General features: G+C 47.1%; 1 protein-coding gene across 4 annotated transcripts in view; it reads left to right on the top strand.

Moving 5' to 3' along the window:
* Positions 1-567,412: 567,412 nt before the first annotated feature.
* Positions 567,413-576,716, top strand: part of ATP5MC2 (ATP synthase membrane subunit c locus 2) — a 10,469-nt gene continuing 1,165 nt past the window's right edge. Inside the window, exons 1-4 of one of the 4 annotated variants that reach the window (XM_085654706.1) lie at positions 567,413-567,569; positions 567,976-568,059; positions 569,722-569,794; positions 574,147-574,224. In XM_085654706.1, coding sequence (XP_085510832.1) covers positions 569,756-569,794; positions 574,147-574,224 — 117 coding nt within the window. In that variant the 5' untranslated portion in view covers positions 567,413-567,569; positions 567,976-568,059; positions 569,722-569,755. Of the gene's footprint in view, positions 567,570-567,975; positions 568,183-569,721; positions 569,795-574,146; positions 574,225-576,716 lie in introns of those variants that run through there. The other 3 variants (XM_085654705.1, XM_085654708.1, XM_085654704.1) reach the window with 3 other exon arrangements.

Here is a 576,716-nt window from a genome sequence, read left to right as displayed (position 1 = left end):
ATGGACTTTAGCCATAAATGGCATCAGTGAGATGAGACGGTAATTTGATAGTGTGAACACATCAAGTTCCGCTTTCTTTGCTAATGGGAGTTTTTAGGGCTTTCTTCCACAAATCTGGGTTTACCGCTGTCTTTAAAGATGAATTAAAGGTTTGGGTCAAATATGCACTCAAAGTAAGGGCTAAGCGAGAAAAGAAAAAAATGGGGGCAGGGATCGAGCGGGGAACCAGATTTAATTTCAATCATTTTTTTCTCCACCTGTTCTTTAGTGATGCAGGTAAATTTACCTAAGTGAACTCTGGCTACGGGGTGGGTGCCTGTCAAGGCACCTGAAAGGTCTTCTAAGGTGGGTTGCAGGCCGAAAGTGAAGTATATTTTCTCGAAAAAAATAATTAGCTATTGCCTCACAATGCTGCGTTGAAGGAGTAATGGTTTGTGACAAGCTAACTGGTAGGGATAATCCTCTCATGATTTTAAATAGTTCCTTCAGAGAGCCGCTATTGTTGTTCAACCTTTTGATAAAGTAATTTTTATTTGCTTTTCTAACCTGCCGATAACAGTTGTTTAGTTGGTGTTTCTATGATAGTCTCTGTCTGTTTGATTTGTTGAGTGTCTCCATGCTCTCTCAGCTGCCTCACACTCACATTTCCTTTTCTTGTTCCTCAGCTCTGAGAAGTACAATTTTTCAGATGGGTCAACCTGCGAGTTCTGTTCATGTATAGTGAAGGGCAGGTGTCCAAGGCAGCCGTAAAGGCTGTATTAAACTGTCGTAGATAACTATCAAGGGGGGTGGAGGTGTCAAGTTCTGGTGGCAAAAAGTAATTAGCAAACGTTTTGACATAGATTTTGCTTCAAGGCCTTTTGGGAAGAGTAAAGATTTTGGAGAGTTGTTTTTGGTTTGGATGGAGAAAACTTGAAAATCTAACACTAAAATGATCTGACCATAAAAGAGGGGAGATTTCAATATCTTTTCTATTGTTATAATTAGAGAAGAGTAAATCGAGGGTGTGCCCTGCAGAATGAGTGGGGCCATTAATCATTAATCCATCCTCTTCAACCAGTGGGTTAGCCAAGCACCGCCTCGTAGTTTGGGTGTAGTATATATATACCCAAATCCGAGATGGCTGTCAGGCTCCTCCTTCCAGAATCCTCGGAGTTGTGTCGATGCTCAATGGGGGCCTACCTCTCGACAAACCCAAGTCTGGAATGTGATACACACTGACTGTTGGGATCATCAAGCGAGGGAAGGAAAGGGTAGGAACAGCTGGGAGGGAGATCTGAGGATGACACAGGAAACACAATAAGGAAGTATACTACAATAACCTAAACAGTATTGAAAAGAAATATCACCACACTCCAATTCTGTTAAGCCTCACACACCCTACCTGAAATAATAAAGAAGTGAGTGAGCTATGCCAGAAGAGAGCAGGGTGGTTGTAAGTTCCCCGACGTGTAACTAATGGGAAAAGAGAGCATATGTTGTAAACAATTCCTGTCTTGTTTGATACCTTGTTTTAAGCGTGCTAAGAAACCCCTTGTAACACCTACCAATGAAAGCATGAAGTTTTGGCCATATATGCACAACAACTGAGGACTGCACACCCTTCGTGAACTCTCCCTTCTGGGAAACCAGAGAACAAAGAACAACTAATCGTGAAGTAGAAATGGTGGGCCAGGTTACAATAACAGTCTTGAACAATGCCCAAAATAAGTAAACCCAGGTACGTTAATGAATCACCATATCCTCGGCAAAGAAAGAAAAGGATCACCAAATACTTGCGTGTCCCTTTCGATCGTTATACAATCTCCTTGTAATGTCTGAGCGGGTATTTGAACAGGTAGTATTTTACTACGAAATAGAGTCACATCATAAGTATACTTCCCGGCATGAAACCGGGCTGGTTTCCCCAACAGGGAACTTCCTGGTTCACGCGATGGAGTCAGACAGCGTGTAACCGGTATCAGTCACTAACAATGGCAAGGCAATCTGAAAGTGCGCTGTCCCGGAGGACTATGAGTCAGCCCAAATATCGGCCTGAAGGCCCTGTGGGATGTTACTGTTTGTGCTTTGGTGTTTCATGTCTCAGTGGCCTTGGACCCTCAGGGATAATTACCATGCCAAGAACGTTGTCAAGTCCACGGGACAATAAGTCCTATGAACAGCCAGGGAGGCATTGAGTCATCTGCTTGATCCTGCAAGCCCCCCACACACAAGGTAAAGGAGGAGTGAGAACACAAGAAGGTCAGAGTCATGATATAGGGCATGTAAACGTTTAATGTTAAAAATGTTCTTACAAGGCCCCAAAAACTATTCTCCCTGTAGCATGGTTAGCTATTTCATAGGAATGCATTGGGAGTCAATATTAAAAGTAATAATGTTATCTCCACATAAGAAACCGCTACAAATTTCATTCTTGGACTTTTTAAAATATTTATTACAAGCCCAATTCATGGGTAACGTCAGATTTGTACTAAATATTTTGCAACAGATACTTTTAAGAAGTCACCTTTTACTGCCTAAAGCCTCTAGAGGCTCATTTGCATAAACGTCCGACCATCACCCAAGAGCTGAATAGCCCCTTTGATGAGGTGTGAACTTACTCCCAGAGTTGAGACACAGACCTTGGGTGTGGGGAAGTATTCTGTTGCTATGATAGCATGACCACTTGGGCAGTGCCTAGGAACTTAACTTCAAAAGGACCTACACTGTCACAGGCAGATGCAGCTACCGCGTGGGCCTCCCCTCCTTTGTCCCTCAGGTCTGCCAGGCACAAATTCCAGTGGAAAATGAGCTGCCCCAGAACCCGTTTTGAGTAACCACAGAGGAGGAGTTGATCATTTCCTCTGGGGTTGGGCACAGGAGCTCTGCACAGGGGAATAAAGGTTCTACCCTTTTAGATTTAGGTGCAGAAGGGCACTGTGGGCTTGTTTGTAGTAGGGCACATATGAGCGGCTCTAAAAGTGAGTAGGGGGACCCCTGGGAACTTTTCCCCTATTGGTTAGGGAGGGGCAGGAGTCACCCCCACCCACAGGCTAGTTCCAGGCATAAATGGGGCACCCATGGAGCACCCTCTTCAGGACACTACTGGAACAGTGGAACACAGAAGAAGGACTATACTTGCTGTTGAAACCTTTGAGGAGTCCTCAAAGGCTGGACATTGTGCCACTTGTACCAGGGCAAAGAGGGGGACTCTAATGGTCAGTTTGCCGACCTCCTGTTAAGCTACAGGGACACAACAAGCTGCTAGAAGCCCTTTCCCTGGAGAGTCCTGAATCCCAAGCTCTGTTCCTGAGGTCCTCAAACCCTTGGCTGTTGTCAGAGTGTACTACTCCTGCCCATACTTAAAAACTTGGGACTAAGAACATTTAACTAACTTTTTGCCTGGAGAAGTATCGAAGAGACCAGACCAGCCTGCCACCTGATTCACTGAGGTCGCATCACCGACGGGCCTGACTTCACTGCTGCTCCCACTGCATTCTTGTCTCGATACTGGAATCCATTGACGCTGACCACTCCTTTGTTCCCAGACACAGTTTCAACATGAACTTCTATCACCAAAGCTTTTCCCACCTAGTCCATCAGTTTTGGCAAGGCTCCATCTTGACGCCAGAATCAGTCATGGTAGATCCTCCTCTGCAAAAACCCTAGCCACTTTGCTCGGCCATTACCTGCTTTCACTGGAGGCTGTCAATGTCACAAGGTAACTTTTCTACCACAAAGAAGCAGGCCCATGTATCTGACCCGCGCTCCTTCACAGTCTGACTTAAAACTTACCCTTGGCCCGGTTTATCACAACCAATTGCTGGCGATTGGCGCTTTTCGCACTATTATATTTCAGAACTTTAAAAATTCATAGCTCCGATTCTCCTTATTGGAGTTTTGTTGTTTTGGTATCACTTTGTTCATTAAATTATTCTTCAAGTTTTTATAAATTGGAGTGAGATTTTTATTGTGTTGATTTTTTTAACTGATTTGGTTCTTCTAAACGCTTTACTCATTCTCCTAAGTTAAGACCTGTCTGCTCTGTGCCATAGCTATCAGAGGTCGAGCTCACGTTTAAATTACTGAAACCTTTACTGGGCCTAGTGACATTATTACTTGATCTGGACTACCATCTGCCCCAACCAACAATACACTTTCTCACAGTCACCCTTTCACTTGAGGGGTGTGGCTAAGTGACGCACTCTCTCAGAATATTAGCTCAATATCACATTCTATCACTCAGGATTTCTCTCTTGGTGTCACTGTTTGTCTCTCAGAAACTTTCACACTGTGCGATTATACGATTGTCATGATGTCTCATTCGGTCTTCAGCTGTCTCTCATTTGTTACTCGGTCTCTCAGATTGTCTTACTGAGTTTCTGTCTCTTAGAGTGTTTCTCACTGTCTCACCCTATGTCTCACAGAATGGCTCGTTCTATTGTCTCTCTCTTTCTCTCAGGATGCCTGCCTCTTTCTACATCTGTCTCTCAGGTTTCGCACGCTGTCTCTGAAAATGCATTGTTTTGTCTTTCCATCTGTTGCTCAGGATATCTCACAGTGTCTCGGTTAGTATCCCCGAATGTTTCAATCTGTACCACACTCCATGTTTCAGGATGTCTCTCTCTCTGGTTCCACCTGCGTCTGAGGATATCTCAGTCTGTCTTCCTCTATTGTTCAGGTGTCTTCTCTGTTATACGGGGCCTCGCTCTGTGTATCTCTTAGTCTCTCCTGATATCTCGCTCTGTAGAACACTGCCACTCGTCATGTCGTATTCTGTTTCTCCAGCTGGACAGCAAGAGACATCCCTTTCTCTCATGCTCTATTTCTCAAGATATGTCCCTCTCTGTCACCTCACGTCTGCCTCATTGAATGCTTCTCTCTTGGCCACTCTCCGCCGCTCTGAATGTCAGGTCACCTTACGCCTTTCAGGATGTCTCATCTCTGCTCCAGACCAACGATGCATGGTCACCAGAAGTGTGTCACTCCTGAGATACAAGTCACAATTGGAGCTCATTTGTTACTGCAGGCTCACTGACAGGGCTTCTACAGCTCTCACTCTGCGAAATCAGTTCTGAATTAGTAGCTTTTTTCCCTCTTTTTATATTGAGCTCTTTACCCAAAAGACAATTAAAGATTGCAGCGCACAAAAGCAGCAAGGCTTCCAAGGCGCAGACATTATACTTTGGAAGATGGTGGAAACACACAGGATCTCTTTCTATGCCATAACTATCGAAGGGGCAGGTGGGTGTCATAGTGTTAAGTTTTGCAAATGTATGAATGTGTTGATAAAACCTTGGTACTACATAAAATAACACATAGAAAGCGTCTGGGGGGCTGGTAGGGATGCTTTACGAACTAGTATTGATAAAGTCAATAGCTTAGCATATAAAAGCGATGTAGGATGGTACAATGCATGCCTTTTCACGCATGCCTTTTTCACGTATGTTAGGAAAAAGGTAATTAAACCTCTCTCACTATATATGTGTATGTATGTATGTGTGTGTGTGTGTGTGTGTGTGTGTGTGTATATATATATATTTATTCTCCTTCAGGGTAGAACCCCCCTCTTTTTTTAAATGTACTCCTCACTCGCCTTACCACTACCCACCCATAAAGTCTAAAATTACCCATACCTTCCTTTTCCACTTCCCACTCATAAACACTAAAATGTGTTACTATGCTTAAGCACTAACCAATACTAAATTTACTCATACCGCTGCCCATCCTTAAACCCTAAAATTACCTTTCCCACCCTTTACGACTATCAATCACTAAACCCTAATATTTCCCTTACCATCCTTTATCACTACCAACTCCAAAACCCTACAATTACCTTTACCACTACCACTACCAACCCCTAAACCATAAAAATACCCTTAACAGCCTTTACCACTACTTACACTTCAACCCCTAAATTTAGCTTACTGTTCTTTGTTTTTATATAAATGTGCTCCCTTACCAATACTTACAATGCGTGGTAGACCCCAAAAGCCTGTGCGGTAAAGTCATTGCTGTAAAGGCTGTTCCCTATAAAAGCGAGACCTATTGTATTTACCAACGCTTGATTCTCTTTGTTGATTTGGTATTTCGGCACTTGTACAGCATCTCAAAGTGCTCTGAAGTGACTAACAGGCAGCATGGCAGAGCTATAAAAACAGCAAACAAACAGCTGCCTTTCTGGGGCACCACTCATGAACTCCTGCGTCGAATGTGGATTTCATCTTCTCCCTCTAATCAAGAGAATGAAAAACCTCTGTCGATCAGTCACCATCCGGATGAAGTCCGTGCCCTTGTGCTGTCAGGTTTTGATGACTGTAATTCTGTGGATCTGTGGCTGCTGGGCCGAGTGGCCTCAGTAGTACAATCTGTACCTGCTACTGCTGAGTGCAATGGCAGACGAGAAGAGATCAGACCATAGTACCTGATTTTTAGAGACCTTTTTCAGGTTGCCACTGGTTGGCGGGAAGAACTGTTCCCTTAGTATTTCTGTATATTGTGGAGGGATCGTTGTGTGTTGTATCTGATGCCCTTACCAGACCATTTTGCTAAATGCATGTTCATTGCAGCATTTCAGTGCAGTGCATTACACCCACAGACATCATACGATGATTTATTAAAGCCACAGCACTTCCATGTGAACACTGCATTATAATCTATTTAATCAGGATTCTGCAAAGTCAGTCCTAGAAGGCTGGATCCATGCCCGATTTTTAAGATAACTCCCAGAGGCGGGTCCTCTGTTATGGTGGAGGAGCGTTGACACCCCCCACTTCCCCTCCTGCCAGCAGCTGCAAAAATTGAAAAATAAAATGATAATAAAACAGTTTTATTATCATTCATTTTTCACTCCGAGCCAAGTCTTGGGGGCAGGCCATACTCGCCCAGCACTACAGCAAGCAGAGAGGGGTAGCGGTGGGCACTGCTGTCAGTGCGCATGTCGGTTTGGCAGGCTGTCTCAGGACAGCCAAACCGACATGCACACTGACATCTCTCCGACCCAAACTGCACTGCCAGGTGGAGAGAACAACAAGCACAGGTTCACATTCCTAGATGGAGCGGAAAAGCAGCCCGCTTAAGCCAATCACAGTGCTTCTCTAACCAGCATGAGAGAAGCGCTGGGATTGGCCGTAGGGGAGTCTGGACTTCTTCTCAGCCTGTGCACAGAAGTCAGCAGAAGGCAGAAGAGCAGCTAGCGGCAGCCAGGAAAAGTTTATTTTTTATTTTTGTCCCCACACTGCTCCACCACTTCCATACGATACCAGCCGATACTGATAACGACATTTATCTAAATGGGGTATGCTAAAAATCTGGCATTGATCCGGCCCTCCGGGATCGACTTTGGAGAACCCTGTACTAAATCAACAGAATTACCAAGGACCCCTGGACTATAGTGTGAAAAATAAAGATTGTTTCCAGTATAATAGAACACCATTCGTCTCATTACCAAAGCAAAATGGCATTGAAGTTTTCCAGATATTTTGTACACTGCAACATTTGCCAGTTACTTGGCATTGTGGCACTATAAATAATATACTTAAGGTTCTGATATGTGGGTTTCCCACTGGTGGGCTACATAGAGGCTGGGTAATTGACTATCCCTGGCTTAGTAAATGTTGGTAGTATGGTTTTGGGTGATTTGGTGGGTGGAGAGTTCCTTCATGATGGTTCTCTTTATTGGGGTTGATTTTACGCTCTGCAGATTGAACCAGTGTGGATGTGGTATGCTTCACACTGATGCACGGTGTTTCCACGTAAACCAAGTCAGTTACTGTCGTTTTTCTGTAATTTTGTGGGTCCTGGCGGAACTCCCATTGGGTGACAACAGTAGTGGCCTTTCATGTGGTCTGTAATTGCTTGCCAGATTATTAAAAGTGAGATTGGGCAAGCCAACAAATTAACAGGGAGAGCCGAGCCAAGGGTCTGGCTCGGATGTTAGAGCCGATGCACGAGTCGTGACCCCGAAAATATTTGCTATGGAAATCATACAACAAACATCACGTAAAATATGATAAAGTCTCTTCAAAATTAAAAAAAAGTGTACATGTAGAATCTTTGACATTAATAACAGTGGCGGAATGCATGTATTTGAAAATGGTGGGGTTATTGGGTAAATATTTCGACCCACTTTTAGGCAGTGTTAGAAACTCCAAGGCTCTCAATCGTGGTCCTTTATGAACATTGTTTATTGAGGTCCAAGGCATTGCGTTTTTCTCATACTGTCTGACAGTGGGTAACAAAAATAATTTTGAATATAAATAAATAAAGTGCTTACCTAGTCTTCTCCAGTCCCGCAATCTGTGGCTACAAGGCTGCCAGGAGTCCCTGAGCCAACCCCCTTAACCAATACAGACACTGTTTTTATGCTGTTAACCAACGGGAGAGAAGAGCCAGGATTGGTTGGAGTGGGCTGGCTCATTAGTACTACAGGCACTTGAGGCCTGTGCCTGCTCTCCACCCAGCTGTCTAAGACAGCACAGGTTTGAGAGGTTTAAAGTGCGCAAGTCAGGCTGACCGTCACAAGACAGCTGTCCGAAGTGACATGCGCACTTTGAACTGAAGCACCACTCCTCCCCTGCTGCCAGTCAACAGTAATGACCCTGCCCTGACACTTGGCTTGGGCTGGCCATACTGAAAAATAAAATGGTAATAAAATAATTTCCTTACCATTTTCTTTCATGTTTACTGCGCTGGCAGCTGGTGGGCAACGCTCCTCCACCCTAATGAAGTAACCATCACTGATTAATATGGCACATTATAGCACTGCACTTAGTAGTACTTATTATTTTTATTTATTTTTTGTCCTTTTTTATTTTCTTTTTAATAAATCCGCATTGATGATAACAACATGGTTGCATACAGAAAACAGTTATCGTTACATGGCATAAACAGTACATAGAAACAGAAGAGAAAGAAAAAAAAAAAAAAAAGGGGGCAATCAAACCCATTTCCTTATTGGGGCCCATAGTGCAAACCCAAGTTTCTTTTTTCCCCTAGCTTTAAGTTTGTACAAAGCGATTTCCAGATTATACAGAGATAGTAGTTTAGCCTTCCATGTGGAAAAAGACGGTGGGTCTGGACTTAACCATTGGGAGGTGATACATAAACGGAGAATAGCCATACATAAAAACAAAAACCCCTTCTCGGGGGTTGAGCGATTTCTAATGTTTACTCCAAACTCAAATCCGAATAACACTAATTGAGAAGTGATTTCAGCAGAAACCCCAAGGCCTAAATTCAGAAAACATTGTATCTCATTGAGCAAAGGGATAAGCACAGGACAGTCATAAAACATATGCACCAGATCAGCTGCCCTCAGGGTGCATCTAGGGCATAGGACCCCTCGATTTGTTCCCCACTTAGCTACCTTCGCTGGAGAGTAATATAAATCAAAAATGGCCATGTAATATTGACTTTTAAGACTACCTGAGAAAATAACAGCGTCGGCTAGGTTCAGTGCTGATTGTAAGTCAACACCTACTATCCCTAACCTCCTCTCCCATCGATGCTCAAAATAAAGAAGGTCGTCCTGCTGGGATGCTGTTATTATTTTGAATAGTTGAGAGATCTTACATCTTCCTTTTATACATTCCAAGATCAAATTCTTTTCCAAGCTGATCTGCCCTCTTAGATCAAGATTATCTAAGAAACTTCGGATTTGGAGATGTTTAAAGAAGTCCGTCCGTTGCAGCCCAAACCTCTCTTGGAGTTCTAAAAATGACATCAATTTTTTATCTATGAAGAGGTCCCCAATGGTTCTGATACCCTGGGTATTCCATCTCCGCATAGTGTAGTCACAGAAAATTGAGGGGAGTTTCCCTTGTATTCCAAAAGGGATATAACGATTATATTCCTTTGAAATGAAACGTTTACAGATTTTTGACCAAACTACAGCAGCGGCCACCAAAATCTTAAAGCGGGTTCTTTTGTAGTAACTGGGCTCAAAAAATGTAGAGAACATATATCTGGCTTCCGGACCCACAATAAGCTCATATATAGATGGAGAGACAGCAGGGTCTATATATGCCTGAGTACCAAAGAACAGAATCCCCATATGTTGGAGCATGGCCGCCCAATAATAATACTGAAATTGAGGGATATTCAGTCCCCCCCTCGCCCTTGGTAAGCTAAGTTTTTTAAAGGCTCTCCTTGTCCTCTTGTACCCCCAAATAAAACGAGAACACATTCTTTCAATCTTTGTGAAGATTGAATTAGGTAGCAGAAGTGGGATCGTGCGGAATAAATAGAGGAATTTCGGAAAAACCACCATCTTAACGATGTCTATTCGAGATGTGGCTGGGTTTATATTTGTAGCAGGAATAATGGATTTAGAGTTAAACCTTTAAGATGCAAAATTAAAAAATTACTGCTATGTACCCTAAATATATGTGGTCTGAATGACTTCAAAAAGAGGCAGATTTTTGCAAAGATAGCCAGAGGTTTTTCCTGGGACATTATTTGTCTCCAGGAGACCCATATTGCTTGGGCCAACAGGGCATGGCTTAAAAGAATGGGGGTGGAGTTGATTGCTTGTTCAAAGCAATCTGTAAATACTAGAGGTGTAGCAATTTTCTGCAAACTGGGGGAGCTGTCCTGCAAGAAGTATAAAGAGAATAAAAATGGTAGGTGGGTGATCGTTGAGGCATCGTTTAGCAATGTGGAGGGAGTAACCATATGTACTATTTACGGATCTAACATGGATGAACCTGAACTTTTTGATTTTCTCAACTCGGAACTTGCCTTGTGGCCCCAACCTATTATACTCTGCGGGGACCTCAACATACACATAGATGAATCAGTTAATATAAATTTAGGTGCAATATATACGGGACGAAAACCTAGAGTCTTTAAATCCTTATGTAATCTAGCAAGGAAGCATGGTCTTTATGATGCTTGGAACAGACTGAATAACACTCAGCAGGGCAGCACTTTTTATTCTGCTCCGCATAATAAACTGTTTCGGCTTGATTATATATTGGCTACATCTACCATTTTGGAGGAAGCTACCATTACTACATTGCCGAGATTAATCTCGGATCACAATCCCCTTGTGCTAAAATTTGAGATGTCTGCTGTGCCACATTCAAGATCTAATTGGACTTTTGATAGGAAGCTACTAGCTGATGAGGCATATCGGGATTATATTAAACTCTGGCTTCCAGGTTTTTTTTCAGTTAATAAAGGCTCAGCTCCAGATACAGTTGTTTGGGATACTTTTAAGGCGGGTGTAAGGGGGGAAACCCTAAGATATGTGATACGTAAGCGTAACATTATGAGACAAAAGTCTGAACAAGATATGCTAGAGTTAAGCTTACTGGAGCGTGAGTTAGCCCAGAAGATTAAAGATCAGTTGGATGTTTCTATAGTACAGAATAATTTGGCTAAACAAAGGTCTTTAATATTTCAGCAACATGCCGATGAAACAGCTGCTAAATATCAAACTTTCCGAAGGGAATGTTTTGAATATGGGGAACAGGTGGGGAAGGTGTTGGCCAATAGACTAAGGCAAAAACAAACGCAAATCAAGATTGATAAAATAAATGATATAGATGGGTCCCTACAAGAGTCGGAGTCTGGTGTTCGTGAGGTATTCAAACATTTTTACCAAAAGCTCTATGAGAATGAAAAAACATCCGATCCGGGGGGTTACTTGGGGGAAACCCCCTCTGTAAGCTTAGGTTTGGCCCAGAAGGATACTCTGTCCACTTTTATAACCTGGGAGGAAATTGATCAGGCAATGTTATCCTTACCCCGGGGTAAAGCAATGGGTCCAGATATGATCCCCCTGGAGTTTTATATTTCTTTTCAGGCCGAATTGCGGGCTCCCTTATTGTCCCTATTTCAGCAAGCATTTAGCGGCATAGTACCGGACTCATGGTCTAAGACAACTATAATAGTCTTTAAAAAGAAAGGGAAGGATGCGTGCGAACCAGCTTCATATCGTCCAATTACATTAATTAATTCAGACAGCAAGATCTTCTCTAAACTCCTTGCTATAAGATTAGGAAAGGTTGTAGCACCATTAGTCTCACAGCGTCAGCATGGGTTTGTAGCAGGTAGAGGTACCACGGATCACGTCCGCCGAATAATATTCCTTTTGGACTGGGCCCAGGTTTCTGAAGTTCCAATTGGGGTGGCCCTGTTGGATGCCGAGAAGGCATTCGACAGGGTCTCCTGGGAATTTTTATGGGCAGTCCTCTATTGGAAAGGGTTCCCACCATCTTTTATTAAAGCTGTGCAAGCTCTGTACACTTGTCCCGTTGCGACAATTCGTATTTCTGGGAAGCATTCAGGGGAATACAAGATATATAGGGGTACCCGGCAGGGTTGCCCTTGTTCCCCTCTTCTTTTTGCTCTTTACATCGAGCCTTTGTTGATTAAGATCGAACATGATTCAGAGATTATTCCAGTTAAGCCTGTGCGAGAATCCATTAAAGTTCTAGCTTATGCAGACGATGTGGCAGTCGTCACAGTGGATGTAGTTAATGTGATGAGACGTATTGAAATTCTGACGTCAGAATTTGGTGCCGTGTCCGGCTACAAACTGAATTTACATAAAACACAAGTTCTTTTCACTGGTTCCGATGCTTTATTAGGTGTTAATACAGTCACAGAAGCCACTTATTTGGGGGTTAAAATTGCCTCGAATGTACAAACTATTGTTAACCTAAACTTTGATCCAATCATAATCACATCTAATAAAATGTTAGAAAACTTAGATTACCTACATTTATCCTTATACGGTAGATGTAATGTTAGTAGTACTTATTAAAAGTGATAGTTATGTACAACTGGTAATCTGATGGCCGATATTTGAAACTACCTTCATATGTAATAATGACGAAAAAAGAGTTTTGGTGAAATAAAATATTTGCCAAAGGTCACACAGTTTAAACAAGAAAGCTGCAATTTATTCAGGTTTTCTTTTTTCACTCTGTACAAGTCAGCTAGTTAATGAGTATCTATGTGTCTTTCTTTACATTAAGGCTTTGTTTTAACTACCTATTAGTGCATTTTTCTGCATTTATTAAAATATAGTGCAAACTCGATCTGAAGGCATTGGATGGCTTTACATGAGAACCAGTTATATTACAGAAGGTCACATATATTGTTTATAGGCATGGGGAGATTAAGTGATTTGGCCAGAATCACAGAAGGTTGAGGCACAGAGACTCAAATCTAGTACCCCAGTTCCACAGTCGGCAGCTCTGACCATAATGCAACGTCCTGGGTAGAGGTTCCAACGACCTCGAGCTGAGCCAGGCTTCAAACTTGAGCCTGGTTCGAGCTTTCAGTGGCTCGCCCTCCACTAGTCGCGAGTGTGTCGTTCTTGACCTAGCATGTGATGGGCTGAAACAGCTGGAATATCTTGCTTCTGTCTCAGTTTATGTGAAACTGAACCGTCCTTAATATCATTTTGTGTTCTAGTCCATCGCCCCTTTGCTGTTGCCATTTCTGGCCAGCTGTCTCCCTCGTTAGAGTTTCCTGATTCCTGTGTCTCTGTGACCTGGTGTTTCCCAGTTGCCGTTGCCTCTAACAATCCCAGCCCATCCCTGCCTGGCCTTCAGGCTCCTTGTCCCTTAGCGCTCACTACCTGTCGGCTTGTGTTCTATTCTATGATCCTTGATGCTAAGTATGCCTGCCTCCCTGCTTCCTTCTTGTCTCTGAGATTCATAGCATTGTCATGCAAACTGACTTACAATAGTGTCACGTTCAAAGACATTGCCTTTGCAATTGAGCATTACAGGACTAAGGTCTCGGATTCGTTGCCAAAGTCATGTTACTGGTTTAACAGTAGTTGTTAAGAGACAATAGAGTGGTGGAGGCGGAAGTGACTGGGAGGTGGGCGGCTGCTTCACATGTGCATCTTAGAATTGGTTACACACTAACTGACCAATCTTTCAGGAGCCGAAAGAAACAGGCACTGAGTAGTGTACGTGTTGCTCAATCATTGAGATGGCCAAGAATGCATGGGTGGTGGTAAATATTTGAAGGCCCCTCTGTGCTCCCACCATCAGGCCCTCCTGCCATGCTGCTCCTCTCCTTACAGCTCCCCAACAGCCAAAGCCAACCCATTCATTCCCTACTTATTCATTCACTGGTCTGTGCTTTGAAAGGCTTCGCTGCGCTTCCTTTACAGGCACTACATCCCGTCGTCCATGGACACATCCAGTCCTTGTCATGCTATATTTCCCCTAATAAGTCGAATATCCTGAAATTGAGGCGCATCCCTTGCGGAGAGCTGCACCCCGCATCATTCCTTGCACCCCCATGCGGGCTACTCGGGTCCTGATTACAAGTGCAGAGGAGAGTCAATGCGGTAATGTCCCACTGATACGGGGGGCTGGTCATTCCCAGGTACGAAATTAAAGGGCCATCACAGGGTTTACCCTGAAAAATACTGAATTAATACACGAAAGAAGACACTGCATGTCCAGCTTGTGGGCTTGTAAGGACATCAACCAGGGAGACAGCGGGTTGAGGACTGGGTGTAGGCAATGTAGGACGGGGCGAAGGTGTCAGCCTCCAGCTTCCCTGAGGTATTCCCAAGTGCCTCGTATGCCTCCGAAAGACACCCTGATGTTGAAAACCCCTGGCGGTCTCTGGTAGCACCACCATGCGGGCACATACACATGGACACACACACACAACACTCCTCCCACACACACCTTCCAATTGTATTCTTCCATCGGAGTGCCACCACTCTGCCAGGCCCCGATTTTCATCACAGGCCCTGTTCCCCGTCCTCCCGCATCCCTGTCCTCTTCCGCTGTCTCCTTGACTCTCTTCCTCTTCTGCTCTCTACTTCCTGATCAGCCGAGCAGTTCCCTAAGACTGGCCACTGAGAGAAGAAGACAGATGGCGACCACAGGGCCTGTGTAGGCTCTTCACTGGGTACCCAGGTAACACTTCAAGTAGGAGATGGATACCTAGAAACGAATCTAAAACCCCAGCAGGAGCAGAGACACACACCCTTCTCAACCCAGATCTCACCAGCCCTGCCAACCCTCCGGCCAGTCACACCATGGCAACTGCACGCGCCAGATGGCACTACTCTCACATAAACATGAATGTTTATATGCATGTCTAAGCATCCACACCCAAAGGCATAATAACACAGACACCACACGCCTCGCTGTAATAAAACACCCACTGCACAGTCCACCTTCTTTCGTCGCATTCTTGCAGCCCTCCTTCCTTCAGCACCCTTACCACATGTACACCTGACCCTTCATCATCTTTCCACAAAACTCTGAAAGGATCATGAGGTACACCCACAACCCTGCACCCGCAGATGTGTTCTCAAGGGTCTCTCCCCGACATGCACACCAATAAAGTCTCTGCTTTTTCATGAGGTTATCTCCCCGATGTGCGCCACTCTCATGTGCATCTGAATTTCTCATGAGATTCTCTCCCAGATAAGCATACCAGCAATGACGTATGATTTTTGTCCAAGATTGGCTTCAAACTTGTAGTAGGCAAACTGTCCAGAAAATATGTACTCAAATAAACAGGACCTTTCAAATGAGTGGACACCTCATAAGCCACTAAAGGGTAACACACGTGCCGTTTGTTGACACTGCAACTGGCATCAATGATCCTTTATGTGCCTTAACACAGGAAAGCAGCATTTTCCTTCTGTTTTAAAGCTGCTGGTAGAAGCAGGCTATCAGCTACCTTTCTGTAGCGTCCTACCTGAAAAATGATGAAAGGCAGAGCAATAGCTCCATCCTCCTTTCTTTTTGGATCGAGCCTGGGCAGCGCATGCGCTGCGAGTCATGCTGTATTTAGGTAGGGAGTTGAAGCTCCGCCCACTCTCCGCCCATATTGTTCATTGGCTTGTGTCATTGTTCACTATAAACTGTTGCTGACAATAGGCTTGTCAGTCCCTCCTTAGTGCCACCTTGTCTCATTTTGTAACCTTCCATGGCGACACCACGTTACGTGTGTTTGTTACTCGGTAGGCTTTAATTACAGCCCCCGGGCTTTAATTACAGCGTCCGAGCATATTTTCTCACACAGCTTTGCCCTGCCTCCCGTTGCATGCAGGGCATGCTCTCTCCTAACACTTTTTTTTTTTTAATAGCACGTGCACCGAGGTCTCACATTTGCGAGAATTTAAGCTATTGGCATTGTAAATGACAATGCCTTTTATTTATCTGTTTTAAAAACAACACATAAATAAAAGACTTTGTCATTTACAATGCCAATAGCTTAAATTCTCTATTGCATTGCAGATGCTTGTTATTCTTGCTGTCTAGCACGTGGAAGAGTTTGCATATATCTTTATAACCTCTTACTGCGACTGTGACAGTTCTTGCTCTTGAATGTACATAAGGCTTAAAGGCTAGTGCGGCCGACTTTGAAGCTGGGGAACCGGGTTCGAGTCTGGCCGGAGCCTCAAACATCCTGTGATTCTGGGCAAATCACTCAATCTCCTCAGCCTAAAATAAAATAAAAAAATGTGTCCATCTCTAATGCAACTAGTGGCAACTGGTGCTCATGTAAAGCGCTCTGATACCTTTGGGTCGAATTTGTGCTATATAAAACAAAAAAACAAAAAAAGGAAAGGCTCCCTGGTCTACAGACATAACTGTCCACAATTCACCTCTCTCTAGCTCTCTCTCATTGTCTCCTGTCTTTTTCTCCTTTTCTCCGGCCTCTCTCTTCTTTTCTACACTCTTTCCTTTTTGCCTGTCTGTCTCCTTTTCTCCTGTCTCTCTCGCTCTCCTTTTCTCCTGTGTCTCTCTCCTTTTCTCCACCTCCTCTACCTTTTGATTTCCCACTTTTCCATGTCCCCCCGCCGCTTTAATACAGCCTTTCTCTCTTTCATTGAGCCTGGCCTCTTTTATCCATTCCACCTCTCCATTTATCGAGCTCCTCTCCCACCCCTTCTCCCTTTTTAGATCTCGCCTGAGCCAGCGCTTTAGCGCTGCTCTGGCGAGAGCTTTAGTATACGGATGATTTGGAAGTACAAACTAGTGCTTTCAGGCCTCCAAATACAGTGCATGTGCGCCGGGCGCGCGCACCATTTGGCAGCCTGCGTGATCATTTCGCGGCCGCTTTGATGTTTACAGTGTGCAGCTCGGCCACTGAGAACATCAAAGCGGCCGCGAAAGTGCTCACCATTTGCCAGCCTGCATGCCTCTCTCCCCAACCCCCTCCCTTATCCCACTTCCTGCTTGTTCTCTTTGTGTTACTGCAGCCCACCACTGCACCCGGTTTCATATTTTAAATTAACGCGGTTGCTTCTAAGCGTTGCCAAAGAATACAAGGTGCTGATATCACCTATTTTATCACAACTGGCCGAGGGACTTTGTCTAAATGTCAGCATGGATGTTTAAAGAGTGGGTCTGAAAAAATAAGCAGTGTTGGGAAGAATCATTTAAAACTGTTACAGCGCAAACGGAATGGAAACTTTCGAACAACATTCTCATCTCAGTAAGAAACTTGCCAGCTTGCTGTTTAAACAGCATCCATATGTACAACTTTATGAAAGCCAAATTACAGCTCCTACCAATAATAACGATCTTTACCAGGGGGCGACATTTCTTTTTATTGTACCACTGCAGACCCGCAGGGTGCCATCTGCGTGGGTCATGTTACAAATGTTGCTTTCAGTTTCGCGGACTTGTTAAAGCTGGAAAACACCTCCCCACCTCCTCCTCCCCTACCCCTTCCTTTCCTCTCCCGGCTCCTTCCCGCCTCCTCCTATTTTGACGGCAGAGCTAGTAAACAAGCGACAAAGCCACTCCACCCTAAATTAACATCAGTACAGCGCCCAAAACCCTCCTAATTCACCCTTCACTGTGAATGCAAACTTACATTTTTAGGGTAAGTTTTCCGATATTGCTGCCAATAAAGTTCACATTTCATGTTTTGCTGCTTGTCTCTTCAAATTTACCTTCACATTAACAATCTCCTACAACCCCCCCACCCTCGAACTGTTTTTCGTATGGGAAAGATTCCCCTTTTAAAACACTTCCACCAACATTCACTGAAAAGCACACTACAGTTAGAACATTGTGCCCTATAAAACTAAGCTCCATATAGAATCGACCCTCTTAGAAGCACACCACCCTCAAACAGTCCTTCTATGCCTACAACACCCATAAGACAATTTATCCTAAATTAACATCATCCTATGAGAAAATCCACATAATACACATTCTCCTGCAGCAGCAGCCTTCCCACATTACTTTTTCTGCAGGGCCACTCACCTCCAGCTTTTTTTATTAAAACTTTGAAACATGCTGAACACAAGCCACAATACTCCACAATATAGCTTAAACACATTAGCAAAGCCAATAGCTCTGGCTGAACACTTATAAGATCCCAAAGGCGAGACCTATTGGCTTTGCCAATGCTTGTTATCCAGGTAGCATGCTCCACTTTTTTCTGCCTTTCTTACACTTTTAGCCTTCCGCATTTGGTGTCCTTTTCATCCCGCTTCCTTCCTGCTTTCCCATTAGTCTTCATCCAGTGGTGCAATGACACCTTTTTTGGGGGGGGAGGGGAGGGGGTCTGTCCGTCTCCTAGGTATCTTGAGCCTTGTGCGTTCTTCCCGCCCCATGATACCAGTGGGTAGCTATTTAACTCCTGAAGCTAAGGATCTCGTTTAAAACTGCCCACTGGCATGGCAGACATACACCTCAAAACAGTTTGTATGTATATGGCAAATGAGCGCATCATAGGTGAAAAACTAGACAACTAATGTCCTCCAGGCAGCGAGTGGGTCCATTTCTGAAGTATTACTGCCTGGCACGGCCTTGGCTTACATGGCATTCCTGGCCAGAAAGGACACCAGTGGCAATGGCTTCGAAGGAGCCTCCTTCCTTGGGCCGCCCTTCTGATGGCGTTCCATCGGTGCCGGCTGAGTTACAACTTTATTAATGGCAGAGCTTGCGAGGCCTCTGTAGACTGCGTTACTGCACACTTTAACTGATGTGGGCCTAGCTCTGGAATGCCCTGGAGCCCAGCCTGAGGACCCAGTCCAACCAAAATACTGAACGCTTTAGACTGGTTATTCAGTCGTCAACAGGTTCAGTGTTAGAGGAATACTAAATAGAGGTGCTTCACCTCACATTCGGTTGAAGTCTGTCCCTTCCTCCTTCTGTTTCTCCAGGTGACTGGATTCCCTTTGGTGGTCTGTAGTAGCCACAAAGCTTGTCTGGAACTTTTAAACTTCAGTAAACAAAATAAGATCACTTGAACAGCATAGTTTCAGCAGCAGCAGTAACGCTGCCCACAAGATGCACAGCACATGAGACAAGCTTCCACGATTCGAAACAGGCACAGAATGGGCATTATCTATGCAAACTTTTCACGCCCATAAAAGAGACCTCATTTGCAGCAGCTGTGAAAAGCAGCCTAGCAGTGAACAGATATAGCATGTGAAGTAACAGTGCAACCAGTGCTTAATTTGAGCCAGTGGTTTCTGGTACTCTGCACTAGCTCTTAATAGTCCATACCTGTACTTATGACAGTCTGCCTCATGGTGGCGTTGTTTGTTTAATTTAGAGATGAACACATCAACTGTTGTTCACTAATGCAATGTATATTAGAAATTATTTATACCTAACGTCCAAGCCATTCTTATAGCTTTGGGGGGGGGGGGGGGAGGAATAGTTTGAATTGTCACACTTGTAGGACTGTGATGGTTGGTAGCTGCGTTGGTACTGTCATTGGCAGGGGTAATGGGTTGTGCAAGCTGCAGTGACCTCCTGACAAAGGCCCAGGCACTTTTTTTTTGTTTTTTTACAGATGAACCGCTGAGTGCAGCCATCCCTCGCAAAATAGCTGCAGCACGGCTGTCGTGTCTGGTTTGCAGCCGTTCTTTGCGGGCCGCACTCTGTGCTAAAGGTGAACAGCCGAGGCGAGAGAGGGACACAAGAAAGGCTGAGAGAGAGGAAGAGACCGAGAGTAAAAAATAGAGCGAGGGGACATAGAAAGAGAGCATGAGAGACATCGATAGTGAGAAAGGGAGATACGTAGAAGGCGAGAGTCATGGATAGCGAAGCAGACGTGCCAGCCTCTGGGTTTCTCCACACTTCTCGAGCCCTACACAGCTCCTGGGAAATGACAGCAGCAGCGAAATTGAAACATCTCTGCCGCTGACAGAGAACCCCGAACTGCTCTCAGTGCAGATGAGAACCATATGGGAAGGGCAGCAGTACAAGGGGCCTCGCTTGGAATGGGCAATACCTCGACTCAAAGACAACAGGCCATCACCACAGGCCCTTATTCCAAAGGGGCCACACCATAGGCGACAGCAGATGACTGTGGACCACTCCACAGGGCCTCACTTTAAGGGGAGGGGGGGGGGGACTACCACAGAGCCCCTGTTTCAAGGAGCTCCATCCGTGTGACCAAAGCTTTAAGTTGAATTAAATAAGGGTGGGGGCTTGTCACGCAAAGGGGCGAGGCCGATGTAATTAAGGGCGTGGCTTAAAACACATCAAAAGTGTGAAGCTCTAGGATGGGGCAGGACAGCGCTCGCGCTCCCCGCACAGCTGGTGTTGCCGGGCAGGCGCTGCCGTAAACCGCGTGAGATGTCGCTGTTGCACCACGAGGGCGGGCGCGGGGCCCCTGCAGGGGACTGGGGCGGGCCCCTGCAGGGGACTGGGGCGCGCCCCGCCTTGTTCCCATCCCCTCTCGGTGCGACGAGCCCTGATCTTCCGCAGACTCTGCTCGCCGGATTTGCTCAAATAAAGGGCCCTTTATGCGACGCTAATGTTTTACCATCTGCGTCCCTAATTTGATTTCCATCATCTACGCCGCTCGCTCGCTACCATTCAAACCCGAGCGGCGCGCGGCCCCTGGGCACGCTTCCCTCTGTCTGAGACACGCCCCTGGCGCTTCCTGGCACAGATGCTTTTCCCAGACTCCCCTTATGCAGCGCGGGGCTGCACCTCCACGGCAGCTTCGGCTATACTCGAGCCTCGTGCTATCCTGGAACTGTTGAGTCAAACTAACATAACCAATGGGGCATAATTAAACACCTGTCGTAAACGCCTGCAGCGCGTGGACACCCAATAATGCATCACACACGTATATTTTTTTACTTATTCTTGGGCTCACGTATCCTTTCATCCGCCCAATTGCTCATTTATAGATTCATCCACCTAGGTATCCAGAACAAAGCACACACAGAGCCCAACAAGCATATACAGGATAAATTAAAGTAATAGAAATAGAAAATAAAAAAAATAAAAAACAGCACAGGCTGAACATGGTGGACATGTGTTTGTGAAAACAAAAATTAGTAAATAAAATAGACAAAGCAATAGCCAATAAACGTGGAATGGTAATACATTGATACACTATGCCCAGAAATATTCCTAAATGGCTGCTCAGTAAATATCACTCTGGGAGGACCTCTTGGAACGACATTTTGCATAGTGTATCAATGTTATACCGATCCCAGATGACCAACATGTTACTTCTAAATGTGTCTGCCACCCTGAAACGGTAAAACATTGATGCACTGTGCATGAATACAATTCCAATATGGCCACCTCATTTAGAAGCAGTGGCCATACAGGATGTGGCAAACTGCAGATTAAATGAGCAGCAAACAAGAGCCCAGTAGCACTGTATGAGAAGTTGCTGGCCACTAAAAAAAAAATAGAAGTAAATTAATGAAAAGGGACATATAGATAATAAAATGAGAAAATGGACAACTAATGAAATGGCCCATTAGACCTGCTCATGAAGAGCACTAATTTTCAGGTTTATTTGCACATTTAACCGCACAAAATGCTGTCACTTACAGGGCAATAGAGTTAATTATTGAAGTGGGCTGACCCTTTGCCCCATGCACTATCTTTTACACCCAAGGTATATCAAAAGGGTAATGAGCAACAGACCTGTGCCTGCTAATGTAATCTATCAGATCCCATGTAACCACAAGCCCATCTACATGCAGCAACAAATTGTAATGACACTCCACGCAGGCCTGTTGGACTAAACATATGCTTTTCACACTGCCTAGTCGGGTCTACTGTTTGACCTATGGGACTTGACATAACTTTTCCAAATGAACCAATCAGGTCTGTATCCTTTATCATTGGTTTGTTACCCTAACCAGTGCAGGCCTATTGCATTGTGCATAAGCTTTCACATGGGAAATTGTCAGGTACAGAGTCATAATATTACAAATGTTTTAAAAAAAATACAGTTGGAAAACCAATATGTATCCACTCCTAAAAATGGCCTAAAAGTAGTCTCATAATGCAAATCACCAAACCTCAGGGTGAGTTGCCTACTCCAGTAATCTTTGAGCACCTATGTACGAATAGCAATCCATCCTGAAAGGCATATTGGCTTAACATATGCTTTTAACAATAAATAAACCAGCCGTGCTGCATTTGTCATAAGTTTTTATAATAAACAGATCAGACCTGTGGCATCCAACATAACTTTTCCCAATGAACCACTCAAACTTGCTGCCTGTATCATTGGCTTGCCACCATGACCAGCAGAGGCCTACTGTACGAAGCATAAGCTTTCCCAAAAGGAAAATCAAGCACCATTTTTTCTAGAAGCACACTTTCTGCCTAATCAAAAACTTGTAAAGAGGAAAATCAACATTAGGGTGGAGTCTAAGCCCATCTCTCTCAATGCAGCTTATTAAACCTCTTTTGCTCTTAATAACACAAGGCCGGCAAAACGTGTTCTATCAAGCCAGACCTAAAACACAGCAAGATCTGGCCATAGGAGAGAAAAGCAAGCCCGTTAACCTTCACTGAACTTTCTCATTTCTACTGGAACAATGAGAAGCACCAAAGCAAAAGCCCCTTTTCAGGAACAGTGCAAGGACTTTCAACACAAAAACAGTATTTTGACAGCTCAAGCACACCCTAACCACTGGGAAAATGTCATGTCGAGCGTTTTATAGTAATTTGGCCTATTGGGTGTCACCTTATGTCTGCTGTTGCACCTCACTTGATGAAGGCTCTCAAACTCTCTTTTTTGAAGCCAACACCCATCACTATGTCTCATTTGTTTATTTAATGTAACATTCTTCATAGGGTGTCTATTGTGTCATCTCAGACACACATCTTGTCTTAATTGGTGTATTAAGTTATTTATTGGTTATACTGATACCTGATGCGATGCAGCCCCCAAGGACCATTGTAAATATCCATACACGCATAATATGTAAGTGTTACTCTGCACCCTTCTTCACTCGGAGCAATATGGATCACATACAGTGATATCACCGTAAGTCCCACTTAATCCAAGAGCAAAGAATGAGTCTCGTTATGATGGGGTTACCACAATCCCAGTGCTTTCCCCAACAAGGCGCTACATGGACCACAAACCTCGGTCCCATCACTCGGTTTCTGTCTAAAAAACAGAGAGCTATTGCATTATTTCATCCTTCCAGCGTGCGGAAATTGCATTTTAAGTATGCTAGGGAACAAACATATTGTACCGTTTTAAAACAAGAATGTTTTCATTTTTAGTGGTTTCTAAGCTCAGTTGTTCCGTTGAGTTTTAGATGCCTTTGACTTACAACAGGTGAAAATGGCACTGGATTTGCTTGTGTTTGTTGTGTGTTGGAGTACGTGTCTGCATGCCTGGAATGGGGTTTGGTGGGATGCATTTGTTCATTATTACTCATTGTCACCTCCGGTATAGCGCTTTGTTATGCTATAAAGATGTGCGAACATGAGCAGTGCATCTACTTGTAGGATTGCCTGTAACTGCTCATGGACCTTTATCATAAAGTCTGAGTGCGGTATGCGAGACGGGGAATGAGTGCTGCCCACAGAAGACAAACTCATGCCTCACTTCATTCTCTATCATTTGAGGGAGTTCATGGAACATACACATAGTTACCTGCCAGAAGGTTCTTTGTAGGGTTCACCTGAGAACCCCCCCAAAAAACAGAGGCTGGTGGTATCTCACGCTCGAGGATGGACAGTTGACGTCAGCCTGAATTGCTGGCCTTGTGCAGTTGTGAAGCAGTAAGCTCCAGCCCAGCTTTGTGTATGGAATCTGTTGTTTCCCAACAGCTCACCGATCATTTTCTGGCTTTGGACATGCGCGTGCCCCATGAGGCTGAACTGTATCCGGAGCGTAAAGCCAACAAGCTCCTCAGTTCATCCTAGCTACAATGTAGGCTGAAGCTCTGCTTGGCTAACCAGCTGCTGCAGACCTTACCCTGCGAGGAAGTCCTCAGCCAGCTCAAGACACCCTGAGAGCATCGAAAGACCATGAGTCTGCTGTTCCCCTCACTTCTAGAGGGAAGCGGATTGCTGAAGATTCGAACTCACCAACGTACCCGTTCTCCTACATCAGCTAAGCTCCTCACACCCCATACCAGTGCCAGAGCTGGGATACTCTAGATATCGATCCCTGCAAGCACCGCTGAGAAGGTGGTGGCTCAACCTGCTGAGCTCACCCACTGTGTGTTCACTAATTTGATTATTTTTATCCCCATCTTCATTGCTCTCATTACCTTGCCGCGAACATCAGCCAGAACCCAGTTGGCTTGCTACAAGCTGGAGCCATACCCCTAAAGACATGCAAAAACTCTAAGAGATTGTCCCCTTGCCTTGTAGCTATTATGGTTTGCTTGGGTTGTGTTGAAATACCCACAAGATACAAAGTGTCATTAGTGCTGGAAAGTTTCCAAGTCTCCTTCTTGAGTAACAGTATCCATTCTAGATCCATAAAGCTTGGCAAACGTTAGCTGTTTGTAAGGCCTATAATCCCACCCCTGTACTACGTGCCTTGATTCCGTATCTTTTCCATCCTATGTAGTTTCCATGTGTCTTGAATGACACAGCTTTGGGTACATTAGAACTGTTTGCGAATATCCCTGTGATGCCCTGCCGCCATGCCTCTGCCAGAGCTTAGAGAAGCTTGGGAGTGAAGGTACCGAACGGAGGGTGTTTTCGGAGTGTGCCCTCCACGAGACTGGGAATTGCAGCGGAGCCTTGCAACCCGGGCCAATCTGGGGCCCCTTCTCGATAACGACTGCAGCAGCTGGGGTCGACCAAGGTCCTCAGGGCGATCACGGTGGCTGAGGAGGGATCGTGCTCTCCCTGAGTCCAATGTGCCCGTTAGGTGGCACCGATGTTGCGTCTAGCAGTGAGCCCGCCACCCCCCACTCCCCCATCTGGGCGACGCCACAGATCTCCACCCTCGCTCTGACCCCTGCGGGCTGACCGACACGTCCCTGAAGGGGACCCTCATAAGAGGGCGGCCCCTTTAGTGCCACAGGATGGCACACTGGACAGCCTAGTGTCCGGTGACCCCTTTGGGGTCCCGTGCGTCACTTCCGTCCGAGGTGGGGGAAGGGGAGAGGTATATATGCCTCCCCCGCCCACCTGGCGGCCTCTGTGTCCCTCACCCTGACGACGTTTTGGTAGCTGCTGCCGAGGTCGCATCGTCGGACCACGAGGTAAGTCCTATGCGGGCCTTGTCTACCCCCACCTCCTTCCTGGCCCTAGTAGAGGGCCCCGCTATACGGGCATCGCCCAGGGGACCCCTGTCCCAGCTCCAGCCCCGGCTTTGCTCCCTTTCAGTCACATTGACGTTCCGGGGAATCTTGGGGCTAAGGAGCGGGATGGGGGTCGGGCGGGATGGATGGTAGTCCCGCTGGCAGCAGCTACCTTCGGGCCGCGGCCCCGCTCTTGGGGTCTAATTCACGGTGAGGACTGATTGTGTGGCCACAGCATATTGCACAGTCTTGCCCGGGGGGGGGGGGGCGGGGGGGGGAGAGCAACGCATTTGGAAGGCCCGCGGCCTTGTTGAGCCTGGGCCCCCAATGGGTGTCTAGATGCTCCGGCGCTAGCACTAAGGGGTGCACAGTCACGATGTGCATGCCCCTCATGCACACTGCTATTAGAAACACCACGGCCCCTAGATCAGCGTAGGTATGGGCGAGCGATCTTCAGGCGGAAAGGAGGGCGCTGGGTGGAGAACTCGGCAGCGTTGGTATCCAGGGTGCGCAGAGGTTATGGTCTGTGGCTGTGCGCGCTCACCTCGCTGTAGCAGTCGCAAGCTTAGAGACACTTCTCCCGCCCCCGAAATACATGTTATCAAGTGCCAGCCCCTCAGGAAGAAGAAATACTGCTGACCTGTTTATCTCGGGCATATTCTTGGCGTACGTTAAAAGGGTCATGGGCGGTGTCTTCCCTCGTTAAACAAATGGGTAGCAAATTGCACACGTTTGAGAGTTTAATTATCATGTGCAGCCTTTTAAAGGTATGCTCTTTGCTTCGCAGAGGCACTCCGCATACATTTTACCACAATATGTTTGGACGTGTGCGATCCTCCGGGAGCTGTTTTAAACGGAGAGTCAAACCCTCCCCCCATCACGGGGCAGCCCCTCAGGCCGGGCGGTTTCGCCTAGCCATTGCCGATGCGTTTGCTCCCCTTGATGCAGGGGGGACAGCTCCCGGGGGGCACAGGCCAGAGCCCCATTCCAGGCCCCTAGGCTGCCGCACGGCTCAGGTCAGGACCCGGCCCGGTGTGGCCGGGGGACGACAAGGCCAGTGAGTGTAGCCAGGCTCCGAGCGGCTTGGGGCAGGAGCACTTATCACGCGGTGGGGGAGGAGCGCAATGTGCTCGCATCTCCTCCACCTCCGGTAGCGCTGGCTAGGCAGAGCCCGTGCTGCCTGCCACCACGGGGCCTCGGCCCACCAGTGGGCCTGGAGAGGCAGGGGTGGGGGCAGAGAGCCGCGTGGCTCCCACCTCCGTTGCATCACCATACCAGCTGCGCTGATACCGGGCCAAAGGCCCACGCGGACAGGTTGTTGGGGGTGGGGGAGCAGCAAGCGATAGGGGCTCCCGCTTGTTTCCATCGGAGTCCCCCTCTGTAGCACTATTACTGTGGCGGGGCCGGCGCCAGTGCCTCAGCCCGCGCGGGCATGTTGCCGGGAGGCGCTTGAGCTTGGCTCCAACCCTTCGGAGACTCCGGTGCCCGCCGCTGCCAGTTACTCCGTCCAGCACACCACTGTGCCCCATGTCTTTCGATTCTGGGGGTTCGGTTTCAGGCGGGGGCATGTTCTTTCCCTTATTCCCCTGTGGTCCTGGCTCTGGCCCATCTGCTGGGGATCCCGGTTTGCCCGGGTGGAACCAGGCGGGAGGGTGGAGGAGGGTGCCTCAGTGATTCATTTGCTTTCGGGTACCCGGCTGGGCTGCCTTGACTCGTGTGAAGTACAAAAGGTATCAATGGGCTGTGTACGAGGACACGTCAGCCTAATACAAGACTTGCCTGCCTTTCTTTGGCGTCATCAGCCTGATTGAGGAAACTTATTGCCAATTTTCCTCTTTCGTACTGACTGCTTAGGTTTTATTTCAGTAATGTAAGGTATTCGTTTATTTAATAGAAGGCCAGGGCACTTGTCAAGTGCCATTGACAGTACCCGTGGGTTAGTGCAATGACTCAGGCTTTTCGAGCCCCCGCCCCTCTTTATACAAACAGCGCCATCATGGGCAGCGGTCACATGTCTCATTAATTTCCAATTATTTTCAGTAGGGGGCAGGGTGTATTGAGCAATCTGTGTATTGTGCTGTGAGAAGGATATTGGCTAAACTATAAGGGGTGGACAGACGGTGCCCTATGGGCTTGGTATCGGCGGGTGGGCACGCTGGTCCCTTGGAGGACGTGGTGCGGTTTGGCCGTCTGGGGCGGGGCCTGCACAGACTTTAAACTGGAGATCAGTCCAGGCTTCCCACTTGACCCAACTGTGTGATCACAGGCACATTTGCATTTCAACTTGCTTCCTTGTGTTCATCACACATGGGAGTGCTCTCATGCGAGTCGATGTGTGGTCTGTTAAGAACCCTCTTGTGTTTGATTTAGCAGACTGCAATGTCACCCTCGGCCTCATGTAGGACACAGATGCAATTAGAAGGTCTCTTAGTTCACTCGTAGGATGTTCAGTAATACTGACGTCCACAACACTACAGAAATGAAATACAGCGGATGATGCAAATGCCCATAATTAAAGGAACAAAGCGACATCTCAGAATACCACAGTTACAGATTGGAATGGGTTACTGGGTATGCCTTGCCAGGACAGTGGCACACACTTTACACGAACTGGAGCCTCTGTAAAGCTATGATGGAAACGCAAACTGGTACGTGGGACTCTCCCCTCCAACATGCTGCTGGGCATTATGTTGCCAGGGTCTGTGACTGACAGGCAAGGGCATCAAGGGGCTGTATTAATTAACAGGGTCAGTTGCAGGGTGAACTGCGGAAGTTGTCACTCCGCGAAAGGGTGCGGTGGCGCCACAGTGGGCACAATTCATATAATTTCCAAACCAGGTCAGGAGTGCATACTCGTGCACAACAGCACATGCGGTAGTATTATCAGTTGCCCTTGGTAGAAACTTATTTGGGGTCCCCTGTTTGGAACAGCTTTGAATTTGATACAGTCCAGCTCTTTCATGCCCACTTTGGGAAGAGTTACTGACAGTGCACGGGCATACTCTTCCAATTTCTAAATGTGTTTCCATACATTATTCAGGGATGGTCACTTGTTTGCAATACGGTAACACAGCAGCAGCTCACTAATAGTAATGAAAATAATAGGTGACTCTACCAACTAGCATATAGGAGGTTCTGTTTTGATCTAAAAGATACCTTTTAGTGATGTCTTAAGGGTGGAAAACATGGCCCAAGCGACGCATGGTGAGGCTTTGCAGGGAGGCATTCTGGGCTCGGTAATCGGAGCGCTGTGGATCGGTAGTGCGACCGTTGGTGTTAGTTTTGCTCTCACAGGTTGAGAAGAATAAAAAGAGACTTGTACTTGGTTGGCGCCAATTTTGATAAGGGACTGTGTTCTTCTCAAGCACATGTGCCACCTGTCCAGAAATCGTTGCATTTTCAGTATACTACTACACCAAAGCCATATTGGGGCTGTTCGCATGTTTGGTGTCCTGTGCTCGAGAGGGGCAGATTCGGGCCTCGCGTCCCCGGGTAGGGGAGGGCAGTGCTCTCTCTAGGTGCAGCTGCTGCTTGGGGGGCCTTTGGGGCGCAGCTTGATGATGGCACCATGGGTCAGTGAGTGGCGTGCTCAGTATGAGGCGAAGCCGGCACGAGCCGGTTCCCCCCTCAGCGCAAGGTTTGTACATCGCGCAAGGTTTGTAGTTTGCATGCGCCCATCTCCTGTACTTACGATGCCAGGCTGTTCAGACTGACTGTGTATATTTGTGATACTCTGCTACATCTGGGCACTTTGACTCCAAAAGTATCGTATATATGTTACTGTCTCACACATGCACACTCCAAGCTTGGGAATATCTCACAAAAACAGCCTTAAATCTTGATCTTCTTAGAGTTTCTTGTTGTTCAAATGGGCGTAATTACTGATATCGGTATGTCTCCCTCATCTTTATTGTTTGATTGCTAGCAAGAAAGGGTCATTCATAGTCTTTTAAATGTCACTCATAGTGCACTGAAATGAAGGAAAATTCACACAGAGCAGTTGAAACCTTGGCAGCCATGGATGGGGGCGGCTAGCTCTCGGTTGGCTATGCAACAAAGCTATAATTGTGGCTTATTTATCTTATGCAACTAAAAAGCATTGACTAAGCCAACAGATGGGCTTGTTGTAGGTGTAGTGCTCCTTTTGTAGTAAATACAGGGAGGCAATGATATAGCGGCTAAATACCAGGCAATATTCAGCACATTGCCTGAGCAAGCTGGGTAGCCCTGCAGATTAGTTGGGCCTGCACAAGCCACACTTATACCTCCTACATTCTGGCCCACGCTGAGACATTTACATAAGTTGTATCACAGCATCGCCAGTTTTCTTATACTCAGGCCCATTGGCACTATGGTGATGCATTATCAATTTGCACAGATTTTGGGCCTGCATTAGCCACACATACCTCCTCCAGTCTGACCCCACTAGGACCATTTAGCTCTGGCTCCACTTCGGGTCTGGCTGGTACAATAAAGCCTCTAACTTGTTTAATCTCAATGGACACATGTTGGCACGTTAATGGCCATGTAGGCGATTGGTTTGGCTGGTTTTAGTTGAAGGGTCCTGATGTGGGCAGGCAAAATCAACAGTTGAAAACTCAACAACAGGGGTTGACACGCAGTGGGGGGCCCTTGGCTAGGTGCACTGGTAAGCTTTTACCTAGACAGTATTTATTTTGTGGTTATTCAGGTTCTAAAGTAGGGATACCTTTTGCAGCATTTACATGCCGGGAAGTACGTAGGGAGGAAGTAATAGTTCCCCTAGTTGCGCAACATGTATAAACATTTGTATAGGGTGCTTGTTAAAAGCTTCCTTGGGCCCAACGAGTGCCAGGCAAACAAGGACGACTTGTACAAGAGATAAACATGAGAAGTTACTCAACACAGTGTTAGAATGGATGTTGCCTAAGCAGAACTCAAACTGGCCTTAAACGCATGATGGAGACAATTAGTGACATGCCTAAAGAGGAAAAACCTGTGTTAAAGGGAGGGTATGCCAAGGGAGATAGCTTACATATTTTCACGGAATTCCATCAATCCAACATGCCTAAGTAAGCGAGGAATGCCCGAGTGATGGGTTGGACCGGTTATTAATTTTATTAAACACACCAAGTACTGCGAAGTAGTGACATTTGAACTCATATCAATGGTTCTTCCAGGACACATCTCCTTCAGTACACATACCACCAGACAGGGCTGCTCTCCCCTGGAGCAAAGGGAAGCTAAACACCATAGACGGCATAACGCCAACGTTGGCAACGTTAGCTAAGCTTGCGGCCAGGCAGTAGGCTTGTCCAACTTATGTGATAATGTTAAGGGTTGCAAGCATGCATCAAGAGATGGATCCTCGAGACCATCCAGCACAGACAATAAGACCCGCCCTTTAGCCAGGGAGCCAGGCATTTGTAGAAGCTGCCAGCTAACTTGTGGGTTGCGGTGCAATAAGCCGAGAGGAACATGGGGTCAGAGCATATTTGGCTACAATGATTGAAGAAGGATTGTTTTGGCGTTCACACTGCTCAAGAAAAGCCAGGTATTTGTTCATGTTGTTCCCCCTCTTACACGGCAGGTACACAAGGACACCTGTGCTTATGTCACATATCCCATGGCAGGATAGTCACCAAAAGGGGGAAATGGCCATTGACATGCCTTACCAGGACAGGGATAGCCACTCACACCAACTGGCGCCTCTAGGGAAGATAAATGTTAGAAGCACAGACTGTGTGTGCTGGGCCCAAACCCCTTAACCAAAGCTGCAAGGGGCATCTGCTGTCAGGTATCTTTGAGGGATGGGCAAGGGCATTAAAAGGCCGTAGTGCATGACACAGCATTTGCAGGGATACAGAAGGGTCCCAGCGGATCCACCAAAGGGACTACAGCGAAACATGTGCACAGAATCTGGTAGTCCGACACCATTACTGGTTTAAGTATCAAAGGTCACAGGTGGATAGCAGGGACCGGACATCTGTGAACAGTCGAAGGTTCAGCAAGCAGGGTAGGCTGCGTAAGTTGTCACTTCACAAAAGGGTGCAGTGCTTAATAACGGGCAGCATACACTTATTCCCTCAAACCTGTTGTGACACCATTACTATGTTCGCCAGGGATCAATCGAAAAGAACTATGAAATTGTCTGGTCAATGTGGCGAAGTAATGCACCCTAGAATAAGACCACAAGTTGCAAATTAGCAACCAGTTGAGGACAGGTGAACTTTAGTGGTCTGCATTCGGCCCGCGGCTCCCGTGGCATGGAGCTCAGTTGGGGGAGGTGATGGAGCCTGCGCACAGGAGATTCATCTGCACTATGCGTAAATTCACTGTGCAGAGGGGATTTGACTTCATTAGACATGGGGGCTACACGCCAAATTCACTGGGTGCTTTGAGGACGATGGGGTACATCTGTCCAGTATAAGCATGGACCTGTTCTTGCTGGATAAGGCGAGAGGCCCTATAAATAGCAAAAGACAAGGCTGCTACTACTGGGCAAAAAGACATTGCTTCAAAACATGAAGGCCACAATTTGCAAATTAAGCAACCAGTTGGGGACTGTTAGAAAAGGTAGACGGACCGGGAGGGCCGGCCGGGGTCAGGGGGAGAGGTCTCCGGGGAGAGCCGTCCCCAGCGATCGTACAGACAAGTAACTTCCCCCCCCCCACAGACAGAGATCACACACGGATAAGGTTCGGTGTTCTTTATAGGTACTTAGTTATGATACGGTAGAATGGTACAAGGAGGTCTGGACGCAGGGGTCCCCTCGATTAGAGTCTCGTAAGGTAGGGAAGGGGGTAGCGGGTCAGTCTATTTACCAATCAGGTAGTTCGGATGAGATGATGACGAGCTCACAATCCTCGAGCTTGGTGTTTTAGGCAGTACGGTCCGCGGCAGCGCCAGCAGGTCCCGGTAAGGATGGTTGATACAACGGGCCGCGGCAGCGCCAGCAGGTCCCCGGAAGATGTACGGTCCGCGGCAGCGCCAGCAGGTCCCGGTGAGGATGGTCGTTACAACGGGCCGCGGCAGCGCCAGCAGGTCCCAGGAAGATGGTCGTTACAACAGGCCGCGGCAGCGCCAGCAGGTCCCAGGAAGATGAAGGTTGCAGAAGGCCGCGGCAGCGCCAGCAGGCAGGACGAGGGTTCACAAGAGCGGGCTACGGCAGCGCCAGTAGACCGTTAGGGTTGAGTTCACTCGGTGTCTCTCGACTCCAGGATACAACTGCCTTCCTGCTCCGGAGCTGCCTTAGTTATAGGGCTGGTGCCCTTTGATGTCCGGACCCTCGCACTTGGAGGTCGGAGGGTCCGGGATGAAGGTGTCCAGACACCCAGCAGGGGGTGGAGCCAGCGCCTGGGGGCTGCTGGAGGCGATCGGCACTTGGCGGGGGAAGAGCTCTTGACGCTTCGTTCTCCCATTGACCTGCCAAGTGGTCCGCTCACCTCCTGGGTGGATGGTGGTGCCGGGATGTCGGGCCGGCCCGGCCCGGGGTTAGGGTCGAGGTGAGGCCACGCGGCCGCGTGGTGCAGGGCCCAAGATGGCGGCTTGACCCGGCCGGGGAAGCCGGTGGGGCTGGGCCCCGTGATGAGTAGGGGTCCGAGGGCAGAGGGTCCGTCGGGAGACGGAGTACAGGGGCTTGTCACGGGGGTATGCCTGGTGGGCCGGAGCTCGGGCCCTGTCGTGCGGGGGGGGAGCAAGCCCTCTGTGTGGCCTGTCCAACATGCGTCCCCCCCAGCTGAAGGCGGGGAGAGTCACCCATCTCCTTGGGGACTCTCTTCGTCGAGGCGGAAAAAGCGGGACAGGCCATCCGCGTTGGCGTGGTCTTGGCCTGGCCGGTGCTCCACAGTGAAGTCCATTCCCTGCAGGGAAATGGACCAGCGCAAGAGTTTTGGGTTCTCCCCCCGCATCTGCATCAGCCATTGCAGGGGTCGATGGTCGGTTTGTACCCGGAAGTGGGTACCGAAGAGATAGGGTCGGAGCTTTTTGAGGGCCCACACTACTGCAAATGCCTCCCTCTCGATTGTGCTCCAACGCTGTTCTCGGGCCAGGAGGCGTCGACTGATGAAGGCCACCGGCTGGTCATGACCTTCGGAGTTCAGCTGAGAGAGGACGGCCCCGATGCCGTGGTCGGAGGCGTCGGTCTGCACCACAAATTCCCGACTGTAATCGGGGGCCTGGAGCACCGGGGCGGTGCACAGGGCGGCCTTCAGCTCCTCGAAGGCCGCTTGACAATCAGGAGTCCAGTGGACCCGCTTCGGTTGATTCTTGGATGTGAGTCCCGTGAGGGGCCCCACGATGCTGCCGTAGTCCTTTACGAACCGCCGGTAGTATCCGGTGAGCCCCAAGAAGGCTCGGACCTCGGTCTGGGTGACGGGGGGCTGCCAGGACTGGATGGCAGCAATCTTAAGTTGTAGTGGGGCCACCAGCCCGCTTCCCACTTGGTGCCCAAGGTAGGTCACAGACCCTTGGCCAATTTGGCACTTGCCGGCTTTAATGGTGAGGCCGGCCCGCTGGAGGGCTTGGAGGACCTCTTGGAGGTGATGGAGGTGGTCGGACCAGTGGCGGCTGTATACAGCGATATCGTCCAGGTAGGCAGCGCTGAATTCTTCGAGCCCTGCCAAGACCTGGTTCACAAGACGTTGGAATGTGGCGGGGGCATTCTTCATGCCAAAGGGCATGACCTTAAATTGATAGTGGCCATCGGGGGTGGAGAAGGCTGACCGTTCCTGAGCCCTGGGTGTGAGGCCGATCTGCCAGTAGCCCGCCGTTAGGTCGAAGATACTAAGGTAGCGGGCGGCCCCCAGCCGGTCGATCAGCTCGTCTGCTCGGGGGATGGGATGAGCGTCGGTCCGGGTGACAGCGTTCAAGCCCCGGTAGTCGACGCAGAATCTCAGTTCAGGGGCGGTGCCGGGGGCAGCGGCCTTGGGAACTAATACAACCGGACTGGCCCAGGGACTGTCCGAGGGCTCGATGACCCCGATCGTGAGCATCTTGGCCACTTCCTCCTGTATGCAGGCCCGTACCCGATCTGGTACGCGGTAGGCCCGGTGCCGGACCGGGGGACTGTCCCCGGTGTCTACGTCGTGCAAACACCAAGGGGTGACCCCGGGGGTGAGGGAGAACAGGGCAGCGAACTGCAGCAGGAGGTCCCGGCAGTCCTGGCGTTGCTCCGAAGTGAGGGCGTCGGAGAGCCGGACCCCATCCACGGAGCCGTCCTTCTCCTGAGTCTTCAAGAGATCCGGGAGGGGCTCGGAGTCTTCTTCTGTACCACTGTCGGTCGCCATCAGGAGGCTTAGTTCGGAGCGCACAAAGTGTGGTTTGAGCCGGTTGGTGTGGAGGACCCGCAGGGGGTTCCGGGTGGTCTCCATGTCGATGAGGTAAGTGACGGGGCTTTTACGCTCGACCACTTTGAAGGGCCCCGTCCACTTGTCTTGCAGGGCACATGGTTCGGTGGGGGACATCACCCATACTTGCTGCCCAGGCTTGAATTCAACGGAGGAGGCATTGTGATCATACCACCTCTTCATGTCCTCCTGACTGGCCTCGAGGTTCGCCTTGGCCATCTCCCGGAAGCGCCGGGTCTGGTTTCGTAGGGCCAGGATGTATTTGAAGACGTCGGGAGGGGTCGTTAAGGGGGCCATCTCCCAACCTTCCTTGACTAGGCTGAGGGGCCCTCGCACAGGGTGCCCGTACAGGAGTTCGAAAGGGCTAAAGCCGAGGGACTTCTGGGGGACTTCTCGGTAGGCGAAGAGGAGGCACGGGAGCAGCACATCCCACTGGCGACGGAGAGGCTCTTCCAATCCCCCAATCATCCCCTTGAGAGTGCGGTTAAAACGCTCCACTAGTCCGTTCCCTTGGGGGTGATAGGGGGTCGTGAATCTGTAGGTGACCCCGCATTGTTGCCAGAGGGACTTCATGTATTTAGATATGAAATTCGTACCTCGGTCGCTGACGACTTCTCGGGGGAAGCCTACCCTGGAGAAGATCCCCATCAGGGCCCGGCCAACCACCGGAGCTGTCACTGTCCGTAGGGGCACCGCCTCGGGGTAGCGGGTGGCATGGTCCACTAGTACCAAGATGAACCTGTGTCCTTGTGCCGTGCGGGGGTCCAGAGGCCCCACAATGTCTATCCCCACCCTCTCGAACGGGGTGGTGACCACAGGGAAGGGTTGCAGAGGGGCCTTCAGCTTCCGACCACTCTTCCCGCTGGCTTGGCACGTGGGGCAAGATCGGCAGTGGTTCAGGACGTCATTCCTCATTTTCGGCCAGAAAAAGTGGGTCACCAGGCGACTGTATGTTTTGTCCTGGCCCAGGTGTCCAGCCAGGGGGACATCGTGGGCCAGGTTGAGCAGAAAGTCTCGGAAGCGGAGCGGTACCACCAGAACTCGACCGGCCCCCAGCTCGGCGATTCTTTGCTCGCTGTAGAGCAGGTCGTTGTCCCAGTAGACCCAGTGGGTTCCGGGGGTGTCCCCTGCGTTTTGGGTATCGGCTTGTTGGCGGAGTCCCTCGAGGGAGGGACAGGTCTTTTGTTCCTAGCGGAACTGTTCTTGGGTGGGCCCCCCCTCTTGACGCCACTGAGCCAGATCCGGAAGGTCCTGGTGTTGTGCGTCTGCTTCGATAGTCGGGTCCGGGAGATCGGACTCGCCGTTGCCCTCGACGGGGGCAACCGGGGGCGGAGGTGCTGGCCATTCGGTTTCTTCTGATCGGGGGGTGGCCCGGGCGGCCATGGATCGGGTGGTTATGCAGGCCCAGTCCGGGAGGCCCAGCATCCCCAAGTGCTCTCTTCTCTCGACGGTGGCCCACGGGGAACTCTGGAGGTCATTCCCCAGGAGGCAGTCCACGGGGGCATCGTCCCGGACCGTCACCTTCAGTAGGCCGGAGACCCCTCCCCATTCAAACGGGACGCAGGCCATCTTACACATACTCTCAGAGTTATCTGCCGAGCGGACGGGGCAGAGAATGTTCGGCAGGATCTGCTCGGGCTTCACCAGATGACAGCGGACGGCCGTCACGCTGGCGCCGGTGTCACGCAAGGCCTCGGCTCTCTGTCCATTAATGGTCACCCACTGACCGTATTTTCTGGTGTTGGCGGGTAGGGGAGCCCGCGGAACCATGTCTCTTCCCCCTAGGCATGCCAGGACCATGGCGGCCGGTTCCCACCCTTGCTGGGCCGGCTCGTACTCTTCGGGTCCCTCCGATGATTGCTCTTCCCCTAGGGCAGCGGCCGCTACCTGGCGGGGCTTGGGTGTTTGATTTAGCGGGCAGTTCGGGTCATTGGCGTAGTGGCCTAGTCGCTGGCACCGGTGGCACGTGACGTTGGCTCGGTACCCAGGCCGCAACGGGGGGTTGCCCCGGCCGGCCGGAGGCGGGGTGCTGGCCACGGGTGTTGTTGGTAAGGCGTCTCTCCCTCGCCCCTGGCCCCCTCCTCCTCCCCGAGGACGGTGCTGGCCTTGGTTGCCTCTGTTCTGGTCGTGGGGCCCTCTCCGGCCCACTCGGGTGCTTTCCCACCGGTCAGCTTCGGCGGCGAGCTGCCGGGGGTCGGTCAGCTTACTGTCGAGTAGGTGCTGCCGGAGCTCGACGAAACAGTTGTTTGACAGGTGCTCCCACACCATAAGGTTGAAGAGTTGTTCGTAAGTGGCGACCTGACTTCCCTTGATCCACCCTTCGAATGCCCGGCTGAAATAGTTCACGTATTCTACCCAAGTTGTACCTGGGATCCTGGTGCAATCTCTGAACCTCTGGCGGTACATCTCGGGCGTGAGGCCGTAGCGGGTGAGGAGGGCAGCCTTCATGTGGTCGTAGGACGACATCTGGTGATCGGGGAGCTGCAGCAGGGCATCGCGACCCTCGTTGATAAACCTCCCCCAAAGTCCGGCTCCCCAATCACTCCGGTCGATTCGGTGGGAGGTCATTGCGATCTCATAGGCTTTAAACCACTGTTGTATGTCGTCTTCTCGGACATATTCGCGGACAACATCCTTGGGGATGTGAACTTTTTTCTCACTTGGCCCCGGGGTGTGTGGTCGCTCAGGCACCCCCAGTTCCTTATTCTGTTTGCGCAGTTCCATTTCCGCTAGTCGGCGCTCGTGCTCGAGCGTTATTTTTTTCTCTTCCAGCTCTCTCTGTCTCTGCTTTTCTTCTCGTTCCTCTCGAAGCCGCATATGCTCGAGGTTAAGTTTCTGTTCAGCCAACTTGAGTTCCCCATCCATCTTGAGTCGTGCCATCTCCAACTCGTGTAATCTGACTCTGTCTCTTTCTCGGATCTCCTCTTGCGGGAGGCCCGTTCCCCGCTCCTCGGGAGCCGTGGTGTTCCCCTCTGGTGTGATGCTGGTTTGGTCTGGTGTGACGCTGCTTTGGTCGGAGGGTCCTGTGACCCCCGTTTCTGTCCATGACTCCAGAGCGCGCTTTAGATCATCCTTGGTACTCAGGCCGGTGGTAGCAATGCCAAGTTCTATGCAAAATTGTCTCAGTTCGCGGTGGTTGTATTCTTCTAATTTCTCCATTTGGAATTTCTCGGTGGAGCTGCTCTCTTTGGTCGACATCGTGTTTTTGTCGTGGGGTGAGCTACTCTCTGTACGATTACGCGTTGATTCGGATCGCGCCGCTGGCCACCAATGTTAGAAAAGGTAGACGGACCGGGAGGGCCGGCCGGGGTCAGGGGGAGAGGTCTCCGGGGAGAGCCATCCCCAGCGATCGTACAGACAAGTAACTTCCCCCCCCCACAGACAGAGATCACACACGGATAAGGTTCGGTGTTCTTTATAGGTACTTAGTTATGATACGGTAGAATGGTACAAGGAGGTCTGGACGCAGGGGTCCCCTCGATTAGAGTCTCGTAAGGTAGGGAAGGGGGTAGCGGGTCAGTCTATTTACCAATCAGGTAGTTCGGATGAGATGATGACGAGCTCACAATCCTCGAGCTTGGTGTTTTAGGCAGTACGGTCCGCGGCAGCGCCAGCAGGTCCCGGTAAGGATGGTTGATACAACGGGCCGCGGCAGCGCCAGCAGGTCCCCGGAAGATGTACGGTCCGCGGCAGCGCCAGCAGGTCCCGGTGAGGATGGTCGTTACAACGGGCCGCGGCAGCGCCAGCAGGTCCCAGGAAGATGGTCGTTACAACGGGCCGCGGCAGCGCCAGCAGGTCCCAGGAAGATGAAGGTTGCAGAAGGCCGCGGCAGCGCCAGCAGGCAGGACGAGGGTTCACAAGAGCGGGCTACGGCAGCGCCAGTAGACCGTCAGGGTTGAGTTCACTCGGTGTCTCTCGACTCCAGGATACAACTGCCTTCCTGCTCCGGAGCTGCCTTAGTTATAGGGCTGGTGCCCTTTGATGTCCGGACCCTCGCACTTGGAGGTCGGAGGGTCCGGGATGAAGGTGTCCAGACACCCAGCAGGGGGTGGAGCCAGCGCCTGGGGGCTGCTGGAGGCGATCGGCACTTGGCGGGGGAAGAGCTCTTGACGCTTCGTTCTCCCATTGACCTGCCAAGTGGTCCGCTCACCTCCTGGGTGGATGGTGGTGCCGGGATGTCGGGCCGGCCCGGCCCGGGGTTAGGGTCGAGGTGAGGCCACGCGGCCGCGTGGTGCAGGGCCCAAGATGGCGGCTTGACCCGGCCGGGGAAGCCGGTGGGGCTGGGCCCCGTGATGAGTAGGGGTCCGAGGGCAGAGGGTCCGTCGGGAGACGGAGTACAGGGGCTTGTCACGGGGGTATGCCTGGTGGGCCGGAGCTCGGGCCCTGTCGTGCGGGGGGGGAGCAAGCCCTCTGTGTGGCCTGTCCAACAGGGACATGTGAACCGTGGTGGTCCGAGATCACTCCCCGGCTCCTGTGACAGGGAGCACGATCAGGGGAAGCAATGGAGGCTGCGCGCAGGAAAGTCTATAGCGCGATGCATAAATTCACCGAACAAATGGGGTTTGGCTTCATGAAACACGGGTTGCTTCATGCCAAATCCACAGGGTGTTTCAAGGACGATGGGGTACATCTCTCCAGAATAGGCATGGACTTGTTCCTCCTGGATCTAGGGGAAGCCCTGGAAATAGCGAGATGTAAGTAGGAGCGCCGGCCTTGGTGGGGGCCCCTGGCTGCGACGGTCACCACACCCAGGGCTGTGGCGGAGTTACAGGGTGATCCAGAGGCGGAAAGGTACTCAGGGGTACCCTCTTCAGGAGCACAAAGGGTGCTGAGGCCTAATATCCCCAGGAAGTCTGTGCGGTGGACCCTGGGGTGCGACGGCGCCCCGTCTATTCTATGGCGGTTGGAAACCTGTACAACCGGGGGTGGCTTGAACGCTCTGCCCCTCGTGGGGGGGGCATGAGTAAGGGGGTGGACCGATGGTTCACCGGAAGTGGGAGGAGCTATCCCCTCACCACTACCGCTAAGCACCGATTGGCTAACGCCACAATGCAAGTTGGCGCATCAGGTGGTAGGCCGCGAGGGGCTGCTTGCCTTTGGATCGCCTGTAAGATAACCCACCATGTTGGCATATTTGGTATGCTAATAAACCTGCAGCAATTTTTCCCACCAAAAAGTTGTCTTGTCTGCTTATTTATGTTACCTGAATGTTGCTGCGGGAGGGCTGGTGAGTGTGGCCGATATTGTCACTATGCGCATGGTTCCAACTACCCTTCAAGGAGGCCCGCATCCTGCTTCATTGCCCCTAGTACATCTAGGACCTCTGCACTGCTGCTGCAAGAGGGCTTCCTGGAAGGAGGAAACCACAGCAGTGTGGCCATGCTGGGTTCCTCTTGATAGGATGTTGCTCCCTCGCCCCGCCGTACTGTAAGTTGGGGCTTACTTGGTGAATCCCCCAGACTCAATGTTGCTCCAGGCTGACGCTGCATGCTGGTCCCAACTGCAGCGGCATCCATGGCCCCCGGTCGGACCCGAGGCTGACAGGGAGCTCGGTGACACTGGACATCCCTGCCTCCTCTGCTGATGGCTCTAGGGGTCAGCCAGGGGCACCCTTGCACTAAGGTGCCTTTGCCACTCCTGCATCACAGGGGCTACACCATTTACCGGAGATCCTGCCATCGCTGGCAGCGAAAACAGACTGCAACACTGGATGGCGTCAGCTGTCTTTGTTCACACAGTCTTTCCCCCTCCCTGCCCACTCCAGCCTGGATATACCCCAACTTGGAGAAACTGGGGTAGGACTACACACCATCTACCCAGCAAAAGACAGCCATTTTGGAGGCTCTCCCTTTCAGTTAGGGTGAAAAAACTGCTGAAGGTCTAATCCTCCTCAAGGATCTATTGTAATATTTGTCTAACGAAACCCAAATAATGTAGGCGTGCGAGGCACAGTCTCTGATGGCGGCAGACAAAAGGACTGCATGTATGTAGGTGCACCATCTTTCTGAAAATGTATCATCATATACTTCCATCGTATATTGTTTCATATACTGTCCGTCTACTCTCTGTATATACTGTTACCTTTGTATAGCATAATGCTATGCTAGATAATATAATTATGCTATTTCTATATTCTTTGCGCTAACTCCCTGCCAATACTCTTTGTGCTCACGTTCTGCAAATATTGGCAAATTAAATCTACTTTTTGTGTTTAGACACATGTATCTGTTTTGTATCTTGTATGTAATACATGTACTATGATGTCCTCATGTAATGTAACTAGTTCTCTTGCAAAGCGCTCTTGACACCTTTTGGTAAAGTACGCACTATATAAAAATGCATAAATAAATAAATCATATAGTGTTTAGCTATGGGTTTGGTCTCAATACTGTACTTTGTTTTACATCTTATCTGACTCCACTTGACATTTCCATTTGTGTAGTGAGATTTCCAGCCAGTGGCAGCTCCTCCGCGAAGTTGGAGGAGCGTCGCCCCACTGCCTTGAAGCAGGAAAAGAAAGGAAACAATAAAATGACAATAAGGTAATGTTATTATCATTTTATCATCTGCTCCTGCTGCGGCAGCTTTGCGTGAGGGGGCGGGGCTGCAGAGCAGGTGAGAAGTGGTAGAACCCTCCTAAGTGCACAGTGACTGTTTGGCTGGCCCTTTCGGGCTGCCCAAAACAGTCATACGCACTTTCCCTGTTCTCCACGCAGGCTGCAATACAACCTGCGTGGAGAACATGCCCACCTCTCCAGCCCCTGGCTGAGTGCCATGTCACGGCGCTCAGACCAATCACAACACTGCATTGCAGCGTTGCGATTGGTCAGGGGAGCCTGTGTGCCGGATGCTTCCTGTTCCTGGAGTCCGACGCAGGAGAGCAGGAGCAGAGACGCAAGACCCGGCGGCAAGGTAAGTGTTTATTTTTCATATAAATTGCGAGATGCTCCCCCATGCCCCGCTGCACCCGACTCGCCACCCGCGAGCCGTGCCGGCCGCCACTGTTTTTTGTGTGTTTTCCAGTTATTTGATTCTCTATATGCTGTATATTTGTTCAAATGTGTACACACACACACTTTGACTGCATATTTATACTTCATTGTACCTTTGTTGCTCTCTACTAGACTCAGCCCCTAAACTCTTTAGTTAAGGCTTGGATTACTCACTTGGTGACGCTACGTTCTCTTACGGACTGAACGCCTTGACGGCTGATTTCTTGGCACCACGAGAACTATATCATTTGAAGATCAATGTGACCCCTGTGATGACTGCACCAGGAAGACCAGTAGAGCAACCATAGGCATGCTTTCTTATGTGTGAGTGCAGGCCTACCATCAGTACTACCTGTCATCAGTACTACTTGCCACCAATACTGCCTGCCATCAGTCCAACTTGCATCTTTACTACCTGTCATCAATATTACCTGCCATCAGTACTACCTGCCATCACTGCTTCAGTACTGCCTGCCATCAGTACTGCATTCCATCAATACTGCCTGGCATCAGTACTACCTGCCGTCAGTACTACCTGTCATCAGTACTACCTGTCATCAGTATTACCTGCCATCAGTGCTGCCTGCCATCAGTACTACCTGCCATCATTACTACCTGCCATCAGTACTGTATTCTGTCAATACTGCCTGCCATCAGTACTACTCGTCATCAGTATTACCTGCCATCAGTACTGCCTGCCATCAGTACTGCATTCCATCAATACTGCCTGGCATCAATCAGTACTACCTGCCATCAGTACCACCTGCCATCAGTACTACCTGTCATCAATATTACCTGCCATCAGTGCTGCCTGGCATCAGTACTGCCTGCCATCAGTACTGCCTGCCATCAGTACTACCTGCCATCAGTACTACCTGCCATCAGTACTGCCTGGCATTAGTACTACCTGCCATCAGTACTAGCTGCCATAGGGTATTTTTGGAATGTGCCACATCTTCTTTCTCTTGCTTACAAGGTGTGAGGTCAGAACGCCCACCCACACTATCTGCCCTAATGTGTGGGGGTAATCTGCCTGTGTAAACCATGTCCTGCTTTTCTTCGGTATTGTATGAGGGAAGCGAATGCATGTGCCTCATCTTCCTCGCTCGTACGGTGTACGGCAGGTCTGGCATGAGCCCCATTTCTTTCATGAACATTATCTCTCTTCGCACCTACAGTAGGTGAGCAGAGCTCTGCCTGATCACTGTCTCCCCTGACACCTACAGTAGGTGAGCGGAGCTCTGCCTGAACATTATCTCTCTTCGCACCTACAGTAGGTGAGCGGAGTTCTGCCTGAACACTGTCTCCCCTCACACCTACAGTAGGTGAGCGGAGCTCTGCCTGAACATTATCTCCCTCACACCTACAGTAGGTGAGCGGAGCTCTGCCTGAACACTGTCTCCCCTCACACCTACAGTAGGTGAGCGGAGCTCTGCCTGAACATTATCTCTCTTCGCACCTATAGTAGGTGAGCGGAGCTCTGCCTGAACATTATCTCTCTTCGCACCTACAGTAGGTGAGCGGAGCTCTGCCTGAACACTGTCTCCCCTCACACCTACAGTAGGTGAGCGGAGCTCTGCCTAAACAGTATCTCTCTTCGCACCTACAGTAGGTGAGCGGAGCTCTGCCTGAATATTATCTCTCTTCGCACCTACAGTAGGTGAACGGAGCTCTGCCTGAGCATTATCTCCCTCACACCTACAGTAGGTAAGCGGAGCTCTGCCTGAACATGATCTCCCTCACACCTACAGTAGGTAAGCGGAGCTCTGCCTGAACATTATCTCTCTTCGCACCTACAGTAGGTGAGTGGAGCTCTGCCTGAACATTATCTCTCTTCGCACCTACAGTAGGTGAGCGGAGCTCTGCCTGAACATTATCTCCCTTCACACCTACAGTAGGTAAGCAGAGCTCTGCCTGAACATTATCTCCCTCACACCTACAGTAGATGAGCAGAGCTCTGCCTGAACACAGTCTCCCCTCACACCTACAGTAGGTGAGCGGAGCTCTGCCTGAACATTATCTCCCTCACACCTACAGTAGATGAGCAGAGCTCTGCCTGAACACAGTCTCCCCTCACACCTACAGTAGGTAAGCGGAGCTCTGCCTGAACATTATCTCTCTTCGCACCTACAGTAGGTGAGCGGAGCTCTGCCTGAACATTATCTCCCTCACACCTACAGAAGGTAAGCGGACCTCTGCCAGAACATTATCTCCCTCACACCTACAGTAGGTAAGCTGAGCGCTGCCTGAACATTATCTCTCTTCGCACCTACAGTAGGTGAGCGGAGCTCTGCCTGAACATTATCTCCCTCATTCCTACAGTAGGTGAGCAGAGCTCTGCCTGAACATTATCTCTCTTCGCACCTACAGTAGGTGAGCGAAGCTTTGCCTGAACATGAGCGGAGCTCTGCCTGAACATTAACTCTCTTCGCACCTACAGTAGGTGAGCAGAGCTCTGCCTGAACATTATCTCCCTTCACACCTACAGTAGGTAAGCGGAGCTCTGCCTGAACATTATCTCCCTCACACCTACAGTAGGTGAGCGGAGCTCTGCCTGAACACTGTCTCCCCTCACACCTACAGTAGATGAGCAGAGCTCTGCCTGAACATTATCTCTCTTCGCACCTACAGTAGGTGAGCGGTGCGCTGTCTGAACATTATCTCCCTTCACACCTACAGTAGGTGAGCGGAGCTCTGCCTGAACATTATCTCCCTCACACCTACAGTAGGTGAGCGGAGCTCTGCCTGAACACTGTCTTCCCTCACACCTACAGTAGGTGAGCGGAGCTCTGCCTGAACACTGTCTCCCCTCACACCTACAGTTGGTGAGCGGAGCTCTGCCTGAACATTATCTCCCTCACACCTACAGTAGGTGAGCGGAGCTCTGCCTGAACATTATCTCTCTTCGCACCTACAGTAGGTGAGCGGAGCTCTGCCTGAACATTATCTCCCTCACACCTACAGAAGGTAAGCGGACCTCTGCCAGAACATTATCTCCCTCACACCTACAGTAGGTAAGCTGAGCGCTGCCTGAACATTATCTCTCTTCGCACCTACAGTAGGTGAGCGGAGCTCTGCCTGAACATTATCTCCCTCATTCCTACAGTAGGTGAGCAGAGCTCTGCCTGAACATTATCTCTCTTCGCACCTACAGTAGGTGAGCGAAGCTTTGCCTGAACATGAGCGGAGCTCTGCCTGAACATTAACTCTCTTCGCACCTACAGTAGGTGAGCAGAGCTCTGCCTGAACATTATCTCCCTTCACACCTACAGTAGGTAAGCGGAGCTCTGCCTGAACATTATCTCCCTCACACCTACAGTAGGTGAGCGGAGCTCTGCCTGAACACTGTCTCCCCTCACACCTACAGTAGGTGAGCAGAGCTCTGCCTGAACATTATCTCTCTTCGCACCTACAGTAGGTGAGCGGAGCGCTGCCTGAACATTATCTCCCTTCACACCTACAGTAGGTGAGCGGAGCTCTGCCTGAACATTATCTCCCTCACACCTACAGTACGTGAGCGGAGCTCTGCCTGAACACTGTCTTCCCTCACACCTACAGTAGGTGAGCGGAGCTCTGCCTGAACACTGTCTCCCCTCACACCTACAGTTGGTGAGCGGAGCTCTGCCTGAACATTATCTCCCTCACACCTACAGTAGGTGAGCGGAGCTCTGCCTGAACATTATCTCTCTTCGCACCTACAGTAGGTGAGCGGAGCTCTGCCTGAACACTGTCTCCCCTCACACCTACAGTAGGTGAGCAGAGCTCTGCCTGAACGCTGTCTCCCCTCACACCTACAGTAGGTGAGCGGAGCTCTGCCAGAACATTATCTCCCTCACACCTACAGTAGGTGAGCGGAGCTCTGCCTGAACACTGTCTCCCCTCACACCTACAGTAGGTGAGCGGAGCGCTGCCTAAACATTATCTCTCTTCGCACCTACAGTAGGTGAGCAGAGCTCTGCCTGAACATTATCTCTCTTCGCACCTACAGTAGGTGAGCGAAGCTCTGCCTGAACATTATCTCCCTCACACCTACAGTAGGTAAGCTGAGCTCTGCCTGAACATTATCTCCCTCACACCTACAGTAGGTAAGCGGAGCTCTGCCTGAACATTATCTCTTTTCGCACCTACAGTAGGTGAGCGGAGCTCTGCCTGAACATTATCTCCCTTCACACCTACAGTAGGTAAGCAGAGCTCTTCCTGAACATTATCTCCCTCACACCTACAGTAGTTGAGCGGAGCTCTGCCTGAACACAGTCTCCCCTCACACCTACAGTAGGTAAGCGGAGCTCTGCCTGAACATTATCTCTCTTCGCACCTACAGTAGGTGAGCGGAGCTCTGCCTGAACATTATCTCCCTCACACCTACAGAAGGTAAGCGGACCTCTGCCAGAACATTATCTCCCTCACACCTACAGTAGGTAAGCTGAGCGCTGCCTGAACATTATCTCTCTTCGCACCTACAGTAGGTGAGCGGAGCTCTGCCTGAACATTATCTCCCTCATTCCTACAGTAGGTGAGCAGAGCTCTGCCTGAACATTATCTCTCTTCGCACCTACAGTAGGTGAGCGAAGCTTTGCCTGAACATGAGCGGAGCTCTGCCTGAACATTAACTCTCTTCGCACCTACAGTAGGTGAGCAGAGCTCTGCCTGAACATTATCTCCCTTCACACCTACAGTAGGTAAGCGGAGCTCTGCCTGAACATTATCTCCCTCACACCTACAGTAGGTGAGCGGAGCTCTGCCTGAACACTGTCTCCCCTCACACCTACAGTAGATGAGCAGAGCTCTGCCTGAACATTATCTCTCTTCGCACCTACAGTAGGTGAGCGGTGCGCTGTCTGAACATTATCTCCCTTCACACCTACAGTAGGTGAGCGGAGCTCTGCCTGAACATTATCTCCCTCACACCTACAGTAGGTGAGCGGAGCTCTGCCTGAACACTGTCTTCCCTCACACCTACAGTAGGTGAGCGGAGCTCTGCCTGAACACTGTCTCCCCTCACACCTACAGTTGGTGAGCGGAGCTCTGCCTGAACATTATCTCCCTCACACCTACAGTAGGTGAGCGGAGCTCTGCCTGAACATTATCTCTCTTCGCACCTACAGTAGGTGAGCGGAGCTCTGCCTGAACATTATCTCCCTCACACCTACAGAAGGTAAGCGGACCTCTGCCAGAACATTATCTCCCTCACACCTACAGTAGGTAAGCTGAGCGCTGCCTGAACATTATCTCTCTTCGCACCTACAGTAGGTGAGCGGAGCTCTGCCTGAACATTATCTCCCTCATTCCTACAGTAGGTGAGCAGAGCTCTGCCTGAACATTATCTCTCTTCGCACCTACAGTAGGTGAGCGAAGCTTTGCCTGAACATGAGCGGAGCTCTGCCTGAACATTAACTCTCTTCGCACCTACAGTAGGTGAGCAGAGCTCTGCCTGAACATTATCTCCCTTCACACCTACAGTAGGTAAGCGGAGCTCTGCCTGAACATTATCTCCCTCACACCTACAGTAGGTGAGCGGAGCTCTGCCTGAACACTGTCTCCCCTCACACCTACAGTAGGTGAGCAGAGCTCTGCCTGAACATTATCTCTCTTCGCACCTACAGTAGGTGAGCGGAGCGCTGCCTGAACATTATCTCCCTTCACACCTACAGTAGGTGAGCGGAGCTCTGCCTGAACATTATCTCCCTCACACCTACAGTACGTGAGCGGAGCTCTGCCTGAACACTGTCTTCCCTCACACCTACAGTAGGTGAGCGGAGCTCTGCCTGAACACTGTCTCCCCTCACACCTACAGTTGGTGAGCGGAGCTCTGCCTGAACATTATCTCCCTCACACCTACAGTAGGTGAGCGGAGCTCTGCCTGAACATTATCTCTCTTCGCACCTACAGTAGGTGAGCGGAGCTCTGCCTGAACACTGTCTCCCCTCACACCTACAGTAGGTGAGCAGAGCTCTGCCTGAACGCTGTCTCCCCTCACACCTACAGTAGGTGAGCGGAGCTCTGCCAGAACATTATCTCCCTCACACCTACAGTAGGTGAGCGGAGCTCTGCCTGAACACTGTCTCCCCTCACACCTACAGTAGGTGAGCGGAGCGCTGCCTAAACATTATCTCTCTTCGCACCTACAGTAGGTGAGCAGAGCTCTGCCTGAACATTATCTCTCTTCGCACCTACAGTAGGTGAGCGAAGCTCTGCCTGAACATTATCTCCCTCACACCTACAGTAGGTAAGCTGAGCTCTGCCTGAACATTATCTCCCTCACACCTACAGTAGGTAAGCGGAGCTCTGCCTGAACATTATCTCTTTTCGCACCTACAGTAGGTGAGCGGAGCTCTGCCTGAACATTATCTCCCTTCACACCTACAGTAGGTAAGCAGAGCTCTTCCTGAACATTATCTCCCTCACACCTACAGTAGTTGAGCAGAGCTCTGCCTGAACACTGTCTCCCCTCACACCTACAGTTGGTGAGCGGTGCTCTGCCTGAACATTATCTCCCTTCACACCTACACTAGGTAAGCGGAGCTCTGTCTGAACAATATCTCCCTCACACCTACAGTAGGTGAGCGGAGCTCTGCCTGAACACTGTCTCCCCTCACACCTACAGTAGGTGAGCAGAGCTCTGCCTGAACATCTCTCTTCGCACCTACAGTAGGTGAGCGGAGCTCTGCCTGAACATTATCTCCCTCACACCTACAGTAGGTAAGCGGAGCTCTGCCTGAACACTGTCTCCCCTCACACCTACAGTAGATGAGCGGAGCTCTGCCTGAACACTGTCTCCCCTCACACCTACAGTAGGTGAGCAGAGCTCTGCCTGAACATTATCTCCCTTCACACCTACAGTAGGTAAGCGGAGCTCTGCCTGAACATTATCTCCCTCACACCTACAGTAGGTGAGCGGAGCTCTGCCTGAACACTGTCTCCCCTCACACCTACAGTAGGTGAGCTGATCTCTGCATGAACACTGTCTCCCCTCACACCTACAGTAGGTGAGGAGAGCTCTGCCTGAACATTATCTCCCTTCACACCTACAGTAGGTAAGCGGAGCTCTGCCTGAACACTGTCTCCCCTCACACCTACAGTAGGTGAGCAGAGCTCTGCCTGAACATTATCTCTCTTCGCACCTAGGGTAGGTGAGCGGAGCTCTGCCTGAACATTATCTCCCTTCACACCTACAGTAGGTGAGCGGAGCTCTGCCTGAACATTATCTCCCTCACACCTACAGTAGGTGAGCGGAGCTCTGCCTGAACACTGTCTCCCCTCACACCTACAGTAGGTGAGCGGATCTCTGCCTGAACACTGTCTCCCCTCACACCTACAGTTGGTGAGCGGAGCTCTGCCTGAACATTATCTCCCTCACACCTACAGTAGGTGAGCGTAGCTCTGCCTGAACACTGTCTCCCCTCACACCTACAGTAGGTGAGCGGAGCGCTGCCTGAACACTGTCTCCCCTCACACCTACAGTAGGTGAGCGGAGCTCTGCCTGAACACTGTCTCCCCTCACACCTACAGTTGGTGAGCGGAGCTCTGCCTGAACATTATCTCCCTCACACCTACAGTAGGTGAGCGGAGCTCTGCCTGAACATTATCTCTCTTCGCACCTACAGTAGGTGAGCGGAGCTCTGCCTGAACACTGTCTCCCCTCACACCTACAGTAGGTGAGCAGAGCTCTGCCTGAACGCTGTCTCCCCTCACACCTACAGTAGGTGAGCGGAGCTCTGCCAGAACATTATCTCCCTCACACCTACAGTAGGTGATCGGAGCTCTGCCTGAACACTGTCTCCCCTCACACCTACAGTAGGTGAGCGGAGCGCTGCCTAAACATTATCTCTCTTCGCACCTACAGTAGGTGAGCGGAGCTCTGCCTGAACATTATCTCTCTTCGCACCTACAGTAGGTGAGCGAAGCTCTGCCTGAACATTATCTCCCTCACACCTACAGTAGGTAAGCTGAGCTCTGCCTGAACATTATCTCCCTCACACCTACAGTAGGTAAGCGGAGCTCTGCCTGAACATTATCTCTTTTCGAACCTACAGTAGGTGAGCGGAGCTCTGCCTGAACATTATCTCCCTTCACACCTACAGTAGGTAAGCAGAGCTCTTCCTGAACATTATCTCCCTCACACCTACAGTAGTTGAGCAGAGCTCTGCCTGAACACTGTCTCCCCTCACACATACAGTAGGTGAGCGGTGCTCTGCCTGAACATTATCTCCCTTCACACCTACACTAGGTAAGCGGAGCTCTGTCTGAACAATATCTCCCTCACACCTACAGTAGGTGAGCGGAGCTCTGCCTGAACACTGTCTCCCCTCACACCTACAGTAGGTGAGCAGAGCTCTGCCTGAACATCTCTCTTCGCACCTACAGTAGGTGAGCGGAGCTCTGCCTGAACATTATCTCCCTCACACCTACAGTAGGTAAGCGGAGCTCTGCCTGAACACTGTCTCCCCTCACACCTACAGTAGATGAGCGGAGCTCTGCCTGAACACTGTCTCCCCTCACACCTACAGTAGGTGAGCAGAGCTCTGCCTGAACATTATCTCCCTTCACACCTACAGTAGGTAAGCGGAGCTCTGCCTGAACACTGTCTCCCCTCACACCTACAGTAGGTGAGCAGAGCTCTGCCTGAACGCTGTCTCCTCTCACACCTACAGTAGGTGAGCGGAGCTCTGCCAGAACATTATCTCCCTCACACCTACAGTAGGTGAGCGGAGCTCTGCCTGAACACTGTCTCCCCTCACACCTACAGTAGGTGAGCGGAGCGCTGCCTAAACATTATCTCTCTTCGCACCTACAGTAGGTGAGCGGAGCTCTGCCTGAACATTATCTCTCTTCGCACCTACAGTAGGTGAGCGAAGCTCTGCCTGAACATTATCTCCCTCACACCTACAGTAGGTAAGCTGAGCTCTGCCTGAACATTATCTCCCTCACACCTACAGTAGGTAAGCGGAGCTCTGCCTGAACATTATCTCTTTTCGAACCTACAGTAGGTAAGCGGAGCTCTGCCTGAACATTATCTCCCTTCACACCTACAGTAGGTAAGCAGAGCTCTTCCTGAACATTATCTCCCTCACACCTACAGTAGTTGAGCAGAGCTCTGCCTGAACACTGTCTCCCCTCACACCTACAGTAGGTGAGCGGTGCTCTGCCTGAACATTATCTCCCTTCACACCTACACTAGGTAAGCGGAGCTCTGTCTGAACAATATCTCCCTCACACCTACAGTAGGTGAGCGGAGCTCTGCCTGAACACTGTCTCCCCTCACACCTACAGTAGGTGAGCAGAGCTCTGCCTGAACATCTCTCTTCGCACCTACAGTAGGTGAGCGGAGCTCTGCCTGAACATTATCTCCCTCACACCTACAGTAGGTAAGCGGAGCTCTGCCTGAACACTGTCTCCCCTCACACCTACAGTAGATGAGCGGAGCTCTGCCTGAACACTGTCTCCCCTCACACCTACAGTAGGTGAGCAGAGCTCTGCCTGAACATTATCTCCCTTCACACCTACAGTAGGTAAGCGGAGCTCTGCCTGAACATTATCTCCCTCACACCTACAGTAGGTGAGCGGAGCTCTGCCTGAACACTGTCTCCCCTCACACCTACAGTAGGTGAGCTGATCTCTGCATGAACACTGTCTCCCCTCACACCTACAGTAGGTGAGGAGAGCTCTGCCTGAACATTATCTCCCTTCACACCTACAGTAGGTAAGCGGAGCTCTGCCTGAACACTGTCTCCCCTCACACCTACAGTAGGTGAGCAGAGCTCTGCCTGAACATTATCTCTCTTCGCACCTAGGGTAGGTGAGCGGAGCTCTGCCTGAACATTATCTCCCTTCACACCTACAGTAGGTGAGCGGAGCTCTGCCTGAACATTATCTCCCTCACACCTACAGTAGGTGAGCGGAGCTCTGCCTGAACACTGTCTCCCCTCACACCTACAGTAGGTGAGTGGATCTCTGCCTGAACACTGTCTCCCCTCACACCTACAGTTGGTGAGCGGAGCTCTGCCTGAACATAATCTCCCTCACACCTACAGTAGGTGAGCGTAGCTCTGCCTGAACACTGTCTCCCCTCACACCTACAGTAGGTGAGCGGAGCTCTGCCTGAACACTATCTCCCCTCTGTTATGCCGTGTATGTCACTAACTTGCCTTTGAATACTAGTGGTGGGTGAGACACTGAAATCTCGAGACAGCCTCGAGTCTGAAGCCTGGCTCCAGCTGAGCTTGTGGTCCTGTTGTAACCCAGAGCCCATACCGAGCTGATCTTTCATGTAGCGTCTGCCTGTCTCCATCTACCCTGGATGTGGCCTTATGGCTAGAGTGTTCCTCTTTGAATATGGGGAAGCAGGGTCGAGTCTAGGTGGGAGGCCAACATCCTGTGATCCTGGGCAAATCACTTATCCGTGCCTAAAAAAGAATCTATCTATCTGTCTGTAATGCAACTGGTGCTCATGTAAAGCGCTCTGATATCTTTGGGTTGAGTTCGTGCTATATAAAACTGCAAAAAAAAACTGCCGAATAGGTTTGTGTCTCAGCACTGGCTCAACTTCTCTTGTTTCGTGGCAAATAACAATCTCCCTCTGCCTATAAACAATGAATGTGACCTTGTGTAATGTAAATAACGTTCATGTAAATTGCTGTAATACCTTCGGTCGAGTTCACGCTATTAAAAAGTGCTGAAAAATGCACAGAGGTAAAAACAACACTTTAACATAAGGAAAGACAAATAATACCCATTTCCTGACTGATTTGTATAAAGTGAAACCAGAAAACCTGGATAAATCACGGCTTCCCCACTTGAATTGTGTGACCGTAGGCAAATATTTTATTTCACCAAAACTCTTATTTCTTCTTCATCACGTATAAAAGCACGTTCAAATATGTGATTTCAGAATACCAGTTGAACAAACACCTATTGTTACTTCTCGATGCAGTGCTATAACGTGATTTATTAATGTCAAAGCTTCACATGTTAAGGAAATACACTTTTTAAATTTTGAAGCCGCTTTATCATATTTTACGTTTTGTTTGTTGGTTGATTTACATAACAAACATTTTCATGGCTCGGCTCGTGCAAGGGCTCTTAGATACGAGCCAGGCAGACCCGCGGCTGGGCTCTCCCTGTAAATCTGTTGGCTCGCCCACTTCTGGTGAATACAGTTGTCGATCTCTCTTCTGGACAGTATGACGGAAGTGCTGGCTGGGCCAATCTCCTTCCTCTCTCTAACAATGTGTGAGAGGAGCTCTGCCATGGACACCTTCTTCCCTCACATGAAGTGGGCGAGGGGGCCCTCGCTGACTTCCAGGACTGCCAGCAGCTGTGCCACGTGCTAGCTATCTGACTGACTGACTCAGCTGCTTTATTGATTCCCCTTTAATGAAAGTTAATTATCAGCATGATTTAATTAATCGTATATCTCGTCTTCCTTTATTGCTTCCCGCATTAGCACCATTAATGAATGGCGGGGCTGCCGGCGTCAGAATGCATCCCGCCCTGATGGCATTAAGATGGAGGATGGTCCGCCCCAGCTGGTGTCCCCTTGCCTGCTGGAAGCCCACATCCGGTTTATAAGAGGTGCGGGACGGATAAAACTAGGGGCAGAGTGGTGCAGGCACGCATTCCTAAGAAGCTGGATCTGGTTGGCAGCATAGAGTATGTCTGATGGCTTCCAAGGGAGGGACGGGAAGAGGCTAAGCTGCTGTTAGCAAGATATCTCGCCATGCCCCAGTCATTAACGCCCCACCTAGGAGGCCTTAACGGCACTAACTGATGAGATGCGTCCTCTACTGGCCCTACTGGGGCCGCTGAACAGCAGAATTGGCTACGCTCAGCAGAGGGGAACATGGCGGCCGCTCACCTCAGGAGCTGGTTCTGCCAGAGGGGCGGGAAAATGGAGGAATCTCATTCTCCTACATCTGACTGACTTTCTTCCTCAATATCATTTTTGCCAGTTTAATCTTTTATTTTGTATTTCTACGTTACACTTCAACGCTTGTGCAAAACATTCTTTGTTCAAGATATTAGTATTACCAAGCAGTGGCTCAAATATTTATTTATAATGAATAGGCGTTTCATTTGACCCCACAGGTTGGCCAGACTGCTTCAGAACACTAATACCATATGTGAGGTCATGTTTAGGCTTATGTTGGCTTCTTGAGGTTTGACTTGTTCACGGGCTTGAGTCATTGTACTCTATGATACCCGTCAACAAGAATTGTTAGGTCGAGCCTTGACAGCGCATGCACTGCTCTGCGAGGCATGTTGTATTAGAGTATGGACTTGAAGCTCCGCCCACTCTCTGCCCCTATTTATCATTGGCTTGTGTCATTGTCCTTTGTAAATGCTGGCTTCTGATTTGTTAATAGGCTTGTTAGTCCCTCTTAAGTACCGCCTTGTCTTCATTTGTAACCTCCCATGAAGACTGGCCCTTTTACTCCTGTTATTACACTGTACGTCTTACTTAGTCTGTAAGCACTATTTTCATTAATGAGTTCCTACTGCAGGCACAACATGCTTTCCTGTAACATTCTGCATGCCATGCGCGCTTTCACTTTCCAAGCAGCCCGGGACAATGGTGGCTGCTTCTTTGAAATGAAATAGGTCTCGCATTTAAAAGAGATTGAGCTATTGGCATTGTAAATGATATGCGGCTGCCCGTGGCCCCCGCAGGAGGCCATCCTAAACGGGCGGCCCCGTTAGTGCCATTTGGGCATTTCCCCACCCCTACTACTAATGTGGGACTCTAGGAGGAGTCCCATTACCAGACGCGACAGGCGCGTCACTTCCGGCGCTCCAAGGAGGTGGGGAGGTATTTATGCCTCCCCCGGCCATCTTGGCGTCCTCTTTGCGCCGGACATGCCGTCTCGACTGGTTGTCTCGGGTCGTGACTTATCGTCGGGAGCCACGCATCGTCGCGTTCGTGGGTGCCTGCAGGGCATTTGGCGGTGAGTCCCCTCGCTATAAGGGTGCCACTCTGCCTGTTTGGTCTCTAATTCGAATGCCACTCTTTGTTCCCCTCGGGGCATGCGGTGGGGCCCCTGATCTGGCACTGGTTCTGTTACGGGCACTGTTAACCCCTGGATTTCTCTGTGGTCGAGTGATTGCATTGGTTTTGGCGAGTGGGCATTGAGCGGTGTGGGAGTTGTTTCATGTTTCCCTTGTGGAGTGGATGCACAGTGTCCGTTGAAGGAGGCGGCGCTGTGCGGGGGGAATTACTTCCGTCAAAGTCTGCGCAGGCTTCACTGGAATGCGAGCGGTGGCCTCACCAGCCGACCGGTCTTGCAAGTCCGCTCATCCTCCGGGGATATAGTTTCGACCCTCCGGGTCACAGTGGGGGTTGCTCACCTGAGGCGGCGCCGGGCATGCTTTCCTCCGCCTGCGGGCATTTAGATGGATACGGGGGCGGGGTGTTGAAGTGAGAGGAATGGATGCATCTCACACACCGGCACGGCTCCCCCCGATAGTATCTCGGTCTAGGGTGGCGCATAGTGAACGGGTGATACGGGAGGCAGGAGTCGTAGTAGAACATAAAGCTGCCGCTGGGTCCCTCGTATGCAAAATTGCTCCTTGCCTCCGAGAACAATGTTTACTCCCCTTTTCCGTGCCAATGCGTGGATGGCCCTCAGTCCGGCCCAGATTTACATGGCTGCACAGGGGGCGGTGAGCTGTCCTGGGCCCCTTTCACCCCCCCCCCCTTCCTTTTAGATCGTCCCCTGCCTAGTGCTGGGCGGGTCACCGGTACCCCAGCCACGGATGCAGCTGTGGCACAGGCTGCATAACTGGGGCCCTTCCTCTCTTTAGTCTTTAGACAGAGTTGGTGACTAGGGCGGCCGGCTTTCGGGGTTTGGTTGAGTGGAGTTTGGGGTTCGAGTCTGGCAGGAGGCTCATACAGCCTCTGATGCTGCGATCACTTAATCTCCCGGTGCCTGAAAATGAATATGTTTGTCTGCATCGTATCTTGTGATTTTGGAAAAACTTCTGTCCGATTCCTATTTGCTGGTTCGATGTCCTAGTAGTATATGGCTTTTTTTTTTTTCTCGAAAACCTTTATTGCACATAAAAAACTCAATACAAACATGGGCCTACAACCACCAGGGCCGGCCGCTAATATATACATGTCCAACAACATCAAGGCAGTAATAGTCCCCCTGGGGCTCAGCCGAATTAACAAATTACTGTGTGCACCTCAGAGGTTATCAGGATACATACATTTTAGAAATACAAACAAAGAAAGAAAAAATAAAATAACACCAAAAAGCAAGGCGGAAACCATCGAAAAAGGGGCGTCTAACCACAGCCGGGGGAAGTATATGGCTTTTTGACCTTTTTAAGAAAATTAAAAAAAAGTTTCAGCAGCCGAGATGTAACAAGCAGAGGCGCAAGGAGATGTATTGCCTGATTGAGCCCAAGTACCATTGATTGGCCCCAAGTCATTGCCACAACACACCAGTCCGTTAATACGTGCTTGCTGATTGTTTAAGCGCATGTGACAATTTTCTTCTCTGAAATGTGAGTTTTGAATTATAACCTGATGTTTGAACAGGAGCCGCGTATTTATAACTGTGATGAAGTGTGTTTTTCTGGCGCGTGTGCTCTTCAATGTGAGGACGGGAGGGGCTACGGGTTTCTGGTGTCTTCTATGTCCGCTACTTCTGTGTTATTGTAGGGGTTATGAAAACGTGAATACAGAGCTCTGTGATTACTTTGGGAATTGAAAATACGCACATCGAGACCTTTGCTGCATTGTGCTGAATGAGAATGATGTTAAGGGCAGTACAGCAATGCTCATGTGTCGGTTAGTTTCAGCTCGAGCTTGCATATAAACCGGGTCGGGTTTGTTGTGCTCCTGCTCCTGTCTGCCCCCGGAACTACTGTGTTACCCCTTTTGGGACTGCAAACTGTTGTGTTCTCACCCTCATTGGTGGTGGGTGGGGGCCTGCAGCTCATACGCACACCTGACTGGGGCCTAGCGCGCGCGGCGCGCAATGAATACACACACACCGGTAATGTCGTCGGGCGCGAACTGCCGATCTGTTCGCCCGCCCCTTTATTATATATCGACGCGCTCACGTCCGCCGACGTGAGCGCAACTTGCGTATCACCCCCTCGCGCTCTAGCCGGAGGCTAGAGCGCTAACTGTAACATCCCTTTCCAACTTAGTCCTTGACGGCAGTTCAGCTGCTAATTTGCGGCGTCACTTACTTGACACGCAAAGTCTCTCAACCGGCTGCTGGGCCTGGGGTTCTCTCTCAGCACATACCTCAAGGCCCCGCGAGGGGCCGGGCTTGGGTTGCTGGTGCCGCCTCTTGTCCTGGTTCGCCGCCTGGGCGCTCGGTGTTGTCCGGATCAGTCCCTGGGGTGCCCCGGGGGACGGAGCTGGGTACACTCGCCGGGAGGCCTCCGGAGTCATGGTCTTCGTCGACTCCCGTAGCCTCCCGGTCGTCAACTGGCCTCCTCACCACCTTGAACCATGATATGTTCCGGGTGACCAGATCTCTTCCCCGGCGCGCCGTCACCATGGTCCCATGCCGGTCGACTACTCTCCAGTAGCCTCTTTCATACCGTCTCTTGAACTTTCCTCCGGGCCGTCGCTCTCTTAGAACCACCGTATCTCCTACGTAGATCTCTCTAGGCACTGTTCTTCACGCTCTGCTGACTCTGTCATTGCGTTCTTGGCGCCTCCGGAACGCATTCTCCTCACTGAATGGCGGTGCTGTCCAGCCTGGGGCGATTGGTAGTCCATCCCTGCGAGTTCCATTGAACATTAGTGCCCAGGGTGCCTGGCGGGTGGAACAATGGGGAGTGCTGCGGTATTCCCCCAGGAATCGCTGCAGTTCTTGTTCCGGGTCTACCTGTTCGGACACGGCAATGTGCAGTATTTTGTTGATGATGCGCATGAACCGCTCTACCTCCCCATTGGCCTGGGGCCACTGCAGGGTGATGCTCGTGTCCTTGAAATGGGGGCCTATTGTCACTCTGCAGCTCCACGGGGCATCCGAACATCCCAAACACCTTTTCCAGGGCTGGGCCCACGTGCACGAAAGCGCTGGTCGGCAACGCCTCCGCTATCGGGTACTTCGAGTAGCTGTCGATGATTACTAATGATGTAGCGTTTAAAAGTTTGAGAATTGTAGGGGTGCGTTATATTCACTGTTAGTCGGCACCCGTATATAACCAAATGTGTATTCAGGGATTTCGTGTGCAATGTATTACAACTGTATAACCTATATCGATTTTAGTAGAAGTGCTAGCTATGTACAAGCACATGGTAAACGTATTAGAAAAATGTATAGTGTTTAGCTACGGGAAATGCAATGTGGTGTTAGAAATGTGTACCCCAGACTTCGTGTCTGTAGGTTGTTTAGGTTGACCACACATGAAAGAAAGACGTAAATGTCAATACTGTGATTGAAACCTGCTTGTGTAACCGAAGTAGTGGCCAGAATTCGCATATATCGTTGAGGCGAAAGGCCTGGTATTTTCTTATGTTAGCCAAGGGCAATAGGCCAAAAAGGATTTATTCCAGTAGAGGTTTTAGGCTGTAGTAAATTGCAACTTAAAAGATGTGAAGAATGTCTGCTTTGCATGATCTCACCCCAGGTGCAAGGACAGTTGCTCGTTAGTAGAGAAGCTCTTTGTTCGTAATTTGAATTATGTAGAGAAAGCCAGACATGGGAGTGTATTGGAATGTGCCAATCGTAACTCCTAGTGCGGATGGCGTCTGGGACTCAAGGCCAAGCGATGGACGATGGAACTGGACAGCGCTCTGTGGAAAAGTACTGAAAGACGACCCCGGAAGGAGAGGAGGCGCAAAGGGCGTGTTCGGAGACTTGGGGTACTGTATTAGGGACAGCGCCCCGAGGGTGGAGGCAGAGCAGAGCGGGGCAGCCCAAAGCAGAGGACGGCTAGGCGAAGGGTAGAGGGGGCAACTTAGACCAGCTCTCTAAGTGAAGTCTTCTTATGAAATTTCACTCTGACACCTTTTATTCTGATGAGGGTCTCAAGGGATTGCTATGTAGGGATGTCATCTAGTACAGAGGAGGGACAGAGATGGTATGGTTCAGTGTCCCTGGTATCGACATTTGCTTGGTAGTGTTCTACCTCATGCTTTTAGAGATTGTACTTTTAGTTATTTTTAGCCGTATGCGGATTCTTCGTAGAGTAGCATTTGTTTTAGTGCCTATGTACTTGTTGTGCCTCGTGTTGAGGACTTTGTATCTCCAAATCTTTATGTTGATAATAAAAACCAGAGAGCCAAGAGATTAAGTTTCGAGTCCTTGATTATGGCAAATTGCAGACTGTAATTGTGATAACGGTAATTTTCCCTCCATGCTATCAGGCAAGTAAAAAGTTCCATCTGACCAGAGTGGGTTCCAGTAGATAATTGCGAGATACTAAAATAGGCCGGAGCAGTTGGTAGCAAACGAGGATGGTTTCTTACTGATAGCGAGGGAAGATTAGATAAGGATAAGTGACCCTTGAGGCCCAAGAGACGATAAGTGATGCTGAATCATCAGATGGCGAGCAGCAGACGGCGGCAGATGAGCATCGACGGCGAGTAGCAGCGCGGCAGAAAGCAGCAGTTCCAGGAGTGAGTATGAACATAATGAGTGGTTGTAGATTGCGGTGTTGATTTGTTGTGTGATGTCTTGCGGAGTTGTTGTGTATGTCGTGTGATTGTGAGATCAGGCTGTGAGCGCGCGCAGCCCGGGAATTGTGGTGTAGAAGACACCTGAGATAGATTTTGTTGACCACCCAAAGGAGATCGTGAGGTACCATCGATCACCTGGACCGAGATAGGGGGAGCGAATGCGTGTGTGTATGGCAACTTAACGCTGGTCGTGGGTTGTGGTGAGCAGATCGGAGTGTTAGTAACCTATCAGAGGCGTTTTTGTCTGGCCGGACGGGGGCAGACGGGCGCCAATCGAGGTCAACAAGGTCGAGAGACTGTGGACGGACAGTCAGAGGCTGTGGACGGACAGCCAGAGAAATAACTTAATTGGTTATTTCAGTGTATGAATGGGACGTGAGTAAGCGTGAAACGAGTTTGGAGAAGGGAACTGCTGCGAACGAAGGAAGGTGACGTCAGAGGGTGTCGCGCTGTGATAGGCCGGTTGGTGTGAGTCGCGCTGTTATTGGAGGATTTGAGAACAAGAAGTAAATAGAGCGCGAGATCGAATTTGCTCATTATGAAGTGCCTTAGGGCTTTGCGAGAGTTGTGTAGAGGTGATAGGCATGTGGTTGTCCGCGGGGGAGAAGAAGCGCCTCCCGAGGATACACCGGCACATTACATGGCACAGAATGTGGGGTTACATACTATCGTTTGGATCGAGAATTGGCACAAGGTTACACAAGGTGAAGGGGAATTAGCTTTCCCGAGGTACGGCTCATTTAGATTAGCGGTGCTGTACCAACTGAAGACGGTGATGGGGTCCTTAAAACCCTTGCCAAGACCAGCACAGTTTGAAGCATTACATGCGTGGATCCGAGCAGCGCATGATAAGGAAAAGGGAAGAAGTCAGGAGAGGATGAGGAAGTCGATTAGGGCGTTTCAGGATGCCAAATGGGACGCAGCGGAGAAAAGATGGAGAGTGCAGACAATCGAGGAAGCGAAACTGTATCCCGCGATAATGGAGGAGACGGGGATAAGGAATGGGAAAGCACAGAAAGAGGATAGTGATTCTGATGACGATGTATTGCAAAGATTGTTAGACGCGAGACCACCTCCTTATAACCCGGATGAGGCAGATGATAGGTGGAGCGAGAGAGAGGAAACTAGAAGGGTAGCCACCTCACCCGAAACCCGAGTAGAAGGGGTGATTTCTTTTGAAGCAGCGGGTTCACCGAGTCAGTCTGTGACCAGCCGAAGGATTGAAGGAGAGATGAGGTTACCGGATGCATTGAGGGTACCGGTCACCATTGGACCGATTGTGTCTATATACAGCCCGGAATCAGAGGCGAGAGAGAGGTCCGAACGAGAGGCAGAGAGAACTAGGCGAGAAAGTGGGGAAAGTGAGTTGGAAGGGGCAACGGCCCGACCTCCAAGCCCTGTACAATGGAGTACACCATTAGCAGCGGTGTCGGACACATCTAGGGGCGAAGAGGACGAGAGACCGGTGAGGTCGAGGACTCCGATGGAGTCGAGACCAGATTTAGGGTCATGGGTATCACCCAAGAAGCAAATGAGCTGGAATATGGGCCGAGCGGGGACAACCCCAGTTGCCTTTAAGAGCCATTCTGCTCCCATAGAACTACCAGAGGAAAGGAGAGAGCAGGAATCGGAATGCGAGTATAATGAGGGACGTGGAGCAAGTTGTCAGGTGTTGAAAGGAGCCTTGAAGGCAGGAATGATAGATGTAGTAAGACTTAAAGCAGAGGCGGATGAAATAATATATGGGAATCTACCTCTGGAGAGAGTATTGACCTATACTCCCGATTAATTGCTTTTTGTGGCAAAGGATGTGACTCGTAAAGCACGAGTGGCACATGAGAAACTGGCGGGTTTGGCTAGAGAATATGGGGTGGATCTATCCAAGACTAGAGCATTGCAAGGGAGCCATAGGATGCATTGTACCGAGCGGGAATTGGAAGAGAAAAGGGTTGTTGGTCTAAGGTCACATACCAAGGAATTGATTGTAGCTATGAGAATATGGCTGATGCTCGACAAATGGCAAGAGAAATGGGCTAGGAAAAGGAATTCTAGGGGAGCGAAAGGAGGGAGCTCTGAAGGAGATTTGCAGGAGGTAAAGATCCTTCCTTTGAGAGAGGTGGCGAATGGAGGATATGTGCATGTACCATGGAGCAGGGGGGATTTGGCATCATTTACGAATGATTTTCCCAGGCTCAGGGAGAAGCCTGCAGAGTGGTACAAGCAAGTTGAGCGTTTCGTTAAGATTTCGAAGGTGTTGTGGATAGATCTGAACACCTTATTCGATATCGTAGTTCCGGGAGATCTGTGGAACGCATGTAAAATTGCTGTTGATTGGCCGGACTATGAGCCTGATAGGAACATAGTTACAAATGGTCCGTCGCCCGTGGTAATGAGGCTGTACGATAAGGTAATTACGTGGTTGAAATCGAAGGTTTCACCCCAGGACATCGATTGGGTGAAGATAGACAGGACAGTGCAGGAGCCAAAGGAGACAGTACATGAATTTTATGAGAGACTTTTGAAGGCTTTTAAGCAGTACAGTGGTTTAGATGAGCTGGAAACGAAGGACATGGGACAGTTTGTGTCTAAGTTTGTGCTGGGTTTGAAACCCGAAGTCAGTCTCATGATACAGCAGCATTTGATCTGTTGGCAGAATAAGCCTGTAGATGAGATCTTGCGGTATGCTAGATACTGCACGGATGAGATTGAGTCCAAGCACAAGAAGATGAAGGATAACTTATTGCTCATTCAGATGCAAGCGGCTCAGGGACCGCCGAATGGGGGTCCAGTGGGGCGAAGACAGGGAAATTATCAGACAGGGAATCAGAATATGCAGGGTCAGGGAAGGCCGAGACCCGTAGACCCTAGGACAGGAATAGATGTAGCGATCTTGAAGAAGACGACTGCGTGTCACCAGTGTCACCAGGTGGGACACTGGAGGCGCGAGTGTCCCTTGAACCCCTATAATCAGCCGCAGATGGAGGGAGGAATGGGTCAGGTCCCTGGGGCGGAACAGGTACAGACGGTGACTGTACCGAGAATGATGCAAGGGGGGACAGGCGTCTCGCAGGTGCAGGTTCCCCAGCCACCCAGGATGCAGAACATACAGCAGGGAGCTCGGACTTATTTGCAGATGCCCATGTTCGAAGTGGAAGAGGAGGGGGATGCAGATTTGCTGGCGCAGTTAAGTTTGGGTCAGGACGATGATTGCCTGCTCAGGGCCATACTAGAGGTAGATCAGAAGGGACCCTTTGTGGAAGCCGAACTCGATGGACGCCCTACTACCTTTTTGGTAGATACGGGGGCTACCAGGTCAACCATAAGATCAGCAGTAGTTCCGGGGGTAGCCCTCTCGGGAGAAAGTATACAAGTGGTTGGAGTGGCGAACAAGAGACTAGTTAGCCCCTTGACGGAACCGATTCCCGTCAGGATAGGAAACTTTAGGGATCGACATCAGTTCGTGGTGTGCGATTCTAGTCCTGTTTGTCTGTTGGGAAGAGATTTATTGTGTAAGCTCAATTGCACAATTTACTGTACCCCGAGGGGAGTAGAGGTACAGACCAGAGATGACGACGCGACCTTTAAGGTTGCAAATCAGCAGGGGTGCGTGGAAGTGTACCCGGCTCTGACAGTGGAGGAGCTTCCACAGGACTTGAGGGAGTCAGTTGCGACCGATGTGTGGGATCTAAGCGGAGAGGAGATCGGCTTAGTCAGGGGAGTGGAACCAGTGAAGATACAGGTTAAGCCAAACGCGGAATTCCCGAGAACCCCTCAGTATAAACTGTCGCCTGAGACGATTGCTGGGATCAAACCTGTGATTGAGTCTATGATTAGGCAGGGAATACTGGTGGAGATCATGGGTAGTCCATGTAATTCACCCATTATGGGACTGCAGAAACCGAGTGGGAAGTTCAGGATAGTGCAAGACCTGCGGAAAATAAACGACATAGTTGTTCCATGTTGTCCAGTGGTACCGAATCCATCTGTGATACTGTTCCAGATCCCATGCGAAGCTGGATGGTTCACAGTGATTGACTTGTGTCAGGCATTCTTTTCGATTCCCCTACATGAAGAGAGTAGATTTCTTTTTGCCTTTAGGCTAGAAAATCGTATATTAACGTGGTGCCGTATCCCACAGGGGTATACGGAGAGCCCATCGATTTTCAATCAGCTGTTAAAGAAGAATCTGGAAGGTCTTGTGTTGCCGAAAAACTCTGTTTTGGTGCAATACATTGACGACCTGCTTGTCGCGTCAGAGACAGAAGACGCTTGCAGGGTCGATACCATTGCATTGTTGAACTTTCTGGGAGAGAACGGTCACAAGGTGTCTCCAAACAAGCTGCAATACTGTTTACCTGAGGTACAGTATTTGGGGCACAGAATTGAAAAGGGTAAAAGGAAGGTGTCTCCAGATCGCATTGATGCGATTTTGAGAATGCCAGTTCCCTCGACGCAGAGGGAAGTCAGAATGTTTTTGGGAATGGTGGGCTATTGCCGCCAGTGGATCCCAAACTTTTCCTTTGAAGCTAAGCCTTTACAGCGGCTGACGCGAAAGGATGTAAATGATCCGGTACCATGGGACGACGACTGTTTGAAATCATTTCTGAGGCTGAGAGAAGCCTTATGTAGCGCTCCTGCGTTGGGAATGCCGGATTATAACAAGGCATTTGCATTGTTCTGCTGCGAAAGAGAAGGTTGCGCATTAGCAGTGTTAACCCAGAATCATGGAGGTGTCCGTAGACCAGTTGCTTATTTCTCAGCTACTTTAGATCCAGTAGCTTCTGCGTTGCCCGGATGTCTCAGGTCCGTTGCGGCAACAGGTGTCAGCATCGAGAGATGTGAGAGCATTGTGATGGGTCATCCACTTACTGTGCATGTGCCACATTCTGTTGAATTGTTGATGACTAGGACTAAAACACAGCACCTCACGAATAATAGGCTGACTCGTTATGAGCAAGTTATTCTTGCAGCCGATAATGTGACATTGAAGAGGTGTGCTGTTTTAAATCCTGCTACACTGTTACCTGTTCTAAAAATAGATGATAATGAAGATTGTGAGGACCATGATTGTCTCGATGTGACTGAACTATGCACCAAACCGAGACCCGACATTGTCGATGAACCGCTCCCAGTGTCAGATGAGATTTTCTTTGTAGACGGTTCATGTTTAAGAGACAGTGTCGGTCGATTGAGAGCAGCGTTTGCTGTATGCACCATTACGGGTGTGGTTGAAGCCGCTTGTTTAGAAGGAGTACACTCCGCGCAGGTGGCTGAGCTCATTGCCCTGACTCGTGCCTGTTTGGCAGCCGACAAGATCCGTGTAACTATTTACACGGACAGCCAGTACGGGTTTGGTGTGGTTCATGACTTCGGACAGCTATGGTCCCAGAGAGGGTTTATGACGTCTTCAGGTTCTCCTATAAGAAATGGTGATTATGTGCGGAAATTGTTAAAAGCATTGCAAGGTCCTGATGAAATTGCTGTTGTTAAATGTGCAGCCCACACGAAGGGAAGCGACTTTGTCTCGTTGGGAAATAACTATGCAGACGAAGTAGCTCGATTTTGTGCAGAGCAGGGATGCAACTTCACTGAGATCCACATTGAGGAAACCGGGGAAGAGGTGGTGTATGGTCAGATGTTAGCAGTGGCTGACACATGGGAGGAACTGAAGCAGCTTCAGGAAGGGGTCTCAGATCAAGAACGGGACAGCTGGATACGAGCTGGATGTGAGAAGGGAGATGTGGATATATGGGTTTCGAATGATGGACGAGCAGTGTTGCCAGAAGGTTTGTTGAATCCCATGGCGAGGTTGATACATGGTGCTGTACATCTGGGTAGGGATGCCATGATGAGAGTGTTTCGTCAGACTTGGTACAATCCGAAGTTTCGTGCCGTGGCTGAAACTGTGTGCCAGAGATGTGTCACTTGCCAACAGATGAATGTAGGGAAAAGAACTGCTGTGACATTGAGCCACATAGGGAGGTCAGGGGGACCTTTCAATAGGATGCAGTTGGATTTTGTCGAAATGCCGAAGTGTAATGGGTTGAGGTACATATTAGTGATAGTATGTGTCTTTTCCAGGTGGGTGGAGGCGTACCCTACACGCAGATGTGACACACTCACAGTAGCGAAACTCTTATTGAGAGAACTCATTCCAAGGTACGGGTTCCCGACGTCCTTTGAATCGGACAGAGGAACTCATTTTCACAGCGAAGTTATGAAATTGCTTTGTGCTGCTTTGAATATAGATCAGAAGTTACACTGTAGCTATAGACCAGAGGCTTCAGGGATAGTGGAACAGGTGAATGGAACTCTGAAGGCTCGGATGGCGAAAGTGTGTTCGTCTACGTCTCTGAAATGGCCTGACGCATTACCTTTGGTCCTTATGAGCCTTCGAAGTGTGCCTGATAGAAGAACTGGGTTGTCACCCCATGAAATCCTCATGGGAAGAGCGATGCGTTTGCCTGCAATACCTGCCACTGCCCTGATAAATATCACTGATGATATGATCCTGGACTATTGTAAAGGCCTTGCTGACGTGGTCCGTTCTGTGTCTCAGCAGGTGCAGACAGCAACGGTTCCAGCTGCGAGTGACAGGTGCCACGACTTGGACCCAGGCGATTGGGTCCTGGTCCGAAAGCACGTGAGGAAGAGTTGTTTGGATGCTAGGTGGCGCGGCCCTTTCCAAGTAATCCTTGTTACGAACACTGCTGTCAAGTGCGGAGGGTTACCGAACTGGGTGCATGCTTCTCATACCCGCAGAGTTCCAGCACCCTTGGAAGATACAGCCCCTCTCGAGAACCAAGATCCCAGTGAGCCGACAGAATCGCCAGAGAGGGCCAGTCAAGCTGTAAGGGTTGCTGAAGCGGCTGATGGTGCACTGAATCGAGTTGGGGGAGGACGTGAAGAAAGTACTGACCCAGAAACCGGCGAAGGAGCAAGAGGTGCAGTGGGTAGTACAGAATCGAGTTCTGCCGAAGAAGAGGAAGTCAGTGCACAGGGTATCAGAGAGAAGACTGGGGGAACCACCGAAGCGGAAAGGGTTTGGCCCGCAAAGCAGAACCGGGTAAACCTGAGGTTGGCCCCAGACACCGACCTTGCACCAGTTTCGGAAGAACCAGAAGAAGAATCGGGAGACGAGGAAAATCCTCAAGGTGGTGTGAGAAGGTCCAAGAGAACTCGAGTGCCAAGTCGGAAGTACGCTTCCCCGGAGTGGGCATACCAAGTGACTGATGCCAGGGTTACCGAGCACGGGAAGATTGAGGTCGATGACATTGGTCAACAGTGTCCCGCTCCAGAGGGTGGAAGTGTTGCTGAAAGTTCCGGGATTGGAGATCGAAGGGATTCTGACGATTCATATCCCAAGTCCGCCATTCCTGAGTATCATTCGAGGTATGATCTTGGACAATTTAGAGTTCCCGACGTTCACAGCATTGCCAGATCCACAAGAACTGATTATTCTTAAGCTCGAAATATTGCAGGGAGTTCTGGAGCTGTTGGGACCAGCGCTTATGTTAGATTAATTTGAGAAGGTTGCAAGCAGAGAAGAAGATAACCTAGATCCGAGCGGAAGAAGAACAAAATTAGGGATTTTTCCGTTGTAGAACGAAGAAAGTTAGGGAGGGTTGCCTAAGTTCACGAAAGAGACATTAATGAGAAAGAGACTTATCCTTTCAGAGACTGCATTGGACATTGAGCATATTCCGAAGATGGTAGATCCTGTAAACCCACATCGTAGGGCTAAACTGATAATAGGCACATTGATAGGAGTTGTAGTAGTCACCATATTTGCGGTAGTGATCAGTTCCTACATGGTGGCTCACAGGCAAGAGGGGAAGGTTCAGGGAGCACCCACACCTATTACCCCAGGGCAGAGTGGTGTTAGTATTAGCGAACAGGAATCATCGGAGTTGAGAGATGTTCGCAGACTTCACATGGATTTGTCAAAGGGTGATTTTAAGCTTAACGCGTATGCAAGGTTGCTGTATGAGTATGTTGATGCGATGGATGTGAAGGATTGTTATGTGTGCATGCAGTTGCCTGCTTCAGTGGATGAGGGTATCAAGTATCATCATCTCCCATTGACTTATGGGATTTCTTGTAGCATATGGCTCAGTTTATTTTATGACAGGAGACAGTTCGAGTATTTCTTCTCAAATTTTGACACGGTACTTCCCGAGGTGCCAGCAATCAAGCATTTGAATAGATATGATTTGGATAAGAAAGAGGACAGGCTCCTGAAATATTTTAGACCGACTGTGAAACTGGATACGGCGCATGCTCACAGGAATAACCTGACATGTGCGTTATCAGAGATAGAGAAGAAATTCATAGACCAAGTAGAGGACAGGTATAGAAAGTTGACCGAGACACGACACACCGGAGATAGCCCAGTAGATTGGACGGACGAGGAGAGAGCTCACAGATCTAAGGGAAGTTATGGACCAATAGCATTGGATGAGGCACAGAGAGGGAATTTGTGTATTGCACGGCCTCAATCCAAGACGGAGAAGGTCGCAGTAGGACATAGCATTTGTTCTCAGACTTTTACAATGGAAGCTTATGCTAAGAATTTTATGCAAGGTCCAGTAGAGGTAATCCCGACAGTGTATTATGTTTGTGGGACGAATGCTTATGTCAGACTACCCGACAATTGGTATGGAGTATGCTATTTGGCTATCATATTCCCGAAGATTTATCACACGAGGGACTTGGAGTTGTTAGAGACGAAGCGACCGCCCAGGAAACGTAGGGCTACAAATGCCGGTGCAGTGATTGGGGACATATACGGAGCAATGATACCTAGTATGGGTGTGGTGTTGAATGATGTGAAGATCCGAAGGTTGGCGACTGTAGTTGATGAGTTGTCTATGAACACGGCGAGATCTTTGATATTGGTGGCTGGAGAGATGTTGTCGATCCGGAATATGGTTTTGCAGAATCGCCTTGCTTTAGATGTGTTGTTAGCAAAAGAAGGCGGAGTCTGCAAATTATTGAAAGTTCAGGAATGCTGCACGTATATTCCAGACAACTCGAAGGAGATAGGGAAGTACATAGACAACATAACGACTATTCACAAGGAGATTACGGATCTGACGGAGGTGAATGTGTGGGAGAAGATTGGATTAGGATTTGGAAGAGTGGGAACTTGGTTTGCGAATCTGGGAAGGGGATTTCTAGGTTCAGTGTTGAAACCAATTATTATTGCCGTGGTTTGTGTGATCTGTTTGTGGGGATGTGTGAAGGCATGGAAGTGGTATCAAGGAGGCAAGGTTGAAAGAGCTTTAAAGGCGAACGAGAGGAGGTTGGCAAAGCTCCAGGAGCAGCAATATGAGAGTCTTAAGAAACTGGAGGGAGTCCGACATGGAAATGTTATGACTAGCACGGTTTAAATCAGTTCTGAAGAAGGAAATGTAATGGTGTGATGACGGATGTCATCAAAGGGGGGAACTGATGTAGCGTTTAAAAGTTTGAGAATTGTAGGGGTGCGTTATATTCACTGTTAGTCGGCACCCGTATATAACCAAATGTGTATTCAGGGATTTCGTGTGCAATGTATTACAACTGTATAACCTATATCGATTTTAGTAGAAGTGCTAGCTATGTACAAGCACATGGTAAACGTATTAGAAAAATGTATAGTGTTTAGCTACGGGAAATGCAATGTGGTGTTAGAAATGTGTACCCCAGACTTCGTGTCTGTAGGTTGTTTAGGTTGACCACACATGAAAGAAAGACGTAAATGTCAATACTGTGATTGAAACCTGCTTGTGTAACCGAAGTAGTGGCCAGAATTCGCATATATCGTTGAGGCGAAAGGCCTGGTATTTTCTTATGTTAGCCAAGGGCAATAGGCCAAAAAGGATTTATTCCAGTAGAGGTTTTAGGCTGTAGTAAATTGCAACTTAAAAGATGTGAAGAATGTCTGCTTTGCATGATCTCACCCCAGGTGCAAGGACAGTTGCTCGTTAGTAGAGAAGCTCTTTGTTCGTAATTTGAATTATGTAGAGAAAGCCAGACATGGGAGTGTATTGGAATGTGCCAATCGTAACTCCTAGTGCGGATGGCGTCTGGGACTCAAGGCCAAGCGATGGACGATGGAACTGGACAGCGCTCTGTGGAAAAGTACTGAAAGACGACCCCGGAAGGAGAGGAGGCGCAAAGGGCGTGTTCGGAGACTTGGGGTACTGTATTAGGGACAGCGCCCCGAGGGTGGAGGCAGAGCAGAGCGGGGCAGCCCAAAGCAGAGGACGGCTAGGCGAAGGGTAGAGGGGGCAACTTAGACCAGCTCTCTAAGTGAAGTCTTCTTATGAAATTTCACTCTGACACCTTTTATTCTGATGAGGGTCTCAAGGGATTGCTATGTAGGGATGTCATCTAGTACAGAGGAGGGACAGAGATGGTATGGTTCAGTGTCCCTGGTATCGACATTTGCTTGGTAGTGTTCTACCTCATGCTTTTAGAGATTGTACTTTTAGTTATTTTTAGCCGTATGCGGATTCTTCGTAGAGTAGCATTTGTTTTAGTGCCTATGTACTTGTTGTGCCTCGTGTTGAGGACTTTGTATCTCCAAATCTTTATGTTGATAATAAAAACCAGAGAGCCAAGAGATTAAGTTTCGAGTCCTTGATTATGGCAAATTGCAGACTGTAATTGTGATAACGGTAATTTTCCCTCCATGCTATCAGGCAAGTAAAAAGTTCCATCTGACCAGAGTGGGTTCCAGTAGATAATTGCGAGATACTAAAATAGGCCGGAGCACTAACGTAACTCGCCCGTCGGGCAGGCTCCCGAAGTCCACACTGATTTTCTTCCACGGGCTTCGTCCATGCTCTTCGGTTATGATGGGAGCTGGTGGTTGGGCTCCGCTGGTTAGCTGGCATGATTGGCAGCTGCGAACGGTGTTGTCTACATACTCGTCCATGCTCGGGAACCAGACTTTCTCTCTCATCCGGGCCGTCATTCTCTCCGTCCCCTGGTGTTCTTTGTGTGCTAGCTGCGTAGCTCTTGTCCTGAGGGCAGCTGGGACGACAATTCTGGAGCCTCTTAGGATGAGTCCCCCTCTGGTTACGCTCAGCTCGTGGCGTACTCTCCACATGTGTTGGAGGTCGTCTCTGTTTTCGTTGGACCATGAATTTGGTGTCTGTAGGAAGTGCTGCCAGGAGCCTTCCAGGATGGTGCTTTTGACTTTGACCATTACTGGGTCTTGGTCGGCCGCCTCTAGAATCTCCTCTAGAGTTAAGGCACGGGGACACGTCAGCGCAGCCACCATGTCGAGGTGACTTTCCGCCTCCTCTTCACTGTCCATTGGTGTGGGCTTGCTACAGTTCTCTGGGTGTCGGGACTGGAAGTCCGCTGGGTTCTTAGCACCTGGCCGATATACTACGCTTAGGTGATACTGTTGAAGGCCAATGGCCCATCGCTCTATGCGTGGAGGTGGGTGCGGCGCTGTCCCTCGGAATAGTGGCACCAGCGGCTGATGGTCTGTCACCACTGTGAACGGGTGTCCGCATACGTACAAATGGAAATGACGGCAGCTCCATCGGATCGCCAGAGTTTCACGCTCGATTTGGGAGTATCGTTTCTCAGTGTCCGTGAGGGCCTTGCTAGCATATGCTAGAGCTGCCCACTGACCCGGTTCTTGCTCTTGCGTCAGGACCGCCCCTAGCCCCACAGGACTCGCATCCACTAGGATTTCAGTCTTTTTGCTCGGGTCAAAGTAGACCAATGTGGTTTGGTCCAGTAGTGCCCCTTTGATCGCCTCAAACGCTGTCTCTTCGGTGTTTGTCCACTGCCATATCACGTCTGTCTTGGTGAGGTGCCTGAGAGGTTCGGCCAGGGTGGCCAGATTCGGGATGAACCTCCCACAATAAGTGGCCATCCCCAGGAAGCTGCGGACTTCTGCCACTGACGCAGGGGCTGCAGCCACTTTGATGGCGTGTGACTTCCGGGGCTCCACTTGGATGCCTTCTTTAGTAAACACGTAGCCGAAGAATTCGATTGTTTGTTGAAACAGTTGGCACTTTTCCCGGTGTAGGGTGACACCGTGCTCCTGTAGACGTGCTAGGGTGGCTCGGACATGTCTGTAGTGCTCCTCCACTGTCTTGGAGTAGATGAGGATATCATCGCTCATGTTTAGGACGCCAGGTAGGCCGATCAAAATGTCTTTGATGGTATTTTGGAAGATTTCGGCGGCCGACGAGATCCCAAAGTTTAGGCGTTTGTACCGTCTCAGTCCTAGGTGCGTGCTGAATGTAGTAATATACCGGCTCTCCTTCGCTAGGGTGAGCTGGTGGTAGCCCACGTTCAGATCTAGTTTCGAGAACCATCGGGCACCGTTTAGATCCGCCACGATGTCATCCATGGTCGGTGTAATATGCCTCTCCCGTTTGATGGCTTTGTTTGGGAGGCGCATGTCGATGCACAGCCGGATCTTCCCAGGTTGTCGTGGTTTCGCAGCTATTACCATTGGTGATACCCACGGTGTGGGTCCTGTGACCTTCTCAATGACTCCTTGTTCCTCCAGCCTTTGCAGCTCCTCCTCTACTAGCGGGCGTAAGTGGAATGGGATCCGCCTGTGCCTGAGGGCTGTCGGTTGTACCGCAGGGTCGATGTGGAGGCGTATCGGTGGCCGTTTGATCTTCCCTAGTCCTGAGAAGAGGCCTTGGAATGTTTCCAATAGGTCTTCGACTTGCCTGTCCTGGACCATCCGGAGGAACGTGATGAGCCCTAGATCCTCTGCGGCGTGCCCACTGAGCAATGTGTCCACTTCTTGGTTGATTACGTGAATGTCAATGACAATCTCTGCTTGTTCCGACTGCACCGCTACCGTCATCTTGCCTTTTAGCGGAAGCGGCGTGTCACTTCCGTAGGCGTATATCTTGGCTTTGGATTGTCGGAGCTCAGGCCTTGGTCTGAGGCGGTTATACTGCTGTACACCCATCACTGTTACGGACTCGCCTGTGTCGATCACGGCATTCACTGTCGACCCGGCTATGAGTATGTCGCACCGTGGCTGCGGTCGTCTGGTACTCTTTAGGGCCTTGGTGAATGACACGAGGTACGTTTCATCTTCGTCGTCGGACTCTGTGCTTGAGTCTTGATAGCCCCTGGTCTGTCCCTTCCTGGGCTCCAGCTGTGACGACAGCGACGTGTGCGATAGCAGTCTCACCAGTTTCCTCAGCGGCCTGTCCCGCTTGTTTCCGCTTCTCTGCGTCTTCCTCCGGCAGACCGACGCAAAGTGGTTGTCAATGCCGCAGTTGGTGCATGTTTTCCCTCTAGCCGGGCATGCTTTGAGTGGGTGGTCGTCATACCCGCAGTATCCACACTGCCGGGCTTGAGCCGGGGGCCGCCGGTCACGGGGCTTCTGTGGCCTTTCTTTCGCTCGCACCGCGTCCGTCTTTTCTATCTTCACTTCTACACCTTTGTCTGTACCTTTGACTAAGACTTGGTCCATCTCTTCCGCTCGCGCTGCTGACAAATCATGTGTTCTGGCCAGGACCAGGATCTCGTTCATCGTGATGTTGGGTTGGCGAAGTATCAGCCCTCGAACCGTCTTACTCCTGATTCCTAGTATCAGTTGCGCCCGGATCTCTTCTTTGGCCCTGTCCCCTACGAGGTGCGTGTCTGCGAGGGCTCTCAGCCTCGTGTGGAAGGCATCCACAGATTCCCCTTCGCGCTGCTTCGCTTGGCGTAGTTTAAAGTGTTCATAGTCTGGGTTGACTTGGGGGTCGAAGTGCGCATTCAGAGCCGCCACTGCTGCCGGGTAGTCATCTGGGTTCCCCGTGTTAGGCAGGTGTTTAAACAGGAGGTACACCTCTTCCCCCGCGTAGTGTAGGAGGAGGGATCATTTCACCGCTCCATCTGTCTCACTTGACCCAATGAAATAGTTCTCCAGCCTGCCCAGCCAGGTCTGCCATCGCGGGGCTGCTGTCGTGGGGTCAGCGGCTTCGCTGAATGAAGGCAAAACCCCTGACGCGGGGTGATGGGGCAGAGCCCTTGCAGGGCCGACCTGTTCAGTGTCGCTCATTATGGCGTAGAAAACCACCCACGTGCTTGCTGTGACTACAATATTCTGCCACTCACTTGAGTTGTCGGTGGCTCTTTACAGGCAGGTTCGGTGTGCTGCACCGCCAGGCGATGCCTTCCCAGGCTTTAGGGGTGTGTCTGCTGCTCAGAGGCCGGTGGCGTGGGTTACCAGGTCTGCTCAGATCCCTGAAGTTGATGCAGGGGCCCCCCTCATCGCCAGTGTTGCGTTCTCACCCTCTTTGGTGGTGGGTGGGGGCCTGCAGCTCATACGCACACCTGACTGGGGCCTAGCGCGCGCAGCGTGCAATGAATACACACACACACCGGTAATGTCGTCTGGCGCGAACTGCCGATCTGTTCGCCCGCCCCTTTATTATATATCGACGCGCTCACGTCCGCCGACGTGAGCGCAACTTGCGTATCACCCCCTCGCGCTCTAGCCGGAGGCTAGAGCGCTAACTGTAACATCCCTTTCCAACTTAGTCCTTGATGGCAGTTCAGCTGCTAATCCCTGCTCAGATCCCTGAAGTTGATGCAGGGGCCCCCCTCATCGCCAGTGTTGCGTTCTCACCCTCATTGGTGGTGGGTGGGGGCCTGCAGCTCATACACACACCTGACTGGGGCCTAGCGCGCGCAGCACGCAATGAATACACACACACACCGGTAATGTCGTCGGGCGCGAACTGCCGATCTGTTCGCCCGCCCCTTTATTATATATCGACGCGCTCACGTCCGCCGACGTGAGCGCAACTTGCGTATCACCCCCTAGCGCTCTAGCCGGAGGCTAGAGCGCTAACTAACACAAACCATGGTGCCGTTCTGACACATGCTTACCAAAGTATTCCAGTCTGAAACAGTGTTTACGCGGTGTTGGGGGCAGGGACAGCCGTCATTTTGGATTAAAAGTATGCCCCACCCCTTTTTACTAGCGCTGGTGGGCGGGGTTATGAGTGATAGTCCTCCTCTCACTGTACCAAGCACTACACAAGTCGACAGTGTGTGCCGCACTATAGTGTCTGTTTCTTGGTGTAACGCCAAGAATAGCTAGGAGGAGACCCCAAGACACGTTGGAGGCCCGACTCAACTGATTGTGCAAAACAAAGACGCAAAATATTTTGCACTAGAACAAGCGGCATGGTTGCTCACAGGTAGGTGGAGACTGCCCTAGATAGACCTCTCAACGTTAAGTGCCCAGAGGGCGGGGTGGTGTACGGTTTTAGTATCCGAGCCTGAGTTGCGGCCTTAAATCCTTCTCATGCCCTGTGGCAGGGTCGCGTCACAAGGCTGTGCATTATTGCGGGTGTTGGGTTTACCTGGTAAATGCGGGCCATTTACCCCCCGACACTCTTCTATACGTCCCGAGGCCCCAACCCCAGTGGTTGCACTGGCAGAGAGGCTTGCACTGCCCGGCACGGCAGGGCAAAGGGAAGTCCTGTGGTGAGCTCCACGATGGGAGCAGTGACCTTGAGTCCATAGTCCGGACTAGTGGGGCGGCAGAGGGGGGTGGCGACTGAGAGCAAGCACTCTGCGGCATGGGCGCCCCCGCAGTGTTTGAACAATATATAATTACAGGCTACACTTGGAAATTGGTCCCAAAGGAGGTTGCTGGCAATAATTTAGAACTATGCGGCAGACAGTCTGTGATGTGCTACGTGCTTGGCCTAAACACGAGTCTTTCACGACGCAGCACAACTATAAAACAGTGGTGTAACACACAGGCACTGGGCAACAGTATCATTTGGTCTTGGGGGAGGCATGGGCACGTAGCTAATCCTCAGGACATTCTATCGCCCCACATGTACAGTTCAAGCCGGCAGTGACTTCATTCAGGAGTTCTGATTTTGTAACTAATGCAGCATAAAAATGTGGAAGTGTGTTCAGGAAAGAGAATGGCGCCACATTTCTTATGTGGTCAAGGCTGCTTCCACGTTGCCTTTCAGCTTGTGGGGTACTGGACCGGGTGCCTGGGGTGGGGCAAAACAGTATCGGGACAAATATTTAGCATGTGAAACCAAATTGTACTGCCATGGTGCCATAAGGTGTTAAGGCCACTTGGTGGCAGTGTTATTCACTTTGGCTGAGCATGGATGATTAATTGCTAATTTTATTCGCCGATACCGATCAGTTAGGTATTGCTCTATCCTTTTCGCAAGTTTGGCTAAAGCGGTTCGGTATGTCTTGCCTTTTGACGAGCGATTCGCTCGACATTTTATTGTCATAGAACTAATTTCAATAATTTCCCATCTGAATTTCATTTGCAACTATTTGGGAATGGCACAGGTGAGAGGGGGGCTGGAGTCCGGGGGCTGCGGTGCTCGGTGGTTCCCCCCCCTTTGCAGGCATGCCTCCAGCCCAGGAGTGGTTTAGCAAGAGAGTGCAGGACTGGGGGTTTGGGGTGGTCCGATCCTGGGGTTTCGGCAGTGGTGTGGCACTGGCCGTAAATCCAGCGTGGCGTTCATCTGCCGCCCCAGCCTGCTACTTGCTGGGGCGGAGGGCGGCTTTTACTCACTGCGCCTGAAATTTGCCCAGCAGGGTCTGCGCATCGCGGTGTGTCTGGAGTGTACGCTGAAGTAAGAGCAATAAGTTGGTAATCTTCGTGTCGGGGAGCAGTCCTCCTGTGCTTTCCCTGGCTGGATGGTGGCCAGGCCGGACGGTCAGATGTGTCCAGGGTAGGCTGGCCCGGAGTAAGGCTGCGGTGCACTGTGCAGTGGCACACGCCTGAAATGTCTCTCCCAATTGGGTTGGGCCCAGCCCTTCCAGGTGCTGTAGTTACAGCACAGCTGGTGGGCGCAGGTAAAGGGGGTGATTCTCATGAGCAGGCCATTTAAACAACTGGGTAGCTTTTCGGTCTTCTGCATCATGCGGCGGGTGCTAATAAGCACAGTGTGTGGCTTGTAGGGGCGGTCCTATGTCCGGGGCATGCTCTGGGGCATGGGCACTGGAGGAACTGTGCCTGCTGTCATAAAACAGCTCCAGTGTCTGGCGGCAGCTTTGGTTTACGGCTTGATTTAGGGGTAATGTTACAGGTGAGAAACTGTGGCAGTGGGCCACTAAGGTTAAATTACAGCATCTAGTTACCTGTGTAAGTGGAAAAGGTTGTTTCTGGTGTGCTGCACGTCACTTAATTGTCACACCGGCGCTTGTGACAGCCTGCTAGGAGTTGGCACTGTCTGTATTTTTAGAGAGGACCACAACAGGCATTGATCAATTCATTTTACATTAAAATCACTATTGCCTGCTGCCCAAGCCATTCTTATAGCTTTAAGTGCTTGGAATAGGCGTGTCACTCTTGCACGCGTGTCAGGGTTAGTAGTTGTGGTGTTACTATGATGGGCAGCATGGCAGGAGCAAGGTGCGGTGCAAAAGGAAGTGGCCGCATGACGTGAGTCTTGGCATATAGTGGCACAAGTGTCAGGTTTTCCATCGAACTGCCTTGCTGTATGTGGCGCGGGCGTAGGCCGATTCTAGTTTTGCGCAATATTGGGCGTCTCGATGTATGTACCGCCCTGAACAGCTCTAGGTCTAAACCTGTGTTTTACCCTGCTTTCTTTTGGTGTTGCGGTGCGTCTGCCTTGGCAGTAACCGGACAGGGTGCCCTGGGTGGTGCAAAACAGTATAACAGTTTGGTGTTGATTATTGGTGTGTTAAACCAATTTGCACGGCCAGGGTGCCATAAAGGGGGAAGGCCACTTGGGGGCAGTTTTTCTCACTTGGCTGCACATGAATGAAGAATGTCTGCATTCACCAATACCAATAATGGCCATTGCTCCATCCTCCTCAGCAAGGCAGACCACAGCGGTTGATATGTCCTTTGACTTCGAGGAGCGATTCATTCAATGCCTTTCTTTCAAGGAACTATTCTCGCCAATTTAATGCAGTAGTTTGGATGGCGCCTGTCTCGAATCCATCAATATTTCATTGACTGGCATTTAAGGGGATGTCCATGGTTCTTTGTGTGGTTAATTAATGTTTCCAGTCCACAAAGAAACCCGTTGTTTAAGGCTTCATGCTCCCATTGCTTCAGCCTTGGTTTGGCTGTACTGCAAGGGGGCAGCACTTCCGTAATGTATAAACCATTGGTTAGCTACGTTAGAAAGCCTTTTCTCACACCTGAGATTATCTGGAGCCTCCATAGCTGAGAATTCAGAGGAGAATTGGACAGACCACTGCCTCCAGGGGGGTGGTTGCCCATTGCAGCAATAGGTAGATAGGGCATGGGTGCATGTGGCACATCTGTGAATGGAGCAGGATAATTATGGTTTTCCTTAGGCTACAAGGATCCCAGGCCCAGGTTCTGTCTTTTGGCGGTCAGTTACCAGCCCATTGGTGGAAAAAGACAATTTTACATTTACTCTGTGCCGTGTTATGCTAAGTACAGTCCCACGAGCAGCTACGGGTTGTTCTAACAGCTGTATGATGGAGGCCCAATTGACCTAGTGAGTTATGTAATCACTGTGATGTCATGATGAGGTTTGGTAGCACAGGGTAATAGGGGCAGACGGTACGAAGTTTCTCTTGTATGGACGATACGAAGGTTAATTAGAATAACCTGGTATCGAGTCTCTTTTGGAGTTTGGCTAGAAGCAGGGATGGGAAGGGGCATTTCCTGCGGCCTGTGCCCCAAATAGGTGGATAGGCAACAGGTCTGTTTCCAAAGGCCGGTATGAGTCTCCCCAACCACCCTTATGTTCACCCAGGCTCGATATAGTAGAATATACCTACTTCCGCAGGCCTGGGCAAGCAATTTTAAGTAAATTCTGCCGCAGATTCACCCAGCTGATATGACGTTGAGTTGCACAGGCTGAGGGATTGGTACCACCATGCAAATGTTTCCTAGTCCGGCACAGGGAGAGGCAGATGGTGGGGCAGGTTAGCATACCTCCATGGTGTCTCTGAGGATCTTATGTGCCTTTCTGCGCAGGGTTTGTAGAATGTCACGAACCATTTAGGGCAGGTTACTACTAAAGCTGTCCCAAAGTTGGGGTCAAACTGGGTTGAAGCAATAAGTTAAAGTGCAAATAGGCCATAATTACACTGCCGCTGGGATGAGCCAAAGTCTCTGCCTAGCCACCTGGAGGGTGGGCAGGTGTCAGCCTAAGTGTGTGTTCCCTTCTCCCGACTAGAGAGGGGGGTTCGGCCAGGCTTAGGTGCATACCCTAGCCAACCAGAAATTCCATTTACAACATTGGTAGAGAATGCCTGTGAGTGGTCTGCAGTCCATTCGCAACCACGCCACTGGGCGAATGTTTTAGGCCACAAGGTTTGTGGGGGGCTCTTGTGTAGGAGCCTGGTGAAGAGCCATGGTCAGGCTAGGATGTCTCGCGCGTTCGCCGCACAGTTGAGTCCCAGCCACGAGTGAATTCTAGCAAGGTGAGCTGACTGCGGGTCAGGAAGCGCCAAGGCATCAGTAGCACTGAGCAGGTTACAGCCAGATGCGGTATCCAAGGCAAGGGGCATCTGTTAGATTAGAGCCCCACTCAGGTACCACCTTAAGTGCTTGGAGATCTGTTGGCACCGCCTGTCAATGGAAGCCATTGTCTAGCGGGCTGCTCTGTGCAGATCGTTTCCAGGCGTACGTAACAGTATCGGCTACCAGTTCAATCGTGCATCTTTCAATAATTTACTCAGATAACTGAGACATAAAAGGCGGGCTGGATAACTTTCTTCTACATGCATTGGCACATCTGGTCAGGAGTGATTGTCAAAGGGATTGCACTTCACCCAGGTAAAGTTAGCACCCATCCACACAAAGTCGATTGTTTAAGGTCACCCTGGGCCGCATTTACACAGCCCAATAGTAGGCCCTTGTGGTGGTCAGTACCATGAATTACTAAATTGAACTGACAGTAGGCATGACTGTGGGTTACAACAGCAGAAGTTTGGGGAGAGCTAGACTCTCCCCATGGTCTAGGTGTAGGTTTAATTAGTTTGAGTTGGCATTCTGATTTGACCAGGGGTTCGATGCTACACGAGGGCATCACCGAGTTGCAGCCAGAGCACGGGCGTTGTGTGTTTCCCAGGGGGCAGCAATTGAAGGCAAGGCTCTTTCCAAATCTGGCACCAGAGCACAAGGTAGTCCGGGCCAACTTGTCTGTTGGGTGACTTGTGTAGGCATATGTACAGTTGTCACTCCACGAAGGGGTGAGTTGTCGCCAATGGAGGGCACTATGCATATATTGTTTCAAACCAGAATTGACACCATTTATGTGGTCACCAGGGTCTAGCAATCAAAGAGGTCTGTGAAATTGTCTGGTCAACGGCGCAGATTAAGTGCACTCTAGAATCGAGGTTAGGTAACACAGGAGGGTGATTCAAGAAACACATGTGGTGTGACGGCAATGCGAGACTGTCAGCTTATGCTGGGTAGGAGGTTCCGTATCACCAACCAGAAGGGTGCCAAGTGGCAAACCCAGCGAATATGTTTAAGAAATGTGTGTCTCTGGCCTTACGGCATTGTAGAGCCATTCTCAGTTAGAGGTATGCCCAGGTGAAAATTGTGTGCTGCTAAGGTTCTAATGACCAGTGCGGTTTGTGGTATCTTTTGAAGGGGAAGAGATATGTTAGGCACTTGATTGCTTACAACGTAGCACATTCAAGCTGGCGTTATTTTATTGCAAGTTGCAATGGGAGATTCCATTATTACGCCTGCAGCTGCGCACATGGCCAGCAGTACGTAGCCTGGGAAGTCTGGGGGCGAATACCACAGATTAAACTGTAAAGGCAAAATTACTGCACGACAGGAGGGATAATGGCAAGTACATGAAGGCTCCCTTGCTTAATGTCACATATTCCATGGCGGAATAGTCACCAATTGACACTGGGAACCTTAGATCCTAATAGTATCATTGATAATATACACACGACTCTGCACATTGCCACTCTTTTGGGTGTGACAGATGCAACAATTTGATCCCTGCCAAAGCAAACCAAGGTTCTTATGGTCAGATGCACAACATACAACCATTCACACCTGCCTCACTGAAGGTAGTCTGTTAGCAGAGGTATAGAAGGGGACGTCTTGGGTGCGGACATTGCATGGGCAACACAGCAGATAGTCTGCTGTCAGACAAGGGTGCTTGCGGGCTAGGAGGACGGGCAATGTAGCAGAACCAATTCTAAGGACCCCTCCACCCCACCGAACTACATGAGAATCCAAGTGAAGTGGGATTTGCAATGTTGCAGGTATTTTCCCGTCCATACAGGGGCATAAGGGTACATTGCAGGAAACAGCATAAATAGAGTGGGGGCAAGACCTATAGAGCATCAGGGGTCACAGCTGGTTAGCAGGTATGTGGGTATCTGTGATATAGCGTTAGTTAAGCAAGCCTGGTAGTAGGCGTAAGTTGTCTCTCCAAATTGTTGTGACTGCAATAGCGTGCACTATGGGAACAGTCTTGTTCGTCATGGTTTATTAATCGAGAAGGTCTGTGCACATGGTCAACCTCAACAAAGTAGGTGCACTCTGCTCCCAGGGGGGGTTACGGGTCGCTTCATTGATGCACAAAATGCCCCATCCGCATAGCCAGAGTATATAGGCTGGTTGTGGAAGCGGTCTTATAAGCAAGAGTGCTGCTGTTCCATGAATTGGGGAAGCAGGTGTTGGGGTGAACGAAAGGCTAAAGGACTGCAACTGGAGGTGGGAGCCACATCAGCTTGAAGGAATATATCAATGTTTAAGAGTAGAGCTTCCTCCTGGGAGGCCATCACATTCTTGCAGGTCATGCGAGGCTTTGGTACATTCCCAGAGAAGAATAAATCGCTCCATGCGCGAGATCGCAGAGCAAGGCGCTTTGGCTTCATCAGGCATGGGCTATGCCGGGCGAACACCAAAGGTTATTTTGACAAAGTTTGAGTGCACTTGGCACAGGTGGACCTGGATCTGTTCCTATTGGACATGAATGAGGCCCGGGAAATTGCAGGTTGCAGTGAGATAGGAACTGTTTTGGTGGGGGGGCTCTATAGGCGACGGTGGCCCTCTCCAGAGCTTTGGCGGAGTTACAGGGCGATCTGGAAGCATATGGATACAGAAGGGTACCTCTGCAAGAGCACAATTGGAGTGCCAGAGCCAAATTCCAGGAGCCTCAGGGTAGAGGCCTGGAATAATTACGTCGGCGCCCCGTTAGTCCTTCGGGCGTTTGTGGGCCTGAACAACCGGGGGCTTGCCTTGCTACACTCCGCCCTGAAAGGGGCGTGAGTAATAAGGGACCAATGTGTCACGTGATCCAGTAAGGGGATCACCTCCATAAGGGTAGCGCTGATTGGATTCTCCACAGTGCTTGGCTCATCAGGCGGGCAGGGCAGCATAGGTTGGTACAACTGCCTGCCCTTGGATCGCCCATAAGATAACCCACCATATTGCATACTTTTGTATGGAATAAACCTGCAGCAATATTTTTCCCAAACAAAAGTTGTGTTGTATATTTATTTATGCATGCATACTCTGTTGTGGTGTGGGTGGGGTGTGTCGCCAATAATGGGACTAATGCTTTTGTATTTATGTGTTATTTATCAACACAGATAAATAAAAGGCATTGACATTTACATTGCCAATAGCTTAAACTCTCGCAAATGCAAGACCTAATGCATTGCAAATGCTTGTTTTTAATATACCTAGAGTCCTCACGAATAAAGGTGATAACCAAGGAACTCGAAGGAATTTTCAGATTATCTGGATCCCGCGCTTGTCCAGTAGAATTATGTAAGAACTCCCTCCTTCCCCCGAATCGTCTCAGAGGTCCAGTCCACTTTGGTAGTACAACCTTACCAGGGTGGGGAGAGGATGCCAATGATGAAGCATGACACTACTATGATTGTGAGGCAACCTCTTCCATTAAGGATGGCCTCCCTCTTTTAAACGGTCCCACACAGTAGGAGTTTATTGACTCTAACTCGGGTCTCTCTATACCTTCTCTTTTCCCACTGGCACCCTACCTTTTTGTGATTTATTGTTTGACTTGCTCAACTCACTGCAATAATCATACAAACTTATTTTTAGATAATGCTTCATGTGTGACACGGTTTTGCCTCCTGTCAGTGCTGTAAGAAACACTACTGCCCATTTTAAATGCCACTCACAGTCTCCTTAAAGATTGATTCTCGATGCCTCCTTACACCAGACATTCATCTCACGTAGATATTTCAGTAAGGGAAACACAAAGAGTTTTGCATGTTTTGAGGTTGGTTATCCTGGCACATGATGTTGATGCCAGTGGCTGAACTCTTTGTCTATAATTTCGCCAATGAGAAATAAAAGGTGATGGGAGGAATACTTGCAATCACTCTAACCATTAGCAATCTCAGGGGGTAGCATTTCAACCCATTGTTCTATTGCCCACCATACCACCTCAGAATAGAGCCAGCCATATGTAAATCAGCTTCGATCCTGCTCCAATAGGAACAGTCCAGCCCTAACTGTCAAGTCCTCTCTAAACTGGAATACAAGCAACCCAAGACCAGTGTCTGCTCGATTGGGGCTAGTCAGTCAGGTGCTGCTTGGTTCCAGAGGCACAGTGAGCAAGGGACTCACGTCTGGGCACACCATTCACCACTTAGGCCATTACATCAAACAGACAGAAGGGATGAATGATGGAGGAAGACTTGCATTTCGTCTAACCACTAGCACTTGCTCGGGGTACAATTCCAATCCAGATTTCTTTCTACCAAAATGCCACCTCAGATTAAATCCAGGCATAGCAATCGGCTGAAATTCTACGGCGAGTGATTGCCAGTGGTTGATCTTTCTACAAGCATTCCTCTCATCGCCTTTTATGTGATTGATTGTGATGGGATTGATTGTATGCCCTAAGTGGCCAAGGATATGCCCAGACATGGGTCCCAAGCACACTGTGCCACAGGATCCTCAATGACAAGGCCGGCACCAGTCTGGGGTTGCTTGTGTGGTGTGTGTGTGTGTATGTATATATATGTATATATATATATATATATATATATATATATATCTTGAAAAAACCATATGTTTCACACACGTTATAGTTAGCTGTACATTTCACTCGTAAAAAAACAATGAAATTCCACGTTATAGTTAGATCAGGTAACTATAACTTGCGCGCCCACAATAAACTGCTGATGACGTCACATATTACATCACTCATGACATGGTCAGTGACATCACTCATGACATCAATGATGACATCTGAAATGACACATTGTGGATTGCGGTCGTGCAAGTTATAGTTACCTGATCTAACTATAACGTGGAATTTCATTGGTTTTTTACGAGTGAAATGTACAGCTAACTATAACTTGTGTGAAACCTATGGTTTTTTAAGTGAATTTGCAAGGTTTTTTAAATGCTAATTCCTAACTATAACGTGTGTGAAACCTATGGTTTTTTCAGTGAATTTGTACGGTTTTTTAAATGCTAAGTTATGTATTTATTTTTAATTTTTTTTGTCTGGTTTTTCACCGTGCACACACCCTGCGCACCGAGCGCCCACGTTGCGCATTTCCTGCCGTGCACGCCTCCACATTTTTTAGAAAATATCAATTGTTTTTTTCTCCCTTGGGGGTCCTTACATTTATATATTAAATGTGATTTTTAATTCTTTTTATTTTTTTTTACCGTACGCGTACGGTAAGCTTACCGTACGCGCACTCCGCGATTTTTTTAAAAAATTATTACATTTATTTTTCGTACTTTTTGGTCCTTCGTGGACCCCCTGAAAAACGCTAGGGGGTCTGCAACTCTCTTCGTTGCCCCCTTTTCATGTTATCCACCTTTGTTTTTCAGAGCGAGAGACAGAAAATGGCGGCCGACACTTTCTGATTTCGACCGATTCGAATGTTTACAGTCATGTAACCACCAATCAGAATTGAGCTCGCGCACGGCACCGTACGCGTACGGTAAGCTTACCGTAAGCGCACGGAGCGCGCTTACAGATATATATATTGATTTAAATGCTGTTTTCTCAGGACCTACTGAACAGATTTACACCAGACCTGCAAAAGGCACATCCCTGACCTGAGGACTACCTCTCTGCCCAATTTCAAGTAATTCTGTTCAGCCGTTCGGGCTGTAGCTCGGACTAAATGTCCTATGGGAAAATGCATGGGGAAAACGCGTTTTGGGACCCCCCTTTTTTCTCAGCCCCCGCTTGACGAATCCCCCCGAGACTTTCAGGGTAGGAGCGGAGCGTAGAGCCCCACCTATTTTTAAAAATTCGCGAGGATTCGTCAACCGGCGCCAAAGTTATTCCAAATAGAATGTTGCGGATTTCCTATGGAAACACGGTCCTAACTATAACTATCTACTGGCGACCGCCAGTAGATAATATATATATATATATATATATAGACATTTCACTCGTACAAAACCATTGAAATGCCCCTGTTATAGTTAGTTCAGCTAACTATAACTCGCGTGCCCGCAATGCACTGCTGAGGACGTCACATATTACATCACTCATGACATGGTCAGTGACATCACTCATGACATCTCAAATGACATCACTGATGACATCATCCAGTGAATGTGTGTTTTTCTGAAAATTAAATATGTTTTATATGTGTATATCTCAAGGTCGATGGAAGAAGAAATGGGCATATAAATGTCTAAATGGATGATCTATTTTGTGAAAAATTGATTGTATAACTAACTGATTAAGTGTATCTTAGTGAATACATGGGTTAGTGAGTAATGTTTAAATATGTAAATATCTGTATCAGTCTCTCACTTTGTGTATAAGTGGCTGCATGGGTTGGCAAGTAGCTACATGAGTGTCTATATAGGTTATTAGTTGGTTTTTTGAGTGTCTGTATGGTTCGGTGGGGGTATTATGTAGTGCATAGATGCATCAATGAGTGACTCACTGTTTGTATGTGTTGAAGACAGCATGTGTGCAGGACTGTATGGGTGGATGAGTGTGTGCATGGGTGTGTTAGTGAGTGAATGACTGTCTCAATAGTGTCTTTATGAGTAACAACATATGTTTTAAACTAGTATATGTGACTATTGGTGTATATAAGTGAGTATATGTGAGAGTGAGAGATTGAAAGAGTTCCTGTATGAATAAGTATGTGTTTCTATAAGTGATTGTTTAAATGACTAAGTATGTGTACGTTTCTGTAGAAGTAAGTGTGGTGGTGTGTGTATAACTGTATATGCAAGTAAATGGATGTTTGATTCTTTATTAGCATGAGTGACTATGTGTGTGAGTAACTCTATGGATGAGTGGCGGTGTGTAACAGGATGTATAGATGTATGAGTACATATGATGAGTGAATACATGTATGAGTGACTGTATAGGACTGTTGGTGAATGAGTGGATGTGTATGTGGATCTTAGAATTCCTGAATAGGTTGTTGTAACTGGTATTGCTATGTCCATTGTTTTGAAAATTTTAGTTTCTATTTTTGAATGCATGTATCAAAGGTTATATTAGGGTGAGAGGAGGTCTGCCACTCTATCACAAGGATGATGTCATCAGTGATGTCATTTGAGATGTAATCAGTGATGTCATGAGTGATGTCACTGACCATGTCATGAGTGATGTAATATGTGACGTCATCAGCAGTGTATTGCGGGGGCGCGAGTTATAGTTAGCTACTAACTATAACGGGGGAATTTCAATGGTTTGGTACGAGTGAAATGTCCAGCTAACTATAACGCCCCTGAAACCTATGGTTTTTGCAGTGAATTTCTAAGGTTTTTTAAATGCTAATTTCTTACTATGCCTACAGAGATAGGAGATGTGAAGAAAGAAGAATAAACACACGGAAAGAAAAAAAAGAAATGCAGAAAGAAGCAACAGAAGTCCTCAAAGACGAAGAAAAGTGCAGGAAGAAGGAAAACGTGCAGAAAGAACAAACAGAAGAGGAGAAAGAAGCCTTGTTTCAAAATGATCCTGTACCCTCAACTTTTTCAGACGGAAACTGGTGGTAGCGGAGTCTGAACTTTTTCAGACGGATACTGGTGGTAGCTGAGTCTGACTAACCAGTCCTGGAGCCAGTCTTATGTTAAAAGACACTTAGAATACAGTGAAAATACCTACATACACTAGGGAACACTATGTGCTGGGGTCCCCCTGTGATTAGCATGACCTCCTCTGTAAGCCCCTAGTATACAATAGGGCAGGGGGATTAAAACAACCTCTTAAAACGTGCCACAGGGTGTGTTTGCACACGTCACCTCAGGCCCCGGGGCACGGCCTAGACCACCTCTCTGCAACGCAGCACAGTGGCGCTTACTGGAAGCACCTGGTGGGCTAGTTGGCCCCCAGGGTCCCTCAGGATTGAAGGTGAATTATTTCCCCAACTTAAAACGCGCCACAGGGAGTGTTTGCACACGTCACCTCAGGCCCCGTCCCCTCCCTTCACCACTGTGTAAACACGCCCTGTGGCCGTTTTTAGTTGGGAGATTAAGTTCATTTGAATCCTGAACGTCCCTAGGGTCCAACTAGCCCACTAGGTACCTCCAGTAAGCGCCACAGAGCTGCGTTGCAGAGAGGTGTAAAAAGTGGCACGGCCTGCACCACCTCTCTGCAACGCAGCGGCGCTTACTGGAAGCACCTGGTGGGCTAGTTGGCCCCCAGGGTCCCTCAGGATTGAAGGGGAATTATTTCCCCAACTTAAAATGTGCCACAGGGCGTGTTTGCACACGTCACCTCAGGCCCCATCCCCTCCCTTCACCACTGTGTAAACGTGCCCTGTGGCCGTTCTAAATGGAGAGATTAAGTCCCCTTGAATCATAAGGGTCCCTAGGGTCAAACTAGCCCACTAGGTACCTCCAATAAGCGCCACAGAGCTGTGTTGCAGAGGGGTGTAAAAAGGGGAGTAAAAAGGGGCGTGGCCTCAGAACACCTGTCTGCAACGCAGCTCCCTGGCGCATACTGGAGATACCTGTTAGGCTAGTTGGCCCTCAGGGACCCTCAGTATTGAAGGGGAATTAATTCCCCAACTTACAACACGCCAGGGGGCGCGTTTGCACAATGGTGAAGGAAGGGGGCGTGGCCTGAGGTGACATGTCTGCAAACACGCCCTGTGGCGCGTTTTAAGTTTGAGAATGAATTACTCCTCAATCCTGAGGGTCCCTGGGGGCCAACTAGCCCATCAGGTACCTCCAGTATGCGCCAGAGACCTGCGTTGCAGAGAGGTGTTCAGAGGCCACGCCCCTTTTTACAACACTCTGCAACGCAGCTCCGTGGCGCTTACAGGAGGTACCTGGTGGGCTAGTTGGCCCCCAGGGACCCTCAGGATTGAAGAGGAATTAATTCCTCAACTTAAAACGCGCCACAAGGCGTGTTTGCACACATGTCACCTCAGGCCCCACCCCCTTCCTTCACCACTGTGCAAACGCGCCCCGTGGCGCGTTTTAAGTTGGGGGATTTACTCCCCTTCAATCCTAAGGGTCCCTGGGGTGCAACTAGTCCACCAGTTCCTCCATTAAGCGCCACAGAGCTGCGTTGCAGAGAGGTATAAAAAGGGGCGTGGCCTCAGAACACCTCTCTGCAACGCAGCTCCCTGGCACATACTGGAGATACCTGTTGGGCTAGTTGGCCCTCAGGGACCCTCAGTATTGAAGGGGAATTAATTCCCCAACTTACAACTCGCCAGGGGGTGTGTTTGCACAATGGTGAAGGAAGGGGGCGTGGCCTGAGGTGACATGTCTGCAAACACGCCCTGTGGCGCGTTTTAAGTTTGAGAATTAATTCCTCCTCAATCCTGAGGGTCCCTGGGGGCCAACTAGGCCACCCCAGTACCTCCAGTATACGCCAGAGACCTGCGTTGCAGAGAGGTGTTCAGAGGCCACGCCCCTTTTTACAACACTCTTCAACGCAGCTCCGTGGTGCTTACTGGAGGTACCTGGTGGGCTAGTTGGGCCCCAGGGACCCTCAGGATTGAAGAGGAATTAATTCCTCAACTTAAAACGCGCCACAAGGAGTGTTTGCAAACATGTCACCTCCGGCCCCGCCCCCTCCCTTCACCACTGTGCAAAAGCGCCCCGTGGCGCGTTTTAAGTTGGGGGATTTACTCCCCGTGAATCCTGAGGGTCTTTGGGGTGCAACCAGGGGCGTAACAAACGCCCCCGCAGCCCCCGCGGTGCGGGGGGGCCCCAGTCTTCGGTAGGTGAAGGGGGCCCCCTCAGCTCTGTGAGTGAAAAGGCTTGCTCTAAAAAGCAGGTGCAGTCTGCAGCCTGCTCTGCGCTCCTCCCGCTGACCCAGGGCAGGACTGAAGAGAAACAAAGTAACAAGTTACATTGTTTCTCTTCAGTCAGAGCCCGGCCGGAAAAAGGATGGGGCCCTGCACTCTTCAGAAACACCGGGGCTTTCAGGGAGAGAGGTTAGACTTGTAAAGAGCAGGACAGATCACATTCTGCAGCGTTGTCGGTAAGTCTAGCAGTTTTAATTGTGAAGTTTTAATTGTGTGCTCCTTCAAAAACATGCTATGTTGTGGGTTGAGAACAAATGCCTAATATATTTTAAAATGCAGCATTTACATTTCTACAGATAGGTTATCTGGGACTTTAATTAGTCCCAGCTGTAAATATCCTCCTGTTGCTGACCCTCTTCTTTGTCTCACACCACTAACAAGTGCAGGATATGTTACCTCCTGCCAGGCCCGGTTCGAGAGGGTGGGGTGGGCCGGGTGGGCCAGGCCCACCCAAACATGAGCCATGGCCCTCCCAGTGAATCTGCCACCGATGTACAACTACAATAAAAACTGTGCAGATAACTGGTGATGTACGATCCTGCTGCAGAGTAACCATTTGTCTGTTGGTAGTTTTTAAATGCTGATAAACTGAAGTTTATGGGAATAGCTCAGTGGGTTACTACCTCTGTCACAGATATCCTTGTGTTACTTGCAGTTCAGAAGTTACTATCCTAACATAGGACAGTGACCTATGAATTGTCTTTAAAGAGCTGCATACAAACTTCGCTTTTTTGTATTGTGATATAGTTAGAACTTCTCCATTCCTTCATTATTCTAATGTTGCCAAAAAGAGTTTGTTTGGGAAGTTATTACATTTTTATCAGTAAAGCCAACCCCCAACCACTGGAGTACTCTTTAAATCCTGAGTTTGTGCTTCTCCAGTCCAAACCCTCGTAAAATATATTGCCCACTAGTATGGATGACGTGATTTCTACACCTTGTAATCCTCATTGGCTTATGTGACATTCCCCATAGACTGATTTATTGTCTCTGTATAATGCGTGCTGTTATGTAAAGTACTGTGACACCCTACACTCATATGAGTAGCGCTGTACAACAAATGGAATGGATATGAGGGGCAACGGAGAGATGAGGGGCACAAGTGGAGGGTGGCAGTGAGGGAATCCGAGGAAGAGGTCATGGGGTGGGGAGCTACGGAGAGATGAGGGGCGCTGGTGGAGGGTGGCAGTGAGGGAGTCAGAGGAGGAGGTCACGGGGTGGGGGGAACTACAGAGAGATGAGGGGCACTAGTGGAGAGTGGCAGTGAGGGAAGCCGAGGAGGAGGTCCTGGAGTGGGGGTGGAGTTGCGGAAAGATGAGGGGCACTAGTGGAGGGTGGCAGTGAGGGAAAACGAGGAAGAGGTAATGGGGTGGGGAGCTACAGTGAGATGAGGAGCACTGGTGGAGGGTGGCAGTGAGGGAGTCAGAGGAGGTGGTCACGGGGTGGGGGGAACAGCAGAGAGATGAGGGGCACTAGTGGAGGGTGGCAGTGAGGGAATCCGAGGAGGAGGTTACAGGGTGGAGGGGAACTACAGAGAGATGAGGGGTACTGGTGGAGGGCGGCAGTGAAGAAATCTGAGGAGGAGGTCATGGGGTGGGGGGGAACTACAGAGAGATGAGGGGCACTGGTGGAGGGAGCAGTGAGGGAATCTGAGGAGGAGGTCATGGGGTGGGGGGCTATGTAGAAATGAGGGGCACTAGTGGAGGTTGGCAGTGAGGGAAGCGGAGGAGGAGGTCATGAGGTGGGGGAACTACAGAGACCTGAGGGGCACTAGTGGAGGGTGGCAGTGAGGGAATCCAAAGAGGAGGTTACGGGTGGGGGGGATCTACGGAGAGATGAGGGGTGCTGGTGGAGGGTGGCAGTGAAGGAATCTGAGGAGGAGGTTATGGGGGTGGGGGGAATTATGGAGAAATGAGGGGCACTGGTGGAGGGTGGCAGTGAGGGAATCTGAGGAGGAGGTCAGGGGTGGGGGGGAACTACAGAGAGATGAGGGGCGCTGGTTGAGGGAGCAGTGAGGGAATCTGAGGAGCAGGTCATGGGGTGGGGGGGCTAAAGAGAAATGAGAGGCACTAGTGAAGGATGGCAGCGAGGGAAGCCGAGGAGGAGGTCATGGGGTGGGGGGAACTATAGAGAGATGAGGGGCACTAGTGGAGGGTGGCAGTGAAGGAATCTGATGAGGGGGTCATGGGGGGGGAACTACAGAGAGATGAGGGGCACTGGTGGAGGGTGGCAGGGAATCTGAGGAGGAGGTCATGGGGTGGGGGGAAATACGAAGCTATGAGGGGCGCTGGTGGAGGGTGGCAGTGAGGGAATCTGAGGAGGAGGTCATGGGGTGTGGGGGAGCTACAGAAAGATGGGGGACATTGGTGGAGGGTGGTAGTTAGGGAGTCTGAGGTGGAGGCCATGAGGGGGAGTGGCTATGGCGAGATGAAGGGTTCTGTTGGAGGGTGGTAGTTAAGCTATCTACAGAGAAAGAGGTCAAAAAAGAGGTCAAAAAGACGTTTGCACCAGCAATAAAGCCGGCCCTGTCATGGCCTTTCTGTTTTCATTTATTTAATTAACAGTCAGGTGATTAGGACAACTGTGGAGCATACTTTATCATGCATGCTAATTATTTTTACTGCTATATTCAATGTTTCAAGTTTGAAGGTGATTTTACTATTGTTTTTTACTGGGAATAGTGAAAGTGGAACTGAATGGTGGCTGATATGGGGCTAGGGCCCAAGGTCAGGTGTGAGATAAGGTGTGATGGAGAAGGGTGGTAGAAAAGTGGATAATCAAGCCTGTAAGAGAGTGCGCTGCACAGTCATGGGTCAGGTGGAGGTAGTAATGAAGAGGGTTTCTCCCTGAAGGCTCGCACAGAGGAAGCCCGGGTAGTGTCACTTGCTAGATACTCCCACCTTAGAAACTTCCTCTTCCCATCAAAGGGACATTGCATGGAAGAATAGCACTTTTTGAGAGTGATAACATTTAGAAAGAGACTTTGAAAAGAGTGCGTTTTACTGTGCCTTGTAAGAGTAAGGAGAGATAAAGGAGGGCCCAGAAGCAGGCCTGGCTAGATATATAAGCGATAAATCGGGCCAGCAGTGGCCCACCCGAATGTACCCTTGGCCCACCTAAATAAAAATTCCCGGAGCCGGGCCTGCCTTCTGCCCCCAATTTTACCATTCCCCGTCCCAGCCTTCGTGTTAGTTGGCACTAGCTTGGTTTTATTTTACCTTTGCCAATGCTTGATTACTTGCTTCACAAGCATTGGCTGCCGCTGCATGGCTCCCACGTGCTGGCTTCACACTTCGTAGCTGAGGAGACCCGTCCCCTGTTGCTGTAGACGCCTTGGTGCTGTTGCTCCACCCTGGTGTAGGCTGCCAGCTCCTCACCCTGCTCCTAAACCTCTTACTCATCAGCTCACAGCCTCACATCTACCGGGGCACATGAGCTGAGCTACCGGGAGCCGTTTGTGTTGGTCTTGGTGCTGTTCTGTGGTATTGCTTGCTGTGCTGGAAGGAGAGAGGGCTCCTTCCTGTCCACCTCTAAACAGGTGCCGGGGACTACAGAGAAAGGGGGCCGGGATTGACTACCCTTGTTGCATGTGACAATAAATGACCTAGTATTACATTCTCTCTATAATGGTGAGTTCAAATCAGAACATGCCAAATGTGGCCCTCGGGGTAAACACACTGCTACTGGGCGCCAGAGACACACAAAAATCACTATTCGGCTCCCGGGCATCGGCTAAGCTTTATCCAAACAGTTCTGAAGTGCTGCTCACGTGGTATTAAGAAGTCTTTTCTTGCACTTTTTCGTCGAACAGCACGTCACAGAGACCGGTCTGTGTGCAACCCATTAATAAAACAAATTGCACCTCTGCCAGTGGCATAGTGTTAACTTTTGTTGAAATAGTGCCAAGAAACACGCTTATGCTGTTTGTGAGCGCTATAAAACACATAAATTGTACCTATTTCAGCTGCACGCAAGTTACCAACTGAAGCGTGTTACAATAGCGCTTAATGGAAGGTCCTTGCTCTTCATCTGATGTGTGCATAAATTGAAAAGCATGTCACGCTTTGTTAGTACTGGAGTCGTAGAAGAATATGGAAGGATTTGCTGTCTTCGTCTTTCTTTTCTCATCTTGGTCTCTTTCAATCTTACTTTCATTAATCTTGCACTTAATTTACTAACTTTTCCTACTTATGCCTACTGCTGATTTTTGTTTCTACTCATAGGTTTCATACTTCCTCTTACTGTGCTACGTAACCTCTTAATTTTACCTTTCTCTTACACCTCATATTTGTTCCCACTCTTACGTTTTATTATTCCAACATACTCTTGCTTCCACTTACAATTTATTACGCCTATTTCCTCCTGCTCTTACTCATTTCTCCTCTTACTCCTATTACGTCTTCTAACTGCTATTCTTACTTTTGCTACCATATTTACCAATGCCCTTATTACCATTAACTTAGTCCTACCTACTCCTACTTGCACTCTTACTCCTGCATACTCCTACTTGAACCTACCTTCCGCTGCTTTTACATCTACATACTTCAGCTCTTCTGCTTAGCCCTTCGAATGCCTATTCTTACTCATACTTGGGAGAGGAGTTGGCCTAACGGCTAGGGCGGTTGACCTCGAATCTGGGGAACTGGGTTCAAGTCTCAGCAATGACGCTGAACATCCTGTGATTCTGGGCAAATCTCTTAATCTCCCTGTGCCTAACAAATATGAATGTGTCCTCATGTAACGCAACTGGTGCTCATGTTAAGCGCTATGATACCCGATACGGGTCAAGTTCGAGCTATATAAAACTCCATAAAATAAATAAAAATAAAAAAAATGAACAGGATCTGCTCGGTCGCATTGGAAGGTAAACAAGCATTTGCAATGCAATTGGTCTCGCATTTGTGAGAGTTAGAGCTATTGACATTGTAAAGGACAGTGTATTTTACCTATGTGTTTTCTGCTTGGAGTGGAGTGAATGTGTGTGGTGTCAAGTGGACATATGTGGTTTGGATTGGAATTGTTAGTTGTGGAATTGTGTTGTGTGGATTGGATCTGTGTAGCGAAATAATGTAATTATGTGTATAGTAATTGTGTGGTATTGAGTGTACTGGAATTATGTGGAGTGGGATTGTGTGTCATGAAGTGGGATTGTGTGTCTTGGAGTGAGATTATCTGGAATGGTATTTTGCGTTGTGGAGTGGTATGTAGTGGAGTTTACTTATGTGGTGTGCTGTTAAATATTATAGCATGATGTGGAATTTTGTGGTGTAGATTGGATGTATGTGGTGTGTTATGTAATTCTGTTGTTGGTTTGAATTATGTAGTTTGTTGTTGAATTATGTGGTGTGGAATGGAAATGTGTAGAGTTGAAATGTGTGACGTGGAAGTGTTCGCTGCTGGGTGAAAATTATGTTGAGTGGTATTATGAGGCATGGTGTGAAGTGTAGTTATGTGGAATGTTGCTACGTGACAGACTGGATTTATGTGGAGTGTATTTATGCAATATGGATGAGAGCATAATTATGTGGAGGTTAATTATGTGGTGCTGAGTGGTATTATGTGGAGTAATTATGTGTGATGAATTGTGTGGGGATGAATTGTGGAATTGTGATGTGTGGAATTATGTGGCATGGTGTGGTGTATAATTGTGCGGAGTGGAATTATGTAGCATTTTGCAGAGTTGTATTTTGTGGAGGGTAATTCTGTGTTTTGGAGTTGCGTGTAAATATGTTGTGTGACGTATAATTATATAGGTTGAAGTGGAATTATGTGTACTTGAATTGTGTAGTGTGGAGTGTAATTATGTGGTTTGGAGTGCTATTAAGTTGTGTGGAATGTTATTCTGTGATGTGGAATTATGAGGTATGGAGTGAAGTAGAAATATATGTTTTTTCATATTTAGGATTGTAATTATGTGGTATGGAATGTAGGGTTAAATTATTTATAGTTGAATAGTGTGGCATGGAATTATGAGAGGTTCAAATGTGCTGAGTTTGGTAGAATTAGGTAGCGTGGATTTGAGCAAGCTGTGCACGCTAAGGCTTTTATGTCATGGGGTATAAAGTTGACGATTGTCTATTTTTCTTTGTAAAAATAATTTGGGCTGTTTCTTTACCTTCCGGTACATTTCTGAACAATTTGTTAAGCTAAATTGTAATGTTTCTTTTTGTGCGTATGCAGGAAAGAACGAGTGTATGTGGAATGTTGCTACGTGGCATAGACTAGATTTATGTGGAGTGTATTTATGCAATATGGATGAGAGCATAATTATGTGGAGGGTAATTATGTGGTGCTGAGTGGTATTATGTGGAGTAATTATGTGTGATGAATTGTGTGGGGATGAATTGTGTAATTGTGAGACGTGTGGAATTATGTGGCATGGTGTGGTGTATAATTGTGCGGAGTGGAATTATGTAGCATGTTGCAGAGTTGTATTTTGTGGAGGGTAATTCTGTGTTTTAAAGTTGAGTGTAAATATGTTGTGTGACGTATAATTATATAGGTTGAAGTGGAATTATGTATACTTAAATTGTGTTGTGTGGAGTGTAATTTTGTGGTTTGGAGTGCGATTAAGTTGTGTGGAATGTTATTATGTGATGTGGACTTATGTGGTATGGAGTGAAGTAGAAATATATGTTTTTTCATTTTTAGGATTGTAATTATGTGGTATGGAATGTAGGGTTAAATTATTTATAGTTAAATTGTGTGGCATGGAATTATGAGATGTTCAAATGTGCTGAGTTTGGTAGAATTAGGTAGCGTGGATTTGAGCAAGCTGTGCACGCTAAGGCTTTTATGGGGTATAAAGTTGACGATTGTCTATTTTTCTTTGTAAAAATAATTTGGGCTGTTTCTTTACCTTGCGGTACATTTCTGAACAATTTGTTTAGCTAAATTGTAATGTTGCTTTGTGTGCGCATGCAGGGAAGAACGAGTGTATGCAAAAAATCATCCTATGTCTCAGTACTAACTTCCACACCTCTAAACAACAATCCCAATCCTAGAATGAGTTATCCGTTTGCTTTACAACAGTTAGTAAAACAAGGAAGTGCTTTGCGAGTCTGTAAGTAGCAAAGGTTTTAAAGGGACTTGTTTTTGTGCAAAGTATTTTTTTTCCCAGTTCATGGAAGGGATAAAAAAATATCTTCAGATAATAATAGGGGTGACAGGATGGTGCGATAGCAGAATATTGATTTGTGTGGATCTGGCGAGGACTGCGGGCAGCAAGTGCTTGATACGCTATTTGCATAAGAAAATACTATATATTTTTTTCGTTATCCTCCATTAGTTATTAGTAAGGAAGGGGGAAGAGAAGCGTTCACCGACAGCATTCGGTTAGTCTTAGGGAGACAAAGAATGCTGTGGTCTGTGGTAGATGGCGCCCAGAAGGCATACGTATATGTATCAGGAGCTGCCAAAGAAAGGAAGTGGAAATGCGCTTTAGACGTTGCTGGTATTGATGGCTACTGTGTGGTTGCAGACTTCGCTGGGCTGACAGTTGGTGGGGAAATGCTACGTTGTCATTGTAGGTTTAATTCATGAATCGCTCATTCTCTCTGGTGTTTGTCCTTGGGGTACTTGTTGACTGGTGCTACATATGGGATCTGGTTTGCCTTTGACAGCAGGTATGGTTTAGTGGGGTACATAGTGTAAATTAATGTTGGCGTGAGGAAACAAAAATCGGACACTTTGTACATTTGATATTATTGTGTGCATCATGCAGAGGATGAAAAGTAGCAGGAACGGCTTTGATGCCGTATAGGCTAGCAGGAAGAAATGTTTTGAGGTGGTCAGTTGCAGAGATTGTTCAACATTTTTAAAACTTCCATAGTGGCATTGGGGAGGCCAGCAGCTGAAAGGCTCTGTCTTTACTGGTAGGCAGTGGTTAGATGGTGACCGGTCATCAGTCTTTCTGTGGGTGATGGACAGGGGAGCAGTAGGCGGCGGTCACAGGTTTGCAGTGACATCCGAGGGGTGGTTTTAAAGGCGGGCAGAAAAGCATAATTGCGGGTTTCATAGGGGTGAGGGTAGAGTGTAATGGATGCGTTAGTGGCAGGCACGACGGAAGTGACCTGCGTTTGGAGGTAGTTAACTGAGCGGTCTTCACTTGAAGGTGGGTCAACAAGTTGGAGGATGTGTTTGGTGGGCCGGCTGGAGGCAGTGTTATGTAACTTTGCTGGAGGGCGCAGCAGCATTTACTGATGTATGTAAATCGCTCGATGAGAGGGCGGATGTGACCAATAGAGGAACCAGAATCCTTTTTTTATGGCTGGGGTGAGCCCCTGCAGTATGGCGGGTCGCTGGCCTGAGGGCTCTTGACTGGCGAGGAGAATGGGGGGCCCCCTCCATGTACTTTGCAGGGGGGCCCCCTCAAGTTTCGTTACGCCACTGCCTGCCACGTGGAGTCTCTAATAATGTTTTACAACAGCGAGTTCTGAAACCACCGGTGCTACATTCAATTTATTCATTCTAAAAAAAAAGGTTATCATTAGAAGTTTAGCTTTTTTTTTTAAGTTTGCAGATTGGGGGGGGGGAGAAGATAGTGTTTAAAGTTTAGACTTTAATAGTATTTTTACAAATATGAGCAGTATGCCTCGTGGGAAAGAGACTTTGAGCGATATAAATAAATAAGTAAATGGCAGATAACAAAAATGCATCTCTTTCGGCCTGCCAGGCAGCTTTCACCTCAGACCGGACAGCCCCATCTAATACCGCGGTTCTATGCAGCTGTACCCTATGAATATTGGCCTGCACGCTGGAGATTAAAGAACAGCAGATGTTTCTCTGAAGGCTAACAAATATATCACCCCTGATAACGAATGACAAATGTTGTTCCATATTGTGTCAGACAAAACCAAGGCTCTTGTAAAACAAGTGTTACAGTTGGAATAGGATATTTTAACACAGTTACCTAAGTAGTGGGCAAACAGACAGCCGCCTGCTCAGCAAGGTAGTCGGTAGATTAATCCAAATGTGCAACCAAATGGCCATGCACAGGAAAGAGCGGGAAAAGCAGCCGAGCAGCAAGAAAAACATGCTTGTGAAATAATGGCGCTGAAACGGAGTACTGTGCCTTTCTCGAAGTCAGGAAGCCAAAGTTAAATATTGGATCGCGTATTGCCTCAGCAAACACCCTTGCTTTTGGTTGCAAAGAGCATATGAGCTTTCCAGTAAGAATGGTAGCTCCTAAATGGAATGTGTATGAGGCCAGCATCGCTGACTATAAAAACTAAATAAATGCTAACCAAATAATGAAAGTAATTGTAAGACTAACAAAGAGAAAGTTCACTTTATAAAATACAGCTGTAGACATTTTAGTACCGCGGCGTGCGTTTTCACAACTTCTAGAAAAATGTTTTACTTGTGCAATAATTTCATACTAAGAGTAGATCCTCATTACGTCACTACCACCCTACAATAGGTGTGGCCGGGTAGAAGAGTTCACCTCCCTTTTTCGCTCTCGCGACTCGCGTCTCCCCAGTCCCAACTAAACTAAAGTCAGCAGCCAGCCACTGTCTGCAATGCAATATTGTAAATATGCAGCGCTGCGCACGTGCGCAGGCTCGGCGCAGCTATAAGTCACTCACTGGCACATGCATCAACAAAGACTTTTGCGATTCCTTAATTGCGATTTTTAAGGAATCGCAATTAAGGAATTGCAAAAGCCTATGCATGTAGGAATCCCTATAAAAATAGGGTCTTGCCACTGTCGCCTGCTCTTATGAACTTACCTGCACTCCTCATCTTGCATCAGAAAGCCAATAGGTCTGGCTTTAATGTACCAACAAATCCTGTGCTGCTGCATTTGGCACTTATTTCTTGGCACTCAGTGCATCATTGCTTCCTTTTTAGAGTGGGCATTTGTACTCTAAGAAATTGTGCTAAATGCAGAATTACTCCTTCGCATAATTCAAGTGGAATTCTTAGGTAATTCCGCGTGACTACACTACATAGAATTATGCGAGTCATGCCCACCCTTAATTCTAATGGAAGCCCTTCCTGCAAGATGGAATGATACATTGACAGCTGATAGCATGAGATGATACAGTATTACTCCTCTGGAGGGAGCCAAGCCAAAGTCCACTCTATGCATATTTTAAAAAATTGCTAAGAATAATTCATACAGACAGTGTAAAGATAGATTTAAAAAGGGATGTTTACCTTACCAATATAGGTCATTATTACAGGATATGTGGAATAGTCATGCAGTAATATTTGAAGTATTTTGTCATTCATGGGCATACTGCTTTGTGGGTCAATTTAGAATATGTCGTAAACTGTAAAGGAAAAAAACAGGAGAAATGTGTGAAAAGTGGTTTTCAGTGCATTTAATGCTAAATTTGCAGTAAGGGAAAAGTATTGCATGCCATTCCTATTAGTACAAGACCACAAGCAAAAAGCTGGACCTAATTATACACCCAAAAATGTGGAAAAATAAACTGAAACAATGCTTGAACATTCATCCTTAAATTTGTGATAATCATATGACAACTGGTTGTGGAAATGCTATTACCAAATTGTGGCACACAAGTAAAACATCCCACATTCTGTAAATTACTTGATTAGTGGGGCAATGCTCATTTCTCACAAACGGCAATGCCGCACAGCTCCGCTGTAGACAAACCGCAGAATGTGGACCTGAAAGAGCTTCCACTGATGTCCCAAAAACGTTTACCTTTCTCTTTAAAAAGGTCAGCTTTTCTGTGTTCCTCAATGCCATCAAAAGCTTTATAATGACATCTCCGATATTACGCAGTAACTCCTACCCAGAGTTCCCGATACCAAGTCATCGATAAATGCGTAGACGGAGTTGGAACAGGGATCACAAGGGGGGGCAATGAGGGCCACCTTAGAAATTAGGAATTACCGGGGGAATTAATATTTTGATTCCTAATTCTTCCAGTATTTCACCCTTAGGCCCTGAGTGAGTGTTAAAGGATAGTAGGGAATATTTAGGGATCAAGAAAGAGTAGCATTAAGATTTAGTAAGAGCTTTTTAGGGTTCAGGTAAGGGCAGTGATGAGGGGTAGTAAGGGTTTTAGGATCAAGGGACCGGTACCGATTATGGGGTAGTAATGGGTTTTTAGAGTTCAAGGAGGGGTAGGGATAAGAGGTAGTCAGGGATGGGTAGCATTAAAGGATAGCAAGGGGTCTGCAGGGTTCTGAGAATGTAGCATTAAGGGGTTTGTAGGGCTTTAAGTGGGGAGTATGGTTGGGGGTAGTAGGGTTTTTTAAGGTTAAGTGGAGGATAGTGTTTAGGGGTAGTTAGAGGTTTTAAAATTCAGGGAAGGGTAGTGTTAAGTGGTAATAAGGAGTTTTTAGAGTTCATGGAAGGGAAGCATTGAGGAACAGTAAGAGTTTTATATGGTTGAGGGATGGGTAGCATTAAGAGGTAGTAAGGGTTTTTTTAGTGGTCAGGAAATGGTAACAATAAGGGGTTTAAAGGGCTTTTAGGATTCGGGAATGATTAGTGTTAATTGTTAGTATGGGGTTTAAGGAAGGGTGGCTGCAAGGGGCAGTGAGGGGTTTTATGGTTTAGGGAAGGGTAGCATTGAGGAGTAGTATGGATTTTGTTTTTAGATTTCATGGAAGGGTAGCATTATAGGGTAGCACATAGTTTTTAGGGTTCAGGAACGTTTAGCATTAAGTGGTAGTACAAGGTTTTTTAGGTTCAGGGAAAGATAACTTTTAGGGGTAATAAGGGGTTTTTAATATTTAGAAAAAGGTAGCATCAAGTAGTAGTATGGGGTTTTTAGGGTTCAAGAAGAGTTAGGTTAAGTGGTACTTTGGCTTTAGGGCTCAGGGATGTGCAATGTTAAGAGATAGTAAAGGGTTTGTAGGATAGCTTCAAAGGTTGTAGGTTTGAGGGAAGGGTAGTGTTAAGGTTTATTAATGATTTTTTAGGGTTCAGAGAAGGATGGCATTAAGGGGTAGTAAGGGGTTTTTTATGGTTCAGGGAAGATAACATTAATCGTTAGTAAGGTATTCTTAGGGCACGGAAGGGTAGCGTTAAGTGGTAGTAAGAGTTTTAGGGTTAACAAAATGGCAGAATTAAGGGGTGAAAGAAGTTTTTGAGGGTTCACGAAGGGAGCAGTTTTTGGGGCAGTAAACATTTTAGGGTTCAGGGAAGAGTAGCATTAGAGAGAGTAAGGGTTCTTAGGATTCAGGGATAAGTAGCATTGGGGGAAGTAAGGCTCTTTAGGGATCAGGGATGGGTATTGTTAAAGGTTAGTAAAGGTTTGTAGATTTGCCGGAAGGATAGTGGTAAGCAGTTGTATGGGTTTTTAGGGTTCAAGGAAGAGTAGCTGTAAGGGGTAGTAAGGATTTTTAGGGTTCAGGGATGGGTAGCACTAAGGGATAGTAAGGAGTTTTTGTGGTTCAGGGAAGGGTGACTTTAAGTAGTAGTAAGGTTTTTTTGTTTCATTGAAGGGAAGCGCCAAATGGGTAGTAAGGAATTTTTAGGGTAATGTTAAGGGGTTTTCAGGCTTCTTGTGTGCATAGTGTTAAGGGTTAGTAAAGGGTTTTTATGGTTGAGGGAAGGGTAGTGTTAAGTGGTAGGAATGGGTTTTAGGGTTCAGGAATGGGTAACATCAAGGGGCAGTAAGGGGTTTTTAAGATTTAGGAAAGGGTAATTTAAATTTATAGCATATCAAACAAGCAAATTAATTTGATTTACTATTTAAAATATTGAATTTGAAGTAAATGAAATATAATATTGATAATGTAATTTTTAGAAATCAAATGAATTAAAATTTATAATTTAAACAACTTTTGGCATCTTACAAAGTCTCTTTATGGCATACATTTTAAAACTAGGAATTAGGGAAAAAAATGCTAATCTCACAAGAAGTGCTATGTTGAAATACCTCTGAATTTGCTGATGGAAACGGATGGGGGAGGTAGCTGGCACAGCAATTCTGCAAAACATTTCTACTGGCTGTCCTACTCAAATCTGTGCTGCTGCAACTGAAGAACAAACACCATAATGGTCTAATTATCTAGGAGGCATATAGCATTGCAGGGCATGTGTTTGACCTAAAGTTTGAGCTCTGTTGTAACACAATAGCCAGATTTGATAACAAGCTCTGGTTCGCACAACTTGATGAAAAATTATCACAGCTTTTGGAGTTTAAGCACTTTTTCTGTGGACACAAACAACTTCTGTCCAATCAAAACATGTATTTCTGTACACCAACATGTCGGCAGAGCTCAAACGGTTCTCTGTAGTAATTCTGCAATCACTTTTTCATGTTGATATCATAAGGTCCGGCACAGCTGCACTGTCAAGCCAGACCTAAAAAGGAGTCTTAGCTAAATATATGAAGAGCAAGAGTCCTGGGATGCAGTGGTGAATTACAATCCACACCTAAATACCTCTTGGTAACCCCTGAGTGCACCAGAACTGGGGAATAGGTATAAGACCTATGGTGAGATCAAGGGCGGACGATAATTTTACCAGGAAGGGGTGCGGGGGAAGACACACATGCACACATACACATCACTCACACCCCTTCATTCACACACGTACACACTCATCACAACACTCACTAACAAATACACATACATTCATGCATACACCCACACCCATGCACACTCCAAACAAAAAACAGCATTTGCAATGCAATAGGTCTCGCATTTGCGAGAGTTTAGGCCATGGGTACTCACAAACTTTCTCTCGGGGGCCAAATTTACAGTGTGGTTTGTGGCTGAGGGCCGCACTGGTGGGGGCGGGGGCAGTGGGGGAGGAGGCGGGGCTAGAGCAAAAAAAAAACTATGACCATGAGGTTGAACACAGGCCCCTGCAGCGGACGCCTTCGTCCACTGAGCCACCAGACCCGGCATTCACACATCTCTATCTATCTATCTATCTATCTATCTATCTATCTATCTATCTATCTATCTATCTATCTATCTATCTATCTATCTATCTATCTATCTATCTCACGCTCCGTCTCCCTCCCTCTCTCTCTCTCCCTCTGTCTCCCTCACTGTGTCTCCCTCTCTCTGTCTCCCTCCCTCTCTCTCCGTCTCCCTCCCTGTCACCCTCCCTCTCTCTGTCTCCCTCCCTCTCCCTCCCTCTCCCTCTCTCTGTCTCCCTCCCTCTCCCTCCCTCTGTCTGTCTCCCTCCCTCTGTCTCCCTCTTGTCTGTCTCAGTCTGTCTCCCTACCTCTCCCTCCCTCCCTCCCTCCCTCCCTCTATCTCTCTCTCTCCCTCTGTCTCCCTCTCTGTGTTTGTCTCCCTTTCTCTGTCTCCCTCCCTCCCTCTCTCTCACCGTCTGTCTCCCTCCCTCGCTCCATCTCCCTCCCTCTGTCTCCCTCTGTCTCACTCCCTCCCTCTGTCTCACTCACTCTGTCTCCCTTTCTCTCTGTCTCCCTCTCTCTCTCTGTCTCCATCCCTCTCTATCTCTGTCTCCCTCCCACTCTCTCTCCGTCTCCCTCCCTCTCTCTATCACTCTCTCTCTCCCCCTCTGTCTCACTCACTCTGTTTGTCTCCATTTCTCTGACTCCCTGTCTCTCTCTCTCTCTCTCTCTCTCTCTCTCCGTCTGTCTCCCTCCCTCTCTCCAACTTTCTCCCTCCGTCTGTCTCCCTCCCTCTGTCTCCCTCCCTCTCCCTGTCTCCCTGCCTCTCTCTGTCTCCCTCCGTCTCTCTGTCTCCCTCCCTTTCTCTGTCTCCCTCCCTCTGTCTCCCTCTCTCTCTCCGTCTCTCCCTCTCTCTCTCTCTCTGAATCACTGTTTGTCTCCCTTTCGCTCTCCCTCCCTCCCCTCTGTCTCCCTCCCTCTCCCTCTGTCTCCCTGTCTGTCTCCCTATCTGTCTCCCTCTGTCTTCCCCCTCTCCCTCTGTCTTCCTCCCTCTGCGCACTCTGTCTTCCTCCCCCTGTCACCTCACCTGCTGCTCTCACTCCCTGCTGCCCTCCGTCACCTCACCCTGCTGTCCTCTTCACCCTTTGACACCTCACCGGCGCTGAGACAGCTTCCGAGAACACACACAGCCGCCGCCGCACCCAAGTACTTAACAGGTGTTTTAAAAACCATTCACTTGTTAATGAGGCTTTATTGTATTTCACCTCTTCTTAGCGCCCCTGCATCAGGGGCGCTAAGAAGAGGTGAAATTCAACAAAGCCTCATTTACAAGTTAATGGTCTTTAAAAGAAATCGCCCGGGCCCCAGAAACTCCACGCTGCTGCAACCGGCGATGTAAAAAACACACAGGTATGATGTCTTTAAGGTCCGCGGGCCGCCACGGAAGGCTTGCCGGGCCGCCGCCGGCCCGCGGGCCGTACTATGAGTACCCGTGGTTTAGGCTATTTGCATTGTAAATGACGATGCCTTTTATTTATCTGTTTTGATAATTAACACATAAATCAAAGGCATTGTCATTTACAATGCCAATAGCTGAAACTCTTGTAAATGCAAGACCCATTTCATTTTAAAGAAGCAGCCGCCATTGTCCCAGGCTGCTTGGAAAGTGAAAGCGAGCATGGCACGCTGAAAATTGCCGGAAAGCATCTTGGGCCTGCAGTAGGAGAAACTCATTAAAGAAAATAGTGCTTACCCACTAAATAAGACATGCAGTGTAACAACAGAAGTAAAAGGGCCAGAGGATACAAATGAAGACAAGTCAGTATTAAGGCGGGACTAACAAGCCTATTAACGAATCAGAAGCCAACATTTACAAAGGACAATGACACAAGACAGTGAAAAATATGGGTGGAGAGTGGGTGGGTGGAGCTTCAACTCCATACTCGAATACAGCAAGCATCACAGAGCAGCGCATGCGCTGGCCAGGCTCGACCTAAAAGCCACTTAAAACTTACCTCAGCAGCAGCTCTCCGACAGGGAAGCCTTGGAGGTCCCAGGAGGATTGATACTGCTGCCTTCCCTCAGTGGCTGACCTTCATCCAATGAGGGAAGGCAGTAGTCCCAATCTCGTCACAGAGTGGGATGGTGTCAGTGAGACTGCTGACCCCACCCTACTCTGTGACCAGGTGTCACTAATTGACACTCTGCCCTGGGCACTTCAGGGTTATAAACTGAAATGCTCAGGAGGCAATCTGTGATGCTCCACCTCATCACGAGGGGGAGGGCTTCGGGGCACCCTTGCCAGGATGAGGAGGTCACTGCCACAGGGCTGTGGAATCCTCAGCCTGGCAAAGTTCCGCTCAGGCAGCCAGGAGTATGCACGTTTTGCGTACAACTAGCTTCTGGCTGCCTGGCCTGAACAAGAAGAGTGTCTGTCAGGCTGACCTTTGTTCAGCCTGACAGACACTCTTTTTGCCTAGAAAGAGGTGGGGGCGTGGCCCCTCCGCCCGTAGGGACGGGCCACTCCTGGTCGTAAGTTATACAGCAGTTACTCCGGTAACAACTACTACGTATGCCAACTAAGGGCATTCATGGGTAGAGCCAAAGTGGAAAGAGTTTGCAGATATTGTTTTTCAGGAACTTACTGTACCGATACCCCCCTCTCCATTAGAAGGAAGGGGAGTCCAAATGATTGAATTTGTAGGCGAACATAATGTTTTAATAATATCGCTTATAAAATATTAACGTTTCCTTAGTTTATATCTTGAAAAAAAATGATAAACCTAATATTATATTAAACGGAAACTAGTAGAATAAAGTTTCAAATTACCTGTTTCCCTTGCAGACGTGCCTCTTCTGTCATGCTGTTGAAATATTTTCAAATTGTCTCTCATCTCAAGTGAATTCACTCAGCCCCGGAAAGATGGATTTTTGTATCATCGACGAAGACAGTCACTTCACATCTGACTGTGACAGTGCCAGGTAGGTTCACCGCGGTTCGCTCTCTTCATGTGAATATTGTACTGCCGACATTTTGTCTTCTGACTCTTTCATGGTAACTCTTTGTACACAGGACACATTACCCCCCCAAAGAACCGTTTACTCAGTGTCAGGTGAGCGGTTGCAGAAGTTCAGCTGTTTAAAAAGGAGGAATGGTTTATGTTTGGTAGGCAAATTGCTCTCACAAGGGCCTAGATCTGGAAGACAGGAAGGTTGATGCACCCTTTCTCTGCATCAGCTGGCAAGATGGCTCAGTGAGTTAACCACTCACGGTTGACGTTTATCAGTACCAAGACCTTGCTTCTCATTGGTTAAACATATATGGAAAGTCATTAGATTCCCCTAGTGTGTGATCTTTTATTCTAAAAATGCTTTTATGACCGAGACCGGGAAAAGGAGAATTAATGCTAATCAATGCTCACAACAGAATAAAAGGAAGTAGGCATACACCTCTTTGTTAAACAGCTCGGCGGGCACAAAAATGAACCAGCAAGTCTGAATAACATCGCAGTCTTGTCAGACGGGGAATCGATCTGTCACAACAGGTCGGCAACACGTAGAAAGGCCATACATATATATCACCACCCATGCTAGAGAAGAAACATTCAAAATGGTGCACTGACCTGCCTTTTTCTCAGTTCGAGCTAAAATCGCAGGGTTCACCGAAGATTGCAGGAGGCATTGGCGGTATTGGATGCTAAAACCTTTAGGGGCCAAGGATATCCTTGGGAAGTGAGGATCAATGCAGCACAAATTGTCAAATACCTTACTAGGGAAACCTGTGGCTATTTGAGAACTATTTTACCTTACCCACATGGCTGCTGCATGTGTCATACTGGTTCTGTCAGGTGAAGTTCACGTTATGTGCTATGTTAATGTGATTTGTAAAAGGCATGGCTGCCCCTTCTCAGCGCTAGAGAATATGGCTACTCCAGGACAAGCAAGCTGAAACCTACATAATTAGAAAAGCCAGATCTTAAGGGCTTTCCATAATATTTCTTTTTTGGACTCAGGCTCTGGTGTAGGAGTAGAATATTCCATAATTTGGGCACCAGAAACCTAAAAGAACGCCCCCGGCCTGTCCCGATTGATCTGAGGTACTAGAGCCAGCCTCAGGTTAGTGAATCTTAAAGTACTGGGAGAACAATATGGCTGAATAAGATGCCTGAGGTAGCAAGGAGCAATGTCCAACATTCCCAAAGGCCTGGTAGGTGAAGCAAAGGGCTGAACCCAAATCTGGGATTAAACGGATTTATGTTTGGGGATGTGGCCAAAAAGTTGTGCTGCTACGTTATGTGTAGTCTCTTTAAAAATGCATGAGTGGCGCTCAAATACAAGACAGTACTATAATCTAAGGGCAAATATTAAAGCCTGCTCTATATTTTTTGGGGTGGAAGTCGGGAGGTTCCATACTATTTTCCTCAGGCATTTTAAGACCCCAATACAGCATGTGGCCCAACTCTTATCTGGTGGTCATATATTGAATAACTGTCCGGCCAGACCCCCAGAGTTTTCACTGCAGTTTTGGGAGCAGAAAGTAAGCCGAGCAGCAGACCACCATTGACGACCCCACAGATTGGACTGGTTCCCGACCCCCAGAACTTTAGTTTTATTGCCAGTAAGCTTCCGTCAGTTGAGGCCCATCCACTCTGCTCCTAACAACAGGTAGGTCCCGAATTGCGAAGGATTACTATTTGAGTTAGCAATAAGAGGAATGACATACTGTATGTCTCCAAAAGCGAACAGTGTGTGGTTGAATGCCTCCACAATGTCTGCCAAAGGGCGTACCTATATGTTGAAGGGCATTGGACTTAACTACGATCCCTGAGGGATGCTTTAAACTATTGGTTGCTTTGTAGAGGAGACGGATTTTGTAGCCACCTGAAGGGAGTGTAGCTCCAAAAAAGATCTAAACCACTCTGAAGACAATCTTGTGTGACACCATTTCAAACTAGGCCTCAAATCCAACAGAATGAGTGCAGCCGAACCACCTTGATGTAGGGTTGATCTGAGTTCTTCAATGACCATTAAGAGAGGGGAGTTTTTATGAAGGGGACTTCAGGCTTACTGCAGAAGGTTATGTGATTCACTCGGACAGTTGTCGGATAATGTGTTTTTCCATGATTTTTTCCAATAACACAAGGGGGAGATGGGGAAATAATTCTCCAATTTGGTGGAATCTAGAGATGGCTTTTTAACAAAGTATCACCACGGTATGTTTCCAGGCCTGCGGAACAGCTGCTGAGAACAATGACAAATTGAGAAGATCAACCAAAGTCGGCTAGATGATATGTCCTCTCTTGTTTCTTGGGGCAGAGGGAGGTGCTGGGTCTAAAGGGGAGCCTGATTCGATGGTATTTATGAGGCCTTCAAGGTATTCCAAGAGAATTGGATTGACGGAGGCCAAACGGGGCCCCCTGGTGTTTCCTTGCCAGCTTTCGCGAGGGAGCATAACATTCAGGGCCTCAGCGGGGAAAGTAGTTGAGACTGCCTGCAATTTTATTTCAAAAGAAATCTGCCAATTCATTGCATCTCACCTCCGGGAGAAGAGCAGAGGGTGCCTTCAGTGTGGGATCAGTCAGAAATTTGATAATAGAAAATATTTCCACATTTGAGTTATTTGAGCCATCAAGTTCCTCTGCATAGAAATCAAGGCAGGTTTTCCTAATATTTTTATAGGTACTTTGAATAGCGGCCATATACTACATTAGAGTCATAGTACTTACGCCATGCTCATTCCAGTACATTGAAGCCTTTATTTTGGGCAACAAATTGATTATTGAACCACGGTGCAGGTGATTTGACCTTGGGCTTCTTTACCGTCACCTTTTTTGTCAGACTCCTGCGATATGAGTGTCTAAAGTGGGTCGAGAGGTACTTAATTGGTTAAAAAAGCAGTTGAGTAAATTTAGAGCAACGTCTAGTAGCGTGTGTTAGAGTGGGATTAGGAGGTGAAAGAACAGCTTTTATGGACATGGAGATCACAAAGCGATCCATCCAGACTAAAGTCCACAGCCAGAACGGATAATTTGGAGAAAACAGGATCCAAAGTATGTCCTGTAAGGTGCGTTGATCCTTTATCCAACTGAACAAGTTGCAGGGCTTTTAGGTCTCTGATTGAATTGCAGGTAGAGGTACAAATTTCACCCTCGAAACAAAGATTAAGCTCTCCGAGAAAATTAAAATTAGAACATTTAAGAGCGAAGGGAGCAATAACTTCTGATGAGGCATGAAGAAATCTGCTCTCGGCCCAGGAGGACAATAAATGGGAGAGCCCAAGACGGGAAAGTTCTAGACAGTTTATGGGAGAAAATAAGACCATCACAGTCTGAAACCAGAAGATCTTCCTTTGCGCAGATAAAATCTGATTTGAAAATAATCGCAATGCCGCCTCCCCTTCTGCTCAGGCGATCACACCAGACAATATAATATCCATCATGTAGCGGTGGCTGGCGACATTTGAAAGTGATGGGACTTAAACGTTGTGGATGTGTTGGACAGGCAGACGATCAGAGCAAGGAGCAGCAGCCGAAAGGGCAGGGCTAGGATGGTTTCTGGTCAGACCTCCCTGGGTGCTGGTGTGAACGAGGACTACAAGTTCCAAAATGCAACGAGTGTTTAACGATATTACAGAACCAGAGTTTAGCATCATCTGGCAACTTTAAAACGGGAAAAGTAACACTGCAAGTCCCTGGAGGTATAGGGTGGAAGACTGAAATACTGCATTACTTTAAGCCTTACTCATGACAGATAGCCATATGCCTGGTATGCCATTGCATTAGAGTTACCTGGGAAAGATTGCTGTGGCTGTGGGTAGCGACTGTGACTGGTTGCCAATTGCTCCGTGTCATATCTGCCACCTTGCTCTGCCCTTTAAACTGCTGCTATGGTCGCCTCCCTATCCCACACATCCAAAACTTGACAGCGGGACGGGGGGCACCCTCAATGAAACTCACTGGACAGGGCCTCAGGCTCATAGGGGTGAAGTGCACATGACACGCCCTTGGAGAATGATAGTCAAATGTAGAGAATGGCTAACTCACTTCTGCTAGGGAAACACAAAACTAGAAGCATGTCTATTCCCAGTGAACAACCCCTGTGGTTATCTGCTCAGCTCAGGTGTGCTGCGCCTCTTACCGTCCTAATTGCTGGTGAAGTCTGCTTCCCCTATCCTTTTCATCACCCACTCTTTCAGCCCTCGCCTGTCGGCTCTTGTGCTGCTGTGCACTGAGTATGCCCACTTCCGCACTGCCATCCTCGTGTCTCTTGAGCCAATCTGTACTCTGCTTCCATGCTGTTTAAAAACATCATGGAAGCAGTACCAGGATGACAGGAGCAGGCAAACCCAGCACTCCTTAGGAGACCGTGAGGCTGCGGCTGAAAATCCCCAGATCACTAACAGTGCGGTGATTGAAGAGGCCTCAAGTGCGCATGTCGGGTTGGCCAGAGAAAGACACCCGTCCAACCCGACATGTGCACAAAGTCTTAACCCAGGAAACATGTGCCTGCTGTGCTTACTGTCAACAAATAAGTCCCACCTATGCCCGGATGACGCAATGCAGTGCACACTCATTAATAAAGGCATCCGTCTGTATGCACCCAACCCAGTCAGCGGCAGAGGGAAAAATAGGATTCTTTAACATGGGCCGGTAGGGCAACAAATACAGGGGGGGGGGGGGTGACGCCCCTACGCCTTCACAGAGGAACCACCGCTGCCATCATGGAGGGAGACATGTCTGGGGTAGAACTGTCATTCAGCCATGTTCCATGACAAATAAGGCATCGGGCTGTGATCCAAGATAACATTTAAGTTTTTTTGTTTATGTCTGTCTAGGGCACAGGTACTCATAGTACGGCCCGCGGGCTGCCATCGGCCCGGCAAGCCTTTCTTGGCGGCCCGCGGACCTTGCAGACATTGTACCGGGTTTTTTTTTTTTTTTACAGTGTCAGCAAACACAGACTCAGCTCTGTGGGGGCAGGGCGATTCAAGTGATAGTTCGAGTGGAGCTGCAGGGGCGCTAAGAAGAGGTGAAATACAATACAACAAAGCCTCGTTATCATGCAAATGGTCTCTTAAAGACCTGTGAAGTACTCTGGTGGGGCTGTGTGTGTGCCCGGGAAGGGCTCAGCTGCCACACAAGTGGGGGGGGAAGGGGTGAGGTGACAAAGAATGACAGAGGATAGCAGGGTGTGAGAGTCGGGTGAGGTGACAGAGGGTGACAGAGGGCACTAGGGAGAGACAGAAACAGACAGATAGAGATAGATACAGACAGAGACAGGGACAGACTGACAGATAGAGACAGAAACAGATAGAGGCAGAGACAGATAGAGACAGAGACTGATAGAGCCAGATAGAGGCAGAGACAGATAGAGACAGGGGCAGACAGAGCTAGATAGAGGCAGAGACAGGGACAGACTGACTGAGACAGATAGAGAGAGCGAGATAGAGGCAGGGACATATAGAGGCAGAGACAGAGGCAGAAACAGACAGAGATAGAGACAGAGACAGGAGAGGCAGAGACAGGGACGGGGCAGACAGATAGAGACAGAGACAGACAGAGACGGAAAGGGAGACAGAGGGAGGGAGACAGGGACAGACAGAGACAGATACAGGCAGAGACAGACAGAAACAGAGAGGCAGAGAGATGGAGAGGGAGACAGAGGGAGACAGGGAGTGGGAGAGGGAGGGATGGAGACAGAGGGAGACAGGTAGTGGGTGGGAGACAGAGGGTGACAGAGGGAGGGAGACAGAGAGGGAGGGAGACAGAGAGAGGGAGATAGAGGGAGGGAGTCAGGGGGAGGCAGAGGGAGGGAGTCAGGGGGAGACAGAGGGAGGGAGTCAGGGGGAGACAGAGGGAGGGAGGGGGAGACAGAGGGAGGGAGAGGGAGACAGAGGGAGGGAGAGGGAGACAGACAGAGGGGGAGACAGAGGGAGACAGAGAGAGAGGGGGATAGAGAGAGAGGGGGATAGAGAGAGAGGGAGACAGAGGGAGGGAGACAGAGGGAGGGAGACAGAGAGAGAAGGAGACAGAGGGAGGGAGACAGAGAGAGAGGGAGACAGAGAGAGGGAGGCAGAGAGAGGGAGACAGGGAGGGAGACAGAGAGAGGGAGACAGAGAGAGGGAGACACAGAGGGAGAGACAGAGGGAGGGAGACAGAGAGAGAAAGAGCGGGAGGGAGACAGACAGAGGGAGACAGACAGAGGGAGGGAGAGACAGAGGGAGGGAGAGACCGAGGGAGGGAAAGACCGAGGGAGGGAGAGAGGGAGGGAGACAGAGGGAGGGAGACAGAGGGAGACAAACAGAGGGAGGAGGGCGACAGGCAGAGAGAGGAGGGCGAGGGAGACAGAGGGAGGGAGTCAGGGGGAGACAGAGGGAGGGAGAGGGAGACAGACAGAGGGAGACAGACAGAGGGAGGGAGGCAGAGGGGGGGAGACAGATGGAGGGAGACAGAGGGAGACAGACAGAGGGAGGGAGACAGAGAGGGGGACAGAGAGAGAGGGGGACGGAGATAGAGGGAGACGGAGAGAGAGGGGGATGGAGAGAGAGGGAAACAGATAGAAGGAGACAGACAGAGGGAGACAGATAGAGGGAGACAGATAGAGGGAGACAGATGGAGAGAGATAGAGGGAGGGAGATAGAGAGAGGGAGGGTGATAGAGAAAGACAGAGAGAGAGAGAGAGAGAGAGAGAGAGAGAGAGAGAGAGAGAGAGAGAGAGAGAGAGATATGTGTATGCCGGGTCCGATGGCTCAGTGGACGAAGGCGTCCGCTGCAGGGGCCTGTGTTCCACCTCATGGTCACAGTTTTTTTTTGTTGCTCTAGCCCCGCCCCCTCCCCCAATGACCCCGCCCCCACGGTGCGGCCCTCGGCCACAAACCACACTGTAAATTTGGCCCCCGAGAGAAAGTTTGTGAGTACCCATGCTCTAGGGAGTGGCAGTTAAGACTAAACAGATGGATCGGATCTTTGCATTGGGTGGCAGGGCCATCAGTACTAGCTAGGTCTTGTTTGAAAGCAAAATTGCAGTTTGTTCACTCTGACGCGGCATCGAGCAGATTGATACTGTGGATGCAGTCAAGCGGGTTAGAAGAATATCACGACCATAAACAGTGAGAGGAACTGGAGGCATGACAAACAACATCACCACATGTGGTAAACAACATCCTGTCCTGTCCAGGTTCTCTGTGGGGACTTAGTGGAGGATGCTTGCTCTGTAGGACTCTTGGCTTCTACTTGCGGCTACTGCTGGGCCTGTCAGGATGCCTTTCCTTACTCGACTAGGATGCTCTGGAGGAAGGTGGCACTGTGATGCCAGCTGGGCCTCATGCTATTGCTTCCAGCTGGGTTGGTGCTTTCATGGGCTAATGTGGTGATGCTATACAATGGCATGCTGATGCAAGGGCATGAGATCTCCCTTGGTCTGGGTTGGCCTAGCTGCTGCTCCTGCTCCAATCCAGCTGGGTGGACCTCGGCGCCAAACATTTTGCCTGCGACATAGAAGCGCTGGATCAGCCAGTCTGACTAGAGCTCTGCAAGACTGATGCATCTTCTGACGTGGCCATAATGTGTGTACATTGAGCTTTCCAACACTTGCCTCGCTCTTGTAACTTGTTATTATAATCTATACTCTGGGTCTGGTGTAGCTCATGAAATGTTGACTCCATGGACCAAGTTGACCAGGGGTTCAAGTGGGATGTGTATGCTGTAGGCTGTGCTGCCCAGTTCTTCAGTGCAGGCTGCGCCATTTGAGCAGTGGCTTCACACCTAGATTTCACATTAATACTGTTAACCCAGAGCTGATAAGGCAGGACCCTGGTGGTCCCAGGTTTTGTGGCTATCCAGGGCGACAGTTGTGGTGGGACCCTCATCCTGTGCGTCTTCCCGTACGTCATCACACCCCTCTAACACTATACCAAGCACCCTCCTTTGCCTACAAATTCTCCTCTTGCCCCTGCCAGGAAACACACTGCTAAGAAACAAACTTTTAGTATTAAGAGTTGTGTTAAGATATGTGTTATATCATTTATTCCATACATACTGTAGTCACAGTGTAAATCACTTTTTTTCCAGAGGGGTCTTTTGCTGACATCCTTTCATGCATTCCTCTCTTTTGGTCTTATTGCGCCGTATGTTGGAGGACTGCTGCTTCTTTGCACTCACACCTGACGTTGTGCAGGCCGCTTCCACCTGTTGATGAAACACAACTCGGGCCACAGTGGTCCTTCTACCTGGGTAGCAGACTCGAGGTCCAAGGTACTGAATTGTATGGGTGCACTATTAGTACTCCAGAGGTTAGCTGCCATTATAACTCTGGACCCCGCACAGAGCAGCATGCAGGAACCTCGGTGCCATGAAACCAGAGACCAAGAGGAACTGGTAGCTTGACAGAATTCCATAACTTATTCTCTGTATGGTGTTTAGTATTGCAGTTTGTGGCATTCAATATTGTTGCAAAAACAACAGTTGATGGACAGAATGCAGAACAATGTCATACATTCACCCCAGTACAGAGATCTAGGACTAAAGCCATCGTTTTTTTGCTCACCATGCTGTTCCAGTTTGAACCCAGCCATATGCAAATCGGTCTTGACCCTGTGCCTCATGGAAACAGTCCAACCTGAACTGCCAAGCCAGGTCCTCCCTGGACTTGAAACGAGCATCCTAGGACTGGTTTCGGTGTTTCACCCCTCTTCAGCCAGGATAGCTTGATTCCAGTGGCATGGAGAGCACAGGACCCACGTCTGGGCATGTCCTTCCCACTCGGGGTGACAAATGCAAAAACAACAGTTGATGGACAGAATGCAGAACAATGTCTTACATTCATCCCAGTACAGAGATCTGGGACTAAATCCATCGTTTTTTTGCTCACCATGCCGTTCGTCTGAACTGGGGTGGCGTAGTGAGCAAAATAACGATGGATTAAACCCAGATCTGTGACTGGGGGTGAATGTTTGACAATGTTCAACATTCCGTCCATCATCTTTTTGTGTTGCATTTTCACCCTAAGTGGGAAGGGTATGCCCAGACGTGCTCACTACGCCACTGGAGTGAAGCTATCCTGGCTGATGAAGGCTGAAAGCCCTAAACCAGTCCTAGGATGCTTGATTCCTGTCAAGGGAAGACATGGCCGGGCAGTTTGGTCTGGACTGTTCCCATGAGGAACAGGGTCAAGACTGATTTGCATATGGCTATGTCTGAACTGGGGTGTCATGGTGAGCAAAATAATGATGGATTAAACCCAGATCTGTGACGGGGGTGAATGTTTGACAATGTTCAACATTCCCTCCATCATCTTTTTGTGTTGCATCTTTTTGTGTTGCATTCAGTATTGTTGCCCATTTCAACTGCACTCAATAAACTGGTCTTCAAGGAGAAACTGGAGGTGGGGAGACAATGCCGGAGTCTGAGCTTGCAACTCGTAGACCATACAGATGTCACCCATTATGGGTATCCCTTCACGCTTATCTAGCATGTGTAAGGTTATCAGATAACTACATTTCTTTCTGGATAGCATGTTCTTATCCAGGTTTTAATTTAATTAACCTCTAATCTAAAAATTTTGACCAGTGTATTCAGTTAAAGTGAACTAGAATTACACCACTAAGAATACATTGATTAAGGCGTAAGACTGTAGCGTGTTGCCCCTAATGATATGCTGTCATCCTGAGCTTTTGCACATTTCAATTAAAGGCTCTGGCTACAGCATCCTTTCCACGTAGTCAATTGTCATCATGGCTATTTCAGACTATATGGGAGCAAAATCCGCTGGAGTGAGATAGCCAGACAGGCAACCTGGTGCACTAGGGGTCCCATGCAATATCAATATCTCCTTCCGTCTTGGTTTTTATCCGTGCATCCTGGTGCCTAGAGTCCTGCCCTTAGGAATGAAGAAAACCAAAACGGTGAGGAACAGAATGAAAATAATGTTAAGGGGAGCTTCAGAACTGCTCAGGCCTGAAATGGGGCACCAGGAGCTCTCTGGGGAAGCTGTGAATTCCCCCAATGCAAATATATTAATTTTCTTGGCTACGACGACATCCTAGAAAATGAATTGCTTGTAAGAATTGTGAATTTTGTGACAAGTAACAGAACCAAGACACAGGAATAAATAAATTACCCAAGACTTAATTAAAATGAATCAAACGGGAGATCGTGGTTTAGGGCCAAATCTTCCATTTGCGATGCCTGAGACTTCACGGCTGGCCAGTTTGTCTTCTAAGCCGCCATGCCGAGGAATTGTTAGTGGTCACCCATTGTCTTCCGTGTTCAAGTTGGAAACATTTAGCAGAGGCTTCCAGGCGCTACCCTTGCTTCATTTGTGTGCTTCCACCTTTAAGTTTCAGCCCTGCAAAACATTTCCCCAAAATGTTTGCATACTCTAGCAAGAAATATTATTTTAACGTGTTTTTCGTTGACTTTGGTAAGCCTCCTTTCTCTCATGTAATTGGTTAATAAGTGTTCCTTGTTTATTGAGTGAAACACAGAGGTGTGAAAGTGAACACGCGTTTTAAACAGCGGCTTATTTGTACAGTTTGTAGGTGGATTTGTTCTCCAATCTATTCAGCAACTTTCCCCTTTCTCTGCCGTTTGTTGAAAAGAACATCAACTCTTCGTGTTAAGGGGATTGTAAGAGAAATGTACAGAATAACAAACATACAAGACAATGTTTGATTCCCCAAACGTTTTGTATGTAAAATAGTGAAATCTATATTCCAAATCTTGGACTGTAAATTATCAGGCACGCGCAGATGACAACAGCCCCTCTGCTGGCCTCAGGCTCCTGAGACACATTTAAACAAGGTGAACGCAGCCATCTCAAGATTTTTTTTATATTTGGCCCGATAAATTAATGCGGACAGGAAGCAGTTCATCAAAAGATGATAGGAAACTCTGGGCATCAGTGGCAGAAGCCATGGGTTCTTTTAAGCCTCCGATTGGTCAGTCCATAAAACTCCGTTGTCTGAGACCTCCCCCCAAATTGGGATTAAGCTGGCAATGGTGCATGAGAAAGCGTTCCGTCCTAGACATAGGAGGTGATCTGATTCTGATAGAGCAAGTTAAGTCATCCAGGGCACCTGATTTCTAGATAAGTGTCGTATGCTTTGTGGACTACAGTTTAGCCTTCAACAAAGTGGACAGAATAAGAGGCCCATGGGCATAGAACAGGGCCACTGGAATTATTGGCAAGGGAGGCCCACGTAATGCTGCATTGTTGGCTAAATTATGCGGGGGGAAAAGGCAAATGCTGCATATTGTTGCACACTTTGTGATGTTATTACTTCATTATTTCGCCATTTGCACACATGTTGACATTGTCTGGGCAAAGATTTCACCCGATAAGTACCCGTTTAAAATCTAAATACAGCAATAAGCAACTGAAAGGTGACCAGTCAACCCCTAAAAAAGGCCTTCCACTGTGACACATTGCTGCGTCTTTTGGTCATTTTTAATTAATTTGAAGTAGAAACATTTTTGTTGTTAAAATCTGTAAATCCTGGAGCAGATGATTGGTTATATAGCAATTTCTTAATTTATGCAGGAAAACGCCACAGCCGCAGAATCCCATAATTCCAGTGGTCCTGGATTAGGCCCAGCTCGGCTGAGTTCATATAAACCGTACAAGAAGATTTGTGAGTCAAGCGACGGAACAATTATTTGAGTTCAATAACAGAAACAAATTACACAGCTAACAGGCTCAAGCAAGGCTGTATCCTCGCCACGGTCCCGTGAACTGTTACGGGGTACACAGGCTTGATTATCTACCTCAACCCAATGCTTTTCATCCAGACCAGGAAATATAAGTCCTTAGTAGCTCCTGAGGCCCAAGAGGTTGGCAAAACTCTTTTTGCCCATGGCAGCATTGTCGCCTTGTCTGATCACGTCTTCTATGTGAATAGTCTGTGGGAATTTGTTTGCAATTTGTAGACCGAGATAGGGATAACGGATAACTATTTCAAGCGTTTTCCTATCGAGTTAAGACCTGCGTTTGGATGTGGCTCTTTACTTAAACAACTCCATCGCTTTTGCCCGGTCTTCATAGTGATCAATTCATTTTGTGGCCAGTAGTTCTCGAACACTTTCATGAGGGTCCTCAGTTCTTTAGTCGTTCTTGCTGGAAATCTGAGCCGCATACAGGAGTAAAGAACGTTTTTTTTTATTTTCTTATTCTCAGGACATTTTCAGTTGCATCAGACTTTGTCGGTATGTATCAATAACTTGTGGATAGCATCGCTTCACGCGTCCGTAGCATCTTATGACCCTGGCTTGCTCGCCATTGGGTCCAAAGCTGAATGGGGCTTTTTTGTTCATGTACAGCTTTGGTATTTTTGACCTCATAAGAGGATTGACCCCCAGCTTCTCCTCTTTCATCAGTAAGTCTTTGTAATTAACGGTGCCAAATGGTCAGCTGTGAAAAATAAGGGCCACACACGGTGGCATTCCTTCTTTGTCATACTGAAGTCATCTACAAGGGGAAGTGGTACAAGAACATGAGCTACATTTGACAGGCCTTTTCTTCTTGTAGATCGACGGTCTCGTTTCTAGATTTGCAATTTCTTGTTCTGTAGTGAATGCTTTGAAAGTTGTCGTCAAAACTACAATCAATGAGTCTGATGACTTTCAAAAGCCAATAGCCTGAGTCACATTTTGACTCCTGGCTTTATTATTGGCCAGTTCATTTCCTGCTCTTTTGATAAGTTAGCTTGTATGATTCACATATGAACCTCATCAACAATGGTGTCGTGTATTTCAGCTCACCATCTTTCCACTCAATCACACTTCTATTCATATTCTCATTTTTTTATTCTACTCACTTCTGTCCTTCACTTCTCTCACAATTTGTCAGTTCTGCATGATGAAAATTGCAGGAATTGGGTCCGTACTGCAAATAGCTGTGCAGTTTTCTCTATCCCCATTGCAGACCTTCACATGACTTGCAGCGCACCTCACCCCTGTGACCACTACGCCCAGAAAAGAGTTGCTGTTGAGATGCTCGTGATGGAAGCTTGCCCTACTCGAAGGGCATTGTTCAATTCTTTGCTCCACTTTCCAATGCTGATCCTTCGCCTGAACTGATCCGACGTGTGCCTCGAGGGCTGGAGCTTCTCGGCAGATCGCTGGATGCTGCATTTAATCCAACAGAAGCTCAGGGACGCCATCACCATGACACACACCACTGTTCCCTTGCCTCCAGTCCAATCACCAAAATACCAGCGGGCACCTTCAGCAACATCACTAACAACATGATTGACTGCTTACACCTGGGCGCCTTCTGATAAGTAGTGATCTACCTCTTGGACCTGTCCAGCAACCATATTCAACAGGTAAATGACCCAATTAGCTGCATTTAATGTGAGAAGTAATGTAAGGCATGCTTAGCTTCTTACCCCTTTCTCACGTGATGTTAGGCATTGTTGTTTCCCATCCCTGGCTTCCTGTCACCATGCACCCAGCTGCAAGAGGTCGAGGGTGGGCCACCTCTGCAGAAGGAACACCTACAGAAGCTCCTTGATTTGGGATTTCTACCACCCACTTGCCAGCTCAGGCTGTTTTTACTCCCACAGTGAAGTGCTCTACCACCATGGCTTTGCATCCTCACAGCAGAGCATATCATTCATTGATATCCCTCCTGTTCAGTGATGGTATGGACTCGTGTGTGCTCATCGGGGCTCTTCACTTAAGAGGATGGTGCGCATTCATTAGGTGCCATGAAGCTACTGCTGCAAGGCAGCGTGGGAGAATGATTGCCTGCCTACTGCAGGCACAACCAGTGGAAAATGAGCTTCTTCGTTCTAGATCCCTGCTGAAATATTGTCTGAACTTGTTTTACCAGCCTGTAAGTGAATGAAGCAATCCCTCTGATGTTTATTAGTGAACGACATAAGTGATTTAAAATATCATCATTTACATTATTTTTGGTTATCCTCAGAATCGAAATCATTTTGCAGACATTTATAAGTTATAAATGATCTCTTTGCCATGCGGACCATAATATAATAATGGTCCGAGTAGAACATTAGTTCATGTTAACTTCCCATCTTCAACCAGTGCAGTTTCCGGTCCTGCGGCTTTTGAGACTTTGGATTCGTTCCTTTAGATGCTGCTGGAGGAGTAGCAAAAGGGTTTATGACAGGTACAACACCACAGCATGCATTACTCAATGGCTTGCGGGTTTCCACAGTTGCGATTAAGGATTAGGAGCATCTGGGAGAAGGCTCATGTTAGCGATCTTTTGCTTTCAGAAATTACTATTGTTTTTCCCTTTGTGTAGTTTAGTGAGATGTTATTCGAGCCCCTCTATGTTAAGTTGCTCAGTTCAGATTGGAGGCATGACTCATGGACTCTTGTTAGATCTCACCTACTAGATAGTGCATGCGCTGCTGCCTGTTGCACAATGTATTGCTAGCTTATAATGGGCTTAGATCCCACCCATTGCTTATCATTGGCTGTCTTCATTGTCACTCTTATTTGATTTCTCCCTATTCATCAACTGTGTGGCCTTTCCTTCCTCTTCTTGTGTTGGTCCCTCCCCTGGAACATGGACATGTTACTGTGTTCCTTCACAGCTCGGTTTTTCAAGTGCTACTTTTTCTTTTTATTTAAGCACTCTATGAGTGTATGCGTTTTCCAGCTATCTACCTTGTGTGCTTCTCTACCCCCATCTGTAGCGCTCGGTGTTCCTCTCTCCTGCTCATGTGATTCTCATCCACTCCCCCACTAACATGGCTTCTATGTGCTTTATCCTCATCAGGTCCACATTGCTGTCTTTCACCTGTTTGATTCCCCCCAACCATGCCCCTGTGTTTGTGTCGCCTACCCTACCTACATTTTGTTCCACCCCCTCACCTGTGCCCCATATTGTTTCCAACCCCATGCATGCCTCTGTGTTGCTACTGCCCCATGTAGTTTCCCCTCCATGTTCTTACACCCTGTGATGCTTTCACCCACTTATTTAAAAAATAAAAATAATAATTACTGATCCAAATCAAATTGGTAATAAGAAAGAAAAGGAAACGCGGCTGTGTCATTTTGTCAATGTGTGCATGATGTATTCTCCTACAAAATGACATGGCTGTCTATGTGAAAAGCTTTTTTTTAAAAATATTTAGCCATGCGGTAGACTATCAGGAATTCTGTGGCGCATGGCAAAAACCATTGGCTAAGCCAAAAGGTCTTAAAGAAAAGACCTATTGGCTTTGCCAATGCTTGTTTCCTCAAGACTTGTTTGCACATTACTGTGGTGCAGGGTGCTCGATGAACCTACATTTGGTTCACCGTCTGCTAAGTGGTTCTTAAACCGAATTAAGCCCTGTATTCAGGATTTACACAATTAATGTTCATGAAATAAATTTGCTTATACAGCGTTTGTGAATGGGAAGCATTTGCATGTTCATAACCAAAATTGTAAATCTTCATTTGTGAAAACTTTCAGGACTAACAGCAAATCTCTCCTTTGTCTGGAGAAAACCGGTGCGGCGCTCACTCTCAAACCACTGCAACTTTGATGTTCTTCCGGTTGTGACCACTATGTGCTTCATCTAGCTCCAAAGCAGTGCTGTTTCATAGTGTGTGTTTTTCTACGGTTCCCTCCCACCCCCAAGTGGAGTATTATGGTTTATGTTTTATCCAAGCAGGAGCACCGCCATACATCGACAGGGTTACTGCACAGGGCCGAACTGGCCGTACCGTGCACCGGGCGTGACCCCAGCAGGGTGGGGGCTGGATTTACAATGGTGGGGCCGGTTTTGTTACTGAGGGCCTGTTTTGCAGCAGTTCTGCAATATCGGGCTTTGTTACTGAGGGCTTGTTTTGCAGCAGTTCTGCAATATTGGGATCTGCAATCTCGTTTTTTTTTTTACCGAGGTCCAGTTTTGCAGCAGTGCTGCAATATCGGGTTTTATTACTGAGGGACAGTTTTGCAGCAGTGCTGCAATATCGGGCCCCTGTAGCAAAAGCAGCAAGCAAGCGTGTCCAGTCTCCCGGAACCAGGCAGGGGCTGGTCTGAGAAAATTGCCTTGGCTGCTTTGGGTTCCCAGTCCGGCCCTGTTCCTGCTACATCAAACTCACTTAACCCCGTATTTTGTGGAGGTGGAAGAATCGCTGGATTTCTACAGGAGGAGCCTTTGCTGGAATCCTAGAATGCTGCAGTCCATGCCCCACAGGCCCCAGGTCAATGCTTCTGAGAGCTCCCTGTGGGGCACAGGCCTTTCAGTGCATAGTTCTCCTGCCTGGACCACCATGCAAAGCATGCTGGGCCAAAACAGGGAAAAGAAAGAGAAGCGTCCACACACAGGAAGAAAACTCCCGGCTCATCACAGCCAATTGTTTTTTTGTAGACTTTCTACCGCTTTGAGGATTTGTTTCTGAAATATAATAAAAATGACAGTCCGGGCCTTGTCGAGTTTTAATGTTATTTCTAACCCTGGGCGTAGTTCGCGTAGTAGCGCTACGCGCAGCTACGCGAAGTGCACTTTGCACTACGCGAGATACGTGTAGCACTACGCGAACTGCGTATTACGCTGTTTGCAATGATTGCACAGTGCCGGGTGCTTGTCCGCACTGTGCAATCATTGCAAACTGCATCTTGCACAGTGCAAGCGGTTGTTTTTTGCCGCTCAAGTAGATTTTTACTCGAGCGGCAGCTTTCTCAATGCGGACTGGTAGTTTCTCATCGCGAGTGGTCGCGAGCATATGTGATCACTCGCAATGAGAAAACCTGACCTCCCCACGTTGAGAATTTCCACGCTTGCGATCAGCAACTTGATGTTGCTGATCGCGAACGAGGAAAAAGTCTCGCCGGAATATCATTTTGCTCGCTCGCGGTCGCCAACTTGACGTTGAGGACTGCAAGCGAGCAAAAAATGCCAACTACGCTACGCGATTTTGCACTGTGCTACCTGCAATTCGCGTAGCGTGAAGTAGCACAAACTATGCAAACGTCGCGAGCGTAGCGTAGTTGTCCGCCCAGGGTTAGTTATTTCTTGGTATTAGTATTTTCCTAGCACATGTCCACTACTGGATTGAAAATTAATTCTGATTTGCTTTTTATATTTTTTGTTATTTATATTAGTATGTCTATTCTTCACTCGCACCATTTTATAAATTTTTGGTTTCTTCTATTTTGGTATTGTACAGCACTACAGTTTTGACATGATATCATATGTTATGTAGTGTGGTTATAATATATTGCTTTAAACGAGTTTCTTCCTGAACCATTGTAGCTGTTACACTGTTTATTGGCCCAGGTTCTGGGGAGTAGGCTGCCACTGCTGGATTGTGGCCGTCCTAGGTATACTCAGGTGGGGGGCATGCGGGTCCCGCTCTTTTCTTTCAGCTGGGCTACCGCATTAGCGCTCAGTGGACCCCCCTGCACGGAAGTTCACCGTCGTCTGGCCGCGCCTCTAGTCTCATACTGGTGATTTAGCAGTTCGTGACCGTTCAGTGCCTCTTGGGGGTCGCTTTAGTGTTTCAGGAGCCGGGAGACAACATTGTTACCTAGTGTCAACCACACGATCCCTTCGTCTCTGGACGCCCCCTTCGTTTAGCATTGCTATACGACTACAGTGCCTGGAAGTGCTCTCAAGTGGCTGCGTGGCGCCACATGCCAGCACTGTTTAGAACATCTAACAAGGCCTGGCTTAATGCCACAGGCCCACAGCCAGGGATGTTGTCTCTTACAATAGCATCGCCTTCGAGTACGCCTGGCAGCACCCCTGGCTCTGTGGGGGTCTTGGCACTCCCTACAGGGAGATAAGAACATGTGGTCGAACCTTCTCGCCCTATCAAAGACCCGCTTCGATCCCATATGCAGTGGTAACACCGTACACAGGCGCTAGGATAAGGGACACCTTCTAACAATGCTGAAGATCAGAAACTACCCTCCCACCCCACCCAACCCGGACTTCTAGCTGGATTCGCAGCTCATTGTAGCTAGGCCAGTACTTCCTTCCGGCCATGCGGTCATTTCCTGTCGGCGACAGTCAACGTGGGAAAGGGATAGACGGGCATTGGGAACACGAACGTCCAGAACGAGGCGCAAACGTATGCTGCACCCATGAATGCCAAGGAGTTCTGACTTTGCTGGGCATAAATCACAGGTGTGCACCGGCTCTGAGCTCCCAAGGTGATTGCTAAGGTAGTGTGAAGGTCAGACTCCAGCGCGGTACCTCTGTCTCCCATCCTACCTGCACGCCTGCTCTTTTTATTTATTTTTGTCTTGCTCGATTGTAATGCAGCAGGAATGTTAAGAGGCCGGGGACTGAGTGAGGGGGTGGGAACAGAGAGAGAAATCATTACAGGACGAGCTGAGGCGAGGCTTCCGAGTATTCTCGTCGACTCCTCGAAAAGGCGATTCCTGGAGTTCTAGAGACCCCTGCTGGTCATTTCTGGTATCTCCTTCAGTGGACCCCTGCATCATACATAACTCTCAACTCTCCAGAGCTAGTTCTCAATTATTTCGCTCCGCTACGAGCCAGCTGCCTCATGTCCTAGGGCTGTCTTTGGTGGATGGCATACTTTCTGTTCTCCTTTGAACCATATATCGCCGAAAACGATAACACATTTAAATGTAATCTGTCAGGAAAAAAATTGCAATCATCCACGATACCTGTGCAATCGTTACAAGTAATTGCAAATTCTCTAGCCGAAGGGGAACATTTTCAAGATGACGAATCGGCTGCCCCTACCTCAGAGCACCTATATTTAACGTTTCACTTTCTCGAAGTCTGGTACTGGCCTTTTTTAGGTCGAGCTTGGGCAGCGCAGGCGCTGCTCTATGGCATGCTGTATTGAAGTATGGAATAGAAGCCCCACCTATACTTATCATTGGCTTGTGTCATTGTCTTTCATAAATGCTGGCTTCTGATTTGTTAATGGGCATGTTAGTCCCGCCTTAGTATCGCCTTATCTTCATTTGTAACCTCCCATGAGGACTGGTCCTTCTACTTCGGTTGTTATGCGGTACATCTTTTTAGTCTGTAAGCACTATTTTCTTTAATCAGTTTCTCCTACTGCAGGCACTACATGCTTTCCTGCAACAGTCAGCGCACAATGCGTGCTTTCACTTTCGGAGCAGCCCGGGACAATGGCGGGCACTTTTTCGAATATGTCTCGCATTTACAAGAGTTTGAGCTATTGGCATTGTAAATGACAATACCTTTTATTTATGTGTTAATTAGTGAAAAAGATACATAAAAGGCATTGTCATTTACAATGCCAATAGCTTTAACTCTCGCAAATGCAAGACCTATTGCATTGCAAATGCTTGTTCTAGGGACTCTTAATTTCGAAGAGAGACTGCCATGTCCCAAAGGAGCACCGCCCTGCACACATACACTTTGTGTTGGTATATTAGTTGAACCCTTCCCCTTTCCTAGGCGATTGCATGAGCTCCAAACCAGCCGAGGAACCAGCCACAAGAGTCTCTCCACTGGTGTGGAAGCTGTCAGGCTGCCCTTTGCATCCACCATGGTCCACCATCATGGCAAGGGGACAGTGTCCCAGGGCTAGGGATCCGCAACCAGGTCAAGCTGACGACAAGTCACATGAGCAATGTTAGGGCGAGGTCAGTTGTACATCAAGGGGCTTATCACAAGCCCCTTGCACCGCCGGTGCTTCACTTTTTACATGGGGAAAAGTGACATACCGGCGTCTCAAGGGGCTTGCAAATGAGCCCCTCAGCATCCAGTCTCTTTCCTCTGGAACATGTAGTGCGTCACCATCACCACGTCATGATGCTACTTTGCTGCACTCCCTCTGAGGCCAGGCACAGCCCATGGGAGACACTAAAAGCAATCACGTAGCAGTCGGAAAAGTCACTCGTAGTGACAGAAGAGTGCTTTCTGTCTGTTTGAGCCAACCCTGCTGCCTATGCACACCCTCCAGCATAGGCAGCAGCTCAGTACATTAGCAACAATATGGGCAACCACCTGCAAGCAGCGCCACTCCCGCCGTACTCACAGGTGTGTGCCAGGAGTAGACAGGGCGTACCTTGGTCACTAGGATTGGAGGGGGGTGGGGCGGGGTGATCATCAGATTTCCCGACCATCACGCTGGCATATAATATTGAAAGACATTATATGACAAACAGGGCACATGAGAGGGGCTTAAGAGGCAGTGGAGAGTGGGAGGAATGCAGATTAATAGGAGTACTAAATGAGAGAAACAATATTTTGTAAAATAATTTTGTATAGGGTTTTCAAAACAGAGACAAGAGAGAGTGTATGGGTTTTTGTCAGTGTGTGTATGCAAAAATCAAAGGTGAATTCCGGCAGACACCTCACCATACCCAACTGAAAGCACATAACTATTCATCTGAAAATACATTTATTTGGGCGGGGTGTAACACCCCACACAGCCCCCCGCAGTGTGGTGGGGCCCCCAAGCTCCAGGGGGCTCCCTTAGCACAGCTCTCGGGCAGCAGAGCTCCTGATTGACCCCAGAGTGGGCCCCTGCACATGCCTTGCAGAGTGGCCCCCTCGAGTTTCGTTACGCCAGTGCCAAACCCCCCCCCCCCCCCTTAAGCGGTGACCCTGAGAGTAGAACTCCAGCCAAGATGGGAGCTCCAAGACCAACAGCGAGGGTTGCTGACCCGAAGGGCAGGAGCTCCAACAAACCTCTACGTCTGCGTTATGGCAGCCACTGCTGACGCATGTGGCGCAGACCAGCCCGCACGTAGAAAGGGTTGTCCCTGGAACAGTACTCAGTAACCAGAGCCTCAGGAGGACACTCTATTTTCGCCAGACACTGCCAACTCTGCCCGCAGTGCAGAGGACATCAGCCCACCCCTCACCATGAGGCGCACCTGCGGAAGTCCACTCTCATTCAAGAAGAAGGGAGGGTGACTGAGCAGAAAAACATTGGAGAAGCAAGGCTGCATGAAGCATCAATTGGGTTCTGGGCCAGCACAGACATTCCAATACAGCACATTGATACCATTAAGAAAGCAAGGCACCCGGTGGCACCCAATGCACGCTCATACTCCACAAACTCCAGACCTGGGTAGAGGCACACCACCAGCACCACAAGCACCACATATGCTCCTAACGTCTCACAGGATCGTTAAGATGTGACAACTAAGTCGACCAGCACAAGCCCACAGCCAGCCGAAGCTGGCCCTGCAAAAGTCACAAATACTCAGATACCTACTACAGTAAGACTGACTGCCTGAACATCACCACTATGAGGAACAATGAACAAAATGTAGATAGGGACCTCAAAGACAACCTTGGGCAAGATTGTGGAAAAGCCACAAGACCTACCTCAAAATTTACAATGGAATGGGACACACTGAGTCACCAACACCAATATAGCAAGTGAGAAATTTAACTGGGAACTTCTGAACACCTTTCAGTGAACTGGCTAAACTGCACAGCAACACCAACGTGGAATGTATGGATGGCCACGTTGATCTTTTTACTAAAAGTGACAAAGTACATGGACAGTGGCATTAACATGTCCCTGTTACACTACGCAGGGGAGGAAATATTAAAGCTCTTCAGAAACATGCCGAACACGGAAGGTGAAGATCACTTTGAGTTTGCCGTGAGCGCATCTTAACCCGCTGCTGGACCATGACTACGAGTAGTTCAAGTTGAGCCAAGCCAAACAACATGCGAGCAATCAATATATGGATTCTTCGTCAAACTGAGAGACCTGGACTACACATGCACGGGGGACACTTTGTCCAAGGAAGTGAGAGCATAACTGATCCAGGGATGCTGCTCTTAATTGCTGTTAAGACTTCTCCTGCAAAAAACCAGTGATGTCTCTAGGCAAAATGTTGGGGAGCTCACATGCACTTTCCAGGATAACATGGGGGGGGGGGATGTGTGGAATCAGCACTGGCCATGTATCTTTTAAAGATGAACCAGAACTTACACCACACATTAAAGCCCAAAAATGTAAACCATGAAACTAGGGTGCAATCAGAGAGGTGGTCACACACACAACACTACAAAGAAAGCTATTCCTATGGTTACTGTGGGGCATAGTCACAGCCGGCCACATGATGCATAGCCAGGGAAAAGCATGTTCAGATTATGTAAAGCCCAATCTAGTGCAAGAAAGTCCAGAGGCAGGTCCCTAGGATGCGGCCCACGAATCACGATGGCCAGAACCACATCACTTAATGCAGTATCACAGGAGCTGAGAGACATATGAAGTCAAGCATCCCACCAACCACAACCCCTGACTATGGAGATGATGATGAAGACTAAGAAGTGTTTCTAATCTCCTCCGCGGTCCATCATCGGAGTGGAAGTTATCAAAACCCACCTTTAAGGTACAAATGCAAGAGTGAAAGGTATACACTCTTATAGATACTGAAGCCTTAGTCAACGCCCAGCTTGGCACTAAGTGCAACCAAGACAGTATCAACAGATTCTGACGCACCAAACCCAGCACATCTTATGGGCCAGCGACAACAAATGCCATGGTTTTCATCTCCAGCATTTGCATTTGCTTGGTGATCAGCTGCACAAGAGCCAAAACCCTCACACTATTTGCCTTTCCCATCAAGCAGTGGTGTAACATTAGCCCCTGCAGCCCCAGTGGTATGGTGGGGCCACCAAGCTTCAGGCCCCCCTGGCCCCTGGCCTGAGAGCTCCTTATTGTGCCCTGTGGGGACCTCCATGTACTTTGGAGGTGGCCCCCTCAAGTTGAGTTATGCCACTGCCATCAAGTAATGACAGACGGTGTAGAGTGAATAGCGAAAGATGTTTAGCATGACTCTAATGATTTGGATGCCTCAGAGCGAAACCCATCAACCTGTATATCAACGAGACAAGCAAATGCACTGCTGTAAAACACAAGAGGGTTCTGTTCTACTTCTGAGCACTGGTAAAGCGAGATATAAATAAGCTGGAAGACTAAAGATCAATACATTGCAAAAGGACATTAAGAAAATTGATAAGGAAAAGGTATATCCTTACATCAGAGATGACTACCAAGCGTCAGGGGGCGATAGCTCCTCAGAAGAGGGCTTTATGACTAACCGGCGGCAGGAATCTTTCAGTAGTTCATCAAGCAGAGAGAGCTGGGGCAGCTATAAAAACAATAGGGCGCCACCACAACCCATGTACGGATACCCGATGGGTCCCTACCTAGGCCCGCACCCACCCTGGAACCTGCGGAAACAACAACCCTCTTTCTACCAACAAAACTCCACCCAACAGCCTTTTTTTTACAAAGATGTTGGGGCAGGGGGAGAGGCAAAAGAAGAGGAGGACACAAGCTTGTACAGTGGCAAGACCCACAGGAGCTTCAATCACTGCTACAGATCAACTTAGAAGCAAGACAAACCCACAAAGTTAGTGGTCAATCTATCATCCAAGATCCTCACTTCTTTGGAAAACAAAGTCTTGGAAAAAGGTTTGTGGTTTGTACCCACCCCACATGAGGACACTATCTGCCTAACCAGAGAATTACATAGTTTCTTCAGAAAACTGAGACTACGAGCCTCCTTTCAAGATAAGACACCACCCATAACAGAAGCCTCAGGGCTACGAACACCATCGAGATTTACCCCTCATGAAGGGATGACACCCTGTGAAATTCTCACCTTTGAACAGGCCGTTCTCAAGGATGTCCACCTCCTGGGCAACAACAGGCCCTTCTATACGACATCTCCGGAGAGGAACATCATTAGGGAATTATTCAATGATGACTCCATCATGATTAAACCAACTGATAAATGGGGAGCCATCATGATTCTACAAACCACAGACTACAACCACAAATGTCTGCAACAACTTTCAGACGGCAGATACTACCAACGTCTTACCACGGACCCGACAGCAACTCTATTGACCAGAATATGTACCCTTGTTAACTCGGCTTAACCACAAGGCTGGATATTCCCCAACGAAGCGGGATTCCTGATCAACACCAACCTGAGGGTTCCATACTACTGAATCCTTCCCAAAATACACAAGGGTGTCCTCCCTCCTTCAGGACGACTCATTGTCTCAGGAATTGGATCCATTCTGGAACCACTGAGTAAATTCTGCGATCACTTCCTACAGGCACTAGTGAAGAAACTCCCCTTCTACCTACAGGACATCAGAGATGTCCTCAGTTTGATCACTGATAGAGACTCAAATGATGACATCACCCATTTGATCAAGTTAGGTGTAGAGGCTTTGTACACAAAGATCCCTTAGAAGGCCACAGTGAATGTTGCTGAGGCTTGTCTATTTGCTGAAACCTGGACCTCACAAACCCCTGTGAGTTTCATCATGGAGTGCGCTACAATTGCCATGCGAGAACGTTTCTTCCAGTTTCAAGATACACTATTCCATCAGGTCCAGGGGACTTCCAAGGCCAGCACCTTTGCCCCTAGCCTGGCGTGTTTGTACATGGCAGAATGTGAGCGTCTGCACATCTAAAACAACAACCCTTACATGACCAATATCAAAACTTGGCGATGCTATATCAATGATATCATAATCTTCTGAAAAGGTGACGATAACATTTGCGAATCCTTTTATGGATGGATACATTCACTGAATCTATCTCAAATTCAGGAAAACTGTCTCAGATAAAGAGATCACCTTTCTAGACCTTAGGGTCACCCTAACAGAAGGACAACTATCGACTACCACATTTAAGAAACCAACAGATTGCAATAATCTACTATGTTACGATAGTCATCAACCCAAGGCCCTTCGCGATAATCTCTCGTTCGGTCAGTTCTTACGCCTACGCCGAAACAGCAGTTCAACACTCAACTTTGAGAAGGAAGCCAAACTCCTCAGCAGGAACTTGGAGACTCAGAATTACCCAACACCTGTAATCAAAAGGGCGCTTAAAAGGGTGAAAAATAACATTAGAGAGGCCCTTCTTGAAACTAGAGTCAGACAAGAGGAGGACACAATCACCTGTGTTACGACATTCACTCCAAACTCTAACCAGATAAAGAAGGTAATACGCAAACATTGGCGGATTGTACAGTCCGGAGCTCTACACATTCCAATGCCACGATTTGCGTTCAAATGCACTGAAAATCTTTGCGACCTTCTCGTACACACAAGATCACAAAGCAAAACTAAATCAGTTCAAAGAACATTGTTGAACATGCCACGCTCACAGGACACTATCTCTGTGTCCAGTGTGGCGTCTGTCAATTTACGGAACCATCCAAAGAAGTCACTTTTGACGACAGTCACTCATGGACCGAGAGAACCTACCCTAACTGCAACACCAGGAGCTGCATATACTTAATTGAGTGCCCTTGTAAACTTCAGTACATTGGCATGACCACTAGACCGGTGAAAACACGCGTAACCGAACACCGCAGTAACATCTGTTGCAAGAAGAACTCCACCTTAATGAGCTCACACTTTGTCGAAAAACACCATACGCCAGATGATATGCTCCTATACCTGTTCATAACCATCTCATAACTAATCAGTCAAATGCTCCTGTAAGTTCCGTAACAGTTAAATCCAAGTCATCAACCTCTGTTAATAATTCTACCAGAGACCGGGGCTACCGCCCGATTGGGTTAACGAGACATGAGGAGGATGGCCTCGGGCAGACCCGGGGGGAACAGCTAAGGACACCACTACCGGATCTTCCGCCAGAGGCCGTGCCATATGTAGTGATTCTTACAGGGGTACCAGAGCTCCCAGTGAACAAGAGGGAAGGTTTTTCCCAATTGAAGAATAAAATAACTCACTGGCTGACATTACACAGGCCAATTGCTAGTAACATAGATGGCGAAATAGTCCTTGTACGTCGCCTTCAGTGGTTGGGTGGAAGACCTAAAGACATCGGGAGGGACGTGGTTGTGGTCAATTTCAGAGATCGTAATGCAGTACGCCACATCCTGAATTGGCCTCAAGCTAATCATAATAGTAGCATTATCCCACGCCCTCTAACCTATTTCTACCCAAGATCTGTAGTATTTGCTTTCCAACCTGCCCATGGTCACTCCTTTCCTACTTCACACTTTCCCATTATGATGAATACTGGGAATCAAGCCTTTGTCCATCATGCAGCCCAAATTGTAGAAACACCTGGATGGAACACAATACCCAGTGGGCCAAGTATTACTGCCCACAGGAATATGGACTACCCAGTACCATTCACTCCACTGGAAGTGTCAAATAGGTTTGGCATATTCAGTGGTCTGGATGCTTGTGATTGAAGTTTACAGTTAGGAGGGAAGGAGACACTAGTTGCACAAGCTACAATTGCAGGTGATTTGGTTGAGGCCCTGGAAGGGAATGTACCCAATGTTTCAAGCATATTTGACAGAGGTCTGAATTCGATAAAGGCCACCATGATGGTATCGTATAATATTGATTACTGCACACAAGCAGATAATCAAGGTAGCCGTGTAAGCGTTGTAACAACCCATGGCCAAATTAAATATGAAGCCGCCCCTGGAGCTATAGGTTATCCTATACCCACTAAATGTTCAGGGAAGGCTAATGAGACTGGCTGTCTGGTGGAGGCCACTAGACCAGTGACAGAGGGAGTGCTGGTTAACAGTAGCAATGGAGACACCACAATTGTTCATAACCCTCCCAGTAGCTATGTGGAGAGCCAGTTCCTGGTCTCATGGAACGTAGCAGGTCTTAAGAACAAGATGGCCTCCAGGGATTGGGCTACCTTTATTGATAATTATATGATTATTTGCATGCAAGAAACATGGGCATTAGAACCTCAATACAGACCAGGGTATCTCCACTTTGCAATTGCTGCAACTAAAACAAACAAAGGAAGACCGAGGGGGGGATTGACCATTTGGGTAAAACAGGATGACGGATTTACAACCACACAACTAGCAATTGACTCAAGTGATATTCTGGGGCTAAAGTTAAATTCTCCCTCATTCGGAGAACTTATTATTCTTAACGTGTACGCTAGGGGAAAGCCGGGAGGGAAATCGTCAGAAGTTGTGGCAGCACTGGGACACCATGTTAGCACGTTGAGGGGAGGTGCTAATATATTAATCTGTGGAGATTTCAACTGCTCCTACGAGCCTCTGGACCATATGGATCTAGAGCTCACGGAGGCAGAGGATATCTGTTGGCAAATCCCCCCCCTCAGTCTATCTCCTATTAAACGGTGGACACAGGCAGCCTTACAACTTAAGACTTTCAGTCTAGAACATGGGTTGAGAGCTGTGAACGGTAGGACACGAGGGGATGAGCGGGGTAATCCAACTTTAACAATGGACTAAGCACCAGCAGAATTGATTATATTCTGGTAAATCTTGAATTTTGGTCATCAATTCGAGATATGACCGTAATCCATCGTATTGAAAGCGATCATAACCCTCTCAGTCTTGAGCTACAGCTACAGCTTCTTAACGGGCAGGGGTTAATATCAGATGAAACTGTAGATGATATCATCATTGGTAATGATACTCGGCGGGTAAGATGGGCAGAGTGTCTGGGTAAACCCGAAACCATTAGCGAAATGAATGACATGGTTAGTGAAGCAATCATTGAAATACAGGGGCAGCTGGATTATGAGGATTACTGCAGTAGGGTACTCCACATTCACTCGACCCTCTTTTTAAAACTAAGTAAATATTTTAGCATTCCGAGGAAGGGGAACTCTGGTAAAGGGAAAAGAAAACCAGAGTCATGGTATGATAAAAACTGCAGGTCTGCATACAAATCTCTAGCTGATGCAGTGCGATCTACTGACAGGGAGGCCATTCGGGCGGCAAGGAACCATTATAAATGGACACAAAATGTTGCAAAAAAAGTGTGGGATAATAAATACTGGGAGGAGCTAATGGTAGCCAGTAAGTCCAGAGACATGATGGACTTCTGGCATCTTGTAAGGTGGGGCACGGGGAATAATAAACCAACCCCGGTTAATCATGTCCCGCCAGAACTTTGGGTTAAGCACTTTAAGTCCCAGTTTGCTAACACAAATAATATCCCAACACCAGCCCAGAACCCCGTTAGCCGTCCCCCATCAGCTAATACTTTAGTCTTCACCAAGAAAGATGTTGAATGTGCCCTTAACTTAATACCTAAGGGAAGGGCCCCGGGCCTAGATAAAATTCCTGCAGATTTGTTTCTGCACAGTAAATCAGTCTGGGTCCCTTACATTGAACTACTGGCGAACACTATTGTTGACGGCACAATGGTGCCGGATTTATGGCGGGGAGCAGAAATCATACCAATTTTTAAAAAGGGTGACCGTACCGATCCGGGAAACTATAGACCAATTAGCCTAATAGCCTGTATTCAGAAGGTTGTGGCTAGAATGGTACTTCTCAGGGTCCAGAATTGGATCGAGGACTCGGGAGTTATGTTTACCCCACAGGCTGGTTTTCGACCTCTGACTGGCACGGTAGACCAAGTTTTTAGATTTTCCGCAATATATTGGAAATGGGTGGTTCTGGGGGGTGGCACACTTTATGCAGCCTTTGTTGATCTAAAGGCTGCATTTGACCTAGTCCCAAGAGATAGGCTGTGGAGAGCGCTTCATGAACAGGGTATCCCATCAGAACTGCTTGCAGTTTTGATAAAACTACATGAAAACAACTACGCACAGGTCAGATGGGGTAACGTGAGCCAGGTAACAGATAGATTTCCAACGGAAAGGGGAGTGCGGCAAGGGTGTGTGCTGGCACCCACACTATTCACACTATATATAAATAGAGTTACTGATTATTTCAGGGGCTCTACTACTGACGCACCCAGACAGAACGGTATCCCCGTCCCCCTGCTAATGTTTGCCGATGATACCCTTCTCTTATCCAAGACCCAGGAAGGGCTTCAAAAGGCAATAGACTGTTTTGAAAAATTTTGTTTTGATTATGGCCTCTCTGTTAACGTTCCTAAAACCAAATTCATGACGATGCATAGGCATAGGAACATCCGTTAGAGCAGACTGATAGCTTTAGCTACCTGGGCATCACTTTGGGCTCTAGGCTACAGTGGAAGCCGCATGTGGCCCACTTAATTTCAAAGCATGCACAACTATCTGGTGCCCTTTTAAGAGAATTCAAGCTGTCAGCCACCAAACCTGTAGCCCCAGTATTAAAAATGTACGATTTAAAAGTAAGATCTTCCATGTTATATGGAGCGGAATTGTGGGGGTCATCTGATATAGCAGGTTTACAAAAAGTACACAATAAATTTCTCCGCTGCATAACAGGGCTTCCACATTCCACACCAATTTTACCTCTGCGCATGGATCTGGGCTGTCAGAGTATAGAAAATATTTGCAGATTTAGACCAATTGTATATTGGAGAAGACTGTGGGTAACCCCAGAATTGCATCATTATGCGCAAGCATTATTGGAAACGTGTGATATGGATACAGGGGGTAAAATTCTATGGTTTAGAAAGGTTAAAACCCTCCTTAAATCTTTAGGTATGGGTGATCTATGGGACAATCCTCAGGAGACACCATTTCCTACCAAACAACAGTTAAAAGAGGCTTACTGGTCTTTCATTCCCCAGGAGGAGTTCAAGTCACACACTGCTCCATCATTTACTAAGGCTTTTTTTGAGCTGAAACACACCCCTGGATATGAGATGTACTGGGATTTGATCACTAAGCCTCATGATAGGAAACTATTCCATCAGTTTAGGGTAGGTACCCTCCCATTGAATACGGTTACCTGCAAATGGGCACACAGTAATAGAGACTTAATGTGTCCTTTCTGCATAACTCACCCAGAAACCATAGCTCATGTTTTGTTTAGCTGTCCTGAATACAAGGTTCCCCGTCATAAATGGATAAGAGCAGTATGTATTCAAATGGGTATTATGACGGGGAGTAATGCATTGAGAATATTTCAAACTGACTGTTCCAAAACAATTGTGATAGCGATAGCAACATTTTTAAAATGGATGTGGACAATAAGAGTTGGCAAACTGAAAGCTCTCCAGCCGCCCTAAAGTAAACCCAGTACAATAGTGGATTTTTTTTTTTTTTATAGTTTAGCTTGTTTTTATGGAAGACAGATATTTATTTTTTTAGGTCGAGTCGGAATACCATTTAAGTAGTGATCTTAGATCCTGCTGTCTCTAGTTTTCAATGTTACATTTTCTGTGTATAACTCAATTGTGTAGCTCTAATGGAAGTATATGATGATGATCTGTGTTTTTTTATCTATTCCTCTTTTTGATGTATTTTTATGATGAATTGTGTTTTTATATGTGTCTTTTATGACATAAAGTCGAAATAAAGACTGAAACGATATGAGGTGGACCGTACTGAAAGCAAATAAATTCTGGAACAAGAAGAAACTATAAAAAAAAAGAGCAATGTTAGATTTTCCATTTATCGACAAATGTGATCTGTCTTAACGATGAAATCCCGTGGCATGAACTTGAACATTAATAGCTCTCCCTTCCCTATGTTTGACTCAAAATCCTATTCGGGATCATTCATCTGGGAGAGAGAGTACTCCATCCTAGACTTCTCACACTGTAATAGGCAGAAGAACTACCCTCTCTGCCCTTCCATAATTGAGACTTCTGCACACAACAACCAGCACGTTCATCCTTAGTTAGGTCACTACATAATCCATTGACTGACCACTGTGGGACTGATATGTTCCGTTCCACTTGTTAACCAGGGTACATCTGACTTGTGTGATCGCTATTCTCAGTGGGACAACTGCTTCCCGATTCGAAATTTCTACACTGATGAACTATGCCACTTTCATCCTCAGTTGGGTCACAATATAACTCATTGATTGACCACTGTAGGACCTATATGTCCTGTTCTATTAAAAAACAATAGACTTTCTGATTTGCATGATCACCACTCTCAGTGGGACAACTGCTTGAGAGTCCACTACAAGATGGCTCCCATGATTGAGCCTTCATCACTCTACCCATATGGGCAGCCGACCCCCCCCCCCCCAGTAGATGGGTGAATTACTGTTAAGACCTTTCCCACGCCCTTCCCATTACATTCAGAAACACGAGATAAACACTTCTGGGTATATACAGGTTCTGTAACTCCATTTACTGGGTTTTTGGCTGAGGAGTTACTGTCCTTCCAACATGGCCGCCAGTTTGCAACTCTACGCCCTGCCTCTTGTTGGTACAGAAACCAACATGACATATGCAACATGAGGAATGGTGACTGGTCGCTGGTTGTGGTGGATAAACAGCCCTTACAACGAACCCGTCACCCCGCACGCAATTACAACGCGGTCGTTACAACAACCATGTTGTTACAACAACTTGCGGAGGGGGGAGAAGGTGTTGGGTTCAAAATCCAACACCTTCCTTACAGTCTGCACAGACTGGAGCTGTAATAGTAAATTATACTATTTCAACATCCAGCGCCCCCCCTCGGCAAGTCATTGTTACGACTTGCGGGGTAATGGTATGCGTTGTTACAACGCGGTCGTTGTAACAACCGCATTGTAATTGCATGTGGAGTGAAGGCATGCGTAATAAGGAGGCATATTCATTGTGGTGACGGGGCAACCTTTTTTTGCCCCCTGTCCTGTTATTTCAGATGTAGCACTTTACAATCTAACAGACCCACCTGAACAGATCATTTCTCGGCTCGTAGGGTTTGGTCTGCCATATTTTTGGCACTTGTGAGCATCTGTACTGGCTGCACCATTATGACCATCCCCAACCAGCACTATTTTACGTTCAGCCCCCGTGCATTCGACATCTACAGAAAGACGGAGGAGGGTAGGTCTAGGGAGAATGCCTAGCCCTCACCACGTAAGTGCTCCTTTAGATTATTTTACACCATTGTTAATCTAGGATGTACCCTGCCAAAATACTGCTAACTATGCTGATTACCTAATCCTTTGGCACTTTACTTTCTCTTTATTTTTTTGGGCTACCAGCTGTCCTATAGCTGCGCCGGGACCCTCTGTCTTACCTAAGGGGCCATTCCTTTCAAACGTAACTACTAATTTACTTCAGTCACGTATGTTTGCTACTTATCACTCAAACTGCGATTTGCTAGATGTATATTCTGTGAGTGCTGTTTTTATACATTGCTTTCCATTTTGAGATCGAACTCCACTATTTAGGGAGTATAATTAATTAATGACTATGAATGTGCGGTGTCATTTCCTTTGAATAATGGAGGAAGGTTCTTCCTCAATGTGTAATGCCTGCTGAATTATGTTTTTATCCTTTCTTTTTCCCAGGTGGAATCTGCTTCCTGCATTAATTCAGGTGCAGAATTGTATTTCGTAAGTGGCCACACTTTACTCAGAGGATGTGCCACTGATTAACATAGGGTAGGAGTAATTCGTTTAGGTCCTGATGAAATGCCAGTTGACCCTCCTTGCAATGTAGGCATGAAACAATCCGATCCCATCTTATCACTTTAATTTGTAGCTATCAAGGTACATTGCTACTGAAGGATAGCACCTGTTTTTTATTTAGTCAAGGTACCTTTACCCCATAAACACTCCTTTGGTTACCATAGTCTATTTTATACACACCCCTATCACCACCCTGTCTTTTGTAGGATGCCCTTTAATGCACTCATCCAACGGCGTTTACGTATCAAAAGATCTCCGGTAAAGAACCCCCAGGCCCGTCGGGCATTGCAGCGCCGGCTTGACAAGGAGTGCCCTATGATGAAGTATGAGACCCTACCAGGTGTATGAGGGCATTAAGATCTGACCATTCAGACCCCCTGAGATCCCGGTGGTCGGCTTTGTGATTCCAACGGTCTGTGGACTTTCCCACTTAAGTGGAACTACTCCCCCCGAAGTGTTCAACTGGAAGACATTCATGTAATCGCAAAGGTGACTGGCCCATTTCTCTGGGTATCCCCAGTGGTGGTGACCATGAAACCAAATTGAAAAATGCATTGACATGTGCCTGTCTAACAAGGCCATCAAAAGAGAACTTCACATTTCCCCAACAATTGATGAGATTTTCATTGATTTTAATGAGGGTATCACAGTTGCAACTTGAGGAAGATGGTCGCTATATCACCAAAGTCTTCGGCCCTGTGGACCTATGCTGGTATACGTGCCATGAATTTTGTGATCCGGTCTGCAGAGGAAGTCTTCCAGAATGCTATCAGGGAAACGGTATCCGAGCTGGCAGGCCTCCCAATGTCAGTGATCACATCCCAATATACGCTAAGTCCATTCTGCACCACCATAGACTGAGGGGCACCCAGCAGAGAATTTTCAGTAGCCATCTCATGCTGCATCGTAAAAAAATTGTCATCCTCATGGACAAAATCAGTTTCTGTGGATCCGTGCTCTTGAAGCAAGGAGTGCATAACAAACCCCACAAGGTCTGTAACATGAGGGATACTAAAGCTAACCAAAATGCACCAGAAGTGAAGAGCTTCCTTCGGATGGCTACCTACTGTGAGATATTCATCCACAACCTCGCCACCCTCACAGAACCACGGGGGCATTTGACAAAGGATGTCTTGACACCAGGAAGCATTCTCAAAAATCCAGGTAGCCCTACTCATTGACACTGCAATGAAATTGTCAACCCAAATCTAAAGACTGTGCTGGTGGTGAACGCAATCCCTTTGTGTCTTGGGGCAGTGTTATTCCAAGAGCAGCAGGCAAGCATCCGGGCCCCAGTAGCGTTTGCAAGCCATGGACTCTGACACAAAAACTCACTATTCCCTGATCAAGAGAGCGGCATTGGCGATTAGACGTTGCTGCAATCCCTTCAGTCTCTGTCTGCATGGGCATGAGTTTGTCATCACAGACCACAAGCCACTTGATCAGCTCTTTACAGGAACATTCCAACACACCCCGCCTGGAATAGAAAAATAGATTATTTAACTACAAAGATATCATTTTAGTGTGATGTGCCATCCTGACTGGTTTCTCTCATGCCACTGGGAGAACCGCGTACCACTTGTGACAAGACAATGAAGAAGAATACATCAATCTCGTAGTCCAGACAGTATGTCCAAAAGTGGTGTCCAATCACAAGCTGGTGGACGGAACATCAAGAGATACCTGCTGGCTTTAGAAGCAGCCATTACGAACAACAGGAAATGTTTTTGTCGACCGCAAGGAACAGCAATCTGGAAAGTCAACAGACTTTCAGAGCCCTGGGAGGTTCGGGGATGAACTAAACCAAACAAAGGATCGACTGCTGCTGAGAGAACACAAAATATAGTACCAGTAGCCTAGACATTACACATGACTCAGTTTGCACACCAAGTCCATCAAGGGGTCATCAAAACCAAAGCCCAACTAAGGGAGAAGCTGTGGTCACTAATGGTCTCCTTTGCTGAGTGACGGACAATCCATAGTGTCCAGCTCCTCAAATCATGGAAGAGGCGGCGTAATTTCATGGGCTACTCTCAGTGCTGATTTTTGTATTTGCTAGGGTGCCCAGATTTTCCGAATGAAAAACCGGGACGGGCACATAAATAGAAATAGGACTAAATGTCATATTAGGTCTCGGGGCTTCCTATATATATATTTGTGTTCTTTAAAAAAAATATTTTCACTTTACTTCATTACTTTACCGCCCGTTCTGGGAAGAGCTCCAGGGTCCGGCTGCTGGTGGGCCTGGCCTTGCCCTATGGCCTCTGCAGTCCTCATTCACACCTCATTAAGTCCTGCTGTGCTGCTTAAATGAGGCGAAGCAGCACAGCAGGAGAGTTTAAAGAATTGAACTCTGTCCCCGTTTCTAAGAGAGCCGGTGGAAATGTGAGCCTGCACAACACTGTGATTAATGTGCAGATTCACCCAACCCTCCCTTAAAAAATCGAGACATAACCCAGGCACTACCCAAAAACCGTGACATTTGTACAATTTGGAGAAAAGTGTCGGGACAGCGGGACACTTCTCCAAAAACGGGGACGGTCGGGGGAAATCCGGGACGTCTGGTCACCCTAGTATTTGCCAAATGGGGGACAGATGCTCGCAGTCACAGATGTATACACAAAGTAGCAGAGATGGTGCCCACCACAGCCTTTGTGTATGTACAACCAAAGCGGGAGAAAATCTGCACTGCATCTGGCATTCCAGTGACGGTGAAGGTGGATAATGGGCCCCGTTTTCAAAGCGCAGACCTCAAGCTGTACTAAGCACTGCACACCGGAATATCAGCCCTTGTTGGCTTCAAGCCAATGGAGAAGTTGAGAGAATTATGAGAACAATGAATAATATTCGCTGAGCATAGCAGCGGACAAAACATCAACATTGAATGGGCCAAACATCTATAAACTGACCTATTGCACCACAAAGTGCGCTCTGGCAAATCTCCTGTTGAGCCAAGCGATCAGAGATGTAATCCTCATTGCCCAGCAGTGCTCTCCATGATGCGCGAACTGCACCGAAGCCAACAGAGAGCAATTCAAAAACGCGCCTATGGCAGCCGGACAAGGAGCTCACCATGAAGCCAAGTAACAGTAGTCAACCAGTGACTAGTCCAAGGTAGTTCTTCAAGGCACAAATTCAAGACACTCCATGAATGTAACCTGTTCAGGCCAGAGTAGGCACCATGACCTCAGCCCACGGGGGAAATGAAGTGGTATTCAGGAACATCTCAATTGTTCAAATTATTACATATTCTAGCCACATCCTGTCCCATAGGAAGGCAACTGAAGAACTGGATGAATGCCTTGAGAGTGATACATGGGGCAGCTCAGCGCTCAGTTACAAACCGCTGTCACCAACTTAACCCGCCCTCAGAACTGTGAGAGTCTGTGATGGGAGTCGCACAAGAGCAGAACCAGTTCCCTTCAGGGACTCCGGAGGCCACTCGAGGCCAGGAGCTGTGCAATCTAAAGCTGAATCCCCAGCCATCTCTTAGACTAAGAGACTACTGGTTCAAGGCTGTTTCTGACTACAGTCACAGTTGAGTTTATTTTGCATTGTTTATTTAGTTGAGAAGGGATGTAGTGTGCTAACCTGCCCTTCGCCTTGATGTTACATGGCCACACGCACCTGGAACCTGGGCATGGGCGAAGGGAGACAATAAAAGGGGCTGTGCTGCACTAGTGCAGCAGGCCAGTATATGACTTGGAGAAAAATGCTTTCTGTGCTGTCTTCACCGATCCTACAGGCCAGAGGGGGTGGGCAGTGACAGCATTTAGTATGGGCTAGCTGCGCCCATGCCCAGGGCATCGACGTCCAGAAGGGGCCAACGAGCTTCTCCATGCAGATCATTCATCCAGGGCCCGTTCTAAATTGGATTGATCCGGACTGCGCCCTACGCAGAAAGAAAATGTGTTGTTTGTTGTGGGGGAGGGGGGTCATTGTGGTGTGACGGCAGGAGGTGTGAGGAAAATGGGAGGAGGGCAGGGGGTTAATGGGGTACTAACAATTATGCTGAGAAACATTTAGGCAGTGCTTAATTTGAGCTGGTGCTCAGCACCGGTACCTAATCCTCGGCACTAGTGCTTATAGCACCAGTTAAGGACACACTTATTTAGAACGCAGATGATTTTCCCTAGTCTCACAGGATGTTGAGCCACCCCGAGACTCAAACCGGGTTCCCCAGCTCCGAAATCGGCAGGTTAATAAGTGCCGGGGCTCTAGTTAGGAGGCAGTTTGCACCAGCACATTTCTCCTGTTAGCGCTGCCTCCTGAGGACAGCCCCGGCACTTTTTATTTTGCAAATTAACCACTGCATTAAGGGCTGATTACAAAGTCTTTAACGAGACCCAATTGAGACCAAGTGGGATAGATGAGCTGCTGTTTTCATTCACATTAAGTCAGGCTCTGCCCTTCAGGATTTTGACACCCTGGGTCTTGGCCCAGCTCGCCCATGCCCAAGGCTGGCCCTGCATGCAACAGTCTCACTCTGAAATGGCTTCCGCGAGTCTGCCCACACTGTGTTAAATCATTCCGTTTTTTCTTGTACAGGCTGCATGCGCCCCATTAAATTCCTCTCGATCTCCCATCTCTTCACCCTCCTCATTTACAATTTGGCACTTGCAGGAAGGAGCTGTGTGTGATTTAGGTGAGAATGAGAGGGGAGTGGGCAAGTTTGTATAATCAGCTGAGGTCTGACCCTGAAAATAATAGTCCGACCCCCAACGCCACACTACCCACCCCATGGTCACATTTTACTTTGTAGCAAAAGCAGGGAAGAAATGGGCAAGACAGCACCAAAGACAGCCTGGCAGTGAAGGTCTCAGTCGCAAAGCAACTGATCCTCTATAACCCTAAATTCTAATTATTGTTTTCTAAACATGAAGGGGCATATTTACAAGCCCATTGTGCCACCGGTGCCTCACTTATTCTGATGCACCGGCGGCGCAATGGGCATATTTACAAGGCCACATAAAGTCACCCTGCATGACTTTTCATGCCTTGTAAATATGGACCCCTTTCATACATTACTCTGCTTGCAAGGGACTTTACATGGGTGTTGCTGTGGGTGTTCCCACGCAACATCCATGGAACTTAACGCATTCCCAGATTTACAACATTTTTTAAAACTGGGAATACGTCAGAATCGTACGCATGGCGCAACGAGGAGACATATTTTTATTTCTCCTCATTTTTCCACTTTCTATTCTGCAGCACGCCTAGAAAGAGGAAAATGCCATTAATGATTGTTTTTGTGCAGGCAGGTATTCCCTGCCTGCACAAAAACAATAGTCTCAGCAGCGCAGGCACCCTTACAAAATTACACAAGGGTTCCTGCGCTAGCGCATGGCAGCCAATTGTGTGCCAGCACAGGGGACAGCACAGGAATGCTTCGTATTGTTGTTAATATGATGCGTCCCCGTTTTTTGACAGGATGGCACAGCTAAATGGATTGCAGCGCTGCGCTGCGTCATTTTCTTGTAGACGAGGCCCGAAATATTTTACAACTTTCTGGTCATATAATGCTGACAGATGGGAAACTACTGTGCTACTTGATTAGTGGTATTTTATTAGGCTTCACTGTTTCTCTTTGGGTTGTAGCCATTGCAATTTTGTTGCTCCTCACTATAAATACAGGACTTCAAGTACCAGGATGCAAAGAAAACGCATATTTGCTAAATTAATGGAGATAATGGTTGACTCCGTTTATATCTCAAGTTACAGGCTACAACTATAATGAAAAGCGGGGGACTAGGGAGTGCCAAATTTAGTCCTGCCCAGGACACTATCTAAGCAAAGGCCAACCCTGGGGACGGGGCAGCTGGTCCTCTCTGAGCTGGCCCATCATGGGACAGTCTATTTGGGATGTATACGGGCCTGCCCAAGTCAGGAATTTGGGGAGGGCAAATATTTCTCTAGGGAAGTTCTCATTTCCACAGGCACGTAAAAGCCCTGCAGCCCCGCCAGGATGGGCTTTTTTTGTAGCTTCCAAGGCTACTCTCAGCCAATGAGATGTAGGCCAAATAAGAGTCAAGAGGGAAATGTCTGGGTGAGAGAAAGAGGGCTGGACACCAGCACTCCGTTGTTGCAGTCCTTTCCATCCTGCTGCCTCACCCTGACATCTGAGTGATGTAGGCGGGACAAGGATCATTTGTCAGGGCACTTTTGTCACCCTCTACTTTACTGGACACATTTTTTTGATGATTGAGGGGAAACAAGGAAGCTTAATGGCAGGAGCCCATGACCATTCCGAGCTGGAATGAGCTGAGAGAAGGATGCTGTCTCCAAGCACCAATCCTAGACGCTATGCTTCTCCCTATGGCGCCATCCTGTTACCAAAGGAAATGTGGCTACCCGCCTTAAATGGCGGCCCTTTAGTGCCATTTGGGAACAACACAACCTTCCCCCCCCCGGTCTAGTGACTGGACTCAGGGTAGGAGTCCTTTCGCCTTGGTGTGCTAGGCGTGTCACTTCTGGTGCACAGAGGTCGGGGCAGGGTACTTGTACCTCATCCCGCCTTTCTGGCGTCCTCTTTGTGCCGGACACGCCGTCTCCCACCCTACCGCTTACCCAGCATGGGGCTGGCAGGCAAAGTACGTAGAACGTTGTAATGTTTTCTTTTGTCGTTGCAGGCGGAGTTACAGGGCAATCTGGATGCATATGGGTGCAGAAGGGTATCCCTGCAAGAGCACAATAGGGGTGCCAAAGCCCAGGAGCCTCATGGGAGGGTCCTGGAAGATTTAAGTTGGCGCCCCGTTAGTACTTCGGGCGGTTGTGGGCATGAACAACCGGGGGCTTGCCTTGCTACGCTCCGCCCTGAAAGGGGCGTGAATAATAAGGGCCCAATGTGTCACGTGAGCCGGAAAGAGGATCACCCATAAGGTGTAGCACTGATTGGGTTCTCCAAAGTGCTTGGCTCATCAGGCGGGCAGGGCAGCATAGGTTGGTTGCAGCTGCCTGCCCTTGGATCGCCTGTAAGATAACCCACTATATTGCATACTTTTGTATGGAATAAACCTGCAGCAATATTTTCCCATAACAAAAGTTGTGTTGTGTATTTATTTATTCATGCATGCTCAGACTGTGGGTGGGGATGTGGCCAATAATGGCACTATGGCAGATTCAGAAGAGTTTAGCCTTATGGACTAAGATGACTGCTGTCCACTAATACTCCAAACTGCAGTCTGTGGCTCCCTGCAATGACTGAAGCCTACATCTAGCGCTCCGAGAGGGGCTGCAGCAGACCAGCACCCTTTTTTTGTACACCTTGAACTATCTCACAGATCAGCCTCCCTACTTGAAACAGTTCCAGGTTTTATCCTCCCTTAGAAGTGACAGACCAATTTCCAGCCTCTTCTTAAAAACATTGCAAACCATTGCATCAAGCATTAGGGGTTTCTCTGAAGGGACATCCACCCTTTTGGAGTGCTAGTGCCAATGCAACGGTTTCCCACGGGAACGGCGCATCCATTGTTTCAACAGGCCCACCAGTTGGAACAGGAAAACTGATATAGTGGCTTTGTGCCCAATAGTAACTTAAACAAGCATTGGCATGGCCAATAGGTCTTTCCTTTGGGACCTTATAAGTCTTTAGTTATGCAGCACAATATCCCTGGTGCAACAACATCATTTGTTGCATTGCTAAACACTTATACGGTCCCAAAGTCGAGACCTATTGGCTTTGCCAATGCTTGTTAGAAGTATTGTGAGGTGACCTGATGAGCTGTGGAGTGCTTTTGAGGGACAGTTAGAAACAATGTTTGCACTAGGTACAGTCTACATACATATTACTCAGATCTATATTTTGGAAGCACTTTGAAAAAAAATCTTAAACGTAAATCTTCCTGTGCATTTTGTGTCCGTCTTTCTTATATTGTTTAATGTCTAACATATTCCCAGTGCTTTCTGTCAAGGAGCCAGTCGATTAAACATCTTTGTGCTTTTATCCCAGACCTACATGAAGAGCCGAACTTTCGCCCATGAAGAGAAAGTGACACCCGTATGGGGTTTCGGGCTTTTAGATTAATGTGCCTGATGCAAGTCCGACCCTCTGTGTCAGACAGTTTTGGAAAGCCCAGCTACTGTAATAGATAAACACGAAAAGCACACAGCGAAATTGTAAATGAAAACCCCATTCATAAGGCACTTAGCTGCATAGTTTAATACGAACTGCAGTTTCAGAAAGAGACAAGTTGGATGAGTGTGGAACAGGTGGGGGTTTAAAGCCCAGCTTGAGCCAGAACAGCACGTAACTAACACCATCCACCAGGGAGCACCATCCTCCTACTGTGGAAACGAAGCTCTCATTCATACTTAAGCAATTCTCTTATTCAGGGAGTAAACATTAAGAACGGCTCAGCTTCAGACACACCGACTCTATACAGCAGCAGAATTAGTAAAGCGACCGGTCGAGAAAATGCAGAATGAGTTAATCAGGGCACACGTGCAGCACAACAGTACTGTACCCAGAAGCCAGGGATAGCGCTGCTGTTGCTCATAGAGGCCTGGCCAGTTGTGAGTAATGGCTCAAGGAATGCTTCACTTGTCATGGAGGCAGCGCCCTGTGCAAGTATTTAATGAGGTAAAGCTGTCCACGTCATCTAATAGTGTACTCACGCGCACGCAGGCTACAGAGCCGCGTGCCGTGCCTATTAATCGGAGTTGTGTGTGCACGCACTAAATAGACATTTTAAAAAAACACGCAAGTGGTGCGCATGCTACGGCAAAAGTGAAGCAAAAGTGAAAGCAGCTGTGCACCATGACGAAAGAGGAAAGCCAGATGGCGCTTCTGCTTGTCATTCTGCGCGTAACCGCATGCTCTATGCCACCCGGTTAGACTTTTGAAAGCCCACTCACTAAATGTCTCGCCAGAGCAGCGCATGCGCTGGCTCAGGCGAGACCTAAAAATGATATATGTGACCCTTGAAATCATGTAAATCGTTCTGAAATATGGACAAATGGGACAATAATCTTAAACTTAGGATAAAGAATAGAAGCACCTGCCCTTCTGTCCCTAAAAGGGGGCTGCTCTGGGCTTATAAAGAGACAGGAATAGCATAGGGAAGGTGGCAGGCAATGCAGAGTCAACATCCTGCCGTTTCCAGCATTCTCTGCGGTCCTTTGGTCCCTTGAGACACCCATTAGTCTGATACGAGCAGAAGGGTTGCAAGGTCCTTGAGACTGCTGCGGGATTTCACAGCCTTCAGTCAGCTGGTCCTGGCTCTTTAGCCTCCAGGGCAGGGTCTGCTCCTCTCCACACACCAGGAAGTGCAGCTTCTTCTTCTTCACAGCTAATTTGCAACAGACTCTCCAGAGTCTTAGGCTTGTTTCTGCCTTGAAGGAAATTTCAATAAGCAGAGCCTTGTTTCTTGTAAACGCATCTCGCATGGACGAACAGAAAGATGAATGGACGAATGGACAGATGAATGGATGGACGGCATGCATTGTGGGCCTTGCAGTAAACTATGGCTATCTGGATCCCAAGATATTTGCATTATGCAAGGACTCGTCTGGCCTGGAAGTGGCTTGGGCAGAACACACTAAAGATCCTGGCACCAAAGGTTAGTTGAATATGAATCTCAACACATTTCCTTAGCCAGAGACTTCTAGTTGCTAGGCTATGCCCCGCACAATAACAAACATTGGCAAACCCAATTGGTCTCGCTGGGGCATTTTGTAGGCACCAGCACCACACATGCATGCACCTGAAAAATGAGCAGTTTTTTTTGTTTTTATTTACTTATCCAAGTTCGATTAGTAAATGAAGAAAAAAAGATAGAAGCAGAAGTGGAAGCAACACAGAGAGCAGTGGTAGAGTAGAGGGAAGCATCACAGAGGACGGGGTTGCTGAGGGCTACGGGAGAAGTACACAACATGGTTGAGAGAGATTAAAGTGCAGCACTGGGGAACATAAGTACATGAGTGTGACAGAGTGCAACATGACCGTGATGCTTGCCCCCACCCGCCCGCCCTTGCCTGCGATTCTTGCCCTCACCCACCCCTTGCCCGTGATGCTTGCCCCATCCACCTGCCCTCGCAAGCGATGCTTGCCCCCACCTGCCCGCCCGCAATGCTTGCCCCCAACCTCCTGCACTCGCTTGCGATGCTTGCTCCCACCCTACTGCCCTTGCCCGCAATGCTTGCCCCCACCATCGCCTGTGATGCTTGCAGCCCATGATGCTTGCCCCACCCTCGTCCCCTGGATGCTTGCCCCCACCCTCCTGCCCTCGCCCCCTGGATGCTTGCCCCACCCTCCCGCCCTTGCCCTCTGGATGATTGCACTCACCGTCCCGCCCTTTCCCCCTGGATGATTGTCCCCACCCTCCTGCCCTCTCCTCCTGGATGATTGTCCCCACCCTCCCGCCCTCTCCCCCTGGATGATTGTCCCCACCCTCCCGCCCTCTCCCCCTGGATGATTGTCCCCACCCTCCCGCCCTCTCCCCCTGGATGATTGTCCCCGCCCTCTCCCCCTCACCCGCTGGATTATTGTCTCCACCCTCATCCCCTGGATTATTGTCCCCACCTTCCCACCCTGGATTATTGTCCCCACCCCATGAATTGTTGTCCCCACCCTCCCGCCCTCACTCCTTGGATGATTGTCCCCGCCCTTGCCCCCTGGATGATTGTCCCCACCCTCTCGCCCTCACCCCCTGGATGATTGTCCCTCCCCTCCCGCCCTCGCCCCCTGGATGCTTGCCCCCACCCTCCCGCCCTCGCACCCTGGATGCTTGCCCCCACCCTCCCGCCCTCGCTCCCTGGATGCTTGCCCCCACCCTCCCGCCCTCGCTCCCTAGATGCTCCACCCTCCCGCCCTCGCTCCCTAGATGCTTGCCCCCACCCTCCCGCCCTGGATGCTTGCCCCCACCCTCCCGCCCTGGATGCTTGCCCCCGCCCTCGGTCCCTGGATGCTTGCCCCCGCCCTTGCCCCCTGGATGCTTGCCCCCGCCCTTGCCCCCTGGATGCTAGCCCCCACCCGCTGGATGCTTTCCAGCGCCCTTGCCCTCTGGATGCTTGCCCCCGCCCTCGCTCCCTGGATGCTTGCCCCCACCCTCCCGCCCTCGCTCCCTGGATGCTAGCCCCCACCCTCCCGCCCTCGCTCCCTGGATGCTAGCCCCCACCCTCCCGCCCTCGCTCCCTGGATGCTAGCCCCCACCCTCCCGCCCTCGCTCCCTGGATGCTAGCCCCCACCCTCCCGCCCTCGCTTCCTGGATGCTTGTTTCTGTTTCTTTCAGCCCTCATTGCATGTTTTCTTGCTATTTCCATCATGTGCTGCTTCCGCCCTTAAATCCCTAACCTGTGCTCCTCCTTCCTTCCTGTCAGCTTGTCTGTTGCTTCCCCTGGCCCTCAATGTCACATTGTTTTGTGTAAAATCTATATTTTTGTTGTTGTTTTGGAAGGCCCGATAGCTGCAATTTGCTACCAGGCAGTTACTTTTTCTTTGATGGATTTTTAGGTGTATTATTTTAATTTACTGCTTCAGGAACGGTAAATGAAAAGTTTAAAAACAAATCCTCCTCGTCATTACACATATGTGCACAAACAGACATATATGTTACAACACTGCAGAGTCTTTTTGTGTCTGTTTTTGCTGTTGCTGCTCGTATTGGCAAGCAAGCATTTTCTACTTTTTTCCAATGCAGACCAGCATTGACAAAAACATTACCAAGCCAAACGTTCGGATGGCTCCATTAAAAGGACAGAACTCTTGGTTTTGTCAATGCTTGCTTTAGAAGTTTGCGATCCGTTTGAAGCGCAAATATACATGTTTTTTATGGCGATAAATTGTTTAAATTGAGTTCTCCTCTCAAACCTTGGCCTTTGCTCGCTCTTATGATGGATACTATCGCCGGTCTTGAGCTCTCCCATTTATTCTACCTTTGGTACTGCTCCAGTCCTAGTATTTGGAAACAGTCTGTAGTAATTCCATTACTGAACGACGCCACCTTAGATCCTGCAAACCTGAAGAACTACAGGCACATTTACTTGCTTCCAGTTGTGGAAAAGGCTGCAGACAATATTATTAATAAGCAATTCTCATCGGTTCCAATAATATTCTGGAGCTTGATCCGGCAGGCTTCAGAGCTCATCCTACTGCTGAGACCCCCTTGATCTATGTTATGGCTCAACCTGGAGGCTACAAGAGGGAGGGAGTGATCGACGCCCTTAATTTGTTAAATCTAACTGCTGCCTTTGAAACAGTATAACTTCTTAATTGTCCAAGAAGCCTCCTTTCTGAGATGGGTCTATCTGGCAAGGCTAATGTTTTGAGTCATTAGGTCTCGCCTGACCCAGCGCATGCGCTGGTCTGGCGAGACTTTTTGTGAGGGCTCAAAAAATGCTACCATGGCCAGCCTAGAGCTACAGTGCATGTGCGCGGTCGCGCGCTTAGGAGCAAAGGCTGGCAAACCTTGTCATGCTCATTAAGCGCCCGCGATCACTTTCACTTGCGATCACTTTCGCGGCACCCCTTTGAAGCTCTCTTTCAAAGAACATCAAACATCAAAGAACATGTTGTCGTGTTAATGCTTTGCTGCGCCCATTTGACTTACAATGTGCTTTCTCTTTCCACAAACTCGATGTTTGTGTTCCTTTAGTCTGAGATGTTTTTAGTATTACTGTTTTGTGACTTAAAGAACATTAAGGAAATGTTACTGTGAAACTGGACAACGTTCACAGTGTTTATTTCTGATCGCAGCGGCAGCTTCATGTCCGTTGCACCATTCAGGGAGTCCTTTCGTTGGCGCTTTCATTAGGACATGATGAGGAAGCTGGAAACTTTTGGCACATTCTCTTTAAAAGCACAGCATGTTGGCGACTGGTTAATCGATTAGACCTATGTAGCGCTTTAGATCTCAAAGCGCTATGGTGGGTGCAGCAGTTACAACTCATGAAATATGGGGTGCAACTCACAAGGAAGGGGCAGGTTTGAGTGCACATTGGCTGCAATCGAACTCTTAAGATGATGGGCTGTGTGTATCCATTAGCAGCACTCAGTCTTCGCTAAGTTTGTTTTGTTGTTGGGTTAATGCTTTGCTGCGCCCGTTTGACTTACAAAGTGCTTTCTCTTTCCACAAACTCGATGTTTGTGTTCCTTTATTTTGAGATGCTTTTAGTATTACTGTCACACACACAACCACACACACACACAACCACACCCACAACCACATAACCATGCACACAACCACACACACAACCACGCACACAGCCACACACAACCACACACACACCAACACACACAACCCCACACACACACACACACAACCACACACACCCAACCACACCCAACCACACAACCCCACACACAACCACACACACAACCACACCCACAACCACACCCACACACTACCACACACACTACCACACACACAACCACACACACAATCCCACACACAACCACACCCACAACCACACACAACCACACCCACACAGCACCACACACACACACCCACAACCACACACACACAACGACACATAACCACACACACCCCCAACCACACATACTACACACACAACCACACACAACCACACCCACAACCACACACACAACCACACCCACACACACACACACAACCACACACACAACCACACACACAACCACACACACAACACCACACACACAACCACACACACACACAACCACACACACACAAACCACACCCACAACCACACACACACACACACACAACCACACACACAGCCAACCACAGCCATCCACACACACACAACCAGCCACACCCAACCACACACACACAACCACACACACACAACCCCACACACAACCCAACAGGCAAAACCACATGCACATGCACAACCAGACACACACAACCCCACATGCACAACCACATGCACAACCACACACACCCCCACACACACAACCACAACCACACACACAAATACACCCAACCACAGAACTACACCCAACCACAGAACTACACCCAACCACAGAACCACACCCAACCACAAAACCACACACAACCTCACACACCCAACCACACACACTCAACCACACACACACAACCCCACGCACAACCCCACACACAACCCCACAACCCCACGCACACACAACGACACACACAACCACACACACATACCCACACCCACAACCACAGCCAACCACACACAACCACACCACCACACACACCCACACAACCACACCCACAACCACACCCACAACCACACACACACAATCACACACACAAGCACACACAACACACACACAACCACACACACCTACAACTACACCCACAACCACACCCACACAACCACACACACACAACCACACCCAACCACACACACAACCACACACACCCAACCACACACACACAACCACACACAACCACACACACAACCACACCCAACCACACAACCACACACAACCACACACCATACACATGCCCAACCGCACACACCCAACCACACACAACCACACACACAACCACACACAGCCACACACACAACCACACACACAGCCCCACACAGACAACCACACACACAAACAGACACACAACCAGACACACAACCACACACATGCACACACAACCACACACACACACACAACCACACACACAACCACACACACAACCACACACACAACCACATACACAACCACACACACAACCACACATACAACCACACACACAACCACACACACAACCACAAACACACACACAACCACACACACAACCACACACACCCAACCACACGCACAACCACACACAACCACACAACCACACACAATCACACCCACAACCACATCCACACACAACCACACCTACAACCACACCCACAACCACACACCCACAACCACACCCACAACCACACACCCACACCACACACACAACCACACACACAACCACACACACAGCCACACACACACAGCCACACACACACAGCCACACACACACACACAGCCACACACACAACCACACACACACAGCCATGCACACACACAACCACACACACACAACCACACACACCACACACACACACACCACACACACACCACACACACACACCACACACACACAACCACACACACAACCATACACACACAACCACACACACACAACCACACACAACCACACACACAACCACACACACTCACTACCACACCCACAACCACACACAACCACACCCACAACCACACAACTACCCACACAACCACACACAACCACACACACAAACACACACACACATAACCACACACACACACAACCACACACACACACAACCACACACAACCCCACACACACACAACCACACACACAACACCCACACACACACACCCGTGCACCCACACCCCCCCACACCGCCACACATACACACAACCACACACACACACAACCACACACACACAACAACAACACACACACACCCTCACCCACGCACCCACAACCACACACACAGCCACACCAAGCATTGGCATAGCCAATAGGTCTCGCCTTTGGGACCTAATAAGTGTTTAGCCACGCAACAGTTGATGTGGTTGCACCAAGGATATTGTGCTGCATAACTAAATACTTAGAAGGTCCCAAAAGTGAGACCTATTGGCTATGCCAATGCTTGTTTTTAGTTTGAGCCTGGGCAGTGCATGTGCTGCTCTGCGAGGTATGCTGTTTTCGAGTATGGACTTGAAGCTCCTCCCACTCTCCGCCCATATTTATTATTGTCTTGTGTCATTGCCCTTCCTAAATGATGCCTTCTAAATCGTTATTGGACTTGTTAGTCCCTCCTTAGTACCACCTTATCTTCATTTGTAACCTCCCATGAGGACTGGCCCTTTTACTTCTGTTGTTACACAGTATGTCTTATTTAGTCTGTAAGCACTATTTTCTTTAATGAGCTTCTTCTACTGCAGACACAACATACTTTCCTGCAACATTCAGCGCACCATGCGTGCTTTCACTTTTCAAGCAGCCCTGGACAATGGCAGCCGCTTCTTTGAAGTGAAATACGGCTCGTATTTACAAGAGTTTGAGCTATTGGCATTGTAAATGTAAATCCAGTATTTGTAAAGCGCGAACAGCTACCCGAAGGCATCCTGGCGCTGGGGGCTGTCGGGAAGATTAAGCAAGCTATTGCCCAGAGTCACATGGTGCTGGGCTGACCTGCTGCCGGTGCCGGGTATCGAACCATGAGCCCCAGATTCCAGCATCAGTCGCCCTGGCCGCGGCGCCACACCTCTTCCCTGGTGCCTTTCATTTGTATGTTAATTATCAAAACAGATAAATAAAAGGCATTGTCATTTACAATGCCAATAGCTTAAACTCTCTCATATGCGAGACCTATTGCATTGCAAATGCTTGTTTTAGGGACATGTCAGGCAGTTATCCTGCTGCAGTTTACCACACTATTTCAGAGCATCCTCGGGTCTCATCCTTGAGCCTTATTTTATTTAATTTAACATCTGTGTGACTCCCCTTACCTAATTGATTTGCTCATTCCATCTGGAGGTGATGTCCGATGCCAACAATATCCAAATTATACTTGGACAGTCAAGTTCAGGTCTTTCATGACTGAGGTCCCTGGCTGGATGTGTAAAAATGTTTACGCTGGACTCTGCTAAGACAGGGGTCTTAATCATGAAAGGTTCCTATTTTGTGCTCTACGATTGGTCAAATGATTGGTAGCCCCCTGAGCTGGAGAATCGCCCTGCTCCTGTTTGAAAAGGTATGCAAGCTTCGTTTTCTATAAAAGTTGGACGGCTCCGCTCAAATTACCAAACTATCACTGGTTGTCCATTGAAAAATGTGTTAAATTCCAGGCTTGTGTATTTGACCTAAGGCAGTATATGGCAAATGTCCTGCCTGCTTGCAGGACAGAGACAATCACTGTCCTGTCGGCTTGCCAGATGTGCCGCTGGTGGCCCTGGCTCCTCCTCTGCCACGGCCTTGAGTAGCCTTTCTTTTGAACCTACAAATGGATAGATCCTTTAACATCGAGACCATCTCATACACTGGCGATACGCAGCTAATTCTGGTCTTAGACAAAAATACCACACTGGCCGAGGAAAATCTCCATCAATGTTTCACAGCAGTCTTTCATTGGATGAAAGCAAATCACTTAAAATGTAACTCAGAAAAAACTGAAATCATGCCACTATGGAAAGCAAACATCTTCTCCCCTAGTCTATGGTGGCCCTCCGACACTCCTCCTCTCCCCAATACAGTAACGGTAGCTAGGAATCTGGGGGTCAAATTTGACTCAGCACTATCCTTCCACCAGCAATCCCTAGCAGTGGCTGGGACCTGCATCCATCTGATAAAGTCAATTAAAAAGTTCTTTGACCTACTCCCCTGTACGGCAAGACAGGCAGTCGCAGTGGCCCTAATCACCTCTAGATTAGATTATTGCAACAGCCTTTATGCAGGAGCAAAAAAGTCGGTCCTACACAAATTACAGACGGTACAACATGCAGCAGCCCGTCTAGTACTAAAATGGCCCAGGAGCTCATCAGCATTTTGCTGCACTGGAAGCACTACATTGGCTACCCATCCACAAAAGAATCCTGTTTAAGATCTTGATAATTACCTTTAGAATCTTTCATTCCTCAGGCCCCCACTACCTTCGGCCTAGGTGTGCACGCTATGTGCCACGCCGTACTCTCAGATTGTCCAACGCATATCTATTAAAACCCCTTGCTTTCAGATGTGTCTCAAAATGGGGGAAATCAATTGCAGTGATCGGGACCAAGGCCTGGAACTAACTTCCCAATCACCTGTGCTTCATCCAATCAGAAACTCTTTTTAGGAAGGCTCTAAGAACCTGGGTCTTTGCGGCCCCTGAAGCTCTATGCAGAGCATTGATCTAAATCATCTCCCAGTCTCAGTCACCCTGTCTGTTAGTGATCCGCTCAGTGGCATGATTCTCCTCGGAGTGTAAGTTGCGCTCTACAAATTCTTTATAACATAACATAACATAGATCTGTTGCGTACATTACGCGCAGGGAGCACACAAGCACGTACATTGATTTTTTTTTCTTTTGCTATTTATAAGTGCTTTACACAAGCCTAAATTATTATTCAGAAATTCACCCGTACAACTGTAACTTGAGTCATGAAAAGGAATCATGCTTTCTACACACTAAACGTTACAATTTATGAAGAGCCTCATGGGTTCTGTACATTAACAGGCTCTTCTATGTGAAATTCAAGGAGGGCCAGACATGCTGCCTACCTCGCAGATGTATGATTGAACAACTACTGCCTAAACCACAAATTCCTTAACCACGAAGGCTAAACAACGAGCAATGCCAAACAACTACATTTTTAACCACGAGTTCCTAAACCACGAAACATATTTAAATTGTTCAATACCCATTTTCACCACTATGTTCTTTTTAATGCGCATATTTTTGGCATTTTAAATAAAATAAATATAATAATAGATGACGCTATGCCTCCGACGTACTGCCAAGCTGGAAGGATGAAAGCAGACTGCAGACCCACGCTCGTCAGAGCCCGCCAACATGGTGGCTACAATGCAGAGTCAATCATGCCAGGGGGCAAGAAGCATGTCAGCTCAGGGGCGCCCTATACCCACTCACCACACAACATCCTCACATAGCACCGGTCCTGGTCGCCTGCCGAGTGTGTCATACAAGGGGGCGAAGAGCATTACAGTTCTTGGGGGGGGGGGGGGGCGGATGGGACACGCTGTACCTAGTCACCAAACCTCCAGCACTAAAGCAAAAGCATTCCCTGTGACGCTATACTCCGGACGTGCTGCCAAGCTGGAAGGATGAAGCCAGGCTGCAGCCCCGCGCTCGTCAAAGCCCACTAATCTTGTGGCTGCATTTCCGTGTAAATCATAGAAGGGGGCAAGAAGCATGTCGAGTCAGGGGGCGAAGAGTCGAAAGACACACGGGCGCCCTGTACCCAATCACCAAACCACAAGCACCAAAGCATTACCTGCGACGCTAAGCTGCACGGATAAAAGCAGGCGGTTGTCCCGCAACACATAGCCCGCATAGTTTTCTACATGCTGCAAAGCTGTATGAATGACATACGGGCACCCTGTACCCAATAACCAACCCGCCAGCGCAAAAGCAATAGTATTCCCTGCAACGCTATGCTGGAAGGATGAAGGCAGGCTACAGCCCCACAAAAGTCATACCCCCGCATGGATGAAAGCAGACTGCAGCCCCGCAACACATAGCCCGCATAGTTTTCTACATGCTGCCAAGCTATATGAATAACACACGGGCGCCCTGTACCCTGTATTTTGTACTTCCAATGAAGGAATGCATTTCCTGTAATGTCTACTTCACAGCCGCTTTGGATGTCTGGGTTTTTGAGGGTGGTGAGTTTCGAGGGGAAAGTCTCCTGCAATTTTCCATGTTGCGAAAAATAAGAGGTCTGTAATTGTAATGCTAGTTTTCATGCTAGTATAGTGATCTCTGATCAGGGTCTGCGGGGTTTTGTTAATCACAAGCATATTTGGTTGCCAGCCGAGTGTGTCATACAAGGGGGCGAAGAGCCTTACAGTTCTTGGGGGGGGCGGATGGGACACCCTGTACCTAGTTACCAAACATCCAGCACCAAAGCAAAAGCATTCCCTGTGACGCTATACTCCGGACGTGCTGCCAAGCTGGAAGGATGAAGCCAGGATGCAGCCCCGCGCTCGTCAAAGCCCGCTAACCTTGTGGCTGCATTTCCGTGTAAATCATAGAAGGGGGCAAGAAGCATGTCGAGTCAGGGGGTGAAGAGTCGAAAGGCACACGGTCGCCCTGTACCCAGTAACCAAACCGCCAGCACGAAAGCAAAAGTATTCCCTGCGACGCTATCCTGGAATGATGAAGGCAGGCTGCAGCCCCCCAATACATACCCTGCATGGTTTCGCAACTTGCTTAGCTAGAAGTATGACGTAACTTTTCGTGGTTTATGTAAGTCGTTGTTTAGGATGTCGTTGCAAAGGACGTCCTGGTTAATTGAATGGTCGTTGTTCAGGATTCGTGGTTCAGGTAATGCGTTGTTCAAACTTTGTTGTTTAGGATGTTTTCCCTACCTCGCCATTCAATAAGCCAGAGGAAAGTTCTTCTACGGCACCATCCAATAACTTGAGGGCCAGGTTAGTCATTCAAATATCAGTCAGCTTCTCTAGTAACTGAGGGCCAGCTCTGCTGTCCAAGATACCATATGATAATCTGAGAGCCAGCTCTACTGCCTAAGGCCACATATGACAGCGCAAGGACCAGCTACACTATCTAAGGCTCCACCTAGCACCTTAGGGACAGCCCTGCTGTTTAAGGCACCATAAGATACCCGAAAGCAAGCTCCAGGGTCTAAATCCCCATGTAATAACCCAATTACTGTATCCAGCACTACTAAGAAACCCAGGACCATCTCAGCTGTATAAGGGCACATGTAATAAAGTGACAGGTCACTTCTGCTAAAGCATTATTCATTTACCAAATGGTCATCTCTGCTGTCTAAGGTACCATTCAGGGAGGGAGAGGGAGACAGAGGTTGACAGAAGGTGACAGAGAGGCGCAGTCTGGGAGAGAGGGAGGGAGACAGAAGGAGGGAGAGAGGGAGAGGGAGGGAGTGAGAAGGAGAGAAATGAAGAGAGAGATGGAGAGAGAGAGAGAGAGAGAGAGAGAGAGAGAGATGTATGCCAGGTCTGGTGGCTCAGTGGACGAAGGCGTCTGCTGCAGGGACCTGTGTTCAACCTCATGGTCACAATTATTTTTTGCTTTAGCCCCGCCCCTCCCTCTCTGACCCCGCCCCCACCGGGGCGGCCCTCGGCCACAAACCACACTGTAAATTTGGCCCCCGAGAGAAAGTTTGAGTACCCATGCCATATACCAACCCTTTGCTATGTAAGTCACCATCCAGTAACCCATGAACTACGCTGGAATCAACCAATCTCTACTTCATATATACTCCAGACCATCCAGAACACCACAGCCAGACACGTCCTCCACATCCCATGACAAGACCACATCACACAGCACCTATGAGACCTCCACTGGCTCCCCGTCGAGAAAAGGGTGACTTCAAGCTGCTCACACATGCCTACAAAGCCCTCCACAACACCGGACCCCAATACCTCAACAAAGGAATCTCCTTCTACTTCCCCAAGACTAACCTCCGCCCCGCCGACCTCCCCCTCGCTGAAATCCCACGCATCTGCAGAACCAGAACAGGAGAAAGATCCTTCTCCTACATCGCGGCCAAAACCTGGAGCGAACTCCCCCTCAGCATCAGGCGTACCACCACACTGCAAGCATTCAGGAAGAGCCTCAAAACCTGGCTCTTCGGATGAGCCGGAGCTGCCCGAAATCTCCCCTCCCCCAGCTCCTTGAGACCCTCACGGATGAGTAGTGCGCTTTACGAACCCCTGATTGATTGAGTGATTGATCAACTAACACTCCTGTCTAAAGCACCATATCAAAATCTGAGGGTGAAAATCCTTCCCACCATCGGGCACCTACCTCTGGTGACAAAGAAGGGCCTACAAGAGAGCGCACAACCCGCTATGCAAGTGTCGAAGCATGAACATGCATACAGCTCGCACGAGCAGCAGCATGAGCATGCATACAGCACGCCACAAACTTGAATACACTGCACACCGCGTACCACATGCGCGTGTCACTGCATAAATCACGCAGAAACAACACATTTCTACGGTTGCACACACCTGATAGAACAGGTACTCTGCTTTCACCTTCGGATGTAACACTAAGGACTGACTTTTTCTGTGTACAGCAAGCAGGGTCACCACAACTATATCCATCAGATGCACACTCCATAAGGTGCACACCACTGGCGGAAACCTCCAGCTAAGTTCAACGGTGGGGGACTGAAAGCCTTCAGGAAATTGGGCCGGATATGAAATAGGCTACTTGACTTCCAACTTGACATGCTGTCCCAGGTCTACCGTTCCAGATGCATCAGCTTGGTGGGAAAGATTTCTGATAGGTCAAGCAGCTGTCAAGCCAATGCGTAGCAACTGATAGGGGTGGCTTTTGCAACCTGTAGCGCCACAGACAGCCTCCAGGTGGAGAGTGAACTTTTTGGGGAGATGCATTGTTCCACCACTAAATTAAGAAGGGATTGCATCAAAAAAAGCTTTGTTCAGCAAAACAGTCAATATTTGGATACTTTAATATTGACCTCTCTGATAGGGGCTGTACCCTTGAGACTGGAGCACCTGAAGGTTGTGAAAGCACCAGCTTCACCAAATGACCCACCACGCTGCATGCTAAAATGTACTGTGGCCCCATTGTACTGCTCCCAATCAGAGGCTGTTCCTTGCAGAGACCCAACTAAGGCCTGAATGTGAAAGCAAGATGAAAATGCCACAGAGCGCGCCGGGGAAGATGACGCACTTATCCAATGAAATAGCAGGCTTGCCCGGGACACAAAATCTGATTTGCAGAACTTGAAAGGTATTTTACAGAGCGAAGCAATAAGGAGTAAAAAATAGTTCTGCTATGGAAATATTTAGAAGAAACTGAGAGAAAAAATGAGACACTTAGCAAGCAGTTGCACTTCCTAAATCTGTTCCGCCAGCGCCTCTGAGTCGGAAATAGGATTTGTTGGGATTGATGAAGGCGAAAAACTGTTTCGAACTTTAATCTTTATGAGAGTACTGAAACAATCTTTATCTGAGCTGACAAACTCTCAGTATGGAAACGAATGAGAAATAGGTATTTGCGGTCTTCAGTTAAACAGTAAGTACTTATGGTATTTTCGGTGGTGCAATGTAAGCTGACAAGCTCTAAAAACCGAAATCAAAAAGCATAGCTGGAAAACTCATTGTCAACCTCTACGTTAACAAAATAAAAAAATAAAAGATGTCTTGCCTATGAAAGTTTGAAATCTACATCCAAGATATACCCAACTTAACCATCATTTACGGCCAACAAATTTGAAAAGACACGTGGTGAAACGCGGGTATCACAAAAGTAGTTTTACAAGAGTTGCAACCTATCAGTCAAACTGTTGAACCCAGAGTAGTGGGAGTTTATACTGGCTACTTTCATCAAAATTACCTTTAGTAGCCAATGTACAAAATATCCTAAAATTGCATTTTTAAAATGTGTAGTGCAGATAGGGCTTTAGGCGAAATTAGCTGGGGAAGTTCATGGTAACTACAACCACCCAATAACGTCTCCCGAGGGCGGGGCCTCACAGAGCCAAGAAAATGCCTGGGAAAGGCTGGTGCCTGGGAAAATGTGGGCAGGCGATTGGCCGGCAGGGTTTGAACCCCCAATGAGAGCGACGGGGTCGGCAAGGGCATTAAAAAATAGGGGGCAAAATCAGGACAGGCATACCTTAACCGCTCGATGTTGATCCACCCACTCACACCAAAGAGCGGGCATCGCAGCCGCAAGCTGGGGAAAGGGCGAGCAGAAACAGCATAAAGTAGACAGACAAGAAAGCACACTAGCCTAGGATGACGAGCTGCGAAAACAGTGTCCTTGGAATGCGCTGCAGTCCGTCAGGGGACTTGCAGCCCAGGCCCAGTTCTAGCGGGTGGGCCAGGCCCACCCAAACGGGAGCCTTGGCCCTCGCAGTGAGGGCTTTAAGGCAGGCACACAACGGCATTGGGCTCAAAGGGCTGTCTGTGTGTGTGTTTGCGCCCGGGCTGAGACAGCTTCCCGGGCGCGCACACACAGACAGTTTTTGAGATTATCTCAGCCGCACTAGAGTACTTCACAGGTCTTTCAAAGACCATTTACATGTTAACGAGGCTTTGTTTATTTTTTCACCCCTTCATCTCCACATGGCGAAATGCGACAAATCCTTTCTTTAACAACGTAACCTTTGCCTACTGTTCTGCTGCGTGGAAATTTCTTTTTCTATGCAGCACAGGAGAAAAGAAGTTTGTTAATTCCTACTCACCTTTCCTGACCCCTGCAGCAGCTTATCACATCAGGCTGTGACACAAAGTTTGACTAATGGAGTAGTAGGTAAGAAAATGTGTTATTATTTGTTTTTATTTTAAACATATGCACAGGCCCAGCAGGACACATACTTGGTGTGTGCTTCATTTAAACAGTTTTTATCATTATCATGGCTGATGCAGGACAACAATAAGACAATAAAAGATGCCCCAATAACGCTGGTGATTAATGATCCTGCTGGAGAGCAATCATTTGACTGTTAGTAGTTTTTAAATGCAGATGAACTGTATTTTATGTGGAAGCTCAGTGGGTTACTGCCTTTGTCACAGAGATCCTTGTGTTACTTGCAGTTCAGAAGTTACAATCCTAACATAGGACAGTGACCAATGAACTGTCACCAAAGGGCTGCATACAAACATGAATGGTATAGTTAGAACTTCACTTTTTTTGTTTTGTGATATAGTTAGAACTTTCTCAGTCTTTCATCATTCTAATGTTGCTAAAATGAGTATGTTTGGGCAGATATACATTTTTGTCAGTAAAGCTGACCCCCATGGAATACTCTTTAAATCCTAAGGTTGTGTTTCTCCAGACCAAACCCTCTCAAAATATACTGCCCACCAGTATGGATGACTTGTGATTCATACACCTTGTAATCCTCATTGGCTTATGTGACATTCCCTGTAGACTGATTTACATACTTGTATGATTCATTGTCTCTGTATAATGTGTGCGTGGTGTAAAGTACTGACACACACTACACTGATATGAGTAGCGCTATACAACAAATGAAATGCATATGAGAGAGGGGCTACGCAGCGATGAGGGGCACTGGTGGAGGGTGGCAGTGAGGGAATCTGAGGAGGAGGTAGTGGGAGGGGCTGTGGAGCGATGAGGGGCACTGGTGGAGGGTGACAGCAGGGCTCGAGTCGGGGTACCACGCGGGTGGACGGCGTGCCCCCACTTACTTTACCGGAAGCTTGATAACTGGAGCAAATGGAGCCACACATGAAATCTTTGGCCTCTCCGGGGTGAGATCGGAGCTTATTCCGAACGCTGCTCACGGGCTTGCTTCTCTGATGCAATGGCATCTAAGGGGTGAGCGAGGGGAGGTAATGAGTCTGATGGTGCAAGCCACCTTTCGTGATGTCACTTCCTGTTGTGACGTCAGCGTCCCCCCACTTCTTTTTTTTAGGACTTGTGCCCTGGGTGACAGTGAGGGAATCTGAAGAAGAGGTCATGGGGTGGAGGGGGAGCTTGGGAGAGATGAGGGGCACTGGTGGAGGGTGGTAGTGAGGGAGTCTGAGGAGGAGGTCATGAGGGGGAGGGGCTACAGAGAGATGAGGGGCACTGGTGGATGGTGGCAGTGAGGGAATCCGAGGAGGAGGTCATCAGGTGGAGGGGCTATGGGGAGATGAGGGGCACTTGTGGCGTGTGGCAGTGAGGGAATCTGAGGAGGAGGTCAATGGGGGGGCCATGGAGGGATGAGGCGCACTGTTGGAAGGTGGTAGTAAAGGTATTGACGGAGAAAGAGGTTATTGGTGTGGCGCCAAAAAAGACTTTTGCATCAGCGCTAAAGCCGGCCCTGTCATGGCCTTTTTTGTTTTTGTTTTATTAATTAGCAGTCGGGTCATATGGGCTACTGTGGAACATACTTTAAAGTGCGTGCTAAATATATTTACTGCTATATTCAATGTTTTAAGTTTGAAGGTGATTTTACTAATGATTTTACCGGGAAAAAGGAAAGTGGAGCCCGATGGTGCCTGAAATGGGGCTGGGGTCCAAGGTCAGCTGTGAGATAAGGTGCACTGGAGAGGAGTAGTGAATAATCAAGCCTGTAAGGGAGTGCGTTGCAGAGTCCGGGGTCAGGTGGAGGTAGTAATGAAGAGGGATTATCCCTGAAGGCTCGCACAGAGGGAGCCCAAAAAGTATCACTTGCCTGATACTCCCACCTCAGAAACCTCCTCTTCCCGTCAAAGGAACATTACATGGAAAAAACACTTTTTGTGAGTAATAATATTTAGAAAGAGATTTGCAAAAAAGTGTGTTTTACTGGGCCTTGTAAGACTAAGAAGAGATAAAGGAGGGACCTGAAGCAGGCCTGCCCAGACATATATGCGACAAATCGAGCCCGCAACGGCCCACCCAAATGCACCCTTGGCCCACCCAAATAAAAATTCCTGGAGCCGGGCCTGTTGCAGCCCGGGTCGGGCCTGACAGCCACCCATTCAAATATCGGTAGCAAGGGAAGCCTGGAGGCCCCAAGCGCTGGACACCAAAGGGAGGGGCCATCACTCAAGGGGGCTGTGCTGGAAGGAAAGTGCTGTAAGGAGTTTATGGACCAATGCATCTGAGTGTGATGATTTTATAGATGTGATGCAGTGTAGAAATCATGGACCACTAGAAATGGGATATTTATGTTCCATGTTTTCAAATAAACTGCGGCTGTTATGCACCAGCTAAGACTCTGTCTATGATTACCTGGTGGGGGTAGGGAATGATGCACGAGTGAGGCTGTGGGTGGAGGTGGGGTCACTCCCACGTCTGGGAGGGGTTAGGGCTTTAGGTGAAATTAGCTTGGGAAGTTCATGGTATCTGCAACCACACAGTAACATTTCCCACCAAATTCAGTGTGTCTCTCATTTTAGTTTCATATCTAGCAAGCATCCACCGCTCCATTACTTGCACTTGGTGGCCTGCCCAATACATAATTTGTACAAATAATTGTAGGTGGTGGGCCCAGCACGCCATTTTGGAGAGCAGGACTTATCTTTCAGTCTTTGATGCAAAGCAAGAGTGAGAAAGTCAGAAGGGGATAAAAGAGGGAAGAAGAGACAGATATGAAAACAGTGGCAAAGGGAGAAAGTGAGTTGAAAAATGACCCTGCAACAGTAGGATAAAGAAACTGGAACTGTAGGGTGATGGACGATTGAGGTTTGAGGTGGAATCAAAATAAGGTAATCTTAGTATTTGGTAACCCCAGCATTTGGGTGTGCCTGTGAATAGCTCAGAAGAAAAAACTTTGGGCCCTTGCACTATTTTTTTCAAAGTCCTATTGTGGTGAGGAACTCAAATACATCATATGTCAATTCAATATTTTAAATGTACATTTCTCTTGAAGTACACACAAGTATAAGATGTATTGGTTTATTGAGTTCCAAATGCTTTGGGGCCTGATTACGAGTTTGGCGGTGTGGGAGTGGGGTGGTACGCCATTGCCCCACTCTCACACCGCCAAACCCGAACGCCACCCGCCCACCAGATTATGAGTCCCGCAACAGTGCAGTAAAAAGGCTCAAATGTGAGCCTTAATGCTGCACCACGGCGGGACTGCCACAGTGCGTTCCAGCACGGCATGGAACTGAGGGTGCATGTTGTGCCCTCCCTGCATGCATCAACATGCGTGGGCAAGGGGAGTCCTGTAGGGCGCCATTTGTTTCCTGACTGCCAGCAGTTTCATGGACTAAGAGCCTTCATGAGACCGCTGGCGGTCAGGAAACTTGTAATAAGCATGGCGGGGCTACAGTGGCACTGCCAGCAGGGGCGACTTCTCTGTAATGGCGGAGGAGCGTCGCCCCAGTCGTCAGAGTCAGTCAGAGAAAAAGAAAATGATAATGAAACAATATAATTTAATTTTCTTTGACTAATTCTGACTTGCGTGCAGGGCGGGGCAGGACCGGGCTATGACAGGCAGGTGGTGGCACTTAGAAGTGCGCAGATATGTTGGCCGGCCGTCCTAAGCTGACCAAACATACATGCACACTTCTACTTCCAGCCATGTTCACAGCCAGGTTGGAGAAATGCCGCAGGCTCACAGGCAGTGTCCGAGCGGCAGGGCAGGACGCTCAGACCAATCCTGGCGCTGCTCTCTTAGCAAGTTATTACTTTTCCATCCCTGCCCGCCCCCATCCTTCCCGTCTCCCCCACCTTTGTGTTGTGGCAACCGCTACTGACCGCCAGCATATTGTGATCCCCTGACCGCTGCGCTACCGCCAGGGAATGTGGTTCCCTGGCGGTGGTCCAATGGCATTCCAAGCGCCAAAGTTATATTACAGTGGTCAGACTGCCGGTGCGTCGGTGGCTGGACTGCCACCGCCGCACCACCGTGAGTTTGGTGGTCCACAGACCACCAAACTCATAATGAAGCCCTATGTGTTTTCAAAAAATAGAATTGTTGTTTTCTTCCTTAAACAACATGCGTTTCGCAGTAAAACATACTAGGTCTGGGCTAAAGAATACAATAACACAGAAAGAAAAAAAAATAAGCAAAAGGAAAAATACACATTTTTTTTTAGACCTCATTTAATGAAACAATCAAAATACTCTCTGTTCCACGTTGTCATCCAAAGGTTCCACAAAGGGTTCTATCCTTGTAATCATTTGCAAATCTAATGAAAATATCTACTGTAATCAGTGGGTATGAGTTACGCAGGCTGATCTCTTACTGGAAATATTTATTTAAGGGATTATAAAACGCATAATAAATAATTTATTATAATTCGTTTATGCTTTGTTTCCTACTCTTAATGTTGCTTATTGATTTGTTTATAGAAATGTAGCAACTCTAAGTTGGTTAGCTTTTTAACGTTGCAAACTAGATCAGTGGCAAATACCGTATTACATTATTATACATGATCAGATGATTCTCAATTATTTGTATTTAATTTATTTAGTCACTCTCATATGTTCATGGAAGTCAGAAATTCTACCTATGTTTCTTAAAAGCTTCCTTTGTTCAATGTGTTGTTGATACTAGTCCTGCAATTGCTAAAACGTTTCTCTTAGCATCCTCTTATGGTGACTTTAGCTGTGTTTAATCTGCACAATATCATTTTCATATGTCGTATTTATATTTTGAAAGTACTTCTCCATATATATATTTATTATTCTGAGATTCATGGAAGATTACAATTGAAGTCTGTCTGCTCATAAATATAACTTTTCTTCTTATTAAAAGTAATGAGTTCTCCTGGCAATATACCCTAGTCAGACCATTTTATGGCCAAAAAAACCAAGAACACAGTAATTTGTCAATATGCCAAGAGACAGTAAAATATGGTCACCTGAAAACTTAAGACCAAGTCATAAAACTCATCAGGCATGTACAATTCCCCTTCTTGTAATTTGCTTGTCGTGCAGCCATTTTGAGGCATTGTTTAAACATGAACGAACCTAAGCCCTTCCTGAGCGGGAAGAAACACTTTGGGCCCCTTCGTTATGTATTAATGTTTGTACATATGTATTTATGTATCTATGTATGCACCCATTTTATTATTTTAACAAATTAAGCACTTGGCTACCTCTGTACTCTGCCCACCAAGCTCATTATGTCTACTACCACAGCAATGCCCAGCAGTATGATTTGTAATGCTTCTTCAAGTGGGGCTGCTAATCGCCTCATTCAGTTGCCCAGTGGCTTTTACTGATGTCTTCTGGGATGCCACCAGTGGCTTCTTCCTGCCTATTTTGCCATTGCTCCTGCCAACCTACTTCCCAACAAGACAGGTGATGACTATGCCAGTGCAGCAGAGTGTAAGTGTGCATGGATTGGACTTTGGTATGCACCGTTTACTACAAGAAAACAATGTGTGTACAAAAGATAGATGTTCAATTACAAGTACATTACAACAAGCTTTAGGAGTTAATAGCAGGATATTTGGATCTGGAATCACAAACGTGTATGTGGTTCTTTGACCATTTTCTAACTAGGAGGATTTTTAATTGGAATTGATTTTAAAATGTATTACGTTTTAAATGTTGGTATAATCGTAGAATGCAAAGAAACTGCACTTTGTAAGCAAAAGTCTTGCACTGCACATGAACGTTAGTCCGCACATCTGTGGTGTAACATATACTTAAAAAAGATGCATAAGGTTGCTTTAGGCCTCTCTTGACAGTGTAGCTGTAGGCAAAACACATTGTTACGAATTCTTTAAAATGTACATAGTTAAAAAATAAATTCTATTGGCGTTGGAGGATAGTGCCTTCCAAAAATGGAGGCAGGGTATAGAAAGTTGGAAGATATGAACCAGGGAGATGAGGTCAAATCCTTATTTCACCATAAAAAAGAATTTCACCCACTGAACGCTATACTCGAAAATGTTACCAGCGCTGGCTTCAGGGCGGTGCGGGCGGTGCGACTGGTGCCACGGCACTGGGCGCCAAGCTCAGGAGGGCAAGGTAAGCTTGTACTTGTTGCATCGCACTAAAGGCTGCACTGTGAGTGCAGTGGTCCTTTCTTTATTTCCACAGTATTGTTGTGCAAAAAAACAAAAGACATCCAGTGGCTGCACGCTGGACGCTGTCAGGGATTTGAGGTCAGTCCTGGTGCGGGCCTTGTTGTGCTCAGAAATCTGATTGACTATATTAGGAGAGGGACCAGCACTCATAGCTGAGCTCTGCGCTCTAGGCAGACCACTTTTTTCAGGTCAGGTCATTGTCAGATTTGTGGAAGCCCACTGTTGGAAAGCGTTCCCCGGGGAGGCTGTGGAATGGGTTCCCGACCACCCTGAGGCCCACCTTTCCCAGAATTAGGCCGAGCAAGAGCAGGGAGGCCCTTCCTGGAAGTGTCTCGCACCTAGGATCGCACGCGCTGCGCTCACTCTCTCTTCGGATAGAGGGACACCACACAGTAGGTCGTTATAAGGCAATAAGCTTTTATCAGTTGTTGTCAGGGATCTTTATGATCCGGCAGGTAGGTGCAGTATTATTGCCACAAGCGGCAACGAGCTTATGATGACGGGGGAAGGGGTAGCGGGACAGTCTTTCAATCAGTGTCTCTGCGAGGTATCCGGCGCACAGCTCTCAATCCTCGAGCTGAGGGGATGTTGCTTCTCTTGGCAATCTCTGCCGTTTCTCTTGGAGGAGCGGGCCGCGAGTCACTCAGCAGGCCCGGAGGTTCGTAGTTCGGGGAGCCGCGACGGCGTCAGCAGGGCTCAGATGGTTCAGAATTCGAGGAGCCGCGACGGCGTCAGCAGGGCTCAGATGGTTCAGAGTTCGAGGAGCCGCGACGGCGTCAGCAGGGCTCAGATGGTTCAGAGTTCAGGGAGCCGCGACGGCGTCAGCAGGGCTCAGAGGGTTCAGAGTTCGGGGAGCCGCGACGGCGTCAGCAGGGCTCAGATGGTTCAGTGTTCGGGTAGCGTTTCTTCGGTTCGGTGAGCGATCGAGCCGCGACCAGGTCAGCAGGCTCTCGTCAGTCCAGGTCTTCTCTGCCTCTCGTCCCTTCAGCACCCCTTGTTATACTCCCCCTCCTCTTTGAAGTCCGGAGTCCTCGCGGAGAGGGGTCTCGTGCCTGGGGGGCGGTGTGTCGGGGTTTCCTGTCGCTCAACCCCTTGATCTGTTCAGATGCGTCCGGGAGGGACTCCAGACGCCCAGCAGGAGAGGCGCCCGCTCACCGGGGGCCTGGTGGCCGATCGAAACCTCCCTCGGGAAGAGTCCAGAGGTGTGACGGAGTCGGCGCCTCTCGGTCTGGTTTGGGGTGGGGGTTTCGTTCTCCCTCGGCCGGGCATGCGTGTTGGGGATCTGGTCGGCCCTCGGGATGTTGGTCCACGGAAGCCGGAAGGCCGTGTCCACGAGGTTCGGCGTGGTTGTCGTGTGACTTGCTGGTCGGGAGGGCCCACGCCACGAGGCCTGTCTCACACGTGCCCCCCCCAGCTGAAAGGCGGGGAGAACTACCCATCCACCTGGGAGTTCTCCTCGCTGAAGCGGAAGAATCGGGACAGGCCGTCCGCGTTGGCGTGGTCAGTCCCGGGGCGATGTTCCACAGTGAAATCCATCCCCTGGAGAGAGATGGACCAGCGTAGCAGCTTGGGGTTTTCCCCTCGCATCTGCATCAACCACCGCAGGGGTCGATGATCTGTTTACACCCGGAAGTGTGTTCCGAACAGGTAGGGCCGCAGCTTTTTGAGAGCCCAGACTACGGCGAACGTCTCTCGTTCAATTGTGCTCCACCGCTGTTCCCGGGGCAGTAACCTTCGGCTGATGAAGGCTATGGGCTGATCGATACCTTTGTCGTCGTATTGTGAGAGGACTGCCCCGATGCCGTGTTCTGAGGCGTCCGTCTGGATCACAAACTCCTGGGCGTAGTCGGGTGCTTTGAGTACTGGAGCCGCGCACATTGCGGCCTTTAGGGTGTCGAACGCCTTCTGGCAGGCGGGAGTCCAGTGTACTTTCTTGGGGTGTTTTTTGGAGGTTAGTTCTGTGAGAGGGCCTGCGATGCTGCCATAGTTTTTATGAACCTTCGGTAGTAGCCGGTGAGGCCCAGGAAGGCTCGGACTTCCGTTTGGGTTGTAGGGGGTTCCCAGGACAAGATGGCGTCGATCTTCGGCTGGAGGGGGGCGACCTGCCCACTCCCCACCTGGTGCCCCAGGTAAGTTACGGAGCCGTGCCCAATTTGACATTTGCTAGCTTTGATGGTGAGGCCGGCCCGGCGGAGAGCCAGCAGGACTTGACGTAGGTGCTGGAGGTGCTCGCCCCATTGGGAGCTGAAGACTGCTATGTCGTCAAGGTATGCTGCGCTGAACCCCTCTAGTCCGGCCAGGACCCTGTTCACCAGCCGCTGGAAGGTGGCCGGGGCATTTTTCATTCCGAACGGCATCACCCTAAAGCGGTAGTGCCCATCCGGGGTGGAGAAGGCGGAGCGCTCCTTGGCTCCCTCGGTGAGGGCAATCTGCCAGTACCCACTGGTCAGGTCGAAGGTGCTGAGGTAGCAGGCGGCCCCAAGGCGGTCAATGAGTTCGTCGGCACGGGGGATAGGGTGAGCGTCTGCTCGGGTGACCGCATTGAGGCCCCGATAGTCCACGCAGAATCTCAGCTCGGGGGCAACACCCGGGGTAGTCGCTTTCGGAACCAGGACTACCGGGCTGGCCCAGGGGCTGTCGGAGGGTTCAATCACCCCAAGGTCTAACATCTTTGCCACCTCGGTCTGGATGCAGGTCTGGACCCGATCAGGGACCCGGTAGGCCCGATGTCTCACTGGCGGGCTGTCTCCGGTGTCCACGTCATGGACACACCAGCTGGTGACCCCGGGGGTCAGGGAGAAGAGATCCGCGAACTGCCCTAGTAGCTGGCGGCAGTCGTCGGTCTGTTGGGCTGTGAGGGCGGTCGACAGTCTCACTCCCTCCACGGATCCATCGGCTTTCTTCGCCCCCAGGGGGTCTGGGAGGGGCTCGGTGTCTTCTTCGGCCCCATCGTCGGTGGCCAGGAGTAGACTTAATTCGGTCCGCACAAAGTGGGGCTTGAGGCGGTTCACATGGAGAACCCGGAGGGGGTTCCGCGGGGACTGCACATCGATGAGGTATGTGACTTGGCTCTTCCGCTCGATCACCTTGAAGGGCCCAGTCCATTTATCTTGGAGAGCGCAGGGTCTCACCGGGGCCATGACCCAGACTTGTTGGCCCGGCTGAAACTCGACCAGCGTAGCATTCTGGTCATACCAGCGCTTCATCTCTTCTTGACTGGCCTCGAGGTTTGCTTCTGCGAGCTCCCTGAATTTTCGGGTCTGGTTGCGGAGCGCCAAGATGTATCGGAACACGTCTGGGGGGGTCCCCCGGGGGGTTGCTTCCCACCCCTCCTTGACCAGGCTCAGGGGTCCTCGGACGGGGTGTCCATATAACAGTTCGAATGGGCTGAATCCCAGGGATTTTTGGGGAACCTCCCGGTAGGCGAACAGGAGACATGGGAGGAGGACGTCCCACCTCCGGCGTAGGGGTTCCTCGAGGCCCATGATCATCCCCTTCAGTGTCTTGTTAAAGCGCTCGACTAGGCCGTTTCCTTGGGGGTGGTACGGGGTGGTGAATTTGTACGATACTCCGCACTGCTGCCAGAGGGACTTCATATATCGAGAGATAAAGTTCGTACCCCGGTCACTCACGACTTCGCGGGGGAACCCCATGCAGGAGAAGATCCCCATCAAGGCCCGGCCCACCACGGGGGCCGTTACGGTGTGGCGAGGGATGGCTTCGGGGTAACAGGTGGCATGGTCCACCAGGACGAGGATGAACCGGTGGCCCTGGGCGGTCTTAGGGTCCAGTGGTCCGACGATGTCGATTCCTACCCGCTCAAAAGGGGTACTGACGACGGGGAAGGGTTGGAGCGGAGCCGTGCGCTTGCCCCCACTCTTTCCGCTGGCCTGGCACGTGGGGCAGGACTTGCAGTGGGCCTCCACATTTGCTCGCATCTTGGGCCAATAGAAGTGGGTGACGAGTCGCTGGTAGGTCTTATCTTGGCCTAAGTGTCCGGCCAGGGGTACATCATGGGCCAGGCCCAGGAGAAGACTTCGGAAGCGTAGGGGTACTACTAGTACTCGGGCCGATCCCAACTCGGCCGACTTCTGTTCACTGTACAGTAGTCCGTTCTCCCAGTATACCCAGTGGGTGCCAGTCCGGTCGCCTGCTGCTTGGGCCTCGGCCTGTTGTCGGGGTCCAATGAGGGACGGGCAGGTGGATTGTTCCTGGCAGAACTCTTCACGGGAGGGGCCCCCTTCGCAGTGCCACGGGGCCAGTTCTGGCAAGTCCCCGAGTTTGGTCAGGGTTTCGGGATCGGAAGGCCCGGATTCTTCGCCGGGAGCGGTTGGTTCGTCCAGAAGGGGGTCGTTGGCCTCTGGTGGTGTATCCTGGCTCTCGGGGATGGTGGCGGTGTTCAGGGGCATGGCCTCTCCCCCCTCGGAGGAAGGCGCCCGGAGAGTCATCGAGCGCGTGGTGGCGCATACCCACTCGGGTAGGCCCATCATCTCGAGGTGGGCCCTTCGTTCTACTTGTCCCCACGGGGAGTTCTCCAGGTCATTGCCCAGGAGGCAGTCCACGGGCTGGGAGGTTCGGACCGCTACTTTTAACTTGCCGGTGACTCCCCCCCCATTCGAAGGGGACTAGGGCCATCCAGCAGAGACTCTCGGAATTGTCTGATGAGATGACGGGGCAAAAGGCGTCAGGCAGGATCTGATCCTCGGAAATCAGGTGACAATGGACCGCCGTGACACTTGCTCCCGTGTCCCGGAGCCCCTCGATGCGGTGACCGTTGACCGTCACCTGCTGTCGGTACTTCTTCGTGTTGGCGGGCAGGGGCGTTCCGGGGACCATCTCCCGGTCCCCTAGGGAGACCAAGGCCATGGCGGCTGGTTCCCATTCTTCGGATTCTTCCATCTCTTCTCCCAGGGCTACCGAGGCCATCTGTCGAGCCGGCGGGGTCGTGATGGCGGTCCGCTGGTACAGGGGACACTGAGGGTCAGTGGCATAGTGTCCGGTCTGCTGGCAGCGGAAACAGGTGATTCTCCCTCGGGGTCCCGGCCTCCCTGGTGGCCCGGTGCTGGCCGGAGGCGGAGCTGGAAAGGGCGGAGATTGTCCTCTGGGAGGGCTGAGCGGGGATCCCCCCTGGAGCTCCCTTTGCCGGCCTTGGTTCCCTCCGCCCCTCTGGCAGGGGGGTCCCTGATTGTGGCGACCGTAGTCTCCCACGGGGCCCCGGGAGGTCCGGGTGTTCACCCACCGGTCAGCCTCGACGGCCAGTTTCCGAGGGTCTGTGAGTTTGCTGTCCAGGAGGTGCTGGCGCAGCTCTACGAAGCAATTCGCGGCCAAGTGTTCCCATGCGATTAGGTCGAACAGCTCCTCGAAGGTGGAGACCTTGCTGCCCTTGATCCATCCGTCCAAGGCCCGGCTGTAAAAGTTCACGTACTCCACCCATGTGGTACCGGGTATCTTTTTGCAGTCTCTAAACCGTTGCCGGTACATTTCAGGGGTGAGCCCATATCTGGCTACTAGGGCCTCTTTCATGTGACTGTAGGAGTTCATCACGGTGGAGGGCAGGTCCAGCAGGGTATCTCTCCCCTCACTCAGGAACCGGCCCCACAGCCCAGCCCCCCAGTCTTTCTGCGGTACTCGGTGGGAGGTCATGGCGACTTCGTAGGCCTTGAACCATTGCTGAATATCGTCGTTTTTATAGTACTCTTTCACCACATCTTTGGGGATGTGGACCTTTGGTTCCACGGTGGAGGAGATGGGTTGCGTTTCCGAGGGTCGGGCCTCCGCCCTCTTGGCCTTGAGCTCGATCTCCTTCAGGCTACGTTCGTGCTCTAGTTGGAGTTTCTTTTCTTCGTGTTCTCTCTGTCGTTTCTTTTCCTCTAGTTCTCCGTGTAGGCGTAACTGTTCTACTGCCAGTTTTTCTCAGCCAGTTTTATCTCTCCTTCGATTTTTAGTTTTGCTAGTTCCAGTTCGTGGTTGCGACTTCTTTCTCGGTCCGCTAGTTCCTCTGGGGATAGGCCCCCCTCGGGGGCGCCGTTCCTCCCCGGGCTGCTTCGTGGTTCGTTGGGGTGCTCTCCTTCTGCTTGTGACCGGGGAGTTTCTGCCTCGACCCAGGTTTTTAATGCCCCCTGGAAGTCCTCTTTCGTGCTTAGTCCGGTGGTAGCGATTCCAAAGTCTTTACAAAATTGTTTCAGTTCTCGGTGCGTATAAGATTCTAACTGGTCTTTTTGAAATGCCGTGCTCGGGTTGGTAGGGAAGTTTCTCCTTCCATTTCTTCTTGGTAGTGCGTCAGCCGTCTACTGCACGATCTCTAGGTGTTGGCTCGGATCCCGTCGCCTGCCACCAAATGTTGGAAAGCGTTCCCCGGGGAGGCTGTGGAATGGGTTCCCGACCACCCTGAGGTCCACCTTTCCCAGAACTAGGCCGAGCAAGAGCAGGGAGGCCCTTCCTGGAAGGGTCTCGCACCTAGGATCGCACGCGCTGCGCTCACTCTCTCTTCGGATAGAGGGACACCACACAGTAGGTCGTTATAAGGCAATAAGCTTTTATCAGTTGTTGTCAGGGATCTTTATGATCCGGCAGGTAGGTGCAGTATTATTGCCACAAGCGGCAGCGAGCTTATGATGACGGGGGAAGGGGTAGCGGGACAGTCTTTCAATCAGTGTCTCTGCGAGGTATCCGGCGCACAGCTCTCAATCCTCGAGCTGAGGGGATGTTGCTTCTCTTGGCAATCTCTGCCGTTTCTCTTGGAGGAGCGGGCCGCGAGTCACTCAGCAGGCACCGGAGGTTCGTAGTTCGGGGAGCCGCGACGGCGTCAGCAGGGCTCAGATGGTTCAGAATTCGAGGAGCCGCGACGGCGTCAGCAGGGCTCAGATGGTTCAGAGTTCGAGGAGCCGCGACGGCGTCAGCAGGGCTCAGATGGTTCAGAGTTCGGGGAGCCGCGACGGCGTCAGCAGGGCTCAGAGGGTTCAGAGTTCGGGGAGCCGCGACGGCGTCAGCAGGGCTCAGATGGTTCAGAGTTCGGGTAGCGTTTCTTTGGTTCGGTGAGCGATCGAGCCGCGACCAGGTCAGCAGGCTCTCGTCAGTCCAGGTCTTCTCTGCCTCTCGTCCCTTCAGCACCCCTTGTTATACTCCCCCTCCTCTTTGAAGTCCGGAGTCCTCGCGGAGAGGGGTCTAGTGCCTGGGGGGCGGTGTGTCGGGGTTTCCTGTCGCTCAACCCCTTGATCTGTTCAGATGCGTCCGGGAGGGACTCCAGACGCCCAGCAGGAGAGGCACCCGCTCACCGGGGGCCTGGTGGCTGATCGAAACCTCCCTCGGGAAGAGTCCAGAGGTGTGACGGAGTCGGCGCCTCTCGGTCTGGTTTGGGGTGGGGGTTTCGTTCTCCCTCGGCCGGGCATGCGTGTTGGGGATCTGGTCGGCCCTCGGGATGTTGGTCCACGGAAGCCGGAAGGCCGTGTCCACGAGGTTCGGCGTGGTTGTCGTGTGACTTGCTGGTCGGGAGGGCCCACGCCATGAGGCCGGTCTCACACCCACTAGCCAAGGGGCTTGCTGTGCATTAATAGAAGTTTGGGAACTGTGATCCTGATTGCAGTGCATGTTTGCAGCTCTCTCTGCCCAAAAGTAATTCTGGCGTGCAATGCCGGCTCCCGCAGGAGGCGATGAGCCGGCAGGGGCCTTGAGGCAACCCCCCCCCCCACCCACTGTCCCCAACGACGTGGCCAAGCCCCAGGGGATGGGGTCCCCAGATCCGCAAATGGCCTGGGAGGGTGGTCGCTTGGCACCCCTCCCTTTTTTCACTTGGGATGGGGTCCCCGGGGCCGGAATCAGCCTGGGGAGGGGGGCTGTGTGGCACTCGTCCCTTAAAATAAACTGGTAATAAAAAAAAATGGCTGAGCCCCGGCGGATGGAATCCCTGGGGTCGAATATGGCCTGGTGGTAGGGGGCCCCCTCCCTTAAAATTTAAATAAAAAAACTTTAAAAAGTGGGCGGGCCCTGGGGGATGGGGTTCCTGGGGAGAGGGGCCGCATGGCTCCCTTCACCTTTATAAAATAGATAGAAAGGCCAAGCCCTGGAGAATGGGGTTCCCGGGGCATATATTGGCCATGGGAGGGGGGCTGTGGGGCTCCCCTCCCGTTTTATTTTAATTTTAAAATAAAAAATGGGCGAGGCCCCGGGGGATGGGGTCCTCAGGGCCCAAAAGGGTCAAGGGAATGGGGGCCACATAGCCCCCCTTCCTAAGATAACCCCCCCAAAAACAAAGCCGTCAACTCGCTGGAGGCCCCACCCTCTTTCTCCACTACTCTGCAAACACACCACCTGGCACGCTCTTAGTTGGGGGATGAAGCCCCCTTCACTCCTAAGGGTCCTTAGGAGCCAACTAGCCCATCTGTTCCCCTAGTAATCCCCACACAGAGGGATTGCTGAGAGGTGGTCAGAGGCCATACCCCATTTTCTATCTCTCGGCACACTGCTGGTGGGGCGATGAGGTCCTCTAGCGTCCTGAGGGCCTCAGGACTAAAGTGGACTTTATCCCCAAGCAGCAGTGCGCCAGGAGGCGTGTTTGCAGAGTGGTGGTGAAAGGGGTGTGGCCTCTGACCACCACTCAGCAATCCAGCTGTGTGGGTCTTACTGGAGGTAACGGGAGTGCTAGTTGGTCCTCAAGGACCCTTAAAAGTCAAGGGGTCTTCATCCCCCTACTAGTAGTGTGCCACAAGGCACTTTGCAGTGTGGTGAGAAAGGGTGTGTGGCCAGCAAAAACCTCTCAGCAAACCCACTGTGTGCGACTTGCTGGAGGTAACAGCAGGGGTAGTTGGCCCACAAGGACCCTCAATAGCCAAGGGGACTTCGTCTCCTTACTAGTAGTGCATATGAAAGAGAAACTTTAGTGATAGAGTCCTTCCCTTAGAATATTCCCCAGGCGTCAGTCTGGATCCGGAAAGTTTTCTGCTTAGCAGTACCCCTGCAATCCAGTAGGTGGCGCCGTGCGGCTCCGCACCCGTCACTAGCACCGTGCGGGCCGGGACGACGTCACGGAGGCTACTTAGGCACCACCCATGCACGCTGACGTCAGTTCTTTATTTTTCCACGCCGAAAGCGCAGATCCGGATTGAGCACGTACCTCGGTCAATTTTTGACCACTTTTTGAGACTTTTTGTCTTCTCCTCTTGTCTCCTGGTGCAGGTAGGGATGCCCGGCTTTAAGTCTTGCGGGTCGTGCCACCGTAATATGTCAGTGGCGGACCCCCATGATGTCTGCCTCTACTGCCTGGAGACCGACCACGACACACGGGATTGTCGGGACTGCCGTGTCATGGCCCCGATGGCATTGCGGGAGCAGCGCCGGAAGTTGCTGGAGGTCCGGCACTCCTCTCGCCGCCGCTCCGGGTCTAGGGGCCGTTCGCGGGACCGCTCGCAGGACCGCCACCGTCGCTCCTCGGACTCTGTCTTCACCTTCAGGTTCCGGTAAGCGACGCCATAAGAAGAAGTCGAAGAAGCATGTTCGCTCTCCGACGTCCCCCTGTCGCTCCCTGGAGGCATACGTGGGGGACAGGGGCTCTGCCCCTGCGGCTCCTCTGGAGCCTGGGAGTCCCACGGCCTACCTGTTCTACCCGGGTCCGTCGGCGACTCCGGAACAGTGGCAAGAGTTTCTTGCTGCCTTGGACCTCCTGTTTAGGCCTCGGGCTCCCGCATGCGGGCCCCGCGGCCCCGTGTCCAGATCCTGTTGACCTGGCGGCACCGCCTCCGGCGCCAGCCCCGGAGCCACTGGACCCAGCTCCGGCCCCGGCGCCACAAGGTGCAAAGCCGCTGGCTCCGGCCCCGGCGCTGCCCTTGGCTCCGGCCCCAGCGCCGCCCCTGGCTCCGCCACAGGCGCTGCACTGGGTGCCATTTATCCCGCCCCTGCCTCGGTTCTCAGACAATTTTGTTCCGACCTGGGATCCTCACTGGGATGAGGCTCTGGTTTGGCCCCGGCCGGCGCTGCTCCTGGCGCCGCTCCCAGCGCCGCTGGCCCCCTCTCCGGCTCCAGTCCTGCCGCCGCAACCGGCTCCTTCTACCCCGGAGCCAGATGAGAACTGGGACGGATCCGAGGACCCCTTTGCGTGGCAGTGTGACTCCGAGCAGGATTGGGTGGATGACCTTCAAGACGCGGGTGAACTTGATGTGTCTTCTGACCCGGGGTTTGCCTTGCCTCCGCCTACTATGGAGGAGGGCGCTTCCTACACTATGGTGCTGCGTTGAGCCGCGGAGGCTCTCCACCTAGACCTCCCTACGGTGGCCCTTAAGACCAACCTCCTTATGGAGGTGCTCCAGACGGGTTCTACGTCGTCGGATCCGCTGCTCCCTTTCAATGAGGCCCTTACCAAAGTCCTCTTGGGTACTTGGTTGCGGCAGGCCTCGGGGGCGCTGGTGGATAAGAACGGCGCTAGGCGTCATCGCCCGGCGCCTGGTGAATCTGCCTTCTTGACGGCTCACCCCACACCTGAGAGCCTGGTCATTCAGGCCTCGACATCGCAGAGTGCCTTTCCCTCGGCTCTGCCGGACTAGGACTCTAAGAGGCTGGACCAATATGGCAAGAGGTTGTTCTCCTCGGCCAGTTTGGGGTTGAGATCGGTTAACACCGCCTGCTTATTGGGCTGTTACTCCCACACAGTGTGGGATTCGGTGGTGGAGGTTCTGCCTCAGTGCTCTGAGGAGGTCCAGGCTGTCCTTTCCCATGCAATTGCGGCGGGCAAGGATGCGGCGTAGTTTGCCATCAGGTGTGGTTTGGACACCGCTGATTCGTTGGGCAGGGCGATTTCCACGACGGTGGCGTTGTGGCGCCATGCCTGGTTGCGTTCCCCTGGCTTCTCACCCGATGTCCAGAGCTCGCTCATGGACATGCCCTTCGATGGCTCACGCCTCTTTGGTGATAAGGCTGTATCTACTTTGAACAGGAGGCATAGTTTAAAGTCTAATGATGCGTACTTGTATAACAACTGCTCTTTGCCACACTGGGAGCAGTATAGTTTGGCATGTCTGAGTATACTGTTGTGATGTATTCTTCTGTTAGGAGTAACTTGACTAGTCTTCTGAAGTAGAGATGGTTGTCTGTGGAGCTTATGTTTGTGGATAGGGAATTCCATAGTTTGTATGCTTGAACAGAAAAAGATGTTCCACAAATTGTTTTTTTCTTGTTTGTACGAATTATAAGGCGGGAAGCCATTCTTGACCGTAGTTTCTTTTACTGTGTAGGTATTTGTAGATTTCTTTTTCTTCATGAAAAGTAGTCCTTTGCCATGTATTCCTTAATGCGACATAAAGCAGTTTGAAGAAGGATCCTCTTGCTACAGGTAACCAGAGTAGCACCCTCAAAGCAGTTTGTGGCTTTACATGTAGGAGGAGTCTAGCAGCAGCTTTCTGAATTCTTTGTCGTCTTCTCGTTGTTGACAAAGTTGAGCCATGATACAAACCATTAGTGAAGTCCAGTTTTGATTGGACAAGAGAGATTGTAGTTTGAACCTTGTGTGGGAATCCTAGGTGCAGGAAGATGCGCCCTAGTTATTTAATTGTGAGAAAGCCTGATTTGGCTACCTTATCCACTTGCGGATTTATTGATAGTTTGGCGTCCATGATAATTCCTGGTTTTTTTTACGTCCATAGGAATTTTTGGAGGTGGCCATAGATCATCAGGCCAGGCACAGAGTGGGTTGTAGGGTTTCCAGTTGCCACAGGTTAGTATATCAGTTTTGGAGGCATTCAATTTGAGGTGGTTCCATGGCATCCATTGGTCAACAGCCCGGAGGCAATCAAAGAGTTTTGATGTTTTAATATAATTTGGGCTTTTAATTTCAGAAGTATCTACATGTCATCTGCGTAGTTATAGCAGGTAATGTTAAACCCATTGATCAGATTTTGTAATGAGTTCATGCAGATATTGAAAAGCATGGGTGTGATAATTGAACATTGATGAACTCCTGCTTTAATGTTATATTGTTTAGAAGAGAATGGGGTATGTAAAATATTTGTTTTGTTGTATAAGTACAATGTGATTCAAGTGAGAGCTGTACCCTCTATGCTAGCTTCCTTAAGCCTTTGGAGAAGTGTATAATGATCATTGTGTCAAAGGCCACTGAAAGGCCCAAAAGAAGAAGGGCAGCAAATCCACTCTAGTCCACTGTGTTTTTATGCTCATCCCAGATAGCGATTCAGTGCCTTGTCCCGGATGGAGTACCGTTTCGAAGTCAGAAAGTATGGAATTGTCCTCAATGAATTGTGACATCTGGGTGAAAGCTGTTCTTTCTGTAAGTTTGCCCAGGAATGGTCTGTTTGCTACGGGTCTGTAGTTGACAGGGTCTTGATTGTACAGGTTAGTTTTTTTTCCAAAAGGGGGTGTATGTATGTCTTTTTAAGATCTTCTGGGAAAACGTCTGTCGCTAAGGAGTTGTTAATGAATGTTTTTACTAAGATGGCTGCTAAAGCTGACGGTAGGATGTTCTCTGAAGATTTGAGGTGGACAAGGTGAGAGGGGCAGCCAGCTGGTTTGCTTACTTTGACAAGATCCCAACATTCATTTGGTGATATTTCTCTGAAGGTGCATAGTTGCTGTGTTTGCCTTTGGCTGGAGGGTACTGTTGGAAATGGGTTGGGGATGTTGTTTTTCGTTGTTTAAGTAGATAGCCAACATTTTTGCTTAGATATGTAATGGTTAGCCAGTTTGTCACAAATATCTTGAGAAATGAGATTGGTAACTTTTGTGCCTTTTGGCTTATGTAATTATAAATTACTGTTCCAGTTTATGTTTAAACTGGACAACACAAGCAATTGCTTTTACAGCACTTAGGGGCTGCAAAACGGTGGTAACCAAAAATGTGTTACTGTTGGTAACCAAAAATGTGTTACTGTTGTACGATTTGACAAGGCGGGCTTGCAAGTTCATCAACCTACATAACTGCACTAAAGGAAGGAGCCCACTGTGGGTAATCGACAGAGCCTTTGAGCAGTCCTTGTATTATTGTGACAACATATTTGTCCACGTGTATACCTGCTCCTTATTTGTACTCCTTATTCTGGTGCTGTTACCAGGGGTTTTGTAGCCCAATTGTGAAGACTTTCTTGTGCAGTAATTGGATATGCTGGACCACCTAGTGTGAAACACACAAATTCAATTTGTTAATTATGCACAACACCTGTGCACTACAGTGAGGAGGACATGCGTGCTGGAAGCAACAAGGGAATCCTAGTAACATCTGAATATGAGTGCCTTATTGTCTAACGATGATTGTTTGACCATTATGAAGTGTTTCACAGCTGGATTAAGTATAGTTTCCAGCTCAGCCTACCGATCTTGGTGCATTTGGAGCTTCAGAAACTTGGACTAGTACTTAGTACATATTGTGAGCTAATAATGTCATCCCAGCTCCACTAAAGCCACAGAGGGGGAAACCCCACGGACCACTAGTAGAAAATGTGTCCATACAGGGTTTTATGGTATTAAATGGCAGCTTAGCGGCCTTTCCCTTGGGTGAGGGACAATACACAGATCCTGTGCAAGTTGAAACATGAAAGTGGACCTATACAACACTTGACAGGTGCAAAAAAAGGCACCTTTATAGAAATGTTTCTTTTAATACATACATACATATTTATAAAGCTCTTCTCAAAAGAACAGTTCAACTTTAGTCTAGATTGAATCTGGCTTGATGTTTATGTACTCCGAGAGCAGCCTGTGCCACAAACAGCCCCCAAAGGTTAAATCAATATGAGCAGAAAGGATCAGACATAAAAAAGTAAGTCAACGATTAACAAAAAACAAATGATCAACAAGGTGTCATTAAATTATCAACAAAGTATTCACTCTGCCACCTCTATCACCACAGCAACCTTTCCCGATGCATGGAAACACGCTGAAGTCAGACCAGTACTCAAAAAACTCTTCGCCGACCCCAGCAAACTCAAAAACTACCGTCCGCTTTCCCTGCTCCCATTCCCAGCGAAGGTACTGGAAAAGATCATCAACAATCAACTCATGACACACCTGCAACAGAACCAGTTACTCAATCAATCAATTAATCAGTACATTTGTAGAGCGCACAACTCACCCATGAGGGTCTCAAGGCGCTGGGGGGGGTGCTGGTACTGCTCGAACAGCTAGGTCTTGAGGAGTGTCCTGAAGGCCAGCAGGTCCTGGGTCTGTCGTAGGCGGATGGGGAGGGTGTTCCAGGTTTTTGTGGCAAGGTGGGAGAACGATCTGCCGCCGGCGGTCGCTCGACGTATGCGGGGGACAGTGATGAGGACGAGGTCAGTGGATCGAAGCTGGCGGTTCGGGGTGTAGAAGGTGAGTCGTTTGTTGAGGTATGCTGGTCCAGTGTTGTGGAGAGCTTTGTGGGGGAGGAGCTTGAAGGTGATCCTCTTGTTGATGGGGAGCAAGTGCAGGTCTCTGGTGGGCTGTGATGTGGCTGTGGCGGGGAATGTCGAGGATGAGGCGTGCAGAGGCGTTCTGTATGCGTTGTAGTCGTTTCTGGAGTTTGGCTGATGTTCCTGCGTAGAGAGCGGTGTCGTAGTCCAGTCTGCTGCTGACAAGGGCCTGGGTGACTGTCCTTCTGGTACCGGTGGGGATCCATCTGTAGATCTTGCGGAGGGTATTGAAGCAGGAGGAGGAGACTGCGTTCACTTGCTGGGTCATTGACAATGCGGAGTCCAGGATGACTCCCAGGTTGTGTGCGTGGTTAGTGGGCGTCGGTGCAGCTCCCAGTGCGGTTGGCCACCATGAGTCGTCCCAGGCGGTGGGGGTGATGAGGACCTCCGTCTTGTCCGAGTTCAGTTTCAGGCGGCTAATCGTCATCCATTCGGCAATGGCCTTCATTCCTTTGTGGAGGTTGGATTTGGCGGTGGTGGGGGCCTAGGTGAGGGAGAGGATCAGCTGGGTGTCGTCGGTATATGAGATGATGTTGAGGTCGTGCGATCTGGCGATGTTGGCGAGCGGTGCCATGTGGATGTTGAAGAGTGTTGGGCTGAGGGACGATCCTTGGGGTATGCCGCAGATGATCTTGGTGTCTTTAGAGCGGAATGGGGGGAGGTGGACACTCTGGGTTCTGCCGGTTTGGAAGGAGGTGGTCCAGTCCAGTGCTTTGTCGTGGATCCCTGCGTTGTTGAGGCGTGTGCGGAGGGTGTGGTGGCAGACGGTGTCGAAGGCGGCCGAGAGGTCCAGGAGGATGAGGGCCGAGGTGTCTCCGTTGTCCATCATGGCCCTGATGTCGTCTGTTGCGGCGATGAGGGCTCTTTCTGTGCTGTGGTTGCTGCGGAATCCGGATTGGGACGGGTCCAGGATGTTGTTCTTTTCGAGGAAGGAGGTCAGTTGCCTGTTGATGATCTTCTCGGTGACTTTTGCCGGGAACGGGAGGAGGGAGATGGGCCGGGAGTTCTTGAGGTCCTTGGGGTCAGCTTTGGGTTTCCTGAGTAGGGCGTTGATCTTGGGTGCTTCCAGCTCTCCGGGAAGGTGGCAGTCTTGAAGGAGCTGTTGATGATCTTGCGGAGATGGGGTGCGATAGTGGAGCTTGCTTTGTTGAAGATGTGGTGCGGGCAGGGGTCAGATGGTGAACCAGAGTGGATGGTGTTTATGATTTTGATGGTGTCTTCGTCGTTGACGGGGGTCCAGGAAAGCAAGGGGTCGATGTTGATGTGGCTGGGGGGCGGTGAGTCTGAGGTGTCTGTGTCTGTCTGGGGTGCCTGGTTGCTCAACGCCTCCCAATCTGGCTTTTGCAGCAATCTGGCTTTCGCAGCAATCTTAGAACCAAAACTGCCCTGATCACAGGCACCGCCGACATCAGAAACCCTCCTTAACCTAGGAGAAACAGCAGCTTTGATCCACCTCAACCTCTCGGCAGCTTTCAACACCATATCCTATCACACCCTGATCGAAAGATTCCCCCACATCTGTAGCCAAGGAGACACGCTCGGATGGATGACCTCCTTCCTCAAGGGAAGAACCCAGAAGGTTCACCTCCCACTTTTCACCTCTGAACCCAAGGAGATCACTTGCGATTTCCTCCAGGTCTCATCCCTGATCCCCAAGCTCTTCAACACTAATATGTCTCCACTAGCCAACATCGTCAGATCCCACGGTCTCAATCTATTTTTCTACGCAGACTACACCCAACTCATACTCTCACTCACTGATGACCCCACCACCACCAGAACCAACTTCCACAGATGCCCAACAAACGTCGCTGAGTGGATGAAGAACTGCCTGCAGCTGAACAAAGACAAGACAGAAGCACTGAGCTTTGCCAACAGCAGCAACACATGGAGCCATCAGACCCAGAACCCACCCCAGTCCCTCCAACCACACCAGAAACCTCGGAACCATCATTGACATAGAGCTCACCATGAAATCACAGATCAACGCCGTCTCCTCCACCTGCTTCCTCACTCTGTGCATGCTACGTAAGATCTTCAAGTGGCAACCCCTACACACGAGACGCCTGTGACACAAACCTACATCACCGCTGACTTAACTACGGCAGCGCCCTCTACATAGGAATCGCCGCACACCTCCTACAGAGACTTCAGACCATACAGAACTCTGCAGCCAGACTCATACTCTGCCTTCCTAGACGAACCCACATCACACCCCACCTCGGGCAACTCAATTGGCTTCCTGTACAGAAGAGATGCCAATTAAAGCTGCTGACCCACGCACACAAGGGTCTACAAAACAAAGGACCCACCTACATTAACTTCCACCAACCGTCAAGAAGACTATGCTCCGGCTCCCTTTCACTTGCCCACACTCCCCGCATCTACCGAAGAAGAAGTGGAGGACGTGCCTTCTCCCACATGCAGCAAAGACCTGGAACAGCCTCCTACGCACCTCTGGACCATCACCTCACTTATGAATTCCGAATGGCCCTCAAGACCTGGCTGTTCGAATAAGCCTCCAGGACCTTCAAGCACCTGGATAAATAGGATAGTGAGAGCTGAGATGAAGCTGAGGAGGAAGGAACAAAGGCAGCGCCCTCTGGGAGTGGTTGAAAAGTGAGAAAAATCAAAGCGGAGCCTAAAAAGAAACACTTTCAGCTCCGACAATACCGGGACAGCGGAGCAGGCACAGATTGCTTCAGCGGTAGAAAGATGGCGATGCAGGAAGTGTTGACAGGTGAGGAGGAAGTGCGCACTGAAAAGGGGAATGCAGGCTGTGTGTGTGAGGAAATGCCACTGTGAGCGCAAGAGGGCAGGGACCAACTCTAACAATAGAGTGGCCATAATCATAACACTAAACTATAAGGTTAACAAGGCAACAGTATTAAAATAGCATTACGATGTTAAAGGAAATGTAATGCATGATTGAAAGGTACTTATCCTGACTACGCGCAGCAAGAAAAGAGGGCTGTTCGCAGTCAAGTTAGAGGGTTATACACGTTATGGTGATCCTATTGGCTGTGATACTTACGGTGTTTCGTTTTCCCATTGGCTAGCGTTTCTAAGCCTCTTGGGATTTGTGGTGTTTTAGACTTTTGGCTGCTGCTATCTAATAAAGAAAGATTAGAGAAGCATAAAACTGGTCTCCGTGTCTTTAATAAAATTATGATTTTCCATCATAAATTACCAGGAAAATCTAAATTAATGTTCACCTAGATCGAATGTGCAATTGAGCACAAATGACATGGAGTTAAAATTGTGTCACCATCATGAGGCTGAAAACTCACTGGGAGATTTTGTAGTATTTTGTTAGATGTTACTCTAACAAACGCTGCAGCTTTTAAAAACGAATTAACTAGAACCCTCGTTATTGTTCCATAAATCTCTGACAGCAATAGGACATATTAAAAAATATATATTTTGAAACAGACTTTTAAAAAAATACGCGTTTGTTCAGTGTTTCTGTACATTCAAATGTTTGTCAAATAACTTGAATGTGAGCGCCTGTTCCACTAAATGACACGGAAAGGACAGAGCCAACAGGACAACAATGCATGTTTATGTTTTTCATTAAAGCGATTTTGTCCCAACTTTGAGACTTTCTGAGGTGCAATAACACATGTGCACCCCTACGCAGTATTCATGCACGTTAATTAAGCATTTGTTTTTTGTTGCCACAGGCCATATATGTTTGTCCATAGAGTATAAAAGGATTTAGTTGCTAATTACGTTTGGAAGATCTGACAGAAATCTAAACAACATGGTCTGGCCAAGGGTGCACCAACATTCTGGAAGTGAAAAATGTACGGTTTCAGGGTTGCACATTTTGAGAGTTTAAAGTAACAAAAGTTTCCTTTTGAGGAACTAAACTTTTAAGCAGAACTAAAGACCAAGGATTTACTCTTCGCCGGCATAGGATGTGAAAAGACCCAGATGTAGGCTAGGAAGTCAGACCATGCACCGGAGACTGGTGTACCGAAAAGGTAATGTTGTACTTGGATGCTGTTCATCTCCTGTAGGCTGGCCAGGCAGCTGCAGGCGTCAGTAAACAAGGAGGCAGTGCTTGCATGCTTTGCACGGCACTTCGTGGCTCTAGCATTGATTCTGCGCTCGTCAGACTTGAACTGAAAAGGCCATATACTTTTGAACTAGATGAAAATCAATGAAGGACCTTGAATATTGATCTCTACCACTATGGATGGAATATAATTAATTGTGCTTGTATATCACTCGCATTTTTTGCATTGAGGTATTTATTAAGAAAAAAAAATAAGACTTACGAAAGCGATGTTACATGTCGTTAGTCAGTGTGTTATCTGCCTTCCGATCAACACCTTCTCCTCTGCCTGCTTCCTCGCTCTGCGCATGCTACATAAGATCTTCAAGTGGCTAACCCTACACACGAGAAGCACCATGGCACAAGCCCTCATCACGAGTCGACTGGACTACAACAATGCTCTCCACATAGGAATCGCCGCACACCTTCTACAGAGACTTTAGACCATACAGAACGCCGCAGCCAGACTCATCCTCGGCCTTCCCTCAACGAACCCACATCACACCCCACCTCAAGAAACTGCACTGGCTTCCCGTACAGAAGAGATGCCAATTCAAGCTGCTGACCCAGGCACACAAGGCTCTACACAACCAAGGACCCGCCTACATTAACCACCGCCTGAACTTCCACTAACCATCGAGAAGACTACGCTCCACCTCCCTTTCACTTGCCCATACTCTCCGCATCTACTGAAGCAGAAGTGGAGGACGCTCCCTCTCCCACATCATAGCAAAGACCTTGAACATCCCCTCCCCTCACGCACATCCGGACCATCACCTCACTGCTGGAATTCTGAATGACCCTCATGACCTAGCTGTTCAAATAAGCCCCCGGGGCCTGCAAGCGCCTGGAGACCCTATTGGATGATTAGCCCCGCTTTATGAATCCTGATTGATTAATTGTTTGCTATTTTTTGCCTTGAAGGAAATTATTCCACCGTGCATTTAGAGGTCACTTCACATAATTGTTACATGTAATGCTCAGTGCTTACAGATGTCTTTCCATTGTCGATCACCTTCAGTACCACCACTGGAGGTATCTATTCTTCTACAACAAATCAATTAAGAGTGTGCCAGTGACAAACTGGCACCCGCCTGTGCCACCACAGTTAGAAGAAACAAGGGCAAGGCCAGACTGGGAACCAAAAGCAGCCATGGCCAAAATGTGCAGGGCACTAGGAGCAAATGTAAGTCAGTATTAATGTGGCACAAGCAGCGTAGGCTGTCGTGAGCCAATGACAGGCCACCACTGGTCTCATCAGAGGGAAGCTGGGCCCACATTAGTGAGAGTCTGTGTTCATGCTGAGGCCTCCCGACACTGAGGCTTGGATTCATGAAAAGTGATCCGTGGCGGTGCTAAGACCGGACCACCTTTAAGAAAAGACTGCTTTCATTTTTAGAGCTTAAATTCTTTCCAGTTTTGAACATTTCCAGGGCTTTCGGCTGCCCTTCAAATATTGATTGATAGACTTTTAAAAAAGCCATGGAAACACCAGTGCGTGCAGATGTTTTCCTTGCGGTAAAACACTGTAATAAACGAGCCTTGTCCAGGATTTTGGGTCATGAGGTTTAGCTCGAACTCTCGTCGGACGAGTGTCAATTCTCTCAAATAATTGTTCTTTATCTTGGAGTTTATATAGTCAGAGAATAAGATTACTGCTGATTCAGGGAGGTGGAAAAGCTGAAATAGTAGCTAAGACCTGGAGGTTCAAAATCTAGTACTACACTGAGTAACAAGTAGGCACTAAATCTCAGAGGATGTGGTGGAGTGCTAATAATGCTTCTGCTTCACATAACTCTTTGCATACATACATTAGGAATAATGGGAGGTTCAACATTACTGCTTGTTTTTGTGTCTTGTTTCCTTAGTCTGGATATTTCAAAGGTTATTTATTACGCCCTACCACTTTCAAATGTCACCAGCCACTACAGGTGTATAGTAGTTGTGTTTGGGAGTTTCTGTAGAGGATGCTTTTAGTTCATACTCTGTCTGCTTGCCTCTTGATTCTGAAGTGAAATCACCCGATAAAGGGTTTCATGGTTGTGTCCAGGGTCATAGGTTGGTCAGTAAGACGAGAGGGGTCGCCTTGAAATTTTCAAACTGTCACGCTGGCATTTCATGTTACATTATATGAGAAGCAGGTACATGAGGTGGGCTGAAGGGGCAGGGGAAAGGGAGAGGAGTTCGAATTGTTAAAGGTACTTAAAATACAATATTTGTAAAATAATTATCATTTGTAAGACCTTTAAAACGGAGACGAGACCGTGAGTGTGGGTTTTGTCAAAATTCCCTGGTGAATTCCGACAGGCATACCTGCCTAGAAGCACCTGCAGCCAAATGTTTACTAGAGAGTACATTTATTAGGGGGTGTAACCCCCCCCACCCCACCTCCCCCGAATCTACGCCCCTGGTTGTGTCCAGTACAGATCAGCATGGAGAATCCACGTATTCAACCCCACATTACGCACCAAGCGTCCCATATTTTGACTCAGGGCCGGCTTTAACACTGGTGGCGCCCTGTGCAACAATGTTTGTTGGTGCCCCCCAATGACCACCTCTGCCATGGATTCCTTCACTAGCACCCTTTTACAGTGCCTCTCAAGTCTCCGTAACCACGGTCTCTCAGATTATTTTAGTTTTATTGTACCACTCATACCAGTGTAAGGTGTCGAGCACTTTAAATCACACACACATTGCACAGAGACAACCATATGTGTGTAAATCAGTGTATAGGGAATGGTACATCAGACAGGACTACAAGGTGTAATGTATGAGTGCAGATACTGCTAGGCAATATAGTTTAAGAGTCCTTATTCTGGAAAAGCAACACATTCAGAATTTAAAACATAACATCATTGTAGGGGGTTCTCTTTAATAATAAGAATTGTTTTCTACCCACATGAACCCTTTTGGCAAGATTAGGATAATGAAAGTTGGGCAAGAAACTAACATATACCTTGCAGTTTGCATGCAGCTCTTTGATTACAGTTAATAGCTCAAAGTTCTATATTAGGATTTTGACTTATGAACGACAAGTAACAGAAGGAGCTCTCTTCCAGAAGCAGCAAATCACTGACCTATTTCCATTATATGCACTTTATCTGCATGGTACACCTTCTCAGCAGCAGGCATTTTAACCCTCTGCACTACCTTGGGATTAGTCAAAACTTCCACTAGACAAACCTCCGGTCTCTTTTCAGGAAGACGATTAATCACGGGAGTTATCTTGACATTTGAATCGATGCCTGATAATTGCTGAAGGCCAGGAATGCGGCGGCAGGTGCTTTTAAAACGAGAACATACTTGCACAAATCACGCCCCTGCCCCCAAGTCAGCGCCCGGTGCGGTGGCACCGATCGCACCACCCTAAAGTCGGCCCTGTTTTGACTCCTCCATCATGGCGGCTGCGCGTGACTCGGAGCTCCCCTTCTTCGGCGCCTCCAGCGGGGCGAATTACAACATACTTAAGCAGTAATTTGCAGAGTTACAGCGGCATTAGCTCCCGGCCTCGGTTGATGTGATGCCGATACCTGCTTTCCAAGCGAGGAAGCATCTAATTACACACAAATTAGCAAATTAGCAACTCAAAGAATAATTTCCCTTTATGAGTCTGTGAATTCAAACTGCTGTAAATCCAGAACTGAGGCGTGAAATGAGGTGATCGTGCAGTCTCGGAAAGTTTGTACTTTTTCACGTCCCCTCTTCGCCCAGATGCCACACACAAGGAGCGTCACAATCTAAAGTTGTGTTCGAATGTCTTCCCATTTTGGGGAACCTATAAATCCTAAATCCACGTTGCTTTCTTTTTGTCATTATGTATGGACTTTCAGAGACCCGTTTCATCCCTCTGAGAACTCCAGCAACCACCCTTCCATCATCGGATTCCAGATCTGCACCTCTTTCCTCCGAATCTCTATGATCTCCCAACTTACTTTCCCTGAACCCTAAGGATTCCAAATCCACGCCTCCTTTCTATGGTTCGCTAACATCTTCCTCTTAACTTTCAGGGACTTCCAGATCGCGACTTCTGTCGTCTCAGTTCCGGTGGAGGCCTTAATCCACTGGTCAATAATCTACATCCTGTAGTCTCCTCAACCCACACATCTTTCCTCTGTGTTCGCGGATCCCTTAGCCACATGTGTTTCATGCGAGTGACGTTCTCCTCAAGAACCCACATCTCCTAGGTCAGTCTTTCTTTTTCTCTTTATGGAAGCACATAGTTACATCAAAGTCATTTTCTTGATGATAACCATAAGACACAAAGGAAAAGGAAATATAGCTCAGGGTTTAGAAGTTTCTGGAAGGGAAAATAAAATAGAAGCCCATTTCCTGCCTCTTGCAGAGGACCACATTCCAACATCACCCAAGCGCGGATAAGCAACACACATCTTTCAAAGACCAACTATTTCTCCTGCCTATGTAGCCCACCTTGCATGGCCGCCATTTCCCTCCTGCCCAACGTCGCAAGGGCGGGTGGTATGTTGTCACCATTATTTGCCTATGAGGTACTTACCAATTCATGTCATCTTGACCTCTTCCCCTACCTGGCAAACTGGTCGGTTCCCCTGCAGCCCAACCCAACAACTCCTCTGGTATCATCACTTGACACTTGTCGGGCACACACTTTCTCCGATGGCCCAGCCTTCACGGTCCCCAGGGAGCGGCTCTAACCTGACTCACAACTGTAGATGGTTAACTAAGCTTCTGAAGTCTTACAGCTGTAGCCAACATTCCAGGTATGTATATATTTCCGTTAACCTGGACAAACCACATTAGAAAAAGAACAGAGGGACAAGTCTGAAGGTCTTTCATTTAGAAAGCCACCACTTGGATGTGCCTGAGGACATCCCTTGGCGCCATGGTCATGTGCTGTCTAATAAAGCAGGCAGGTGGTAGTGGGAGTCTCCAGACACTCTGGATGGAGCAAATCTGCAGAAGGAAAGAATTCCTAGAAATGAAGACAACAGATATATTCAGACTCAAGTGACCTGGGTGGAGAGAAAAGGATGCTACTCTAACTAGGACGAGACACTGAGATCAGGGAATGGTAAGTCTAACTCTGTCTTCGGCCTAGACCAGGTGAGACTGGTGCCAAAACATCTATACACCTAAATCCCATTTCCAACTCTAAGCGTTTGGCCGGATACCAGGCACATGTCCAGCACAGTGCAGATACGCCGTACAGGTGTGTGGAAATTTAGCTTGCGAACTGAACATTATCTGCGCCATCTTGTCTCTCCCCAGCGCGACACACAGGAAAGCGCACGGCAGCCATTTTAGGCACCCTGGTCTCTCCCTGCTCATTGCCGATCGCCAGCGCGTCCCCCTGGCGCTGCAAGCATTCCCCCGCGCGCCGGCCACCCCCGCTCTCTCATACACGGGCCATAAACCCTCTCCTTCTGCGCGACCCTGCCATGGAACCACATCCCACGCCTGACCGACATCCCATACATGGTCATGCATCTCTTTGATAACCCCCTTCCTCTGCGCCCCATTGTCCAAACCGATCCCAGGCCATCACCTAGCCCTGCGGATGCAGTTTATTGCCCCTACTGTAAGGGAAACACCCCACATCAAAGGGATTACAGTAGATCAAGGCCCCCCACCCCCTGAGACACGACCGGTCGCACACACCCCCGGGAATTGGCGGAATGTCCAGCTGTGTGATAGCCATCTCCTACTGTGGGTGGGGTGGGGACTTCCACTGTGGATATGTGTGGGAACGAGCTTGAAGTGGGGATTCTGAGGATGTTCTTTCATGTATCAAAGCGATCTAAAAAATGTGCCATGTATGATAAACCTGCAATAAAGTCATAAACCTGTGTATAAGAGGCCAGGCCTCAGAGATGCAGTTAGAGCACCTCGTGACGATACCTCGCTGTCTGATCTGATGTTCCAGACGGAATAAAACTTTGTTTCCTGCCTTCCAGTCTCCGGCGCCTGCCTCTTTATTGGTTTAGCATCGAATGGTATAAGAGGCGATTACCGCCGGGCAATACTTGAAAGGTTATCGACTACGACTGCCAACAATTGGCGTCCCAAGCGTGGGGCCCATCAGCGACACGTGGATCCAGTGGGAGAGGTCCAGACGACAGAGTGAACGACTGCAACGATCGGGAGAGCTCCTGCCCGATAGACCCTCGTCTGGCAGCCGATCATCCGAACTTCACTGGTTCCGAGCAGACCTCTCTCTCGAGTGATCTACGGTCCTGACTGGGAACCATCAGGAGTGCCGCGGCAAATACGGAGAGTAGAGGACGATCGGGCGCTGGAGGCGGAAGACGAGAAACTGTCCACGCGGTCCGGGTAAGGTCGTGAAACACGACAAATTGCGAAACGATTGATTGATTGATTGAAAATACTAGTATTGCTTATTGATTGTTCTCTTTGAGATATTCGCTGTCTACAAACGGGGAGGAGTAGAAATACTCTCTCTCTCCCTTTGCAGATAGTGAAGGGTAGGTAACGCAGACTTTTGTCCCCATTGTAACCCGTCGTGCCTATCTTTATCTTCCCACTGATTGATTGTCCGAACATTGATTGTTTTGAAGAATAGTGCTCTTTGAGATATTCTCTGTTTGTAAATAACGTAGAATAGAAATATTCTGTCTAGTCTTTGCAAATAGTGAAGGGTAGGTAACGCAGACTTTTGTCCCCATTGTAACCCGTCGTGCTTATCTTTATCTCCCCATTGATTGATTGATTGTCCGAACACCAGTTGTTCGATATTGGTTCTTTGGAGGTATTCTCTGCTTGCAAATAACAAGGAACAGAGATATTCTGTCTAGTCTTTGCAAGCAGTGAAAAGATAGGTAGTGCAGACTTTTGTCCCCGTTGTAACCCGTCATGCCTGTCTTCTCCCCACTGATTGGTAGTTGGTTCTGCCCGGACCGCTTATTAGAGGTGAACCATCCGGCTCCACTGGAAGGCACCCCTAATAAGGACATGTTCACTAAATATGGACTAGTCGCCGTAGCTTATAGCAAGCTATGGCATAAATATACAAAGAAGGACCCCGAGAGTCAGTGGCCACTGATGGGATCCTTCGACGACCATAAAATAGAAATGCTAGAAATAGCTCTGCGTAGTAATAAAACGACGCCTACTATGCTTGACAGTATCGGCATGTGGCGCAAAGAAGCAACACAACGGAAAAAGAGGGAAGAAGTAAAAGCAGAAAAGGAATTACGAAAGGCAGCTCACCTTGCCGCTAGAAAGTTAGAAGAAGAAATAAAGGAGAGAAGGGAAGCTAAACTAAGACAGGAGCCTGAAACATCAGGCCAGTACCCTGTTAGGACCCCCTCTATGCTCTACCCTGAGTTGTCTTCTAAGCAACGAACGAATGACGAATTGCTATTAGGTCCCCCGATCATTTACATGCCCCCTCCATACGCACCCTCCCAACCGGTAGTGCAACACCCACAACCCCCAAACACAAGCGAAAGCAGTACAGGGGCCTCGGTCCTCACGGCCTCCGCGCCGGCCGAGCCTCTTGTACTGAACACAACGTTGGCAATAACGTTGGATGACCCTGAGATGAGAAAGAAAGATCCCACCAGAATGAATCGACTAACAAAGGATGAACGAGCAGGAATCGACAAGATAGTAAGGATACTGGTGGAGCGAAAGGAAAGTGAGGAGTATATAACAGACGTGTATAACTCGTATGCCGACAACCGCAGACGACACTTTGTCGTACGACTTTGTTATCACGCCCTGAATACATATGAGGATAGGTACCACGATAAAGGTCCCGAAGGCTTAGCGGCCCTATATAGGAAGGTAGACATTGGGGAAGAAGGAGAGGGCGATGTGACGGACCTCTTCACTCGTACACTCGAGGTCTATCGGCACCTTAAAGAGCACAGACAGACAACCAAAGCAGAAACCCCCATAGCGACTAAGCCCCAGGCAGGAAGGGCTGATACCATGATGCCCATCAAAGAGGCCGTCCCCTACTGGGTCCCCCCACGAGGTCAGGGAACACATGACGACATCAACCACCAAGATGCGAAGGGAAGGGTTGTATATAATTGGGTCTACCAGCCATGGGACCGACAAGACATTTTGACCTTTAGAAAAACCCTACCCGACTTAAGAAAGAACCCGACTGCCTTATACACCGAACTAGGTACAGCCTTAGGTTCAACAATAATGACCTTAGCAGATATCGACTTGTTCTTCGGGTTATGTCTGCCGGCTGATGTGTGGAAGCAAATCCGGAAAGTTTACCACGCTGAGCCGTTCGGATATACTTGGGTACAACTTGATACCATAGACAAACAGCGAGAACCGGGACAGAAATCCCCGAAAGCCATATTGGAGCTCCCAGACAAGATTGTACAGAAGTTGAAGACTCTAATCCCAGAAAGAAAGGTAGACTGGTCGATAGTGACGGCTTGTCGCCAGAAACCCCAGGAGGATGTGTCTGAATACTTCTCTCGATTCAAGACCGTGTTTTCCGATTATAGTGGCCAGGACATGACCACCGCAACCGGACATCACCTCTTTGTCCAGAATTATGTGAAGGGTCTGTCACAAGAAGTCTCCCAGAAGCTACAGACCAGCGAGAGTAGTTGGGCAGCCTCCAAACCCGCAGCAATCCTCCAGATGGCCCAATACTACGAAAACCAAAAGAATGAGAACGATAGGGCGTCAGAGAGGAAGAAAAAGGAACTGAAGGAGAGGGTAATGATAGCACAGTTGCAAGGGGTGACCATAGGAAGGGAACCCCCAAAAGGGAATTACCAACCAACCGCCTCTAGAAAGCTACCCCCTAGAGACCATACACCTGCACCCTACAACGGACTGAGAGACTTAGATGGGAACCAATGTGCGTTCTGCAGAGGGTTCGGACACTGGAAATCCCAGTGCCCGGTCCTTCTGGAATTGAACAAAAATAGGGACCCCAGAGACACAGCATATGACCCCAGAAATAGAGGACAGGGACGAGGGTACACGAACGACGCCATCAACGACAGGCCAGGCAGACCAAACACCTTTGATCGCCCCCGACAAAACCAGTGTCAGCAGTCCAACTACGAAAGCACCCATGACTTCGCATAGGACCGCCAGGGGCAAGGGAGGGATCCAGTCGAACTCCGTGTTGACCAGCAAGGTCCTTACGTCACTGCTAAGGTCTTGGGCACAAAGTCTCCATTCCTGGTAGATACTGGGGCTACACGTAGTGCGTTATCTAAACGACTGATTCCTAGGGCACCCTTGTCTGACTCACACGTAACCTCAATAGGCTTCGATGGAACGCCCTCCACTAACCCCTTATCAGCACCAATCTCCTTTGACTTAGAAGATAACGCCACTGACACGACCTTTCTGCTCTCCTCCAACACCCCCGATGCCATTATGGGACTCGATTTGCTAAAACATTTCCGAGCTACCATCAGATGTTCCCCAGACGGTGTTCGAGTCATCCTGCACGATAACCCAGATCTGTTCAGACCTTGTCACACACGACGTATGCTCTCTATAACTGATGCTAACCTGTCCCTACTCGACACGTTACCCTCACATCTATGGGCTAAAACTGACTCAGATGTAGGGCGCATGGTGATCGACCCAGTACACATAACCGTCCGACCGGACGCAGTGCTACCAAAGCTTCCACAGTATCGAATATCGCCCGAAGGTGAGAAGGCATTGGTGGAAATCATCCAGTCCCTAGTCAATGCAGGAGTAGTAGAAGAAGTAGTCAGTAATGTTTGCAACAGCCCTATCCTACCCATTGTAAAGAAGCAAGGCGAGGGAGATGAGAAAGCATACCGCTTCATTGTTGACTTACGAGAAGTTAACAAAGTAGTCATACCTCAGTACCCCGTGGTCTCAGACATCACCACCATCCTCACCCTAATTCCGTCCACTGCCACCACCTTTACTGTTATTGACCTCAAGAACGCATTCTTCTCCATCCACCCAGACAGCCGCTACCTGTTCGGCTTCACTTTGAAAGCCCGGTCGTACAGATTCTGTAGGGCACCCCAAGGCTACACTGAGAGTCCCAGCATTTATAGCCAAGCCCTCAAGAGACAACTAGATACAGTCCAATTACCCGATGGAGTGGTGTTAATACAGTACGTCGACGACATTCTTTTGGCGGCCGACACCACCCCACTTGCTGTCACGGCCACCCTTCACCTCCTCCACTTCCTCGCGGAGAACGGTCACAAGGTCTCCAGGAAGAAGTTACAGTTCTGCCAACCCCAAGTGACATACCTAGGCCACCTCCTATCCAAGGACGGGAGGAAACTTACCCCTGACCGAATTCAGACCATCCTAGAAACCCCTGTTCCCAAAACTCAGAAGCAAGTGCGGTCTCTAGTAGGCCTCACCTCCTTTTGTCGACAATGGTTGCCAAACTTCAGTCTTATTGTAAAACCTCTGCTTTCCCTGTTGGCTAAAGATGCCCCCTTCCCCCTCCCCTGGACACCCGAATGCCAATCCTCCTTCAAAGAATTACGAGACGCCCTCTGCTCGGCCCCAGTCCTAGGAACCCCAGACTACACTAAACCTTTCTCCCTCTACACCCACGAAAGGGAGGGATGCGCGTTGTCTGTCCTAACCCAGTCCATAGGCCCTAAACAACGCCCTTGTGCCTACTTCTCTGCCACTCTTGACCCTGTAGCCAGAGCATTGCCCGCCTGCCTTCGAGCAGTAGCCGCCGCTGCTGTCTCTATCCGGCAAAGTGAGGGGATCGTGCTCTCGAACCCCCTCACTGTATTGGTACCCCATGCGGTTGACACCCTCCTGAACCAGACCAAGACTCAACACCTGACTAGCGCACGACTGACTGGCTATGAACTGACTCTGCTTGCACCCCACATCACATTGAAACGATGCACCACTCTGAATCCAGCCACTCTACTACCTCTCCCTGACACTGACCCCAATGCCCCCCCCCCATACATGACTGCGTGACTCTCACCGACGAACAGACCAAGAGTAGGGTTGACCTTCGAGATACTGCCTTCCCGGACCCTGACGGAGAACTATGGGTGGATGGCTCATGCATCAAGCTCCCCGATGGCACCACTTCCGCTGCCTATGCAGTCACCACAGCCCGAACAGTTGTTGAGACAGCCCGCATCACACAGCGATCCGCACAGGCGGCTGAGCTGATTGCTCTCACACGAGCATGCATCCTGGCAGCAGGGACAACCGCAAACATTTACACAGACAGCCAATACGCCTTTGGGGTAGTTCACCACTTTGGGCTCCTTTGGAAGGAGAGGGGATTCTTGACTTCCCATGGCACACCCATCCTGCATGGAGATCTAGTCTCTGCCCTGACCGAAGCAGTCCTCCTCCCCACACGGCTGGCTGTGATCAAATGCCAGGCACACAAGAAAGTGACAGACATTATAGGACAGGGAAATGCACTAGCTGACATTACTGCCCGAACCACAGCCGAGAATAGGTCCACGACCCGTATGTACGTAACCAGGTCACAAACTGAGAAATGGAAGGATGCTAGGGAAACGATTAGGGACATCCAATTAGCCAGCTCACCACACGAATTAACTGAATGGGCACGGGTGGGATTGAAGGACGATGACGGTTGCTGGCGAACTAAAGACTCGAACAAATGGTTGCTACCTGACTCATACTTGATCCCCATGCTGACCATGGCACACTCCCCCGCACACATAGGGTCTGCTCCCATGATCGAACTCATCTCCAAAGTCTGGCACAACGACAAAATCTCAGACTCAGCCAAACGTCTGGTCCAACAATGCCTGGTCTGCCTCCAACACAACCCTGGGAAAGGAACTGCTGTACCCCGGGGAGGGTTTGGGGTTCCCAATCACCCCTTTGAAGTCCTACAAATGGACTACGTCCAGTTAGAAAGGTGCCAAGGTTTGAAGTACGTACTTGTCGTTGTGTGCGCCTTCAGCAAGTGGGTGGAAGCCTACCCAACCCGCGACAACACCGCTATGACTACCGCAAAAGTACTACTGAAAGAATTCTTCCCCCGGTACGGCCTTTGTCGAATTTTGTGGAGCGACAACGGCCCCCACTTTGTAGCCGAGGTTATCCAACTCATCTTAAAGGGGCTGGGTGTAAAACAGAAGTTCCATGCGGTCTTCCATCCCCAATCTGCAGGCTTGGTTGAGCGACATAATGCCACATTGAAGCTTAAGATAGCAAAAATAGTTGCCACCACAGGACTGAAATGGCCAGACGCTCTCCCGCTAGCATTGCTATCAATGCGTTCCACCCCCACCAAACACCACTTAACCCCCTACGAGGTCGTCTTCGGGCGGCCCATGGACCTTTGGACTGCACCGAAACCAACATCCATCCACGACGTCCCGGACGTCCTCATGTCTGACTATTTGTACAACCTAACTAAAACGTTGTCTGTTATCCATCAGCAGGTGCTGCAAGCCATTCCCGACGTCTCCAGAGGCCCCGGGCACGACATCCAACCGGGTGACTTTGTCTTAGTGCGTAACTTCCAGCGCACCAAGAGTCTGGAGCCCCGGTGGACGGGCCCTCTGCAAGTCCTGATCACCACCCGAACAGCTCTTCGAGTGGAGGGGAAGCGCAATTGGCTGCATGCACACCACTGCAAGAAGGTATCATCGACCCTGACGACCACGGACAACATCACCGCCCAAGAGGAACTACTGGACAAAGACCGACCATCCCTGAGCCACTGCCCGGATACAGAGACACTTGAATTAACGAAATATCCCGATCCCACTGTCCCTATAACCTACGACGAAAGGAGGGAACTTCGGCTAAGCAGACCACAAACTAAGTTGAAATCTCAAGAGCGGTTGCCTAGCCACCTCAAAGGCCACCAGGAGAGAAACTAAACAAAGTCTGTGGTTCTGCCCGCTACCGAGTCCCTTGAAGGTGATGGAAGCATCTGACATGAAGATGATGGACGCAACCAGACGCCCAAAGATCCACTACAAAATCCCAAAGACTGACAAAATGCACAGCTCAAAGACTATTGCACTTTTCATTACCCTTCTCTTTTGCCTTCTCCTCATGGTCACCTTCTGGATCATGGAGGAGAGCGCACCCGCCCATAAGATATTGCTGACCACCGTTCCACCTACCACCATGAAAGAACACCATCTGATCTCACTTTCACCCCAAATCCGAGAAAGGCGTAAGGAGTTCTGGAATAACTCTTTTGTGCAGTTGCTCCACCAACACAATCTTGCCTCCAATGCCACTAATTGCTGGATCTGTGGATTGCTACCACATGCCACCGGACACTCTATCCCTTTCATCCCTTCACCTTTTTCGGTCCATGGTTCCTGCCTCGCCTGGCTAATCCTCCTGCAGGAAAGCTACAAGGACAATGCCACTTCCGGCAAAACTGTGTCACACTTCTACCATGGGTTCTGGCTGAACAAAACTGGAAAAACTTCTGCCCCCTTCTGTCCTCTGAGATCAAACACTTCCTTTCACATGGACATCCCTGCCAAAGAACGAGTTGAAATGCAGGTGTTTAACAACCCAGCCAGACCCACCTTCTCTTACCTCCGGAAACGAACGGCCGCCACCCTAACAGTGGCCCTATCCGTCATCAACATCACTGGACTTGTGTGCCTCGAAGGCCTGGGGGCGCAGCTGGTGGGCCACAGCTCCTGCCTCATCACCCGATCATTGGACTCAGTTGATCCACCCTCCTTTGTTGCCTCCCCAAATATGTACTTCGTCTGTGGTACTAAGGCCTACACCTGGCTTCCGAAAGGTTGGGGAGGCACCTGCTACATCGCTTTTGTCCTTCCTCCGACATATGTGGCTCCAGCAAACCATCACCGACAGAAACGTGCCAAAGACATTGCGCAAGCCGACTCCACCGGAGCACAGTTCATGGACGCAGTAAAAGGTCTTGTTCCACTCTGGGGTCCAATGGCAAACAGCCGTGCCATCCGCCACTTAACCCAGGCAGTCGAAACGGCGATGAACATTACGGCTGGCATCCTCGCCAACAACACCGCCGAGCTTCAGGCCGTCCGCCTGGTGGCTCTTCAGAACCGCCTCGTTCTAGATGTGGTTCTGGCTGATCGTGGAGGAGCATGCCGCATCATTGGGTCCAGCTGTTGTACCTACGTACCGGATAACTCACCCTCAGTCTACAAAGCAATTGAACACCACCACAGACTTTCCGCAGAGGTTCATCAGGAGCAAGAAGAATGGTCACTGGGAAGTTGGTTTTGGGACACTATTAGAAGTTGGGGATGGAGGCTGTTTTCATTTATCCTAATACCAATTGTGATACTATGTGGATGTTGCTTGGGGATTCAGTGTCTGCCACCTTTATGTTCCCTTTTTATGAACTGCATCTGCCCTAAGACTTTGAACTTTGAAGCGGAGCGAATGAAAGCTTTGTATGAGGTGGAAGTTCGTAGTATTATGGGGCTAGATCCGAACTAAACAAGCTGGCGAGATATGTTAAAAGGGAGGACTGTGGAAATTTAGCTTGCGAACTGAACATTATCTGCGCCATCTTGTCTCTCCCCAGCGCGACACACAGGAAAGCGCACGGCAGCCATTTTAGGCACCCTGGTCTCTCCCTGCTCATTGCCGATCGCCAGCGCGTCCCCCTGGCACTGCAAGCATTCCCCTGCGCGCCGGCCACCCCCGCTCTCTCATACACGGGCCATAAACCCTCTCCTTCTGCGCGACCCTGCCACGGAACCACATCCCACGCCTGACCGACATCCCATACATGGTCATGCATCTCTTTGATAACCCCCTTCCTCTGCGCCCCATTGTCCGAACCGATCCCAGGCCATCACCTAGCCCTGCGGATGCAGTTTATTGCCCCTACTGTAAGGGAAACACCCCACATCAAAGGGATTACAGTAGATCAAGGCCCCCCACCCCCTGAGACCCGACCGGTCGCACACACCCCCGGGAATTGGCGGAATGTCCAGCTGTGTGATAGCCATCTCCTACTGTGGGTGGGGTGGGGACTTCCACTGTAGATATGTGTGGGAACGAGCTTGAAGTGGGGATTCTGAGGATGTTCTTTCATGTATCAAAGCGATCTCAAAAATGTGCCATGTATGATAAACCTGCAATAAAGTCATAAACCTGTGTATAAGAGGCCAGGCCTCAGAGATGCAGTTAGAGCACCTCGTGACGATACCTCGCTGTCTGATCTGATGTGTTCCACTCCGACGGAATAAAACTTTGTTTCCTGCCTTCCAGTCTCCGGCGCCTGCCTCTTTATTGGTTTAGCATCGAATGGTATAAGAGGCGATTACCGGCGGGCAATACTTGAAAGGATATCGACTACGACTGCCGCTACCATTTAACAGGTGGATATCACCGTGCTCGCGATAGCACTCCTTTTCAAGCAACATCTAAAAAACCCTTGAGGTAGTACCCTGCTAACCCATCCAACACAGCGCCGATATTTCATATCACACAGAATTTGAAAAACACACACAAATGTGCACATGTCCTGGAGCTGCATCTGGAAATGCAGAGCCACGTAGATACACCTCGTACTTTGCTGTGAACGGTATATTATGTTAGATAACAGACAACACCCGGCATAACACATTTATCAGCACAATCAGCACACATGCAACACAGCACAGCTAGACCATACACTTGGTTTTCATCAGTCTCACAACAGTACCAACTATCCGAACAAGTACAACCTCCAACAAAACACAACGTACATACATCAAATGCAGGTCAGATGCGGGACAGGCGCCGATGAGGGAAAATGCATTATTTATTTAATTCCCCACCCCCCCCATGCCCCCGTGGTCGTCTGTCGAATTCCCCCAACCCGGCCCCACCGCTCTACCTTCATGAGCCACTGCTGGCTTCTACCCACCTCCCTCACGCCTTTCTCTGCCCTTTTCACAGAGAGCCAATGAAAAGCTGAATATCTTGGTGCTCAAGTGAAGTAGCGGGAAGAGGTTTAAGGTGATTTGTGTTTACTGATGACTGGAAAACATGGTTTTTAGAATGATCCACGAAATAGGCCCGTCATTCAGAAAACCTGTCAATTTGTCACACTGCGAACTAATGGGAATATTTATGACTTGTCTGCATGGCGATCCTGGGATTCTGAATCTTACTTCACTGATTGGCTCATTTTGGCATGATCATGTGTGAAGCAATTATTGTCCCTCATAGAAAAAAATACAGTCAGTTTGCTTTGAGTGCCGCAAATCACTCATCAAGATAAATCCTGAGCGAGTACATGGCAAAAAAAAAATAATACAAAATCCAAGAATAGTTTGGCATTCTTTCGATTCGACATCTGACCTTCTTTGTTCTTGAAATATCCAAAATAGCTTACTTCCTATAAACCAGTTTGTATTTTGCTTGGCTTTAGCTTTCGACGTTAATAGCCCACTACAGCCCTAAGGTTTTCCCTATATTCTACCAACTCTTTTCTTAGACAAGTAGTTGTTTCTTTGTTATTTTACTGATTATTTTTGTAAAGTGCTGATGCGACGGTAGAACATTTTCAATGCGCTCAAAGTGATCTTAGAAGGCGAGGTCGTGCAGGAAAAATAAGATCAGAAAGGTTGACTGAATCCGGTACATGTTTTTTAATGAAAATGGCAATTCTTCAGTCATTTTGGGTATTTTTTTGTAGTTTGAGTCCTAAGGCACTGTGAGCTAAAACCCAAATGTGGGCCTACCCATCACACTTCGAGCATCCATTGAGAAATTCTACAAAATGCTTGGAGAATGCTTGAAATTATCTCAGCCACTGATAACAGTCTAGTCCACGTTACAGTTCAGAGGAGTTTGAGGTTTATCTAAACTCCCACAAAACAGATTTTTACAAAGGAGCTCACGAGCACAAGCCACTCCTTTCAGGGTGGAGAAGGTAAAGGGTGTGGTGGGGTTTCCAGGAGGGGTCGCCATGCCACAACCAATAAAATACACACTGGCTAATATGACTCGCATTTGAGACATATTGGCTTTGGCAGTGCTTTTTGATGCTGCACAGCATTAGCAAAAACAACAATCATTGGCCAAGCCAAAAGCTCCCGCCTATGCGAGAGCTATTGGCTTTGGCACTGTGTTTTAGCCATGTTGTACACCAGTCTGGCTCCTATTCACCATGGCTAAAAGTTAATGGTGTGGAGTGGTGAGTAGTTGGGTGCGGTGTGGTGGGGTGGGGTGGAGTGGGGTGTGGTAGATTAGGGTAGACTGGAGTGGGGAGATTGGGGTAAAGTTGGGTAGCTTGGAGTGAGGTAGACTGGGGTAGATTGGGTTAAACAGTGGAGGAGTGGGGTAGACTGGGGTAGATAGGAGTGGGGTAGCTTGAGTTAGAGTGGAATAGGGTAGAGTGGGGTGGGGTAGGGTGGGGTTGAGTGAGTGGGGTAGATTGGAGTGGGGTCGATTGAGGTAGATTGGGGTTGAGTGGAGTGGGGTAGCTTGGGGTAGATTGAAGTAGAGTGGGGTAGATTGGAGTGTGGTAGGTTGGAATGGAGTAGATTCGGGCAGGGAGGGGTAAACTGGAGTGGGGTAAATTGGGATACGATTGATAGGGGTATAATAGGGGTAAATTGGGGTAAAGTTGGGTAGATTGGGGAAGAGTGGGGTAGTTTGAGGTGGGGTGGATTGGGGTAGATTGTAGTGGAGTGGGGCATATAGGAGTATAATAAATTGGAGGAAGATTGGAGCAGGTGTTCATTGGGGTAGAGTGGGTGAGATTGGGGTACATCAGTGTAGATTGGGGTGGGATAGAATGGGGTAGATTAGGATACAGTGGAGTGGTGTACAGTGGGGTAGATTGGCGTAGAGTGCAGTAGACTTGGGTAGATTGGAGTGGGGTAGATTGAAGTGATATAGACTGGGGTAGATTGGAGTGGGGTAGAGTGTATTGGGGTAGACTGAAGTAGAGGGGGTGGATTGGAGTGTTGTAGGTTGGAGTGGGGTAGATTGGGGCCGAGTGGGGTAGATTGGTAGTGGGGCAGATTGGGTAGAGTGGCGTGGGTAGATTGGAGTAGAGTTGGGTAGATTGGAGTGGAGAGGGGTAGAGTGGCATCAACTGGGGTAGATTTTATTGGGGTGGTATAAATTGGGGTGGAGTGGGGTAGCTTGGGTGGAGTAGTTGGAGTAGACTCGCAAAGAGTGGAGTGGGGTAGAGTGAGGTAGATTAGGATAGAGCCGAGTGGGGTAGATTGTAGTGGAGTGGGGTCGATTGTACTAGGGTAATTTTGGGTAGACTGGAGTGGGGTGGATTGGGGGTACTGCTGAGTGGGTTACAGTGGAGTGGGGTATATTGGGGTAGAGTGGAATGTGTGGAGTGGGGTAGATGGGGGTGGGGTAGATTGGGCAGAGTGGAGTAGGGTGGAGTGTGGTAGTGTGGGGTAGATTGGAGTAGCTTGGGGTAGAGTTGAGTGGGTAGATTGAGGTAGAGTGGAGTGGTAAGAATGAGGTAGTGTGGGGTTAGATTGGAGTTGGATAGATTGGGTAGATTGTAGTTGAGAAGATTCGAGTGAGGTAGATTTGGGTAGATTGTAGTGCACTGGTGTAGATTTGTAGAGCGGGTGGAGTGGAGTGCAGTAAATTGAGGGTACAGTGGAGTAGATAGAAGTGGGGTCGATTGGGGTGGGGAAGACTGGGGTAGACTGGAGTGTGGTAGATTGGGGTAAAGTGGGGTAGATTGGGGGTGGGGTGGAGTGCAGTAGAGTACAGTGGCGAAGAAAGGCGTAGGGTGAGATCGGGTCGATTGGGGAGGAGTGGGGGAAATTGGAGTGGGGTAGGTTGGCGAGATTAAAGTTAGGTAGATATGGTTAGAGTGGTGTAGAGTTGGGTTGATTGGGGTGGGTTAGATTGAGGTGAAGTGGGAGTAGAGTGTACTTGTTTTGGGTAGATTGTGTTGTGAGGTGCGTAGGGTGGAGTGGGTAGAGTGGAGTGGAGTGGTAAGATTAGGGAAGTGTGGGATTAGATTGGAGTTGGATAGATTGGGGTAGATGGTAGTTGAGTAGATTTGAGTGAGGTAGATTTGGGTAGATTGTAGTGCACTCGTGTAGATTTGGGTAGAGCGGGTGGAGTGGAGTGCAGTAAATTGAGGGTACAGTGGAGTAGATCGAAGTGGGGTCGATTGGGGTGGGGAAGACTGGGGTAGACTGGAGTGTGGTAGATTGGGGTAAAGTGGGGTCGATTGGGGTGGGGTGGAGTGCAGTAGAGTACAGTGGCGAAGAAAGGCGTAGGGTGTGATCGGGTCGATTGGGGAGGAGTGGGGGAAATTGGAGTGGGGTAGGTTGGAGAGATTAAAGTTAGGTAGATATGGTTAGAGTGGGGTAGAGTTGGGTTGATTGGGGTGGGTTAGATTGGGGTGAAGTGGGAGTAGAGTGTACTTGTTTTGGGTAGATTGTGTTGTGAGGTGCGGTAGGGTGGAGTGGGTAGATTGGGGTAGAGTGGAATGGAGTGGTAAGATTAGGGAAGTGTGGGATTAGATTGGAGTTGGATAGATTGGGGTAGATTGTAGTTGAGTAGATTTGAGTGAGGTAGATTTGGGTAGATTGTAGTGCACTGGTGTAGATTTGGGTAGAGCGGATGGAGTGGAGTGCGGTAGATTGGGGTAAAGTGGGGTAGATTGGGGTGGAGTGCAGTAGAGTAGAGTGGCGAAGAAAGGCGTACGGTGAGATGGGGTCGATTGGAGACGAGTGGGGGAGATTGGTGTGGGGTAGATTGGCGAGATTAAAGTTAGGTAAATTTGATTAGAGTGGGGTAGATTGGGGTAGGGTGGAATGGGGTAGAGTTGGGTTGATTGGGGTAGAGTGAAGTGGGAGTAGAGTGTACTTGATTCAGGTAGATTGTATTGTAGTGGGGTGGGGTAGATTGGGATAGGGTGGAGTGGGGTAGTTGGGTGTAAAGTGGAGTGGGGTAGATTGTTGTGGAGTGGGATAGATAGAGGTTTGCTGAGTAGGGAAGGGCGGAGTGGTTTGGATTGTTGTGAAGTGGGGCAGATTGGGATAGGGTAGATTGGTTAGAGGGGTGGAGTGTGGTAGTGTGGGTTAGCTTGGACTAGAGTGGAATGGAGCAGAGTGGAGTGGGTAGACTGAGGTAGAGTGGGGTTAGATTTGAGTGGGATAGATTGCAGTGAAGTTGGGTAGATTGTAGTGGGGTAGATTACATAGCAGCAGTGGTCACCATGGAACATGCCAATGGGCCGTTTTCTCGATAATGTTAACTGCATGAAATGACCAGGTCATAGAAACGCAGCAGGTCCTACCAATGGGGTGCCTTCCAGCGACCCTGTTGTTTTTCAGCCAGTGCATCGCAGTCTCCATGTCGGAATTTGTAATGGAAATAGTGAAAGTACATGGGTAGCGTTTTAGCTGCTGCTGACTGAAAACAGCAATGCCTGAAGCCCACCCACAGTGGTGCAATAATGGCTCAACAATTGCAACATTGGAAGGCTGCGGCTAAAAAAACAAGCACCGTTGCCTCAATATCCTGTGATTCTGGGCAAAATACTAAAGGTCCCAGCATGAAAAATATGAATGTGAACTGGTGTAATGTAACTAGTGCTCATGTAAAGCGCCCAACACTTTCTGGTCAGGTCGAGTTTGCGTTATATAAAAATGCAGAAAAAAAACTAGTACCTCAATTTACGGCTAGCACAGCGGACAGATACTAATTACGTTAAATCAATCTGTACTTCGTCTATGCTCCACACAAAAAGCACAAGAAAGTCAAGCAGTGACACCTTGCAACTGCTGCAGAATTAGAAGGCAGCTAAGAAAAGTGATAAAGATGCAGCTACGGCCAATCCGTATGGGTGAAGGGGCCACACCCCCTCACCATTTTCCAGAGAAGAAAAGTGTCTGTCAGGATGAGCAAAGGTGTGCCTGACAGACACTCTTCTTTTTCAGGTTAGGCAGCCAGGAGCTAGACGTGCTAAATGCTCAGGCTCCTACCTGCCTGAGCTTAACTTTGCCAGGCTGAAGATTTCACAGCCCTGTAGGCGTGACCTACTCAACCTGGCAAAGTGCCTCAAGGCCTTTACCCTCATGACGAGTGAGAGCGTCACCGATTTCCTCAAACTTGGGCGCTTCGGTTTTAAGCCCTGAAGTGCCCAGGGCTGAGTGTCAATCAGTGACACCGCACCACAGAGTGAGGTGAGGTAGGGTGGGGTCAGCAGGTCTCATTAAACCCATTTCACTCTGTGACGAGTTGAGGGACTACTGCCTTCCCTCATTGGCCGACCTGAAAGAAGGCACCAGTCCCAGCCCTTCTGGGACATCTGAGGCTTTCATCTCCTGGAGCTGCAGGACAGGTACATTTTATGTTTCTGAATGTTTGGTGTGTGCGTGTATGTATAAATGTGTGAATTTGTTGTGAGTGTTGTTAATGGATGGGTGTCCGTACATGCGTGTTTTTGAATGCATAAGTGTGAGTGAGTGAGTGTATATGTGTGCATGTGTGGCCCGCCCGCCCAACTCCCTGTCAAAATTACCGACTGCCACTGTAAGGATGCCAACAAATGGTAAGTAATGGGTGGGCTTAAAGTCCTTTTTTTGATACTATAGGTCATTGCCAAGCGACAGGCCATGTTGTGCTGCCTGCAGACTCGACCTAAACCACAAAAAAAAACAAAGAATCAATAACGCAAAGGCTGTTGGTGGTTACGTCATTCTGTAGATGCCTCTGCGTGTTATGACATATGCATGTGTCACCACACATACGAGCGCCTACAACATGCGGCTGGTGCCATTTAAAAAAAATGTTGATTGCCCGACTTAAGATGACAGATGGCACTTGGATCAGTAAATAATAAAAAAAACAAAAATTGTGGAAAAACATCTTTGTTATAGCAGAGTGGCCAGCAGCAAATGGCAACTGGTGGTCCCTGCAAAAAATGCAACTTTAAAAGTTTTTTGATGAGATATATATATATATATATATATATATATATATATATATATATATATATATATATATATATATATATATATATATATATATATATATATATATATATATATATATATATATATATATATATATATATATATATATATATATATATATATATATATATATATATATATATATATATATATATATATATATATATATATTTTTTTTTTTAATGGCCACAAAGGGACCGGGTAATTTAAAATAAAAATATAGACAAGGGGAAAGGAAAAGCGTGCATGAGAAAGAGAGCAATATAGAGTGAGGGGATAGAAGCACATGAGAGGGAGAGAGAGCGAGTCTGAGAGAGACAGTAGATCATGAGCGAGGGAGCAACGCAGAAAATGGGCGTTCAGTATTCAGCAGAGGAGATGCATATGAGGGAGACAGCTGGGAACACATGCACTTACATGAAGTACATAACAAAAAATAAAAAAGTTGTCCCCTAAAAGTGAGCAGTGGAAGAATGCATGTCAGCCACTGAAAAGGATGGTAAAGAGGTTAAAAGCTCCATTGGTAGATAAACACAAGTGGAAGTAAAGCCATTGAATAAGGGGCAAGAAAATGAGAGTGACATCAAAGCCAACAAGTGGAAGCAGCAGGCTGGCTCTAAGCCCACTGTAAGCTCTTGGCAAAGCCCACAAAAAGGCATTCGTAACTAGAAGTAAGCGATGGCTGGAAATAAGAGAAGTATATATGTTTGCGCAATTTTAGAGAGTGGCTATTTTATGTACATGTAACTCAAGAGCTATTTTGTGATTAGCTAGTGCGGTCTGAATGTTTCACTACAGATGCTTTCTCAAATGTATTTCTTTTGCTATTTTGGCATGTCATCTCAGACTAAAAACAGCCTATCGAGTTTCTCTCTCTGCGCACTAGTAGGATTTGCTCATCGGTTTACATGCTGCTGAGTTTAATTTCCTGTTTGGACTATCTCCAAGATCACTCCACTTTCCTAAGCCTCGTTTTATTTCCTCTGACTGCCTGTGGCTTTCGTTCTAGCATGTGGTCATTGGTTGTGCACCATGATATGAACAGTTGGGCTGATTTTCATGGGAGGTCAAAATGTTAAACAGTTTGAAACAAACCCTGCAGCTCGATTTTATTATATATATATATATATATATATATATATATATATATATATATATATATATATATATATATATATATATATATATATATATATATATACAGTTTAAGAATTCTCATGTAGGAGGGAACAGTTGTGGCAGTCAGTTTTGAAACATAGTGTTGTATTTTCCACATTCTGGAAATACAGGATTCCACGCTTGGCTGGAAGCACATTGTAGGCAGCCACAATTACTGGACTATCAATCGCTGTTTGGTCCATATATCTTTGTCGCACTTTATTTCAAAATGATCTTGGATTACGGATGTAGATGCCCGCGAGCTCTCTCAGTGGGTAAATTTGCCTATTCAGCAGAGTTTTGTACAGAGAATCTCAGACTTTCTGAAAAGGTGCGCCAACACAATTTAAACCAGTTTTATGTATAAAGGATCAGAATTTCCATTGAGAAGCCTGAGCCGCTAATACTAGAATGTTGCGCCAATGCTTGTTGTGAAGAAACCTTTCACACCGTAGTCCATAATGTACCTGTTTTTTTACAGTACCAAAACCACAGCTGTGAGTTTTGTCAGCGCTTCTCTGCAAATCCCTCCAGGCTGGGCCTCTTGTGTGTTGTGCTACCCTGCATCTCACACCACCCTTGCCAACCCTTTATACTGTGCACCTCCTTAGAGCATTGAGGCTCACCCTGTCACGCCAGCAAAGGTGAGTCAAGGAGGCTGAAGTGCCTTGCTTGCCACTGGCAGGGGGCAGAGCTGAGCTGTTGGTTTCCAGGGATCCCGAGGTGGCCTTTCTCTGTTACACAGCAGGAAACGCTCAACAATGGCTTCCTCCGTATGCCTTCTCTTCCAGGCCTGGCTGTTCCCCACACACTGCGTGTGGTACCTGTAACCCTCCTGACTCTGTCCTCTGGTGCCCATCGCAGTGACTCTGCTGCCCACATCCTTCCAGCCACACACACCCTTCTTCAAGGGTTAACCCTTTTCCAGGTCCCCCATTCCTCATCTGGTTGTCCCCATGGCTGTAAATGCCCACACTCCCCTACATGCCCCTACGCCCCTCGGTTTTCCTTCCCTTCTAAATACCCCATTCATCCCATGCTTGGTCCATCCATCCCTGCTGGGCCCGCCCTCCTCCTGCCCCAATCCCACTCTGCTGCCATGCTTCTCTCCTCCACTGTTTGCCCTCTCACCTCCCACGCCTCTGGTTGTCCCTTCTCTGTTTCTACTTTAGAAGGTACTTCCGCTTCTCTCACTGCTCCCTCTTGTCATTTCTAGTTTGGGTTCCTTCTGCCTCCGGCTGCCCATCTCCCCAGGGTAACCCAACCCGCCTCGTGTTTTTTGGCTTCTCTAGTTCTGCTCTTGTCTGTGACCCCTCCCCTCTTCTGCCTGTCCAATTCTCTGCTATGAAGGGCAGTGGCATAGAAAGGTGGGTGCGGGCCGCCCCGGGTGTCATCACTGAGGGGGGTGACAAAATGGTAAAAATATGTGTTTTAAACACATATTTTTGCCATTTTGTCAAGCCGGGGTGACAAGAAATTTTCCGCATCGGGTACCACCTGACCTTGCTATGCCACTGGTGACGGGTCCTCCTCTCTCTAGGGGTGCCCTCTCCTTTACGTTGGGTTCCCCCTCGCATCCTTTCGCTCTCCATCTCCTCCGCTAGCTGCCCTCCTTGTCCGATTACCCTCTCTTCTCATCAGACTGTCCCTTCTCCACACTGTGTTCATTCCTTTGGGTGGTTTTCCACCCCTCTTGCTGTCTGTCATTGCTTCTCCCGTTGCATCCCCCAGTTCTTCCTGTTCCGATTTGAACTCCCGCTGAAGGCACGCAAAGAAACAGACTCCACTGTGGAAAAGAAAACAGTCGGAAAACACATTACTGACCATGCAGCAACAAACCGGGGGAAACCAGGGGCCGCAGCCCGCCTGGTAAAGCCATCCCTCCGAGGGAGCTGCCCAGCTACACAAGGAACCGCTCACTGTGCAGCCCCTGGCCCAGCCTTCACTTCCGGAGCGGTGTGTGGTGCAGACCCACGCTGCCCAACACTGGGGTTCTTTACCGGTCATGACGAGACGTTTACAGGGTTGGATTGGGCCACAATTTGGCTCGGGCCGCCCATAAAAAAGTGGCCCACATTGGCATATCGTAACCTTTTGCAATGCACTGCTTGGTTAGGACAATGGAGCTGAATGATGGCAAACATTTGCAGTAATAAAAGTATTTTAAAGTTTACAGGGCCAGTACTTAAATAGGAAATTAAAAATCCAATGACAAAAATATACTTTGGAAGCGTATCATTATAAAAAATACGAGGCACTCACTTTTGTGTTTTTTTTATCCCTGTTTTCTGTGGATATTTTATTTAACATTCACTGGGAAACACGATATGGCACAGCCCTAAACTTCCTTTTACACTCCACCTGGGCTTTAATGATTTTCATTTTATTTTTTGCAGTACTTAAGAGAATCCCTCCAATCAGTGCTTATTTTGAGCAGTTAGTTTCTGGAGCTTAGCACCAGCACCTTATTGTTAACACTAGAACTTATGAAAGCCGGCCACACGGTGGCGCTGTCAGTCGCATTCAGAGATAAGATAAGCACAGCAGCGGCTTAATAATTCAATACACAATAAAAATGACTAATACGACTATCACCCAGGCCGTGTTTATAGCTTTGGGGGACTGGAATTGTCACACTTTTGGAGTGTGAAGATTAGTAGTGTGTTGATGCTGTCATTGGCAGCTCTGGCAGGGGCAATGGATGGTGCAAGCGGCAGTGGCCGCCTGAAGAGGGCCCTGGCACCTATGTATTTTACAAATTAAGCACTGCCTCCAAAGCTGGAGACTGGTGAAAGGTGCATCTGTTTTTTGTTATACTTGCGGATAGCATCACGTACATTCTGAAAAAGGGAATGATGCTAATGTGTAAATGCAAAAATGAACAAAAATAATGTTGCTTTCCTTATATGCAGTTTTATATAGTAAAAACTAGACCCAGGGGCATTGGAGTGCTTTATATGAGCACCAGATAACATTATAGAGGGTCATTATTTTTTTTGTTTAATGTAGATTAAGTGATTTGCCCTGAATCACAGGATGTCGAACTGACACTGGGACTTGAATCCGGTTTCCCAGTTTCAAAGTCAACTAAGACCACAACCTGTCTCTTTTGACTGCAGTCCTTGATATCTGGCAGACAAAGGAGAAGAGCAGAGACTGATTCATCTCCGCCTCTTGCATGGAGTAGAGGAGGACAAAAATAAACTGAGGAGCGCCCTCGCCAACCCCCCACCACCCCTACAGTCCTCTCCCCTGCTGCAGTCCCCTGGAAAGCAAGTGCTAACGGCTTCAATTCAGCAGCTCCTTGCGGCCTCTGCCCCACCTAGACGGAGCCAGAGGGCAGGCACATCTCATGCTGTGACAGTCGGAGCAGCTAATTATCATTCTGCCTCTACCAGCTCGACTTCATGTGCATGGGGCCATGTCTGGGCACCAGGGGTGGAGTCTTTAGTAGACCAAAAAACCCGCTCACCAACTGGCCTCAGGCAGAGGCCCATCGGCTGATAGGATTGGCCGCCTTGCCAATCTGAGGCTGCTGTGCTATTGTATGTCACGAGTGTACCAGCCTCTAACATCTTGAGTCTCTGGGAATGTTGCTGTCAGAAGTGAAGAGAAAAGTCTCAGGCTTAATTAAGTCTATTCACAGGGGCCCTCATATTCTTAATAATATACCTTGTTTTTAGGTCTCGCCTGACCCAGCACATGCGCTGGCCTGGCGAGACTTTTTGTGAGGGCTCAAAAAATGCTACCATGGCCAGCCTAGAGCTACAGTGCATGTGCGCGGGTGTGCACTTAGTAGCAGAGGCTGGCAAACCTTGTCATGCTCATTAAGCGCCCACGATCACTTTCCCTTTCGCCCGCGATCACTTTCACGGCGCCCCTTTGATGTTCTCGTTCAAAGAACATCAAACATCAAAGAACATGTTGTTGTGTTAATGCTTTGCTGCGCCCGTTTGACTTACAATGTGCTTTCTCTTTCCACAAACTCGATGTTTGTGTTCCTTTATTTTGAGATGCTCTTAGTATTACTGTTTTGTGACTTAAAGAACATTAAGGAAATGTTACTGTGAAACTGGACAACGTTCACAGTGTTTATTTCTGATCGCAGCGGCTGCTTCATGTCCGTTGCACCATTCAGGGAGTTCTTTCGTTGGCGCTTTCATGAGGACATGATGAGGAAGCTGGACACTTTTGGCACATTCTCTTTAAAAGCACAGCATGTTGGCGACTGGTTAATCGATTAGACATATGTAGTGCTTTAGATCTCAAAGCGCTATGGTGGGTGCAGCAGTTACAACTCATGAAATATGGGGTGCAACTCAAGGAGGGGGCAGGTTTGAGTGCACATTGGCTTACAGCGTGCTTTTTCTCTTTCCACAAACTCGATGTTTGTGTTCCTTTATTTTGAGATGCTTTTAGTATTACTGTCACACACACAACCACACGCACAACCACATGCACACCACACACACACCCACAACCACACACACAACCACACATACAATCCCCCCACACACAACCACACACCCACACACAACCACACCCACACACACACAACCACACACATACACACAACCACACACACACAACCCCACACACAACCCCACACACACAACCACACACAACCACACACAACCACACACACAACCACACACACAACCACAACCACACACAACCACATCCACAACCACACCCACAACCACACACACAAGCACACACACAGCCACACACAACCACAACCATACACACAACCACACACACAACACACACAACCACCCACACACAACCACACACAACCACACCCACACAACCACACACAACCACAACCACACCCACAACCACACACACACAACCACACCCATAACCACACACACACAACCACATACAACCACACACATCCACACACACAACCACAACCATACACACAACCACACACACAACCACACACAACCGTACACACACAACACACAACCGTACACACACAACCACACACACAACACACAACCACACACACACAACCACACATGCACACAACCACACACACACAACCACACACACAACCACACACACAACCACACACACAACCACAACCAGACACACAACCACAACCAGACACACAACCACACACACACAACCACACACACACAACCACACACACACAACCACACACACACACCCACACACACAACCACACACACAACCACACACAACCACACCCAACCACACATCCACACCCACACACAACTACACACACAAGCACAGACACAGCCACACACACAACAACACACACACACAACCACACACACAACCACAACCATACACACAACCACACTCACACACAACCGCACACACACACAACCACACACACAACCACACACTCAACCACACACACAACCACACACAACGACAACCATACACACAATCACACACACACACACACAACCGCACACACACAACCACACACACAACCACACACACACAACACACACACACACACAACCACACACACAACACACACACACACACACACAACCACACACACAACCACACACACAACCACACACAACCACACACACACAACCACACACACAACCACACACAACCACACACACACAACCACACACACAACCACACACACACAACCACACACACAACCACACACACACAACCACACACACACACACAACCACAAACACAAACACAACCACACACACAACCACACATACAACCACACACACAACCACACACACAACCACACACAACCACACACACAACCACACACACACACAACCACACACAACCACAACCACACACACAACTACACACAACCACACATCCACACACACACCCACAACCGTACCCACAACCGCACCCACACACAACCACACACACAACCACACACACAACCACACACACAACCACACACACAACCGCACACACAACCACACACAACCACAACCATACACACACACAACCACACCCAACCACACACACACACAACCCCACCCACAACCGCACCCACAACCGCACCTACACCCACACCCACACACACACACAACCACACACACCCAACCACACACACACAACCACACACACACAACCACACACACACACAACCACACACACAACCACACACACACACAACCACACATACACAACCACACACACACACAACCACACACACACACACACAACCACACACACAACCACACACACAACACAACCAGACACACAACACAACCAGACACACACACAACCACACACAACCACACACACATTCACACACACAACCACACACAACCACACACACAACCACACCAAGCATTGGCATAGCCAATGGGTCTCGCCTTTGGGACCTTATAAGTGTTTAGCCACGCAACAGTTGATGTGGTTGCAGCAAGGATATTGTGCTGCATAACTAAATACTTAGAAGTGCCCAAAAGCGAGACCTATTGGCTATGCCAATGCTTGTTTATGTTGCGCTCCATACCGCAGTTCTTTAGTTTCTAAGCGCCGTAAGTGCAGGTGTCACAATTATTACCCAACAAAATGTACTTGATGTACTGACCTCAGAAGCTGAATCGGCACCTCCAGGATTCGAACTTGTAGTTGTCACCCACATATCACTGCAAGGGGGGTCTAGCTGGGATGCAGTGGAACACTGTAAGAGAAAATGGACATTGATGTATACAAAAAAAGTGATCAATGGAATGCTTGAATTAATCTTAGCCACTGGTAATTACTCGGGCCACAACCCGCACACCACGCCACCTCAGTTTGGACCAGCCATATGCAAATAATTTGTGACCTTGCTTCAATGGGAACAGTACATTCTGAACTGCCAGTCCAGGTCCTCCCTGAACCAGAACACAAGCAACCCAGGATCAGTTTCACTCTTATTTGGGCGTATTAGTCATGTATAGCTTGCTTCCAGTGACACAGTGAGCAAGGGACACACGTTTAAGGATAGAGGTGGGCGAGCTACTGAAAGCTCAAGCTATGCTCGAGCATGAAGCCTAGCTCTGGCACTGCTCAATTTCCTGTTGGAACCTCGAGCCCATAACTAGCTGAGCGTTCAATTAGCTTCTGCCTGCCTCCCTTCCCATACCTTGAATGTGGTGTTAGGGCCAGAGCTGTCGACTTTGGACCTGAGGAACCTGGTTCAAGTATTGGTGTCACCTCAGCATCCAATGATTCTGGGTAAACTACTTAATTTCCTATCAACAATGAATGCTGACCTTGTGTAATGTAACGAGTGCTTATGTAATGCGCTCCAAAACCTTCGGATGAGTTTGTCAGCATAATAACAGTCGAAAGGTGGACAAGGAGGGTAAATTAAAGCCTTAATATAAATAATGTTACTCTATAATAATCTGGACCAGTACTGGGTATACAGAACAATTGTCTTGCCTCCTAGTTCACTAAAGGTTCATGTTTAAAAATGCTTAGTTTGAATAAAGTACTTTTCAGTGCAGTTCTATAATGTGGGGTATTAATGTCAAAACCTTCACATGCTAAAGAAAAAAACTTTTTGAATTTTGAAGAGACTTTATCACATTTTACGTGCTGTTTGGTTTATGATTTACATAGCAAACATTTGTAGGGCTCGGCTCGTGCACAGGCTGAAAGTTCCAAGCCAGACGCCTGGCTCGGCTCTCTCTGTTAATGTCTTGGATCTGTACAGTCAAAAACAGGGGGGCACTGTTCCTAGGGAGGTGTACAGTGTGTCACTTGCTCCCTTGAAAGGAGAGGAAGAGAAGAGAAATGAGTAGCCTAGGTCTAGAATTCTCTAGTGACAAGGAAGAACAAGTCTTGTTCCTTGTTGCCCTCACACACCATGAAGGATGTCATGCTTCATCATCGGGCAGTTGCTCCTCGTCGGGCCGGCGCTGCAATGCCCTACGGGTCCCCCGAAGGGTCACTTTGTCGGAGATCTTCTGCGAACTGCCGTATGGTGCATGCGGGTGTGCAGGGGGAGTCCTAAGTGAATAGTGTAAAGGTGCGTGCAGTGATCTAAAATTTACTAAGGGTTACCAGAAAAATGTGTTTTAATATGGCGGTACCCTTGCCAAGCTAAAAAACCCGTAGGTTGTGTGTTACCCCACAAGGCGTAATGTGCCTGGGTAACTTAAACGGTCGACATGTTTCGTGCCTTATGGTCCCAAGGGATCCGTGCGCTGCTTCAGGACCAAGTGAACGTTGTGTGGTGTAAAGTGCACGTGATACATTTTTTTAAAATAGTAAATAAATAAAGAGGATCAATCACCCTCTGGGAGATCATTGCAGGGCCAAACCTGTGAATCCTACAGGTGGGCTCCAACTCAATAGTTGAAACTGCTTCCTGATCGTTGGCCTAAATGCAGTCGGAGAAGTACTTCAAGGGCTAACGCCGCGGGGTGCCCACACCTTACCGGGACAATGACTCGGGTGCCGGCTCGTCACACACCTACCCTGTCCTCAAGTCTTCCCGACGGGCCCGATGATGAAGCATGACATCCTTCGGGGTGTGTGAGGGCAACAAGGAACAAGACTTGTTCTTCCTTGTTGCTAGAGAGTCCTAGACCTAGGCTACTAATTTCTCTTCTCTTCCTCTCCTTTCAAGGGAGCAAGTGACACGCTGCACACCTCCATAGGAACAGTGCCCCCCTGTTTTTGACTGTACATTCAACCCCTGGAGCACGGGCACTGGACCTTTAACCAGCTCCTGGTCCCCCCTCCCTTTCTCTTTTTTGACATAATGTCTTGGATCTCCCTCCTTTATCTGGGCATAACCTTCCCACTTAGGGCATCACACTGAAGTATATAAAAAGGTGATGGATGGAATGCTTGAATTAATCCCAGTCACTGGTAATTACTTGGGGCCACATCCCAGTCAATTGTTATTTTTCACACCATGCCACCTCAGTTTGGACAAAACCATGTACAAATCAGCCCTGACCCTGCTGCAATGGGAACAGTGCAGCCTGAACTTCCAAGCCAGGTCCTCGCTGAACATGAATACAAGCAACCCTAGACTGGTTTTGCCCTTGATAGGGCTCAGCAGTCGGGTATACCTTGTTCTAGTGACACAGTGAGCACAACACTCACATCTGGCCATACCCGTCCCACTTAGGGCGTCAAACTGAAGTTTACAAAAAAGTGATGGATGAAATGCTTGAATTAATCTTGCCACTGGTAAGTACTCTGGTATGCTTCCCAGCCCGTCACCCATATACCCAAGTGACGTGCCCCAATCAGGATAACATCGGTCTTGGGTTGCCTGTCTTCTGGTTCAGGGAGTTCAGGCTGGATTGTTCCTATTGGAGCAGTATCAAGACTGAGTTGCATATGGCTTGGTCCAAACTGAGGTGGCATGCTGGGCAAAAGAACGATGGGCTGGAATGCTACCCTAAGCGATTGCCTGAGGTTAAACTTATTGCACGAATTCCTCCCATCACTTTTGTGTGTTTGGAATTAGACAGTGATACAGGTGGTGTCGACAAGCAAGCAGTAAGAAGGATAGGTGGGCCTTCACATATCTCTTAAGTTAGGATCTGTGGGCCGTAAGAGCGCTGTGTTCGCAAAGGTGAAGAAGGAGTTCCTAAATAGGCAAGGTGAGTTTTTGTTTCAAATGGCTTGAAATCTTATTTCCTTGTCTTTGAGCCAGACAATGTTTTGTCTTCTTGATTGGCAGAAGACATTAGAGGTGCTAGGTTTTTCTGCTAGTAATGTGTGTTGGTCATTAAAGATTTGTAAGTGGTGCAAAAGATCTTGCAGATGACATGATCCCGAATTTGCAGCCATTCTACATCCTTTAAAGTGGGGATGATGTGGTCACATTTATTTAGCCCAGAGATGGACGAGCTGTGTTATGTAGAACGTCGTTAATGGGGGCTGAGGGCACTAAACCAAGTAGGGCTTGTTCCATCGAGGCTGTCTTGCACTGTGGCATTGGAGTTACACAATGTCTTTGGTTTTCTGCATTTCTCTCCGCTTCTTTTGACATGCGTACTATATCTTTCTGGTGATTCGGTGGTAAACGTTGAGGGACCTTCGGGGGACTAAAGTTAATTTCCTTCTTAGTGGAAGAAGAAAGTAAAAATGGACAGTTGTATACTAAACCTGTGACATATGTTACTTGCATTTTATATATTCATATGCCATACTTTTGGGCCATATATCTGGAATGGCACCAGACTATATGGTTAAGAATCAAATCAAGTGGAGCAATAACATTATAAAACCCTTTCGAACTGCAAGCAGGTGATTGAATTCTAAATTACTTGAAGATGATAAAGCCGACTCCAAGGGGCCAGAAGTGAGATTATTATTTTTAATACTGCTGCCAAACTCAATAATAATGTACCATCTGTCCCCATCCCATACCATTTTGACTATACAGCAACATTTCCACTACAGTGAAAAGCATTCAGGTTCTCAATAGCAGCCTCTCCACGGTGTGAAGTACCACGTGTCGCGTAATGTTCAATAACACAAGTATATTCGTATTCTCAGTGGTTAATTTGTGAAAAAATAAGTGCCGGGGCTCTCATCAGGCAGTAACTTTCACCAGACCATTGCTCCTATTGGCTCTGCCTATAACAGGACTAATAAAAACCCTACAAGTGGGGAGAGGATGTGGCATGAGGGACAAGCTGCCGACTTTTGAACTGGGGAACCTGGCTCGAATCTCAGTGTAGGCTCAACTACTGGCAAATCACTTAATCTCCCCGGCCTATAAAAAATGAAAAATGTATGTGTCTTTACTTGGTGCTCATGAAAAGTGCACTTTTGGGTCGAGTTCGAGCTATAAGCACCGGTGTTGAAGATTAAGTGCCAGTGCTGAGCACCCGAAACCACAGGCTCAAATTAAGCACTGCATATCCTGGATTACCAAGAGCAGCGCTGCTTGCAGCACAGCATGCAGCGCAGCGTGCAGCACAGCTTGCTTCCCCACCTTCTTTTCGCACGTGCCTCCCAAAGCTCTACAATCTAGAACGTTGGGAGGCCAAAATGAAGAGTGGCTAATAAAACAGATATGCAGAACATTGATGTATGATGATACAAAGCAAACATTTACAACGCATGCCTTTACAACGCAGTTTTTACATCGCATGACATCACAACGCATTTTTAGAAACTACATTTACAACGCATTCCATTACAACAAATTCCATTACAACGCATACCATTACAACACATATTACTTTTAGGGCAACAGTAGGGTAAGTGTTGGATAGTGTAGGGGTAAAAATTACTATTCCCCATTACTTACCTTATAGTGACATGCGTTGTAATGACATGCGTTGTAGTGACATGCAATGTAATGGCTGCGTTGTAATGGCTTGCGATGTAAAGGATGTTGCGTTTTAATGACTGCGTTGTAAAGGTTGTTTCCCGCAGAACATATGTAATTTACTTAAAAATACAATGCAAACACAACACACAGGCCCACAAGTTATGAAAAACATCTTGTTTCACCGAACATATTCGAAAAAGAAATCATCCGAATTCCATCTAGATAGTATGGTGTTCTAATTAGGGATGTTGTAAAGACTTTGTGGTTCTTTACCTGGGAATGACCGGTCCCAGGATTGCATACAACACAGAATGCAGGGGCCCATTTGACTTGCAATTTGAGTGAATGGGAACATTTTCACAGGTAACCGTGGCTTCAGGGGAACAAGAAGTTAAGTACTTAAGTAAGAACTTTAGGTGCCTATGAATTATTCATAAAAGCCAGCACGGCTCAGCCCCTAAATATCTCCAGGACAAAAACATTGCTCCGTGCTTCCGATGGTCTCCAAACCCTCCATAATCTTCGTATGTGGCACATCTGGTTGCAAATATACCACAACTTCAAGTGCTGTTCAGAAATATGGGAGAGAAACTCATCAGCATTAATATTTCTCCATTTGAGTGGGACACTAGATCTAGACACCATAATGTCTTGGTCTTCTAGAACTGCTGAATATTTGAACTCATAAGCAACTAGTCATCACTTTACAGAAAGGGGATTCTGATCGCTGAGACAATTTGGAATGACTTCAGAATCAGAAGAACCAGTGGCGGCTGGCATCTATTGAGGGTTGGAAGGCAGGCAAACAAAAGAAAAAAATAATGCACTTACCGATCCTGACGACAGTGACGACGTCCTCCTCACCCTGACCTCGTCTGCTGCTGGGACTGCAGTGCAAGCCCCAGCAAACTCCCTCGACCAATCCAGGACTGCTCAGGTGCTGTTAACCAGCATGTAAGCAGTGCCCTGATTGGTGGGAACGGCCTCTGTTGCCGTTCCCGAGGGTACTGGATGCCTGCAATTGCTCTCAACCTAGCTGTCTTAAGACAGCTGGGTTGAGAGGTTTAAAGTGCGCATGTGTGGCTGGCCGCCTCGAGACGGCCGGCCAAAGAAACATACACACTTTAAACAAGTGCAAAAGGCAGCCCCTTGCCCACCACTCCTCCCTGCTCACTGATCAGGCCCGCCCCGCCCTGATGCTCAGTTAAGGGCGGGACGATAACAAATAAAATGGTAATGAATTACCATTTTATTTTTATCTCTGGGGCTTTGGGGGGCACAAAAGTGGGGCAGCGCTCCAACACTCCAAGGAGGAGCCGCCCCTGAGAAGAACCCCAACTAGACTTTTCGGAAATTAGGATAAAGTCTATAATGCAAAATTTCTCCCACCCCCAAAACATAGGCACACTTGGTGATTTATTTGGACTAAGACTGAATTCATGGGCAAAGACAAGATTATGTTTCATAGCAAAGTCATTCACAGTGCTTCGCCAAAATAATCATGAGCAAAATGCAACATATATCCCTCAACATTCATGATTGCACACACCAGTCTGTCTGGGAGTTTGCATAAGCAAGCATTAAAATATCTTTGTTTTTACTTGCTATGAAGTTAACCAAATCTTCATCCAAAATACAGATAAAATCAACACTTTTACTGAACAGATTGTTATACATATTAATCAGGACCACTTCAATGGCCCCTGGTAAAACTAGCCACAACATCTGATATGGCGGACTGGATATCCGTCACAATTGTGATGGAGTAACCTGTCTCTCGAAATCTAAATCAGGCCCTTAGCCTGCCTTGAGGGGTATGATAAAGCAGGTGAGGAAAAGGTTGAATGCCCATCAACATGTAATCCATTTGTAACCCATGCCTCCAGGAGGCAAATAAAATGAATATTCAGCCAATCAGGGTCATCAAACTTAGTAGCTCTCCCAGCTACATTCCATGAAGCCACAATTCCTGATGTTGTAGTTTGAAGCAACAAGCACCGTTATTATGTTAGCTCCTTGTACACTATGTTTAAGTCGGGCTAGACAGTGCAGCTGTGGCCAGATGTATTGTGATAAAGGCTCCCAGTTTTCCGTTTTTACTGAATATTACAGATGAATCGACAGAAAATAATGTGTTTTCTTTCTGTATCGGTTTTTTTTAAAGCAGAAAATTGGGCATCTTTTAAGTGACTCTCCATGCTGTTATTCATGACTTCCAGGCCAACAACTGAGCAGATTCACAGCACAGGCAGTTAAAAAAAAACTGGTTGAGATTTCCTTAAATCAATGCATATCTCATTAAATATTTGTTGTGTAAAGCTAATACTTTCATATAGGTGTATTGTTTTTATTTGGCTATTTAATGTGTTTAAACCCAACATTAAATATGGATATATACAAGTAAAATGGAAAACAAATATAGATAAATACAGAAATGTAAAAAAAAAAATACCAAAAAAGCTTGATCTCTAAATGTGATCTACCTTAAAAAGAGCTTTCAGTAGTACTACACAAGGGGGCTTTGGCTCCGCCCACATGTTTGTAGCCAGGAGTACATGTTTTTATTTGGCAGAAGTTGTGTGCATCCACAAAAAAAGTGCTTCTTCTCCACACAGCCTTTGTATATTTACCCAGCTGCCTGAGCCAGTAGCAGTATTGCTGCTGGAGCTTGAACTTTCAGGGGCACACAGATCCCATTGTAACTCTGTTAAAGTGTCTTAGATAACTGGATATTTTATGGTGTTCGTTTTCTTTGGCAGCAGCACAGATTGTCTGTCCATAGAAATGTACTGCAGTCCCTGCACTCTCACCTTCCATTATTAACTTTTGACATCAGAGTTAGTTTGGTTGTTTGACAAGAATTTATGGCATGCCCAGAGATACACTAATCTTCATGGGGTTTTAGGTCTGGCATGGTAATGCAAATGTTTTCTTACCTTATGTGATCAACAAAACAGAGCTTTCAGAGTACTGCTAAGAGAGACTTTTAGGTTAATTCCACATGTTGCTTCCCCTGAGTACAGGATTTGTTTGGTCCCTGTTTGTGTGCTTCTGCTAAAAAGACTGCTTGTATTGCTCTTTTTGGCTTGAGGCAAGCTTATACTTGATGCATCATGACTGACTTGGTTATGGTGGCAAGGCAATGATCATGGCTGTAGGCCTGATCTGTTTATTATGAAATGGTGTGAAAAAGACACTATTCCTGATGTATTTTTTGTGAAAAGCATATGTTAAAGTTAATTGGTGTTTAAATGTGGGGTTCTATTACTCTATGTAAAAGCATACAGATAGGTATTTTGTTTGGTGAAATGTCAAAGATCACCTTAGGAAGCAGTGGTTTTGGTGTTGGTTACGACATGTGGCAAACAGTGGATTTAGAAGGTTTGCTCTGTGAGAAACTCAGTTCCCTCTTACGAGAATTAGTATTTTGCTTAGACAACTGTAATTTTGTATACTTCTCTAATTTTATGACTGTGTGTCTGATGGTTTCATTGTGGACATGTCTACAATCAAAACTGTAGGCCATAGATTATTATGGTGACAAGTATAGGCCTGACTGGTGTGCTCGGAAACATTAAGTCCGGTGCCATAGGTCTGGGCTGCTTATTATGAAAGGTTATAACAAAGCCAATTGGTCTAGCCTATTAATTGTGAACGGCATTTTTTAAGGCCATTAAACCTTTAACGGTTGGCTTCTTAGCACATAATTTTACAAGCTATAGACAGGTATTTTGTTACACGTAATCTCAGAGATTACCACAGTAGGCAAGAGTTTTGGTGTTGGCACCCACTCTGAAAAGCCCTGGGAGTTTTCACTGTGATGATTCTTTTTTGCCCTGTTGAGAGAGGTTGTATATTGCTTAGCAAGTTTTATTTTCTACATATTTGAAATGTTAAACTGTATGCTCGATGGTTGCCAGTTTACGTTCCAGCCAGTGTTGTTTAAGGTGGTAAGCCAGTGGTAAATGCTACATTAATTCATTGTTTTGTTGTAATATTTTGTAGGGAATATGTATCCTATATGCCTATAAATGTCTCTCTCTCCTCTTTCTCGACAAGTGACTGAGTTATGCTGGATTTCATAGGTTTGATCTGTTTATTATGAAACGTTATCAAAAAGATAGTTGGCTTGACCTACTTATTGTGAAAAGCATGTGTTAAAGACAATAGGCTTTTAAGGATGGATTTTTATTACACTGTGCTAAAGCCTGAAGGCAGATATTTTGTTACATGGAATTCCACCGATTACTATAGTAGGCAAAGGTTTTGGTGTTGGTGATCCACCCGAACACACTGCTGGGATAAAATATATACATCACAATACTTCTTGTTAGGCTCTCTCAGGAGAGATAGTATTTTGCTTTGCCAACTGTAGTTTTGTAAGCATTCGTACTTTTATCACTGTATGCCGGATGATTGCCTTGTAGAAAGTGTACGCTCAGTACAGTCGGCCTGAGTTTGTTATGGTGACAAGCCAATGGAAATAGCTATAGGTTTGATTGGTGTGCACGGAAATGCTATCCCAGGTGTTTATTATGAAAAGGTATTGCAAAGGCAGTAGGCCAGGCTTATTCTGAAAAACATATGGTAAAGAGACCTCTAAACATGGATTATTATCGCATTATGTTACAGGCCATAGGAAGGAATTTGGTTACATGTCATCTCACAGATTACCATAGTAGGCAAGGGTTTGGTGTTGGTCACCAACACTAAAAACCCTACAAACATTAGGAGAATTTCACTTCTGTTTTAGATGAAGCACACTGCACGTTTTGGTAGCATTTCCACAGCGGGCACTTGGTTCTCCTCATTACTTTGTTGCCATTGTGACAACATTTCTCAACAGTCTAGCATTCACTTCATGATTTTTTGGCAATTTTTATAATATACTCTGATTTCAATTCCTGTGTCCAATCCTGCGTGCTAACTGGTATACATTCCATAAGCTAGGTCTGCAGTATCTACAGCGTTATGAAACGCAGCCCATTTGTACGCAGTAATCAGTTACATTTGCTAAGCACTTAGAAATAGAAACCAACATGCTATTTTCGGGCTTTTTCAATTTAAAACAATGTTATGGCGACAATTTTTAACTTTTTCATTTTAATCATATAGGTTTTATATCTGAGTTTACTTATGTGTTTTAGAAACTGTAGCATGAATTGACTATATTTCGTGTTTTTTTTCTCCGAATGAGTGTGCAACAAGGGGAGAGCAAGGGATTTGCAGGGGTGCGTCCTTTTCCCCAATTCAATATTCAACAAGCCCACAGAAAAGAATTGTTGTGTCCTCACTGTTGTGGCTGGACTGTCTCTGGGACCTACTAGGGTTTCTTAAAAGACCCCTCACACACCAACCTAGTTGGTGTCATGCTTCATCATTGGGGTCCCAACTGGGTGGCCGAATGCCCCCAGGTTGTGCTACGACGCCTGATTACAGCGGAGCGGGTGTGGTGCGTAATGTGATAAGTGTGGGTTAAAAAATACCACTGGGAATCCTTGTCAAGTAAGTTTAATAATGACGGTCCAGGGTATTGTTAAAGAACAAATGTGGCAACTACTGGAGGGAGTTACTCCTAGTTGCCAAGTAGAGGTCAACATGTTTCAGCCAACTAAAAAAATGGAGGGGCTTTCTTCAGGACCAGGTAAGTGAATGTGAGTGGCAAAAAAATCATGCCACATGAATATAGTATCCAACACACGCACTAAGGTGTGTAGTGCTATGCGTAAGTGTCAGTATACTTACGGACACTAATAAAAACACTATGGTGAAGTGCGCGGCAGAAATACGGGGCTGGGGAGGGATCTCGTCTGTAGTTAAACTTTCGTCAAGACGCAGACCCACATTAAACCTGTGGCGTTCTCCCATAGTCCCGGCTGCTCTTCGAATGTCATAAAACTGATGTGCTGATCTATAATTCATTATATCTTCGTATTCTGGCATGTTTTACTATTCATGTGTTGATCTTTTTAAGACAATTGCCAAATAAACTTTTTTGACTGACTGGCTGACACTGTCACAATTCTTCTTAGGCCCTTTTTGTTGAGTTGTCTCTTGTTTTGCCAACTGTAATTTTGAAGACATTTGTCATTTTATAAATATATGCCTGATGCTGTGCACTCAGTAGTCTTGTGTTGTGTGTGTGTATTTATATATATGATTCCATCCATTTAATAAACCTTTTGTATGAGGTTGCTTTTATTTCATGTGGGTTTTTACAAATAGTGACAGCCAGTATCTAATATTTACAAGCACAGGCAGCCAACACGCGTTTCCTCCTTTGGACTCTTTCAAGGCTGGACGTCTCGTGGTCAGGACATAATCCACAACTAGAAATATAAGTACAGCTCAAATCTTGTCATGAATCTTAGTCTTAAAAACAAGTAATGTAAGTACATATAAGTAAACCCATGGCTAAAGGCTAGAGGCCTTATCGGTTCACTGGGAAAAGTTATGTTGGATTCCTTAGATATAATTTGTTTATATTGAAAAGTTATGTCAGATTCCCTAGGTGGGATCTCTTTATATTGAAACATCGTGACAAAGCACGTAGGCTTACTTACTGTGAAAGCCATGTTGTAAAGGCAATAGGCTTTTAAGGGTGGATTGTTTTACAATTGCTTGTAGGAAGATATTTCCTTACATGAAATCTCACAGATTATCATGATAATTGAGACCCACCCAAACAAACTATGGAGATAGTCGATTTACACTATTGTAATCCTTATTAGGCTATATTAGTAGGGATTTTATATTGTGTTAACAACTGTATTTTGTACGTATTTGTAATTTTATTATGGCATATCTGATGGTTGCCTTCTGAGAAGGATTATGACCAACACTGTAAGTGTGTGTTGGTTACGGTGATAAGACAATGTTAAAGGTTATAGGCCCTTTTGTTTACAATGTTAAGTTACAATTAAGGCATATTGATTGTGAAAAGCATATGTTGAAGCCAGTAGGACAGGGGTTTTGGTGCTAATAATCTTCTCTGACAAACATTGGATATAGAAGATTTTCACTGTCAGAATCCTTGTTAGGCCCCTTAGGAACAATAGTATTTTGCTTTGATATCTGTATTTTGTATACTATGTAACTTTATGCCTTGTATGCCCGATGGTTGCCTTGTGGGCAAGCTTACATTTTGTACAGGTCTTAGTGAGTATGCTGGCAAGCCAATGATAACAGTAAGAGGATTGATGACATTGGAAACAGTCTGCTTGGCTCAGTTGGTGGGTGAGTGTGGGTGGGTGAATTAATTCAAGAATGGATTATAATGAACAAAGACATTTAGCTACAAGGAATAAATGGTCTCACTGCTTGGACTGACCAATGCTGGATACTGTAGTTTTCATTTAATCTTCTGCATGAAATCATCACCCTCCTAAAACACTTCTACCGCCAATCCTTATGAAACCTGCATAGCCGGGAATGTATTTAATACAGTGCTCTGGTTTAGCACCTCAAAGAATTAAACGGAAAGCATTATGCTTTGATCTAAAATGGGAGAGAGAATGAGATAACTACGTAGTGCCTGAATTGCACAAAACCTGTGCATCAATCCAGGCTTCCACTTGACCACATTGCTTCATCCTGAGCAATTACTTTTTCCACAGTGCCCCTTTTTATCATACATCATCACATACGCACTTGCAATAGATCAGTTTGGGGTGTGTTGCACAAAAGCAAAACCCTATAATGTTACTCCATGTAAAGGAACATCCCAAGCCACATATTGAGGAAAAAAGACAGCTTTCCTTTTTGTTCACTAATAGCAATGTTGTCATGGCAGTGGTGGTGGAGGCATGAATGTTTCTAAATTCATAATTATAATCTGTCACTTCTAAACATTGCCACTCAATTTAACGGTATGAATTAGTATACTAAACTGAAATGCGTTGCAAGATCACATCCTCAGAAACAAAGCCAGCCTCCACCAGCAGTGAAACACGCCCAACCCTGCCAGCCCTCCGGAAACCACCTGCTGCCTGTTAGCCTCAGTACAGGCCTGCTTCATAGAATCTCTTCATATTTGTCTGCCAGGATCCTGAAATAAAAATACATTAAATATTACATGCATCCCATTCATATATCTTAAAATATATATCCATTCAGCTACATGGTGGGCCATTGGGTCAGCTTTGCTCTGGCTTTAGAATGCCTGAGTGTCAATTAAACTCTTCTTACTGCATGGGGCTGTTTTTCATATCGCATCAGTCATTGGCCCCTTTGCCCTATGAATGACGGTATTTTCTTATCACATGTGTACATCCACCTGAAAATGAGTGCTCTTCCGTGGCAGGGCTGGTTGGCTAGTCCTTTCCTTTCATTTTTCTCCTCTTATAGTTCCCCCTTTTGTTTCTTTGCTTCTCTTGTAATATATCATAAGAGGATAGTACAGCTCTCCAGGCAGTGCTAAGGAACCACTTGCTTGCTGCTCATTTCATCTGCAGTGTGTCACATCCTGCGTGGTCATTTCCTCTAAACAAAAATACCATAATGGAGTGGTGTTGTCCATAGTGTGTGATTGTTTTACCATTCCAATATGGCCAACACATTCGTACAAAATGTGGCAACCAAGCTAGAACAAAAATAGACTATTTACAATACCTTTGCAAGACGGACACTCACTGGTATGTTTAGTATCGTTAATGCAAGCATATACTTTTTTCTTCTTTTAATCTATCTTGTAGATACATTTAATTTTGAGTGTGTTTGATTGTGATTGTGTCAGAGAATTCATGCAAGAATGAGTCAGTGGATAGACGAATGGATGCATTAGTGCAAAGATGAGTGGCAGAGTGCTATATGATGACATACCCATCAATGACACAAAATTCGTTTTAATTCATAAGCCAGGCCTATTGGCATTGCCAATACTTGTAATCTAATGGGTGTCAATATAAATTACAACCTAGTGCAAAATTGGCATCTATTCCTTGGGAGGAACGAGCCTGTAAATCGGACTGGACAAGCCATATTGCAACATATTTTATTATAATTATTATTAGATGAGGCAAATTCAGCTTGATAGCAGTAATCTGTCTGACTTTTTTAAAGCATTACTATGATAGTGGAATCCTCAATGGTTCAATTTGACCTTGCAGGTATTTTGGAAAAATGAACTGCTTACACCCATTTCATAATTTGCTGAACTTGCTCCTACCACCCAAAAAAGAAGGCCAGGCATACTCTTTAAACTTTATAATAGATTTCCAATATATTTCCATCACTACTCCTATTTGCTGGATTCACTCAAGCAGACCATCCAGCAGCTGGAAAACCAAAACCCACATCAGCAAATCATGTAAAATTGTCAAATTAATATTACATTTTTATTTCTCCAAATATTTTCCTCCTAAAAAGCACTTCACATAGATCACCATTAAATATGATGGTGTGCCATTCTCATCTGTGGAAGGCACACTCTCCTGCCTATCACTAAAGTAAAGCTGTGGTGGCCCCTGCATTTGCATCCCGCAGCAGACGAATGAAAGAGCGGGGGGAGGTAGTTGCGGTCCCACTCTGGCATTGAAAGTAATGGGCATTATCCAATCTTAACATGGCTACAATCAAACATTTCACAAGGTGGATATGTCAGCTGCTTCCCAAAACCACCTGCACGTCTAATTTATATTACAAATTTGGTCATATGATTCAAGTCCCACCAATAATTAATTGAACCCGGATCCCACGGCCCTGAAAGCCTTTGCCTCTGTCCGTCCTTGCCTGTGCGCCTGCCTGTCCATGCCTGGGTTCCTGTCCACTTCCCCTCAGCTTCAGACTGTCTTTGCCTGAACTCCAGTTTGCCTAACCCTGCAGTTCTGTCCAACTTTTCCTGTGCTCCTCTATGCCTTTCTCATGTACTCCACCTGCTTGTTCTCTCTACACCTGTGTACCTTCCCCCTCTGCTCCTATCCGCCCTTATCTGCTTTCCCGTGAGATCCTACCCCTCCTACCCTCTACCCCCAATTTCCTGCCTGACTGCCCCTTAGCTCCTGACTGCCTACTGTTGAGCTGCTGACTGCCTTTTCCATTTTCAATGTGTGTTGGAGGTTCGCCCAGCTCTCTTTTTTGGGGACCTCAACTTATTATTTCGCCATCAGACTTTGTAAAAGAGCAAGAAAGAGACATGCAGACGAGTGAGAAAGATGAAGGAAGAGTAGGATAGGAAAACAGTGGCAAAGGGATGAAACAGAATCAGCAATTGTGAGATAAAGAGACCGGAAGTGTCTGGTAGTAGGAAAAAAGGCTAGAGGTGAAATAAAAAAATGGAACCTTTGGTATTCGACAACCCTGACTTTTGACAACACCGGCAGTGGGCCACTAAGAACAACTTTGAGCCTCTGCACTTTTTAGGCCTGGCGTTAGCTAATACCTTTTGGATTTACTAAAAATGATATCCATGCTGTATAGGGGTTTTCAGCCGTTGTTCTGTTCTTGTATCATTCACATTTTTCTTCAGCCCACAACAGCATACAGCATAGAGTAGTAGGTTAGACCACTTCAGTGATTGGCTAACTTCACAGTGAGTACTGTCATTCTACCCTTTCACAAGGAGCACATACACACACAAAGTAGTTCCCTTAACAATCAATATTTGTTTTATGAGCTCAAATTATATTTTTACTTTTGGGCAATATATATTTTTCTAGACTGATGAGGGCCAGCAGCTTCCCCAACAATAAAAGTTTGCAAAAACATGACAAGGCAAGCATTAACAAAACCAAAAGTCTGGCACTAGAGTGTTTTTTTTTTTTTTAAAGCAAAGTAAGAAATTAAGCACTGCGCCTATCCCTGAAGTCCGCCTGCTTTTCCTCGAGCCCCGGTCCGCCTCTTATCTACGTTTGGTCTCCACAACCCGGAAGCAGGTTGTGAGGCTTGACGTGCAGTGACACTTTTATCAGCAGTGTCACTGCCGGATGGGGGCACGTGTGCAGTAAGTGCTCTGCGTGTTGGATAGATGAATTAAGCTGTCATTCATTCCCCGAGGAGGCTGAAGGAGAAGTGGAGGCTGGAGGCCAGGCGCAGGGATGTCGAGATTTATGCTCCCTCGCGCGGCCTCGCACGTCATGATGCTGCTGTGTGCCCTCTAAGCAAACTCATGGAGGCTGCCGGGAAACTCCCTAGTCACAGGGCGAGCCAGAAAGGTTTCCCAAATGTGGGTCAGGCCCCCTTCGTGGTATTTATTGAAAAATAGCTCATTCAGACCTTCCCAGAATTTTGCGCGTGACGAATTTGCTGCTGTATTGGTGAAGTCCCGCTACGCCCTGGTATTTAAACTAACTTGCAGCGGAAAACATTTACTGGCACGCATTCCTTCCCTGACGATTTTTTTGTTATTCTCCTACTCCCATGTTTCCATAAGGTAATGCTTTTCTTTTGGTTTTGATGTGCTGCACGTCATTACATATTCCTCTGTGTATCTTCAGGGAATCCTTAGTGTCGGCCTCGAAGCAGGCTTTAATTTCTCTTTTTGCGACATGCATCTCTGCCTGCTCGGGAAGTCCTAGGACGGGCAGAGATAAACTTCACATGTTTGTTCCCAGGGAGAGAGACCCGGCTTCTCCTCGCCTCCACAATATGGGACTGCTTGGAGGGGAGGGCGTGGACGCCCGCACGACTCGTTTCATTATGTATTCTCCTTATCTGCACAATCAGCGACATTCCAGATGTAAACCCTAATATGAGACATTGCGCTGATTTTAAACTTACTATAGGTCTGTCTTCTAAAGCGCTAAGTTGTTTGTTACAGTGCAAAAAGAAACCAATAGCCGATTTGAAAATAACCTTGTTAAAGGTTTCATATCTCAAAGCACCTCTCAAGGCTGTGCGTGGACAAAAGGTGCCGGTAATGAAATGTATGTACTGATGGCTGTTTTTTTCAACTGAAGCTCATCATCCCCATATGCTTAAATGCGAACCAGAGCTAGAGTCGGTGGGGGATGGAGGGTGGAGAGTGATAGTAGGCCGGAGGGTCAAGGGCGATAAGGGAGGGGTACAGGGTCGGAGTCGCTCCAGCAATTGGCGGTGAGTTGGTCTGTGCCCCCCCCCCCCCCCCTCAGGGTCTCACCTCTGAGAGGCCATTGCCCCCGTGTCTCTTCCACATACATTACCCCCGACCGGCCACATTCCAGTTGCTGCCCTAGGGTCAGCGGAGATCGGGCGTGAATGGGCAGCACCATTGTCCAGGGCTGGGGTTGGGGCAATCGGGTGTTGGTCATCATCAATCCGGGCTCCGTGACTTCCTCCTACCCGCAATCCGGGCTCCGGTGGAGGGAGGGGTGTGGCGCAGCGGCCAGGGCGGCCGACTCTGCAGCACGGAGCTCACGAGTCGATCCTTAGCGCCGTTGGCAGCTCATCTCGGCATCCTGTGACTCGGGGCAACGAAGCACATAATCTCCCCTACTTTCAAAGTGGGGGGGCAGCCTTCCCTGGTCCCGGTTCGGCACCGCTGGCACACCAGGTGGCCACTAAGTTCGACGTGGCTCTCCTCGTTACTTTACATTGCTGGGCCCTCTGAGAGTCCGCCCCACCCCCCTCCGCCGTTGCGCGCCCAGACTCACCGGAGAGACCCTTGGGGGCTGTATGTGTAGACACGTGCTGGGCTGTGTAGGGCCCCTCCCGGGCATGCTTGGACCAGCCCTGGATGCAGCTCCGCCTGCTGTGTCGGGCTCCTGGGTGCCTACCAAAGTGGAGCCGCGTGTCATGGGCGATCCACGCTTGGTCCGGTAGGGAGATGATGCGTTCACTCTCCAATTGGGGAAACGCAGATTTTGGGCACAAGTGCAAGGAATTTGGTTTTTAGGCGAGGCCGACGTTATTGGAACTCAGGGTTGGCACAATGGGGTGGCTGACCAGTCACCCACCCATGTCCAGGGCTCCCAGAGATTCCTCAGAGAGGGCCTTGGTCCTGACCCGACTTTCACTTGCAGGCCTAGTTAAGAATTGGAAGGGGAGACTGCCTGGGGATATCAGGCGCAGTTGAGTTTCTCTCACCCTGGAGCCGCTGGAGAGCAGTGGTTGACCTGTTTGCCTCGTATGTGTACCTCCCTGGTTAAACAGCAAGGAAGCACTTTGTTTAGGTTTTACCGTTTGCCTTGCGGCAGGCAGAGCATGCTGCCCCCACAGGTTGCGATGGCTGGGCCACGGCGTGCCTTTGTTTTTAGGTCTCGCTGAGCCCAGCGCATGCGCAGGCTCGAAGAGACATTTTGTATGTGGGCATTTCAAAGTGCTGCTGGCTGGCCTAACGCTTGCGTTCATGCGATCGTGCACTCGCGCAGCCGGCCTCCAGCAGCACTTTGAAAACTCGTGCGTCATCGCGATCGCGATCACTTTCGCTTTCAGAGCGATCACGATGACGCATGCGCACACACAACTCCCGCTTCTCCCCCTCCCCCACCACATATTGCGTCTGCAGCCGCTCTCGCGCGGCCAACGCTTGTTAAAGTTCTGCCACAGACTTCTGCTGCCCTAGCGCTTGCACGCCCACAGCTTGCTGTTAGCTTCCCTTCCCTCCACCCACCATGTTGCTCCCTTTCCCCCCCACATTCCCTGCCCTCCTGTCCTCAGCCGGTGTCCCTGGAGAGCAGAGGGTCACAGCCCCGTAAATACCGTCGCCATGGAAACCATGAACAGGGACGTCCTCAGCTCACCACGGAAAACTTAAACGCTCTTTCATCAGGTGAGTCCTCTGTGCCACACCAACAGGAGCTATCAGTAGCGCGACAGCTCCGCTTCACACTCCCTCCTTCTTCCAATGCGATCACCACAAACTTTTTCACACTCATTATCTTCCGGTCACTCTCATTTGCATACACGCGTACACGTCCACTCTTGCACACTTGCTCATCATTCGCTGTTGCACACTCGTCCATCTCGCTTGCACACTCGTGCTCACCCTTACGTTTACTCACTCACTCGTCCTTTTGCCCAGTAACTCACAGATGATAACACCCATTCACTTCTCCCTCAGTCAGTATTCCTTGCCATTCACATTCTCACATGCCACTCTCTCTGTCTTATGTGTGCACTCCCTCATCAATCACTTGGTTCCTCTATCTTTGGAGGACCTCGCTGCGATCAATGACGTTAATGACAACATGACAATGATGATGATAAGTACATAGGAGGGAAAGTTCTGATACCACTGTTGCAACAACGGCTACTTCCGAAGGATAATAAGACCCCACTGTCCCATAGCACTTTCCCCCACCAAATGCAACGCTTACCGTTACCGGAGGTGTCCTCTTCTAAATTACGTCCCGAGCTTCCTCACCAATTCCAACCTTCGGCTGATTATTGAAGCACGCCAACCCTGGATAGTCAGCGCCAGCTTTAGCGTTGATGTCGGCCAGTGTGACTATCTTTTTTGGTGGCCCCATGACCTTCCAGCCGCACGATGCCATTGGGCTAAATAGGCTTCAGCCAGCCAGCCCATCCCCCCTATCGTGTCTCAGCCCAGGCTGATGCAGGTTTCGGGGCACACACATTCACAGTCGGAGGTGCTCTGGGCTGGCTGGGCGGTGGATGGCGCCTTATCTCATCTGCGAATTTTCACACGTCTTTAAAAGACTGATTACTTGTTAATGACACTTTAAAAAAGAAAAAAACAGGGTCCCACTCTGCCTATTCCTTAAATCTTTTAAGTACTTTTGCTGCCACAGTGGGAGACTGCATTTCGAGAAATAAAATACGTACTTCTTACACAGCAATGAATGCACATTCTCTGAAACAAATGTACCTGTGTGCTGAATGTGCACATTATCACTTTTATGAAATTTAAGCTAACCATTGCTGCGGACTACAACATTTACAAAAAAATCGCAAAAGTACTGAAATAAATTAGTCCACGAGCATTTAACAAATACGCTTTAATGATATACAAATGATATACAAAATCCTTGAGTGATCTTCAATATTCTACAAAATATAACTTGCCACCTTGCCTTACTCATAAACAAATAATGCATTTATATACTGACTATTGTTTTAAATTTTTAGCAAAACATCCTAATTTTTGCGGTTTAATACTCTCGAGATGTTTTAGGTGCAGCGTCGGCACCTCTGTTAAGGCGAAGGAGCATCACCCGGCTGCTCTCTGCACAGTGCACAAAAGAAAAATAACATGATAGTAACACGATTTTATTGTCATTTTATTTTTCAGTGCCTTATTTTTTAGGCATATAAGGTTGCCATGTGGCCATTTTTCAACCGGCAAACTGGTATTTTTAAAATAAGCAAAATCACCTAAGGCCGGTATTTTTTGCCCATATTTGTACTTACTTCAACCGGCTAACAAACACCAAGCACCTTTCAATGTGTATAGAGCTATGTTACCAACCCTGACTAAGTTAAACAAGCATTGGCATAGCCAATAGGTCTCGCCTTTGGGACCTTATAAGTGTGTAGCCATGCAACAGTTGATGTTGTTGCAGCAAGGATATTGGGCTGGATAACTAAACACTTTTAAGGTCCGAAAGGCGAGACCTATTGGCTATGCCAATGCTTGTTTAGATTCGATTCCCGATGTGGCTCTTGTCTCCTGGGCAGATCACGTGGTTTCTTGCTTAAGGAGCCTGTGTTATCGGCAGACGTGGCTGGGTGTAGGTAGCCGCCTACTCACAGGCGATGCTCCAGTGCGAAGAAATGCTTCACTTTGTAAAGAATTCCACGTTGGAAATATTCTGAAAAATTCGTATTGTGTGTTCTTTATATGACTTTTGCGTTATGCAAAAGTATTGTCATGTACGCACATTGTGTGTTTTGCGGATACACTTGACCGATAGAACTAAAAATTAATGTGACCGTCTCCCCTCTCCTGCCCCATGTTCCCGTCACCCTTCTGCACTGCTTCCTTGGGGCGGTGGCCAATTAAGTCAGTAAGGATTCACACAGGGCAGAGCACGGCGGAGAAAGCCCTTTATTAATGAGTCAGTTTTTGACCTGGCGAACTCAGCAATGACATCTGGTTTACAAAGCAAATTGAAGAAAGTCACTTACCTTAGTTACGCGAGGGCAGCTTTCCCCAAGCACCCTTATTCACGAGCCTCAAAAGCCAGAATGATCATGCCGACAGTGACAATGGAATCTGTTATGAGACCTTTAGGTATGAGGGCCCATGGGCTGGCTGTGCCCAGGCCCAACGGGTTTGTGGGATGCCAGGGCGGGCTGCAGTGAGTCAGCGTGAGCTGGGTCTAAACAGCGGGGGAGCGTCAAGAATCAATCAGCCCGAATCACTGCTCACTCCCGGGAGAGTTGTTATAGGTATGAGGTTACGTGTGTCAAATATCTAAAAGCAATGACAGAAAAAGCAAAATACAAGTCGGCCGGCACACTATGCTTAGCACAGATTGAGGTTTGGGCCAATTGGGTTGCGGCACTATCGTGATCCGCACGGCCCTGCCACCTCCAACCCCTTAATGAGCGTGTCGCACGGGCCTCCGCCAGGTGCTGGTCGGGGAGGCCGCCTCCGGTCACAGGCATGGGAGGATATTCAGGGGTAATCACAGGTAGCAGGAGACCGAGCGAGCTGACTAGGTTTACCCAGTGTAAGTCTGGTGACCGGGTATAGGGGGGATGGGTCTATACAAGCGTGGGGGCAGGCCTGGCATGGGGGCCGGGCTCAAAGATGCAGTCATTGGCCCGCATTGACACGGTTGATGCAGGCTGAGTTGGGCTCATATTTCGGACGTTGGCCAGGCCTCATTCCTCGGGAAGCTGTTCGACATTGTGATTAGATGAGGGGTCTCGCCGTCCTAGTGGATATCCCAGGAACCTGGATGTTGCCAGGTAATGTGGAGACTGAAGTATTTCAAACAGAACTGCAAAGTTCAATTGTTTTATGTGACATTTCTGGGTGTTTAGTGTACTGATACGTGACTTCTCAGTTACCCGCTTACAACACTTGGATTGTGACATTACCCCACGGATATTCCCATAAATGGAGTCAAATATATATGAGTAGTTTGGTGCACAACATTATAGTGTATCATTAATCTTAAAAGAATGCTAGTTGTAGGGAGGGTTCTAGGAAGCAGCGTCTCTGGAATGTCACGCTAGATTGTACAGCCTCTCCTGATGTCACTATCTACCATATAGCCCCAGCTGTTTCCCATTGCGTTCTAATCTCAGTTTGCAGAAGGAGCATGTCACAGTCCCTAAGTCACCCTGACCTGCTTCCACCACATTTGGTAATCATGCAGTTGGGCCTAAGTGCAGCCTGTGACTGACGCTCCTGGTAGGGTGCTGCGCCTTTGATTAGAAAACGCGCTGCAAGCGGGTCTCCCACCCAGGTCATCCCCTGGCCCATCTCCATTCCGAAACAGTTTTCACTGAATTGGCCATCCAGCTAAACAACTTCACTGCTGGGACGTGAGTTGTATAGGGGCAGCATCAGTGATTCTGCCTAATCTGGTCTGCAAGCGGTGTTTGGCAAACCACAGCCTACGTTTTATAGGGGGCACTCAAATTTCATGGAGGTGGCAGTATGATTAAGGTTGGGTCATTATGTTGGGGCTCGTGGTTGTTTGTCGTGCTGTGCTTTTGGATTCTGGATGCCCGGTTTCAACCTCCGCCTGTCCTGGCCGGTGCCGGGGGTGGTGCTGCTGGGGGCATGCGCATCCAGTAGATTGTTCCTGGGGGGGCTCATGGCTGCCTTGATAGGCGTGTGCGGTCCATTGCACTATACTGCTCTTACTGTGAAGCATTCTTTATCCGAACTCGACGTCATGTCTCAGCGGCCCATGTTTTAGGCAAGAACTTTCTCACAGTGCAAGTGTACTTCACCGAGGCAATATTTGGGTGCTGGAAGCCAACGAGTAAGACGGATGCTTGTAACAGTTTTATATACGTCCGGTTAAGGCGACTACCTTCACTGTGCGCCGCACAAGGTTTATACAACCAGGTGACGTGTCTGCTTTCGGCATTTCCCATGTGTTTGGACTTTCACAGGGCCTTAGTTTGCAATTATTTAGGCCCATTAGCCAACTGTGGCAAAGAGCCTTGGTGGCGTTTCGTGTAATATTTTGTAAACGTTATAAACAGTATGAAACCATGGCATGGTTGAAATATTTTCAGCGTAAATGTTACTCCAGAGTACAGGCATGTTAAGGACACCATGAATTGTGTACCAAAATACGCTACTGATTGTAACTTTGCATAAATTATGTACCCCAACTGGAGTGATGTAAATAATTTACAGGGTTGGTTGATGGCACAATAGGTCGAATTGCCATAAGAGAAGTTAGTTCATGTTCACGTTTTCCCCTAAGGGCATACTCTGTTTAGGCCACAAGGTGGCTCTGCTCGATTGTTCAGCAACCGGTTCCAATTCTACTAGGTTTTCAACTCACAAATGTGAAATTTTGTGCACCTCTTTAAGGGTGCTCCAGGGGCCACGTGCTAAGATGTTCAGTAACAAGTCCACACCTTGCTTAGAATATTGTCTCTTTTCACCGGTGCAGGTAGCAAGCACCATTAATATCACTGCCCAGGCTCCGCTGCTGGCTAGCCCCAAGGGCCGGCAGATTTGTGGACTTTTTTGAAGTTTTCCGGCTTCGCTGGGCGCTTCTGGCTTTCAGTGTTGACAAATGTCCTCTGGTGTGTTCAGGGGTTTTGTGCTCCCCATCGCGTTGGGCATTACATGTAAGTAAGTGTTGTGGGGGGTAACAGACTAGGACATGCAGCGAAACTTGTGGCAGGCAGGCAACAAGAGATGGGTCTTCCAATGCACCTATACATGGCTTAGTATCCAGGCCACGGAGTGGCTGCGTGGCACTCTGGTGTTGGAAGTTGTCAGTCGATTGGCAGGCCGTCTAGATCTGGGTTCCCACCTCGGGCCTGTCCAAGGAAGGGTTCAAGTGCCAGATGTCGGCCCTGGGATACTATTTCACAGGCCTGTGGAGCAGCAGAGCAGAACGTGGCTTATTTCAACCTCTCGTTCATAGGCTTAGTCCCGGTAGGTCCACTCAGCATTTCATCCTTCTGAGGTCAATAAAACGAGTACCTTGGAGTTAAGTAACGACAAACATGTTATGCAGCCCCAAGATACCATGGGGCGAACGTGTTCCCAGTTACAGTCAGAAGCGGAAATGGTGAAGGAATTTGGTCTAGACAGTGGGCTCACTCCGCAGTGTAGTAAGCGAGAGCTCAGCACTATTTCCATGGGGCTGAAGGGTGGCGCAGGCTGCAACGTTGTCAGCCAAAACGACAAAGTTTTCATTAGCGCCGCAAGTGCAGGGGCATGGGGGCCTCAGGAGAGTAACTAGCCCACTGCTCCCTTAATATTTATTGTGCAACCTAACGTGATGGGAGGTTATAGTTATAGTGATAGTGACGGGCAGGCTCTTTTTTTTTTTTTTGCAAAGAATAGTTATTGTCTCATTCGAGTGCTGCACGTGCCTCGTTCGCAGTATAAAGAGGTTAATTTTGTCTCCGATGCGGGGATTGTGCGCCACCATTCCGTTTTCAAAAGGGCTGCCGCTTTCTGGTTTTGGCACCTGGCATACGCGCAGGTGACCTGTCTGGCTGTTGCGGAAGTATGGGTGATAAACTGCTTCTAGTGGTTTTGTTTTGGCAGCGGCTGGGTTTTACACACATGTCTACATGTTTATTGGCTGGCGCAGCACCTGGCCATCAGTCTGTACCCTCGTACTGGGGATCATCCAGGGATAGCGTACTGGGGATCATATGTGGGGTAATTAATTGCTCACAAGCATGGGACATTAAGGCGGGTGCGAACCGGGTTGTTACCCATCAAATGTTTTGTAATAAATGCTTTGGGGCACCTGCAGCAGTGAGGGATGCTTCCAGAGTGCCTAGGACTGGAGGTTTAATAGCACTCCCCCCACCCCACGGGCCCACAGAGCACCCACAGCGCTTTAGAATGTCACGTACCATTATGGGCGTGTTCCTACTAAAGTCGTTCCAAAATTTTGGGGGTCAAACTGGGTGGAGCAGTTCTTCGTAATGTTCGCATGACCAATGCGGTTTGTGGTATCTTTTAGCGGATCCACTAAAGGTGTACTGCAGCTAAACAGCAACTGGGGATCTGGGATTCTGACACTTTTGCGGGTTTAAACCATCCAGGGTCAGAGATGGACAGTAGGCACTGTGCATCTGTGATCCGACGGCAGTTAAACAAGCGGGGTGTGCTGCGTAATTTGTCACTGCACAATAGGGTGAGGTGTCGCCAATAGTGGCACAAGACATATATTGTTCCAAACCAGTTTGGACCCCATTAAAGAGTTCACCAGGGTTTAGCAATTAAAGGGCTTTGTGCATTCGTCTGGTCAACAGGGCGAAGTAAGGGCACCCCAGAACCATGGGTAGGTGACATGTTCTTGTAGTTAAGCTCTATATCCCCCGCCCGGTTAGCTATATTCGCCCCGCTGGGTGGGGATGCTGTCAGTCAAATTAGTGTGCTGCTGTCCCAAGAAAAGGGGAAACAAGGTGTCAAGCACAAAAGGCTACTATGCAAAAAGAACATTTGGCACGCCCAGTGTTCAACAAAGAATACAATTTAAAAAAATTAACAGAGCAGGTAATTTTCCACCGCTGGGGCTGCTCAGGGTGGGCAGGGTGAACCACCCCCACCTCCCTATCTGTGAGTATTCTAGGATGGGGGTAAAGTAGGACTTAGTCAATCCTTAGTGTTAGTCACCATATTGCAGACAGTGCGCACTGAATTAAACCAGACAGATTGTCTAAGCTGCTATGCCTAGGCGGTTCCACCACTGAGGGAGCTGAGCGGGCGAAATTCTCATAAGGAATAAGGGATGCTTGGCAAGGGCAGGATGGCACTCTTGCTCATTGTCACATACTTCTAGTTATAAACATTCCGGTGCGTCAGGATTTAGAAAGCAAAGGGACTGTTCACATGTTAAGGATAATCCTTTTCACCCAATAGCCAAAGCAGGCAGGCCGGTTATGGGAGTGGTCACCCAGCAAGTGGGCTGCAGTCTCATAGATGTTGGACACAGGTGTTGAGGTACACACCGTGCTAGAAGGACGGCAGCTAGGTAAGAGCAGCAAATAGAAGGGGGATTGTGAGCCAGGGTGCCTGAAACTGTCCCGCCCAGAGTTGGTGCGGGGCTGAGTCATGTGACGCAGTGAACTTTCCCGTAGGGGGTGAATAGTTCTTGGCACAACATCACAGGCCAAAAGGGCCTTCTGTTTCATTAGACACTAGCTGAACCAAGCTAACGTCAAGGGCTATTGGGATATAGATGGGGCATCGATAGCCAGTAGGGATGTTCTCTTTCATCTAGATCTGCAGGAGACTCTATAGACAGGAGAGTTAGCGGGCAAGACTATAGCTGTTTTGGTGGGGGGCTCTGGCGGCGACGGTGGCCGCCTCCAGAGCTGTGGCGGAGTTACAGGGCGATCTGGAAGCAAATGGGTAATGAAGGGTACCTCTGCACGGCACCATAGGGGGTGCCAGAGCCGGGAGCCTCATGGGAGGTTCCTGGAAAACCGTGTCAGCGCCCCGTTAGTCCTTCGGGCGGTTGTGGGCCTGAACAACTGGGGGCTTGCCTTGCTACGCTCTGCCCTGAAAGGGGTGTGAGTAATAAGGGACCGTGATCCGGGAAGGGGATCACCGAAGGGGCAGCACAGATGGGGTTCGCCCCAGTGCTGCTTGGCTCATCAGGCGGGCAGGTGGCCCAGATGGTTGCCTGCCCTTGGATCGCCCGTAAGATAACCCACCATATTACATAACGGTGTATGTAATAAACCTGCAGCAGCTTTTACCCCAACAAAAATTGTGTGGTGTGTTTTATTTATGCATAGAACATGCATGCTATTGTGGGGGTGGGGAGTGTTGCCTACTGCTGGTGCTATGCGGCTGCCCGAGGCGCCCGCAGGGTGCGCTAAGGAGGGCGGGCCTCTAGTGCCAGCAAGGCACCAGCCCACCCCCCCTCTTCTGGGTGTGGGGAACCCTCGGGGAGGAGTCCCCCTACTCCGGCAGCCGGGGTGCTGAGGCGCGCAGGGCGCGTCATTTCCGGGGCGCGAGGAACGGGGGGTATATAGGCCTCCCCCACCCACTGGACTTCCTCTTTTGCGCCCTGGACACGCCGTCTCCCACCCTACCGCTTACCCGGCGTGGAAGCAGCGGGGGAGGCATAGAATGTTGTTCTTTTTCATTGCAGGCGGAGTTACAGGGCGATCTGGAAGAAAATGGGTACCGAAGGGTACCTCTGCGCGGCACCATAGGGGGTGCCAGAGCCCAGGAGCTTCATGGGAGTTTTCTGGAAAACCGTGTCGGCGCCTCTTTAGTCCTTCGGGCGGTTGTGGGCCTGAACAACCGGGGGCTTGTCTTGCTACGCTCCGCCCTGAAAGAGGCGTGAGTAATAAGGGACCGTGATCCGGGAAGAGGCTCACCGAAGGGGCAGCACAGATGGGGTTCACCCCAGTGCTGCTTGGCTCATCAGGCAGGCAGGCGGCCCAGATGGTTGCCTGCCCCTGGTTCGCCCGTAAGATAACCCACCATATTACATAACGGTGTATGTAATAAACCTGCAGCAGCTTTTACCCCAACAAAAATTGTGTGGTGTGTTTTATTTATGCATAGAACATGCATGCTATTGTGGGGGTGGGGAGTGTTGCCTACTGCTGGTGCTATGCGGCTGCCCGAGGCGCCCGCAGGGTGTGCTAAGGAGGGCGGGCCTCTAGTGCCAGCAAGGCACCAGCCCACCCCCCCTCTTCTAGGTGTGGGGAACCCTCGGGGAGGAGTCCCCCTACTCCGGCAGCCGGGGTGCTGAGGCGCGCAGGGCGCTTCATTTCCGGGGCGCGAGGAACGGGGGGTATATAGGCCTCCCCCACCCACTGGACTTCCTCTTTTGCGCCCTGGACACGCCGTCTCCCACCCTACCGCTTACCCGGCGTGGAAGCAGCGGGGGAGGCATAGAATGTTGTTCTTTTTCGTTGCAGGCGGAGTTACAGGGCGATCTGGAAGCAAATGGGTACCGAAGGGTACCTCTGCGCGGCACCATAGGGGGTGCCAGAGCCCAGGAGCTTCATGGGAGGTTTCTGGAAAACCGTGTCGGCGCCTCGTTAGTCCTTCGGGCGGTTGTGGGCCTGAACAACCGGGGGCTTGTCTTGCTACGCTCCGCCCTGAAAGAGGCGTGAGTAATAAGGGACCGTGATCCGGGAAGAGGCTCACCGAAGGGGCAGCACAGATGGGGTTCACCCCAGTGCTGCTTGGCTCATCAGGCGGGCAGGCGGCCCAGATGGTTGCCTGCCCCTGGTTCGCCCGTAAGATAACCCACCATATTACATAACGGTGTATGTAATAAACCTGCAGCAGCTTTTACCCCAACAAAAATTGTGTGGTGTGTTTTATTTATGCATAGAACATGCATGCTATTGTGGGGGTGGGGAGTGTTGCCTACTGCTGGTGCTATGCGGCTGCCCGAGGCGCCCGCAGGGTGCGCTAAGGAGGGCGGGCCTCTAGTGCCAGCAAGGCACCAGCCCACCCCCCCTCTTCTAGGTGTGGGGAACCCTCGGGGAGGAGTCCCCCTACTCCGGCAGCCGGGGTGCTGAGGCGCGCAGGGCGCGTCATTTCCGGGGCACGAGGAACGGGGGATATATAGGCCTCCCCCACCCACTGGACTTCCTCTTTTGCGCCCTAGACACGCCATCTCCCACCCTACCGCTTACCTGGCGTGGAAGCAGCGGGGGAGGCATAGAATGTTGTTCTTTTTCGTTGCAGGCGGAGTTACAGGGCGATCTGGAAGCAAATGGGTACCGAAGGGTACCTCTGCGCGGCACCATAGGGGGTGCCAGAGCCCAGGAGCTTCATGGGAGGTTTCTGGAAAACCATGTCGGCGCCTCGTTAGTCCTTCGGGCGGTTGTGGGCCTGAACAACCGGGGGCTTGTCTTGCTACGCTCCGCCCTGAAAGAGGCGTGAGTAATAAGGGACCGTGATCCGGGAAGAGGCTCACCGAAGGGGCAGCACAGATGGGGTTCACCCCAGTGCTGCTTGGCTCATCAGGCGGGCAGGCGGCCCAGATGGTTGCCTGCCCCTGGTTCGCCCGTAAGATAACCCACCATATTACATAACGGTGTATGTAATAAACCTGCAGCAGCTTTTACCCAAACAAAAATTGTGTGGTGTGTTTTATTTATGTGTAGAACATGCATGCTATTGTGGGGGTGGGGAGTGTTGCCTACTGCTGGTGCTATGGCCGGTTTTCCGAACAAGTTATTGAAAAATAGGAGGTGTGCAAAGTTACAAAGCAGACATGCAACATCACAAGTTTTTTTGCTAAAACGTACCTACCTTTGTGAAGTGTGTGAGGCATATATATGTGTGTGTATATATATATGTGGGTGTGTGTATATATATATATATATATATATATATATTTTAGGAACAGAGAGACAGCTTCAGCAGCACCATGCTGTGGCAAGAACCTGTTCCTAGTGCCGTGAAGGGCAGCATTTGGACGTCCTGTTTGGGAGATATCGCATATAAGAGCTTTAGCCCATGCACGTCCCAATACCCCCTCATCACCACGTACCTTCTGTCATCACAGGGGCATTGTGAACCCTCCCTCCCCCCACTTTAGCAGCTACAGCGGGGGGTGAGTGAAATGGTGGATGGATGGGGTGAGTGAAAGGATGGATGGGTGAAACAATTGACGAGTGGAAGGGAGGTTAAGTGACTACGTGAATGAAAGGGTGAATGGATGAGTGAAAACGTGGATGGAAGGATGACGAGAGAAGGGATGGCTGGATGACTGAGTGAAAGAGTTAGATGAGTAGATGGACGGGTGGGTGAAAGGATGGATGGCTGAGTAAAAGAGTGATTGGTTGAGGAAAGGAAGGATGGTTGGACGAACGAAAGGAAGGATAGATGGATGCAGTGAAAGGGTGGATGGATGGACAGAGTGAAAGGGTACTGAATAAGCGAAAGGATGGATTGATGGATGGATGAGTGAGTGAAAGGATGGATGAGTGAAAGGGTAAATGGATGAGTGGAAGGGTGGATAAATGGGTGGGTGGATGGATGCATGAAAGATGGATGGCAGAGTTGAAGGATGCATGGACAAATGAGTAAAAGGATGGATGAGTGAAAGCGAGGGTGGGTTGATGGATGGATGAATAGATGGATGGATAGGCGAAAAGATGAATTTATGGACAGATGAGTGAAAGGTTAAATGGAAGGATGAAAGTGAAAGGATGGATGGGTGAATTAAATGCTAAATGGATGGATGGATGGATGGACGGATGGGCGGATGGATTAAAGGGTGGATGGATGGGAGGGTGGATGGCTGAGTGAAAGGGTGCATGGATAAGTGAAAGGGAGGATGGATCAAGTGAAAGCGTAGATGGCTGAGCTGATGAATGGATGGATGAGCTGATGGATGGGTGACTGAAAGGATGGATGGATGGATGAATGAAATGATGGATGGGTAGTTTTGACGGATAGATTGATGGCCAGATGGATGGACAGACGGAAGAGTGAAAAACTGAATGATGGATGAACAAATGAATGGATGACAGAATGTAAAGGTGAAATTGTGGATATCAGTGGATGGATGGAAGGGTTAAAGTATAGATGCTTGGATGGAAGAGGCAATAGAGTTCTTCTGGGGAGGGTTGTGAAAACATGCTTGGCTTGCTTGGTGCCATAAGAGCTTTATTTTGAAGTGGGAGTATTTTAATTGTCTGGCTTTTCACTTGATTGTAGCCCAGACTGTCACAAGGAAGGGGGCATTATTCCCTACGTCTCTTGCTTCTCAGGTCCCCACTCTCTGACACGTATTTATAGATTTTCAAGCAAGCAAGTCTGACATATTTATTATTAAGGAGACAGCTTGTGGCCCAGACTACTAGTTGCTGTCCGATGCCAGGTTTTCTCTTTCCTTGAAGTACATGTTTTTAATACTTTGAGGCTGTTGCTGGTTGTCTTACCTGGCCGAAGTGGAGGAACCATCCAGAGAACCCCACATTACGCTTCGACCCTAGGCCTCATCACTGCTGACAAGCCTGTTGTAGCCCATCAATCGCCCTTTTCCACTCCCACCACATATCACCCAGTGAGTCCAGATGCCTCAACACCCCATTGCTTTTCAAATCCCTTGCAATTTCTGCAGTCTACTGGGAGCCACTCCCAGCTGCACGACGCCCTGCCCTTAAAGGGGAGGCACAATCATCAGCCGGCAAAAGGTGAAGTTGTGCGCTACAAGGTTAACCTTCACCAGCTTCTAGTCAAAAGGCACTCGGTATTCTGTAAAGGAGCTCATGAAAATAATACAAGGGTCTTCTGCAGTACCCATGATAATTCTGTCCCTTTGGCAGGAAATACATATATGTGTCTGCCAGAACACAACGCGTTCAATAGAAACACTGGATGCAGTGGAGGACAATATTTGTGCCATAAAAGAAAGGGGCCTCATCTAAAAAAGGTAACTGTCTGGTTTCTGCATGATGGTGTCATGGCACACCGAAGTACCCTTGCTTCTGCTGTCTTTGGGACTGAAAAATTGGACGCTGCTCATATGATGGCTGGAAGAGTAAGGGATTGCACGAACAAGTATAAGGGTCATTAGGGAGATCATAAAGGGTCCCTTGGGAACTTTGGGGCCCCGTATGATGGCCATGCACGTGTGCGCAAGTTGGTACTAGAATGCTCATGTTTTCACATAACTGTATTTGTGTACTTAACATGGTATGTATAATGCTAAAACCCACCAGGACTCCAAAAATGAGTGCACATATAGCACTTACATTAAATAAGAAAAATACTAGTTGCAGCTTCATTTTTTCACAAACCACAAAATAAATAAGAACAAACTCAGATAAACTGGGCAAAAAATATATTGATAAATGTAGATGGAAACATCGGAAAAATAAGAGCCATAAATCCAGGAACACTTATTATAATAATGATATGTTAAAGAGTAATGTCTAGTGGATAGCATGAAGGTTGGACTTAAGATTCGTTTTTTGGAGTAAGTCATATATTTCTGGACTTGACCCAGGCACTAGCACAAAGGGACATACCAATGCACTGAAGGCTGACTATCAGATACACTTCCCACTTAGCATAAATGGAAGAGGTCAGCGGAGTTATGGGCTAGGAGTGAACGCATTGCCCTATCTGGAGAGGAAAGTAGAGGCCTGAGGTGTAAACCAGTAGCCCACTTGTAAAATGAGGTCTTGGCTGTCTGTGAAAGCCTGGATGGACCAGAAGAAGCACAACAATTAGAACTAATGGGACAGATTGCAGAAAAAGTGGAGTAATCTGTAATTTGTTACGGGAAGCATAGAATGTCAGCCTCGGCTTTAGAGGTTTATTACATATGTCTGACTACTCCGCTCGATGTAAAAGTGAATTACTTATGTCGCAGCAAGACGTTTCCCACAGTTGGACATTTAAGGTGAAGTCATTATAGATGTCCACATATTGTATTGTACTGTAATTGCATTTGTATAGCGCTTACTACCCCTGACGAGGCGCCGAAGCGCTTTTTCGGCGAGTAGCACGCTACTCTGGGACCCATAGAGGATTAGTGTTGAATTAGTCTAGTGAAACATGCAAGTACATTTTAAATGTTGGATAGGTTAGTCAGTTATTTGGATTCGGAAGGATAGCAGAAGGATAGAAGAGGAAAAAAGGTTTGTATTTATATAGCGCCTGTTACCCCCTGATGGGGTGTTGAAGCTCGCTACTCCGGAAACCCATATAGGATTAGTGGTGAATTAGTATGGTGAAATATGAAAGTAATTTGAGTGGTGGATATGTTAGTCAGTTATTTGGAGTGAGAAGGGTAGCGGAGGGATAGAAGGGGACATATGACTGATATACATTGTTTTAGTTCACCTGCGTTAATTGCCTTTTGACTGCTACTGCTTTGAGTAAAAGATGCATGGAAATGTCCTGCACATCGAAATTCACAGAGGAGAAATGTGGCACAAGAATGTTATTATTTGTAAAATGTGAGACCAGTTGATTGAGATAGTTAATAAACGAATTTTAAACAATGACTTTTTTTCAACAGTAAGAGTATTGTTAAGGGTTAGCGTAAACTACAGACAATGTAGATTTGGGTTAGTGCCAGTGTGGATACGGTTGAGCAAAAACCATTTTTATTCCAGTGGAATTTATAGTAGCAGGTTGATTGTGGCAGACAAAGTAATGTTCATTACAAATAACTGTGCGGTGTGTTGTCGACATCCTCTGTAATGGTTTCTCTATAATGGCCTTCTCTGCCGTGATTTAGATCCAGGACTTCCCGCAGTGGCAGATTGCACTTATAGCTAATTACAAGCATTCAAAACAACCTCACAAAGCCCAAATTCACATGATTACACGCTCAGTTTCACTCAGGGGATACCTGCTTGCGTTTTCTGTAGTAATTTAGCCTTGTGTTAGCATGGCAGTCATGCCAAAAGGCAACTGTCGCGCACACAGAGTCTAGACTCTAGAGAGTAGTAACACAACTTCAAGCAAACTTGCATGCCTAATGCCTATACCCTAATACCACACACTTCACTACACACTGTCACTTTGATGAACAGGGTACTCCAAAACCCATTGAGGCTGTTACGCAAGACGTCCTCAGACTCACAGTAAGAGAGCTACAAAAACAGACATTTTTTAAACTATTCAGACCAGGGCTTCAAGTGGGCCGGGTCCTGCCGGTGCTGAGCACCGGCAGTTTTTTAAAGGTGGCCTCGAAACGGGTCTCTATCGGGCTCTGTTTTGTGCCCTGGCACAGCCGGTCCGTTTTTTTTCGGACTGCAGTGACAACAGGCACATCGATGTACGTGTGTTCACACTGCTCACTTCTCACTAGTGGAGAAGTTAGGGCATGACGTCATGCCAGCTGAGCATTGTAGGGGAAGGGAAAACCAAGAGCGTCATTCTCTCTCTGGATTTCACTTCTCTTTTTGACACTCAGGAACAGCAACATTGTCGTGGTGTCACCAGGGATTTAAGTGGAAGCTTTTTCAATATTCTATACAAGGCATAGTTGCTGCTTATTTATCTTATGCAACTAACAACCATTGACAAGGCCAATAGTCCTGACTTTTTAAAGGTATGATACTTGTTTGTCACATCACAAATAGGAGCTACAGAGGGTAAGTGCCAAGCCGCCCTCCACTCAAAGTCAATATATCAAACGGGGCAAGGCACCAAAAAGGGGTATAAACTTATAGCACAGGACCAAAAAACTATTTAGAGAGAAAAACAATTTTTCTTCTACTACTGGTATTCTTATCCAGAAATTATTTTGGTCCAGCCCCCCAATTTATCAAACTTCAAACACCAAACAGCCCTTCAATACCCATCACCTTCACAGAGACAAATCAAAAGTATTTAGACAAAAAAGAAGGTGAAGCATGAGTGGGCCCCTCACGTACGCACCACCAGGGAGGCTGCCAGCCGGTTCTCGCTAGTATGCCCACGTTTTCTCATCATCGGGTGCCCACTCATGGAAGAAAGAAATTAGAGTCCAGTGAAGAGAAAGAAGGGAGCAGGTCGCAAAAGAAAGCTGTGTTCCTGTTCCCCAACAGAAAAAGAGAAGACAAAACCCGTGAATTGCAAGGAACGACTGTTCAAAGCAATCTTTAAAATTGAGTTGTAGACTCACGTCACAGTCACCCTCTTTATTCAAGACAGTGAGCCCACTCAAAAGTAAAAACACAAAATGTTGTTACCCATTTCAAAGAAGGCCAACATGTTTCATTGCCACTTAACTTTGTTCTGGCAAATTCATCAGGGCAAGGGTTTTCAAAAGGTTTCAATCACCTCACTGGAATTGTAATTCTGGGATTGCAGAAGGGCTGTTTAGAGAATAAAAACAGAACCAAAATAGAGATAGAGGTTCCTGTTTAATCATCAAATGGCACACACCAACCAATCGTGATTAGAATCAAAGATTCCTGCACTAAGGGTATTATGTTATATTTACCATGTAGAGGCGGAGGGCATTCGTACCTGCCTCCACTATGCCATAGGGGGTTGTAATAATTACTAACCCCCAAGTGAATGGCAACACTATTATTTGCTCATACACCGCCTGTGGAAAAAGGAAAGATACAGCAGTCATGCTGTGCTCAGCACAATCTTACGTTATATATCTCCACTCCAGTATGTCATACTGCAATTACACCTGAGTAATTGCTTCTATCAACCACATCTTCAAAAATAAGTTACTGAGTACTGCTTTAATGATCGTATACATGAAGCACCACTCGTTAATACAGGACCAAGAACTCCCAGGCATTGACTGTTAGTGCCATGGTCACCACAATGCCCTTTCCGGCATCCTTTACAGTCAGAATACACTTAGCCTGAGCCCAGGCTACAAGCGCTCACATCCCAGCAATCATTGGCTACCACTGCTCGCTTTCTCGAGCTCAACATTCAGGCTTTCGTTGAGGCAAGTCCAACTGGACTGTGATTAACTGTTATGTACAACCCCCTTAATAGAGAGCGTCCCGTATCATCCTGTTTAGGGTCGCTATGTCTGCCATTCAATGTAACATCAAGTATCCCTTTACAGAGTAAATAACAGTGCCCCCACCGAGAGCCCAGGCGTCTGCCCTGATCCGCCCCTCTCACCGCAATCGTAGGCTGACAGCGCCGTGTCTCGTCCCTGCTTCGTTGTCCGCGTGTGAACCGGACGCTCATATTGATCCGAACCGAAGACACGCCCCTCATTTTTTCAATTGAAGGAAGTCACACGGCTCACAGCGTGGTATAATGAAACCACGGCTACCTTTGCGCCGAGCCTGGCCTGCATTTATGTAGGCCAGTTTGAGGAGCTTTTTCTGTACCAGTCATCTAATCCTTTCCAGAGACATATTTGTCTCTGGAAAAGGTATATTGATGATGTCCTATGCATTTGGGAGGGCACTGAGACGGTCCTCCTACAATTCCTTGAGTGGCTTAACAATCTTGACCCCTGTCTTAGATTCACCTGGGCAGTTAGTAATGACCATGCAGTGTACTTGGACCTTGATATCAAAGTACAGGGTAATCAACTGGTCACCACGGTTCATCAAAAAGGGTCTGATAGGAACTCCTTACTCCACTATCAATCATATCATCCTAGAGCTTTGCGGGATAACTTACCGGTTGGTCAGTTTTTTAGGTATCGCCGCAATTGCTCCACTGCAGAGAGTTTCTCTAATCAAGCTGATGAACTCACGGGGAGGTTAATTCAAAGATCATACCCTAAGAAGATCGTTAGCAGGGCACGTAAGAGGGCCCTAAACACACCACGTGAAGCTCTCCTTGAGAGGAGCCAAAAAAATTCAGATGAATGTCTAACAGTAGTGATGACGTACGATCCCCTGGCAACTAAAATACGACAGCTAATCAGGAGGCACTGGCCATTGTTGTCCACCGTTGATTTTAAGATGCCTCAACCCAGGTTTGCATTCAAACGGGCCACCAACTTGAAAGATAAGTTGGTTCACTCGCGTCTGCAAGTGACACAAGGGCCTTCTTCGATACCTGTAGGACACTATCCGTGTGGCAGTTGCTCGGTCTGTCATTTGACTGATAAAACCAAATCCGTAACATTGAATAGCGGTAAAATGTGGTATTTGAACAAATTCTCGAATTGCAACACCACAAATGTTATCTATAGACTTACGTGTCTATGTGGACTTCATTACGTTGGTCTCACGACTAGGAAAATAAAAATCCGAGTCCAGGAACACCTAAGTACGATTAAGTCTGGTAAATTGTCCACACGCCTGGTGCAACACTTCTGTGAAACTGGACATGACTTAAAATCCTTGAAATGGGTGGTCCTAGAGAAGGTGGTGGCTAGTAGTGATTGCATTGATCAGGTTTTAACCACCAAGGAGGCACGCTGGATTTTTTCAGAAAAAGTGGACCAGAAGGGGCTAAATGAACGTATCGAGTGGAATAAAATCAGGCATTAAAACATTATCCCTTGAAATGTTTGTCAGCACGTTGAAGCACAGGGAAATTAGGGCATCTTACTCCCTTGGCGTTGAAATTGCATGGCAGGTTTATACACTGTGAGGCAGCCATGTGAAGGGTTCGTTCCATTTCTTTATCAGGTTCCACTACACCTGTGTGGAAAAATAAACTGGCATGATTTTGACTGGTCCCGGTTGAATAGGTGCTATTCATGAGCACACACACACAATATAGGCATTCTAAAATGTCGTCTGTCTGTATTGTCATTCTGCCCTTCCTTCCTTTTTTTTCCCCCCCTTCTTCATTTTTCATTGCAACTTAGACATATAATTAGACATATAATTAAGGAGTTCTGTGGGTGATAGTGTGCAGCCTTTAATGTAGCTGGTGGTTATACACACACTACACCATGAAATGACACACTCCAAGATGGCCGCCGTGGTTTCATTATACCACGCTGTGAGCCGTGTGACTTCCTTCAATTGAAAAAATGAGGGGCGTGTCTTCGGTTCGGATCAATATGAGCGTCCGGTTCACACGCGGACAACGAAGCAGGGACGAGACACGGCGCTGTCAGCCTACGATTGCGGTGAGAGGGGCGGATCAGGGCAGACGCCTGGGCTCTCGGTGGGGGCACTGTTATTTACTCTGTAAAGGGATACTTGATGTTACATTGAATGGCAGACATAGCGACCCTAAACAGGATGATACGGGACGCTCTCTATTAAGGGGGTTGTACATAACAGTTAATCACAGTCCAGTTGGACTTGCCTCAACGAAAGCCTGAATGTTGAGCTCGAGAAAGCGAGCAGTGGTAGCCAATGATTGCTGGGATGTGAGCGCTTGTAGCCTGGGCTCAGGCTAAGTGTATTCTGACTGTAAAGGATGCCGGAAAGGGCATTGTGGTGACCATGGCACTAACAGTCAATGCCTGGGAGTTCTTGGTCCTGTATTAACGAGTGGTGCTTCATGTATACGATCATTAAAGCAGTACTCAGTAACTTATTTTTGAAGATGTGGTTGATAGAAGCAATTACTCAGGTGTAATTGCAGTATGACATACTGGAGTGGAGATATATAACGTAAGATTGTGCTGAGCACAGCATGACTGCTGTATCTTTCCTTTTTCCACAGGCGGTGTATGAGCAAATAATAGTGTTGCCATTCACTTGGGGGTTAGTAATTATTACAACCCCCTATGGCATAGTGGAGGCAGGTACGAATGCCCTCCGCCTCTACATGGTAAATATAACATAATACCCTTAGTGCAGGAATCTTTGATTCTAATCACGATTGGTTGGTGTGTGCCATTTGATGATTAAACAGGAACCTCTATCTCTATTTTGGTTCTGTTTTTATTCTCTAAACAGCCCTTCTGCAATCCCAGAATTACAATTCCAGTGAGGTGATTGAAACCTTTTGAAAACCCTTGCCCTGATGAATTTGCCAGAACAAAGTTAAGTGGCAATGAAACATGTTGGCCTTCTTTGAAATGGGTAACAACATTTTGTGTTTTTACTTTTGAGTGGGCTCACTGTCTTGAATAAAGAGGGTGACTGTGACGTGAGTCTACAACTCAATTTTAAAGATTGCTTTGAACAGTCGTTCCTTGCAATTCACGGGTTTTGTCTTCTCTTTTTCTGTTGGGGAACAGGAACAGCTTTCTTTTGCGACCTGCTCCCTTCTTTCTCTTCACTGGACTCTAATTTCTTTCTTCCATGAGTGGGCACCCGATGATGAGAAAACGTGGGCATACTAGCGAGAACCGGCTGGCAGCCTCCCTGGTGGTGCGTACGTGAGGGGCCCACTCATGCTTCACCTTCTTTTTTGTCTAAATACTTTTGATTTGTCTCTGTGAAGGTGATGGGTATTGAAGGGCTGTTTGGTGTTTGAAGTTTGATAAATTGGGGGGCTGGACCAAAATAATTTCTGGATAAGAATACCAGTAGTAGAAGAAAAATTGTTTTTCTCTCTAAATAGTTTTTTGGTCCTGTGCTATAAGTTTATACCCCTTTTTGGTGCCTTGCCCTGTTTGATATATATGATACTTGTTTGTATCATATATCTAGATGCACTGGCAGAAACAGCAAAATACAAGTCGGGCGGCACACTATGCTATGCACAGATTTTTAGCTTACGTGTTTTAAGCCACGCCCTTAATTTCATTGACCACGCCCCTTTCAGAGACCCCCCCAGTTTTTTTTATCCCACTTAAAGCCCTGATTCAGACTGGCACACTGGTCAGTGCATTACACTCAACAAAACTTTACATCTACTCAAAAACTCAGACTAACGCATTCAACGTTGTTCCCACTTCCCTCACAAATGCACAACGCTGCACATTAAGACCAACACACATGCAGGCCTTTACTTTTTCACCCAGGCCTCATCCGAAATGTTGGCTGATACTTTAATAAACGATGACCAAGTGAAATCGGTGTGTTTTTTGTCACATTATATTAGATTTATCTACAGTTAGTATTTGGAGAGGACGAGATGATGGCCATATATATAGTAACCTGTAAAAACCACAGCATCTTAAGAGGGTATACTTTGTTTTGCACATCACTGTACACAATGTATTGTATTTGCATTTATATAGCGCTTACTACCCCTGACGTGGCGTCATAGTGCTTTTTCGGCGAATAGCACACTACTCTGGAACCCATAAAGGATTAGTGTTGAATTAGTATAGTGAAATATGAAAGTAATTTGAGTGGTGGATAGGTTAGTCAGTTATTTGGATTCAGAGCATAGCGGAAGGATAGAAGAGGGGAAAAAAGGTTTGTATTTATATAGCGCTTGTTACCCCTGATGGGGTGTTAAAGCGCTTTTTTGGCAAGTAGGACGCTACTTCGGAACCCATAAAGGATTATATTTATAGATAATGTTGCCAAGCCAATGCCTATTTTACTTTGTACTATGGCTGATTCCAGAGGTTGAGCTTGTGCACAAAACCTATATTCCTAAATCAACATAATGATATGTTCCGAAATTCTTTGAAACTATTTGCATTCTGTAATGGCTAAATATGACTTTATCCATTTTCATTTTCTCTGGGGATATTACGGGCACTGGTTTATTGATAGGTTTCTTGCAGCTGCTGCAGTGCAGCAGGATAATGCACTGCTCAAGCCTTTTGTCTTTCTGACATGTAAAGTTAGCTAAACATTCACATTTTGAAGGCAGCACCAACTGATCACCCCTGTGTCTGGTTGCGGCATAAGTTGGAAAGGATAAGTGCACATGATTGACAAAATCATATTTTGAAATGATTCCAAACTATTTTCTTTTCCTGGATTCCTTTTGAAGTTTGCCCTGTTTAGAAACTGCTTATTTAGTGGGGGAGATGCGAGAAATCGTTGAAACTAGCTGCCTGTGGTTTTACATTAAAAGTGTTATGGCTTTTTCCATAGTTTTAGAAATTGAGAGAAACTAGCATGAGTGGTAAAATGGCAAGGAAATGGCTTCTGCATTTTAGTTTCCTTTTTTCCTGCAAGTTGTACAATGTAATATTTTAAATTGTGAATCATCTTACATTTTCATGTATAGTCTGTATAATTTGGTATTCTATTTGTTTTATTTGCCTGTGGCTCAAATGAATTTGATTATGATTACAATGTTAGTCTGTTTAAAAATGAAACGATACACTTTTCTGAAACTAGTACTATTTGGCTTGTTTCCAGAGAAAGCCAGTGAAACTGGGATATCCTTTGCTGAGAACTGCGGGACATCATTTTACCTATCAACAACAGGTACGGCTTGTCCATCAGATGAGGTTATCACAGCAAAGTGTTAAAATAATGCAAATCTATCCAGAAAGTAGGAACAGCGGAAAGGTGGGGTTCATGGATGAGCTCTAGTAAGGCAAAGTCAGGTTAAGGAAGGGCCTTGTTCATCCTTCAGGCCTTTTCATTCTTTTAAAATAGAAGTGTTGCAAGAAAAGAGAAAGTTATTATTTGAAAGTTTCTAGTAGTCATCATGCTTGACAGTCTCTAGCTAGTGATAACTCCCTTACCATGGCCAATCTTTCAAGCCTTGACTATGATGTGAAAGAGCAGCAAAAAGAGATAGGCTGGTAATTTACTATTAGTTATTTCATTGGTTAAGTTTTACACCTATCACAAGGTTGGATTGACCTATGTATGTGCCAGGCTGTACCGTCTACCTTCTTGAAGCAGTGATTCATTGGCCATGAAAAGCTGACCCACACAGGGTTGTAGCTTCGGTGGGTGTTATTAGTGTATGACCCCTCCCAAATAAATGTACTCTTGGCTTGGCGGTTGGGTCTGGCGGCCCTGAGTCGGGTCTGCTAGGTGTGTGTTGGTTTTTCTCATGGTTCTGATTTCACTGAAGGGCTTTAACTTGTTAATTATTTTTTTAACCAGGAACTTAAATATATATATAGTGACCAGTTTACTACAAAAGTAGTCAATCTACACCAAGAGAAGGATCTGTTGACTGGGTGGATATTTATTACTTTTTGGAACTCACTCAGATGGGCTGTATTAGGCTTGGAAGGTTGTGCCAGTCTCGGGTATCCAGGCATACTACTGGCAATCATACTCCAAAAAGTTAATGGGACGAATGTTTGCAAATAATTTAAACGAAGGCAATTGCACCGGTTAGCATTCCAAACCATCGTTTTTCACCCACTGTGCCACTTTAGACAGAGGGCTTATCAAGGGTTTGGTGGGTGGAGTAACAGCAGACAGGGTGACAGAGAACTTTACGTCAGCATCCGCCTTTATTCTGCCCACAAAATGTAGATATGTCTGTGGCCCGCAGATATCTATATAAATTGGCAGGAACCACTGTCATGGAGGTTCTTGTCAATGTAGAAGTAGTTTGTCAATCATGACAGATGGCCATCGAACTATCCTAGTTTATTTATTTTTCAAAAACAAATTCATAAAGTGGAAGTTTGTCTTTGAAGAATAAAGAACTAATGTGTAGGGGTATTTTTTTCTTTTTTTTACAGTCTTACTGCAAGAATATATCTGGTGGTAACTGATAGTTAAAAAAGAAAACATTGGACCATCCATGTTATATAGGGTGGACAGTCAGATGGCTTACCTCCAATAGTTCCCACTTTCTCGGGCCGTCATAGGACATTTTACACTGAAAGAGTGCATTTTAATCTGTTGGCATAATGCGTGCGATCTGCCTGACTTAAAAGCGGGATGATGGACCTTGAGTTTGGCAGGCAGGGTATGTTGCTGTTGCAGCAGAGTACCATATCTGCAAAACTTTAAATCAGCCCCAGAGGCCCGCCTAATGCAAATCAGTACTGACCCGGCTCCTTATAGGAACAGTCAATCCCGAATCTTGGCCATCTCATTCATTTACCCTGTGATCCACTGCTTTTTCAGTTGAAAAATGTGAGTTTCCACAACTTTAACCTCACTGAGCTACGCCCTTAGACCCGCAGTCTTTATGACAAGATGGAGGCATATCAAGGCTGAGACAGCCTTGGACCTTACCCCTCGAGTTAATGGGAAGCTTTGCTTTCTTAAAGAGACCTGCATTCTACCGTGCCACCAGGGCTCTCTTTTGGAGTCAGATGCAGACCAACCGACCCAGAATTGTTTAGCAGCTGAAAGCCTGAGAAGAAGCTACACAGATAATGAGGGCATATGAGCTCCTATGGCATTAGGTGCTCAATATACAGGCACTACAGGTAGGCTTTATGGCATTGACACACATCTTGTGGCAAACCCATTGGTGTGCTGTGTGGAGCTTGTCATCTGACGGCAATGAGACAAGGTAGATCAAGATCCAGTGAGCGGCATGCCAAGAGCGCCCAGCACCACTGTCAGCTGAGGGACAGCAGATCCCGCCTGGACTGTGTCCTAACACTCGATGTAATCCAGTCTCCCTGAGCTCCATCTTCACAAATCAAGTATCGAGCAAGACCTTGTCTCACCACAATCCAACAACTTCTCATCATCATTAGCCTGCCCGAGGCGCCTTCTTTTGAAGAAGCATTTCATCAAGTTGTTTCACACTTAGACACAGAACACCATGCTGACTGGTTGCTCCTAGGGTAAGGCTTCCTGCTCCAACCAACGAACTAACTGCAAAGCTTTACTTTTTATTTGGCCCCAACCTGTCTATTAGGTCGACCCTAACACTTCTTGTTAGAGTCTTACTGGGGTCCACAGAAGCATCAGATGTCTTAGGCTTGAACTTTTCTAGGCAGTTGATATAGCACAAACCTAGATTCAAGGAGCAAAGCATTTTACCATGAACCTTTTCTACTGACGCAACAGCATCTCAAACATAAACTGCTGTATGTAGTGTTTTGTAATTTTTTTATAAATCTTTTTTATTAACTTTGCTCATGGTCTCATACAGAATATCACCAAATTCACAAGGTATAAGAGGTACCACCCCTGCATGGGATATACACAAATCAGCATAATGGGACAATACCATACTTACACTTGGCCCCCCTCCCCTCCACTCCTGGATGCCCGATATCGCCGCCACGGCCCCCATACCTTTTTCCATTTTCTCACACAGCCCCTGGACTTATAAATGACTTCCTCTGCCACCAATCCAGATCCCTGCACCATAGATCCCACAGCGGGGGCGCCTGCGCCCCCCAACAACTGGCAATATTACGCTTCGCCACGCCAGCTGCCAATGCCAGCCATATCTCGTGGTACCTGGACCAGTCCATGGGTCCTTTGATCATGAGGAGAAGCCATTTGGGCTCCACTGGAACCGGGGAGCCCACCACCGTCGCCATTGTACGTGCTGCCCGCGTCCAAAAGGGTACTATGTTCGGGCATTCCCAGAGGATATGATAGAATGTCCCCTCCCCCTGACATCCCCGCACACATAAGGGAGACAGGCTCCTGCCCCATGCAAAAAGATGGGTTCGCGGGTAGTACACCCGGTGCAGGATTTTTAGCTGTACAAGGCGGTACCTAATCCGAATGGCAACTTCGCGGGAGCTTTGTAGGGCGTCCTGCCAATCGTCATCTTCAAGGTGACCGATATCCCCTTCCCATCTCTCCCGCAGGGACACCAAGGGGTCAGGCATATTGTTTATGAGTTTGCGGTAAATAGTGGATGTTGGCCTACCGAGGATGGGGTCGAGCAGAAGCCTGTCCTCCATGGGAGAATGTTCTGGAATGGAAGTGTCAGGGCGCACATGGGAACGCAAGGTGTTCAGAAGGCGAAGGTAGTGAAAACGCTGGGAGTCATGCAATTGGTATTCTCGTTGAACGTATTCAAAGGATCTAGGGGCGTCTCTTTTCCACACATCACCCAGGTATTCTATTCCAATTAACTTCCAGCCCCTGAAGCCCACGAGCCCCTTAACTTCAGCCAAGTGATCCCCACCCACAGAGGGGTCCTGCCTGTCAATGTGCCAGTCCACCACAGAAATGTATTTGCTTCCCGCCAGCAGTGGAGGACCACCCTGTGTGTGAGGGCAGATCCCCTCGTAACCGCCATGAGTAGAGGAGTGACTCACAAACACCTCCCGGCATAGCATACCTGTCCACCCAATAGGCAGGTTCCGAACCCAGCGCATAGACCCAGTCGTTGATTACTTGCAGTTGAGAAGCCCAGTAATGCAACTGGACGTCTGGGATGGCCAGCCCCCCGTCATACACCCCTCTCGTGAGTTTTCGCAGCGCTATTCTCGGGTTTCCCCCCTCCCACAACAGTGTATGTACAGCCTGCGATATGCGCCGAAACACCCCGCTCGGGACCGGGTACGGTGTATTCTGCAAGACGTATAGGAGCCGCGGCAGAGCCAACATCTTGAACAGTGCAGCACGCCCAACCAGGGAGAGGGGCAAGGACCTCCAGTGGGACACATCAGTTGCCAGCCTCGCCAACTGGGGTTCAAGATTTCTGTTAAAGAACTCTGCCCTATCCCTGGTGACATACACCCCCAAATATTTGAAGCCATCTGTCACAATCGATGCCGCGCAACCCCTCGGGATCCGTGGTGGAGGGCCCGAGAGGGGATAAATGAGGTATTTGGTCCAGTTAATCATGAAGCCAGAGTAGCTCCCAAACAACTCGAAGAGGTGAAGCGCCTACGCAATTGAATGATACGGTCGTGCCATATAGAGAACGATATCATCTGCGTATAATGATATACGCTCTTCCCATACATCATTGAGCGCCATGCCCCAGAAGGACCTGTCCCGCCTGATCCAGTGCGCCAGGGGCTCGAGAGCCAGGGCAAAAAGAAGCGGCGCTAGGGGACACCCCTGCCTGGTTCCCCTGCGCAGGGGCAATAGTCGAGACATCGCTCCATTTACCCTGACTCGTGCTAATGGCTGTTCATACAACAGTCGCACCCAACTACAGAAAACCGGGCCGAAACCCAGCCTCTGAAGAACCTTGAATAAATACGGCCACTTGATACTATCGAAGTCCATAGATGCGTCTAGTGCCATTAGGGCCGTTTGAGCATCACCCACCGCCTACGTCATATACAATACCCCATATAACCCTCTCAAATTATGGTGAGTGCTCCTATGGGGCATGAATCCGGACTGGTCCACGTGGATCAGGTCTGGCAGGACCGATAGCAACCGTGTTGCCAGGGCTTTGGCCAAGACCTTGGCCTCCACATTTAGCAGTGCTGTATGTAGTGTTGAGAGTGTGGGGCCCAGTTGTAACTAGAATCCGTAAAACAGGAGGTGATGGGGCATTTGGTGGGAATGTAAAATAGGGAAGAACTAGAAAACACACTGCTCTGTGGTTTTTACAAAGTAAATTTAGATTACGCATTTTGGCACTAAATATATACTACCATATGAAGCCATAGTGAGATAACCTGATTTTTCAGAATTGTATGATTTTTCATTGAAGTACCAAAGGGATTGAACCCAGGTCTCTGGGTTTCAAGATAGGTAGTCCGGCTATTTTAGACCACAGGTCCTCTTTAGGTAGAACCTTTATTCGCTAAACACTTTCATGGGCCTCATAGGTTATTAAACAGAAAATGTTTATGGACTAGTCTTAACATTGAGTTCCAATTTTACTTTTCTAACGTTTTAGGATGTCATTTAATCTTTTTTTTTTATTTAAAAACACTTATTTGGACATTTTTAGGCCAGGGAGTAATTATACTGGCATAATCGGAGTAATTTCAGTAATTCCACATTACTCTTTGACGTCAAATTGCTAATAACTACATGATTGAGCCTATTTTTTTCATTAAAAGTAATGTGGGGGGCGGGAATTCTGTATATGTTGTATTGCATTTTGTGCTATTTCTTAGCGCAAAATGCATTTTCACTTTCATTTTAGACACAATGGTGCATTTTCCGCTATGAAAGTAGTGCTAAATGGCAGGAGCAAAATGAGGGAAATGTCTACTCCAAGAGCACATTTAGCAAGTGGCAGCTCGCACTACTATTCATGTTCTGTTGCCTTCAGAGTTATTTCTTATTGCAAAATGCATCCTTGTGACCATTTTGGACATGAGGGGCAGTTTTGCGCTAAGAAAAATTATTATACTACATGAAATTACACAAGTTATGCCCACCCCTATACATTATGGGCCTGATTTGGAAGTCAGGCGGAGAGCTTCCGAACAGCGGTTGGAGGCTCTCTGCCCGATATCCTGGGGTTTTCCTCAGATTGCCGTATTTTGATTACAGCAGTCCGAAGGAAAACAGCAAAGGGATTCCGCTCCTCTTCCAATGGGGTCTGTGAGCCCATCATAAGAGGAGCGGAGTAGTAATCCCCTTCAATGACAGCGGAGCCAGGCTCGACTCCGCTGCCAAGATTAGGATGGTGGTTTCCGACAGCCAATCCATGTCAGCCTTTCCGACATGGATTGGTTGTCGGAAACCGACTTTGGGGTCCCTAGCAGGGCCCCCTTGGCCCTCCGCCTATGAACCAGGGGTTCACCTATAGTGCCCCCCTCAACATCCCTGTACCGTGTGGCAGGAATGTTTACCAACTTCCATTTTTCAATGGGAGCTTGGAAAATTGATGGCTCCAACCACACTATGCGCGGTTGCATCCAAATTAGAGTGTCGGAACCACTGACCTATGGTCGGGCAGTTCCTTCACCACAATCCAACATCGTAATGAGAGCCTAAGTCCTTTTAGTGAAGCACAATTGTGCTTACTGATTTTGGACACCCTCAGAACATCTCTGGCGTGTAAAACATCTATTACAACGCAGGCATTACACCGTAGTGCCTTTACAATGCAGTCAGCACCACAACTGTAACATTACAACGGGTTTCATGACAATGCAAGTCATTGCAATAACTTCCTTTAGGAAAGCGCTGGAATTTGGAATAGTTTAAATTACTATTCCATCTCCAGTCAGTGTATCAGTAGGGAAGGTGTTGGATTATAAGTCCAACACCTTCCCTACTAATACACTGACTGGAGTTGGAATAGTAATTTAAACTATTCCAAAGTCCAGCGCTTCCCTAAGGCAAGTAATTGTATTGACTTGCGTTGTAATGGAACTCATGGTAACGACACAGTCGTAGTATTTACTGCATTGTTAAGCCGCGTGTAGTTTTTGCATACGTGGTATCAGATGCTATTCCTCTGCCGTAGCTAGGCCTTTGACCTCGAACTGCTGTACTATTTGTGAACTGAAGAGCACTTTGAAGGGATGGCCGCTAGACGGGGGAAATAGGTGGGCAGTGCGGGGGGAGGGGAGACCCGCACTGCGCACCCGAGTACTTCACAGGTCTTTAAAAGACCATTTGCTTGTTAATGAGAGTTTGTTCTTTTTCACCCCTTCTTAGAGCCCCTGCATCTCCACTCTGCCAATGCTAGAAGAATTAGGCCCCCCCCCTGAAATTTTTTCTTAGCCCCCCCGGAATTTGGCTCTAGTTGCGCCTCTGCACGTTCCCATGCACTACACACACTGGCACTGTATTGCTAAACGTGTCACGCTGACACATGCCCACACTATCTCACTAACAAATGCACAGCCTTGCACTCTGTACTGAGGATGCACCCTCTCCACTGTCGAGCAAGTCTCTGTTCTGCGGTCACTATGCACTTCATGGCATATGTCTTCTTGGGCCCCTGTATCTTCCAGGGATGTCTGTTTGCTCGCAGGCGTCAGCATGCCTCTGGAGCCCAGCTTGTGCACAGGCTTCTGTTTGTTCCCAGGCCCATTGGCCCTTCCTACATCCTGTGTGCTTCCAGGCCCATATGTGTTTGAGGCCATTGGTGTGTTACCTGGTCTACATGTGCTGTCTGGTATATTCCTAAGCATACATATTCTTATGTGTGCTCTGCCGGCTCGTGTGTGCTTTGTGCCTTTGAGTGTGCCCTAGAGTCCACATGCACCTAGACAGCTGGTATTTTTAGGTCTCGCCTAGCGTTGGAGCACGCATGCGCTCCTCGCTCTGCGAGGCGTATAGTAATTGATAAAATTTCAGAAGGGGGCGTAAAACCACGCCCATCTTTTTGATTGACTTGCGTCATCGTTTATGCAAAACACTGGCCTCCGATTGGAAATGAGCGTTTCGGCAGTACGCCTTCATCAGGTAGCCATGTTGGTCTTATTAGACGTAGTGTATCATCTAATCGAGAAGGATTGAGTAGAGACTGATAAAGATGACAAATTCAGAGGGAGCATCTGATAGAACAATTCAACTAGTATTAACAGACAATTCTGTTAATAAACTGATAATTCTGCTGGATATCCAGGTTGGTACCAGAATAGCGTGTTGAGGATGAAATGAAAGTAACACGCGATGAGTTCCTTGAAACCAGTGGATGGCCAAAATGATTTTCAAATGAACTAATGTTAGTGACACCGGCTCAATGCAATAGCGAAACACATAGTTCCGATTTTAATAGAGTAACCATAAATTCTCTAGATGATGTGAACCAAACGACGATGGAAAATGTTAAGAATGTCCGGCACGGGAGAAAGTAGAAATACAAAGGAGGCTTCCACAGACAGGTACAGACCACGATGTTCTCAGAGTGTCACTGCCGGAATCGCAGTAACGTGCTTTAGAGGAACGCTGAACAAACTGTTGCTGTGTTACGGGATTTTAAACTTTAAACTCTTTGTTACCGCCCTGTCTCCTTTTTGGACGGCCCATCCCAACTGGATGTTTTACTTGCGGCGTGACACGGTCTCCTTCATTACTCATGTCGGCACTATGTTTTTACAGTCCCCTTTGACAAGGGCAGCTGCATGTTTATTTTTGCATAGCGCTTTCACTTAAAGTGAAAGCTTGATGCAAATATAAACAAGCGGCTGCCTTACCGCAATGGCGAGAGCTTGTTTAACACTGGGCCCAAACTTCCGCGGTCTGCAGGCCTACCCCATCCCAGCACAGAGCAACGAAAACCTTCCACGGGACCCCGAGCCTTCCACACTACAGAGGGAGTCGCAGTCTCCAACCGCTCCCCCCCATCTTAAGTACAGCTTACTGGGTCTCACGCTGCTTCAAATCCTCAGTACCTGAATGACCCTGGGACCGCCTAAGCGCTACGCCGCTTACATCTGCCTGACAGATTCAGGCCAGCCACCCCCATGTTGGATGGACACCATTCGCTCGTCTGTCGCACTGGTAGGTCGGACACTGCCATTCCACAGCTCACCTTGTTTCTCTCTGAGACTGCGATAGGTGTCATACTCTCGCTCACCCTCTGCTCCGCACTCTCGCCGCAGGCTTCTCGAGTAGTTGTCTCTGGGGGCCTCGGACACCCTTTTTTAAAGGTTGGTGTTGCGGGCCAAATGGGACCGCTGCGCTCCCCACTATATGCGACCGTATACTACTACTGCATTAGGATGCCTCTGTTCGCCTTTAGGGGGGTCGGAGCCAGTGGACTAGTGTCGGCTCCGGGGCAAGTTACTACGCTGCGGGTGCCATCTTAATCAAGAAGCTCGCCTTCGGAGAGTCTCGCCAATCGCTGGTATCCGGCTTCACGTCGGCGTTTCGGCCCCCAAACTGTCTCCCTTCCGGGGTGTCGAGTTCTAGGGTAGGCCCCGTATTCAAGAAGGGGCACCCACAATCCAGATACTGGAGGATGTAAGACAGGCCAGCGCGGAGCTACAGGCTCACGGTCCACCATCTTCCACTTCCAAGCCACGCTCCCCGAGCAAGGCAGTAACTTTGAACAGCAGAAACTAATTAAAGTTGATGTGGGAGTGTCCCGTGGGCAAAAATCGCTGTAGGCTCGATACTGTTGTGCTCAAAGGCAGGTGTTTCGTTTTGCGCTGCTCCCACTTAAAGAGACTCGATCTGGTTGTGTGCGAGCCGTGTCACTGTGGTGGTTACTATCCAGCCGGGGCTAATGGCCTGAAGTCATACTAGGTGCCTGTGAACTATATTTAACTGGAACTCTGATACAGTGGAAAAGGCAACAGCGGGCAGACATAAGAGAACCAAATCAGGGGGGTTTTACCCAGTAGGTGAACCTGGCCTGAAATTTAAAAAAAAACTAAAGTGTCTGTGGACAGCATTTAAACATCTGACATCTGAACAAGTGCAAAAGCAACTGCAGGGGGACATAAGAACCCCCGCCCTCCCGCACCCCCTCGCTCAGCGTATCCTCTTACACAAGCACCCGGCGACAGCCTAGGAAGGCAACGCTACTCATGATGCAGCGAGTAATCCACTGAGGCACAACCTGGTAAGAGGTAACGCGACTCAAGTGTCACGGCCAGCTGATGACAGCCCTATAACAAGCATTTGCAATGCAATAAGTCTCGCATATACGCGAGTTTGAGCTATTGACATTGAAAATGACAATGCCTTTTATTTTTGTTTTAGTTTTTAAAACATAAATAAAAGACATTGTCATTTACAATGCCAATAGCTTAAACTCTCGTAAATGCGAGACATATTGCATTGCAAATGCTTGTTCTGGAATGTTTCTGGGACCCTGTATACTACTGCGCACGTGCGCCGGGCGTCTATGCTCTCCAGCCCCTATTTCCTCCCTGGCCTCTGTGTCGCCCAGGGCCCCTCGTGCTTCCGGTTCAAGTATGCTTCCGAGTCCTGTGTGCGGTGCTCGGGGGCGGGCCCCTGCATCCTTGAGGGCGACTGTGAACTCTCGGGCCTCCCCGCCCCCTACCGCCTCTCCGCCAGGTCTCAAGGCGCCGCCGGGCCTCCCACTCGCCTTATTGTAGGGCAACGGTGCGGTGGCAGCGACCGTGCGGACGGACAGTAAAGATAAGTTATGGGCAGAAGGACAGGCAGCGCTATCACATCATGGAAATGCTAATGACTTCGTGCTGCCTTTCTTTATGGCGGGTGTAATACAGACTTCAATCATAAAAAACAATCTCCTTGCATTTTAATGGCCTCCATCATGCTCCCGCGTGTCCGCGGCGCCGGGCCATCCATCACTCCCGGCGCTGGCAATGAATATCCTGCCAGGCTCCGCCACTCGCTGCAAATTGATTGGTTTTTGGTCGTCGTCGTCCGCGCGGTTTTTGGGCGGGCCTGAGAGACTCGGCCATGTTTTTAAGAGGCTCGGCTCTGGAGCCCCCAGCGCGTGCCGCACGCACCGTCCTCTTCGCTGTGACCTACAGTGTGCACGAGTCTGCAGTGGCCGCGCTGTCCAGGCCTCTCCAGGAGGCAGCCTCGTGGTGGCGTCATCACAAAGTCACTACACTGGGGCACAGCATAGGTTCAGACAGAGGCGCAACTAGAGCCAAATTTCGGGGGGGGCTAAGAAAAAATTTCGGGGGGGGGCTGAAACTTTAAGCACTAGGCAGAGTGGAGCTGCAGCGGCTCTTAGAAGGGGTGAGCAATAGGCAGAATGGAGCTGCAGGGGCTCGTAGAAGGGGTGAAACAACAGCAAGACCTCATTAACATGCGAATGGTCTTTTAAAGACCTGTGAAGTGCTCGGGTGCAGCTGTGTGTGCGCCGGGAATCTGTCTCATCCCGGGCTGCCACACACGACGGGGGGGGCTGAAGCCCTTCGAGTCCAATGGGTGTTGCGCGCCTGGGTTCAGAGAATCTTGGTCGCCTATCTGCCCCCACAGATCTGGCCGTCTGGGAATGGCATCCTGGAATACTGATTTTAGGAAGGGCACATGCAAGGAAGTTTGGCTCTGGTGATGAAGGGAATGCTGTGCCCCAATAACTGTGAGGGGGCTGCATTTGGTGAGTCTAGGTGAATCCGACACTTCAGCTGTGGTGGGCCTGTGTAATATAATCATGATCATTTGAGTGGGCTTTGTCTTCAAAACCCAGTCTTGCACCTTTGTACAGTGCTTACTTACCCAAAACAGGGCTGGGAAACCACTGAGCACTCGGCCCCGATGCCACTGCACCTGCTGCACAAATAAAAGCTTATGCTGCTACACCCTATCATGGAGTTGTACTGTGTGATACAGTTATGAATGACTTGACAAGAATTGAACATAATGTTATCATATCACTTTTTATAGATAAAATAAATCACATTTGCCTTAGTCTAAGCACCTGAAAGCAAGTGTTCCTATTAACTAGTTTAGTAATACTCATTTCATTGGCCTGTGAAGGATGAAAGGCTGAGTTGTCCGAAATTGGAAGGTGTGAACTGTGGCCCAAAGGGAAGCCAGCAGCTGGCACAGAACTTACTGAACCATCTTGAGAATGTGCTGCAATTTGCTGATCACACGTATCTAGTGATCTTGGTCCCAGGCCTAGGGTATAAGTTGGTTACATACTGTGAAATAGAATATATTGTAGTGAAGTTTGAGAAGGTGATGTGAAGTTAAGTGGACAGATGTGTGTAGAGCTGCAAAGCGAGGTGTGGTGTTGTATGGGGTGGTATTGAGCAAAAGTAGTGTCCTGTGCTGTGATATACAGTGAGGGCTGTGTGATAAGGTGTGATGTGTTGAGGTAAGGTAGAGTGATGTAGGTGTGAATACAATTTGATGAAGTGCTGGGCTGGGAGATGCTGTATGGTATGCTGTTTGTGTGGTGGGGTGGGTGGTCTGGCTTGTTCAGGGGTGGATTGATGTTTGTGATAGCTGTGGCTCAATATGCCATCGTGAGGTGTGGTGGTCGGCAGCATGACGTTGTGTGATGCAGAGTTGCATTAAGTGTGTGTCGTGCTACAGAACGTGAATCAATGCAATCTAGTGTGATAGACAGAGATCAAAGATGGTCCGAGTCCCATCGTGGTGTATCTCTTTGCCTCCACCTCTCATTCTGGCCCTGCAGCCAGATGACAAAGCAGGCTGGCTATATATAACTGGGGGAGGGGGGGGGGGGCGATGATCCAAAGAACCCTCTGAGGCCTTGGCTAGTTACTGTAAGCAAACAACAAGAAAACGACCCACAAGGGATAAATTGTGTTTGTCATTCCATCTGCAATAGAATATCGTTTACTATTGGAAATCGCAAATGCTTCACTTACTAAATTCTAGGAATTGTATTAAAAAAACTGCTCCAAATAGCTGCAAATCTGATTTGTTCATATTTTATTTTCTCTTATTACAAATGGGTGTCTATTTTCACCACATTCTATCAGTGGCGGCCACCACAAACAAAAGGTGGTGGGTGGGTGGAGGGTGGCAGCGTGTGAGGGGGAACGGGGGGGGGCAGGGAGTTTAATAATCATTTTTTTAACAAGGAAGACTTACCTGACGCTGCCGGTTGCCTCCCGCGTGTGTGTTCTTCTTCCTGGTCCCAGCAAACACTAGGACAGCATCTAGGGCCGGCTCTAGGGCGGTGCGACCGGTGCCCCCGCACCGGGTGCTGGATCCCTGGGGGCGCAGTGTTTGCAAGTTTATTATGTTTTTGAAGCACCTGCTGCAGCTCCTCCGGCAATTACCAGGCCTCACAAAAGTGTCGAGATAACTCGTGATTAATTATCTTCCTGGAGAGAGATCAGCATTTTGTATAGTTGAAGTTTTGACTTGTGTGAAGTTAGTGCAGAGGGTTAATATGACTGCTGCAAAGAACGTGTACCAAGTCGATTACAGAGTGCATATATTGTAAACAGATCAGCAGGTTACTGCTTTTAAAAGAGACATCCTTTTGTTACTTGCAATTTATAACTTAAAGTACTAACATTCAACAGTGAGTTATTAACTTTCATCCTAGAACTGCATGCACACTGCAACGTGTACATTAGAACATTGATTAATGTTGCATAAAGGGTTAATTTGGCTAGAAATCGATTCTTCTTATTAAAGAAAACTCCCAACTATGCTGTTTCTTTTTCGACTCTGAGTTTGTGCTTCTCCACACCAAGCACTCTTAAACTATACTGCCTACCAGTATGGATGACATGTGACTCCTACACTTTTAGTCCTTAGGCTTATGTAACATTTCCTATACACTGATTTACATACGTATGATTGATTGTCTCTGTGTAATGTGTGTGTGATGCAAAGTGCTCGGACACCCTACACTGGTATGAGTAGCGCTATGTAACTAATTCAATGCATCCGAGAGAGTGTGGTTATGGAGACTTGGTCACTGTTAAAGGGTGCTAGTGAGAGAATCCGTGGTGGAGGTGGTCATTGGGGTGGCGGCAAACAAGCATTGTCGCACAGGGCCCCACCAGCACTAAGGCCGGCCCTGGCAGCATCACAGACTCGCTGTACAATCCCCACGATGCTCTCATGCCATGAGAGCAGCACGGGGATTGGCCTGAGCGAGCTGGCTTGACGCTCTGCTCAGGACAGGGAGTCTGTGCTGTTTCTCCAACCCGACTGTTCAAACAGCTGGGTTGGAGAAACCTATGTGCGCATGTGTGTTTGGCCGGCCAAACACACATGCTCACTTAGAAATGCACAAACTAGGCCTCCTCCCCCCCTCCCATGGCCCCGCGCCTTCCCTCCCTACGTACGCTGGCTCAGCCAGCAGGTGAAAAATATAACATTGCTAGAACATCGTTTTATTTTTCGACTGCTGGCTCTGAGCCAGTGGGACGACGCTTCTCCGCCATTTGCGGAGGAGCTACCCTGCATTCTGTAGCACAATGTAAGAATACAACTATTGCACACTTTTTCCTCATATGTTTTTTCCACAAGTTGACGGCCCACTTCTGTTTTTTTCCCCAGGTAATAGGGCAGATGCTCTTGTGTCCTTCTAAGACTAACAGTACCAACAGGGGCTACCGGGAGTTGTCACCGTAGCCTATTTTACCCTTTGCTCAGGCGCCAGGATGAGAACGAGGATTGTAACCCTGTCGGATGATGTAGGGCAAGAGTGGAGGAAGCGCAGAGAGAGTGAGGGAATCTATGAAGGTTTGAAGGGGCCATTCCGGAGAGAGTTGGAACTGCGTGATGCATAGTTTCACCTAGATTTATCACTCCATGTAAAATAGCACATTTGGTAACGAGGGCCACAGAGGCAAATATCTGGCAGTAGGGACTATCATTGAGTACCTACAGAAAGGGCTGGTCGTTACAGAAAGGTGGCACTCCAAGAAGATGTCTCCAGGGGCAGGTTTGACTATAATCAACAGTATAATTTATGTGAGGGGAAGAAGCACACCATAAGGAAGAAGTTTGAAATTTAAAGTTTGAATATCCATATGTTGGAATCCTGAATTCGACTTTTAACTCTGTTAAATACTGAAATACACATAGCTTACGTTATCAGAAGTTAAAGAAGAATGTGATCAAAGCAATTACTCTGACCATGGTGCTAATGATGTCAGGGCTAGACATGGAATCCTGAGTCTAGTAGTAGCCTGAAGCCACTATTAGGACATTGGAATGTTGAGACTCCATTGAAGACAACGGAGTGCTCCAGGCTTCAAATGGCTGGTAGCAGCCCTGAGCATCAGCATTCCAATGTTTGTTCACAGCTGTTGCTGTGAACAAAGGCCTCACAGAGCCCGAGGGGATTTCAACCCCCTCAGGTTCCGTGAGGCCTTTGTTTTACAAATAAGAACATTCTGCCCTCTAGGGACAGAATGTTCTAATAGTGTTAGAACCCTCCGTAGTGGGCTCTACTGGCCATTAAAGGCCCGCTTCCTTGTTGTTTAACGCTGGAGCGGGCCTTTATTGGACAGAATAGCTTGCTACAGCAGGCTCTAAGGCTAAATTATGCCACATCGTGTAATTATGTGCTGTTTGTGGCAAAAATGAAGTGGAAGCACACAGGGACAACATGAAGAACTAGAATGTGAGTGGCTGCTTGTGTTCTTTCTGTCACTTTTTTAGCTCCAAATGCCTCCTCATGTTCAGAATGGATAACAAGAGGAACTCTGCTCTAAAACACAGCACCGAATGCCGGTTTTACATTTTGCATAATTTCTCATTATTTTTCTGAAAGTTAGCATAATTACGCATTAACACATTACACTAAATTTGCACACCTCTAGACTTGATAAGCTTCATGGTTGAATTCAAAATTAAATCCAATCTAGGCAGAGTAGATCTTTGGAGGCACTGAAGCTAGGACTTTATAACATAGGGAGTCTCACATAGATAGTCCTAGACTGGGGGTAGCAACCATCTGCTGTCTTACAAAAACTTCACCTCTAAAATTAATGGGGCATCAGAATGAGTGGGGGCTTTCAGGGGTCCGATCCTGTGTTTATTGCATATGCCAGTCCTGTAGGAATTGCTTACATTGCCGAAGAAACAGCTCGGCTGAGGACAAGCTATTTCTGTTCTCTCAACCACAGTTCCATGTCAGTCCTAAATAAGCTGCAGGAAATGTTACCAATTTTGCCAACAAGAGCGCTTTTGTCCAAAAGTCTTCAATGTTTAATCCTTTCGCCACCACGTGTTATCCCTTCACCCCTAATTGCTATGTTCCATAATGTGATCAACTTATTGCAATGTTTTTTTAAGAGCAACAGTGCCTTGAGGTTGTTTTGTTTTTGTGTCTGTCCTGCTTGGTTAGGTCTGAGACTTGACAGTTCCTTTCTCCAAAAGGAAAACACATCGTGCCTTTATTAGGGGAACCTGCCCCTAACTCGTGCCTTCTTGGGTGTTCCTTTGAAGACTCGGCCCGTCTATCAACGGTCTGCGTGGCGGAAGTGCGCAAGATCCGTGGTGGATGTCAAACTTCATTGAGGGGTCACCGGTGACTGCAGCTGCAGCCCCTACGTCATCCTCCTCGCGCACCCCACGCGCTCGAGACACTGATTTTCCATGACCTGGCCCCGGGAGCTCGAGATAAGCCCAGGGAGAGGAGCGCCCAGTTGTCAGGCAGAGCACGTGCTCCGGCAGAGCTTTAGAAAACAATATGCAGGCGTTTAAATTTTAATGCAAGTTAGCTGTTTATTGTTATGTTAATTCCGTCCTGATTTAGTGGCGTCAAAGTCTCCTTGGGCAGCCCTCGGTCGGCATGTTCGGAGCGGTTATATTTCCAATTGAAGATGATGAGAGCCCGTTTCTGTGCCTACCTGATAAAAAAAAAAGAAATCACTAAATTATGAGCCGGGAGATGAAGAAACCCCTTATTAATCACGGATCTGAGCTGTTGCCATATTGGGAGCGCCATATATCACCAGGGCAGCGGCTGTGTTCGCAGGCGGTGTTCGTCCTGTCCTATTAGGGGGTAAATGAGTATAGAAGTAGCCCTGGTGCAATGCCCCCAACTGGTAATTGGGGTCTGAAAACTTGTCAAAGGCAGCAGCCACCCAGGAGGCGGGCCTAGCATCCCCAGCACGTGCCGTTGAACGGCGCGTGCACAGAGCACGCGCAAGCTACGATCCCGGGCCAACTTCATATGCGCACTCTAGGCGTAGGAGGCGGGCCTAGCATCCCCAGCACGTGCCGTTGAACGGCGCGTGCACAGACCACGCGCAAGCTACGATCCCGGGCCACCTTCATATGCGCACTCTAGGCGTAGGAGGCGGGCCTAGCATCCCCAGCACGTGCCGTTGAACGGCGCGTGCAAGCTACGATCCCGGGCCAACTTCATATGCGCACTCTAGGCATAGGGGGGGCTGTGAGCAGCTTTGGTCTTAAAAAACTGTCCAAAACGCAGAGGGCAAAACCGCAACACTACAAGGCATCTCTCCAGGGTGTCTGCTGCCGGAGAAATGTAACTGCGGCCAATTGTTTAACCCCGTCAGTGCCCATGACGAGCTGGACTCGTCATGGGCTGTGCCCATGACGAGTCCAGCTCGTCATAGACCCCGCCCGCTAATGCAACGGCCGGCACTGGGCGGGGAAAGGGGCGGGCACTGAAGGGGTTAATCAGCAAATCTAAAGGCAGTTCAGGAGCTAGTGCGCGCTCAACTCAATGTAATCATTTTAAGCTTCATGATGACAAAGATGTATTCTCTTTGAGAGTTACTATAAGGTTGTCACCAGTTCTAGAATATGTCCTTTTAATGGAACCCTACAAGAAAGGTTTGCATTAGGTATAACCTGATTGTACGTTACTGAACATAACTTTTGAAAGTACTGCAAGTACTTAAAAAGCAACACTTCGCACAATAACTCACGCCCCACAAACTCTTTGCATAGCAAAAAAGGTCACTTTATTAAGACAGGTGCCAAGTCAATTTCTCTTCAATCATTTGTCATTATATACTTCAATAAATTCCTCAATTTTATTTCAACCTATCTACAAAAACATAAACCCCCAATGTAAAGCCCAATCAGAGCCCGAATGACTGACCTCTGTAGATAGCATCCCCTCATTCTCATTTCCTGTCCACTTGACTTAGTCCCCCCCCCCCCACATCCCCCGTTGGAGGATGGACAATCCCACTCAAGGCTGCCCACCCCCCCAGCAAAACCCGCCTACCAAAACAAACTAACCATCTAACCGACAAAACCTGTCTTAGCGTGGCAAGAAAAAGAAAAAAGTGATCTGATGCTAGCAAAATTAAAAACAGGAACTCCCAGTAGATGTGAATAGCCAAACAGAAAAAGAGAGGGAAGGGTGGGTGGGACAAAATTAGCAGGAAACCCCTCCTCCCCGCTCCCAAGGGCACAGTGATTTTTCCCGCCCGCCTACATCTATATAATACCTCCCCTCGCGCGCCTCCCTGATCACCCCTCTGTCCCACCTGTGTGGCCGCTACCATTGTGCGAACAACCAAGGGGGCGACCGGCTTCCGCCATGCACCCCCTTTTGCAGATTTAGCAGCAGCATCTTCAAATCTCTACCATGTAGCCCGTTTTATTTTTTGTTAACTGTGGCAGCCTATTTTACACTGTCTCCAATACACTTCTAAAATAATGACTTGCATATTGACAGTACTTTCTGTCTCAGTGGGGGACCTCATAGCACTATAAATCCACGTCACTCTTCCCCACTGCACTAACCAGTCTTCAAATCAGTGGCCCTCTGGTTACACCCACAAACATCTGAAGTGATTGAATGAATCAACCGAGGTTTCCTACCAGAACAATGCATTTCACACACATTATCAGTTACACTTGTATTCATTTATTTTTTTCATGTATGGTGCATGCTTTATATTTTAAATCAAGTTACCCGTAGGTGAAGGGCCTACAAAATAATTATAGAATATTTTTAGTTTTTCAGTCCCATCTGTGACCCCACCCCTGGCTCACTGACCCCACTCTCATTATACTAAGGATCATAGTTCCCATACTTTTTAACGCACTTCCATGACTGACCATAGATCTCTTGCGCATGATATGAAATTGCATGTTCAGAACCTACAGATGATCTACAATGTAGACAAATGGTGTAGACACATTGACGTGCTTCTGGCATCGGTGTTTTTCAATATTTATTTTTATTTTTTGATCACTTTAGCATTACTTCTACACACTGTCACAAACCACTATCCTTTGTCCACAGAATATTCATTTCAATATGGTTATCATTTAAAAATTATTTTAATTTTATTTATTCACATTTTTACAAACCTTTACTTGTACACAGAATATTCATTTCTGAATAGTCACGTTACAAATCTTTGTCCCCATTACCAAAGTGACACCCGTTGAGTGTTATATGTGACAATGGCGCTGCTATTCACAGTACTGATTAGCTTCAGACAAACTTGGAATATTTTAAAGACAAACTTTTTTTTAAAAAAAGGGATTTTTTCATAGAGGATTTATGGAATAAGGATAGTTTAATTATTTATTTATAAAGTTTTCTATAGCGCCAACATAATCCCGAAGGATATCAGAGCGCTTTACAAAAGAATGGAAGGAAGGACATAAATCCAATATCGACATCATATAAGAATACACAACAGGAATAATCACATAATTCCCAGACAAACGAATCAAGGAGAGTAATACAATCAACAGGTAAATAGCGGGCTACGAAGGGGGGCACACAATGCGGTAAAGAAGAGCAGCATCAAATGATAGTACAATGGTTGTAGGATCTATGATTTAGAACAGGTGGACTTAGCCCAAATTAAGGTAAGAATTTGTTCATTAGGAATCTTTTAGCTTCCAGTTTGAAAGCAATCGTTGAAGAGATTCTGCGTTCTTCCGGTGGAAGAGAGTTCCATATCTTTGGGGCAGCGCCGGAGAAGGTTCGGTGACAAGTTCTCTTGTTGCTGAGGATGAGTGGTTTCAGGAGGAAAGTGTCAGCCCTTCTTGAGGCTCTCCGACCACAGGATAATTCAAGCTTTTGCAATAGGTACCTGGGAGTTTTGAAATGCAGGGCTTTGTGCGCCAGAACAGCAATCTTTGACTGAATTCGAGCTTCGTAGGGCAACCATTTGAGAGATTTTAGGACTGGGGATATGTGCTCATTTCGTTTGGTACCTGTGACCAGTCTGGCCGCAGCATTCAGTGATGCCCTTAGTGGAGCTAGGGTGTATTTAGGAAAGACACAGAGCGTAGCGCTACTATAGTCTAGCCTTGGCAAGACCAGTGCTTGGACCACCTGCTTGAAATCCGTTTGTGGAAGGAATGGTTTGATATTTTTAAGTGTCCTCATCAAGTGATTAGCTCCCTTACACACATTGCTGATATGATTTTTCATATTCAGGTGCTTGTCCAGGGTGATTCCGAGAGATTTGGTAAGATTAGTTGGTAAGTGGATATGTCTACCATATGTACCAACAGAATGTTGCTTTCTTAAAACACTATTGCATGGTAATCTTTTCCCACTCTAATGTCTGCAATAGGATGCTTGATCTAAGAGCATTACAGTCCTGATGAAAACCTCGTACTTCATTTCCACAACCTGGTTGTCGAAATGCACAGCTTCGAACATAATAGAGGAGTGTTTTATAGACTTGGTTAAAAGCAATCTTCAATGACCTCTAAATAATGGATTAAGCACAATACGTCTGCTTAATGGCACCCTCAGTGGGGACTAAGACTGCTTTATATTATAGCTTTAGCAAACAAGGGATCATAAAAACCTATCATGAATTATCCTTATTTCAGAATTTTTCGGAGAAAATTGCACCTTATTTTCTACACAAAAATGTTTTCCCTTTAAATATTAAATGAGTGTCCAAAGGTAATCAATACTATGAATATCATTTTTATTGTCACACATGACACTCAATGGGCATCACTTTGATGATGGGACAAAGGTTTTTTTTGTAATATGACCACTATGAAATGAATATTCTATGTACATAAAGAGAAGGTTTGTGAATGCGTGTATATGTAATGCTAAAATAATTAAAAATAAATCATTAATGCTCATACTAGGCGCATCCAAGCGTCTATGTAAGTAAAAAAAAATGCCTTGATTGATGGCCTTCTGGGAAGTTTTAATTTTTTACTTGTGGTTGTTGTACTGCCCCATCCCCAATAGTACTTAAAGTGCAATCCCCCCCTTTTACAGTTCAAAATGTGCCAATATTTTTCCTGGTGGCAGAGAGGAAGGCAACAGCCACTCTGAAGGTGGGCCATTCGTCTCTAGTATATAGCATGATTTATGCATACGTATATCTGATACGTGCTGAGATCCACTTGCAAATGTGCAAAGTCTGATGGCTCAGTATCTCCAACAGGAATTTGTGCTTGAGCAAATGGTCACAGGTTAGAATCCTGGCAGACTACTTAATATATCATGGGCTTGAAGTTGCTACATAGAGCAGTGGCGTAGCAAAGGTCTGTGTATAAGCATGGCAAATGGGCCCCCTTACTGCTGAACAGTTAATAAATAGAGCAAGAAATTAGTTTCAGTGCTCCCCATAAGGCTTCTGTGCCCGGTGCCACTGCACCTACTACACCATTGTTATCTGTGCCCCCTGAAATTGAATACCACTGAGTTTGGTAACAATAAGCATGTTATTTAGCAATAAAGTATCTCATTGGGTGAGGGGGAGACTCATGCGCTTTACAAATAACCCAGTCAGTGTTTAAAAGCTTGCAAAGAAGAAAAAGCTCCTTGAAACTACACGAGGCCAGCCTTTTGACTTCTTAGCACCTTCAAATACAAATTTGAGTATTCCAGTATGCAGGAAGGATTCCCTTGATTAGAAAGTAGCTTTCTCCAACTGACAGTGTAAGCTCTTGTGCAGACATTGTTGAATGATAATAACTTCTATCCTAGTGTCACCTGGTTAGGCTATGCAGGACTATACACTGCCAATAACGAGAAGATTGAGGTTTCTATCCTGTTTTCTTTATTAGGACTTCAGCCTTTAACCAACAATAACTTCCCGAGGGTCCGACTCTCCTACAGAGGTCCCAGTTCCGATGATTAGCCGTCCGGTGTGGTTCCCTTCTCTCTAGTTCGGGGTTGTAGGCCGTGTGAATGGGTGGTCTTCTTCGGTTCTTCCTAGACGTCTGCGGGCGTCTTCTCTCAAGGGCTGGCTGCCTCCACGGTGATCTCCCCACATGAAAGGGAACGAAAGGGAAAGAGTGTCAGGGTCGGATATCTCGGTGCGCTACGGAGGGGTCCCAGGGTAGTGAGTGAGGGAGGGGGGTATCACCCTTTGTGCTCGTGTAACAAAGTGATACTCAAACTTAACACTGGTGCAACGGGTGACGTGCTCGGGGAAGGCGAGTACACCGGCGCTAGCGCTTGGCTTTTGCACCCCACACAGGCCTCCCAACCCAACCCGCTACGCGGCTCCGTACCTGCGAGAGCCACACCTCTCCTGAGGTGTGGCTGGGCGAATCACCGGAACGTTGGCCTCCAGGCTCTCCTTCCTCCGGCTGTACTCCGCGGGTTCGGGGCTGTTGTACGAACTCCTCTGCTTCTCTTCTTCTGTCCACGCTCACTGCTCTCTCCGTCTCTTCCGGGTTTCCCGACACTCCGTGGGCGTCTTCCCTTTTTCTGCTGACGTCCTGCTCGTTGATTGGCTCCGCTTCCTCGTCAGTATTCGAGGGGGCGTTGTCGTCAAAGGGCCGATACCAGTTAAAGGAGACGCCGCTCCCGACGTCTTCCTCCGTTCTCCAGTCATATCCTTCCTTGTTATGTGGACCTGCCTGGGAGAGGGAAGACAGTTCAATACGATCAATGGTGGGTATCCACCAGTCTATGGGGCCCGTTTCAGTCTGGAGGGCCGGTCGTTGGGTCCCGTGGGGCTCCCGGTTACACTCCTCCCCCCTATGCTGCTCCCGTTCGGGGAGAGGCATGACACGGGACAGATAATCCGCATTGCCATTGGCACTGCCCTTGCGATGTTTGATTTTAAAATTGTACGGCTGTAGGGTCAAGAACCAGCGCATTATTCTCGGATTGTTCCCCATGTTGCGATACATCCAAGTCAAGGGTTCATGGTCTGTGTAGAGGGTAAACGTAGTGCCATCTAAGTAGTATCGTAGTTTGTCCACTGCCCATTTGATTGCCAGGCATTCCTTCTCGATGGTGGAATAACGAGCCTCACGGGGAAACAGCTTCCTGCTGATGAATAAGATCGGGTGTTCCGCTCCCTCGGGGGACAATTGGGAGAGGACCGCTCCTATCCCCCTGTCAGAAGCGTCGGTTTGTAGAATGAATGGGTGTGCAAAGTTAGGGGATACCAACACTGGAGCGGAGGTGATAAGGTCTTTTAGTGTTTGGAATGCCTCTATTGCTGCTTTGGAGGGGCTGGGTAATGACGTGCCTGACTTCCGTTTCTTCAGGAGGTCGGTTAGGGGTGCCGCCACGTCTGAAAATTGGGGAATGAACCTCCTGTAGTACCCCACGAGTCCGAGGAAGGCTCGGATCTCTTTCGGAGTAGTGGGGATTTGAGTGTTCCTAATGGCTTTCACCTTTTCCTCCTGCGGTTCAATCACCCCATGGCCGAGTATGTATCCCAGGTATCTCACCCTGTCAAACCCTACTTTGGACTTGCGGGAATTAACATGCAGTCCTGCTTCTGCGAGGCACCCTAGGATCTGTCTTAGGTCATGTAGGTGTTGTTCCCATGAGCTGATATAAATCACTATGTCATCTAGATAAGCGGCCGCACATGCCTGATGGTTTTGTAGTACTGTGTTCATGAGCCTTTGGAACGTCGCTGGTGCTCCGTGCAGGCCAAAGGGCAGCCCAGTGAACTCGTATAGGCCGTCCGGTGTGACAAAGGTGGTTTTTTTCCGATCCTTTTCCCGCAGAGGAACTTGCCAGTATCCTTTCGTTAGGTCAAGGGTACTGATAAATCGGGCGTCCCCTAACCGTTCAATCAGGTCGTCGACCCGGGGAATAGGATAGGCGTCAAAGGTGGATATGCTGTTTAGGGCGCGAAAATCCATACAAAACCTCGAGGAGCCATCCGGTTTGGGTACTAGGACAATGGGAGAACACCAATCGCTCTTTGACTCCCTTATAACTCCCAGTTTTAGCATGTCCAGTACCTCCTTCCGGATGGCATCTCGTCTGGCAGCAGGGACGCGGTAAGGCCGCTGTTTCACTGTTTTTCCCGGTTCTGTCTCTATGGCGTGTTCTGCCAGGTAGGTCTTGCCGGGAATGTCTGAGAAAGTGGACGCGAATTCCCTGAATACTGTTTCTAGCTCACTCTTTTGTTTACCAGTCAAGGCAGGATTAACCACTAGGTGTTGTCTTGTTGACGCTTCCTCGGTGATAGATGAGGCGAAGCGAATGGAGGGGGGGTGGCCCAATCCATTTCTTTAGAAGGTTAATGTGAAAACACTGTGTTTTCCTCTTGTTTATTTGTAGGCGGTAAGTGGTTCGCCCAATTGTTTCGGTGACATGAAAAGGACCTGACCACTCGGTTTTGGATTTGCCTATGGTGGAGGGTATTTTTACCAAGGCCCAGTCCCCCTGACTTAGATATCTCCATTTTTTTCCCTTATCATAGAACGTCTTCTGCTTCCTTTGGTTTTTTTCTAGGTTCGAGTATGCCAGGTCCCTGAGTTTCCCTAATTTCGCGCGGAGATTACGAGTATATTCGAGGAAGTGGGAGGATTCCTCCTTCTCCTGTCTTTCCCATGCTTCTTTTGTCATCTCCAAGAGTGACCTGGGCTGTCTTCCGTATAGCATCTGGAACGAGGAACAACCCAGGCTACTCTGGACCTGACTCCGGAGGACATAGAGAGCTAAAGGTAGCAGGCGGTCCCACTCCCTTCCTTCGACTGTTAACATATTCCGTAGCATGCGTTTTAGGGACCCGTTGTATCTCTCCACTAACCCGTCCGTCTGCGGGTGATACACGGAGGTCTTTAGGTGTTTGATGTTAAGAGTCTTGCACACTTCTTTCATTAATTTGGAAATGAAAGGGGAGCCTTGATCCGTTAGGATCTCTTTGGGAAAACCCACTCACGAGAACAGTTCGATTAAACAAGTAGCTATGGCTGGGGTGTTTAGTGCCCTCAAGGGAAAAGCTGCAGGGTATCTCGTGGAATAGTCCACGACTACTAGGTTATATACATGCCCCTTCTTTGTTCAGGGAAGGGGTCCTATCAAGTCCATCCCAATACGGGTGAACGGGACCCCTATTATGGGTAGTGGTTGCAATGGCACAGCCAGGGGTTTGTACGTGCTCTGTCGTTGACAGGTTTCGCACTGTTGACAATAGTTTCGCAGATCCTGATATACCCCTGGCCAATAGAAGTGTCTTAGGACTGCCTGTGTTGCTTTCTCAGCCCCCTGATGTCCTGCCGTTAGGTGGGAATGGGCATAGAACAGTATCTGATCGCGGAACTCACGGGGGACTAACAGTTGGGGTTCGGAGTTCTGGTCCTTGACTCGGTACAGCAGTCCGTCCTTGACTAAGAAGTACGGGGGAAGTGGAGGAGTCTGGTGGATGGAGACCCCAGCGTCCCACGCATTTTTAAGGGTGTTATCGTTCTCCTGGGAAAACCTGAAACTTTTATCTATCACCCAAGGGTCTGAATTGGCCAGGGCCGATGCGACTGGTGCCCTTATTCCTGACCGAGGTGGGGTCAGCCTGGTGTGGTGTTTCGTTATGCTATGGAATAACGTCAGGAATTGGGTGTTGTCGGTCCCTATGATTAGTTCTTCCGGTAGATTACCCATGACCCCCACCCTGAGCATACAAGGGGTCCCTCCCTCTACAGTTATCGTCACTGTGGCTGCCGGGTATGTTTTGACGTCCCCATGTACGCATCGGATGTGTACCACCGCCCCGGGGATGATGTCTTGGGGTTGTACTAAGTCCCTCAGGACGACTGACTGCTTACACCCAGAGTCCAACAACGCTTTTATGTGATGTCCATTGATACTAGCGCTTACATAAAAGGCTGGTCCCATCTCGGCGGTGTAAAGTACGGCTCTTGGTGCGCATCCGATGTCCATGGGTTCTTCTACTGGCTTGTTCTGGGGGCATGCTCTTGCGATATGGCCCCAACCCCCACAATCGAAACATTGTGGACCTTTGGGGTGAAAGGCTTCTGTTGGCTTAGGTCTGCTCCTGGGTGGTTCCAGGGGTCGTCGGCTGACAGGTCTAACGAATTTCCCAGGCAGTGGTCGATACCCCTTCTCTGCCTCTCCTGTGCCTGTTTTTGGTTTTGCTCTGGCGAATGTAGCGGCCATTTCCATGGCCTCCTTCGTGCTCAAATTCGCATGTTGACGCAACCATCTTTGAGTGGGGTATGGTAGATCATCTAAGAATTGTTCTAGATATATTTTGTCCAAGATCTCCTCTTTGGAGCACTCTTCTGGTTTGAGCCACTTGTCGGCCGCGAACTTCAAGCGATAAAACAACGTCTTGGGGTTTTCCCCTGGCTGTCCTTTGTCCCTTCGAAAGCGTAGCCTGTAGGCCTCCTCATCTAACCCAAGGTGATCCAAGATGATCTTCTTTATTTCGCCGTAGGGTGTCGTACCGGTTGGGTTGGCGACTTGATACGCCGCTTGGACTTCTACAGTTAGCAAAGGGGCGAGAAAGAACGGCCATTTCTCCGGGGGCCAGCTGCAGGCTCTTGCCGCCCGTTCAAAGTTGATGAGATAGGCGTCCGGGTCGTCCCCTTGTACGAATTTCTGTAGAGCCACCCCTGCCGGACCATGGTGGGAGGTGCGTGGCACGGGATGGGGACCGGCCGCTTGCTCTGCCGCAATCTTGTGTAGTCCCTCTAACTGTGCGGACATGGAGTTTGAAAAGACCTCGCGGTCTGCCTGGGCAGACGTAAGCTGCCTTTCCAGGGCCCGTCCTGTGCCTGCACTATGTGCTGAATGAGGGCGTCCATTTTTTGTCAATGGAGCAGGGTCCCGGGTTTCGGCACCAATATGTCACCTGGTTAGGCTATGCAGGACTATACACTGCCAATAACGAGAAGATTGAGGTTTCTATCCTGTTTTCTTTATTAGGACTTCAGCATTTAACCAACAATAACTTCCCGAGGGTCCGACTCTCCTACAGAGGTCCCAGTTCCGATGATTAGCCGTCCGGTGTGGTTCCCTTCTCTCTAGTTCGGGGTTGTAGGCCGTGTGAATGGGTGGTCTTCTTCGGTTCTTCCTAGACGTCTGCGGGCGTCTTCTCTCAAGGGCTGGCTGCCTCCACGGTGATCTCCCCACACGAAAGGGAACGAAAGGGAAAGAGTGTCAGGGTCGGATATCTCGGTGCGCTACGGAGGGGTCCCAGGGTAGTGAGTGAGGGAGGGGGGTATCACCCTTTGTGCTCATGTAACAAAGTGATACTCAAACTTAACACTGGTGCAACGGGTGACGTGCTCGGGGAAGGCAAGTACACCGGCGCTAGCGCTTGGCTTTTGCACCCCACACAGGCCTCCCAACCCAACCCGCTACGCGGCTCCGTACTCGCGAGAGCCACACCTCTCCTGAGGTGTGGCTGGGCGAATCACCGGAACGTTGGCCTCCAGGCTCTCCTTCCTCCGGCTGTACTCCGCGGGTTCGGGGCTGTTGTACGAACTCCTCTGCTTCTCTTCTTCTGTCCACGCTCACTGCTCTCTCCGTCTCTTCCGGGTTTCCCGACACTCCGTGGGCATCTTCCCTTTTTCTGCTGACGTCCTGCTCGTTGATTGGCTCCGCTTCCTCGTCAGTATTCGAGGGGGCGTTGTCGTCACAGGGCCGATACCAGTTAAAGGAGATGCCGCTCCCGACGTCTTCCTCCGTTCTCCAGTCATATCCTTCCTTGTTATGTGGACCTGCCTGGGAGAGGGAAGACAGTTCAATACGATCAATGGTGGGTATCCACCAGTCTATGGGGCCCGTTTCAGTCTGGAGGGCCGGTCGTTGGGTCCCGTGGGGCTCCCGGTTACACCTAGATAAACTGAATTATACCTATCAGTACAAGGTCTTCAAGTGAGGACAGTCGCTCATAAGGTTGGTGCTGTAACTGACAATTCTGTAGGAAAGATCTTGTGGTGAAGGTGTAAGCTGGCGTTTCTTATAACTGTGACCTTTCTCTTTAAAAATCATATCTATCATCCAGTCCTCCCATTTTCCTCACGGGAAAGGGTGCAGAGAGCCGTTCTTGGTCAGTAGCCGAGGCAGCACACGTTCACGTAGGCTGTTAAATCTATCCTAATATTGCTTAAGAGGAAGAAAGAGAATTTATTCATAAGGTTACCTCATTAACAGAAGATCATCTCTCGCCGACTCCCCGGTGTCCCCTTCCTAGTCAGTTCCCCCATACCTTGCTAGGTTCAACAATCTCATCTCTTACTTGTGGGTTGATCAGGGGGCGGGCAGTGAGGCATAACATTCATCTTTCTCATATGTATCCTCAGGCTTGGCTTCTCTGAACTTCAGAGGACCCAAAGTGTTCCGCCAAAGAGGACATCAGCTCTGTCGTGGCCAGGAATCCTCAGGATCGTGCGTTGCTCTATAGGGGTCCACCTCTCGACACCCTCAAGGTCTGAAATAGATATTCAAAGACTCTACGAGGTGGTCCAGTGGGGGAAGGAAAGGATGGGGACAGCAGGGAGGGAGACCTGAAACGAGAAAGAAGAGGAAGATCAGTACACCCCTACCCTAACTGCCTTTCTGCTCTGTCCCGGCCCCTTCCCCCTCCTAGTGCCCCGGCCCTACCTGTAAAGGAAAATAATGCGCTGCTCTGGCTGGAACCTACTAGACGTAGGGAAGGATTCCCTGAGTTCTAGAAGAAAGATATGAAATGTTACGAGAGCTGTCACCCACCCGTGAGCCTCAAGCGCACTAGACTGATAACGGAGGTGGGGTAGGAACATACCATACACTCAGAGTCTTAAGGTAACACAGGGGAGCGGAAGAGCGGACCTCCAGCTCACTCACAATACCCCTGCTGAATGATAAGAAAGAAAATAGTAAGCCTTTTGGCCTTACGAAGGCCCACAATCGCCGGGATCACACAAGGTTCAAATGCGTGCACATTAGCATTACATCATGCGGACATTTTTTGGCATAACCAGCATTCCAATGACAGTGATTCAGAATCAACAACAGTGTTTCTCGCAAGTACTAATAACCTCCCGTAATGCAGGCCAAATGTACCACGCCCTTTCTCTCCCCGCATGAACCGTGGAAGTACCAGTTCGCCAACGCGGGAGAAAGGCGTACAAGGGTCACCGTGCAATGTGACCGTAAGGATTTGTATCCGTTTGCTTCCAAACAAGGAATGGTTTGATACGCGAGAGGTATGCACAAAGGTGTCCCCTCAATGGTTACTTGTGGTTGCTTCGCAAGGAAACCGAAGTGGGCTTCCGCCAACGAAGCAACGGGGCGATCATGAGGGTCTCAGGTTGCTTCGCATGGAACCCTCCTGGGAAACCGCCAACGAAGCAACGGGGGGACAACGAGGGATTGGCCACAATACCTGAGCTGTGCAGAAGTCTCCGAAGAGGAAGCGCGGTGCTCACAGCACCCTTGCCAGCCTCCTGCTCGAACGCGGCTCAGCTCCCGGCATGGAGTAATCGGCACCGTGAAGGTGTCCTGGAAGCCCTTTGTCTGTTTCCGCCCCCTGGCGTCATGACGTCACTGCCGCCTGCCGCCCGCGAAGGCTCTTGGGGATTGGAGTTTTCTGTCCCTTCGGTTGCGCTCACGCGCGGGTCGTCAGTGTTCCTAGGACCCTTCTTCCATGAGCCCTGACAGTGATATATGCAGAGTTTGGGTGTTACATGGTTTGAGGCCTTGCGGCCGCAGTGCTTGCCATATTCATAACATGCAAGTGGAGTCAAGACAAACTAAATGTCCCAGAGTGCAAGGAGACTATCAAGACTTGCGACGGTGCTGGTCATCTTAGATCCATAGGGCAAATGTTCCTCGCGTTTCAAGGGTTCTATGGTGGACAATTAAGATTCTTAGGGCCTGACTACGAGTTTGGTGGTCCATCGGACCCCCAAACTCATAGTGGTGGTTCCTGGACCATCAGACTGGTGGTGCGCCCAACGTGTTACAAATACGGCAGTGGGACCGACACAGGACTGCCGCAACTACCGGGGAACATGGATCCCGCGACGGACAGAGGCCCAATTATGGTTGGCGGGCGCTGCAGCATCGCTGAGCATATTAGGAGTTTCCTGACATCCTCACTTTCAATGGTAGTGAGCCTGCCATTAAAAGTATGGTGGTGAGGAACCTTAGGGAGCCCTACAGGGCCCCCTGTTGACTCAAGGCCATGGGATGGATGCAGGGGGGGGCACATGATGTGCCCCCTGTCTGCATGCACCCCTGTCCTGCATGGCATGGACTCTCTAGTCCATGCCATTCAGGAACGAGCTTTGATGTTTCCATGGCGGTGCCTTTTTAAAAGGCACCACCATTGGAATACCAAAGGACTAATTTGGCGGGCGGTCTGACTATGTTTTTGGCGATCCTGCGGCAGGGCGCTGGGGTGGCGTTCCTCTCCCTTGCCACCAAATACATAATCAGGCCCTTAGTTGCTTCAGGCAGAACCTTGTTGCCAGGAGTTTGGAACCCCTCGCACTTTCATTTGGAGTCAACAAAGACTTACTGGCTACACAAAAGTATTCTGGATAAGATTTGAGATCAAGGATTTATACTTTGAATTGCACATTAGTACTGGAGTCACTCTCCCAAGATTTATGAACTCTATTGCACTTGATTTACAAGAGGAGCTAAAGGAATCTTTATGTTGCACAGATTTTGTTTATACTACTTGAGCGATGCATGGTATTTAACATAACATAACATAACACGTGTATTTGTAAAGCGCACGTTCACCACTAAGGGTATCTTGGCGCTGAATAACAGATGTTTATTGTTACCCAATTCAATGGTACTGCTAGTAGTGGGGAAGTTGAATGTATAATGTCAGGCGTGAAATCACAACACTAATGTGTATTCCTTATGTTACAGTTGATGCAACAGGTTTATTGGAAATCATCCAAACCACAGCCTTGATTTACAGTTTACTGAAAGTAATTCTCCATATAGGAATGTGTATTGTAGTTCAGGTTATTTTGTTTTTCAGTTACAAAGGTTTATTTATCTTTCAGCTCTAGGAAGTTACAGAATTTATATCAGCCATAGCGAGTGACTTATACAGAGATTTTTATAAAGCATGTCATAAGTCACAGTAGAAGTTCTGATTTCGAAGAAATGGCGAAACAATAAGAGTTATTTCTTGCGGTAGATATACCTCAGCAATGCAGTCTGAGCCCAGCAATAAGAACAGCCAGAGTGAAGATACCCAGTTTCTCTGTTTCTCTCTATTTCTTGTACTATATCCCTATGCCCATGTCTACTCCTGACTGGCACAAATATTCTCTGCATGGTGGTCACTGGGTTCAGGGAAGTGAGAATCTTAGCATTGCTTCTGTTGGATCCGGAGTATATGTTGATATCTGAAGCAGCGGTGTCGAGCCAGGCAAACATAGATTTTTTTTTTTGTAGAATCAAAGGAAATTTTGATTTTGGTCATGTATAATATCATATTTCCTTTATTGCCAAAAAGGGTGAAGAATCATCACACGTTTTGTATGTAGATGGGAAAATAGTTTTTTTAGATATATGAATTGCCACTAAACATGACTTAATTTGTAGAGAAATACTCTATGACCGTAATGGTATAATTAGCCATGTTTATTTACCAAACCAGTAAATTTGGTTTCTTCAGATTAATATTTGGTCAAAGTATTTTTAGCTCCATTTCAAAAGAACATCTACAAATATATACAAGACAGGACTGTCATTCAAATTTAGTCAAGTGGTAACCTTTAAAAGAATTAATGACGAGGAGGGCAGAATCGCTGCATTTATCCATCCTCCGTTGGTCATCCATTCAAGTGGTGTGAGCATTTTGTGAGACACGCACTAGCGTGACCAGTATTAAGCTAAGCAGGCTGCCATTTTATGTTACGCCAGTGGCGGGGCATCTGAAGGCCTGGTCTGGTTCAGTGACTGGTTGAGCACTGTATTGTAACGGTAATCGCTAACCCTTTCTTGGGTATAGTAACTGAAAGAAAAGAGTGACTTGGAGGAGAGTAAACTTGATGTTTAAACCCTCCTCCCCACTATCCATCATTTGGGTCATGTTAAAGCTATACATATTGGTTGATGGCTAGCTGACAAATTATGTGCAGGAAGGACCAACTGTCAGACGTCCTAGTGCAGAAGATTTTACGCTTTTTAACACGCCTGCTTCCTAGTATATCTGCAGGGCAAAGATTGTGGCCAAAGCAAATAGGGCGCCTAATGTCATATTAAAGGTACCCACAACAATGGGGCTGCTGGTATCCCCATGTGTGCCTGCCCATAGACGTAAATACTGGATGGACGCCCATGACAGTGTGTCAGGATTCACTTTACAAGTACGTAGGCCCATGGCTGTGTTTTTGAGCTCTAGAGCTAGGATCTCTGATAGCCATCTCCCCTCCAGGTCGGGAACAAACCTGGAAAGTCCTGCATCCTGCTAGAAGTGCAGCTTGAAGAAAGGAGCCTGCATCCGGGAAGGCGTTCAGGAGGCCTTCTGACACAAGAGTGCTGCCTAGATTAGGAACCCCCAGTTTTTCAAGAGGAAGAAGAGGAGCTGTGCAGCAAAGACTGGACTGAGGACAGTTCTGAGTATCACATGCGGTGTGAGGGAAGGAACAGCCCCCCCTTTGTCCCTGATCCCCTGGTTGCACCACTAGGATCTCAGATCCTGGCTTATGCCCCCTTCTGTCCAGAAGATATATCTGCAGGGTCGTCAGGGGTGAGGTGCAGCCACATCATAAACATTGACTTTGCTGCAGCATGTTCACCCAAGTGAAAGCGCTGCAAACTGTTGCACTACACAAGTAACACTGCCAGGACCCATTCACTACAGAAGACCCAGGGAGTCCCTGTGCACAGGCACTACAGTCCACCAGAAGACTTAGGCTTGTTTGGACATAGAGCCCCGCTACACGGTTCCCTACATCTCGAAGAGTCCCCTGCATTGCTGGGGCCCTTCAATCCAATTTTGTTTTACACAAGTGTTTATTGTGTTTGATTTACCCATAAAGGCCAATACCATAGAACATTGGCACCACCTACAGCTGTAAAGCAAAGCCCTGCAGTAATTCCTCATTACTATTATATTGTCAGTGATGCTCACAGTGTAGTATTTTACACTAAACAATAAGGCAACTAGGTTTCTGGAAGTCCAAAAGCCACGTACTCTCTGGTGTTTGTTCGCTCACCGTCTCCAATTGTAAATGTCTTCCTCCGCAGCATTACAATGGTCCGTCCCACAGGCCCAGACTGCAGATGCCCACCAATAGCTAGTGGTATCTCGCTTGGCAATAAGGAATCCAAAACCCTTTCGGTCCAATGTGGAAATGGAGTAACCCTGGGCGGTGAACACCACTCCGCTCGCGGAGTTCGCAGAGTCTTCCGCACTCTGCGTGACACGGAGCTCCGAAAAACACTGCTTCGCGCAGCAGAGTGGAGTTTTTTCCAGCTCCCGGTGAGATTTTTCCTTGTTTGCGATCGCCAACATCAAGTTGGCGAGCGCAAGTGTGAAAAATAAACCTCCCGGCGAGATTTCTCTACGCGGGGGGGCAGGTTTCTCATTGCGAGTGGTCGCGTATGCTCGCAACCACTCGTATTGAGAAACAGCCCGTTTGCGTTGCGAAAGCTGCAGCTTGAATAAAAATCTACTCGAGCGGCAGAAAAGGTAAGCTTGCGCTGTGCATGGTGCTGTTCGCAATGACTGCACAGTGCGGACAAGCATCCGGCACTGTGCAATCACCGCGAACGGCATTTTTCTACTGTACTCCGCCGTTCACGGAGCTCCGCGTAGTGCAACTCCGCAAACTCTACCCAGGCTGGAGTCTGGCAAACAAACTCTCTGGAGAGGCTTAAGAAGATCTGCAAGGTCGGTGCAAGGGAGGCACACACGTGCATGCGCCTAGGACTAAGCTAGCAGCCGAGATAGCAAAAACCTACAGACGGCAGCATTAGCGGAAGATCTTGCCCTACTCTCAAGTACTGTGAGCATTGGTTTTGGGACACAACTTTGCTAGGAAGAGCTGCATGGTCCAGAACCTGTTAGGTAGTGGTGGAGTCAGGGTGTATGGCTTACCAGGATTGGTGAACATGCACCACAGATCCCCTATGGACTGTGCCCAGATTGCAGAACTCGTATAAACCCGCTTTAACATTTGTGCTGTTTCTCTTGTGTAGCACTGAGCTGTGTGTTCAGATAAAGGTATTTTTCTTTTTTTTATAAAACAAGTGCTGGTTGTATATTGATTTATTACATATTATTGTGGCCCATTTAATTTTGAGTACTGAGTCCACACCAAGGCCATGAATTAGCCACGGACTGCTCTGCTTCACTATCCTGAGAGTCAAGTGCTAAAGCGCAAAGCCAAGGTACTTATTGCTCAGTATTTAGCTCTTTAGTACAGAGGCCCCCAGGCATCAGAGTAAAAAGCTCCTATTAGCACAACTGACTCCTAAACCCCTATTTGAACAAGGAACCCCTGAACCAGTTGCCACAAATACCCTTCTCCTTCATGTATAAGTAAAGCTGGATAATCCACTAGCTTTCAGTGGTGTTGAATATCATATTACTAATGCTTACAAGATATACCAAAATATTAGATACTGCTAGCAGACGTGAATTATTGTGCAAAGATTCACATACAAAGATATCAGTAAAAATATTCCTTTCTACCCAATTTACCAATATAGGTTTCAGCAGTACATCTCCAGTTGTTAATTAAAAAAGGTGCGTGAAGAGGAAGCAATGCTCTTTTTGTGTTGTTTATAAGCATCACTTATTGTCACACACTGGTTAAAGGGATCGCTGGTAACTGATGTTTAATACATAAAATGATAAATCCAAATAAATCCATATGTTCTGAGGTATTAATCCACTACCGAGTGTAGATTTTACCTGGAGGAAGAATGTTATGGGGCATTTCTAGTCATCGGCTGCTTTTATTTTCAGTCTCTCCCTGACCACTTTTTATAAACTTCGATCTGTGGGTTAAACCACATTTCCTGCACACTGGTAGGTTCTGATGCAACAAAGACCTGTTGAACCCAGGTAACCTGCGTCCTTAGCATTTGCACCAATTCCTCACCATACAAGGTTCTACAGCACAAGGCCAATGGATTTAGTCTAGCTTTAACAGTAGCCCAAATTCTGTTAGGGATCCATTGGGGTTCATCATCTTTATGGACAATGTATTTGTTGAGGCTGGCTCGTTTCTTCTAAAATTCCTCTGTCATCACTGCATTCTTAGAACCTGGGCGGTGAAGTAATCTGTATCTTTCAAAAAGGAATCAGTTGCCTCTTGATTCCAGCTGTGGCAGGCGGTTGGTTGTGTCCTACTGAGACTTATGGTACATAATGCAAAGTTGGTGTTGGCGCGTTCCTCTTACCAGTATTCTCATACATCACAGGCACTGTACTTTTCTCAGCCCCCACGGACCATCCTACACTGTATATGATCATTTGCGAATGGATACTGCCCTCCCTCTATACTTTTTTACTGATCCGGCTCTTGACTATACCACTAGGAGCCATTGTCAACTCATTTTATGCAACCAACCTGGTCTATTTCATTTTAGCAGAATATTTTCCTTTCTCCCCAAGCTAGTCAAATTGACTAATCGCATCAAGTGGAAACGTGCATTGCATCCTCTGTTTTTGCACTGCCTTCCTTGAATACTACTTTCTGATGGTTTGCAGTTAGACTTTTGAAAGCAAATGCTTGGCTAAAGGGGATAAAGATGCTTGTGAGAAGGGATAAGGGACTTCTCCATGTTCATGCCATCAAGACAGCAGCATCTTAATTACTAGAATCGCCATACCTCTGTCACCTAGTTTGGGGTGTTGGCCTTCACTATTGAGGGGTCCTATTCAATACAGGTAACCAAGAACAGAGAGGACAGAACATAGGGTGAAGGCCAACATATGTCACTGGTGAATGACTTACTTAGCAGTGAAGGATTGTGATCATTCGCCCTAAGTTCCACGTTCAATGTCGGTGTGTTCATCAACATGTAGCGCCGCTGTAGCTTGTATTACTGTTGGTTAATCCTCACTGTTAAAACGAAACTCCTACTTTGCATTAAATGTGGTTTTAAGGTCCACGAAAATCAGAATCAGCGGCCCTTTCTACAATCTCACATACTTTAAAGATTAAAATATATACAAAATGTCTCCTGTATGGTACCCGCACCCTTGGGATAAACAATTTGTAAATGGGCTAGAATTTGTTCCTCAATTAACCATTTATACAAAGGCTTTCTATAAACTTATTTGTGGATAAATCTGTTACTCTATTTTAAAATGCTAGGTTGATTTTAGCTCATTGCCAGGTCTTTGGAATGGCACCAATCCCAAGACAGCATTGAACAATGTCCTGAGTTAAGGGCCACGTGTTGCAGGATCAGATGTAAATAAATTAGTACCTTACCCGGGACGGGCTCGTCAGCGCAGTGTTCTCTGCTGCATCATCTCTAGGAGTGAGGTTTACTATGTAGGGAGGGAGGAAGGCTTTTTGTAATATGAACGTACAGTACTAAGCTTACAACTCTGCAGCCCTTTCCAAGAAGATCTGGCTGTTGTTTTCAATAGCCTTTTTCGGGGATTCCCCATTTTCACCTGCTCCTCCTTCTAATACCTGCGTGTCCTGCTTCCTGTGATCAGAAGAACACTCCTGGTTTAGGTTTTGAATTCCCCTTAAAATGCAAGAATGTGCATATCAAAGAATTCACCTTATACGCCTTGCTCAACGTCTAAAAGGGTTTATTGACAATACATCAAAATGAATAGTCTCTGAATCACAGAATAAGTTAATCAGGAGTTCCCCTGTAATGATCTACGGATCACATGGTAAGTTTTCCCACACAGAAAAAGAGCAGGTGTCCAACTGGGCTCATGGGAACGGAAGAACGAACTTCCCTAGTAACACACTAAATAGCATTCGCTAAGCACGCTATTTACGTTATTCCATACGCGGAGAACCAAAACTCAAGATTCCTCAACATCTGTCAGGGACTTCCTGTGACCAATGTGAGCATGAGCTTAAAAACAAGGCTGGGGAGGTTACAGTTACACTAACACGTCAATATGCGTCTAACATTTTTCACATGGATATTTAGAATCCTTAGGGAATTGTGTTCACTGCCTGCTCCTAAAAATGCTTTAGTCCACATTCACAATAAGAAAGGGATCCTTTGGGCATCCCTTTCCATTTGCAAATGGGTTACCATCTCCTTTCAGGGTTGTAAAATATTAATGTTTTGCAACCAAAATTCAGTCTCAATACATTTATACGTACCATAAGGAATCAGTATTTGGAAGGGATGCCCTAAGCATACCCCTTCCAAATACCGATTTCTTATGGTTTCCTAAACCCATTAAATGCTCGGAAAAACCTTTTCCGAATCATTAAATGGGCTCACTACAGTTCAAAAAGGGTTTTAATATAAGCAGACCCTCTGATTTCCTGAATTAGAGGGTTTGCAAACGCAAAAAAACCTTTGTACACGGGAACCTTTGTTCTTTATCAAGCCTAGGCCATAAGTCATAATTAAGGACTAAATAAAATAAACTGTAGATATAGGCATTTGCAGTTTCCTTCATCTTTAGTGGGAGCTGATCCAGGTTTGTGGAGAGTTCATTTGATATGGTTCTCCACCGCCCAGGACTTCACAGCTCTCCCCCGCCCTAATCCCTTTCCACATGTCTATGTGAGGTGGGGCGGGTCTGCAGTCCTGCATTACAGCTGCCTTCCTGCTCAGAGTCTCTGCAGAATGCAGAAGTGGGAGCTGAACAGTGGGGTGCTGATGCCTCTCATGGTACGTACGATGTGCCTCCATCGCTGCGTGAGGAACACCTGCGCCCTCCTATGCAGGCGGTATATCCAACGCTTTTTCTCACCATGGCTGGGAGGAGAATGAGAAACAGCTGGAACTGCTTGCTCTGAACATCTGGAGAGGCCGACCCACCGTGGAGAGGGGGAATGGGGGGTACAGGCAGGATGCCTTCCCATTTCATGTTTATGATTGTATTCTCTGCTGCACTGTATATGTATGTGTACTTGTTTCTCGGTCTCTTTTTCGTAGCCTCTGTCTACAGCTATCCTATTCTCCCTCTCTATGACTTCTCAGCCCCCCCCACTCTTGACAATCTGCGCTCCTCCTCGTTCATTTTCCCCTCAACTATGCATTTCTCTTCTTTATGTCTAACCTACTCTATTGACTTAAGCATCTTTCCTCATCACTTTTCCCTCCAATCACTCCGAAGATCTTTCGCTGTGCAATTCCTTCACCGTTCCTCATGCACCTAGTCACCGTCCCTCATTCCTCGCCTTTCCCTCCTCATCTCACTCTTCCCTGCTCAAAAAATACCTAAACATCTGATTCTACTTTTCACTTCTTTCCTTGTAAGAAGATCACCAGCACAATGATGTAGACAACCTTACATCCTGAATATTCCTCTGGTCTATCATTTGACTTGTGGAAGGAATTTATTTGGATTTTCTATCTAAGTGCTAATATTTGGCGGATATTCTTCTCGTACGATGTGAACTAGAACCTTGGAGTAAGAATACTCCTCAACATGGCCAATTACAAGGCCCTCCCATACATTTAGTCAACAACTACAAAGGACAGCTAACCCACCAGGAAATTACAGATATAATCGATAGTCTCTTACCTAACTCCAAACAGAGTAAATCAACCACTACCAAAGTCCAGGCTTCACCGCGGTTGCCGTGGAGGCTCCTTGCTATTAGGGTTCTGTGTGCTTGGAGATATTTTTGTACCAGCCTGGCTCATTTGGTGGCTCGTTAGACCAAATCAAGGCCTTGAAATTCCAGGAATGTACTCTGTCAACTGGCTCCATACCATATCGTAATTGTTGTAGGGTAGAAAGCCCATGTGCTGTTTCCATGCACCATATTTCTCTTCATTTCATTATTCTGGCGGGCCTGGCATGCTTTCCTGTGCAGGTGATCCATGCCTCAGTCCCCACACTGGTGATCTACAGGATTTATGTGTTTCTCTCCAACAGAGTTCTAGATTCACGTCCAATTCAATGGAGCAGGAGCCTTTACTTGTCTCCCTGTCCCCTGGATCAAAGCAGTTCCAGCAGGTCATCATGTGTGCCGGAGTAGAAAACGCAAGGACAAAGGACGATCGCTAAAGGAACAATTGTGTTGGAAAGCTTTTGCCAAAGAGATGGGCTGCGTGCTCATCCCCTGCATCCTGTGTCCAGCTCAGGCGAGCAAAGCAGATCTCAGAAACAACCTCAGTTGTTTGGAGGCTATCTCGGTCTGATACTTAAATCCAGTGGAGATTAATGGGTGCCTCTCATCACCAAGGAAACCAGAGTGAATGCACAGCTTTTGGAAAGCCAATTTCTACTGAGCTAAACACCACTGCAGCGGAAGGCACTTGTTACTGACTGGATTTTTCCCAAACATTTGAGTGCAACTTTGAACTTGAGTGGTGAGCTTCCCTTGGCCCAACTGTTTTGTTTTCAAAACCAACAATTGCTCCAAGCACACGGAATCTTTGAGGCTGAGGTTGCGGTTTCACAAGTTTATTATTGCAATGTCTTTATAGGTGCCCATATGCCAACACGTGTTTCATCTATAGCTGTGTCAGTTACAGCGGACTTCGTCAGGGCAATACATTAAATCTGTTAACGTCAATACCATTCCCTTCCAAAGTGTCAAGTATTTGCGTGAAATCAGAAAGGTCTGTTATCCTTCATTCCATATCCCAAATCCGAGAAATTATTACTTCCGATCGTGAAGCGTTGAAAACTCCGCCGAGTACGCGGGGACGATTTCTAGCGTAAAGTTGTTTTTAAATATAGCCTGGCCCTGGGAGCCAGGTATTGAAGATCGCCTTTCTACTGCAAGTAGCTTGTTCACCAATACACATTAAAGGACTGGACGAGGGATACGTTGTTTGTCTATAGCCACTGGAGAAGGAGACCATACTCCAGACTGAGGAACAAAGCGTTGCTGAGGAAAACGTTGACTGCCATTTGAGCCGAGCTTGGCTCAGCTGCTCTGACTCACTCCCATCGGTCTGTTGTCTGACTAAATAGGACCTTCCTGAGATCAAAGCAGTGCAACCCATACCCAGCCTGACACAAGAAGATCTGTTTGTAAGTGATGCCACATCATAGCCAGCATGATGACTACCGCCACTACACCTAGTGTTTGATGCTGAGAAAGGGGGAGTTCAAGAAGCCTTGGGGCGCAGACTGCTGATGATCGCAGGTCGTACGAGGCACTCACTCTTACCAGGACATGCAGATGTACTGCCTTTGATACACAAAGGCTTGTCATGCGCGGGTCATCCTAGCTTGTGCTGCTAGCACCTGGTGCACATGAAAGTATTAGTTGCATCAAAAAGCTCACCTTTTGATTTTACTGGTTAGCCCCTGCAACCAGTGTCATAACGTAAAATAATGGGGCCCCCTGCAGAATGTGAGGAGGGGCCCCTGAGTCTCCTATATCTCATTGATACTCATTGGGCTTAAGGCAGACTAGGGTCCCCCTGAGGGGTCGGTTGCCCCTGAAGGTTTGGGGCCCCCTGCAGGCTATTCTGTTACCCCGCTGCACACAACTAAACTGGCTCTTTCAGTGTGTTCAGTCAGAGAGGCACGCAGGTCTTCCTCATCCGCTCCCCTGGATTCACGTATTTCACTGGAGAGTTTGATACAGCATCTCTGCGGGTCGCGTTGACACTGCCTTCCTCCCCGGTACTTCCTCTCTCGCACCGGAGCCCCCAGAGTGCAGCCCAGTAGTTATGAAAATGCCACGAGAGAAGCGTTTCCTGTGGCGAGAACAGTGGCGGCCTGTGTTTTTCGTCCGCCTTTACGAGCTTCCTACTGCGGGTTTCACGGGACCCCGGCACTGGCGCACGTCCCGCCCGAGGGGGAGGCGATGACAGACGCACCGCGCGCCATTTCCGGCCTGGCCCCCTGATGCCGAGCTGGCTTGGTCAGAGCCGCCTATCGTCCTGTGCTGGTTACCTGTACTCGGCAATCCTTCAACGGAACTTTTAACCAACTCAGTCGCTGCCCGTTCGCGAAAGCTATTCCAACAAAGATTCACTGCACTAGAATTTGAAACATTTCAGATTTTTAAATTTAAAATAATAGCAAAACATCACTGAATTCTCCTCTTACCTTGCAGTCTGCGGTTCAATGCAAAATCTCCTGTCAACTAAAGACGTCGGTAGGAGGGCAGTATGTCCAATGGAAGGAGTTCTTAAAAACTCTACAGGTCTTAAGAGTGGCTCTCCACAACAGCCTAACACAACAAATGTGTGCTTGTGTAATATAACTGGTGCTAGTGTAAAGCTGTTGTAAAGCTGTCCAATACCTTCGGGTCAAGTTCACGTTATATATCATTGCAAAAAAAAAAAAACAGGCACTGATTGGCGCCTCAAGATTCACCTTCTCAAAGTTTTGATATTTAACCTTCCATGCGTGAGAGCCTCAACCTGATCACGGAAAGTGGGAGTACAGGTCCGCATAGCTGCCAAGGTTTCAACTTAGCTGTGACACTTTCATAATTTCAGTCTAATTATGAGTGACGTTCAAGGACTATGAGGGACACTTTCTTGCTAGCAAAAATTCAAGCAATGAAGACGAGGGAAACCTATAAATATCTGAAAATACAAACATTTAAGCAACAAGAAACTCTAAGCACCGTCCCCTGCCCCACCCTCAATTTTCCTAGCTCGGGTCCGTAGAGCTCCAGCATCCACGGTTTTGTAGGCTAAGGATCAGTAGAGCAGCTGAATGAATGAGTAATACATGGTTAAAGCAGCTCCGGTGGCCATCAGACACAGCAAAAAGCAAGCAGTGTGGATCAGGGCTTAAACCTAGCAGTGTCCAAGTTAAGCAAATAGTTGCACCAACATGCATGGACAGGTGAGCCAAAGAGCCTGGCGAGACCTGATGTACAACATCTTACATACAGGGTAGTCGACTGGCAACAAAACACAAGACCCCACCTGGGACACCTCTGGAATGTTGGGTCCCTGGGTGTACGAGCAACAAGCAGTGCACTCTACTTCCAGTATAACGATCAAATAAGGCTCCACACTGCTGCTGCATGGCAAGGAAATTATCTTGTGGGACTAGAAAGAGTTGCATTCAGGACCTAGATTTATACACCATTTGTACAATTTAGAGGGTGTTAAATCTGTCACCATATCCCAGTCCCATTGATTTACTCATATCCACTCTGCAAGGTGGATTACACGATGGAAGCTAAATACAAAAGGGCTATAGAGAAATACTATATCCAAATTATTTTGGAAGGTGGGTAGACGCAATGAGGCTTATATCACTGAATCCCAGGCAAAGGACTTTGAGGCCTCTTCTTAAAGGGTGCAGGAGGAGTAAATTGTTCAGAACCATTAGAGCAGATGGAGCTGCAGGTCTTTTCCCTCTATGATGTTTCATGCCATGGCCTTTGTGACTCACCAATAGCAGCAGGCTCCTCATGAGTAGGACACCAAAACATAGGCATGGAAAACTTGAAGGCACAGTGGATGAAAAAGGAATCCCGGCACCAAATCTCTATTCGTGATCAGAATGCTCTTCAGCTATCCGGTGTGGACTATATTCAGCATGTCATTCAAGTCACTCAACCTGCTCAGCGATTGAGTGTTAAACCAACACCTTCTACTCCCAGGGTCAGGCATAATGATAGTTTTAGCACTTTTCCAGATGTTATGGAAGTGATTGTTTTCAGCCCATACAAGCGGAGAAGCAGGCAGCAGCTCCAGACTCTTCTACAGTACAAACTGGGCTTTTTATGATGATGGTAAGCAGTTAGGACTGTGTCGCTTGGATAATGTATCCAAGACGGATCTGGGAAGAAAGCTTCTCATGCAAGTGGATTGAGGTGGCTGTGAGGAATGATTACACCAACAAATTATACTCTAGATCGAGGATGCATTCCTACTCATATCTCTTCTACAATGGACATGGGGGTCAGGGTTGAGTGGGGATATGCCACTACTCCTTAAAGTAGACCAGCTTTAAAGCTATAGCCAGCAACAGGGGACATGCATTTACTCAACCATTCTACATAAATCAGGCAACAGGAGATGTAAGACCAATGCTGAAACTCGTTAGGCACTATATTTATTTTAAGATGGCCAGGGTCTGCGCGTACATTCAGAGTATAGGAGCAGCTGAGAAAGCCTGTACACTAGGAATCCGGTTCGGTGAGGGTCTGGGTCAGAATGCAGGCGACAAGTTTTTTTTTTGTCCTTGGCCAGGTTTTGATCTAGTTCTCCTGGTATGACATTTTCACATGTTTTGCCGCCAACACAGAGGCTTTATGTATGTTTTCCCGTTACTACATATATTCGTGGAAGAGTGCTCCAGTGGTAGATGTCTGTAACAAACCTCTGAGGGGCCCTTTCTTTTCACCATGCCGTGCCTCCGGTTCTGATGACTGATGCAGTGGTTGATGGGGAACATTTTGAGACTAGTTTCTCCATTTACAGTGATCAATACAGGAGGGGATTCGTGCTACGAATTGGAAGGAGTTGTGTCCAATTAAGATAGACGTGCAGGGATGAATTCACCCTGAAGAATTCTCCGGCTAGAGTCGTACTATAAACGGACAATGCCATGGCTCAAGACCACATCGTCATCTGCAAAAGAGGGAAACATGTTGGCACTGTCGGACCTAGAAATCGTCTTAGTCCAGTAGACCAAACCTCAAGGGGATACTATAACTCAATAGCACCACCATGGGTAACACTACCCACCCCCCACGCATAGCATGCATGCCAATAAATAAACACAACACACATTTTGTTTGGGTAAAACTGCTGCAGGTTTATTACATACACCGTTATGTAATATGGTGGGTTATCTTACGGGCGATCCAAGGGCAGGCAACCTTCTGGGCCGCCTGCCCGCCTGATGAGCCAAGCAGCACTGGGGCGACCCCATCTGTGCTGCCCCTTCTGGTGATCCTCTTCCCGGATCACGTGACACCTGGTCCCTTATTACTCACGCCCCTTTCAGGGCGGAGCGTAGCAAGGCAAGCCCCCAGTTGTTCAGGCCCACAACCGCCCGTAGGACTAACGGGGCGCCGAAACGGTTTTCCAGGAACCTCCCATGAGGCTCCTGGTCTTTGGCTCTGGCACCCCTATGGTGCTACGCAGAGGTACCCTTCTGTACCCATTTGCTTCCAGATCGCCCTGTAACTCCACCTGCAATGAAAAAGGACAACATTACAACATTCTCTGCCTCCTGCCTACCACAAACCACGCCGGGTAAGCGGTAAGGTGCGAGACGGCGTGTCCGGCACGCAAAAGAGGACGTCCAGATGGTGGGGGAGGCCTATAAAGACCTCCCCTGTCCTCGTGCACACCTTGCGCACCGCACAAGGCTTGGGGGGGACTCCTCCCAGGGTCCCCGACCATAAGGGGGGTGTGGGGTGCCCCAGTGGCACTAGAGGGCTGCCCTCTTTAGTGGCTCCCTGCGGGGGCCTCGGGCAGCAGCAAAGAAGGGAGCCTACTCCGAAACGCGCGTCAGCGCTTTTTGTTTTATCATGATGTTTTGAAAATATTTATTGTCTGATTTTTGTAATAATGGTCTGTTGGATGTATTGTTGTTCTTTTTTCTTTATTGAGGTATGTTTGGTGTGCCGGTGTACCTGGTGTGTCTGTGAGCTGTGGTGTTGTTATGTCTGTGATGATTTTGTACTATGTCTTAGTGGGGCTGCTCTAGTGATTTTATGTATAGTAATGATTACGATTTGTTATCATTGAATTTATATATATAACTCCCCAAAAAGTTTTTTGATAAAATAAATTGAGAAAAGAATTCTATCTGTGGGACAATGATGTTATTCCTATTTTTGGATGTATTACCTACATATTAATTAATGGATAGGGAGAGGTCTGTTGTTATTGTTCTGTGATTTTCCCTGCCTTCCTCTCCCTATATTTTGAAACCCAAGGACCCTCTTCTGTTATTTAGCCTTTGGGATAAACACCATGGGTCGTATTGCGCATTGTCATTGTTTGAGCCAAGCGCACCTCATAAAAGGTGTTGTGAAGCCAAGGAAAAGGACTATGGACCTGATAAATTCACTGGGAAAAGTTATGTCCGATGCCATATTTCTGATCTGTTTATTATAAAAAGGTATGAAAAAGGCAGTAGGACTGGCTTGATTGTTGTGAAAGCATTTGCTAACGCCAATAGGCCTATTTTGGGGATTGTTACAGTACTTACATGGAATTTCACAGATTACCATAGTAGGCAAGGTTTTTGGTTGTAAGAAGTGAAGGAGGGTCGCACTTCAAGACAACATAAGGACCAGGATTTGCAGTGGGTTCAAAGGATCTAAACTTTTATTAACGTAGTTCCAGCTCAAGGAAAGAAAGGAAGAAAGCAAGCGTTTGCCCAAGGAACAGTCTGTGATGAATCCGGAGTTCTCGGGGAGCTCTTAGTCGTCTGGTCTGGTCGTTCTCCTTCTCAGCCCGGGACGTTTCCGACTTGAGGTTGACAGGGATCCAGAAGTGTCTCTCGGGTAGAAAGGAAAGAGAAGTTGGGGGTTATATCCAATGTTGGGAATACCGATCGTGAAAAGGAGGAGGAGGGGAAGTGACGGGGTCACCAGGGAACCTTCACCGTGCAACAGCGTACCCGTGTAGGGGAGGTGAGCTTTCTCCTATGCTGAAAATCCCACCCGACTGTCCCGTAACCACCGTCACCCACCCCTACTTGTTCCCTCCCGTTGGGAATACGAGTCCCCGTAATCTGGCTCGTACCTTGTGGTGCTACACTTCTCCAGAAGTGTGGCGGGGCGGAGCGTGGTCTCGTTGGCCTCCCGGCTTTTTCTTCTCCTGGGACGCCGAATCCTCGGGACCGTCTCTCTCCTCCGGTGGCGGCAAGTCTCCGACTTCCTCCGATTCCTGGCTCAGAAGTACTTCCGTATCTGCTCTGGACGGCGTCTCCTCTCCTGGCTGCGTCGCGCTGTGTTCTCCCTGACGTCGACCTTTGAACGGCAATGAGGCATCTGATTGGAGGACGGCCGGAGACGTCAGAGGCGGGGTTCCCTCCTCCGGGACTGTCCGGTCTGTCTTAAAGGGACCATGTCCGTCCTGCAGTTGGGGCGGAAACGAACAGGGATTAAAGTCCTCCCCCGGCTCCTGGCAGGTGGGGACCCCCTGACACATCCCTCCCCCGGGATTTCCCCGATCGGGGGAAACGGGGAAGCGGGACAAGAAATCCGCATTCCCCTGCTCCAGACCTTTCCGATGCCGAACCTCAATCTGAAAGGGTTGGAGAGCCAAGAACCATCGGAGAATGCGATCATTGTGACCCCGGTTCCTTTGTAGCCACGTCAGTGGGGCATGGTCCGTATACAAAACAAACGGTCGGCCCTCCAGGTAATATCTGAGTTTGTCCACTCCCCAACGTACTGCCAAGCACTCTTTCTCGATAGTGGAGTAAGCCGCCTCCCTGGGGAACAATTTACGACTGATGAAGAGGATCGGCCTCTCCGACCCCCCTGGATCCACCTGTGACAGGACTGCCCCTATACCCACTCCTGAGGCATCCGTCTGGAGGATGAAGGGTTTAGAGAAATCCGGGCAAATCAACACGGGTGCAGTAGTGAGGACGGTCTTTAGAGACTCAAAGGCACGGGTTTCCCTGGGAGTAGGGGCAGGTAGTCTAGGGGACGACTGGGTTTTCTTTAAGAGGTCAGTGAGAGGGCCAGCTAAGTCGGCAAACTGAGCGATGAACCTCCTATAATAGCCCACTAAGCCCAGGAAAGCTCGCAGATCTCTTTTTGTCTTGGGATAGGAAACTTCAAGGATAGCCTTGATTTTTTCGGTCTGGGGTTCTATCCTACCATCTCCCAAGACATATCCTAGATACTTCACCTTCCTGAAGGCTATTCTAGTTTTTTTCGCATTGATGTGAAAGCCTGTTGTCCTTAAACTACAGAGTATCTTTTCCAAATGTATCAAATGTTCCTTCCATGTTTTACTGTAGACGACAATATCGTCCAAGTAAGCGGAAGAATAGTGAGTATGAGAAGACAATACCTTATCCATGGCTCTTTGAAATGTTGCCGGAGCACCGTGTAGCCCAAATGGAAGGACTGTAAACTGATAATGGCCAGAGGGGGTAGAAAAAGCGGTTTTCTCTTGGTCTGCAGGGTTGAGGGGAATCTGCCAATACCCCTTGGTGAGGTCGATAGTGGTGATATAACGAGCCTCCCCAAGGCGTTCTAGTAACTCGTCTACCCGAGGAAGGGGGTATGCGTCTTGTTTAGACACCCTGTTTACTGCTCTGAAGTCGATACAAAATTGAATGCTGCCGTCCGGTTTGGGGACGAGGACAACCGGAGAACACCAGTTGCTGTGGGAGGGTACTATCACCCCAGAGCGCAACATTTGATTAACCTCTTCTTGGAAGGCCTGTCTCCTAGCTTCGGGGATACGGTAGGGCTTTTGTTTGACCACCGTCCCGGGAGATGTAGGGATGGAATGTATTGCTATGTTGGTCTTCCCTGGTTGATCTGAAAAGACATCCGCATACTTGAGAAGAACTGATAGTACTTCCTCACGCTGTCCGCTAGTTAGGTCAGAGTTAATAGGGGTGTCATACACGGTATGCTCGGCTACTGTAAGAGTATTGACCGGTTGAGGAGGTGTTCCCAGCCATTTTTTTAACAAATTGATATGGCACATCTGTGTCTTGTTACCCTGAATTTGTAGGATGTATGTAGTTCTACCTATCTTCCTAATAATCTTAAAAGGGCCCTTCCATTCTTTCCTCAGTTTATGAGTGGACGAGGGCAGCAACACCAAGGCCCATTCCCCAACATCCAACTCCCTCCACTTCTTGCCCCGGTCATAAAACGTTTTTTGCTTGACCTGGGCTATGGCTAGGTGCTCATGTGCCATAGTCCTTAGTTTATGCAACCTGGTTTGGAGTTGTCGGGTGTAATCTAGCAAGGTTTCTGCTTCGTGTACTCCTTCCTTTTCCCAGCTTTCTTTGGTAATTTCCAAGAGGGTTCTTGGAGTTCTACCAAACAATAATTCAAAAGGCGAGGTGCCTAGGCTGGCTTGTTTTTGGCTCCGAAGTACAAACAGAGCCAATGGCAGCAGTTGGTCCCAGTTTTTACCATCCCCAGATAGGAGTTTCTTCAGGGTGAGTTTTAAGCTCCCATTATAACGTTCGACCAACCCGTCCGTCTGGGGATGGTAGACAGAGGTTTTTATGTGGGTGATTTGGAGTTGTTTACAGACCTGGGTCATTAAGCGTGAGACAAAAGGTGTTCCTTGGTCGGTAATGATTTCGCGAGAAAAGCCCATCCTAGCGAAGACCTCGACGAGTTTTTGGGCGATTGCTGTCGATGTAGCCGCCCGGAGGGGAAAGGCCTCAGGGTATCGAGTTGCATAGTCTACTAAGACCAATGCATACAGGTGGCCCCTAGCTGATTTCGGTAAGGGACCTATAAGGTCCATGCCTATCCTATCAAAAGGTTTACCTATGATCGGTAATGGGTTCAAAGGTACCGGAGGTGGAACATAGGGGTTTCTTCGTTGACAGATCTGACATTCTTGACAGTACCGTTGTATTTGTGCATAGATCCCTGGCCAAAAGAAGTGTTGCAAAATGGCCTGCCCGGTTTTTTCTACCCCTGAATGTCCTGCCAGTAAGTGCGCATGTGCAAAGAAAAGTATTTGGTCCCTAAAGGCAACGGGTACCAGGAGTTGGGGCACTGCATCGGGTTTGGCTACCCTATATAACAACCCGTTTTTTTCAATAAATGTGGGATAGGTGACTGTTATCGGGTCCTGACCTGAACGGGCAATATGCCAAGCATTAGTAAGCGAAGAGTCGTTTAGTTGAGCAGTCCTAAAATGGGTATCCCTAGCCCATGGTTCGGAAGCAAGAAGGTTGGTATGGGAAGTGCCCTGCAAGGCATCAGACATGAGAGTGACGAAGCCCGGATTGTCGGTACCTATGATCACGGGTTCTGGTAGAGTAGGTAAAACCCCAACGACTACTTCGGTTCGGGTGCCTGCGGCAGTGCAGATGCCGATCTTAGCTATGGGATATTCCCTTACATCCCCATGTACGCATTTTATGTGAACCTGTTTCCCCACTATAAGGCATGAGGGGGGGACCAATTCTTTTCTAACCACCGAATGCCTGCATCCTGAATCAAGTAAAGCGCGAACCACTTTCCCATATATATTCAAACTCACATAGAAGATGGGGCCTGTTTCTTGGGCGTATAGAAGAGAATAGGGGGCGTAGCTCACGTCCATAGGTTCTTCTTCCTTTTCTTTTCTTTTTCGGCAATACCTTGATATATGTCCCCACTCCCCACAGTCATAGCATTGAGGACCAGAGTTGGGTTGGACGTCCGGTTTGAGGGGGCGTGGCCGGTAAGGCTCTAAAGGAGGCTTCATATATTTCTTTTCCGGTTTGCCCGGGATGGTCTTAGTGGTTCTCTCGGGTTCTCTTATAGGGGGTCGTCCCTGGGCCCTCGCATAAGATGTAGCCATCTCAACAGCATGTTCAAGCGTTAATCCAGCATGCTGTTTTAACCACCGTTGTGTCCCATAAGGTAATGCTTTCACAAACTGTTCGAGGTAAATTTTATTCATCACCTCTTCCATATTACCCTCCTGGGGTTTGAGCCACAGGTCAGCGGCTGCCTTTAATTTAAAGAACAGAGTCTTTGGAAGGTCTCCTGGGGAGCCGCGTTCTTGACGGAACTTAAGTCGATGTGTCTCTTCATCTACCCCTAGACGGTCGAGTATATACTGTTTTACCAGAGCATAACCGGAAGTACCGTCCTTGTTAACTATCTGATAGGCGGCTTGCGCCTCCCCTGTTAATAGAGGGGCAAGATAGAAAGGCCACCTCTCACCGGGCCAAACGATGGTCCTAGCGGCCCTTTCGAAGTTCAAAAAGAAAGCCAAAGGATCCTCCCCTTGAGTGAACTTCTGTAGAGGGACAACCGTTCCTGGGAGAGGGGCACTTGTTCTCCCTTGTCCTAGCGCTGCCATGAGTTGGTTCTGACCCTCTGCCAGCTTCAAGAGGCTAGCGGCCTGAGTCTGTATGGCAGTGGTAAAGGCTGTGCGGTCGGCTTCAGCTTGAGTGGAGGTTTGTCCGATTGCCCACTCAAGTTTATCCTGGCCTTCCTTCATTTGTTGAATGAGGTTTTCCATCTTGTGTCAGAGGATGGTCGTTGTTAGCTCCTATCTGGCTCGCCACTTGTAAGAAGTGAAGGAGGGTCGCACTTCAAGACAACATAAGGACCAGGATTTGCAGTGGGTTCAAAGGATCTAAACTTTTATTAACGTAGTTCCAGCTCAAGGAAGGAAAGGAAGAAAGCAAGCGTTTGCCCAAGGAACAGTCTGTGATGAATCCGGAGTTCTCAGGGAGCTCTTAGTCGTCTGGTCTGGTCGTTCTCCTTCTCAGCCCGGGACGTTTCCGACTTGAGGTTGACAGGGATCCAGAAGTGTCTCTCGGGTAGAAAGGAAAGAGAAGTTGGGGGTTATATCCAATGTTGGGAATACCGATCGTGAAAAGGAGGAGGAGGGGAAGTGACGGGGTCACCAGGGAACCTTCACCGTGCAACAGCGTACCCGTGTAGGGGAGGTGAGCTTTCTCCTATGCTGAAAATCCCACCCGACTGTCCCGTAACCACCGTCACCCACCCCTACTTGTTCCCTCCCGTTGGGAATACGAGTCCCCGTAATCTGGCTCGTACCTTGTGGTGCCACACTTCTCCAGAAGTGTGGCGGGGCGGAGCGTGGTCTCGTTGGCCTCCCGGCTTTTTCTTCTCCTGGGACGCCGAATCCTCGGGACCGTCTCTCTCCTCCGGTGGCGGCAAGTCTCCGACTTCCTCCGATTCCTGGCTCAGAAGTACTTCCGTATCTGCTCTGGACGGCGTCTCCTCTCCTGGCTGCGTCGCGCTGTGTTCTCCCTGACGTCGACCTTTGAACGGCAATGAGGCATCTGATTGGAGGACGGCCGGAGACGTCAGAGGCGGGGTTCCCTCCTCCGGGACTGTCCGGTCTGTCTTAAAGGGACCATGTCCGTCCTGCAGTCGGGGCGGAAACGAACAGGGATTAAAGTCCTCCCCCGGCTCCTGGCAGGTGGGGACCCCCTGACATTGGTATTGGCGACTGACTCGAATAAACTGTGGACATAGAAGAGTTGCACTATGATAAGCCTTGTTAGGCCTTCTTAGGTGTTTTTAGACCACTGTAATTTTGCCTTGTAGTGAAGCTTACGCTCATTACTGTTGGCCTGCCTCTTTTACAATGATGAGCCAATCACAAAGGCTACAGATCTGATTAGTTAATTGGGAAAAGTAATTTCTTATACCATAGGTCTGATCTATCTCTTATGAAAAGCTCTGGCATAGGCAGTAGATCGGGTTTATTTATTATGAAATACACCTGTTAAAGCCAATATACCTTTACGGGTGAGTTCTATTGCACCCTGTTAAAGCCTCCAGTCGTATTTTGTTACATGAAATTTCACAGATTCGTTTTTAGGCTAGACTTTGTGTTTTTTACCATTTGTACAAACCTTAGAGGTACACGATTTGCACTGTAATAATTCTTTTTAGAATTTCTTCAGAAGGGCTGACAGGCTTAGTTGTCTGCCAGGATCTTGTAATAAAAACCATATATACCACTGCCAAATATACCAGTGGTATATATACCACTTCAGTCATTGACTCTCTTGCCCTGCGAATGACATTTGTCTGACCACGTGTACACAGGCACCTGAAAACGGGTGCATTTCAGTGCCAAGGCTGGGTGGCCAGTCCTTTAGTTTTCCATGTTCTAGTTGCAGGTCCCTTGTCATTTCTTTCCTTCTTCTCTTTTTATTTTCATGATTAAAGCTTGCTACACCTCCAAAACCAGTTCAAACTCACTGCTTGCTTGCCGCTCACTCCATCTGCAGTGTAATGCAACACATACAACCTTTGCATCTCAACCACCTGACCACCATGGAAGAATATTGTCCATAAGGTTTCATTGTTGTTAACATTGCAAAATGGCCAACATGTTGGTTCTAAATGTGGCAGTCAGATGCAACTATAAAACAATTCAGTATGTACAGTACCATTGCAAGACGACCATCTGCTGCTTTGTTTAATTTTGTTATTGCAAGCATATGGCAGCCACTTTTAGTACATAGCATGTTTTTTATTTTTTTTGTTTGTATTCTTTAATTTCTTGCCTATGTTGCTGAGTTTGTGCTTGCATTTTATTGTGGTTGTGTAAATGGGTGAATGCAAGAGTGACGCCGTGATGAATAGATCCATGAGTGCTAGGATGAGTAACTGAATACATGTATGATGACTCATTCTGTGCCTAAACCCATTAATGACTAAATAGGCACTTTCATATATAAGCCAGACCTATTGACATTGCCAATGCTTGTTTGTAACCTTCAAGTGGTAGCCTGTTGATTTTCCTAGTTGCACATCTCATCACTCGGTTGTGCACACAAGGAAGAATAATTAGAGGGAACATTGTTAAGGGGGCATGTCGAGAAAAACATAAAGTCTGGATTTAAAATGTAATGCTGCGTCAGGGGTCGGCTGTACCAGTATTACTTTATCACTACCCAAATAGCCCCTTTTAGCAACCTTACAATAACAAAAGATCGGAAAAAAGAATAAAGTTCTAAACCTATTCCTTAGAGGTTTGCATCCAGCTCCTTGATGCCAGTTCATAGCTCACAGAAAAATTGCAATTTACGAGCTGTGAGTAAGAAAAACATTTCTGTGTCAGAAGCAGTAACCCACTGAGTTAGCTACATAAAATATAAATCTGTGATCTGCATCGTATACAATGTGCTGTGGAGCTGGCATATTAAACTTCGGTGCAACTTTATGAGTAAAAACAGAGACTAGACATAACACATCCCTCCTGTAAGTGCATAAACCACCAGAGTTATCTTGCCATTATTATCACCCCTGAAAATTGCTAGCACACAGGTATCTCCGCAGCAGGTGCCTTAACCCTGTAAGATATGTTTTAATGCATCCTCTTTGCGACTAATTAAGTAACCCAGAACAGATTTATTGTCACATGTGTTCTTGCTGACAATTTTTTTGAGCAGAGTTAAATTAAAAAAAAAAAAGTTTATATCTTCTTGACTATTAGACTCGCTTTTCAGGACTTCGGCCCTCCTGACTCCACTCCCTTCCCGCTGCCACACCTGACCCCCCAATTAATGTATGGGTTCCAGAAGTAAAATTTTTCCCCACTTCGAGCTCTGCGCAGAAGTTATAAACTCCCTCTTTGGCTGTGGAATTATGCGTCATTGAGCCATTGTTACTTCTTCATTTTTACCAGCAGGTGGCACTGGCTGGCCAGCTGGTAGTTCTCAAACCTGGACATGTGAGAGGAGAGGGTAGGGGAAGAGATGTGGCGTATATTTATCCTGCTGTTTATGGTTCTTGATTGTCTTGAGTTTGCACCAGTGGGCATGCATTTGTCATTTTTGAACCGATGTACATGCCACATGTCCAAATCGAAAGCTTGTTAGGTCCACGGGTCCATCCATATTCAATTGACAACCTCGGAAAAGTGCAGATGTTCCGGTTATGCCTGTTAAGTAGGGCACGGGACAGGAATGGCACATGTCGCAAAGTGCATGCCATTGCAAGTCGATCATTTAAGTGTGCCAGGACAGTGGTTTATTGTTCAAGGGAGTGTTGTGGGTGGCGACGGGCAAGCTACACACGCGTTTGCTGGTCCTGCCTTGTTGTTGCTGTGGATACGATAATGTTGCACCAGTCTTATGCGGGGGATTGATACAGTGTGGAAAGTGAAGATGGACTCCGGTCAGCTTGTGTGCCTTACCTCAGTGCTGCACCCGGGGTCTCTGGAGCAGCCCTTCCATGTTTCAGAATTCCACGCATGATGAGCTGCTCCAGCCCAGATTTTTTCTTTGAATACCCTTGTAGTATTGTTCATAAAATTAGAAAACATGACTACAAGTCCCAGAATTCAAAGGAATAAAAGCCTGGACCTGCGCAGCCCACACACATGGATCTTGCAAACTTGTAGGTAAGCTGTAGTTGACATTTTATTGGGGGACTTGATTGAATTTAAGAAAGAACATGATTATGTGCTGAATACTTACTGGTGGTCTTCGTTACTCTAAGCTCTTGTTGTCTTCATCCTCGTCATTACGTGTAAGGTAAATTCTACCTTAGAGACAGGATACATCAGGAGTGCTTGAAAATGGTGACCAACTTTCCACTAACCGCCTGTAGACACAGGACTTGGTCCAGTGGGTTCATATTAGCCATGGAACTAGGATACTTGACAACTTAGCTCAGCTCCATCACTTCACATACATATATTAGAAATAAGCATTCTAAAGCCAGGCAGGGCCCACAGCACAGGGGCATTTCCCTGGAAATGGCCGCCTCTTGGCCTTGCCATCTGGATCACTGCCACCGAAGCTGCGGTCTAGTGGTCTAATTGAAAACCTTGAACCTGGAGACAACGGGATGTGCCCTATCCTGCTTTTAATGCAAGCAGTCCAGGAATGGATATTCTACTGAATGCGGTCGAGCCATTGGCGCGTTTATAGAGTTATTGCAGGAGTTGGTTTGGCAGGCAGCAATCTTTACTCTGCGAGGGCATTCACACTGGGCTGGGGGCATAGGCATACAGTTAACCTAGCGGTGTAGGGTATTGGACTATACCCCTGGTCTCACAGCATTGTGCGGCCTGGTGTTGCGATGGTAGAACGTTGGCAGTGGCCCGCTGGTACAGAGATTTGGGACCACCCCGCAGAGATGCCATTGGTTTCAACTGTGTGTTCCAGACAGAATGAAGGGAATGCTAGACTGAGTGCGGTGCCATTCACTAGCGAATGAATGAGTGCAAATAATGTATATATTGATTTTCTTTCTACAGATTGTCATTGATAGATAAGGCTACAACAGAAGATGCTATCAATCTGTATTGAAATGTGTCACTCAGACTTAATTCTGCTTACTGCATTTTTCCTTTTTACTTCTTCAGGTCTTGTTCCGCCTAGCGCTAAGACACCTTCGGGAATTGCGCGCTTTATAAAATTATCTTCATTCATTCATTTTAGTTATCATTGTGTAACTATTATGATTGGAGTGTTTTCTTGAATGTTCTGTTCAGGATGTGTTGCTGGGATAGACATGACCTTTGGGTACCCACAGTAAAATCTAAAGCAGATATCTTGTCATTAACTCGTTTTGTAGGGGGCGGGATCCAGGCTGGGGGTGTTTAGGTCCTAATCCTCCGACATAGCAAATGCTTCCCTTAACGCAGCCGTGCAGATTTGATATTGGCTGATGTCCCCTTATCTGTGACGGTCTAAATGAGAGCTTTTTCTTGAAGGAGGGTCCTGGTTGTTCACGCCACAGCAGTAGAGGTATGCGAACCTTGGGGTAACACCCGCTATGGAGCAGGTAAAGTGGCAGTTTCACTCACCACTGGATTTAAGCTAGTTTTAAGAAAGAATCCTTCGAGCTGCCAGAAACCACAGAGGGGCAAGGAGTCACCAATTCTGTGTCCAGCTCTGGAGCCTCCTTATCTGCAGGAGAGATGCTCTCATGAGCTGCACAAAACCTTGTTGCATAACTAAACACTTATAAGGTCCCATAAGCGAGACCTATTGGCTATGCCAATGCTTGTTTTAACTGCTGCAATCTATTGAAGCCTCACGAAAGTGATTGTGATCGCGATCAAACATCAAAGCGGCCGCAAAAGTGAAAGTAATCGCGGTAAAGCGCGACACGCGACTCTCGCGCCCGTGCACATGCACTGTAGGTCTAGGCTGGCCTGGTAGCACTTTTTGGAGCCCTCACAAAATGTCTCGCCAGACCAGCGCATGCGCTGGGTCAGGCAAGACCTAAAAATCCATTGCTCTCAACTAGTGGTGCACACACGCGCTTATAATCCCAATCACAAATACTTAAATGTAACCATCTCACTGACAATTACCACAAAGCACCCACGCCAACCATACCGCTCTACCTCTGATGCACACACCAGTTAAACTGGGCTTATCTTAAACTTTACAATCCACTTTATCAACCTTCAGCCGTCACATGGCCACAGTGCGCTCCTTCCAGCAGGTTTCACATGTTCTTTTTCACATACAGGGATGGACTGGGAACAGCAACCAGCCTTGGCAGATTGCTGCTCAGCCGGCCCTGGGAGTGGGTGGGGGGTGAGGGGGGTGCTAGTAAGAATCATTGCTCCCACTTTTGTTACAGGGGCTTATGTTGCAGCACTGCTGCAAAACCGCCCCCCCCCCACCCCTTCAGCCCACCAGGGAAACGCCCAGTGCCCATACGGCCAGTCCGGACCTGTTCGCATACTGTGACAAAGAGTGATGTAATTGATCCTGCCACCCCTCAGTGGCCTTGCTGATCCAGTTGGAGGCTGCCGAAGATTGACCGGGCACACACAGGCCTAGTCATCCAAGAACAGAGCCACTGGAATGATGCGATTCTGCAGCTGTGCCATTTTCAGAGTAATCATGGATTTGAATCACATCATATAATCCATCATCGTCTGCATAATGTGTAGAGTTTAACAAAACAATTTGTGTCTAGCTAACACGGATCAAAAGTTACTAAAATTGCTACCACGTGTTGCCGTGCAGTGGCATGTCTTTTTTCCACAGATGCTGGTCACCTTTCGGTTGCTGCTTGCTGTATTTAGGGGGTAAACTGATGTTAATGAGGTGACACAGTTTCCCTACAGTGTTAACGTGGTCAACAACAAAATAGTGAAGTAACACTGGTTTAAAATGTGCTGCATTAAGCTGCGTAATTTGCCTCTAGCGGGCACATAATGAAGTCAATCCATCAGCCTAATTTGGTCATCCAATGTCACATCATTCCAGTGGGCCTGAACAACAGGCATCCTGTCCTTGGCAAAATGTTCCATAATTCAGCTAACTTCGGGAAACCTGCTACCCTGGCCTTAAAACACTCTTGGGAGAAAATAAAAGAGACACATATGTGCCTAGGAAAATGACACGTCTGAAAACTTGCAACTAAGCTCCAAATGTTTTCCCTTTCATATTTATAAAGGGCTAGCATGTCCATGAACCCTATTTTTCTACACCAATATATGAACACTTGTGGTCTTTCTTAGGGTGATAATTAAAACAGCCCTTCTCCTGTGCATCCTCTGGCTTTCCCTGTTATTGTCTACTCGTAGAGGTGGGCGAGCCACTGAAAGCTCGAGCCATGTTTGAGCCTGAAGCCTAGCTCCTGCTTCGCTCACAGTCTTGTTGGAACCTAAAGCCCATAACGAGCTTAACTTTCATGTGGCTTCAGCCTGTCTCCCTCACTGTGTCCTGGATGTGGCGTTATAGCCAGTCGTGGCCGGTGCAGGTCCGAGCGGTGGGGCGGGGAGTGGTATAGGAGGGTGGTGTCGACAAACAGCGACAAAGGAAAAAAAAGAAAACCACTTTACTTGCGCTTGCCACATCGCCGATGCGGCGAGTGCAAGGTAAGTGGTTTTCTTTGTTTCCTTTTTATTTTCCCTCGTCGTCATCTGGTGACTTCACCTCCCCTATCCCTCGTCCCATCGCTCTTATCTGCACCGGCCACGACTAGTTATGGCCAGAGCTGTAGACTGGCCCTGGGGAAACAGATTCAAGTCTGTGTCGGCTCAATATCCAGTGACCTGGGCAAATTTCTTAACACCTCAATCCTGTAAACAATGAAAGGTGACCTTCTTTAATGTAACTGGTGCTCATGAAAAGTAGGTGCAATACCTTTCGGTCTTGTTCGCTTGATATAAAAGCAATAGAAAAATGCACAAAGAGGTATAAGCAAGGACTGAACCTAAGGCAAGATAATGAAAGACCAAAATAGATCTTTTTGGTGGCTGATGCGTACAAAGTGAAACCAGAAAACCTGGATGAATCGCAGCGTCTTTGCTTAAATTGTGTGATCTTAGGCAAATAATTTATTTGATTAAAAAACCTATGTGTTTGATTTGATTCAATGGACTATAATGTTGCTGTATAATAATCTGGGCCAGTTACAGGGTTACCTGACAATTGTCTTGCCTCTTGGTTCAATAATGATTCTTGTTTAAAAATGATCACTTTTAAATTCAGTGATGTAGGATGATCTATTAATGTCAAAGTTTCCATCAGTGGCGGCTCCTCCGCTAAGGAGTAGGAGCTTCCCCCACTGCTCAGCGAGCAGCACAAAAAAGAAAATGGCAACAACAAGAGTTATTATCATTGTCTTTTTCATTGCGGGTCTCGGAGCCAGGTCGGGTGGAGCGGGGCTAGGCTCCCCGCTGTTAGAGCAGAGTGAGTGGTTTGCATTCCTCTAAGTGCGCATGATGGTTTGGCTAGCCGTCTTTGGCTAGCCAAACCGTCACATGCACTTAGCATGTCCTTCACTGGGCTATGTTGCACAACCTGGTGGAGAACATGCCCAGGCTCCCAGGCGCTGCCTTAGCGTTCTGTCTGGCCGCTCAGATCAATCACGTCGCTGCTGATGCAGCATCGTTATTGGCTGGGAGAGGCAGGGAGCCTGGGTGCTTCTGGGTCTGCGGACGGAGGAGAGGCGGTGTCGGCTGTGACAGCGACTGGTACATTTATTTTTTATTATTATTTCACCCCCTGCTCACCACCCCCATTCCGAGGCAGCTGCCACTGGTTTCCACATGTTAAAGAGATACACCCTTTTGAATTTGGAAGAGACATTTTCATGTTTTAGGTGTTGTTTGAATGACATAACAATCATTTCCAGGGCTGGCCTAGTGCACAGGCTCCAATATCTGAGCCAGACCCTTGTCTCAGCTCTGGCTAGGCTCTCCCTGTTAATTTGATGGCTTGCCCACCTCTACATGTATCACAAGTCTTTCTAGATGTATGCGTGCCACGTACGTACTCATTTTAAAGTGCGCGCCAGCAGGGAGGAGGGGACGATGAACTAGACAGGCCGGTAAACACGCAGAAAAAGAGCGACATTTTATAGATCCGCTGGAACAGGTGTATTTTTAGCATCTTCCGAGCAGAATATAAATTTAATTGTAGAAGTCCATTTTTTATGTAGCACTTAAATCCTGGTGGTAAAGCAAAGGATGTAAAATGGTAAACATTTAAACTTTAAGTGTTACCCGAACGTTATACATCTTTGTTTACGGTTTCACTGATTGGTGGGGATGTTTATTGACTGTTGTGTGGTGTGCCTGCCTATGAGCATGGTTAATTTGTACACCCGCTGCATACATGCCAAAAGACCCAATTCAGTCTGGAGACTTCCGATTTTTTAAGCAAAAATGGGTTTATTTTCGCTGTCTCCTACCTGAAATTGCCTCTGCTTCAAAAGCACTCTAAGGAGAAAATGTATTCACCGATTTTATTTTCAGAATCTCCCACTTTCCTGTACTAAATTGTTGGCATGTATGCCGCTGCACCAGGGCTTTAAGTGGGCCATGTCCTGCCGATGCTCAGCACAGGCAGTTTTAAAAAGCAAGTGCTGCGTCGGGCTCTCCATTTTTGCCCTCACCCTTAGGGTGAAAAAAAAATCTTACCTCTGCAGCAGTACCACCCTTCACTGCCTCTGCACTATTACTGCCTCTGCCTCTTCCTTATTTCAGAAATGAAGCATTTTCAATGTTATATACAATGAAGCCGTAGTTGTTGCTTAATTGTCTTATGCAGCTAACAACCATTGATAAAGCCAATAGTCCTGGCTTGTAGTAGGTGCAATGTTATTTATTGTATTATGTATCTGGTTGCAATGACAGAAGCAGCCAAATACCTATCTGATAGATACTTCTAGCTGCAGATTCCTTACTTTTGAATTTCCCAGGCGTCAGGCTGGATCTGGAAACGTTTGCTGAGGAATACCCCTTGTGCGCATTGTGGGGTGGATTCATTCGGCTCCGCGTGACGTCGGCGTCAGTTAATAAGTCACGCTGCCGACGCGCCGACGTCAGTTCTTTTCTTTCTGCACCAGTTAAGCACCGATCCGGGAAGAGCTACCCCATTGCCACTTTTTGGCAGGTTTTTTCTCGACTTATGTCAACATTTTTGATTTTTTGCGACTTCGTGTGCAAGGGATGTCTTCAAGGAAAACAGGTTTTAAGCCGTGCGAGACTTGTTGCCACATGATGTTGGTTATCAGTCCCCATCACGTATGTCTCTGGTGTCTCGAGAGCGCAACCATGATACAAAATCGTGTTCGGACTGTCGGACAGTGGGCTCAAAGAACTTGAGGGATCGGGCAATGAAGTTGCTCACGGCTCGGCAGTCGACACCGTCCAGCAAGACTCTGAGGAGGTCCCGGTCCCAATCAAGGAAGAGGAGGTCGCGGGACTGCTCCCGGAGCCCAAAGTCCTCTTACTCCCATTCGGAGTCCTCGGGACACTCGGGGAAGAGGCATAAGAAGAAGAAGTCCAAGCGGACTTCGTCTTCACCTCCACTGGCATCCGTCGGTGAGAGAGGTAAGTAACACCGACACTCTAGGCACGGATCCGCGGATCTGGAGCCAGCGTCGACTTCGCGTCTCCCCCCCTTTCCGGGAGCGGGAGCGACCTGCTCAACTAAGAGTTTTACAAGGCCATGCGCCGTGTACTCGAGCGGAACGACCCCGCTGGTTAGTCTTCGGGCCCCGCAAGGTCGGAAGGGGCCCTATTTGGTTTGATGCCGTCGGCTCTGGCCACAACATCGTTGGGGCCTCAAGGATCCGATCCCGGATCCAGTTCGATGCCGGTTGATCCTTCCCGACCTTCCCCGGCATCGGATCTGAAGTCTGTGCCCGTGACGTCACCGATACCCGTCAGTGGCGCAAGCCCCAACCTCATCCCTGATGACACGGAGCCAGAATGACATTGATCGAAGCTAATTCTGACATCGACAGAACCCAGAGGTTTTACCTTGTCGCCTGAGCACTTTGAAGATGTGCTAGGCTTAGGAGAGGATTTGGAGGGGTCTGGGGACCCTCTTGATACACAGGAAGTCTCTGAGGAGAATTTGTACTGGTATGGGGAACTTGGGAAATCCAGTGGATTGGATACTTCCCCAGATACTGGCATGCTCTCTCCGCCAACAGTGGCTACGGAGGAGGGGGCATCCTATGCCATGGTGGTTAAGAGGGCAGCCGATGTCCCTGAACTGGAAATGCCCTTGGTTCAGGTCAGGACTAATCTGCTGACTGAGGTGCTTCAACCTGGGGCTTCCACTTCTGAACCTCTGTTGCCCTTTAATGAGGCACTTACATACGTCCTTCTAGGGACATGGTCCAAACCTAGCACAGGGGCTCCTGTGAATAGGACGGTTGCATGCCACCATTGCCCAGCTCAGGGCAACCCAAAGCTCCTCAGCCAACACCTCACACTAGAGAGTTTGGTGGTGCAGGCCTCTACGTCCCAAGGCACATTCCCTGCCGCTCCTCCAGATAGGGAATCCAAGAGCCTGGATTCATTTGGAAAGAAGTTGTATTTTTTATCCAGCCTGACATTGAGGTCAGTGAATACCGCATGCTTTGGGAGACGGTTGCGCAAGTACTGCCACAAGTCTCAGAGGAGGCCCGGGCTGTGCTCTCCCAAGCTGTCAAGGATGGGAGAGATGCTGCAAAATTCACCAGACGGTGTGGTCTAGATACAACTGATTGCTAGGCAGATAGATTTCAACAACGGTGGCCTTGAGGCGCCACGCCTGGCTTGAACAATTGGCTTCTCGGGTGATGTCCCAGCCAAATTGATGGACATGCCCTTTGATCGAACTCGCCTTTTTGGGGAAAAGGCAGACTCAGCCATGGTCAGGGTCAAGGACTCTCGAGCCACGACCAGATCATTAGGCCTCTCTTCCAACCCGTGGCCAATGTTCCTTTTGCCCCTTTCGTGGCAAAGGAAGGGGTTTCCAGCCATGTCATCCCTATCCCAGCCACCGTCCCGCACAGACTGACCAACCCGTGCAAGGACGTGGACGCGGTGCATTCCGATCTCGGAATGGAGGCAGAAGTCATCAACCACACTGCGCTCAGCAGCCGCAGCCTCCAAGCAATCCTAGGCTAATTCTGTAGGACCACACTTCTTCAGTTGGTGGGAGAATTTATCATCATCTCCCCCACTGGAGATCCATAACATCGGACAAGTGGGTCTTGCAGATAGTCCAGGAGAGCTATTCTCTACCTTTTCTTTCTTTTCCTTTTTCTATTCTGCCAAATCAGGAGCAGATGACGGAGGATCATTTAAAGTTGCTCCAGGAGGAAGTTACGGCTCTCTTGGCCAAGGGAGCTACAAAAAGGGTCCTAGTTTCAGAAGTAGGCAGTGGCTGTTATTCCTGCTATTTTCTGATTCCGAAGAAGAACAAAGGGTTACGGCCCATTTTGGATCTTCAGACCGTCAATCTCTTCCTCAAAAAGGAGAAATTCAAAATGCTCACTCTGGCTCAGGTCTTGTCTGCCCTTGACCGAGAAGAATGGATGATAGCGTTGGACCTGCAGGACGCGTATTTTCACATAACCATCCTGCCAAGCCACAGGCATTACCTGCGGTTCAAGGTAGGCCATGAGCACTTTCAGTTTACTGTGCTCCCCTTCGGCCTTACCTGTGCCCCTCAGGCGTTCACAAAGGTGATGGCGGTGGTCGCAGCTCATCTGTGCAGGTTACGGGTGTCAGTCTTCCCCTACCTCGACGACTGACTGTTGAAGGCGTCCTCACCCCAGGCTGTCGTCTCCCACCTTCAGACCACACCAAACCTCCTGCACTCGCTGGGGTTCTCTATAAACGTGTTGAAGTCACACCTGACTCCTTCTCAGATGCTTGCGTTTATTGGAGCTGTTCTGGACACAGTGCAGTTTTGTGATTATCCTCCCGAGCATCGAGTCCAGGATATTCAGGCTATAATTCAGATATTACAGCCTCTATTCTGGATTTCGGTGAGACTGACTCTGAGGCTGTTTGACCTCATGGCATCCTGTTAGTAAGACACACCAGGTGACGTATGCGGGCTCTGCAGTGGGACTTGAAGTTCCAATGGGCACAGCATCGGGGAAATCTCACTGATGTGGTTCAGATCTGAGAAGGAACTGCGAAACATCTGCAGTGTTGGTTAACGAACTGTGTTTGGGTCGACAGCAGACCTCTCTCCCTTCCCCAACCATATCTCACAGTCGTGACAGATGCATCACTTCAGGGATGGGACGGCCACCTGGAAGAGGTGGAGATCAGGAGACACTGGTCTCCGGCACAGGCGGGGCTCCATATAAATTTGTTGGAGCTCCAAAGAATTCAACTGGCATTGAAAGCATTTCTTCCCTCTGTCAAGCAAGCTGGTGCAGGTGTTCACAGACAACACTACTGCCTTGTGGTACTGAAACAAACAGGGCGGGGTGGGGTCCTGGATCCTTTGTCAAGAGGCCCTTTGTCTCTGAACATGGCTGGAATAGCAGGGCATAACCCTATTGGTTCAACACCTGGCAGCTTTTGTGAATGCCAGGGCAGACAAACTGAGCCGTTGATGCCTAGCAGATCACAAGTGGCGTCTCCAGTCAGAGGTGGCACAAGGTCTCTTTCAACAGTGGGGAGAACTTTGGTTAGATTTGTTCGTATCCAAAGAAAATGCACAGTGTCAGCGATACTGCGAGCTGGAGTTTCCAAGGCGGCTATCGCTTGGCGATGCTTTTTGTTGCGAGTGGAGCTCAGGCCTGTTGTACGTCATTCCACCCATACCACTCTTGCCCAGGGTTCTGAAGAAGATCAGGAGCGACCGGGCCCACGTCATTCTTGTGGCTCCAGACTGGGCAAGGAGAGTCTGGTATCCAGAGCTTCTGAGAATGAGGATCGATCCTCCGATCTGGCTGCCACTTCGGGAGGATCTTCTGTCGCAGCAGGGGAGGGTTCTTCACCCGAACCTGTCAACTCTGCAGCTCCATGCGTGGAGATTGAACGGTGACAGTTGATAGCTTTTGACCTTCCTCCCGAAGTCTGTAACGTTATTCTGGCGGCCAGGCACCCTCCACTAAGACGGTATACGCCTGCTGTTGGCAGAAATGTGTATTATACTGTACAGAAAGGTCTATTGACCCTCTTTCTGCCTCTCTTTCTACTGTACTTTTATTCATTCTTACCCTTGCCCAGCAGAGTTATACCTTGTGAACTCCAAGGGTTACCTCTCTGCTCTGTCTGCTTTTTGCGGCTGCCAGACCAGCCCCCTCTCTTCAAATCTCCTATTGTAAATAGATTTCTTAAAGGGCTGGCTCACTTATTTTCACCCACACCCTTTGGTATGCCTCAGTAAGACCTTAATTTGGTCCTTACCTATCTGATGTGTGCTCCCTTTGAGCCTTTGCAGATTTGTCCCCTCCAGCAATTGACCCGAGCAAAACAGCCTTCCCAGTGGCGATTACATCTGCCCGGAGGGTGAGTGAGTTGCAGGTGTTATCTTGCTCACCGCCTTATCTTATGTCCGTTCCGGACAAGGTGGTGTCTGGCATTAGAGCATCTTTTTACCAAAAGTTGTGAACCTATTCCATCTGGGTCAGTCCATCACTTTGCCCACCTTCTTTGCTCCCCGCATCCCTTTAAGGAAGAGGATCGTCTCCAGCAGCGGAACCCAAAAAGAGCGTTGTCGTTCTACCTTGATTGCACACAAGAGTTCCGGATGAATTACCATCTCTTTGTGGGGCATGTGGGAGCGAAGAAGGGAAGGGCAGTGCAAAAAAGGACCATCTCTCACTGGGTCGTTCACTGCATCAACATCTGTTCTGCCTTGGCAAAGAAGCCATTACAAAAATGGGGTGACCCAATAGTCAGGGACCTGGGTGTAATCTTGATACAAAAGACAATGGTCCTAAACCGATTATTAACACACCAGAGCAGTAGGTTCTCACTTAGTTATATCATTCACTCAGTAACGAGCTAAATACAGGAAAATTATTTTTGAATAGCTCACAATATTAAATACAAAATTCCAACATAAAGAAAGCAACATCCAAAATCTAAATCACCATACATTTATTTTCATTTTTAGGCAATTTTTAGTTTATGCAATATGTAACACAAGGTTGCTCCAGAGGGAACGTGCATATAGCAAGAGTGCTAGAGGGTGAGTGAGTGAGAAGGAAATCGTAAAACGTAGTGACAAAAAGAGAATATTGAGTAGATTACAAGGGGACCGGTTGTCAATCACCGTCCAAAGGAGCCTGGTCACGTTTACAAAATATGAAGACTCAATTATACATTTAGAAAACAGAAATCAATTCATAATATAGCACGTATGAGAGTTGCGTATCCCAGGCGATTAGGGGGGGAAGGCGTCGACGTTTCGACCTGTCTAGGTGGCCTTAAGGGTAGTTTGAACCTCGGCCGTGCGGGTCTTCATCAGGACAAAGGGGCATTCTTAATTGAGTCCTGGGCTTGATCGCATGCCTAAAAAATTAGAAAGGGGAGGAGGTGATAAGGATGTAGCCCATGAGATAACCCAATTTAGAAAAAGGCCTTAATGCCGGCTTACCCAATGTAAATCAAGGAGCAGGATTCCTTGCGGTAGCGTATCGGGGTCAGGCTCCTTTGGACGGTGATTGACAACCGGTCCCCTTGTCATCTACTCAATATTCTCTTTGTCACCACGTTCTACGATTTCCTTCTCACTCACTCACCCTCTAGCACTCTTGCTATATGCACGTTCCCTCTGGAGCAACCTTGTGTTACATATTGCATAAACTAAAAATTGCCTAAAAATGAAAATAAATGTATGGTGATTTAGATTTTGGATGTTGCTTTCTTTATGTTGCACTGGAGGAGCGTGGCTAACAGAGGTACGTGCTTGCATACGGGCACAGGTTGGGTACCAGTGTGACTTAAGAGCAAATCACTACCCGCTTTCACTTCCCGTCCCTCACGAATGGTGGATTTGTTTTGTGGGTTTAAGGTGATGAAGCTCCCCCTCACTCCCTCCCGAAATATAAAGAAACTCCAGACACCGGTCTTAATCGGTTCCTTGTTTTCTTTTCTTTTCTCTTCGTTTCTTTTTGACGCGCCTGAGAGATCTGAAGGTAAAGACACCCAGAGACATCCTCCCAAGAAGGAAGGAACGATAGAAGAACTCACTAATGTTTCCCATTACCTTATTGTTGTGACAAAAGAAGAGAATGAATAACGCACTTCAATAAAGAAAACCTAAACCAAAACACAAGTCTCTCTCGGCCCTTACTCCCCGGTCCCATCACACTGTGATAAGAGCTACTCCTCTTCAGTGGGAAGCATCAAGAGCTACTAATGTTAGTGTTCTACTAGTGACCACGTCAGACAAGATTACTTTAGTGGCCACCCCACACAAGATTATCAGCAGTGATCACCTCAGTGAATCATACAGGGTTGTCAGCTGTAATGTAAAAAGGATTGTTGAATTTAGAATGTCTGTACATGGGTAGTACATTTCAGCCACAGCTGAAATGCCCTTGTCACCAAGGTGACATGGTTTTTCACTCAAATATCCACTTTAAATATATTTTAGAAAACTGTTTTTCCTCTAAACATTGGCTTTTGAGTTCTGAAAATACACACATTTTCATCTGGAATGCACTTTTTTCAGTTCTGCGATACATACATTAATTTATCCCAAAAAAAGCTTCTAATTTAGGTGGCTGGGCTGCACACAAGAGGGCTACTTCCAGGTAGCTGGAGAGGTACCAGTTGCTCCTGAGCTACTCGTTGGAGAAGCCTGCTCTTGAGCCTCGATTGGCTTGAATGACTAAAGATCTTTAGATAATTTTACTATCTGCATAGGGCTGTAGCCTCTGTGGGACAGTGTCCAAAAGAGAGAAAAGTGGCCCGCTGGGCATTAGAAATGACCCGGGGACGGTAGTGCCTATGGGGAGCCATACAGGTGCTCTATCAGTTGGGAGGTAAAAGGCCCTACCATGACTTGTTGTGCTCGCCTTGTTGGTAAATCTTTGAACCAAGTGATGGAATAACTTCCGGCCGTACTCCACATGCTCAGTTTCTCCCAGAAGAGGGAGTGGTCCAATGAGTCAAAGACAACTGATAGATCTAAAAGGAGCATGAGAGCAATGTGTCCTTGGGTCACAGGCGACCATAAGTCATCCATGCATCACGCAGTGTCATCTCCAGTGTGTGTGTCAGATCATAAAAAGTTCAGATGTAATAACTTTGGAAACATTTGGACGACTACAATCTTTTCTGACAACTACGATATTACGAGCAAATTAGTTATTGGCCTACAGATGACCATAGCTGAGGACCCTCTTTATTTTTAGAGGCGAGGGCCACTCTTCCTTTTTTACACTAATTGCTTCTCTTTTTGGTGGTTTATCATTATTCATAGTTTAAATTGCAATTACGGCTTTGCGATGACATCACCAGTGGCGGCTCCTCCGCTAAGGTGGAGAAGCGCCACCCCACTACTTTTCAGCAGTGAAAAATGAAAAGTAAATTGATAATAAATAATAATAAAGGTTATTATCGTTTTATTCCTCCTCACTCACTTCATGCAGCCAAGCCGAAGGCAGGGCCGTCAGTTTTGACACAACACAACTGCAGGAAGGAGGAGGAGTTGTGGCACTGCTTCAAGTGTGCATGACAGTTTGGCCGATGATCTTAGGCCAGCCAAACCGTCATGCGCACTTGCTGTACAGCTGGGTAGGGAGTAAGCACAGGGTAATAGTCCCTTAGTGAGCGCTTAACTAGGGCGCTCACACCAATCACATTGATGTTTTCATGCTGGGTAATACCAGCATGAGACCAGTGTCTGGATTGGCGTAGGAGAGCCTATGGTATGCCGAAAGTTGAGGAGCAGAGGCCAGAAGAGCACGGATGCTCCAGAAGGCAGGTAAGCATTTTTTAAATCCCCCGCGCTGCCTCCCCGCGCGCCCTACCACTTTAATGCCCTAGCAGCCGCCACTGGACATCACAATCCAAGAGTTTAAGTAATAAATGTAGTACCTGGCAGTTTTCCTGTGAACAGCTCAAAAGACGTGACTCAAATGACAACTGATTTGGCTTTTTGGCACTTTACATGTATCTGAAATAAATATAAAGCGCCATGCGCACCGGCCGATCGTTCGTCTCATTAGCGCCTTTTGGAGTACTTTATCTTCTATATTGTTTACTGCCTTCACTAATTGTGTGCCATCAGCAAGTTTTACAAGTGAGCCGCACTCCACCCCTGCACCATCATTTATAAATATGTAAAGGCAGCAGCACGACAATTTATATTTGTATAAATGGCGATGCACTTCTGCATTACCTCTAGAAAGTCTGAATCAGCTAATTTTTTTTTATAATAAAACGAAGCAAATGTCTATTATAGCTAGATGTGGAGCAGAAATATATCAAGCGCTTTAAGCTTCCTCTCCGCTCTTCCCCCTGTAGCCCAAAATGGTGCTGGCCACAGGACTGCACTGTGTATCCAATTATGTGACCTTTTCTGTGGGGGCAGACACTATGGGGCTTATTTACAAGCTCATGCCGCCGCCGGTGCCTAACCTTTTATGACGCACCAGAGGCACAATGGGCCTGCCCATTTTTACAAGGCCAGGTAAAGTGACCCTGCATGACTTTTCATTACCTTGTAAATATAGGCCCCTTTCACGGGGCGTTCCATGGGTGTTGCTGTGGGTGTTCCCAGGCAAATTGCATGGAACTGATGCATTCCCAGATTTACAACATTTAGAAACACTAGGAAGGCGCCAGACACCTAAGTCTCCCCAAGGGAGCCGTAGAAATGGCATAACGAGGAGAAATACTTGTATTTCTCCTTGTTTTTTACTCTTTCTATGCGTGCTGCATTCAGCAGCACGCAAAGAAAGAGGAAAATGCCATTAAGGATTGTTTTCGTGCAGGAAGGTGTTCATTCCTGCATAAAAGCAACCATCCACGTAGCACAGGCACCCTTACAAAATTACACATGGGTGCTTGCACTGGTGCATGACAGCCAATTGTACACCAGTGCAGAGGAAAGCACAGGAATGCGTCGTATTGTTGTTAATACAACTCATCCCTGTGCTTTGAAAATTACGCAGCACAGGGCAGCTAAATGGCTTGCAGCACCGCACTGTGTAATTTTCTTGTAGATTAGGCTCTATGCTCCTATTCCATGTTCCGTGCTAATCATGATCACGCACCAGTAATCTGCCCCTGAATTGGGATTGTGAGCTGTGTGCAGGCTTCGCACAGACACAGCTCCTTTCCATACAAACTTAGTAAAGCCTGTTGTGATTTGTGCATGTAAAAATAACAATATTATAAGGTTTGCTGCATGGAAAGGGAGAAAATATGCAGCATTACTACATTTTCCCCTAATCCAGGAACTTGTAACAATTTGATAATAGCACACACAGGAAAAAACAAACACTGCAGGATAGGTATTTCCTTGTCCCATACACCCTTTTACGAGGGCACTGTGAATGAGACCCTTAGTAAACACCTAGGGTCACTATACTGATGGCACATCTTGTGTCAGGCCTTGCCTGGTCTGCAGTGTTGTGGGAGAGCTAGACAGTTACAAAATGGAAACTCCTTTGCAATCCACACATGCAACTACCAATCAGCATCAGCAAAGGAGGGCTCCTGAGCCTCATTGTATGGTCAGTTGATCATGTCTGTGTAGACGCGTCTATTGGTCTTGCGACTGCACTGCCTCTGAGGTCAGCAAGTTCTATCCTGGGAATTCTACTGGTGTCACATAGGATTTGCTTCAAGCTGCCCACAGACTGAACCAGTAATGCCTACCCCTTTGTACATATTTACATTTACTTGAATGAATTGTCTTTACGTGAACTGGCCTGCCTTGGTTGACCCCATGCAGTGGTCGAACGGCAAGGCCAAGTTGTAAAGGAAGTGGTTGCAGTGGGACACGGCAGTACACTACTCAAACATACCGCAGGTTTACTTTAAAAAGCTCTTTAATTTGATATAAGAAAAACAGAAGGCTGTAAAATATATATAAGGAAGGAACCCGGTTAAAGGAGAGTTATCAGTCTTTGAGATCTCTACTCAAATAGGCTGAAGGTGAAGAGAGACAAGTGAGAGCATGAGATAAAAGGGAAGGACGGCTGCCCTATGCCGTCAAGTCAAATATATATCCAGTGGCAGCTCCTCTGCTAAGGCGGAGGTGCATTGCCCCACTGCGTAAAAAGGAAAAATAAAATGACAATATCGTATCGGTATTGTCATTTTATTTTTCCTATTGCATGCAATCAGCGGCTAGATGCAGTGTGGGGCGGGCTGGCCAGAGCAGGGGAGGACTGGTTTGTACTCCCAAAAGTGCGCATTAACTGTTTGGCTGGCCCTCTTGGGCCGACCAACCAGTTCATGCGCACTTTGCATGTTCCTACCAGGCTGCATTACATAGCCTGGTGAGGAACATGCACAGTCTCCCCGTTCAAGTCTGAGCGCCGATCCACGGCGCTCAGACCAATCACAACTCTGCATTGCAGCATTGTGATTGGCTCAGGGGAGCCTGTGTGCCGAATGCTTCCTGCTGCCGCCTGACTGCAAAAAGGAGAAAGGAAGAGGACGCAGCGGAGGTGACCCCTGGACGGCCAGCCTGCCGGCCCTTAAAGGTAAGTGATTTTTAGGTCTGGCTTTGGAGTGACCTCTTGGAATCACTCCGGGCTTTTGTTGAAACTCGTGCATGTTTTGCACTTTTTCCTATTAGTACTCGTGCATGTATGGCATTTACCTTGCGGGAGCGAGCAGCGGCCCCATCTGTTTGCAATTATTGTGCTTGCTCCCGCAAGGTAAACGCCATACATGGACTGAGCCTCAGCGCTTGTCTGATAGGCCATTAACGCTTGCACATGCGCAGCAGTGGCCACTCTTTCGCTGGCGAATGACGCTCTGTGTGTGTTGCGTGTGCGGCCTCTACGGCTCTTGCGTGTGCGTCGTCGTGTGTCATCCAGTGTGGGGCAGCAAGAAATAAGGGTGAGGCACGCTGGGAACTGAGCTCTCCACTCTCTCACCCCCCCCCCCCTTCCTCGTTGCCAACGCCCTCGTACCACGCCTCTGTTCTTAGCTGAGTCATCTTGTTTCATTTCCATTGTCCCCGAAGGCTGGGACAGGTTACCTGGGTAAAGCTTCTTTGTTTTCACTCTCGCATTTGTCGCGCGCTGCTCTGTCGTACACATGTTCCCATTACAGGCCTACAGCACCGCAACACTATCTCCACACGTTCAAAGCTTCATCCCAGGACCCCTGGGGGCTCCTCAGGCACTCGTATCTCATCTGGTATCCTCAAACAAAGCCCCTCCGTCGGCATCCTCACAACCACTCCGGTACCCTCACCACTCACATTCCGTCTAGTATCCTCACTGATGCTTCCTCTACATTCTCACAGACACCACCCCAAATAGTATCTTCACAGAAAGCCCCTGGGGACAGCAGCAGAGGGGCAATAGACGATCACGATCCAGGCAGCGCTCCTTGTCCTGTGGGGCCTCCTCTCGGGGGGCCCCACCCCTGGGCGACAGACATTGGAAATCTAACGTATACAGTTAATGAAGTGCTGCAGAGTTTTGGTTGGTTGAATAATCTGATGAGTAACATACGGGGGAGTCCTGATGCCGGCTGGCTCTCTGCCAGACTCGTGATGGTCGGAGATATGCCCAGAGGACATGGGCTGTAGTTTAGGGATCCATTGGTTGGGGTGGCCCGGGGGGCTAGCCCTGCTGCGACAGATACTTCAGTGTTTTTGAGGTATGGGGTGGGGGGTTTGTTGGGGGGGATTGTATACGTTCACAAGTCGCACTTTCGCTAAGGGTCCATAATTTTCCACACATGCACCGCCACGGCCTACTGTCTGTTATACAGGTGGACTCGCTCCCCCATGGCTAGTGTGCCTAACAGAGGACAGGTAACCCCGGGTACCCTCTGCGTTCTTAGTTGGAATGTGCGCGGGGCCCTAGACAAAATCAAACGTGGGGCTATCCTTCATCAAGCAAAGAGGGCTGGGGCCGATATCCTTATGTTGCAGGAAACACACCTTATGGGTACGAAGACTCTTTGCTTGCAGCGCTATGGGTTTCAACAGGTCTTCCACGCCGGGTTTACGAGGGGTTCGAGGGGAGTAGCGATCTTGGTGCATCGCAGGGTCCCTTACACACAGGCACAACAGTGGACTAACACGCAGGGGCGCTATTTGTTTATCCGGGGCATGATTGGGGGGGGACACCCCCTGGTGCTGGGCAGTGTATATGGACGCATGTGGAGAGGTTACTCACTCTATGGGCCGATATGCCAGATGTGTTGTCTGTGGTGGGTGGGGACTGGAACAATGGTATGGATTTAGTTGGGGACAGGAGTAGAGCTGGGGGTGGCCCGGGGAGTGGCCATCCCACGAAATTACACACGTTGGTGACGGGCCTGGACTGGGTTGATGTCTGGCAGCGTTTTCATGGTGATAGCCGGGAGTTCACATACCTCTCGGCAGTACATAAGTCCTCTTCCAGGATCGACTACCTCTTTGTTCCCCGAGCGATGGTTGGTAGGGTGGCGTATGATGCGATTCTACCCCGCAGCCTGTCAGATCATTCCCCGGTGTCCCTTGAGCTCCATATAGGCAGGAGGAGACAACCGTTTCGGTGGCGCCTCTCAGTGTGGCACCTTCAGAACGACGAATACGAGACACATATGCGCGACGCCATTGCTCAGTACCTAATCTCCAATGAGGGGTCTGTCTCTGAAGCTGAGACTCTATGGGAGGCACTGAAGCCCACCCTGCGGGGGGTGGACATATCCTGGTGCGTGGCGGCCCGCAGGAAGCGCAGGGAGGAATTGACTCGGGCAGAGGCGGACATAGAGGCACTTGAGCGTCGGAGTCGGGAGGCGGGGGGGTCAGCTTGTGAGACAACTGCTCCATGCTCAACAGTCCTGTGCTGCTCTTCTGATGGACGAGGCCCACCAAGTCTGGCTGGCAACGCGTAGTAGGATATATCAATGGGGGGACAAGTCCGGCAAGATGCTGCATCGGCTTTGTCAGGGCACTTTCCACTCCCAGGCCTTCCCGGGATTTCCGGACCAGGCGGGAACACCGATTACAGATCCTCCTGCTATAGCGGAGAGTTTCGCTACGTATTACGCGGACCTTTACGCTCCCCAAGAATGCTTGCCGGCATCCACCATAGATAAATTCATAGCCGACCTGCCACCCAAAACGGTATCGGATGAGGTGCATGATCAGTTGGAGTTACCTTTGACCGACGAGGAGCTGGGCACGGCCCTGGGAGAGCTCAATCCCGGGAAAGGACCTGGACCCAATGGGTTCCCTAGTGAATTCTTTCGACGCTATAATGTAAAGCTGGCCCCTTATTATTGGGTGGTAGTAGAGGAGGCTTGGGAAAAGGGTCTGCTCCCCCCGGATTGGAGGCATGCAGAGGTGGTGGTGTTCCATAAGCCCGGCTGGCCCCCGAAACAACATGCCTCTTATCGCCCCATCTCTCTCTTAAACGTGGAGGCAAAAATTCTGGCCAAAGCTTTAGCCAACCGCCTCCTGCTCCACATTTCGGCTCCTATACACCCCGACCAGGCTGGGTTCATGCCCCAGAGGGCGACCAGACATAACATTAGGCGGGCGCATGTGGCGGTGGAGGCTATTCGGCAGACGGGGGAACCGGCGGCACTCCTCTTGGCTGATATGGACAGGGGGTTCGATTCCCTGAAGTGGGTGTATTTATTCGCTTTGCTGCGCAGACTCAATCTTGGCCCGCGTTTCCTTTCCTATTTAATGCTCCTGTACACGGATCTGACGGCGTCGGTACGAGTGGCGGGTGTGACCTCATCCACCTTTTCTATTAGACGGGGCACACGGCAGGGATGCCCCCTGTCTCCATACCTATTCGCCCTGGCCATGGAGCCGTTGGCGGCATGGGTGCGCATTGATGCGCAGGTCCGGGGTTTCGAGTGGGCTCTGGGCCTGTCCGACAGGATCACACTATACGCGGACGATGTCCTCTTCTTTCTCACAGCAGTTGACAGGACGGGGCCACGACTCCTGCGTATTATGCAGATCTTTGGGGAGACGTTGGGACTATATATGATCCCCCACAAATCCACACTGTGGGCTCTAGGAGATCGGACGAGAGTGGGCACCTGGGCGCCCTCGGTCCAGTTGGCGGTGGGGGGCCTGAAATATTTAGGGGTGTTTCTTCCGGACGTGCCGGCAATCTCCTGGGAGCGGAACCTGGCTCCGGTATGGGAGCGAGTTCGTGCGGACATTAAGCCCTGGTCTCGTATGCCTCTGACATTGTATGGTAGATTAGCAATATTCAAGATGGTGGCGCTTCCTCGGCTCCAGCTACAGAATCACCCGTACCCGATCCCGTTCCGATGGTTCCGGCTGGTGAATTCTGTGCTTGGGCAATTTTTGTGTGAGGGAAGAATGGATTGTACTTCTGTATGGGGCTAGAACAGCCTATTTTTGTAGCCAGGGGATGCCCACGCAAGCCTTACAAAATATGAAAACGATGAGCGGATTATCGGGGCTTGTGGTTGGAGCCACCAGCTGTAGTAGTGGCTCATCCATTGGGGTAATTTCTGGTGCGCATTGGGTCTGTGGAGGTGCTGGGTGGGGGAGGGCACGGGGGTGTGTGTGCTACCGTGATAGGACAATTTTGTTTTATATATAGGCTGTGGCAGGACTATGCGAACTATGTGTGACTTCAGGAGGAGGGGCGAGGGAGGGAGGGAGTTGGGGGGGTTCTATATTATTTTGTATGCTTTGGTTATACATTTTGATGTCACCCACAAAAGTCGATTGCTCTCATGGTTATCTATGGTATGATTCTGCAGACGTCTCTGGTGTGCAGAGCCCTGCGTTGTATGCGCTAATTGACAAATAAAATGTTTTTAAAAAATCGAAACCATCTATGACAATTTCGGTGACAACAAACTCCACGCGGAACCCACACCGCTATTCCCCACAATACGCAGCCGACACTTGACAGCTTGTCCACCCTCAGCATTGAAGACACCCTGAAGACTATGAAGTCAACCCACTCAGGGGCCCCCACGGACCCCTGCTCCCACCGCATCTACCACAGAGCGGCAGATATCATCGCCCGAGCTTCGACGAATCATCAACTGCTCCTTCGAGACCGCTTCCTTCCCTGACGACTGGAAACACGGCGAGATCAACCCTCTCCTGAAAAAACACTAGGCGGACCCCACCGACCTCAAGAACTACAGACTTACTCCTGTACCCGGTGAAAGTCATGGAAAAAGCCATCAACAATGAACTTGCCTCCTTCATAAAAGAAAACAACATCCTTGAATCTTCCCAATTAGGCTTCAGGAAGAATCACAGCACCAAAACTGCCCTTCTCGCTGCGATAGACAACATCCGATCCCACCTCGACAGAGGAGAGACTGTGACCCTCATCCTCCTGGACCTCTCCACTGCCTTTGACACAGTCTCACACAATTCACCCTAGCCTGCAGACTTCACGACGCAAGAATCTGGAATAAGGCCCTCGACAGGATCCGCTCACTCCTCTCCAGCAGAACACAGCGGCCCTTTCCTCTTGGAACCCACAGCGACCACCTGCGGAGTGCCACAAGGATCCTCCATCAGCCCCACCCTGTTAAACGTCTACATGGCCCAGCTCGCATCCATCGTCAGATCACACATACTCAACATCGTATCATAAGTCAACGACACCCAACTCATCCTCTCCCTATCCAACGAACCCAACATTTCCAAACGCAACTTTCAAAAAGGAATAGAAGCAGTCGGCAAGTGGATGAAGAACAGCTGCCTACAGCTAAACACGGACAAAACCGAAGTACTCATCATGGGCCCACACCCTGAAGCCTGGAACGACACCTGGTGGCCCCCGCCCTCGGGAACCCACCCTCCTCCACGGACCAAGTGTACAACCTCGGAATCATCCTGGACTCCGAACTCAAAATGGACCGCCAGATCAACGCTGTCACCTCTTCCTGCTACCACTCCCTCCGCCTCCTCCGAAAGACCTTCAAATGGATTTTCCCCTAACACAGGAAAACAGTCATGCACGCCCTCATCAGCAGCAGACTGGACTACGACAACGCACTCTACGCCGGGATCAACAACAACCTCACCCGTAAACTCCAGAATGTCCAGAACACCGTCGCCAGGCTAGTCCTCAACCTACAGCGCCACTGACACATCAGCCAACACCTACGGACACTACACTGGCTCCCTGTTGAGAAGAGAATCACCTTCAAGCTCCTCTCCCACGCCCACAAAGCCCTCCACAACAACGGACCAGCCTACATGCACCACCGCCCCTCGTTCAACGCACCCCAAAGATGCCCCTGCTCAGCCCAGCTCTCCCTTGCAACGGAACCCCGCACCAAGAAGACCAGATCAGGAGGATGCTCCTTCTCCTTCCTCGTGACCAAGGCATGGAACACCCTCCCTCTACACCTCCGACAGACACCTTCACTTGCCAAGTTCTTGAAGGGACTGAAGACCTGGCTCGTCGACGAAGCACCATAACATCCTGCGCCTTCCCCCGGCGCCTTGAGACCCTTTTCGTATGAGTAGTCCCGCTTCGAAAACCCTTGATTAATTGATTAATTGGGTGAACTGGGTCTAGGATTACTCACCTTAGCCTAGTCACCAATCCCTTGGCCATTATTTTGTTGTTTGAAACAAGAAGCATCTCTCTGTGGGTTTCCCTGCTTTGAGGATTGGTATCACTGTTGCCGAGCACAAGTCCCTTGGAAGTTCTTGTCTCTTTGGTGTGCCTCAAATTTAAGCTTGGGTAGTGGTCTAATAATCTGGCCTGACATTTTCTTTATGAATTCTTCTGGGAAGCCGTTTGGGTCTGGGTTTTCCCAGATTGTAACTGAAAGACTGCTAGATGCATTTCCTTCTCTGTTAAGTCTGCTTCCAGCTTGGGGGGGGGGGGGCGGAGGGGGGTTCTGTGTTTCTCTAGCTCTCTGCAGGGGCAATCCCAGATAAAGTCTTGCAGATTTTGCCCGTGGAGGGACAGTTTCCCCCCAGAGAACTCCTGCATGTAATCAGCTATAAATGCTGCTATAGCCTCACTGCCTGTAATTTTTGATCCCTTCTAGACTATGACCTCTCTGATATGGTTCTTACCTCAATACCTATAACTGAGCCATGCCAGTAGTTTCCCTGCCTTATCTCCAACTTCATATATTCGCCGTTGTTGGGCTAGGTATGCCTATTTGACTTTGTTTATTGCTAGCCAGCGGTATTCTTCTGTTTTTAGGACTATGCATGTTTTGGTCGCCTATATCGGTGTTTGGGCATATTCTCGGTCTAGGTTCAGTAGTTCACTCTTCACTTCTGAGCAGGCATTATCTCTCTTTCTTTTGTCCCCCACTTCTCCCGATAATATGAACCAACCCCTATATCGTAGCTTTATAAGCCTCCTATAGGATAGATGCCTTCTGTACTGAATCTGTATTTTCCCTAAAGTAGTTTGCTCTGGCTTTATGTAAACATTCTACTTCCACATGGTTTGTTAATCGCATGCAGCCATTCTCCACTCATCACTCCCTGTTGGTTTCAGATTTGCAAGTGTAATACTTAATGGGGAGTGATATGACATCCCCCTTGCTTTGTATTCCGCTTTTTTAAATCTAGGAAGCATTGGGAGTGGAGTGAAAAAGTAATCTATGTGACAGTAGGTGCTGTGTGCTCTGGAGTAGTGAGACTACCTTTGCGTGTGTCATATATCGTTCTCTAGATGTCTCCCATTCCCACTGTGTGTATAAAGCTTTCTAGTTTCCCTGTGTTGGGTCGGTGAATCTGTCTAATCTCATCTCTAACTGTGTTTGTAATGCCATATTGAAGTCTTCTCCCAATATAGTTGCGGCCTATTTCTGTTAGGATTCTTCCCAGGCATTGTAGTGCGTCAGTTTGTAACCCTGGCAGGATGTAAACGTTGATTAGTGCCATTGTCTCCCCTTTCCATTCTCCTAACACTGCAGTGTATCTTCCTGGTGCCTCCATCCACACTGGTCACATGAAAGCTCAATTCCTTCCCGAGTAGTATTGCTACTCCCCTGGAGCCCGTGGTGCACCCAGTATGACCTACTACAGTGTATTTTCCCCAACTTAATATTGCCCCGTTGATACCTTTCATGTATGTTACTTGTCGATACATTACGTCTGCCAAATACCTTGCCAAAGCTTTAGTCACTAAACCCCATATAATCTTATTCCCCTGTCCATTGACATATCATGTCAGTAACTTAACAGTATGCACTGCCATTGTCTATGTTTTCTACCCCAGGCCTCCTAGACTCTGTCCTATACCACTAACAAATCCACAGATCACTAACACAACACAACACAAAGCCACACTATGCATAACTTTAATTCGTCCAGACACACACACTTCATACAAAACACCAGCTCTACCCTCTACTTACTCCTAACAGACCCCTTTCTCTCACCACCAAACCTATACTCAGCCCTTCATCAGTTCATCCATCCACCAACACCCTCCTCCTCTTTTTACCAAACCCACACACCCAAACAATCCTTACACTCCACTCCACCACATATATTACTTCTTCCAGCTATCAAATCTAGCACAAACACTCATAACTCTTTTCCATCCCCTCTCACACACCACGTACGTTTTGTTCCAAACACACCACCACTCCCTTTACCATACAACTTCCACTCACCAACAATACTTTATATACAAATCCTTCTCAGAAAACCACTACATCATCATCTCCCCTCACTACTCAACAAAAGCATAACACACAATTACAACAGAATCTCACATACACCCTAATACATAATACTTTCCACCATAACCTAAGCTACAAACATGCACCCACCCCCACCCTCCTGACTACACAAAAAATACACATCCTAAACCACCTTTACACCACAATTTTCTCTCTTCTCCCACACTTAACACAAATACACTAACACAACAACTCTCATTTAACAGCCTCTCATCCATTGCACACTTCAGAGACTTACAACATGACCCACATGCTCCACCACCACCCCAACTCATAACCTTCACCCTAAACAAACGCAAACAGAATAAAAAACATGCCACTCTTCACGCCTTTGCATCTCCAAAACTATTGTATAGCAAGGCTACTCTACAAAAACCGCACAGTTCACCAACTTACTGTCCAACACCATCTCCACCACCTACACACACAGACCCTTCAAAATGCCTTCCACACCTTCTGGACAAGGAATACGATATAGAAAACACCACTATTGCTATCCTCATGCATCTAATACCAGCACTAATGACACATGCTAAAATTTCTGAAAATAGTGCTCACTCATCTAAAAAACAAAGTCACACCACCAACAAAACACAATCTCTAAACTGCTTACTAATAATGCTCGATCACTCTCTGAAAACAAGCACCACATCTACCACTTACTCACACACAATCTGAATTACTCTTCATAACTGAATCATGGTTGAGAGATGACATGTTGCATGAAGCCATTCCTTTAGTCTAACTATCACACAAAGTCGTATAGGCAAAAGAGAAGGTGGACTAACTTATTTTCGAACAATAAATCTCACTAAAGCTGGTGATGTTTCCATACAAGGTTGGGAGGCCCTCTTCACCAGATGCAACCCCACACCAACGTCCTCCTGTAACTTCCTTCTCCTTCACAGACCTCCACCTAGCAATGCAACATTCCCAGACACATTTTTAGACATGGTTTCAAACCTGATAACACTACAACCTTTGTATTATTGGTGACCTAAACATTTGGTTTAACAAACCCAATATGTCCCATTCAAAAACTGGCCTATACACACAGAACCTACATCAGATAGTCCGCAAACCAATGCACATCACTGTACACATCCTAGATGTAATTTTTGCAAATCCAGAACTAGTTACCTTTCAAATGATTATGCCAGTCAAGGGGTCATACCACCATTTGCTAGCTTTCCAACATAAAACACCACAAAGTAACACACATAAAACCACCTTACATGCATCCACCTGTCGACCGTGGCACAAACTCAATTTTGAATACTTTGAGACACAACTAACATCCAACACAGATCTACACACTATACATTTTGTTCAAAAACTATATGAGTGGCTACAGGCACCTTGGAGAAATACAGAACTAAAAGAGATAAAGCAACAAATTAGAAAGCTGCAACACACCTGGCTCAAAACAAACAGAAATCAAGACAAACTTCACCTACAGAAACTTAACAGATTATACAAGTCAACAATCAAAAAGTCAAAATAGGTACTATTCAGACATAATTCAAAATGCTATATGTGCAAAAAAAGAATTTCATAAAATGCTCACTGAATTTCATTAAAACTAAATGCACAGAAGGAACGCATCCCATTACTCAAAAATTCACAGACAAACTGGCAAATCATTACATAACCAAAGCAGAAAAGTTGGTCTCTTATTTAAAACAAAGGAAAACCACCAGCACCAACCCATTTCCGAAAATCCCCACCAATAGTAGGCTAACCTAGCCTCTGCATTCCTTCAAACAAATATCACAACGTGAATCTATGATGTGGTCAAAGCAAGCAGGCCAACCACAGACCTTCTGACCCCCAAAAATCTTCAAGAAAATTCTTTTCACTACCTCTGCTGCCACACCAGTAAGAAGAATCATCAATAATTCTTTAACTATCAGAATCGTTCTAGAATACATAAAAAAGGCATACATTTGCCCATTATTAAAGAAACTAATCTGGGCCCACTTGACCCTGACATCTACAGAACAATTACAAATGGACATTTCCTGGGCAAACTGATAGAAAAAGCAGCATTCGCCTAGATGTCACAATTCATTGAAGATAACTTTATACTTTCTGACTTCCAAACAGGATTCCATCCAGGAAGAGGCACACAATCTGCCCTCATCAGGATCTGGGATGACCTTAAAAACACAGTAGACCGCAGTGGGGTCACTGCACTACTTCTCTTGGACCTCTCAGCTGCCTTTGACACAGTTGACTGTGACACTCAAAAACAAAGACTCTATGAAGTCTTCAGTTGCCTTATAGCCATTGATCTGTGGATGACATGGAGCCATCTCAAATTGAATGCTTCAAATGGGTAAATACTCACATGTGGCGATTGGAAAAATTCTGACCCACTCTCCATCTGGGACCACCTCAAAAAGCTAATTTTCCCTTTCCATAAGAACTATGTTTCCTCCCTTATCTGAGTGTTTCACAATGATAGTTTGGTCATTCTGGAGGGTTCTGAGGAAGTCCTATTGGATCTTTCTCAGAGTATGTTGTGACTGTTTCATATTGGTAAGTTTTAGGATGTTGTTTGTCACAACCTCCATAAAGATGTCAATATTGTTTTTGGGGAGTTGCGGTAAATATCTTGAGGGGGCTCTGAATTCGGTTTGTTCATTATCTCCTGTCTCGATCACAAATCTTGAATTGATCACTGCCACATAGTTAGGATCAAAGGGATCTATTGTTTCGCCCCCATTAACATCTCCCTTGACTTCTCCCTCAACTAATGTCATACCCAAATTCTCTAACACTTGGAGTATCTCAATATCTCCTATAGTCAAGTTGTTTGCTAATGGACAGGGACCGAGTATTGGACCACGTTCATTATAGCTGGGTTTGAGACAGTGTGTTTTGTAAAGTTTGGGCTTCCTAGCAAATTTGTACAAATCTATTTGTACTTGCGCATAATCAACATTAACAGCAGGGCAAAAAGATAGACCCACTTTTAGTGTTTTGCATTCTTCTGTGGTAAAAGTTTTTTTAGACAAATTCATTACCGTTAGTTGATTGGGGTTTGCTGCCATTGTTTCTTCTGTTGTACCCGGCCTCTGTATTTGGTTAGCATGGATAATGCCTAAATAAGAGTAAGATTTCTATGCCTAAATATGGGCAATGCGAATTGTGCCTATATAAGGACATAAATCGGGAAACCTATATACGGTATCTAAATCGACACACAACACCCACTCCACTTTCGTATGAACGACATTACAAAATCCTAAACATGCTAAACATATATAAAATATAGCTACATATGGATAGCTAAGAACATGTTTAAAAATACATTGTAAAATGCATAAAAACTGTTGCTATGCATAAAATGCACTGGTGCTGTACATATTAAAGCAATGTTTCATACTGAGCATATATTTACATTGAATGCTAAATGAATGAACATACAGATATATACATATTTATGAAATGACTTGTAAATACAGAAGAAAAAAGGCCGTAACCATTTGATGCTAAGTTACAGAAATCAATTGGCATTGACAAGGTGACATATTGTCTCTAAAAGTGTATCAAAGAATTCTGTTCTCCATGAATAGTTCTACTATAAGCAGATTACTGTCCCATAAAATGAAAAATTCAAATTTGGAAGAAAATAAAATTCATCATAGAAAAAGGTTTCGAGTTTAGTCTTTGTTTTTAAAAATGAAGGCCAAATTCAGAGTCTTCCCGGTACACTGTGTGCTGAATCAAAAGGCAGTGTATGGGGATGGAGAAAACATGAAATCTTCTAATCCTGTAGACAAAATGTAATCTACCGTTGTAGGTGAAAGTTGGATTATCTCGTTTAGAAGACTAACCGCACATAGATGAGAAGCATCGCCGTCAGCATTGGTCGCATCAGCAATGTTTGTATCGGATGTTACCTGCGTGCCTGTTGTTTCCTCTCGTACCTCAGCAGTAGCAATTTGCGTCTGTGAGATCTCAATGAATGCCGTCATCAGGATTGGTAGCCGCTGGGGACAAGACACAGCATGGGCCGTTACCGGGTCCAGCAGAGTATCGATCTCCGTAGGCATGGCTCCGTCCATCATCCCCTTTGGTTTTGCTTTGTTTGCCCTAAGTTGGCAGGGTATGCCCAGATGTGGGTCCCTTGCTCACTTTGCCACTGGATTCAAGATAGCCTGGCTGATGAGGGTTATGAACCCGAAACCGGTCCCAGGGTGCTTGTTTCCGGTTCAGGGAAGACATGGCTTGGCAGTTCGGGCTGGACTGTTCCCATGAGGCACAGGGTCAGACTGATTTGCATATGGCCATGTCTGAACTGGGGTGGCGGAGTGAGCTAAAGAATGATGATGGATTAAACCCAGATCAGTTGACTGGGGGTGAGTGCTTGTAATGTTCAACACTCCGTCCATCAACCCCTTTGGTTTTGATGGGAATGTTAGACAGATGTCTAGCACGCATTCTTCACCGCAAAGCAGGCAGCATAGAACAGGTAAGATGCAATTTTGCCATATTGGTCTGAATGACAGAAACCATGTGGTATTTAATTCTCGTAGACGAGGTAAACCTAAAATTTGGACGATGCGCTCACGACATTTCCAATAGAGCTCTCTCTATGGTGCTCGGAGTGACGCTGATGATTTGCCTTGTCATATCGGAGCAGTAGGAGCAAAAATAGGATCCCTGCAACGATTCCAAAAAGTAGTGGCAGTCCGCTAAACACAGAGTGCACGAAGTTGGGAATTATTCAGAGGACTGCTTGAAAAGGTGCAAACAGTCCTGAACACATGGTCTTAAATACATGTACAATACTGCTCGTATCAGACATGTTTAAGACATGTTTCAACATTTTAGAGGAATGTATAGGGCAGTTTGTATTCAAAAGGGCATGTATCTCGGCAGAAGTCCTTGCGACTTGTAGATCACAGGTTTCTTTGGCCGAGGTCAGTGGCACAGTTTGTTGTAAAAGAATGGCTTTCATTCTGCTTAGATTATCAATTCGTATAGAAGAGATGTTCAGTGAAGGCCATAGAGGCGACTCCCCTGACTGTCTGTATTTGTGGAAACAAGACTTGCATACAGCAATTGACCCTGGATGTAACCGTTACTAGATATGGGATACCTGGCAACATGCCAGAGCAGCTGTGATCATTCAACATGAGGTAACTTCCATTTGAAAGTAGTCCAAAAATGGAGTAATCACTGCAGCTGGTGAGCCTTGCAGGTGACAGGATAAGTTTGTAGAGGAACCATCGCAGGCCCCGTGTAAATTAATACCCTGACAAAGGAGAGAACCGCTTAGTGCGTTTTCACAGTTTGTACCGCTAAGAAACACTTCACGCCCCCCACTCCAACATCTATGTGTATAAGGTAAATCCCATGATGTCTTGATGTATTCTCTAACCAACCTTTCATATTTGCCTGCTGGTATATGTTTTAGGCAATATTGAAAATGGAAAGTTGTAACAGGCAGATTAATTTTACCATGTATGATCCACTCAGTAGCTGGTTGTTCTGCCACCGTGAATGGTAATTTTTCCAGTTTTTCAATGCTCAGCACCGTATAGTCTGCTCCCCTTTGTGCCAGTCCGATCTGTTTATCAGTGAGATTGAATTCTGAAAACAGTGGTGTTGATTAAACGCCAAGGCACATAGCCTGAACGCAAGTTTTGAAGCGTCCAGCCTAATAGCATTATAGAACGTAATTGAGACTGACCATATTGCAACATGACCAAGTCTTGTTCCATGATGTCTATGGCAGAAGACACAATGCTTTCCAATGAATATATCCTGGATGACAGAGTCGTTAACCCATTGTGTACTACAGAGAGAGATTTCTCTAAAATAATACGTTCAATTTCTCGTATTCGTTCTGCAGTCTCTGCTTGGGTAATCTTCCATATTTCATTATAAGCAGCGTAGATACCGGCATATATGAAATGTTTTTGACGCGGTTTTCTCGGTCCTAGCAAGAATTCCCTAACGTCTGCGCCCTCTTTAAGTAAAGATAATTGTTGTTTTACATCCTGCAGTGTAGCTTTCTGTAGCCAATCAAGGCAGAGTTTCCCTACACTGTATGTTGTTACTACCCCTGGATGTTGTCTTTGAACATAGCGTGGGTCTGGCCTATTGATAGTGAAATCCTGTGTTTTGTTCAGGAATCGATCTTGACAGTTGTTTGTGTCTGTGGGCCAGAGCAATCATTTTTTCCATTCTGGATCTGATCTGTTGTGATGCAAAATATTATGTACTTCGACCTCCCCCCGTGAAGTGCTATTACTTGCAGGTATAGGTATGGTCGGTGTGTTCATGTCTTTGATCTTAGCTAACCCAAGGCAAGACGTTTGTTGGACAGTGTCATTCAAAAACATAATTTGCTCAGGGATGTTACAGGCTCTAAACAAAACTTCTACCCCCTGCACTTGCCAATCTTTTGTACCCAGACAGATTTTGTCTCAATGTTGTCTTTCCAAAAGTCAAAACCCTGTCTAGACAGTTGGGCAATAAAGGCTGCAGAATAAATCTGTTTCGTATTGGTTAACATATTTTTGGTTACTGTCTTATTTACATTCTTAAAATAAAACGTTTCTGGATTTGATAGGTTGAACCCTGAAAAATATGGAAATTTCATTGCAAAAGTTTTTGAGCTACCCCTCGGAGGTGTAGGACAATGTTCCCATTGGTTATACATAAATCCATTTCTAGGTGATGCACTTTTATGCAAGAAATGATGACCATAGTGGTTATAACAATACATTTGTTCATAGTCTGATGAACCCTCTAAATATTCATGATTTGTGAATACTGCAGACATCCCTAGATCAGACATCATGTTATTAACAGCCTTGAACTCCCAATCATCAGAAAAGGTACTAGAGGTAATAACTTAAACTGAAATTTTAAATAAGTGTGGAATCTTCAAATGTTCCAACGGGCCAAAAATGTCCTATTCAGTTCTGTCCCAAACTATACCCCCTCGTATAGGAACGGCTGTGATGTTCACTGCTGACAAGTCTCTTGCTTCACGATGGGATGATTTGTGTGGCTGGAGAAGTAAGTTCACTCTTTTACTTGCTGTGTCCATTTGAATATATCTTCCATTTATCAGCATACCCAGAGTTATTACCAGAGATAACCAAAGTAGAAAGAAGAATATTCCCAAAACAATCCATAGTTCAATCCATGGTGAAACCAGATAAGTCTTTTACAGGAGATGTTGCTTGTTCTTAGAAAGTTCTTTGTGCTGGCGTCGTTTCAGGTTCGCTGGAATACTCAGAAAATGTATCAAAGTTAATGAAATAGCCAGAGGCAGTTCTGTCAATGGTTGGAATTGCATCAGGATTCGTTGAAATCACTGGAACCAGTTGATCACTTGTTACTTCGTTGTAGACATGTGTATCAGGACGAACTGTTATTTGGGTCTCAAGAGGGACGAGTTCCATAGCTTTGTATCTTAGTCCTTTATTTCTCACTGTAGAATCTTCAAAGGTGATGAGTCTCTCAGTTTGAACCTCTTGGATTGAGGCCAGCGGAGTGCGTCTACTACATTGTCGGAGTCTATTTGGCCTACTGCTTAGTATCGGCCACATAGTGTGGTTTGATCAGGTCGATGGACACAAATCTTTTCTCCTTTTTACCAGCAAGGGGCGGCAGTAGTACTGTTCTTGATACGTGGATTACTAGGACAAGTACTGGTTGTCTGTAAGAAGGCCCAAATTCCTTCTTGTCCGCGATCGTTTCTCTGACTAGATCATCAAGCTTTGGGATCCAGCCAGGCCTTGCTGGGACGGTTGGTTTTTCCCCAGTGGTGGTTGCTTTCAGGAACACGTTGCTCTAAGTCCTGTAAAACAGCCAAACGATCTTGGATATCAAACTTTATTTTCCACCACTGTGCCTTTCATGTCAATGTCCAGAATCAACATTCTAGTTCCAAATAGGACTTCATATGGAGTGACACCCCCTAGAGAACTTCTTGGCAAATTGTTTAATGAGAGTTGGACCCCATAAAGATGTTTGGCCCACCCATCCCCTGAACCTAATACCCTAGCTGTTATAGACTACTTTATGTCCGTTTTTTTTCTTTCCACAACAGAATTTCCCTCAGGATGGAATGGAGAAGAATACCGCAATGCTACGCCCAAACTGGCCATGGCTTCTTTGTAAGCTCGAGAGCTAAATGCAGGACCCTGGTCAGAATGTAGTGTGCCAATTGCGTATGTGCCGATAAAGACTCGCAAATCTTTTATAACAGTTCGAGCGTCAGCCGAGAGCTGAGGCCACATCCAAAGGAACCTTGAATACGAATCCACTGCGATCATGATATATTTATAGTTACCATCCCTTTGTAAGGGACTGCAGTGGTCCAGGTAAACACATGCTAATGGTTTATCTAAAATTAACAGGGGCGTCTGCGCAAGACGTTTCACAGTAGAGACTTTCACCTTCTGGCATATTTTGCAGTCCAAAACATAATTCCTGGTCTGTTTCCTAACGCCTAGCCATCAGTATCTCTGTTTAAATAACGATACTGTGGTGGAAAGACCTGCATGGGCAGAGGCGATCCCTTCATGTGCTGCTATGATTAGTCCTAATCTATGTTCCATGTTTGGTATTACCCTATCCCCCACTCCAGGGATTCGAGCAAACTGAACATTGTTTGCATCAATTATAATATGAGTATTTGAGTGGAAACCTTTTAGGTTACGCTGCACCCCTGCCTTTGCTTGAAGCATTGTCAGCCAGTACTATTTCACTGTCTATTTTTGTTTTTGAACGAGTAATTACAGCTACGGAAGCCGTTTGCACAGCCCCTTACGTGGCTTCATCAGCCAATGAATTCCCTTCAACGTGAACGCCATCACGTTGGTAACTCAACGTATCACATGAGTGTTTTGTAGTCCGTTTCGCAACTGAACTACTTGTTCCCAAAGCATTTTATGCTTGATTGTGCCACCTTTTGCATCTTTGAAACCATTTTGAAGCCAATTCTGTAAATATTCATTGTATGATTGAACACAATAAAAAGAATCGCACACTATGAGTGTGGGGAATTCACGATCCGTATTTTCAAGTGCCATTTTAAATGCTTGTAATTCAGCTCACTGAGCTGTACAATCTCCTAGAGATTGAGTTTTTGTGACCATTGGTCTAAATTTGCCATCGAGCATACGACCTTTAACGATCGCGCATGCTGCACTATAAGATTGCTTAACCCCCGTAGCGGGTTGTGCAGATCCGTCAGTATAAATTATAAATTCGTACTAGTCAAGAAGGAGAATTTCAGTAGGCAGAGGAAATTTGTGTTCGTATTGCAGGAATGCTTGTGTTTTTAAATAAGGATCAAAAACATATTCAACATCAATTGCAGCAAGAGAATTAACCAACTGTATCCATCTTGGATGTAAAGCTTTTGCATTCGGAATACTCGCTTTTGTAACTGCCTCTAAGCCTGGTATAGGGGTTACGAAAGCAAAAGACACACAATTGATGGACGGAATGCAGAACAAATCAAAACATTCACCCCCAGTCAAGAGATCTGGGTTAAATCCATCAACCGGTCCTAGGATGCTTGTTTCCAGTCCAGGGAGGACCTGGCTTGGCAGTTCGGGCTGGACTGTTCCCATGAGGCACAGGGTCAAGACTGATTTGCATATGGCTGGGTTCAAACTGGAACAGCATGGTGAACAAAAAAACGATGGATTTGGGCCCTGATTTCTGTACTGGGGTGAATGTATAACTTTGTTCTGCATTCTGTCCATCAACTGTTGTTTTTGCATTTGTCACCCCGAGTGGGAAAGGTATGCCCAGACGTGGGTCCCGTGCTCTCCATGCCACTGAAATCAAGCTGTCCTGGCTGAAAAGGGGTGAAACCCCGAAACCGGTCCTAGAATGCCTGTTTCCAGTCCAGGGAGGACCTGGCTTGGCAGTTCGGGCTGGACTGTTCCCATGAGGCACAGGGTCAAGACTGATTTGCATATGGCTGGGTTCAAACTGGAACGGCATGGTGAGCAAAAAAATGATGGATTTAGGCCCAGATCTCTGTACTGGGGTGAATGTATGACTTTGTTCTGCATTCTGTCCAGCAACTGTTGTTTTTGCATTGGTATAGGAGTTACGACCATAATGCGTTTCCCCTGTGCTAGGGCTCTTTCTTTTGCTACAGCGGTTTGAACTGCTGTCAGAATTTTTTCTGTCGATGTAAATTTCATTTCTGCTTCCGTATACAAATGTGATTTGTATGTATGCAATTGGTACTTTTTCACCTTCGTTAAAAGTTAAGTAGGTGAATCCGCATTGACCCGGAATGATTCGGATTACCAAGTTGCGTACGTTTACGCATGTTTGTAAGTGTTTTGTTGCTAACATGTTAGCTTGAAGTGAACGCAGGATATCTGTGTGTTCCTGTGTCCAATGTGTGATTTTAAAATCAGGTTTGATTAATTTGTAGAGAGGTTTAACCCTTTCTGCATAGTTTAGAATGTATGTTCTTCCAAAATTCAGGAAACCTAGAATCGACTGTAAGTTTTTCATTCTTTTTGGAGGTTGGAGCAGCGCACACTTTTCTAAAAAGTTGGCAGCCAGGTTTTGCCTTCACTTGATAGTTCATATCCTAGGAAAAGGACGTTGAGATGAGCAATTGTTGATTTTTTTAAGTTGAATTTATAACCTTCAGAGGTGAAGCCCAGTATAATGGTATTCACCCTGTTCAAGTGCTTGTTCAGGTCATTGTCTGTCAGATAGATATCATCAGCACAAGAAAAAGTTCCCGAAATCAAGCAAATGTGCTTAGAAAAGAGACTTATCAGGTCCTTAAGGTAAAGGACGTCGTAGAGTAGAGTTCTTTTTACCCTTGTAATAATCTATCAATGACTCATATTAGTAAAGACACAGTACAGTCTATGGTTTTATACAACATACTATAGATACAAAAATGGTTAAAATATCAATTTATTATGTGTTACAAGTAGATACATAATTGTGTATTCAATAAAATGCTATATGTGACCTTTCCTCCCACTAAAGGTTACAATCTAATATTGAAGCAACAGAAATAAAAATAAAAAAGATAAAATTAAATTAAAAAATAGTCGACGCGGCGTTTCGGTGTTTTGTTCAGTGTTTCCACCTTCTTCAGGACAAAAGAATATTCATAAAATCTAAACATAAAAAAAATATAAAGAGTATGTGTCATGAATCAATTCAACAACCTAACAAGTACTGTGTCATATTACAGGGTTAGTCTAATTCGATCTCCTTAGGATGTTTAAACCATTTAATATTAGGTTAACCAAAGGTTTTTCACATTGCCACTATTTTTTGAGAGATAGGGTATTAACGTTAAGCCGCAGGATAAACTGGATCTAATAACAAAAAAGCTGGTAATAATATAGTCAATCTTTTTTTCGAGAAAGGTGTATGTTCACTCACAATATCCCATTAATATTTGGTTAACCAAAGGTTTCTCCCACTGCCCCTGTTTTTTGCAATACAGGGTATTAACATTAGACCACATGTTAAATTCATTCTAATGACAGAAAAACTAATCATAATATAGTCAATCTTTTTTTAAAAAAAGGCGCGTATTCGCTAGTATCCTAAATTTGTTATGTTGGTCACGTGTCTTTTCATACCTTAATTGTGCGACACAGTTATGACTGTTCAATTGCATAATCTGTTTGAAGCATCTTTTTTCACCTTTATATTCTCAATATGTGGTGTTCTAAATGATAATAGGTAGAAAAATATAAATAAATAACACAATATATACAGAATCTTCTCAATTTGTGTTAATTAAAACATCTCTACTTAGTTAAAAAGGCGCTGCTACCGCTGATAATCTTGTTACTTGTCTCGGTACCCGTTGACGCCACCGTATATCAATTTAGGACGGCGACCTGTTGTCGTTCACAACTCCTTTGTATAGAGGATTCTATGAGAGAAAGACGAACTTTGTATAGAGGATTCTATGAGAGAAAAACGAACAATAGTCTCTCTCTTTGAGTCTATATGGACTATATCAAACTACGGTTTATATTTAAAGAACCTCACCTATTCAGATGGCAGTGCAGGCACTTTATAATTTTAAATTTATCCACGTGGATATGTACATCTCATTGTTCCAAGTTAAAATTCTAAAAAGGCAAAATGAAATTAAAGTCACATCCTGTCAGGCGTGCTACTCTTGTTTTATCATCTATGCAATACTCATTTTTAATGCACTGGTATTATTGGTCTCAGAGTAATAACCTTGTGGGGTCGCAACATTCAAATTAAACTAGAAACAGTCAATAAAGACTAATATTATCAATGAAGCCGACTTGCACTTCCGCGGTTTTTACTGGTGAAACTCTTTATATCCTCAACTTTGGGAAGGGGAACTAACGCTTCCTCTACTCTGAAGCAATTGTTTTTTTGAAAAACCTAACGGCTTTAAAGTTAAAGATAAAACGATGTTGAGTCAATTCGGCGTACCTGTATGTCTAGATGCGGCCTCCCTGCGTCAACGGATGTCCGGGTTTCAATCATACACTGACTTCCGGGTCATGGTACGTTTATATAGTTGTGCCAATAAGTACCCGGATGTCACGAAAACATTTGTGCTGTACATTTTGTTTTATTTAATTTATTCCTACATGGGATTAGTGGAAAGAAGAAATCCACGTAAACTATATATATTAAAATAAAGGGCCAAAAAAGTATGTATAAAAGCCAATTGGCAACGAGTTGAATTCACAGCGACCATATTATGGTGTGCATTGATCGAAAGTCTTTTATGCATACTCCGGGGTAAAGCATACATTAGAGTGCAGTCCACCCAAATTATATTTGTTCAAGAGCAAAACAATTGGCCAGTTGCTTCATTTGACTTTGTATTGATGCCAACGTGAAAGTTTATACACCAATGTTGTTATTTAATTCTATCATTCTTTGACTCTTTTTTACTTGTTTTTTCAAGCTATTCCTTTTCGTGATTCTATCTGCCACTTAAGATTCTATCTCCCACTTAAGATTCTTGGATCATTATTGTTTTTAACCTTTTTCTTAACCTTTATTTCCTAACCTTCTTTTTTAACCTTGTTTTCCAACTTTATTGTTCTTAACATTCCTTCCATCCAACATATGACTTCTGACACTTTCAAGTTGCATTCAAATACAATCACCTTACTAATCTTTCATCATCAGCAATACTCTCGTTTTTCTTTTGATTTGTTTTTCACCTGTTATATATTCGCTAACACTCGTCATTAGATTCTATTCACAACTACTAATACATTTTGCTGTTCAAAGATGGCCACTATACTTTGAGTCCTCTTTTCCTGCTAACTACTTACTTCCCTATTTAATATGGCGACTCTCGCAACTAACGGTCTTCCGGATCGGCACATTTGCGTTATGCACGTTTAACCAACGAACTCAGGTAACTTTCCTTTCCAACTTTGGTGGTTGACCTTGTTCCATTTGCTATTACGATTACAGCGTTTGAGCACTTTCTTTATACGGTAAACCCACTTTAACATCATATATGTATAACTTCACTCGCGGTGTTTTACATTATTGAATTTCACCCGTGCACTATTGTTTGTTTCATTCACCATTACGATTTCAACGCCCGAGCACTTCTTCGATGTGTTGAACTTATTTTAGCATTGTATACGCATAACTTCACACGCGGTGCTTTTCACCATCCAATTTCACTCGTTTTTTTACCATTAAACTTCACTCGTATATCAGTATTTAAGTTACCATCACCACGCTTCTACGCCGTATTATCTATACCAGCGAACTTTAGCACTGTCACCTTTTCAGGACACACCTTCGGGTAACTCCTCACAATTGCGTGTCTTCATACTTCAATTACTTTTTCAATTTCCGATACCTTGGATGGGATATGTTATACAATCTTTTGTATGGTTTGTTAAATTTTATAATTTCCCAAGGGGGCAAGCCACATGATCTCCCATTTTTTGTTATAGGATTCCTCCTGACGAAGGGTTTTACCCGAAATGCATAGAGGATATCCGTTGATACCGTTGTGATTCAACATATGAAGTCTATAATATGGCAAACATATTTTTCATCATGAATAAATGAACTTTTGATTCAAATTTTGTTTGAGAAGACCGGTAACTTCGTTACCCCATAGCGCTGTGCGCATAGAGGGACACCACCCCGGATGGGGCAGTGCAACTAACATGATGATGTCTTCGCCATGTGGGCACTCTCTGACAAATACTGGTGGCCAGTCCCGTTCTGCTAGAAGTATGTCATAACCCCTTGAAAGATGCTCCCAAAAGAGTGCTTTCACTTTTCTTGGTATATCTCCCTCCATCCGGAGTATTATTTCATATAACCTATGTGGAGAGCTAACCCTGGTGTCTACAGTCTCAACTTGAATGTCCTCATTCAAGTCCACTGTCTCCAGAGGTCCCTTCAGGTTCTGACGAGCTATTGTTACTTCTGCTATGCTGTCCAACATTGTCTAAGCCCATTCTCCGTTCTTGAGTTGTGTTCTCAGAATCCTCGGCATGTCTTATCTTCAGACCTGCTACTTTTTTCTTGGAGAATTGAGGTTTTGGTTTGTTTTTCTGAACGTGTTGATCGTCTTTGGACTTCACACGTTCTTCTTTGTGGTATGACCGTCCTCTTCTTTCGGATGTCTGTGACGATATCTGAAAGGTACGAGAGGAACGTGTATCAGTATCTTGATACCTATCAGGTTTTCTCAAATTATCCCTATTCCTGAGGTTATACCTTCTTTCAGAGGGCTCCTTTTGGGGATACCTACCTCGGGATGGAGAATCTTTCTCTTTTGAATGTTGTTTATTATTGTCCCACTTTTATTTAGAAGTGGTAGGATTGTTTTTAGTAAAGGCCTTTTCAGGACTTTCAGACAGTTGTGGTTTAACTGGTTTCCCTTCCCAACTATCTCTGCCTAATTCTTCATAGGATTTTTCAATTATTCTGGCTAGTTCTTGTGGTTGTTTTGTTGCATCAAATTCCCTTAATTTCTGGTGGATTGCCACTGATGCTGCTTCTCCTTTAATATTAGATATTGTTGTTGAGACCTGGCCGAAATTTTTCAGTAACTTCATACCTAAATTCAGAGCAGGCTCTGCCCCATATTCATTTTGAATTTGTTTCAGGACATCAGGTATTACCTCCATAGACGGAACACCATGTGTTTTAGTGTAGATAGCAGCAAAGACTGTGCCCCAAGTGGTGCAGTCTTCCAGATGTGGCGTTATCCCCATTGGTAAACAGATTGTTAGAATCCTATGTTTCTCATAAGGGCTGCTATTAGGAAATACCGCTTCGATTTGAGTAATTTTTTTAGCTATCCAGAACTGAATTTGTTCACGTTTTGTGGGCATTTTACCCATGACTGCATATAAAGTCTGTGGTGTGATTTTTAGCGCATTCCCCTGGTGAGAGGTTTGTCTTGGAATAGCTATTGTTGGTTGGACTATGTAATTCTATTAAATTTTGTATCTGATTAAGTAATTCTACATCTGACATTGCTTCAATGTCCGGATGAGGTGTGTAGCCGGGTAAAATCGGCCATGTTGCTCCTGGTCTACCTAGTGGACCGAGCCTGGTAATGTGATTGTAATGTTTTAGGGCGCCTTTAAACCAGAGATCATGCTCCTGGTATGTGAGTGGAATTTCAATATCCTCGAAGGGAATATATTCCTCAGGTGGTTCATCTTCTTTGTAGAAGTGAAACGTTTTAGTTACTGGATTTGATTCTGGGAATACTATCCATGAATAGAACACCTCTGTCTGGTGAGATTCATGTGCCTCTATCACAAAAACTGCTCTACCACCTCTTGGTGTTAGGCCATGTTTTATAAGTTTTAGAGTGATGGCTCTCCCTAAATTTCGAGCGATGATTTTCGCATTTTCATCGGTTTCATCAAAACCTGTAAAATCCAAAGCTGCTGCGATTTCATCGGGTACAGCTCCACCGGTTCCGGTGTTATTATCCTCATTTTGGGACATTGTTTAATGAAAATTGCAGCGCAAGTTTCAAGGGAACAAAGATAAGGCGCACAATATTTTGGAACACTGTCCTTCAACGTTGAACAAACCAAACAGCTAATACATAGGATTTTCGTCCTACTCAGCTATGGCGGATATTATCCCTACCCACTCCAGACGTCTTATGGAGTATTATGAGTAGGGGTCTCTGAGAAGAAAAGCACGACTGAGTTACTTCAGTATCTAGCGTTAAATTAGTTCCTTACCAAACCATTTGGCGCCATGTAGTGTAGTTCCTATATTCCTGATAGGCTCTGTGCATTGGAATAATATACACTACAGTTTTGACATAGGACTGAGGTCAGTATGTCTCTATAGAGTACATTAAACTTAATTACTTGTGTGTGCCAGCTAACTCAGAGGTCACTAGAAAACTTTTCCAATAAACAAGAAGGAATTAGTTTCTGACAACCGCATAAACATGACAACTTTGTTTCCCTTAGAATTGGAACAATCTCAGAATCGTGGAAACAAAAGATAACAGTTTCACTCAGTAAATCGTGCATGCTTCGTTTCTACAGAGTTACACAGAAATAGATAGACAGGCGTTTCAATAAAAAGGGTTTATTGAACAGTCTTATTTCTCGTGCAAGAGATATGAACTGCTACAATCGTAAGACAGAATGCAAAGTAAAATATGTACTGCACTAGCAGTAAGATACAAGAATACTGCAATAGCATGCTTTATAGCTATGACAGATATTCATAAAAATACATACATAAATAACACAGGCTAAAATGGTAATACTCATCTGATGCTTCTAGCTAGTTCTACCCCAGTGTACCTAACCTAAGTGTAGTACGAGGTAAGAAGTAGGTGCTGTTTGTCTATAGTCTAGTTTAGCTATAGTTGCCAAGATTTGCCAAAAGTCCCTCTAGGTTCTAGTCCGCTCCATACCTTAGAATGAGTGAGGTTGGAATCTCTTTCCGAGTCTCAATCTCTAACACTCCGCAAGGGGAGTCAGAAACACTGGAGCTGGATTCTCTGCGAGGAGGATGACAGCGTCTGGTCAGTGCGTCAGGCGGGGACTTGACTTCCTTCCGAACTTGCCGTGGTGAGCCGGTCGTGCAAGTAGGCAGCCGAACCGTGGTTTGCCATGGTAAGTGAAGGTATATTTATACCTTGAAGGTGTTTAGGAATGCCAGTATTGACGTAAAAGTCAGGCAGAAGAACGTCATGAATGAACCCCTAAGGAATAGATATTCATGCATATTAAATGAGGTCTTGGAGAAATCAATACCCAAGCAAGGGGAAGTCCTAAAGGCTTAAGAGTCTGGTTTTCCAAGAACTCGTTGTGACGTAGATGAACGGATGTAGGTGGCCATGCCTGTATTTGGTTAACATGGATAATGCCTAAATAAGGGTAGGATTTCTATGCCTAAATATGGGCAATGTGAATTGTGCCTATATAAGGACATAAATCGGGAAACCTATATACGGTATCTAAATCGACACACAACATTATAACCACCTTCCCAACTCCCATCCCTCCCTACCTTTATCATGCTGAGGTCGTTGAACTGACCGCCACCCCAATTCACGGTATGACAGTTGCCCAAGTGTTACAAATACACACATTCCTCAGGTGTGGGGGCTTGGCCCCACAGGTCGAAGTCCCTCATCTGCTCTGGTGTTTTTGGGGCAGATCCTCTGCGGATCCCCATTTTCTGCCCCTCTGACATTTGTGTCCGTTGTCTTAAGACCCTAGACAATTTCATCCGCTGTCATGGGGTTGACCACCAGTAGTGTTGCTTCTCATATATCGTCGCCTGGCATCCCTTCGCTGTCACTCGATTCAGTTGGTTCCGTCTAGAGTTGGCCTTCCTAGTATCCAATTTTGTGTTCACCCTTTGAAAGGCCTGATGAATAAACATGCTAGTTTTCCACAAGAAAGAAAGACATAGAACTTGTTATGTACATTACATAGAATAAATACTTGCCAAAGACTTGGTTTTAATTCATTTTCTGGGCAGTGAGTGGCCAGTCAGGAGCTAATGTTGCTTTAGGCCCTAGCCTTCTCCATTCTTCAAGGGGCTTGCCCTATTTAAATACACTTGTTTCCTTTGAGCACTTGTTTTACCCGAGCAGAAAGTCAGTTTATTTTAGACACTGATCCTTCACACTTGGTCCCACGCTTAAATGATAAGTGCTTTACTTAGATGGCACAATGATATTTCATGGCTTATGAACAATTCATTGCAGACACTTAGATTGTTTCAGTTATTTCAGTTAGTTGTTTGCTTATTTTATTCCAAGAAACAGTTTCTTGGAATAAAATGAGCAAACAAAGGATAAAAATATTCTTTACACAGGTTTAATGTGATTTTGATGTTTGCATCCATGAGTGACAATTTAATGATATTTTTACATGAGATTTGTACAAGGATAATAACTGAAACAATCTAAGTGTCTGCAATGAAATATTCATAAGCCATGAAATAATGTGAATATAAACAATAGAAGTTCTGTTTATGTTGGGACTGTATATGAATACCACATATGGTTGAGATTTTATATATGAATAGGAACAATAATTTACTTTGATTTGTTTTATCTAATATTTTATATTTTACCCTTGATATTGCACAAATGTTAATATATATATATATATACTGTGGATGAATGAACTGTATGTTATACCATAATAAAAGATATATATCATTTTTAACAGGATACATTTTGAATCAGTGATTTTGAATCAATGATTTAATTGTTTAATATAGAATTGGATGTAAGAAATTGGTTCAGTGCACTCTGATTGATTGAAGGTTGGTTAATAAAGCAAGAGCATAAAAGGGAAAATGTGCTAAGATTTTGAGTCTATTATTTAATACCTGTGTGAAATGAGAGCAAGATGAGCAATTCAGATTTTGTATCCTAACACGTTTTTAATGGGCATTTACCATCACAGAGTTTCTGGGGAGCTTTCTCGAAAGTCAAGTCACATTATAACCACCCTAAGATAAGTGCGGGCTTATTTCAATTACCACTGCTAATCTGCAAGTTCACAGTGAAGGTCAGAGGCATGTGCCCAATGAACAAAGTGGTGTCATCTGAATATTTTGCTGCTGAATATATGGAGAATGTTTGTTAATGTCTGGCTGGCTAACTATGCACACCACTTTGTGAACATGCAGGAACTCAAATCAGAAAGACAGACCTTAGAGTTGAGGAAAAGGCATATTGGAAATAATTGTTAGTTCTCGCCTGGACAGCGCATGTGCTGTTGCTTGTGAGTCTATTGTTGCTCAAAAAAACAAAAAACCTCTAAAAAGTGGCGCTTAGCCAGCCTTTTGCTTAGCACTGGTTGGCTATATTGTCAATCTTATTTTCTTCCTTTTTGGTTGGTGAGCGAGTGTCAGCGCATGTCAGCTTCACCTCATCTCCATGTGTTTGTTATCTTTCCTGCAGCCGGACCAAGATTTGATTGGTTTCTTGATTAATGTTATTCCTTGCTCCTTGGGCTCGATTGAGCACATTTTTATATTTGTTTTGCTTTGCTTGCAAGATAATTTGAAACCATACAGTTGAAGCTCGTGCTTCCTGATATTTTCAAGAGCTCGATGCAAACAACTAGCATTAACAGAACTTTGTAGCATCTGACCAATTTCCGAAACATACAGTTTTGGCTAACATTCACTTTTATTGATGATGAAGATGTAAACATACTCCCTTTGTTTAAGAATGTTCCCATACTGTATGTGTTTTTCTGTATTAATGTTTGCCGTTGTGTCAGATTTACTTTTTTGTTGGTTACCACTCTTAGAATTCAAAGAATATTTTAATCATCGTCAAATATGCGGGGTTTTCAAAAGTCTTTTTTTTTCACCTTTACCTCTACCGACTTCTCAACCCTCAAGTCACCCTCATCTGTCTTTACGTCTACCCACCATGAATCCTCAAATCCCCCTCACCTCCCTTTACCCCTAATCACCCTATAACCCTCAAGTCACCCTCACCTCCCTTTACCTCTACCCACTCCTCAGCCCTCAAGTCACCCTTGCCTTCCTTTATCTCTACCCACCGAACCCTAAAATCAACCTTATCTTCTTTTAGCTCTACCCACCCGTAAGCCCTCAAGTCATCCTCACATACCTTTGTCCCTACCCACCCCAACCCCTAAATTCACCCTTACCTCCCTTTATCTGTGCCCTCCTGAACCCTAAATTCAGCCTTGCCTCCCTTTACCTTTACCCTGCCCGAACCCTAAAATCACTCTCACCTCCTTTTACCTCTACCCACCCTCGAACCCTAAAATCACCTCTGACCCCCTTTATCTACGTAACCCGAACCCCCAAGATATCTTCACCTCCATTTACCTCTACCCACCCCTGAACCCTCAATTCACCCTCACCTCCCTGTACCTCTACCAGTCCCTGCATCCTCAAGTCACCCTCACCCCCCTTTACCTATACTCACCCCTGAACCCTAAAGGTGCCCTCACCCCCCTTTACATCTACCCACCCAAACCCTAAAATCACCCTTATCTCTCTTCGCCTCTACCTACTCCCAGCCCTCACCATCCTCACCTACCTTTACCTCTACTCATCCGTCAATCCTAAAATCAGTTACCTCTCTTTACCTCTACCCTCACAACCCTAAAATCACCCTCACCTCCTTTTACCTTTGCCCACACTCAAATCCTAAAATCACCCCTGCCTTCCCTTACCTCTTCCTACCCCCAAGCCCTCAAGGTATCCTCACCTCTTTTACCTCTACCCACCCCTGAACTCCCAAGTCACCCTTGCATCCCTTCCCCTCTTCCCACCCCTCAGATTTCGATTCACCCTCACTTCCCTTTACCTCTACCCACCCCTGTGCCCTCAAGGCACCCTCACCTCCCTTTACCGCTACCAACATCTGGAGCCCTCAAGTCACCCTCACTTCCCTTTACCTCCATCCACCCCTGTACTCTCTAGTCATTCTCGCCTCCCTTTACCTTTACCCACACCAGGACCATAAAGTCACCATTACCTTCTTTCACCTCTATCCATCCCTAAACCTTAAAATCATAAAAACAATTATTTTAAAAAAAAGCTTACCTGTGCGGTAAAATACTTTGTGGTAAAGGTACCAATACTTACCTGTGTGGTAAAGACTGTGTCATAATGGTCCTGTATGGTAAAAGGTGTTTCCCCTCAGGCAGTACACATCTCTTCCCCTATCTTAAACACTCTCCTACCTTCACCATAGTGCCCCTAAGTGTTATGGGGTCACTGACGGTTGTTTTATCCCTGTGTTTGGTGGGCACCTTTGTCTCTATGACAGTTTGCCAACTACCTCCCTTTCTATCCCCCACACCCTATACTTAAGGTCTTGCCTGTGACAGCACATGTGCTGTTGCTTGCAAGAACTTATTTTCTGATGGATACATCTGCCTGTGGATTCCTCACCGTATTAATATCCCCTGCGCCAGCATTCCGCTGAACTTTTTCCTAGCTCTCCACGCCGACGAGGTCGTCACAGTGCTATAGCTCGGCACGCGGCTCCGCATGACGTCACTGGAGCCATAAGAGGGCCACGTCGGCGTAATGACGTCAGTTCCCTTTTTTCCGTGCTGTCGACGCTAACGGTTTTTCTGGGACTCTCCATACTTTCTGCTAGATACTTTGGGCCTCATGTAGGTAAATAAATTTTACCGGTTCTTAAATACCGAGCCGTACCGAATCGGTAAATTAGAATCGGTAAGTTATATGTAGGTAAAAATTCGGTAACAGTTACCGATTCGGTAACATTCGGTAAATACGAATCGGAATTCACCGATTCGGTAAATACCGAGGTGATAATTACCGAATCGGAAAATACCGAGGTGGTATCTACCGAATCGGAAAATACCGAGGTGGTATCTACCGAATCGGAAAATACCGAATCGGTATGTACGGATTCGGTAAATAACATCACATGACTTGACGAAACAGCTAATCCTGTGCAACGACAGCCCACCCAACCAGGAACTGCCCACACCCAGGCAGGTGTACACAATTAGCCGAAGTGGCCACACCCAGGCAGGTGTACATAATTAGCCGACCCTGGAGAGGCTTGGAGTGCAGAGGAGAGGCAGGGAGCAGTTGCATGTGCGAGCGGGAAACGAACAGCATGTCCAGCCAGAGAACACAGAAAGACGGAGGGGAAAGGAGGAGGAAGCTCAAATTCAGCCCCAAGGAACTCCAGGTGCTGGTGGAGGAGGTGGTGAAGCAGCACCAGAAGCTGTTTGGGAGGCAATCCCTGCAAGTGCCTGAGGCCGAAAAGCGCAACATATGGCTGGCCATCCAGGCGCAGGTCAATGCTGTGGGAGTGACCCACAGGGACATTGAGGTCCTCAAAAAGCGCTGGTATGACCTGAGGATTGTGACCAAGAGGAAGATGGGCGACATCCAGAAGGAGGCCAGCCAGACCGGAGGTGGAACCAACAGGGCACCTGCCCTCACCGAACTGGAGGAGCTGGTGGCGGCCACACTCGAGCAAGAGAGCGTCGTGGGTCTTGGGGACGCCGACAGCTCTGCCAGAGCCGCAACACACCAAGGTAAGACGAAAGCACAGCAATGTAGCCTCCCCTACCCCTATCCCACATCCCCCATTGTGAAACGAGAATCACACTGCAGTCCACACGTGTCAGTGCAGACAGGCAATGCATTCCGGGAGATGTAGTCAGGGCAACACTAACCATGACGTAAATGTTACAGGGCAACAAGGCATGTCACGCACTCGAGGCACAAGGAGACAGAGGACAGATTGGAATGTGAAATGATTTATTGTGACGCTTGCAATGCAGCCCTTCGGGGACACTGAGCCAATGTTGTTTTTCTGTCCACAGATGTGACATCATGCAGTACAGGGCATGCTGCAGGGGAGACGGCACACCGGCCACAAAAATCACCTCTAGCCAGCACGAGTTCAGACCAGGGAGCAGGCCCACTTGCAGCCGCACCACCAACACAGCCAGCCTCGCCGCACACAGAGCCAGCATCACCTCACCGAGAGCCAGCATCACCACAACCACAGCCAGCATCGCCACTCATGTTCGAATCACCGGCCACATCTCCGCTTGCAGGTGTGAGAATGAGGAGGCGTCCAGCAGCCAGGCTACGAGCCTTCGACACCTCGTCAGACGACAGCATGGGCCCAGAAGACCGCACCGGGCCCCAGGAAGGGAGCCATCCCACTGTGCCCCACACCTCACAGGCAGCACAGACGGGAGCAAGAGGGCGCCGCAGGTCGCGTGTCCAGAGTCCACCAGCACCCACTGACGGCCATGGTGTCTTCTTGGGGCTCGAGGGCCAAATGTTGAAGCAACAGCGCCTGCAATCAAAGGCAGTTATGTCAGTCCAGAGGCACATGCGGGTGATGAAGACAAGCTTAGTCAACATGGACACAAACATTGGCGGCATGGCTGCGGGCATTCGGGACATGTCCCAGTCAATCCAGCAGTTGTGCAGCAAATTAGATGCTGACATCGAAGCACGGCGCCGGGAACGCCAGAGAAGGGACACTACCAGCAGGGCACTCAACCGTCTGGCAACTGCGACTTCCCTACTTTGCCGGCGCTCTGTGACGATGCAGGAGGGCCTAACACAGTGCTGCAGCGACCTGTCTCGGGGGATGGTGCAGGTGACAAGTGCACTAGGGGTGCTATTGACTAGTCAGGCGTCGACAACTGCTGCAGGGGATGCTGCGGAGAGCATCGACACCAGCAGCAGCATCACACCCCCCGTCCCCGAAGCACGCAGGAGCAGCAGGCGGCTTGGGGTTGGCTCTAGTGAGGATGCACAGGCCGTGCAATCCACCACTGCAGCGCGTATGCGCAAACATTGATGTGGCCCTGCTTAGCCACTTCCCATTGGGTGACGTAACCCTGGACATACTCCTTGTATAGATGGTATATTGCCAGATTGGCCTGTTCATGTGTTCATGGCGTGGTGCCACATTAAACTACGTCATGACTTCTCACAACTCGCTGTGTCCCCTCACTTACTCAGAAATAGTTGCATGTGATCTCTGCCCGTCTCTCTCTCCCATCGATTGCAGTTGGCACTCTAGCTGCGCTGCCCTCTGGCTGGCCTGACTCATCCTCGTTGTCCTCAAAATATGTTAGTTCCACATCTGTACCTTTTTTCGTGGCAAGGTTGTGCAGCATTGCACAAGTGGCAATTATCTTGCAGCAGGTGATGGGTTTGTACTGGCGTGCGCCTCCGCTCTTGTGGAGGCAGCGGAACCTGCTCTTCAGTAGTCCAAACGTGCGCTCCACCACATTGCGTGTTGTTTTGTGGGCCACGTTGTATCGTCTCTCACTCTGGGTTGCTGGGTGTAGGTAGGGAGTGAGGATGAATGAACGGCATGCATATGCACTGTCGCCTGGATGAGTAAAAGGGAACCATCAGTTACATGCCTCTATACACTCTGATTTGCAGGTTTCAAGGGGCGTCACTGTTACTTACCCAGCAGGTATCCCTCTCCGAATTCGCCGGCACTCAGTCGTGTGTAGATCCCACTATTCTGGAAGATGTAAGAGTCGTGGGTGCTCCCAGGAAACTTTGCAACAATATCTGTGATGATGTTCCCTGCATCACAGATCACCTGCACATTGATGGAGTGGGTGGACTTCCTGTTCCTGTAGATGTGCTCTGTATCAGCTGGTGGACAGATTGGGATGTGTGTACCATCAATACAGCCGATGACATGGGGGAACTGTGCCATGTGATAAAAGTCTGTTTTTGTTTTCTGCAGTGCAGCCTGTGTGTTTGGGAAGCTTATGTAGTGGTGCATTCTCTGCATCATGGCATCCAGGAACTTCCTGAAGAAACGGGACAGGCAACTCTGGGATACACCACCCACCGCAGCTGTCACCACCTGATAACTGCCGGATGCCAGTAGATGTAGGCTGCAGAGCACCTGCACATGTGGTGGTATGGTGTGCGCCCTTCTTGTTGGCTGGTCCAGGAGTGGGTGCAGGTCCCTTATCAGGTCCATGATGGTTTCGGGGTGTAGCCTGTACCTCTCATGTATCTCTGCATCAGTCAGCTGGAATAGTGTGATGCGCTGTCTGTAGATTTGTTCCTCCCGTCGCCGACCCTCAATCCTGCTGCCTGTAGACGTAGGCGCCTTGCAATGACGTACATGGCGGCCATGTTGTCCACGCTGTTGCATTTTGGGATTGCTTATGTGCATTGTTGATGGTTACCACCTGCTTTCAATCCGTGTTAATTACCGACTCTTATTTACCGATTTTCCTGGATTTCTTAATTACCGACTGCTCCTACATGTCATTTTAAATTTTTACCACTTCATATTTACCACTTCATATTTACCGATTCGTTAATTATGTATTCGGTAAATATGAATCGGTATTTTAGAATTCGGTAACTATGAATCGGTATTTACCGCCTCATATTTACCGAAAAGTGGTTTTTGGACTCCTACATCTCACTTGTCTGAATACCGGTCGGTAACGGCATATTTACCGAAAATCGGCCGTTACCGACCGGTATTTCGCTACCTACATGAGGCCCTTTGTATTTTGGCTTATTTCCTTCTGTGACTTTGCCATGCCTGCTCAAAGAAAGTCAGGTTTCAAGCCCTGTAAAGAGTGCGGGGGTCATATGTTGATCAATGACCCCCATGAGGACTGTCTGTGGTGTTTAACATCAGATCACGACGTCGAGGGCTGTTCCTGCTGTAGAAAGATGAACCCGAAGGCCTTGAAAGAACGGGAAGCCAAACTGTACATGGCTTAAGTGAGAAAAGAAAAAAGGGGTCGAAAATGTTCTAATTCGAGGCCGTCAACTTTACATGACTTGAAGAGGAAGCACAAGAAGAAGAAGAGGCATGGATCTCGGCGCCGTTCGTCGAAGCCTGTGGTTACGTACAGGGTGCATAGAGCTTGCCCATTGCTTATCACTGATCGCCTTCATCGTCACTCTCATTTCCTTGCTTCTCTTTGGTCAGTGAGTGCCAGCTTCACTTCCTCTTCATGTGTTTGCCTGCCCCTACCGTGGAGCATGGCCCAAGTTCTGCTACCTTCACCCAGTGTCCTTGCACTACTTGCCACTTTCAGAGGTACTTTTGTTTTCCCTTTAATTGCACCCCTTTCCTCACTCTCCCCTCCCGCATTGTTGCTTGCCTTACCACCCCACCCTCCTCCTGCAATGTTGCTTGTCCGTTCTGCCCCCACCACACCCCATTGTTGCTTGCCCCTTCCACTCCCCACCCCCTCCCGTTTTGTTGCTTGCCCCTTCCTGTCCCGCCAGAAAAAAGCACCCAAAAGTCACGCCAGCGGGTTTGAAGATGCTACAAAGATGCAGACTGTGCTGCACTCCCTGCTCTGCATGACCTATTTGGTGCTGTCTTCCTGTAGGTCCAATACCGCAAACTTCATCTTGGACGTAAAATAATTGAGCGTTTTTTGGAGCGTGCAGATTTTAATCCCATACTAAGAAAGCATAACACTGTCCCTCACAGTCAGTTCTGGCTGCATCATAGCGCTTTTTAGGTCGAGCATTCGAGACCTCTTGTATATACTTTAGTATATACTTATATGTGTATGTACTTTGTGGGCTCAGAGATCAGCCCTAGGACTTGTTTGTTTCCGCTTAGGGACTTTTCTTTCTGTTCAACTACCTCTATTTAAAACGACCAGTAGAGGTCAGTAAAATACCAGAATTGCTTTCTGCTTGTTCAACTGCCTCTATTTAACTGTCTTGATAGAAAACGACCAGTAGAGGTCAGTAAAATACCAGAATTGCTTTCTGCTGAGGGACTTTCTATTTTTAATTTTTCTGGCAACTGCCTCTATTTATCTTTCTTGATAGAAAACGACCAGTAGAGGTCAGTAAAATACCAGAATCACTTTAGCATTCTCTAGATTCCAGTCCATAGAAATTGTCTTCCACGAGCACCCATAGACAATAATATTTTTTTCAAATCTTGTATTTTCAGTGTTAAGACCACCGAAGGCCCTGATTTTATATTAAAAACAGAGCTTTGGACTATACCATTTCCAGCTAAAAGGCAATATTTCTCTCCATGTGTTCCCATACCTGGCGTGTCAAGCAGTTGGGTGCTTACATTCCCTCCATGTTAAAGAACAGTAGATGTTTTACTACCCAGGCTAATGTGCTGCATAGCTAAATACATGTAAGGTCCCAAAGGCGAGGACGATTGCATTGCAAATGCTTGTTTTTCTAACTTTCAGCCATAGTGCTCAGCATCCAAATTGCTGTACAACATGGCTAAAAGAAATTGACAATATTAAAATGTGCTTTCATTGGCAAGATGGTTTGGCTTTGCCAATGCTTGTTTACTTTGTTTATGTACCGAGGAAAATAAACTAAAGCTCTTCTAGTCCAGGTCGTGGTCCGTGCTGCTCAGAGAAGCACAGTGACTAAGAGTCATGGAAGTCCCTTTCCAAGGAAGGCTGGGCAAGACCATCAATCAGTTCAATCCACTCTAATCCTACAACATCTGAGCTCCCACGCCAGAGCTGCTGGTTAAGCAACAACTGAACTGAAGAATTAGAAACAGCATGTCAGAGGCATAAGGTGATCTTCACCCAAAGTGATAGGACACAGTGCCAATGCAGATCTCCAATGGATGGGCACAAGAGGTTTCTGAGGACTGTGGGGGTTTGGTGGAATTCCCAACTCGCTAAATCAGCAGGAAGCTCCCGCCAAAAGAGATCGAGTATATCAGTCGCAGCCCGAACTCAAACACGATTTCACGCATGCACGGCAGTGATACGATGTTTGAGAGATGTCAGCCTCAGAGGCGTAATGCGGCGGGGCTTCAGTGGAACTTTTATTCACCCCAAGGCCAATAAATATCTGTGAGATACGAGAGACTTGGGGGCTAAAACGGCCGACTTTGAAGCTAAGCAACAGGGTTCAAGTCTCGGCAGCAGGTTCAAACATCCTGTGATTCTGGGCAGTTTAACTAATCACCCCTGTCTAAAACTAAATGTGTCCGTCTGCACAGTGCTGGTGACTGGAGCTTGGCAGCCTGTGGGGCTCTCAGTAGCTCCATTGTGAGTACTGCCGGCTGGAGCTTGGCTGCCTATGGGGTCTGTCTGTACCTCCATTGTGTCGGGTGCTGGTGACTAGAACTTGGCAGCCTGTGGGGCCTGTCTGTACCTTCATTGTGTGCAGTGCTGGTACTGGAGCTTGGTTGCCTGTGAAGCTGGTCAGTACCTCCATTGTGTGCAGTGCTGGTGACTGGAGCTTGGCTGCCTATGGGACACTCAGTACCTCCATTGTGTCGGGTGCTGGTGACTAGAACTTGGCAGCCTGTGGGGCCTGTCTGTACCTCCATTGTGTGCAGTGCTGGTGACTGGAGCTTGACTGCCTATGGGACACTCAGTACCTCCATTGTGTCGGGTGCTGGTGACTAGAGCTTGGCTGCCTGTGGGGCCTGTCTGTACCTCCATTGTGTGCAGTGCTGGTACTGGAGCTTGACTGCCTATGGGACACTCCGTACCTCCATTGTGTCGGGTGCTGGTGACTAGAACTTGGCAGCCTGTGGGGCCTGTCTGTACCTCCATTGTGTGCAGTGCTGGTACTGGAGCTTGGCTGCCTGTGGGGCCTGTCTGTACCTCCATTGTGTGCAGTGCTGGTACTGGAGCTTGGCTGCCTGTGGGGCCTGTCTGTACCTCCATTGTGTGCAGTGCTGGTACTGGAGCTTGGCTGCCTGTGGGGCCTGTCTGTACCTCCATTGTGTGCAGTGCTGGTGACTGGAGCTTGACTGCCTATGGGACACTCAGTACCTCCAATGTGTGGGCTGCTGGTGGCTGCTGCTTGGCTAAAGGATGTCTAAATCCTTCCCTATTTTATCCCTCCACTATCCTTTTCAATCTGAATAACTGACTAACATATCCACCACTCAAATTACTTTCATATTTCACTATACTAATTCACCACTAATACTTTATGGGTTTCGGAGTAGCGCTCTACTCGCAGAAAAAGTGCTTCATCACTTCATCAGGGGTAGCAAACGCTATATAAATGCAAACCTTTTTCCCTTTTCTATCCCTCTATTATCCTTCTCAATCCAAATAACTGACTAACATATACACCACTCAAATTACTTTCATATTTTCACTGTACTAATTCACCACTAATCCTTATGGGTTCTGGAGTAGCGTGCTACTCACTGAAAAGGTAATTCAACACCCCATTGGGGGTAGTAAGCGCTATATAAATGCAAACATTGTTCCCTCTTCTATCCTTCCACTATCCTTCTCAGTAAAAATAACTGACTAATATATCCACCACGCAAATTACTTTCATATTTCACTATACTAATTCACCACAAATTCTTTATGGGTTCTGGTGTAGCGTACTACTCGCCGAAAAAGCGCTTCAACGCCGTCAGCGGTAGTAAGCGCTATATAAATGCAAAACTTTTTCCCACATATATTCCTCCACTATCCTTCTCAGTCTAAATAACTGAGTAACATATCCACTACTCAAATTACTTTCATATTTCACTATACTAATTCACCACTAATCCTTTAAGGGTTCCGGAGTAGCGTACTACTCGCCGAAAAAGCGATTCGACCCCTCATCAGTGGTAGTTAGCGCTATATTAATGCAATTACAATACAATGCAACTGGTGATCATGTAAAGCGCTCCGATACCTTCAGGTCTAGTTCGCGCTACCTAAAACTGCAGCAACAAAAAAATACTGCAGGAGGCCATTATTTTACTTTACGCCACTGGTCGGCCTTCAACAGGCGCGCAACGCCCATAAGACTCAAAGGGCTTCAGCCCCTACCCCCCCCCCCCCCCCCCCATCGTGTGTGTCCTCCCGGGCTGAGACAGCTTCCCGGGCACAAATGATAGTTTTTAAGCTGCTGTGGGCTGGCTGGTCTGGCGTCCATCTCATTGCAGCCGCACCCGAGTACTTCACAGGTTTTTAAAAGACCATTTACTTGTTAACAAGGCTTTGTTGTTTTTCACCCCTTCTTAGAGCCCCTGAATCTCCACTGTGCCTATTGCTCGAAGAATTAGCCCCCCCATCCCCCAAATTTTTATTAGCCCGCCACCGAAATTTGGCTCTAGTTGCGCCTCTGGCCTTCAACCAGCGCAGCTTCTCTTACACTGCTACTAGCGTTACAGGGCTTGGAAACACTGGAGCTAAATAGTGCATCCCTCGTAGTGAAAATCTGCAGCATGTCTTTAAAGAGTTACTTACAGCAGGCAGGCCGATGAATAATATTGAGGGTCACTGTCCACTCCAACAGATAGATACTTTGAATACACGGTGCAATGATGGGTACACACTGTCTGGTGAGAAAAGCAGGTGGAGTTTAGTGCAGTACCTCAGTTAGAGCATTGTTTCATCGACAACCCCTGTCTCCTGCCAACTGAAAACCAAGACGGAATGACGTCAGATCGCACCTGCACTAGCTAGCTTCACCAGTCAGCTGTGTGTTATCTTCTCGCATAACTCCCACAGCCCTCCTCTCCTCATTAAAGGGCCCTTATGCCAGTGGGCTCGTAAATATCCTTTGTGGTCGCCTTTGGCAACCATGTCTACCTGCAAGAGGAAAGTGGGGAAGCGGGAACAGGTGAGCAGCTGCGGGGACCGGCCCCCGCCGCCCCTCAACAACCACATCTCGTAACTCTCAGCGATAAGCGGAGAGGGGGGCTCTTGGTACGACGCTCTTCTTCATCTAGCGGGCTCGATCTGGAGGCGCCCGGGGACCCCATAACTTAGCGCGGGAAGAGTTAGCGGGACACTAATCCTCTGCTTTATCGGGCAGGCGCCGCGGCGTAAGGACGCGCGCGCGGGGAGCCATCTTTCAGCCAGGCGGCCTCACCTGACAACTCCATTAGGCCGAGGCGGCTGCGGGGCAGGAAAGGCGGCCGAGGAAGAACGCGGCAGTAAAGCAGCCATATTTATTCACCAGCCCTCTTAGTTGGAAACCTTAGATCGGAGCCTGCCCTGCCCAGGGCTCGTGTAAACTCCATTACATTTCTCTTTCTTTCATTGCTCTCTTTAACATCATGATCATGCAGGCCGGCCTCGGCTTGCAGCGACCACCATAGGTTTGTTTCCTGGGGCACTCCTGGTTACCATGCCAACGTGACTCCTTACCCTCCGGATGGCTCTTTCAGTTATTTATGCCCTCAGTTAGGCGTATGCGGCCTCCTTTCGTCCTGTCGCGCGCTCTCTCTCTCTCTCTCTCTCTCTCTCTCCCTCTCCCTCCCTCTCTCCCTCTTCCTCTCCCTGCATCTCCCTCCCTCTCTCCTTGCCACCCCCTGCCCTCACCAATCCTCCTTCTGTCTACCGCCCTGAAATCCATGTCCTCTTCTAATCCATATCCCTCCATGTCTCTGTGATTACCTCTCTTTCTCTTTTGCATCGAGCCACCGACCTTTCCCTGTTTAGGAAGGAGAATGCATCTTTCAATTAGTGTTATGTCTCATTTTTTACTTTCCCCACCACTGCTCTTTTGATTTCCTTGTCAAGTCAGCAGTGTGTGAGCACTGGGTTCTGTGACACCCGTGAGAACACTGGACATATGCCAAGATAAACCATAGTTCCAGGAACAGACCAAAGGCAAGAAACGGAAGGAATCGAGCCTTAGGGCATTGATAGGGAAGCGAGGTGATTGTTTTGAGATTACAATGGGACTATTGGGGTGGGGCATGTCTGTCACCTGATTTCCTTTATCCATTCAGTGCTTCAAGTCCCATGTAACATATGGTTTGGTCTATGGGTACACTCTAATGAATATAACTAACACTTCAGCTTCAGTTTTCAAAGGCATTGTGGAGGGTGGGCCGGTGGAAACAGACTTTCTCTCACCCATCCCGCGATGTGCCATGGTTTTTAACCCTTTGCCACGCACACGTTCCTCGGGGTCACCCTCACCCTCTCCTAGGTTCAGGCCCCGTCCCTACCCCCCAAGTTCTGCTCCTTTTCCCAGCCCTCTTCCTGCTCATGCTGCTTACCCCTGCGTTCCTGCCAGGCAGGCGCCAAAGACTCGCTATCCTCAAAGCATACAGCTCCATCGGTGTGGTACTGCCATTTTGGGGTCCGGCGGGAGGCAGTTTGAACTCAGGCAGCATGAGTGCCCGGTCTTCTGGCCAGTCACCTTAAAGCTTTGTAAAAAGGCATTGGCTAATCTCGCACATAAGCAAAATACTCCTACAATGAATGATTGTACTTAATATGTCTATTGTTCAATTTGATCAATTATTGATCACGGCCAGAAATTGAAAATCACATGAAATACTGCACGATATAAAAAGATAAAATCATTGCCAAAGAGAAGTCACATTCCTTCTTGAATCACTTGCAAGGCTCTTCATCACAAGATATAAAATTCAACATACCTGGATATGTAATAAATAATGTAAGGCAAGTTATATCAATGTAATAATTGCACAAAAAGTGGCGGCTTCACACGCACAGTTTGGTTTGCTCACTCCTTTGAAAGATAGTAGCAAACTCGTTAGCTTGCTGAACAAAGGCAGGAGGGAGGTGGAAGAGAGAAGGATCTTTTTAGGCTGGAATTCTGTCCCTCGCTTAGGCCAGCCTAGCATGAGTCCTCAGGTGACTTCCCTCAAACGTGACTTGAGGCAGGCGAATCATTCCTGGAAAAGTTTTTTGATTGGCCCTTGGGTATGTCCGTTTTCAAGGTTGCAAACTGAAGGAGGGATTCCCACAAAATGACAAATACAAAATAACAAGCATTTAGGAGCAAACAACCAAGCTCACCCCATGATGGAAAACTGTGGTCAAGCTGCGGCAAACAAGAACCTCTGACCCAAAAGACCTCAAAGAAGTCAAAGCATCCACATTTGTAAATAAAGAATATGTTTTAAAGCATTGAAATGTGAGTTTCCTCGCCGTGGGTAAAACAGGTATGTCCTGTGGGCATAGAACAATCAAAGACCTTTTAAAATACAAGTAAGTAAGTACATTTATTATGCATGATTAATTAAAACCGTTGCATACAAATGATAATGAGATTCCATAAAAATACAATAAATAAAACAGTGTTTAAAAGATCATCAAAGTCCATTGTGTTTAAAACTCGCCTTTGGACATTGCTTTCTTTGACAATTCTTAAGTGCATTGTGCTTCAAGGAGAACTGGACTAACGGGCTGTAACAATTTTAGCGGCCATCGTTTTATGTCCTATTAAAGTATGCGGTTTTTGTGCTTACCGTCATCTTCTAGTCAGTTATAGTTGTATGTCCATAAAGGGCAGTGGTGAGATCTGACTCGGACAAGCGGTGATGAAGGACCAGCCCAGCTGCTTTTCTATTTAGCAGATGTCCACTTGCGATGCATATTTGAGTCTCACAGTTAATATGTCAAAGAATTTTGTGAGCCAGCAGTTTAGCTGCTTCTCAGCTGGATTAAAGCAGTGTTTTACTTCCTGCCTACATGTACTGATACCATTCTGCTTGAATATTGGTCGAAGTAGGATTCTTCTTATGTCCCTTAGGTTGGGGCAAATGCAGATGACATGCACCAGATCTTCATCTCCTCTTGCGCATAAACGGTAGGATTGCGGTCCTGAGCTCCTTTCCTATGGCGGAAGGTGTGGGAGAATCGGTAAATTGCCCAGTTGCAACTCTAGGACTTTTTCTTTTGTCCTTGTTTTGATTCCCACTTTCAAGTAAGGTTGTGGTTTGAGAACTTCGTAGTCACTAAGCACTATCCAACCATGAGCCCTTCTGGCTAATGTTGCCTTGTCTTCTAGAACGGATACCTTCTTTGTTACCTTTGTCACAGTCTCTTTAAAACTCTGGTGATCTGTGGGCGTATTCCAGAGGTTGGTCAGACCCATTAGTTTTAGGGAGTCAACCAGGTACGTCCTAGCAGGTGATTTTTCGGGACGAGACAGCTTGCTCTAAAGGTGCGAGTTTAACGAGACTGCCTCTTCGCTATGTATTTTGTGCCAACTTTTTATGTATGCACCTTTCCTTTCCACTAATTGTTTTTGAAGCCCAAACTCTAGGTGTATTTGGGCATGTGAGACGTATTTTGGGAGTTGAAAAAAAGCTTTATATGTGTTGGCAATTATTTTGTCCAATATCGCTGCGTCTCTCCCTTTTAACTATTCACTCCCATACGTTACTGTTGGTTGCAATTTTGCACGTATCACCTGCAGTAAGGGATCAAAGATTAGGTTGGCCAACATTTTTTTCAGGGGCTTCATTGCTAGGTAGGTTATCGTGCCCTTCCTACGTGGGGATTCCAGCTGTGGTTTAAGTGAGCCTTTGGGGTCCAGCAAGATTCCTAGATATTTATAGCTGGCTGTCTGTTCCAGATGTTGCCCATCTAGATACCAATGGATTTTTTTCCTTTTGTGATGGTTTACTACCATGACGTTTGTTTTGTTAAGGTTTATTTTTAGGGCGTTACGTTGGGAGAAGTTATTAGTAGTGTCCAGAAGATGTTGTAGGCCGATGGGTGTCCGACTTATCAGGACTAGGTCGTCCGCATATAGCAGGTTAGACAATGAGGTTTTACCCAATTTTGGTGCATGTGCGGCAGACTTTTCCAAGTCCCCTGGGAGGTCGGCTATGAAGAGATTAAAGAGTAGGGGCGCTAAGACGCACCCTTGCTTTAGCCCTTTAGAAGTGGAGATTCGCCTTGAAAGATGCATCCCCGTTCCAAGTTTGATCCTGATCCAGGTGTCAGTATGCAACAGTATCAGCTGATCCAAAAGGGATTTTGGTATCCCCAGTTGTCCAGTTTTTGCCATAACTTGGCACGCTCTACATGGTCGAAGGCTGCAGTGTAGTCGATGAAGCATAAGAATAAGGAATGCTTTGCCACTTTGTCAGCGCCCGTCAACAGTGCGAGTGCCGTGAAGTTAGTTGTTGTTCTTTGTCCGCGGCACAACCCAGTTTGATTGATTGGGATAATGGAGCTTTCTGAAGCCCAAGATGTTAATTCTTCCAGAATTATTCCTGCATAGTATTTTGCCTCCATGTCGATTAAGGTGATTAATTGATAGTTGTGAGAAATTGGCCTGATGTATGATGTCACTAGTTCTGGTGTACACCTTATATCAGTCCAAATACCCTTATGGTGATTGGTTGTAAAGTCAACCTTATAGACCAGCTATCCTAGTGGTAGCATGGACAAGAGCAGTCTTAGGCTAAACTCTGAATGGCATGTGAAGCCAGTTGTGATACCATATATAATCCCTTGAATACCAAATGAAAGGACACCACAACAGATATATATATAAAATAAAGTGTATTTATTCTAGTCAAACCCTCAGTACTCTTTATGAGATTAGAGGTAAGTACAACACAGTCTTATTTAAGCATACATTAAGTCACACAGGTAAGTAATACAGTTAGGCCCTAGGGGCCACGCAAACCATATACTAAGTAAGTGGTATAAGGACCACTGTCACGGAAATAGGATAGGCCTAGGCCTAGGGAATCGCTGGGGCTACACTACACTAGCAACAGTTAGGAAGTGGGAGGCCCACGGGATTCAGGTGCAGAGTGGAAACACTCACGCGTAATGCGTAAAAGTCGATAGAAATAGTAGTTGTTGTCAATTAACAGTTTAAGGACACTTCTAAAGCAGCTAGAGAGTCGAGACTCGGAAACTAGACCCTAGGATAGTCACTACCCTTGTGAGCACCAAAGTACCCAAGTTACCTAGCCCACAGGCTGCGGGTGCATAGGTGTGAACTTGCGTCGGGTTTCGTCGTGGACTTCTATGGATGCCTGAAGGAAAGATGCTGACAGGCAGTCAGTGAAGAGTGTCCGGTGGATCCCAAGGCTGGGATCAAGAAGAGAGGAGACCTGCAAGCAGAAGAGACAGAGTCAAGGTCACTAGCCAGTGACCACGTGGAACCAGGAAGGAACCAGGCGATGTCGGGAAGATTGCAGGTGAAGGTGAAGCTTGTCGCTGCAGCCACGAGGACCAGGGAACGTCGAGGACGACCAGGACCAGGAGGCGAGCTGTCCCACGAAGGCTCTTGCTGTCGGCGGCGTCGAAGTTGGACTAGGACTCACCAAGCCTTGGCAAGCGGAACCCACGAAGAACGGGGGACTTGCTTCTGGTGCCGACCAGGAAGGTCTGGGGTGCTTCTCTTTTGCAAAGAAGCAGGAGCCAGTCTGGAGGAGCCAAACCAGCGATGAAGATTTCTGGATGCGTCTAGCCAACGGGCAAGCAACCGGACATACGCGGCAAGCAGGAAAATGCAGAAGGGCCCCACGCAGGACCCGTGGAGTGTGGGGGCTGATCTTCGGTGCAGATGGTGCTTGGGGTTGGGGCTTCTCAATCCCCGGTGCACAACTTCGAGGGTGCCTCAGAAGCTGCGCTTGAAGATACTAGCCACTTTTCCCAGGTAGCCGGTCCTACGTCTCTCGTCGCCTCCACGGATCTCAGCTCGGCTGTGGATGTGGATCAGGGTCGGAGAAGTCTGGAAGTCAAGGCTCTGGTCGGGCTCTGCAGTCGGTCCCTCGTAGAACTTCAGCAAAGCAAAGGGTAGTCTCTTGATGGTGCCTGTTTGCACAGGGTAGCCACTCCTTGGGCACAAGGGAGATTCTTCAGTCTTCTTCTTTCGTCGAATGTCGAAGGTCCAGAGTTTCTGTTCAAGTTGCAGGTTCAGGATAATCTAATCTCCTGGGGCCCAGCTACCACTCTTATACTAATCTGGGGGGCTGGGTTACCTGCTAGGTCACGCCTTATGGGTGGGACCTGGGAGGGGGGTGGTTACACCCCCTTCCCTTTGTCCAGTTTCGCGCCAGGACTGGGGCTGGAGTGCCCCAGCACCGGTTTGAACTGGACTATGCACGGGACACCTTGTGTGCCCCAGGCATGTCTCATTCTTTTCATCCCTCCCTGCCCCAATACACTAAGGCCTGTCTGGGGTGGTGCTCGCACCTCCCAAGGCAGGAAACCTATTGTCCAAGCCTCCCTTGCTGGGATCACTCCCAGCAGCAGGAGGTCAGACTCGTGTCTGTGGCAGCAGCATCCATTTTGTGATGCTGGGGCTCTGGTTAACTTTAACCGGGTAAGTAGGTTACAACATGTCTTCTCCCTCTAGAAGGGAGGGATAATATCCTCATCCCCAGAAATGGGATGGGGGTATTATTCCAAAGTGTTAGACACCTTACACGACATGTTTTGATAAAGCCAAACCATAGTTACCATAACCGTTTAAGACTATAAGGCACTTTAAGAGTATCTGGTAGGCTATATCATAGAACAGCTATAAGGACATGGTTCCGAAAGCTGCAGACAGGCTCAGCTCATGCTAGAGCACCATCTCACATGTTACCAAGCACTCTGCCTCCAGGATTGTTAAGGCCTGCCCTAGGAGTGGCTGATAGGTACACATGTGTCTATATGTAAGTTAGGTACTAATGCGCTGCTCCAGTACTCTGTGTCGTGTTTATAGAGTATTGGAGGGATTCCTTTCAAATACAAGAAAAGCACTATTGCTAATACAAACGTTACTACAAAAGTGGGCACTAAGAAACAAGACCCTGTCCTGGGAACAGGACAGGGACAGTCTGGGAATTATCCAAGTTTGTTTTTAAAGATTCCTATGAGTCAGAAGGGGCAGGATTAACCGACTTTATAATCAACAGGTGTGGAGAAGTAATTTATAAAATTCTAAATGGCGTGTAAAGATCTAAAAAAGAACTTGTCACACCTCAAGCTTGTAGTGTTTTCGTCTCCCCTACTCAGCCCAAATGGAAAAAAAAACACAAGTCCAAAATCCTTAAATTCGCCCCTCCACGTACAATCCTAAAATGCGTTTGTGGAGGACTGGACTGTGTCAAGAGTAACTCATCTGTTTTTTTAACTCCCTTATTTGAATCATTTTATTTTTGTGACTCCAGTTCGTCTTGCATATACTTGTACATGGACTTTTCCACATTTAGGGCCTCATGTAGGTAAATAAATTTTACCGGTTCTTAAATACCGAGCCGTACCGAATCGGTAAATTAGAATCGGTAAGTTATATGTAGGTAAAAATTCGGTAACAGTTACCGATTCGGTAACATTCGGTAAATACGAATCGGAATTCACCGATTCGGTAAATACCGAGGTGATAATTACCGAATCGGAAAATACCGAGGTGGTATCTACCGAATCGGAAAATACCGAGGTGTTATCTACCGAATCGGAAAATACCGAATCGGTACGTACGGATTCGGTAAATAACATCACATGACTTGACGAAACAGCTAATCCTGTGCAACGACAGCCCACCCAACCAGGAACTGCCCACACCCAGGCAGGTGTACACAATTAGCCGAAGTGGCCACACCCAGGCAGGTGTACATAATTAGCCGACCCTGGAGAGGCTCGGAGTGCAGAGGAGAGGCAGGGAGCAGTTGCATGTGCGAGCGGGAAACGAACAGCATGTCCAGCCAGAGCACACAGAAAGACGGAGGGGAAAGGAGGAGGAAGCTCAAATTCAGCCCCAAGGAACTCCAGGTGCTGGTGGAGGAGGTGGTGAAGCAGCACCAGAAGCTGTTTGGGAGGCAATCCCTGCAAGTGCCTGAGGCCGAAAAGCGCAACATATGGCTGGCCATCCAGGCGCAGGTCAATGCTGTGGGAGTGACCCACAGGGAAATTGAGGTCCTCAAAAAGCGCTGGTATGACCTGAGGATTGTGACCAAGAGGAAGATGGGCGATATCCAGAAGGAGGCCAGCCAGACCGGAGGTGGAACCAACAGGGCACCTGCCCTCACCGAACTGGAGGAGCTGGTGGCGGCCACACTCGAGCAAGAGAGCGTCGTGGGTCTTGGGGACGCCGACAGCTCTGCCAGAGCCGCAACACACCAAGGTAAGACGAAAGCACAGCAATGTAGCCGCCCCTACCCCTATCCCACATCCCCCATTGTGAAACGAGAATCACACTGCAGTCCACACGTGTCAGTGCAGACAGGCAATGCATTCCGGGAGATGTAGTCAGGGCAACACTAACCATGACGTAAATGTCACAGGGCAACAAGGCATGTCACGCACTCGAGGCACAAGGAGACAGAGGACAGATTGGAATGTGAAATGATTTATTGTGACGCTTGCAATGCAGCCCTTCGGGGACACTGAGCCAATGTTGTTTTTCTGTCCACAGATGTGACATCATGCAGTACAGGGCATGCTGCAGGGGAGACGGCACACCGGCCACAAAAATCACCTCTAGCCAGCACGAGTGCAGACCAGGGAGCAGGCCCACTTGCAGCCGCACCACCTACGCAGCCAGCCTCGCCGCACACAGAGCCAGCATCACCTCACCGAGAGCCAGCATCACCACCACCAGAGCCAGCATCGCCACTCATGTTCGATTCACCGGCCACATCTCCGCTTGCAGGTGTGAGAATGAGGAGGCGTCCAGCAGCCAGGCTACGAGCCATAGACACCTCGTCAGACGACAGCATGGGCCCAGAAGACCGCACCGGGCCCCAGGAAGGGAGCCATCCCACTGTGCCCCACACCTCACAGGCAGCACAGACGGGAGCAAGAGGGCGCCGCAGGTCGCGTGTCCAGAGTCCACCAGCACCCACTGACGGCCATGGTGTCTTCTTGGGGCTCGAGGGCCAAATGTTGAAGCAACAGCGCCTGCAATCAAAGGCAGTAATGTCAGTCCAGAGGCACATGCGGGTGATGAGGACAAGCTTAGTCAACATGGACACAAACATTGGCGGCATGGCTGCGGGCATTCGGGACATGTCCCAGTCAATCCAGCAGTTGTGCAGCAAATTAGATGCTGACATCGAAGCACGGCGCCGGGAACGCCAGAGAAGGGACACTACCAGCAGGGCACTCAACCGTCTGGCAACTGCGACTTCCCTACTTTGCCGGCGCTCTGTGACGATGCAGGAGGGCCTAACACAGTGCTGCAGCGACCTGTCACGGGGGATGGTGCAGGTGACAAGTGCACTAGGGGTGCTATTGACAAGTCAGGCGTCGACAACTGCTGCAGGGGATGCTGCGGAGAGCATCGACACCAGCAGCAGCATCACACCCCCCGTCCCAGAAGCACGCAGGAGCAGCAGGCGGCTTGGGGTTGGCTCTAGTGAGGATGCACAGGCCGTGCAATCCACCACTGCAGCGCGTATGCGCAAACATTGATGTGGCCCTGCTTATCCACTTGCCATTGGGTGACGTAACCCTGGACATACTCATTGTATAGATGGCATATTGCCAGATTGGCCTGTTCATGTGTTCATGGCGTGGTGCCACATTAAACTACGTCATGACTTCTCACGACTCGCTGTGTCCCCTCACTTACTCAGAAATAGTTGCATGTGATCTCTGCCCGTCTCTCTCTCCCATCGATTGCAGTTGGCACTCTAGCTGCGCTGCCCTCTGGCTGGCCTGACTCATCCTCGTTGTCCTCAAAATATGTTAGTTCCACATCTGTACCTTTTTTCGTGGCAAGGTTGTGCAGCATTGCACAAGTGGCAATTATCTTGCAGCAGGTGATGGGTTTGTACTGGCGTGCGCCTCCGCTCTTGTGGAGGCAGCGGAACCTGCTCTTCAGCAGTCCAAACTTGCGCTCCACCACATTGCGTGTAGATTTGTGGGCCACGTTGTATCGTCTCTCACTCTGGGTTGCTGGGTGTAGGTAGGGAGTGAGGATGAATGAACGGCATGCATATGCACTGTCGCCTGGATGAGTAAAAGGGAACCATCAGTTACATGCCTCTATACACTCTGATTTGCAGGTTTCAAGGGGCGTCACTGTTACTTACCCAGCAGGTATCCGTCTCCGAATTCTCCGGCTCTCAGTCGTGTGTAGATCCCACTATTCTGGAAGATGTAAGAGTCGTGGGTGCTCCCAGGAAACTTTGCAACAATATCTGTGATGATGTTCCCTGCATCACAGATCACCTGCACATTGATGGAGTGGGTGGACTTCCTGTTCCTGTAGATGTGCTCTGTGTCAGCTGGAGGACAGATTGGGATGTGTGTACCATCAATACAGCCGATGACATGGGGGAACTGTGCCATGTGATAAAAGTCTGTTTTTGTTTTCTGCAGTGCAGCCTGTGTGTTTGGGAAGCTTATGTAGTGGTGCATTCTCTGCATCATGGCATCCAGGAACTTCCTGAAGAAACGTGACAGGCAACTCTGGGATACCCCACCCACCGCAGCTATCACCACCTGATAACTGCCGGATGCCAACAGATGTAGGCTGCAGAGCACCTGCACATGTGGGGGTATGGCGTGCGCCCTTCTTATTGGCTGGTCCAGGAGTGGGTGAAGGTCCCTGATTAAGTCCATGATGGTTTCGGGGTGTAGCCTGTACCTCTCATGTATCTCTGCATCAGTCAGCTGGAATAGTGTGATGCGCTGTCTGTAGATTTGTTCCTCCCGTCGCCACACCCTCAGTCCTGCTGCCTGTAGACGTAGGCGCCTTGCAATGACGTACATGGCGGCCATGTTGTCCACGCTGTTGCATTTTGGGATTGCTTATGTGCATTGTTGATGGTTACCACCTGCTTTCCATCCGTGTTAATTACCGACTCTTATTTACCGATTTTCCTGGATTTCTTCATTACCGACTGCTCCTACATGTCATTTTAAATTTTTACCACTTCATATTTACCACTTCATATTTACCGATTCGTTAATAATGTATTCGGTAAATATGAATCGGTATTTTAGAATTCGGTAACTATGAATCGGTATTTACCGCCTCATATTTACCGAACGGTGGTTTTTGGACTCCTACATCTCTCTTGTCTGAATACCGGTCGGTAACGGCATATTTACCGAAAATCGGCCGTTACCGACCGGTATTTGGCTACCTACATGAGGCCCTTAGAATCTTAAATGTTAAATTTTTTTATTTTCACTTTTATTACTGAATTAGTTTCATGTCCATTTATTAAACGTAAAGTTGTATACTCATACTTGATAAACCAAAGGCCAGGCAGCAGCGATGTTTTACTTAATAAACTAAACAAAACAAATTGAATGTTCTTGTATCTGACTCCACTCTCAAACCATCTCCCACCAACTACACCCAAACTCTGGGGCGTAGCAAGCTGATTTTTGGTGGGTCGCAAAAGTCCAAGCAATAAATAAAGATGCTTTTACGTTTTGTGTTTATCTTGTCATGTGCAACGCTTCAAAGATAGAGGTAAAATGTCAGGCTATGTCCTCCGACAAATTGCTGCTTATGTGTTTTTAACATGGAGATTGGTATTTACAAACTCCTCTCACTTTGTAGTCAGAGAAAGAGAAGTAAAGTAAATTATGATAATCTTGCTGGGGTACAGGGAGCGTGAAAGGAAAGGCTGTAGGTGCCATTTTTTGTAACACACAATAAAATGTAAACACTGTAAATGAGCGGTACATATCTGATAGAGACTACTAGCCACAGATTCCTTCACGTAGAATTATCCCCAGGCGTGAGACTGTATCTGGAAACTTTTTGCCACAACATCCCTGCGTGCCAGGGGGCGGGGCGACACCATGCGACTCCGCCTAGGCGTCGTCCGCGTACGTGATGTCAGCGAGGTCACATAAGCCCCAACCCGGCGCGCCTACGTCAGTTTTTTCCTTTTCCGCGTGCAACGTGGATCCGATCTTGCTGCAGGCCTGTTTTGGGGCCCTTTTTTCTTCTTCATTGTCCTTCTTTTGGTGGAACAGTGTGCGAATGCCTTCGGGCTTTAAATCTTGCACGTCGTGTGGGCGTCATATGTCGGCGACGGACCCTCATCGCATTTGTATGTGGTGTTTGGAAGAGGATCACAGCATCACGGATTGTGAGGCGTGCCAACAGTTGAAGTCGAAGTTGCGGCGGGAGCGCCGAATGAAACTTCTCTCGGCGCGTCTCTCCAGGTCGACCTCCTCCCCTCGATCAGCCTCGGCAGACGGCTTCAGATACGGACGTGGCCGTCGTCATCGCCCTTCCCTGATGTCGCGAGAGCATCGCTCACCGGTGGGTAAGTGTCGCAGTTTTTACCCGGGGGCCGGGTTTCGGCCTGCCGGGGCGTGGACTCTCCGCGGGTGATGCAGCCCCGCGTGTCCTCCTACCCACCATTTCCCGGTGATGGAGCGTCGAGAGTCCAGATGGAGGCATACGCGGCGGCTTTGCAGGCCTCGCTGGCGTCTCCTCCTCCTCCTTCCCCTCCTGGGGCATCCGCGGTTCCCTTGCCTTGCGCGGGGCCTTCCGCAGTGCCGCCGGTGGCTCCGGCCCCGGCGCCGACTGGGTCGGATCCAGGCTTGGAGTATGTGGTGCTGTTGGGGTGCGGCTCCTCTGGGGTCCCTCCTTCACACCACGGCGTCTCTGCCTCGCCGCAAACTCCCGCGGGAGTCCCTGTGGTGTCGCGTGAGGTCTCTGGGTCCCTTGACAAGGTGTCTAAGGCCGAGGTGACGCCGCTACGGTGCCGGCGACTGCTGGAACGTGTGGCGCCACAGGGGTCAGTGGACTCTCCTCATCCCGCTCTGGGTCGAGGCTGGGTGCGAACCCCTCGCCCTCCTCTGGGACGTTCTCGTCCTTCCACGCAGGCGGCTGCCTCGTCGGGGGGCGAGTCGGAGGTTGGGTCGGCCCTGGCGGTGAACCACCTCTGTCATCTACTGGGCCGAGGCTGGCGGAGGGCTTTGTGTCACTCCCCTGGTCCTTCTCGTCCCTCCACGCATGCGGCTGCCTCGGCGGAGGTCGAGTCAGCGCCATTCTGACGCCGCCCCCTGTCCACTGCAACTCCGGTCCCTCTCCGGTCCCCGGCGCAGTGTGACTTCGAGGAGCCCTATCCAGCGTCTCCTTCGACGCAGGCTGGCGTTACCGCTCTGCCTCAGGCGGCAGACTCTACGGCTCCTGACAGGTGTCGAGTTGCGGAGTCATCTTCAGGCGCTCCCTCTTCTCCGGAGGCTGCCTGCATATTGGTGTCATGCTCCCCGGAGTCTGGCCGCCGAGTGGTGTTTTTTTAACCGGCTTCATCGAAGGGTGGCTCCTCGCCGCTTCTGAGGCCGCAGTGTTCGCCGGAGGAGCGGCAGGTCCCCCATTCCTCGGCTCCTCCTGCCTTCCAGGTCTGGCCCCTGCCCGTTCCGCTTGGCTTTGGGGACGGCCGCCTTAGTCTGCAGCCGTCGCCCACGGAGGAGCTCCTTTCTCCGTCGCGGGGCCCTACAGAGGCGGGTGCGGCCTTTGCTCATGCGGTGTCCACGGCTGTGGATATTCTGCGCATGGGTGACCCGATTGCTCATTTTTCGACGGATCATCTCTTGGAGGTTCTCCACCAGGGCTCTGGTGGGAGGGAGATCTTGCCCCCCTTTGAGGGTTCACTCCTTTCGTCCCTGACGGGGGCTTGGGGGCGTCCTGCCTCGGGGGATCCGGTGCCTCAGCACCTTCTACATCAGCACCTTCCGGCGCCGTGTGACCCTGCGTGTCTTTCCCTCCACCCCTCTGCCGCCAGTCCTCTCGTGCGGACTACTTTTCCCTCCCTGCCACCGCTGTTGACTCCGCCCTCCGGCGAGGCCCGCTGGCTGGACTCTTGGGGGCGCAACATGTTTGCCTCGACCAGCGCGGCCCTGCGGGCCCTGAACACCTTGTTGAGTCTTTGGGGTCCGCAGCTTCTCAGGAGGCTGTTCAGGTGGACTTACGGCATCATGCGTTGGATGGTAGGGAGCTAGCGGCGTTTATACTTCACTCCGCTCTGGACATCTCGGAGGTGCTGGGCCGGGCCATGGCTTCTTCAGTCGCTCTCCATGGCCATGCTTGGCTTCGGGACCGCGTCTTCCCCGAAAACATTCGGGAACGGCTCATTGATCTCCCATTTGATGGTAGCCTGTTGTTCCATGACCCAGCTGACTCCGCCATCCAAAGGTTCCTGGCGGGGCTCCGTCCTCCTCCTCCCCTTTATACTCCTCCTCCTCCTCCTCCTCAGTGATTAAGGAGTTGAGCTGGTTCTGGTCCTTCTTGGGACGATCTCTCTTGCGGTGGAGTGTTTTTTCTGGCCATTGAGACCTCCTTGTGGTGACTTTGGTGATGTTGGCTGCTGGGCGGCCCTTGTTCGCTGTGTGTGTTTTTCTTGCTAGAAACTGTTACGCAGACTTGGCCCAGAGATTAGGCCTTCTGTTTTTCTTTGGGCTGATTATCAAGCCGTTCACGGGGTGTTTTCCCTGTGGCTCTTTTGTTTTTCCTCTGTTGCGGAAGTTCTTCCAAAGAGGGTTCCTATGTCTTGGGACTTAACGTACCCTATGTGGGGTAGTGGTAGCTGTTATACAGCTTGCGCTCTGCTGGGGAGTTCTGGTGCCTTCTTTCCCCTCGTTTCCTTGGGCCCTCTGGGCTCATCCCCTTGCTTTGGAGGGAAGCTTATTGCCTTGAAGGGGTGTGGGGTACTGCGGCCTCTCTGGCCTGGCCCTTGGTTCCTCTATCGTGAGTGTGAAGGCCACCCCCCCCATTTTCTTCTTCCCCCATCCCTCTGGTGTCGGTGGTGTTCTGCTTGTGGGGGGCTCCTCTTGCCTGGGAGGGGCCGAGTTATTGCCCGGTCCGCAGGTCTGGTACCCTGTGTGACCCTCTGTCCTGTTATGGCTGGGGGGTCCTTTCGCAGACCCTCCTTCCCCATGGGTATTGCTAGGGTATCTATTCTACGTGAAGGTATCTGCGGCTAGTAGTCTCTATCAGATGTACGAGTTACTTACCTTCTGTAACGATGTATCTGGTAGAGACGATTCTAGCCGCAGATTCCTTCACGGCCCGCCCTTCCTCCCTGTTCTGTGAGGACCCGTGGGTTGGTCTCGGCACTCGCTTCCTGGTGGAGGGCTGTGTTCTTGTGAGTGCATTTCTTTGCTCTTGGCGGGTTGCCCTGTCTTGTTGCTGTTCCTTCCTCCCCTTGGTTCTCTGGAGGATGGGGTTATGGTGCTCCTGTGCCCCGCTACTCGGGTTGCTCCAGGTTGGGGAGGAGTTTTACCTTCAATATCGGGCCTCCCTCCCTTCCTCTTGCTGTTGGGGGTCCCTGCCATCCTCTGTCTGAGGGTCTCCTGGCCATGCTCTGCCCTTGTTCCTTGGAGGATAGTTGCCCTCTGTGCTGGGGTGGCTTGGAGGGTTGTTGTTGTTGTCCTGTCTGTTCTGGGGCTGGCTCCCCTTCCCTATTTCCGGGTGGGGGTTGTAGGCCCGCTACAGGTGTCCTGCCTTTACATATGTTCCCTGTCTCCGGGGGAGGGGGGGAGGCGGTTACATGCTGGCAGGGTGGCTGCTCGGGGCTCTGCTCTGTTCTTTATTCCGCCCCTGCCTTTGGAGGCTGCAGTGTTGCACCGCTCCTTATGGTGTCGCTTGTCTCCATTCTTTGTTTCTACTCTTTCACACACTGTTCCCCTGCTCCCACAGTTTGCCTGGTGGCTCCGCGTTGCAGCGTGGAAAAGTTCTCAGAAGAAAACTGACGTAGGCGCGCCGGGGTGGGGCTTATGAGACCTCGCTGACGTCACGTACGCGGACGACGCCTAGGCGGAGTCGCGTGGTGTCGCCCTGCCCCCTGGAGCGCAGGGATGCTGTGGCAAAACGTTTCCAGATCCAGTCTCACGCCTGGGGATAATTCTACGTGAAGGAATCTGCGGCTAGAATCGTCTCTACCAGATACATCGTTACCGAAGGTAAGTAACTCGTACATTCGGCAGTTAGGAAAAGGAAATAATGCTGCACATTGTTTTTGTAATTCTGAAGTGTGATTGAAAGGAAGGTTGCATTAGGATCAAAACAAATCAAGACACCTTACTTAGTGATGCATAAATGATAAATATTTACTGAAACCCCATTGCCTCGCATTATCATTTGTGTGCAGTAGAGTTTTATCAGTAAAACTGTATGTCTGTGCAAATTTAGTGGCCATTTAAATGAAAAATATGCTGCCTGTAAAAAACAGCGCACTACCGTATGAAGCGTTACATAAAGAATCATCCTCCTCATGTCCATTAAAGCTAGGTGGGTTGCAAAGGTTTGTCGTTCTTAAAATTGGGTTGTGGTTCTAAAGAGTTCGGGACGCCCTAGATTCTCACTGCTCAACCACCCATCCCAGGAGATTCGAGGTTTCTTCTGATGCCCACCTTTCCTTTTCAGACCATGTACACAGGATAGTGAGAAGGGACCACATACAGCTTCACATATGGTGCGGCCAGGTAGTCCCTAAGAATTCATGATCTGAGTAAAAGCCTGGTGTACAGATGAATCATGGTTCCTTCTTGATCAGCAGAAAACGTGGTGCCTACAGTAAGGACTCAAGGGATTGTTTCCTACATATTTTTATACTTTTGAGAAAATGGGCTGACCCCTTTACATTGCAGGCCTTTCCTTATGTTCATTCATCGGTATTGCATCCTCGGTAAACGCCCTATTAAAGATCGCTTGATCATTTCCTTCACCAATAAATTCACCAATGTGGAGGAGTAAGAAAGGTACATCAAAAAAAGTATTTTTTATGTTAAAGAGGTGAGCTCTTTCACCTGGTATCTTTTTGTGAGCCGTGGTTGACTTAATACTGAAGTGTTTATGGGTTTCAGGGGCAAAAGCTGCACTGCTGCATTTCCTTGGAACAATAGTGAAGTGTTCACCCCTCGATAAACAAGTACAGGTAAGTTAAGGGTAAAGGGAAACGGGTGCTTGGAGCAGCAAATCCCCACCCAGAGAGTGACTAATGCTAGTGATCAAGTCATATCAAATGGCAGCGACCTGTCGTCACACTATGTGCCCAAGGGAGGCGTGAATGAGCTAGTTTAAATGAATCCCTCTCGTGTGGCAGCAGCGTGCCCTTTCTTTGTGCTTCCTAGTTTACCCGACTCTGCTTTGCTTCCGCATTCGAGAGCTGAGTGCCTGGCTCCAGGAGGCAGCTGGGTTTACATCTGCTGGGCAATGGTGGGTTGTCCTTTGTTTAGTTATTTGCCCTGGTCTCTCTTCCCCCACTGATCCCCTCTCCTCTGTGCTGCTCTGGTGTGATGGTCGCCCCGTCCCGCCCCTTCACTCTGCTCTCCTCAGCACCACGTCCTCCTTTCCTCGGCTTCATTCTTTTCGGGATCCTGCAGGGCCAACGGAATGTGTTTTAAGAAGTGAAGATTTTAGGGTCAGTGCCATCATCTTTTCCAAGGAGTGATAGGATCCCTTAACATCAAGTTAATAGGCTTTTTCATGAAGTTGTGGAAAACTCAACGAACCAATTCGGTTCTAAATATAATCTCCCGAAGACTTTCTGCACTACTTAGCTGTATTTAATGTATATTCGTTTCTATTAGTGCTGCCCAGTGCCCGTCCATTTTTAATACACTGGATCAGTGCCCTGCTGGTGGGCACGTCCTTCCTTCCTAGGTTTTATAAATATATCTGATACCCATCATGCAAAGTGCTGGTTGTATGACGTAACAACATATGCCTTTACCACGCATCCTTTACCATGCATTACCTTTACAACGGAGGACTTTACCACACATACACTTTTACCACGCACAGTAAGCATATATAAGGTAAGTGAAGCCTATATACATATATATATATATATATATTTGCATGTTGTTGCTGCTCCGAAGTCTGTTCGACCAGCCTAGTGGTGCCAGCGACGGCAGCAGCTGCTGTGCAATATGAAACACAAATCCAATTTGAAATGAAGGATGTGGTACACCAGAGGATAACACAATTGTTTATTGTGCAAACAAACAGCGCATTTCGGCAAGAATCCTTTGTCATGGTACACGGCCCCCGTGTACCATCGTGGGGACATCACAACTACCAATGTCGGCGGAAATATTGGGGAAAAATAGGAAAAAAATATATATATATATATTTGTACACACTCACCGATCACTGTTATAGACTCATGTATGCACTCACAAACTCACTTATACACCCATTCACATATCCACTCACACACTTATACATCCAGGCACATACCCACTCAGATACTGATGCACTCACTCACATACCCATTCGGGTCCTTATGAACCCACTTACAGACTTACTTGGATGAAGATGTGCCCATGTACTGACCCACTCAGAGACTCACGCACCCACTTACAGACTCACTCACGTATGTTCTCACAGACCCACTGAGAAATTCATACACCCACTCACAGATCCACTGAGACACTCATACATCCACTCACACATCCATTCAGACACGCACTCAAGTATCCATTCACAGATCCAGTCAGTCATATACTTACTTACAAATGTACAAAGGCACTCATGCACCTACTCACAGATTGCATGAGCGACTTACACAACCAATTACAGACCCATTAGGACACTGATACACACACTCATAGATGTACTGAGGCAGTCACGCATTTCGTTATGGAAGTATTGATAGATTGATGCATGATCTCAAAAACTGTAAAATACTTATACGTTGAATGAGACACTTAGTGATACAGTGATGCATGCAGTCATAGATTACACAAAAAAAGTTATGCACTTTGTTATAGATATATTAAGGGAGTTGTACGTGCTATTATAAGTTGTTTAGATAGTTATGTGTTTAGTATGTTGGTTATAATTAATTTTGCAGTTATACGTTTTTAATGTGGTGGTGGCTATTGAATGTCTGCATTTGTTTTGTCATTCCACGACGTATTCACGGTGATCGTGGCTATCAATACCATTGCGCCACCCAGCGTCGCCACGAGAACACAAAACGGTTTAAATGTCTTTTTAAGCAAACTTCCTACAAAAATATGAATTTAAACTATGACTTTAAACAGTGCAGTAATAAACCCCTAGTGCTTAAAATACTGTAAAATGTGTGCATATATGTGTTTTGCACCCACTAAAAAAGGCGCGATCGTCAAGGTTACCGGAGTCGTCGCAACTCTGGTGTAATCGTGAAAAGGGGAAGTAGAGTTCAAACACAGTTTTTTAGAAAGTTGCTACAAATATATGTATATTATTATGTTTTTAAAGGAGTGATGTGGTTAGTAATGTGTGTATTTTAATAGTTAGAATGAACTATTCAAGTTAAAATTTTTGAATGTGGTGATGGTCTTTGACTGTCTGCTTTTATTTTGACCATTACGGGACGTGATCGCGATCATCGCAACGTCATTTCAGATTTTAAAAATTCCCCCCAAAATTATTTGACAAGAAAATGGAAAAAAAATGTAGCATCTTGGGTGGCTCTGATTTAAAACATGTCTTTAAGTGTGTTTTTCAGTATATGTGAAATACATTTGCTGATCACAGATTCTCCACAGTAAATGCAACAATGTCTTGCCGACTCAAAAAATTGTTAAGAATAAAACCATTTATTACTGTACTTTCTGATAAGCACATACTGAATCAAAAAATAAGTGGTATATAATATAAATATAATATACAATATACAATTATAGAAAGAAAATGCAAACATCTTAGAGGCTCACTCCAAAAAAATGGACGTTACAATTAAGAAATAGAATTTAAAAAAACCTTAGAAATTCACTGAAAAAACAAAAGTTTCAGGGAGTTATAGCTAGGAATTAGCATTTAAAAAACCTTAGAAATTCAGTGCAGAACCCTCAACATTCAAGGGGAAAAGTAACGGTTTTATTTTGGGTTAGGGTATACGTACCCTGCCCTCTTTTCTTTTTTTTACGTTTTTCTTTGGGAACTTTGCTGAAGCCGAGTCTCGAGATGGCTGCCAACACTTCCTCATTGAGGTGTTGACAGCCAATCAGAGCTCTGCATTTCCTTTACAAGCTCGTTTTTATTCGCAAATTAGCCATAAGCGCAGATAAACAAATTTGGATATTATTACATTTCTCAAAAACTTCTGAACAGATTTACAAATTTAGTGTAATTCAGTCCGGCGGTTCGGACTGCAGGTGTGTCTAAAGGCTCTCTAGGAATTGACATGGGAAACGCAATTGTTTTGAAACCCCACCCCTTTTCTCGGCCCCCGCTTGACGGATCACCTCGAAAGTTTCCATGCAGGACAAGAGTTACCAGGGCATTTGTTTGGGAACATTTAGTGAATGTTTGTCAAACAGAGCCAAAGATATAGGAAGTCAAAAAATGATTTTCTTACGGAAAACATGGTTCTAACTATAACAACCTACTGGTTTCTGATTTTGGAAAGATATTTCTTCTCTGATTTTTTTGCTTTAGCACTCTGACATCCCAGATGGGAGGAAGCCTAATCTAAAGCAATATCTGTTCCTGGTGGGAAACTCTAGTACCTTTTCCAAGGTGTGGAGTGGCAACAAAATATGTCTAGAGAAAACGTTGCAGGCAGCTGAAGAGCAAAGAATGCTTAATTTGTGCCAGTGCTTCCCATTGCTGTGCACTGGCACTTATTTCTAAACACCAGCACTCATTGATGACAGTGTACCACAGGGTGGTGCAGTCAATCTATTTTTTTAATATACATAACAATTGTCCAGTGGGACTCTCCTCACCTTATGTGTTGATTCTCATCGAATCACTCATATACTTTCCTTAGGCATGTCTGAATGATCTTACAAAACGATATAATTCTGGAATAGAATAAATCAAAATGCTCTTCTCTTAGTTTCCAGTACTGTTATTCATTGGAAAAAGATTTAAGTGCATAATATACAGTGAAAGAATAGGGCTGGTGAGTCAGTGCTAAAAATATGATCATATATACTGACACTGAAATCCAAGATAGTATAAGAACAATCATAAGACTATCAAAATTGATCAGCATAAGCTTTTACAGTAAGTCATAAGACAACTGAGAGGAGGGGATGTCCGAGTATCAATGTTATTTGTCGGGTCTCATCAAGACATAGGGCCTGATTTTGATCTTGGGGGACGGGTATCCCATCTGCTGACATATAAATCTCATTGGATATAATGGGATTTATATTTCGGCGGACTGTTATGATGGAGTAACCCGTACGCCAATATCTAACTCAGGCCGTTAGTCATTTGTCTCATGCACCTGAGCCATATTTCACACTCGTGGATTTCTAGGGCTGTAATCTGTTTCAGCAATGACTCAGAGCGGAACAATCAGTCCACGTAGTACCAAGACTTCTACAAGTTTCAAGCGGTGACTTCAGAGAGGCTCTCCTAGCATTCATGCTGAACGCAGTGGTAGAGGAGCACATGCATCTCTCAAGTCACTGGTTTTCCCTCCTCATTGTGATCAGATGGACAAAAGTACTGAGCATAAACTGAAGTGCTCACATGCTGCCTCATATTCTGCCTTGGGCACAATACATGCATGGTGCACAACACTGACACTGCCCAGTCCGTTGGAGGCCTTGGAGGAGAGTGCGATGTAAAGACCCACTTCACTTGGCTAACTCACATCTGACTTTCTAAAATCTGGTCACAACTCCCTGTTGTGAGGGTTGTAGTTAGAAGAGTTGTTGTGTAGCTGTTGGTGGCGGGGGTTCATTAAAGAGGATTCCAGTTCTTCACCAGCATACAGGCCATATTTAGGTCTAGCCTGAGCCAGCGCATGCTCTGCTCTGGCGAGACATTTAGTGAGTGGGCTTTCAAAAGCCCAACCGGGTGGCATAGAGCGTGCGGTTACGCGCACAATGACGAGCAAAGGCGCCATCTGGCTTTCATCTCTCGTCATGGTGCGCGCACACCACTCGCCACAGCTGCTTTCACTTTTACCTCACTTTTTCCGTAGCGCGCGCGCACTACTCGCGTGTTTTTTTAAATTTAAATTTCTGTTTAGCGCGCACACACAACTCCCGGGCTTGTTTGTTTTTCTTACCAGCAGGCCATACATATTGTTGCAAAATCTGAAATGTCAGCATGGCAATGATTGGTTTATGCATAAATCGGACATCTGGCCCATTCCGTTTACTAACAAGCCATTCCATTATCTCGTGCATTACATGGCTGGCATTTTTTCTCTCTCGAGTGAAATCATTCTCTCAGCTTTTGTTTGCAGCTGCTGCCCGTCTGTCAGAGGTGGCGCAACTGCCATTCTTGTGGTTTGGGAGCGTGCAGGGCTTGTTTAGGCGAAAAATGCACACAAAAACCGAGATATTTAATCTAGATATGCTGTTTAATGCAATATAGAGAGGAATGGTTCGCATGCGCGCACGTCTCGGGATTGGACTCTATTGGGCTGCACAAGGTCACACATAACCTCCAGCTGATTCTTTGGATGGCCAGGGAAGTCTGGGTACTTTAACGGTTCTTTTAAAGATGCAAAAGTTCTAGAAAGCCCTCTGTCAACATTTGCTATTTTCCAAATGGACAACTACTTTCCACTTCTGTTTATGTGAAATCTACTTTGGGAATTTGTTTCGTCCTACGCTTTAAACTGAATTCAGCATTTTCAATGCATTACAAAATGTAATTACCACTATTACTAGCTCTGGTTTGACAGTACTGCCCAATTGTTACTAAAGGTTTAAAGTACAGATTAGAGAAGGTTTGGGGCGCCGCTCAGAGGAGTGTTTAATCTCACCTCAGGTGTATCATTCCATTTTCTTTAAAGTGATTCCATTAAAATGCTCGAGGGACTACTTTGCCAGTGAAAAGTACACTCTGTCATCACAGTATCATATTCATTTCTTTTTCTTGTATAGGCAACCAATAAGAAACCAATCCTTTTTTGGCAAATTGTCTGGCTTCAATGTGCTAAACTGCATTTGTAAATGCCTGTGATTATATGCATCATTACATCAATCCTTTTACTCATTCATCCACTTGCAATCCACCATTTCACTCACACATCTATCCATCCATCCATTTACCTTTCACTCATCCATCCACCCTCTCACTCAGCCATCCATCCATTCACTCATCCACCCGTCCACCCTTTCATCCAGCCATCCATCTGTCTTCCCTTTTACTCTTACACCCATCCTTTCACTCACTCACTCATCCATCCATTTATCATCCATTTATCAACACGTCCATCCATCCAGCCTTTCACCCATACATCCAGCTACACTTTCACTCATCATCCAACCTTTCATTCATTAATCCATCCATCTTTTTGCTCATCATCCATCCACCCTTTCAATCATCCATCCACACTTTCACTCATCCATCCACACATACATCCTTACACTCATTACACTCATTCATCCATGCATGTATCCATCCACCCCTTCAATCACCCAACCATCTACCATTTCACTCATCCATCCATCCTTTCACTCACTCACTTTCCGACCCTTTTAACCAGCTATACAAAAATAAAAAATAACACCATTTTTTATTAAAAGCAACTTTACAGTTTTCATTAGGTGACAGTGAACACTTGGAAAATGCAGGCGTTGGCTAGAGTGGGGAAAATAAAAGAACTACTATACCGAGGCAACCATTATGTCAAGGGAGGAGGTGTGGCGCCACGGCCAGGGCGACTGACTCCGGAATCTGGGGATCACAGTTCGATCCCCGGCGCCGGCAGCGGATTAGCCCAGCACCATGTGACTCTGGGCAGTAGCTGGCTTAATCTTTCCGACGGCCCCCAGCGCCTAGAGACCCTTACAGGTGATTGTTTGCGCTTTACAAATGTGGATTATAATTATTAATGGTGGGGAAAAATTGTCTTTTCTTTTAATTAACATCCAAAAACACAGATTTGGAGCTTAGCTCCTACCTATTTATTTTTTATGTCACCAAAAAGGCAAAGCTATCCACACAGTTCCACGCCACAGAATTCAACTCCACACATTTCCAATCCACACCACATAATTCAACATAATTCAACACTAAACCCCATTATTCAACTCAACACAATTACACTACACGCCACATACATCCGTTCCGCAACACAGAATTCCACATCATGCCACACAATTCAAAAGGTCACCACATAATTGAGAGTCATCGAGCATAGCCATTAGGTCTCGCCTTTGGGACCTTTTAAGTGTTTAACCATGCAACAGTTGATGATGTTGCACCAAGGATATTGTGCTGCATAACTAAATACTTATAAGGTCCCAAAAGCGAGACCTGTTGGTTATGCCAATGCTTGTTTATAACGCTGGGCTCTCCCACCCTCTGCAGAGTGTTGCCCAGGGTCGAATTGGTAAGGCGGGCATTCGGGCAATGGCCGAGGGGCCGGTATCGAAGTTCCAGCTGTGGGCTGCTTTTTGGGCAGCCTGGGGGACTGATTTCAGCTGTGTCTGGTTTGTTCAGATGTCACCAGCGGCTCAGTGGGTGCCTGAGTGGCCTTTCTGGAGGCAGATGGGTGTCCATTACCTCCCTTTATCAACGGGCAGAGCTGTCACTCTCTTTCTCTCGCTGCGCCGGCCAATTAATGTGTGCGTACTGAGCGGGGGCAGGGGGCCTGAGCAGAAGTGGCCTCACTTGTTTTCAGGTGATTAGAAAACTTCACCGAAGCAGTGTTTTAAGGATAGGCAATATGCAGATGTGAGCCACTTTTTCCAGCGTCCCCGGGCCTATTTCTAATCCCAATCCAACCCTGGTGTTGCCTACATTTGCGTGACATTTATGTGACTGTCCTGCTCGCTCTCGTTTCTTGTTTGCAGCTGGTTGTTAAGCTACAGTAGACTGGCAGGCAGTCACGCAAAATGTGTCTCTTTTACCATTCTTTCTTTTATGTCCCAATGCACCGGTTTTGTCTTGGGGTAAATATAGGAAACTTGTTTTAAACTAATCTTGGGCTTGCGAAGCAATTGCGGGGGCTGAAAGGAAACTTGTTCTTTTGATACACTATTTAGATGCACTGGGGCAACAGGTGATGGAATCTTATTGTTCTTTGAACTACATCACTTTACTATTTTCCACTGGTCCTGACGAAGCGCCAACGGATCCCTTAAGGACCAATTGAGCGCGAAACATGTTGACCTTATTTTGAATTCTCGACACCATTACACCAATCCTGTGAGCAGCAGCTAGTCATACAACTGCCCTCTAGATTCTTTTCCAAAGAGGTACTCCAGGATCCACTTCATTTTAACTTACTGATTGGACCCGGGAATAAAAACTTCGGTTCAGGTCCCATCTAGTGATTTTAACACACTCTTGCACTTCCCTTTGAGAGGCCCCCACAAACACCCATGCACAACTGCGGCGACTCCTTCAAAAGATCTCCGTTAAAGAGCCCTCTTGCGGGGCCCGTGAGGGACTGCAGCGCCACCCGCTAGGGTGTGTGAGGGCACTAAAAATTACAGGAGAAATTCCCCTACCACTCACATTGACTTGAATTGCGTTTGAGCTTTAGTTACCTACCTGGTTTCCCTTCTATTCATTTATTCATTCTGAGGAACAGCTACCCCCTAGGTTTAAATAAATAGATGGGGAACAACGACCTTAGCCAGGAGGAAGGCCACAGTTTGAACGAAAGTGAATTTGTCATCAAGAAGCTTGAATTTTCATTATCTTCCGAGAGTTAACACTATTTTGGAAATTTTTCATTTTTGTAGGAGGGTACTAAAGAAAGATGAAATTGTGGAAGACTAGATTACAGCATTTAGGAAACTGTTAGCATCCTGCAAATGTGGCAATTTTGGAGAGGAGCATATAAGAAACCAGTTTCCTTTGCACTGCAAGTCAGACAAGATCCGGGATAATCTCTGGTTAAGGGATAAACCAACCCTATGTGACTTTGTTACCACTGCTAAATATGTGGCTTACACAGTGAAGTGTGTTGAAGAATTGAAAGGTGATACTGACAAGAAAGTAGATGCTAGTGTAATTGAAACAAAAAAGGTGCAAATTTGTCCAGTCCCCTGATTTCTTTAAATGGACTGACTATGTGTTCGATATGGCATGCATGAGTTTATGGCAAAGAATATAGATTGTCCAGCCATTGCAGAGCACTATGCAATCTTTGTGGCCGATGTGGTCATTCTTCAAAGTTTTGCAAGAGTGAAAGGAAATCAACAGAACCTGTTAAGTGTTTCAAGAAGTGGTGTTTCAGAGGTGCGTGGCCAGGAAGGAGACCCTGCAAGACATGTCTCCCCTGAGCTCGGTGTGCTAGCCCCTGTACACCCCCTCAGAAATTACACCATCATCGGACTATATTTGTCCCCCACTAATGGTCCCCCTGCCTGGACAATGGGGCAACAGACGACGGCTAGCTGGGTCCCACTGGCATGAAGAAGGAGGGCGGGGAAGCCGTGCTAGTCACCGCTGTGGAGTTGCTGTGGCCAGCTTGCTATCGCGCCCGCCATGCCCCTTCGGAGGACTTGCAATGCTGCCAGGTGGGTGAGCGGGCTGGCGATAGCGGTCCTCTTGGGCCATGATTTTGGCCACAAGGTGTTGGCTGCTTCCCTTCTTGTCTGCCCGCCTTGCCCTGATTGTTTACCTGCTCCTGACCAGCAGCCTATCTGAAAGCATGCAGGCGTTGGCACAGAGGGCCAGGAAGGGCCTAGGCCGAACACATCACAAGTGGCAGCCGCCCTGGAGGGCCAGTGGGAGGGCATGCCGGCCCTCCTAAGTTGATTCGACCTCCTTTGCCTACCTTCTTCTGCTGCTTCTTCCTTTAGGTTTCCTCTTGGTACCTGCCCGCCTTGCTTTGATCGCTTGCTGCTCTCGGCTGAGAGCTTATATCTCACCAGGCGCACATCAGCAGGGGGTCCGGGTTGGACCTAGACTGCTTGTGGCGCAAGTTGCGGTGTCCCCTGAGGGCCAGTAGGAGGGCACTGGCCCTCCTGCATTGAACTGCCACCCCTTGCTGGCCTCCCCCCTTTTGATTCGACTTGGAAGGTTCAGTGCAGCGCTCAGCAGCTCGAGAGCCGGCTCGGGCCTATGCTGGGATCGCGGGGGACCTAGAGAGGGTTGCACAGCAGACTTTGGCACCTCTTATCCTCCCACGATGGCTGGACGCCAGTGCCCCCGCTGACTAGGTAGACCGAAGCCTCTGTAGTGATGGCTGGTTTGGTCTCCTAGACCATGTTTCTAACCTTCAAAACTTCCATCGACTTGCGGACCCTGGCTTGAGGGGGACCAGGCATCGCGGTGATGAGCGGGGGCTGGTGAAGTGGAGCTATTGGGGTGAAAGTGCCCGGGCCTTGATAAGGCTCGCGTGGTGCTCCCTGTGACTGCCATTGTGTGCCCCCCCCCCCTCCCCAGAACACATCTGGCTCCCTTCCCGCGGCTACTCTTTACTGCTCCCCATTATCTAGAAACGGAAGCCCTGTGGGCCACCTACCGACCCTATTTATTCCCTCAGAATACACATTCCACCTCTAGCTGGGAGTTGGTGATGGAGAGCCTTCCTCGTTTCGCTTCTTTTTCACCTGGCGACTTCCAAAGCAAAATCCTAATACTCGTTGTCAGTCCGTGATATGCTTTAGAAGACAGACTCCACTCGATCAGTGGAAGGTGATCCTACCTCCTAGGCCAACAGGATGGCCATGACTCTCACACCCCAGCGTCTAAGGAGGACATCAAGCTCTAGCTCTCCGAATTTCACAAGGATCTTTTGTCCCTTCGCCAGGATCTCACTAAAGCCATAACTGATCTCCACCACTCCTTGCAACAGACGGATGCACGCTTGACCATAGTAGAGGCAACAGTAGCTGAGTCCGCCCTCTGCAAAGTAAACAGGACGGCCCTCATCAATAAACTGAAACAAGGGCACTTAGTTTTACAGGACAGGCTTGATGATCTCAAGAACCGATCTAGATGGATTATTATTCGCATTTAGGGTCTCGCTGCCTCGATTTCTCCATCTGAACTTGAATCTCATGTCCAGGCCCTTTTTGCTAATCTCTTACAACCATGCGGAGCAGTCTCCATTCTTCTTGACTGTACTCATAAAGTATACTCGGCTTTTCAACAACAAAAGAATCTGGCCCCTCATACCTTGACCCGTGTGCACTATTTTCACCAGAAGGAACTAATTATGTGGGCAGCCTGGCAGCAGGAGCCGATTGTCTTCCGAGGCAACTCTATATCTTTGTTACAGGATATTTCAGCTTACACATTGGCTCGCCGCAAAAGATTTCAAGGACATTATTTAACACTTACAGACCAACAAGATCCCATACCGATGGGGCTTCATCTCAACCTGCATTTCACACAACAGTACAAGAGACTGGCTGTTCTTACGCATCAGGAGGCCAGAGGTGCTCAGCCTTCTTCCCCACATGATGAAGATCAGCCTTCTGGGTCCTGCGCTCTTGCCTTGGTGGATAGAGATGGTGGCTGGTGATTCCAATCCTCATGCCAGGCCAAATGAAAAGTGCGGAAACAGACGCTAGACTGACAAGCAACACCGTTCCTATACCTCTAATGAAGATACACCACCCTGACGCCTCTGGTGGCCCTGCTGAGAATCTGGTTGGCCTTACCAGTGACTTGGCGGGGGAATCTTTATTCTTCCTTTTTCCGCCTCTTGGTGGTCTTCTGTTTTTTATTATCTCTGGTTTCCACATGAATGGGGGTGGGACCCACGTGAACTCGTTCTCGAGCTCGCTCCTCTATACTGTACTACTCTGGTAGTCCTTTTTGTACTTTTACTATATTTCCTGCTCTCCTTTTTGTTCTCTAATTTTTCATAGACCGTTTATATAATAGTAGTTGGCCCAATGACTCTTGGACAATTGGATTTTTTTATTAGCTCGATGTTTACTTAATTATTTATTGTTATCTGCACACCAATGGTTTAGCAAAACCACAGGCGCCATACCTCTTTTTTCTACTTTTGGATGTGTTCTGAGGTCCTATGTAGGCACACCAATGACAACACTACATTTTGTTTCCCTCAACATACAGGGCCTCAAGACTCTCCTCAAGTGCAGAGCATTTATAAACAGGCTGCATCACAAGGAGGTGGATGTGGCACTGTTACAGGAGATACACCTCTTCCAAGCTGGCGCTAAACGCCTGCATTAATACTGGTACCCGACTCAATTTCACTCCTGTCATACACAAACAGCCTGGAGAGTTGCTATTTTTCTTCGCTGAGATCTCTCTTTTACCCTGGACAGCACATATAAAGCCATGAGGGGTGTCAAATAGGCATACGGGGCAAGTTCGGCACTACACAACTGTTCAAAATTTTGATTTATGGTCCTAATAATGACAGAAATGTGTTTTTCACAGACCCTTTCCCACGGCTTTCGCATTTCCAAAGAGGTGCTATAGTGCTAGGAGGCGACTTTAAAGTCCCCTTAGACCCTGTCTGTGACCGCTCTCATCCACGGCAAGGTGAACCCCGACCGCCACCAGCTTTGACTCTAGGCATTCTAGATTTAGCGTTGGTAGATATTTGGCGTTCTCACCACCCTAGTGACAGGGACGTTTTATTCTCGTATACATAAAACATACTCCTGACTTTTGACCTCACAGTCTCTAACGCCTAGACTAGTTGACACTAAGTTAGACGTGAGTGTGATTTCCGACCATGTTCCATTATGGTTGACAGCTAGCCTGACAACTTTGAAAACACTTATTTCCTCGCCCATGGATCTTAAACAAAGTTGCCCTCCGACACCCAATTCTCCGCGACTGTATCAAAGACACTATTGAACATTATACGATAAGGGGGATGTCTTCCCAGCAACTCTATAGGACGAGAGCTTATCTCCCATATGGCAGTCTTTGAACGGGCAAATAAGCTACGTCAGCAGGAGCTAGAGGCTCAGATACGACAGGCTGAGGTGTATCACAGAGAGGGGGGCTCCCGTAGGGGGCTCTGTGGGACGTGCGACAGCTTAGGGGCGAACTTGAACACCTTTTGATGAAAACGGTAGCTAAAAAAGTGCTGTTTGTCAACCAAACATATTTTGAGATGAGTGATAAAGCCAACAGTCTCCTCGCCCATAAACTACGCATCCGTTCCACCTAGAAGCACATTTAGCGATCTTCACTGATTATTACTGCACCTTGTACCAGGTACAACAGCTCAATGCCCAACATCAAGATGATTAACTAGCTTCTTATATCTCCCTGGATGGAACGGAGGAGCTGCGTCTTCTCGAGGACGATATTACATCTGAGACAATACAGCCTAAAGTAGCCTCCCCACCCATAAGGTGCCTGGCCCTGCCACTCTTTTAACGGAACCCTTAGCAAGAGTATTCAACTCTTTTTTTGCAAACCAGGGTGGTCACAGATACCATGTAAGAGTCTCATATCACCCTCCTCCTCAATCTAGGAAAGCCCGCCTCATTCTGCCCTTCCTACTGGCCATAGCCCTCTTCCACTGTGACGTGATGCTGTTTGCTTCTATTTTGGTTGCCTGTCTCCGGCACGTGTGTCCCACCCCGATCGCACCGATGCAGTTGAGCTTTAACAGGCAGGCTCATGACAATACCAGGTTAGCGGTTGCCCTAATAGAGGTTGCAGGACGGGGATGTCAATTGATGCCCCTTCTCTCTCTTGAAGCTAAAAAGATGTTCATCAGGTTGATTGGAGTTATCTTATTAAGGTACTTGACAAGATCTATTTAGTGCCCAAGATGAAAGCCTTCATTCTAGCCAATTTTCAGAGACCCTCAGCCAGGCCTAAAGTCAATGTCTCCTCCTAATCCATCCGGTTAATGAGAGGCACCAGTCAGGGATGCCCTTTATCGCCTTCCATATTTGCTCTCATGATGGAACCATTTGTGGCTAGAGTCCAGGCCAACCACCACATGGTGAGCAAAAGAACAATGGATTTAACCCAGATCTCCTGACTGGGGGTGAATGTTTGATTTGTTCTGCATTCTATTCATCAATTTGTGTCTTTTGCTTTTTTGCCCTAAGTGTGCCAGGTACGCTCACTGTGCCACTGGATTCAAGCTGGCCTGGCTGATGAGGGGTGATACCCCAAAACCGATCCCAGGATGCTTGTTTCTGGTCCAGGGAGGACCTGGTTTGGCAGTTCGGGCTGGACTGTGCCTATGAGCAGCAGGGTCAAGACTGATTAGGATATGGCTTGGTCTAAACTGGGGTGGCATGGTGAGCAAAAGAATGAGGGATTTAACCTAGATCTCTTGACTGGGTTTGATTTTTTCCTGATTCTGTCCATCAATTGTGGGTCTTTTGCTTCCTAACCCCCACATATCTGGCATGGTCGTCGATGGTGTAGAACATAAACTGGCCTTATTTGCCGATGATGTTTTGTGCTTTTTGACGAATCTGGACACCATCTTACTAGCATTGATAGACGAATTAAACATTTTCTCACAGGTGTTGGGCTTCAAAATTTACTTTGGCAAGTCTCAGGGTATAGGCGTTGCTGATCCTCCAAATTGTCTAGAGGTCGTTATCATGGAGGGAAGCTTCCAATGGGAAATTAAATCCATCACATACTTGGAGATTCAACTGCTTCTTCAAACAAAAGACCTATATTCTTCTAACATGCCCCTCATCTCACAACCCTCTTCAAAGAGCTTGAGATTTCATGGCTGGGCAGACTTAATAGCCTGAAACTGAACTTACTGCCTTGCTTGCTTTGTGTCCTCCGATGTAACCATACCGCGTTGTAATGGTTGCGTGGTAAAGGATGTTTCCCGTGTCCTCCAGATTCGTCCGTTTTTGTCTGGGGAGGCAAGTCTCCTTATGTAGCATGTGTCACCCTAAGAAAACCTGTGGCAGAGGAAAGCTTGTGCTTTCCTGATATTTCTTCATACATCTTGGCAGCTCAGCTCCGCTACTCCCTGGACTGAACCATGACCTCGACAAGAAACCCTAAGTTCAAGTGGAACAGGACTTTTCTCCTACCCCTCTGCAGGACTGTTGTGGCTTCCTCTGTCTTTTGATGCAACATCTCAACCATTGTTACCTCTGACTTCCTTGCTTTTAACATATTGGAGGGAAGTGTGACAGCGTAGGGCCTTCCAGACTCATCCCTATTGCCTGACTCCCTTGGCACACAATTCTGATTTTCTCCCAGGTGTGGCCTTTCCTACCTTTTTATTTGGCCCGGGGCCGCTCCCCTACTCTGGGCGACTTTTATGGTGACGGGGACTTGTGGTCTCTGGATGAGTTGATTACTAAATTTACCTTGGCCCACCATGAATACTTCAGACCGAATCAAACCCTTCATTGGGCAGGTAAACCTTTGCACGCGCCCGGCCCTCCAATGAGAAGATGCACCTATTGAATGTTTATATCTCCAAAACGGGCACCACAAAGGCATTTCTTTGCTCTACCGTTCCCTCTTACAGCTGACCCCCTTAAAAAACATGCGTATGTATCCCACTGGTAAAGGGAATAGGCCAGGGGCGGCTGGTGACATTTCAATTTGGTGAGGCGTAAAAGTTGAGGATAAGTGTTATGTCGATAGCGAGCGAGCCGACTATCATAGGAGGGACTCGAGGGGAGAGGGACTTGCAAAGTGTGTGCAAATGGGTCATTTTACAGTAAATTTGAGAGGGCAAGAATGTTTATAAAGCAATTCTGAAGGTGTAGACTTGAAATATGCAAATACATTACAAAATACCCCATATCTTACAGAACTAAACGAGCCTCCTCTGCTCTACGTGCCTCTTCTACTCTCTGTGCCTCCTCTGCCTTACGTGTCTCCTCTGCCCTCCGCGCCTCCTCTGCCTTACGTGCCTCTTCTACCCTCCGTGCTTCCTCGCCGCTCCGCACCTCCTCTGCTTTCCGTGCCTCCTCTGCCTTACGTACCTCCTCAGCCCTCTGATCCTCTCTTGCCTTATGCACCTCTTCTACACTCTGATGCACCCCATCTACGCTCTGCCCCCCTTCTGCACTGTGATCTTCTTCTGCCCTCTTCACGTCTTCTACCCCTTTCCCATCCTCCTCTCCCTGCGCCTCTCCTTTGGCCGCTTTGTCTGTCGTCTTCTCCTCCTCTTTGCCCGACCTCATTTTCACGAACACCGAGGCCAGATGACGGCCAGCATGGTGAACAGGAAGGGCACGGCGAAGTAAAAGTCTGCCGCTGTCTCCATCTCTGCTCCGGTCCAAACTGGACTCTGTCAACACTTGGTTGCCTTACAGCCTGCGGCAGCGCCTCACCCTCTGCCTACGAACTCTAGGCGCAGGCGGCTGCGAGCTTGTGAGCCTCTGACGTGTTCTCGCTGCCTACGAGTGCGTGCTTGCAGCTTCTGCCGAGTCAACCGGAGTTCGAGGCTCAGTCCGCTGCCTGTGAGCGCCCGGCCTTGATTTTTGCTTGTAAATAAATGGCAGGCTTGATGAGGCCCCTGTGAGTCCCAGCAGGTTCTGTCAGCTACTAATGAGCACAGACTCTGTTGTTCAATCCCACTGACAGAATCAGAACAAGGCCAGCGCCGAAGAGATTTCTGTCCACCAGTCAGGTGTGCAACGCCCATTGGGCTCAAAGGACTTCAGCCTCCCCCCCCCCCGTGTGTGGCAGCCCGGGCACTCAGCCGCACCTGAGTACTTCACAGGTCTTTAACCCCTTCCCCGCTCATGACGGAACCACTCCGTCATGAGCCACGGTTGCGCTGTGCTCATGACGGAGTGGTTCCGTCATTCTGCGGCCGTTGGCCGCCGCTCCGCCCACGCGGCGCTAATTCCCCGCCTGTGCGGGCGATTAGCGCAGTGGGCGGAGACGTGACGGAACCACTCCGTCATGAGCACAGCTCAACCGTGGCTCGTGACGGAGCGGTTCCGTCACGAGCACAGCGCCACCGCGCTGCCCCCAAACCCCCCCCCAGCGCCGCGGCGGAATTCCTGCCGCGGCGAAGGGGTTAAAAGACCATTTGTTTGTTTACGAGGCTTTGTTCCTGCGGATAGTTAACTGTTCTGCAGCGCCTAGAGGCCTCTCTGGTGATAGATACATGAGCTCTACAACTCTACTGTAACATTAACATACATTTAGCCCAGTCTCACTCACTCGCAAAGTTTGTCAGACCTGCCACGTGCTGCAGTCGCACTACACATGGCAAGGAACGCCAGCCTTCGTTGTATGTGGCCGTGCACGAGGGCTGCGTGCGTGGTGGCGCAAGGGCATCTGGTCCGCCAGAACACTCTCGCCTCTCCCATGCAGCTTCAAAGGATGCAGGTCTCCAGTTTACACAGCAGCTTGGAAAGCAGGGCCTGGGCACATTTAGAAGGGAAAATACATCTAGTGTGAACCACCTTTACCTCATCATGTACCCGTGTTCTTTCACGGCACCAGGAACCTGTACCAAATGTCTAAAGAAAACCCACTGGATTTACAAAAACATAAAGGATGCTCGTGAACCTGCCCCCTACCCCTCCCCCACCTCAGCAATAGCAGCTAAGTTACTAATCTTGAAATAATGAAACACAAGGACGGTCTAGCCGGATTCAAAGCTGTGAAACATAGAGGTCTGCAGCATGCGCCGAGCCACCAGAGCTATCTTAAAAATGGCAGCTTGTACTGGCTTAGTTAGTATAGTGCTCAGTCGCGGCTCGCAGGAGGAAGGGGGGGTCGCGCGGGGGTGGGGGCCGGGGAATTAAATATAAAAAAAGGAAAACTTACCTCACAGCCGGTCCGCGCCACCTCTGCTCCCCTTGGTGCCTTCACGAACGGCACTGACTGGAGTGGACTGGCAATCCCTCTCAGCCAATGCTGCACCAGGATTGGCTTAGGGCACGGTTACTACTCGCCCGCCTGCCCATTAGGAGACTGAGGTTTGAGCCTTTGCTCAACCCTCGCTCTCCTAATGGGCATGCGCCAGCCAGAGCAGACACTAGTGTGCATGACTGGGCACGGCGGAAAAATTCGCCCACCTTCCCTACTCATGCGCACTTGTGCTGCTGCCTGTTGCCCCTGGTCTGACAATCATGTCAGTCAACATGACGCCGGACCGCCCATCCCCTTCAGACTCTGAAGGGGGTGGGCGGTCCGACGTCATGCTGACTGACATGATTGTCAGTTCTCTCTCGACGTCTTTGAACTTAAATAAACTGACTACTTAAGTTCAAAGATTCCGAGGGAGCTGCGGGCGGGGGGGGGCTACGCCCCAATGGATGCACCGTGCCTGGAATAGGCTATGGAGACCTCTGACGATATTTGGATGGCTATATGGCAACATGCTGCTAAATCATCGATATGCATCCGATATAAAGCAAATGCGTGTAAATTGTTGACCCGCTGGTATCTCACACCAGTCCACTTGGCCAAGATCTTTGGGCATTGGAATACATGCTGGAAGGGTTGTAGTGCAAGAGGCACCTTTTTACACACCTGGTGATCTTACCCGATCATTCAAGCAATCTGGGTTGAAATTCAAACCACATTACAAACCATTACCGGCATTCACCTCCCACTGTCACCACTCACAGTTCTCTTGAGAGACCCAAGGGCTGATAGGATTTTTCTTGAGTCTCCCATTTGCTTCTTGCAGCCCGTTTATGCATGGCGCAGATGTTGGAAGCAACCATTCCATCGTTCATTGAATCTGTGGTGGGGAAAGGTTTGGTCCTTAGAGGCCATTGAGAAAGGGACTCCCAGCCTTAAGGATTGTGTTGCCAAGTTTGATATCACATGGTGTGCCTTCACGACACACATTAAGCGTCTAGAGGCTGGTGGTCTGCACATGACGCTGTCCAAATCGCTGCGTGCATCTGATATTCATATTATGTCTTCCTCCGCATCTGAGTGATTCAACCTCAGTGTGACTTCTAATGTGTTCCTTGTTTCTCTTTTCTTTCTTTTATTCAGTTTCGTTAGGGGGGGTGACATATCACCTTGATTTATTTTTCACTATTGAATATAGGTTTTTGTTATGTGCTAACCTGTTTGTTTCTCTAAATGATCTTATCTTAATTGGATATGTGTACAATGTGTCATGTTATCTTGTTCTTTTGGAACAACAAAATAAAATCTTTTTTAAAAAAAGAAGTGGTGTTTCGGCTGCAACGCTGATCCCACTGACAAGGTGAAAATAAATGAGCAGGAGGTGAAAGTGATGTAATATTTTTGCTCCAGATTGACCATCTTTTCGATGCAGGTTTACAAAAGTCATCATGTAAATGTGTCTCTCATGAAAGTTAGCATTTGCCCTCGGAACTATGGTGGTCACTTAATTTGTACAAAAAATAAATAAACGAATGCTAGGCAGCGCATTACGCAGCCTTGTGTTACCATTCGTCTGTGAAGGATTACTTGGGTGGTTCATGGGTGTTCCAGTACGTCGACCCATGTATTTTGTGTACAAATGATATACACAGTCTTCTTAAGGCAGGCACAATTGTTTTCCATGGGTCATCTCTTGAGTCTCACTTCCCTCTCAAAGGATCGTGGTAATTCCCCATTTATGTAAGGTGACATTCCCGCTAGGCCCTGCTAGTGAGTTGAAGTCTTAAAAAGAAGAAGTCTTAGAAAGTCAAAGAACCTCTGCCCCGTAGTGTGTCTGTCAGAGCAAGGTGCCCCCAAGGCTTGGTGGCCCAGTATTCAGTCTTACCCACTTTTGCTGGAGGAGAGGTTTGGAGTGACCCGACACGCATCTGTGGCCCGGTGGTGAGCAGAAGCCTCAATGCTAAGGTAGAGGCGCTCCTCCTCCTACGCTGTAAGCCTCCCTGAATCTGGAGGCAGCTCTTGGGTAATCCTGGATTGTTGGGTAGTTGAATCGTTGCTCTTCCTCCGTGGTTAATGTCTTACTTCTCCTTCACTGCACACAGCCCTCTCACTTCACCGTGGCTCCCTCCTGGCATACAGGGTTCGTAACATCGCACACAGGGAAACAGCCCCTTCAGGTCACAGCATTGCACAGAGCAATGGCCCTCTACTCAACAGAGCAATGCTCCAGAGTGACAGCCCTCAATCATCACCGCAGCCCCCACCCGGCATATGGAGGTCATGAGCAGCAAACAGGTTTTTTGCATTCACTTTGAGCAGTTCAGCCACTAAATGGACATCTCTTTATTTCTCCCATTTCACATCAACGGTTAATGTTTTGTCTTAATTTCTTGGTGCATGGGGTTCGAGTGTGGCTGGGCAGCAGAAACCACATGAAAGTCGAGTGTCAAGTGAATCCTATATGTGGCTTAGATTCTTATTATACATGGTGCAACATTATAGCCTATTACATCAAACACAAGAGAGAGATTTGCCTAGGATCACACAATTTGTTCAAGCCGGGATCGATCACAGGTTTTGTGCTTCCACATTGTTTATTTCAGCCCTAAGATGGACATCTCTTTATTTCTCCTGTTTTACTTCAAAGATTAATGTTTTGTCTTTAATTATTGGCACATGAGATTGGAGCATGGGTGGCAGGCAGATGCCGCAAATGCCTTTTTTCACTTCAAATAAGGACTGCCTTGCATAATCCTTCTTGCTCATCCAGAAGTATCTAAATGTGTCACACCACAACAAAAAAGGATTTCCAAACATTTGAAATCATGTGCTTTGTTTACCAGTTCCAATCACTAAATGTTGAATAGCTATTTTCCTTGAAAAAGAGACAAGTTGCTTTTTGGAAATTCAAGAGGGCTGAATATGGCTGTGCTACATTTTGTCAAGTTGCTACCCTGCCAGAGTATGCGTGGTCTTGTTTCTTGCCCGTCTACCACCTACCTCCTGCAGTGATGCTGCCAAGTTTGCAATGTACAATCACACAGGGTAGCTTTGTTGGTATCATGCTCTTAGGGCTGGGAAACTGATGTAATTCAGAATTATGCTAGTATGAAATGAAATATGTGCGCTTACTTAGAGCTGACTCCTGCAGGATGAGTTTACAGTGAATAGGCGAGCCCACAGGTCAGCGGTACTGTAAACAAGTAGGCCGTCTCCAGTGCACCATGTTGACAGTGTAACAAGTCTAGCATATGCCGAGTACTTATTAGCGTGCATAGTCTAGTGTAGATTCCGATTACTGGCCATAGTTTGTGGTGGCTCTTGCTGTTCCTACATCTCCCACCTGGGTAGTTTTTCTATGCAAACTAGCAATATTTCCTTCTGAAGCCCAATATTTTCTTGAAATTACTAGTTGGGACTGGAATTGCCTGTGCCTTTTTCTTCTGAGTTACCTTTGTCACCATTTCCTTCACATCTTTCGATGCTGGGTGGCTAACACTTATTTTAAGGTGGAACTTATACATCTTACTTTGAAATGTGTGGTCCATTCTTTGTGTGTGTATTCTGGTTGTACTGATACCAGGGTGAGCTGTCAGGTTGGACTGGTGAATGTGAGGGTGGTTTAGATATAGTTATGCCAACTATCAGAACATGAGATGTCTGCTGCTAAATGTGGAGGTGACATTTTGGGTGTCAGTGTGTAAGTTGTAAAAACATAAATGCATAGCCCCAAACTTTATTTTGGGGTCCTCTTGCTGAATGCCAAGGTTGTCATAACCTTGTTCTTTCACTACTCTACACTTGCTTATGCTTGCTGGGTTTTTTTCATCCTCATTTCTGCCTTCAGCATTGTTTTCCTATCTCTCTTTCTCCTTTCTTCCCTTTCAGTCTTTCTGTCTTGCTTTGGGCCATAGTCTCTTGGTGAAAAAGGAGCCCCTATGTCCTAAAATGAGTGCAGGTGCCACCAACAAATACCTTAAGTGGTAAGTAGGTCTGAGTTAGCATACTTTGCCTAGGAGAGCGGTCTCATCCCTTGAGAGCGCAGGTAGCTAAAGCAATAACATCTAAATGGAAATGTGCTGCATATGGAATATTACGCCTGGGCCCGTATTACAGATTGGGCGCACTTTACATGTTTGTGCCATGGTGCACCTAAAAGCAGGCGTGCCAGGTGCAAACATCGAAAGTGAGCCCTATCAGGAAGAATGTGCTGCCCTCGGGGCAGCTGTAAACTCGTGCTGGCCCCAGGGCAGCGCATTCAAGAGAAATACAGAGTCGCTGTTTCAAAGCTGCTCCATATTTCTCTGTGCAGGTGGCAGCCCGCCCGCACTTTTAAAAGGGATTAGAGATCCGCGGGTAGGCAGGTGCAGTGAGTGACTGCACCCGCCCGCAAGCGGATGTCTGAGGGGTTCATGGGACCCCCTTTCATCCCTTTAGAGGTCTGCATTTAGAAGGTAAACTGAAAGTGTGCTGCCTTTTTGTGGCGCACTTTCAGTGCACCTTCTAAAGGCACGCTTGCCTCTGCTGCCACATCAGTAATGAGACGTGGAACTGAGGTACAGCGATTCCCTCATCTGCATGGGGCCACACCCCCAAGCAAATAAGGGAACGCCCTGTAATGTTAGCGCTAGTGCTGTATGTGCGCCAGCGCTATCTGTATTATAAAAGGGCACACAAGCATCTGCGGCCCCTTCTATAATACCAACCAACGTGCCCGGGGGCGCATAAAGCAGGCGCAAGCCCCTGGAGTGCTTGTGTAATACGGCCCCTGGTGGGGTAGGCTGGCAGTAGAGTTAGTTTGTTCAATCCTTGTGTACACTGACAAAATGCTACCTTGTTTCATGTGTAGCTTACAAAAGCGTGAGTCTTCTGCCTAAAGTAGGAATGTTTGCTTGTATACTCATTGCGCTCAAGTGTGCTCATGACAGAGCAGCTAAACACCTGTGAGGTCTCAAGATCTGATGTCACTTCTTGTGATGTCACTTCCTGTGATGCTAAGCACGTCATGCGCCATGATATCCCAGGCCACGATGTCAAGCGCCGTGATGGCACCTGCATACTGCCCAAGTTGGTTAGTCCCTCCACTTCCTTCTTTAGGACTTGTGCCCTGCCAGGAGCACAGCAGGTAGTGCGTCAGAGAGGGTGGGGAGTGATTGGCAGCCAGTGTTTGCCTGCTTTGCTTGCGGTATGTGCGGCACCCACAGGTTTCAGCCCTACCTTCCATACACACCAGCTGCCCGGGCAGCTGGGGAGCCGGCGGAAGAGCCGCATAAAAATGCAGATGCGGGGCCTGGCACGAAATAACGGCCCTTATAAATCCGCCTCTGCCCGCCACAAGACGGATCGACCACATTGAAATTCCGCCGCAGTGGTAATTAAGGCCGCCGCGCTCCGCAGCTAAATTACTCGCCTGTAATACCGGCGCTCCGGGTCCTGCGCGCCGGCTCCCGGGGCCGAGCAGGAGCCTTTTTATCGCCCTCCTGGGTGTGCCTGCCGGAGAGTTTTCCTCCTCGGAGACCGTAAACCTGCCGCGCTGATTTATTCCGCCCTCCCGAAGCCGATTACATCTAGGGTTTCTGCGCTGTCCTGCCACTCCGCTTTTGGGGGTCCGTTAGAGTGTTTTGAAAATACAAATCTCAAATCCCGCTCTGAGGCGGCGTTCTGTGGAGCTCCGAGCACCTGGAAGGCGCCTAACTCACCAGGCACGAGCGCCCGCAGGAAATACAAAGCATTTGGACATAGGACGGAGCCAGGTCCGTTTCTGGCCTGGATTCACCCCAGGGCGGTGATTACTTCTACTTACGGAACCTGTAGCGTAACATTTATCTTTGCAGGTTTATATGGCGCTAACTAGACCCAAACCTGCAGGAGCGCTGTACTTGAGCGTCACCAGGTCGCGTTCATGTCAAGCACGGGGAGATTGAGTGATGTCCCCAGAAGTTGTGGAGCCGGTTTAGAACCTGGGCTTCGGAATTTAAATGTTGGCTTCATGACTTGACAACACTTTGTGATGCTGAGCAAATCACCCCCTGACAAAACCACAACCCCCTTGTTTACTGGCAAAAAAATTGTGAGCGTCGTTGAGGAAAATCATCAGCGTGCGGTATGTGTGATACAAGGTGTAAATTCAGGAGGACGGGCTAATCGAAGTGACAGTCAGAACAGGTGCCTATCACAGTATGAAGCTTAACAATTGCTAGCTACCAATGAGTTAATTGCCCCTCACCCTAAACTGCAGGTTTCACCGTATGCTCAGACTGGTAATTTGGATGGAAGTCAGTATAGAACGATAATGCCCTCTGGAAAGTACGTTAATGCTAGATATGCAGGGCTTCTAGAATTATGTGACAAGACAGGACAAAATTATGCAGCAGGGATAAAACAAATTATGTGGCAAGCAAATGGCAATTATGTGGCATGCGGTGGCATATTCTGTGACAGTATTTGTTTGCTATTTTGTCATTTCGAAAGACATTAACACTGCCAGGACATTAGTACTACTTTATTATCTGAATACACCAATCAGCAATTGAGTGGACTCCAGTTAACCTTTCCATGCTTATTTAGTTACATTTGCTTGGTTTGAGGAAGAAACAGACATTTTATTTCCAGCAATCTGAAGATTAAGCAGCAGATGATGGATTATGTGGCAAGTGTGTTGCATCCATCACTATGCAGAATACGCAGCAGGCGCAGAAGCAGCACACCGGGGACTCGGGACTGGCCACAGGCCTGAGTGTCACTGTTTGGGCAATTTACCTCTCCTCGGGTACCAATTCTGCAGGGTGTAGTTTACCAGGGCTGGAGGCAGCAGCTCGGTATTTACAAATGCCCCTGGTCACGTGCAAGTATAGGGTACAGAATGTTCTCATTGTGAGATGTGTCTGGGTGTTTCAAAATGAAACACTATCACAGATCTGACCGCTGGTCGCTCGCTGGACAGCTTTGAGGTAGAAGCAGGACAGCTGTAAGTCAAATGAAATGACAACATGGCACCTAATGTTTGTGAAGGCCAATGCCCAGCGGGTGATGGTGGCCAGGGTGTGCCCGGCCACACCTAGTTCGATGAAGCTACATTTCATAAAACACAAAGTCAGAGTCGAAAGCTGTTTTCTGCGTTGTTCATCCGAATCCTGGCCATTCTACAGGCCTCTGGAAAAGAATCGTATGGTCATTCTGTCTTGGACTTTAACCCCTTGTGTGCCCCGCCCTTTCCCCGCCCTGTGCCGGGCATTGAATTAGCAGGCGGGGTTCATGACGAGATAGTCTCGTCATGGGCACAGCGCAACCGCGGCCCATGACGAGACCATCTCGTCATGGGCACTCAAGGGGTTAATTTGACGGTTTGGTTTCAGTTAATTTGAAAATCATTTCTTAGAAAAAAAATAATCTTGGTTATATCCATCAGCGTCATCACCATGGCCCTTAAGGTCGCCACAGAGCAGGAACAGAAATGGGACAGAAGTCCAAGCTTCTCTGTCGCGCACATGCAGCCACAAACCAAGGCACGTCCTATTCATACCAAAGTTAAAATGCTGCAGTAGCCACGCACTTTTCCATAAATGGAACGACCCAAGTGCCATAGCCTACCAAAACATGCTTTCCCTCGCACGAAACACGTACATTGGGAGCAGCAGAGTGCAAACTTCCCTCACACACTGTCCATATGTAACACTGGCAGATGCAGTGCAAGCTTCTCTCACACATGAAGAGGTGCAAAGAGCGCAGTAGCAGCTCATGCTTCCCTCTCATAAAACACGAACAATGTGAGCAGCAGAATGCAAGCTTCCCTCACACACTGTCCAGATGTAACACTGGCAGAAGCAGTGCAAGCTTCTCTCACACATGAAGAGGTGCAAAGAGAGCAGTAGCAGCACATCCTTCCCTCATGAAACACGTGCAATGTGAGCAGCAGAATGCAAGCTTCCCTCACACACTGTGCAGATGTAACACTAGCAGATGCAGTGCAAGCTTCTCTCACACATGAAGAGGTGCAAAGAGTGCAGTAGCAGCACATGCTTCCCTCTCATGAAACACGTACAATGTGACCAGCAGAATGCAAGCTGCCCTCACACACTGTCCAGATGTAACACTGGCAGAAGCAGTGCAAGCTTCTCTCACACATGAAGAGGTGCAAATAGCACAGTAGCAGCACGTGCTTCCCTCTCAAGAAACACGTACAATGTGAGCAGAAGGATGCTAGCTTTCCTCACACACTGTCCAGATATAACTCTGGCAGAAACAGTACAAGCTTCTCTCACACATGAAGAAGTACAAAGAACACAGTAGCAGCACATGCTTCCCTCTCATGAAACACAAACAATGTGAGCAACAGAATGCTAGCTTCCCTTACACACTGTCCAGATGTAACACTGGCAGATGCAGTGCAAGCTTCTCTCACACATGAAGAGGTGCAAAGAGTGCAGTAGCAGCACATGCTTCCCTCATGAAACACGTACCATGTGTCTTCTCTCACACTGAAGAGGTGCAAAGAGTGCAGTAGCAGCACATGCTTCCCTCATGAAACATGTACAATGTGAGCAGCAGAATGCAAGCTTCCCTCACACACTGTCCAGATGTAACACTGGCAGATGCAGTGCAAGCATGTCTCGCACATGAGGAGGTGCAAAGAGCGCAGAAGCAGTGAATGCTTCTCTCCGATAAAACATGTACAATGTGAGCAGCAGAATGCTAGCTTTCCTTACACACTGTCCAGCTGAAACACTGGCAGATGCAGAGCAAGCTTCTCTCACACACCAAGAGGTGCAAAGAGCACAGTAGCAGCACATGCTTCCCTCTCAAGAAACACATACAATGTGAGCAGCAGAATGCAAGCTTCCCTCACTCACTGTCCAGATGTATGACCGTAAGAGCGCAGTAGCAGCCAAAGCTTCCCTCTCATAAAACACATGCTATGTGAGCAGCAGAATGCAAGCTTCCCTTACACACTGTCCAGATGTAACACTGGCAGATGCAGTGCAAGCTTCTCTCACACATGAAAAGGTGCAAAGAGCGCAGTGGCAGCACATGCTTCACTCTCATGAAACACATACAATGTGAGCAGCAGAATGCTAGCTTTCCTCACACACTGCCCAGATATAACACTCAAAATATTACAAACGGTTCTGTCGGGTAAACAGTATTGCTTCAAGAAAAATCATCATTTTTATGCATATACGAACACACATGGAGACCATAAATAATTTTTCAAAAAGGCTTTATGAATTGCATCATTCATAAATAACTAATGGCAATGGCTGTCAAATGTAAAACATAGTTGTGACAAAGTGGCATGAAGTGACATAAAGTGCTCAGTGCTCTGGTGAGAAGTGCGTAATATATACAGTGTGATTTTTGCAGGATACGAATAATTTGCAAAGGTCAGTCTGAGCGAATGATCAAAACAAACTGCAAGTCGATTGAATCAGTCTTTTATGCAGAGTATTTCAACTGATCCTTCAATAAGTGTCGACGTTTCAACCCAAGATAGCGTGATTCGCTAGTCAAAGCGGGTCTTCATCAGGACAGGGATAGACAGCCTATGAAATAGTAATAAATATGGTCAGGTGTGTTCGAAAGACTGAATGGCGTCTATAATTGCGCATGCAGGGTGAGGACTCACCAAATTAAGTAAACCAAATGTTGCTTGAGGGGCGATGTGAAATGGAGAGGCAAAAGCAGTAGTATCCTGTTCTCCCTGATTGAAGACCTGAGGAACTATTTTGGACTGCCACCAGTGTCGGGACACCACAAATGTGGGCAATGCAAAGCATGCGATCTCTGCCAGGAGGGGAACGTCTTTAGTTATGGAAATAAAACGTACAAATTGCCCCAATTCACCAACTGTAACAGTTCGCAAGTTATCTATGCCATCATTTGTCCCTGCGGCCTTATCTATGTAGGTCAAACAATTCAGAAAGCAAAAGCCAGAATCCTCCAACATACAAGCAGGATTAGGTGCAAAGTACAAGGGGCGCCTATGGTTGAGCATTTTGTGACACACAATCACCCTCCTGACAGCATCAAATGGTGGATCCTAGAAAAAGTCAGCCCCAATGTTAGGGGTGGTGCGATTTCTGGGACCCTAAACTACAAAGAATGTAGGTGGATCCATTTGCTCAACTCTGTTCAGACCGGGTTGAACGTAATTGAGGAGACGGCAAAACAGATGGGGCAACTTTAGTCTATATCTTCAGTACTATGGGTAACACTGCAACATGAATCCCTCGTACATACCCCCATGTGCCGCTTTGGTCACACAGGACACAGACCAGGTTGTATTAAGGCATTCAGATATGTCTCTACACTTTGCTTAGCCTCTTATGTTTTGAATTCCTAAGTTAAAAGCTTTATTGAACCACATCCAAAACGCTTGAGACGGTTGGCACGCCTTTAGACAAGAATCTTAATTTAATATTAATCCGTTCATAAACACCAGTCAGATGTGTCATAACCACCTGTAATTTTGTTGAACCTTTTATATGTACATAATCCCAACATTGCCAAATGCTCACATGAACCAAATGTTAGCCTAATAGCCATTGGTGTGTAAAAATCTATTTATTGTATCATCTCCACCAATGCCTCCTAAACACCAAATGTATGTATACATTTTGAATACTTACAGCAAAATCCTCATTGTGCCTGCATGTTTTGCTTGTTTTCAATTTTGTTTTATTTACATTTCTAATGCACAATTTATCCATTGATTGCCTCTTTATTTACTATGAGGGTCATCACATCACCGTTCGCGCTCCAATTCACAGCGTTCTCTCCTCTCCTTTTAATTATTTTAATTATTTCGAGTCACGTCTTTGACGTCGCCCCCTTCTGATTACACACACCGGGGCTCCCAGTTTGACGTTATCACTTAGCAACGTCCATTCTAGCCAATCTAGATCCGCTACCACATCATGACTCAGAGATCAGAGTCACGAGTGTTTCCATGTAATCGACACACGACGCACCCAGTAACCAAGTTTGACGTTACCCTAACAACGTTCATTCTAGCCAATGATGATCCGCCACTATATCCAATCAGGACTCTGAGATCCGAGTCACGAGCGTTTCCAAGCAACCGACAGATGACGCGGCCGCACGCGCCAAATCCGGTGCATTTCCTCGCTCATTTAATTGACAGCGCTTGTCACATTCGCTGACAGACATCGCGAATGACAGGACGCTTGCCTGCGCGCTTCTGATCACACATTAATTGCAGAAACTAGATGGTGAGTGTGCGCTATCTCCTCTCTCCTCCCCCTCCATGAGTCAGCCGCCTGCCCGTTTTGACTCGAACTCCTGACTGAGTATAATTTAATTTGTTTTGACAGTAAATCGTCCGTCTGAATACCAGAATCTCGTCTATGCTCCCGCAAAGGACGATCATTCCCCTACGCGGATTCGTTCCAAATTTGAACGGAACTCACGCATTTTCAAAGTAAGTCTTTCCATATCTCCATACTCATTTGATCTTTCAATTAGCCACGACAGGGCTACTTATCCTAATTTATATTTAATTTTCAATCAGGGAGAACAGGATACTACTGCTTTTGCCTCTCCATTTCACATCGCCCCTCAAGCAACATTTGGTTTGCTTAATTTGGTGAGTCCTCACCCTGCATGCGCAATTATAGACGCCATTCAGTCTTTCGAACACACCTGACCATATTTATTACTATTTCATAGGCTGTCTATCCCTGTCCTGATGAAGACCCGCTTTGACTAGCGAATCACGCTATCTTGGGTTGAAACGTCGACACTTATTGAAGGATCAGTTGAAATACTCTGCATAAAAGACTGATTCAATCGACTTGCAGTTTGTTTTGATCATTCGCTCAGACTGACCTTTGCAAATTATTCGTATCCTGCAAAAATCACACTGTATATATTACGCACTTTTCACCAGAGCACTGAGCACTTTATGTCACTTCATGCCACTTTGTCACAACTATGTTTTACATTTGACAGCCATTGCCATTAGTTATTTATGAATGATGCAATTCATAAAGCCTTTTTGAAAAATTATTTATGGTCTCCATGTGTGTTCGTATATGCATAAAAATGATGATATTTCTTGAAGCAATACTGTTTACCCGACAGAACCGTTTGTAATATTTTGATTATTTACCCAGGTTCTGAGGGATACTGGGTTACCCCATTTCGATATTATCAAGTTGAGTGCAGGTACATACCTGCGAGGGTTTCTAACTCTCATTCGTTGTTTTGTAATTTGTTCATTGTACTGTGTGTTATTTATTTTTATTTTTATTTTTTGTATTGTTTACCATTTCGAATTCTTTAGTATGTCTGAAAAAGAAACTCTATCGTATACGGAAGATTATATAGCTAAACTGATACAAGATCAAGGTGCTTCTAGCTTTCTTCTAGGCTCTGACAGAGTGTCAGCTGATTCAGGTCTCAACGAAAAACTAGCCAAAATTGAAAGACTTGAAAAGAAACTAATCAGAGCCCGCCTTCATGGGCATGTCCTAACCAAGTATTTGTCCTCAAATATAATTCCCAAGGGATTGCAAGTACGCAACGAACCAGCAATCTTCATAGATATCCCCAAGTTTAGGGAAGGATTCAGCTACGTGGCCAATAACTGCTCCAGACACTGGATGGTTCTCGGTGTTGAGACAGCTATTGAGTACGTCAAAAAACTTACACAAGAAATCGCTGACCTTAAGAAGGAGATTCTTGAGGACAGAGCTCTTACTAATGCTAGAGAAGCTCTAGAGCGGGCTGAGAAAACATTGGCAGAATTTAACACAGTCACACTGAATAGGAAGTTGGACAAATTAGCAAAGGATATAAGAGGTTACGATAAGAACAACACATATCCTTACCTATCTGACGATTATTATCAGCAAGACAGTCAAGGCTTCTTCTCAAACAAAAGCAGACAGGGCCCTAGGAGATTTAAAACCTTCTCAGATTCCTCCTTTGGTAGTGGCTCTGATACTGATATTGATAGACCTTCCACCAGCTATCAAGGTAACCAAGTCAATCAAGGCCCCAATTTTTTAGGGGAAGGCTACCGCCAAACCAACAGGGGCGGTGGCAGAGCACAGAATTGGGAAAGACCAAGGGGTTGGAACAGAGGCAGGAATACACAACAAGGGACATCACGTGTACGCTTCTACCAACCAGAAACACACGGGGAAATATCTACCCGGAGACAAACATACAGGTGGTAAACAGTTGTAGCCCGAGGGTAGACATCCTTACACAGAATACTACAACCACTATCCAGATATACAGTACTCCAACCATCACTGAAAACCAGAGAAATAGTGCCAACACTCAGACACAGAGTAACACTGTTAACATGAACAGCGAAGCATTGCTACCGAACTCTAATAATACCAATCTTAGAACACTGATTGATGGGACATATCGGAATATGATAAGTATAGCCACTGAACAGAGCATTGATAGCGGATTATATGAGACAGCTGCAGCTAACAATGCTGACACAGAAGATACCACAGCACCACCTAGAGCTTTACCTGACAATATTGGAGTAACAGATCAGATCGAGGTTTCAAATAATCTCATTGTAACGGATCAGAGAGAACCAATAATTAATTTGTCCACACATAACTTGACCGATGCTGAGAGAAATGTTCTCATTAAAGGACTATCTTTTGTGCCTACTGTCATACCTGATTCTTTTCAAGTGAAACTAGAGCTCCAGCAATTCTTTCGCAAAATCAGGCTGAAATATTACTTCAGTAAAAATTCTTTCAACCTAGCACCATCAGCGACAAATTTCAGGCCAGTTTCAACTTTCACCCCAAATGCTTACCAAATGAGTGAGAAAATTCTAGCATTTGAAAAGATTGTCCTTCATGAAACAATGCAAATTTTGGATGAAAGGAAATACATCCAATTTAACATTGGCAAGGAAGAAAAGCAGGCATTACGTTCCCTGAGCAGCAACGACTCAATCATCATAAAAGCAGCTGATAAGGGTGGAGCTGTGGTCCTACAGAACATTCAAGACTATGTGGATGAAATTGAACAACAACTGGGTGATCCAGAAAGTTACCAATTAATAAGAAAAGATCCAACACCAACTATACAATCAATGATTCAACAGGTGACCAAACATGGACTGGACTGCGGCTTCCTGAGCAAACATGAACATGATTTCTTAAACAACAAAGAACCCCGTATACCTACAATTTATACGCTACCCAAGGTGCACAAACGACTATTGAAACCACCAGGCAGACCGATTGTTTCTGGTTGTGGCTCAATTTTGGAACCACTGAACAAATTTATCGATTATTTCTTGCAACCATTGGTACCCAAAACGAAATCTTATGTAAGAGACACTATGCACATTATCCAACTGTTGGAGGGGCAGGAATTTGATCCACAAGCACAACTGCTTGTCACATTGGATGTCTCCTCACTATATACCTCAATCCCCCAAGACAAAGCCTTGGAAGTTATCAGAACCGTCCTGGATGAACGAGAGAGACCCCATTGGATCCCGACCGATTTCTTGATTATACTCTTAGAGATCGCAATGAAAAAGAATTATTTTATTTTTCAGAAACATTTCTACTACCAGTGCAAAGGAGTGGCGATGGGAGCCACATATGCGCCGAGCCTGGCGAATATCTTTATGGACAACTACGAGGAGGAACATCTGTACAGTCTCCAAAACCCATTTCTCAACCAGATTACTATTTGGAAACGTTACATTGACGATGTCATCATGGTATGGTCCGGGGACAGAATGGAGCTTAATAACTTCCATGAGTGGCTCAATGCCAGGTCAAATGATATACAATTCACTATGACTAGCAACAACGAGTCAATCGATTTCCTGGATCTCACCTTTCGAGTGGAGGAAGGACTCCTCTATTGTGATCTCTACCGCAAACCCTTGGAGCGAAACACACTATTACGATACAACTCGCATCACCCCCGCAATCTGAGAGACAACTTGCCCTACGGACAGTACCTGAGACTAAGAAGAAACTGTACCCGTAGAGTGGACTACTTTAAAGAATCAGATGTCCTCACTAACCGATTGAGGGAGAGAGGCTACCCCATGGGTTTGCTTAAAAGAGCGAAGAAACGTGCTTGGTACTGTCCAAGAGAACAGCTGTTAGAGGTCAAAACTAAAAACACCATAAACAACAACATCGTTTGCGTCACAACATTTAACACAAGGAGCAATGACATCAAAAAAATCGTGAAAAAGTACTGGAACCTGGTAGCGAGTGAATTGATGATCCAGCAAGACCCTATCTTTGCATTCAAGCGGGGCAAAAACATTAAAGACTCACTAGTACGAGCCTTCCTTGAACCACCCAAACAACCAGACCTGAGGAACTATTTTGGACTGCCACCAGTGTCGGGACACCACAAATGTGGGCAATGCAAAGCATGCGATCTCTGCCAGGAGGGGAACGTCTTTAGTTATGGAAATAAAACGTACAAATTGCCCCAATTCACCAACTGTAACAGTTCGCAAGTTATCTATGCCATCATTTGTCCCTGCGGCCTTATCTATGTAGGTCAAACAATTCAGAAAGCAAAAGCCAGAATCCTCCAACATACAAGCAGGATTAGGTGCAAAGTACAAGGGGCGCCTATGGTTGAGCATTTTGTGACACACAATCACCCTCCTCACAGCATCAAATGGTGGATCCTAGAAAAAGTCAGCCCCAATGTTAGGGGTGGTGCGATTTCTGGGACCCTAAACTACAAAGAATGTAGGTGGATCCATTTGCTCAACTCTGTTCAGACCGGGTTGAACGAAATTGAGGAGACGGCAAAACAGATGGGGCAACTTTAGTCTATATCTTCAGTACTATGGGTAACACTGCAACATGAATCCCTCGTACATACCCCCATGTGCCGCTTTGGTCACACAGGACACAGACCAGGTTGTATTAAGGCATTCAGATATGTCTCTACACTTTGCTTAGCCTCTTATGTTTTGAATTCCTAAGTTAAAAGCTTTATTGAACCACATCCAAAACGCTTGAGACGGTTGGCACGCCTTTAGACAAGAATCTTAATTTAATTTTAATCCGTTCATAAACACCAGTCAGATGTGTCATAACCACCTGTAATTTTGTTGAACCTTTTATATGTACATAATCCCAACATTGCCAAATGCTCACATGAACCAAATGTTAGCCTAATAGCCATTGGTGTGTAAAAATCTATTTATTGTATCATCTCCACCAATGCCTCCTAAACACCAAATGTATGTATACATTTTGAATACTTACAGCAAAATCCTCATTGTGCCTGCATGTTTTGCTTGTTTTCAATTTTGTTTTATTTACATTTCTAATGCACAATTTATCCATTGATTGCCTCTTTATTTACTATGAGGGTCATCACATCACCGTTCGCGCTCCAATTCACAGCGTTCTCTCCTCTCCTTTTAATTATTTTAATTATTTCGAGTCACGTCTTTGACGTCGCCCCCTTCTGATTACACACACCGGGGCTCCCAGTTTGACGTTATCACTTAGCAACGTCCATTCTAGCCAATCTAGATCCGCTACCACATCATGACTCAGAGATCAGAGTCACGAGTGTTTCCATGTAATCGACACACGACGCACCCAGTAACCAAGTTTGACGTTACCCTAACAACGTTCATTCTAGCCAATGATGATCTGCCACTATATCCAATCAGGACTCTGAGATCCGAGTCACGAGCGTTTCCAAGCAACCGACAGATGACGCGGCCGCACGCGCCAAATCCGGTGCATTTCCTCGCTCATTTAATTGACAGCGCTTGTCACATTCGCTGACAGACATCGCGAATGACAGGACGCTTGCCTGCGCGCTTCTGATCACACATTAATTGCAGAAACTAGATGGTGAGTGTGCGCTATCTCCTCTCTCCTCCCCCTCCATGAGTCAGCCGCCTGCCCGTTTTGACTCGAACTCCTGACTGAGTATAATTTAATTTGTTTTGACAGTAAATCGTCCGTCTGAATACCAGAATCTCGTCTATGCTCCCGCAAAGGACGATCATTCCCCTACGCGGATTCGTTCCAAATTTGAACGGAACTCACGCATTTTCAAAGTAAGTCTTTCCATATCTCCATACTCATTTGATCTTTCAATTAGCCACGACAGGGCTACTTATCCTAATTTATATTTAATTTTCAATCAGGGAGAACAGGATACTACTGCTTTTGCCTCTCCATTTCACATCGCCCCTCAAGCAACATTTGGTTTGCTTAATTTGGTGAGTCCTCACCCTGCATGCGCAATTATAGACGCCATTCAGTCTTTCGAACACACCTGACCATATTTATTACTATTTCATAGGCTGTCTATCCCTGTCCTGATGAAGACCCGCTTTGACTAGCGAATCACGCTATCTTGGGTTGAAACGTCGACACTTATTGAAGGATCAGTTGAAATACTCTGCATAAAAGACTGATTCAATCGACTTGCAGTTTGTTTTGATCATTCGCTCAGACTGACCTTTGCAAATTATTCGTATCCTGCAAAAATCACACTGTATATATTACGCACTTTTCACCAGAGCACTGAGCACTTTATGTCACTTCATGCCACTTTGTCACAACTATGTTTTACATTTGACAGCCATTGCCATTAGTTATTTATGAATGATGCAATTCATAAAGCCTTTTTGAAAAATTATTTATGGTCTCCATGTGTGTTCGTATATGCATAAAAATGATGATTTTTCTTGAAGCAATACTGTTTACCCGACAGAACCGTTTGTAATATTTTGATTATTTACCCAGGTTCTGAGGGATACTGGGTTACCCCATTTCGATATTATCAGATATAACACTGGCAGAAGCAGTACAAGCTTCTCTCACACACGAAGAAGTACAAAGAGCGCAGTAGCAGCACATGCTTCCCTCAAGAAACATGTACAATGTAAGCCGCAGAATGCAAGCTTCCCTCACACACTGTCCAGATGTAACACTGGCAGATGCAGTGCAAGCTTCTCTCACACATGAAGAGGTGCAAAGAGCGCCATATCAGCACATGCTTCTGTCTCATGAAACACGTACAATGTGAGCAGCAGAAAGCAAGCTTTCCTTACACACTGTCCAGATGTAAAACTGGCAGATGCAGTGCAAGCTACCCCCATGCACTGTTCAAACGCAACACTGGCAGATGCAGCAAGCTTCTCTCACACACGAACAGGCGCAAAGAGCGCAGTAGCAGCACATGTTCCCCTCTCGTGAAAAACGTACAATGTGAGCAGCAGAATGCAAACTTCCCTCACACACTGCCCAGATGTAACACTGTAAGAGCGCAGTAGCAGCACATGCGTCCCTCTCATGAAACACATAAAATTTGAGAAGCAGAATGCAAGCTTCCCTCACACACTGACCAGATGTAACACTGGCAGATGCAGTGCAAGCTTCTCTCACACATTCAGAGGTACAAAAGAGCGCAGTAGCAGCACGTTTACCTCTCATGAAACACATACAATTTGATCAGCAGAATGCAAGCTTCATTCACGCACTGTCCAGATGTAACACTGACAGATGCAGTGCAAGCTTTTCTCACACATGAAGAGGTGCAAAGAACGCAGTAGCAACACATGCTTCCCTTTCATGAAACATGTACAATGTGAGCAGCAGGATGCACGCTTCCCTCACCCACTATCCAGATGTTACACAGTCAGATGCAGTGCAAGCTTCTTTCACACATGAAGAGGTGTAAAGAGTGCAGTAGCAGCACATGCTTCCCTCATGAAACACGTACAATGTGAGCAGCAGAATGCAAGGTTCCCTCACACACTATCCAGATGTAACACTGACAGAAGCAGTGAAAGCTTCTTTCCCACATGAAGAGGTGCAAACAGCGCAGTAGCAGCACATGCTTTCCTCTCATGAAACACATACAATGTGAGCAGCAGAGTGCAAGCTTCCCTCAAACAGATGTAGGGCAAGCAAACTCATTAAAGGAATTTAGGCCTCCCACACACACTTTTCCCTCTTTCCAACAAGCTTTTACCTCATTCCCCCTTTCTTGGTGAGAGATACCTTCCCAAAATTGCATAAGATAAATTCTTATGCCTATATCCAACCATGGATGGTAGTTTGCTATTTGCGCTTGTAGCAATGCTGAAGACTTACACTTAGTTCAATATTACACAGAGAGCATTGGTTAAAGATTGCAGCATATTTTTAGTAACCACAGTAAGCAAATTGTGATTAATTCTGCACATGATAGCTTATATGTCACAGTCATTGTGCGGCGCCGGTGCCCTAACAACATCTGACATCCTGCTCTCAACAGATCTGGTTGTAGCGCATACCAGTGGTTTCTGCTACCAAATTCAATCACAAAAAGACATTGGAGCACACAAAATCAACTGAAAAGTGTGTAAAAGATTCAAGAAGTAAGTCTGTAGTAGAGCATACTATATTCTTATTTAATTCTTACATGTAACAGCCCTTTATCAAGAGAAAATATATCCAATATAGTAGCGACCCTATGCGAGCTACAGCATTGCAATTTAGATCTATAACCGCTACAAGGAAAGTGGTGAGTACAAAATATTCAGTCCAAGGACCATTCAGGAGCTGACATCTGGGAAAGGAGGTTCTGATAACATTTAAAAATACCAAGCAGATCACAGGTGAGTGGTTCTCCCAGTCTGTGACCAGAGCAGCAACGTCTCTTCTACCGCTGTTCTACTATAGAAAGACACAGAAGTCAGACACCATGACCACAGGCAACTGCAAGTGCTTCTGTGAGCCAGGCAAGACAAATCACCACTGATAGTGTTCAACACTGAAGAGGAGCTGGTGACACCCCAGCGTTCACATGAATCTTGAATGAGGTCTGCGATGGGACAGTGAAGAAGATGAAGACCACAGTGCTGCTCATGCCCCGTTGGTGCACTCCATGGTGATGGAGGAACAAAGCCACACTTTGGATGCAAGAAGCTGGTGTTGGCGGCAGAGCATGAAGAGACGCAGACCTGAATTCTCAAACACTTGAATCAACTGACGGAGGGCTTTATGGGTTAGAGAGAAGCTCGTCGCTATCCACGAAGCGTGGAGGTTCTAGCATTCAAAACTTTTAGTAAGGGGAACATAGAAGCATTCAGCTGCTGATGGATAGAAAATGATCCTAGCATATTAATTTGCTTCTACCGCCACACATCTGAGAGTGATAGGGGATGTCAACCTGTACTGTAGGAGAAGGGAGGAACTGAGGGGAAATGGAGGAACGCACGGAACAAGATCGAGAGAGTCCCATAGTTGCGTAAAGGCTGCGCGGTCGACGGTCTCGGCGGCCTCAGTGAAACCTGCTAGTATACCTTCATCAAGTCAAGCATATTCATGTTCATATTTACTCACATCATCAACATGCAACCTTGGTTATGCATCAAAGGAAACCGCCTTCTTGACTTGACTGAAGTTCTTCCAAAATCCAACAGATCCATCTGCTTTTGGGACTATTCCCAAGGAAGAGATTAGTCATTGTTGGACTGGCCAATGATATCTTCACCTCTTGGTCGACTATTTTTCATGTCGCTTCAGGTATTCAAAAAGGTTTTACACAGATAAGGTACCTGGTTTGTTATCTTGTGTTCAATCAGAGATATCCATTCTGGAAGGGCAGAGAAAACATCTCTTATTTGACTTAGCAGGGATTGTAGATTTTCCCTCTGCAGTCCAGTAAAATAGAATTTTGATATTGGATCCTGCCGGGACCCAGGATTCCTAAGAAGGAAAGCATCCCCTCAAGGCTGGTTCAGTTGTTATTCCAATCAGGCATTCTTGATCTATTTCTTTAATACACTGATATGGAATGACTTCTCCGGAGGTTTGCCATTTGCTTGTTCAATACGATAGTTAACCAATCCCAGCACTTCTTTCGCATGGTTGTGTCTGTGTCACTGAGCAGGTAACTTGTTTTCTGATGCTGGAAGCAGCACAGCCACCGTAGCCGCTGGTTAGTTTCCAAGGTGTGTACCTAAGTACTTTGGATTGTAATATTTCTCTTGGAAATCTTAAGTAGTCTGTAAAGTGGATGCTTCAGATAGATTGTGTGTTGCTTGAATTGAACACTGTTGGAAATGTGCCCTTCCTGCAGTGTTAACCTAATGTTTGCCTTTTTACTAAACCTTATTTTTCTGCCTATTTAACTGGGCACTTTACTGCTACTAACCAGTGGTAAAGTGCCTGAGCTCCTCTGTTCACATGTTAAAATTGGAAAACTCCTGACTGGCATATTTAACTTACCTACAAGTCACTAGTGTATGGTAACAAGGTGTAACAGGGCCTTTAAGTTAAATGTTACAAGTTGACTACAGCACCCACTGTGCCATCCACTACAGTGACAATGTAAACATGACTGCAGGCCTGTTGCTAGTAGCCTGACTGTGAAGGTTGTAACTGCAAATTCGGCCTGTCACAAGTGGCCCATTTGACAGGCCTAACGCTTCCTTTTAAATATTTATAAGTTACCCTTATATAAGATGTACTGCACTATCTACCAAAGAGCAACTCAAAGCATGTATTTCCTGTGGAAGATTGCGGTGTGCCTCTTAGAGATAACCATACTAAGGCTGCCATTTTGGTCCCAGTTTCTCTTATCCAGACTTGTCATCTTCACTATCATATGTTTAATGTGTTTAACCAATCCATCCCTTTGAGGGTAGTAAAGCACTGTATTGATTTGTTTGATGAGTAAAAGTTGACATAATTGGCCGTCGCCCTGAAGGGGGTCCACTAGTGGGACTTGATTGGCATCTCCACCTTGGGGGATGTCATGCGGGGTACTGTTATTAAATCGTTTCAGCGACTCCAGGAAGAGTTCCAGTTACACACAACACAGTTCTTCAGATATCTCCAGCTGCGGCATGCCTTAACTCCCTCACTGGCGAACGTACCGGATTTCCCTGAATTTAACCCGTTAGAAGGCCGACTCCTCATGGGGGATCTGGGCGCTCATAAAATAAGACAAATATACCAGACACTGATAACGCACACTCACACAACCCTGCACAAGACGAGGAGGGTATGAGAGGAAGATATTCCAGACCTGACGGACGATGAGTGGACAGAGGCGATAGCTAGTCCCCGGGGTGCTGCGGTGGCATCCAAATTACGTCCTATACAGTTTAAATACATACACCGTGTGTACTACAACCGGTCACGCCTCCGGAGGATGGGGGTTGTGGTGTCCCCCTTGTGTTTGCATTGCGACAGGCAGGAGGGGACTTTCTTTCACATGGTGCGGAGTTGTACGGCTCTACAGCCTTTCTGGCGCAAGATTTTGACCTGTCTCAGAAAGGTGTTATCCTGGGACCTCCTGCAGGACCCCCGCTTGGCCCTCCTTCACGGTACTGAGGACATAGGTGGCAATCGATACAAGCAACATCTACTCTTCCTAGTCATCGCCAAACAGGATATTGCGCAACTATGGAAGGGGACCTCTCCCCCGACAGTGGGAAAGTGGCGAGGAGCACTGGATAAGAGTATGGGAGCTGAAATGGCTGTTTTCCAGGCTCGGGGCTGTCCCCAAAAGCATAGAAAAATTTGGTCTCGATGGGCTGCGTACAGAGGTATTGACCTTCCGCCTCTTCCATCACAATCCCAGTGATTGTGATTTACTGGGCATTCTGCCGTCTGCTATGTATAATGTGTTCTCTTGTCCTTCTGGGTGTATAAAAGATTTGATAGTTGTTTGCCGGGGCAGGTGGGGTGGGGTAGTCTGCGTACAGTTCTTAGTGTGTTTCCCTTTGTTTCACATACAACGTGTACTCATGGTTAATTCCATATGTGGTAATCCTGTAATATAATTTCGTTTTTGTTGACTTTGTCAGGGTTTCGCCCATGTGGTATTCTCAAAACGCAATAAAAATGTTTAAAAAAAAAGTTGACATCATTGTTGTAAGAGGCATTAAATAAAGCCCGTAAGTTGGTCGATCAGTATTTTATCTGATATGCCCACTCTGGAAAAACAGACCGAAGCAGATGATTTGCTATATGGGAAGCAATGATTCCCCAAAGGAGACAAACCTCTGTTATTAAACAACACTAGTATATGCTCAAGTCTGTTTCCGGATGGTTCAAGAAGCCTTAGTATGCCTATTCCTACTTATTGATAAGGTGTTTTGAAGACTGGAAGAGGATTTATTGGTCGCTTTTTGACTGAATTTTGATTTTTTTAATACTGACGTTCTAAATATTACTGCCAATAACATGGTGAGCCAGATTTAGAAAGATTTTGTGTTACTTTTTTAACCCAGACCTGATGCAAAATCTTTTTGGGCATTTACAAACCAACACAAATTGGTGTTTGCGTTGGTTTGTAAGAAAAAGTATCTCAAATCAGCACAAAGCTCTGCTTTGCGTTGCTCTGCTTCAAGGTTCGTTCCATGGGTGGTACATGGGTGTTCTCGTGCTACCACCCATGGTTTTTGATGCCAAACCCTATCTACTAACAATATTAGATGTGTTTTACGGCAAAAATTAACAACACTTGAAAGCAAATGTTCAAAGTAGAAACTTTTTAATTTCTCCTTTCTTTTCCTACTTTCAATGTGCACTGTTCAGCACACATACAGAGTAGGAAAAGTTGTAAAAGTTTTCTAGGCATGGTATTTTGTACTGGAAGGGAACCCTTCCAGTACAAAACCAATTCTAAACTCGCGTACACACCGTTGCACTTTGGCATAGAGGTGTGTGGGTGGCGCTCAGCAGAAAAATTCTGCACAGAAGCTTGGGAGAGGGGAGGAGAGTGCCATAACTCTGTAGATATGTCACTGTCATGCTCTCTCCATGTCATGTCACGCAGCACAGCATTTTTGACTACTGCGCTGCATTGTGTGACACTTTTGTAAATCTGGGCCAATGTTACTCCATAGATTCCAGTCCAAAAGAACTGCTGCAGAGGTTTTGTTGAGTTTTATCTGCCATTTAGTGTCCTGCAGTTGTATGATGTGGGAAGTATGCATTTTTAAAGTGCAAACCTAGAGCGAAGGCAGCAAAGTGCTGTTAATGGTAAAAGGTAAGCATACATTCAACAAGTAAGAGGAAAGGAAGTTGGGCTGTGGACGGTTAATGCATTGCAAAAGTGCTCTTTAAAGATGTGAGCCTTCAACTCTTTCCTGAATTCAAGCAGCATCAGAACGGTCTTTTTTTTTTATTTTTTTTTTTAATATTTATTGTTTTGCCCCTTTTTCTCAGTATACACATTGTATTACATATTTAACATTTGTAATTTTTCCAGCCAATTTTGGAAAAACATCCATAATTTCACTTTATCTGATTTGAAATTTAAACAATATCAACTAACAAAAAAACACAGGTTAAAGAACAGGTAGCAAATAGGCCTGTATTGCATATTATGTTGCAGTACCCTGTAATACCATAGTCTCTTTCCACTTCCCTATTGGTTCCCAAATTTTTAACCCTAACCTTCTTCCCCTTTTCCCCTTGCGTGCATATATTGCTTTCTCAAGATTATAGCTAGCTAATAAATTTGCCAACCAACTTTGCATTCCCGGGGGGATCTTTTCTAACCATGCTCTTGCTATCGTTAACCTCAGAACTGCAGTGGCCATAAATATAAACTCCTTATATTCAGGTCCATCCTGGTTATCTCTCCCAAACAAAATCCTCAAAGGTGTCAATTTTATTCGTATGTCAAGAGTATTAGCAAGAAAATCTTCCACATTTTTAATCAAACTATACAGCTGGGGACAAGTAGCAAACATATGGATTATATCTGCATCCCCTGCATTACATCGGGGGCAGGTGGTACCAGTGGAGCCTCCCCATTTAGCTATTCTAGCGGGGGTATGATACAATGAGAATAAAGTCTTGTAATGCTGCGATTGTAAGGGTCCCGAACACAAAATATAACAGCCCATATTCAAAGATTCTTGAAAACTTCCGGGCTCCCCCCCCAATTTTCCAACCCACTTATTGCTGATGAATATGGGGATATTGTTCCAGATCAAGGGTGCATAGATGGAAAAGGCCTGCTGTCTTCTTTTTAATATCTTACACTTCTTAGTCTGCAGTCTGATGGTCTCCTGGCTGTGGTTGTGCCGAGATCCACTAGAGATGGTGAGCTTGTTTGCAAGATAAGCGGGTGTGCTGGTTGTGATAGCCTTGTAAATGATGCAGCTGGCTTTGAATATGAAGCGGACCGGCAAGTGTAACCAATAGCGTTCCATCAGGATGGGGGAGTGATGTGATAATATTTCTTCTGGCCCCGAATAAGATGTGCTGGAGCATGTAGGATGCTCCTAAAGAATGCAAGTTTTGAGCATGGGAGGCAATGGAGTAGGCCATTACCAACATATGTAGGAAAATGTCCCTTTTTGAGTGGGCCTCCCCATTTTTTGCTAGATTTTAATGATGGTTTTTGGCATCTGCACACAGGGACACTGCTCACCAGTGCCCAGTGTGTCTTCTGTGACCATTAAAATATGTTGAGTTGGAATGCACCAAATTGGCACATTTAGCTTACCTACGAATCCTTGGTATGCGGCACAAAGTGTACCTATGGCCTGTAAGTTAATGGCCACTAGAGAACCGCAGCACTGACTGAGCCACCCACTACAGTGACAGTGCAAACAGGACTGCAGGCCCACCACTGTAGCCTGACTGTGCAGTTTTACAACTGCAAATTCAACCTGTCAAATTAACCCTTTTGACAGGCATATATCCTTCTTTTAAATATTAAAAAGTCACTCCTAAGTAGGCATAGTAGCCGAAAGGCAGGATGTATGGTATTTGAAAGTAGGACATGTCAAAGTTTAATGTTATACATGTTCTTAGAGTGACAGGGCCTCAAAAGCTATTTTCACTATAGCAGGGTTAGCTGTTCCATAGGAAAGCATTGGGATACAATATTGAATTTAATAATGTTACCTCTACCTAGGGAATAGCTACAAATTTAATTCTTGGACTTTCTAAAATATTTATTTCAAGTTCAATTCACTGGTAATGTTGGATTTGTAGTAAATATTTTGGAAAATATAGTTTTAGAAAGCTAACGTTTCCATGCCTAAAGCCTCTAGAACAGTGCTTCCCAAACCTTCAAGCACAACAACCCACTTTTTAGCACAACAAACTTTCACGACCAACCTACCTTTAATGGACATGTTGCAAGCGATTTTTGAATGTAATTATAACATCCTGTGCTAGCGCATTATCATTTACAGACCGCCCATCAGTCAGTGAAATGGACATAACTTTAAATAGACTTATCGTTTTACTGACATAACAATATAGCCAACAAATACTGGTGAATGGAAATCATTTGTGCATCACTAAGTAAAGAGTTTTGATTTGTTATAATCATATATAAAAGCATTACAAAGAAGTGTTTCATATTTGCTTTCCTAACTGCCCAATGTTTACAGTTTGTTTACAGATATTTACATTTTGTTTTGTGTTGCAAAAAACAATAACTCAGAGCCTTTCCCTTCACACTACCTGTATACATGGACTCCAGCAAGATTGTCGCACAATTCACTTTGAAAACTCCTATCGGTTTGCAGTGAGGGATAGAAAACAGCAATCTCCACTTTTAAAGAATAGGCAGCAGTTTGTCAGAAGAAATAGCCTGACATTTTACCTCTGTCTTTGAATCACAGCAAATGTGACAAGATAAACGTAGAATTCAAAGGCATCTTTATTTATTGCTCTGACTTTCCCGACCCCTCAAAATTCGGCTCGCGATCCACTAGTGGCTAACTACCCCCTATGAAGCTGTAGCACATCTTCACCAAGCGGGTAATTCAGGAAGAAAGAGAATGAGCTCATGCTTGCTGTCTGTCCCTTGTTCCTCCGCCTACTAGAAAGAGTTTTGGAGCTTGGTGCATGTTATGTGTTGATGCAAGAGGCAACTCCTTGACTTGTCAAAAGTCTCTCACATCCAGCCTGAGCTGCCGAACCTTTTGCTGTTGTCGTGAGTTGATATGCAGCATTTTGTGATGGCTGAGAAAACCAGAAATCTGAATCCATCCGTCTACGGTCAGTTGCAGACCAACTCCCACACCTACTTAGAAACACCACCACCATAACCGTGGGAGGTGGTGTGTCTGCAAGTACAGGAAGACCAGCTCACCAGAACCAAGCTTGCTTTTTCAGTTACCCCTCCTTTCAGACAACAGTTCCTTGCACCTACTGGGCCCAAACCATGGCAGCCTAATCCCGGTCTTACTGGAGCCCAAGTTTCCAGTCTTCATTGAAGTTCAACATAATGGTGCCACCTCGGACTGTGGATCTCTCCTGTCATCTCCAAACCATTCTCTATGAGGCACTTGGTGGGCAGGGAAGAATAGTGGAGGGTAGCATAACCTTAAATGCCTGGCAGTCGTTCTACGACCCCAAGGAAACAGTGTAGATGAATGAAACATGAACAGTTTGGCACTCATCAGCCCAAGAAAGAACACTGTGGGGCTGTGCATCCCTTCTCATAAGGACCAACTAAACTCAACTCTAAAAAGCCAAGTAGGAAAAAACCAGGCCAAGATAAGTGCAAAGGACAGTATTACACTGTACTAACCAGAAACAAAAACAGATTGAAACCATTAAACCAATAACTTGGCAGAAAGTTAAAGGGATCTTCTATACATAGTGATACAAAGTGGTGCACCAAATGACTTCTCATCGAAGCTCCACGGACAAAGATGTTTCAAGGAGACATCCGAGTCAATAAAGCTCTTGGGGCCTTAAGAAACAAAAACAAAATCTATGTCCATAAAGAACTCTGTAGACTTAGCAGGGTGGATTAGTTTCAGTTATGGTGGCACATACTGGCTTAATTTAGTTTAGCAGTACACACATTGGCACCAAAAAGCAGGACTGTGGATCCTAACCCCTTAAAGAATGTCAAGGAGTAGAGTCCCTAAAAGGGGACATAATAGCAGCTTGACTGTCTTAGGGTGATGAGGGCTCACGGCAAGATCCCCTATTCGAATATGGAAAGAGCAGTCGGAGTTTAGGTAAGTCTTAAGACAATGGCCTATCACAGCTATAATGCAAAAACAACAATTGATGGACAGAATGCAGAACAATGTCATACATTCACCACAGTACAGAGATCTGGGCCTAAATCCATCATTTTTTTGCTCACCATGCCGTTCCAGTTTGAACCCAGCCATATGCAAATCAGTCTTGACCCTGTGCCTCATGGGAACAGTCCAGCCCGAACTGCCAAGCCAGGTCATCCCTGGACTGGAAACAAGCATCCTAGGACCGGTTTCGGGGTTTCACCCCTCTTCAGCCAGGATAGCTTGATTCCAGTGGCATGGAGAGCACGGGACCCACGTCTGGGCATACCCTTCCCACTCGGGGTGACAAATGCAAAAACAACAATTGATGGACAGAATGCAGAACAATGTCATATATTCACCCCAGTACAGAGATCTGGGCCTAAATCCATCATTTCTTTGCTCACCATGCCGTTCCAGTTTGAACCCAGCCATATGGAAATCAGTTTTTGTACCGCTTTGTTCGCCATAAGTCGGCAGGGTATGCTCAGACGTGAGTCCCTTGCTCACTTTGCCACTGGATTCAAGCAAGCCTGGCTGAAGACGGCTGAAATGCCAGAAACCGGTCCTAGGAAGCTTGTTTCCGGTCCAGGGAAGACATGGCTTGGCAGTTCGGGCTGGACTGTTCCCATGAGGCACAGGGTCAGACTGATTTGCATATGGCCATGTCTGAACTGGGGTGGCAGAGTGGGCTAAAGAACGGTGATGGATCAAACCCAGATCTGTTGACTAGGTGTGAGTGTTTGATTGGTTCTGATGCTCCGTCCACCACCACCCCATTTTGTACCGCTATCACAGCTATAATAGCTTTGGAGATGGATCATAAGATGCTTTTTACTCTATAATTTCCTGAATTCACCCAATCAAAATCGAACCCTAATCTTGAACATATATCTCTAAGACTCAATAGCACTTCCCAATCTGCTTAAGAGAGTAATTGATTTTGTCCCCTGTAGGAGTGAAAATAAATGTGTCCCACATGGACAATTTCTAGTGTATTAGATGTCTTTACGCAAGTCACAAATGCAACAAAAAGTCTTTAGAATTCGACATTCTGTTTATCTGTACAAAAGGTTATGACGTGATCAACTTTGCCACAATTCAATTTTATAACAAGAATCAGGATAAAGACTCTTTATACCCCAAGCGGAAACAGGCAATACCATACAAAATTAGAACAAAGGTTCCATGGGTCTCATTTCAGTCTGAATCTTAACACATTTATTGAAGCACACAGGGCGTTCCAGTGCTCATAACTGCAAATGATGTGAGCGATAAAATATGATGCAAATATGTACAAGGCCGAAATTAACCAAAGGGTGAAACCAATAATATTATTTTATTTTCCATTCAGAAAGGCCTGTGTGTTTTTTCATTCAATGAATGAGTTAAGATTCGGACTGAAATTAGGCTACTCAGCCTTTGATTTATTTTTGTACATTTCAATTTTAGACATCACGGTATATCATTTTTCAACGCCACCCCGTCATATTTGAACCCCTAATCTTTGTTATATCTTCTTAAGTGTCCATAGAGATTTTCCCAGGCACTATGGCGTCTGGTGAGAAACCAACCATACAGGTACCAGTGAAACATGGACAGCCACAAACATGCTTGTAAAGGACTGGGTCATTAGCAAAGCAGTAACGAATCACTTGTCCCAAAGACCTATTTTAAATTCTGTGTTAATGTATGGGCCTATTGTTCAAATCCTATTTCCACTTGATTTGGCAGCCCATAGGGTCAGGGCATGAGGAAGTTTAACCTGTGCATTGTCCATCCACCCCTATGGGATCAGGATCATGGTTCGTGATCCACTCTGAGCTGTTCCAACCATTGCCTCTCGATCCCATAATCACAGAGGATGGGGTGTCCCTGTCTTTACATCTGTTACAGGCCCATCCTCTTTGGTGCAGCAAGTTCCAACTTCATGTCTCCATTCTCCATTTCAACACCTTGTGTTTCCACGGGCTTCAGAAGTAGCGCATTAAAGCGTGTGCTTGGGGTCTACTTCGCCTGGCCAAGATCTTTATTGTTTATTCAGTTCTGTATATCGGTGAAGCCTGTTTTTTTTTTTAAATTAGATATGTGCAGTACACATTTCTACACAGAGTATATCTTTGGCAGATTTGAGTTTCTTGCCACACTCATCAGTATTGCCCATGCTAGTTACTGTTCTAGGTCCAAAGGCCAGGCAGTGTCTTCTGTGTTCTAGATCTCTTGCTCCCAAGAAAACCCTGAATTTCTTGTACGTTCTCTCTTCAGGATAAACTATAAGGCCCATTCACCTCCTTAGGTAAACCCTAGGGCTGGGATCCCATTCACCAGCTCCCCAGAAAGTCCCTTTAGTTAGCACATATGTTCCCGATACCTGATCTCAAGATACTTAAGTCTTTCCCTGGGTCTAAGGAGGATTTGAGATAGGGCCTCCTGTTGATTATAAGATCACCAGGGGAAGCCAACAGCCCCGGGATTATGGATATCAATAGATAAATACATTCACACATTCAGCCTGTGAGATTATACACAGGCAAACGAGGGCCGCGGGTAAATACTCAAAAAGAATCTCAAAGGCGAGAATGGGGCTGGCTGAAGAAACCCTCATGTAATGGCTGGATTTTCTGTTTAGATGGGATCAGCCCCCAGGGGCCCCTGTGACCCAGCCAAAACGTACTCACCTTCCGTCCTCAGGACTCCTCTATATCCAGGCACCTGGTACCTACCTGAGGATAGGGAACTCGCAATATACAAGCTCATATTATTAAGAACACCACTAAATCTATAGGGATACTAAGAATACTCACTGATTACTAGGGATATCCATACCCTACACCACACTTATTCACATCAGTTGGTCTCGCGGCCACCCTGACCCAGACCGTTCTACCCTAGGGCAGATCTGACACACAATCTGGTGCGTCTACACACGGGCCTGCAGAACCCAATGCTCCCTTTTCCAAACCGTTCGCGATCCTGCGAAACTTACACACTAGTTCCACTACCTAGTGCTCTCATTTACTCAAGCCACAATCTTGTGGGTATCCACACTGGTTCGACCCCCCAGTGCTCTCATTAACGCCGCATATCAACGACGACCACATTCCTATGAACACCTATACATATATATATATATATTGGGATATTATCTCAGCTGTCTACTCGGGATGAAACTACAATAATAACTTTGAATGTGGGTCCAGATTATTGTGTATTACCTGCTCTTGGCATCAAAGGTCCACTCACTCCCTATTTATGTGATCACCACTTACCTGATTGGGATTACTCATCCATTCACGCGCCTAGTGCTCACCTAGGAGCTTCATTTACCTTCAGTGAACAAGAATAGGGGCTACACACCAGTTTGTTATAAACTGGGGGTCATTTATTACAGTAATATAAACATTAATACAAATCTAACAAAGGCTATAGGTAGAACACACTACTTAAAAGAGAAGGATTACACATAACAGGAACACTCCGCTGAAAGGGAAAAGATTAAGTGTAGCTAATGTGATGAAAACAATATCACCTGATTAGTGTGAAGTCTTGTTCTAGCTGTCATCTGGGTTCCTCTCTCGTCTGTGCCTTGGCTCATCTCATGCTCTCTCTCTCTCCTGCACTCTTGAGTACACCTCTGCGCTGATCGCTCTGTCTCTGGACTCCTCTCCCCCACACGAACTGTCTCTCCACCTTGCGTCTTCACTCTTAATGGTTCCTGCCGCTCTGATCACCGTTCATTCTACTATCTTATTCGCTTTGTCTCTGCGCCAATGTCCAATTCCATCTGCTCCCATAGGTTAATCCACAAGCTCTCCTCTATCTCTTCTAAAAGGCATTACTTCAGACTCCAGCTATTCACACCTCCTCCTGATAAGCAACTGCTTCTGACTGCTTCCTTCAGTTCCAGCTCACTATTCAACTCAGCTCTTCTCCAGATTGAACCCTCTCTCTCTCTCTCTCTGCCAACTCCACTCCACTGCTCTCCTCTCTGCTGGACTCTCTCCTCGACTGCCCTCTGACTGACTGACTGACTCCGCCTCTGCACTTCACAAATATAGAATGCTGTTTCCTCATGGAAAGTTCCAGCCAGCAGCTTCTTCCCACCAATCCCATGCACCAGGCTCCTTGCGCTAGACGCTCCCACAGTGACCAGTCTGCTTGTTTCGTCTAGAGACCTGAGCCCGGGAACAATTCCTGATTAGATTCAGCTCTGGCCGGTTCTCTCCGGTCCGCTTAGGGCGAACAACAGTTATAACTATAAACATTGCTTTTGCCCTAAAAAGCCTCTCTGCTTCCATCAAGATGGAGTCTCTCTAGCTTTAGGCCTGAAAGGGGTGAAATGCTCCTTAGCTCTGTCAGAATACCTACATGAACCATACCAATATGTCTAATATGTCAAAGCCAAATAGGCAATAGACAGGTTAAAGTCAAGAATAAAGGCATATTAAGCAGCTATCCTCTTCTAGGTCTGGAAAAAGGGCTTAAAAGGGCCAACACAGGCTAAGAATGCCTATACTAGATGCGAGCAAGAATAATGATCTATTATCACTGCTAAATAAAGCCAAAAACCCTGCCATAACACCTCATTAGAAAACTTGGGCTGACCTGCAGAAATCTAATACGCAATTGAATAATGTGTGCCCACAAATAATCCGGAATCTTTCTGACAAACATCAAGTTCAAGTAGAATGAGAGGCGAGGTGGTCAGTTCGTAAAGTCTGAACAAGAAAGAGCCCGAGTGGAAAGACAGTGAAGCTTGCCAAGACATAAGAAGCGAGGATATTGTTAAATCCTTGCTGGTGAACATTTGAGGAGTTCCTTCTCTCAGCAGGTGCCCCCAGAGGACGTTCAGCAGGCTAAACATGGGGACAGGTTCCTCCTCAGAGCACAAATTCACACTGTACCGGACCACAGTCTCTGAAATTGGGGATGACACTGTGTTCAGTGTGGGGGGCCATTTTGTTTCAGTTCCAGGATCTTTTATGTTACAAATCGCCGTTTTCAGGTAATTTTATCTATCCGATGTGATGCACGCTCTCTGTCCCTTGGCGCGGGGACATAAAACCAGAGTCTTCTTTTAACGGGGAAAAAAGGTCTTTACTTTATCTACCTGTTTCTATGATAACTTGCTACTCTCCATTAAAGTCAATTTTTCTTTTCTTCTCTTCAGGTCCTTTGGAACTCCCGTCTGCTAAAGGAAAAGTCAGGTAAGTTACTATTGTACTTCTATTTGTATATTCCCCTGTGTGGTATTAGTATATTGTGTCTTCATATTATTTATCTATCTTTAAGGTGGTACTAGTATATGCAAGTAAGTGAATAGATCCCCAAGCCTTTGAGGAGACCTTCGTATAAAATCATATATTTCCTTTAGACGAAATAGAAAAAAGACTGAAAGCAACAGACACAATACTTCAGTATCTCTAAGCATCTCAGCCTTTTAGAATTAATAATTATCCTGTTTTATTCGGAGCTCTATATGGAAAATCTCCACTCGTACGTTTTACCCGCCTTACTTACTAGAGTTCCCCTTCTTTAAAGTTTAGGCTCTGTTCAAGAGACATGCACACACCTCCTCCGCTTTTTACACCTCTGCATTTTCCATCTCCGCCCTTCTCGTTCTCCCCCTGCGCATGTCTGCGAGGAGGCTTGTCCTGCCCAGGCTTGCCTGACTTCCTCTTGTAATTGCATCATCAGGCCGGGCCTGCAAAAAGAGAAGGGCGCCATCGGTTTCAGGTAGTTTAGGAATGGGACCTTCATCCGCAGGTCGGTGGCACACACCTACACCACAGCCTCAGAATGCATTAGGTTTCAAATCAAATTTTAGGACAAGAAAACTGGTGTTTTAAAACCATGGTGGAAGTTCGTTGACGCTTAGCGGAATTCAATAAAAATAATTGTTCCATAAAACGATGATCGTATTAGACAAGAGGTGAGACTGCGTAGGTAGAGAACATAGATGTGGAAAGAGATGCTAGGCTTAGGTAGCAATCCCATGCTTTAGCTATTCTTAGCCTTTAAATTGGACAAGAGAAAGAAACAGATACACTGGATATCGTCATTCACTTGATCGCAGAGCTGGGCTTAATTTGCACTACCCGAATATTGATATCTTAAAAGCCAAGGAGAGCTTTAGTATAACTACAGACTGTAGACTGAGGTTTTAGCGTGAAGTGTTGCCTATGACATAGCTGTTGAAGCTCTCTGTACTTCCACTCTCTATTATAATTAGAAAGTCACCCTTTCTTCTGAGCCTAAATAAATTAGGTTCTGATTTTCTTAGATCTATCTGCTACGTCTGACACCATCTCCCACTTCTTCCTAATATAGAGATTGGAATCAGCCGGCCACAGGGCACAGTGTTTACCTGGTTCTCTTCTTTTTTATAAGAGAGTACGTAAGCAGTAGCTCTTACGAATTTTAGATCAACTCTAAAGTTGATTACCAAAGGAGTCCAGCAGACACTGATTCTGAGTTCCACTCTCTTCAATATGTGTGCTGTTTATTTGGTGAACCTGGTGAAATAATTTGACCTTAACTTTTATTCTTATGCCGATGACACACAAAGGATTATCAAGATAGATAAAAAGGCAGAACAGACAGTAACTTTAGGAACTGCCTGGCGGACGTTTTCGACTGGGTGAATTCAAATTTTCTTGTGTTGAACCGAAAAAAAACCTGAGATCTTTTTTTTTGGATTATGTGCTTCCAGGTCACAAAAAGAGTGGCCAGAATATTTTGAATTCTTACCTGCTTCCTCCTGCCAGGCTTGTAACTTGGGAATTTGAGTGGACTCTGATTTGTCCTTTTAGGAGCAGATTAAGATAACAATCACATTAGGTGTTAGCATTCCCTAACCACCAGGAAGATCCTTCCTTTTGTTCTGGCTCCATCCAGAAAAGACGTGGTCGAAGCCCTGCTGTTTTCTAGGATTTACTCTTGCAACTCACGCCATGCAAGTCTACCCAAATTCCTCCTGCACAGATTAGTGTTACTCCAAAATGCTGCTGCCAGGTTGAATGTAAGTTTAAAGAATTCCATGCCTAACCCTAATAAATTGGTGAAATTACATGCAAGAGTTGAGATCTCAATATGCGTACCGGATCACAGTTCCAAAATCTTTGAAAAATCATTACGGGAGGCTGTTCATTAGCGGTTGTGATTGCAAAAATGTGGTGCTATGTTTCTTTGGCATTGCATTTGGAAAAAATGTAGGTTCTTCAGACAAAAGCTCAACATTTTTTATTAACATCTAACTGGCACATGCATCAACCATAAATCAACTTGCAAAAATACCGAATGGCAAAAATCACCCGTTAGCGAGTGGCAAAAAACGAATCCCAATGCATCAACACCAATAGCGAAAAAATAAAGAAACGCAAAATAATTGCCCGGTAAAATAAAGAATCGCAAAATAATTCCCCGTTAAAATAAAGATTCGCAAAATAAAAAATCGGAAATACCGAAATCACTAATAGCGCCTGGCATTTGCCAATCACAAATAAAGAATCGCTAATGAATGCATCAAAAGTCGCAAATACCGAAAATCCCAAAAATCGCTATTTTGCATGAGCAGAGTAAGGGGAATCAGAACCAGGAGGTAAAGTTGCAGAAAAAAAAAAAATACATAGAAAATCCCAACTGTGCCACAGATGCAATCAATCAGAAAGCCATACAAATTGGGCCAGGAGACGCTGTTTCCTTTCACAAAATGGCAGCCCTCTACGTGCTTGCAAGGAGGATGAGAATAAATGCGCAGGAGAAGGGTCCAGGAGAGAGTCTTCAGAGTGCGCATCACATTGCTTGGCCAAAATGAGGGTGAGGTCTACGACAAGTATCGTCTCAATCGTGCAATGATAATGCGCCTAATTGCAGACCTGGAACCACTACTGCAGTACTAGACACGTCGGACCAATGCCATTCCTGCGCACGTCCAGGTCCTATGCAGCCTGCACCTACTGGCGTCTGGAAGTTTTCAGGGGGTCATAGTGGTAGCGGGAGGCGTATCACAAAGCGCACTATCTCGCTTCTTCCGTAAATTCATTGATGCCATGCTGACAATGATACATACCCACATCAGCTTCCCCACAACCCCCCAGCAGTTGGACCACACCAAACAGGAATTCTACCAGGTGGCCCAATTCCCCCATGTCATAGGATGCATTGACTGCACGCATGTCCCCATCTGTCCACCCTCAGCCAATAAGTACATCTTCCGTAACAGGAAGTCCTATCATTCCATCAACGTGCAGGTCGTGTGCGATGCCAAGCACATCATCACGAACATAGTGGCACAATTTCCAGGGAGCACACACGACTCCTACATATTCAGACACAGTGGCATCCACAGGCGTCTACTCAATGGAGAATTAGGAGAGGGACTCCTGCTTGGTACGTACACATACCTCTTCATAACATCAGCATCACACATGTATCATCATGACTGACGCTAAGCCTTTGCTTCCATCCTGTAGGTGACAGTGCATACGCCATGCGTGAATATATCCTCACCCCCTACATCAATCCAGCAACACCACAGGAGCAACGCTACAACGCGGCCCACATAAGCACCAGAAATGTGATTGAGAGGACTTTTGGGATTCTGAAGAGTCGCTTCCGGATCTTACATAAGACTGGTGGTGCCTTGCAATATAAACCAGACACCTGCTGCAGGATTGTAGCAGTATGTGCCATGCTGCACAACATTGCAACCAGAAGGGGGTTACCCATAGAGGTGGACAGGAATGACGACTACCGGGATGACCAACCACCCGCACAACTCCGACAGGCACACGTTCCAAACACAGCTGAGGGTCAAAGGAGGCGGACATACATCACACAACATCATTTCTGACCCAGGTAAGAATGAGCCATGACGATATCATTAGTAGTGCTACTGTTTAATTCACAGGAGCACTGATGTATGTAATGTCACACAGAAATGAAAATTAGAGTTCCCCCACACATTGTGGACAAAAACATGCCCGTTGTAGTCACGGGAGTGCAATAGTTAAATTAAAGCGGGCCATGGTTACCCCACCATGGTCAGGGATGCTGTACAGAATGACTAGTGGTGCTTCCCACGAACGCCCAGCCTCCTATCGCGTGTCTCCTCCACCTCACCACGCTGTGTCTCTGTGGCTGTGGAGCAGCGCGAACTGCGCCACCTGGTGCAGGTCTCCATCACCGAGACGCTGCTTACACTTGAAGCAGCCTCACTGCCATCCTCCCCTCCCAAGTTGCTGCCACTGAATGTCCCTGACTGCAAGTGTTCCACTGCAGTGGTCACCTGGCCTTAGGCCTTCGCCACGTCACCACAGTAATGTCCGAGGTCCATCTGCAGTGACACGGAGCGGCGATACAACACAGCAGTGCTGTTGCAGTGCCTTGTGATGGCCCTGGTCGATGCTGTGGAACGGAGCAAGTTCTGTCTATGCCTCCGGCGCTCACTGTGTTGTCCTGCTCGGATGGCACGGGTGAGTTCCTGGAGGTCTTCACTGATTTTCTCATTGCCCTCTGCCACAACTGTGGTCATGTTCTGCACTGCATTAGTCAGAGTGCACATGTGTTTTGCGAGACATGACATGTTTAGGTTCATTGTCCCCATGTGTCTCCCCTGCAGGCGCTGAACACGCAGCATCTGAGCCTCGATGCCACCATAAATGTACCTTGCCTGGTCGGCTCCATCGGCAGTACTGCGCAGGGACCTGCGCCGCTGCGTGACTCGGCCACGTGCTGGTGGTGGTGCTGGCGGTGTGACACCTGTAGGACTTGGCCCAGTTGTGGTTGCAGGACTCGGGCATGCATCCATCACCTGCATGGAGGGGACTTGTGCCCTGCGTCTTGGTGGTTTTGTCGCAGGTGGTGGTGGTGGTGGTGGTGGTGGTGGTATTGGTATTGTTGCTGGAGGAGGTGGGGATTGACCCTCCTGCGGAGTGTCGCCATCGGAATCAGCCGGTGTTTCTGAGATGATGAGGCGCCCACTATCATCCGAATCCCCAGGAGATGCATCTGTGTGTGAAACAGTGCATGGTTAGTTATTTTTGAAACTACATCTGTTTGTCATTCTGCATTAATGTCCTACTATGAATTACATTATTTGACTCTATGTTGGGCCTGTACTGCTTATCTAATTTATTTTTGCATTTATGACTATACATGCACACTTGGCTGACATGACTACGACTCCCATGATGCAATACTGATGTGAGGGCATATGTGTTGTGCACTTCTGCCTGCACACTGTGATTGAGCTGGGGGGATGGGGATGGGTATACGATACGCAGAGTATGGGCGCAGGCATGCATCTTACCTTGTTCAGTGGTGGCTGCGCCGGAGGTGTCCATCTGCGTAACTCCCACAACCGCCTCTGGCTCGATGGTCCCCTCGACGAGCTCCTCAAGGGCAGTGTTTGCAGGTACTCTGGATGGCCCCCCTCCTGTGCCAGCTCTGCCTCCTTGACCCTTTCTGCAATTCTCTCCTTGGCCCTCTTCCTGAGGTCATACCACCTCTTCTTTAGGTCATCGATGCTGCGGGGCGTCACTCCCACGGCATTCACCCTCTCCCTGATGCGAAGCCAAATTTTTCTCTTCTTAGCCTCGGGCACCTTGAGGGACAGCTTACCGAACAGCTTGTCATGCTTGCTGCTCACCCCCTCAATCAAGTGCTCCAGTTCCCTGTCAGAGAACTTTCTCTTCCTCTTCCTGGCAGTTTCTGCAGTGCCTGGTGAATCCTTGTCCATCCTGGATGAGGGTAGGGTGGATGGTTTCTGAGAGAGGATTCAGTTGCCTCAGCCTGAGTCCTGTGCCTCCTCCTGTGAGCTCCTCAGGCCAGTGAATGAGGGTGGGGCAGCTTGACTTCCTGGTAGTGATGTCATCAGCCCGCTCCCGGAGCGACACGTTTTTTGCGAATTCGCTATTACCGAATTCGCTAATACCGATTTCGGTAATACCTAACGCGCAAATTGCTAATCGGTGTTTACTTTACTCGCTATTGTGGAATCGGTAATTAATAGCGATTTTTAAGGAATCGCTGAAAATTACCGAATCTGTTTATGCATTCCGAAAAGCGATTCCTTATTACCGATTCGTTATTTCTCGCTAATAAGGAATCGCTTTTCGGGATGTTGATGCATGTGCACCTAAGTACCTTCCACTCTTCTGAGGATTGGCGTATTTGTTCTCCTTCTTTCCACCTATGTGACCCCTGTTGGTGGTCATTCTAGCACAAGGACAGGTCATTCCCGAAGTAGCTGGGTGTTAGCACTATACAAATCTTCACTATAATTCAATTCATTTGATATAATAAATGAATAACTATCAGGATTACAATAAGCTTGTTTAACAATGAGCTACCTTCAAAAGTGGGAAATAAATATTTGTCCTTGGTTTGCGTTGATGGTGAAATGTTGACAACTGTAACATAAAAACATTAATCAATGAGAAAAAACAAAGGTTAAACATTTGTTATAGGTAGGAAAACTTTATTTATTCTTTTTATACAAATCAAACTTAGAATACACAAACAATAGAAATTCTTAATTTATAGTTGTACCTTTAAATGTAATGGTAGAGGAGGTTATGAAAATCATTGTGGGAAGGGATAAGGGTGTGGCCGGACACCACATCATATCCCAGAAAGGTTTGCTCCCTTCCATCATGGTACATGCAGTCCATGATTTGCGTTCCCCTCTGTGTTGAGCATTCCATGATTTGCGCTCCCCTCAACATTGATTGTAGTGGGACACTGTGGAGTTGCATACAGTGGAATAGTTTACAGTGGATTGGCATTTAGTGTAGTGCTGTACAGTGCAGTGGCGTACAGTGGAGTGTGTTAGAGTGGAGTACAATGGTATAGCGTAGAGAAGAGTGACGTACAGTTCGAGTAGAATAGAGTGTGATGGCGTACAGTGGAGTGTTCTACAGTGGACGGGCATAGCGTGGAGTGACTTACCGTGTAGTGGCTTACATTGGAATAGCGTAGAGTGGAGTGGCGTATACTGGAGTGGCATACAGTAGGATAGCGTACACTGGAGTGTCATGACATGGAGAGGCGTCTAGGTTGGGTACAATGGAGTAGTACAGAGTAGAGCGGCATAGAGTGGAGTGAGGTATAATGTCGTGGAGTACAGTGAAATAACATAGACTGGAGTGGTGAGGAGTGGAGTGGTGTACAGTGTAGTGGTGTAGAGTATTGTAGAGCCGAATACCATTAAGTGGAGCAGTATAGAGTGTAGTGGGCTAGACTGCAGTGGCGTACAGTGTAATAGCGTACTGAGAAGTGGCATAAAGTGGAGTGTTTTAGACTGAAGTGGAGTAGAATGGAGTAGCGTAGAGTATATTGGTATAGAGTGAAATACCATAGAGTGAAGTGGTGTACAATAGAGTAGTGAATAGTAGAATGGCATAGTGTGGAGTGAGATACAGTGTAGTGACTTACAGTGAGATAACATAGACTGGCGTGGCATAGAGTGGAATGGCGTACAGTGTAGTGGTGTTGAGTGGAGTGCTGTAGAGTGGAGTGGGGTAGAGTGGAGTGGGGTAGAGTGGAGTGGGGTAGACTGTAGTGACATACAATGTAATAGCATACTGTGGAGTGGCGTAGAGTGGAGTGTTGCACAGTGGAGTGGCGGACAGTGGAATGGCGTAGATTGTAGTTTTGTAGAGTGGAGTGGCGTAGAGAGGAGTGACATACAGTGGAATAGAGTACAGTGGAGTGGTGTAGAGTACAATAAGATTGAGTGTCACTGGCGTACTATGTAGTTACATATAGTGGAATAGCATAAAGTATAAAGGCGTAGAATGGACTGTCATACTGTGGAATAGTGTAGAGTGTAGTTGGATAGAGTGGATTGGCGTACAGTGGAGTGGCATAGAATGCAGTGATGTACAGTGTAATAGCATAGAGCAGATTGTCGTAGAGTGGAGAGGCCTATAGTGGAGTGGCGTACAGTACAGTTGTGTAGACTAGAGTGGCACAGAATGCAGTGGCATAGAGTGGGGTGATGTGGAGTGGGGTCGAGTAGAGTGGTGTAGAGTGGATTGGCATGGATTAAAATAGCATAGAGTGGAGTGTCGTACGGTACGGTGGAGTTGCGTACAGTGGAATAGAGTCAAGTGGAGTGGTGTTCAGTGCAGTGTTTTAGAGTGGAGTGGCATACAGTGAAATAGCAAAGAGTAGAGTGGCGTACAGTACAGTGGCATAGCATAGAGTGGTGAACAATGCAGTGGTGTACAGTGGAGTGTTAGAGTGTAGTGGCGTACATTGTAATTGCGTAGACTGGAGTAGCATAGAGTGGAGTCGCATACAGTAGAATAGCGTACACTGGAGTGGCATAAATTGGAGAGGCGTAAAGTGATATAGTGTACAGTGGAGTAGGGTACAATGGAGTAGCATTGAGTAGAGTGGGGTGAGGTACAGTGTAGTGGCGTGCAGTGGGATAGCATAGACTGGAGTGGCGCAGAGTGGAGGGTAGTTGTATGCAGTATAGTGGCGTAGAGTGGAGTGTTGTAGAGTGAAATACTGTTGAATGGAATGTTGGAGAGTGGATAGGGATAGAGTGTAGTGGGGTAGACTGTAGTGGCATACAGTGTAATAGCATACTATGGAGTGGCCTAGAGAGGAGTGTTGTAGACTGGAGTGGCATAGGGTGGAATAGCATAGAGAGGAGTGGCATACAGTAGAGTGGTATTCATGGGAGTAGCATACAGTTGAGTGGTGTAAAGAGGAATAACAATAATTGTTACTAGCATACAGTGTAGTGACATAGAGAGGACTGGCATATAGTGGAATAGTGTAAAGTGGAGTGTCGTACAGCAGAATAGAATAGAATGTAGTACAGTAGAGTGGATTGGTGTAGAGTGGACTGGCGTAGAGTGTAGTGCCTGCCGTAGAATGGAGTGATGTACAATGTAAGAGCGAACAGTGGATTGTCGTGGAGTGAAGTGGCGTATAGTGGAGTGGCATACAGTGCAGTGTGGTATAAAGGAGTAGCTTACAGTGCAATGGTGTACACTGAAGTGGCATACATTGGAGTGGCATACCGTAGAGCGTAGTGTTGCAGAGTGGAGTTGCATACAGTGGAATAGCCTAGGATGGAAGGGTGTACAGTGTATTGGTGAATTCGGTATTTGTGGATTACCTACATCTGGCCCTTAGTGATCTAGGCATGTAGTAGGTTTTATTGTTGTTCCCTACCTAATACCACTTTGTTAAAGTGTTAGTAGGTAGAGAAATGTATTTATGATTTTCTATATATTCTTACCGCAGTTTAGGGAGAAATGCGCATTTTAAATAAAAAAATGTAAGTAGCACAGTAATTTGTAGGTATTACTGTGATAATCCGTAGACTTTTTCGTGAAAATTTGAATATGTTAAAAACGGAATATACACTGTAGTACACTGAATTTGTAAAATATGGGGGACTAAAGTGTACTTTAAATTTTTTACCATATTTTTTTATAATTTAGTTTTGATACCGTTGTTCTCCCAAGGCAGTACTGTGGTACTCCGTAGATTTTCTTTTCAAATATATAGAAACTTCTAAATATTTTCTGTACCTATAACCCCTATAATAAAGTGGTGATAGGTAGGGGAAAATATTAAACCTTATACTTAACTACATTTAAGGGCAAAATGCATAACACAGGCAAAGTGTTCCTAAAAACAACATGGTTGCCTTTAACCTTTGGAAAGGCAGTCATGAGCCAATCACATAATGACCTGTCATCGCTGTGTACTGTGGTACTTCCACAAAATACAGTGAAATGTCATAAAAGTACAGCCCAACAGATATCACTAAGTTAAAATGCCTTATAAGTTAAAAAATACTTGTCCTACCTACCTGTTGCATCCAAATTGATTAGATGTGCACCGTCTTGGCAAATTTGATGTAAATCTGTTCTGCTATACATCCAACACAAAAGTCTAAGGAAAATACATTGGTGGAAAAATGCATTTTGGGACTCCCCTTTTATCTTTTCTTCCCCTTGACCAATCACCATTAAACTTTGCATCATCTGCCAATGTAGAAGGAAAAATAGGTCTGCAACGTTTCATGAAGATTCATCAAACGGGTGCAGAGTTATTAATGGTGAAAAGTCAGAGGAATTCCTATCTCTGGTAACCCTAACTATTATTACAGAGTGGCTTCCCATCCACTCTGTAATATAAATGTGTGTTTGTGTGTGTGTGTATGTATGTATATATATATATTCACTGAAAAAACCATAGGTTTCACACATGTTATAGTTAGCGGAAATTATAGGCAACTATAACTCACGCGACCGCAATCCTCTGCTGATGCTAATACTGTATTTAGACACTTATTTGCCCATGTCTTCTTCCATAAATTTTTAGCTATACATATATTACAAATATTTTTTTTTCATAAAGACACATATGTCATCAGCAGAAGATTGCGGTCGCGTGAGTTATAGTTGCCTGCACTAACTATAACGGGGGAATTTCATTGGTTTTTTATCAGTAAAATTCCGCTAACTATAACATGTGTGAAACCTATGGTTTTTTCAGTGAATTTGCAAGGTTTTTTAAATGCTAATTCCTAACTATAACGTGTGTGAAACCTATGGTTTTTTCAGTGAATTTGTACGGTTTTTTAAATGCTAAGTTACTTTACGCCATTCGTGGCGTGCGCGCCCACTTAACGCAGTTCGTTCCGTGCGCGCACGGTGCGCTTCGCGCACCGCGCGCCCACTTTACGCAGTTAGTGCCGTGCACGCACGGTGGGCACGGCCCATGTACGCACGATGCGCTTCGCGCACCGTGCGCACATGGAGGACATATGATGCACTTCGTTTTGAAATGTAATATTTGAATTTTTCACACCTGTTATAAGCCATGCCCAAATGGTGCCCTTCGGGCACCATTTGCACACGGGGTGGGGAGAGTGTGGATAATTTTTTTTTTTTATATTTTTTTACCGTACGCGTACGGTAAGCGTAATCGGCGAAATTAGCGAAAAAATAAAAATTCCGTTTTTGGCCTTGGGGGATCTTTGGGGACTCCGTCAACATGGCTAGGTGTTTTGGAGCTGTCCAAACAGCCCCTTTACATGTTTTTGTGCTTTGTATTTTAATCCACACTCTCAGTGCGAGAGAGAAAATGGCGGCCGCCGCTTCCTGGTTTCGGCCGATTCGAATGTTTACTAAGATCTAAGAGCCAATCAGAATCGGGCTCGCGCACGCCACCGTACGCGTACGGTAAGCGTACCGTAAGCGCACCGTAAGCTGGCTCAGATATATATATTGATTTAAAGGCTATTTTCTCAGAATCTACTGAACAGATTTACATCAAACCTACAAAAGGCACTTCCTTGACCTGAGGACTACCTCTCTGCCAAATTTCTAGTAATTCTGTTCAGCCGTTCGGGCTGTAGCTGTGTCTAAAGGTCCTATGGAAAAATGCATGGGAAAAACACGTTTTGGGACCCCCCTTTTATCTCAGCCCCCGCTTGACGAATCCCCCCGAGACTTTCAGGGTAGGAGCGGAGCGTAGCGCCCCACCTATTTTGAAAAATTCGCGAGGATTCGTCGACCGGCGCCAAAGTTATTCAAAATAGAATGTTGCGGATTTCCTATGGAAACGTGGTCCTAACTATAACTACCTACTGGCGACCGCCAGTAGGTAATGTATATATATATATATATATTCACGCTTCCAGTCTTCCTTCTTTTAAGAAAAGACACAGCACTCGCGGGGTCGAGTCAAGATTTATTGTGACTCACAACGCTAAAAAACCAGACGCGTTTCGGGTATGCCTTTCTCAATGGTTTACAGGCATCACGGAAGCCGCCTTATTTATAATACATTACATTGCCACCACTTCCGTGCAACAACAACAACAAAGGACTAACATGTCCTTGTAATCATTAGCGCCATATTGTAATGGTTTATATAAAACGAAATAAAATGAGCGTTCATTGTACTCAACTACTGGAGATCACATTAGCTTGGTTTAAATAAACGCAAATTGTTTATGATTTTAGGCAAGCAATATTTGTATTGAAATCTCGCCCATGATGGGCTAACATTCAATGTCGATGTATATGATTTTCCTACGATCCATATCGGCATAACGAGAAACCAATATACATCAGATCATATCACAAGTCGTGTTGAAAATTATTATTGACAACATCAACTGTTCCTATTACATTTTACCAGGTACAAATACCAATGTTAACTATGCTTGCCTGTATTCCCAAAAGCAATTTGCAAAATAATACAGCCCTGTATGGGCCAAGTCCCCCAAGCTAGTCGCCACCACATGAGAGTACACAATCCTACACTGATGCAGGAAAAGAAGGAAAAGAAGATAAAGAAGAAGAAAGTGGAGGAAAGAGACTTTAGATAATCAATTACTAGGATACATTTCCCAATTTGTTCATGTTATCTCTAACCATTTAAATAGTTTTAACAGTTCATTAGAGCAGTGCAGTTAGATAATCAAATACAAGGACACATTTCTCAACTCGTTCATGTTACCTCTATCCATTTAAAAGTTCAAACAGTTCATTAGAACAGTACAGTTCATGCAATACACGTGAGATAAAGAACCCCTTACCCTAAATGTACAGTAAGTTCCTCATTCGTGTTGAGCCCACCGGGGGTCTTGGTACCCAGATCTATAATATATCTTGATTCGAGTCTCCTTAATCTTGCTACCCTATCCCCTCCTCTTATATTCGCCGGCACTTGATCTATTGCAAAAAAAGTTAATAAATCGCTATTGCAGTTATGATAAGTCTGAAAGTGTCTGGCTACGGGGTATGTCGCATCTCGGTTTTTTATTGCTCTTGTATGCTCAAGTATGCGGATTTTCGTTTGGTGAATAGTGCTACCAATATATCTCAAGCCGCATGGGCACACAAGGCAGTAGACTGTATAGGGAGTACTACAGGTCAAGAATTTTCTAATGTACCTACAATTTTGGGTTCCAATGGCCTCATAGGTAAGGACCTTTTTTGAGTTTTTACAGGATTTGCACTTTCCACATGGATAAAAACCATGTGGTGCCTCACCAAATGGTTTGGGGACTTTGCATACAAAATGGCTCTTAGTTAGGGTATCCCTAAATGCCCTAGCTCTTCTAAATGTGAGCATGGGTTGTCTAGGAATATCTGTCCCAATGATGGGATCGTTCCTCAGTAGTTTCCAATTTTTCTTCAGCAACGTTCTTAACTCTCCCGATCCACTGGAGAAAGTTGTTATCATCCTAAACTGTTCTTTAGTCTGTACAGTTTTTTTTGGTTTCAGGAGTTCATCCCTAGATTTTAGCTGAACTTTCTCAAGAGATTCACGTAATGATTGTTCATTGTAACCTCTGGTTTTGAATCTCTCTATGCTTTCTTCTGCATTAGATAAAAAGTCAACCTCATTGGTACAATTTCTTTTGATCCTAAGAAATTCCCCGTAGGGGATACTTAATATCAATTTGGAAGGATGACTGCTGGTAAAATGCAAAATTGAATTCCCAGCTGTTGTCTTGCGAAACAAGCGTGTGTTGATCTTGTTTACATCAATAAAGACTTCGAGATCCAGAAAATTCACACTAACCGAATTAATCTCAGCTGTGAATTGGAGATTATATTGGTTATCATTCAGTATCTTCCCAAAGCAGATTCTTGTGACCCTCTCCACACTATAAAGAGGTCGTCTATATACCTGTACCAGGCTAGAGAGATTCAAAACCAGAGGTTACAATGAACAATCATTACGTGAATCTCTTGAGAAAGTTCAGCTAAAATCTAGGGATGAACTCCTGAAACCAAAAAAACTGTAGAGACTAAAGAACAGTTTAGGATGATAACAACTTTCTCCAGTGGATCGGGAGAGTTAAGAACGTTGCTGAAGAAAAATTGGAAACTACTGAGGAACGATCCCATCATTGGGACAGATATTCCTAGACAACCCATGCTCACATTTAGAAGAGCTAGGGCATTTAGGGATACCCTAACTAAGAGCCATTTTGTATGCAAAGTCCCCAAACCATTTGGTGAGGCACCACATGGTTTTTATCCATGTGGAAAGTGCAAATCCTGTAAAAACTCAAAAAAGGTCCTTACCTATGAGGCCATTGGAACCCAAAATTGTAGGTACATTAGAAAATTCTTGACCTGTAGTACTCCCTATACAGTCTACTGCCTTGTGTGCCCATGCGGCTTGAGATATATTGGTAGCACTATTCACCAAACGAAAATCCGCATACTTGAGCATACAAGAGCAATAAAAAACCGAGATGCGACATACCCCGTAGCCAGACACTTTCAGACTTATCATAACTGCAATAGCGATTTATTAACTTTTTTTGCAATAGATCAAGTGCCGGCGAATATAAGAGGAGGGGATAGGGTAGCAAGATTAAGGAGACTCGAATCAAGATATATTATAGATCTGGGTACCAAGACCCCTGGTGGGCTCAACACGAATGAGGAACTTACCGTACATTTAGGGTAAGGGGTTCTTTATCTCACGTGTATTGCATGAACTGTACTGTTCTAATGAACTGTTTGAACTTTTAAATGGATAGAGGTAACATGAACGAGTTGAGAAATGTGTCCTTGTATTTGATTATCTAACTGCACTGCTCTAATGAACTGTTTGAACTATTTAAATGGTTAGAGATAACATGAACAAATTGGGAAATGTATCCTAGTAATTGATTATCTAAAGTCTCTTTCCTCCACTTTCTTCTTCTTTATCTTCTTTTCCTTCTTTTCCTGCATCAGTGTAGGATTGTGTACTCTCATGTGGTGGCGACTAGCTTGAGGGACTTGGCCCATACAGGGCTGTATTATTTTGCAAATTGCTTTTGGGAATACAGGCAAGCATAGTTAACATTGGTATTTGTACCTGGTAAAATGTAATAGGAACAGTTGATGTTGTCAATAATAATTTTCAACACGACTTGTGATATGATCTGATGTATATTGGTTTCTCGTTATGTCGATATGGATCGTAGGAAAATCATATACATCGACATTGAATGTTAGCCCATCATGGGCGAGATTTCAATACAAATATTGCTTGCCTAAAATCATAAACAATTTGCGTTTATTTAAACCAAGCTAATGTGATCTCCAGTAGTTGAGTACAATGAACGCTCACTTTATTTCGTTTTATATAAACCATTACAATATGGCGCTAATGATTACAAGGACATGTTAGTCCTTTGTTGTTGTTGTTGCACGGAAGTGGTGGCAATGTAATGTATTATAAATATGGCGGCTTCCGTGATGCCTGTAAACCATTGAGAAAGGCATACCCGAAACGCGTCTCGTTTTTTAGCCTTGTGAGTCACAATAAATCTTGACTCGACCCCGCGAGTGCTGTGTCTTTTCTTAAAAGAAGGAAGACTGGAAGCGTGAATATTTGGCGGGTGCACCCCCCGCCCAACAGCACCCGTTCGAGAGTGCGAGACACTGGTGCGAGTGTAGCGTGGATATATATATATATATATATATCTCATAAAGTATCCCAATAATGCGCACACTCAGGAGATGCTGCTCATATGTATTTTTATTGTTTTCTCACAAGAGGAAAGGAAGGGACCCACTTGTGAATAGATAGACACTTCTGCACGGATTCCCTACTCCTTTCTTCCCCGGCTCCGGACGTGCACATCGTTAAGATAAGAGTTATTTTGGTGTCCTTATTGTTGGCATCTAGCATCAGGCACATTGCATACTTCTTTCTGTGGTTATATCCTTGTTACACTTTTGTGTGGACACATTCCATGGTAAATCCTTTTGACTGTTGGCATGCCACTTCACCATGCCACTCGGCAAATGTATATTCCCATTCTGTATTCATAATACAATTTTCATACAGATTTTTCAGGCCACAGGGCGTCTGCATTGATCATAATTGTATATTACCAAGTTGCATTTTCAGCACATTTCCATGATGGACTTTATTATGCCACTCGGCGACTGCAGTTATTACCAGTACACTAGCTCCATCTTGTACTTGGTTGCGCTTGACTCCCATAGGGGGACACAATTGTTCTTGTTTCCTCGATGCACATGGCAGTTCAATGTTACACCAGTATTGTATCTCTTGATTTCAATGTTTAGCAACCAGTACTTATGCCTGTACAGGTATCACGCGCATGTCCGCTTTGCATTGTCTGAATGCATGCATGTTTCAAGATTGCCGACACATTTGTGACGATTTACATTACTTCCTCACCATGAGTCCTTTGTCTATGTTTCCACGCCACTATGTATTGCATTTTCACTTGACAGTCAGTGTGTGATCAAGAGAGCTTTGCTGTTGAAAGGCGTAACGACTGAAAAATAAACCTGCATGGAGCAGCATCTCCTGAGTGTGCGCAATATTGGGATACTTTATGTGGCATTACAACCGGTTGGTTCCGCCGGCATCGAGCGCCACCTGACCATGGGATGTGGAATCCAGAAGATATATATATATATATTTTCAATCGCCTCGCGCTGCTCCAGCACAAGAAAAAGTCGCATACAGGATTTGATTTGCGTTTCGTGGGAAATTTGTATTTATTGACTTTGACGCGTTTCGACAACACAGTCTTTGTCAAAAAGTCATACAATGACCCGGAAGTGGGAGTGAGCTGATGAACACTTCCTGTATGTTAATAGACATAGAAACAAAGTGCATGTGGATGTTACATCTTGACATTTTAGAAAACAGACTTTAGGAAGTTTCTCATGTCATTGTTACTTACTAATCAAACAGTTGGTGAAAATAACACTGCAAATGCAATAAATTAATTCAAGTGCACAATATATGTTTTAAAATTCAGCGAAAATGGCATTTTTATGTGTAAATAAACATAAAGACAGTGCGCAGTGAAAAATGCCAAGTGGCATTGATTGTGATTGTACTAGAGCTTACTTACAATACATTCGTGCGCCTCATATTTTTGCGCCATAGGCTGTGGTTTCAAACTCAGCTACTGATAGACAAAATGTCTAATTATTGGCCAGTGCCAGTATCAGTAAACTGAAACCAGGCCAGTGTCTAAAACAGGAAACCAAGACCACTGTGTCAAGCCCACTCTGAGTCATTTCAAGGGAAGGAAAAACACAAAGGGTGTATATATACAACGGTGCAGGGAGGGAGGATAAGAAAAGTGTGCCAATGTTAAAGGGTGGGGCAGCCGCTCCTACCACAATGGCCATCAAAGGTACATCTTAATTCCTTGCTAGTGCGCTTAGGACATAAATGCCAGAGAGGGGGAGCGTGTGGCATTATGCGATGTCATGTTAGAGGCATATGCCTACACACCCAAAGAGACGCAGAGGTCAACCTAGCCTAGATGTACGTAGAGGTCCTCCTCATGGTTGAGGCCTCCAGGGGTCTTGCTGCAAAGCTTGATAATATATTCAGATTCCAGGCGTCGCAGATGACGTTCCCGATCTCCTCCTCTTGCTGACAATGGGACTCTGTCAATTCCAAAGTAGGTGATTTTAGTGCTGAGATCTTTGATGTTTGCATGCATTAAATCGCAATGTTTCGCTATTGCATAGGACATATCACCATTTCTGACTGCGCGCAGGTGCTCCCCACATAGCGCAGGCCACAGATGCAGGTTAAAACATAAACAACAAATTCTGTATTGCAGTTGATGAAATTACGTATCTACCCCATTTTGCCATTCGGAAGACTAAATGTTTTCACATTTGTACTGCAACTGCAGGCTTTACATCTCCTGCATTTGTAAAAACCTGGGAGTTCCCTCAACCATGTATTGGATGTTTTGTTCTTAACAGCGAGGTGCCTATGTACCAAAAGGTCTTTAAGAGATTGACACTTCCGATATGTTATGTGGGGTGTCGGACTGACCAGTTTACCAATTATGACGTCACTCTTGATAATGTGCCAATGTTTCCGCACTATATTATGGACATCTTGTGATGCATGATTGAATGTGGTGATCAGTCTCACTTCTTGTGTTCCACTCTCCTTAATCTTTGAGACAAGTAGGCTGTTTCTGTCTCTCGCGCTGGCCTTTGTAATAGCTGCTCTAATATTTTTACCTGTATATCCTCTGCTTTTGAAGCGACCTGCATGTTTTTAGCCTCCTTCTCATAGGAGTCAGGAGAACTGCAGTTCTGCTTAGCGCTTAAGAGTTCCCCGTAGGGGATACTCTTCTTCAGTCCGACAGGATGGTGACTATGTGAGTGCAAAATGCTATTACCGGACGTCGGTTTTCTATACAAGTCGGTATGTAAAGTGCAGTTTTTAGCCTCAACCTGCACATCCAGGAATTCTATAGTAATAGGGTCTGTTCTGCTGGTAAATTCAAGATTCAAGCTATTGGTAGATAAACCTTGGATAAAGTCATCCAGAGCATCCTGTGGACCATCCCATATAAGAAAGATGTCGTCTATGTAGCGGGTCCACAGGATGACATTGTTCTGGTAGGTTATGTTGCCCTCATGCCATAGGTGCCCCACTTCCCACCACCCCATAAACAAACAGGCGTAGCTGGGAGCAAAGCAACTTCCCATGGCTGTACCGGTGTACTGTTCGTACCACTGGTCCTCAAAAAGAAAACAATTGTTGTTAAGACAAAACTGTAACATTCGTAACAGGACCATAGTGTGATCAAACATATTTAGCGGCCTGTCCCTCAGATAGTATTTGCAAGCCTCAGTGCCCAGATGATGCTCAATACAAGTGTACAGGGCAACAACATCAATTGTCGCCAGGATGTATGAGTCTTTCCACGGACTTTCTTGTATTTTTTACAAGAAATCCATTGTATCCCTGCAGTATGGGGGCAAGTTGAAAACGTATGGGAAAAGGAAATAATCCAAGTAGATGGAAGTATTCTCTAGGAGGCTCTGGTTGGCAGAGATTATTGGCCTACCAGGAGGATCAGTCGGATGTTTGTGCACCTTCGGCAAAAGATAAAACACAGGAATCACTGGCTTCTGCACCAGTAGAAAAAGAAATTCATTTATACTCAGCAAATCATGTTCATGCCAGTCTTTGAGCAGGTTGTGATAATCATGTATTGTTTTGTTATACCTCGCCGCACAGGATCTCAGGTAGATCCCCGAGAACTCCAACTGTCGTATGGCCTCAGTTCGATACTTGTTAATATCCCAAAGGACCACATTGCCCCCTTTGTCCAAAGATTTTATCACAAAAGTTGTTGCTTGTTTCAGGGACTGTAGTCCCATCCTTTGTGAGGGTGTGAGTTATTTTGCAAAATTCCATTAGTATAGTCTCATGGAATGTGTCAATTCCATCATGTAACATTATAGGATTAAATTTGGACTTAGGTTTGAAATCATTCCTAGACCTCCTGTTGATCTCAATATCCATGCTGATCAGTAGGTCACGGTCCGTGGTCCAAACTTTGATGCCTGTCTCAAATTCCCTAAGGCAATTGTTTCAATGTCTCTGATAGAGAGCGCCTCCTCTGCAATATCAGTAATATTCGTTACTTCAGAAGTGATACTAGTGCCTCTGATATTACGCAAAGTATGTATTTTCAAAAGTTTCAACTTGCGCATAAAAAGAAATAAGTCAATTCTTGTTTTCAAATTTTGCGAAATCAAAATTGGCTGTGGGACAGAAAGAAAGACCCAATTCAATACCGATCTCTCTTCAGGGGTAATTTCATGAGGAGAAAGGTTAATGAAGGAAAAGTTAGTTTGCTCACCTGTCATTTGTTCCTCTTGGATCGCCTGATGCCTCTCCGACGTGGCGTTTTGTTTTCGCTGGCCTTCCCCACCCCTCCTGCTCCTTCCTTTTCTTGATCTTTGCCTCCTCCTTTTCCTCTTCCCCGTGGGGGTCTTTTGTTGGAGCTGAGGCTCAGTTGGACAAAACAGTATTCCTCCAATGAGGTGAACGGTCCCCTTTCCGGTCCTGGCACACCTGGTCGGTCTTCATCATCCGATGGTGCAGCTGAACTTGACCCCGAGGTTTCCGGTTCTTGGGCTCTTAATGTCTCGATATTTTTGTAATCCTTTCTGATTGCATCATATTTCCGGCTAAAAGTGAGGATGCGCCCTTGTGCGTAGTCGTTTCGGTCCCATATAAATTCCCACCTTTTCCTTGCCTTTATGCCGTCTTCATATTTCGTAAGCCTGGCCACCATATCCTTGATGAAATTGGCGATCTCCTCCTGGGATAGTAATTTGCTCAGCGCCTCTAGTAGCTGTTTTAGCTCTTCCTCAATTTGATGCAATTCAATTGCAGCATACTTTGAGAGAAGGCCCAGCATTTGTTTACAAGTCACCGCCATCAAACTGGACCATTCTTCCAGTAACTTCGGGTCTGGATTTTGATAAGTGGGGGTCACCAAGATTCTCAGTCCCTTTGGGACCCGCCCTACTTCAATGTAGTTATCGAGCGATATCACTTCCCAACTCCGGTTTATTTCTTTCTTGCATAATTTCTCAAGTCTGTTTAACTCTTGTTTTAGAGTCTTGTCACCACCAGTCTCGCTGCCCTGATTTTTCGTGGGTGCTCCTCGGTTATCTACATCTGTTTCTGTGAAAAGTGTCTTCGCTCGCTTCGTCCAGTCTTTTGCGGATGGATTCTCACATTGTCCTGGCGCATGGGTCTCGAGGTGATGTACCTTTCCTCCTTCCACTAGGTCCGTTTCTTGCCACTGGCCAATAATTAGACATTTTGTCTATCAGTAGCTGAGTTTGAAACCACAGCCTATGGCGCGAAAATATGAGGCGCACAAAAGTATTGTAAGTAAGCTCTAGCACCATCACAATCAATGGCACTTGGCATTTTTCACTGCGCGCTGTCTTTATGTTTATTTACACATAAAAATGCAATTTTCGCCGAGTTTTTAAAACATGTATTATGCGCTTGAGTTAATTTATTGCATTTGCAGTGTTATTTTCACCAACTGTTTGATTATTAAGTAACAATGACATGAGAAACTTCCTTAAGTCTGTTTTCTAAAATGTCAAGATGTAACATCCACATGCACTTTGTTTCTATGTCTATTAACATACAGGAAGTGTTCATAAGCTTACTCCCACTTCCGGGTCATTGTATGACTTTTTGACAAAGACTGTGTTGTCGAAACGCGTCAAAGTCAATAAATACAAATTTCCCATGAAACGCAAATCCTGAGTGCGACTTTTTCTTGTGCTGGAGCAGCGCAAGGCGATTGCAATATTATAGCGGGTCCAGCGCCCGCCTGTCAGCACCGACCCGACTGGTGGACGAGATCGGAAGAGAAGCTGACTATATATATATATATCTCCTTGTAAAGTAAACCGTGCAATACACTTAATAAACCTATGTGGATGACTCTTTAGAAACAAACAAGTGCTGAAGAGTTTGTAATCCCTATGGAAGACTCTTTGTGAAACAAGTGCAAGTTGATTTTTACAAGTTACTTTTGTGGTCCCCATATATCTTTTTTGGCTTCACAGAAGATCAGGTAATAGCTTTACAACAAGAAGTCCTGGTTGCAGCAAATATGTATTTCGATTGCCTAGCAAGAACGCAATGGGTCATGAGGAAATTAGACTCTGTGCTTCAAGATGGCTGTTACTTTCAGAAAGTCTTATTGAAAGGCCTACAGGCTCATGAGGTATATTGGGCCAGATGTACGGCCGTTTTTAGCTGTTGCAAACGGCGAATCAGGCTGTTTGCAACTGCTACTACTGCTTGTGCAATGTACCAACCCTATTTGGTAAGCCGGTAACCTGTCGTGCAAAGGCCGTCCCTTCCTAATAGCAAGTCGCAAGGAAAGGTACGATTGTTTTGTGACCGGAATTCAGTTGCAAAACAAACACAGTTTATCGTCTACTAACTTCAAGTAGGTATTAGGCCAGTCGCCAATGGGAAGGGATCCCTAGGGGACCCCTTCCCTTTTGTGACTGGCAGTAAAAAGACATTTAAGAGCAGGCAGTGGTCCCACGGATTACTTCCTACTCTTAAAAATGAAACAGAAACATTAATTTTTTGTTTTTGAAATGCATCCTGTTTTCTTTTAAGGAAAACGGACTGTATTAAAAAAAAAGTTAATTTATTTAAAAGCTAATACAGACATGGCGGTCTGCTGTCCCCAGCAGGCCACTATACCTGTGTTATTGCTTATTCCCAATGTGCTGCAAATTGCGACCTGCCTCATGAATATTGACGACGCAGCTCATTTGTGACTCCATTGTGAATTGTTACTGTGTCTGACACACATTAGTACATTGAAAATCACAATTTGCAAAATGTAATGGACAGATAACTGGCCCATAATCCTTCTTGTCTCTTCTTGATATTTTATGAAATGTGTCCTTCTAAAACTTCAGGCTTCTGACCAGGCAGCGCCCAGACTCTGCATACCCTTCCATCCTCCTCTGATCTCGAAGACCAGGCAGCGCCCAGACTCTGCATACCCTTCCATCCTCCTCTGATCTCGAAGACCAGGCAGCGCCCAGACTCTGCATACCCTTCCATCCTCCTCTGATCTCGAAGACCAGGCAGCGCCCAGACTCTGCATACCCTTCCATCCTCCTCTGATCTCGAAGACCAGGCAGCGCCCAGACTCTGCATACCCTTCCATCCTCCTCTGATCTCGAAGACATGAACGCTTATGAGCCTCGCAGTAGTGCAGCATGCAAAACCAGCACATAATGGTAAGTGCATCCTATGCTGCATCCTGACAAGTTTTTATTGATCAGTCCTGCTGTGCTGCTTCTTTGGTTACAGTTTAAATGTGAAATAAAGAACCACTTTCTAGGTGCAATAAACTAATTCCCCTAGCAATTGTTTCAGATGTGCTGCACAGTTCCAAACACATTTTCAATATCAAATAACTTCCTCACTCTAGTGGCAGTAGATTAACACTGCTTGGGAAGTATCTATATGCATGAGTTGCTGCATTCTCACACACACAGCAGTAGGAAATGACTTCATGCCGAAGTTGATTGTTCCTCCTGTAAATACGGCCCTGCTTCCGCTCAGGCTATACCTTGGGTTAGGACTGGTCAGTGGCGAGGTAGGACTGCGCCCCCTACTCTATTGGAGAAGAGTCTGGTTCACCCCAGAGCCCAGTTCATATTGCAAAGGCTGGAGGAAATCCTGTCCATACCTGGTTCAACTGACATCCCATGGGTTAGGTGTATCAAAGCCGCCTTTCAGGAAATAAGGCTTGAGAGTCTGTGGAGTTCACCTAGTGCAGCAATGGCACTTGGTAAGAACCCAGTTAATTCTATGTACTGGCAGTTCAAGGACTCTGTACTTCATTTCCAGCCAAGTGGAGGTTCCCCGATAGAAGTTTTTCTGGTTGTTAAAGACTCCTACAGGAAGGAGTGCGACCTGTATACAATCCAACCATCCCTAGCCAGGCGATTGTACGTGCATTTTCGGTATGGCACTCTGCCACTTGGCCACTTTTCAGCTAAATGGGATAATCGTAAGAATGAACAGGAACCCCAATGTCTTTTGTGTGGGACCCCTATAGAAACCGTTGATCACATCCTCTTCTTCTGCCCTTCAGCCCTTTCCACCATAATCGCATGAACCAATGGATTGTTCCGCTGTGTGGGAACCTGGGGATTAAAGAGCATTTGGTAGCTGCTAGGATACTGACATACAACGAAAGTCACCCAATTGGATTTGGAGTAAGCAGATTCTTGTTGAGCATGTGGAAAATTAGACAGAACAAGCATTAAAAATGCAATAGGTCTCACATTTCATTAAGTTAAAGCCATTTGCTTTGCTATAAAATACCATTAGCAAATCAAATGGCTTTAACTTATCAAAGGCGAGACGTATTGCATTTTCAATGCTTGTTACAGGTATTGTGAGGTGACCTGATGAGCTGTGGAGTGCTTTTGAGGGACAGTTAGAAACAATGTTTGCACTAGGTACAGTCTACATACATATTGCTCAGATCTATATTTTGGAAGCGATTTTTTTTTAATCTTAAACCTAAATCTTCCTGTGCATTTTGTGTCAGTCTGTCTTATACTGTTTAATGTCTAACATATTCAAAGTGCTTTCTGTCAAAAGCAACACTAAAAATTCAAAGTAACTCACTGCACCGACCAAAATTCTATTCTTTAGCACTCTGGTGGCGGACAGACCCCCACCCCAGCGATCATGTTAATCAATAGAGGTTTCACAATATTAAAAAATGCATCTTTCATTGATTCGTTTAACTTGCATTTATTTTTCATTTAAGGTGTGTGCTATTTTATATGCGTTATTTAAAGGTGAAAACTAACAAAATAGTTAAAGAATATTTTGCTTTTTTAGCCGCTCCTCTGGACTCGGGATCACAGTGCCTATACTTTTTTAAATGCACTTCGACCACTGGATTGCACACTTTAAGTGAGGATTTTCAAGGAGCCAGCCGGTTAAACATCTTTGTGCTTTAATCCCAGACCTACAAGAAGAGCCGAACTACCCATAAAGAGAAAGTGAGAACTTTATGGGATATCAGGTTTATAAATTAATGCGCCTGATGCAAGTCCGACCCCTGGGACAGACAGTTTTGGAAAGCCCAGCTACAGTAATAGATAAACACGAAAAGCACGCAGCGAAATTGTAAATGAAAACCTCATTCATAAGGCACTTGGCTACATAGTTTAATGTGAACTGCAGTTTCAGAAAGAGACACGTTGGATGAGTGTGGAACCAGGGGGGGGTGTGGGGGGGTTAAAACTCAGCTTGAGGCAGAACAGCACGTAGCTAATACCATCCACCAGAGAGCGCCATCCTCCTACTGTGGAAATGAAAGAGCTGATTCATACTTAAGCAATTCTTTCCTTCAGGGAGTAAACATTAAGAACGGCTCTGACACACCGACTATATATAGCAGCAGAATTAGTAACACGACCTGTCGAGAAAATGCAGAATGAGTTAATCAGGGCCCACGCGCAGCACAGCAGTCCTGTGCCCAGGAGCCGGGGATAGCACTGCTGTTGTTCATAAAGGCCTGGCCAGTCGTGAGTTTTAATTGGCTCAAGGAATGCTTCACTTGTCATGGAGGATGCGCCCTGCGCAGGTATTTAATGAGGTAACATTGTCCACGTGATCTAATAGTGTGCTCGTGCGCACGCAGGCAGCAGAGCCGTGTGCCATGCCTATTAAAAGTAAAAAGCTCTGGCAGAACAAATGCTTTCAGGTTATATACAAATCAGGTGCGATGGCAAGGCGCGCGTGCGCACATACCAAACGTGGCATAAACGAGGATGATTTAAGTGCAGGTGTCAAGCACGAAGCCCAGTGGCGTAACCGGCCTACATTCTTCCTTTAAGCAATGAAAACAAGCATTGGCCGCGCAGCCGTGAAAGTGACGCGGCCGTCAAAGTAAAAAGTGATTGCGGGCTGTAAGGGTGTCCGCGAGCGATGCACTTAATGAGCCATGACGAGAGAGGAAAGCCAGATGGCGCCTCTGCTCGTAACTCTGCGCGTAACTGCACGCTCTAGGCCACACAAAAAGCTGTGGTCGGCTTTTTAAACCCACTCACTAAATGTCTCGCCAGAGCAGCGCATGCGCTGGCTTAGGCGAGCCCTAAAAAGAGGGCAGACCCAGTGGCAAGTGGATCTGGAGTCACTTTACAAAGTTTAAGCTCTTCCCCCCCATCGAATGACATTAGTGTTGCATGAATTAACACTGAGGGGGCGATTCCGATTTCGGACGGAAGGGCTCCGAACAATGGTCGGAGCCCTCTTGACCGAATCGGAACGTGTCGGCCGGATTCCTTTCCGACCGAGCCATTCTGATGGGCTCGGTCGGAAAGGAATCCGACTCGGATTTCCGGATGGCGGATGACAGGCTCATGGAGCCTGTCCGCCGTTCGGAAATCCCTCAGTACTCCCCCGGCCGCCTCTTCACGACCGGGGGAGTACGATGGCAGTTTTTCACTGCCTTTTCATGCCGCAATTGAGGTTAAAAATAATGCCTAAATTATGGACAGGTTGGGGTGGAGTGCCCAATTTCTGTTGGAGGACTCTGGCAAGGGGTTGCTGAAGATGAGCACTTCAGGTTTATTGGTGTTTAGTGATAAGGAAATGGTCCTTATCAGGGTATAATGGCACAGAGGTAGAATTTAAATTGTTGTTGGAATTCATAACTTTTGCCATCAAGTTGAAAGATCCTTTTGGTTTCACCCGCATGGGTATTGAATTTGAAGAAAATAAGGGTCAAATTAAATTCACTAAGGGGGCTATGCAGTTATTGAAAAGATTATGGCTCACGGTGGACCCTTGGGAAACTCCACACGGAAGTCTCTTGAAGGAGCAGCGAAACAGGGACAGAAAGACTGCCTATCCGTGGTTGCTTTAAAAAAAAAAAGAGTCTCTTCTGGTGATCCCTGTCTCTCCAATATGGACGAGGCAATCAAGTAGATTCTTGTGGGAGACCGTGTGAAAAGCTGCCGGACAGTCCAAAAGGATAAGTACAGCACCTTCTGCCACGTGGATGACATTTGTGGCTGTCCCTGCAATAAAGAGGAACAAAATCCAGATTGCTCGCAATCAACGGTCCCAGAGCTAAGCACTGAAATATAATTACATTTACATTTTCATTCATGCACCGTTGAGCCTTCTTTTACACTTGATGACAAGCCTGCGAGTCATCCACCTCGTTACTGATATGACTGAGTATCTTGAGTGACATTGTTGTGTAAAGAGAGGAGAGGATTTACATCTGTGATCTGAAGAGCCAGCGGCTTGGGGGATTCAGTGGAGGTTGAGTGATGACAATGACAGCAATTGGAGCAGAAATGTGATGAAAGTCGTTCACTGCACACATCTTGTTACTGCAGAATGGACAAATTTGCCTTTTCTGTACTCCGATATCCTTGTCCTAAGTTGACCTTCGTCAGAAAGGCATGACTTATCTAATAAACAGTGAATAGATATTTTGGGTCCATTTTCCACAGTGACTGTTCCTGGAACACATTTGCAGGCCAGCACAGCAGCTGGAAAGCATTGTGAAAGAAGCATGCTCTGATGCAAGCATGATAAATTAACGGACTGTGCCACCATGCTCTGTGTGTGATCCTAAGGCCCTTGTTGTGAAAATTCTGTAGCTTTTGCGTCTAGGTGTCTTCAAAATTCTGAACTACTCTACAGCACCATTGATTTCAATATTCTGGCTTGTGTGTGAACTACAGAACATTTTGGGACATGTTTGTTGGGGGGAAATTCATAATTCGAGGCATGTGAGCTGTAGATCACATGCTTTGCATACTCCTGCCATCTAGTGTTGGTTCCGGATGTTTGCAAGTTGTTTTTCTTTGAAGAAGTCTTTCCAGTCACGAGGTAGGTGACTCCTCATTTAAGTGATAGTGCGCATCAGCTTCGACTCCATTGTTAGATTGTTTTTTTCCGCCATCGGGTTTGGATGTGTATTGCTGCGCTCCACTTCGAAACCGTTTCTTCGGGTTCCCCTCGGTGCGCAATCCACTCTACCCACGTCGGTATTGTTTCTAACGTGTATCCCACTTCTCCACGTATCGTATCCATCGAGGAAATCTTCTATTTCGATCGAAGATCTTCAGGAAGGCTGTCCAGCCTAACCACGTCGGTCCACTTCGCAGTCGATGGAATGGACTCTGCCTTCAAATTCTACCCATGGTGCCGCGCCAAGTATACGTGCTCCGACTCGCACAAAGTGTGCAACTTGTGCTTGTCTCCGGAGCACAACGAACAGGACTGCGATGCATGCATATCATTCCGATTGAAAAAAAAATCTGTGATCGTCGGGCTCGACGTTGCGAAATGCAGAGTCAAAACGTCGAATACAAGCAGGACATCTTTGGCAAAGGATCCGAGCACAAATTCAATGGACAAGGGGCCGAGGAAGAACAAGAAAACCTTGCCTCCATTCCAGAATCAGACTCCGAGATGGAAGAAGACTTGTCACAAGGTCAACGTCCCGTGAGTACCGAACGCCCCTTGACCCAAACTCCAACTCAGCCGAAACAAAAGGCTTCAGTCCCATTCCCGCCTTCGGGCCACGGTCGGCACCGACAAGATGTTTGTGACACCCGCCCTCCGGCTCAGCACCAAAACATGTCACTAAGTCTTCCAGTTCGGGATCGAGTTGGCCAAATTCTGGCACTGAGCCGAAAATTTCAGACTCGAAGCCGAAAACCGTTTCAGAGTCCAAATCATTGACACCAAAAACAAAGCCTTCTTCAGCACTGAAACCTTCCGCTCTGAAAAGTCATTACACCCAGGCACCGAAATCCTCTGTGCCAAAACCTAAAACTGTTCCTCCGAAGCTGCAGGATCTGAATTTCGACACCCCAACACCCAAATCAGACCTAAAACAAAAGAAACTTGATAGAAATCCAGATACAGGATGTGCTTTTACTAAATCACATCAGAAAGGCAAACCTGAGTCAGAAGACGCCCTTTTCCATATTCCTTTGAAGAGGAAGAATGTAGGTACTAACCCCTCCCCTCCTCCACCACGTTCCCCTACATCAACTTCTCCACCTTTGCAGCATTTACTGATTACACCAACTAACTGTCAACCACCTGATGATGATGATGGAGATGAGATGAGGGGGGTGGCAATATTTTACCAATAGGACCCTGGAAGGATTATAACACGGATTCACCTACAGTTAACAGCTCAGATCTTTACTCTACAAAGGCTTGCCCTCCTGACGACAACGTAGGATATCTAGAATTACTTGCTAGAGCTGCGGAATATCATGGGGTACAGTTACACAAGGAATCTCTAGAGGAAGATTTCCTATTTGAAATGCTCAGTAGCACACAAAGGGCTAGCCACACTCTACCTATACTTAAAGGTATGATGAGACATGCCGATGATATCTTTAAAGATCCAGTGCGTGCTTGCATTCTCACCCCCAGAATTGATAAAATATATAAGCCTGCTTCCTCAGATCCAGTCTTTATTAAAGGACAGTTACCACTAGACTCCTTGGTGGTCTCTAATGTACGTAAACGGGCCAATTTGCAGACTACAGAGGATGCTCCCCCTCCAGACAAAGAGTCAAAACTATTAGATGCCTCTGGTAAACGAGTAGCCACACAAGCGGCATATCATTGGCGCATTGCCAACACACAGGCCCTGCTAGGCAGATATGATAGGGCACACTGGGACAAAATGGAACAGTTGCTACAGCACCTCCGAGATGATCACAAAGCAAAAGCCCATGATTTAGTCCAGGAAAGGAAGCTCATATCCAATTCCTCAATTAGTTGCACTGCAGCTAGAGAGATCAACACTAGTGTGTTATTAAGGAGATATGCATAGTTGAGGATTTCTGGTTTTAAACCTGAAGTACAACAATCTATTTTAAATACTCCTTTTGACAAGCAACATCTCTTCAGGTCCGAATTAGATAAGTCATTAGAAAAAATGAAAAAAGACACAGAAGTAGCCAAGGCTATGGGAGCTCTGCAGTCTCCCTCTAATCGGGGCTCCTTTCATTGCTCCTTCTACCGTGGAGGGTTGAAAACCATGTCCTCAGAGAATACTGCTGCCTCCTACAAATGCAACAGTCAATCTTCCTCTACAAGGGGCTTCTTTAGAGGAGGATACAGAGGCAACAACAACAAAGGTCAAGGCAGGGGTTCCACACCACGTAATTCCTCCTCCCCAACAAGCAGTGACTTACCTATACTTCCCCCGATCATTTAACACCTGTCGGGGGATGTCTTCTACAATTCCTCCCCATTTGGCAGTCTATCACCACAGACAATTGAGTGTTATGAATTATCCAACATGATTATTGTCTGGAGCTTACCAACAATCCTCCAAACACACCACCACGTTCTCACAAAATGTCACCAGAACATTTACATCTACTTCAGCAAGACGTCCAGTCTCTCTTGTCCAAAGGAGCCATAGAACCTGTGCCCTACCAACATCAAGGGACAGGCATGTGGACCCTGTACTTTCTCATCCAAAAAAAGGATGACTCCTTGAGATCTATTCTAGACCTCAGAGAACTAGCATTTCCACATGGTGACCCTTCAACAAGTAATTTACGTAAATGGGTCGCGACACTGCTAGTCATGCTGCAAATAACCCCAAAGGATTCTGGACAGTGTAGTGGCTACGGTGAGTACGCCTACGCCACGAGTATATAGAAATATAATGCCATCCCTGGACACGTGTTTCGAGGTAATTGCCTCTCGTCAGCAGGGAGCAGGTAGGTATGCGGGGTGCCGATGACTGCCATATATATAGGTAAAATACCTTCCAAGGCGCGCAGGTGCAGACACCGGGCTCGTCAGCCAAAGTCGCTCGAATGAGCTATTAGTAATTTACGTAAATGGGTCGCGACACTGCTAGTCATGCTGCAAATAACCCCAAAGGATTCTGGACAGTGTAGTGGCTACGGTGAGTACGCCTACGCCACGAGTATATAGAAATATAATGCCATCCCTGGACACGTGTTTCGAGGTAATTGCCTCTCGTCAGCAGGGAGCAGGTAGGTATGCGGGGTGCCGATGACTGCCATATATATAGGTAAAATACCTTCCAAGGCGCGCAGGTGCAGACACCGGGCTCGTCAGCCAAAGTCGCTCGAATGAGCTATTAGTAATTTACGTAAATGGGTCGCGACACTGCTAGTCATGCTGCAAATAACCCCAAAGGATTCTGGACAGTGTAGTGGCTACGGTGAGTACGCCTACGCCACGAGTATATAGAAATATAATGCCATCCCTGGACACGTGTTTCGAGGTAATTGCCTCTCGTCAGCAGGGAGCAGGTAGGTATGCGGGGTGCCGATGACTGCCATATATATAGGTAAAATACCTTCCAAGGCGCGCAGGTGCAGACACCGGGCTCGTCAGCCAAAGTCGCTCGAATGAGCTATTAGTAATTTACGTAAATGGGTCGCGACACTGCTAGTCATGCTGCAAATAACCCCAAAGGATTCTGGACAGTGTAGTGGCTACGGTGAGTACGCCTACGCCACGAGTATATAGAAATATAATGCCATCCCTGGACACGTGTTTCGAGGTAATTGCCTCTCGTCAGCAGGGAGCAGGTAGGTATGCGGGGTGCCGATGACTGCCATATATATAGGTAAAATACCTTCCAAGGCGCGCAGGTGCAGACACCGGGCTCGTCAGCCAAAGTCGCTCGAATGAGCTATTAGTAATTTACGTAAATGGGTCGCGACACTGCTAGTCATGCTGCAAATAACCCCAAAGGATTCTGGACAGTGTAGTGGCTACGGTGAGTACGCCTACGCCACGAGTATATAGAAATATAATGCCATCCCTGGACACGTGTTTCGAGGTAATTGCCTCTCGTCAGCAGGGAGCAGGTAGGTATGCGGGGTGCCGATGACTGCCATATATATAGGTAAAATACCTTCCAAGGCGCGCAGGTGCAGACACCGGGCTCGTCAGCCAAAGTCGCTCGAATGAGCTATTAGTAATTTACGTAAATGGGTCGCGACACTGCTAGTCATGCTGCAAATAACCCCAAAGGATTCTGGACAGTGTAGTGGCTACGGTGAGTACGCCTACGCCACGAGTATATAGAAATATAATGCCATCCCTGGACACGTGTTTCGAGGTAATTGCCTCTCGTCAGCAGGGAGCAGGTAGGTATGCGGGGTGCCGATGACTGCCATATATATAGGTAAAATACCTTCCAAGGCGCGCAGGTGCAGACACCGGGCTCGTCAGCCAAAGTCGCTCGAATGAGCTATTAGTAATTTACGTAAATGGGTCGCGACACTGCTAGTCATGCTGCAAATAACCCCAAAGGATTCTGGACAGTGTAGTGGCTACGGTGAGTACGCCTACGCCACGAGTATATAGAAATATAATGCCATCCCTGGACACGTGTTTCGAGGTAATTGCCTCTCGTCAGCAGGGAGCAGGTAGGTATGCGGGGTGCCGATGACTGCCATATATATAGGTAAAATACCTTCCAAGGCGCGCAGGTGCAGACACCGGGCTCGTCAGCCAAAGTCGCAATTACCTCGAAACACGTGTCCAGGGATGGCATTATATTTCTATATACTCGTGGCGTAGGCGTACTCACCGTAGCCACTACACTATCCAGAATCCTTTGGGGTTATTTGCAGCATGACGAGCAGTGTCGCGACCCATTTACGTAAATCACTAATAGCTCATTCGAGCGACTTTGGCTGACGAGCCCGGTGTCTGCACCTGCGCGCCTTGGAAGGTATTTTACCTATATATATGGCAGTCATCGGCACCCCGCATACCTACCTGCTCCCTGCTGACGAGAGGCAATTACCTCGAAACACGTGTCCAGGGATGGCATTATATTTCTATATACTCGTGGCGTAGGCGTACTCACCGTAGCCACTACACTATCCAGAATCCTTTGGGGTTATTTGCAGCATGACGAGCAGTGTCGCGACCCATTTACGTAAATCACTAATAGCTCATTCGAGCGACTTTGGCTGACGAGCCCGGTGTCTGCACCTGCGCGCCTTGGAAGGTATTTTACCTATATATATGGCAGTCATCGGCACCCCGCATACCTACCTGCTCCCTGCTGACGAGAGGCAATTACCTCGAAACACGTGTCCAGGGATGGCATTATATTTCTATATACTCGTGGCGTAGGCGTACTCACCGTAGCCACTACACTATCCAGAATCCTTTGGGGTTATTTGCAGCATGACGAGCAGTGTCGCGACCCATTTACGTAAATCACTAATAGCTCATTCGAGCGACTTTGGCTGACGAGCCCGGTGTCTGCACCTGCGCGCCTTGGAAGGTATTTTACCTATATATATGGCAGTCATCGGCACCCCGCATACCTACCTGCTCCCTGCTGACGAGAGGCAATTACCTCGAAACACGTGTCCAGGGATGGCATTATATTTCTATATACTCGTGGCGTAGGCGTACTCACCGTAGCCACTACACTATCCAGAATCCTTTGGGGTTATTTGCAGCATGACGAGCAGTGTCGCGACCCATTTACGTAAATCACTAATAGCTCATTCGAGCGACTTTGGCTGACGAGCCCGGTGTCTGCACCTGCGCGCCTTGGAAGGTATTTTACCTATATATATGGCAGTCATCGGCACCCCGCATACCTACCTGCTCCCTGCTGACGAGAGGCAATTACCTCGAAACACGTGTCCAGGGATGGCATTATATTTCTATATACTCGTGGCGTAGGCGTACTCACCGTAGCCACTACACTATCCAGAATCCTTTGGGGTTATTTGCAGCATGACGAGCAGTGTCGCGACCCATTTACGTAAATCACTAATAGCTCATTCGAGCGACTTTGGCTGACGAGCCCGGTGTCTGCACCTGCGCGCCTTGGAAGGTATTTTACCTATATATATGGCAGTCATCGGCACCCCGCATACCTACCTGCTCCCTGCTGACGAGAGGCAATTACCTCGAAACACGTGTCCAGGGATGGCATTATATTTCTATATACTCGTGGCGTAGGCGTACTCACCGTAGCCACTACACTATCCAGAATCCTTTGGGGTTATTTGCAGCATGACGAGCAGTGTCGCGACCCATTTACGTAAATCACTAATAGCTCATTCGAGCGACTTTGGCTGACGAGCCCGGTGTCTGCACCTGCGCGCCTTGGAAGGTATTTTACCTATATATATGGCAGTCATCGGCACCCCGCATACCTACCTGCTCCCTGCTGACGAGAGGCAATTACCTCGAAACACGTGTCCAGGGATGGCATTATATTTCTATATACTCGTGGCGTAGGCGTACTCACCGTAGCCACTACACTATCCAGAATCCTTTGGGGTTATTTGCAGCATGACGAGCAGTGTCGCGACCCATTTACGTAAATCACTAATAGCTCATTCGAGCGACTTTGGCTGACGAGCCCGGTGTCTGCACCTGCGCGCCTTGGAAGGTATTTTACCTATATATATGGCAGTCATCGGCACCCCGCATACCTACCTGCTCCCTGCTGACGAGAGGCAATTACCTCGAAACACGTGTCCAGGGATGGCATTATATTTCTATATACTCGTGGCGTAGGCGTACTCACCGTAGCCACTACACTATCCAGAATCCTTTGGGGTTATTTGCAGCATGACGAGCAGTGTCGCGACCCATTTACGTAAATCACTAATAGCTCATTCGAGCGACTTTGGCTGACGAGCCCGGTGTCTGCACCTGCGCGCCTTGGAAGGTATTTTACCTATATATATGGCAGTCATCGGCACCCCGCATACCTACCTGCTCCCTGCTGACGAGAGGCAATTACCTCGAAACACGTGTCCAGGGATGGCATTATATTTCTATATACTCGTGGCGTAGGCGTACTCACCGTAGCCACTACACTATCCAGAATCCTTTGGGGTTATTTGCAGCATGACGAGCAGTGTCGCGACCCATTTACGTAAATCACTAATAGCTCATTCGAGCGACTTTGGCTGACGAGCCCGGTGTCTGCACCTGCGCGCCTTGGAAGGTATTTTACCTATATATATGGCAGTCATCGGCACCCCGCATACCTACCTGCTCCCTGCTGACGAGAGGCAATTACCTCGAAACACGTGTCCAGGGATGGCATTATATTTCTATATACTCGTGGCGTAGGCGTACTCACCGTAGCCACTACACTATCCAGAATCCTTTGGGGTTATTTGCAGCATGACGAGCAGTGTCGCGACCCATTTACGTAAATCACTAATAGCTCATTCGAGCGACTTTGGCTGACGAGCCCGGTGTCTGCACCTGCGCGCCTTGGAAGGTATTTTACCTATATATATGGCAGTCATCGGCACCCCGCATACCTACCTGCTCCCTGCTGACGAGAGGCAATTACCTCGAAACACGTGTCCAGGGATGGCATTATATTTCTATATACTCGTGGCGTAGGCGTACTCACCGTAGCCACTACACTATCCAGAATCCTTTGGGGTTATTTGCAGCATGACGAGCAGTGTCGCGACCCATTTACGTAAATCACTAATAGCTCATTCGAGCGACTTTGGCTGACGAGCCCGGTGTCTGCACCTGCGCGCCTTGGAAGGTATTTTACCTATATATATGGCAGTCATCGGCACCCCGCATACCTACCTGCTCCCTGCTGACGAGAGGCAATTACCTCGAAACACGTGTCCAGGGATGGCATTATATTTCTATATACTCGTGGCGTAGGCGTACTCACCGTAGCCACTACACTATCCAGAATCCTTTGGGGTTATTTGCAGCATGACGAGCAGTGTCGCGACCCATTTACGTAAATCACTAATAGCTCATTCGAGCGACTTTGGCTGACGAGCCCGGTGTCTGCACCTGCGCGCCTTGGAAGGTATTTTACCTATATATATGGCAGTCATCGGCACCCCGCATACCTACCTGCTCCCTGCTGACGAGAGGCAATTACCTCGAAACACGTGTCCAGGGATGGCATTATATTTCTATATACTCGTGGCGTAGGCGTACTCACCGTAGCCACTACACTATCCAGAATCCTTTGGGGTTATTTGCAGCATGACGAGCAGTGTCGCGACCCATTTACGTAAATCACCCTTCAACAAGTGCTCCCACTTGTATAGCAGGGCGATTTTATGTCTACTCTAGACTTAAAAGACGCATATTTCTACATTCCAATTCATCACGCTCATCGGAAATACCTCAGATTCATGATAGCGGGTCATTATTACCAATTCAAGGTACTACTGTTTGGAGTCACCACTGCTTCCAGGGTATTTACCAAATGTCTGGCAGTAGTCGCAGCGCATCTGAGAAGACTACACATCCATGTCTTCCCATACCTGGACGACTGGTTCATCAAAGCCAGCACTTACCAAATGTGTCTCCAACACACTCAAACCACTATTCACTTACTTCACCAACTAGGGTTTACAGTAAATGTGTTTAAGTCTTATCAACAGCCTTCCAACACACAAACTTATCTGGGAGCCAGGATAGACGCTCAGAAAGCTCTAGCCTCTCCCAGTACTGCCAGGATTCACAGTATTCAGTCCCTTCTCACTCAATTTCATCCCAACCAATCATTCCCAGCAAAAGTATTCATGCAACTGCTAGGGATAATGGCGTATTGCATTATAATTGTTCCCCACGCAAGACTTCACATGCGTCCCCTTCAAGAATGGTTAGCAAGTCAGTGGAACCAGTCGCAGGGTCAGTTGACCGATCTAGTGTTGGTGGATGGCCGCACCCATCACTCTCTGCAATGGTGGAACCCACAAAATGTATCCAAAGGGTGTCCCTTTCTCAACCCTGTTCCACAGACCCTGCTAACAGCAGGCGCATCGCTCACAGGTTGGGGCACTCACCTACAGAGTCACACAATCCAAGGATTATCGGCTCTAAAGTACAAGAGTCTCCATATAAATCACCTAGAGCTACTAGCAGTGTTTCTAGCGCTCAAAGCCTTTCAAACTCACCTAATAGGAAAAACTGTCTTAGTCCGCACAGACAATGTGACAGCTATGTACTATATACAAAAACAGGGGGAGGGACACACTCCCTCCAACTGTCACGCCTAGCACAAGCCATTTGGAGATGAACCATACATCACAAAATGTATCTCCTAGCAGAACATCTTCCAGGAGTAAACACTCAAATTGCAGACCTTCTCAGCAGAGACAGCAAATCCACGAGGGGGAACTTCATCCCCAGAATCTTCCACCCTTCTTTCAGGTATGGGGATTTCCTCGCTTAGACCTGTTCGACACAGCTCAAAATGCAAAATGCCCAAGCTTTGCCTCCAGGTTCCCACACCCGCTCTCCAAAGGCAGTGCCCTATGGATGAACTGGTCAGGGATATTTGCCTACGCTTTTCCGCCTCTCCCACTCATTACGCTGGTAGTTCGGAAGCTCAGACAATCATCCCTCAAACTCATTCTCATAGCGCCCACATGGGCACATCAACCTTGGTACACCACCCTACTAGAGCTCTCAGTAGTTCCACACCAAAAGCTGCATCTCAACTCCAATCTCCTCACTCAGAGCCATGGAGAAATCAGGCATTCAAATCCCAGGGAACTTAACCTAGCAATTTGGCTCCTAAAGTCATAGAGTTTGGTTATTTACAATTACCACCAGACTGTATGAATATCCCAAAGGAGGCTAAAAAACCTACTACTAGGGCATGTTATGCAGCAAAGTGGAAACGACTTGTTATATACTGTAACAATAACAATATTAATCCCCTTGATGCTTCAGTGTAAAAACATCATGTTATCTCTTACACTTACAGCAATCTATATTAGCCTACACATCCATTTGATTGCATTAGCAGCAGTAGCTGCATACTTACAAAACCGACAACACTTATCTCTATTTAGAGTAGCAGTGATTAAAGCCTTTATGGAAGGACTAAAAAGAGTACTACCACCAAGAGCGCCACCTGCACCAGTATGGAACTTGAACATAGTCCTTACGAGGCCAATGGGTCCACCTTTTGAGCCAATGCACAAGTGTCAACTACAATTTCTCTCATGGAAGGTTACTTTTCTTATTGCAACCACTTCCTTAAGGAGAGTTGGTGAACTCCAGGCACTAACTATACTAGAGCTTTTCTTTCAACTTCACAAAGACAAAGTGGTTCTTCCAACCAATCCCAAATTTCTTCCTAAAGTGGTTTCTGCTTTTCACATCAATCCATCAGTTGAGTTACTCGTGTTCTTTCCTCAACCTAATAGCGGAATGAGCTCTACACACACTAGATGTTGGAAAAACTCTTCTATATTATGTGGAAAGAGCAAACAAATTTCGTAAGACAAAACAGCTCTTTGTTGCTCTTTTGCCACCACACAAAGGCAGTCCCATTTCTAAATCAGGCATTGCAAGATGGATCGTGAAATGTATCCAAACATGTGAAAGTCAAAAGAACCTTGACAATATCCCCTAGAGCGCATTCCACCTGCAAAATAGGGGTGCCTATGGCTTTCTTAGGGAATATTCCCCTAGCTGGCATCTGTAAGGCAGCAACATGGTCTACACCGCACACATTCACCAAACGCTATTGTGTAGATGTGTTAGCGAGCCAACAAGCTAATGTAGGCCAGGCAGTACTTAAACACTTTTTCAAACAACTGCAACAGCTACCGGTTAGCCACCGCTTTGGGAGTTCACTGCTGTATAGTCTATGCAAAGCATGTGATCCACAGCTCACATGCCTAAAACAGATAATGTTACTTACCCAGTAAGCATTTGTTCTTGGCATGTAGAGCTGTAGATTTGCATGCTCCCACCCACCTCCCAGGGTACCTATACCTGTTGCAGTTTTCTTACTTTACATACATACACATGGACATCTCTATTCTACCTTTACTAACTCCTTTCTCACCCTCTGCGGGAAAACAATCTAACAATGGAGTCTATGTCCATGCGGACTATCACCGAAAGGAGGAGTCACCTACCTCGTGACTGGAAAGACTTCTTCGAAGAAAAACAACTTGCAAACATCCGGACCCAACACTAGATGGCAGGAGTATGCAAAGCATGTGCATCTACAGCTCTACATGCCAAGAACAGATGCTTACTGTACTCTTAATACAGCGTTCAGACCACTGGTGCGGCGGTCCCCAACTGCCACCACACCTCCACCACGATTTCGGTGGTCTGATGGACCGCCGAACTCATAATCAGGCCCTATGTACTCACCCATGCCTTTGCAATATCTTCTGACACAAAAAGGCATGGAGAAGACTTCACGAAGGTTGAAATGGCTGTATTCCAGGTTGCACGAGTACAACTTTGACTTGCAACACATACCTGGAAGGTACAAGGCTAGAGCAGACTTTTTATTGGGGCTTTCACTTGAAGTTGCCTGGCACTAACCCAGTGTCTGCAATGAGGTTATATAGTCAGTGCCTCCCAGAAGCCCGTTCCATAACCCAGAAGTGTCTGACAAACGAATCTCCCGGATCTGCTCTGATTATACACCAATCCTAATCTCCTCTAATTTTAATGAGGGCTTTAAGTCGGTGTTCAAGCTTTTTCTAAATGTGCAATTTCTGGTGACAAAATATTTTTGAAAACTAATGATTTTTACAATGGATATCGTTGTATCCGATGAATGATTAATTTTCCACTTGAAACAATATTAGTTAGAGGTTTAGAAGTGTGTTTAGTAACGTAGTTTAGTTATGCCACGTTTTTGTAGAGGCACGATTTTATTCAAATGGATGCTATTTTGCTGTTCTTTCATCTTTCTCCTGCTCATTACCCCTCCCAATCAATGTCCCCATGCGTGTCTTCTCTCCTCACAGTTTTCGAAGAGCACAGGACACTGTGAGGTAATTGGTTATTTTCCTTAGTGAGCATGTATTATGAATAAAACTTTCTTTGTGTTCCTGGTGTAACTTTCTGAAGGACACTTCCAAAGTTCCAATGCAGGCTTGCTGCCACATTGGTGTATGAGGATTTGTTTGAAAATGTTTCATATTGTGTTGTAGAAGCTAATGGAGTATTTCCTCTACCTAAGAAATGGGTTAGTGTTATATGGCCAAATATTCATAGGTGAGGGTTTGCGATTACCAAATAGTGAGTTTTTGTGATTTGCTATTTGGTAATCGCAAACACCTATGTACAAAAGTGTGCTTTACACTTTCTGCGATTCTCAGCAGGTCGCAAATAGGCCTACCTCAATAATATTCATGAGGAAGGTCTCGGTTTGTGACCCATTGGAAATCGCAAAAATTACAGGGGTCAGCAGATCACCATGTCTGTGATTGTTTTTCAGTAAATCTATGTTTTTTGTTTTAAATGTAGCCCATTTTCCGTAAAGGAAAACAGGATGCGTTTCAAAAACAAAAATGAAAAGATTTATTTTAATTTTTTAAGATTAGGCAGTGGTTTGTTGGACCAATGCCTGCTCCTAAAAAAGTTTTTACAAACATTCACAAAGAGGAATGGGTCCCTTGTGGACCCCTTCCTTTTTGCTAGTGGCTTACCACCTACTTGAAGTAGTTGGTAAAATGCTAATATTTTGCAATCGCATTTCAGTCACAAAACATTCACACATACCACCGCGATTTGGTATTAGGAAGGAACACTCTTAACACGCCCCTACCTAATACGGATTAGCAAATAGGGCTTTGTACATTGAAAAATGCTTTTTTGTGGCTGCAAACGGTCCGATTCTGATAATCGACCCGTTTGCAACCTCAAAAAAGCTTTGTACATCTGGCCCATAGTTATTTGTGTGATGATCTTCATTCTTAGATGTCCAATAGGAGTTATCTTTAGTCATGTCATGCTGAATTCACAATTTTTGATTTTTACCTATGCATAAAATGTGTGTTAAAACATCGGGCTTTCAAGATAAGCCAGAGACTTTTCATTTTCCTCACAGGACTTTGTCATTTAGAGAGAGACTTTCCTTTTACCCTATAAATGCTGTCAGTGTTGTCTCTATTACTTTTTTTTGCTTATTGGGACTTCAAATAATCCTGATTTCTGGCTATGTACTCTACATCTGAGCCTTCATGGCATACATTTTCCATTTCTCTAATGCTGATTTTGAGATTTTGTAATAAAACCCAGTCACTATTTTATTACTCTGCTACGCTGATTTTGTGGGCCTGATGTCGAAGAAGGTTATGACTCTTATCACTAGATCAAGGATGCAGGAGCCGAGCTTCCAAAGGTAAATTTGGGGGAGATATAAATATTAGGGTGCAGTAAGATTTTGGGGTTTGGCTCCCATATCTGCATGTCTGATTATAGGCCTTTGTTAGTGAGCACTTTCCCACTAATCTTGACAGTACTTTTACTCCTCCTCAAACCCCCAAAGAATCCCTTAGCCTGAGTTTTGTACTGCGTACTCTTGCTAGAATTTAGAAACCAATCAGGATGTAAAGGATGCTAGCACCCAAGATCTCTTCAATGCATCATAACCATTACAAAACATTTGGAGTTGGTGGAAATGAATGTGGGAATCCAGGATGGCCTCCAGCTCCTACTCTTGTGAGCCGTCCACTGTCATTGGAGGTGGAGGTGCTCCGGTCTTTGTAATTTCTGGCTTCACTAAGAGCACATGAAATATTGAGTATATTTACAACATTGTGGCCAACTCTGATTGAACTGCTGATTGTCCTACCAGGTTCAGAAAAAGGAAGCGCCCACAAATCAAGGATCAAAGTTAGGATGTGAACCTGACAATGGTAAATGTTTCATGGATAGCCAAACCTTCTGTCCTTTAATATACTTTGGAGCGGGTACACAATGTGTATCAGGCTGTCAGTTCAATTCTGCCTTTGCCTTTAAAACTTGTTGATAAATCCCTCTTTTAACTTCTGGTAAGATGTACTATGGAGGCAACAGGTGTAGGAGAGAGAGAGGCAGGAACTTTTCAAGAATGGAAACCAGAAGAGTAATAGAAGTTAAAGATTCCCGAGGAACATTGTAAAGAGTTGTGGTATGCAAACGCTCTTAATGGAGCATCCAAGAATATAGAGTAATTCTATCTCCCTGGGAAACAGTTATGATATTTGATTCCTGTGGCTTTTGTTAGTTTCTTCCAGAAATATGCAATGTATTGCTACTCTTGATCTAAAATAATATCTGCTAGTTTGTTGAATTTATTGTGTGCTTAAGAACATTTTGTGAGCAAGATCTACAGCAGTTAGTAATCCTTTGAGGAATAAGAAAATGGCCCATTTTGGTGAAATAATCCACAAATACTTATAATGTATTAAACCCTTGTGACATTGAGAGTTTCACAATAAAATCCCTAGACATTTGTTACCAAGGTTGTGAAGACTCTGCAAGAGGTTGTAATATTCCTATGGGTTTGACTGTTTCTGTCCTAGCCAGAGTATTCACTGGACATTGAAAGATATATCGTTGAATAGATTTTGACATATTAGGTCACCAAAAATGTGCTTTCATCTTTCTTTCCCCAGTATGTCATGCAGTGGGTGAATGATGGCAGCATTCAAAGACTTGCTGCCATTCTGGTTAAGGCAAATGTACCACATCTTTCTGATACCACAGACATTCCATTTTCTTCCGATTCTCTTAAATTGTTTTGAAACCATTGTTCTCCATTGATCTTTTCTTGTATGGCCTGTACTAGGCGTGAAGTTGGATTCTTAATAAATATTGAAATAAAGATACTTTTAGAAATTTACCTTTTCCCTACCTAAAGCTTCTGCTGGCTAATTTGCTTTAGCCTCTAGGTGCAGCTTTCTGAGGAATCAGGCCTTGAATGAGGTGTGAAAACCACTCACTGTGCAGAGACAAAGGCCTACGTGTCGGGAGGTGTCTCTGTCCCTCTGGCAGGATGACCATGTGTGCAGTGGCCAAGAACATAACTTCAAAGGTGCCTCCTCTGTCACAGGCAGATGTCAGGTGATACCCGTACAGGTTTATTCCTTTGTTCCCCATGCCAGCCAGGCTCCAATCCCAGTGGGGAGAGAGCTGTCACAGAACTGGTTTGAAGTGACCACAGAGGAGGGGTTGCTCATTTCCATGGCCATACCTCTGGGTTAGGCGCACACGCTCTTAACAAAGGTAGACGGGTTTCTCCATCTAGGAATTAGGCAGAATGGGGCACTGTGGGATTTTTTGCAGTAGGGCATACAGGAAATGCTGAAAAATTGGGTAAGGTATCCTCTGAAAACTTTTACCCTATTGGTTATGGAGGTGCCAGGAGTCACCCCCCTCCCATAAGCTATTGCCAGACATTAATGTGGCATCCCCAGTACTCTCCTCAGGAAACTATTAGACCTGAGAAAGATTTGAAGAGACTGAACCTGCTGTCTGAGACCTGAGAAGAGTTCTGAAGCACTGAACCTGCTATCTCTTGTACCCAGGGCAAACAAGTGGACTTTAAGGGTCATAAGTTTGACACCATGTTCATCAAGGTCACACACAGCAAGCTACAAGAAACCCTTTGTGCAACTGTGCAGCGGACCAGTTACAACTGGACTGGCCTTTAACCTGCTGTTGGGATCTGTTGGAGTAAGGGCTGGCCCCCTCAAGCGCTGTTCCTGTGGTGCTGGAATCCTTGCCAGTATCTGCCTAGACTTCTCCTACCACCCCAGAAAAAACTGGAACTTGGAAACGTTTTGGCTCTAAAGAGCACTGAAGGACTGCGACAAACCTGCCAAGATGATCTTACCTAGGTATATTTTCCCTGGGCTGAAGATTCAGGTTTCTCCTGCTTGGACTTTTTCCACGTCAGCAAATCTGATTTAGTGAGACCTCGCAGAGAAGGTGTCTGGCCGCATAGGGCCCTTCTTGGCTCCAGCCTACAGCCTTGCCCACTTCATGAATCAGAGCTCCAAATAGTAACTAAGTGTGAACAATAAAATCTTGATCGGGCAATGGACCCAACAGTAACTAGCTATTGAGGGACCTCTTGGAGCTATCCTGTCAAAAAGCAACTGCTTCATCAGGCCTTCGTCTGCCACCAATGCAGCTTTGTGGAGCCAACTGAGTCAAACCTGGTTGCTGTATCTGACCCATGCTACATCGTAGTCAGCCTCAAATTGTGCCTAGGTCCCGGTCTACCGTGACCAGTTGAATGCAATTGGTACTTTGTGCTTTTTGGCTCTATTTTTATTTACAACTTTAAAATTTCACATATCTAGTTCCCCTTACTGTTTTTTTGTCATTCTGATGTTATATAATTCACTAAAGTGTATTCTATTTTTTAAACTAGTTTGGCAATTTTCTTGTATTGTGTTCTGACTTTATTACTGTTTTAGTACTAATATACAAATTGCCTATAAGTTAAACATGTCTGCTCTATGCCATAGCTACCAGGGGAATAGGCTGAGGTTAATTTAATGACTTTAGTGGTTAACCCTGACAAGGATTGCGTTTGTTGCCTAAGGTGGGTAGCCACCACCCCTTAACTAAGAACCCCATTTCTTTCAGTAATCAATAAAATTTAGGAGCAAACATCAGTTCTGCCTCTTCTTCTCCTAATCCTGAGAGGGACTCCACCTTGCCTTGTCTATTCCTTGGTCTATTTGTGATTGTATACTGGAATCTTAAGAAAAAAAGGACCAACTTTCATGTCTCACACTTAGACAGTTGATTGATTTTAAATACAGCAAATTCTTATGGCAGGACCACACACTGATCTCATGAAATGCCCTTTCTAAATAGTAAGACCATTATATGAAGCCCTCTTAATCACAAGATGCTCCCTATCATATATGGTGTAGTTTCTTTTGGAAGTAGAAAGGGTCTTGAATAATAAGACACCTGATGTACTGTTTCGGTCTCAGGATCTCTTTACAACAATACCGCACCAATAGCAAGCGCTGGTGCATCAGGCTCTACTAAGGGCAACTACAGAATTGCATATCATAGAATAGATGCTGATTTAAATGTGTTTTTAAAACATTAAAAGAGGCTCCCTGGGGCGTGTCCAAGATGGCGACGGAGTAGGACGTGCTTTCAGTCCCTACGCCGCCGTGCCGGCTTAGCTTTGTGTAGCGCCTTCCCTCGGCCCTCCCCGACTGACGCCCGGAGCTGGCGCTTGTCCCCTAGTGGCCCTGGAGGAAGCCTGGCGGTCTTTGGGGCCCTGGGGGCAGAGACGGGGTCCCCTGACGGCATTGGGGCCTGTGGTGCTGTCGACGGCCGCGTCCGGGAGACTTGCGTAGCGACGCGGCTGGGGGCGGTGCCCTTAGCCGCGCTCCCGCTGCGGCGCTGATCCCCGCGCCTGATCAACGGACCTTGCGGAGTGGGGACTGGTGGCCTGGCTGGTGTACCAGCTGGGGTCCTGCGGAAGTGGGGGTCGCCCCCCATGTGAAGTGCCCGGGCCTGAGGGATCCCTGTTGGAGTGAGGCCTACTGCCCTCTCGAGCTGCTGCTGGAGCCCGCCGGTGAGATCATTCCCCCCTCCCCCCCCCCCCCCCCGGTTGGACTGTCGCTGGGCCGGTGGACCTGCATGCGGGACAACGCTGCTATTGCCTAGTGGAGAGGAGAGGCCTGCTGGCTGGGCAACTGGGGGTACAATTGGTGGCACGCGCGTTCCCCACCGTGACTGCAGCTGCAGCCCTCGCCTGGCCGGCCGCCTTCCCGCCTGGAGACGCGGGCACTGACCTGGTCGGCGGAGTGTGGAGTTAGTGGCTGGCCCCGGTGTCTTTTCCTCCCATCCTGGTTGCTGCCACCTACCGGGGTGCCCTTGGAGTGAGCGGCCTGGCCTGGGCCTGGACCCCCTACGCGCTGTGGGGGGGCTTCTGTGGCGAGAGGACGGTGTGTCGGAGCCCGGGGCAGCGTGACGCGACGGCCTTGACGTGCGACGCGGCGGGGAGCCCATGGCTTGGGGCACTGGTCTAGTGCTGGCTCCTGGTGAAAAGTGACGGTGGGTCTACCAGCCGTGAGGAGGCCGGGACGAGAGCGGTGCGGCCTACCTGAGGTCTTGTATTCCGGGCATCCGCTGTACTGGTCGTGATGACGTCTATGCCCCGCAAGGGAAAATCGGGCAGGGAGGGGCCCCCGAGAGGTGCGCTGCCGCCGACGCCCCCGGGGACCAGCGCTTCCCCCCAGAAGAGAGACGACGACGCGCCGGCCACCAAGGCCTTTATGCTGGAGCTCTTCTCCGCTATCAAGGAAGACATCTCGAATCTCCGCTCACAGCTTGCCTCGGATCTCAGAGAAATGCGACGAGATGTGGATGGCATTGGTGAGCGAGTGGCAACGCTGGAAGAGCATGATCTGGGTCTCGCGGGCGACGTCCATCAGCTCCAACAGGATGTGCTCCGCTTAACAGAGCAGAACCTGGATCTCCAGGCTCATGCGGAAGATCTGGAAAACCGGTCTCGTCAGAACAACATCCGCATCCGAGCGGTGCCCTGGGGGGGCGAGGCTGGAGATCTCCATGGGTATGTGGAGGCTCTCTTCTTGCAAATCCTTGACGAAGCTGATCTTCACGAAGTCAGGATGGACAGAGTCCACAGAGTGGGCCTACCGAGGGGCTCAGGGGCACCCCCTCCGGACATTTTGGTCTGCGTCAATGATTTCCAGCTCAAGGAACGTATTCTTCGGAAGGCACGGGGTGTCACTAACTTGCTATTTAGGGATCATCATCCCCAACTCTTCCAGGATCTGGCAGCTTCTACGCTGCAGAAGCGCCGTGAATTTCGGCCTGTGACGGCGTTTTTGCGCAACCAGAGTGTGGCGTACTCCTGGGGTCATCCCTTTCGCCTCATTTTTAGGTGGCAAAACAGACTGGTCCAGATTAGATCTCTGCAGGCTGCCAGAACCTTCTTGGGTTGGACGACACTGCGGACTCCCCGGGAACTGGGCACTCACCATCGTGGCGCAGACGGCGTTCTTCCTCCTGGCACAGAGTGGGGCGACTGGCGGCACAGAGTGGGCCAGATACCGCGACTAGTCAGCAGGAACGTGATGGAGCGGTGGCCTCCGTGGTGAATGTGACGGTGCCGTCGCCGCGGGACAGCTCGTCAGCGGCTTGAAGGTAGAGGGAAGACTGTTTGGTGGTGGAGGGACGCCCTCCTCCTGTTCAGGTACCGTAGGTAACTATGTACTTTTGGGGAAGATACCCCGGTTCGGAGAACATATGGGACACTACCCGTTATTTGAGACCCCGTTCTCTGAGGGTCTCAACACCAGCCCTCTTGGTTGCAATGTTCCTTTTCTTGACTTTCTTTTGGTGGGGTCTGTTAGGTCATTTGCCTGTTGCATTTGCTATTTTTTTTTTAGTTTCTTGAACGGGGTTCCTGGAGGAGGGGGGGGGGGACAACCGGGGGGGTTGGGTGGGGGTGGGATGGGGGTGGGCCAGTGGTGGTAGCTAGAACCTGCCTCAATGGTGGCTGTGTGGTTCGCGCTCCGTGGGGGGCCGGGGAGGGTGGATGGGGGCAGTCTTGGGGGGCGGAGTGGGAATCGCGCTTGCTTTGGAGGCGGCCTTGGGCCGGAGCGATGTGGGGGGGAGGGAGTTGCTGCTGTTTGAACTGCTGCTCTGGCCGTGTATTGGTTGAGGGCCGCCTTTGGAGAGATAACATGGGAAGGTCGGAAGGCTGTGGTCCTGAGGTGCACTGCTGGCCTGCTTTTGACGGGGCCTTTCTGGACGAGATGGGTCCCTGGGACAGGGGTTGTGCTTTGTCTGTGGCTGACCTGAGAGAGCTGCGAGTCGGACGTTGTGACGAATGCCTGTTACCCTAGGAACTTGGAATGTAAAGGGGTTGAATTCTCCCCAGAAACGCCAAAAGGTCTGGAAATATGTCCTGGATCACCACCTGGATGTTGGTTGGCCTCCAGGAGACCCACCTGGCTCGACGGGATGAGGCCCGGTTGAAACATAAGCAGTTCCCCCTTATCTATAGGTCCTCGGCGGTTTCGAAACATAGGGGAGTGGCCTTGCTGTTCCGCTCGACTCTCCACTTTCAGCCCTTGGGTGTGCGTAACGACAGGGAGGGTAGGTGGCTCCTTGTCAAGGGGGTGCTACTCGGGAGGACGTGCTCATTCCTTGTGTTGTATGCTCCCAATGTGGGGCAAAATAGCTTCCTCTTGGACTTGCTGCGAACTGTAGAGGGCTTTGTGGAGGGGGTGCTCTTCGTCCTGGGGGATTTCAATTTGGTTTGGGATCCGGACTTGGACTGCTCTTACCGCAGGAGAGCTGAGACCGGTGTGTTCTCTGATGAGAGGCGCAGGCAGATTGAGGAACTGGGGTTGTTAGATGGGTGGCGCTCCCTGCACCCCCTCTCCCGTGACTACACTTTCTTCTCTCATGTGCATCAATCGTACTCCCGCTTGGACCATATCTTTTACAGTCAGTCCCTCCGGGGGTCCTTGAGTGAGGCCAAGATCTTTCCTCTTTCTATCTCTGACCATAGCCTGTTTGCGCTGGGGCTTCAGCGGGCGCCGGTGGGGGGTGTCCCACGCAGGTGGTACTTTCCGGCTTCCCTGGTGAGAGATGATTCCTCTTGCAAGGAGCTCCGTAACGCGATCCGGGACTTTTTCGAGCTTAACCCGGTGCAGGACACCTCGGTTTTTACTACCTGGGATGCCTTTAAGGCTTCAGTAAGGGGTAGTTGCTTGGCCATTACCGCGGCTCTGAATAAATTGAGGAGGACGGAACGGGAGACGTTAGAGGCGGAACTCGCAGTGCTGGAACGTACGCATAAGGCCCAACCTTCCAAACAAACGTTGCGACCATTTACTGCTCTCCGGGGCAAACTCCGAGCTCATTACAATAATAGGTCGGAGTTCACCCTCCTGAAGCTCGGTCATCTCTCCTACACACAGGGGAATAAGGTGGGGAGTCATTTGGCCCGCCAACTGCGCCGTAAGCGTGAGCGGGATTACATAGGAGGGGTTTGGGACGCAACCGGCGCGCTGCAGCACTGCGATGCTGCCAAGGCTGCACGCTTCGGCGAGTTTTATGAGACGTTATACTCGGGGGAATCCCTGGACCCCGTGGCCCAGAGGGACTACCTGAGCGTGCTCCCGCTCCCTCGGGTATCTGCGGCCTGGAACGAACTGCTCTCTGCCCCCATCTCTGGGGAGGAGGTGCTGGGTGCCATCAAGGCCCTGAAGCCTTACAAGGTGCGGACGGATTCACTGCCCTCTTCTATCAGACTTTTGCCGCTGATATTAGTGATTTTTTAGTCCAACTGTTCAATGCTATGGCCGTGTCGGGGGTTTCCTCGCCTTCTATGGCGGAGGCAGTCATCTCGGTCATCCCCAAGCACCGGTAAAGACCCCACTGTCTGTTCATCGTATAGGCCGATCGCCCTGCTCAATATCGACGCCAAACTTTACTCTTCCATTCTCGCGTCCCGCTTGCAGGACCTGATGCCGGTGCTAATCCACCCGGATCAATCGGGGTTCACTAAGGGGCGTCAAACCCATGATAACACTAGAAGGGTGATCCACCTCATCGAAAAGGTAAACTGTTTCCACATTCCGGCGGTGTTGCTTGGTCTGGATGCCGAGAAGGCGTTTGACCGGGTGGACTGGCAATTCCTCTTACGTACCTTGGAAGCCTTTGGGTTCTCGGATAGATTCCTGTCCATGCTCCGGGCCAATTATAGCGGGCCCCGTTCGCGAGTCGCGGTCAACGGCTATTTCTCATCCTTCTTCCCGCACTCGCGGGGCACGCGGCAGGGGTGTCCACTCTCCCCCTTGTTATTTGCTCTGAGCATTGAACCCCTGGCATTGGCGATAAGGGAGCACCCGGACATCCGATGGCTACCCTTTACGTCGCGGACGACGTCTTGCTCTCGCTTGCGGACCCTGCGCACTCCCTCCCCCACGTACAGACGGCCCTGGCGCGCTTTGAGGCAGTGGCGGGTTTTAAGGTGAACTATGACAAATCCTATAGCCTTAATCTTACGCTCTCACCGGCGGAGGTGGAGCGCCTCCGACCGCTCTCGCCCTTGCCTTGGACTCATACCTCATTACTGTACTTGGGGGTGCATTTGACTCCCACAGTGGGGAAACTATATTCGGCCAATTTCCCCCCTCTCATGGCTGCGATCCAGGCTGATTTGAACCGTTGGAAACCGTTGTTTATTTCCTGGTTGGGTAGGATACATGCGATTAAAATGACGCTCTTTCCAAAGCTTTTATATCTGTTCCAGGCGCTCCCTGTTGTCCTGGACAATGATTTCTTTCACCGCGTAAAGAGACTTATGCTCCGCTTCGTATGGCAGGGGGGGCGGGCTAGATTTTCCTTTGCCGCTCTCCGGCGCCCTCGAGGAGAAGGAGGTGTGGGCCTCCTGGATCCGCTCCTCTATTATAAGGCTGCGCAATTGCGGATCTTGGTGGAATGGACCCAGCCGCTCTCGGAGAAACACTGGCTCCACATGGACAGAAGTGTGGCGGGGCGCACGATATGGGATCTGGTATGGAAGCCTAAGGGGGACAGACCCACAAATGCGTATGTCAGCACACCTACCGGCACCACCCTTAAGGTTTGGGATTCTATTTCTGGGGACGAGCGATGGACTACGTTCCCGTCACCTTTTACTCCCATACATTTCAATCCGGCCTTTCCGCCTGCGATGCAAGAGGGTCCTTTCGACGCGTGGAGGGAAGGGGGCTGTCTCGCTCTCACGCATTTGTTTCATGGCCCTGCCCCGCTCACTTTTGCCAACTGTGGACGGGATTATGGGATTCCCCAGACGGAGCTGTTCCGCCACACCCAACTGCTCCACTGGGCTATGTCCCCGTCGGTTCGAGAGGCGGCGGTTAGGCCACCCACCCCCTTTGAGGCCTTTCTCTCGCGCACCTCGACGATGCGAGGTGCCATTTCCTTTATCTATGGCCACCTCTTGGCCACCGCTGTCTCCCCGAGGCCGCGCTACATGGGCCTCTGGGAGGACATCCTTAAGCGGGCCATCACGGCTGAAGAGTGGTCTCACTTGTGGCGAGATTTGACCAGCCACAATCACTCGGTGGCACACCTTAAGACTATGATGGACTGGTACCTCACTCCCGCCAAAATACACCGCATCTTCCCTGCATCTTCGGATAGGTGTTGGAGGGGCTGTGGTCTCCTGGGGGACTTTCGGCATATTTGGTGGGACTGCCCGATCATCCGCCCATACTGGTAGGAGATACTGTCCCATATTAAGGGGATCCTGGGTTACCCGATCGCGGATTCCGTAGCTCACGTGTTACTGGGCCTTCGAGATCCCCTTCTCGAGCACCAGAAGCGGGCGGACAAGAAGATCTTTTGGCTGTGTGTGGGGGCGGCTAAGATCACCCTTGCGGCGGCCTGGAAGAAGAGAGAGGCCCCGGCGATATCGCTGTGGCATGCGAGATTGTGGAAATTGTTGAGCATGGAACGTATGGCGGATGTCTTCCTGGGGTCCTTTAAGAATTTCATTTTCTGCTGGGGACCACTGGTGCGCTTTCTCTCTAGGGGGTTGCCGGCGGCGGTGTGTCCTCCCTCGATTCGAGGCCTCCATTTGTTTCAGGTATAAATGCCGATAGGAGAGTGGCCTACATATGATTGGGTGCTACCACCACTGGGGGGAGGGTGGGAGGGTTGGGGAGGTTGCGGCATGGGGGGATTTCTCTTTTCTTTTGGGTTTGGTTTACGGTGACGCACCTGGAGGCGGAGGGGAGGGCCGGATCTTCCTCGATTGATGGGCTCAGCCCCGATGGCTTGCACTCTGCGGGGGCATACTGCCAAGTGGAAGCGGTGCCCCTCCATCACTTTGGACACCTCAGGCCCAGTATTGGACTTTCTGTCGTTATGTGACTGGTTATTTGGCATGGTCAAAGACCTGGCTGCTGGTGTTGCTTCCTGGCCTCCCCTCCTATTATTCGTCCCCCTGCGAGGGAAGTTGTGCGGGATTGTCGCCTGTGTTTTCTGTCTGTGTTTCCTTATCAATAAACATATCTTTGACAAAAAAAAATAGAGGCTCCCTGTCCTTGGCCCTATACAAAAGGTTGACCTTTCCAAGTCAGTACTGATATGGGTTTTATTTTGGTGGAAAAGTCTTTAAAGAACGGGCTGTAAAAGTCTGAAAAAAACTAAAAACCGCTGCATTTCTTGGAGGGACATTGGAGTTGCCCACTCTAACTCTAATAGAGTTTTTACTTTGTCTTACTCTATACTGATACCTTCTTTTGAAAATCAAAACCCCAAAAAGGCTACCGAATTATTTTTTTCAAAAACACATCTCTCTCTGCCTTTGCATATAAACAGTGCTTCATCACTCTTGAGGGAGCTTTTCATACAATGTGGCAATAGCACATCTCTAAAACTATTGTTGACAAAATGCTGAAAGGCGGCAGGGACATTATATAAACTGAAAGGGTTCACTGACATAATATCGAAACCAGAAATATTGTACAACAGAAATATTGTGTCAAAAATATCGAGCACAAAAAATATCCTTTTCCAATTCATATACAGGTAAGTACAAATATATCCCCCAAAAATATAGTGTGACACTAATATCATAATAAATATACAAAAATATATATTTTTAAAATATATACAGATAAAAGTAGTAAATCTTAAATATTTTAACATATAACATTAATTTAATGTAAATTAAATATGTTTCAGTAATATTTAAAAATATATATAAAAATATACTAATTTAATCACAAACACGTTTGTGTGTTTGTTTATATACACATGTTATGTAAAATTATTTAAAAAATATTTTTAAATATATATTATAACTTTTTTAAATGTGCTAAAATAACACATACATATATATCTGTATATATATATATATATATATATTACATATACATTAAAAAAATAACACGAACTGCAAAAACATCACAAAATATTAATAAGTTAATGATATATAAAAAGTTAACAATAATCAAAAATCAGTTTTACTAAAACTATCTGAAAAAGTGTGTAAATGTATATATAAAAAAATATAAAATGAAATACACAAGCACATAATATTTATTTAAACAATTTTAACAAAATCATTAAACTCTAGGAATAATACATAAACCATTTCCACTCCAATTTATACAACAGTGGGAAAAGCGTTGGACTCGAGAGTGGTACAATATACTATTCCCGCTCCAGTATGTGCAACAGTAGGGAAAGAGTTGCACTCAGAAGGGGTACAATTTACTATTCCCGCTCCAGTCTGTGCAACAGTAGGGAAAGCGGTGGACTCAGGAAGCATATTATTCCCATTCCAGTCTATGCAACAGTGTGAAAAGCGTTGGATTCAGTAGAGGCAAAATTTACTATTCCCACTCCAGTCTGTGCAACAGTAGGGAAAGCGTTTGACTCAGGAGGATTGCAATTTACTATTCCCACTCCAGTCTGTGCAACAGTAGGGAAAGCGTTGAACTCAAGGGGGGTAAAATGCATTATTCCCACTCCATTTGCTGCAACCGTAGGGTTAGCGTTGGACACCAAAGGGGTAAAATAACTATTCCCACTCCAGTCTGTGCAACAGTACAGAGAGAGAGTAGTTCACGTCAAACAAATAACACATTTTAACATCTATTAAATACCCAAAAGTATAAAATTCTACATATAAATATTATATGTCTAAATTGTAACAAAAATTTAACAAATTACATAATTATTACAATTTTTAATTATTATTAATTAAAACAAAGATTATTAATTCAATTAGAATACCACACTATATTCCCACAAACATAACAGCCTATACAATTAGAATGTAATTAAATACAAAAGTATAACACAATTGACATATGGCATAATGAATAAAACAATTTTTAATAAATGAATATATTATTTGAATGTATTATTACTTAAATATTTTCCCATGCTATTTCTCTACAAACTAAACACACACCTAAAATACAACTTAACTATGATCATTTCACAATTTGCATAATTTCAATTAAATTATTATTAATAAATTAATAAGTAATTAACAATAAATTATTTCTTTTTTTGTTATACTTGTTTTTATTAAGTTATACAGAACATCAATCAACGAGCATGGTAATACATCTTTTCTTTGCATTCTGATATGGCTATCAGCAATCTATTACCATATACAAATTCTATCGGGTGAATTGATTCACATCTCATGTAGTTATTTCTTCGTTGATAAAACAAATGATTAGAGTCACAAATACAAATCATCTGTAACATCAGTCCTATCCTCCTCCCATATCCCTCCCCCTTCCCCAGACCCTTTCCTCATGGAGTGTAGATGTTTTATTTCTCTCTTTTGAGGGTCGGGACAGGGGGATGTGAAGAAGCGCTATAGGCGGAGAGAGAAAATAAATCATAGTGGGACAAAATTAGCAACTTGGGATGGACGGTGTCTCGGGGATCCGGTGCAACGAATCTGACCCTGGAGTGGGCTCAAATGTTCATGGTGGCTCTGATTAAACCTGGAACAGGTGCAGTGCTCTGACCCTCGTGGGTCAGGTGGTTAGTGGGAGACCGCTAGATAAATAGTTGACCAGGGGACTCCAGGCATCTTCAAAGTTTTTTAGTTTGTCTCTGTATCTGTCACTCATATGTTCCATAGTGAGTGCCTGCCATAGCCGTGCGTGCCATTGTGTTATGGCTGGAGCTTCTTTCTTCTTCCATGTGGCGGCTATCGCTGTTTTGGCTGTCCCCAAGCAAAGCCACATAATGGCTTGATCGGCTTTAGTTTGGTATTTCAGGGTTGGGTCCCGCAGGCCTAGCAGCAGGAATTCTGGGGAGTCTGGTATGGGGTATCCCAATATCTCTTTAATTTGAGCCAGGATTTCTGACCAGAAGGGTCGAATTGACGGGCAGTCCCACCATATATGTTGGAAGTCGCCCAAAGGCTGCAACCCCTCCAGCAAAGATCCGATGTGTTAGGAAATATTTTTTTCAGTTTCTCAGGATACAGATACCAGTCGTACATTATCTTGTAGTGGGCTTCGCGTTCACTTAGGGGGTGACAGTGTTGTTTTATATGTTTCCATAGGGCTTTCCACCGAGTATCTGTGATATCCTGGCCTAATGTGCGTTCCCAGAATTTCCAGGTATCGTGGGCGTCTAGATGGAAATGTGTGCAGCAATAGAGAGTATAAGAAGGAGATGGCCCCTTTCACTGAGCTGGCTCCCTTCACGTATCGCTCTAAGGTCGTGAGTTCTCTAGTCGCCCCTACTCTTATCTCGGGTTGTTAGACCCAGTGACGCAATTGAAGATAACGAAAGTGTTCTGTGTTGGGTAAGTGGAAGTCCCCTTGGCAGTGTGTGAATGTTAATCGTCAAAAGGGGCCCGGCTGAATACATTATTTCTTAATTAACTTCCCACTTTGTGCCCCTACAAACCCAACAACACGCACCTGAAATATAACTTAAACAATTATCTTAATTACACAATTTACATAATTAATGACCAATTACATCATTAATATTAATAAAAAAATATTAATTAATTAAAATTCATTAACTTCCCACCCTTTACCCCTACAAATCCCACACACCACGCCTAAATTCGAACTTACAAAACTAATGAATTAGACAATATACATAATTATATATATAATTATTAATTACAAAATTATTAATCAAAGGTCAAAGTAAACTATATTCAGATTTTAGCAAGAAATCCATAAAAGCACACTAAACCAAATACATACATTTAAGATTCTCACCCACAGCCAGCGTAAAATGTGGAAAGTACACAAAATCGCTATAAAATAATACAGAGCATACATACATAATAAAACATTTACTTTAAAAATGTCACTCATAGCCAGCATATGTTGTTAAAGTAATATCCAAGATGCATTCCTGTAATTTAGGAAATACAACATATAAACTTGTAAACATAATTAGTGCTAAACTTTCGATATAAAATCTTAAATAGTAAAATAATAATTAAGAACACAACAAGAAGAGGTGGTAAAACAATCCAGCCTCTAAAAGAGCTTTAACTAAAACTAATAATCAATTTAGGACTGTGCAGAAGGCCTCACATATTAATTCATCTAGGGGGATACTTCTGTTTAGGCTAACAATCCAGGCCCTTGCTGAATCTGCCTCATAACACAGCTGTTCTAGGTGACTCAATGATTTACACCTCCTAATTACATTATTTTCTGGGAAATCAAAGGCCACCTGATGATAACTGAGACCCTGGGATACAAATAAAGGAAGGACTACTCTTAATCTGATACCTTTATAACATTTGCAGAACAGCATACAGTGCACTGTAGATTGCCAAGCTTTTCCATCACTTGGTCACTAAGGTAAATTTGATGATCATGCCTTTGATTTGGGAATTGCAACAATGTGATGGATTAATTGGAAGAGTAGGTTAATCAAATAAAATCTGTCCTGGTTGTTAGTCACGTTTATCAGATAATCTTGTATCCCTTGTTGTATCGGGCCTTTACAATAATTCTCCACTGTCGCCTTAGTTCTTTCACTTAATTCTCTGTGAGCTCCCCTGTTTCCCTCGGAAAACAGTTCTTAATTCTTTCTTACTGAATTGCAGGATACTAGCGTGAACCCTGACCACAGTTTTCTTCCACTTCTTTCAAAAGACTATATATATATACCGGAAACAGGAAATTGTTTCGTACTGGTCAAGTTCTAGGCAACCCCTTATGTTGTCTCTAGTAAATGTTGTGCCTTGTTTGCACCAGATACTATGCCATTTAATGCCACTAAGGTGGATGTGATCTTCAATGTGCAAGAGGTCGAGTTCTTTGTGGGTTATATAAGCTGGGGTCGATCGCGGAACTGCTAAAAGTCTACATAAAATAGCAATCTCCTGGGCCTAAGTCTGTTTGCTGTTTGTTATACCCCAAATTGGTGCCCCATATAAAACAGCTAGGAGACATCTGCTTTTGTACAGTTTCACCATTTCTCTAATGGGTTTCGTGCCTATTTTATTTGCAAATCTAAAGACCGCATCAGAAGCTCAAATATATTTGAAATTTGAGGTCTTTAGGTGAGGTCCCTAATGCCCATCCTGTGAGAATAGGATGCCCAGGTAACTGAATGTTTTTACTTTTGGCCTGTTACAAATTGTGCCCTGGTCATCTTCTTCCTCTTATAGCAGACCATGATGTATGTTTTGGTCAAACTAAGTTTTAAACTTCTACCCTCCATGAAAGATGCAAAGATGTCAATTAAAAGCTGAAGGCCATTTGCTGCTCTGGATAACACCACCACATCATCTGCGTGTAGTAAAATCAGGGTAGCATGCGGTCCGATTTTAGGTGCACCTACATTTAAGCTTTGGAGCATGGTGTCGGCCCAATTGATATATAACGAAAAGGGAGTCAGGACACAACCCTGCCTAATGCCTTTTGTCACTTTGAATTTGTCTGTACGTTCCCTGTTTTTCCAAAGCTCACGCAGGCTATTAAGGAGGCATGCAAGTGTGAAAGATCAACTGGGATGCCCATATCAACTAAAGTCTGCCACAATTTTGCATGGTTCACTTAATCAAATGCACTACTCAAGTCTACGAAGCAGAAATGAATATGCCCCTGGCATGCTATTTTATATTTACTGATTATCAGATGCAAATTAATACCCTGCTCCACCGTGCCAATTTCTCTCCTAAACCCATATTGGCAATTGGTCAATATGTGATTATCCAAGGCCCAGGTTTCCATTCTGGCAAAGATCACCCTACCCATTATCTTAATAGAAGAATCTAATAAGGATATCGGGCCATAGCACCTTGGGTCTCTCCTATCTCCTGTTTTAAAAATGGGTACGATGATGCTATAACTCCATGTTTTGGGGAAATAGCCGTGTGCTGCCGCATTGCATACTTGGATTAATATGGGTACCCATAAAGATTCAACAGACTTAAGTGTCGACAGGTACCCCATCTGGCCCTGATGCTTTTTCGAGGGCGCTATTTTTGAGTGCAATTGTGACCTCTTCGATACTGATTGGCTGCAAGGGTTCAAAACCTGACACCTTAAGTGGGTCCTGGGTAAGACCGATGTTATGTTTGTTAGGTTTAAAAATCCCTCCAAAGTGGCTCTCCCATGCTTCAGTAGCGACTGAGACCTCTAGGGTCGGTATTGAAATTATTTTTAAGAAAAGGTTAGTTAACGGTCTTCCAAAGCAAGGTACAGTCCCCAGTATCTGTTGCCCGTTCTAAGTTCTCCCAAGTCTGCTCCTGGAGTTCCTTTTTCTAATAGAAAGAACTGATTCCAGGTTCTTGAATATGCCCCCTATTTCTCAGGCGTTTATGTAGTGCTTTCCTTAACTCTATACTGGCTCTGGTGCAATGTTTATCAAACCAGCCGTGGACCTTACTATTTTCACTTTGGTCCTTAATTGGGACACTCAAGGTGTCGAGGTAAGATAATGGGGCAAATCTATTTGTTGTTGTAAGAGGAGTATAATGGTTACCATCCTGAAAATGGGGCACAGCATGATGTCTATTTAATATGTGATGATTTTCTCATTAAACAGTGGAAACACTAAGGGTACTTGTTTAAAGGGAATTCTCGGTCTATAAAAGAACCCCAGCGGGAGGTTTTAATCTTACACATAGAAGATGCCATCTGAACAAGGCCATGTAAAAGCATTTCTACAAGATGGGGGCTCCTGAAATTAATGATTATACAATCCGCTGCTCTATCTTTTGGGTGTATATATGGCCAAATCACCTTTCTCACATGCACCAGCTCCTGAGTCAAACCTCCCACCCAACCCGAATTCATTTTCACCCAATGCAATGACTTATTTTTCAATGTCATATAATCTTCTATAACCCCCATAGGCAGTTCAGGAACCTTTGTCAAAATGATAATGTATGGGGTGCATTCAGGTGGTAGTTGTGGGTAACATGAGGGTCATGCACGGTAACAGAAGATGGCTTGTGGTTGGAGAGATGGGCCTTCCTCTGGTCCTTACTTTGTGGTTCTGTATTTTTGGATTTTGCTTCATAGAGTGGGGCCATTTGAACTGAGGGAGTATTAGATACAAAGGATGCAGGGGGTGCATTTGATGGATTTTTATCCCCTGTCCAAATGTTTGTGGCCGTAACAATGTTAAGCACCTCTGGATGTTTGTACTGAGCTCGGCTCCACCCCGGGGGAGTCATTACCGGTCATTAGTCGAGGGCTGCTTACCTGCAGATTTCTTTAGAGTCATTAAATGAGTCTCAATGGCATCAAGGTGTGCATGTATGGAAGAAAGATCCTTTTTTAATAGAGTTTTGAATCGCTCAAAACACCTAAAAAAGGAACCCCAAATGGCCTGGTCCTAAAGCAAAGGTGCCATATTCCCATAGAGCACTACTAATGAATCCCTGCACGAATCCCTGCGAGTGACTTTTAGGGCCGATTTTTGTGGTCTTTGATTTCCACCAGTGGGCTTATTTCAAGTTGGACCCTTAGCCTTTTTTTGCAGTTTAAGGTGAGAACTGGAGCATGTTGTGTGAGATGTTCCTTCTGTATAGGGTATATAGTTGAGTTCAGCTGTGGTGGCCTGCAAAATAGGTGAGGAGAGCCTGTCATGCGCAGGGTACCCCGAGTGGGGACTAAAGTTGATAAATTGTGTATATTCAGGTTCTTGTACTTGACCTGGCAATCGAACTGAGGGCACAGAGCGGGATTTAATGACTTCTTTCTGAGAGTTAGATTTCTACATTTACTACCCCTATAGCCCTTTCCAACATTTCGTCTATGGCGGTATGCTTGACCGCAGGATTCGGCAGGGGGACCCCCAGGTAATCTTCTTTTAGCCATATCTCATCAAGGAACAGGGATCTCCCAACGTTCGCTTATACTAAAATGCGAGATGAGGTATTAGTTGAACACAATCTACATAAAAAAAGCACAATGACATACTCCTCTGCATCTGATGGTAGCAATTAAGGGCCTGGAAAGATAACTTACCCCAGGAAAGAGCCATTGTTAGGGTGGTGGCCCAGCCCCGGCACGGCCCTTGATCGTCCTGTACTGCGGGTGTGAGCGCGTCCCTTTATAGTGCGTGCAAGTATGAGCTTTCCTCCCCTTGTCAGCTGATGCCGCCTGTTGCTGGAGTCTCCTACGAGTGAAACAACATGGTATCCAGCACCGGGGGCGTGGCTAGCGATCCATCATGGCGGACGCAAGCAGCTAGTGCTCCGCCAGCAATCCCTCAGTTTTCCTGACTATCATCCTGCACCCGAGCCATCCACACATGTGAAGGGCAGGAACTGGCCAGTACTGGACTGTGGTCGCTACAGAGATCCCGCAGAAGTCGTGGGGCTGGATAAAGACCAAGATATTGCCAGTGAATGCTTGGCGGCCTATCTCACCAGGCAGCGAGCGTGAAAACACGGCAGCCGACAGGAGGGCACAGTTGGAGTGGAGGCGACGTTGGGAGCTTAGGTGGGGCGCGCCCGTGGCTGTAGCTGACGCCAGTGTTTGCCTAACTGTTGCTGGCGGTGCCCCATGCGGGGAAGAAGACCCGGAGACCGTCAGGGACCCATGCTCCACCCTCAAGGGCCCTGGCCAACCGGAGTGTCGCCCCTCAATGGTTTACGTTAACGGAGATACTGCTGCACGGGGGAAGAACTGGAGTGACCCCGCAGACATGCATGTGACGGATCCGCTAGCCAAAGGAGCTCCGACGCTACGTGGAGAGTGGTCTATGGCCTAAAAGGCCGGTTTGCACCAGGGCGGCGTCTGGCAGGAAGTACACGCCTCAGGGCCTGGTCAGAAGTGTGGCTCAATGATTAGAGCGGCAGACCCTGATGCAGAGGTCTAGCCCGGGACCAGGGTTCAATTCCCCGCCTCGGCGGCGGGTCTTGGGCTCAAAAATTCCACGGACCTGATAATTCTTGCCTCGGTGCCTATTCCAATCATTGAGTCCCACTCTGCAACTCTGGGCAATAGCTTGCTTAATCTCCACAACGGCCCCCACAACGCTAAGGATGCCTGGCCTCCACCTTGGGGGTGCCCAGGAGTGGACGCCTCACAGGGAAAGCCAGGATGGGTTCCACAGCGGTATTCGTACAAGCGCCTTGAGACCCTTGCGGGTGAGTAGTGCGCTATACAAGTATCAAATTTACATTTTACATTTACATTTTAGCGGAGACGGAGACCGGAACTCAAGCAGGAGGCAGTCGGCGCTGGCGCCTGAGTTCGGCACTGTGGAGGTGTGTGCCCAGCCACTGCCGAAGCTGTATTGTGTGGTGGCGGGGACCCAGGGACCGGCAGTAAACAGCACTTTCTGCTGGGGCCCTGGTTGGCGGGACCCCGATCGGGCAGAGAGCCGCCTCCTTGAAATTTAAACTAATAGGCATGTGGCTGAGCAGAGAGGAGGCTGGGGTGCCCAGGAGACATCAATAATGCGGCCCTGTTGACTGTAAAGGTGACACAGGGAGCAGTCTGAGGCCTGCGCAGGCGGGTTAAACGTGCGTGCTGACATCTACACAAACAAGGTAAAAACTGAGGCCTGGACGGGAGGCGGTTGGCGCCGGCGGTGCCCCCTCCCCAAAAACAATGTGAGAAAGCGCCTGTCTGCCACTGTAATGCCCTGGGAGATGGTACGGGCCCAGAGGCCAACTGAAGATCTCGCTCCCTAATGGGAAGGCTCCAGGCGTGTGGAGTAACATTCTTTGGGCAAGCTGTGGAGCTCAGTGGGAGACTACATACAGGAGTAAACAGAGTGCCCCCTCATTAGCCTCTGCAAAGTCACCGTACTGATCAGGGAAGCCCTGCGATGGAGCTGAGGGTGATTTGTGGTCTACGTAACGGGACAACGTGGACACGGCTGCCATCGGTAGGGAAAAAAGCACAGAAGGTATCGGCGAAGCGAGCCGGTGTACTGTAGGCGGCACTCCACTCAATTGGTGGGAGACACAGAGACGGTAAGAGGCTTACGCTCCCTACCGAGAACCTAGCAGACAGGGTCCCAGCTGAGTGAAGTACTACACCCACTCTGTATCGTGGCAACAGATGAGGGGCTGAAGAGCGGGGAGCAGGATCGCCCACCCGGAGCCGCGCGGAACTTCTGGGAGCTGCCTGGGGTGAGTGAAATCCAGCGCCAGCGTGTTGGGCCCCCAGAGCATGCACAGGCAGTAGATTCCAGGACTAAAAAGGTGGGACATTTTGGTGCTGGCCCGCAGGGGTAAAACCTTGCAAGACAGTGCAACAGTAGGGGCTAGGCAGCCGCATGCCGCAGTGGATCCTGCCCTGAGCCTTGCACCAACCAGTAGAAAGCCAGCAGATCAGCGGGACCTATAGGGTGGCCTGGCGGAAGCTCGCAGTAGAGCCCCAGTGAGACGGGAACCAGACTGGGGACCACCCGTCTGGCCAGTGTAATTATCAGTTGTGGAATAAGACGGGCCCTGGGGCCGGATCGGGCCTAGACCCTTCCGGAACAGTACATAAAGGTGTCCAAGGGATAGATTAGTGGCACCAGAAGCGCTGCCCACCAATTTGGGGGTACCTCGCTGTGATGACTAGACGCTGGATATAAAAGCAAGGTCACAGAGAAAATCCTCTGTAAGCTCAAAGCAGCGCCTTATCGGTTGGGGGTGGCCTGGGGGATGCACACCTCCATGGTGGAACTTTGACCACATTATATCCTAAGCAAGGAATTAGAAGTGGCACATTGCGCTAAAGAGACCCAGCACTGGATCTACTGCTGTGCGCACAAAACCTGGGCCTGGCATTGCAACCAAGTTGGCGCGCCACACGTGCTGTTACACAGAAGCTACCTGTTGTGAGTGAATGCCTACCGCACAGCAGCTGGCAATGGGCCGTCTGTGCACAAATGCACAGCAAAGCGCCATGTGTGCTGGGAACCCGGAGCCATCGCACGCGGGGGGAGATGTGACCGGTGATACATTGAACACAGCACTCACTGCCAAGCTTGATTCAGCACTGGCGGCAGTAGAAAAGATCGAAGCCACGTTGGACCAGGCAAGATCCTCCCTTGAATCAAAGATTGATAAGGTCACCTCAGATTTTACCCATTTGCGTGCTGATCATCATAAATTAGCGGAGAAAGTTAATTTAGAAGATCAGTCACTGACTGAACTGAACCCCATCACCCAGAGCCTCACTGCGGCCCTGCAGGACATCTTGGACCGCATGCACGCACTGGAGGACAGGGTCGAAGATGCGGAGGGGCATTCCCGCCGCAATAATGTCCGAGTGGTAGGTCTCCCAGAGGGGGAGTAAGGACGGAATCCCGAACTTAATGTAGAACGCTGGCTCAAGGACATACTGGCCCCGGGGACACTGTCGCTGCACTTTGCAGTTGAAAGGGCGCACCGAGTGCTGGCCCACAAGCCTCCCCCAGGGGGCCGGCCGCAACCGTTCCTTTTCAAACTCCTAAATTATAGAGGCAGGGATGCAGTTCTGTGAGAAACTCGTAAGATTACAGATCTCAAAATCAGCGGGAGTCCGATCATGATATTTCCAGACTACACCGCGCAGGTGCAGAAGCGTAGAAGCAATTACACGGCTGTGAAACTCCAACTTCGCGAGCTGGAATTCACCTACTCCCTGCTGTTCCCCGCCAGGCTGAGGGTAGTGGCAAAAGGCGTGGTCCGCTTATTTGATTCACCTGCAGAGTTATGGGACTGGTTGGTGGAGTCAGGATTGTGGACAGGACCTCGTCCCTCAACTACAGAATCAATCAAGTCATCTGGCAGAAGGATTCGCCGACGTGGAAAGCGTGGGACACTTGGAAACATGAACTCAGTGGCAGAGGCCCCAAATCCAAAACAGGGCAGAATGGAGCGTCAAGGTGCCTTGGAAGTTGCCACAGCACTTGGAACTACAATGTATCATGATTATCGAGATGCGAGCTCCTCTGGATCAGCAACGGGCAGCAGCTCATCAATGCCCAGACCCGATAATCTCGACGACACGCGGCTGCCGAATGTCACTCCACAAACTGCCGATGACATTATATGAATGGACATAACTGCCACTAAGTGTGAAAGAGACTGCACACGCAAGTAGAGACTTAATTGAAATGTTTAGCCGAGATAATGACTATGCACATGTGTAATGTTTAATGCTGATATCTTAGTTAGAGGCGCGCGCATTTCACACACGAAGCCCGCGTCCAGTGAAACACACAGGCAGTGAATGTATACACACCAGCTGGGAAGGTGGGTAGCAACACTCCAACACAGAGGGATAGCCAACGCTCGTAGTAAACCACATTTCGCACGCGCCCATACCAGTCACTACACTGGAATAGTTACTGCCATTGTTGGCATAAAGGTTTGGATGGACATCACCACAGAGTTCGCCCCTAACAGTTACCAATGTTTTGGTTCAAGTTTCATCTTTTGGTTCAACAAGGCCAGCCTGGGGCCCCCATATGCATTACATATCCAAAATTGTGCTGCTCGTCCCAGGTTCTCCTGAAGGGTACAATAGCCAGACATGACTCAGGTTAATATGATTACGTGGAATATACGCAGTATGCACACCCATACATGCAGATACACAATATTTTCATACTTGCAGCATTGTTCGACAGGTATCGCGCTACTCCAAGAGACGCATATGTCACATCTTGAATTGGAGCGACTGTGCAGAAGGTGGAGAGGCCAGGTGTTTGGCACCACTTATTCAGCGTATGCGCGTGGCACACTGATATGGATTAGAGCTGGAGTTCCGTTTGTCCATGAAGAGTACATAATTGACTCAGAGGGTAGTTATACCTTTGTGAAAAGGCAATTGAATGGCCAAACACTACTGATAGGCTCTATCCATGCCCCTCACATAGACCAAGCCTCCTTTCTCATGTGCTTATCTGGGGTAATGGCTCAATGGAATGGGATCCTTTGGTTGGTAGGAGGGGACTTCAATTCAGTGCTCAATGTAGACCTAGATAGGTCATCCCCACCCCTCAACAAACCTCCTTCTGCATCCAGTGCACGGACCCTCACGGATTGGCTCTCACATTGGGCTCTATTCAATGTGTGGTGTATCCTCAATCCCACAGTGCGAGTCTACTCTCATTACTCTGCAGTACATAAGCTTCATGTGCAACTTGATAGATTGGTGGGATCACAGTTGTTGCTCCCCCTAGTTAAAAAGGTGGATTACCTAGGCCGGACCCATTCCGATCATAACCCCCTGTTGATGCAGCTCGGATGGGAACCGGATCGCTCCCCAGTCCCTACGTGACAGTTCCAGCCTTGCGCAGTGGAGGACCCAGCGTTTCGTTCGTCTCTGGGAACAGCAACCCTTGCATATGTTGAACTGAATGAAGGTACGGCTAGCAATGCACTCGTAGAATGGGAGGCATTTAAAGTGTCAATCAGAGGTCACTGCATGCGAGCCACATGGAATGTCCGCTAGCAGTTATCAGCCTCCCTTGCAAAAATAGAGTCCCAATTGCTGCGGTATGAACAGGGGGGAGAAGGGGCAGGCAGAGACTCACGGCACCTGTAGGCACTGCGTGCGGAACACGTGGAACAGTTAAAGCGCCTCTAATGCCACAACTACACAGCACACTCAGCTCGTATGCACGCCCCAGCTGATAGGGCAGAGTGCTCGCTTGGCTGAAAAGGCAGGAATATGTCCGCGCTCCAATAGGAACACTAAAGGCAGCCACAGGACAAATAATATATGCACAGCGCGAAATACATGAGGCCATGACACAGCATTACGCCCGACTGTATCAATCCCAGGGGCGCTGTGATGAGCTTAATCTGGAGAGGTTTCTGGGCTCTTTACAGCTTCCTACAGTGACAGACTAGCATAGAGAGACACTCAATGAGCAGATCCCATTAGAAGAGATCGGAGATGCCATAAAGTCTCTAGCCTCCGGGAAATCGCCTGGGCTGGATGGCTTGCCGGCAGAGTATTATAAGGCGTACCGTGATTCACTTATGCAGCGACTCAATACTTTATACACCACCGCCGTGGAAAACTGGCATTTTCCCCCTCCATGCGTGAAGCACATTTAGTGTCCTTGTTGAAACCCAACAAGATGGGTATCTATAGACCCCTTGCCCTGCTCAACACCGATTACAAGATATTTGCGAAGGTGTTAGCGGACAGATTAACACAAGTAGTTCCCACGTTGGTCCATACAGACCAGAATGGCTTTGTACCATCTCGTAGTACCTCTCTCAACCTACAGCGTTTCTTTATGGTGGCAACGTACGCGGTACAGGAGTGGCCAAGGGCTGGATGTCTCAATTTAGACCTGGAGAAGGCCTTTGACTCCTTGGAATGGGACTATCTATTTGCAGTACTTGAGAAGTATGAATCTGGTCCGGTATTTATTCAATTAACCCGCTTACTTTACACTGGCCCTACGGCAGGGTTAAAATGGGCCCCTACATCTCGGATGCCCTCTCAATACAGAGAGGAACACAGCAAGGGTGCCCTTTATCCCGTCGTCTGTTTGCGCTTGCAATAGAGCCACTAGCAGAAGCTATACGCACCCAACTGGGAGAAGGTGTGCCATTGGGTGATGCCACACATCGGGTGTCACTCTATGCCAGAGGTCTTCAAACATTTTTGCTCGGAGCCCCCCTAAGCAAATTTTTTTTAAGTTGGGCCCCCCTCCAAAACTATATGGCAAGGAGGGGGAGGGATGATCACAGGGGACGGGGATCATGTGTTCATTTCAGGATGTGGGACTTTTAAAAATGCAACAGCATTAAACAAGAATAAAATTGACCCAAAACATAACTGCCCATAATTGGGGTGCTGTGGGCCTCAGTGCACTCCAAATGCCACACTAATGAGGGCTGTAGCCCTGAGAAGCAGGTAATCTCCTCTTCTTTCACTCCTTCCCCACCATGTCTGACTGTCACTTCAATCTTGAAACAAGCCCGGTCTCTTTTTGAAAGAAAATGAGCTACTGCATGCTACCCACCTTTTTTGCTCCAAGGTCACCATCTGTCCTAATGCTAGCAAGGAAAATGAGCCCCCATGCACCCTTTTTATTGTAAAACATTCAAACATGTGATGCAGTGGACCCCCGGGCAAAAGTGTCACGGCACCTGTTTCACTAATGATAGGTACAGACGTTTGTTAACAACATAGGCTCCCATCTCACACCATCCCTCTTCCTCCCATCTCTGTGCATCCCTCTCATTTCTCTGATGTCCAAATCAAGGTGTCTCCTCTGCACTAATGTTTCCTCTCCCTTAGGTTCATTGCTCTAAGGCTTCAAAGAAGCACTGGCACAGCAAGTATGCCCTGGCTCTCTAATGCAACGGCTGCACCTATAATACCTACAGCTTCAGGCTGTCCACTGTGCCCACTCAACTGGGCCATTACTTCTAGGCCCAATGCCCAAACAGGTTTTCTGCCACTTTGTGTAAAAACAGCAACAAAAAAGCAAATTTTCTCCTCCCACCTCCCTTGTTGCTTGGGCCCTGTTCTGTGCACAACAATAGTGACTTGAGCCCTATAGCTAGTAAGCAAAATGCACCCGTGTTTTTTTAATAGTAAGACTGCCATAACTGGGTTCCCTTACAGTAGGTGGGAGAGGGGGTCCTGTGCTGTGAAACAGATAGTATAGAACTAAAGAAGAAGCATGCCTTCTCACCAAGGCGTCTGGGACTTGAAAGAAAGGGAAATGTGTGCAGTGGTTAATCATCAAATATAAAGGCTGCTTTGAAGTCACTGTAGCTTTTTATTAAAGGAGTCAATCAGCTACATGGTGACAAACATTTATTCTTTTTGAGAGTTAATATATGTGTCCATTAAAAAGAGCGCTCATTTTGTAATGGACAAATAAAAATGGATTTACATTTGAAATATAGTTTGAATGCTTATCACTGAAATTTGTTTTTTAAAACACTTGTTTTTCTTTAAACAGTATTATGCAGCAGCCTGTTTTATACAGTGTACTACAGTTTTAAAATGATGGCATTCATAGTGCTTTCTGTCACAGACTTGGACCTCGTAGTGCTATAAACAAGTCACCATTCCTCATTGCACCAATCAGGGTGTAATTCTGTGACTCTCTGTCTGGTCACACACAAAGCCATCTGCAGTGATCACAATAGCCAACAGAGGTTTCATAAGGAAAAATAGCACTTTTCCCCTTGATTAGTTTAACTTGCATTTATTTTGTATTTGAGGTGTGTGCATGGTTTTACCTAAAGGTTAACGAAAAATAATAAAATGGCTCTGAAAGTCCTGCACTGATCAATCAATTGGAGGTCTGAGAGGCCTAAGGTGCGTCAGATGATCAACCATGTATTGCCATTCATGGTTAAAGGGCATGAAATATCAGGTTCATTTTGGTACTTTAATTGTTTGAAGTCCATGACAGCACAGGACTAACACCCCAGCATGCATCGCATATATGTACATTAGTAGAAGGGGAGTATTAAATAGTAGTGATTTCTAAAAATAGTAACAGTGCAAGAAGAGGAACTTCTACAGCCTAAAGTCTGTTGAATTTCAACCCAATGTTTTCTCTCTCTCTCTTCCCCTCTCTGTAACTTTCTTGTGGTCTTGCATTTCCTCTAGGTTTTTGATGCCCTCCTGGATCGTTGTTTCTAGAAACATTTCCAGCCTTTCTCTCTCTCGTTCTCATTCTCTTGTTCTCTTTCACACTCACTTCCTTCTGAGTTCCTCCTCCGCTCATCATCCTGCAACCACATAGCACTTCCTCTCTCTTTTCAATCCCGACGTATCCATAGGCCTATTCTGCCTTCTTTCTTTAGATCCACCAAAGAGTCTTTCCTCCTCTGACTCTTCTCATCCCATCACTATCAACATCCTTAGCAACTTCTTCACCTTTCCTTCCTCCACCACAGTCCCTTGTACTCATCTCCCCTCTTACTTTTCTCCACCTCACTTCCTCATTGCAAAATTATTTTGCTCTCATCATCATATTCTCCCTCAGACCTCCACCACTTTGGCCTAGTGGGCCTTCGACAAAAAATCCTAGGAGTAGGTTTCTCCCAGGTGAGCTACAAGTGATTTGCATAGAACAGACGTCTCACAAAGGTAGAATTTTGGACAGGCCAACTTGAGTGGAAGCATGTTGCCAGATGGCCACCATGCTCCCTGCCAGCAGTCGGGTCTAAAATCAAAGGTAGTAGTACAGCCACAATATTATGTGGTACATTACCCCACTCCACCTTCCAAACAGGAAATGTTACTTCAAAGGCAGTTGCAGCGTTGCACCTTCCAAAAGACACACTAAACAGCCAGAGTATAAGTACCATTTATGCATGTTTTTCTCTCACACAAAACACATACGGCAATAGCAATAGACGCTTACCTCAAAGACAGTACAGGTACAGCATGGACAGCAGAAAGAGGAACCTAGGGCCCCCGCTGACACCAGAATTGTATGAAGACTAATAAGAGGAGCAGAGTAATGCCATGAGGATCACCCCAGACAGACAACAAGCAAATTAGCCTTGGCCCTTCTTCAATAGGAATATTCCTGCTGAGACTGAGAGCCAGAGCCCTCAGAACAAGAGCACAAGCAGCCCTAAACCTGTTTTGGCCCATTTGCCCTGGTCAGCCGGGTGATTGAGTCCTATGATGGAGTGAGCACAGGACCCTAGTCTAGGCCCCTACAGCGTGGCGGTGAAGAAAGTGCAAAAGGAATGGGTGAAAAGCTTGAATTACTCTCTACCACTGGTAACAGCTTGAGGCTGCATTCCAGTCCATTGTGTTTTTTGCTCGCCATCCCATCTCTGAGAGGAACCAGCCATGCTCCAATATTTGCATCACTGTGAATAACATGTTCTAACCTTAACTCAGTGATATCCACTTTATCACCTGTGAAAGGTTGGACAGCCCTGCTAGAATCCAAATCTCTTCAGGTTGCTCATAGATATCTGTAGATGGCACAAACATGGCACATATACCTACCTACATACACCCAGCTGTAGATATTGAGCAGTAAGCAGGCTTACATATGGAAGGTTTCTTTTTTTATTGGATGTCAAAACATAATCTTTCTTTTGTGCATTTTACTTGTAATAGTGCTGCAGAAATAAATGAAACTCAATAAAGATGTACGTTATAATTTAATACATTGGTCTAAATTTATGGACTTTTCTGTGGAAAGCAAATTTCTTTTGGCATACCACAGACTTTTAACCGCCATGTGATGGGTATTTATTGTATCTCGCATATTGAAGTGGAAGTGTTGCTGGATACTCCTGCTATCTACTTGTTCATGGGTGTGATAATGGCATTTTTTACCCCTGCTGATTTCCACCAAGCCACATTAAATATGGTAGGTCATTGATTTTTTTTATGGCATTGAAACAATCATGTATATATGAGACAGGAAGGCAGCAGCGATTTTTGAAAGTAATAAAATCACCAGGGGGCATATGTATCAAGCGATTTTTTACTCGCAAACGCTGCGATTCGCAAAAAACAGCGTTTGCAAATAAAAAATCGCTAAACGGTATGTATGAGCCATTTTTCTGCGCAAATTTAAGGAATCGATAATTTTGCGATTTCCTAACTTTTCGCAAGCATTTAAGAAATCGCAAATTGCGATTTCTTAAATGACATGTAAAAAGCACCCAAGTTGTGCGAATTATCCTTAAGAAATCGCAAATTACCACCAACTTCCAGTTGGTGGTAATTTGCGATTTCCTTTCAAAAAGCACTTTTTTTAATTTTACAAAGTGCCACGTGGCGCTCATACATGCCCTTAGGGCATGTATGTGCGCCATATGCACACACATGCTAATTTCAGGGGTGCATCAGGGTGTCATCATGACACCCTTGCACCTTTGAAATTATTCTCAAATAGCGATTAGCAAATTGCGATTCGCTATTTGAGAATTACTTCCCATTCATTCCTATGGGTCTCCTGGCCCATAGAAATGAATGGGCAGGTATTCCTTAATTGCGATTTCGCAATTTGCTAATCGCAATTAAGGAATTTTAAGAAATCGCAAAAAGTTTGCAATTTTTTAAATACATCCCGTTTTGCAATTCTCAAATAGCGATTCTTTAAAAATCGCTATTTGAGAATCGCAAATGGTGATGTTGATACATATGTCCCCTGGTGGCTTGTCTGGGCTCCAAACCGTCATTGTAGGGAACACTTCGGATGTAACTGAAGGTCAAGCCAGTAGCCTCAGTCCTGACAGCCCAGTTCACAGAATTTACATTGGGGGGACGGTGGGCGGGGTGGGGGGGGGGGGGGTTGGGAGGGTGTTGCACACCTGTCCTAGACCGTGAATTTACACTCACTGACCCTGCTCCATGTCACTCGGAATTACTTTCCTGGCCCGTTTTTATGGCTTTTAACCTCTGCATGTAAATAAAGACAACCTAGAAAGGCGCCTTTTGCGCTTCCAAGCTGTCCTTATTTACATTTGATTGTAGACCCATTCGCGCCCCCCTGGGAACACTTCCACGGCCCCCCAGGGAGGCGCGACCCACAGTTTGAAGACCTTTGCTCTATGCTGACGACTTCCTCATCTACTTTAGGGATATTGAGAAGGTCCCTAGTCAGCTGGCGCGATTATTTCACGATTTCGCTACACTCTCTGGGCTAAAGGTGACTATTGATAAGTCCTGCATATACTCATTCCAAGGAGGACACCGCGATCCAGGCCTCATTATCAATGATAAAAGAGTAAAGTGGAAAGAAGACACGTTCTGCTATCTAGGTATTCGGATATACCGCCAACTGAATGATCTTGTTGACGGAAACCTAGGCAGGGCATTGACAGCCATCAGGTCACAGATGCAGTTTTGGGACATGCTACCACTCACCGTAACGGGCAGAATAGCGCTCACCAAAATGGTAATACTTCCAAGGTTCTTGTATTATTTCACTAAGTATATATCCCAGTTTCCTTCTTTGTCACATTAGAAAAGCAGATAAGAGGCTTCATCTGGGGCAGCGCTAGGCCACAAAGTGGTGCTGAAAAAGCTGTACTTGCCGATGGACCAGGGGGGTTTAGCAGCTCCTAGCTTCAAACACTTCTACTTAGCCGCTCAATTGCGGTGGATAGTGCGGTGGCTTTCAGACCGACATCGTGCGGACACAGCAACCATGCAGCCGCCCTACCCACTGGAACAGATTGTCGGTCTCTTCCACCCTGACGCAAAGTCGAGGCCGCCAGAGCCCCTGTTACTTGTTGTGGCATATAAATGCTTTCATAGGAGTCTCTATATAACGCGCGGCGTTGTTCCCTATGCACCAGCGATACCCTTAGAGGGGACCCCTAGTGGACAAGCAGTACCCACAGCACAGGCAATCAGGGCAAGAGAAAGGCATCCAAATGCTTGGAGACCTGTATCGCGAAGGGACACTCATACCATATACATTGTTGGTGGAGGAAGAAGGGCTCCCGCCGGGGCAGTTTCTAGTACACCGATCACTAACAGCCACACTCACAGCCAAATGGGGCGACATCACCACAGAATCACGATCACACCTCACCATACAATATCTACATGTTATGGGACAGGGTAGGCACCTCACGCTCTGGTTCGCAGCCTCGCTCAGAACTCACGCAGCGATAAGCCTGGATGCACTTCGCCTCAAATGGGAGCAAGACTTGGGCCATCAGTTCACAGAGTGGACTAGGGTGCTTGGGAGTCCGACACGTATCCCCAGGAACATGCGGTTTCGACAAATCCAGATATATATAAATCACAAGGCATATCTCACGCCTGCCAAAATTAATCAGTATTTCAATCGCGAGGACGCAGAGTGCCCGAGGTGTGCTGAGTGGGGTGCTGATTTGATACACATGCTTTGGAGCTGCAACCGGGTTGGAGCATACTGGAGCGATGTAGCCACCATATTACACGCTTGTACTGGATGGAATTTGCCTTTCGATTGTCCAACGTACCTACTACACAAATTCCATAGAACACACAACACCAAAGTAACATCCAGGTTCCTGTACTTAGGAATGGTAGTAGCCAAGAGGTTGATAACTAAAAGATGGAAAGTGCTAGACCCCCCACATGTAATGGCCTGGCGTAACTCATTGCTTGCGTGGGCGAAGGCGGAAAGTCTCGCCATTAGGCCCGAAGAAGCCTTAGGTCTGCGTCAGGTTCCCATTGCAACATATTGGGATGTGCTCTACACTGAGCTGCAGCGGAGTATAGACGTGACTGTAGGGTACTCCTCCGATGAGTAGTCCGTAGGTGGTCACCATGTATGCATGCCACAATTGTGTATACACCACGACATCTTTTTGCTAGCAATTACACACTGGCTGTATTAGTGCACTGATGTACACACTAAAAGCGGAGTGGTAACGAGCAGTCAATAAACTCAGAAACAACATACAAGATCTATGTAGGAAAGAGTGGGGGTACTATGGGCTGAGCAAATGTTTCACGAGTTCTTTGTTTTTGTTTTCTCCTTTTCTTTTCTTGTTAGTCTATCAATGCCAATCAGTCATTTGCATGAACCTGTATTTTTACTTCTTATATATCTAAATAAGTACAACTGCAAACAGAAGTGGGTATGTAATAATAAGCACAGTCTAAAGGATGATACTGTTTCTGCACTAGTAGGAGCTGTCTAGATGTTTCGGGTTAACATATAAAGAACCAAGATCAGTATAGCAGCTATACTGCCACCTGAAGTGTAATAATGACTTGCTAATGTATATGCATCATGCCAACTGTATTTGCCAAAAGAACAACGTCTGTACATGCAAATTTTGGAAAAAGAAAAATTACCAAATTCAATAAAAAATAAAAAAAAAATTAAAACACGGTATCCCACACCGCGGGAGTGAGCGTGGCGCTTTGTAGCATTTGCAAATAATGAGCACTCTTCCCCTTGTCAGCTGATGCCTCCTGTTGCTGGACTTCTGGGACCTGGAGTCCCCCACAATTGAAACAACATGGTATCATGGGAGTGAGAGCAGTGCTTTGTAACGCTTGGAAGTTATGAGCGCTACTCCCCTTGTCAGCTGATGCATCCTGTTGCTGAACTTCTGGGACCTGGAGTTCCCCACGAGTAAAACAGCATGGTAAATTAATGAACTTTCCATCCTTTACACCTACAAACCCCACAACCCGCACCTACATTACAACTTAAAAAATAAATAAATTACCCAATTAACATAATTATCAATTAAATAATTAATAATTAAAAGTAATTATTAATTACAATTAATTAAGTTCCACCTTGTATCCGACAAACCGCACAACCCATTATGGCAATAAAAATTACAAATAACAATTAAATAAAATTCAAAAACATCTAAAAATGTACAATGTACATTTAAAAACATTAACAATAATCATACAAACAGTTTATAACATATACAATTAAAACATATTCTAAAATACTTAAGATAATTAAAAAATGATATTCCTTACAACAATATTTTTGTAACTGATATTAACAACATAGATATTTTTGACATCGATATTACTTACCCTAAAGATTGATATTTTTGTCAACGATATTCCTGCATCACGTAATTTGTGAATATCCATATTAAAAACTCGATATTTCAGTGCCCCGATATTTTTTACTTGATATTGTGTCCGAATACCAACTGAATAACATTACTAAAAACTGATAACGGGCATAGTGAGTGTTAAATGTGGTCTTCCATCTATCCACTCTTGATTTCTGATTAGATTATATGCTCCAGTTTGGAAAAAACCTTAGATTCTTTTATCTGATGAAAGAGGAGAGATATAGCGGGTCAGGCTAGCAATTGTTGACTGGAATGACATTTAACTCAGGGTAGTCAGTACATGGCTGATATTCCCCATTCAGTTCAGGAATTAAAAAGATCGGGGACCCTGCTAGACAAATGGAATGTCTAACAAACCTTCTAAGTTTTCTTGCAAGCATTGTTTCTGCACTTTGCATTCTTTCATGGTTACGGGTAAATCGTTCCATGTCGAATCCAATGCTTGGTACAAGATCAATAGCACAGTCAAATGGGTGACACAGAGGTAAGGAATCTGCCCCCTTTCAACTAAAAATATCTTTGAAATCGTTAAATACTTCTGTAATCTTCTCTTCTGCTGATTATTCCACCGTTTTCACACAATACTGGATCAAATGTTGTACATTTAAACAGATGAGATTATGCGTAGTAGTTGTTGCTTTGTGAGGAACGCAATATTGCACGTAATAATCTGACATAAAGCTAATTGTGGGGAGTTCCCAATCAAACCTAGCGTTATGTTTTCCCGGCCAGGCAGTACCCAATCTGATGGGGATCAATGGTCTACAATAATTCAATGGACTCCAAAGGTTATCACTGAGTTGACTTATACATTGTCTGAGGTTCTTTGCCTATAGCCCATAACGTTCCCTCCATGTCAACAATCCCTTGAATTGTTGCAAATTTTCCAGGTACTGCTTTGTCTTACAATGAAATCTTATCATGCTGAAACTTTGTATCCATGAAGCACCCTGTAACTCCTGAGTCAAGTAATGTACAAATATGTAGCGAACCTTCGGGGTCAATAAGACCACCTCCACGATAAAACTTGATTTCAAGTGAACAGAAGAATATGCAATGTTTAAAGATGAGCTTCCTCATTTCCTGCTAAACTGTGACATCTTTTTAGAAAATGTCTTGTTTGGCTGCCGTACATAGTTTCTCCCTGCGCTGAAGTTCCTTTATTCCAACTATAGTGATCGCCTCATTCCTCTTTATTGTAATCATGTAATGGTTCTGTTTCTATTGGAATATTTTCACTGTTGCTGGAGGAGAGATTCAATTCAAATTTAGGAATTCCTATGCATCATTTTCTCTTACGACTCTTCTGCTTAGCTTCAATTTGAAGAATTAATTTTATTAAAGCCGCAGTGGTAACCGGGTGGATAAAGGCCAATGATAATGTGTTTTTCAACTCTTCTTTCAAACATTTATAGAAGGCCACCACCATGCCTTTAACAGGCCAGAGGGCCTATATTGAGAATTGGTGGAAATGGCTAATGTAACGTACCAAAATCTGATTTCCTTGTTGAAGTGTGAACAACCATAAGTAAATGGCTTGCTCACTCTGCCTTTTCCCAAAACAGACTGAAACTGCTGAATGAATGATCGTAATCATATAATCCGTGACTCTTCTTTAAAATAAGCAGCCTTGGTGAAATATAATAAAATCACCATGTGTTTTTTAATATCCTTTGGGAAGGGATGCTCCTTTGCTACAAAATGTCATTGGGACTGCACTGAGATCATTTGAAATGTGTAGATCCCTGGATAACTTTTTTGATGGGGCTAAATCACCTGGAACTCTGTTATTCAGGCCTGCAAGGGTTCAGCGTGGAGGAATCGTTGTACCAAGTACGCCTTCCACAGGGGAATCAGTCATGGAAGTGGCGTTCTCTGATGTGGGAAATACTAACTGATTTAATCGGCCTAAAAGAAATTCTCATTCTTTTTGAGCGGTGCCAGTCTCATTTTGAATCTTTGAGATGGCTTCCACCATTAATTTATTGTATTGTCCACTGACTCTGGATTGAGGGGGATAGTCGTCCTGGCAAACGGGAAGGATTTAAGTGTAAAATGTAATCACCAAGAGGGTATACCAACAATTCCAATCTTCCATATGATCCGTTCCATATATTCCAACAATAATACTGAGGGTTTGGTAAACAGGGTACTTTGTCACATTAGCAACAGAGCACCCTGTCCACCGAACTCTAAATCAGGCCCTTTACCTTTGCCCTGCCCAAGAGAAGTGTCTCCCACCTGTCTATGGGCCAAATATAACATGTGATTGCAAAAAGGTTCAGAAACTAGAACGGTTTCTGCCATTGAGGTCCTGGCACATGGTATACTAAACATTTCCATATTTAAAAAAATGGTCCTACCTTATGAGTGTCAAATTCATTTATCACATACTGTATGGTGTGTCTGAGGAAAATATATTTCTATTATGCTGTTCCAAAATCTATGTTATTTTCCCACAGGACTCATTGGTATAGTCTGAGTCCGCTTGATGTTGATTTATGAAGACAAGCATAATGCCTTTCTTTTCATTTCTTCTATTTTTTCCCGGTACGTTTTTAAATTATCTCATTATCCCTAAAAGGTGCCTCTTCCAACCCTCAACTGAACAGCTGAATAGACAAGTGTAGGGCTAGACAATCAGAAAACTTAGATGTATTTGTACCCAGATCCTCCAGCAGATTCTCCAATGCTCCTACCCTTGCGGAAACAATGGGTGCCAGCAGTGTGGGATGTAGTTTCCTTTCCTCATCAACACAGGTAATCATAATTGACTGTCCTTCCATATAACAAGCAGGGGGCAACCACTTTGGGTGGGGGGGGCACAACTATTTGGTGACAACCTGTGTCTTTGTATTGTAACAGGCTTTCTAAAACTTGTTATTTTGCAGGCCAGTAATTTTGAATGTATTCTGGGGTGTATCCCACTTCCATGGGCTCACAATTTCTCCTCTTTATGGGACAATTTGGAGCTGTGGCACTACTCCTGACAGCTATAACACTGAGGTCCTTGAGGAATGGATGAAGAGAAGGAAGTTTTATTACCAACTGGTTTTCCAGGCTTCTAAATATTGACAGGCGGATTGGATTTCCTAGTCTAAAACCCACACACAGTAAATAACTATACTGCTATCATCCTTATAACAGGGATTAAAATCAGGAGCACAGTGGTATGCACAAGCAAAATTGGGATCCTCTTTTGAAGTTACATTTGGATTCTGCCTAATCCATTTCTGGTTTTTACTAGCAATGCTTCCAGAAATTGTTCTGAACAAATACAGTCTGTGAGAATTTGTATTGTTGGGACAGTAGGATGTTAACATTTTCCTCCAAAGACTTTGATAACAAAAACAATGCCCTAGGACTTTTTCCTTGTACAAATATTTTTCATAAACTGCATCTTATTGACCCTGCATCTACCACCTGTCTCTCCAGCATTGCCTTTTTCACTTAAGTATAGGGCGTAGTTCTAGATGGATTGGCAGCATGAAAAGCCAAAAAGGAGGGGGCGCAATGTATTGGTGCTAACGCTCGCATAGTAGCTCCACATTAGCAGCTTACGTCTCGAAGTTAGTGAAAAAGAAATCAGAATCCCCCCTACCTGGTACTTTTGCAAAACCAAAGATGAAACATTTGTGTACACTTTTGTGGTTGCTATGACATCAGTTAGGCTTTGTATTACAGTGTCCCTTGTTAGTTAACAAGGGAGCTTGGTCTCAGAGGGCAACGTGGAAGGCTTCCGTTTTCTGTATGGCAACGTAACAGTTAAATCCATGTAAAATAACTATACAAATACTGCAAAATATACAAGCTGTTAAGAAAGCACAACTAAAGCTCATTTTTTCTGCAATTCCGAAGTGTGATGGAAACAAAGATTCTAATAGGATCAGAACAGATCAAGACACTTTACTTGGTGATTCACAAATGGTAAATATTTGCTGAAACTTAATTCCCACACATTGTCATTTCTGTGGTATACAGTTTTTGCAGTAAAACTGCAAGTCAGTACAAATTTTGTAGCAATTTAAATGTAAAATATGCTGTATGTAAATGAGAATGTGCTACCACTTCATGCTTTAGTAATATATTTGTGACTGTGTGATCCAAAATGCACCATGAGCCTCAAACTATACCCTTACCACGAATGGACGTGGCTCAATTGCAACACTTGTTGTTTGTGTGACACATGGGTTTTTCACAATCCCTGTGACTTCAGTGATGTAACATTGATGCCAGCACCCCCAATCTGAAAATTGTTGTAGCACCACAGGATTGGCATTCCTTGGTCCAAACTACTATCTGTCCCACCCTGCTGCAACTTCGCAGACTCCACAGTAGGAGGATTCTCTTCTCCATCCTTCTTCCTCAAAACTTTCTTCCGCAAGACTCCTCCCTCACATGCACTCCTCTTCCTTCCTTTCTTTATCTCACCTTCATCTTTCACCCTCGCATGCACTCCTCTTCCTCTATTTTTAATCTCACCTTCATCTTTCACCTTCACATGAACTTCTCTTTCTCCCTTTCTACATCTTGCCTTCATCTTTCACCCTCACATGTACTCCTCTTCCTCCGTTTCTTCATCTCGCCTTCATCTTTTGCCCTCACATGCACTCTTCTTTCTCCCTTTCTTAATCTCGCCTTCATCTTTCACCTCCACATGCACTCCACTTCCTCCCTTTCTTCATCTTTTGCCCTCACATGCACTCCTCTTCCTTCCTTTCTTTATCTCACCTTCATCTTTCACCCTCGCATGCACTCCTCTTCCTCTATTTTTAATCTCACCTTCATCTTTCACCTTCACATGAACTTCTCTTGCTCCCTTTCTTCATCTTTCGCCATCACATGCACTGCTTTTCCTCCATTTCTTCATCTCGCCTTCATCTTTCACCCTCACATCCACTCCTCTTCCTCCCTTTCTTCATCTCGCCTTCATCTTTTGCCCTCACATGCACTCCTCTTCCTCCTTTTCTTCGTCTCACTTTCATCTTTCGCCCTCACATGCATTCCTCTTCCTCTCTTTCTTCGTCTTGCCTTCATCTTTCACCCTCACATGCACTCCTCTTCCTCCCTTTCTTCATCTTTGGCCTTCACATGCACTCCTCTTCCTCCCCTTCTTCATCTTGCCCTCATCTTTCCCCCTCACATGCACTCCTCTTCCTCCCTTTCTTCGTCTCGCCTTCATCTTTCACCCTCACATGCACTCCTCTTCCTCCCTTTCTTCATCTCTCCTTCATCTTTCACCTCTTGCCTGCAAAGAGAGCAGTCGCGGCTCGCATGACGGTTGGATGGGCGGGTGGTGGAGTCACGCGGGGGGATTTAAAAAATAAAAACGTACCTTAACGGGACCCGCGTCGCCTCTGCTCCTAGCCTGTCCCACGCCCGTGTTTTCCTGCTCTCCTGCCTCCGGCAGGAACAGGAAGCAGGCATCCTCCCTCACTCCCCTCTCCTAAGCCAAGCGCAACGCTGGTAATGGCAGCGTTGTGATTGGTGCAGACGGCGCCCAGCTGGGCGCCTGTAGGGAGGCCATTTTCTCTATGTAGGCTGCATACAGCCTACATAGAGAAAATCCAGAGTGAGCATGACTGGTTTGGTCGGCCCCAGAGAGCCAACCAAACAGTCAGGGCCCACAGAATTGGGCAAGCCACTCCTCCCCGACCCCCCCACCCCCCTCCACCCCCAACCAGGCATACCCTTCTGCATACTCCAACCCGAGCCGCCCACCCGCCCCCCTCCCCCCAAACCAGGCACACCATTCTGCTTTCTCGCAGCACGAGAAGCAGAAAGATAAAATGGTATTTTATGTTTCTGCTTCTCGCCCTGCGAGAAAGTATTGGGGCGATTGTCCTCCGCCCTAATGGAGGAGCCGCCCCTGAAAGAGAGCCTTGGGTCTTGACTTCCCGGGTTGAATTTATGCCTGGCGTTCTTTGAGTTCTTCCTCAGTCGTCAACTTGCCGGATGCAGCCTCCATCAGCACATCCAATGTGTGCTCGGATTTGGCTTGTCTTTTTTCGGTTCCTCGATGTGAACCCAGTCACAGGGACAACAAGGTTACCCAAAAGCAGTGCAACAGCACCTCAGAAACTACCACACCGGTGGTAAACTATGGCAGCGGCTCAGGCACTCTTGACTGTCTCCGAACGCAAAGAAACAAACAGTCCCCCAGAAGATACTGATGGCCCATGCAGCACAAGTGTTTTCTCCATGAAGAATACACAACTGCAGTAAACATATTTCATCACTAAAGTTGCAATTCATAGTAACAAAGAGGCTGTAAATGTCAGTATTCCCTCACTGCAGTTTCAAGCTCATGAGATTGCTAATAAACAATCGTAACAAAACAATAATACTCGGCAGGAAACATTCAATGAGCATAAACATTCAATAAAATCAATTAAACTGACATTTTTAAGGCGTTTTGTTTCCACGTTATAAACAGGGCTCTCCCTGTCTGCAGCTTATAAAGGGAGCAGCAGCAGTGCACGTTCACGAGGCTACTGCGAGCGAGGAAGGCAGGCAGATATGGGCAGATGTTATCCTAGCAGTGGTGTAGCTGGGGGGGCGCGGGCTCTATTTCTGGGGGCGGCATAGATGAGCAAGTAGTGTCTAACGACTACCACCATTCCCCGCCCGAGAACAAGTTGTCTGTCGGCCGCCAACCCCCCCTCGAACAAGTCATCCTTCGGCCGCCCCCCCCCCCTTTAACCTGTTGCGGTTCCTCCGCTAAGGCGGAGGAGCATCGCCCCACTGCGTAGCAGCAGTGAAGGAAAGGAAAAATAAATTAACTTGATGTTGTTATCATTTTATTTGTTCCTGCTGCAGCAGCATGGGGGCGGGACTGCTCTGCTCACAGAGCAGGGGAGGAGTGGTGAGCACACTGAAGTGCGCATGACGCTTTGGGCGGACATCTTAGGCTGGCCAAACATTCATGCGCACTTAGCATGTTTTCCACTCAGGCTGCATTACAGCCTGGGTGGAGAACATGCCCAGTCCCCGTCTGAGCACCGAATTATGGCGCTCAGACCAATCACAATGCTGCATTGCAGTGATTGACTTAGGGGAGCCAATCTTAACGCTGCATTGCAGCGTTGTGATTGGCTCAGGGGAGCGACGGCATGGGAGAGAGCGGCTAGGAGGTAACTGTATTTTTCTTTTTTTACACTCCCTTACCTCTCCACCTGCCACCCCAGATCCGTGCCGGCCTTACCTGCACCGGGCGGCAAACTCAGAGGCCACATGGGTGGCAGTAGATCTAGCTATGCCACTGTATCCTAGTCTTAAAGAAAATGTGTTTGTTCTTAGAAATTACCATATTTGTCACCCAAACATTTCAAAAAGCACAGACGAAAACTAACTAAAATAGTACTGTGCAATAGTACACTCAGCTGATCCTATCATTTTTCTTCCCCAAAATGTACATTTTGAGGCGAACTCTGGGAACCATGTTTACAATTATGAAAAATGTAATTAATATGAGCAGCCACAGAAAGTAAGGCATTTCCTGGGAGAAGCTGTTCTGGCTGGGGAATATGAGAACCGAGGTGTAAAGGGTTGTCCTTGACTCAAGCAAGGTATCCTCTCCCATGCAATTATCCCAAAGGTTTTCTTGCCCTTAAAGGAGAAGTCTCGCCTTTTTTTTTAAACCATTCCACCAATTCTTTCTCCACCTGTTTCACCTACTCGTACCTTTTTTTATACACGTTTAGTCCAGAAAGATGATATTTTGCCTCAAAGTTGGTGGAGATAGGCAACTGAGAACCTGCTTTTAGTAGACCACCCACAACTTCCTGGAGAAAGCAGGAGAAACTTGCAGGGCTGTTGGGGGTGAGCCACTTCCCTTGCGTTAACAAATGTGAGAGAGGGTGGTGCAGATGTTTGTGGAGGCAGAGGAATGTATGTATGTATGTATACTGCTAATTCAAAGATTGTCCATTGCTTTATAACTTGACATGCATTCTGTGATGGGTGGCATGGAGCTACTGGGAGGATTCGGTGTGGCGGCTGCTACCCAAAAAGGGTGGTGAGGCAGGGGATCGAGGGTGAAGGGAATAAAAAAATACCGCTTACCTTCATACCACTGACCGCCGCCTCTCCTCGGTGGAGCAACCTGGAACCAGGCAGCAAAAGCACACAGCCTCCCAGAATACCCTCGGCAAACGCAACGCTGCCTTAGCAGCATTGTGATTGGTCTGAGCGCCGTGGTTCGGCCCTCAGACAGGGGCTGGCAGGCTAGGCATGTTCTCCACCGAGGCCGCAGTGCAGCCTAGGTGGAGAACATGCACAGTTCGCATAACGCTTTGGCCGGCCTGAAACGTCCTGCCAAAGCGGCATTCCCACTTTTGGTGCTACCACCACTCCACTTGCCTGTGAAGCGCTGGGAGCCCAGTCCTCGCCTCACCCCTTCAACTGCAAGCTGAATACAACAAGCAAAATTATAATAACCGAACGATATTATAAAAAATAAAAAAAATTCAGCTTGCAGCTGAAGCAGTGGGGCGACGCTCCTCCTCCGCCTCTGGGATTCGCCCTATCCACAGTCAATCATGAAGGACACTCTACAGACCTACTTTGCGTCCAGTACTTGATGGTCCTTGACAATTGCAGCATTATAAGACACACTGCCAAGGTATGAGCATATTGGCCATGACAGTGAGATGCTGACATGTTATTATCATGTGTATGAGAAATGTAATGCAGTGATTTGATAGCCAGTTAGAGAATTGATAAGTCTATAATTTTCAATGTTTTGGTGTAATTTCCCTTTGTGTAATTTTATGATATTTCAGAAAAGTTACATAACATCGTATGAACGGCAAACTCGTCATTTAGTACTATTTTTTGCGTGAAGTGCATCCTGGCATCCATTTTGAACTAAACAAGTAGCCCTAAGACGCACAAAGGGCGAATAGATCCCACTCTTGTACTGTTCATTCGTGTTGTTCACGTGCTCCTGTGAATTTTTTCCCCTGGTGGAAAATTGCAAGATGTGATGGGCATTTTGCATTGATAAGCTTAATGAGAAATTTGGGAAATTAGATGACATTATGCCGGAGTAACGAAACTCTATCCGAGCCTCTTTTTTCCCTATGCGTTGGCCACTGGCTAAAAGGGAAGGTATATTGTCTATGGTCCATGATTTGAGAATTGAGGCAGACAGAGCCCTTCAGCAATGCCGGTAAGGTTGTATATTACTCTTCATAGCTTTAAGGTCAGAGGCAGGCACTATTTGCAATCGCTTTGTTGAAGGCAAAAGCTCTCCTTGTCGCTGTGGCAAGAGGCTGGCGGCCTGCCCCTTTATTCGCTAAGGATTTGATCTTGGTCACAGGCCACATCACCATGTGTTCTGATCTAGATAAAGCAATGCTTTAGCATTCCAATGATAGTACAGGATTGGCTTATCAATACTTGCTTATGAGCTAGTTTCATGCTCAAGTCATGAGTATAAAAAAGCAGTATAAAAAAGCAGAGTGAAAAGTATTCAAGCTAGGCATCAAGCATTGATGTTTGGAATATGATATGTCAGTCATAATTCTGTCAAATATGTTGAAACCTGAAAAATGTCACCTCTTTATGGTCACAGAATATTGGCAAGCATATATGACCCTACCGTATTTATGCACTGTATCACACTCTGGCCCATCACATTTACCCGATTACACACATCCTCTCACACATGAAGAAATTAAAGACACAAACGCAAAATCTATGACGGCATCAGTGGGGGTCCTGAAGCGACCTTCTGTTATGGCTTACTTGCTGTTTGCTCATGCTTCCATGCACTACTAATAAATGGTTTCATTTAAATAGACCTTTATATATAAACAGATTTCCCAACCTTTGCTCGGTCTATCCAATGGAAAAGATGGTGTGTCGACCTAGTGACAGAGGGACAGGTGACTGGTGTACATGCACATTGTAGAGGCCACGGAGCCAGTGACTGGGATGGTGATCAGTATTGTGAAAAGTAAACAATATTCTTAAAGCCCTTCAGATTTACTCAAACACTGACACACGCTATGCTGTGTTATTCAAACTGTAGAAGAGCTCAGTGTCACTGGAGCTTCTTGGTGCAAACCAAAGATAACAATGCAATCCTGATCCTGTCCATTGCCTTTTAAATAAACAACCATCCTTGGTCCTACCATGAGAGTCTGCTGCATTTAAACTACAGTGTTTAAAAAAAATAATCTCAGAATGGTTTGAGACATTCCATTGTGTATACAGTTTAATGTGCACAGTGTTGCATAGCTCAGCTTCTGCCTAGGAATAGCTCTATTCTCCATTCCTACACATCTGGGGTGGGAAGGGGGACTACTAGTAACCTCCAGTGCAAGGATATTGGTGAGTGTGAAGGGGAGTAGCTGTTGAATATTGAAACCAAGAAATGTGGTGATCTTGAGAAAATGGCCTTCTGGGCAATAACAACGGATTTAAAGAGGATCTGTTTTCTATTTTGCAGGCAGCGTTGGGCTCTCACACTGTCTGAAACATGATGACGTTTACACAGCCCTTCTTTAAGTGCGGCTGTCACTAATTGTAAGCAGCATTTCCAAGGCTGCCAGGTAAATGCTTGTAGTGACCCACCCAGTCACCACAATACTTTGTTGCACATGCAACTACCTGGGCTGGTCGCGGACTAGGGGGTATAAATAAAGGGTGACGTCAGCGCACGTGGCTGATGGCGCAGACGACGACTCGGTGGGGTTGTGTTTCCCTAGCGCGCACCAGCAGTGTTAGGCCCCCCTAGCTGTTTCACCCTATACGTCCCCAACTCACCGTTGTTAGCGACCGCAAGGTGTGGTATCCCCCACCATCACATTGGCGACGAGGAGTGGTGATCGGATCGCGCACGCGCCCGCCTATCGCAACGCAGGTCGGCGTTGGTGGCAGCCGGCGGAAGCGGTGTCCTGTGCGTGTGGCGGTGCTAAAGCATTTCAGCAGTTGTCTGCTGGGGGTGCCGTCCGGAGGCAGGAGCTCCTGCTGAGCGTGGTAAGGAGCGGGGCGGGATAGCTGAGATGGCGGAGGCGCGAACCGTGTTGGAGGCCCGGTGAGGCGAGAACAGCCTGGGAGGAGTGCGCTGCCATTTCCCTGGCGCATGCGCAGCTGCTGTCGAGATGACGTCGGAGCGCGCTGAGAGCACACAGCGGTGCCAGCAGGTGCAGTGGGCCCAGATCGGGGCCGGGAGACTACGCTTAGCCCCTGCTGCCAGGGCGAGCAGGCAGTAAAGGGGAGTGAAGAGGGCTCCATATCTCCACGCAGAGCCAGGAGCGGCAGACACGCAGTACAAGCATGAGTTTTGAAGGTGCCTGCAGAACTGGCAGTACCTGTGTGGCGGCGATCGCAGCGGTGGGTGCCAGTGAGGGGTCGAGCAATCCAGGCAGTGGGCAGCGAGGGACCCGATCTCACCATGACTACGCCGCAGGCGTCAGCGGGCGCTCAGGAGAAGGGGGCATCAGGGGCAGGCAGGTCCCCGGATGGCGGTGAAAGCGCTCCCTGAATTTAGCCAGCTGGGAGACCCGGCGATGGCTGCGCCGCGGTGACGCAAATGGATAGGCCAATTGGAGAACTATTTCGTGGCCACCAGGGAGACAGATAATGCGGTGAAGCGTTCCACAATGTTCTTGATGGAGGGTGATGAGCTGTACGACCTTTTCCAGGACCTACCAGACACAGGGGACGGCAACGACTATGAGAAGGCCGTCAGAGCGCTTAACCGACATTTTGACCCACAGGTCAATCCAGACTTCGAACACTTCAAGCTCCGCCAGGCTAAACAGAGGGAGGATGAGTCCATAGACATGTTCTTCGCACGTCTGCGAAAACTGGCGAGCTCCTGCGTGGGGGTTGACTGTCAGTTCGAAACTAGAGCGCAACTAATAGTGGGTTGCAAATCCTTGGAACTGTGACAACCGGGGATCTCCCTGGATGACATCTTGGTGCTTGGGAGGTCCCACGAGCTGGCGGATGTAAGGGCAGGCGAAATGGAGTCGGCGCTGGCAAAAAGGTCTACAAATCTACAACCGCTGTATCCGAGCCCCCATCAAGGAGGCGCGAGTGGAGGCTATCAGGAAGACATATAGTAAGGGAGCCGGTGCCACCAGTGGCAATGAAGGGCGCCAGAGCAAGCAAGGGTGCAGAAACTGTGGTTTAGCTAATCACTCCCAGAGGGGATGCCCGGCACAAGGCCGACAGTGCCTGAAGTGCAACAAATTTGGACACTTTGTGAAGCTGTGCCAGAGCATGGCAAGGTCTGGGGCAGGTCGGGCCAAAGGATCGAGGCTCCAATGTGGCGCAAAGGCCATCCAGGAGGTGGAGGAACTGGACAGCAGGTGCCAGAAATTAACCGTAACGGAGGACGACGACGATGACAATGTGTTTGTGGTGTCAAACATTCGAGGATCAATGCCACAAGGAGACCACTACCACTGTGCCAGATATGGATAGGAGACAACTGCATTCAAGCGCTCATTGACACCGGGGCGTCGGTGAACATTCTAGACGCGGCGCAGTATGAGGGACTATGGCCCAAGCCTCGCTGGTACCTACCACGGCCAAAATCTTCACCTACGGTGGTAACATACCGATTCCACTCCAAGGAGTAGTTGATGTGGAAGTAAGGCATAGGACCAGGTCGACACCTATGAGGTTCTACGTTACCTGCGACAGGGCTGGGTCATTGCTGAGTTGCCATATGGCAGAAGATCTAGGGCTCGTAATGTTTGCGAGGCATATCCATCAGTCGCAGGCAGAGGTGGTGCTAGCGGAGTTCCCCGAGCTAGTCAGAGGATTGGGTTGTCTGAAGGGAGTAGAGGTCCAGCTTTATATTGGCGAAACCATCAAACCAGTAGCCGTCAGACATCGCCGAGTGCCGTTTCACCTTCGTCCACTGGTGCAGGCCGAGCTGGAGCACCTGGAGAAGGATGGAGTGATTGAAAAGGTGTCGGGGCTGACACCGTGGATGACACCGTTGGTCATATACGCTGAAGCCCAAACAACCGGGGGCAATACGATTATGTGTGGACATGAGGCTGCCCAACAAGGCGATCCGGAGGGAGAGGCACATTACGCCCACCATCGATGAGATCGTAGCAGACATCAACGGTGCGCAATGGTTCTCCAAGGTAGATCTAAACTCGGGATATCACCAGCTAGTATTGGCGGAAAGGAGTCGCTATATAACAACCTTCTCGACACACGTGGGGCTCCGCTGATTCAAGTGTCTGAGCTTCGGGGTCTCCTCGGCAGCCGAGGTATTTCAAGATGCAGTGAGAGAGGCGCTGTCCGGACTGGTGGGTGTGCTAAATGTCAGTAATGACATTCTCATCTTCTCCAAGTCGTTGGAAGAGCACCACGTTTGCCTGAGAGCTACCCTGTAGAGACTGGTGGAGCAGGGTCTGACACTACACAGAGCTAAATGCGAATTGTATGCCAACGAGGATGAATTCTTTGGATATAAGTTCTCAGCGAAAGGCCTACAGGTGGTTTCGGCGAAGGTGTAGGCTATCCGGGCAGCTGTTATTCCCCAAACCCAGTCGGAAGTTCGAAGTTTCCTGGGAATGGCCAATTATCGTGGCCGATTTATACCGCACCCCGCAACGCTGTCGGAACCCCTCAGGAAGTTGACAAAGAAAGATGTGCCATGGCAATGGACCGACGTAGAAGCCCGAGCATTCAATGACATCAAAAGTGCTCTGCTACAGGGTGCCACCGTAGCATATTTCCAACCAGGCAACAGAACTGGTAGTGGATGCCAGCCCAGTGGGATAAGGGGCAGTGCTGCTCCAAAGGAACACGCAAGAGGACTGGGTGCACATTGCCTACGCCAGTAGAGCGCTCACGGCAGTGGAGACGAGATATGCTCAAATCGAGAGGGAGGCACTGGCAATCCGCTGGGCGTGCCAATTATCTATTACATATATATATCACGATATATATATCACGTTTACGGTGATCACCGATCATAAACCATTGGTACCGTTGTTAGCAGGCACTGCCCGCAATGGCCCTCCCCGAATAGAGCGATGGGCAGTTCAAATCCAACACTACCGGTTCGAGGTGGTGTATCACCCGGGGGCTAGTACCCCGGTGGACTACTTGTCAAGGCACCCGTTGGCACTTCACTCGTGACCAAAGGAGAGGTGGACAAAGGGACAGAATCTTTTTGTGCCAGATCGTAGAAGTGGTGTGTCCTCAAGCGTTGTCCATGGAGGGAATTCAAGAAGCCACCAGAAACTATGGGTGTCTATAAGACGTCAGGCGGACCCTACATAACCATCAGTGGAAGTGGTTTCTTCAAGGGTCTAGCAGTTTGATAGATGAAGAAAGGGAGTGCCGTGCGAGCCTGTGGAGATGTCGAGAAGAGTTGAGTGAAGCAGGAAATGGTGTCATCCTCAGGGGTACCCGGTTGGTGATGCCCACAAAGCTCTGGTGAAGAACAGTGGACCTGGCCCACCAGGCTCACCAAGGAGTCGAAAAGACAAAGGCTCGCCTTCGATCCAAAGTGTGGTTTCCGGGGGGTAGACCGCATGGTGGAGGAAAAGGTTCATGGATGCCACGCCTGTCTGATCACAGGGGCAGATCCGCCAGTGGCCCCTATCATCACGGAAGGACCCAGCCAGACGCCGTTGACCCAGGTGAGCCTGGACTTTGGAAGTTCCCCCGACGGGAGGCACACCGTCGTAATGGTGGACAGTCATTCCAAGTTTCATAGGTAGTAACATCCACAGCATTCGACAGCATCCAACCCATGCTGGAAAAAATATTTGCACTCCTTGGGATGCCGTAGGAGATACGTCCAGATAATGGACCTCCTTTTCAGGGACAGGACTTTAAAGAATATCAGGCTCAGCATGTTATTAAACATCGCCGAGTGACAACCCCAATGGCCCCAAGCCAACGGGGATGTAGAGAGATGTATGAGGACCCTAAATAAAGTGTTAAGGATTGGAGTTGTCTACATAGGTTCCTAAGGGCCTACCGGCAGACCCCACACTGTGCCACACGGTGTGCTCCTAGTGACTTACTCATGAAGCGTGCTGTGAGAGATGGAATTCCTACCAGTGACCAATGGGTCCGGGCCGTTCTGGACATGGAGCGCACCCAAGCTCAGCGGCAACGCAACAATGATAGGGCCAGTCGGAGAAGGAGAGCTCAGCCATCAGCCATACATGAGGGCGACCACGTGGTGGTAAAGGACCGGCATCCAGGATCCAAATTCCATACGCCCTACAAGCGCGATCTGTGGGAAGTGATACAAGTGAAAGGATCCATGATCATTGCTAGGAGGGGCACCCAGCAAATAGCTCGCAATGCATCGTGGTTCAGAAAAGCTGGCGAGCCAGGGGAACAGATGGCTGGGGACGGGCCTGAAGGACGGGGAGAGGGTGAGCGCCCTTCTCAGGAAGCAGGAAGAGGAGCCGAACATACGCCGGATGGAGAGCTCAAGGAGAACCCCGCTGAGATAGCGGTGGAAGCTTCGGAACAAGAAGGCATGAGCGCGGAGGCCTCAGGCAGTCCCCGAGGTACTCAGCGGTATGGACTGAGGGGCAACCGCCGACCCAGTACTCGTCTCCGAGATTTCCTGTGTTGAAGGCCTGGCCCAGAGTGGGCGTCTGATTCAAGAACACTTCAAGAAATGAATTGTTATCCCAGTTGATGTTTTAAGTTGATGTTGTTAGCACTCTCCCATTTCCGTGGGATAGATGGAATGTTTTGAGCCACCCGGCCACCACAACACTTTGTTGCACATGCAGCTTCCTGGGCCGGGCGCGGACCAGGGGGTATAAATAAAGGGCGACGTCTGCGCACGTGGCTGATGGCGCGGGCGAAGAATCGCGTGGTTGTGTTTCCCTAGCGCGCACCAGCAGTGTTAGGCCCCGCTAGCTGTGTCACCCTATACATCCCCAACTCACCGTTGTTAGCGACCGCTAGGTGTGGTATCCCCCACCATCACAATGCTGTCTCTATATTCTAAGTGAGATTATATACATGAATTCACGACTTTCCCTTGTGGATTGTTCTTTTAATAAGGTCAAATTCTGTACAGTCTTAATATGTTTAATATATAATTGTTTATCCAGGCAGTCTGTTATGAATGGTCAGCCCCAAATTATTCACTTCCTAAGATGGAGTAGAGCAACGACCCATTCGGAAAAAGCCAGGCGGAGCTATTCCATAATGGGGCATTAAAACCTTTGTTTTAGACATGTTGAATTTTAAGCATGCTGCCGGCATTCATCAGTGAGTAACAGACAAACAGTAGTAATGTAGGCGCAAACTCACTGACCATACCTGCTTATGAGTTTAAAAACAAGGGGCCTGTTACTTGGATATATGTACATGTTGGCCCATACTGTAACAGGAAGGCCAGAAGTTGCATGCATATATTAAAATGGGGACAAAATAGATGTCTGCAGGCCATTCCAAGTAAGCTCGAAGAGTTTGAGTCGCACGATGGTCAGGCTAATGCCGGGGAGTGGTCCAAAAAGACTGATTTAAACCATTCTAGTGCCATTCGTCTAAAGCTAGTGTTGTCTAGCTGGCTGAGTCAGATGGCCTGTCGAATGGTATCAGAGGCTGCTGATGAGTCAAATAGGACAGGCACTGCAGTACCTACGTCGTCAACTTTTTTCTCAGGTCTTCTAAAGCGGGTTGACCACGAGGTCGGTGGAATTTACATGGGGAAATTGTGTATAGAAAGAGTTAAACAATTGCTTAGAGTTGGCAAACCCTTAGACCCATCCCACAGTGACTATCTCCAAAAGTATTACCGGGCAGAGCAGTAGTTGGAAGATGCGGCTGGAGTTTAATTCTGAGGCGGAAAGATGTATTTTTGAGAGATATTTTACTATTGTACCACAGAGATGCCTTCCCCTTAAGCTTACAGTTTAATACAGTCATAAGATCTTCCAACAGTGCTGAAGCAGAATATTAAAACGCTAGCTAAGCAGTGAGATCCAGATGGCTGTGTAGCCTGCATATGGTCAAAGAAAATGACCCCAAAGTAACTCGCATTCTGAAAGAGTCTCCGAACAGACCTGTCTTCACTCTGGCCGAGGGCCTGATGTTTACTGGCAGAGTCTAAAGCTATGTCATTTCACCATTTTGGTACTTTGGATATGAAAAAAACTAATAACTCAGTGGAGATTTCTTAAAATGGCAGAAAGACTTCTGGAATGGCCTTGGGGCATTTTAGCTCAGTAATAATGTTAACCAGTTCTTTAAAGCTGTAGGATGGACTAATATCTATATTGATTGCTTTCAGACCTAGTTTGAGCCTAATATACTACTAGTTTTGAAGCTTAACTCTAGCAGTGCTTCTTAGACTTACTTCTCATAACACAACCACTCAGCTCAACGCACTTCTGGCTTACTTTGAACCAGTGCAAGGGAGAACCGTCTGCTTTTATTTTGACTGTCTGCTAATTTATGGGGATGCCAGTGGATTGTACCGAAAACCTTTAAAAGATTTTCGAAATGATCGCATGGCATAGAAAGTGAGTTACATGCACGCGCTAGTTCCATTTGGATAGTTCAGGAGGTTGAGTGTCTGCTGCAGAGATCTGTATGTCACGTGGAAGTTGTATATTCCAATTGCAGCAAGAGAGTGTTGCAGGCTAATGCACGTGTTGTGTGTATATGTGTTTGCATGTGTGTGACCTCAGAGTTGTAGCTATTTTATATGTGGTATCGAAAATATTGTGCACCCAAATCAGAAGAGCTGCGCTGAAGAGCACAATATAAAGCCCATGTTAATGTCAGTAGGAGCATCTGACACTTTAGCAGAAGTCTATAGGATGGACTCTGTATGAAGTGTGTGTTTGAACCAGATTACAAAACAGAAAGAAAGTGAATAGGAGGTGTATGATAGGAATATGTCATTGGGAAGTAGGACAATAGAGCATTTGGCAGTTAAAACACTACTTAAGGTGTAAGAAGGTAGCATCCTTCTAGCATGGTTACTCCCAATTTTTGCTGGTGTCAGTATGTTTTTTTGACTCGTATGGCTGGGATCCTCCTAATCAGGACCCCAGCCACTGTTCTTCCTCCCTAAATTTTTCATGGTAAGTACTTTGGTACTTCCACAATTGGCTACTGGTGTACCCATGTAAGTCCCTAGTATATGGTACTAAGATACCCAGGGCATAGGTACACCAAGGGTCCCCCATGGGCTGAAGCATGTACTATGCCACCCATGAGAGGCAACTCAAATTGAGACTATAGGCCTGCCATTGCAGCATGTGTAAGCTGGTGCTAGCAACACTTACAACAGATATACGTTTCCTTATATCTGAGGTCACTGCACTTAAAACCTTTAGCTGTCACCTCTATGACGGGCCTTTCAATCCTGAAGGCAGGGCATGAGCAAGACACCCCTACAACCTTCGGAGTACATTCTCCCTGGTTGTACGTGCATCAGCTAATAAGATACATAGAGTGGCCATGTGTCATTACGCAATGACCATCTCTAAAGTGGCTGTAACGAACCCTGTTGTGTTAGGTATCAAACATGTGGCATCATATCCCAACATTATTACCGGTGTTGGAGGTATTATTCCATGCACTGGGGGCTCCTCCGATAAGCCCCGAGTACTCCCGGTAAGAGCCCTCCAGGGTCTGCTAGCAATCTAGTGCTGCTGCCGACCCCAGACACGATTCTGCCCTCATGCTGCTGAGCTGAGCTTGAGCAAGGAAAAGTAGAACAATAGGTTTCCTTTCACAGGGAGGTGTGAACACCTCCAAGACAGGGCTTAGTGTATTGGGCAGAGGTGGGGGCGCTTGCCAGCACCAACAGACTGATTTGAAGGGCACATTTGCTGCCATCCTTGCATACTCCAGTTTGAACCAGTTTAGGGAGCCTTTGGCTCTCGCTCTGGTGTGAAACTGGACAAAGGACATGGGAGTATCCTCCTCTCTCTCCAGCCCCTCCTCTGGGAGGGACCCTTGAATCATTCCAACCCTTTCCCTAGGGTACTTAAGGGCTTAACTGCGGGTGGCTCTTCAGATTCGTTGTGGGACAAGATTCCCACCCAAAACCACTTCAACTTCGATCATCTGGGCACCTGGACTTTGCTGGACTTCGCTTGGAAGTGAGATTGCACCAAGGAAGAATCCTGCTGCTCCTGGTCCTCCTTGATGGACTGGAACCTGCAACCCCCCACCCCGTGCGCCTTGAGACCCTTACGGGTGAGTAGTCGCGCTTAACCCCTGATTGATTGATTTGATTTGATTGATTGGTCTAGCTGTTCTGCAAGCCTTCATCATCTGTGCCTGCACTTCCTCTCCAGGCCTGTGGACATCAAGGACACCCAAAGTAATCTCCCTTGTAGTAAAGGAGTCACTCCCCTGCAGGCACCGAAACGAAACCGACCAGTCTGCTGCTCCTGACGTCCCATGGACTCCAAAAGTCTCAACAACACAGGTGGTGGTTCTGCAACTCCCTCAATGCCTGACCTGTCCTCTAAGCAAGTTTGAGGCCAGTACACCGCGTCGGAACAACTGGAACAGAACCCCTGTGCACCTCTTCGACTTGCTGTTGCCAAGGCTTGTGGCTCTGTACTCCAGAGATCTTCAAGCTACAAGAAGCTCCTGCCTTGCCTTCTGCTAAGATCTTTGTCCTCATTGAATCCTCTACACCGTGGGCCTGCATCTTTGGTGAGCTGCTCAAGGTCCTCTTGCGACTCCTGTGCCTTTGGCCTGTGGGTCCTTTTGAGGGTCTTCTTTGGCTTCAGTGGGCCCCCTGCTTGCTCAGGGCCCGCTCTGACACTCCTGCAATTGGCGAGTCCCTTGGACCTTGCTGGTCTCAACATTGATCCTTTATCATTTACCACGTCTGTTGCTGCTGCCAAGGCTTGTTGGTGCTCCCGCCAGACACCAATCCCCCTGGCTCTTGAGTTCCGACGTGGAACAGCTCGTGCACAGCTCCTGGTCTTCCACAGCATCGCCTGGCCCTCACAGCTGCAGCGACAAGATCACCGTCATCACTCCTGAATCTTCCGTCATCGGTGGTCATTGCTCTTCCATGCCTCTTGGTTACCTCCGAGTGGCATAGACTTCGCCCCCCTCTGCTTGCAGGTTCTCATCTTCAAGAATCCACTCTTAGATTCCATTGGACTCTTTCACCTTCTTTGTCAGCAGGATCTTTCCTGAAGTTCTCCATCGTGGTCCATGGCGGTTTCCGACGTCACTTCATACCTATGCACCTGGCTTCCCTGGTGTAGATAACCTGGGTCCTGGGGTATCCACGGGTGGGGTGCCTCTCCAACCATCTGTCTTCCATGGGGTTTCTTCAGGGTCCACTGGTAAAGGTTCTCCTTCTTGAAAATTGCAACTGCGACTTTCCTATCGACTTGTATTGAGTACGCTGCTGTGTTTACACTTTGAACACAGCCTCTGTGGGGTTCCTGAGTACTTACCGAGGGTGGTTTCTTGTTTCCCCAGCTCTTCTGAGTCGCTGGGTCCAAGTCCCGACTTTAGTCGGAGTTCTCATTCCACTTCTTTAGTATATGCTTTGGTCTCCCCAGGAAACCACTGTGTTTTGTGCTTACCTACCTCTTGCAATTGAAGAATTATTGTGTATATGTGTTGATATCTCCGGTTAGGAGATATACCAATGTGTTGGGGAGTGTTGTGTAATAAAAGACATGTTTTTGAACTACACTGTGTGGTTCTTTTTTGTTTAAACTACACTAAATGATTCTATCTGGTAAAACAACCTGTTTAACACTCTTTCTGGGCTAAGTCTGAAGGCTGCTCTTCACAGCTACCACTTAGAGAGGTCATCAACGCCCTGCATTTCTAAAAGGTACTGTTTGCGGGTCTTCCTGACACCGTAGCTGGTCCACGACGCCGCGGTCAGCCAGAACTGTTTGGATTTGTTTGCTCACAACGCCGTGATAGCCCCGGACGGAGCTATCGACATCAAGGAACTATTTTTAAAGCATATTTTGATAACTGTAGATTTTTAAGTACTGTATTGTGGATTTTATCGTTTTTGGTCTTGTCTTAAAGTATATAAAAATATTGGCTATTTTTCTAAACTGGCGTGGTGTCCTTTTGTAGTGCTTACACTGGATTACTGTTGGTTATGTGCAAATGCTTTACACACTGCCTCTAAGATAAGCCTGACTGCTCATGCGAAGCTACCAAGGGGGTGAGCAGGGGTTATATTTTAGGAGTGTAACTCCCTTATCCTGACTAGGAAGAAGGGTCCCTATTTGGACAAAGGTGCAAGCTCTTGCCAACTACAGAACCCCATTTCTAACAGTTGTTCTGAGCACTTCAGGTGAATTCGCCTCTTTAAATGACTGGTGGTAAGTCACTTAAGGTTACTAGTGTTGTTTGAAATTGTTTTGCTTGATTATTGTCATTTTCTATCTAGCTGATCTGGAAGCATGTAGGTATGGGAAGCGACTTTTCACCTTCTGCTTCTTCGTCGAGCAGCAGGTTGAAAAAGTAGATAATCAATGGAGAATGAAAGAATAAGGAAGCTGATATTATATACTATATAATATTATATACTTAAGTCTCTTTGAAGAAGATAAAAGGCGAAGTTGGAGAAGGTGCAGGTTATGAAAGCATCTATTCAGATGTCTCTGGTTCTGACCTATCTGATGGTTCCTCTCCAGAAAATAAGAGAGAATATATTAGTAGGGACATTTTATCTGATCTTTTAAGCCATAGCAAAGACAATATGAGCTTTCCACTAAAGGATGTTGATGGATCATCCAATAATTCTGTTCTAAGGCAGCTAAGAAAACCTTCCAGTGTTTGTGTTCCTATCAACCGGTTTGTGTTGGATGTTATCCTTACCGAGAAGAGAGATCAAGACAAGATTAACATCCTCAGGTTTGTGGCAAAACTTTACATTGGCCTTTTGGAGGATAAACTACCTGAAGCAGATCATGTAGAGTCTGTCATAGCCAGCTTGGCGGGTAAATTGTCCATGGCCGAAGATAACATTCTAAGAAACCCTGCGGATAAGAGAGTGGATGCGGCTTTGAAGAAAGTCCACTCGGGTTCATATTCCAAGCACTGGTGCACTTTTGATAAATGGTGTTCTTCTCTGAACCTTTCTTTTCTGTCCTGTTTTATTTCCTCTATTCTACCATTTCTGTTGGATGGGTTTGAATAAAAACCTGTCTCTTTCTACACTTAAAATGCAGGGGTGTGCAATCGGAGCCTTTTTTAACACCAATCATGGGATTATAGAGGCAGAGGCGTTGGTCGCTAGGATGTTTAAGAGGTTTGCTATTGCTCTGCCTGTCTCCCACTCCTCGATTCCTCTTTGGGAGCTGCCTTTAGTCTAGATAGTCTAGCAGAATTCACCTTTTGAACCCTTAAGTTTGGTAGATTTCAAATTTCTCACCCATAAGTTTCTATTTCTAGTTGCTATACCTCTGCTAGAAGTTTTATTTTTATTAGATTTGTATTCGCTATATCAGATTTTCACATAATATGAAATATATCGAAGCAGTTACAAGAATATACAGCAGATCTTTCAGCATGAGTACATGCACAGGAGATACAATTTTGTAATGCTTCATGCTGTAGAGAGGTCAACACACACAGCTTAGACTATCAATATATAGTTGGTCTATCATGGGGGCAGAGGATCAAAACATTGCAGAACATAATCTCCAAAATGATAATGTGTAGTATTCTGGGTCATTTAGAGTGGCATCTGTGGATATTGGGTCCTCAGTGATGGGGTCGTCCAAGTCATGTCATGCTAAGTACATTGTTAGTGGGCCCCATATAATTTTTAGTCTGGATGTGGCTGGTTGGAGGGAGGTATATAGTTCCGACCGGTCATTGCAAGTAATTACGTTTTGCAACCCATCATCTTTGGTTGCTGAGATTGTCCCACACCAGAGCATAGCCGCCCTCCGTTTAGCTAATAGTAGTGACATAGCTATGTATTTTCGAACAGAAGATGGTACTATCTTGAAATACCCTAGGAAAGTGAGCTCCGGGTCCAATGCTGTTCTACTACTAATCATATTAAGCAGAGTATTGAACATCTCAGCTGTTTGGAATGCATTGAGTCCTCCGCGCAAAGTCTCTGCATCTTCGTATAAAGTCGAGAAACCAAACTAGTTGCATCACGGGATTTTCCTCTACTAGAAAGTAAGGAGAAATGTCTTTCTTGTTGTGTCAACCTTATTTTTTGCAATTTGTGGATGATGCTGTGGTGTTGAGAATGGATACTTCCTTTTTGCCTAAGATCAGTTCTTAAATGTCATACTTCTCAAGAACATATTCTTCCTACTTTCTATCCTTTTTCTACTTCTGAGGAAGAGCAAAGGATTAATTTGAGCATGTTTAGCGTGCATCATTTATTTATCTTAACAGATCCAGCTAATACAGGAAAACCAACTCTTTTTTTTACTTTTGGCCTTCCTTGCAGATGTAATGAGGCTTCTAAGATACCCTTGAGTCGATGGCTAAAGGAGACAATTTGACTTGTCTACTCAAACTCAGGCGTTACCAAAAAAAATGCAAGGTCGATTTACAAGATTTGTGGCTGCCTCTTTGGCAGAATTTCAAGGTGTTGCTTTGGATGGGATTTGTAGGGCTGAACCTAAGCTTTAGAGCATACCATTATAAGACATTATAGACTGCAAAGCATGCAAAACAGTCACAAATATTTTGATGAATGGAAGTTACAGTCTGTATTACCCTAATTAGTTAATTTTTTCTGCATGCTTTATTGACCAAGATATCAGCAGAATAAATCAAAGGTGTGTTGCATAATATCTTGATCATTAGTTTATTATGTTACATTGATTTGTCATAGGCCTATTTAAGTTGCTTTGATATGCCTCATTTAATGACGGTTGAGGATGAGGGACGTACACTTAATGCCCTGATTACTTACCAGTAATCTTCATTAGTCTTAGTCCTACTCGTCCTTGACCCAGTCACTGTATCACCCATGCTAACAGACCCGATTCAGGTGGGAGACAAAATGGCTTTCTTTTAGCTGTCTCCTGCCTGAAATTGTTTCTGCTTCAATAGAATTGATTGAGGAAAATACATTCCCCAATTGTTTTTTTCCAGTGTCTCCCACTCTTGTGTTCTAAAATGTTAGCAAATATGTTTTATCACTCCCACCCTCCTTGGTGTCTGAGCCTTTGACAAGCACTTTGGATTACGGACAGCGCTGTTGGAATGCTACTCCAGTATAGCACCCAGTTGAGGATAGGTGGGATCAAAATAGCATTTCCAGTTTTGTTTCCTTCCCTGTCCTGTGATTGGCTGACAAACCTCATGTTTAATGACTGTCTCGAGGACTAGTAGAACAAACAGTAGTGGAGATTACTGGTAAGTAATTGTGGCAATACCCAGTAACATTTTATCTTTACTTGTCAATCCAGTGGGTGCAAACGCAGGACTATTACCCTGACTGAAAAATTGCTAGCTATTGCGTCAAGAATTTTCAGTTGTATTAAGGACACAGAGGCAAGGATTATGCTTCTATGCTCTTTACTGGAAAAAAACCTGCAGCTAATCTGAAACAGTTAAACACAGAAACTACATTTCCCATGTTCCAAGTCTGCCATATTTCACCAATCACCACCTTTAGCCGCTTCAAATACGAACAGCACTATCTTTCTTTGTCCATTTAGAAATAGCCAAGCCTTTCCTACCATGAACAACACAGTCACTGGCTGAACTTTGCCAAACCTGTCCGAACTGAACACTGCAACAGCAGATACATTCACCCGTCTAGACATATTCTAGCACTCTCCAATGCATCCAGAACCAACACAGATGGGTTGTTGAGTCTTGCTTCTGTTCAGATCACTCAAAAATGTCCTAACATAATATTAACAATACCACATTCTTGGTAAAGTCATCAGTTATTATGAACACATATACTGCTTGGGATAATCCTCGCCTGCGTGTCCTTAATAGAATTGAAAATTCTTGACGCAATAGCTAGCAATTCTTTTATTCCATTTCAGGACGGGAGGATCGGATTAAGCTTTTTTAAAGCTGTCCCAACACCACATAAGCCATGTCAACAAATGGTTTATGATAATAAACTCTAAATGTAGACTCAATTAACCAATCAGTCACCTTCATGATATCCTCTAAACAGGAACATAAGGAGCAGGCTTTGGATGCCATATCACCCCGTATGGAATGAGCTCCAAACACAGAAATTCCTCCCTCCATCAAAAACATCTCAACCACCTAACTAGTGTGGCTGATGATACAGGAAGAAAAGGTTTCTGCAGGGCAATCAACAATTGGTCTGAAGAGTCCCGTATATGGATCTTAGTAATATCTTCAGCCTCTTTGTGTCATCGAACCACACACAATTTATAGTTCGCAGGGAAAGCTGAGTACTGCACAGCTGTAATATTCATTTTAGTGCATTTAGAAATGGGGGAGGAAATCCGACACAATCACCTAGTCAATTTAGCTGACAATTATTTGAGTGAAAGATCTGAATTGTACGGTCAACACTCTAAAATTGTTAGTACAATGGTAACATCCCACATACAGGCGTAACTCGGTTGAGGGGGGTTAAAAAACCTAATACCCTGTAACAACTTACTGACCAGAGGTTGTTCATCAATCAGGGCACCCATCAATCTGATCATGTCCCGCGGAAATTGTGAATCTGAAATTATTAATAGTTCTATAAGCTAGTTTGCTTGACACTAAGTCCAATTAAAAAGGTTCACCACCATGGTCACAGGGGCTGCCACAGGATCCAAACCCTGCCAGCTACACCAAGATACCCATCCAAACCAGGCTGAAGAATGTTTTCTGTGTATTTTTTTACCATGCCTGCTAGGTGAAGAAAGAAGCTTGTTCCGAAAGCCCTGGCACTTGCCAGCAACTCCTGAAAGTCTCTAAGCTATGAGTCAAAGAAAATTGAATTGGATACGCGGATGCGGGAGCCCCACTGGGTCCAGCAATAGAGTCTGAAAACCTGTGGTTCACAAGCCAGCTGAAGAAGGACCGGGAACCAAGCTTGAGTCCTCCACATTGGAGTCACTAGAATTAATTCCGATTCTTGTGTGCCCCCCTGTGTCGCTACCCTAGGAATCAGCTTGAATAGAGGGAATGCGAAACATATCCTCCCTCCCCAATGTTGAAGAAATGCATCAGTTTCAGAGCCTCTGGAACCGGGTTCCAAATGAAGAATTCCTTCAGTTATCGGTTGAATTTCAATGCAAAGAGATACACTTTGCAAGGATCATAGTGCTGATTCAATGACTGGAAAACTTGAGCATCCAGTATCCAGTCGCTGTAATCCGTCAGATATCTTGATTGCCAAACCATGACTATGTTCTGCTGGTCCGACAGGTATTCAGCTGTAGAACCGGCTTTTGGAGACCCCTCCCGACTGGAGGGTCAAAGCCAGTGGTGCAGGGGACACCTAGAATCTACGGGTTCACCTTCTTTTCTTTATGCATTACCAAAGAGACCAGGACAACTTGGCTGTGAAGGAAAGTAAATTACTTTATTAGCTTGAGCTAAGGACAGGGTCCCAGAATGGTACAAAGACAATTCTACGGAGACTGCTTCTTCACTCCGCAGCGCACACACAATTATAACACTAGCCACACCCTTTACACATCCAATCAGAATACAAGTTCCTTATCAGTCTCAGGTGGCATAATCGTGGCCAGGGAGCATCTGTCTCTTGATTGCACAATGCACACAGCCTCTTGCTTCAGCGCCCAGATGGCGTGGTCACGGAGCACAGCCGTTGATCCTGGGAGGCTGAGTTACCAATAGTGGACAGGATGTTGCTAAGTCTCTGGCACAACCTGGGGGCGAGGTATCACAAGCAGCTTCTCGGAATCGGCTCAACCGCAAGGAGCAGGGATGGTTAAGCAAGTTATATCGGGGACATAGAAAGCAATCCTTCATCAGGTTGCCGAGAGCATGGCAACACGAAATGGAGTCTCAGCGGCCATTTTAAGCATAGTTCAACAGTCCCTCCTTTTGCCATGTAGAGGCAACTATCAGTCATCACCTAGGTCAATGTCCATCATATTCTGGACCTCCTTTTCAAGCATCATCATGGCATTCTGGTGGTGTGAATTCACTGGTTTGGGTGCTAAAGAGGTGGCACAGAGACCACATAGCGCGGGCATACATTGAACACAGAGGCAGCATGAAAAGAATGCGGCTCCAATGATGGCAACGAAAATCAATATCTTCCATCCCCACTGAGAGACCAGGCCCCAGAACCAACCGGTTAGGGAGCATGAACCCTCATCCTGATGGATGTCGGAAACAATCTTATGGAGCTTCTGGATTGCTTGATAAACTGTTGGTGCATTATCAGGTATATATACACAGCAGCTGGTTTGGATCAATCTACAGACTCCTCCACGTTCCGCTAGGATTATGTCAAGAACCATCCGGTTCGGCAAAGTCATGAGGCGGTCCGCTTGAAGTTCAGCAGTGATGTTACTGAGAGCACCGGCAGTCACGTTGATGGTGGCCTCTACCACTCCTGTAAGATGGCGAATATTGCGACTATTGACCATAGGGCCCCAAAAGGGGAGCAACCCTTTAGCAAAGTCTCCAAATTCTTGGCCAGCTGTGTCTTCAGCATCAATTACTCCTCTCTTCTGGATGTGGTGTGTTGCATCGGCTGTGTATGTTAGGGGAAGCAACCAAGCGATATAACAGGTGCCAGCCCATGACTTGGGCAGCCAGGTGTAGGCCTTGCTCCCACACACAAAATAGGTATTGCGCGAAGCCACCAGAGCTGGGCGAGTCGAGCCATTAAGCTGGAGCGTGTAGGCGCATTCACTCTCCCCCACCCATACTGTTCCACTGCTCTCGATGCAGTATCGTCCAGAATGTGGGTAGACAGGGATGTCCCTGAGGGACGGCAGCCGTCGTCTCCCTCCACTGCCGGTGAGGCTCAGTGGATATAAAGACCCGTGGTTGTTCTCATATTCATCTTTTTCGGGTGAAGTCCTATTCATATTTGGCCACTCCGTAGCCAAAACGTGGGTGAATGCTTGCTTGCTACTATTTTTCCCTGGGGATCGTGTAGATGGGTTACCTGAATAGAAGGCGTCATAGAATACCGTAAACCATCCGTAGGCTGAACCGGCTCGAGAAAAGGGAGCGGGAATCAGGGGCATCCCTGTGCCCGCAGTATGGGGCAGCAACCCACATACCCAACAGTTCGTTGTATTCACCACAAGCTGGTGCTGGTGTAACACCTGAATAAAAGTATTGTTATAAAATTCTGTCCTCCTTGTTTGCACGTGGGGGGGCAATGACACATGCTGATGAGGCGATTCTGTAGAGGTAGGAGACTCAGGTGCTGCAAGGGCAGCGTGTGTTATCCACCCGAGGCAGGCCAGTATAAGCAAAATAATTATGAGTACAAGTAGACAGATCGTGTACCGGCCATGTATTATCTTTATGTACTTTCTCTTCTTCATTTTCCTGTCCTTCAAGATTTCAGCGTTCATTTTTTTGTCACCGTCATGCCTCTCCCGGTCTTCCCTAGTTGCTGCCTGTGATTGGTGGTTGCTTCACTGGACAGTGATTCCAGCAGTCCTATTGACGCACTCTGGTCTGCTGCACCGGCACCGGTCAGATATATCCGCCGGCAAATATCACAGCCCTACAGCGAACGTCAGGCCAGGTGAGGTAGAGGGCAGAGCCCTTTGTCTCTTCTGTCCTTTTTTCTGGGTCGAAGGTTGTACCTGGTGGATCCGGGCATTGTTTGATCAGGAAACAACGGCTCCGGCTATTGAGTGTCCCGCAGCCTCAAAAGCGGAGGAACAGCAGCTTGCAGGATGTCGTTGTCCTCTAGCTCAGATGAAGCCCAGGCAACGTTAGCGTCACTGAAGCGTACGAAGCGTGGGATTTTTTCACATTCGTCGTCTCCCAGGCTCTCCTTGTCCCACTGGTCGTATGGCAGTGGCACTCGTTTGCAGTGCGTCGCGTGTACCCAATTCTTTCTTCCTGCCACTTTCACTGCAGACCTGGTAGCCAACAACACTTGCTGGGGCGCTTTCCACCTCGGCTCCAGGTTCTTGGTCCTCTGGAAGTTGCGAATGCAGACCCGATCACCTGGCTGGATGGTGTGGCCAGGGCCCTCAGGTTTGGGTGGCAGGATGTCCTGTGCCTGACGATGAATAAGACGCAGGTTAGTGGTCAATTCATGTAAATAATCAATCAGCAATGGGTATTCGATATTAGAATATTTCTTTGGGTGGAGCACTCCCCAAACATTAGCTGGTCGACCAAACACAATTTCATAAGGAGATAGTCCGGTGCGGGAATGTGCCGTGGCTCTGGTGGATAAAAGGGCAAAGGGCAGGGCGTCCTGCCAAGACAGTCCTGTGTCAGCCTGTATTTTAGCCAATTTCAATGTCCCATTGTGGCGCTCAACCAAACCCGCTGACTGGGGGTTATTGGCGGCATGGAACTTCTGTTTGATCCCCATCCCTACACACACTTTCTTCATTATTTCCCCTGTAAAGTGGCTTCCGTTGTCGCTCCAGATAATTGGGCATTCCGAGTCTGGGAAAGAATTCCTTCAACAAGATCTTAGCAGTGCTGATAGCAGTGTTGTCCTTAAGGGGGTATGCCTCAATCCACTTACTAAAGGCACACACAACCACCAGGACATATCGTAGGTTGTTGCATCTTTCCATCTGAATATAATCTATTTGGAGCACCTCGAAGGGGCAAGATGGGGGTGCAAAATTCCCAGTAGGTGTTGGTGTGCCCTTACCTGGGTTATGCATCAAACAAATCATGCAGTTCCTGACTAGCCTCTCAGCATATTTTGGGAAGTGCTTGTTTTGCCATACCGGAGTTAGCAATTTGCAAATACCTTTTGCACTAATATGAGCTGGGCCATGAGCCATAGTGACCACTGGCAAAATATAGGCATCGGGTAACAACCACCGCTGTTGTTCAGACAGATCCGTCCAACAGTCATTCTCATCTAATAGGCCTATTTGCTCTTCCCAGAGAGTCTTTTCCTCTCTAGTTGCCTCCGCCTGTATTTCCTTCACATTTTCAAGAGTGTCCTCATGCATCCCTCCCTCCGGTACCCAATTTGAGGGGCCAGCTACATACATACATACGGGTGGAGACATTTTTGGCTGTTTCCTTTGCAGTCTGGTCAGCAAATGCATTACCTCTTCCTATGTCATCTGTTACTTTCTTGTGGGCGCTACATTTAACCACAGCTATCTTGGAAGGAAGGGTCAATGCTTCTAACAGTCTGCTGACCAGTTGACCATGTTGTATCTTAGTAACGTGGGAAGTTAAAAATCCCCTCTCAGCCCACAGTCGCCAAAATTATGGGCCACTCCGAAAGCATACTGGCTGTCGGTGTAGATGTTGACAGCCATCCCACACTCAATTCACATGCTCTTATCAGCGGCCTGTGCTGATTGGTAAGGTATCCTCTCACTCTCCACCACTGTCTGTAACGTGGTGATAGCATAGGCGGCAGTTGTGCTACCATCAGGAAGTTTGAAACAAGAACAATCCACATACAGGGTACCATCAGGATCAGTAAGGGGTGTGTCAGTCAAATACACACAGCTTTTAGTCTCTTCCTCAGTCCGGAGGACACAATCATGCGGATCAGAACTAGTGTCACCATCAACAAAGGGTAACAATGTGGCTGGATTCAGTGTAGTGCAGCGGCGGATGGTGATATGACTGGCTAAGAGAGTCAACTCATATCCGGACAAACGTGCACTAGTAAGGTGTTGAGTTTTTGTCCTATTCAATAAAGTATCAACTGCGTGAGGAACCATAACTGTAAGCGCAGTGTCAAGAACCAGACCAGCAGATTGGCGAATGGATATGGCAGGTGCGGCCGCTGCTCTCAAGCAACTGGGCAACGCTCGTGCCACGGGATTTAGAACTGCAGAAAAATATGCACAGGGACGTTGTTTGTCACCAAAATGCTGTGTTAACACTGACAATGCGCAACTATCATGCTCATGTACGAAAAGAGTGAAGGGCTTCTGATTACTAGGGGTGCCTAGCACCGGGGCCGAACACAAGGCGGTTTTCAGTTCTTTAAATGCACGCTGGCACTCATTTGTCCAAGGAAGTGGTTGGGGAACATCTTTAAGTGTGAGGGCCAACAAAGGTTTAATGAGTAGAGAAAAATTGGGTATCCATTGGCGGCAGTAGGAGGTGATATCAATGAAAGCATGGACCTCTTTCTGCATTTTTGGTGGGGGCATTTTACTGATAGTCTGTATTCGTTCAGGGGTGACCTAAGTAGGTAACCTCATGTCGACAATATTGGAGGACGGAGAGGGAAACTTTGTGATTGAACTGTGCCAAATACAGGAGCAATTTCATTGTAGCTTCTTTACAAAATGCCTTGGTGTCTGCCGCTATGAGCAAATCATCAACGTACTGGAGTAATGCGGTACCTTGAGGTAGGGACAGGGAATCAAGTTGGCTCTTGAGGGCCTGACTATAAATGGAAGGGCTCTCTGTATATCCTTGTGGAGCTCTACAGAACCGGAAACTACGACCTGCCAATGAGAATCCGAAAAGAACCCTACTCTGTTTATCAACGAGTATACTAAAGAAGGCCTTCTTCAAATCAATGACAGAAAAGAAACATGACGACGGGGGGACCATAGTGAGTAAGGCAGTGATATCTGGGACCACAGGAAACTGGGGAACTACTATTTTATTTATTTCGCGTAAATCAATGACAAAACGATAAACAGGAGGCTTGGAGTTTGAGGATAGGCAAAATTGGGCTGTTACACACATTGCCTCTTGTCTCTTCAACCACGCCCTTGTCAACAAGTTCAGAAATAATCTGGAGTAATGCCCGCTCCCCTTCCTTGGGTATTTTGTATTGGGGAAGTCGGGGAAGGCAAGCATATTCCTTTAAGGTAACAGAAAAGGGGGGTATGGACAAAAGGCCGACATCAGTATCACCTTGGGCCCAAAGGGTAGGAGGGACATTTTGAAGTTCCTGGGGAAGGGGATCTGAGGAGGCTAAATATACTGGGTGTGTGGTAGGGGAGCCCATAGTGATGTAAACACCATCAGGAGAACAATATATGGTGGGATGTAATCTTTTCAATAGATCTAAACCCAACAAATTTTCGCCACATGTGGAAGTCAAAACCAAAGGGGAATCAACCGTGTAGGGTCCTATCGTTAGATCCAGTGGTTGGGACACGGGGCTAAACACTGGGGTACCAGAAAACCCCACAGAAACGTTATTTGCGCCAGACAAGGGAGCCCCAGGGACTTTAGACCTAGCAATAGAACTTTTGGTTGCACCAGTGTCGACCGAGAATGGTTCCGTAGAACCCAGTGTTGTAACGTGAACATATGGTCTCTTCTGGTCAACAGGAATAGGCACGGGTCCCTTTCCTTGTCCTTGGCAATCCTAGTGGGACAGAAACCCTGTCCCTTCTTCGGGCTCATAATCCTCAGTAAAATAATTGCGATGTTCATAATTGGCTGTATCAACTCTATTCTCGTGCATGAGGGGGCGCCTGTCCTGTGACTGCGTTGTAAGTCCGCCTCGTTCTCGTCCTCTCTGGGGCCGTTGCCCTGTGAAGCGGTCAGCAGGAGCAGAGTGGTTCCGGACCAACAAGGGACACTCATCGCGCCAATGACCCTCCTGGTGACAATAAGCGCACTGATTGGGCCCCAGCGGTGGGCGAGGAGTCACGGGGGCAGGTTTCTGAGCAAATCGTTGAAACTTCGGAGCACCCCTGTTTTGGGTCTGGGTCGGGTATGCCTGTTGGAGTAATACCTTTGTTTTCAGATCTTTAGTCTTTTTATCTGTTTTGTCTCGCTCTTCATTCTCCCTATTCTCATAATACTGGGTCATTGTCAAAATGCCAGACGGGGTGGAAATGGGCCAGGCACCTTCCGACATTTTGAGCTTAGTCCCAAGTTCTGGTAACAAATTGGACACAAATGTATCCACAAACAGTCGCTGTCCCCCCTCTGAAGTCATATCCTGTCCACTATAGTCGGTGAACGTGCTTTCAAATCGTGTGAAAAGGTCTGAGACACTTTCATCTTTCTTTTGCCTGCAAGCAGCTAATTTATCCCAATTAATACGGTGAGGTGTCAATATCGTTTTCATGGCGGTAAGTATCTGGGCCGGAAGGGCCAAGATCATGGGATCTGGTTTCTCACCGCCAGTTCGAACTCTGTCGGCCTCCCCAAGTTGTTGCCAAGTGTGGCCAAATTCTGCCTGATCATTATGACGTATTTTAGACCATACTTCAGTCGGTACTACCTGTCCCATTAACATGTCGATATCTACTAAAGTCATCACGCAACACTGGAGGGGCTGAGTCAATTCCTTGTAATAACCCGCTGGATTTTTACGCGGGTCAGGCAATTGGCTTTTAAGCTGGAGGACATCAGACCTTTTCCAAGGGACATGGACCCACATTTGCCTAAAACCCGCTGGTATGTCAGGTTGGTCACCCACATCAGCAACGCGGTCCCTCCAAACAGGCTGTACCTCCCTCATTGGAAAACCCTTATTCAGCATGACATCAGGTAAAGATTCCCTAAGGGCTACTAACGCGACCAGATCACAGAATAGTGCGGGGCTCTGAATGTCCCCTTTCGCAACCTTATTGCGGAGGTCAGACAGAAACAGGGGTGGACCTGAGTCTACAAAATCTTCCCACATCTGGGTCAGTATGTCACACATATCACAAAAAGTGTCAATCTGTTGGATGCGCGTCCACTGATCCATGGTCATCCATATATCCTGAGCGGTGTACATAGTGCCATTCCCCATCCACATGCGAGCCTGTTGACTCATAGCGAGTTGTTTCTGTGTATTACCTATCTGTCTGCGCAAAGTACGTCGTCTGGGAGTGGGTGGTCTATGCGGAGTTACATAAGGGATATAATCGCGGACCACTGACCAAGCATTTGCCAATAGCCCTGCACTGGGGGAAGGTGTCTGATGACTGTCAACAAGAAACGGATTAGTTGTGACGGGAGTTAAAGGCACATTGGGTTGGACAAGCGCGGGGCCAGTGGAATGAGCAACAAGGGAAGGGGAGGGTGGACCTGCACCGGTATAGTGGCCTGAACAGTTGGGGCATTGGGAACGAGGGGCTGAGGAATCAGACGAACCAGGGCATGGACAGGGGCAACAACTGGAGCGGCAGCGAGGGCCAATTGTGCGGGATCAAGCGCCGGATACATGGTGGAAGCATAAGGTGGAGGGGTGTCCAACATGGAGGACATGAGAGGGTCATCCTCCTTGTCCCGGGCCTTTTTGGGGACCTTCTTGGTAACGTAACATCCGTCTGTCTGCATTTGATGTAATCTATCATGTATCACTATACCCTCTTCTATTTTCTGATCATCATGATTCTGGGCCTTCTGAACCACACTCATACGCATTGTTTTAGCTTCGCTCTTTTTTTGAGTTTGATTTCCTTCTGCTTGGACTCCTTGCGCCAAACCCGAAAGGAATCAAATATCGGAGGTCTAACTTTTCTTGAAACTATTTCTCCTCCAGATTGTCTAATACAGGAGGTTCAAAACTACCATGCATTGGCCATTATAACTCAGCATTACCCTTTGTATACTTGTGCCAGAGTGAGGAAAACACGATCGGGCCAAAACCATGTTTAGCATAGACTTCATGATTAGGGGTCCCCAAGGAAGGAATCGGACAAGATTCCTCCAATGCGGAGTCCTGTGCACAACAACAACACCATTTCCGAAACTTACTAAACCCAGGCATCTCTAGATGCGTATCCTGGTTCCAAACATCAAAGGGTACAATCGAACATTTACAGCATATGACTGTACTTACCCCTTGGCTTCGGCTTTTGCAAAAGTCGAACAATACCCAAAACCAAATACAATTCACCAAAGAAGTGGGTCACTCCCACTTTTACCTGACCATTAATCTTCCCTCGCATGACAAGTGTCACAAAGGTCTCGATCTCCAAAAATTAGGAACCGGAACTGGGGCATCAGTCGGGGCCGCAGTCGGATAGCCCATAGGAGGGAGGAATCATGCAATCGGAGACCTCGGGCCCACAAGGACAATTTTCAGCCGATGTAGTGGCGAGCCTCCCTTGGAATTCGATCACGGACCCCTCACGACCACCAGGCTCGATGACGACCACCGAAGACGCCCCACGTTTGGGTGCCAATTGTCGAACCGGCTTTTGGAGACCCCTCCCGACTGGAGGGTCAAAGCCAGTGGTGCAGGGGACACCTAAAATCTACAGGTTCACCTTCTTTTCTTTATGCATTACCAAAGAGACCAGGACAACTTAGCTGTGGAGGAAAGTAAATTACTTTATTAGCTCGAGCTAAGGACAGGGTCCCAGAATGGTTCAAAGACAATTCTACGGAGACTGCTGCTTCACTCCGCAGCGCACACACAATTATAGCACTAGCCACACCCTTTAGACATCCAATTAGAATAAAAGTTCCTTATCAGTCTCGGGTGGCGTAATCGTGGCCAGGGAGCATCTGTCTCTTGATTGCACAATGCACACAGCCTCTTGCTTCAGCGCCCAGATGGTGTGGTCACGGAGCACAGCCGTTGATCCTGGGAGGCTGAGTTACCAATAGTGGACAGGTTGTGAGTAAAACTCTGGCACAACCTGGGGGCGAGGTATCACAAGCAGCTTCTCGGAACCGGCTCAACCCAAAGGAGCAGGGAGGGTTAAGCTAGTTCTAATGGGGACATAGAAAGCAATCCTTCATTAGGTTGCCGAGAGCATGGCAACACGAAATGGAGTCTCAGCGGCCATTTTAAGCATAGTTCAACACAGCTATGACTGAAAGGTGGTGCTGAAGTAAAAAAATACCAAACATCCTTGGCTATTTCCACCAACATCCGCAACTTCATTCCGCCTAACTTGATATAGCAGACAGCAGATATGTTGTCCATTCTCAACAAAATACAGCTACTTGTTCTGAGTGGAGGCAAGGCCTTTATCGCAAAGGAATCCGCTAAGAGTTTGAGACAGTTGATATGCATCTTCAGTGCTTCCATTGACCAGCTGCCCCCCGTGGAGAGTGAGCCACACCAGGCACCCCAACCACATTGGCTGGCATCAGTTTCCATTGTCACATCATGCTGCCATCCAAAGATCACCCTGCCATTCCAAGCGTCCATGTGTTTAACCACCAAGTCATTTCTATTTTAACTTGGAGCAAAAGCGGGACTTGTTCTGCATAAATCAGGCCTCTGCGAAGGTGCTGTGTCTTCAAGCGTTGTAAAGCTTTCTAATGCAGAGGTCCGGGAAATATTGCTTGAATCAAAGAGGCTATGAGCTCTACAATTCTGGCAAGCAGTAGTAGTGAATAAGTCTTCCTGGTCAAGTCCGCTTGGAGTTCCTTCTTTATTGCCTTCATTTTGTGACTGGTGAGGGAATCCACACAAAATCCCAGGAATTCTATGGATTGTGTCGGAGTCAGAACGGACTTGTCCATATTTATGACAAATTCTAGATCCTGGAGCAACTCAATCATCCAGGAGAGTGTCCTGAGCTAGCCTTATGGTGTCATTGATAAAGTATCAGTCAACCACCCATGGTTTGCAGTAACTCAACTAGCAGTTTCATTAGTTTTGTGAAGCACCATGGGGCCAAGGACAGCCTGAATGGGAGAGTCATGAATTCATACCAAAGTTCTCTCCATATAAATTGGAGAAAGCGGCAATGAGGAGCAAAGATTGGGATGGTAAGGTATGCATCCTTTAAGTGTAAACGCGCTATCCAGTCTTGGGCCTGCAGGAGATCTCATAACAGATGGATCCCACCATCTTGCGATGAGTCTGAATGAGAGGAATCTGTATCAGTGTTGGTAGGGTTATCTATCAGTTTCGGTGGAGGTGCATCCCAAATATTGTTTGCAGTAACATGTGCTTGGTCTCTGTAAGGACTGAGTCAGTTTATCCATAGCTTTAGGGTCTGCTTATTTCCTATGCTGCTAGAAGGTCTCTGCAGCTTGGTGATCACCGGTAACCCTTTTCAGCTGCTCCAGAGGACACAGTCATTTTCTCTCTATGTCTTAGCGCATAGCTTCTCAAGTGTTTTGAAATGGGTTGTAGTGCTTTTGCTAGCACATTGTCTACTGATTGTTGGACTGAATTGTCTAGTATCTCAGCAAGTGATTCTGCATAATATAAATCCAGGTCCTCCTCCCCATGATATTCTTGGTACCCATCCATATCTATGTATGTTTTACCCTTAGCTATAGTAGGTCACCAGTCCAAAGGATTAGATTGGGAGAGCAAATCCCAAAGTAGGCCTGTAAGTGCAAGGTAAAGGCTAAGCAGTGTAGAACATTTAAAACGTGTAGGGACTGGCCTTGCTGTGGGAGTTATCCATGTTTGAATTATTGCAACCCTTTCCAAAGGCTAAGGGCGTCAGAGGGGCCAATAACAATGCAGAATTACAAGTCATAATGTGCCCAAACACATTCGCACTTGTGAGGAATATTTTAAAGTTTTTCCTCAAGGAGTTGTGGGACGCAAATCTGAGAAAGAAAAACCAAGACACAATTGGCAAAGTAATAAAAGTTTAATTAAAAAAGCTGGGGAGATCAGCCACCTCCGTGGAGACTGAAACCTAATGTCCGAAGCCCTGCACACAGGCTATGATATTTATGTGCCAAAACCGCATGCTGACAGGTTCAAGAGTTCAATAAAACTCGAAACTAAGATATGCAAAAATCCCCTCTGTGGGTTTCTGTTCTCGGAGTTCAAGAGAAGCACAAATATGCTTACATGACCGCACAGCAAGTGATTATATGTTGCTAAATGATAATTGGGCCAAGTTATCTGACCTTTACTTGTGGTTTCTTTTGCCAAGCTATCTGACCTTTATGTGTTTTTTTTGCCAAGCTATCTAACCTTTATGTGTGGTTTCTGCCGCAGCATGCACGTCAGTATATGTTCCAAGGCAGAATGAGACACCTGGTGTTTAATCCTGTGTATGCGTTTACACAAATGTGTAAGAAACCGCAGCTCTCAGAGGGGAAACAAGCCCTAATGCAAGATGCATCTCGACTCTTTTCCCTAGTAGATGAAGATTATGATGACCTATTTTCGTGCAACAGCTCAGCTGAACTCACCACCAAATGTTCTGTCAAGTTTCCTGAAACTGAAGTGAAATCTGACCTGCTTGTGACCTGCTGGTTTCTGCTTAACCCACTGCCTTTCCACATATATCTATTTCCATATGGGTCTGGCACTGATTACATAGGTTTGATGCTATTTCGAACCTGAAAGGTATGCATGGGGGTCTGCGGTCTTAGATCTGAGTGGGTCTCTACACCATGTTAATCATTCTGCCCTCTATCATTCCCCCTCTGTGACTGATTCTTCAACTATGTTTCCTACCCTCCCATCTTCTAGGAGAATTACCTCCAACTCATTGCCATGTCCCTTCACTGCCTAAATGCATTTGCTAACCATAAACGGTCCTCCCACTTTAGCGGTCATCCTCTTGCAGCATGCCATTACTATCCAAAAAATAAAACACAATTAAGAGCAACAGCATCACCAAATCCAACAAGGCCTTGAACAACTCTGACATCCGGGATGGCAACCACTGAAACCAACCCTCAAACCACTCCTCAGGTGCATGCCCCTCACTGACCATTTTCTTTTGTAGGTCATGCAATGTCTGAATGCCCTTGGTCGGTGTCCCACAGTCCGCATTGTTGGCCAGGACATACGTGCAGCAGGAAGTCCCAATCTTCTTGCACACACCCCTCTCCATAGCCGTCATTGAGTCCAGCACGTATCTGTGCTGCATTACCATCAGTAAATGACATGTAATTCTTCTTTAATAGTATTAAATCCATCTTCTTTTGCATTTATGGTCTTCATCAACTCCCACCTAGTTATTTGCAACCACGTGCAGTTGCCTTTGTCTGAACAAATGGTAGGAGACTTCCAAAGAACAAATGGTTGTCATTAAATAGTCTGTATTCCTGTGGGACATTTTCCCAAACCTCAGTGCCAAAGTATTCTGCAGCTCTTTTCTTCCAGTGGTAATGCAACAAGGTCATTGGACAGATCATGAGATGGACATGTAATATATCACCAGGGAGCGAGTGTATAGTCATAAGGGTGCAGAGGCAATTACAGTTCGGGGGTAGTTGCATATAGAGCCGGTCCTTCACTACCAGTAGTGGTCCATCAGACTGAGGTGCCCCCCTACATATTGGTGTTGTATATGGTGGTGTTGAAGCTACTGTCAACCTTTACTGTCTCATTTCCTCTGAAACAGAGAAAATTGTGCTAATTTCATTACTATTCTAGGGTGTGTGGTAGTTCCTGTCCATGTGTATCTCTGTATGTTCGCATCTCACATTTGTTTACATTGTCTTATTATTGAGTCAAATCTTAAAGAACTGTCTGACTTTGCACTATTCTATGCTGAAACCGGTCTGCCCAATCTATCAGCGAGTAGGGGCTTAGCCTTGTAGTTATTACATTCAGACGGTGGGTAAGTAATCCCTAAGATCCCTTGGTCTAATATCCATTTTCCCAGTTTGGCCAATCTCTCTTATAACCTGCTTTCTTCATTCTTGATATCTGATCTATTATCTCTCGTCTATCTGTCAGGATCTCTAGTACATAAGGGGCGTTATCAAATCTAGTTGTGTTAACTCGCACATTAATACAGGCTAACAGCTGGTATTGGACGTAGATGTGCCTATACCAAGCAAGTGCTGGTACCACATATTCTCAAACAAAGCGGTGTGGATAGAGTGATGGTCAGTATCATTATCAGTGGTTCTGTGTGTGTATATAATAGTTGATGTAGGTAAAAAAAAAACAGAAATACACAAGGACTAAAAGCATTAATATTAGTACACTGAGGAGGAAAAACATAAATGAAATACAAAACTTGAAATACATATTGTCTCTTGTTGGAGCAGTAGAGGGAGGCTATACTCCGGTTGCTTCTCCTGTTCCCCCCTCTTTTTCCTGCTATGTGTCCAGAGGGATGGATGGCATGGCTGGGGCCAGGCGGATGTCTGAGAGGTGGATCCATGGTTTGTGGCCTTGGACTTATACAGTGGTAGCTCTGCTGTCTGTCACTGGGAAGGGTCCATTAACTTTGCTGTCTTTCTACTTGCAAACAAAGTTTTTGACGTAGACGGCCGTTCCCAATGGTATGTGTGTCTGTTGCTCATCTGCTGGAGCTGCTTTGGCGTCCTTGTCGGCTGCACGTGTAACCTATTTAGAGAAAATCTTTGTGGCTTTTGTTAGCACTACCATGTAAACAGCCATTTCAGTTTATTAATTTCACGTTTACTTTCAGTCTGCAACTTATGTCTAGTAAGTGGCACGGATGTGTTCATTATTCTCCTTATCACTATCTGATGTGGGTTCATATGGTGATCTGATCCTGGGGTGTTTCTCAAGGCGAACAGTGGTAGTGGGAGACAGTACAACCATTTATTTTTCAATGTTACACACAGTTTGCTTATTTTGTTCTTTAGGAGGCCATTGAGGAATTCAACAATGCTTTTGCTTTGGGGATAATAAGCTGATGAAAGTTTGTGCATTATTCCTAACAGGGTGGTGAGGTGGGAGAAGTTATTATTGACGAAGTGTGTGCCATTGTTGGATTTGATCCCCCGGGAAGGCCCCACCGGGGTATCACCTCAGGGATCAGAAAATTAGCATCAGACTTAGCATCACAGTTGACACAAGGCCCAGCGTCTATCCACCTAGAGAATGGACAAACTACAACTCTGAGATAGCAATAATGATAAAGTCTGATTACACTGGCACAGCTGTCCCTTTGTTGCAATGACAGAACATACACTGGAAGACCCAGTCTCAAGTCCTACTCTGCCTTTGATCACTTTCAACTGTTTAGTTGAGTTCCCTGTATCTTCTGTACTTACCACCGGGATGCCTAAATATTGTGTCATGCAATTCAAACACAATCTTGAATGTGAATATCAAAACATATTGATGTAATCAATATGCAGTTCCTTAAAGGGTCCCTTTGGTCGAGGGATTGTGGAAGCTATTACCTTGAAGATGGGGTTTGGTGAATACTGCTGGCACACGGTGCACGTGTGTATGTACATTGTGATCATCTGATATAAGTTGGGAACAAACCAATCTTAGTGTATTTGGAGGAACATGTTGTCTCTAGCGCTGTGTGAAGGAAGATGCAGCTGGTTTAAGGCTACCAGTAGCAATAATCAGGGTATGACAGGCTTCCTTGTGGATATATGTCTGTATATTAAATCTCTTCCTGTCTGTGTACATTCTCTGGCTTCCAACAACTGCTTCTCATGCTCTAGGGCACTTTCTTGTATTTCTCTTAAGTGTAGGTGAACTGTGTCTGTGTAATGTGTGGATGCATCCAAGGGGCCTGAAGATGCCAATGTTTCACTAGCTAACAAACTGTGGTAGCGTCTTGCGGCATCCTTGCTTGCCCAATCAGCCTGGGCGTTTCTGCTGGATACAAATTCATGTACATTAGTGTGGACTACGCACTGTATCACCGCAACTTTGTGTGGCAGTGTCAAGGCTTGTATTAAGTCCTCCAAAATGGAGTGGTGCATGATAGGGCTTCTATCAGACTTGAGGAACCCACATCTGCTCCACTGCATGATGCAGGAGCGCAATGTCTTGGTGACATAGGCTATATCAGAGAATACTGTTCTCGTTTCTCCTTCCCCCTGTTTGAGGGCTGCCACTAATGCCACTAGTTTGGCCGCCTGGGCTGAGTAATAAGGTGGCAAAGTTATCTGTTCTGTTATCTACAGTGTATCTAAAGAGTCAAGCTGCATAGTTCTGACCACTGCTGCACCTGTGTGTGTCACTCCCATGTCCTGATCTATTGTGGAAGACCCATCCACAAAATATACTACACTACCTGGAATGGGGTCTTCTGTTGCTTGGCTACACTCGTCTCGAGTATATGAGGTTCAGTCATGGGCATCATCGTCTGTATCTGAAATTGCGTGTGCAAATAAGGTGGCAGGGTTGACTATATAGCACTTAACTACCTTCTGAGGTGGTAATGATGATATTATTTCATAGCCTGATACTCTCGGTGTTGATAGTGTCGTTTTAGCTTTGTGAATGATCGCAAATGCTGCATGTTCAGCGTACAGTGTCAAAGGTGCACCCATAACAATGGGGGCACTTTTCTCTACTGCAAAGACTGCTGTGGCTAGCACTTGTTGGCAGGGGTAATGTTCCTTTCATTACAGAATCAAATAGGCCCTAAAGTAAGCAATCAGTTTGTGGCCTAAAGCATATTTTTGGGTGAGGACAGCCATCATCACATGGCCATTGTAGTGGCAAAAAAGAACTCTTTATTGTAATCGGGTGTTCCTAGCACTGGTGGATTTGCTATCGCTGTCTTTCATTTGCAAAACGTTTGCGTCATCTCAGCAGTCCGTGTTATCCTTTCCTTCTGTGTTTCATACTGTTTGATAGGCACACGCAATGGGGCTATTAAAGTACTGTAGTCAAAAGCCCATTATTTGATATAATTACATACGCCTAGGACCTTCTACCTTCCATTCACAGTCTTGGGCTCTGTCATCTGTCTAGTGGATGCTGCTCTTTCAGCCATAACTCAGCAGCCTGAGGCTGACAGCAGTTGTCCCAAGTGTTGGACTTTCCCTGACAATACTGTAATTTGTCTCTGTCCACCTTGTAGTCTCATTGAGCAAGGGTACACAACAGAGACATAGTGTCCTTTCTGCACTTCTCCTCTGTAGCACTGCAGATCAGCAAGTCATCGACATACTGCAACACCATTACATTGCAAATTGCGTGGCCTATTTGGATTGTTGCCCGATGCAATGAACACTATAACATTATCATGAATGTATAAGACTATTTGTGGTGTTTGTAGGTGACTCATAGCCTAAAATCCCACAATTTTGAATGCCAGTAAAAAGTGCGTCAAATTGAATTTCTAGTAGTAGGGGCGAGTCTGTTATTATTTCGGAGATGGAACAACACTATGGTTGTCTGTGGTCCCACTGAAATGTTAATATGACTTCAATATCGCCTGTCACTTGCCACAAGGTGGTGTCAGTGCCACACATGAAGAATTAACAAGCATTGGCATAGCCAATAGGTCTCGCCTTTGGGACCTTATAAGTGTTTAGCCATGCAACAGATGATGTTGTTGCACCAAGGATATTGTGCTGCATAACTAAATACTTATAAGTTCCCAAAAGCTAGACCTATTGGCTATGCCAATGCTTGTTTGTTCTTGGCTTCATTGGAAATACTTTTGTCTGCTAGCTCCGGCGAAGCCAGATATTTCAACATAAAAAATAGCTTCCTTTGAACAAAAGAGAACAGCACAGATACCTTTTAATTAATTTAATTTCCTAGATTGACTGGTATGATACAAATATTCAATGTCTTTGATGCTTTACTCTTTTTACATAAAACCGTACTTTTCCTAGAAGAATTTTCTGCACAGTGTCACATTCATTTAACACAGTGTACTTATTTAGAAAACATTGTGCATTAGTGTTAAACTGAAGAGAAAAGGTGCTATGTTCAATATTTGAATTGCAGACTGTGTGTCATGGGAAAAATGGGTTCAAATCATGGCTTCCCCACTTCACGAAATGGTGTGATCCGAGGAAAATCACTTCATATCTTTGTACCTCATTTTCATTGGCTGACAAATCTGGAAGCATCTTTAAGTAATTCAGTTGAAAATCTGAGCATTGCAAAAGCCTGACTTCCATATTTATTATCAAATAAGGTTGCTTCATTAACAATATTGGCCTTCTATACAATGTGCGCTACAAAATGAATTGTGTTACTGTTCGTCTAAAACACAGTGCATCGTAATTTCGCCAGGGCATGGGTAAGGGTTATTAAAACTTAAGTTCATGTTTATAAAGTGGGTATTTTATAAAATATCACTGAATGCAAAAATATATGAAAATATATTTTAAAGAGCCTTCTCTCATTAGTACATTACATCTGTAGAACAAATCTTTTGATGGATCGTCTTCTTTTTAGGCTCTCAGGGGCCAGCCAGGCTGTCAGGAGCATTGCTCTGGAGGGTTGCAGGAATGCTTCAAGGAGCCAATAGGAAGATAGCAGCTGAAACGTTAAAAAAAAAGAACCCCATATGAGAAAACCTTTTTTGTGTCTTCTACCCCCTTTCCCCCTCCATCTCTCTCCATCTGCAGAGATGGCTATCAGCACCTCCAGGGCTGGCCCTCCTCCCAAAGTAAACTGCGCTCCCAGGCTGCCCCCTCTTTCCCGCCATTTATCCGCGGAAGCTGAGGTTTACCGCACCATTACAAAGTCGCGCTAATAAGAAGCAGACAACTTTTTACAGGAAAGCATAGGCCATGACGACAAGGAAGACAACATCAAAACTCACTGCTCCATTCAACGACCATGAATAGGGAACAGGGCCGTTTCTAGGTGTTTTGCCACCCTAGGCAAGAATTGAAAAATGCCGCCCCCTCCCTTTTACTACCATCACTCTCTGCCCCTGTCATCCTGGCTAGAGAGGCACACGCCTCTACTGCCGAACCCTTCTATGTTACTCTCATTTACTGTCAGGAAACACGATCACAACAGTCAGTCCTGGAAACAACCTCAACGAAAGGCCCAGGCCAGCTCGTTACAGTAGCCATACACTCACAGAACTATTTACACTGATGCCCAATAGAGCCTTGTGTTTAAATACCACCGAGGCAGCAAGTGCACCTCGTTTTCAGAACCAGAAACAACAAAATTAGTAACTTGCACCATCTTCCAAGGCCAGACCTAGTGGTTTTGCCAACGCTTGTTTTTTTTCACTGAGGCACCTGAAATAGTTATCATCTACCATTGTATCCATTTAATAGAGGCAGATCCCAACATTTAAAATATTTCCAAGTCAGAAAGATTATAGTTCATGATGCTCAAATCTGCGTAAATCAGAGACTATGACAAGACGTTAATAAAGTTTAGTGTACAACACAGAATGAACAGCTTCTTGGCGCTGTGAATGGAAGTTATTGACAAGTTCGTGCATGGTACCACTATGAGAGTAATCCTGATCAGAATTTGAACCGGTGCAAGGCAGAATGCACACCTCACCATAGTTGACAAGTGGTTCCATGTTGTGGGACACCTTCAACCAATCCCGGGTTTGCGGCCACCTGTGCATTGCAATCTGGAATTTGTAGTCTTACTTTTAACAGGGTAAGCAGTGCCTCAAAAATCCCAGCGTGGACAGTGACGTTGGTCTAAACAGTCACTACCGGATGATGATATCAGGCATGACACTAGGCTAGTGGAGTTTTATATAGCGCGATCTTGACCCAAAAGTATCGGGTATCAGAGCGCTTTACACGAGCACAAGTTGCATTACATCATGAGGACACATTCATTTTTGTTAGGCACGAACAGCCTTTTATTATGACAACAGGCGCAATGTTCACGGAGCTGCCAATATTTCAGCCCAGAATTCCGAAAGAGAACAATAACCATTTTTTAATAGTTCAAGGCATGTTGAAAATAAAGCCACCTTAAGTGCAAATCTCTAATCATTCAGTTGTTAAGCCATTAACCAGTTACCAGTAATGAACTGCGTAAAGGTTATATGTGATACCTACATGATAAGAGGCTATCGCCACGCAGTTACTCTGCTCAACCTTCCAGCAATGTCTTCAAAAAGGTACCGAGCGGTTAAAAAAAAATAGGAATACGGGTTCAAAAATAGCGCCGGCGCAGACCTAGCGCCGTGATAACTTCCACATGTGAGTAGCCAAGCATGTGGAGGTGCTCGCCTTCTCCTCCGGGATGGAACTCTGCGCAGAGCTGATGAGAAGTTACCCCATAACTTTTTAAACCAAGTTGTTCCACCCCATTTTATTGCCGCTCCTTGGGGAAAAAATAATCTAAAGTTCTCGCAACGGGAAGTCCCGTGCACCACAAAGCCCAACCCAGCACTCCGTGAAAGGAGCCAAGGAAATACGAAATATTAGAGTCTAACTGAAAGCGGGAACTGCCGCCCAGCAGAGAAAGAAGAGAGCGAAGTTTGGTTGGCAGAGTCCGCCCGCCCCTTTTTTAATTGCGCTTTTCTCAGCAACAAAGGAGCCTGTTAAAGTGACAGTACTGCAAAGAGCACACAATGCCCCGAAGGGCCCGGGTGTGGCCGGCGGCTTGGCATCGTTCCTAGACCCAGGGGCTGTGTTCATTGTTGTGCCCAGGGAGCTGGGGTTGCGGTGTAGGGGCCGACTAGGGGCTAAACAAAGAGAGGTATGGGGCGGAATGACAAAGCAGGTTTTCATTAAACTCCGCAGTGAATTGTTGCAGGACGAGCAGGCTCAACTTGAAATTAGATAAATATATATTGTTTCAAGAAGGAATAATTCAAAATAACTGAGTGTTAGAGAAAGCGGAAGAATATGGAAATGCTAATTGTTTTGTATGAAGTGTGATAGTGAGCGTACCGGGCTTTACTGCAGGGAAGACACAGCACATAAAAATGCATTTGGGGCACACCCATCCACCTGAGAATGAGTCTGTTTTTTTCCCATTTATTGCTAGGTCTATAGGAATACTACATGTTGAGCGTCGGAAATAAAACGTACGTTAGTTACAGAGCTGTCAGAAAAGAAAATCTTTCTATTTAAAAAGTGTTGTTTCCCAAGCACGGCCGTTTCTACCATTAGGCAAGACTAGACGGCTACCTAGCTTTACTTCTGTAGGCTCAAATTAAACAAAAATCCAATTTTTGCCGCCCTAGGCGGCCTCCTAGTCTTGCCTAATGGTAGAAACGGCCCTGATAGGGAATCTCGCGTCATTTTTTAAATGCATTTTATTTTACACTCACGCAGCTTTTAAATGGAACCCCCTTTTAGTTTTTTCATTAGAGTAGTATCCAACTACTTATACTAACAGAGACGATTTTTGTATTTAAGGCCACACCCGTGCACCAGCCAATGAACCTGCGCGGTGGCGTTAGGAGAGGCAAGGCCCCAGAAGTGGTTCCAAGGGAGCTGAGAATCTATTTATGCATTTTCACCGCAGGTCTCTCAGACCATAAACCAAAGAACTACTCCGTACGGCACTATTTCAAAGAAGGAAACACCCCACGACCCACAATGAGATGCAGTAAAATCGCCACACACCACAAACAGGCCTGTAGCTGGTAAGTTATTCCTTTGCTTGATTTTGGAAAGTAACACAGCACGTGATTTACAAAAGCAATATTGTTCATCTCTGTAAACTCAAAGCCCATATTTGCCTATATTGGGTCTAAAATTGCACACCATCATGATGTGCAAGCATCCGTCCAATCTACAGTGTATGCGGTTAGAACAAAAGAATGCGCGGGCTTGCTAGCTCGCAAGATATAGGTTTGGGCTAGGTGAATGTAGAAAACGTAAAACGGAATATAGGAAACAGAGCTATACAGAGTAAAACTCAGCATTGGGGCATACTTCCTTCCCAACGAACCGTCTACCCTTATGAGACGAGTACCACATCCGTAATAATCATCTCAGTTACTTACACCCCTGTTATCAACTGCAAAAAACTTCTCTCAATATAGCGTTTAATAGACCACTTCTGCCTTTTCTAAGCACTGTACACACACACCAGATATTAGTTAGCATTTCCCTGATTTAGGGTGCCCAATTGCCCGACCTAATGAAGATGGATGAGACGGTCTTGCGCGATTCGAACTCAGCACCTGTAGATAACCGCAGATGTCAGCGAAGAACGGTTAAATGACTGAATTTCTTTGTCGACAAAACGTGAATGGCTGAGTGTACCCTGCTTCTGAGATTTGAACCGATAATCTAAGGCTGTAGGCAGATAGCAACAGCAGGTGGTTAACTTGCCAGCTATGTTACAGACAAGTCAGACGCTCTCCCAGCGTGCCGTTTGAAAAGTATGGCAGGCGAATTCTATGAAAAGTGCTAATATTAATTAGGAGGTGGTCCTTTTATCTTCGACCCTTGGTTTGTCGGGAGCGGGATAGGAGGAAGGCAGGGAGTGGATACTGGATAGGATGATGATGATTGCAGTTGAGAGATGTCATAGCCTTTACCCTAAAGAGACTGAAAAGATAGCTAGCAACCCAGGACAAGCAGACAACCTCCCCGAACGTACAACTAGCACCCATCACACCACGAAGCACACACAGGGAGAAAGTCACCCTGTCAATGCAGCAGCATCTTTAAGGGATCTTGGTTTGTGATCGCTTATAGTCACTAAGTGGCCTTTTTTTTAATTTATTTTTTATTTGACGTTTGTTCCACGGTGTATATGTTAAAGACGTTGATGGCTCGGCTTCTCTCGTGGCTGCAAGATTAAAGAGCCAGACGCGGGTTGGCTGTGGCAGGCCTACTTAATTTGCCGGACTTCCAATTTCTACCTTATCATGACTGTCGATATAAAAGGATGAGGCTGTTTCTGATTGGCTGCCGGGGGAGCCTGCCTGGAACAGACATTAGCTGCTGTGTGGACTGACTATTTTTTCAGTAAATAGAAACACAATTGTAACGTGTAACAAAAAAACCCTCACGAGCTAGGATTGGGCGGAATCCACTTAAAGGGCGGGGTTGTCAGCGAAGCCATTTGGGTAAACATTGTTTACCGAGGCCGCTTAACACGACACAGTCTCCTTAATAACGTCTCCGAGCCACAGATGAAAGAGAGTGGCATTTATTATAAATCACAGAGTAGACGGGCCTCTGAGACCCGCGTGTGATCTCTGGGGGAGACTTGTCTCGGGCTGAGCGGCTGGGGGAGGGGAGCGGAGCGCAGACCTCGTGATCTTTCAGGGCAAGCGTTTGCAATTCCTTAAATTAAAGCTAACCTTTTAAAACAAGCAGAGATAAGAAAGGCAGATGCGGCCGCGAAAGTAAAAGTAATGGCCAGTGATGCGGAGAGAAAGATAAGAACGGCAGATGGCGCCTGCGCGCATGCACGCAAGCTTTAGGCCAGCAAAAGCTTGTGGGTAGCACTTTGAAAAACCCCTTACTAAAAGTCGAGCAAGCAGCACATGCGATGCTCTAGGCTCGACCTAAAAATGAATATCTTCGTAAAATAAGGTTCAGTTTGCATTTATCCTGCCCTCGGGCATGACGCTCCCCTATTTCCAGAATGTTTTCGTTTTTACTTCATATATACCAAAAATTTTATTAATATCTTATTGTGCCTCTTCTCTGTCTATATTGGTTAGAGGTTACTGGGGCATTTGGCCAATTTTTCACTATCTGTCCTTGATGATTATGATAAATTAAACTTTGATCACTTCCCTTAATACTCATGGAAAGGATAAGTCAGTTCTATTTAGGGCTGTTAGAGGGTATCTCACCATCAGTTGGACAACTGCAACGAGTTTTGTAGAATTTGCAATTAACTCCTCTAGTCTAGTTAAATGCAAGTCCTGCTCAGAATCACCTTTAAGAGAGTTATCTATATTCCTGTCTATACTGTTTGATAATTCATCCTCTGTCTGTGCATCACTAAGATAGTTATCTATATCCCTGTCTATACTGTCCACTAATTCTTTTAGTTTCCAATCCTGAGGGGGTGTAGTTATAGTTCTATCCTGGGGTAATAGTTGTTATTGTCACTATTTGTTATGGTGTTCATAAATGTAAATGTATGTGACTTGTAAAGCGCACTGCTGCCCTGAGGTGTCGTGGCGCTGTAGACCGCTGGGGAACCCGTCCTGGCTATCCCTGTGAGATGGTCCCTCCAGGGTATCTCCAAGGTGAAACCAGGCATCCCCGGCGAATGTGGGGGGCCGTTGTGGAGATGAGGCAAGCTAATGCCCAGAGTTGCCGAGCGTGATCCCTAGTTAGAGTAGGCACCGAAGCGAGAATTATCGAGTCTGCAAATGTCCTTGTTAGATGTTGTATTGGCACGAACACTCAGGTTTAGAAATGTACCTAATCAGTTCTTTGGAGGACTCCTCTAATTGTCTGAGAGATCTCCTTCTGTCATGTCAGTGTACATTGCCCAGAGCCCTAAAGATGATGTGCTATCAATACCTAGGCCATTCATAAATGTCCTCCATTAAGGGGGTATTAGATGGTATTGGTATTGATAGTCTACTATGTTCAGTACATTATAAAAATGGGTAATTAATTTGGGGATTTGTTGTGGTTGACCACTCGCGGGCTGTTGAGACATTTGCCTAATTCAGTCTGTTACTTAAACTTTATTTTCTGACGTTGTATGTGATCCTTCACAAGATAGGAAATACATTAACTTCTTCCTAAGTTATACACTGGGTGACATAAAATTACAATACAATGTGGCCCCATTTCTATTTACATGTACATATACATATTCATCAATTCTAAACTACATACTAGGGCAATAATCATTGGTCACTTCCCTCCACATTCATAGAGGGTATAAACTTTCACTATTTGTAACTACTAATTGTGACTTCTAGACTTAAGGTCTGGGATTGCAAAAGTGACTTGAGTGTTCAATTCTTACTGAGGGCAAAGTCTGATGACACCAGCACAGCTGTCCCTTTGCTGCAATGACAGAACATACACTGTGAGACCCAGTCTCAAGTCCTACTCTGCCTTTAACCACTTTCAACTGTTTAGTTGAGTTGCCTGTATCTTCCGCACTTACCACTGGGATGCCTAAATATTGTGTCATATAATTCATACACAATCTTGAATGCGAATACCAAAATCCTCCATATTGCAATTCCAAATGTTGACTCTTTTTTTGTTAAATCTGTTTATTGTCATTTTCCATATTAATACAATTACACAATAATATTGGACATTGTCTATGCATGCATTACAGTTGCACATTCATTTTCGAGGCACACTACAGGTCAGGTTCGGTATAGCCTGTGAGATGTTCTGTTCTGTGCATCAAGATGTGTATTTTACCATTCGAGCTGGGACGGGGCACGCGACAGGGCTGTCCCTTGTCGCCGCTCCTGTTCGCGCTGGCTTTGGAACCCCTGGCGGAGTGGCTGCGGTGGCACCCTTCCATCCGTGGTCTCCGTTGGACCCCCGAGTATGAGGACCGCGTGTCTCTATACGCTGACGATATCCTTTTGTACCTAGCCTCCCCGCGTAAATCACTGATTGTCCTGGTTGATGTTTTGCGCTCATTCGGCCGCAACTCAGGCCTTGTCATCAACTGGGCTAAATCATGTGTGTATGTGCTTTCCGGGGAGGCTCCCGTCCTCCCGCGGGGCTGTCCGATCCAGATTGCCTCCCAGGGGTTTCGGTACCTGGGGGTTTATATTACTCTGGACCCGGAGGCCTGCTACGAGCGGAATTTGCTTCCCCCCCTCCAGCGCTTGAAGGAGGAGGTCGCGCGCTGGCGGCGCCTGCCGCTTTCGCCGCTCGGCCGGGCGGCATTGTTTAAGATGATGTCGTTGCCACGCTTCCTGTACGCTCTCCAGAATACTATGGATTTAGTCCCGGCGCGCTACTTCCGTGAGGTGGAGAGTCTACAGCGCCGCCTGTTCTGGGACGGGAGGCCGCGTATTGCCCTGGCGAAGTTGACGCTCCCATGGTACGACGGGGGGATTGCCCTCCCGGATATTAAACGGTATTACTGGGCCTCCCAGCTAGCTGCAATTAATCATGGCCTTTACGGGCCCGCCTTAAACCCGGCATTTGAAATGGACAAGATGCTCCTGCCTGGTGGCGACTATAATCGAGCGCTCTACTCTGGCGCGCCCGGCCCCCGCCTGACGGGACCTACGCGTGTCATGGTGCGAGTATGGCACGCGGCTAACGCAGCTATGGGGTGGAAGGACCGTTTGACCTGGGCATCACCGTTGTACGCGTCTGAGAGATTGGGCTCCCTGTGGACCTCGAAGGGCTTCGAGAAGTGGGACACGATCGGCATCAGTAAAGTGGGGGACCTCTGGACGAGGGGGGGATTTAAAACATTCGAGACGCTGCAGACGGAGTTTCAGCTGCAGGGCAGTGAATACTTTCGGTACTTGCAGGTCCGTCACGCACTGGGCTCCGTCTTCCCAGACGTCGCCTCCATCCCGGAGTCTTCCCCCCTGGAGGATAGAGTGCTGGATGGCCACGTTCCGGACAGCACGATCTCCCTTATTTACAAAAAATTGATTAATGACCGCTCGGGCTTGCTGACTGGCCTCCGCGAGGCTTGGGTTGCCGACGGGCTGGAGTTGGACGACGAAGACTGGATTTCCGCGGTGGCCTCTCCGAAGGAGGTGGCCATACCGGCTCGCCTTCGTTTCGTCCAGCTTAAGATACTCCACCGGGTTTACATGACGGGGCCAAGGCTTCTGCGCATGGGCTATGCTGAGGATGGCTTGTGTAAGCGTGGGTGTGGTGCTTTGGCGACTTTTTTGCATATTTTGTGGGAATGCCCGAAGGTGGAGCGATTCTGGCGTGGTATGCATGAGGTCCTGCGAGTGGTTACGCATGTCGCGCTGCTGCCTGAAGCGAGGAGATGCCTGCTGAATGTGTGGGAACCAACTGACTACTCGGTTCCGCAGACGCGATGGGTGACTCTGGGATATATGATAGCTAAGCGTGACATTGCTCGACTGTGGGGATCCCAGAGGCCCCCGGCGGTGTCGGCCTGGAAAGAACACATGGATTGGTGCATGTTCCGAGAAAAGGTGGTGTATGTGGCGAGGGGTAAGCCTGGGGCATGGGTGAAAGTATGGGGCCCCTGGAACGCCTACCGCGGGGGTATCTGCGCGCCACCACTGCTGCCTGCGGCCTCACCAGCCCCGTCCCCTTAGTTGACTCCTTTCCCTAGCCCCGAGCACGGAGTTCCCCCAGTCCTCGATCTGTTCCCCTTCCCCTCTTTAGACTCCTGTGGATGGCTGGGGTCCCCCATTCGGGGAGCACGTGCTGTTACTTTCGATTGCGGGTTGCCTTGCGGGTGTGGTTTTCGTGTTGTTCGTATAAAATGAAACCGTATTGTGGGGTCAGAGTGATGTGGCCCACGACGTTGATACCTCCTGATTTTGCTTTTCTGCAACGCCAAGTGTTTTTGAACGTATGTCATATGCTCCTGTCATTCTAGCGGCCGGCTGGAAGGTTGTAGGCCCATACCTGTATATTCTTGAGATTGCAATAAACGGTTTCAAAAAAAAAAAAAAGATGTGTATTTTACAATGTAGCGTGTCTACGTTTCTCGTATCGCAGGCAATGAGGAATGTCGCTTGAGACTACACGTTGTCTGTAAATGTTATGCTACAGATCCGAACTGTGGGAGTGGGTTTCAACCTAATGTGGGCAAAGCAGGATGAAGGAGGGGAGGGGTAACTGTGAGTTAAACGCTGCTGCTCCCTTTCCGACGTGTGCCAGCTTATACGTGTGTGACGTGTGCAGAGGAGCTCTTATATGCATGTATCGGCCCAATTAGTGATCCAGGTAAGAGGCTGCCCTAGCTGTATCTCTAATGGTGTGGTGTCAGATTAGCCATCCCTGCTACGTCACCGCGGTAGTCAAGTCCTCTTCCCCCCGCTGAGGAACCCCCGTTGACTCATCTATCCCCAGCAACTCCGATAGGACGGTCTTCCACTCCATGGCTAGGGGTAATTTGTGGAGGCCTAACAGGTCCTCCTTGCGTAAGGCAACACTCTCAGCCCTGGCCCAGTTGAGTAGGGAGCGGCGCCATGCTGCTGCGTGCGGGGCGCCCTGTGCCCTCCAACATTTTGTGATTAGGCGTTTAGCAGTGGCTAGGCCCAGTTCTAGAAAGCGGGAAGTGGCCCTATGTTTTATCCCCCTTTTAAACAAATGAAGGATTTATACCTCCCACCTAAAAGGTATGTCCCGTCCTGTGCAGTGAGGTATAGTGGTTGCGATCTCGTTCCAGCATGTGATGAGTTCTAGGCAATGCCGAAGCATGTGCAAAATCTCAGCATCAGCTAAGTCTCATCTGGGGCAAGCAGAGTCTGTGCGGTGAAAATATTTATTAATTTTGGCTGGGGTGAGGTATGCTTGGTGTAGAATGAAAAACTGTATCTGACTGGAACGTTGGTTAAGGGGGATGTGGGAGGGGCCCTCTAGGGCGGGTGTCCATTCGGATTCAGAGTCCCAAATTCCTTTCTCAATGTGATTTTAATGGGTTCAGAAAGGTTGCAGCATGTTGACGAAGAGACGCTGCGAAGCATCTAATCAGACTGCCCCTTTACCCATGACATGCTGGTATTGGATTGTATGATGCATAGGAGGCTCTGGAGATGGAAATTCCCACCAGGAGGATAGGGAAACTATAAGTGAGTGATATAGTAGGAAGCTCCCCGGGTGAAGACCCTCCCCCTCCACCATCTCGGTGTATGGGATAAGGGTCCCATCCCGAAACAGGTCTCCGGTAACTTGAATGCCAGCTGTGTCCCAGCCTTGCAATTCTGCCGCTGAGGTAATTTGCTGTTCCCTGGGGTTCACAGAAGAGGAATAGTGGGGGCATATGGTTTTGTGGCGCAGGTGATGAACAGGCTGCCAAATGTTGACTCTTTAAAATAAAAATGTAACAGAGTCTGCACTGTCCTCACCTTAATGATGCCAACTCCGAGTCCTCCCCGCCCATGGGAATGGGCAGAACTGTAATGAAATCAGTGTCTGATTACCTTCTTTTAAGAGGGTACGTTTTATTACGAACTGTGGCAATCGGAGAGGCCAAGTGGAACTCCTGGATACAGGGCTCGCCATGATGTTGGAGGAAAATCTGAGAAAGCAAAACCAAGTCACACCTGGCAAAGTAATATAGGTTTAATCAAAAACAGCTGGGAAGCTCAGTCTCCTCCGTGGAAGCTGAAACGTATATCTGAAGTACTGCACGCAAATAGTGATATTTATACGCCAAAACTGCAAGTTGACAGGTTCAAGAGTTCAATTCGTTTCAAAACTAAGATAAGCGAAAGTCCCCCATGTGGGTTCCTGTTCTCGGAATTCAAGCAAATCAAAAATATGTTTACGTGACCGCACATCGCATGGTTATATCTCGCTAAATGCTAATTGGGCCAAACTATCTGACCTTTACGTGTGGTCTATTTTGCCAAGCTAGCTGCCCTTTGCATGTGGTTTCTGCAGCAGCACGCACATGTACACATATTTTCAAGGGCAGGATGAGACACCGGATGTTTAATCCTATGGACATGTTCACACAAGGGTGTAAGAAACCTCAGTGCTTAGAGGAGAAACAGCCCTAATGTGAGAAGCATCTCAACTCATTTCCCTAGCAGATGAAGATTTATGGTGACCTATTTATTTATTGGTTGAATCATGGGGGGCAGGCACAATTTGTTAATTGAAAACGAAGAGAAGTGGGGAGTGAAAGGTTTCCATCTGGGTGAAATGTTAGTTTGGCGGGAAGGAGTTTACATGCAGGTATATGAGCACGCTGATTTTGTTTTTTGGGTAAAGGGTTGTGTTAACATTCGAGAAGATGGGGAACGGCTTATTGGGGGCTCTATATGCAAATAGGGAAAGAAGAACATGTGAGGTTCGTATTACTTGGGAGAGGTTTCTTTAGGGTACTGCTGTTAGCATGAAGTCACGTAATTTAGAGGGAAAACGTGGAATATGGGGTCTGTTTTAAAAGCAAGGCTAAAAACCGTTGATACATTGTTGACAGTTTGTCAGCACCGTGGTCCGATTACACAGTTTAACGTTGTTGTTTTTAAACTTGTAGTGAACCCCTGACGAAGGTGATGAAAAGCCTGAAATGCATTGGGAAATACCACTGAGGTTGTTTGATGTATACGTCGTACTACAGAAAGAGGCCTGGATTGGCACATCTACAGTATTAGAAACTTTTTGAATACATTTTACGTCTTCTGTGTGACAGGTTAAATTAGGATTGAGCAGTATGGAATCATTGATCAACCAACAATAAAAATCATTGAACATGAATAAACGTGCGATACCTTTGACTTTCTAAAGGATTAAGCTGTGCGTCCGGTAGAGGAGCGGGATGCTGCTCCAACTATGTGATACCTATTTTTGAGCAACAGCTCAGTTGAACTCACACCAAATGTTCTGTCAAGTTTCCCGAAACTTAAGTGAAATGTGACCTGACAGTTTCTGCTTAACCCACTGCCTTTCCGCACTTATCTATTTCCATATGGGTCTGTCGCTGATTACATAGGTTTGATGCTATTTCTAACCTGAAAGGTCTGCATGGGGGTCTGAGGTCTTAGATCTGTGGGGGTCTCTACATGATGTTTCTCATTCTGCCCTCTAATCAAAGTGCTACAATGAGTGCTGGCACTTGTCTATTGCTGCCCAACCAAGGTGTGTTTTCTGAAGAACTCTGAATCGGTGCATTGAGGCACGCGCACTGAGATGGTAGTAGAAATTAAAAAGGGATTGCGCTTCTTCCGCTCACTGGAGTGCAGTCTGTCCTGATCTACAACTCCACAACTTGTTTTGCCTCAACTATATTGACAGCGGTTAAAGTACTTGTGGAGGGGGAAAAGATGCACAGAATGTAAAAAGGACACAGAGGTATTTGCAGTGCGCTCAGTGTGCAGATGTGACAAACGCGTCAACAGATGCTTGCAACCACCCAAGCACAAATGCTTGGGGTGGTCGGGTCATATTGTAATAATGAAACACTCAAATTATATCACAATAAACCACATTAATTTTACAGATCACATATATAAACTCAATACAACAGTACTTATCTTGACTGCTGAGCAGCAAAGAGGCACTTAAAATGGCGCTGTTCGTATATGAGGAGACTAAAGAGCAGTGATTGGTAGAATATGGGAGATTTGGAAGATGGGTAATTTAGTTTTTGTGTTAAACTGTTTCTGATTGGCTACTGTGTTTTTTCACTAAACAAAAAAATATAAGCTTCATCATGCGTCTTGCCCTGACATCCAGGTAGCAGGGGCACGATGTATACTGGAAAGTCAAAATTACTATTCGAACTCCAGTCCTAGAAATATTTGGGGGGGGGAAGCAACTTCCCCCAAATATTCCAAGAGGCTTATTTATTATTCCAACTCCAGTCCTGGAGAATTTTGGGGAAAATTATAACTGTCCAAACTATTTTTAGGAATGGTTGAAAAGTAGTCATTTTGATTGTCAAAAAGTGCTGGCCTGAGGACGCAGCTCAGGGTAAAAAAATAGGAACACCAGCGTAATCTGAGCCTCAAATCCTGACATAGCATATAATGCCATTCCCCTAATCTTACACTAATCTCTACACCAGCAAGGAGAAAAGTTTGCTTCTAACACCTTGTGATGTGCATGGCTTTCTGACCGTTAATCCTCATTCTTACACTTGATTAATGTATCCTTACACTCAGGGCACGAGTCGGAGGTACACGGCGTCCACCCACTATTTTCACAGGGTGGACGCCATCCCCCCTGCCAAGAAATTGGGCCCCACAGAAATATGTTGAACTTGTCCCAGTGTCATTTTCAGACACCGGGACACGCTCAACAGCTCATGCACATTGTCTGCTTTTCATTCTCAGCAGCAGCGTGCAGGCAGTTAGGGGGCTTTTTTAGGTCTCGCCTGGCGTAGGCTGCGCAGACATGCGCAGTCTCGCTGGCGAGATTTAAAGATTTAGGGTAGCTTTCACTAGCAGGGTTTAAGCCCCACCCCTCTTTTCCATTGGCTGGCGTCACCGTTTATGGTAAACGGTGGCCAGCCATTGGAAAAGAGCTTCCAGTGACGTACACTTTTCTCTTTTAGAGCCGTCCCAGTTGGACTTGCTGCCCCGACTTACTGCTGGCGTACAAGGTTTGTTATCTTTGTGAGGCCAAATACATGGCCCCATAAAGATAAGAAACCTTTTAGCACAAAAGGAAGTCAGGCGAGCCAGTCCAACTGGGACGGCTCTAAAAGAGAAAAGTGTCTCTGGCTTCTCTGGTGACTTTAACAACCTCGGGCGCTATGCCCTGACATTGTCACGTGAGAGCTTGTGTCTCACTCTTCGCCAACCAGCAGGAAGTGCGTGAATCTTCTGGGAGCGAGGGGCACTTATGGAGGGGAGAGAGTGTATCCCCCACGAGCATGAGAGTACCTCTGAGGCACGTGACAGTGAGTGCACGTGTGAGGGCGTGTGAGAGCCGCAGAGCCGTGTTTTTTGTCTTGTAATTTTATATAGCTCGAACTCAACCCGGAGGTATCATGGCGCTACACACGAGCACCAGCTGTTGCAGACGGGCACATCCATGTTTTGTTAGTTGTGGGGAGATGAAGTGATTTGCCCAGAATCACAAGAGGTTGAGCCGCAGAGACTCGAACCTGGTAACCCAGCTTCGAGGTCATATGCTCTAACTGTTAGGCCACATCTTAATGAGTCCAGCCTGCAGGGACAGGGGCCCATGTACTTTCACTCCAGAGTGTGTCACTCCTGGGCGTGTCACCCTTAAGTTTGTCAGTCCTGTGTGTCTTTCCTGAGGTTATCACTCCTGGATGTATCACTACTGGGTGTGTCATTACTGAGGGTGTCACTCCTGAGTGTGTCACTGGGGCGTGGGGGAGAGCAAACAACCCTGTACTGGTCACCATATTCTATTTGTATGCCGATGCTTGTTTAAACCCAAGAGGCGCTTGGTGGGCGCTATACCCCAACCTAGTCACATGAGAGCTTGTGTCTCACTCTTCGCCAACCAGCAGGAAGTGCGTGAATCTTCTGGGAGAGAGAGGCACTTATGGAGGGGAGAGAGTGCATCCCCCACGAGCGTACCTCTGAGGCACGTAACAGTGAGTGTATGTGTAAGGGCGTGTAAGATCCGCAGAGCCGTGTTTTTTGTCTTGCAGTTTTATATAGCTCGAACTCGACCCGGAGGTATCATGGCACTTTACACGAGCACCAGCTGTTCCAGATGGGCACATCCATGTTTTGTTAGGCGTGGGGAGATGAAGTGATTTGCCCAGAATCACAAGAGGTTGAGCCGCAGAGACTCGAACCTGGTTACCCAGCTTCGAGGTTGTACGCTCTAACCGTTAGGCCACATCTTAATGAGTCCAGCCTGCAGGGACAGGGGCCCATGTACTTACATTCCAGAGTGTGTCACTCTTAAGTTTGTCAGTCCTGTGTGTCTCTCCTGAGGTTTTCACTCATGGATGTATCACTACCGGGTGTGTAATTACTGAGGTTGTCACTCTTAAGTGTGTCACTGGGGCGTGGGGTAGAGCAAACAACCCCGTACTGGTCACCGTGTTCTATTTGTATGACGATGCTTGTTTAAACCCGAGATGCGCTTGGTGGGCGCTGTACCCCGACTTTGTCACGTGAGAGCTTGTCTCACTCTTCGCCAACCAGCAGGAAGTGCGTGAACCTTCTGGGAGCGAGGGGCACTTATGGAGAGTGCATCCCCCACGAGCACGAGAGCATCTCTGAGGCCCGTGACAGTGAGTGCACGTGTGAGGGCGTGTGAGATCCGCAGAGCCGTGTTTCTTGTCCTGTAGGTTTATATAGCTCGAACTCAACCCGGAGGTATCAGGGCGCTTTACATGAGCACCAGCTGTTCCAGACGGGCACATCCATGTTTTGTTAGGCGTGGGGAGATGAAGTGATTTGCCCAGAATCACAAGAGGTTGAGCCGCAGAGACTCGAACCTGGTTACCAAGCTTCGAGGTCGTTCGCTCTAGCCGTTAGGCCACATCTTATTGATGCGGCCGCGAGACGCGATATGTGTTGGGGGAGGGGGGAGAAGCAGGAGTTGTGTGCACGCACGGCCAATGCTTGGAAAAAGCAATAGGTCTCGCCTTTGATTAAGTTAAAGCCATTTGCTTTGCTAATGGTATTGTGTAGCAAAGCAAATGGCTTTAACTTAATAAAAGGTGAGACTTATTGCATTTTTAATGCTTGTTTACACCTGCAACTGAACCAAAGATAAAGGCAAAAGTTAAGGGGCCATCAGGCCTCCTTTTGATGGAGTATCGGACGGGAGGCAGCCTGGAACCTCTCAATTAAATGCAAATGCACAGGAGAGAAAACAAAAGCACACAGCTTGTTATCTCTTTAAGAGATGCAGGCATTTTACTTTTTTCAGTCCCTGTATATAAGTGCACGCACTGTAAGAATGTCAGATGGGATGGTCTGTCCCAGTATTTACACGAATAACAATATAAATAACACTATTTTATTTATTTTATACTCATCCTAATGCAGAGTCTTCCAGTGAGGTCACTTCCATGTCATGTGGGATGTCACGCTTCGTGACGTCATGTGTCGTGTTTGCACGTGTCATGATGTCACTTGCATACTGCCTAACTTGGTCAGTCCCTCCACTTCTTTTTGTAGGACTTGTGCCCTGCTTACACTTGATTAATGTAACTTTCTCCCTTGCCGGCGCTTTTATTTCATCTTATTTTGTGGGTGAGCTCAGTCCGTTTTTAAGCACTCTAGGATGCTTTGACACCAAGCCCTCCATAGGAAGTTGCCCATCCTGCACTCTACCATAGCGCAACGGCAGAGGGCGCAGAGTTGCGGCGCAACACATCTATGACCTTCTGTGGGTAAACCCGTGCGTTCGGGCGAGCCACGCAGTCGCAGACTGTCTCGACCTCTGAGTGTCGGCTTGGTTCAGACTTTCGCGCTTGGCTGCGGCCTAGAGTCAGGGAGAGGACGGAAGGAAGGTGTCCTTAGAAACAGAAGAGAGACTACGATCGGTTATAGCCCGAGCACGACTCCATGAGCCTCAAGTCAATTTGTCGGCCACCTTAAAATAGCACATTTTCTTATTAAACAAGTCAGGGAAGAAACAAACACGTTCTTTTTGCATAGCAATGAGAACTGTAGTTCGGAAATTGGTTAATCTTCATAAAGGTTATATGTATTCACTAACTTAAATGCAATGGGGTGGTGTAATTAAGTGTGAAGTAATTACGTTCACAGTGAATGTTTAGAACAAATAATGTTTTATTTCCGTTTACCTGTTTGGGTTGTAGTTTTGACTTGTTGTGGAGCGGACAGTGACGTCCTTGCCTTTAAACTGTGAAAGTGGATCGACAGTGGCGTAAGTCTCGCTTATTGATAGTAGAGAAAGCTGTAACCATCTTTGAAAAACCCCTCCCACCATTCGCTAATAAGAACTTTGTGTCTAGTATATAATTTATTTTGAGGGAACGAATAACGGAAATAAATATTCTAAAATTCGCTGCCATACGCGTTAGTTACTAAAAACAGATGAACGACGTTTTAAAAAGTTAATATTTGCTATAAATTTTTAACAAGAATTTTCCATACTGGGTACACTTTATAATGTTGTACTGACTGTTCTTTAATTTTACTTTTCTGATGGCTATTTCTTTACTATTTCACTAAATATGCATCTTTTCAAAATGTCGTTTAGGGTGGATTTTGAGGGCGTGTCCGTGTTCTAACTTGTTCCTAGTCTGTTTTCCCTTTCTTTCTCACTGCAGCCTAAAGACGCGATTGGCTGGCTCACTTCCCGTGACTGCGCAGGCGCAATTACTCCTTCTCTTTCCCTCTGTGTCCCTGAGCAGGTAGGTTACAGCAGGCCCCAGCCCAGAACGCCCAGATACCAGGTTACTTGTGGTAGGGTTACTGCTTGTCTAAGAGGCTTATAAGGGGTGTGCGACCAGTGAGGCGTGATCGCTGCAGAGAAGGTTACTGCTACGGGTTGCTTTTTGCCGGGGGAGTGCTGCAAATGGGGGTTCTGCAAATGGGAGGGGTCACTGCAGTCATATCTATCAAGTGATTCGTATTTGGGTTGTGGACCACCGTCTAGCTCTGTTTTTAGACACAAAGAGCCCGTATTCCAACTATTCATTCGCGTGTCGCACATTTCAGTTGAAAATCAAAACTAGATGATTTTCGGCTAGCTAGTTATTCCCATTAATATCTTGAAAGGTTGACAACTATGTGCACCGGAGCAAAACATACTATGTTTCCCCAAGAAGGATTGATGGCTAAAATAAGGGCTATTGCAGAGGAGTAGGGTAGATCAATACTGAAAGGGTTACTGCAATAAGTTAATGTTCACTAATAGGATTACTTAAAATTAGTTTTTTCGAGTGTGTAGGCAATCGCTGCAGACAGTAGTTTTATGCAGAGATTGGTTAATGCAGAGCGTCTACTGTACGGATTATCCGAAGAAGCAGAGCACATCGGAGAAATTGACTGTACCTTTCAGTTATTTATATCGGGTGGGGAGATGCTCCAGAAGAACTTCACTGCTACAGTTGAGGGTTTATTGCACCCATAATTGGTTACATCAAGTGTGGATAGATTATTTTCAATTAGCATTGTTAGCAAAGAAAGCTGGGACTGTATCATAGTTTACTCAAGAGATGGTTACACCAATGGATTCGTGCTCTTATCTAAGGAGGTCTCAGTGTGAGGATAATTTCTTCAAGAAGCACCATCCTATCCTACTTCGACATGATGCCCATTTGATATTTTTGCTTGGCTATAGGCGACATGGCAAGTTCACAGTATCGCTGTTTCGTACCCATAATGCATCTCAATGCCTGAGATTGCCGCTTCCTCGCCAGGGCGTTGTTTTACTAATTATTTGATCATATTTATGTCATGTGCTGCCTGCAACTACGGCGGAGAATGGAAAATAAGGAACCTTTTAGGGCTTTATTCAGCACTGCCATTGCTGGACTGATAATTTGGTGGTCTTCATACTTTTCACTGCCATCTGGTTTTGGGAAGTCAGTTTAATATTATACTATTAGTTGTCACACAACAAGGATATCCAAAGTACTTTGGAGCCTTTTGATGCAACTATGGTGTTCTATTCCAGAAACATTTAGTATGGATCCTGCATACCCATTATGTTGCCGATAAGAATATGATGTGTATTTTATGTCTAGCTCGTGTTAGAGAATTGAAAACGGCAACAAACGAATTTGTTCTACTAGACCAAATGTGCATTGGACAGTGTATCTTCATGCTCATTTTTGAATCTACGCAGAGGGCACAATACGTAATATGGTATCTACTAAAAGGTCAGGGATCGAGCCAACCCTTCAGCTTAACAAGTACACAATACGTAACAGAGACACCCTTCAATTAGGTACTTCCACCATCCTAGCTCTGCACGTAAAATCACTGTTGGACTTCAGATATGATATTCTCGATGTGTGTAATGATGACTGATTTCACTTCATAATGTCTTGTGTAACATTTCTTTGCAGCTGCTTGTGTATCCATCCCTTGCTGACCCTCAACATGTACGCCTGCGCCAAGTTTGTGTCCACCCCCTCCTTGGTGAGTGCATTTGAAACTGCAGCCCTTTAGAGGAGGGTCGCAGATAATGATGGAAATTGTGTCGCTATAGGTTGCAGCTGTTGATCAGTAAATTCTTTAGGTGGCCTTGAGTTTGAGGGTCATGTCCAACACTGACGCACACTTTGTGTTTATTGGCGGGGAATCACTTGTTTTCTGTGTCACACCAGGAGTTTGATGCTTTAAGCAGATTGTGGTGGCTCTTTGCATGTCATACCTAGGGGGACATAGAAACCGTACCTTAGCTATTAAGTCTCTACTCAAGCCACTTACGTACAGATACCTTTAGTATTCATGTCTCTTAAATACTACAATTAGTGTCCATCCCGGACTTTGATTGCTCCTGTCACCTACAAATAAAGAGATGCGTTCACACATTTATTTAAATGTTCATGAAGGGTTTTTTATAGGATGTGTTTATAATGGTAGCCCATGACTCCGCCTCTCTTTGCATCCCGAAAGGACTTGAAAACCCACCTCTTAAAACTCAACCGTTATGGTTAATACAACAATATTCTTTGCTTATTTCGACTGTGAATGTTCTATAGTGTTTTTTTTATTTTTGTTTTTTTACTTTATTTGCAAAGCAATTCTGCTGCCCCGGTGACTAGTTCCATGCAGTAGAAATACTAGAAGTAAATTACTCCCATTGATTATTTTCTAGAAAACACTTGACTTGTTTTTATATATTTTTTTTTATCTCCTTGTTGTCCATGGAGTTTTTAGTTGTGTAGGATCAACAACCTTCCCTGATATTACAATCTCTCAATGGTCAGATCCAGATCTAACCTTGGTTGAGAGGTTGTTCACTTCCTGGGCACAATAAATACATCCTTAACATAGAAACACTTGTGTTCAGGAAGCACATTCAGAATTCTGGTAAATGCTGTCTGTCGGAGATCAGAATCTTACAGCAATGTGGCGCATTATTCAAGGTGAATCTGCCCCCTTGGATGGCCTCTATTATTCAAGGTGAATCTGCCCCTTTGGATGGCCTTGAAAGTTATCTGCCATCTTCACGTGACCTTCATATATGCTGCTTCTGCGCTTTCGCTTTTGTAGATCTTCCATATTCATGATTAACGCAGTCATATTTAACCAACTAATACAGACGATTTCGGAAAGCTTCTCCTTGAGCCCTTTAAGAGGCGGGCTCAAATTGGGAAAGCTGGCAATCGAGCTTTGGCCGGTGCCTCAGTGTCACATGTGGGTCGTTTAAAAATAATAAATAAATAAAAACGGTCCAAGAGACGGACTTCCAGTCCTTGCCAGGCCACTTTAATGTGGAGGCAATATTTAGGGCACTCCCCTGCTGTGCTTTAAATTGAGGCTGGAGGCCAGGTGTTACTTTAGTTTTTGGGGCATTCTCACCTTGGCGTCCTGCCTCGTGTGCCCTTCCAGAAGCAGAGTTATCTCCCGCCGGGCCATCACTTTTAGGCCATGGCGGGTGCAGGAGGGTGGGTTGTATGCAAGGGCCTCACGGGGGTAGTTTTTATTGGGTCTTTCTCACTTACCCCACTTACCCCCACGCCTCTGAGCAGCAGCAATAATGTGATTTTAAGACCCCCCCCCCCCTTGTCAGGTAAATACCCTGAAGCAATAATGGGCCGTGAGTAAGAGAAGTCTCCTCCGTAGCAGCCAGGTTTTGTGACATCATCCACCGTGTCTATTAGGACTTTTTGGGGGAGAGGAGAGGGTTGTTTATGATTGTGCTATGATCAGAGTTGCGGACCTTGAAACTAGGTTTGAGTCCCAGCATCCGCCCAACATCCTGTGATTCTGGGCAAATCACTTTATCTCTATACCGAAAATGAAAATATATGTGAACTTGTTTAATGTAACTGGTGCTCATGTACATTGCTCCAGTGACTTTGGGCCGACTTCACACTATACAAAACTATTACAAAAAATAACCGTCCAGATTCCAGTGACAGCCTAAACAGATGGTGATTCATGAAAGGGATTATCTGGGAATGTGGGCCACTTTTTTGAGTGCCCAGGCCTAATTGTGATCCCAATCCCACCCTGTTAAGAAGTGATATTTGGTTTGAAACGTTTCTTCTGCATACGGGTGTAAATAGTCGATGAAGCCTTGACTCTTTCTGGGGACTAGTGTTCCGAAGGCCCACCCTCTGTTAATTTAAATTCCTTCTCTGTAAAGCAACCCAGCTAGCAACATGTAGGCAAAGGCCTCCCTTCTCGAAAAGTAAAAAGCAGCCCCAGCTGAGCCTATGTTGTTGCTGCGACCTCATTTGTTGGCTGGCAGCCACGTCTCAAAGGTTAACGCTGTGCACTGCTTAGCAAGGCCTTCTGTTAATATCTGCACTTACTTTACCGAGCACTGGGAAATCTCTTCCCAGGTCTTTACTGGGAGCGCACCTGAGTCTTGTATCATTTGAGTTATCTTTATCTCCAATATGCTTGTTCGTGTGGCATTTAATGCGTTTATGTTGTCAAGCTGTATCTGTTTCTTGTTATCGCCTTTAAGCAGATTAATGAAAAGCCCGTTTTTTGTTGTTTGCAAACATTTGACCTTGGACTTTGTAGTTAGTGCTTGGAGTATTTGTGCTTATTGCTTTCTCTTTAGAGCCTCCCTCGTTGGGCTATTCAGTGCTCTGTGCTGGCTCCTGTGCCTTGATACACGATGAAGCCTTCTTAGGTCTCAGCAAGGGTACTACAGAGACATTCTGTATAGGCAAAATCACTTTTATGAGGACTTTTCGGATAATGGCCCTTCTTTCACTGCGCCACGTAGCAAGAAACTATTCATTTGGTGCTTCTTTTTTATTCTTTGTAATTGGAGGGCGTGGTTATACTTGTGAGAGGAGGCGAGGCTGCCTTAATATGACAGTGAAACTGAGTGTGGGGCAGGGGAGCCTGAGTTCGCTTTTAGTAGTATAGAGAATATGGTTGGCTGCCACAAACTATGACCCAGTGTCACACAGTTCATCATTAAACCTGTCGGTTGAAATTGTGGGCTAGAAATTGTGGTTTGCCGAGTAGCATGGATTTCGTGCTGGATAATGAGATTTGTGATATTGTGTATTTGGTTTCCTAATAGCAAGTTTGGATCTGCTCATGTTGGGATTTTTCTAAACTGTGTGGAGTGTGAAATTACTACTTAGAAACAAAGCCAGTGACGTACATTGTCATTGATAGTCCAACTAAATATTGTTGTGACAAAAGGGATGATCTTTTCCCCTTTGAATTGCATTGATGTATGTAAATGTTTTGTTTTTCTGCTTCAAACACCGCTCTCAACCACCTTGTTTGAGCATACCCAATGCTGTCCAAAATGGTCTCTGACTGAATGCTTGAATTCAGCAGCTGAAAGTTACGGCAGCTTATCCTTCTGCGTCCAGCATTTCTTAAAACTTGATTGGATTGTGTTAGAAGCACTTTTTTGTTAAGTAAATTGTACAGCAGAGATGGATTACGCTGTGTAAATCCAGGAGCCCCGATTGCAACCTTAATTTGATGTATAAAGCGCAAACGAATGCCCGGGGGTGTCTTGGCCCAGTTCAGAACAGGTAAATGATCGGCAGGGAGATGGAGAACACTAATCGTGAATGAAAAGCCAGGTTTTTAAAATTGTTCCTCAACTTTAATAGAGAAGGGGCCATTTTTAACTCCAGGTCCATACACTTTCAATTTCAGGCCGTACAACCGATTAGGCTCCTGCCTCCCCTGGTAGCCATTCTGTAGGTAGGACATAGCAAGTCTCTAGCTAGGCTGGAGTGAAGATTCCTGCCTGGAAGATACCATCTGGACCGGTCTTTTAAATATAGGGGGCCAAGGCCATGAAGTGCTTTGTAGGCTGTACACAGGCCCTTAAATGCTATCCGGTTCCTTACAGGTAGCCAATGATGCAGCTTAATGATGGCTTGAGAGGCCGAACGAGCTGCAGAGTTTTGTAGAACCTGAAGTTTATTCAAGGACTTCTTTTGGCAAGTTTTGATATAAACAGTTGCATTGGTCTATTCTAGATGGAACTAGAGCAATAATAACGGTCTTTATCAGAATTTAATGTAAACCTAATTTATGAGAATATACGTAGGGGCTTGTGTGAAGAAAAGTTGTTTGGACCGAAGTATTAAATGTCAGTTGAGCCCAGATTGTCTGTCGGTCCTTCCTTGAAGGGCCGATGTCCTACAGCAGAACCAGCTCGTTAGCTACAGTTGCCATACATTACAGGAAGTATTGCGGTTTATTCTGTTGTGGTCGTATGTTGTCCTCTGGATACAGGGAAGCGACGTGTACCTCTCCTTGAGAGCTCTGCGTGTGCTTGGAAGACAATGGAAGTGCTGTATCCTAATTGTCATTCTTTATTACAGGTGAAAAATGGCTCCAGGCTGCTTTGTCGACCACTCTCGGCATCTTTGCTGAACCGACCTGAAGCCAGCACAGAGCAGGTAAAGGTGCCAGTGAGGTGTGTTGTGCCACTCGCCATGGTTATACCATAAGTGTACTTCGGTATGTTTCCCAGTGGGCTGTAACAGACGCAGATGAAGTTCGTCTTAATCGGCTGGTGTAAATCGTCTGCTCACAAAAGGGTTTTCATTTCATGACTGCACTAATGAATACAAGGACGCATCAATATTTGGTCATCACTCGCAGCACTGCACCATTCTCTCCACATTCTGGCACTGCACTCTATCTAGTTCATTCTTAAGAGACCTTCCTCGCCAGGCATGACCTCGAGGAGGCGAGACGGCTGCTTCCCTTGTGTGTGCGCGTTGGGTAGCCATCGGGTAGAATCTCTGCAGTAATCCTAACATTCTAAACTAGGAGGCCAAATATATTGCACAGAACGGGCCATGTGTGTGTATGGTTTGGGTTATAAATGCAAGACCGCTGCAATTCAGTTAACATCTCAGACCAGCAGATGGCGGTCTTGTCTAGTATGTCAGTCAAATATGATGAGACGGCGAGCCAACTATTTGGAAGCGGAAACGAATCTGCCTCGGTCTTTGGTAAGCTGCAACCATGGTGCGTTGTTTTGTAAAATTCATGTTTATATCTGCCTTTTAATACCGAACGTTAAGTTTGAATTAATATAAAATATGATGGTGTTTTGAAATGTATGAAGTAGTTATAGCAAGTATTGAAACTAGATCAGAATGGTAGATGGAAATGGGGGACGAGCGGTGAAAGTCTGAGGACTCATCAGAAAAGTCAAAGTTCTCTGTAGACGTTGGCTTATTGGGCTATTTATTATTTTATTCTTTACTCTAAAAATGCGCATGTGTGAATGTCTTTGCCACCATAAAGCATTTGGTTTTAGAAGCAGCCGCAGAACACGTCTATTAAATATATTTGCACTTGATCACACCTGTGATGCAGCTTCTGTGTGGTGAGTGTGTGTGGTAGATGTAGAGGTGTGGGCTTGTCCTATTGAATGGCCTTTCCAATATCCTTGCTTTAAAGATGCATCACCCTGCAAGTCCTCTATGCTGGCACAAGGTGAATTCGAGTTCACACTTAAAATACCTTTTACTGAAGTACTTGCGGCTTTTGGGCATTTGAACAAATGACCACATGTGTCAGATGGGATAATACCTGATCAAGTCACCACACTGCTACACGTACTCCAGAAAGAAAATCCTCTCAGAAGCCCTAAATCGAGGTTTCCTGACTGAAGTAAACCAAAAAGCGATGGTGGCATGCTTGAATTAATGCCAATCACTGGTGATTACTTGGGCCACAATCCAATCTATCATTTCTTTTGCCCAGCGTGCCACCTCAGATTAGACCCAGTTATGTGGAGATCAGCCTACAGGGCCAAGCAGCTTCTCACTGATCCAGAGTGCAAGCAACAGACTGGTGTAAGTTATCTGAATCTCTTCAGTCTGCTGCAGCTTGGTTGCAGTGACCTAGTGCGCACGGGGCCCACATTTGGGTGTACCCGGCGCACATAAGGGTGTCACACTGAAGTAACTGGAGGATTAGCTCAAACAGGCCTGTAAAAAGAATAACCCACATTCATTCCAGGATATCCTCTAAGGCAAGCATCTGACAAAACACCAAAAGTGCATTAATGCACAGAATAAGAGTCCTCGACGCCTAGGGTTCAGCATTAAACTGATCTACATTAGGCTCAGTCTTAAGACACGCACTCCTGCTGCGATGCACCCTGCAGAGACAGCCCTTGGACTGCACAGCCTCAAAAGGATTTGCATGGCAGGTCGGATGCTGGTAGCTATCCCCTCACTTCAACTTTGAAACACAGTATTTTCATGGATTACTGTTTTCAATGATTAATAATTATAAATTGGTGGAAAGAATTGAAGCAAAATTAGCAACTCTTTAGTTCTTGACTACAGAAATCAAACCATTGCAAGTCAAGCAGTGAACGTGGTGCGATGCGTTGAACGTTACTGTGTTCCGCTCTTTTAGTAACTTGTGATCAGTTTGAGCTAGAATCAAATGTTTCTTTTGTCGAAATCTGCAGATTATGCTGTAAATCCTTACTGCCCCATGTGGAATTGCATAATTCCATTGGTCGTGCCTTTGGACTAGGTAGAGAAATCTATTGTTTCACTCGAGGAATGTTATCAGAAAACATGAAAGCGCTGATACTCCATGTCTGGACCCTGCTTCCCCCTCACACCTGCTCCATGCACATTCATGTATCTTCTACCTGCATTCTTAACTTCTCAACCTTTTGTAAAAGCCTGCCTTCTATTCTTCTACCCACACTTCTGTTCTTTTTTTGTTATATAAAGAGTTTGTTTTATAACCTGTTCTTTCAATTTCACATGAAGTTAAATGATACAGACCTGAGTGTTAAGATTGATGTTAGTGAGAATTGTGTGCAAGTCTGTTAACTGTAACCTGTGTGTTGGTGCATCCTTATGCCTAATTGTTAATTGGTGTGTCTCTGGTATCCATGTAAAATGCAGGG

This window comes from Triturus cristatus, chromosome 4_1, assembly GCF_964204655.1.
Source record: "Triturus cristatus chromosome 4_1, aTriCri1.1, whole genome shotgun sequence".
NCBI lineage: Eukaryota > Metazoa > Chordata > Amphibia > Caudata > Salamandridae > Triturus > Triturus cristatus.
This window is presented reverse-complemented; position numbering and strand designations above follow the sequence as displayed.